The 576716-nt window shown below is 38.1% G+C and overlaps 24 protein-coding genes, 1 long non-coding RNA gene and 1 other non-coding gene across 54 annotated transcripts; 14 read left to right on the forward strand and 12 right to left on the reverse strand.

Moving 5' to 3' along the window:
* Nucleotides 1–4665: 4665 nt before the first annotated feature.
* Nucleotides 4666–28092, forward strand: sema3ga (sema domain, immunoglobulin domain (Ig), short basic domain, secreted, (semaphorin) 3Ga). 2 transcript variants are annotated; one of them, XM_026916956.3, is made up of 19 exons: nt 4666–5160; nt 7067–7205; nt 10757–10876; nt 18181–18341; nt 18561–18623; nt 20367–20486; nt 20590–20683; nt 20804–20923; nt 21481–21626; nt 22072–22186; nt 23194–23263; nt 23347–23491; nt 23630–23852; nt 23980–24068; nt 24165–24206; nt 25051–25208; nt 25322–25389; nt 26271–26398; nt 26632–28092. In XM_026916956.3, the coding sequence occupies exons 3-19, from the start codon at nt 10771–10773 to the stop codon at nt 27019–27021; spliced, it is 2238 nt and encodes a 745-aa protein (XP_026772757.3). In that variant the 5' UTR covers nt 4666–5160; nt 7067–7205; nt 10757–10770; the 3' UTR covers nt 27022–28092. The 2 variants fall into 2 exon arrangements, with proteins under 2 accessions (XP_026772757.3, XP_053092281.1); XM_053236306.1 differs by lacking the exons at nt 4666–5160; nt 7067–7205; nt 10757–10876 and adding an exon at nt 17502–18076.
* A 33-nt stretch (nt 28093–28125) lies between these two features.
* On the reverse strand, nt 28126–37036 carry wasa (WASP actin nucleation promoting factor a). Its single transcript, XM_026916967.3, has 11 exons — nt 36789–37036; nt 34120–34260; nt 31196–31282; nt 30865–30961; nt 30672–30707; nt 30550–30585; nt 30249–30408; nt 29923–30101; nt 28912–29822; nt 28719–28830; nt 28126–28564 (listed from the first exon to the last, which is right to left on the reverse strand). The coding sequence occupies exons 1-11, from the start codon at nt 36891–36893 to the stop codon at nt 28512–28514; spliced, it is 1917 nt and encodes a 638-aa protein (XP_026772768.3). The 5' UTR covers nt 36894–37036; the 3' UTR covers nt 28126–28511.
* Nucleotides 37037–43036: 6000 nt separating this feature from the next.
* slc38a5a (solute carrier family 38 member 5a) lies at nt 43037–67571 on the reverse strand. Of its 3 annotated transcripts, none has more exons than XM_026923529.3 (16): nt 67415–67571; nt 59273–59382; nt 55731–55815; nt 54263–54378; nt 53269–53342; nt 53017–53109; nt 52807–52885; nt 51498–51580; nt 51242–51300; nt 50951–51103; nt 49053–49132; nt 48297–48397; nt 48072–48187; nt 47153–47297; nt 46915–47018; nt 43037–45653 (listed from the first exon to the last, which is right to left on the reverse strand). In XM_026923529.3, the coding sequence occupies exons 2-16, from the start codon at nt 59326–59328 to the stop codon at nt 45552–45554; spliced, it is 1446 nt and encodes a 481-aa protein (XP_026779330.2). In that variant the 5' UTR covers nt 59329–59382; nt 67415–67571; the 3' UTR covers nt 43037–45551. The 3 variants fall into 3 exon arrangements, with proteins under 3 accessions (XP_026779330.2, XP_053092300.1, XP_026779321.2); XM_053236325.1 differs by having other exon boundaries at nt 67431–67558; XM_026923520.3 differs by lacking the exon at nt 67415–67571 and adding an exon at nt 60924–61285.
* Nucleotides 67572–71491: 3920 nt separating this feature from the next.
* On the forward strand, nt 71492–92317 carry stk38a (serine/threonine kinase 38a). 2 transcript variants are annotated; one of them, XM_034306684.2, is made up of 14 exons: nt 71492–71623; nt 75478–75614; nt 78746–78797; nt 79056–79178; nt 79350–79433; nt 79671–79794; nt 80854–81008; nt 81181–81283; nt 86313–86374; nt 86594–86711; nt 86816–86939; nt 87494–87589; nt 88489–88583; nt 88687–92317. In XM_034306684.2, exons 2-14 carry the CDS (start codon nt 75484–75486, stop codon nt 88821–88823), a joined length of 1404 nt encoding a protein of 467 aa, XP_034162575.1. In that variant the 5' UTR covers nt 71492–71623; nt 75478–75483; the 3' UTR covers nt 88824–92317. The 2 variants fall into 2 exon arrangements, with proteins under 2 accessions (XP_034162575.1, XP_034162576.1); XM_034306685.2 differs by having other exon boundaries at nt 71609–71672.
* Nucleotides 92318–92450: 133 nt separating this feature from the next.
* tmem81 (transmembrane protein 81) lies at nt 92451–94753 on the reverse strand. Its single transcript, XM_026914468.3, has one exon. It carries the CDS (start codon nt 93440–93442, stop codon nt 92663–92665), a length of 780 nt encoding a protein of 259 aa, XP_026770269.1. The 5' UTR covers nt 93443–94753; the 3' UTR covers nt 92451–92662.
* A 2713-nt stretch (nt 94754–97466) lies between these two features.
* prex1 (phosphatidylinositol-3,4,5-trisphosphate-dependent Rac exchange factor 1) lies at nt 97467–182023 on the forward strand. Its single transcript, XM_026915790.3, has 40 exons — nt 97467–98112; nt 121083–121148; nt 121295–121417; nt 126304–126408; nt 126579–126680; nt 127399–127560; nt 130382–130515; nt 130760–130875; nt 133935–134084; nt 139951–140098; nt 145199–145299; nt 146306–146409; nt 146593–146642; nt 148801–148876; nt 149212–149284; nt 152503–152645; nt 153106–153198; nt 157635–157783; nt 159011–159096; nt 160260–160399; nt 161013–161127; nt 161547–161722; nt 161831–161992; nt 162087–162297; nt 163988–164252; nt 165667–165852; nt 168754–168842; nt 168931–169013; nt 169375–169465; nt 169927–170055; nt 170156–170197; nt 171651–171868; nt 173253–173355; nt 174237–174380; nt 174674–174788; nt 175078–175144; nt 175394–175569; nt 178300–178402; nt 178574–178641; nt 179602–182023. Exons 1-40 carry the CDS (start codon nt 97972–97974, stop codon nt 179642–179644), a joined length of 4848 nt encoding a protein of 1615 aa, XP_026771591.3. The 5' UTR covers nt 97467–97971; the 3' UTR covers nt 179645–182023.
* Nucleotides 182024–189543: 7520 nt separating this feature from the next.
* kcnq2a (potassium voltage-gated channel, KQT-like subfamily, member 2a) lies at nt 189544–223041 on the forward strand. 4 transcript variants are annotated; one of them, XM_026917891.3, is made up of 19 exons: nt 189544–190111; nt 197874–197964; nt 199502–199628; nt 200253–200428; nt 202277–202405; nt 202970–203080; nt 203251–203346; nt 204864–204958; nt 208795–208857; nt 209090–209119; nt 209633–209686; nt 211513–211703; nt 212168–212215; nt 212584–212601; nt 213634–213727; nt 215844–215975; nt 216575–216625; nt 221532–221649; nt 221780–223041. In XM_026917891.3, exons 1-19 carry the CDS (start codon nt 189801–189803, stop codon nt 222476–222478), a joined length of 2634 nt encoding a protein of 877 aa, XP_026773692.1. In that variant the 5' UTR covers nt 189544–189800; the 3' UTR covers nt 222479–223041. The 4 variants fall into 4 exon arrangements, with proteins under 4 accessions (XP_026773692.1, XP_026773699.1, XP_026773706.1 ...); XM_026917898.3 differs by lacking the exon at nt 209633–209686; XM_026917905.3 differs by lacking the exons at nt 212168–212215; nt 212584–212601.
* Nucleotides 223042–223159: 118 nt separating this feature from the next.
* si:dkey-183p4.10 (serine-aspartate repeat-containing protein F) lies at nt 223160–228755 on the reverse strand. Of its 3 annotated transcripts, none has more exons than XM_026917946.3 (7): nt 228405–228755; nt 228085–228242; nt 225975–227804; nt 225795–225861; nt 225466–225526; nt 225256–225375; nt 223160–224282 (listed from the first exon to the last, which is right to left on the reverse strand). In XM_026917946.3, exons 2-7 carry the CDS (start codon nt 228125–228127, stop codon nt 224181–224183), a joined length of 2223 nt encoding a protein of 740 aa, XP_026773747.3. In that variant the 5' UTR covers nt 228128–228242; nt 228405–228755; the 3' UTR covers nt 223160–224180. The 3 variants fall into 3 exon arrangements, 2 of the variants coding, with proteins under 2 accessions (XP_026773747.3, XP_026773729.3); XM_026917928.3 differs by having other exon boundaries at nt 225250–225375; XR_008302172.1 differs by lacking the exon at nt 223160–224282 and having other exon boundaries at nt 225289–225375; nt 225466–225663.
* Nucleotides 228756–233945: 5190 nt separating this feature from the next.
* LOC113536831 (TRAF3-interacting JNK-activating modulator) lies at nt 233946–241682 on the reverse strand. 2 transcript variants are annotated; one of them, XM_026930969.3, is made up of 15 exons: nt 241465–241682; nt 240899–240948; nt 240409–240823; nt 239533–239635; nt 239374–239443; nt 239235–239262; nt 239074–239103; nt 238535–238630; nt 237665–237736; nt 237328–237468; nt 237084–237221; nt 236085–236220; nt 235857–235996; nt 235331–235456; nt 233946–234606 (listed from the first exon to the last, which is right to left on the reverse strand). In XM_026930969.3, exons 3-15 carry the CDS (start codon nt 240727–240729, stop codon nt 234409–234411), a joined length of 1599 nt encoding a protein of 532 aa, XP_026786770.3. In that variant the 5' UTR covers nt 240730–240823; nt 240899–240948; nt 241465–241682; the 3' UTR covers nt 233946–234408. The 2 variants fall into 2 exon arrangements, with proteins under 2 accessions (XP_026786770.3, XP_034162592.2); XM_034306701.2 differs by having other exon boundaries at nt 240899–240966.
* A 1065-nt stretch (nt 241683–242747) lies between these two features.
* atp5pb (ATP synthase peripheral stalk-membrane subunit b) lies at nt 242748–250512 on the forward strand. The gene is made up of 7 exons (XM_026928081.3): nt 242748–242902; nt 243756–243792; nt 243938–244083; nt 246038–246201; nt 248006–248131; nt 248658–248837; nt 250296–250512. Exons 1-7 carry the CDS (start codon nt 242875–242877, stop codon nt 250371–250373), a joined length of 759 nt encoding a protein of 252 aa, XP_026783882.2. The 5' UTR covers nt 242748–242874; the 3' UTR covers nt 250374–250512.
* A 149-nt stretch (nt 250513–250661) lies between these two features.
* On the forward strand, nt 250662–267264 carry eps8l3b (EPS8-like 3b). The gene is made up of 20 exons (XM_026916796.3): nt 250662–251013; nt 251850–251910; nt 252635–252702; nt 252799–252863; nt 254590–254748; nt 254919–255068; nt 255791–255882; nt 256107–256237; nt 257552–257676; nt 257800–257926; nt 258015–258085; nt 258544–258618; nt 258911–259056; nt 260231–260402; nt 261833–261864; nt 262348–262441; nt 262957–263061; nt 263241–263326; nt 266238–266370; nt 266571–267264. The coding sequence occupies exons 2-20, from the start codon at nt 251873–251875 to the stop codon at nt 266610–266612; spliced, it is 1911 nt and encodes a 636-aa protein (XP_026772597.2). The 5' UTR covers nt 250662–251013; nt 251850–251872; the 3' UTR covers nt 266613–267264.
* Nucleotides 267265–267318: 54 nt separating this feature from the next.
* On the reverse strand, nt 267319–271949 carry LOC113528316 (glutathione S-transferase Mu 4). Its single transcript, XM_026916807.3, has 8 exons — nt 271805–271949; nt 269799–269874; nt 269506–269570; nt 269343–269424; nt 268874–268971; nt 268156–268251; nt 267923–268033; nt 267319–267778 (listed from the first exon to the last, which is right to left on the reverse strand). Exons 1-8 carry the CDS (start codon nt 271838–271840, stop codon nt 267683–267685), a joined length of 660 nt encoding a protein of 219 aa, XP_026772608.3. The 5' UTR covers nt 271841–271949; the 3' UTR covers nt 267319–267682.
* A 2159-nt stretch (nt 271950–274108) lies between these two features.
* ampd2b (adenosine monophosphate deaminase 2b) lies at nt 274109–299601 on the reverse strand. 3 transcript variants are annotated; one of them, XM_026921468.3, is made up of 18 exons: nt 298881–299601; nt 285808–285929; nt 284247–284377; nt 283871–283939; nt 283680–283788; nt 282745–282931; nt 282491–282632; nt 282257–282346; nt 281849–281978; nt 281491–281685; nt 281243–281374; nt 280575–280738; nt 280292–280418; nt 279979–280142; nt 278249–278369; nt 277084–277257; nt 276747–276857; nt 274109–275080 (listed from the first exon to the last, which is right to left on the reverse strand). In XM_026921468.3, exons 1-18 carry the CDS (start codon nt 298963–298965, stop codon nt 274868–274870), a joined length of 2466 nt encoding a protein of 821 aa, XP_026777269.3. In that variant the 5' UTR covers nt 298966–299601; the 3' UTR covers nt 274109–274867. The 3 variants fall into 3 exon arrangements, with proteins under 3 accessions (XP_026777269.3, XP_026777276.3, XP_034162717.2); XM_026921475.3 differs by lacking the exon at nt 298881–299601 and adding an exon at nt 296874–298137; XM_034306826.2 differs by lacking the exon at nt 298881–299601 and adding an exon at nt 294162–294309.
* Nucleotides 299602–307648: 8047 nt separating this feature from the next.
* Nucleotides 307649–316573, forward strand: gnat2 (guanine nucleotide binding protein (G protein), alpha transducing activity polypeptide 2). The gene is made up of 10 exons (XM_053236336.1): nt 307649–308508; nt 308585–308734; nt 310938–310980; nt 311141–311282; nt 311561–311718; nt 312249–312377; nt 312511–312640; nt 313962–314115; nt 314451–314663; nt 315419–316573. Exons 2-9 carry the CDS (start codon nt 308617–308619, stop codon nt 314639–314641), a joined length of 1065 nt encoding a protein of 354 aa, XP_053092311.1. The 5' UTR covers nt 307649–308508; nt 308585–308616; the 3' UTR covers nt 314642–314663; nt 315419–316573.
* A 1068-nt stretch (nt 316574–317641) lies between these two features.
* Nucleotides 317642–344426, reverse strand: gnai3 (guanine nucleotide binding protein (G protein), alpha inhibiting activity polypeptide 3). The gene is made up of 9 exons (XM_034306667.2): nt 343736–344426; nt 330840–330882; nt 329761–329902; nt 329519–329676; nt 325321–325449; nt 325072–325201; nt 324430–324583; nt 322322–322534; nt 317642–319198 (listed from the first exon to the last, which is right to left on the reverse strand). Exons 1-8 carry the CDS (start codon nt 343851–343853, stop codon nt 322344–322346), a joined length of 1065 nt encoding a protein of 354 aa, XP_034162558.1. The 5' UTR covers nt 343854–344426; the 3' UTR covers nt 317642–319198; nt 322322–322343.
* Nucleotides 344427–350622: 6196 nt separating this feature from the next.
* gpr61 (G protein-coupled receptor 61) lies at nt 350623–356774 on the reverse strand. The gene is made up of 3 exons (XM_026912903.3): nt 356464–356774; nt 356103–356270; nt 350623–353869 (listed from the first exon to the last, which is right to left on the reverse strand). The coding sequence occupies exon 3, from the start codon at nt 353575–353577 to the stop codon at nt 352198–352200; it is 1380 nt and encodes a 459-aa protein (XP_026768704.1). The 5' UTR covers nt 353578–353869; nt 356103–356270; nt 356464–356774; the 3' UTR covers nt 350623–352197.
* Nucleotides 356775–374667: 17893 nt separating this feature from the next.
* On the forward strand, nt 374668–374739 carry trnad-guc (transfer RNA aspartic acid (anticodon GUC)). Its single transcript has one exon. It is a non-coding gene; the product is annotated as a tRNA-Asp (tRNA).
* Nucleotides 374740–382904: 8165 nt separating this feature from the next.
* Nucleotides 382905–389391, forward strand: amigo1 (adhesion molecule with Ig-like domain 1). The gene is made up of 2 exons (XM_026929291.3): nt 382905–383651; nt 384102–389391. Exon 2 carries the CDS (start codon nt 384218–384220, stop codon nt 385697–385699), a length of 1482 nt encoding a protein of 493 aa, XP_026785092.3. The 5' UTR covers nt 382905–383651; nt 384102–384217; the 3' UTR covers nt 385700–389391.
* Nucleotides 389392–393079: 3688 nt separating this feature from the next.
* Nucleotides 393080–400944, reverse strand: sypl2b (synaptophysin-like 2b). Its single transcript, XM_026925143.3, has 6 exons — nt 400845–400944; nt 400595–400669; nt 398840–398961; nt 398502–398709; nt 395912–396103; nt 393080–394320 (listed from the first exon to the last, which is right to left on the reverse strand). Exons 1-6 carry the CDS (start codon nt 400848–400850, stop codon nt 394198–394200), a joined length of 726 nt encoding a protein of 241 aa, XP_026780944.1. The 5' UTR covers nt 400851–400944; the 3' UTR covers nt 393080–394197.
* A 5977-nt stretch (nt 400945–406921) lies between these two features.
* On the forward strand, nt 406922–425856 carry sort1b (sortilin 1b). Its single transcript, XM_026915908.3, has 20 exons — nt 406922–407518; nt 409504–409563; nt 410349–410422; nt 410571–410673; nt 410936–411097; nt 412516–412589; nt 414231–414280; nt 415761–415888; nt 416031–416175; nt 416775–416930; nt 417109–417215; nt 418196–418298; nt 419480–419651; nt 420616–420806; nt 421196–421385; nt 422102–422218; nt 422407–422515; nt 422637–422755; nt 422869–422998; nt 423642–425856. Exons 1-20 carry the CDS (start codon nt 407273–407275, stop codon nt 423654–423656), a joined length of 2451 nt encoding a protein of 816 aa, XP_026771709.1. The 5' UTR covers nt 406922–407272; the 3' UTR covers nt 423657–425856.
* A 102-nt stretch (nt 425857–425958) lies between these two features.
* On the reverse strand, nt 425959–430062 carry ngrn (neugrin, neurite outgrowth associated). 2 transcript variants are annotated; one of them, XM_034306528.2, is made up of 4 exons: nt 429947–430062; nt 429334–429605; nt 427882–427992; nt 425959–426660 (listed from the first exon to the last, which is right to left on the reverse strand). In XM_034306528.2, exons 1-4 carry the CDS (start codon nt 429965–429967, stop codon nt 426051–426053), a joined length of 1014 nt encoding a protein of 337 aa, XP_034162419.2. In that variant the 5' UTR covers nt 429968–430062; the 3' UTR covers nt 425959–426050. The 2 variants fall into 2 exon arrangements, with proteins under 2 accessions (XP_034162419.2, XP_026797233.3); XM_026941432.3 differs by having other exon boundaries at nt 429861–430021.
* A 771-nt stretch (nt 430063–430833) lies between these two features.
* Nucleotides 430834–440700, forward strand: nfyal (nuclear transcription factor Y, alpha, like). Of its 11 annotated transcripts, XM_026926678.3 has the most exons (10): nt 430834–430981; nt 431778–431874; nt 434109–434195; nt 435712–435858; nt 436411–436542; nt 436659–436761; nt 437381–437535; nt 438023–438199; nt 438376–438483; nt 439782–440700. In XM_026926678.3, the coding sequence occupies exons 2-10, from the start codon at nt 431800–431802 to the stop codon at nt 439842–439844; spliced, it is 1047 nt and encodes a 348-aa protein (XP_026782479.1). In that variant the 5' UTR covers nt 430834–430981; nt 431778–431799; the 3' UTR covers nt 439845–440700. The 11 variants fall into 11 exon arrangements, with proteins under 11 accessions (XP_026782479.1, XP_026782445.1, XP_053092268.1 ...); XM_026926644.3 differs by lacking the exon at nt 439782–440700 and having other exon boundaries at nt 438376–439396; XM_053236293.1 differs by lacking the exon at nt 439782–440700 and having other exon boundaries at nt 434109–434192; nt 438376–439396.
* Nucleotides 440701–442963: 2263 nt separating this feature from the next.
* ahcyl1 (adenosylhomocysteinase-like 1) lies at nt 442964–468821 on the forward strand. 4 transcript variants are annotated; one of them, XM_026918236.3, is made up of 17 exons: nt 442969–443574; nt 455408–455525; nt 456459–456602; nt 457260–457360; nt 458844–458946; nt 459263–459357; nt 459573–459679; nt 459894–460010; nt 460943–461006; nt 461134–461222; nt 464237–464307; nt 465281–465375; nt 466176–466274; nt 466362–466430; nt 466522–466600; nt 466694–466814; nt 467617–468821. In XM_026918236.3, exons 1-17 carry the CDS (start codon nt 443395–443397, stop codon nt 467621–467623), a joined length of 1659 nt encoding a protein of 552 aa, XP_026774037.1. In that variant the 5' UTR covers nt 442969–443394; the 3' UTR covers nt 467624–468821. The 4 variants fall into 4 exon arrangements, with proteins under 4 accessions (XP_026774047.1, XP_026774037.1, XP_034162299.2 ...); XM_026918254.3 differs by lacking the exon at nt 442969–443574 and adding an exon at nt 450376–450577; XM_026918246.3 differs by lacking the exon at nt 467617–468821 and having other exon boundaries at nt 442964–443574; nt 466694–466818.
* Nucleotides 468822–471723: 2902 nt separating this feature from the next.
* Nucleotides 471724–502091, forward strand: kcnc4 (potassium voltage-gated channel, Shaw-related subfamily, member 4). Of its 2 annotated transcripts, none has more exons than XM_053236291.1 (5): nt 471724–471968; nt 472224–473094; nt 490586–491522; nt 491628–491804; nt 500542–502091. In XM_053236291.1, the coding sequence occupies exons 2-5, from the start codon at nt 472477–472479 to the stop codon at nt 500607–500609; spliced, it is 1800 nt and encodes a 599-aa protein (XP_053092266.1). In that variant the 5' UTR covers nt 471724–471968; nt 472224–472476; the 3' UTR covers nt 500610–502091. The 2 variants fall into 2 exon arrangements, with proteins under 2 accessions (XP_053092266.1, XP_026778641.3); XM_026922840.3 differs by having other exon boundaries at nt 472302–473094.
* Nucleotides 502092–512413: 10322 nt separating this feature from the next.
* On the forward strand, nt 512414–525751 carry LOC117597859 (uncharacterized). Its single transcript, XR_008302186.1, has 3 exons — nt 512414–512515; nt 514786–514850; nt 525645–525751. It is a non-coding gene; the product is annotated as an uncharacterized LOC117597859 (long non-coding RNA).
* On the reverse strand, nt 523159–547865 carry slc6a17 (solute carrier family 6 member 17). Of its 2 annotated transcripts, none has more exons than XM_053236420.1 (12): nt 547548–547865; nt 543932–544305; nt 540460–540617; nt 539424–539550; nt 536575–536756; nt 536220–536330; nt 535522–535763; nt 535138–535330; nt 532447–532639; nt 530675–530834; nt 530280–530334; nt 523159–528903 (listed from the first exon to the last, which is right to left on the reverse strand). In XM_053236420.1, exons 2-12 carry the CDS (start codon nt 544218–544220, stop codon nt 528535–528537), a joined length of 2079 nt encoding a protein of 692 aa, XP_053092395.1. In that variant the 5' UTR covers nt 544221–544305; nt 547548–547865; the 3' UTR covers nt 523159–528534. The 2 variants fall into 2 exon arrangements, with proteins under 2 accessions (XP_053092395.1, XP_026779888.1); XM_026924087.3 differs by having other exon boundaries at nt 530280–530442.
* Between the last annotated feature and the right edge of the window lie 28851 nt (nt 547866–576716).

Raw genomic sequence — 576716 nt, forward strand, 5'->3', positions numbered from 1 at the left:
TGATCGCGCACGTAGAGGTCATGTGACAGGAGTGTGTTTTCATACCTCTTATTCCTTTGATCTTTTATCAAGCTCCAGATATAGCGTTCAGTTTAGGGTCCGCGCTGTCATTTCCACAAATGTGTGACATATTCACCACACATTTCAAAAGATCTGTTGACTGGGCATATATCTATATCTGACAGTCCTAATCCCTTGAGGAAACCACCACACCTGTGCACTTAACAAAGCAGCTTCTTGAACAAATAGAAATCAGCGCAAGTTTTTGCAACAAGAGGTTTTGAAATTTTACAGGCATTTACATTTACATTTATCCAATGGGACTTATAAACAGTGTGGAAAGTAACAAACTACATGTACTTGTTACAGTACTTGAGCTCACGGTTAACTTTAACTGTACTTTTTATCATCAAATCATAGTAGTATATTTGAGTATAATTAAAGCATTGTACTAAAAATAGTATTCTTCATTACACTGATTTTTGATCTCCATTACAAAGTAAATAAATAATAGTGCATTTACCATGGTAGAAGTTTCCTGTCAAAGAGTCTACACTTCAGGCACCAAATGCTTAAACAGTGGCAGCAATGTCTGAGACAGTGGAGACTGATGAACGTCCCTGGGCCGAGTTTATCAGGTATGCTCTGTTTTATATACTGCTTGATAATAATCTGCAAATTGTGCATGCCAAAACCTGTGGAGATATTGACAATTCACAGCTCAGCATCCAAACCTGCGAAAACATGTACAGGTAAGCCATTAGCTAGTTCAGTGAGCTAGACTAGCTAGCCAGATCTTTTGATGTTTTATAATGTGAAAGCTGTGTATTAAACTTGTCACTTCAATGTTCAGTATCAGTTGCCTGTAGTGTTAGACTTATGTAAATTCTGCTACAGCCTATTGGTAATGCTCAGGATAATGTGTAAGGGGTATGTTTGCTAGATAGCTAACTGTGTATCCAAAAACATGTATGAATTAACATGATCTATCTATCTATCTATCTATCTATCTATCTAACTAATGAACTAGCAAGCTATTGAAACCCCATCGGTATTTGGCTAATTTAGCTAATGTTACCTTTCTTTATATACTGTTGATAATGGAGGTGGTGTTCACTTTAGCATAGCTCACTTGGTTAGTTAACATAATTGTTCAAAAATGCATTCCTCAGATATGGAATATTTTCAGATTAGTTGTTTTATATGTACGCACGTATAGAAAGTAATTGCTTGAGTATTTTTTCATCAGATGGCTTATTTACTCTTGAGTATTTTTTTTTTATCACTACTTTTACTCAATTCAATTTGTTTTGTACTTTTTCCACCATTGCTTATAAGAGAGAAGATAAAAATCCAAACACATAGCTGAGCAGTTAAAGGTTAAGAGTCTTGCACAAGGGCCTAACAGTGGATCTCTGTCAATCCTGAACTCACAATCCTACTAGCTCAAAACCTCAACCACTTATCTACCACCCCTGAGACAGCTCACACAATGAAAATCCAGGACTTTCTCCAACCAGGCAAGATTGAAACCAGATACATGTATAATGTGTAAACCTTTTCCCTTGAGTGCACTGTGAACAATTTACCATTTAACCTAAGGAGTGTTCATTAAAAAGACTACAGCACAGCACTATATTATTTACCACCAGATAATCACATCAAAAAGCTCCATTGTCCCCGGTTCGATCATGAGCTCGGGTACTTTCTGTTTGTATGTTCTCTTGGTGTCTGGGTGGGTTTCGCCCTGATTCTCTGGTTTACTTCATCCTACCAAAAACATGTTTGTAGTAGAACTGCTACACAAAATTGTGTGTTCATGGTGCCTTCAAGTGTACTGGCATCCCATCCAGAGTGCATTCCCACCGTATACCCAGTTTTCCAGAGATAGGCTCTGGATCCACCATGACACAGACCAGGATAAAGCAGTTAATGGACAAGAATGAATTAATAATTCTCATTGAATATGATGTGCCGGACGTGAGAAACCACAAACCTTTGCCACTATAGCCATCCATGACATGTGTTTGACCCCCTGGTCTAGACAGTGTCTTAGAATTTATATGTCTGCACATTTCCAGGAATCACCATTCACTGTTCAACTGTTGTTATAATCAAAACATTTGCTTTTGTGTCAGGCCACATGTCATTTCAGAGTCAACATTCAGCCCCTTATAATAAGGCCTGACCACATATGATCATATAAACCCTCCACTTTTTTGTTCATAGACCACATGATGGATCAGTCATAGTGTTTGGCCTTTGACATAAGCTGAATGCTGCAGGGAGTGAATGGGAGAGGAGCTCAGTCCTGGAGCTCAGGGCCACTGTGGGTGAATGGGGCACGGAAACCCGCACATAAAGCTCACATTTTAGTCACTTCCTCAGAGAGGGAAATAAAGGATGCCTCCCACAAGGAGAGAGAAAGACAAGAAACCACCTCCACATCCGCACCGCACTACAAAAGGAAGAAAGAAAGAAGACAGTTAAGAGGCACACCTCAAAGCAGGCGGTGGAAAAGAAGACTTCACTGTTCAAACAGTCATAGAAGGTCAGCTTTGAGGACAAAATGAAGAAAAGAAAGCCAAAGAAAACAGTCTGCTGAACAAATGATGAAGGCTGCTATCAAATGAACAAGTAAAATACACTGTTTGAAGGATATAAAGATGAAGTAGACCTAATTCCCAAGTGGTGAATTAACACCTAAACTATCCTGTGGTCTTCATATAAGTCACAGTAGGGCTATGGCTATAATTACATACTACCTTCTTAAATAGTAAGCTTTGTCAAAGCTGTACACTGCCTATGATTATATTCACATGGACCGACAAGGCTAAGCTACATCCAAATTCATGAACTGCTGCACTAAATAGTAGGCCATGTCTAAATAGTAGTGTGTGTATGCGTGGCATACTATTTTGACATGTAGTACTGTATGAATATAGCTTAAGAAAAATGCTGGGGTTGTTGCTTTTGAATTTGACACAGTGTAGATGTTAATACACTGGCCTGTCTCAGCCATTCTCAAAGTGAACACACACACAGTAAAGCACTCTTTGAGGCCTACATGACTGCACCGAAACGATTTTCCGTGCGGGAGAAATGTCTTTTCAACAGCACCCCTTTCCCCCCCGGTGATTTTTTTGTCTCCGTTGTCGTTAGCCGCACAAATGCCAAGTGAAGAATCTGGGGAATTTTCTAACGCTTTATTGCCCTTTGGTGCCCTTTTCTAGCTGTTTCCTCTACAGGAGCCTCTTGCTCTTGTTCAAAATGTGACAGGTGTCAGACATTTGTCAGTCAAACGAGAGCTTTTTTTTTTTTAGCTGAGACGGTCCAAATGACAAGTGAGAAACATAGAATCCACCATTGAAATGACACACATTTGGTAGACTATGGGGTAAAATTGTATGTCATAGTGTCATCACTGTACCTCTCAATATCACAACAGCACAAACTGCTAGAATAGCCCAATTTATCAAATGGATTTATTGTATTTAGTCTTCTGTGGTTTATCAAAACAATGTAGAAATGTTTCATTCTGCTTTTGCCTGTATATCCTTAAAAAAAGAGGCCACCTTTTTACTGTTGCATCATTTAGATTATAGCAGTTATAAGAGATGCTCTTTATTTTCATCTGGTGTAGACACCTAGATAGGCCTTCTTTTACAGCAAAAGCACGTTATTTTCAGAGTGTTAAAGGCAGGGCTGAATTTGAGTGGTGATTCCAGTGGATGTTGTGCCCTGGGTAAAAGAAATGACATGAAAGCACCGTCCTTGAAAAAGGGATAATAATCAAAACAGGCAAATAAGAATAACAAGATTATGAACTTCAGTAATTAAATTTAAGTTTATAGTTTTGCTAGTCCATTAGCATTATTTATAATATTTTAAAATAATGTGGCTGGCATTGTCATGAAAATCCACCACAACCCTGACCAGGATAAAGTGTTAAAGTTACTGAAGATGAATGGTTGAATAATTCCCAGCACCTTCAAGAGATGATTTTTCTCAATCTATCTATCTATCTATCTATCTTTTTTAAAATTAAACAAGTGGATTATATTGTCAATAAATACCAAAGCCCAGGGCCAGATTTAGTGATTTGGGGGCAAAATATAGGAATGGAGCCCTTTTCAACTGCACACATTTATCTCGATTATCCTTGAGCTTCCTGTCTCTGTTGTGATAACAACAGATATGATATGAATCATTTCAGTGTTTTAACATCGATATTTGAATTTTCAGCATACCTTATTTAGCATGAACAATTAAAAATATATATCATTTACATTTTTAAGGGGCCCTTGGTTTCTGGGGGCCCGAGTCGGTTGCTTAGCTTTGCGTAGTCCTACGTCCACCCCTGCGTAATCCTGATCTTATGGCATTCGTGCAGTTGTACAGATATAATCAGAGACACACAAGCCTTGATAACCATGTGTGTGTGTGTGTGTGTGTGTGTGTGTGTGTGTGTGTGTGGTCATTTGTTCTCACGTGAACTTGGCAATGTTTTTGCCAGCTGTTTGGGGTTAAATGTAAATGCATACTCTGACTAAAGCCTCTGTGTCTGTCTCTTTTTTTAATCAGTTATGACTGAATATGATCTATTCCTATGATTCCTAGGATTCTGTCTGAGTTGAGGAAGTGTGTCAGCTCTGTGTCACTGCTCGGTGTGGAATGAGTTAAGTGTGTGTTGTTGGGAGTGGGAGTGTGAGGCAGGGAGACGTTCGAGGGATCCAGCACTGAACACCTGCCATGGCTTAGCAAACCCAAGAGGTTCGAGTAATCTCACACCAGTCATCTTTCTTCAGCACAGGGATCCAGCTCAGTTTTTTTGCTGTTTGTTGCATTGTAGCGTTCACGGTCTGAGAGATAAGAGAAAGTCTGCTTTATCTCCTCTCACAGGACAGCAGACGCAACACATCGATCTCTGAGAGCAAAGGACTGACATGAAAAGAAGCCAAAACCACTCAAGCGCTTGCAGATTGTTTGTTTTTTGAAGTATTGGGCGGATTATAGTGTCTTTTCTTTCCCCACACTGAGGAGAAAGCGCATCGAGACGGAGAGGAATGTGCTGATAAAATCTCACCTGCGCCACAAAAGTCAGCAGCTTCATCTCTCTTTCCTGACAGAAAGCTTTCCTGGACACCACGAATACACAATGTGAGTAAGATTGCATTTCCTTTCTTTATTTTGGGCTTGCAAGACTTTTCAGTCTGTTGGAAAAATGTTCTCACTTCAGTTTCGTCATTAGTGTAGAGCAGGAGTGTGAGAGTCAGGACCTGGAGAGACACAGCACCACAGAAATGTTTCCACTCTTCTCACACACACTGACAGTCCCTGGGAATTAGCTGAGAAGTTCAATTAGGTGTGTTCAATCAAGAAACAAGCTCAACTTTACAGTCCTGGAGTATTTACAACCCTTTTTCTGTTTCTTTTCTGAGAAATTACTTCTTGTTGTTGTTCTTCTTCTTCTTTTTCTTCTTCTTCTTCTTGTCTCCGTAAAACATTGTAGAAGTCAGTATAATATTTTATTTGTATATTTTACATTTAAAGACATCGTTTTATTAAACAACAAAAATAACCCTCGTTCAGAGCCAAAATTTACGGTGCAAATGATCCCAGTTCTTAAACCCCCAAGGAACATAAAGATGATTATCAGTTGATTCTCAGTTGAGTCTTAGAAATGATAAGTTACAGCAATTTTTTGTCTTTCTGTGAAACTCCGTTCATATTAAGACTGCGCACATACAGTAACACCCCCTTTTTAATGATTGAGTCCCAGGTTTAGGTTGGAAAAAGTTTTGGAATAAATGTATGAATGTAGAGCAGGATGTAATGGACATCATAGATTTCAGCTTTTAGTATTCATAATTCATACGCTGTCCATTCCAGTAGAGTGCTATCATCTATAATGGATGCGTACATGAAAATATAACAGTCCGTCCCTGCCAATTCGCACTTAACTGTTGAAGCAGCAAATGGGCCACTTAACAAGTTTTTAACTTCAGACTGGTCTGGTTGCATATTACATGGCGTTAGTACACACAGAGGGGTTTGTTACCATCAAACCAATCAATTTTTATACTGTAATGTGTGTGTGTGTGTGTGTGTAGGTGTTTTGTACGTGCAAACATGTGTATATGTTCCTTGGCGGGGACAGTGGGTGCATCTTAGAGATCTGTGATACGCAATGTGAAGAAATAAATCCAGCAAAATGTGTGATTATACAAAGTTTGAGTAAAGTTCTATCTGTACGCGTTGACGTGATTATGTGTTATGTGGCACACACTTTGGTAGAGAATTCATTTTATTGAACCAAGAGAACAAGTTGCAATTTTATTTTGTACAAAAATAATGTTGTGTGCTAATCTTTCATATAGTAAACAATATATTTTTCATAAACAGGCCAACATGCATACAGTACTTAATATACGTACAGATTTGTTCAATAATGAGGACTAAACAAGCAAAACGAGCAACGCAGCTTTGCTAGGTGTGATGTCTGGCACTCACGTAATTAAAAGATGTTCTTGTAATGTCCTGAAAAATTGCTTTTCAATTCCCGCAGGGTGGGAAGTCTTTTTATAGAAAACCTGCACTCAATACTCAATTTTATCAAGCGACAGTTTGGTCTAAACTTTCTCAGAGAGAGAGAGAGAGAGAGAGAGAGAGAGAGAGAGAGAGAGAGAAATCTTGGCTAATTACATGGGGATTGAGATTTTCTGCTCAGCACCTCAGTGGAAACATGACCCATGCTGACCTTATTTTCCCAGCCTGAGGCTAGAGTTTCTATAGGCATATATCAGTGAGTTTACACCTGCATGTGTGTGTGTGTGTGTGTGTGTGTGAGTGTGTATGATTTTTATATCTTGGTGGGGACCAAATGTCTTTTTACTGAAATGTCTTTTTTTCTAATGTTCTAACAAGGATATTAAGACAAATGTGTGTGTGTGTGTGTGTGTGTGTGTGTGCACATGTGTTTATACGCTCTTGCAGTTGAATAGCTGAGCTGTCATGTATGTGTGTTTTGAACCTGTGTATGTGTGTCTGCCACACCTTCCCACAGAAGCAGTGCCAGAGTCAACATGTGAAAACACCTGAGCGCATGACCTGTGCTGACAAACATCTAGTGAGAAGAAGCCAGATCTGATCAAGCAGACTGGGTCTGATCTTCAGCCAGTGGAGCACTCAAGAAAAGAGAAAAGGTGAGGTGAGAAGATGAAAAAGGCAAATAACGAGCCATGAGACAGAAATAGGCAGCGAGAAAGGCCTGTTGCAATCCTAACCCCCTCAGAGAATGAGTCATTGACCTGAAACACTGTTCGATTTTTTTTTTCCAGTGTAATTTCCCACCAGACTTCAATCTTCGTGCACTTATGAACTTGTTTGCAGCTTGTTTCGAGCCCTCCCCTGGCATTCCTAACCTGCTGTGATTTCAATCTCTCCTGCAGTACTGGCATATCCATCTCTAAGGATGGTGCAGAGAGATTATTATCAGATCAGTGCCTCATGCTTTCAATCCTCTTTCTCTCTTAATTCCTCTGCTCTTTCACACCATTACTCATTCACATGTCCCCTCTTTCTTCACCCAGCTCTCTTTCCCTCTATCCTGCGGTTGGGGCATGTAGTGCATTCCGAGACAAGCCTCTAGATGCGCTGAGTGTGAACTCGAGGCTGGTGCATTGAATGATTTACAAGCAGCAGGTCAACTTTGCAAAGAGAACTCCAAACTTTATTTATTAGTTGGAGATTGTGTGGCAATTCATGTATTGTGACAGGCATATATACTGTCAGCTTTAGAATTATTGGCACCCTTCAAGAGAATGGGCACAGTAATAAGCAAGCATAAACATTTCACACGATTATTCTAATTTTCCACTTGCAGTCAATTACTACTTTTCTTAAATAATAATATTTTCTTTAAAAAAGGGCAAGAGCAAGATTATTAAGACTATTTAAAATTAAATGTAAACAAAATATTGCCCTTTGTCATCACAGTGGTTGTTGAAAAAGTGGGGTAATAGATATAAAAATATCTAACCAGTTAAAAATACTATTAATAGAAAAGTTAATACAGCACTGTCCTTCCTGAGAGCAACCTACAAAATGCAGTGCCTTAACTTTGTTAGTTACAGTTGGAATCGTTTGTTGTGTTCAGATATAGTAAGAGCAGAATCGAAGAGGACTGATTACCAGGAAAGTCCCCATACCTACTGCAAAATATGATGATAGACGACTGATGCTTTGTGCTGTTTTGCATCTAGAGATCCAGGATATTCTAAAAGTACCAGGATATTCAAATCCAAAACCTGGTTGCATCTGTCAGGGGGTTAAGAAGTCATGAATGTTTTAACATGGCAATGACCCCAAACATGCGTCCAAATTAACACTGAAATGGAATACAAAATTAATATTTTGCAATGATCCTCTATTGTGTGCCAATCATTTTGAACATTTTCTTAAATTATGTTGCTTAAAAACCTTTATATTTGAAAAAATACTACTATAAAACTTTTTAATACTCTATGTTTTACCTTAAAATACTACATTACATATTATTCACTTGAAATAGATTGAGTGCTGAATCAGTTTCTGTGATGGGTAACATAAATGTGAGCAGAAAGGAGTGACAGAGAAGTGCAGAGAAAAACATGGTCAAATTTCTCTAAGAAGAGTTTTATCAGCGCACTATGAAACAGCTACTACATCATAAGTCTAATTGACTTTTAATCACAAGCCAGTGGTGTATGCTGCATGAGTCGTTACACATCAGGCTGTTCCTCTCAATAAAATCGCACTTGTGTTTCAAAACTTCAGACACAAGTAATGGGACTACAAAAAATAGTTAAATGTTACATTATTTATGACAGTAAAATATACATGGAGTGATTTTACTTTGGAGTGCTTGTGATGGGACTGAATCACAAGGATTTTAGACGCATGGTGGTAAAGAATGGGCAAGAGCACAGGGAAGAACTACCTAATGATGTATAAAAAACAATTACTGTATTAGCTTTATAGTTTCTCTATAGTTCCTAATACTCAAGGGATTTAGTCAAAATGCCTACAACACTACATTACAGTAAAGGTTTAACTCAACATGAGCTATATATGATTCATTAATTCTGCATGGGTTACATAAGAGTAACAGATCGCTCACAGATGTGAGTTGAGGTCAGAGTTTGGAGGCGGTTTGGGTGGCAAAGCTAATTTTATACCACTCATGTATCCCCCTTTTGTGAACTGAGGTGTTGCATAGACCATGCATACATTTACCTGGTGTAGCCTTTCTAGAATAAGTGTATTATGGCAGCTGCCAAAAGTCAAAAGTCCTCTCGATTTCGTTAACTTAACTGTGTTTGTGTCAGTGCATCAAAATGCATACACACTTCTCCTACCTGAAATGTACTGCCTGTGCATGTAAGGGAGATTTTATTAATAGAAGCATAGATTTTTGTTCAAAAACTAAAATGAAGGCAGTAAAAACAGAGGACATCTTTTAAATGAAATATAATAACAATTTATACCATAGTTTAGGACATGTTTTATAATGTTCACATTTTATAATGTAATGTAATGGTTGTGGTTATTACCTAAACACAGTTCCAAAGGTGTACCAGTTTTCAAATATTTTTAGGGGCTTTTTTAGTTTCTGTTAAATTGTTTGCTACTATATAGTAAGCATGCATTTATTTTAGTGTTTTATTTTTTTATAAATAAATGGTGATATGTGTTATGTTTGCATAATGGACATATAAGGTGTATAGAAGAGCTAGTTCAGAAACAATCTAAAACTGCCATTTTTGCTCAGTTTAATGCAGGGATGCCAATATTTCTGAAACTAACTCTCTATGTGCATGTATTTTTAATCAATTTATTTTATATAGCACTGTTCCAAAGATTATCTATTCACACATGCATAAAAGTTAAATTGACCTGTAGCACTGTGACACTAGCACAGAGTGAAGGGATGGGTTCACATTTGTTATGGAAGCAAGGGACAACATCCAGAGCACTTGTGTTTGTTCTGAGAATGTAACATGAGTTTAAACATGCTTCCAAGTCAGCTGCCACTCACTGCTGCCACTTAGAATAATCCGTCATTTGTTTCATAAGCTGCGAAAGAGGGGCAAAAATGCAAACCCTGCACGGCTGCCCCTGTCACATCACCTCTGTGCCCAAATCCCATGATGTCATACGCCAGTGGCTTGGATCAGGAGCTAGTGGAAACAGAGCTAAACTGGGCCTGGAGGGATCTCCTGCTAGAGGTTATAACGTGGCGCAATGTGACAGGGTTTTACAGCAGCTTAACACACTTTGGCAGTGCTGGTGTTACGGAAGCACGTGCTGCTTAAAGCTCTGTTTCACAGGTGTGTGGTATTTGACGTGCCACTATTACATACTGATCCCTTTTTTCACCTGCAGGCAGAACACAGTGCTACACTGCTAGTGCGTCAATCTGCTAATAAGAACTCAAATCCGAATGGGAATCAGATGATGCTTTGAGTTTGCAAGACGCTTGTGACAAACTTGCATCACTGTTACAGCAGTTACACGATAAAGGCAAAATAGTGATATGATAGCGATATGTAAAATGTTCAGTGTTGTTCCTTTCTTTGAGCTTCATTTTTTTCTTTTTTTGCAGTAATTTTTGACTCCTCATATCCTTTGTATGTCCTCTCTGTGTCATGCAGTGTGTTCCTTTCTGTGCCCTAATGATATATTTAGCCCGTCTTTTTTGTCTATATCTCTATAGGACTTCTGAGTCACATGGGCATTATGGGAACCAGAGTCATCCTGTTGCTGCTGGTACTGTGTGTTTGTGGTGTATCCTGCATCCTGCGTTCGACTCCCAGAGTGGCTTTATCTTTTAAAGGTAGGCACATACACATATATAAACCTTTAATAAACAGACACACACCTGTACTATTGTAAAACAACTACTGTTCTCTGGCTCTGTCTCTTTCATTCAGAGTCATTCATTCATCTGTCTGCAGGCATGCACGCACACATACAGACACACACACACACACACGCACACACAAACACATGTACATGCTGTAATATAACGTAGTTCCTGTAATTTGCTCAACTGTTGCTAGAAGAGAACAAAAGGTGGATGTTGTCACCAAGACTTGCGACGGATACTCACTGCGTAACACACTCCGTCTGTGTTCATTGTTAAAATTCCCAGGGAATTATAATAATAGCAATCTGCAATATGAGATGAGATATGAAATGTGGAAACAGTGACTTTACTGTTTATTTGTGTTTCCTTAACTACTATTTTTTTCGCCCAGTATCCTGCAGAATGTGTAGCAGAATATATTTTTTTCTTTGCGTCACTATATCGTGGAAGTCCTTGCATGATTTCATTATTATTATTTATTTCCTGCATCCTAATGTTTCCAGGAATGTGTTCATTTGTTTAAATTTTAATGTATGAGAAGGAACTGCTATAGTTCTAATTTTCTGTTGAAGAATTTCAGGGTTTTTCAAAACAAATTCACAGAAAATAGGCTTGCACAGTTGCAGTGCGAATGAGGCTTTGATCCCAAACAATTACAGTTATTATAGCACATTAACCTGTCAGCATGGACAATCACACACACACACACACACACACACACATAATGCACAAAGACTTCTGACTAGCACAATATAAAAAGACAGACAGATGAGTACTTTTAAATGTACACTACTGTGTAAATAAGAATTATGTGAGTGAATCATAATCCTGTTCTGACATTTCAGACTGCCACAAATAACTGTGGGAAGGGAAACAAATATATTGCTACTGCATCAAAGCTTCATAATTATATCAGAGATGTTAAAACAGCTCTGCCCACTTTGTATGATTAAAGAGTGCTATGTGTGAATAAGAAAGTAGGCCTACCCTGAAAACCAGTTTATCACTTATTTTAAACAAAATGTCATGCTTGTCAATTATCAGCTAATTCAGAGCCAATTATCATTTACATCAATTATATTACAAACTTTTTCCACTAAAACTCAAGATCAGCGTTGTGTGTGGTGGCCTGGGAAAACCCTTCACATGGTGAAATTTTGAGTTTGACATTTTCTACTATATATAGTTCTGAACACTACAGACTTTCCGCAAATATAACCTGTTTCCCTTTTGCTTGTATCTCAATCACACGCAAAGGTATAGCATTTTAAAATCTGGTTACCTCGAAAAAGTGAAAAGGGAGAGATATGCATTCTATTCATGGACATTTTGATTATGATTATCTTGATCAAAGCCTGACATTCACTATATGAGGAAATCACACTAAGGCAGAATGACTGTTTTTACCACTGTGTTTGTTTAATTGGCTCCTGACCCAGCATGATCATGATATCATGAAAGATACTGTATGATTTCTATGGTTTCTTAAATTGCTTACAGTGGTCTAGATAAACAGCTAACATGACTAAAGGGTGACAAATGTCACCTTTTTTAATGCTATAAATAAGGCAGTATAGTCGGGTTTTTTTCATAGTTTCACTTCATGTTAACACTTCTGACTAACACCACAGATACAACAAAGAAGACTTGCTTTGAATTTTGATGCAGGGAGATCCATTCTGTTTTGGTTGTCAACTTTTTTAAACAACCACTACAACCACTATCATCAGTTTACTAATCTGACATCTAGCCCTTTCACTAGTCTCTGGTCCAATGAACTGCCATTAGTTAAATACTTCACATAAATACATGAGATTGGATAAGCTACAACAAAGGAAGCTGCACTATGATATTTCTCTCATATGTTAATCAGTTCTGCTACAGTATTCAAGTACTTTTGATCTGCACATCCCCCAGCTCACGACTCATGTTATAGGCATAAAAACCCAATTTTGGCAAAAACCTGATTGTTTATCTTTTTTGGCTATTTGCCAGAATTTAGCCACAGTAACATCCAGCGGGTTTTCCCTGACCTACACACAAATACACTCAGTGGCCACTTACTGGCTGAAATCCATCTGCTGCTCTGCACAATGTGCCAGACCCACTGTACCCCATTTGTGAAAAGAGGCCATTATATGACCACATATTTGGCTGGTGGATCTTTTTCAGCACAGCAGTGACAATGACATGGTAGCATGTGGTGCTGGTACAAGAGGATCAGGCGTAGCAGTGTTGCTGGGGTTTTTAAAGCCCATGGACCCTTACTGGTCACTTTAATAGACACACATACCTTTGTAGTGCACTTTATATGTGTATCTTTTTGCCATGCAGAATATAGTACGTTAATTCTTCTAGCCCTCATCAGTGTCAGTTTCCGACCATTGTGGTAGAGGAGGGCTGGCAAATTGTGTATGGAAACAGATGAGCTACAATCAGTAATTGTGTACCAACAAGATGCACCTATACCTAAAAAATGGTCAAAGCTTGAGGTTACCAAGTATGAGTGTATGGCGTGTTGTGAAAATGCCAGGAACTTGTTATTTGTTGTGGGTAGCATTGCTGCGTCACAGCTCTAGGCTCCCTGGTTTGATCCTGGGCTCGGGTTTCTGTCTGTACAGAGTTTTGCATGTTCCCCGTGTGGTTCTCTGGATTTCTTCCACCTCCAAAAACATGCCAATAGGTGGATTGATGACTGGACATTGACCCTATGTGTGAATGAGTGTGTGAATGTGTGTACATGGTGCCCTGTGATGGACTGCTATCCTATCCAGGGTGTATTTCCAGTGTTCCTGGGATAGACTCCGGATCCACCACATCCCTGACCAGGATCAATGAACCACTCTCCTTGGCTTATATGTAATAATTGCAATGTGTACTTTGTTAAAGTGGCCTGATCACTGTTCAGTTAGATTAATGTTGAAGTTTGCTAAGCCTCTGGATTTTGCCTGATCTGTGAAAAGATTTTCTGCACACATTTTCTGCTCACACATGCCTCATGCTGTCGTACTTTCCAGTAACTGTTTAGACAATAAACCACTGCTGTGTGGCTCACATAAACCATATTCCCTGTCCACTCACTAGTGAACTTATTTTCAGTGTCATTGTGCCTCTTAGGTTATAGAATAATGTTGGTACTTGATATGTTGCTATTGGAGAAGAGTTTTGTGGGGAATGTTTTATATTGCTGATGTCAGGGATAAACTAAGTATTTTCATCTGGAGTTAAGTTAATGATGATCTCATTCTTGCCATATTCCCTGTTCTGACCAAAATAGTCAGTCAACACTAATGAATTGGTGAGACATATGAGAAAGATAAGTAAAGGATGAATCAGGTTGCCTCCTTCAAACTAAACTAACACTGCAGTTCAGTGAAGTGCTTTCAACAGCAAAAACTTGTTGGTAATTTCACTGAATTGTCAGGAACTGTGAGAAATAAGCTGCAACACAGCACGGAAGTATTAGTGCCTTTGACCCAATTCTCGTGTTTTGAGTTCTTGACAAACCACAATGCAGACCATGGGATTTACAGGAAACCGATGTGAACGTTTGCGCAGTTATTGAGAAAGATACGTGACATTTCTTCAAATCACATTGTTTGTGCATTTTGTACACCACACCTTCATGAAACTTGCATGAAAACTTGAGCTACTCGCACTCAGTGGAATTGGCTCAGTATTGACTGTTTGATTCCTCTATCCTTCATCATCAGTGCGTGTAATTCAGCTGAAACTCATCTGTGGCCTTTGGCTTTTTTCTCATCTCATCCACTCACACTATTCTTGCCCAGTCTGCTGTATTCCCCCTCCAAAAGAACAATCACTTTAGGATCGATTGCCCACACCTCCCCTCCTAACCTCCCCACCCTATGTACTCTCCTCCCCAGAGCAAGAACAGTGGGCCGGAAAAGACCAATTCTCTGCTTGGCTCTTGTGTGTTCTGTGTTCTCAGAGATGGATTGTTCATTGTTTGCCACAGGGATGACCTTTGTCTCAAAGGCGCCTGAAGAGGATGAGGCTGCTTGGAAAACTCAAGTGAATGCGCTCAGTGGAAGTCTATAATATACAGAGAGAGAAAATACCTAAACAAACTCAAATACAGGATGCTGCTTACAAGACATGGTTATATGATATATATAAATAAGTAGCATGTCAAATATACACCCTGGTTAAAAAAATAAGAGCCCCGAGTGACCCCAAGTAGAAACTCATTTACTCTTATTAAAAAACAAAAATGAAACTTCATTTTTGAAAGATCATTTATTTTTTTCATGGAAATCATAGCAAGACACTAGTGTTCCCACATGTGAATATAATAGAACTTTTAAACATTTTGGTTTATGCGATATTCTATGTTAATAGAACATTTATTTACCTATTGTCACGGGTTGGTTGGAGACAGTTGCAAGTGCAGATTATTTATTATGTGAAGCACAACCAAACAACTAAAACTGTGAAAACAAGAACCATAAACATGAACTGTGGATACAAGACAAAAACATACAGACTATAAGCGATACTGATAACAAACGACCACTACAACAATTACAACAGAAGCTTGACAGTGGGACACTGAAAAACTAGAACTTAACTAGTGGTACTAACAAGGTATAACGAGACTGGTCAGAGTGATTAGTGACATGTGGCATGCTGGGGCTGATGGGTAGTGTCGTTCAGTGCTACCATGACACCTAGTATAAATGAGATGTTTAGCTGCGCTGTTTGAAAGTGCTTGGGAAGGTGGGGCACTGTACATATCATGCCTAGTCCATACATAAATCACCTAGAAGCCAATATTTTGACAATGTGAAGATTTAAAATTAATACATAAATATATATATATCTATATCTATCTATATATCTATCTATCTATATATATATATAGATGGATATATAGAGTGCAAATCTTTGTCAGTTCTCAAAGCAGCTCAGGCTGTGGCGTGAGCATGTACAGCAGTAAGCAGTATCAGGGTGTGGGCAGTAAAATGAGCGCAAAGTAGTCACTAGCATGGAGCAGTAAAGTGAACGTGCAGAGAAACTGTCACATGAGAGCACTTCAGTTCTGCGAGCACTGAGTACTGAGAGGTGTATTTTCTGTCCCCTCACTCAGCAGAGTCTATACTTTGCTCGTGAGTCAACCTAATTAAAGTAAAAGCGCCATGGCCCAAAGTTTAAAAAAGTATTTTTTTTTCCATTTTACCATTATATTAGTATTCTTTGTGTAAGCAAAAAAAAAAAAAAGGTAAATCAGAGTTTTAAAAAATGGCTTTAATCACTGTTGAAGTCCAGGTCAGCCATTTACTGTTTTATTTTCTTCATGGTTACTTGAATAATATGATTCTTTCACTTTCTTTTATGTGGAACTTGCAGACATGCTAATAACAAAAAATAGATTCACTTTGTTCTAAAGCCGTTACATTTTTCCCCCTCCTCTGTCTAACAAGTTTCGAGCAACAGCCCTGACAAGATCTGTTCCATCACTCTGGTCACCACTGTAGCTCTTTGTTTAGCATATCCATATAAGGTTGTGATTTTGTGCTGAACTCTGAGCAGTGTCCACTTTCAACTACTTGGGATTTGCCAGCATTCGTGTGTCCTGTGTTTCTGGTAAAGGAAGGAGAATGGAAGCAGATTGTTCAGGAGCCTCGTCTCTCTTACCCACCCTGTCCCAGAGATCCGGTCCTCTTATTCTGGTAGCGTGTCCATGTCATGCTGCAAAAAAAACCCCAATCTCTTTTTAGAGCATTTAGGGTGTCAAGTCATATACGCATTTCCTGACATCTCTGTAAAGCAAACATCCTTATTGATCCTTTAGTGATGACCTGCAAAGGAAGGGGAAGCTATCAAAACATGGAGTCAGAGAAGCCTTGTCTATTTTAGGCAGCTGCATTTATACACAAGTAAGCATTTAAATAACGGAACTGAGTGACATGGATATATGTAACATATAAACAAATATATGGTACATATGTGCCAGAAAGCTTTACAATATCTTAGTTTAAATGCAGTTTTTTTTAATGTTGGGGTTCCGTGTGTTAATATAATAAATAATTTCAATAACTGCTCATCAGTAGTTCATCTGTAGCATCTATGGTGAGGCGTACCAGAATGCACCTTTTTATTTACAGCAACTCTTCACAGTGAGTCAGCACTTAAAATATTACTCTTTCAACTGATAACAGCTAATCAGGTCCAATGAAACAACTAAACATCAACTTTAACCCACTTTTACATTCATTTCTGTTACACAATGAACACTGTGTTCAGGAAAAGACGGCAAGGAACATTGATGTCAGGTTCTGCGCAGTGTTTCTGGTTCGTGTATATGGGGTGTGACTGAAGCTCTTAAGCATATAAACACATGTAAGATGAGAACAGTACTTATCTGAGTCATAGGAAGGCTATACTTAGCCAGATATATGCTTATGTAAATCTCGTAATTCAAAATACTGTGATGGGAATATGAGCATTTTGAGATTATTTCATCATTTCAGTATTACAGGATGAGTTTTCTGTGAGGAACAAATGTAACAGGAAGTAATGAATTTTTAATCATTTCATGACAAATGTGTATTGAGTTGATTTTAGCCAAAGTGTTGACAGTTATCTGAAAGTGTTAACACACACTGAACTATTGGCATTTTGTTGTTTAGACCTTTTGATAACCTTAATGATTATATTGTGTTTCTGAATGTCAAGAATAATGAAGAATGACTTCTCTGAAACGGGTATCCAATGTATTTTTAAAGTGTTTTTTTTATCCCTGACTGAGATTGCAGCCGGGCAGACTATTACTGAGTTAAGTGAACCTTGCTCCCTAGAATTTCTGCTTCATGCTCTCAAAAATTGATTTGCCTCCCTGCGAGGAGAGTTCCCAGAGGTAGCGGCTTAGGAATAACAAGTTTCTTGCTTATGCTTTGAGATCCCAAGGACAAGAAGCTCACAAACCTGTATTTACCACACAATACTCTAACGCACAGTGGATATAAAGCCTGCCAAGAGAACATGGAACACAAACTGAGACATGACCTCCCGCTGGAGGTTGAAATATGAAGCGATAATCTATTTCAATAATTTAATTTAGAAATGTACATGTTATTAGATTCAATTTGTTAATTTGCCTGCGTTCTCAGTTTTTAGATGACAAATTGCTTGAACCAACAAACTGTAATCACTGTTTTACTCATGTTTTATTCGGAAAGCCAAATTAACTCATAATGCAGTCATCATAAATGAAATTTCTCGTGTTTTGTCTCTCTATTCCTTGCCAGAGCTAATGGACACTCGGACAGCAAGACCATTCAGCTTATCGTTCGACACCAGTGATTACCGGATCCTCCACGTGGACCAAGATCAGGGCCGTCTTTACCTGGGCAGCCGCGAGTACCTCGTCTCCCTGGACATGCAGAACGTCAACAAGGAGCCTCTCATTGTAAGGAGAGCTGGTGCATGTACTCATGCACATTTTCACTATCTGTGATTAGATTAAAGAGATGGCTTACCTATTATATTCATCTCATTCATGCTACATGGTTGTCAAGAGTTCCAATCTTGCTAATCTAGAATCATCTTTATGAATAAGGAAGAAAAACAAATCCTACGTCAGTCGTGTGTATTCAAGGATAAAGTTTTCCCTATTCTTCTCTTACAGATCCACTGGCCTGCTCCGACACAGAGAAAGGGAGAGTGTCAGATGACAGGGAAAGGAAAGCATGTGAGTCTGCCTCTTTTAATGTCTACACCTTGTACACTATCTAGTACACTACATAGTACACTATTTTATTCATGGTTTCTCATAAATAAAAGATAGTATGCACGAAAAAAGAATTCCAAAATGATAGAAATGGCATTTTGGTGTATATTGCAACAAAACACACGATAAAACGATACGATAAAAAAATCTTTGCTAACTTCTGAATGGGTATTTTAGTTTTTCCATAGTCAAAGCTCAAAGCTCTGAATGCAATGGGCCAGATGTCATAACCTGTTTGTGCCTGTTTTTATGCATAATTAGTCAAGTCAAGTCAGGTCAAGTCAAGTGGAGTTTGTCATTTCAGCCATATACAAGTACATAGTGAAACGAAACAATGTTTCTCCAGGACCAAGGTGCTACATAAGAAACACAGAACAACACAGAACTACAAGGGACTACATAAATTCTACAATAAAGTGCACAAGTGCAAACATGTGGAGACAGCACAAAACAGTACAAAACAGTACAAGACAGTACAATGACTACTGGGACCGACAATGAGCATAGTAAGTCCCAGTGCAGCGCCGACCAGTACACAGTTCTGTTTAATTAGGTTGCACTGTGGAACAAATACCTTGTGTGTTATGTAGAAAACTGACCTACAAGCCAAACTAAGCAACATGCATGCAGCAACACGCAATAAAGTGCTCTTCTCTTCCTCATACATATACATTTGAGGGAGGATCATGCAAAACACAGGAAGTCGGGACAAAAACAAAGTGTGAGGAAATGGATTACATATCCTGTTCGGTATACTAAACTTTGGAAAATTAATGGGGGCTGGTTTTACATTTGGTTTTGTCTGTCTCCGTTTTGTAAATTAGGACCATGTGTGTTGCTATGAACTTTATAGGCCATATTGCAAGGTGTGTGGTTTTCCTGCAGAACGGGGCTACTTTTGAATTTTTAGCACAGACCTTTTTATTCATTTTCATAGAAAATGTTAATTTATGATTAATTCTGTAACAGTACAAGACTATTTTAGGACCTTGTTGAAACATCCTTTATGTCTTGGTGAAACATCTTTTAATACTGCTTTTTAATTGAGCTGCTTTGTCACACAGATCTAACAACCCTGGTCATAGCACATACATCATGAACAAATATGTTTTCCTCAAATCTCACAAAGATATTCAGCATATAAAACATGACTTTTGTGACTTATACAAAAGTTATGGTCACAGTCGATCACAAAATTGAAGTGCAGTTTAATTGCACACTTATAGAAATGAGCTTATTCTGTACACAGCTGTCTTTTCATTAAAAACAATTGGTAATTAAATGACATATTAGCTGTATTAATGGCCTCCATGCCATTTACTTGTTCTGACACAAAAGCCTTTATTTAGTAAGAACTAGCTTGTTGACAGCTTGTTGGTTGACCATTTCCTCCTCGTCACAGCAGCTTTTAAAACACAAATTATGCAGTTTGCATTATGAGCTACAGTCTTAGTAAACTGAGCATTAATTTCAGATGTAAGGACAAGTTCAAGTTGTGATTTGCTCGGGACCTTCTGATTTACGTACATCTAGCCCACGATATTGTGTTCCTATAAATTAAATTAGTTCATTTTGTACTAAGGGCATGCAAACTTTTGCACTTTCTTGTAGAATATCCATATCAGTTAAAATCTATCCATATCAATATCCATATCAATAAATCTAATGTGAAGGCATGTATGACTGTATGTATTTGTGTCCCAGGGAGAGTGTGCCAACTTTGTGCGTATGATCGAGCCATGGAACAGGACTCATCTGTACACATGTGGCACTGGAGCTTACAAACCCATCTGTACCTTCATCAACAGAGGCTGGAGAGCGGAGGTACACACCTATACACACACTTGCGTACATATACACAGACAAGCACAGCCTATAGCTGAATTATTAAAACCTCTTCCAATCCTCCACCCCTCCATATGTGTAGGACTACCTCTTCAGGCTAGTCCCTGGATATGTGGATTCAGGAAAGGGTAAATGCTCCTACGATCCAAATCATGAAGATGTGACTGCTGTCATCAGTGAGTCTATTCCAGCAAAGTACAGCTACAGTTTGTCTTATGATACTCCGTACCATACATAAAGGACATGCTAATGTCCAATTTCCTCTTTCCCTTTCCCTGCTATCCTGCTCATTTCAGATGGCAGCCTGTATGCTGGTGTGCATGTGGACTTCATGGCCGCTGATCCAGCTATCTTTAGGACGATGGGGAGCAGGCCAGCTATTAGAACAGAGCAGTATGACTCCAGGTGGCTCAGTGGTAAGTGTTCGGTAAAGATAATTTACAAAAAAATAAATAAGGCTGTTGTGGGTATGGATTTGTGATGTGAACTGTTTATATCCACTTCAGTATAAATAGGCTATTTCACTCACCTGCTCACTAAATACAACTGACTAGGGCTGTAAGACAATGACACAGTCTGTATCTGTATCTGTTATAGTTCTGTTATATCTGTATAGTTCTCCAAATATCCATATCTGTATTTGGATTTAAACCCGAAGTGGGTGTAGAATAAACCCTACCACTAAGCCCCCAGAAAAACTGGGGGAAAAAAATTCATAGTAGAAATGCTAGCACTGTCAGCATGGTCTGTGAATTATGGCTCTGACAGTTCTTCAACCTCAGCTACATCACACGTGTCTTGAATGAATGAATAAAATTAAAAATGAAAATAAAAATGTGAATCTGAAAATGAAAAAAAAAATGTGAATGCTTTGTTATAAATGGAACATATATTTTTTTTTTTATTTATTTTTATGAAATACTTGTCTTTCTTTCCTTCTTTCTTTCTCACTTCCTCTCTGTCTCTACTTTAGAACCAGTGTTCATTCAAATAAAGCAGATTCCTGACAGCTCTGAGAAGAATGATGACAAGCTCTACTTTTTCTTCCGGGAGAAGAGTCTGGACTCTGGAGGGACGGCGAGCCCCAGCGTGTTGGCCAGAGTGGGACGAGTGTGTCTGGTGAGGACTTCAAAAAAACAAATGCCAGTGGTTAAGGACATAGTCCATGATCTTAATCATGGAGTATGTAATCATGGAGCACAGAAAATTAATGAATCTGACACATGAATTGTTATAAAGATAAAGGTTGTACATATATTGCCCACCTGAAATTTATGAACAACCTTTTAATTAATTTAAGAAATTGAAGAAATTATCTCTGGCTTGATGAAGCATCATTCACAACATTTAGCTTATGAACAGAATCTCATCCATAATCTAATCTCATCCATAAATTTACAAAAAAATTGACATTGCAGTTGACAAGCAAATAGGATGCTGCTGAGTTGCTGTATAAGCTGCCTGGAATTGATAGATCGTTAGTTAGGATGGAGTTAATTCTTCTCAAATATCAGCATTTTATTACAGCAGACTAAAACAAGTGTGAATGTATTTGTGTTACCAGAATGATGAGGGAGGCCAGAAGTCTCTAGTTAACAAGTGGACAACGTTTTTAAAAGCCAGGCTGGTGTGCTCTGTGAAGGGTGAGGATGGTGTGGAGACCTTCTTCGATGAGCTGAGTGAGTAAATTAAACACACTTGATAATTTAATGAGTAGGATATTCATGTGCTGAAAAAAACCAGCCTGGGCCAGTAAGATGGTTTTAACAGGTCACCAGTCTCAGCTGGGCAAGCTGGTCAGGTTTGTTGGTTTAGTGGAGCTCTGGAGGCTTGAAGGCTTGTTCAAACTGGTCAGGCTGGTTTTAACTGGTCTAACTTGATGGCTTTAGACGGTTTAAACACTTGCAGGCTGGTTCTATCTGGTCAGAGTGGTTCTAGCTGGTCAGGATTGATGGCTTTAGGCAGGTTCTATCTGGTAAGGTTTGAAAGTTTTAGAGGGGTTTTGAACACTTGTATGCTGGTTTCTATCTGGCCAGACTACTTCTTGCTGATCAAGCTGGTACTAGCTGCTCAGGTTTGATGGTTTTATGGAGAGGAACTAGCTGGTCAGGCTAGTTCTAATTTGGTTAGACTGGTTCTAGATGAAAGGTTTGATGGTTTTTAGAGGGGCCTTAGACACTTACAGGCTGGTTATCTGGCCAGGTTATTTCTTGCTGGTCAGGTTGGTTCTAGCAGCTTAGGTTTGATGGGTTTTATAGGGGTTTTGAACACTAGCAGGCTGATTCTAGCTGGGCTGGTTGGTACAAACTGATCAGGCTGATTCTAGCTGGTAAGGTTTGATGGTTTTAGAGATGTTTTAGACACTTATAGGTTGATTCTAACTGACCAGGCTGGTTCTAGCTGGCAAGGTTTGATGGTTCTAAAGGGTTTTAGACACTTACTGGCTGCAACTATAGGCTTTTAGTTGGTCAGTTTAATTTTAACTGGTTAGAGTATTACTTGCTGGACAGGCTGGTTCTAACAGATCAGAAGGCAAACCAGCCAACCAGCTAGACCAGCCTAACACTAGCCAGACCAGGCTGGGTGACCACTTAAATCTTATACTGATCTAAGCTGGATTTTTAAACAGTGGTCTCATTTTTGATGTTGACCTGCTAATTCGTTAAATGATGCTTCTCCCTTCCAGGAGACGTCTTTATTCTGTCCACCCAGGATGAGCGTAACCCTATGGTGTATGCCGTTTTCTCCACTGCAGGGTAAGGATAACTTAAATTTTTACTCTGCATGTCAAGATAAAATTGTCACATGTGCTCAGCTTATTTTCATATATTTGGCTCAGGTCTGTTTTTAAGGGATCAGCTGTGTGTGTGTACTCTATGGCTGACATACGTAATGTATTCAATGGGCCTTTTGCCCACAAACATGGGCACAACTACCAGTGGACAATGTACACAGGAAAGATCCCCTATCCTCGACCTGGAACTGTGAGTTGCACACATTTATGCATATGTAAAAAAAAAATCTTTATAATGTTTATTCTGTATGCATCTTCTGCATTTATCAGGAGGATTACTGTCTGCGTTGCCATTCGTCTAGTAACATAGCTCTGTGTTACCCTCTAGTGTCCTGGTGGTACGTTTACACCGAGTTTGCGCTCCACTAAGGAGTTCTCAGACGAGGCTGTGAACTTCATTCGTGCGCACCCACTCATGTATCACCCTGTGTATCCTATACACAAGCGCCCCCTGGTGGTGCGCTCAGGCGTAGACTACAGGTTCACCACCATTGCTGTGGACCAGGTGGATGCTGTGGATGGGAGATATGAGGTGTTTTTTCTAGGCACAGGCGAGTAATCTGGCTACAGTTCATTCATTCGTATATTCATTCATTTCTTTTTACATTTGCAGGTGTTTAATGTAACCAAACAACCAAGAAGGTGAAACAAACCTGTACATTTTTCCTGCCTTTACAGATCGTGGAACAGTACAAAAGATTATAGTTCTGCCCAAAGATCCAACCACAGTGGAAGAGCTGACATTAGAGGAAGTGGAAGTTTTCAGGGTAATGAAGTCAACGGCTATCCTGATGCTAAGAAAGATTATTACCAGAATATTAATCAGAATGTATAATTTGCATTGCCTTCTCCTTTTTCTACAGACACCAGTTCCTGTTAAAACAATGAGGATATCTGCTAAAAGGGTAAAACATTTTAAAATAGCCTTGTAGTAACATTTTAAACATTTTAAAGTGGAGTAAGTAAGCTACATGACTTGACATGTTGTTATAGGAAAATAATCAACGATAGGGTGGTGTGATGCTTCGTGTCGGGCCATTACTACCCCAAGGTTGATTATATTCCTATAACATTACATCGCAAAGTGTTTTATTCCTCTTAGACCACAGTAATTTGCCAATTTTTTTGATTAATTAAAGAATATGTTGTTCTTTTTATCCATGTGTAGTTATATTTAATGTCCACAAAAAAGTTAGTTCCTGTTATCACTTATGTAATAGCAGCTATAAAAAGTTGTTCTTTAACCAGCCTCTCTTTCATTCTCTCTCTTGAAGTTTATAATAAAAAAAAATGCAACTTATGTTACAGAGAAACCAGAAAGCACAAACTCCTCTGTCCTGAAGACTTTACTATGGCAGAAAACTTACTGACTGTTACAAAGTGCCGATACTCAAGACTGCTTCCATAAATGTCTTTTTTACAGAAGTGTTCACATTATTAATGAAGTTTTATATAATTATATTTATGAATAATAACAAGATCTATAATCTTGGCAAATCGCTGTGGTATAAGTGTAATAAAACAAGTTGGGACATGCTGTTACAGGAAAATAATCCACTTTGCTTCGGTCCACATCAAACCACCCCATCATGCATGATTTTCCTATAACAGGCCATCCAAAGTGTTATATTCTTTACTTAATCAAAACCTTCCAACCAGTCAGATCCAGGAATTCAACAGTGCTGTGTTAGAATGCTTTATAACATAGAATAAATTAAATATGCAGTATTTCTCTTCTCATCTCTACAGCAACAGCTGTACGTATCGTCAGACGCAGGTCTTACCCAGGTGTCATTGCATCGCTGTGGCGTGTATGGTAAGGCTTGCTCAGACTGCTGCCTGGCCCGTGACCCCTACTGTGCATGGGATGGAGAGAGCTGCACCCCCTTCACACAGGCTACTAAAAGGTTAGTTAAGGTCAATAGAAACTCTCCACTAAAGCTGTTTAATGAATAAGGCAAATTTGTTTCATTTGTAACCCTGGTTTGAATCTCAATTTGGACTTTCTGTTTTTTTTTAGGAGGAGCAGAAGGCAGGATGTAAAACATGGTGACCCTCTACGGCAGTGTAGAGGATTTAATGCTAAAGGTACAGCAAGCAGTGCTGAATTCTCTCTCAACTACTTTTTTAAAGGAAAATCCTTGACATATTAAGCCTGATCTTCTCTACATGGACTGTTATTACCAGGACTCAGCAAAAAAAATGGCATTCTGAATGTTACTGATATATGTATGTTATTGGTATGGTATATGTAAGCCATTAAACCATAGCACTATTTAATTTTTTTTGTGTTTTGATTGCCCTTAAGGTGTTGATTAACCTTCTATGACAGCAGCTCTGACAGTAGTGTAAGGCAAATCACAGATTTATATTAAAGTGATCATTCTAATATATTATCATGTCTATAGAAACAAATCACACAGGGACTTGTGTGGCTCCATATAAACAAATTATACCTGCATAATTGTTGATGTGGAAATGTTTATTTAGCATTTTTGGAATTCAGTGTCAGTGCTTTGTAACAGTCAGAGGTAAAGCTGTAACTTTAGGTTTTCCAACACAGGAGAGTCTTTAGAACGGAGGATGCTGTGGTTTCTCAAATAACATGTCAAACTGTATATTTTGTCTTATAAACTACAAGAGGGCGAAAATAGAGAGGCAGGTGGCTGGTTTATAGCTGTTATAAAAAAGCTGTAAGTGCCAGCAAGAACTAACTCGTCTCATGGACATTCCACAGCATTAAACGTAACTATAAATGGATAAAAAGTACAATGTGTCATTCTTAATAAAGGAAAAATTGTTAGCTTTGGGGTAGTAATGTACATCAGACTACCCCATCCTAGATTATTTTCCTACAAGAATGTTTCATACATTACATGTTTGGTCATCACTAAGCCTTATAATAAAGCATAGCTGTCATTCTAAAATGGATGTTATATGAAATTACTTTTGGTTTTCTGCCCTCACAGTGGAGAAGAGACTGAAGGAGACGGTGCAGTTTGGTGTGGAGGGAAGCAGCACGTTTTTGGAGTGTGTGCCACGATCGCCTCAGGCTACTGTCAAATGGCTCTACCAAAAAGACGGAAGAAGGAAAATGGTAAGATCTCGTACACTTCTTCATCATTTAAAACAGAAACTACAGGCCTGTTCCTGCTTATGTTTGAGTATAAGCTAGCGTGGTATGATATTTGAATGATATAGATTTGATTAGTAATTTTAGTATTATACATTCCTTTAGCATAGTGATTTATAGCTGATTTTAGTGTAGTGTGCAATGGCCGTGGGTTGTAATTTCCTTTCATAGTAATCTATTATGTAATCCTTACGTAGCTGAATAGAGATGGGGAAGTACTGAGCACACCTCAAGGTGTCCTGCTGAAATCACTCACCCACTCAGACGCTGGGCTGTACCACTGCCTGGCCACTGAGAATAACTTCAAACACACTCTAGCGCGTGTCTCCCTGCACATTCTGGACCGTGACATCGCAGTGGCCCTCAGTGTACCCGATGACGAGGATAAAGAAGAGGAAATGATGAGGGGGCATCACAAACCTGAAGCCCATCCCCCAGCTGGCAGTGTGCAACCCTTAGAGCCTGAGATGCGTGTGATCAACCAGTATTGCCAATCCTACTGGGAACAGCTCACTGACCGAGGGCAGCAGCAAAGCAAACGTCCAAACCGCAGACACACAGAGGGCCACGAGCCCAGTGGAGGCTGAGCCTGGCCTGCATACTTCCTCCATTCACCTATTGGTCCATTCTGTCTTTCTGTCTATGTACTTCGTTGAGAGTGAGGTGAAGGGACACAGGCGTAATCCTATTTCATCCTATTTCATAAGAGACTCGTCTACTCAACTCTCATTTTCATTTTTGTTGCGTTCGTCTTGTTATTGCGGTTTGCATACTTTCTTCTTTATTTATGTTCCATGATGAGTCATATGTCCTCAGCTGTCCTTAAGTCTTTTGGTGTTACATTGATTTTGGACCATATTTTGACCATTACAAATACTCTGACCATCATTGTGATATTTGTGTATTTTATGACCCAGCTGGTGTTGCTGATCCTCTCAATCTCCAGTTTTCCTGCATATTATATTTGACATTTCAAAAATTTGCTAGAAGTTTACCAGTGTAACTTAAGTTTAAGCACCTTAGAGTATGAATTAACTGCAGATCATGACTAGACAACACAATTTTCCTGTGTGTATGTGTAATCGTTCAGTCTGTGGGCCAGTGCAATTTCCCATTTGCTGCCTGGACACTGAAAGCATATGGTCCAGTGCAGATTACAGTAAATCAGTAGATAAAGCTATACACGTATCCTGATTATCCTTCCGGGTTGGGAAGTTGCACCATTTCTTTTTTTTTTTTTATCCAGGAACACTACAATGTCTTCATGGGTGTCACTGTAGCTGATTGATAATGTATATTTATTTTTAGGTTGTATATTTTTTGCCTTAGTAGAGAATTTATAAAGTATATATATATATATATATATATATAAATAAGGTGGAGGGCATTTTTGCATGACAGACAAGATACATAGTTATATTTATTTAAATGTAATTATAATAACAGTGTTTTTTGTACATAGGTTTCATCATTATATGATTGTGTATGTGACTAATGATCTGACCTTCAAAATTAGTAACACTGGATTTGTGGTAACTAAAACTGCACAAGATTTTATTAGTATTAAATAGATTAGTATCACATTGTGTTGTTTGAATGTTCTTTTATGTTTTTAGATATAAGGACATAAAGAAAATAAAAGAGCATTGCTGCTTACAGTGTTTGTGCTAGATTTATATTTCATTATCATACCCAACAGTAGTTTCTCTTTTAATTTTTCAGGAAAAAACTGGACCAGATAAACAATGAACATATAAACAATGCACTTCAGTTACACTGAAAATGTTAGCACTTTACATAGATTATTGAACAGGCATTTCACATGCTCAGTGTGATGCTCTGAGCAAATGTTTTACACCATTTAACTGGTGAATTGGTGTTACTTGGAATGAAAAAGGGTTTCAGTTAACAAAATGAATTCACTTTGTTGTTTCAACTTGCAGTTGAATAGTTTAATGAAAAATTACTTTTATTGAAAGGGCCAAATTGAAATTATTCAGTTGTTGAAAATTATTCACCAATTTTACTGTAGGTGTGCTAATGCTCACTGAGACACAGTCCTTCACTTGATTATAAATTAATCCCACTCATCATCTTCATCGTCGTCATCATCAAATTCATCCCCTTCATCTAGAAGAAATAATCGATCCCATTTTACACACATAGTATTAGCACACATGAGGGATAACGTTCTTTGAATTCTCTTATGCAGCAACTTATGCATATCAGTTGCTAAAATATGATATATACAATTTAATAAAAGAGGAAATGAATAATTGACTACCTGATGAGTGAATGACTTTACTTCTCTTCTGCATGACCATCATAAGGGCTCCCACTATTCCCTCTCCTGTATCCTGTGCAGCAGAAGGGGGTGGATCGGGGCTGGCAGTTACCTGATAACAAAATACCACACATTAATGCAATGATATTTTTCACGATTCTTGGTGCAAAATCACCAACATGATTATTCTCACCGTTTTGAGTTTTGTCCCTGTGCGTATCTGGTCAAGTAATGCTCCTCTACCTCCTCCCCCACTGCTGGCTTTGGGAGGCGGTGGCCCGCTTTGGCCCAATTTGGGTGCTGGGGTAGGAGGTGGAGGAGGTGGAGGAGGAGGTGGACCTCCTATGCTAGAATTAGCTGATGGAGGATGTGGGACCACGTCAGAAGTGTGCCAGGCATTGGTTGGTGGAGGTGGTGGGAAGGGCTCAGATGGAAAAGGCGGTGGTGGTAAATCCTCACTGTCTAGTTGCAGAAAATCAGAAGATGGGGAAGGAGGGAAATCTTCAGGGAGTGTTGGAGGTGGCAGCAAATAACATTCATCATTTGGAGGTTGTGGTAAGGATCCAGTCCGTCTTCCTGGCGGAGGTGGGAAAGATCCACCAGAATGTCCAGGAGGCATGGGGGCACGTTGACTGCTTGCAGCTGGGTGTTGTGGGCCACTTTGCTGTCCTGGAGGTGAGGGTCTACTACCCCTTCCAGGAAGAGGAGGTAAGGGACCACTACGTGGAAGAGTAGCAGATGATGGAGTGCCACCTCGATCTCCTGGTGGAGGGGGAGGGGGACCACTATGCCCTCCTGGTACTGGTGGTAGGGGTCCACTTCTTGCTGAAGGTGCTACCTGTGAACCTTGGGGTTGGGGTAAAGGCCCTCTACGTCCTCCTTGTGCCACTGGAGGTGGTGGTAGGGGTCCTGTGCGCCCTCCTGAAGGTGTGGGTGGTAGAGAACGCAGTGAAGGGGACCTGGTGCCAGTGGATGGACTTCCTCCAGGAGGAGGTGGTAAGGGCCCTAAACGAGCTTGAGAGGAAAGGGGAGCTGAAGAAGATCCAGGGGGCACTGGGGGAAGAGAAGTCCGACGTACACCAGGAGGTGGAGGTGGAGGACGATCTGCAGGGGACATGCAAGTTTGAATAGATGTAGCAAATGCAATGTTTCATTTTGCCCACACAGTGAAAGCTCATAAATCCACATTTGTTCATAAGCTTACCCTGCTGGTTCAATTCCTTCTTGACTGCTTCCATTCCACCTGAGCGCTCAATGACCTCATAGATAAGTTGTGAGGTCTCAGAGTCTCTCATATCTGCCTCACTGATTCCAGCACGCGAGAGGAGCTTCATCAAATCTGGGTCCATGCTATTGCTGTCCATACCAAGGTGCCCAACATGGCTGAAACATATAAAGCATAAACTTCTATAGAGCTTAGAATTTACAACACTAGCTGTCAAACCAAAAGAAAACATGCTGTGAAAGGTCTTACACAGCAAATTCAGCAAAAGCTGAAGCAGAAATATTTTCAAATTTTTTATCACTCACGTAAAACCACTAGGTGCTCCAATTAATGCCTTGGATAATTTAGAGCCCTTCTTTTTGCTCTTTTTCTCCTTCTCCTTTTTCTCTTTCTTTGACTTGGTGGGAGGTGTTTGATTCTGGTTGTTAATATTTCCCAGTGGAAGTAGATTCTGACTTCCAGAACCTAGTTTTAAAAGGTTCACCACACATAAGCAATGAAAATTTACAGAAAACAATACAGTTGTTCAAATGACTAATTATAGATCACAAATTGTGTGGTGTTGCCATGTGAAGTAAAAGATTTTATTGTTAATGCATAACTTACCATTTGGAGGTAGTGGTGGCAATGCATCATGGGAATCTGGCAGAAAAAAAAAAAAACAATTTTACACAGTGCAAATATATGAGCATGCTGTACATCAGCTAACACTACAAATTCAGTTTTACCTCGACTGAGAGTAAGGCCTTTTCCCTGGCGCTTCTCTAAAGAAATCATACAACAGGAAGCTGTTAGCATTTCACACCATTAGGTATCCTACAGCAGGCTACAAATTCTATCATTTTAGATAATATTGTACAGATTTTAGACAATTATAAACCAAGACCTTTTCTTATTCATGGCCAAGCTTGCTTAACTGACCCAAGTTTTTATTTCTCTGGCTGATCTTCTCATCCACTGTAATGAAAAAGTTCTCAGCTTCTTCCTCACTTGCAAAATTCAGGCCCACCTGGCACTCCTGAGAAAGAACACACTGAGGTTGCAGTTCTTAACAGGATTCCCACAAGAGAAACCACTACAATTTACAGATGACTAAAAACTCCTCAGAGAGATGATTGCCACTTTTGGTTTTGAACTGACGTCAACTTATAGCGATTCTGAGGCATGCGAGCATACAATAATTCATGACTTTGATATGTGCTAATAAATAAACTACTATGTACTTACAACAAAAAAGTGACTGAATACTCACATCTGCGTGGAAAGTGTGGAAGAAGGGCTTGATTCTGTGGTACGTGAACTGGTTAAAGAGTTCCTGCTCCCAAACAAGTTTACTTGCCTGGAATAGAAACACATTTCAGAATAAGTTCAGCCTCAGTTAAACTACCCTTATGATAAAATAATAAATAAATAATATACATTTTAAAATTACTGTATTGTAAGTACTGTAAGTGTTTTAAATACATTTTATACTATACTATATATAATTTACTATTTGATATACCATCTACTGTATGTGTTGGTCCTAAATTGGGACAAAAGGTATAAATGTAATTTAACTAATTACATGTTTTATATGAATTACATGAATTAAAAATTATTAGTATCTATATACTTATTGATTACTGTAATTTACTTTGCAAGTAAACCACATAATGATTTAAAAATACACTTTACGCTTACATAATAATGAAATAACTTTGGGATTATGAAGGTGTTATCTTTAGAGAGATATTTTTGAACTGAAAGAGGAGGTGGGTCCAGTCCTGAATCCTGACTACAGTTAGAAATATGTAGTGAATAACATGGACTCAGTGTAAATAGACCTAAAAATTTAGTATACTTATAAATAAGTTCCATAACCATATTAATACAAGGTTAATTACTGTACTCTTCAAGTATGCTTAGATATGTTAGTAAATGCAAAGTGAACAATTAAGCTGCAATGAAAAATTAACTGCATGTGTACTTGTCTCCAAATATACTTATATAAAGTCAGGTCCATAAATATTTAGACACTGACGAAGTTATTGTTATTTTAGCTGTCTACCACAGTATGTTAGACTTGAAATTAAATAGTGAGTAGTAAAATAATTCATCTTGAATCATTCAGCTTTAATTTGAGGGTATGTACATCCAGATCAGGTGAATGATGCAGGAATTACAGCACTCATTATTTTACATACAATAATTTAAAGTGAATTTGATTTTTTTCTTTCTTTCTTTCCTTCTTTTTTCTTTCTTTCTTTCTTTTCAAAGTTCTTTTCTTTTCTAAGTGTCTTTATTGTGTGTGCGTGCATGCGTGTGTGTGTGTTATTGTGACAAAAATATGGTTCTCAGACCTATAAGTGTTTTTTTAATTGAGGTGATAAATGTGGGGAAACTACAGTACTTTTCACACACAAGTAAGCAGATAAAATATCTAGATTTGATTTCAAGTGTGGCATTTGCATTTGGAGTCTGTTCCGGTTAACTCTCAATATAAAGTCTGAATATCCATCACTGCCGGTGAAACAAGCCATCACCAGGCTAAAACAAACTCATCAGAGAGATAGCAAAAACATTAGGCATATTCGACTCATCTATTTGGTACAAAGAAAGAATGCACTGGTGAGCTCAGAAACGGCAAAAGGCCTGGAAGACCAAGGAAAAAAACCTCTTCAAAACAGTTGGCCGGATCCAGAACACCCTCCAAGAGGAAGGCATATCTGTGTCAAAGTCAACAATCAAGAAAAGACTTCAATAGAGTAAATACAGAGTGTTTACCACAAGATGTAAAAGCCTCAACAGGAAGACCAGTTTAGAGATTGCCAAAAACATCTAAAGAAAAAAAGCCTATACACTTCAAGAACAACCTCCTAGAGACAAATGAGAAAAAAAATCAACTTGTACCAGAATGATAGGAAGAGAAGAGTATGGAGGAAGGAAGGAAGGAAGGAAGGAACTGCTCATGATCCAAACCATACCACCTCATCTTATGGTGTGGACATGTATGGCTGCCAATGCAACTGGTTTCCTTGTACTTGTTTATCATGTGACTGCTGGCAAAAGTAGCAGGATGAATTCTGAAGTGTATAGGTCTGTATTATCTGCTCAGATTCAGCCAAATGCTTCAAAACACATTGGATGGCACTTCACAGTGCAGATGCACAATGACATGTAGCATAATTTGGAAGCAACACAAGACTTTACCAAGGCAAAGAAATGTAAATAGTCGTTCTAGTCACCTGACCTGAATCAAATTGAGCATGCATTTCACTTGCTGAAGGCAAAACACCTCAAGAACAAGCAGGAACTGAAAACAGCTGCAGTAAAGGCCTGGCAGAACATCATCAGAGAGGAAACCCAGCATCTGGTGATGTCTATGAGTTCCAGACTCATAGTCTCATAGACCAGGCAGTCATTGACAGCAAAGGATTTGCAACCAATATTAAAAATGACAATTTAATTTACGATTATGTTAGTTTGTCCAATTACTTTTGGACCCTTATAAAGTGCTGTAATTCTTATACCATTCACCCAATTTGGATGCAAATACTCTTAAAAAAAATTTTTTAAGCACATATTCATTATTTAATTTCGATATACTGTTGTAGACAGTTAAAGTAACATTACATTTGTCAATGTACACCACATTTTACCGGAAACATGCTTATTATTTTTAACATGGTCAGAGCACCCTTCTACTTGCAGTGTGAATTTTTTTTTTACTTGCAGAATCATAGTAAAAATATTTTCTACATGGATATTCCTGCCATCAACACATCTTTGAACCCAACTATAGCAGTTGTCTAACATCATATCTTATTGTAGGCAGGTGTACAGGAAGTGACAAACTGTGGACAGGAAAATGTTAAGGTTTAGGCAATACTTTCTTGAAATTATACTGTGATGGAAAACTAACATGTTTAACTGGTTAAGCACTTTTTAAAATAATATTTGGAACAATCTGGAACACTCTGGAACAATTTAAAGTGATTTTGATTTCTTTCTTTCTGTCTGTCTTTCTTTCTGTCTTTCTTTCTCTAAATTATTGTTACTTGCGTATGTGCCTATCATGTGTGTGTGTGTGTGTGTGTGTGTTATATTGTGACAAAATAATGGTTCTTAGACCTACAAGTGTGTTTTTAATTGAAAAGTTCCTAAAAGGTGATAAATGTAGGGAAACTTCAGTACCTTGATGTCGTAGAGGCGGATGAAGTAGGAGCGCTTAGGATTGTCCTTTTCAAAGCAGAGCACGCCTGTATGCTGCAGACTCCAGGTGTTGGGGCTGTGAGGCAGAGCCATGAACAACTGCACCACTGTTGTACACTGAGACTAGATAATATGAACACAAAGGAATACACCAAGCAAACAAATATGATTATATAGTAACACATAATTTGCTACTGATCACAACAGTGTGTGATCACAACAGTGTGTGCTTCTGGAGCCGAGTAATGTATGTCTGCAAATATGTTGTGTTTGGGCCAGTGCTGAATATTCTTCTAGGAAGCTGACTGCAACTAGGGTGCATTACTGACTACATGGTAGATGAACTGTGACAGGAAGTGTCTAGAACACACTTCCTCTGACACCCCTGCCCACTGCTCACAAAGAAGGTTTAGAAGTATAGTACACAACTGTTTTCACACCTCAACACACTCACACACACACTTTTGTTCTTCTATCCTTGTAAGGACCTACCACTGGCATAATTATCAATGCAGCTAATTAATGCTATGCCTAAATTTATCCCTAACCTTAATCTCAGTAACCAAAGAAGAAAAACCTATTGTCCTCATGGTGACCAGTCAAATGCCCCCACAAGTTCAAAACTGTCAGAGGACTGTAAGGATGTTTGGTCCCCAACAAGATATAAAAACCTGACCACCCGACTCATTCCACCAGCAGCCCCCCAACCCCCGTAACCCACACAGACTAAAGCTATCAGGCTAACAATGCCTAGACTAGGGCTCAGCAAGTAGTGTCTGTAAATAGTACAGTATGTATCTGTTTATAGTTTTTAATAGTTTTTAATAATTTTGTAATCCCATAATGACACAGCTTATTATCCAAGATATATGCTAATGGTTGCTGGGAGTTTAATGGTTTAACCTACAGGCCTAAGGTTCACATGCCAAACTATAATCAATTCAGTGGACATTACTGTATAACACCGGTCAGTTCAGGCTCTAGACGTTCAGTAGTTTGATAATAATCAACTTTTCCATGCAAGATTTGCTTAAACGAAGTTAGCCCTGCATGCACCAGAACGAGTCTTCGCAGTGCGAAGAGGAAGCTCTTACTGTAGTAGTGTCTTGACACAATGTGATATATATAAAGTATTCATACAATAAAATGTTTTCTGTTGTTCTGACTCCAGCAACATTTTGTACATAGATTTACAATATGTTAGTGTTAGGTTTCAGTATTATATGGTTAACTTTTTCAGAAATGTGCCTCACGATCACGTGCTGAATTTGAGACTAAAGCCTCAACGAAAAATAATGACATGAAGACAAGTTAAAAAAGAGTAAAAATAATTACTACTATGGAAAATAATTACATTACTATGGAAGACAGCCAGCATGTTATTGTGTATGCATTACAGGTTTTATAATGTAATGTTTAGCAATGGAACTACAGAGGAAGCTTAAGAAGAACTTCCCTATTAAGAATGAATTGTCTTGAAATGGGGTGAGCCCATACAAAAATTGTGTTTTTGATTGTTTGTTTGTTTAAAGTAAATAATATATACTTTCATATTAACCAATGTAACCTGGTTATTCCTTGTCATTTTATTATTTTTTTTTAATATATTTTATGTTCATAGACACCGAAACATGAAATATTTAGCTAAAAATCAGCACAACCTTTTTATTCGATGTTGTCTGAGATCCTCGAATTCCCCAGCATTTCCTCACCAATGACCAAAGGGGATGAAAAAGGCTAAATATTATAATAAGAAAATACCCTTTTCTGGAGAATCCCCACATTTCTGAAGATCACTTTTGCTTTCATTCATTTTAAGAGCATACATTATTTCACCAGAGAACAGCTTTATATCTTCATCCAAATTTCCACATCCATTAATATATAAACATACATATCATCTACAATCTACTTAAAACCATCACGAGAAACATGTGGCTTATAGTTATATTTTCTTCACAGTCTTTGAACCATTTACCATCAAACTACTGACTCCAGCTGCGTCTGCTCACGTTTTTTTAAAAATTATATTAGGTCCTGGTGAAACCCACAGAGCATTAGTGTGCAGTTAGCTTTCCTTCCCTTTCTTTCATTTCTTCCTTTTTCTTGTTTTTTTTTAACATTAGCCATATTTGTGTCTCTGTTTCTTCAACTGATGCTAAACCAGAAGTGGTTATAGGCCTTTGCAAGAGGCTGAAAGGTTATGAGTTCAAGTCCCATAACTAACACAGAGCCACTGTTTAGCACTCGGAAAAGGCCCTTAATGAACAACTGGTCAGCTTTGTGCTGTAAAGTAAATAAACTAAAGGAGAATGCAAAGTTCATAATACACAAAGACCAATAACGTTGTACCTCTCACCATCCAGTGAAGAGCTCTGAATATCTGGCTCCGGTATCATAAGAACCAGAAGAGAGCAAAAAAGTACAAATTTTGGAAACGAAAATTGGAATGCATCATCGTAAGACTGAAAATACGTGAAAATGTCATTAAACCTAATCAAGAGCTAATCAACAGCTTCATCTATAATGTACAACCACAATGAATTCAGAGCAGGAAACTGCAGTTTTCATTGTAATATGAAGATCAGCACTTATACAGAAGATCCTGTCCTCCAAAACCCACCTCGCCCCATGAGAGGCTGTGTACTTACCACACACCTCCTGCCCAGCAGATCCTCCACTCTTTCATTCTCCTGAGGAGTGAGCAAACGGCTGCCCAAATTCTCCTGACTTTTCTCTTTTGACCTGCGCTTCATTACCTCCCACTGGCCCTTACACACTACGTTACCCTAAACTAGTTTCAGAGCACTAAAAGAAAGCAAGATCTCTCTCTCTCTCTCTCTTTTAACTCAGCAGACCCCACACGACACAAATAGGTTTCTCTTCCTACTTCTGTCATACAGCTAACAGCGAACAGTGGCTTCTCACAGGAAGTGGACAAGCACATTGTTTTTTTCTCTGTTTTCACACACTCACTCATGCCATTGCTCAAAGACTGATGTTTTATTACTAGTTACTTTAGGATGTCACTGTAAGGCCCAAAAGTATAAAAAAAATTTTTTGACATGCAAAGTCATTTTAAACTTCCTGTAGATTAGATTTGCCATATTTATGAATCCAACTTTATGATATGAATTATATCTCAAACACAAAGTTTTGCCACTGACTCAGAATGACAGTGGAACAGGAAGTGTCACTGAAATAACAGGAAGTGTCTCTAATATAAAATAAAGTTTTGGTGGTTTTGTGAGACAATAATTTAAAGCTGCAGCTTCTGAAGTCTCAGTCTCCCAGCATTGATTTTATGTAATTACGCATGGCACATACGGCAGCGTCGCCCCAGAGGGAGCTGTAGTATAATTTCTCTTCTAATTAACTTTGACATGAAGGTTTGAAAAGTGATAGGTAGGTTAGATTACGGCATTATTATTCTAACTCTTAGTGACTACAGATCACTACATTTTGCTCTTTTCCAGCTCATAAATAATGCAATCATGATCATTTAATTTTGGGAACTCCAAGAGAGCTGTTCTCAGCCTAGAAAAGTGGAAGCAAAGTTAAATTTAATGTGTTTAGAGTTAGTTTGGTTTTTAGGGCAGTTGCACTTTCTTTCACATTCACTAAATCTATTAATAAAAATTAAATACTTTATTGGGCACTAAACAATTCCACTTCATTTAAAAAAAAAAAACAACACAAAAGGTGCAGTACAGTGACATGGACTTGCACCACACACCTCTAGGCTCCTTTATTCAATCCACAACCTTGGGTAACTGCCTGTGTGGAGTTTCACACATTCTCCCCATGTGCATTTGGGTTTCTTTCAGGTTCTCTGGTTCCCTCCCACCATGCAAAATCATGCCAGAAGGTGGATTAGCTATTCTAAATTCCCCCTAGGTATGAATGAGTGTGTGTGTGTGTGCGTGTGTTCATGGTCCTGGGGGTATTCCTGCCTTGCTCCCAGTGTTCCTGGGATAGGCTCTGGAATCACTGCAACCCTGACCAGGATAAAGTGATGAAGATGAATGAATGAATGTCGTTTTCATACAGTCCATACACTCTGACAAAAAGGTTACATAAGCTAAAGTTTTCTGGGTTTGTCTCTCTCATAGAACCCTGTATGGGCATAGCCCGTCTACTATAAAAGCTGCAATTCCCCCCAAAAATGTTTGTAATCTTGTTTAAGAAATATAATTTGTAACCACTGTTATGGTTTAAATAATGTTTACCACCACTAGAGGGCACTACTGTATAAAGTCTCATTTAATTTACGCTCACATTGGTTTGAAGGACTGAAGAGACTGTAATAGGTAGGATATAGATTAGAGTTTCACAGAACTGTCTATGAGGAACTCAGAATCCTACACTTTCACTCATTTTCCAACTCCTAATGTGCTTAAACCAAGCAGCCAGGAGCAATAAACACCTGGTTGAAGTGTGTAACTGGTTTATAGTGCTTGATTTCTTTCAGTTTCTCTCTTGGAGCTGAAAGTAAACCATTATTAGAAATTAAAACAATTTCAAAACAGGACTTAAAAGAAAAAATGCACAGATTCTCCACTAAATGTTCAAGCTTTGCTTACACTCTTATAAAAGGGTTTGTCAAGGGATATTTTCCCTTAACTATTCTTTGGAAATGGAGCTCTTTCTGAAAATGCTGTAGTACACTCCATTATTAAGAGTTGAACCATATAGGAACAATAATAATAATAATAATAATAATAATAATAATAATAAAACCCTTAATGTTTCTAGATGTTACCTGTTCCCCCATTTATAATACATGTACACCTTGATTGCAACCTGCTTTGGATTTAGTGACTAAGACCAATACATGCCTAGTCAATAAAACACAACCAAATTATTACTTACACATATATCTTCTACCGTATGTGTCATTTGTGCTGCTTTCTGACAAGAAAAATGATGTGCTTAGAAAGAGCTTAGAAGTGAAAGGACTTGACAAGGATGGATTTTTAAAGGATACAAAGATGCAAGATTTGGAGAAAATCAGTGTAATAAATCAAGTCAGTCCTTATGCATGATCCAAAAAATGACAGATCACTCAAAATTCACGTGGAATTCACAAACAGATGGGTACAAGGCTTACAGATTCACAATCTGTCAAATTGACAAACCTATTCATCCACGCAATGATTATCTATGTAACAAATGCTTAGCTTTGTAGCTACATGATCCTCAGTGTATACTCAATCTGTAGTTATTTCATGAGGACAGGTTTAGAACTTTTTGGCAGAAAGTAATGATCTTCTTAAGTCTCATAAAATTCAGAGCAAAGATAAAACTAAATGCAGTTCAGAGTAGTACTGGGACTCATGATAACATTGGACCCCAAAAAAGAAAGTTGTGGGAGCGGGCAATTTATCATGTGGCAAGTCAGGGTAGCCAGGTAGTCAGTTCCCAGGCCATGCTGATTTACAAGGGAGTGTATATGTTGCTCAAACATGCTAATAATGTTCATTCATTCATCCTTATAAATGCTTTATCCTGGTTAGCTTTGCTATGCTTTAGATGACTAATTTCTTTATATTTTGGGAAACTGAACAAACCAGGTTCATTTAAGTAATATTGCACAAGCAAGAGTGTGGTAATACTGAATACTGGCATGGCCGTAATTCAGGGTAGGCATGAAGCCGCAGGCTGGGTGCCATATCTAATCACAGCCGTGCTGATATTCAGTATAACCGTATGATTGGGAGTGTAATATTGCTTTTGTATAACAGTTCTATAAACAGGAAATTAATATAGAGTAACAGATTTCAGACACAATATGGCCAAATGCTCTGTTTATTTTTGCTCTGCTAGCAGAAATAGATCCCAAAAGAATCTACACTCACTTTACAGCTCGCCAGCTAGCTGGCTAGCTAGCTCACATTGATTTGTACATTCTGGTAAATTGTCATCCCTTCTTCCTTTTCATCTGACAAGTTTTCATATTTTAAGTCAAAAGTTATATTTCTGAAAAGTCTCATTAGCCATGTCTGATGATGATGTCTCTAACTCTACTGTAGTAACCGTTTCGAACTAGGAAGTGGAATTTTATGTGGTGAACACAGACGAGCGGAGTGATACACACACCGAAATCTTCTAGTGTGCTTATACTAAATATAAGCACTCTTGGAACGCTGCTCGACCAATCACAATAGTGGACCAGAACAGACTGCTGTATAATAGAAAATATAGCAAGCAGGTACCAACTAATATAATAACTACAAGTGGGAAGTGGGATTTAAAAAAAAAAACCACACAGGTCTAGTTCAGAGCTAGCAATAAGCTAGACACTGTGAAAAGTGTTACAAAATGAATCACAATGACGTATATGTAAAGAAACAAGCAAGCAAGAATCAACATTTTATTTTGTTCTCTGATATCGGAAAAGACAATTTGTACTAACTAAATGCTTCCAGCCGGCTTCTAGGAGGAACTGCTAGCGCTCTATAACTCATCTAACGCAGATTGCTAGTAGCTAACTTTAGCTATCAGTTTAAATTTAAACACTGTGAATGAGCAGTGAGCACAAAACATCAACGTTCACTTCCAGTGTGTAACATACTGTAGACAATGTACTTGTATACAGCAAGATAAATATCATTGGAGTTGATAAACATTGCAGTATGTGTGAAATTCTAGCCTAATGTTACTCAAAGAAGTGATTTCATGTATGTGTGTTTGTCTGGTGTAATCAAAGCCTACTAGAACGGGTGATATTATTATGCAATAAACGCTAAATACATTACAGTTTCTACATTTACATTTATAGCATTTGGCTGATGCCCTTATCCAGGGCGAGACTTTGTGACTTTGTACCAAAACATTGTACAAATACGTTAGGGTTTAAGAATATTATTAAACTAAAATCCAGAAATTAGTATAGCAACAAAAACATAGCAGAACTTGGTGGATTTATTGATTTATTTTCTGGATTTAGTTTTCAGTTAAGTGCTTAGTGAAGAGACAGAGACTCAACTTTTTCATACATCCGCTTCATCTCAAAATAAATTACCACTTATCTATGGCTGAATCCCAAATGACTCACTGCCTCCTGTATGAGTACACTTGATTGAGTATAAAACAATCATTTTTGCCATATGTAGTGCAATTTAAACCCAGTAATGAGTGACGTATTTGGGATTCAATCTATGGCTTGTATGGTTTCAAGTCTCTCTGCTGCATTAGCTCCATAATCACAGATGTGACCTTTTATGCTAGATTGAAATATTTTGTGCTACAGTTCATGCTGTCATACAGTAAAATTATGAATGCTGTTGCTAGCTAACATTGAACTTACTCCACAGCAGTGCTTTTTCCATTATTTAATGACATGTTTGTGGAACTGATCACGCTATTCTTTAACATAGAAAAAAAGTACTTTCTGCATTTTCTCACAAAGTGCAAATACATTCAACTGTATAAAATGTCCACAGAAAGAAAGAAGGATGTGTGGTCTAATGAGTTTGCTAACAATGTACTTCCTTTAGTTTCTGCACAGGACTTGCTGTTTCCCCTTTTCGTCTATTTACCACAGAGATGTACACTCACCATCCACTTTATTAGGAACACCTGTACATCTGCACATTCATGCAGTTATCTAAGCCAATCAGGTGGCATCAGCGCACATGCAAAAATTCATGCAGATACAGGTCAAGAGCTTCAGTTAATGTTCACATCAAACATCAGAATGGAAAAAGTGGGATCTCTGTGACTGTAACCGTGGCATGGTTGTTGGTACCAGATGGGCTGGTTTGAGTATTTCAGAACCTGTGATTTTCTGGGATTTTTCTGGGATTTTCACACACAACAGTCTCTAGAGTTTACACGCAATGGTGCGAAAAACACGGAGGGTCTGCAGGCTGGAACACCTTGTTGATGAGAGAGATCAGAGGAGAATGACCAGACTGGTATGAACTGACAGGAAGTCTATAGTATCTCAAATAAGCACTCTTTACAAATATGGAGAGCAGAACAGCATCTCATAACGCACATCAAACCTTGAGGTGGATGAGCTACAACAGCAGAAGACCACATCAGGTTCCAGGACAGTTGAAGACTGGAGAAACACCAGGTGATTTTTTTTTTCTAATCTTCAAACTGTCCAGTTTGGGTGAGTCTGTGCCCATGATAGCCTCAGATTCCTGTTCATGGCTTGTAATCATGTAATCTTCTGCTGTTGTAGCACATCCACCTCATTTTTGTGCATGCTGAGATGCTTTTCTGCTCACCACGGTTATAAAGAGTGATTATTTGAGTTACTATATCTTTACTGGAAGCTTGAACCAATCTGGCTACTTTCCTCTCCTATCAACAAGGCGTTTCCACCTACAGAACTGTCGCTCACACAATGTTTATTGATTTTCTGTGTAAACTCTAGAGACTGTTGTGTGTGAAAATCCCAGGAGATCAGCAGTTTCTGAAATACTCAAACCAGGCCTTCTGGTATCAACAATCATGCCACGATCAAAGTCATCAAAGTCTTTTTCTTCATTCTGATGTTTGATGTGAACATTACATCAAACATCAGAATGCTCTTGACCTGTATCTGCATGATGCTCTTGACCTGTATCTGCATGATGCTCTTGACCTGTATCTGCATGATGCTCTTGACCTGTATCTGCATGATGCTCTTGACCTGTATCTGCATGATCTTTTGCAATGTGCTGCTGCCAGATGATTGGCTGATTAGTTAACTGCATGAATGTGCAGGTGTTCCTAATAAAGTGGATGGTGAGTGTAAATTCTCCCAGTTCCTATTTTTAATAACATAAAATATCAGTTTACGTGAAAAGTGGTGAACACCACCTCTTTATAAATGAACCCATGTGATTAACACTGGAGGATCATTAAACTTAAAAAAAGAGAAACTCTCCAATCCAAATAAAGCTTCTTTACCTCAGTCCAACTTTATTGAAGAAAATGACAAGCGCCAAATTAACTAATTACACATAAGATCTTTTTCCCCCAATGTAAATATATACATTAATTCACATAAATGACTTTGCTTTAGGCACTTTTAACAATCAAGTAGAATTTTTGAAAAAAATCATCTTGTAGTTTGATGGTAAACTACATTTAGATATATTTTTAGACTTTGAATGTTTAGATATAAAATGCAGACCCAGCATGAAAAGTATTTACAAGTAAATAACTTATTTTTATTTTCATATTTTTACACAAATTCATGCAATAAAAGTTTGGTCCATGTTGTGAAAGGTTTATAAAAAAATTTATATAAAATCTTTTTAGTCCAGACATTATAATATTTGGCAACACTCTGGTTGAATGGGTCAATACTGTTCACATGACCTACAGTACACAGCACTTCAGAACTGGTTATACAGAGAAACAAAACATGCATGAGGAAATGAATGTTCAGCATCTGTTGATAAAATAACCAGAAGGTGACAAAATAAAAGTGCACACCTTTTTACAGGAGTGTAATTCCTCAGAAGTCATTTGTATGGAGGTTTAAGAAACCTGTTGGATATCACTGCAGCTGAATTCTGAATTCTCGTTTTTACAAAAGTTTTACAAAACAGTAAATATACTTCACCACAATGACATGCAACTGGTATTATTTATTTTTTAATCTTGCCTAGGCTTTCTTCCGGCAAAGATCATATTGGGTAAGAGCCAGTTTACAAAGTCGATCTGCCTAAACATGCTCTCATCTAAACAAACCTTGCTCACCAAGTGTGATTTTCTCGCACAGTGAATGTCACGCTTTCATCAAATGGCTGGGCAGCTCCGTGTTATCCAGCTCAAATGTAAACCTAATCAGTTCATTCTGTAATCAGATTTTGGCTGTCATAATGTCCGTAATTTGTTAAACAGGATGTTACCCATTTTAACTTTTGGGGTAACGAGGCATTGAAATGTGACTTGTTTCTGCATGCAAAAAATAGAAAATAGAATTGCTTCATAAATGTTTCAAATGAACTGTATATCATAGAAAATGATGAAATATACCTTACTATATTATACTGTGGTCAATAGTCCTTCACATAAAGCATTACCCAACATTCCCTGTGTTACAGGGCCACTGTTAAAACCTACACAGGTAACTGAAACTGTAAAAAACTCATTTTCTCACAAGCTAGGTCAGAAGACCTCAAATAAAAAATGCATTAGAGTAAAAACGAGTATAACCACAGATAAAGACAGAAATGTTGCTTTACAGAGTAGGAGCAGGAGTATGAGTAGGAGTAATCTGCAAGAGTAATGTGAGTAAAGAACCGGCATTTACAGAAATTAGTGTAACCTCTGTTTCCGTACTAAATTTTGTGTAAATAGAAAAGTCAGTAAAATCTGCATGCACTGTAATAATTAAATTCAGTTCTGAGATATGCAGCCTCTCTGCGCATCAAGATGTACTGAAAACACACACATCATAGAAATATCCGCTTATTATCTTTGCACTTAGTTCTCTTACACAATTTACAACATATATATACACTCAGCAGATTCAACAAATATGACCTCTGAAGATGCCAATATGCAGCTCGCATAATGACAATCTGCTCTTCAAACATTCCACTGTGATGTAAAACACACTAGTTCACAACTTTGGCAATGGAGATGATATGTAACCAATATTTTACATTTTATATTACCTCTCATGTTTTATACCTCTAATATTATAGAAGATTTTTTTTTTTTAATTCTCCCCAAAAGCCCACATTATTAACCTTTAAACTACCCCTATATTATTTCAGTCTAACTTTTTTTTCCAAATTCAACTCAATTGGGCTCCATCTTTTATTTTAACACCATGTAGTTTTCATTTTCTTGTTGTAATATGGTCTTTAGTAATTGTCTTTGGTCTTTAAGTTGTTCTTCGGTCCAGAAGGGTAACTTATAAAATAAACATGTTTAAAATTCACTATTCACTATTAAAAATAAGCCTTTTAGACCAAAGAATACAGTACAAAAATTCCAGTATGAGCATAAATGGGTTAAAAAAAAAAAAAGGTAACTGTAAGGGTGTCGCAGTGTTAGAGCACTGTTAGAGTGTTGTTTCTCCTCACAATTCCAATAAATCCTATGTTAAGCTACTGAAATAAAACTGGAATGAAATGCGTACACTTTGAAATATAAGAATTCCTGAATGTATGACATCCATTTTGCTGTCATCCATCCATCCATTCATCCATCCATCCATCCATCCATCCAGGCATCAGGTCCCGTATTTATAGTGGTGGTAGATTATAGGATTCTTATATGAAGATAACATGAGTCTTCGGTAAAGTCTTCACAGAGCATGTTTTACAGCGATGTCTCGTGGTCTTTTCGTGGGCTGCAGCACGCTCGGTTTTAGAGGTCCACGTGTTTGATGGTAAGTGATGGAAAGTGTGTGTGCTTCTGTGTGCATCCTTACTGCTCTGCTGTCCTCATGTCTGTTAGTGTCCTCCCACTGTATTACCCCCAGTTACCCACTGTATGATGATGGAGGTAATGCTCATCACCATGAAGATGAAGCCCAGAGCTGCAAACATGGCTGCCTGAAGGACAAAAAAATATAAACAAATATAAACATTTAAGACGTAACTCAGGTGAGTGAGAAGACTAGCATGGTGGAGCTATAGAAGTGTTTTGTAACATTTTCGCAAATGTCCTACAGACAAAATGATTTTTTTCCAAATCTAACACACTTAGATTTTAAGATCATATAAGAAGTCTTGGAACCTTTAAAGGCGCCAAATGTAAGATTTTGGAATTTGTCATAGGTCGTCTCATCCCAATTTACCCTCATGTACGCTTGTATTTAATTTACATAAAATATGCCTTCATTTATGCCGGCTGGAATTTATTTTAAGCCAATAAAAGAAAAGTCGGCTACAGTTATCTAAGACCTGGAGAAACAACTAAATGGAGAAGGGAAAAATTTTCAGTGAAGAAAAGGTCAGTGAAAGAAATGTTCAGTGAAGCTGAATTAGAGATGCTTCTGTCTGAGGTTGCTGAAAATAAAATTTTAGTACAAATACAACAGATTTAATTGAAGTCAATATTAATTCGAGTCAAGTTTCCATCCTAAACCAATAAACAAATTCTCAAATTATATAAACAAAACGCTGAAAGGAATTAACCACACATTGAAAATCAGACTATCAAAATTAAGAAAACTGCCTCTGGAGTGTTTTAGTGGTGATATGAAATAATATAATAACCTCAAAGAAAGTGACGATGTTCACACACAAAGGTGAAGTGTGTGTGAATATCCACATCATTGCTTCATGCGAATGTGTCTATTACTCAACTGAAGGACCAATAAGCTGATAAAGACCCACGTCTGTGCCTCCCATGCTTCCAGATGAATTATTTTTTATTGTTAATACTTACAGGCTACTACTCTACACACTATACTTGCTATTATTAACAATGCTGTTGATATTGATTTGAGGATTGAACTGCAAATCAAAACATTTTTTGAAGGCTGTTAAAAAGAAATTTAACTGTAATTTACACGCATAAAACACAAGCATGGTGAAATCTGTGTATACTTGTTCTTCAATCACTCGACTTAATCATTCTGATGAATAATGGCTCTTATATTTTGGAGTTTTCCCTTCTGATTTAAAATGTTTTTTTTTTTTTTACCATTTTATAGCATATATCATAAATATGTGTGTTGTAAAATAACAATATTCTGTAAAATGTGTGCATTTGACCAAAACAGAACGTAGGGGTTACATAACCATTCATCATTCATGTTCCAGCCATGTGGTCCTGTGTAGAGCGATAGTGGTAGTACAGTATGTTTACCTGGATCTTTGACCGAGATTTCAGTGGCTCCTGTTCTTCAGGTACGATGCGGATGTAGAATATTCCAGGCAGTATGAAAATAAGACTGGGTGCTGATGTGGCTCCTGGGAGGAAAAACAACAACAAATAAGAGTTTACTTTGTGTTAGCCCTGCACCATTATCATTATTAATATTTTCACTATGTTAACAGCCTTTAAACACAGCCTTTTTACAGTTATAAATGCTGGAAAAGCTCACCGATGACACCAAAGATCTCTCTGATGTCTCGGACGAAGATGACGAGTAGGTTGACGAGGATGAGGAGAATCACAGCGATGCCGATGTGGCGAGCCCAGTGGAAAGGTTTATCAGGGAACAGCAGCTGCTGCACAGCACGGCGGATCTGAATACACACACACACACACACACACACACACACACACACACAGAATGCACACTGTTGTTTAAAAAAAGAAATGACAGAATTCTCTCATATTTAAAGCATTCCAGACTAATAGACCTTTGTGGGGACCAAAAAGGATCATATCTCACCATAAAGACAAGATAATGTTTAATGTCCTCAAAAAATACAGCGCTTTTATAGCTTTTACTAGAAAACTAAAAGGGCCAATTGTTTATGGTCAGGTGAAGACTTAGTTAACTGGCTACACTAATCATTATGTCAGTGGAAGGTCCTCACATTGGCTACGTTTACATGCACATCAATATTCCGATATTAATTGGAATTTGGCAATATTCTAATTAGTATTGAGTCATGTAAACGCCGCAATCAGATTGCACGATTCAGATTAAGACAAAATTCCGATTCCCACCACTGGAATATACCTGTTTTAAGCAGAAATTTGTTGCATGGAAACACCTTATTCAGAAAATCCACTTAAGGGAGATATATGTGCATGCTCAGTCCGCAAGGAATTGTGGGTGCTAACAGATGCTTAGCTGTAGGCTAGGTATTTAGGAATGGCAACTCAGGCATACTTACAACAACCAAGTATACAGGAATATTCTGATGCCTGTACGCATATAAACATCGTATTCGGAATATGGCTGCAACCTGAATATAGATCTTATATGGAATTTGATGTGCATGCGAACGTAGCCATTGATAGAAAAGCTAATGTGTGAGTTTGTGTGGCTGTTTGTGTGTGTATTTTACCGGGAAGAGAACAACAGGCACAGTGAGGGTGACAGCCACCAGCACTGCCAGGCGCACACACAGCATCATTGTGTCATTGGTGCTGTAACTCTTCAGGAGTTCATCTTTCACATTACCTGCACACACACACACAAAGGTCTCAGAGTGTATACAGCACATTTCGAGTCTATATTCATACATAAACCCTGAATATAGTTTTATTTTACATCACCAGCACATGCTTACCATAGAAAGTGAGGTAGCCAAAGATGGCTGTTAGTAGGTACATGATGAACATGGCCAGTATGGAGATGTTAGCCACATTCTGCATGCGCTTCTTAGTTGGACTGGTGTTGATGAATGACAGAATATACACACATACAGACAAAATCAAAGACATTCATTAGCAACCAACATAAAATAATCCCTTTATTGTTTAAAAAAATAACAGGTAACACTTTACATTAAGGTTCCCTTAACTGACATTATTTAACACTCTATCTAACATGAACAAGCCATGCAATTCATTAATGTTCATACCATCCATTAATAAAATTAAGTCCACAGTGAACAATATGACCAATTAACACCTTAAGTAACATGTTTGTCAACTGGAAAAATTCAGAGCTGAACCCAAAGCAACCTTCAATATTTACATCTGGAGACCAGAGTTCAGAAGCTTATCGGCATTTAGCAATATGCTGTAATTTATCTTTAGCTGATTTTGTGGACTTATGTTTAGTCATGAATTGAATAAACATTCAGTGCAGGTATATTTCATTAACATTTAAACAAATGGCAATTAATACATGTTTTAACTTACTTTGTTAACATTACTCATGGTTTATTAATATTAGGTTTTACACTTGCTAATGTTAAGTAATGCATTCAATAATTGCTAGGTAAGAGAACCTTAATGTAAAGTGTTATTAAATACATGACATAGGTGAATTGTTAAGTAGTTAAAGTGTGTGTATATGTGACCCATAAATAAAAACATACTTTTTCAGTTCCGTGTAGATGGGCAGCACTTCAGGGTGGCACACAAAAGCGAAAGCCAGAATAGGAATGGTATACGCAGCCTGCATAACACAATGTAAACAGCTCATCAGCTTCCGTATAGTACGATTAATGCAACTACTACTATCACAACTACTGCTACCACGACTATAACCACTACTACTGCTACTACAACAACAGCCACTACTACTACTACCACCATTACTACTAATGACTACCTCTGCCACTACCACAACAACCACTACTACAGCAAACAACCACAACTACAACCACTACTACTATTGCTATTATGACTACTACTTCCACTACCACAACTACAACCACTACTACTACGACTACAACCATGACAACAACCACTACTACTACTACTACCATTACTAATATGACTACTACTGCCACTACCATGACAACAACCACTACTGCTACTTCTACTACACTACTACAATCATGACTACTACTACTACTACTGCCACTACCACAACAACCAGTACAACCACTATTACTACTACTTCTACTACGTTACCACAATCATGACTTCTACTATTACTACTACTAGAACTACTGCCACTACCACAAGAGCAACCACTACTACTATTACTACTACTACTACTACTACTACTGCCACTACTACAAGAGCAACCACTACTACTATTACTACTACTACTACTACTACTGCCACTACCACAACAACCAGTACAACCACTACTACTACTACTTCTACTACGTTACCACAATCATGACTTCTACTATTACTACTACTAGAACTACTGCCACTACCACAAGAGCAACCACTACTACTATTACTACTACTACTACTACTACTACTGCCACTACTACAAGAGCAACCACTACTACTATTACTACTACTACTACTACTACTGCCACTACCACAACAACCAGTACAACCACTACTACTACTACTTCTACTACGTTACCACACTCATGACTTCTACTATGACTACTTCCGCCACTACTATTACTACTACTAGAACTACTGCCACTACCACAAGAGCAACCACTACTACTATTACTACTACTACTACTACTACTGCCACTACTACAAGAGCAACCACTACTACTACTACTACTGCCACTACTACAAGAGCAACCACTACTACTACTACTATTACTACTACTACTACTGCCACTACTACAAGAGCAACCACTACTACTACTACTGCCACTACTACAAGAGCAACCACTACTAATACTACTACTGCCACTACTACAAGAGCAACCACTACTACTACTACTACTACTACTGCCACTACTACAAGAGCAACCACTACTACTACTACTACTACTACTACTACATCGACCACTATTACCACCATGACTACTACTACGTCTACTACTACCATTACTACTATGAATACTACAACAACAACCACTAATACTGCTACCTCCACTATTACAACCAGTACTAATATTATTACTACAACTACTACTATTTTGACCACTACTACTACTTTCACTACTACTACAACTGCAACTACCTCCACTATTACAACCAGTACTAATATTATTACTACAACTACTATTTCGACCACTACTACTACTTCCACTACTACTTCAGCTGCAACTACCACTGCTATTACAACCAGTACTAATATTTCTACTACTACTACTAATACAGCTACAACTACTATGACTATTACTACCACTGCTACTACCAGTACGACTAGCAATAATACTAGATGTAGGAATCTATAGGCCCTGCCTGAATCAGTTTGGATTCAGGGTGCCACAATACAAGTACAATATGTTATTTATGTGTCTTGATCTTTTATTTATGATTTTTGGAAGTATAAACACTTGGGGACTTAATGCTGATTTTCTTTTTCATTATTGTACATGCAACAGAAAGCGGCATTTCTTACCTGTGGCGTGAGGGTGATCAGTTTTGCCTCACAGGTGTTGTTTGTGTAATCAGCATGGGTGTGTGTAGTGGCAAGAAGAGGCGAAGTGGTGGTGTTGGTGCTGATGCTGGAGTGTTCCAGTGTACACGCGGTGACAAACTTCTTATAGATTACCTATTGGACCATGAACGAAGAAATTTATTTATAAGGAATTATATAAAAGGCACTTTATATTAAACTTTTTCAGACTACTTATTTATTAGACTGCGGTGGAGGAACAGAGGTATGAATGGATAAATGAACTGGACTCACAGATATGAGGAAGAAAAACATGCATGTGAGCGAGAAACCACTGGTGTAGCCAAGATACCCTGAAAGTGATATATTACAGCATGATGTAAATATGCAAATTACAGCACCAATAACCAATATTAAGAGCTCATTATGACAATCCTTCTGTAAGACGAAGGATTTAAAACACTCTAAGTGTCTCTGTAAGTAGGAATGATTATGAAATATGATGATGGGGGAAAAAATGAGAAAGAAGGAAAAAGGAGGGTTGACGTACCAAGATGGCGCATGAGGGCAAGCGGTAAGATTATACAGATACTGACGATGACGATGAGATAGCTTCCATTCACATACCACTCTCTAACAGGGCACACACAAAAGAATGGTGGTTGAGAAAAACAAAACAAAGCAAGCACACTATTATTATTATTAGTATTACTAGATATCCAAATTCACAATTAGATGATTTATTAAACCGTTTATCAAACCATGAAAATTTTTGTTGACTATCATACACTACTACATTTCATGAAACATGAAACATTTGGTTGAAGAAATGGTTGGTTATATGAAAACAATACACACCAGGTGTGTGATGCAACATGAAGCTACCCCACGAAGTGCATTATTTTTGTATAACAGCACAGGCTGGAGTGTGTTATTCCGCTTATACCCCAGCAATTTCCAAACAATTACAATGTTTAATTTATTAATGGAGGACATGCTGCCCATTTTAACAGTGTATAGTTAGACTTAAAAGTGTGGAACATCCGACAGACAAGTTAGTTCCTGTTCTCACCTACGTTATACTCGCAATAAATAGTCATTCCCTCACCAGCCTCTCTCTCTCTCTCTCTCTCTCTCTCACACACACACACACACACACAAAGTGCAGTCTGTCATTTTTACCAAAAAAATGGAAAAAAAACAAAAACATAACCAAAAGTGAAAGCACTTACAACCAAGACTCCATCTATAAATGTTAAATAAATATCTCCTAACAAAAAAACTTCACCACATCATACTTTGTTAAAATACGTTGTTTTAAAATCTATTCACTATTAGTCCACCTTATGAGTTCCTGTCTATGAGCTGTTACTACAGAAACAATCACGTATTAGAAGGGGAGCATTAATATTAACTTATTATTCATGTTACAGCCGGAACTACCTATGCTGTTATACAAAATAATGCACAGAGCTGTAGTGCTGCAGAAATGCCATTTATATTTATATAAAAAATGTATTTATATAATAATCTATTCACTTATTTAGCGTGTTTTCCGTACTTGATAGTGATTCTTGTGATTTCTGTGCGCACAGTGCAAATCTGTTTACCTTTTTCAGTCTGTATTTCTGCAAATGAATGAAAGTTTTATGAGTAGGTGTTTCAGCCTTACACACTCCTCGGCCAATGTTTTTTATTGCTTTTTGGTTCATTTACTTATATGTAGTGTGAAACCAAACCAACCATCTAAGAACCAAACGTAATGATTCCCACCCAGTAAATGGAGAAATAGGTGAGAAGGCACCTTTTTTTTCATGGTAATGATGTGAATAAGAAATAGAAGAAAGAAAACTTCTTACGACTTTGTGTCTTTGTCCAACAGGCCTATTATAACAGCCGGCAACTCCATCTTCACAATAAAGAGGTAGCTGGACATGGCTATAGGGCAACAAAGAGAAAAAAACAAAAGCACCATCATGTGAAATGAGTAAAGCTTTCACTACTGTACATATGCATCGCTACTTAGGTAAGTTGACAATTCCAAATATTTTTAATCTCTTCAATCTTACCTCCAATGTTATGAATGGTTATAACACAGGCTGCTATAATTTTGCCTGGTGTTCCAAACGCACGGTTGCCCAATTGCTCATATGCACGAATCCCTAAAATAACAAAGATACAAATTGCATGATGGTATGATGATATTATATAATTCAATAAAAATCACTGGAAAATGTCAGATTCTGCATAAATCATAAGGATTATAATGATTACATGATCTGTAACTGGTGTAAATGCTCATTTGAGGTCTGATGTCTTACCGACCACTCCAGCACTCTTCAGCAGCAGGTGGATGGAGTACGCAGACAAAATAGCAATGAGGCTGATTAGAACTCTACAGCAACAGCAACAAACAAGAGAAACGGTTTGTCAATTTCCAGAGTTCACCAGCCATGGTGCCTTTTTGAATTTGATCTATTTGGCATTATAGTTTCTCAGTACCAAATGTACCAACAATGTGAGGCATAAATCTGCCCTGTAATCTCATTAGCAGCATTAGGCATCATCTGAAGTTGAGCTGTTTCCTGAGCCACACTCTGCTCTGGGTTACACTGCTGTATGCTACCAGCTCATAGCCATGACAATGAAAATGAATGTAAACGCATTGCAAGAGTACATACTGTATTGTTTAACTTTTTGTTGCCTGTGATTTTACTGAACTGCAGTACTGAAATATTTGCAAATGCTCACAAATTGTTAAACCACAATTTAAAACAGAAATGCTTCTTTCTTTCATTTCTTCCCATAAGGTTCTTTGTAATGGCATTCTCCTTTAAAAAGAAATCTTGTAAATCTTGTACCTAGAGTATGTGGAATGACACGTCACACAGTCTGATCTAAATACGTCTAAGGCGGATGCTGTTTCATGGAAAGAACCCACATGACTCCCTCCCTCCCTCCTTTCTCTCTCTCTCTCTCTCTCTCACACACACACACACACTTATATCCAACCTTTACTTAACTGAGACTCAAATTCGATGGCATGGGAACACTTAACTGAGCTAAATATAAAAGCACCCCAACTCCAGACACTAACATTCTTTCATTGCACTGGGAATAGAAACGTTCTCACTTTCTGATGTAGAATTTGGACAAACTGTATAATACACAGGAGCAGTGATTGTTAATCCTGTTCTAGTCATTATTCAAGGCTTTACACACTTGTGTGTATTCTGGGCAATGACTATTAATTACAATTAGATAAGAATATTCCACACATCACATATACACATTGTAAATGACATTGTGACTCACAGAAAGAGGATAATGCCAGTGTTGGACATGGCGTATGCTAGACCCAGAATGCCGCTGCCCATGATGGCATTACTGAGATTGAAGATGGACATCCCAAATGACGTCTTCCCCACAAACTGTTAAAAAAAAAAAAGCATAGAATTTAGTAATACCAGGACACATTCAGATTATTTTTAAATCCCAAGAGGAGCTCCTGTCATTATGTTCCTGCTTTGCCAACCAAAATTCAATTTTTAAAATGACGTCAAAAAATCACAAGGCACATTTAAGCACATCAGCAGTGTCAAAAAATACCCTTTCTTACAGTCACACTAATCACATTTACTCTATAAAGTCTCATTATAAATGGATGTGATCCTGTCTACCTTTTCTAGACCCCTTTTCATTTAGGAACAAATCTATCCCACAGTAAATAAATAAATAAAATTACATAGTAATTTGTGAACTGTGTAAACATTTCGCCTTGAAAGTTGACTTTAATTTTCACAACACATCTAGAGAAAGACTTAGCATGAAATTTGAGACATGAGACATAACAAATGTTACCTTCTTGCTATGGAAAGTAAGAGTACTGTTATACAACTTCCTTAATTCAAACCTGCTGCTTATCTATATACAATTCCATTAAACACACTTTATGCTACCAGATGTGCTGTGCAATCTGTAAAGGTAAACCTAAAAAAGCTACAGACAGGCTACACACAACATTGCTAACTAGAAAATCCTAGCAGGCAGAGAGAAAAAACTGAATTTTACCACAAAAACTGAAATACTACTGTATTTCAGTGGACTGCACAGCTCCATGCTAACAGCGTAAATGATAAAACATGTATTGGTTGAATTGATATTTTCAAAAATGCTTGTATTTATGCATACCCAATTAAGTGTATAAACTTACTTTACACAACTGTTACAAAATTAACATAAGTGCATGTCCTATGCAGACTTCAACCAATATCTTATTACTGAAAGGAAATATTCAAACAAAATACAAGAAAATTATGAAATAGACCCTATACAATATATACTGAAAGAAAATATTAAATGGTGATTCACAGCACATTTAACCGTACGCTTCACTAAACAACCTGTTAGTCACCTAGATATACATAATACTCGCTCCTTTTGTTTTCTATTGGCTCACAAGGCTGAGGTTGGTCAAAGTTCACCTAGATAAAGCTAAATTAACCGCAAACATGTGTCTTTCACATCCTGTGTCCTTTCTCTTTCACTGAATTGGCTTGTGTGAGCAAATTTTGGTCTGACCGCTGTTTTAGTTGAAATAACAGAAAAGTGTAATTTTCACATGTCTCCTATATCATTGTAGCCAAGGGTCAAAAATCATAAAATGCTATAGCTAAACCATAAATGTTGGCACCCCTGACAAAAGTTTGAACACTTCCAAATAGACCTATAACCAATGTTAGATAGATTATGTGAGAATCTGTGCACACTTCATAATACTTACATCTGTAAACTCAGCTTTTTTCTTCCCATCAGTCTTCTTGGGTAGGAACTCTTCTCTCTCAGGCATGTTCTCCAGGGCATCAAACCTAGGAATCAAACAACAAAGTACATGCCTTTTCAATGCTCAGAAAAAAGAAGGGAAGTACAGATTAAGAAATAAGTTTTTTTTTTCTAGCAAGTGATATGTTTCCTTCCACCTTTTATTGTACGTTTTACAGCTACATTCTACCACCCATTATTTCATGCTATGATCCTACTGCACAATGTTTACAAAGTATTTACCATGACACAGAGCTGTTTTCAGATAATATACAGTGGCTTGGGAAAGTATTTGTACCCCTTGCAAATTTATTAAAAAAGCAAAAACTGAAATTTAGGATTTGGGCAGTTTCTGCCACTCTGCCAGATCCTCTCAAGCTCAGTCAGATTGGATGGGGCGCTTTTTGAATTGCGTTTTTTGAATTGAATTTTTGAAAGGCCTCTCCACAGACGTTCTATGGAGTTCAAATCTGGGCTTTGGCTGGGCCACTCGAGGATATTCAGAGACTTGTCCTAAAGCCACTCCAGCACTGTCTTGGCTGTATGCTTCATTTTCAACCTTCGCCCCACTCTGAGGTTGTATGCAAACTAGAGCATCTCTTATTTGCCCACATTCATCCTTCCCTCAATTCTGACCAGTCTCCCCATCCCCACTCCTGAGAAGCACCCCATAGTATGATGCTGCCACCACCATGCTTTATTGTAGGGATGACAGTGACAGTGTAGCTGTGCTTTTATGGGTTTTTGCCAGTCACGTCCTCTTAATACTCAATGCCACCAATATCAGCTAGGGATCTAGCAATTAACATTAACTAGCTAGCTAAAATATCTTCCCAACTAGTTAAGAACAGCTACAAATTCCTCAATTAGGGTGACCTAATTTAGTACATAATTTAAAATATAATAATTTAAATCATTTTTGACGAGGCTGGCTACTTTTTCTTTCATCTTTAAGAATATATGATCATATGATCTAAGGCTTATGCTAACTGATTACACTAAAGTTTATTAGAAAACACTGAAGCTGTATCTTTCCTTCCACTCTTGATGATACATTAATAAACATCACATGATTCATCTTCTCTTATCACAGATGGAAACTGTAGACACACTGAGATTTTATCAGAAACATGATATATGTGAGAGTTTTGGCTAAAAGAGAGGTGTAGGTATTAAAGTGAAAGGAATAACAATCTAGTTTTATCTACATTATGTCTGTATAGTCTATCTCTATTAGTATATCTGTCTTAGATTCAAATAATTGGTTTTATTGAAAATGTGAACTACTTATTCTATTCTAACTATTCTAATCTAATATGTTTTATTAGGCTTTGTTTCTCATTTTATCATTGATTTGTTCAGGTCACTCTAATCTGAAACTGTTTCAACAAAAACAGTGAAAGCAAACAAGAACGTGTGCACACACACGCAAAACACACATTCACACAAATTCAAATAGAGATTACTTGCTCAATGATAATTTTTAACATTAGCCAGGAAAGTGGATTAGAAAAGCTGTAAACATCCTGATAAGCTAAGCTTACAAGAAAGCTTTGTTATAAGTTATTTTAGTTTACTTATAACAATTAGACAAAAGTGGTATGTTCTAACTTCAACTAACACAATATAATGGCACTGAGTATTATTCCTTCTAACTTATTTCCTTATTTCCTATTTCCTGGTTGCTTACACAATGTTCAAAAACAGGTAATAAGGTTAATGCTACACTTAATATTTTAAAGAAATCACTAAAACAACTTTGTAATGCTTGTACAATTTAAAAGTGTTTCTAGAACTGTACCAGTCAAAAGTTTCTGAACATGGGGAGGTTTTTGTTCCCCCATTTAATTACAGTTTAACCACTATTAGCTGACTATTTGTCCAGTATATGTGTTCCATAAAATACCTAAACCTTTTTTTTCTTTCATTTAAAGACTTATTCCCTGTCCACACTTGGCTGTAATTGTTTTAGTAGTGAAATTGCACTTGTTTGGGGATGCAGTGTAAGACTGAAAATGACTTTAAACCTATATTTGTTTTGAAGTGTACATTGGACAGTGTTCATATTAATGGCATGACGATGCTATGTGTGATGAAAATGTCTAATTAGAGTGATCCAGATTGGCCTTTTCCAGTTAGATCTAGCTATTTGTTTCTAATAATGATTTCTCAGATTGCGTCTATCTACAGTACATCTTACTTAGATTACCAGAAGATTTAATCTCAACCCATTTCTTGACGTTTAACAAAAGAAATGTTAAGACGGCGAGTTCAAAAACTTTTGACTGGCATTGTATCTTTTAAAAAACTGGTTGGAACTACTAGGTGAAATCTCGTCAGTGTTTCATTACATATGATCATAGTCCTTCTGTTTGTACAGGGGTATAAAATAACAGACTGCGCCTTTAAAAAGTGCTATAACTTGCTTAGATGTCTTTTGTGGGTTAGACTACACCTATCTTAATGACAATACCAATGAAAGCTAATGTTTCATATAATAAAGCAGATTAACTTCATTTCAAGATCATTTTCGGGAGTATTTTATGTAATCCAACCCTTCGCCCTGTGAGCAGCAGCAGTAAGGTTTTAGCTGAGTCATGCCTGCTCAGTGTAATACTACACCTGTCCAACAGGGGTCAGAATGACCCAAACATGAGGTTGCTATGGTTACTAATTAGCCTCAGGTGAAACTCATTAGCCAGCTGCCTATTTATATCAAGTGCACAGTCATGCTTCGTAAAGTCTCCTGAATTTCTGTGCAAGTCTTAGCTGTGGCTCTTTGAATCCTTTGTGTGTACATATTGCCCTTAAAATGATTCTTTTCATTTACTTTTTTTCACAATTCAGGGATGTGTTACAGTGGTTACGTTTACATGCACATCAATATTCCGATATTAATCAGAATTTAGCAATATTCTAATTAGTACGGAGTCATTTAAACGATGCAATCCGATTGTCCGATTCAGATTAAGACAATATTCTGATCCCCACCCTTGGAATGGAAACACCTTATTCAGAAAATCCACTGAAAGGAGATATATGCGCATGCTCAGTCCGCAAGGAATTGTGGGTGCTAACAGATGCTTAGCTGTAGGCTAGGTATTTAGGAATGGCAACTCAGGCATACTTACAACAACCAAGTATACAGGAATATTCTGATGCCTGTACGCATATAAACATCGTATTCGGAATATGGCTGCGACCCGAACATAGACCTTAAACGGAATTTGATGTGCATGTGAACGTAGCTAATAAAATTAAATGTGAGGTGAAAGTGTTGAGATCTATGTATCTAAAGTGCTTTAAAAAATGTAACATGTCGAATTATGAAATAATCTTTGCAACTTACTCAAGCAGTGTTCGTGTAACATTACATAATCTAGCCAACAACTATCTGAATATCTTTAAAATGCCAATTCATCTTTGTTGTATTACTTGGGAGTGAAATAAAGGTGGAGCGCTTCATGTTGTGTTCTGAGCAGAACATGAGAGCTTTAAACATACCCATCCTCCTCGATCCTTTTCTCACAGTGCCCGTTCACCATCTTATCAAGTTCCATGGTGTAGTGAAAGAATAGAGACTCTCCTCTAAGGGCAAACTCTGAAAATGATATCTGGAAAACATGCAAATGCAAAAAAAAAAAGGAAAAACAAGCATTTAATACAAGTTACAGGATGTTTAAAACACATGCTCAATGTTCTCTATCAGAACACGCTAAAAAAAATCGTGTATATCCCAACAGCCAGACAGATTGGAGTACAAGCTTTGTGCTCATTCACAAAAACATGTAATATCCTTAGTGCATAAAGAGAAGGGGCCTGGGATTGTTCATTGTTAGGACATGTTGAACAGTGGATTTCGGTGCCAAAATGAAAACTAAAAAAAGACGGAAACCTATTAAAACCAAAGACTGTGCCCAAAATTTAGGTCTTATTAGTGTGGGCATTTGAGGACTGTAAACGTGCAGTAAAAATAATGCATGTTGTAGAAATTTTACTATAAACTAGTCACGTGTGTGTATCAGTGATTTGCATACAAGCTGGTTGTTTTCATCTTGGTCTCTTTACTTGAACCTCCTGTAACTGCAAGCTAGTTAAGTACATTGGCTGTGCCATATAGTTCTGTAATGCAGCCAAATGTTCACTGCAATAAAAAATACAGTTTAGTTTCTGACATATGGTTCAGTCTGAACAAACAGTTACACCTAATCATTTGTAAACAATAAGGAAAAGCCTCCAGATGAACTACCGGTAATGCAAATGCAGGTGGACATACAGTACGCCCCACCTCCTTCACATTAGACACTGGGCTGAGAATGACCACGTAGATTTTGAATGTGTATCCTGGTGTGTAACAAAATAAACACAACACAAGATATGAATTTATGCACAGATAAAGATCAAGACGTAGCAATTGTAAATGACTCAGTTCACATGTTGAGCAACATCACATCAAGAATTTGTGACACAGAGACCAACTGTGTGCTTGTTGGGCAGGAAATTTAGAGTCTCAGACAGAAGTAATCAGCTTTTGGCAGTACGTTTCTGTTGGTCCTAGTTTCTCATTCGTTCCTTTCCGTTTACAGTGTATGACTCAGGGCTTTGTTTGGAGCGTCATACTGCATTCCTTCTAATAATTTCACTAAGACGCCAAAGAAGGAGATGCTTCTGATTACTTAAACACCAAATAAAGATACGAGCGAACTCAGATATAAAGTTTTCCAAAAACAGTAACACACATTTGTTCCTACTATGGAAAATTATGAATATAAACAAAAAGAGCAAACATTACTTATCCATGAACTCAAAAGTGAAAAAAAAGAGCTTATCTTAAACCAGTCCTTTAAAGAGTATATGATAGTATATTCTTACATCCATACATAATAACATAACAATCTCTTATTTAAAGAGCAGTTCAATAAAGCAGATTATTCCTTGCTGTGCCAAAACTATTCTCAGTTCTGGATAAAAGCAAAAGTGGCTGTCATGGATATATTTCAATGATTAACAGACTGTTAAGTCATCAAAGCAGATCCACTTGCAATCAAACTAAGATATATATATATATTTTTTTACATTTTTATCACCAGGTTTAACACTAGGTGCTGTTCCTTTCTCAAATCTATGCTTAAGATAAAAGAAAATATCAACTAACCACACTAAACGCAGAGAAATTGTAGCAGCAGGTCCGTCTCGAGGGCGCGTGGTTCCTGTCTGATGCAAGACTCTGTCGCTATTGATGCTTTCTCTACCACTCACTAGCGCTCCTGCCAGGAACAACTGATTCATGCAAGAGTGAAAGAACAACTCACAGCTGAGAGCTTCACTCCTGTACTTTCTATCTTTCTTTCTATCTTTCGCTCTTTCTTTCTTTCATGCCGGTGTTTCAAGAGTTTAAATTAAAATCCTCTGGTCTGTGTAGGTTGCTGTGCCATCTGTCACACACTCTATACAGCAGTGTAATGTTTCACCTCATATCTGTCTTTACACAAACGCAGCAGAGGACGTAGGATTAATACAAGCGTGTATGGAAGGAAGGGGTGTGTGTGTGTGTGTGTGTGCATGTTTGTTACTAGACACTTAAACAAAGAATAGCCACAAAAGCATGTGTGCACATGTAAGTGATTTTGTCTGTGAACAACAGACAGATAGAATGAAATGATATGAGAGTACCTGGTACTGATATGTGTGTGTTTTGTTGTATATATGTGTGTGTGTGTGTGTGTTTTCATCCTGGTTGTTTGTGGAGCATTTGTAATGAGATTAAGAGATCAGACTTTTTGAAGGTTACCATGTGCACCTAGTACAGTGAAGCCATAAACACACCCCAAACTTTAACCACCAGAAAATCTGTTAGCTTTTTTTTTTTTTTTTTTTAATCGAATTATCTCTCTTATTCTAGGTCAAATGTATTTTTCATTTTTTAAATAAAAGTGCAGATTGCTTTCTGTATGCGATCTGATCTCTTGAACTATTTATTATAAAGCACAAACAACTGGTTGAATTTGCTGGGATAATAAACGTATAATTGTGCTGCGCATAGTAACTCCTAATAGGACTAAATATAATTTTGATGTGATCATGTGACCAGCTCATTAGCTTACAGTCATTCCTCATTAGACTGTTATAGATATTGAAATCACATGAAAGCAACTGGAATTTGAATTTTTCGAACAGACTCTGTGGTAACATGTTCTCCATGTCAGATTATATGATGAAGATCCTCTCTAACAGTAGACCTGAGATGATTACTACATTCTGTCATCCTCCTATTGCTGTCTTTTACACAAGTATCATAGCTTGTTAATACAAAATTTCAGACACTGCCAGACCTTTTTTTTTTTTAAATGCAACACCCTGTCCTTGTAGAATTTCCTATAACAGCACACTCTATCGTATATTATTCCTTACTTTACCCCCTGTAATAAAATACTGCCAACTCATCAGTATTAAAACACACCCCAAACATTGACGTAATTCAGGTCAGTATTATACAAATGATTCATTATTAACTGATGAACAACAATGTAATGGATAATTAAGGAGTGTGACTGATCTCAATGTTACAACAATTCAGTACTGTATGTCATACGACTGTAACACTATGACTTTAAAGTGAACTGATATCTTTTGTGCTTTTCATAACAAGCCCTTGTGCACAGTGTATAATTAGTGGTTATATGAAAGTTACAAATGACGGTTGGGTTTGTGTGTATGGTCAACTGAGTGTGTACACGTGGCTCTATGAACTTTTGTTCCGGGTGCCACACACACATACACACACACACACACCAGCAGTGCTCTGTACTCTAAGAAAATGTTAACAGTCCTCAGTGGAGACATAGCATCACCTGGATAAATCTATACAGTGGATATAAAAAGTCTTTGTTATTCTAAGTTTTTGTTATGAAACAAAAATGAAACCAAGATAAATCATGTCAGAACTTTTCCCACCCTCAATGTGAAATTACCATGGAAAAAAAATTAAGTGGAAAACATTTTAGGGAAATTTTGGGGATGTGGCTGTGTTCAGAATGAACCAATCACATTCAATCTCATGTTCAAAAGTAATTATCATACAGCTGTCATCAGTGAAATTATTCTGATTAACCCAACTAAAGATCAGCTGTTTCTGTAGGATTTTCTTGACATCTTCTGGGTTTCATGTGACTGCTGAAGCCATGGTCCGCAAAGAGCTTACAACCCCTGTACAGGGTTTCACTATGGAAAGGAATCGATCAGGAGAGGGGTACACAAAAATGTCCAAAGCATTATGTGTACCATGGAACACCATGAAGACCATAATCAACAAGTGGACAGAATGGAGCACCACAGTGACATTACCAAGAACAGGACATCGTTCCAAAATTTACAAAAGACAAAAACTTACCAGGGAGGCTGCCAAGAGACCTACGGCAACATTAAAAGAGCTGCAGGAATATCTGACAAGTACTGATTACTCTCTGCATGTGACAACAATCTCTCACATTCTTCACATGCTATGGGGTAGGGTGCTAGACAGAAGCCCTTTCTCACAAAAAACGTCCAAGCTCAACTAAATCACCCCAAACCATGTGGTAAAATGTGTTATGGTCTGATGAGACCAATTCCAAAAGATATAATAATTCCATAATTCCAAAAGGTACGTTTGGTGCAAAAAAAGCACATTAACAAAAGACCATACCCACGGTGCAGCATGGTGGTGGCAGCATCATGTTTTATGGCTGCTTTTCTAGAGCCAGAACTGTAGGTTTTATCCAGGTGGAAGGATTCATGAATAGCTACAAATACCAGTTGATTTTAGTGCAAAACTTTGAAGCATCTGCGAGTAAGCTGAAGATGAAAAGGAATTTCACCTTTCAACATGACAGTGACCCAAAGCATACATCCAAATCCAAAAAGTTTTTTTATTTTCCATTTTTCCCCTATTTCTCACCTTTCTGATTGTTTTTCACATTATTTGTATACTTTGCAATTGCAGATTAAAGGTGAGAAAAGATCTGACATGATTTATCTTAGTATCGTTCTTTTACTTCATAAAAACCTGCCATTTTAACAGGGGTGTGCAGACTTTTTATATCCATTGTATTTTTGCAATAACATTAAATGCTTATTCACCTTTCTAAAGGTGATTACTAATTAATAATAAATGTCTAATGTATACTCTAATACCACAGCAATTTGCCAAACCTAATATTTACTAAAGAACGGTGCATAGTACCTTTTATGTTGTTGTTGTATTCAATGTAGTCCATGAAACAAGTTTGTTCCTGTTATCATGTATGTTATCGCAGCTATAAACAGTCTTTCAAAATAATGCAGCTTGTCATGTAACAGAGGAACCATAAAGTGAAAAGATTTCTGTCCTGAAAACTTTCGTGTGTCTGAAACCTTAGTTACAGTTACACCTCTGACTATTATAAAGTATTGACACTGGAGACTCCTTCCAAAAAATGATAAATAGACAGAAAACTTCATGATTATACAGGTTCTTTTATTTTGGCTACATGCAACTTCTGCCATACACGTCCCTGTGAATTAGCTGCTACTATAGTAACAATAACCTATTAGAACAAGCGCATTACCGTAAACCTGTTATTTGAAATACAGCAGGCAATATCGTCAAGAACTGCTGTTATAGAAAATGTATCACACCTTCTGACCAATCAGATTCGAGAACACAACAGCGCAGTGGTATAAAAACCATTCAATTTCATGCTTGTGGGCTCCTGAGTGGCGGAAGAACTGTTATTCACCCTATCGTCTGGAGGTATCGAGTTCAAAACACTGACGATGCCACAGCCAAGTCAGCAAAATTGTCTGTGCTCTCTGGATGGCACCAGGGTGGCATTACTCACTCCCCTGTTGATTAAAGCAGCTCTAGCTAATTGTCAATGTCTAATGAATGCAAAAGAAGGCTGACAGCAGTTTCCTTCAGCTGTTGCAGCCCTTACTCTCCCTGGTGAAGCATGGTGGTGGCAGCATCATGCTTAGGGCTGACAGAACTCGGGGTTTTATCAAGGTGGAGGGAATCATGAACAGCTACAAATACCAGTTGATTGTAGTGCAAAACCTTCAGGTGTCTGCTAGTAAGCTGAAGATGAAAGGAATTTTATGTTTCAGCATGACAATGACCCAAAGCATACATCCAAATCCACAAAGTAATGACTTAACCAAAAGAAGATCAATGTTTTTGAATGGCCTAGCCAAAGCCCAGACCTGAATCCAACTAAACATTTGTGGGGTGACCTGAATCAAGCTGTGCACAGGAGATGCCCTCACAATCTGACGGTGGGTAACTTTTATGTGATAGAGGTAGGTGAGGATGGGCAATGACTGGGAGATATGTAAGGTATTAGAAATACACACAACGTTAACTACCAATAAGTTCCTAGATTTAATCAAAACGCAACAGCATATTTTAATCATGACCTTAATCATGGTCAAAGACTTAGATCTACCATGTGAACTATTTACAGTTACAATACGCCATAGACTACAGTGAGTTGTAACTTAGCCAGTTTTGCTAATGTGTTATAGATGACATGAATTAATACATTAGCATACAATAGTGCATTATTTATACAGAGTTAGTGTTTGTTTATTGAACTCCTGTCCTTATCTGTTGTATCTGTTTATACTATAAAGAGGAAAAACATCTTTATTATATACATATATACATATGATACTTGTATGTACATAATATGTAACACACACACGTTATGTATATAACATACGTTATGTGTTATGTACATAAACACGTTGTGTGTTACATGTTGTATGCTTTTCTAATAAATGTTTAATTAATACATTTGTATGCCTTCAATCAAAGAGAGAGGAAAAACAGCGATGAGAGCAGACAAGTTATCATAAGATAAATGACACTCTGACAGAACTGATAGAGAAAGTAAACAGAATACACCTACACAGTGATGGAGTGAATGAGACAATAGTTATTCAGGATCTATATCTATTAAATCTAGACTTACAGGCATCATCCTCCTTATAATTCTTACTCATATGTTGTGTGAGAAATTGAGGAGGTGACTGTTTGGATCGCAGGCTGTACTGAGCGGAGCACATGTGTACTTTTTTTTTCATCATAAACTACATGACGTAATGGTTTTTAAATGTCGTCAGAGAGCAGGATGTAGACACGGTTTTACCCATGAGTCAATGTGGAAACAGCAGGCCGAGTCACTGAGCACACGTGGCTTTCATGCTGCGAACTTTATAATGTTCCTACAACAGCATGGCTGGATTCTTTGAAACTGTTAAACCTATTTCTTATTGACACCTGTAGTTTATAAAGATGTTGAAGCACTCCATATGTAATGGAAACTTTAGTTGTTTGACAAGGAAACCTAAGGTTGAATTTATTTTTAAATATATAGCCTATATATTTTTAATCTATGTGCAATGTGCAAGTATACAATATATAGTGCAGCTCTGTGTATATCATTAGAAACTTATAGCTCTAAGTTTCACATGTCACATGCCAATAGACTGAATAACAGACCTGGCCAGAATTACCCCAAAATTCATAGGAATTTCACAGAAATGATATGACAAGCCACTTGCTTAATTCTGGAGAAATTCACTGAAAATCAACTAGATGTATTTACATCTACAATCAAATGACGTGTGGAAATGTTTTTATATCTTGCTGGGGATCAAATGTCCTCACAAGGAGAGGATTAGCTAACAGTTTGGACCTCGTGGAGGCATTTGGCCATCACAAAAACTGCAGCTTTTGGTTAAATAATGTTCTTGTTCAGTGGATCACTGGTCCACATATTTGATTTGGCACAGTTTTTACACTGGATGCCCTTCCTGACACAACAACCCTCCCCAATTTTATCTGGGCTTGGAACCGGCACTGAGAGCACAATGTTGCATGCAACCTCAGTGGCTGGAGCTGGTTCCCTGTCCGGGAATCGAACCCAGGCCGCGGCAGCGAGAGCACTGTGGTCACTAGTCCTCCAGGAACCCTCTTTTGGTTAAATAATAATAATAATAATAATTATTATTATTATTATTATTATTATTATTATTATTATTATTATTATTATTCCTTTTGGTTACTGAGATTAAGGTTAGGGTTATATTAAGGGTAATAATTATGTAATAATTACTATCACAAGGATAGTAAGATGAACGCACGTGTGTGTGTGTGTGTGTGTGTGTGTGTGTGTGTGTGTGCGCGCGCGTATGTACACATGTATTATCTCCCCGGAAGTGTTAGCGCGTGCAGCCAATCATCAAAGGAGACACTCTCATTCACCAAAAATTACACACACAGAATGTTAATATTACAATAAAGCAAAATAAATAAATAAATAAATAAAATAAAATAAAATAAATAAAAACCAAGAAGCAGAAACAGGATTATAGCTTTACAAAACTCTACATTTATCCAAATAGAGACTGAGAGACTGACGTGTGAACAAGCTATTAAATGTATTTAACATTAACATTATAGTAATTATAATAATAATAATAATAATAATAATAATTAAAAACACTAGTATTTACATAATAAGTGTTAACTAATAAAAAAAAAGACTAATCAACTATTCGAAGAAGTTTTGCTTTTTATCCTTTTTGCTAAGCTGTTAAAGGAATTCATTAACACACTGGCCTTACCTTTCTTATAACAGACCTGAAGCTAACGTCCAAGGCTTCCTGTGTGTTTGGATAACTTTCTGGTGATGGAGAATGGACCAGCCTGAATGGACAGAGAGACAGATAATGTGGATGAACTTGAAGGATGGTAAACCACGCGGTGAAAGAAAGAAAGGGAAAAAAAAAAAGAAAAAAAAAAGCGCGCTGACGGTTAGCCCCGCCCCCGGAAGACTGCAGATGCGTCGACTTCCGTATTGTATGTATTGTATGGTCACAGCTGCCCTGCTAATTGAATGTATTACAACAGTTCTTGGGAAGGATTTCACATATAGTTTCGAAAGTACCCAGTTTCTGTTTTCGTCATCTCTGAGTTTTTCCCACCCTCTGTGTCAGTAGAGTCCGGGTGATTCCGCGTTTGGGGCTGCTGTTTGTATCCCACTATTACATTTACAAATATGTATATAAAGTGAAAGTACACGACATTTTCAACATAGGTCAAGTGTCCTTCATAACAACCTTCGCATATGTTTCAAACATTAACAAAGCACTTAGAAAACAGCATATTTACCTGTCCCAGTCACTATACCTACTCTTTACACTGACATAGAATCAATAAAATACTTCAAATTCGTGTTGTTTTGCATTACATTGTGAATCTATTTAACCTTTCATGCTTTAACTATCGTATATATATAAACCAATCCTGTTAAATGAACAAATTCATCCTTGGTAATTAGGTGGAATATTCCACAAGTCACCTGTTCAACAGGAAATTGAATCATCTGAATTTCTTGAAGAATGTGGGAAGAAGAAAAATCAGTTTTTCCTCATTTCCCTCTTATTTTCATTAATTTCATGATATTGACCGACAAGTTTAAAAGTACAACACTGTTATCCAAATTAACAAGACTTACAGACTTAATTGTTAATTTTAAAAAATACATTTTAAGTAAATTATTAGAACGTCTTCATGTCCTCAGGACATTAGCATGAATGCTGGTTTACCTCTTTTTTGTGTATTTGTTAATTCTATGCTAAAAAAACAAAACAAAACAAAAAAAAAACACACTGAGTTCTTCCACTCAAGTTCTTCCACACCAAGTTCTTCCACACAGAGTTCTTCCACTCCAAGTTCTTCCACTCAAGTTCTTCTACACATTGTTCTTCCACACAGAGTTCTTCCACACAAAATTCTTCTACACCAAGTTCTTCCACACCGAATTCTTTCACACCAAGTTCTTCCACTCCAAGTTCTTCTACACCGAGTTCTTCCACACCAAGTTCTTCTACACCGAGATCTTCTACACCGAGTTCTTCCACACTAAGTTCTTCTACACCAAGTTCTTCTACACCAAGTTCTTCCACTCCAAGTTCTTCTACACTGAGTTCTTCCACTCAAGTTCTTCCACACCAAGTTCTTCCACACCAAGTTCTTCCACACAGAGTTCTTCCACACTCAAGTTCTTCTACACCGAGTTCTTCTACACCGAGTTCTTCCACTCCAAGTTCTTCCACTCAAGTTCTTCTACACCAAGTTCTTCTACACCGAGTTCTTCCACACAGAGTTCTTCCACACCAAGTTCTTCTACACCGAGTTCTTCCACACAGAGTTCTTCCACACAAAATTCTTCTACACCAAGTTCTTCCACACCGAATTCTTTCACATCAAGTTCTTCTACACCAAGTTCTTCCACACCAAGTTCTTCCACTCCAACATTGGCAAACCATGTCTTTATGGACCTCACTTGGTGCACAGGAGCATTGTCATGCTGGAACATGTTTGGGCCCCTTAGTTCCAGTGATGGGAATTTTAAATCTACAGCATATAAAGGCATTCTAGACAATTGTGTGCTTCAAAGTTTGTGGCAACAGTTTGGGGAAGATTCACAAATGGGTGTGATGGTCAGGTGTCCACATACTTTTGGCCATATAGTGTGTATTCTCTTTAAAATTGTGCATGTACATCATGCTTTTTACGATAGCCCATTTGAAAGGGGGCATGGAAAACTGTGCTGTCCACTTCAGTAAAGACTCCATACCAAAAAGAATCGCAAAGTGTTAAGACATATATATATTACTGCTCATCATACAGAAAAGTCTGTCAGCAAATCAAAAGTAATTAGTAGCCTTAAATGTTTTACTTAACACCTACAGACTTTCAGGCTTTTGTAGCCTGCTGTAGGAGTTTAGAACAATGAGGTGGCAAAATCTCATAAATGAAGTGTCCTGTGAAATGAGCAAAGGGTATTGCTACTTCTTTACACATTCTGAAGGGGGAGACAGATTCTTCACAGCATTTTTCTACAGATGGATATACAGATAAGTAGGCTGACCAAGCTTTACTGAAATGCAGGTGGCGTGACTGCGGTAGAACATCTGGTCTGTGGAAATTACTCTCATATGTTAATCGGGTTAAATGTTTAGGCAGAATTAGCACAGTAAAAGACATAGTTCCCTCTTTTGGAATAATGTATCAGTGCAGCAACCTCTGAATAACTGAATAAACTGAAAATTACGCATGACAGAGGATCTCAGTAATAAAGTTATTATTAATAGTAATAAAGTTATTATTATTATTATTATTAATTTATTCATTTAATATTTATTTATTTTATTCATAACATTGCCATCTACCAATGACTTACTCAGTTTCCTCTTTTATTTAAAGGCGGTGCTGTTTATTTTATTTAATCCCCTTTTCATGATGTCTGAACCTACTGTATGCTGACAATTAAAAAAGGAATATTTCATGCAATAGCTAATTTGGCAGATGACATACGCAGGTCGAAGGAATTTGGCAACTTGATTGTTTTGAGATTATTCATTTTATAATCAACCTCTAACTGAATGGAATTGAATTAACACATGTAATGTACACTGTACATTTATCAAGAAGCAGTTACTGAAGATGAATGAATGAATCATTTGCAGATATATAATACAAAACAAATACATTCTCAGCGAAGGTCAGTTTATACATATCCATTTTCCATACTGGTTATCTTACACAGGGTTGCCGGGAGCCTGGGCACAGGGTACCCTGGACGGGTTGCATAATCACACCCACACCAGACAATTTAGAGAAGGCAATCAGCCTACAGTGCTTGTCTTTGAGTAGAGGGCAGAGGCAGGAACTGAACCCCCCCCACTCCGGAAGTATAAGGTAAATGTGCTAACCACTAAGCCACTGTGCCGTCACATGTGTGCGTCTGTGTGTAAACTCACGTATATATATATATACAATTTTTTTTTTTTTTTTTTTTTACAAATTGTACTGAGACTAATATTTTTTTTAAAGCAACAGGCTGCCACACCAAATATTGGCTTTGTTTCATTTATTACTGTTTACTGCACGTGCCTAAGACTTTTGCACAGTACTGTATATATATATATATATATATATATATATATATATATATATATATATATATATATATATACAGTATCTTTCTCTCTATCTATATATACAGAGAGAGAGATACTATGCTATGTACATAGATAGAGATAGATGGCTAGATATCACTAAAAATAAAGCTCTGCTGCCATCTGGTGGATGAAACAAGTCACTTTATTTACTTTTCCTTTCAACCTATTACATGAGAAATCTTAAAGGATCTTTAAAGGTAAAGTAAAGTAAGGGCCACATTATGCATTATGGGTATTCTGCTGACGCTAACCAATTGCAGTGCATTGTGGGATTGCGCATATTGGATGTGTTATTGGACATGAATACTTAAAAAATAAGAAAGAAGTCACCAAATGTGTTATGTAGTGAATAGGGTGTAGATTCGCACGGACGGTCTCTAATGAATGACATAATATAAATTAAGCTTCCTACAAATAGAACTTTATGAAGTTATAATTATAAAATTTAAGTTCTAATTATAAAATTGGCACTTTAAATTATGAAATGATTATGAAATGATAAGCTAATAACCAGTCTGATCTATCTAGGTTTTTTTCCCCTAATGATTGTCAGCCTTATTTATATAGTTTATTTTTTATGCTCATGTAAAAATGTACACAACGCATAGATCGAAAGTTTTGTGGTCCAAGTGTTGACTAATCAGTCGGATAACTCGGGTAATACATTTATTCCCCAAACTCCCTCTTGTAACTTAAGAGTCAGACTCTTATTTTGGAGACTCGACCTGAAGCAGCGACCCGGAAGAAGGAAATAATGATCAGTGTCTACAAGTAGACTGCATTCAGTCTGAGGTCGAGTAGAAGGTAAGCTGTTAAAAGTTGTCCGGATAGCAGCTAAGAAGTGGATGATGAAGTAAATGACATGATTTCACTTCAGTTGCTTGTAGCACGCTGTTGTGTGGAGCAGTCATGATGTGTGTGATGAGGTGTGAAGTTGCGGTTTAGCGCGCAGCGGCGTTAGTTAGCTAGCTTTAGCGTTAGCTAGCTGGATGATGCCATGTTCTCGGGCTTTAAGACGCTAACAGCTATCTTACTGTGACGAGCAATTATTTGTGGCTTTGCAGAGAAAGTCGCATTTAGCTTCGGTGTTTTTGTTGAAACCTAGCTAGCTAGCTAATGTAAAGTTAGCCGTGTTGCTAGCTAGCTGCCTGTCGAGTTGCCAAACATTGTTTTTGAAGTTTTTTTTTTCCACTTTTATTACCAGTTCTCTCACCTCAGGAGGAATCCCTGAGGCTATATCCTAAATACCTCTGTACCTGACATGTAGTCCACTACTTAGTGTATTAAACAGTGGCGTCTACGCCCTGGTGAGAGTGCTTGTGTAGGCAGTGAAGGTCTGTTTGGGATGGTTAGATAGCTAACGCTGATAAGGCAAGTGACAATAGCTGTAAAGAGACAGACTGTACTGGTGATAGCAGTATCTGGGCTTAGCTTATGCTAACAAAACAGTGACGCCATACTAAAGCATATTATGTATAAAAGAGTTTCTTATTTATTTTTAGTAAAGTATGTAACGAGAGAAAAACAGCGAAAAAAGAAACAAATGGTGAAAAGTAGATTTTATAGTGACTTGAGTGCCCAGTAGAAACCATCACAGAATTTCTAATGGTTTCCACTACAAATACCATTACAAACCATTAGCTAACCATTAAAACAATTACCATTACTGATCCTATATGGTATCCACTAGACGTAACATCCCATCAATGTACAGCAACAAATTACTAGTAGAGACCCTAAGGAACCATTACAGTTTCCATTAAAACCAATACAATTCCTATTATAACCATTAAAACCATTACACATTCTATGAGGGTTTTTGTTGTTTGTTCAGCAGGGTGGAGGTTTAAAGTCACTGATACTGAACCATATCCAAAATACTCAGAAATGAGGTTAATATTTGGGCTTGATGCATGCTCAGATTTTGTCTGACAAATACAAGTTTGTCTTTTTTGTTAATGTTAAGGCATGTTAATATACACTTCTGGGCAAAAAAAAAAAAAAAAAGGGCCAAGCCCAAAATAGCAAAATATTAATATTAACAGTTCATTGGCGAGGAAATGAGCAAGAATTAAACGAATAGATAAAGAAAGTTAGAATGTGATAGCTTTTCCCTTTGATTTCTTTAAACGTCTTGTGGTCCTTGATGGACTGCATCAGGTGTGGCAGATAACCAAATAATAACTAATCTGTTAAGAAAAAACATCCCAGAAGATATTTTTTGGAAAGTTTTGTACACCCAGACATGTGTTAGTCTGAATTTTGGATGAAATATTTTAATTATTATCATTCGTTATCACTTTTTGTGCGTACAAGAAGACTATATAACTGAATTTCCCTGTTTTTAGCTTTTAGCTTTTCCTTAAACAAGCAGCAAAAGCAAAAGTAAACCAGCAAACAGTAGCAGAGGAGCTTTCAGGAGTGTGTTTGTTTCATTCTTGCTCATTTCCTGACCACTGATTTGCTGTTAAGACCATTAAAAGCTTAATATTTGCCATTTTGGGTTTGGCCCTTTTTTTTTTTTTTTGGCCTGGAGTGTATATCTTAGACGTACGGTAATAACACACACACACCACCACCATTTAGCAGCAGCACTGAAATTAATACGGAAATAAAGCCAATCTAATCAGACGTGCGATGGTGTGATGTGACCTGACCCCTAGCGCAGTTAGTGATACTGTTACTTTTGATTATTTTCTCTAACAGCATGTCCTGAAGGGTGTTAATTATACAACATATAACATACAACAACAATTTGTCAACGATTGCTGTTTTTTTTTTTTTAAAGTGTTATTGAACACGTTGTGTATTTAACTGTTATTTATGTTTAATATTGTGGAATATCTGTGAACCAGCTTTTGAAGACAGAAACAGCTTTACCTCTGACACTGGAGACTCCTTCCATAAATGTTAAATAAACATCTCCTAACAGAAAGTTTCACCGTATCACAGATATGTTTTTCTATGTTAAATAACAGGTTTTTCAGTTCGTTTATTGTTAGGCTTAGATTACGTGGAGCGTCTTAACTCTGAATTATAAAAATGCTAACACATAAGAATGAGCGTGATATTATAAAGCTGTGATTTGCGTTACAGCCGGCACTACTGTCAGAACTGCTGTTATAAAAAATTAGTCAACACCTTCTGACCGATCAGATTGAGAATCAGCGTGCTGCATGAGAGACAATGTGCTTTACAAAACCTGTATAAGGAAATAATGTCTTTGTTGTTTGCCAGTCTGTGGCGAGGTATTGCGAAGGTGTCGACGCTACAGCCAGTTCACTGAACATGCTCCATTGATAAAACCTAGTTAGATAATAAATCAAAGATTAATGATTAAAACAGTGCAGCAGTTTGCTCTTATCATATCAAGAATGAACATAGTGTTTACTGTCTGCTTTTTACTGATACGGAAAGATATGATCGTGGACTTGCAATCAGCTCGGATCATAGCAAAAATATAATAATTGTGTCTGGTCTGATAATATATTGCAAGACTGATTTGACATCCTCATATCACCAGTCCTGACTGACATCCCTAAAGATCACAATGTGATTTTTTTCATTTCACTCATATTTTTTTTCACTTTTTTTGTAGTGCTGTTATTATTATTTAATGTAAATTCTAGATAGTTTGGGTTTACCTGAATGTGCTTAGATCCTGGACTGTCCTTTTTGTCCCAGACGTTTCAAACATCTTACTTCGTCCTAGCCTCATCACCTTTGGGATGTGTATCAGTTAACAGACTGTTCAATGATTTATGTATAGTTTTGCAGAAAGACGTGTCGGTGTTTGATGCCGTGGAATAGCAGCGAGACGTTGCTGTTACTGCAGTCTTCGAGTGGTTTAATAAGTGATCCATATTTGCTTGTGATTTATGCAAGCACACAGAGAATCACCTACCTGCATTTACAGTAACCCGAGTAACACTGGATCATGTAGCCAAATACAGCTGTGATGGCAGTAGATATTTGAGAAGACATAGTAAATTATTTCAACCTTCAGAAAACTGTAAGGGATCGTTCGAGAAGTCATTAGAGCTGCAAGATAGTAGGTAAAATAATAACAGTTATAATAATAATACATAGTAATATATAATATATAAAAGTTATAATAATAAGTACAGTCAGTTCAGGAGCAGAATATATTTTTTTTAAATCAGTTTAACATTTTAATTCAACAACAAACAGCACATTATAAACTGATTTTCCTTTGAATGTGTAAACCTGTGATTCAGAATAAGACTGGTTCTGAATCATATTCTTTTCAATTCTAACTCTAAATAAAAGTAGATCCAGGATAAATGATTTAAGAGTCACTAATGTTTAGTAGTACGTGCTTATTTATTTTTAGCTTCAGTCATCAGTTTTGCAGTTAATTAATTAATTGTGCAAGCCATAAGTCATTATCGCAATTAAAATACAGTAAATTGTGCAGCTCTTGAAGTATTGGTGAGCTTTCAATCATTTTTGTTTCTGTAAGAAAGTCCAAATTTAAAGGAACTTACTAAAGAATTTTTCAAACTGGTTAGACATGACTGAATGGTGCTTGTGGATCTGTGATCTTTCTGTCAGTTTCTAACCGTAGAAACCTCCAGCTCTACTCGTTTGGCATGCGTATGCTCTTACACAACAATCTGTCTGTCGCAACCTTTCAGGTAACCATGGCAATGACGGGTCAGACGTCCTGTTCCTCCATGAGCAACCACACCAAGGAGCGGGTCACGTTGGCCAAAGTGACCCTGGAGAACTTCTACAGCAACCTGATCTCCCAGCACGAGGAGAGGGAGATGAGGTGAGACAGTCCTGTATGGTCTCAAGCGGGTGTTCATGATGAGTATAGCTCACTTACCTTTAAACCAGTCCAGCGGGTTTGAGCACTACATTAACATCCTGAGCGTCTCAGCAATGCAGTGGAGTCTCTTCAGAGGTTTTCCTACCCTGAGGGAGTCTGATGCATGTGTGGGACGAAAGCAGTGACTTTCATTCCCTGTTCCAGACCACTGTGGAAGAGATTCTGACTCATCCCAGGGTGCTGAAAATATCACATACTGACTCTTAAAGACAATCTGGAGATGTGTAAGATACACTATATGCCAGTATTTAGGTTTACTAAATGTATAATAGCAAAATATAACTTAGTTATAAAAGTTAACTCGATTATAAAGTATAACTGCTGCATATAAAAAAAAAAAAATGTAACAGCCACAAGGGTTGGGCGATATGATATAAAATCGATATCATGATAAATTATGTGACGATACACTTTTATTAGATATCATGCATATCTTTTCATTGATTTTTTTTTTCCCCAATAATTACAAACTGACTAGAAGGAGCTATTGTGAAATCATTTTGTCCTTAAAATAAAAAAGCTAGTGTTAAACATTATTTATTTATTTTCTAAATAAAGTATATAAATAAAGGTGGGTCTTTTTTTTCAGTATAAGTCGTCACTTCTATTTATATAGCACATTTAAAAGTCACAATGTGTTGGCCGAAGTGCTGTACAATAAATCCAAACAGCAGTGAACTAAATAAAATACAAATGAAATGGAATAAAACTGAAATAATTGAGTAAAACATTTAACAGGTCATTTAAAATTCATTAGTTAAGCATTAAATAAGATGTAAAAAATGTAATCAATTTTGTTATAATTTTTGTTATTAATAATAAAAAACAAATTTATAATTTATAGCAGTTTTCTAAAATGGTAAAGTATTGTATTGCTGGTAGTTTATGCATACATTAGATAGATACATTAGATAGCAATACATGTCTTATGTTGTCAAAATGCCTTCAAGAATCGTGATAAGATATTCCTAATAGTAACAAAGTAAAATGAACGAAAGGTTTGGTGCAAAAATGTACATACAGGTGACAAATTAAACGTAGTTAAAACGTAGTTTTTCCTTATCACACTAGTACACGTACATCAGTCACTGAATGTGTGCTTTCTCATTTCTATTTACTGATTTCTTTCCAGTGGATTTAATGCAGATTATTTTAATCACAGTTTCCATTGAAAGAAAAGGTCAAATAAGGTTAGCAAACTTCTGCCATCCAGCATCAATAATGAACCCGGGGTTTTTTTGGGGGGGGTCATTAAGACTTTATTTATTTTACTTCATTAATATTCGCGGATGTGTTTTGCTTCATATTTAAAGGTTAGTATGGGTGAGTGGTGGGTGTAGGACGTAACAGACAGGATAGTCGGTAAAACAGGACAATAGACAAGACAAAACAAGACGGTAGACGTGACATGGACATGCTATTTATCAGGCGGGGTGGGAGAGGGTACGGGAGGGGTGTGCACTGAGTAGTAGTTGATGAAATGTTGGTTAATTAATATGTTTAACTCCAGCTTTGGTTTCTGTGAATGTTGCGTGTATGCGCGTGTACTTTAGTTAGGTGTGTTTGTGAGCGTTATGCCTGAGATGTGCGGTATGGCTTTGGTAATGTGGTTTGTGTGTAGGAACTGTTTTGTTCCTACAGTATTGTTCGCTCGTGTATGTAGGTGATGAGTGGTGTCCAGTTAGAGTTAAATTTGGTAGTTTTATTTTTGATTAATGCAAACAGTTTTTCCATTGTTATGTAGTCGATTATTAGGTTTTTCCAATGTGTGATATTAATGTTATTCTTTGATCTCCAGTTTGTCAGTATGGTTTTCTTGGCGATGGTTAGCACTGTAAGAAGGACTGTTGTGTTTTCTTTATGATGTTGATCCTAGATGTGTCTCCGATTAAGCGGAGTGAAGGGCAGAGTGGGATGGTGTGATTTAGCCTCAGCATTTGTTTCCAGAAGTGCTTAACTGGTGTGCGGTCCCATATGGCATGTATGTAATCGTCTGGTGTATCTTGTGTGCGGATGTCGGATTCCCCGGAGCCTATTTTATACATCCTACTACCTGTGTAGTGAGTTGTATGGATTGTGTTGTATTGTATCAGGTGCAGACTAGTGTAATTAGCTATGAGGGACATGTTCTGTAAGATTTGTGGCCAAAAAATGTTTTCTGGGTGTGGTTATTTTCCCATTTTTTTAATTTAAGATGGTATTTGCATGGTTGGATTTGGATATTATTTTATATATTCTGAAAAATCTTTGAACCCTGCTTCAAAGTCACTTAGATTTTTTCCCTCTTGCCATCTCGATGCCAAAGAGCAGAGGTGCCATCTGTGGTTTACCTGTAGCACTTATATTTATGACTCCTTGCTACGGCAATATGGGAGACAACTGAAATCTACACACTTCTGCTTTCTCATCTAAAGCGGCATTCAGTCAAAACAAGAATAAAATTCTCCCTGTGGAAAAGCCAGTTCAGTGAAGCGGATACAGGACGTGAATGATGTTTGCTTTTGTTGGCGTTTACTTTCGCTTTCATGTCAGCTTTATCTAGATGAACTTTGACGAGCCAGTAAAAACAAATGTGCAAGACTGTGGTGTCTCGGGTCAGTAAAAAAATGCCAGAGCTGGTGCCAGAGGGTTGCTTTGCTGTTTTCTTCCTGGTGGTTGGGACGCATCTTTAAAAAAAAAAAAAAAAAAGCCACCCCATCCACCACGATATGTTGGTTTTTTTGAGGTAATTTTTTCCCCCTTTGTCTGCTAGGATTTTTATTATATTATATTGTATAGATATTATGTACTTAACCGTACCATGAAGTGCACAGGTTTGGAAGCATCTATTTCTCTACTCATTTATTCTCTATTTTAACTGATCAATCATAAACACATTTATGCATGTAATAATGCAGTTAGTTAGTTTTATAACAGTGCAGACGATACTCTCAATATGCCAGAAAAGTGTATTGTGCAATAATTTAAATTTCACTATATAAACATTTCATCTGATTGCTCAGCCCTTTGTTAAAATGCTTTGTGTGTGTGTGTGTGTGTGTGTGTGTGTGTGTGTGTGTGTGTGTGTGTAGGCAGCAGAAGTTGGAGAAGGTGATGGATCAAGAGGGACTAGCTGATGAAGAGGTGTGGAAGCAATGATAATTTAAATTCATCTGTCACATTTGATTACATTTATTATATATATTGTTATGTAATATTATATATTTATTATTTGTATTATTTGATTATAGTTAAAAATGCTACGAAATGTTCATTTTAAATCCGCATTTATTCCACTGAGTCCATATAAGCGCACATTATTGTAAGTTATGGTTTTTTTTGTTTGTTTGTTTTTTTTTTTAAATAGCTCTACAGTGACAGCTTTGCCCTCTATTTTTGCAGAAGCGTATTCGGCGCTCTCAGCATGCAAGGAAGGAGACAGAGTTTCTGCGGCTCAAACGAACCCGCCTCGGATTGGATGACTTCGAGTCACTCAAAGTGATCGGCCGTGGTGCTTTCGGAGAGGTATGGGGTTTTTGTTTTGTTTTGTTTTTTTTGTTTTTTTTTGGTCTGGGATTTTTTTTTTGTCATATGTAGTTTTATATTTATATCACATTGCATGCAATTCTTCAGTTCCTTTTTTTTTTTTCAATCGGCTTTAGAGAGATTTGGCTTACACACTTCTCTTATGTCTAGGTACGTCTGGTTCAGAAGAAAGACACAGGCCATGTGTATGCCATGAAGATCTTGCGCAAAGCTGATATGCTTGAGAAGGAGCAGGTACAGCTGCCTTAAACAGAATATTGATCATTTCTGTTACCCAGATTGTAGGTTAGAGACTCCTGTAGGTTAATAAAATATTGACTGAAAACAAACCTGTCATGTCGTAGCTTATATATGAATCTCAGATTGTTTTGCACTCACTGGAGTGCGTAGAGTTTATGTTATAGTTATGTGAATGAAGAACGGAGTGATGTAGCGGTGTAGCGGTTTCTCAGGTTCTCTCCCATGTGCTAGGTTGGTCATATACGGGCTGAAAGGGACATTCTGGTGGAGGCGGACAGTCTGTGGGTTGTGAAGATGTTCTACAGCTTTCAGGACAAGATGAACCTCTACCTCATAATGGAGTTCCTACCTGGAGGTGGGTCCAGTTTATTAATACACATGTAGGCTTTGAAAAAAATTCAGCCACTGTTGTAGTCTCTTGATGAAAATGTCATAGTCATGTCATCCAGATTCAATTTTAGCCCATTTAGCTGTGCTTAAAATGGCACATATTGTTAATATTTTGTTTTAAAATACTTACAATCTAGAAAAGAAAGAAGAAAAAGGCAAAATGCAACTAAACAATTTTAAGTATCAAGAAGTGACTTGGTAGGCCGCTATGTCATCAACAGGGCGTTTTACCTTGCTAATCAACCAGAGAGAAAAACCCTGGTCCCTACTGACTTTTGCTGCTTAATGTAGTCAAATAAATTAAATTAACACCAAACTGTATTCTTTTATATATCTAGGTAACGGCACTATATAGCCAAAGGTGTGCGGATATCTGTCAGTCACATCTATATGTGCTTGTTGAACATCTCTTTCCAGATTTTGTTCCCCTTTGCTGTTATAGTAACCTCCATTCTTCTGGGAAAGCTTTCCACTAGATTTTGGAGCATTGCCGTGAGAATTTGTGCTCATTCAGCCATAAGAGCACTAGTGAGGTCAGGCAGTGATGTTGGGTGAAGAGGCCTGGGGTGCAGTCGGCATTCCAGTTCATCCCAAAGGTGTTCAGTGGGGTTGAGGTCAGGGCTCTGTGCAGGCCACTCGAGTTCTTCCACTCCAACCTCGACAAACCATGTCTTCATGGACCTCGCTTTGTGCACAGGGGCATTGTCATGCTGGAACGTTTGTGCCTCTTAGTTCTGGTGATGGGGAAATGTTAATGCCAAAGCATACAAAGATATTCCAGACAATTTCATGCTTTAAGTTTGTGGTAATAGTTTGGGGAAGACTCACATATGGGTGTCATGGTCATGTGCCCACAAACATTGAGCCATATAGTGTATTTTGTCATACATTTAATTGAAAGAATCAATGATCTTCAGAACAGATTCTTTTTCGAAACGAGAATCCTTTTATTTTCATGGCTTAGTCAAGTCAAATGAAGTTTACAGTGCCTCTCTCAAACACAATGTGCTTTATGTCTCTGCAGGAGACATGATGACTCTGTTGATGAAGAAGGACACTCTGACTGAGGAGGCTACGCAGTTTTACATCGCTGAGACGGTGCTAGCCATCGACTCCATCCACCAGCTGGGTTTCATCCACAGAGATATTAAACCTGACAACCTGCTACTGGATTCAAAGGTTAACTTCAAGTTCATTTAGAGAATTTAGATAAATTGATGAGTGATTTGCTGCATTAATTATTATGCAGATTTTAGACTTAGCAGTGTGCTTGCTATCTCACTGCATAGTTATCAGTTCTATCTGTTTGAGGTAGACACAATATTTTGTATGTGTGTGTGTGTTTTTGCAGGGCCATGTGAAGCTGTCTGATTTTGGCTTGTGTACGGGCCTTAAGAAGGCTCACAGGACAGAATTCTACAGAAACCTCAACCACAGCCTGCCTAGTGATTTTAGTAAGCCAACATGTCTTTTACTATCATGCCACTAATTATAGTATTACACTCTACAGTTATCTCTGACGTTTTTGAATCATCAGTTTAATCCCTGAGCTGTTTGTCCCAGTAACGGGGCTTTGCTTTCATCATGAGTAGCTTTTCAACTCCTCTTCTGGGATCAGTTTCCTTCAGCAGTGTCTGTTTGCACTAAATATGATGCTGTTTACACAAAGGCTGCCTCCATTAGTCAGGGGTTTGGATGACAGTAGCCTGTAGATCATCATTCAGGGAAAGTGACAGATTTAAAAGGGAAGGCGGATATTCGCTGGTATTATTATATTATTGGTTACACTTGACATCCATGTATCGTTTTTATAATTTTTGGTTTCAAAACATTTCATAAAAACAGATGAGATAGTAATCAGTGGTTAGTGATATTATATGTAGATAAGCATGTGCTACATAAGTAATACTCTCAGTAGAGATGGTGTGATACCACTTTTTCTTTTCCAGTGCATATACTGGTACTGAAATCCTGAGTATCAGCCGATGTCTACCTAGCAGATATTTTTTTCCTTTAAAAACTACTGAGTTTTAAAATTATTTTATGAACTGATGCACTTAAAAAACATAGCTGAATAAATGCATCTTTCACACAAAAAAAATCACTTATATTGCAAAATAATAATATCAATTTTAATAAAAATGTGTTTAAAAAAAAAGATCAAATCTCTCTTTTCCAGTTTCAAAAAACTTCCAATCTTTTCTGTTTGTGACAGGATCAGATCAGATGAATTATTTTTACCTGGGCATCTGATCAACTTTTATTTATTTATTAATTTATTTATTTATTTATTTTTAAAGCAATGTAAGCAAATGTTGATCCTGAGTATTGGATTGGTACCATCTGTAATGCCACAAAAATTAATTTTTACTCTTACTGTCGCATTTTATGTCTCTTTAAACATTTGATATTAGAATTATAATAGAGACCGGTATTCTTACTGACCTTTTGTTTATTCTCCCCTACTATATACACTTTAATGAGACACCAGAAAATTAAGAGTAGACCAAAAATATAATATTTTGTGCATACTAATAACTTTCTGCATAATTTTCATCTCATTTCTATTTGTGCTTAGTGGAAATAGTGCAGTCTTTATCTAACTTAATAGCATTTTATCCCCTTTGTCTATTTAGTGCTAATAGATGCTGCATTTCTCTCTGCTATAGTCACCTTGTGTTTTAACACACTAAAACTCTCAGAGTGAAAGACCCGCCCTTGCTTCTGATAGCGGTTACTTTCACATCCTGCTGATTTTATCTCACTGAACTCTGACCTGGGAATTCACAAGTGTTGTTGTTGTGAGCCAGAAAAGTGGGTAGAAGAAAAACAAGTGGCTGAGACTGTGCTGTCTTTGGTTAAAAATAAAAAAAAGTAGAAGCTGTTTATTATGAACTTCGCTGTTTCATACTGTTGCTTGGTGCATATCTGAAAAAATTAGCTAAGTAGTAAGGGTATAATGATACACCCTTGTGTCTTACATACAATACAATACATTTTCAATACAGCACAAATAAGCATTGCCTGAGTATGTGCTCTAGGTTTCCATTTTCAGTTGATTAAAACATTCATTATTATGAAAGTACAGTAACTGTGACTTAATGTCAGTGTTTTTGCATGATCCATTTAAACTGGTAGCAGTATATAACGAAACAAAGGCAATATACATTAGAATGTAATAATGTCTGAAGCTTTTCTCATTCTGTTGTTCCCTGCCAGTTGTGCTCCCAGAGTCACGCAGCTCTCTGTAGCCTTAAATGTGTTTTTATATCTTGCGTCCTCAGCCATGGAATATGCAAAAAATTTGAGTTTTGCAGAGTTTGCTGTAACCTGAGCCTTGTATTAACACCATGTTTGTGGTATTAGCACCAGTGTATTGTACACATATTTGGCGGATACAACACAGCACAATGTTTCAGTCCACCACTCGCTGGCCATCAGCACTGGAAGCTGAATTACTCCCTAACACCAGACATTAAAGGTTTAGTGGAAGCCCGTGCTTGTAGCTGATCGTTGGAGCTTATACCCTAATGCGCTAGGTAGCGTGCACCCTAGTGTGCCTTGCCATTTAATATTACTATTTAATAGTTTTCTTTTAGTATGTAGGCTGTTGTATTCTTCCAGGTTCATTTCAGCAGTTAATTATCAGTTCAATGAATACGCTTTATCATTTATGGATGATTGCATGGAGCAATCGTGTCCACACACACACACACACACACACACACACATATATATATATATATATATATATATATATATATATATACGCTCAAGTTTTTGTGGAGCATTGTGCCTTTCCTCTCTTCCTGCTAGGATTTTCTTGCTAGCAGCGTTGGCATCTGTGATGTCTCCTTCTTTCACACTCCCTGCCAGGATGTAATAAAATCACTACGCTATGGTTGGCCATGTGGCAGCAGTTGCTAGGATGTCCTTGTTGACAGAAGGGTAGTTCCTAAATGTGTGCTGTTCCTAACATGGTGTTCCGTTTCCACTGCAGTTCTGCTGCATCCAAAGCTGTGTTAAGTGCTGGGAGGTTCTCCGAGCCAACATGAATAATGCTGCCTTCAGGGCCATGCTGTGCGTAGAAAGTTGACATGAGTGTGACCTTAGTTCAGGATTTCAGCTTTAAGAAATAGAGCTTTATTCCTCTACTATTGGCCTGTGTATAGTAGAGTGCAAAAGTTTGAGTCCCTCACGGTTGCTGGGTTTAAAAAAGGAAAATGTACCTTGATTGTACAACTTATCTACAAAGGAAAAACAAAGATGTTGAAAATGACATGCAGGTATACACTGAGACAAGTTTATTAAGCCTAGATTATTAAAAAAGAAAAAAGAAGGACGGACTGGTTTTTTATTTTTTGATGGGGTTATAAATTCAAGATTCAAGATTCAAAGTGATTATTGTCATGTGCACAGTAAGGAAAAGTTTCTCTGCCACATGGCCAACCATAGCGTAGTGATTTTATTACATTGCTTTCTTTGCTGTCCACATTGAATGCCAAGATAAATGCAAACTATTTTAAAAAATTAAAAAAAAAAATAAAAACAGACGTACACATACATACAAACAAACATAATAAAGTGTAGAATATAGATTATGTATATAGAAATATAGACTATGTACATCTGTATGTGTGAGTGTGCAATGTTGACTTGTGCAAAACAGTAGTACAGTAACGTATAAATATTCTGTAATGCATGCATGGATGCTTTGTCTATCACTGCATCATATCATATTCAAAAAGAGGAATGCAAAGATTTATACTCATAACTACATTAACAGTTGCTGTTTGACTTTTTTTTTTTTACTGGTAGTGTAGCTTGTAATAATGAAGGAACTTTGGTAAAAACCTAACACGCTAAAATGTCTTGTTGCTGTCAATTTCTCGGTCTTCATTTTTGTCCTAAGGGTGCACAAACTTTTGCTCTCAGTTGAAACTTAACATGACCTAAACTACACAGTCTACACAGAAATAAAGTGATGAGAACTGCTCTACTGATATAGTTTTCTTTCTCAGCAAGAATAGCAAGTCTTAGCATCATAAAAAATAAAAAACAATTAAATACCATGAACAGCAAATTTTTAAAAATGCACCTTAAATTTTTAAAATGAACTATATTCAGACACACAAATCACTCACACACACAGCATTATCACTCCCCGGTACATCACCCACACACACAGCATTATCACTCCCTGGTACATCACTCACACACACAACATTATCACTCCCCAGGACGGCCCTAGGTTATGTTTGGTTGCTGGTCAAAACAGGAACCTTAATATCTGCAGATTCATTGGTCTTTTTTTTTTTTTTTTTTTTTTTTTTTTTTTTTGTGTTGGTGATGTAAAGCTTTGTTTATAACCTCCAAACATTTATGACAGACTACGGTCAATAAAGAATAAAACACGATGGAAAAAATACAGAATATAGAAAAAGATATATTTCAAAGTAGTCCACGATGGGGTGATGTGATACTTTTACCACCCTGAAGTTGATTATTTTCCAATAAGAGCACACCCTGAAGTGATTTATTTCTTTTGTACCACAGGAATTTGCCTATGATTACAATTTTCAATTAACTTCATTTCACAATGCTTTTTATCCATTTAAATTTACGTTTAATGTTGTTGAGCGATGGCAAAACAAGTTAGTTCTTTATCACGTATGTTACTGCCATGACTAAACAGTAATTTCCTTACCAGCCTCTCTGTTTATTTCTTTCTCTTAGAATCAATAAACCAAAAAAACTGAATCTTGTCGTTAGTGAGAAAATGGAAAGTCCTGAAGACTCTCCCGTGCCTGAGACTCCTTCCATAAAAGCGTCACCATATCACTGATACAGTTTTATTTGTTTTTTTTAATCTGTTTATTATTAGCCTTAGATTCTGTGGCGCATCCTCCTATAAAGTCTCAATGAATGAGCTGTTAATATAGAATAACGATAGTGTATTAGAATGAGCGCATTGATTTAAGGCTGTGATTTGATTTAAAGCAGGAACTACAGTCAGAGGTGTGCTGTTATAGAGAAGTAATCAACACCTTTGAGAATTCAACACCGCTGTGGTGTAAGATGATGATTATGAACTTATTACAAAAATGAAACCTGTAAATCTTCAAGTCTATTTAAGTCAAGGACCTTCCCAGTGTTATGTCGTCATGTCCTGAGATCTAGTAAAGTATATATGAGAAGCAAAATGCAGGGAGCGACTGCAGAGTGCTTCACTAATAAATGGAGAGATAATACGAATCACAGTGTGCTGTACAACACAGCACGAGTTGTGCTTGCTTCATCAGAAGCTCTTTCTTTGCATGCTCAACTGATGAAGAACTTCTGCTTGTAATATCCTGTTTCTCTACACTGATGAAATTTGTACTACCTCTACATAACACATTAACTAGTAGGCTAGTATGTATTATGTTTTTATTATACTGCTCCTGCTAGAATTAACCTTTTTTTTTCTTTTTTGCTTCCCAGCATTCCAAAACATGAACTCGAAAAGAAAAGCAGAGACATGGAAGAGAAACCGGAGACAGCTGGTGAGTAAGGAGATGTAAACATACAGTACAGTGATGTGCTAAGCAGCCTGAGGGTGGGCTATTAATCTCACTCTGCTTTAAGAGGTTCCTGTTACATGGACTGGAGTAGATTAATGGGCTTGGTGTGTTTGTAGACACACTTGCATTAGTTTTGCAAGCTGAGGTGGATCTGTCTAGTTTAGAAGTACTAGTGAATAAGTGCCATGTGTGTTACTTCAGGCCTTCTCCACTGTCGGAACCCCTGACTACATCGCTCCTGAAGTATTTCTGCAGAACGGATACAATAAGCTCTGTGATTGGTGGAGCCTGGGGGTCATCATGTACGAGATGCTTATAGGTGAGATAAAACTCCTCATGTTAATGTTTCCATTCTGAATGGCTAAGGTTGTCTCACATGCTAACGGAAGATGGGTCTTTTACCAACTTGGTGTGTGTTTGCAGGTTACCCACCTTTCTGCTCAGAGACTCCTCAGGAGACGTACAGGAAGGTGATGAATTGGCGGGAAACGCTGACTTTCCCCCCAGAGGTTCCCATTTCCGAGAAGGCAAAGGATCTTATTCTCAGGTACAGTTTGCTCTTCCAGCATTATTAAGCATTTATACATTCTACCAAAATGCTTGTGAGAGTCGTACATGTTTTTTCTGCACTTAAGCTGGAAATTGCTAGTGTTTCTAATCATCTGAGTGCTTACAGGTGATGTAACAGCAGCTCCGAAAAGCTGTGATTCAAATCACAGGGTTATATTAATAGGATTCACTTTGCGCTTTCTGGTTTCTTGGTAACACGACAATCTATGCTTTGTTTTTCCTTATTAACTTCGAGAGAGGATAGCTGTGTGTAGCTGCTATAACACAAGTGATAACGGGAACGAACTTGTCTTGCAGATGTTAGACCAACATTAAATGTACCTATAAACTGATAAAAAGTATGACTTTGTTCATTAATAAATTGTAAAATTGTAATTGCTGGAAAGTTGCTATTGTTGATTAATTATAATCAGTGCTAGAGCAGAATGTCTGATGAGTTTTGTACGTATATTGTGATTGCTGTTGGGTTGATTAAAAATAGGAGTAGATTATGATTAGTTTCAGAGGAGTTAATGGTGTGTTGTGTTCTAGGTTCTGCTGTGAGAGTGAAAACAGGATTGGTGCTGCTGGAGTTGAAGAGATCAAATCGAATCCTTTCTTTGAAGGGGTGGACTACGACCATATCAGGTAGAACCTTTAAGTGCTGTATGCTGTAAGATAGGCTTGTGCGATACTGATTTTTTTCCCTGCTCGCAATTTTCCGTTTTAAAATATTATAATAAACAATGTAATTGTAAAGAACTGCTAGCCTGAAAAAGACCATAGGTGATCACAGCCGTGCTGATATTCACTATAACTGCACTCTTGCTCGTACAATATTGCATTAATACAACAGTTCTATAAACAATGAATTAATATCGAATAGATGACTTTTTGGACGCAATATGGCCAAATATGGTTTTGTTTTTGCGCCGCTAGTGGAAATCGATCCTGAAGAATCTACACTCACTTTATAGACGATCGGCTAGCTGGCTAGCTAGCTCACATTGATGTGTACATTCCCGTTAAAGATGTTTACAGTGAAATTGGTGTCTCTTCATCCTTTTCATCTTCATCTGAGTTTTCATATTATAAGTCAAAAGTTACATTTCTGAAAAGTGTCATTTGCCAGGTTTGCTGATGTCACTAACTCTACTGTAGTAACCATTTCGAACTAGGAAGTGGAATTTTGTATGGTGAACACAGACGATTGGAGTGACACAGTGAAATATCCCAGTGCGTTTATACTAAATATAAGCACTCTTGGAACGCTGCTCGACCAATCAAATGAGTGGACTGGAACTAACTGTTGTATAACACTGGAATAAAGATCCCTGGATATCATGGCAATGTGATATCGTATAGGGACGAGCAAGCTGTTATATCGCACGAGCCCATTGTAAGATATTGATAGTGATCAGCATTGTATGGCACTTACTTCTGAATTACAGCTGCTCATTAACAGAATTATTTTCATGTGTACCATCATGCTAAACAGTTATCTTGTAGGTTAGAGGATCTAAATACAAATGTGATTATTTTGACAGGGAGAGACCCGCTGCCATTCCAATCGAGATTAAAAGCATCGACGACACCTCAAACTTCGACGAGTTTCCAGATTCAGACATCCTCCAACCAACATGTACGTTCAGGGAATGTTTTTTTTTCTTTTGTTTCTGGTTTCTGTTATACGTTTACTTACCACCATCATTTAAACTAACATTCTCCTCTCTCCTCTTTCTTAGCGTCTGTAGTGTCCAACCACTGTGAAGCTGATTTAAAGAGCAAAGACTGGGTCTTCATTAACTACACATACAAGCGCTTTGAGGGCCTGACCGCCCGGGGGGCCATTCCCTCCTATATGAAATCAGGGAAGAGATAAACACAGAACCCTGCTGGAGCTTGTGTTTGTCCTTTAAGGAGCCTTTTTTCCATTGCTTCTCATCACTGCGGATTGGTGGACTTCTCCAGACTTGTCTGTTTCCTGTTTTGGGCCACGCTGTGATGCATTCATGGTAGTGGACTCCTCCTCTTCCAGCACTTGTCCTACAATGTTTTTTTTTTTTTTTTTTACCCAAGCTTCTTTAGTAGAAGCTGCTAAAGCTATTTCTAGTCATCTGTTTTGGCTAGGAATGAAAAATTTGGGGCTAACACCTTTCAAATTCTGTTTTATCCCCATAATAGAGAAATGTTCCTTTTGACTTAATTAATAATTTATTTAGAAGACTAGAATGTGGCCAGTCCACTTTCTACCAGGGATTGCTTTTAGTTAGCGTAATTTACCATCGAAGAATTCTGCTCAGTTATCTGCTGTAGAAATTTGAAGTATACACATTTTCAGTAAACAAAAATAAGAAATGGACTCTTTGCAACATTTTTAAAGTCCAAGAATTTGGACGCATTTGATTTTTTATCTTTTTTTTTTTTAATTATTATTTTTTAAATATAATCTTTCACAGTGCTTGCCATCACATACTTCACCTTACAGGAGATGGCAAAATGCAAGAGGCTTCTCTTTTTGTTTATGCAAACAATTTTCAGTGTTTGAAAGCCTAATATAATGTTTGTGAATCTGCCTACAGGGACAAACATTGCCTTAAATTTGGATACTAGACGAATGTTCCAGTAATCACTCGTTACACCAGCAAAATGTCCCTCTTCTAGACCTGCACACTGAAACAAAGTTTTTTCCTCTGTTTATTTTCTTTACAGTATACCAGCCAGTGATAATGACCAAGTGACATTTTGTAGACCAGCTTATTTATCGTGATTCTTTCAACTGCAGCTGTAGCTTTACCTTGTAATTTTACATTTGCTGGATGTTCATGCTCGCACTAAATTTGAAGCTGTTTTCCTTAAAAGGGCTCGCTTGTTCATGTTTACCTTGTTCAGTTTGGGAACAGAGCATGAGTCGGATGAGCGTTGCGGTTCAGTGTGCTGAATTTGTTTATTTGGTTATATACTCGGCAGTCTTCCATGTTGATACTGGGCTGAAAAAGCATGTTAATAGAAAAGCAATATTTTACCAAAGACTTGTTACTTTTAGCAGCTGATGCACCCTTGTTATGCCTTCAAGAAGCTTGATTTGTACTCGAAATTGAGTTTTCTACCTTGTAGGTTAGCGCATCTTGTAGAGTAGTGGCGAAAAAAAATAGACTAGTAAAATTATTTATCCTGGGACAGTAGCTGTCTATTGTCATCATTCCAGTATGGCTAGTAGTAGTTGCACTATTGTATAGATAACTCACGCATCGTGAAATAAGGAACGTTTGAGGGAGTCCGCAAACATTGTATATGACTCGGATAGGTCTTGCTCGGTCGGATTTCAATAGGTTCCTTCATCAGCATCATGTTAGAACGGAATCCTGTTCTCGAGAAGCTGAGCTTTTTGCGTCTTTACACTGTCCTGCTGTTGCAGGTAATGCTAATCAAATCTAGATTTAGCTTCGACTCAGCTGGACTCGAAGAACAGATCCTATTAGAGGTAATTGTACTTTCGGTCAGAACGCCTAGCACTATTCTGCTCGATTGTGACTATTGATTTGTTCCATCTGACTGGAGCAGGACGCAGTAAGTTTTCTTGTTTTGCAATACAAAATGCTGTCGGTTAAGTCAATAACTATCCGCATGGCCACACGAATCCAAAAATGCTGTTGACGAAAAGAAAAAGCACGATTGTGAGATTTTCCAAAATGCTGTAGTTTTTATATTTCAGGAGCTGTACAAGGGAGCACTGCGTTTTGTAAATTAGAGCATTATTTCACTGATCCCGTAATGGGTCCGTTCTGCTCGCATACTTTTGCATGAGTGCTGCTGGAATGTTGGATGATGATCTGAATGGCACGGAGTAAGTGTTTCATTACTTTTAAACTCTATTCTTCTTCTATTGTTGTGTGTTTGGCCCTCTGTTCCAGCACTGCGCAGTTTATTACTTATGAATGAAGCATTCCTTCTCATAAACAGTTTGTCAGTGAGAACATGCTTGATCAAATTATACACATAACACCCATTTGACTGCTAGAACTGTTTTTTAAAAAAAAAAAAAACGTGCTGAAGTCACTCAATCTCTGCTGTGTGTAGTTTTAGGAAGATGGGGCCTCATTTATCAAGCTGGATACGAACATGTTTATTTGTGAATCTTTTACACAGTCCGGTTAGTTCGGGAAAACGTTAATATCCTACACTAGCTCCTAGTTTTGTGTAAATTTACATATAAAGAGACTCACTAACGCAAACCTTAACTGATGGACTTCAAATCACATGATCAACAATAACTTTAAATCACTTATGTATTTCAGTTACACAAATTTATGAAAATTTAGTGAAACTCAGTCATTTTATATTAAAGAAAGAAGCAATCCAAACTGAATCCATAAATAAATACAAATAAGACTAGCTATACAGGTATGACCAAAGTAATGGCACCCTATAAAAGGAGCAAGGGTTAGTCTGTGCCTATGGTAGCTGATGTGCTACGGTGGCTGAGCTGCATTACTGGAAGAATTTACTGTATGCAGTGTGTAGGAGGTGCTCTTTCATCGGTTAGTCATTTTTTTTTTTTTTTGAGTTTTGTGGCCATCACTAAATGTGAATCAGCCGTGCCATGAGAGCACTTGGCATTTATCTACATACGCAGTTGATTACAAAGGTAACAAGCATTTCTGAAACTTTTATCGGGAATTTTTGATTCATTTGGTTTATGAAAACATTTACACACAATTTTTGTAAAAGACTGATAAATGAGGCCCAGGGTTTAGAGCTCGAATTGCACTGTTCTAGGAAGAAATCTTGATTACTGAAGTCTTGAATTTTGGGAACGTTCTGTTGCACAGAAGTGTAGTCATGGGTGAAGAGATGTACATTTGATTTACTTTCATGGTATGTATAGTACACGCAGAAGGCTGAATGTTCTAGAAACACACTGGTCAATTATATTACCTTTTCACACAATCATTACAGTAGCATAGTCTTTCTGACTAATTTCAGAATATTTATATACTATATACTCGAACCTTCTGGAATGAAGTCAGTGTGTGTGTGTGTATGTTTAAAGGGTTTGTATCATAAAGGATTTACGGCTTATTTATTCAAACCAGGAATGTGTTTGAGAGTATCCCTGGATTTGAGAAGAGTAGTGAACAAGAATGAGCTTGCTGTTCTTTTAAAGTATAAAATCTTATATAAAAACTGCTCCTGGGTTCTATAATGTTGCGTTCTACTGTGAGACGATGAAGTTGGGCCTCTCTCTGCCTTAATATTAAGTTTGTAGACTGTAGCTTCACTTCATAGAGCACCTTTTACTGGTTTGTTATTGAGAGAGTTTGTGGTGAGCACCCAATTTTAATGTTATAATTCAATAAAGCACCGGTTTATTTACTCTGTGGTGTGTGTGTGGTTTTTTTCTCATTTGTTCAGTGTGTTTGCATACTTAAGCAGTTAATATTGCATGCTGCTGTTAAAGTGTTAGTCTACTGCCTTGTGAACATTATTTATTGATTTCTGAGACAGCGTTGTACAGCGTCTCAGATTCCTGAGTCCTCTTTATTGGGATTACACATAATGCAGGTAAGTGACACTGTGTTTAGCAATTTAATTGAATGTAATTCCACATATTTTAAGTTTTGCTGAAATGGGAATATAAAAATGGAAGGGCACGTTACTCTGCTTGTGTGTGCATTTGAGAAAAGGAGCAAAACAGCTAGTGAGTCATCAGGGGTTTCCTTAACACTCATGGGAAATTGGGTCCTTCCTTGTTGACCTTTTCCAGTAAGAAAAAGCAAACAGTCCAAGGAAGACAATCACAGCCACGGTGATGGATATGGACAAACTGAGCAGCACCACATTTCGCACAGTGCTGCTGGGATACAGTTTCCCAGTGATGACCGTTACATTAATCTCTCCGGGTTTCTCCCACTCCGTCAAACCCTTAGCGAAGTTCAGGCTCAGAACATGAGCAGATAAAACCTTCAGTCCTTTGTACATCCTCTTCACCCTGTGGTAAGATGTGTCCAGCACGTCACAGCGATACGTCCCAGCGTCCTCCTCTTTCACCGGATTCAGGATGACCCTGTCCAGCCCTGGGACATCACGCCGCATGAAGAAGCGGTTATCTGTGGTGATGACCCCTCGTGCAAAGTGCCACGACACCACGAAGGCGAAGCGGCCCATGGCTTCCATGACTTCTTCAAGACAGTCCAGCTCCAGATACTGCCCTGTGGTGGCTGTTTGAGTCTGCAGCCCACACTGCCAGTTGTCCAAACACTGGACCTGACGAACTCTGCATGCCAGGGAGTCAGCTTTGTTATCGGTCCCCAAAGGGCAGAGCCTCTGGGTACGGAGGCCCAGTCCGCAGGTGGTGCTACAGCTTGAACTGTAAGCGATAACCCATGTGTTGTTGGAAGCCAGATCTTCTAGATCCACACCCCTAAAAGCCTCACACTGGCTGCAGGAATGCAGCAGAATCAGAAAGAGAGCAAAGCAGCACATTAATGGGGGCTCCATTGGATGAAGTTAGATGTTACCCTGTGTAGACAAGATTAGAAAAAAACGATCACTTGTTTAAATTGCTAATAAATACACAGTGCACTTTACCTTTGCTGCTTTATCTGCTGCTTTTTTTTTTTTTTTTTAAATGATGTAAGCTGTAGTGTAAGTGAATGGACTCTAAGACCACACCAATATTTATACCTTTGGCAGTAAAGTTCGGAGGTAAATATTTAATCTGAAGACATTTCAGACGAATTCAGTCTGATCACAGAAGATGAGAGGAAGTTGCTAATAAGGAATAAAACTTGACAAGGCACGTTCTCATAGAAAAATAGGCCAGCATGGGGTTGCTGAGAATTATTTTCCGATGACTGCGTGTCCCAAATTGTTTTATTCTTCTCATACCGCAGCAATTTGCCAACGATGACAAGTTTTGATTTATTAATGAACAACACGTCATACTTTTTAACCATGCTCATGTTGTGGAACGTCAGCAGTCAATTCTTTTTCTCTCTTGAATTTAAAAATGCAGCTTGTGATTAAAACCAGAAAGCACAAACTCCTGAAGACTCTGCAATGTCAGAAAACCTACTGACTGTTACAAAGCCCTGATACCTGGGACTCCTTCCATAAATGTCATATAAACATCTCCTTACTGAAACCTCCACCTCAACGATTTTATATATATTTTTTTGCCTTCAACGATGCAGCTTGTCCACCATACAAGTCTCTGTGAATGAGCTGTTACTATAGAAATGATAACATATTAGAATGAGCACATTAATATAATTTGAGAATTGTATAATGTATAATAACATATTTATGCTTACTCGTCTTACTAGTTCCCAGACTCTGAGGTTCCCAGCTCCACCATTCAGAACACTGTAGGCCGTGTGGTGGAAAATCTGGGTTGGTTGTCTATTTACTCATGAATTGTTGTCCCAAACCTCTCCATTACTAAGGTAAAGTGTAAATACTCTCCAGCATCTATGACTCACTCAACCACTGGAAGCTCCACAGCAAAAAAAAAAAAAAAAAAAACACAACATAGCAGTGGTCAGAGTTTGGAGTGGAACTGTCATGATTGACTTGTCATCAACGTGAAAGCTGAATTTTATACACAGAGAAAAAAAAAAAATTAGTGGATAATGAAAGGCCTTGATTCAAACCTGAAGAGCAGATGGATCATGCACAAAGGCAATTATCCAGAGCACATGAGCAAGTCCTCATTAAAATGGCTCAAGAAGAAGTCATTGAAGGTTTTAAAATGTCAAGTCTAAACCACACTAAGACACTGGGGCAGGAGCGAAATGAGACGATTACACACAAAACCCACAAAGGTCAGAGTATTAAAACAGGTCTGCATGGTTTACACTGAAAATTCCACTATCATGGTGCGAGTCACATAACTGACAACCAGTGGAATAACCAATTATGTCAATAGGGTCAATCAAAGAGTGTTAGATTTTACATAACCAGTAAAAAAACAAGTTTTGTGTTGAGCTTTTAACACAATGTAGCCTGCCTAAAGATAACTCTGCCTCCTGTCATTCATGCTCACTTTTCATGTGTCTGATATCAGCATCTTAACATTCAGTGTCAAATCATTTTAAAACAACAGAAAATTATATTTCCTTTGTGTTTTGGACATTTTCTATGCTTTAAAGGTTAATCCTTTCTTTTAAGCTGGGCTTTTCAACAGGCAAGAGCATATTCAAATCTGGATATTTAAATAAAACTGATCATTAAATCTTGCTCCATTAATCTACTTAATATATAAAAAAAGTCAAACATTTTTCACTACAGTAATGTAGTAAATGTGGTCGTATATAAAAAATTTATATAATACAGCCCCTACCTTTTGACTGATGAACAATTTATTTTGAATTCTAAGGAGGATTTAAAAAATCATAGCAACACTCTTTATTCTGTAAGTGACATCATACATCAGTGCTGAATTTAGTCACTAGATGGAGTCCTCTATATGCATGTGTGATGTGTTGCTCAGCAGCATTTCCTACACCAGGCTTTCTGGCTCTGCACCAAACCTCTGCCCTTTGTTGAATTATTTGAACAAACAAATTCATTACAGTGTAGAAAACTGTTTAAAGATCACTTCGCTCCTTAATTCCAGAGATGTGACTCTACTGTCAGAACATAGTGTGAGCTTTTGAATGGCTAAGTAAGATAAGCCTGAACATCAGCACTGACTCTGAATGGACCAGCCTCCTGCTGCAGTTTTCAGTGTTTTGGTTTTGCGGTTTTTTAATGTGCCTTTTGTGCTAACAGAGTTCTTGATTCTGCTCTTTGTAGTGTGGGTAAACAGGATGCTCACGAGCTCCGATTGCCGCTTTTCTTCAGGTGTTTGTTAGCAGTCAGGATGTCCTCATGTTCTTCTGACTCTCAGTGTCTCCATAACTATAACTGAAACCTGCCTCTGCAAACACCTACCAAATCTTTATGAATATTAAAAATACTGAGAGGGTGAGGAGGAAGTAGTGTTAGCCTATTCTGTTAGTACTGTTCTGTCCCAGCATGCTTTGCACGACACACTTAAGCAGATTTTGTTCAGAAATGGTCTGTTCTGTTCAGGGGTAATTGTTTATACATTAAGCGGTACTGTGGCACAACGGGTAGTGTTGCTGCCTCACAGCTCTAGGGGCCCTGAGCTCAGGTTACTGTCTGTGTGGAGTTCTTACATGTTCTTCCTGTGTCTTTGTGGGGTTCCTCTGGGTTCTCTGGTTTCCTCCCACATCACAGTAAGTGGATTAGCTATACTAAATTTCCCCTAGGTGTGAATGAGTGCGTTTAATCCAGGGAGAATTCCCACCTCACACTCAGTATTCCTAGAATAGGCTCCACCAGGTCTTCACCACACCTCTGATGAATGAATGAAAGAATGAATGTTTATGCGATATCGTGTATTGTATAGTTTGAATGTTGTGATTTATCCTTTTACTGTATGCAAACCATTTTGTTCACTTCCTTCTTTTGTCACTGTTACTTTCCACTCTTAAGGTCTCGCTTAGTGAGTCGGTTATGATTTGCTTGGAAGCTTTGTACACACATGACACCATGAAAAGAAGGTTACTGCCCAAATGAACCACAAATCTCTCTGCCTCAGGTTGCACTCTTAACTCAGAAGAGTTCGGTGGAAGCACACACCACAACCTATTTCCTCATTTCCATCCAGGTCTCAATAGCGTCAGCACTGAAAATGGCCCAACAATTATTTGGAAGTTTGATCAAATTAAATGGGATTTGTGCTCTGTATAATATTACCTTTCCCTGGCATCCTTTGTTGACTTTATTTCTTTTTTTTTTCTTAATACATACTTGAATGGTATAATGTTTAATATTTCCATGGGATTTGAATGAATGGGGTTTTCCAACTTGAACACTGTTTTCAGCTGTGGAATTTCGAATCCAGGTTTTCAGCTATACACCTGAGGTTCCTCGAAGCTTCTACAGTTGCTTAATAGCTCTAGCTTTCAGCTTGGAAACTGTTCTGAAAGGAAACCTTCAGTTGATATGATTCCCCTAAAGGGAAAGACCAGAGAGACTTTAGGGTGGCAGATGGCAACTTTTCACCTCTAGTGTAGCCTACTCATAACGGTCATGCAAAAAAAAAAAAAAAAAAAACAGTTTTGCAAAGGCTGTGAGGAAAGCAGAGCCAGCCTGGTGGAGTACCCTGCTGTGATTAAAAAAAAAAAAAAAACAGTTTTGCAAAGGCTGTGAGGAAATCAGAGCCAGCCTGGTGGAATACCCTGCTGAAATTTAAAAAACAAACAAACAAACAAACAAACCCTTCTAACAGTTTTAATGGAAACTCTAATGGCCCCTGTGGGTCTCTACTGGTAATTTATTGCCTTCTATTGGTGGTATGTTATGTCTAATGGATACCATTAAGGATCAGTAATGGTAATGGTTTTAATGGTTAGCTGATGGTTTGTAGTGGAAACCATTAGAATTTCTGTGATTTATTTTTTTTTTTCCCAGCAAGGAGGTGTTAGGAGTTTGAAAGAGAAAGTCTGTGTGTAGTGAGTGTGTTGTGAGTGTGAACATGAGAAGGGATTGAAGCAGCAGACAGCCTGGTCTCCTCAGAGACTGCTTTACTCCTCAGTGTAACTACAACAGCGTGGTACTGTGTGCACTGCGCTGCTGCGCTGCACGGTGCGTTCAGGAGCTCCTCAGTTCCTCACTTGTTTCTCTTCAGGACACTCTTGAAGAGCACACGGTTCTCTCGTCTCGCCTGGTTACCGGCTTAGCCTTTTCTTTTTTAGCAGTTTTATTTCCAAACAGGAAATATGTTTTAGTTTGAACTTTTATGAAAGTTTATTTTCATTAAATAGGTAAGTGTTAAGGTTTTCGCTGGCTGTCTCGCTGTGTGTATGTGTATGTGTATGTGTATGTGTGTCTGTGCGATGCGAGGTGGAATGGACTAGAAACACAAACACACAAGCACGACACATCCACGCCGCTCCGTTTGGCAGTGTCCTCGCAAGTGTGGCAGCGGTTTTTGGTGAGGATTTTCTCGGGGGAACATGGAGGAGGACAGAGCTCGGGAAAACGCCGAGCAGCCGGGCAAAGACTCGGAGCGCCAGCTTCGTCTGCGGCTCTGTGTACTCAACGAGATGTTGAACACGGAGCGAGATTATGTGCGCACTCTCGCCTTCCTGCAGTCGGTGAGTTTTACTGCTGCTGCTGCTCTTTATTTTATTTTTTATTAACCTTCATGAACTGAACAAGCGTCCAGGATGAAGTCCTGCAACACTGCAGTGGAAACACTGTGTGTCAAGACATGTTGTATTTGATTTTAAACACTCCTGCTGAAAAAAAAAAGCACAACAGAAACCATCACAGAAATTCTAATGGTTTCCACTACAAATACCATTACAAACCATCAGCTAACCATTAAAACCATTACCATTACTATTACTGATCCTAAATGGTATCCACTAGACATAACATACCACCAAAAGAAGGCAACAAATTACTAGTTACAGTTTCCATTAAAACCAATACAATTCCCATTACAACCATTACAAATTCTGTGAGAGTTCCTGTTGTTGTTGTTGTTGTTGTTGTTTTTTTCATCAGGGATGGGTCATTTTGCATACAAGCAGTTTGATTGACAGCTGCTGTCTCTTCTTAAGAGTTAAACAGGCAGCCAGCTTCCAACCAATTACATGTTCATTTCATTCATTCATGTATTTTTTTAATGATATTTCATAATTTGCTTTTACTTAAAAAAAACAAAACAAAACAAAACTGTGTAATCTGTGTTACCGGATATGCAACACTTCAGCTAAATATTTCACATGTTCTAGTTCCCCATTTACACAGTGTTTAGCCTATCTGTCTTACTGCCCAAAAGACTCCATTATAAACACACTTTTCCAGGTTAATTTGGCTATATTTGCCAACAACCGATATATTAAAGCTTATTCTTGTTCGTGGTACTGAATTGCAGATGTGCAAATAATCAGAAAGTAATCTCATTCATCATACATTCGTCTTCAGTAACCGCTTTATCCGAGTCAGGATACGGAGCCTATCCCAGGAACACTTGGCACAAGGTGGGAATACACCCTGGATGGGATGCCACTCATTCACACCTAGAGGCAATATAGTGTAGCCAGTACACCAACCGGTATGTTTTTGGGATGTAGGAGGAAACTGGAGAACCTGGAGGAAACCCACGCAAACATGAGGAGAACATACAAAACGCCACACAGACAGTAACCCAAGCTCTTAATCGGAGCTGTCAGGCGGCATCGGTACCTGCTGTGCCACCATCCTGCCCGGAAAACAATCTGTGTAGTTCATGTACTTTTTCGTTCTACAGGGTGTCCTAAATGTCTCCATACATAGGGGACTATTTACACCAGCACCACTTCGGTTGTGCCTTCGTCAGTGGTTGTTCGTGGATGTCCATTTCTCGGTTGGTCTGCAACACTACCAGTCTTTTGTTAATAAGTTTGGCAACAGTGTTGTGTGTGATGTGCTTGCCATGTTTCCTGTTAAAGTCCATCGCAACCTTGTGACAGCTTGCCGATCTAGCCATGAGATTGATTTCAATACGTTCTTCTTTTGTCATCTGAAAAGAATATATAATATCAACTAAATATGAAAAATTTTGCAAGACATTTTGCTAAAAGAAAGTGTTAATTTCCCCTGTGTATGGAGACTTTTGGGACACCCTGTATTGACAGTGACAACAGGATAAGATCTTGGTGTCCATGAAGCATCAATCTGAATGAAGTGCTCAAAATGAAGAGCTCTTCAGAAGGCTTTCATTACGAAATTTATTTTATTCAGTGTGATATGCGCAATATATTGTTTGTTAATCATCTCCATAAAGTGCTTGCCAATACCCTTAACTGCAGAAGGTCACAGTTTGTGAATGATCACTGTACAGATCGCGTCACTCACCACATGAGTGTTTCTGTGGGTGTTTCAGTGAATCATGGCATTGACATAATCCAGCCAATGGAAATGATGTGTTATTAATTTGATGCGAGGGATGTTGCACCTGTAAAATCATTGAAATCTAGTTAAAATCCCTATGAACACAACATGTGTTGGTGATGTTTAGATTTTGGCTGGAGTGAAAGTACTTGAAACATCTCTTTAAGGCTTTAGAAAAGATGGCCATAGAGAAATTAAGCAAACAAAAATTATATGGGTAAAAAAAAAAAAAAAAAGAGGTATATTTAGTCGACCAGGACTGACTTAAAATGGAGCAATAACAACATCTTTTTATAGGTCAGTTTAAGTCCGGACCATAATGCATGTCTTGTCAGTTGGTGCTGACTGGGATTTTGTCCAGATTGTGTAGTCCTGTACTGTAATATATGTTTAAGTGCTATATTGATGGTACGTGTTTAAGTGCAGCCCAAAGCAGCAGCTGTGGCATAAGCAACTCGGCTAGATTCTGTTTTAATGAATAAAAACAGCGGCTGTGGTTGGAATCTCTTGCCTGAAAGCTGACATGTATTTTCTTGTTTTGATTTGCATCACGTTGTAACACAGCTTGTCTGGATTTGAGGACAGAAGAATCATGAACTTCAGTGCAATTTACACTTGTGCAGTCAACTGTAAGTCAGTGGAGTGAATTATAGGATGCAGAGTGCTTTACATTCCGCTGTGTGTTTTGAACATGACACACGCCAGCACTTGGTGTAAAATACCTTGATGTGAGGATGAACTTAAAGACATTAAAGGCTTTCGTGTTTTGAGAGGCTTTAAGAACATGCTGGCAAGACGTTAGCTGGCCTGTAGTCATAAAATCACAGTTTTGGCCTAGTTCATAAGCTCATTTGTCTGTTAAACTCAGTGGCTATAGATGCTTCAGGAGGAAGCTGCACATCAGATGTGAGGTGCTGGTGTCTCTCTGAGGGATTAGAAATGTATTTTTTTTTTTTAACTAATTCCTGGTCAAGCTGCAAATAAAACCCATTAGTTGATTAGGGATGTTGTGTATGCATGAATTAAGCATATATTGATATTGATTATGTGACATATACCACTATATGTGTATGATCTTGTGAAGCTATCAAAATTAAGGTGGTGTGAAAGCTTATATGTGACATATCAATGTACACTGTGGAAAGATGTCCTGTGTGCTGTCTACCAAAATTCCTTTTGAATTAAAATGGCATCCAACAAAACTGATACTAGTAAACATTTTATTTTTAACAGAGCTTAAGATCAGAAACTGTGCTATAATTGTAGGCCTATTATGAATGTTGTTAATATTACATGCACATGTATTTTGGTGGGTTTAAATGCTTGTTTGGTAGAGCTGGCGTTCCTGGCCTGTGCACCCTTTCAGTTGGCATATTAAAGGGTGAACCTCCAATCAAATTTCTCCTCGCTGATTATTCTGACAGCCTCTCCTTTTCCACTTGTGATGACAGATTAAGTGAGACACCTGTTCACACATTGAAAGAAAGCCATCATAGCCATCACTGGTGGTAATGCTTTTGCTTATTAGTTTGCTAGTGATTGTTTGGGTCTGAAATCCAGCTGTTTGCTAGTGTGTCTCACTTTACACCCAGAAAACCAATGCCATGGCTAATGGAAGGCAGTCTCTCAACCTGAAGGAAACCACAATGCTGGAATTTGGATCGTGCGTTACATAAACACACATCCATACATTTCACTTGAACTGGGTGGCCTGACACATTTCCCAAGGACCTGATAACCAGCTTACTGAGCTTTATAGACATTTGAGATAGATATGTACACTTTTTTTTTTTTTTTACTGAGAGATGATATGGTCTAGTTTTCATTCTTGGTTATTTGATGCTTCAAAAGCATTTTAACCAGCTCGCATTGTGAAAATGGCACATTATCATATAGAGAAAGAATTGAGCAATAACTACAGGAAGTATTGACATAATGTATGAAAGTTGACTGAATGTCCTCAGTGCTGCATGCTGGATTTCAGATTGGAGTTGAGCAATAAGGCGACGTGTACTGTAGCTGTACAGTGGAAGTGGGTGACATAATCAATGACTAAAGCATGTCATACCAGCCCACTAGTTCCTTTTTAAGGTTTAATTTTTTTTCTTCCAGAATAGATTCTAAAGGCACTTCCCCTGGTCTTTTCACTTTGGTCTTTTGACACATTAACCCTATGGTTTAGACAAGGTTAAGGCCCAAGTTCACAACTCTGGTCCTGGAATACTCCCCTGTCCAGCACATTTTATTAATGATTTCTCTGCTCTGACACACCCACTTCAACCCAGAAAAGGCTCTTTTCAGTTAGTTTAGATTAGGGGTGCAACCCAATGACACTATTTTATATGACACCTTTATTTTTTGTGTCCTGTGAGATTCCTGATGCACACCTCTAGTCTCACCCAGATGTCATGTGGACCTTTCTGGCAAGCTTTCTGAAAAAAATATAACTAGATATTCAAATCTATATTTGTATCTATATAGAGCACATTGTCTGTTCAAATTTAAATAATGTACTCATATATTACATCCCTAGTTTAGATATCACAAATGTACATTTTCACCTTTCTCTCCACTTTATGACCTTATTCGTGGATGTAAACTAAAAAGGCAGTCCAGTCCAGTTTTCTGGTGCCAAAGACCAATAAAGGTTGTACAGATCCATCAATATGATGAACTGGCTGGCCTGTAAGATCTGAGCAGCCGCTGATTCATATTTAGTTTGCTGGTACTAAACACACATACAAGTGGTACAAATCCTTCAAGAGAATGAACTGGATTGAATGTGTTGTGTTTACGTTTGTGCTACAAAGGACAAGCTGAGTGCATATGTACCTAATCCAACAGGTCACTGGTTCTCCAGACCCCCAGCTGTTTTACTGTGCACCAGTTGCCTATGTGTGATTGAGTGTCGCCCCAGACATCCTTTTTAATCCATCTGGTGTTGACTCCTCAATCCCAGCTGTGCTCTTTAAGAGGGCTAGAGCGGATGCCCAAACAGGATGGCAATAGAGGAAGGAGGAAGTCAACCTGTGGCTTCCTGCTCCCTACTTCCCCGCTCAGGAAGTACCAGTGTGGGGGTTCGGATTTATAAATAACTAATCTAATAATCTTTTCACACATTGAATGAAAGTTGCAGTGGCCATTATTGTTGTTAGGATTGCTTTGTTTCAAATCCAGCTGTGTCGTAGTGTGTTTCACTTAATTAATTAATCGTAATTCAATGGATAATTTACAACTTCCAGGTCAACTGTGGCCAAGCTAATGCACCAAACTGTAGCTTTAAATAGACTATTATACCACAAATGTCTGTCATTTGTCAGTATTTACCTAACTGTAATTCAGTGATACAATGCGCACTTCCAAACAGAAGTTTTCTTCTTTAAGACCTAAGCTTGCTGTACGTTGTTGCCACAGCACATATATATTGTAACACATTTACACTAAATGGATTAGAACATTGATTTAAATGCACTAATATCATCATTTGGAGTTTCTTTTTTCAATTAAGGTTACGTTAATTGTTTAAGCACTTACAGCTATACCCATGTATTGATTTGCTATTGGCATAAACCCAATGAAACTCCAGTCCCATACATTAGTTCAAGATCAGATTTTCATTGATATTTACATGGGGGGTCTGAGAAAGATCTAGTGCAAAAGCCTACAGAATTCTCACAAGCCAGTCTAACACTTCATTCCTCACCAATTATAATCTGTGTATTTTCTATAACAGCTCTGACAGGAATGCTGGCTCTAATTTGAATTGCAGGTGTATATTAATGCAATCATTCTTATAGCTTATCATTTCCATAGCAACAGCACATTCACAGGGACCTGTATGGCAGACACTCCACATAATCTAATAAATGGATAAAGGCTAATAAATGGATTAAAATGTGTTGTCATTTAACAATGAAAAACATATAACAGAAGTTTTCTGTATGGGAGATGTTTAGTTTTGGATGTCAGCACGTTGTAATGGACAGTGAGTTTTCCACCACAGTAAAGTCTTCATGACTCTCCTTCAGTTTGCTCTTTCCGGTTTCTCTGTAACGTGACAGACTTTGTTTTTGTCTTATTAACTTATTAAAAAAGAGAACTTGGAGAGGGAACGACTGTTTTAGCTTTTATAATTAAATATAAATGACAACAGGTACTAACGTATCTCATGGATGTTCCATAACTTATAACTAGAATTGGCTAAAAAGCATGATGTGTTATTCATTATTAAATTACAAAGAGCAAATGCTGGCAAATTGCTGTGGTATAAAAGGAATAAAACAGTTCAGGACATGCTGTTGTGGGAAAATAATCCACTGCCGCATCACACCACCCAGTCCCAATCACTTACAACAGATTATTTTCATATATTATTTTCCTATAACAATGTGGCCCATTATGTTTTATTTTATACTTGTCAGGGGCACAAGCTGGCACAGTATAAGGAATCCGCATAGTTAATGTGTGTCAAGTATGTTGATGTAAGCTTCCCCATTGCCAAGTAGCAAGCAAACTCTGACACTGATGTATTTCCATACATGTCTAGGCTGTTTCATAATTGCTAATTTGGAGCATTCTTTGGATTAGATATTCTCATGTCTTTGGGCATTGAGGCAGGATTTTTTCTATTTTCACAAGAAACTTGACTACAAGGTTATATCAGGTGCGCATATCTGATTTCATATACATGGATACTTCAAATATTTTCCTTTAAATTTGAGAGCTTTTGTGAAGTTTTGAAGTCTGTGAAGTAATCTCTCATAAATTGTGCAAACATTTTGAGTCTTTGGTGGTCATTTGAATTGAATGTGTGGCTTGTTGTAAGCCTCAGCGTTGTTCTATAAGTGTGAAGTAACACTCAGCAGGGAACTGATAAAGAAGTCTGCAATATCTCGTTGCTTTGTCAGAGGAATAGGAGGTGTTAATTAAGTATTATATGCCTTCTGATATCAAAGAGGAGGAGGAGTGGGAGATTAGTGGAAAAGAAGAGTGGCCTCATTCATCTTTTAATATACAAACTTCTCAGGTTTGGTTTGAAATTCGCCACCTGGGATCTCATCCAAATAAGTCGTCTGGATGCCGGTGTCTGAATCAGATCTGCCTGGCAGGTTGCCACTGTACACACAGACACACGCTGCATTGGCACACCTGTCTGTCGCTCCTCACCTTTTTCAAGCAGGCCTCAATGGTAGTGTCACGTGTTGTGTATTATGAATGGTTTCAGACGGCAGGCAGGTACACAGAGCAGAGTTAAAGGGTCCATGCTCTGTAATTTGTAGTCATGAAATTAAAATATTTGTATATTTGTTCAACCCAATTTCTCCTGTTATTGTGAACATAATGCTGTGGGTTTTTTTTTTTTTAGTATCTGCTTAGTTGTTCAGGTGGAAAGGGGCTTTCTGGGCTTAAGTGAGGTTGGAATTGACCCTGGTTTCTGCACTGGATGTCTTTATTCTTAGAAGTAGCCTCAATTGTTGGGTAATCATGAACACAGCAGATACTTTCCTTACGTCACCGGACAATAGCCACTGAAAGACTGGTGCAAAGGAGACAGCAGTAAATCGGAGTCCTCTGACCTATTGGCCCCTTCACTGAGAGAGCTTAGAGGAATTCCTGAAGTGTCCTGAGGGAATTTTTCCCCCGCACTCTGTGGCCACATGCCGCCCACGGAAGCTCAGACTCCTAAGATCCTGGTGGCTTTAGCAGGCCACAGTTGGATGGGATTTTCCCATTCTCCGTGTGCGTGTAAGCCACCGTAATCAAGGGCAAAACATGAACTTGGTGATGTTGACTCCTCCAGCCTCGCTGGTATTGAGCCTGAAAGAAGCATAACCACCTCTGCCATTCTGAGGGATGACCACAGACATACCAGGTTATATGGTTATGGTTGTCATTAATTTATAGTCAGATTTGACCAACTTTGGTTCAAGGGCTCTAAAGCCAGTGGAACATCTAACCATCTAACTAGAAGGAACTTGGGGCCTCAAGTACCTTATGTTTGCGGTAACATGTAATGAAATTATTACATGTTTGGAAATGCCATGTCAGGCTGCTGACATAGATCAGCATTTGTTATGCCATCATGTGTTTTTTTTGTGGTGAGTACGGAAAGTCCTTCAGTCCAGCCACAAAAGAAAATGTCCTTCTGCTGTGCAGAATCCTAAATGATAGACCTGATCCAACACCAAGGTTTTATATCAATTATTCCCAATATGACTCATTTGTTTAAAAGGGTTTTCACTATTGTTATTGCCAAGTGGTACAGCAGTGCTAGCTGATATGCTAATACCATTTCATTGTTTACATCCATTCAGTTTTGTTTATGCATATTGGAACTGTATTAGGGAGGGGTTAACTGATTAAATAGATCAGTTTCTAACAGTTCACCTTGAGGGACCCATCAGAGGAGATCATGTGTCCACTTATACTAATTACTACAAATTGCAAATCAATCTGGTAATGGAAATCAGTTACTACTCAGTAGGATGGGATAACAAGTGGAGGGAATTAAGCGATGTTATTAATAATGACTCATACCTCATTCACTCATTCTTTCCCTTACATGCACACCCTCTCTCCTAACACTCACATTTTAGGTCCATCACAGAAAAATCACTTTATTATCATTTGGACATTATCAGAGTTGGTGTGTGTGGCCTGACTGGTCAGCCCAGGATTTGTTCCCCTCCCCTACGCCCCCTGCAGTGTGTGACCCCTGGGTTCTCATGTTGCTCCTCCACCAGTCCAATCGCTCTTCCACGGAGAGAAGGCCAAACGCCTTCCAGATGGCTCCTCCAATCTGCTCTCAGATCTTATCTGCCCTGCCACATGTCGGTGCAGAGAACTCCTTTCCACTGTTGCTGACATCAGTGTGCTTGTTTGCACTAATTGTGCCGCTATTTGCAGCTCGTAATGATGGAAGTTGTTGAGGGAGCCTTTGCCGTTTGTGTTTATTAGTCTGCAACGTGCAGTAGATTGTTCAGTAATAAATAGCTGAGCTTGAATGCTAATTAGAGATTTGAATGGCAGCAGTGCCAAAAATAAAAGGAATAGGAAAGGTGGTAACTAGAATCCTGACCTTATTGGAAAGGTTCAATTTGAAAGGCAAAATCTTGGACTGTAGTATATTTTGCATTGTATTCTTTAATGTTGCGTCATTTGTAAATTGCACCACGTTTAGAGGCCAAGCTTCTCACAATGCTAGAAATGTAGCCGCCAAATATGGACAAATGATAATACTGTTGACGCATATTACAATTGTGATGTAACTATGCTGTATAAAACACAGTGGTCTCATATGGTTAAAGACTGACCTGTATTACTTTGACCACAATAATGGTCACAGGATCATAAACATTCCCTGATCTGTCAGAACGGCCACGCCAACTGTCATCACAAGACAAAACATTACAATATTTACATTACAATAACGTTATAATAACTAACAAACGATATATTGATAAACATATGTATCTCACACCGTTAGCAGAGGCGCTTGTTTCCGTTTCTGCAAGCAGCTCAAACAGTCCTGCACTCTGAAGCCCCACAAAGCGGAAGTGAGAGACAAGGGGCCGAGCTCAAAGAAGACTTTGTATGTGCGGGCATGGCTGAAGGGAACGGAACGGAGGAGGAGGGGGGACAGTGAATCAGAGTGATGGGGAGAAAGGGCCGAGCTCAGCTCCCCTCTTTCATCCCTCCAGTTCTCCTGCCACTGGCCCTTTTGTCTCAGTCCGCTGGGCCTCAGCCACAAAGAGAGGATTTTCCCCTCTCTCTTCTCCCCCCTTGCTCGTTTTTATTTATTCGATTTCACGCCATGCCGGCCAAAACGGCCCCTTCCTCGTGTCCAAAATGGCTCTGGACTCTTTTGCAGCGAGGCACATTCTCACAGAGAGCCATGAAAGGGCCTTTTCGATGATGCTGGCTCTGTTTTGATCTGAGTATTTGGTGGGAACGGGAATCTCAGGTTCAGTCAGTTTTGGGTGTTGCTCACGTTGTGGGAAACAGATTGGCCTGCACTGGCACCTCACTTGTACACAAGAGTGGAAAAGTGGTGACAGTGGGGCATTAGTTTGTTCAACATTTTGTCCCAAACATCTCTGTTTAGAATGCTCAGCACTACTCAACAGCCTTAACTATTTTATCTCTGGCTGGAAAACCAAACGAGGACCCTGAGGGGAAAGACTGGAAATGCGTGACTCTGAAATTCATTCTGAATTTTATTCTGTTGTTCTATCATTCAGATTCCACCTGGTTTCAGTTTGAAAATGCCATCAGATTAGTAATATGCAGTGGTGTTTTAAATTGCAATCATGTTAAATGAATTACATTTTGATTTTGGATAGTCTCCAGTTAATTACAATGCTTAAGAGTATTTCAAATCATTCAGGTCAGTCTACACAAGTCCAAGTTTCTGGATCCAATCAGATTGTTTTTGTGTTTTGAAAGGCCCTCACAGAGGAAAGCAGATCCAGATTGCATAGAAAAAAAAAACAAAGAATGCTGGATGGCTAAAAAAAGCGTCTTGGTGACACTTCTTGAATTCTTGTTGCTGAATTTTCAATATCAAGAAGTTGTTTACTGTACACTGCCCCAGTTTTTCAGGACATCTCTCTGAGTTCCCTGCATTGTTGTGTATTTAAAGAGCTCTCACATTGTTCCTTATTTTCACTGTCTCTGTAGAGAGCGTGGTAGCTGCTTTTCAGCTGTGAAGTGAGATTTCAGCACTTCCGTAGACTTTTGTTCATGGGGTGGGGTGGGGTGGTGTCATTGGTGCATACCATTATTTTTTCATATTAGAGTGGATTTATGAGCAAATGTAATTCAGACTGACGGATGATTGACATACTGTATTCAGTATGCTTCACAATGTACTTTTTCCTAAAGAAATCAAGATAGTTGGTCTAGTAATAGCATGTTCTTTCTCAGCTTGGGGTATATGACTGTGCAGTAAATAATAAAAAGCACTCCTATATCATATATGGATTAGTCTTTTCACCAAAAATAAACATACTGTAACATTAAACATGCATTCAGTCATCTTCAGTAACCACTTCGTTTTGGTAAGGGTCGCAGTGGATCCCAGGAACGCTGAATATGAGATGGCAATACACCATGCACACACACATTTACACATTCGTTCACACCCAGGGGCCGTTTAGCATAGCGAGTCGTCCAGTCAGCATGTTTTTGGAAGGTGGGAGAAAACCAGAGAACCTGGAGGAAACCCATGCGGTCATGTATGTGGAGGAACAATTGATATCAGCGAGTAGATTGCTAAGTCACTTGTTCGTCTGTAGTTTGCTCTTCCTATTTGTACACGACTTTAAATCAGAAATGAATTTAAATCAGACCAGACAAGGTTTTTAACAATCTTCAACTGGCCTGTGAACTCGTGCCCACTGTAGACTCCTACTCTTGGCTGGCAGGTGTGGAACCCAATGTGGTCTTCTGATGTTGTGGCACATCCGTTTCAAGATACAGAGTGTTGCAGTCTGAGATGCTTTTCTGCTCACCACATTTATAGAGAGTGGTTACTGTAGACTTCCGGTAGACCTCTCTCATCAACAAGCCTTTTCTGCCCACAGAACTGCTGCTCACTGGATAGTTTTTGTTTTTCCGCACTATTCTGTGCAGAGTGTTGTGAGTGAAAATCCCAGGAGATCAGATTTCAGAGAGCAGTTTCTGAAATACTCATGAGTCTGCCTGGCACCAACAACCACTATGCTGTGGTCAAAGCCACTGAGTTCACATTTTTTCCCATTCTAATGTTGAACACCTTCAGCTCTAGCTGCATGATTTTATGCATTGTGCTGCTGCCACATGATTAAAGTGTCTTGTGAATGTAAAGTGTTTGGTATTTTTGTGTGCATTCTTTCAAATCATGTTTATGGTTAGGGTTCCTTAGATACGATGTGCTCTGGCAAGCTGTGGTAGGATTGAGTAAAGGCCTGATAACATAGGTGCTATTGTGGACAAATTGCTGTCAAACTGATCAGTGCACACCATTTGCCTGACAGTGCAGAAGTCTCTTTAAATGTCTCACTTCTGTTTTTACATCTGTTCGTCAGGGATCATGTGTTGAGGTTTTTAGCCGTACAAAATGTTCATGAGCATTTTACACTTCTGCATTTTTGGGTCCCTCGTCTGTCAGTTTTTGTGCTGAGCCATGTTAATACACTCACTAATGCTGTAGGTTTCAGGGCTTTGCTGTACAGTTTTTATTAAGAGTTTTGCTGCTTTAAGATATTGAATATAATGGGTCGTTTGTTTTGTCCTGTATGTACTCATATAATTTGATGGAACATCATATTTTGCCTAACTTTCACAATAGGGTCATGGCCTTTAAAATTCATGTGATTGCAAAAGTCAGACTTGTCCATGGTTTCTTAAAACAAACTTTTCTCCACAACTGCAAAAAGTAGAAAGTTTTTTTTAGAGGTAGTTGTGGTCAAAATGGCTATGACTTTTTAGAGGAAACTCGTATTAGGAAATGGCGGCTTGTTATCTGGAGCTATTGAAAAGTTGTATATTCAGTGTAAAACAAACAAAAAAACCAGACGATCCCTTTATTTTCAAGCCAAAGTGCCAGAAAAGGTGCTTTAAAGCAATGCCATAGATCAATTACGTTCTATAAAGGACCACACAAAGATGAAAATGGTTAAAGATTCATCAGTCAAAATGTCCTTTAGGAAACAAAAAGGTACTTCTACAGCCCTGTTCGGATCGGATTAGTGTTGCATGGGGAGGTGAGGTAGTTGTGTATTATTTTTGGGGTCTCATCTGAATCCGTCATGTCAGTGATTTTTATGGCCCATGGGCACAGATCTGGAACGATTACACTGTATGTTTTTACTTTCTGTAAAATGACCTGTAGACATAACCACAGGTGATGAATCCTGTCCAAATTGACAAGCTGGTAAGGATTCCAGTAGGCCATGTCCTGTGGGGGGGGGAAAAAGGTTTTGTACTTTTTCTTCAGAACAAAGATACTCCAGGAAGCACTCTTTTTCTGTTGACCTCCATCAAAATGAAAACAAAAAAGTACTGTTTAAAATGCAGAACAATAAAATACAGATGATTTAAAAGGTCTTGTCAGAGAAGCAGCTCTTCTGGGGGTTTTAGGTAAGTTACTGAGTTCCTAGCACAAATAAAACCTACATACTTGTTATGGTCATGTGACTTACTAATACTCAAGCACAGTGTGCACAGCCCCAAGTCCTATAACAAGCCCTTTAATGTCAAAACAAACAATTTGTATTAAAATGAGGTGTATGTAGTGTGCATGTAGTTTTTACTGTGACAACCATGCATACACTGTGAAGACACTCCCATTTCTGTATTTTATACAGAGATCACTTATCCCCTGCGATCATCATCAATCATAATTACTACAATTAATAGACATATGTCCGGAAATCTCACCCTGTCTCAATGGCATCATATCAGAACCTTTATTTTTAAGAATGTTGACAAACACTTAACTGTGAACCATTTAGAGAAAACTGACACTGTATCAGTAAAACATTAGTGACTAAAACTAGTGATTAATTCCAATTTGTAGTGGGGTTGATGATGATCCAAGCAAAAGTATGTTTTGTTGAGGATTCCCTTATGTTATATTCATACTGCAGCTGTAGGTCATTCTGACTCACTGTTTTACTTACTGATTTACTGTAAAACAGAAAAAAAGTGCAGAATTCTGTTCCTTTTTTTAAATTTAATTTTACAGTAATATAAGCAATACATTCCCTTGTAACTTGACATACTGAGTCACACAAATTAAGCAGCGTATAAAGGTTTCAGTTATGCTTGCATTGGGTGAGAAATGAAGTCACACATGAAGCACTTTTCAGGTTTTGTTATACAGCTGGTGCTTACTGAGCATAAACCTTGCTGCTAGGTCAGCCGAAGCGTGGTTAGTGTGCTGATGGCAGAAGGTCACGGCAGCAGGCCCTTGACCCTGAGTCTTCTTGGATGAGGGTACTGTCTAGGAGAGCATATGGCCTGTCTGGGTGTCTTTACCTCTCTGTGTCTGACCATGCTTGCCTGAGCAGCTCACTTCAAACGAAAAGCTTGTCACCCATGTCTAACCTTCTGCCACCCTCTACATTTGGAGCAGGACAGGAACACAGGGATACGGTCAGTGAGCTTTTTCCTCCCAACATATGGCCATCAGTCTGATTTCATTAGCTTTGTTGTGAAAGTTGTAGGGTCATTATATGAACACACAGTACATAGATTAACACCTATACATGGACTGAATAAAGTGAATAATAATACATTTATATTGCTTGACATATCAAGCAATATATAGAGTATACAGTGTATATGAAAGTAACTTAATGAAATTTGTTGACAGCTGCAGCTTTCTTCCCATTGCCTCACTTTGAGTCAACGCTGGTGTGATATTTTACTCCAAACTTGAATTTGCATTTGTACATTTGTAAATTTGTTTGTTGTGGGTGCTGACGATATTCAATCATTCATTAACGATTATCTTATGTTTATGTATAAAGCCAGGTTTACACCATACAATTTTCACATCCTAAAAGAATTTGACGTAACTTCAAATTGGTGATTTAGAACGCATGATGTGTGCACCTAGTTTAGTGTTGTTGCAACCAAAGACAGCTGATGAGTAAGAGTATGGCATAATATTACACGAAACTTGAAACACAAAGGGTTTGAGCAAGCAATCATTTAAAATATGGACTGCCTCACATTCATTAATATAATGTTACCAGCCTACATGCCTGACCCGAAAAAGACTGAGTTTGCAAAGCCTCTATGCGTGCTAATGGACAGCAAAACATCCTTATTACCTCCAGATCTGAAATTGCACAGTGTAAAACTGGATTTAGTTTTTTTTTTTGGCTAAAATGCCCATTTAATAACAAAAACAGCTAGAACAATTTCTGCAAAACACTATAAAGTACTTTAAGTCGACAATAAAGTCTTTAGTCCCTATTTATGTATCTATGTCCCTATTTATTCATTTTATCAGGGTCTTGTAGATAAAATTGCACTTTGAAAAATGTTGATCAAGATGCCGTGTCTTATTGCTGATGAGTTGTGGCCATGAAAGAAGCTCAAAGCTGCAAGAGCATGTGCAGATGTGGCATGATCTGGTGCACCGAAAGCATCTGACTGCCCGTGGCCTCTTCACACTGCAGCGCTTCCTGTCCGAGGACATCCTTCCTCTTTTTGTTTTGTCAGAAAGAGAACTCTAACCAGTTTGTTTTACTTTTCCCTCATGAACTTCATTCTGCTTGAATGAGAATTACCATCATTTGTGATGTATTTCTTCAGGGAAATAGAAACACATACACAGTGATTTCATGTGCTTGGTTCTGGCTTCAGTTTGGACATGACACTCAAAGACACAGAGAAAACCAAGTTTTACGAAAAAAAAGTCTTAGAAATCTATTTAGTGTCCTTTATTGATTTAAGAGGTTAAGCATAACAAATTACACAGCTTGAGTGACTTTTTTCCTTATTTTGATCTTGCAGATGCCAAACAGGTAGTTTGCCAAATCGATTCATTTAGTTGAGCTGCGTGTACTCCTGGCTAATTGAGTTGTAGAAGTATTTGTTTATTAGAATGGGACAGGCTAGTGCGTGTTAGCATGCTAATGAAAGACTTCACACCGTCCTGTGAGAATGGCCATTTACTAGCAGTACTTCAGTGTCTGATCCTGTGAGAAAGTGTGAAAGTGACACAAAATGGCTTTTGAGTGTTGGCATTGAGTGTTGAGCTTTCTGTGACTGAGGAGCCTGTGGTTCTCCTCCTAGACATTAACATTGACAATAAAGGTCTAATTACACCTTTGACATTCCCCTGTGATAACGAGGCTAAACCCAGTGTGCATCCTTTATTCTACTACTCAGATCGCTTGTGTTTGCTTCATGTGCACTATATGCTGACGTGCAGCTGCAGCGAGACTGCGGATTCTACATGTGGTTTGCAGTAGATGGCTGCTATCCAGCTCTGTTGTTTTTCGTCAGTTCAGACAGCATACATGTTTTCATGCAGTAAGGTTCTCTCACATGGTTAGATACTTAGCCTACATTAACCTCAAAGTGTGCGGACCATTGTCTTGTGCCACTTTTGCTCAGCCCAAATGTCATTTGAGTCTGCAAGCTGGCCACAAGTTGCATGTTTTGTTCTTATTGTTCACATGCTCATGTGTCATGACAGTATGCACTCCAAGAGCTGGTAAATTAACTACGCTTAAACATGTCATTTTTCAATTTTTTATGTGTTCATAGTCCATTTATAGAAATGGCTAAAAATGGACTATGAACACATTTATTCAAGGATCTATCCTCTGAAATCCCAGTTCACAGCTAGTGAGCTAGCTCATGTTTGTAGACATGATTTGTACTGTCATATTCTGAGTGCTTATCATTTTTCAAATCTGTCAGAATGAACTCTAACAGTCAACAGTTAGATCAATAGCTAAGTTAGCTAGTCAGCTAGCTAGTTTACCAGCAAACTAGCTCAGGCTTCTCAGTGATTTATTTTCAGTAGGTTAATCATTAGCCAAGTTAGATAGCTGGCTAGCTAGTTTACTAGCGTTTAGCTGGTCAACTAGTAAAGTGCTAATAAACTGGTTCACATTTGTCACAGGTATAAATGATTTATATTGTCAAATTCTCAATGATTTATTTTTCAGTAGGCAAACCTGTCAGAATGTACTGTAACAGTCAATATTTGGTTCATCATTACCTAAGTTAGCTAGCCGGCTAGACAGTGCAGGATCAGTATGCTAGTTGATTAGTAAACTTCTAGTAACCAGTAAACTGGTTTACAGTAAACTCACTCGGGATTTGCATTACTATATTCTCAACAATTTAACAATAGCCAAACCTGTCAAAAAATATACCATATCAATCACTAACATTAGGTAAGTTAGCTGGCTGGCTAGCTTACTGCTAGTAAACAAGCAGGTATCAGGGTCTGAGCCTTGATTTAGCCTGTTTTGTCATTGCTAGCTACCTAGTTTAGGATGCAGGTTCCACAGCTAAAACTTTCGAGGTATCAGGACCAGGTTCAAGTTGTTGAGAATATTAAGAGACATCGTAAAATGAGCTACACAGTTAATAAATACAGAAAGTCTGTATTATAAATCGAAAAATGTGACTTTTATGCTAAAATTGATCCCAAACAACAGTCTATATAATCTGAGTCAGCCACTCAGCCAGGGCTTACCATTTACAAAAAAATCTCATTTTTGTGTTTAAGGGAAGCAAAGCGTCTACCTGCAGTCTGTATCGGCTACTTACAAGGGTGAAACATGGAGTTTAAACATGACTTATAGGGATAAATGTGCCTTGATTTCACACTGCTTTGTCTGTTTTGGTGCTCTGTGTGTGTGTGTGTGTGTGTGTGTGTGTGTGTGTGTGTGTGTGTGTGTGACTAGCTCCTCTGTTCCTAAGAGTCTGAGCTGTCGGTGCTCAGCCATCTCCAGTACAAAGGTGAAAGGCAGTGCAAGCTACTGCATCTCCTCTTCCCCATCTCTCTGCCCCAGCTCAGGCTCCATAGAGCGCAGTTTAGAAGAAATCGTCTCCAAACAATCAACAGTATTAGTTTATTGTGTTGGTAGGGAAGCGGCAGGTCTTTTCAGGATAGGCATGGTGTCATTTCCTTCCTAAAACGAGAGGCCGAGACCCATCCTGTCCCTGACTTCATACCGGTGTTTAGTTAAGGTCACCAACACTGCCATTGTGATAACTTTTTTTCCCACAGTTCACTGAGAGAACAGATTGCTTTGGCTGAGACATATGGACACTTGCCTGTTTCTTTTCTCGTCGCGATTGCCTTGGGCTCTCATCCGGCGGGTAATGTGATCCTTCTGATCACCAGCTGCAGCGGGAGAGCCGCAGTACTCAGGCTCTGATTGAACTACACCATCTTTCTGCTCTATGTTAGCTTGCATCAACAAGCTTTGTTTTACAGGCTAATGCAAAGCTGTTTGTGGATCCAGCATGCATTGCAGAGGGCATTTGTCTCTCATTAACTGAGGATCAGTAATTAAGGCACTGGTCTGCTTGGATAAAAGCATAAGCCAAATCAGCAAATGTAAATTATCTTGAAAAGACCTGAAAGACAGAGGATTTATTAAGTAAGAAATAAAACAAGACAGGGCATAGTGTTCTAGGAACACTGATGAGAAGCGGAGTTGTTCAGCAAGTGTTTTATTCCTCTTGGGCTATTGCAATTTGTCAACCATGCCAATTTTTATTTATTAAAAGATAACCTGATGTATTTAATGTTGTAGAACATCCAGAAAAACCAAGTTAGATCCTGCTATAACTTACTTTATAGCAGCAAACAGTCATTCCCTTACCAGCCAAAAAAGCTATAAAATGCAGCTTGCCATGTTAACGAGAAACAGCAAAACCCTCCATCGTGAAGACCTGAAGTTTTCTCCTGGCAAGAAACTTAAAGTTTCTTGCCAGATGACACTGGAGCTGACACTGGAGACTCCTTTCAAAAATGACCAATGTTTTCTCACAGCAAATTTCACAATATCGATGATCACACACATTTTTAATCTGTTTATGTGGAGTGCCCATACAAGTATCTGTGAATGAGTTGTTACTATAGAAATTATAACATATTTGAATGAGCACATTAATAAAAAAGTGTGATTTGCCTTTCAGACCGAAACTACTGTAAGAGCTGCTGACCAATCAGAATCAAGAATTCAGCAGCACTGTGGTATAAGCGACTGATATAAGGGGTGGTCGGTGTGGGAAAAAGATTCCATCATGATATTTGAAGACATCACAATACACAATATGTATCATAATTATTTCTAAGTCTCAGTAAAAGGCAGTGGCTCATTTTAAACCAATTAAAAATATTTAAAAGGCAAAGAGTGAAAAATGAAACTGGGAAAACAATAGATTTTAACATTCAATCAGCGATAGATCTATAACTTTGAGATGTTTTTCAATATTATAGAAGCACCTGTTATTCTCTCAGAAAAGCTTATTGTGACAATTCATAATTCAGTATAGCTCTGCTTGATTTTCAGTTAACTAGTATGCACACATGCCTTGACAAGGCATCACGCCACAAAGAAACTGCACTTCCCAGGCTGACATTTAATACGCCATAAGCAACAAATGTCTTGTGTGACCACTTTGATCAAATCATGAGGGAACAGATGAATTTTAAATCTCATGTAATCTCTGTGTTACCTGGCCTCTACCATTACTTACCTCACACACTCGGTCTCCCGGAGGAACAGCAACCGTTGCCATGGAAGCGAGGCAGAAGCATACCAGATATGTTTATTTACCTGCCTTTTGACGTCAGTGAAGTGAGTCGTGGTGATGCAGCGCTGGCATCGAAGGCGTTAAAGACTGAAGTCATCTGCTGCATAGGAACAGGACATGCAGCACCCACAGTCTGTCTTCTGTCTTATGAAATATGCCCTCTGTTCCAGTTACTGAAGATTAATCATATCATTTGATATGCGGTAGTCAGCAAAGGATTGCGGCATTTGTAGTTAAGGCTGAGTGACGATAAAATGGAAACAAATCCATACTGTAAATAAGATGCAGCATTTATTAGAAAAAGGAATAAAACACAATAATCAACAACTGGGTGATGTGATGCGGCTCAGCCTTTAACAGAACGTTCTGAAGTGTTTTATTCCTCGTGTACCGCAGCCATTTTGCCAGCGATTGAAAAAAAAAAAATTATTAAAGAATGACATATATATATATATATATATATATATATATATATATATATATATATATATATATATATATAATACATACATATACATATATTATATATACATATAATTTTTTATATTTGCATTTAATGTCATGGGACATCCACAAAACAAGTTAGTGCTTTTGTTGTAGCTATAAACAAATGCTTTCTCATATAATTCCCAGTGTAATGATCTTAAACATGCACATTAGTCTTAGGTTACTCATATGTGAGGTCACAGGTAGGATGTCTGTCTCGTGCCCGCCGCCACCGCCCACCCGTTTGTCTCTCACTACGGGCTTTACGGATGCTCAGCTTCCTGGCTTTCGGCCCTGTGGCTCTTTTGGCCATCTCACACACATGGATGATTCCAGTCAGGATGAGTTGGATCTGCCATATGGGAAATTTCATTAGTGCACGCATGAAGGATGGATCCCCTCCATCCTGCCAGAGGCTACTCACAAAACGGCATATAGTGCTGTCACCAGCATAACGCCGGAGTACGTCTTAATCGGGTATCAGTTGTGTGTGTCAAGTTATTCTACTCTGGGGAGCTGAGCTCTATGTTTAGTTCAGAAGGAGTATATCCACTGCTTTATTTTTGGAGTGGGGCATGTCATACTTTAAGAGGCACCTTTTATTGCAGGGTGTAATGATGGGGCTGTGTGTGTTTATATATATATGTGTGTGTATATATATATATATATATATATATATATATATATATATATATATATATATATATATATATATATATATACACATACATACATATATACATACATATACACACACACACACACACACAGAGACACACAAGGCAATCTTTAAATGTCTTGAATAGAATACTATGATCTAATACGTAAGATGGAAGATTAGTATCTAAAACAGAACTTCGTGATTCAATATGAACATACTGTACATGAGAGGTGTTTAAAGCTACTCATTGTTATAGTCAATGGGAAAAAAAATTCTCAGCAAGTGAAAATATTTTGAATATAGGTGAATTTATCTAATATTCCTCATAATGAAATTAAGATAAAACAAATATAAGACTATTAATCCCATTTATTGATTAAAAAAAACAATTTCAGGCTTAAAATCATGTTGTTCACAATTTGGCAGATGATTTTGCTTATTTCAGGCATCGATTTCTGGAATGAAGCAACATTATCTGCTAAAAGAACAAGACAATTTCAGTTTGAAAATTCAGCAATATTCAAGATATTTTAATTTGATACGATATTTTTGCAGTGAAAGTAAGCAAGTGTTTGCCGTGCTACATGTTTTTTTTTATTTTATGCCACTGTGCTGTTTCTTGAATCTGATTAGTCAGAAGGTGTTGATTAATTTTCTATAACAGTATGGATCTGATGTAGTATCAGCTGCAAGGCAAATCACAGGTTTATATTAATGCACTAATTCTGATATGATATCTTTTCTATGGTGACACATCATTCACAGAGATTTTGTATGGCTCCCATAATTTAAGCCTAACAATAAGCACATTTAAAAAAAAAAACAATTTTAACATGAAAAACATGTAGACTTTTCTCTGGTGAGTCTTTCTTTAAGGATATGTTTAATTTTTTTTTTTATGAAAGAACGCTTCAGTCAATGTCAGCGCTTTAAGGTAAAGCTGTTCCTTTAAAATGTTCTGCCGCAGGTAAAGTCTTAGGACTTTGCTCTTTGTGGTTTCTAAATTATGTGACAAGCTGCATTTTTTTTCTTATTATTAGCTTCAAGAGAGAGGAAAAAAGGGAGGTTGGTGATGCAACTACTGTTTATAACATAAGTGAGAACAGGAACTAACTTGTTCACAGATGTTCCACAACATTAAATCTTAAACCCATAAATTGATAAAAGTATGATGTGCTTTTCTTTAATAAATAAATATTTGTTAGCTTTGGCAAATTGCTGTGTTATAAGAGGAATAAAACACTTCAGGGTGTGCTGTTCTAGGAAAATAATCAACTTCAGGGTGACAGCACATCCCCGTTGTTGATAGTTTTTCCATTATTTTCCTATATTCATGTGTTTTATTTCTTACGTAATGGGCAGTTTATTGACCATTCTAGTTTTAAGAGACAGAAGTGTACCACACTCTACCAGTGCTTCCTCCATGCCATCCATCTACAAGTTCTCGTTGTGAACATACTGGATAGTTATGCATACTCAAAAATAGTCTAGAGCATTACATAAGCATGCAATTTGCAAAACGACTCGTATGTTTTAGCCTACAGTGTAGAAACTCCAGGAGGTGGCTTTACATCTGCCGATATGCCTTTAAATGTTCATGCCAGAACACTCAAGACACCGACCTAAGGATTTAAAACACAAAAATGCTAATAGCTGGTTTAAGGGGAGATAATTTGCAGGAGTGAATACCCCCAGAGGAGCAGCGTGTGTGCAGGGCGTCTGGGGCTGCCGTGTAAGTGGGAGACAAGGTCTGTCATTAAGGGCAGGGCTGAAAGGCTTGGCACGACACGGGCAGGGGAGTGGTACTCCTAAATGTGGCACTTGTCATGCTGTTGTGGCAAAGGACACGGACAGAGACAAGCGGAACAGTCAGTAAGGTAAAAACAAAACAGAAGAATCTGTAATGAAGGCAGACTGTGGATTAAATTTGAGAAGGGCTAAGAGATGAACTGCCGCAGACCTGGACACGAACCCACACGCAGCATGCAGATGTAGAAAGGTGAGAGACAGTTGGACAGAGAGATAGCACTGCTCATGCTGAGAATTACAGCGTCAGAGACGATTGGGAGTGTGTCAGGTAATTCAGCACACGCAGGCTGGAGTGAGTGTACGCCGCAGAGAGTGAGCCAGCTGCTGAGAATAGATTTACAGAGCCATAATTAGAAGCAGGCTTTGAGTGGCAGAGTCGTTTTCTTCAGGGGAGACACCCACTCACCCACACAAAGCCATGGATGTGAGATCTCTTATAGTCTCTCCCTTGTCTCTGGATCATGTGACAGCAGCATGACAGGGATGTCACACACAGTATAAGCGTTATTCACCTTTTTTCTAATTTGTACTAATTATTAGCATCATAATCTGTCTATTAATGCTCAAATGTTTTCCAATCTGCATGTGTGTACGCAGTGCTGAATCATATTCCTTTAGCTGCAGATTCTTATAACCTTAAACATCTCTATCAACAGTCTATCTGTTACTGACAAACGATGTTGTTTTTGAACATTTGGACAAATCTGAGAGAGTCCAGAAGTTTTCACTAGGGTTTTTTTTTTATTTAATTATGTGACTGATGTGATCAATAAAAAGTAAATAATTCTTTTTATCAAATCTTTAATCGTGACACATCATAGGTTTACCAGTTCGTTTTAATTTATTGCCAAAATATTGTGATCACAAACATTCATTTCATCATCCTGTTGCTGGAAAATAACATCATTATAACCATGTGTTTTCTTTCATTCTTTTCGTTAGGCCTTTCTCCAGAGGATCAGACAGATGGGAGAAAATCAGCAGTGTCTGACACCAGAACAAGTCAAGGTACAAAGTGTGACACACTCAGGCCAAATTTGCATACACTAACGACCCAAGACAAGCAAAAGGGGGGAAGAATGTGAGCAATAAAACTTTTTATTGAATGTTAGACTTGTTGTCAACACTACTACTTCTTTTTCTGCTGTTCTTAGATCTTGTTCTCCAACATTGAAGAGATCTTGGATGTACACCGGGAGTTTTCCTCTGCGCTGGAGTCCAGTCTGCAGCCCGAGCCTCAGCCTCAGCATGCGCTCGGCCACGTCTTCCTCCAGTTTGTGAGTCTCCTCTTAATGACCTAACCTTTAATCTTCTACTGACATTCATCTGACGTCTCAGATGTGTTTCAAATATGTTATAATTTTAGCTTTCTACATATATGATCTATGGGATCACAGTGATCTACATTAACCCCGGAATAAAACACAATGGGGCATGATTATATAGGAAAATAATCAACGACAAAGTAGTGTGATTCCGTTACCACACGGAAGTTCATTATTTTCCAATAATGTTTTGAAGTGTTCTATTCCTCTTATACCACAGTACATTGCCTACTATTACATTTTTTATTTGCTAAAGAGCAACATGTCACACTTTTTATCTGTTTATTGTTGTGGAGCAAATTAAGTTTGCTGGACAAATTAATTTCTGTTATTACTTATGTTATAGCAGCTGCACAGAGTCATTCTCTCAGTGGCCTCTCTTTTCTGTACTCTTGAAGTTAATAAGACAAAAAAAACTGCTAAGTCCTCTATCCTGGAGACTTTCCTGAGTCAGAAAAAGTAGTCACAGCTTTGCACACTGGAGACTCCTTCCATAAATGTTAAATAAACATCTCTTCATCATATAAACAATTAGGCAGGCTTTTTTGGTAAAAATCCATTTGGCGTAGCATCTGCCATTAGAGAGAGTGTAAGAGACGATAGCATGTTACACTGAGTGTGTTATTAAAAACCCGTGATTTGCCTTACAGCCAGACTATTGTCAGAGCTGCTGTTATAGTAAAATTAATCAACACCTTCTGACCAATCAGACTGGATAATATTACAGTGCTGTAGTATCAGCAGATGTCATTTCCAAACTGTAATCCCATAAATCCCTCGCAACAAAACAAAACCTTCCACTCAAGCTGACTGAAATCCAGCATTTAACCCAAATTCACCTTAACTTCAACTTTACAACAATATTACCTCCATGTGAGACTTGACACATTATCATATCTGTTTAGATTCTGTATCCTCCCCATGTGGAAATAAAATCATTGACTATTCTTCTACCTTTTGTGTACTTGAGGCTTACTACTTTAAATATCTGCTTTGCTGATGTAACCAGGGTATTAGAGGTATATTTTAGCCCACATCAAGCCAGAAAGCATGAGTCACTGCATAATTCAGGAAGAGCAGGCTTTTGAACAGTTGTGCACCTCTTGTGCACACACTGGGGTTGAAATGAGCTATCTAAAAATAGCACATTGGAGGGGTAAAAGTTTTAATCTAGTGATTAACTGCAATGCATCATTGTGAAAATTTACTTTATTGTGATTCCTAGCTGCAATGTGAAGACCCACTATTGTGCATTAATTGAGGAAAAAAAAAAAAGTCTGTCAGAGGAAGAAATAAAGTGTTTGGGTTATTTTAGACCCAAGTGTGAGCTTTCAGATTAGGAATTCAATTTAAAAATGAAAGCAAGCTGTCTGGGGTTTGAATTCTCCTCTCTGGGTGGCAGGGTGAGAAATCGGATCGAGTTTTCTGTCTCTGTGATGCTTTGAATTCTACTGCTGACTCTGGTCAGAGTACTCAATGGGGGACTGCTTTCACATTTAAAGCAAGATTTAATTTTAGCTTGAAGTGTTTGTATAATACAGTCAGTCTATACATTATCAGTGGAATATTTTAGTTTAAATATTCCACTGATAATGTACAGACTGACTTCTTAAGTACTTCTTGGTTTATTTCTAATGCAAAGGTTCTGCTGAAGTTTAAAGAAATGAAGATGTGAACTGGCATATGAATAAATAATAAATCATAAATAAAAAGTTTTTACTATGCTAGGAAAAATCAACAAGAATTCAGTACAAATTATACTTCTGACTATTGCATCATCCACACTAATATGAGTTATAGGTGACTGAAAGCACAAGCGATTACAGATATGAGGACATAAGAGACGCACACAGACACATGCATGTACAGTGTTTAAAATGTCTGCCTCAGCCCAAAGTTACAAATTCACTTTGAGGTTTAAAACTTGGAGTGTTTTGCCACTGTGGAAATGATGAACTGTATCGGTTGCCTTATGTTAAAAAATAAGAACAGATGTGAAATAACACACATACTAGAGGCTTCTAGTGTTTTTTTTGTTGTTATGGGTTCTGAGGGCTGCATCATGATGATGCACAGACTCTTTTACACATACACACACACTGCAAACCACACTCACCGCTTAAGAGGAAGTGGAGAAGTGGAAGAGGCAGAACAGATGAGAGCCTCACATCCTTTGCCACATTTTAGAGAGAGTGAGCGTGAAAGAGAGGGCACTACAGAAACAGTTAGACTGACGGAGATGGACAAAGAGACAGTTTACTATGTGTGTGTGTGTGTGTGTGTGTGTGTGTGTGTGTGTATATATATATATATATATATATATATATACAGAGAGAGAGAGAAAGCAACAAGCAGAGACACACAGAGAGAGACAGATGAGAACAGATGAGAGCATCACATCCTTTGCTAGAAACAGTTAGACAGACAGAAATGGACAAAGGGTCAGTTAGACAGAGAGAAAGATGGTGAGAGAGCCAGAGAGACAGAGACAGAGATGTAGAGATAGATAAAGAGAGAGACAGACTTAAGTAAAAATTATATATATATATATATATATATATATATATATATATATATATATATATATATATATAGATATAGATATATATATATATATATATATATATATAAAATGTGTGTAGAGAGAGAGACAGAGATACAGAAAAAGAAAGAGATACAGAGATAGTGTGAGAGATAGACAGACAGAGAGAGGGACAACATAAACGTGTCTTTGGAATGGTTAGGGTTCACTTAGGTAAAGACTAAAACATAAGAAGAATAGGGTCCATCGTAGGTAAAGAATAAAACATAGTGTTGTTTGAAATAAAGTAATCCGCACATTAATATCAACCTGTGATTTGTGAATTAATCAACACCTTCTGACCAATAATAATTGAGAATTCGACAATTCTGTGGTATAATTAAAAATATCTCATCTTTTATACAAAGTCGGCTCTAGTAGCCTAATACTATAGGACTATTTTTGAAAACTGAGCGCTTTTTTATAGTAGTATTTGCTAAATGATGAACTAAAAACAGTTCTCACTTTTGGACCCTAGTATACAAATATGTCAGATGCTTTCCTCAGGGCTAACGGCTAGAGAGTTGAGCAGAAGAGACAGTATGTGGTGATGGTACACACCCAGGACCTGCTGTGCTTGTGTGTACCACTTCCTGTTTTCTTCAAGGTTTGCATCCTTGGCTGCTTCGGTTTAAACTTCAATGAGCTTCAATTTCAATTCCTGTGCTCCTGTACTGAATAACAGAAGTGTAACAAGTCTCGTCTTCAATGCTACTTTCATTACCGTTTGAATGAAAAAGGAGGAGGCACATGTTTGTGACCCACTTAAAGAAAGATTTCACTAGGCATTTCTATGTCTTTAAGATGAACTGTAAATTAAAAAAAAAAAAAAAAAACTAGGGGTGTAACACTGTGCCACTGTCTGTACCTGTTTAGTGCTTCAGATATTCCTATCTGTATTCGGATTTAAACCTGAAATGGGCATGGCCTAAACTGAAAGGATTTTTTAAAAAATGGAGCCGCGATTTCAGCTGCAGGCGACAAAGTAACAAAGCGAGAGTGTGATAAATCCAAACAATTGGCTCGAAAGATTCCTCAGACTTGTATGGCATCTGTGATATGCCAAAGTTTTATTTCCTCTCTCACAAACTTTAGTTCCTATTTGCAATTAGTTCCTGTGTACTGACTGACTTGAAAAAATGCAAGAAAATTTTATATCCGTGATTCCTTTTTATCCTCTCATATATGCCCTCTCATTATGAAAAAAAAACATAAAGGAACTAGCAGCGATTGTTGGTGTCTCTGGAGAGTGTTTGTAGCTAATACAGTTAGCTTGTGCTGCTAATTTGCTAATAGCTAACACAAAGCGTGGCATGTTTCATGTAAATCCAACAGCCAATTTCCACAATATTGTGTTATTTTTTCTGTTTAACTAATGAGAAGAAGATATATAGATATAGAGGTGGTGCCTCTGGTGAGTGTACGTAGCTAGTACAGTTAGCTTGCGTTGCTAATCTGCTAACAAAGCTAATATGAAGCCTGGTGCATAAAATATATCAAACAATCAATTTTGAAACTTGTTTCTCTTTATTAAAATATTAGAAAACATTTTACATGTATTTTTAAACAGTTTTATACAAAATTACATTGTATACTGCAGAGAGTTGTGTGCTATAAGCTGTACATTTTGGCTACTACTCTTTCTCATCGGAAATAAACATGGCGGACAGATGGTACACGAACACAGCAGACAAACTGCAAGCGACATGGACAGCTAGTATGGACGCAGGGTTAGACACAAATTGATGTCCTGTGAACCTTTCTAGTAAGCTTTCTTAAAAAAAAAAAAGAATAACGCACCTCATATTCCTGTCTGTATATAGAATACATTATCTGTTCAGCTCAAATAATGTATTTGTATTTGGTTCAATCCCCCCAAAACAACGAAAAAAAACTGTCTGATTTCTTCTTTTTTTTTACAACCCGTTCTTTCTGTAATGCAAAAGTTATTTGACGTGTAGCATCAGATTCTGCATTTTTGGCAATAAGCTTACTAGCTCATTCCCATTGCAGTAATACGAAGCATGTTCAAGCTCTCTTGCAATGCATTATGGTCTCAGTGGATGGAGTAATTACATTTCATCAAAGCTGTATTTAGAGTACTGCTAATTACAGTATGTGAAATAGGCAAATCTGCTGAGTGGTGCCTGGCAATGTATCACACACACATTCCTGTTTTACAAGTACAGTACAGAAGTAAACCCTTTTAGTGCGCCGATGGACTGTTGTGTTGATAACCTTTTTTCCCCCGATCCAGAGAGACCGCTTCTCAGTGTATGGAGAATACTGTAGTAACCATGAGAAAGCTCTCAGACTGCTGATGGAGCTCAATAAGATCCCCCACATCCGCACCTTCTTACTGGTGAGCACTGCTTAAGCACACATCTACAGAGTAATGTTTAAAGTTAGCGAAGTGGTTGTTTATGTGTTATAAAGCTGATTTATGTAGATATGCTCGTAAGCCAAGCACAAGTAAAAAAAAAAACCAAAAAAAACGAAACTCATGGACATAAGTGTGTGTTTCGGTTGTAGCACTGCATGTTGCTGGGTGGGAAGAAGAGCACAGATGTTCCTCTGGAGGGTTACCTGCTCTCGCCTATTCAGAGGATCTGCAAGTACCCTCTCCTGCTCAAGGTACCAGTGCTGCATCATTAGTCTCTTTTCTTTTGTTTTTTTTTATTCTAGAGATTGTATGTCTGTCTGTCTGTCTGCCTGGCCTGCCTGCCTGTCTGGTCCACCTCTCTGTTACGGCATTTATTTATTTAATTATTTATTTATTTTATTAGTTATCTACTTATTTAACTGTCTACCTGTCTGTAATTCTGCTGTGTCTCTCTCTGTCTATCTGTTTTTCTGTCTAGGTTTGACTGTGTGTCTCTGTGTTTGTCTTTTTATCTGTTTATCTGACTGTGTCTCTGCATCTGTCTGTGTGTCTGTGTCTTTATCACTTTGTCTGTCTATCTGTCTGTCTGTCTGTCTGTCTGTCTGTCTGTGTCTCTCTCTGTCTGTCTCTCTGTGCTTCTCTGTGACTGTCTCTTCATCTGTTTATATGTCTGTGTTTCTAGATCTACCTGTCTGTCTGTCTTTCTGTCTGTCTGTGTCTCTATCTGTCAGTGTCCCTGTCTGTCTTTATGTCTGTTTGTCTGTCTGTCGGTGTCCCAGTGTGTCTGTTTGTCTTTTGGTGTCTCTGTCTGTTTCTCTGTGTCTCTATCTCTATTTCTTTATCTGTCTATGTGTCTGTCTGTGTGTCTGTCTGCCTGTCAGTGTCTCTGTCTGTCTCCTTTCTTTCTTTCTTTCTTTCTTTCTGTGTGATTTCTTTGCACTAAGCTTGTGTATCATGTGTCCGCTGTAGGAGCTGTTGAAAAGGACGCCTAAGAAGCATGCGGATTACCCGGCCGTGGAGGAAGCTCTGCAGGCCATGAAGGAAGTGTGCTCTAATATCAATGAAACGAAGAGACAGATGGAAAAACTGGAGGCTCTTGAGCAGCTCCAGTCCCACATAGAGGGCTGGGAGGTCAGTGCACAGTGCTAATGTGTTTGTGTTTATTTTCAAGTCAGTTTTATTGTCCTCCCATCTATAATGCCTACATTTATATACACCAAGCGTAAGAGACATAGGGCTTTTGTTTGTATATGTGATGAGATAATATTTTGAACATATTCTTAGACCTAGACAGGCTGCTAGAGGTATTTAAAACATCGCCGTCCAACACTTGCTACCTCAAAACACCACCAGTGTTGTTAGGTGCTGGCCAGATGACTGCGAAGAATAGCACAGAATGTGGCACATGTACACACATGGGTGCAACTTTTAGTAGGTCAGAGTTTCCTGTTTTAGTATGAGGTAGTCTAGTTTATTTAAGAGAGATTATGTAGTGTTGGTGAATTTCCTTGTTTGCTCAGACTGGATCCATGGTGACATTTTGTTTAGAAACACCATAAAGAGAAACAGGAAGCATTAATGCAAAAGAGTCAGCTTGTTACCCAGGAGATCAGCTGATTGCTCAGAACATGCTACTGTATGCCCCCCCTTTCTTTGTGTGTGTGTGTGTGTGTGTGTGTGTGTCTCTCTCTCTCTCTCTCTCTCTCTCTCTGTGCATTCCAGCTTTTCCCCCCATTATGATCCTGTACTTCTCATCATGTTTTTTTGGTTTTGGGAACTTTTAGGCTAGTTTTCAGTGGCAGTGCGTGCTGTGTTATTTCCTATAGAGCAGCGTCACTCACAGTGGTTCACTGTCCTCCCATTCAGTGTGTTTCCCAGCTCACAACAGAGCTCCATTATGTTCCAGTCCAGACACTTGCGTGCTATGGTTCAGCAAAGTCAGCTGACTGAAGAATTGTAGTGCATGCAGGGAAGACACATGGCTAACTTAAATTTTCCATGGTTATGAAATCATCACATGGTATATAATGATACCTTGCGTTTTGCCTCCATGTGCATTTTACAAGGTAATGCCATCAGCAAAAGTGCTGCTGTAGGATTTAGTTCATGTTAAGTGGTGTTGAATGCCTTGTACAGGCTGATATTTCCAAGAGATCGCTAGTCTGCTGTAAGTGCTTAATCAAGTAGGTTCTATCGAGCCTAATGTAAATCATCTCTAATGGACAGAGAGTGCAGAATCAAGAGCAGACATTGTACCAGCGCTGCAATCGACCCATTTGGACACACCATTGATTAAGGAGACAAAATGGAGTCTCAGGCTTGCGCACACACACCTGCAAAGCATGGAAAATCACATCCTGTTCAAAGGCAGCCTGGAACATTCTCCCCGGATGAAATCAATTATTGACGGTCAAAAGCCTTGTGCAGGTTCAACTTCATGACATCAAACAAACCTGAACGCCTGTGCTTCCTTAGGGACAGAGCGTGGAGCTTGAGCAGAAAGAAACAGACTGAAAAACTTAACTTTAGGCTATTTCAAAAGCACTATGATCAGTACAAACGAGAATCTGTGGTTTCTGCTATTACGCAATGATTTCACTTTAATCTTTACATAAGTATCAAAATATATTAGTATATATGTACATGTACTACATTAAATCAATATATACATTTAAAAAATGCAGTAATAGCTATAGCTTTACTTACTTTGCGTATAGAGTGTTTACAGGGTCAGTAATAATAATAAGAAGAAGAAGAAGAAAAAAAAGAAGAAAAAGAAGGGATGCATCAATACCATTTTTTTTCAGACAGAGTACATGTTCTTTTGTACTCATTGATTCTGAAACTGATACCGAAATGAGTAACTTACTCAGTATTAAGCAATCAGAAGCATCTTGGAACATTTTTATTTAGCTCTGTTTATGTTGGTTGATGATATTTTAAACTCCATATTGTCTTAAACATAAAACTCTCTATTTCTTTATCTGTCTATGTCTCTGTCTATGTGTCTGTCTGCCTGTCAGTGCCTCTGTCTGTCTCCTTCCTTCCTTCCGTTCTTTCTTTCTTTCTTTCTTTCTTTATTTCTTTCTTTCTTTCTTTCTTCCTTTCTTTCTTTCTTTCTTTCTTTCTTTCTTTCTGTGTGCGTCTGATTTTGATTCCCTTGCACTAAGCTTGTGCAGCATTAGAAGTTTTAAGTTTAAGACAATATGGAGTTTAAAATGTATCTTTAATAGAGAATGTGCTGGTGACTGATCTGAGTGCACATAGCAGTACCAGCAAACCTGGTCATAGTGCATAAGTGCAAAGAGCCGTGAATAGCACCTTGACTTGCAAGCAAAGCATCATGCTTGGGAGTAATGGGGAAGGAAGCATCTGTATCTTAGTGCTCAGTGCTCGCAGAACTGAAGTACTTTCACATATGACAGTTTCTCTGCACGCTCACTTCACTGCTCCATGCTTGCGAATGCCTTTGAAAGCCAGCACCCTTAAATCTCAACAGTAGTATCATTCTGAATTTCTTTGATTTAGCATCCAAATATTAATTAGATACAAATCTCAGAACTAAATGAACACATCTATGAAAGTGAATGTATTCTGAAAGAAACCATCTTTGTTTTTTTTCTAATTTCAAAGTAGTTCATAGCTGAAGAGCTGAATAGCAGATACAGTATATCGTGGTGTATGATGCGGTTATTTAGTGCTCCGTGAAATATTTTTCTGTCCGCATAGTTCCTCGGTGTAACTTTCCTGAAGTTTAATGGGAAGGTTTATAATCAATGAATGACTGAAATCAAAACCGTCAGCAAGTTATGACATGCTATTTGTGACGTATTTTAAAGTGAAATTTCACACTGAGTTCTGGAGTATGCATTTACTGTAAGTGCCTGTTAGAACTATAAACTTGTCAGAATGTTTAATGTTTTTCTGACATCCTTCTTTTTTTTTAAACCAGGGAACAAATCTAACCGATATCTGTACTGAGCTGCTCCTCCACGGCAATCTGCTGAAGATCTCAGCAGGAAACATTCAGGAAAGGGTCTTCTTCCTGTTCGATAACCTTCTTGTGTACTGCAAGAGGAAGTCCAGGTTAGAGGACAACACTGTCCACGTATTACTCACACTTTCCTACAGTGCCTGAGTTAGTGTTGGTGCACTGGTAATAGTAATGTTGGTGCAAGTGTATAAGGATAATCCACTTCTGTCCTGAACACGTGCATCATTTACTTTTATGTCCTTGTTGTGGCTGAAGCATCTATTGGATAGATATTAAGGACATTAAATGGGAGAAAAGCTGTTTCACGAAGTCTTTTCCATTTTGTTAATTGTCCAGAGTTTCAGGGAAGAAGTCCACCAAGAGGACGAAGTCTATCAACGGCCCGCTGTACGTCTTCCGTGGCCGAATCAACACGGAAGTAATGGAGGTGGAAAATGTTGAAGATGGAACGGGTATGTCTGGCCGTGTCTTCTGTACTTTGGGTTGACATATTCTTTATTTGGTACAATCTGTTATATGTCTGTGCAACCACAAGCACAGCATAAAAATATGTACGGAAACTGAAGATTAGCGCCCATTTTAACACCCATGTGCTGATAAAGATCCGTTCTGAAGCAGTGTTCAGTTTCACACCTCTGCTGTATGTGTGCATAGGTGCATGTGTGTGTGTCTGTGTGTGAGTGTATCAGTGCCAGATGATGGGTGTGGTTCTGTTTGAAATCTGTACGGACTGAGAATTAACAGCTCTTGTTCTCACTTTCAACACACGTTAACGGGTGGGATGTCTGCACGTGTCGCGGTCACAGTAGGAGCAAAAGCTATCAACGTATCAGTTGAAACCACACACGTGTGTTCTTGTATAATATCAGCAGCCAGGGTGTGGTGTTGTTATGTATCATTCATCTGTGTACACAGTAACTGAACCAGCTTCATTACACATATCAGGAACTTAACAGCAAACAGTTTTTTAGTTGCACTTTTTTGGTTTATCAATGGGATGTATGCACTGATTTGTCAAATGAGATTAATTCACAAAACTACATTTACAAAGTGCAAAGTGATTCTGGTTCTAAAGCTTCCTGCAAGTAAGGCATAAAACATAACGGAGCATGCTGTTATAGGGAAAATAATTAATGACTGAGTGGATTATTTTAAGATAACAGCAAGTGTTTTATTCCTCTTATACCACATCAATTTGCCAATTATTGCAGTTTTTTTTAGTGAATGACACTACATACATACAACAACATTTTATCCATCTATAGTTTAATTTAATGGAACATCCATGAAACAAGTCAGATCTTGTTATCACTTATGCTCTAGCAGCTATGAACAGTCATTCCCTCACCAACATCTCCTTTTTTCTCTCTCTTGAAGTTAAGAAGAGATCTGTTACCATGTTACCAAGAAACTGGAAAACCAAATTTCTATGTCCTGAAGACTTTCCAGTAGAGGAAAACTTACTGACCATTACGCTGACACTTCCATAAATGTTATATAAATTATAATTATAGAAAACTTATAGAAAACTTCATCATATCAATGATTATTCCTGTATAATTAAATAAAAACACATTTTTTCCCCCTTATTATTAGTGTTAGATTAAGCAGAGCACCTGCAGTACAAGTCCATGTAAATGAGCTGTTACCATAGAAACAATAGCAATTTAGAACGAGCTCATTAACATACACCTGTAACCCAGAAATATCGCCAGAGCTGCTGTTATAGAAAATTAATCAACATCTTCGGATCAATCAAATTCGAGAAGTCAACAGCACCATGGTAAAAGGAAACTCATCTACAAGACTTTTCTGAAATATTACAGAAGGGTATGTGAATGTCTCTGTAAACACCCTAAAGCCAGCAGCAGTGAGCAATGCTTTCTGGCTCACATGCCCTCACTCCTTCACCTCTCTCTCTGTCTCACTCCAGAGCTCTCATTTAATTACCCTAATTGCACCCTTATCAGGCTGCCTGGACGCCGAGCTATCCGTTAACCTCCACTCAGTCACGATTTAGTGGTCAGCTCCCTCCCATCTTATTTCAAATGGGCTAAAAGCCCTACCTGAGGCCTCTTAGTGCTCCCAAATCTATTTCCAAGATCTCGACATTAACCCACTGCCCATTACAGAGGCTCATTTTTTATTCATCCAACTCCACCTCATTTACCTGCTGTCAAATGAGGGATAAAATTGGGCTGTGGCTTGAAGGCTGAAACCTATACCTACATTTTCTATGCACCCTTAAACACGGACAAACACACACACACACACACACACACACACGTTCACAGTGGTTAATGACAGGAACTAGTTTGAAAATGTGTCATTACTGATGTTGCCTTTTAATGACGTTCTTTAAACCTTTTGCATTTTTCATGGCTAGAAATTAGAAAGAAGGGGCTTTTTTTCAGTGTAACATCACCTTCATTTGCACGCTTGTCTTGAAACAAAACGGCAGATATTAGTCAAAATCAATGGCTCACCATGAGAGCACAGCACTAATGTATCTATCTTTGGGAAGCTTTTAAAACAAGACAGTTCCTGCGTTACGAATATGACCTTTGAACTTGTATAGACTCTCGGCGCCTACACAAGCTCAGCATCAGTGAGAAGATTTTTTTATATTATCATGTGAGCTTTTAGGGAGAAAACCAACTAATACTGAAAAGCAAGATATTCCAATTATATATTACAGAGGTAGTGAAATGTCACTGTTATGGTGGTGAATTTTTTGAGGGATGAAACATTTTCAACAAAAGCTGTGAACTTTAAAGACCTTTGCAGAAAACAGTATACACTGCAAATAATAATGGAGACATGAAATTAAAAAAAGTTGTTTCAGTGTAGATATTACTAGAATATATCTGTTATGGATGGAGACAGGGATGTTAAAAAAAAAAGGCTAAAAATCTTTTGATCTCTCTCTTCAAGCAACACAATGCCTCATGTTTAATGGAGAGTTGTTAAAAAAAAGTCTTTAATACGCCGTTAGAACAGTTAAATGTACGTATTTCTAAGTTTGTATTTTAAGTAGGACTTTTTTCCAGCACTAAAAACACTGATAACCTTTTATTTTAAGGAACACACATTAATAAAGGTCTTGTTATTTGTTTAATAAACCTGAAATTATGCACTTGTAAAAGGTTTATTCAGTATACATTAGTCTTTATTCATAACTACCTCTATAGCTACGTTGCGTTATTATTGATATGCAATAAACTCTTTATGCAAAGACTAATGCGTAGTGAATAAACTTTTTACAAGTCTCTATTTTGAGCTTTATAACAAATACCATGACTTTAACTAACCTCTTGTGTGTTCCTTAATAAAGTGTTACCAAAACAATTTATTTTTCCAGTGCAAGGTTGACATTTGCATTTCACAGCTAGATTAAAGTCATTCCATATGTCATGTGTTATTGAGATTAGTGGTATCATATGGTCCTTGTTAAAAATAAGTGATTGAACTGCTGAATTTTCAACCTGTTCATTTTTTTTTATTCTTCCAGCTGATTATCATAGCAACAACTACACTGTGACCAACGGCTGGAAGATTCACAACACGGCCAAAAACAAGTGGTTTGTGTGCATGGCCAAGAATGCAGAAGAAAAGCAAAAATGGCTGGACGCCATTTTAAAGGAGCGTGAACAGAGAGAGAGTGAGTGGTTTTGTGCTTTCCACTGGCTTGTTCTTACAGAATCAGGTTTGGAGAATTTCCATAAATATTTCATCACCTTAAATCTATTTTGATCAGTCAAGACATACTTTTTTTTTTTTTTTTTTTTTTTTTACACAAGAGTTAAGAGGCTAGCAAGTAATGGACACATTAAGTAAACTGCCTGCTGAAATCATTATGCACTTGTCTCAAAATGTTACGTAATCTCAAACAGATTTGTTTTTAACATTTAACAGCTGAAAATGATCGTAGCAGTAGTCTCAAATCCAGAATGACTGAATGGATTAAAGGTGCAATAATGAATATTTTTCAGTTCTTACTAGTACAAATAATGTGGAAAATTAAGTAGAAATGGAAAAAAAAGTATAATAGTTTAAGCCATTGTCTCAGAACAAGTGTATTACGTAGCTGGAACAAAAGAAAACAGTTTGGAAACCTGCCTTCTGGTCCAGAATATCTGTTTTAACTTTGATTGTCCTCTTGTCAGTCATTTTATAGACACACCCCCAATGCCCCTTCACATCCTCATAAACCATCACGAGAAGTTGTATGTTTGTAGAGTTGTAACATGGCTTTCAAGCAATTGAATGTCTGAGTGCACTTGAAAATGATGCCATGGCAGTCCTTTCTAATGGTACCTCTAGCTGAACCACAATAAGTTTTGGGGGCGGAGCTTTGTGTATACGGGTGGAAGTGGGGGTGGTCTCAGTGAGTAAAAAAAATATTTCAAATCTTATTAACCTCCACCCATTTAACCGTTAGAGACCTATTTTTCACAAATCTTAACTTTAATACTGAAAAGTATGTATAAATTCTGATTACATTTACGCACTTGTGGTAAATGTGAGCAAAGCTTCTCCTTATACCTTTGTACCAGCACCACACACACTAAGCTAATAACTGTAATACCGCAATAATGTTTATAATACCTTTCATAATAGTGGATTATGATTTCTATCCCTGTAATTAAAAAAAATTGAATTAGCAAAGAACCACTATGCTAATGGATGGGGTAGAGAAAGGCTTGACACACTGTCTATTGTACATACATGCTTAGTTTACCTGATACAGTGTCCAAAGAGTTTCTAATAATACATTTAATTAAACACAATCAATATAACTGAACTGAGATAGTTTATATTATTGTTGAATGCTCCATTTAGGTCAGAAGGTGTTGATTAGTTTTCTATAATAGCATATCCCTGACAATTCAGGCTGCTAGGATTATATTACGGTAATCGCTCTAATACATTATTGTTTCTGTAGTAATAACGTACACAGGGACTTGTATGGCAGACACTCCACATAAACAGATTAAAAACGTGTAATCGTTGATATGGTGAAGTTTGCTATGAGGAGATGTTTATCTGGCATTTTTAGAGGAAGTCTCCGCTGTCAGTACTTTGTAACAGTCAGAGGTATAGCTGTAACAGTAGATTTCTGACTTCTGAGTCTTTGCAGAGGACAGAGGGCTTTGCAGTTTCTCAGTAACATGACAAGCTGCATGTCTTTATTGTCTTATTATCTTCAAGAAAGAGAAAAAAAAGAGAGGCTGGTGAAGGAATGACTGTTTAGTTGTTATGACAGAATCTGACTTGTTTCATGGCCATTACACAATGTTAAATGTAACTATAAATGGATTAAAAAAGTATGATATGTAGTAAAAACATTGGAAAATTGCTGTGGTATAAGAGAAATAAATCACTTTGAGATCTGCTGTTATGGGGAAAATGACCAACTGGTGGTAAGAGTAACTCTACTTTGCGCCAGGCTGCATCACACCGCCTCAGTATTGATTGTTATCTTATTACAGCATGCACGAACATGTTTTATTTTTTATTTTTTATTCATTTTTTAAATTGGTTGATCAAAAACATAGCTGACTGAGTATTTCATTACTGAAATAATCTTTTTCTGCAACCCAGCTTAAAACTAGTGCTGCCTTCAAGTTCTCCTCCGAAGTTTGTGCATACTAATTCAGAAGTCGTGATTATGACATGGTGTGGTTCAAGAGGTTTTGGTTGGAAAATATAGACAGTGTGGGAAAAAAATGGACTGCATGAGAAAGCGTCTTTCGTGTTTTTTGTATCATCACCAACAAGAAGTTTATTTTAACATGTAGAATTATCACTTATATCTTACTGTCTGCTTTAGGCGTCATTCATATTGGCTGCTGCCGTGACTTTTTGTTATTGACCTGCCCCCAACTCGGAAAGTCAGGGCTCATAGAAACACAGGAGTTCCCAAGTGGTAAAATACAACACTGTGATGGGGTTCAAGTGCACTCACCTCGGAATTACGATATTTCCGACAGGACTTGAAGGCAGCATAGTCTTTTTTAGACTGTAAAGCACCTCATTGGCCTCCTCTGTCTAATGTTTTTATGAACTACTTTGTTGTTTTCCATGACGGATTTGAAACACCTGTCTCACAGGGGCCACCTGTTCTTGGTTTGTGTGTTTGATGTACGTTTCTGGGTTTTCAGTAGCACAGTCCACTCAACCTGAATGCCAACTTATCACAGCTATAAACCACAGACCTAGAAAACCATTGACACCGTGTTTCTTTAGTATAATGTATCAATCTGCAGTATCACTTCCTAGTGGGCACTTTGAAAATGCAGAGCAGTCTAGGCATTCAAAGCTTCTCCTTAGCGGTAGCACGTCACATTACGTTCTGCTCTGGTGCTCAGTGAAAGCAGAAGCTTTTTTATGGGGTGGATCGTATTTCGCGCGTTTGAAATGAAGCCCAGTGCAACAGGTGCCCCATCAGTCACACCTCTCTCCCTCTCTTTCCCTGTCTTTCTTCTCTAAAGTCCTCAGGTCTGGCCTTCAGACACGGTTGTTAATTACATGTTCCACGCAATGCTTTGTTTGACATGCTAAAGTGCGACCTTATTTTGACAGCCTTTCCTAGTGCCTTCTATTTAATTAAAATCAAGCCCTGTGGCACTTTACGATGAAGGAAGCAGCATGTTAATGTGATTATGTGGATCAGCATCTGGCACTGGCAGGCATGCTTTACTTGAAAGATTTATGCTGACATGACAAATGAGGATCCATACACTAAAATTCCAGTCTATAGACCTTTATGTAGAATAGAGACCGGAACTTTGGTCAAGAAGATCCACTGTCATTTATGATAAGGAAATCAGAAACAGTTATACCATTAACGGTTTTCCCAACCAAATGGTTTAATACTGTGATGCAACAAAAACAGTAGTATTGAGTTGTCTGGTTATGAATTTTTCATTGGATTACAGTTGACTCTGTAACCTTGCTAGTGATCACAAGCTCAGAGCTTGATTTGATTGCTGGGAAAAGCTGGCTCAGACAGGGTCAAGCACTGGTCATAAACCATTATAACTGGTAGAAGTGTCCCTCTTATCTGTTATCTCCTAATGGAGCGATGACGTAGCAGAGTTTAATGGCTGCTTTATGGTGTCTTAATGGTGATTAGGTTGAGTATGAGACAGCCTCAAACCATGTTTTGTGTGGACGTGTATGGCGGAGTCACACCAGCTGTTCAGTCTTCTGCCCCAAAACCATCTCAATCATCATCTTCACATGTAATCCCCACTGAATTGCCACCCACGGCTACATCCTAGTGGTGGGGGAAAATGACATAAATATCATATAACAAGACTTGATGGCATGTTCATGATACAAATCAAACCAGCAGAGCCACATTTTTAAAATCTGTCAACAGTTACATTTGAGTTACATACAATTACAGGCACTCAGCTATAACTGACTAATAGATTATATTCCCAAGGTGAATGAAGAATATTCCTCTATTAAAAAACAACAACAAACGATGTTTAAAATAAAGTGTGGGTGTATCTCGGTACAAGACAATAATCCAAAACATGATGCAAAATCAACAGAAAATTAATTTGAAAAGAAGTTTAGCTATGACCCTCTCCGTCTCCAGACCTGATTTGAAAAAGGCAGGGTATCTGAGTTACAACAGATCGGCCAGTAAATTGGCAAAGATTGTCACCCAATCAGTAGTAAAACTGTCACAATCTAAAAGCTGTTCATACAATATAAAATAGGGTTGAGTCAACTATGAAGGCACAGGATATACAAGAGCATATTTATATCACACTCAGAAAAGGAGACACAAACTTTTGACCTGATATATTTTTTGGATTTACACCCCCATTTTCACCCAGTTTTGTCATTTGTGTCTAATTCAGACCCACTAGCTAGTTCCCCTGTGTCACACCACAGCTCCCAACTGGGGAGGGTGAAGGCTAGCATTGACTTCTTCTGAAACACATGAAGCCAGCCACTACGTCTTTTTAAACTGCTGCCATGCTACATCAGAGCAGGCGCTAACTGCCCTCTTCCACATAGACAAGCTCACAGATGCTCGCGATTGGCTAGTGTCGCTGTGATTGACAGTGGACAGAGTACTGTCATCCCTCCCACCCCGAGAGAACAGTAAGTTACACTCTTTTGGACTCCCGGCCACAGATGGCTGTGGCATTCTTGGCATTTGTACTGGCACTCTTTGGATGATAGGGCAAATACTTTTGTTTTACACCCACTTTCTCCCATTATTACTATCTAACATTTTTAACATATTTGAAACTGTGAAACCTAATGTGTAAACACTTGTTGCTGTCCTTTTCATATCACTGAACTTTTCCCCCGGACTGTAAATGCTCATGGCAGTGATTCAGTGCCAGAAAATTGACCACCTTTGTGATTTTGCTGGTTTAGACTTTACCTCAGCTGAAGTTTATGTTGTGTAATTGTGGTAGCCCCGCACTAGGCGTGTTTCCATGAGTGCACGCTTTTCTTGCTGTTTTTGCACCAGGGTACATTTTGCACAGTTTTTGGGTGGTAGCTTGTGGTCGTGCTGTTATTGCCTTCAATCCTGCAGTAACGAGGCTCGTAATTCTGACGTTACCACAGTCTTGTTTTCCACTCGCAGCTCTCGGCCAAGGCATGCAGTAGCAGAATGAGTAGTGGTACTAAGTCAGTCTTTACTTGATATACTACTGTTAGCCTTTTAAAATCATCTTATATGCTCCATTAAGCACATTTCTTAGACATACTGTATTTCAGTAGCAGAGTGCACCAGTTGTGAAGCTGTGAAACACACGTAATCAGCAGCAGACGTTCATTAGGAAATGGAAGTGCTCTCTTTAGTCCACCTGGAGATGTGAAGTGAACAGCTGCTTCCTCTTTTTCAGCTCCAGCTGTTTTCTGCTTCTGACTGTTCATCTTCCTCAGTCTGACCCAGGTCATGTTCACAACTGCAGTTCTTTCTATAAGTTGGACTTCAAGTTGATGGACTCTCGAGCTCTGGTTTGCTTTTTTTTTTCCCCTCAGCCTGTTTGTCCTTGGGGGTTTTGTGAAAATTTACACGCAGTTCCCCAGTGTGCAGTCGCTATATTTAGCAAGCCGAGTGTTTACGCCTGTTCAGTTACCCAGTGCACATGCAAAATAACACAACTTCAGCTACATGGCTAATTCTATAGACGCACAGGACACTTCATCCGCTTGGGAGAAAGAGAACCCAGGTGTGTGTATATGAGGACACACGTGTCTCTCATCACCCACCCCAAAGAGAGAAAGCACAAAACAGATGAGAGTAATCAAAGCACTACTCATAAATTTAGGCAAATCATAATCTTACCCAGCTATCAACTAGCTTCATCTGCTTCTGGAATTTGTAATGGACTCCAAAATGTGTCTAAGTAAAATAAGCAGCACTCTTTTGACAAAATACAGCTGCTCTCTTTTATGTTTTTCAGTATTGTGGGAACTTGACTGAAGTAGGAGCTTCTTTTAGCGTTTGCTGTGCCTTCTTAACTGTCTTCCTCTGTGTCCAGGTCTCAAACTGGGAATGGAGCGCGATGCTTACGTAATGATCGCAGAGAAAGGAGAGAAGCTCTACCACATGATGATGACCAAGAGCCGGCATCTGATCAAAGACCGCCGGAGGAAGCTCACCATCGTGCCCAAGTGCTTTCTGGGAAAGTGAGTTCTTCACAGACTGCCTAATTTTTCAGATTTGTGTATGCCATCATTGAATATAATAATAATAAAGTATTATTTCTGGAGAAAAGCTTATTTAAAATAAAATAACTTGGAATGGAAACACCATCACGCTTCATTACATATACACAGTAAGGAGCAATGCAAATATCTGTAAATATATATATATATATATATATATATATATATATATATATATATATATATATATATATATATATATATGTATACACACACACACACACACACATTTTATATATATATATATATATATATATATATATATATATATATATATATATATACACATACACACACACAATCACACACACATATATATATATATTTTTTTTTTTACAGATATTTGCATTGCTCCTTACTGTGTATATGTAACGAAGCGTGATGGTGTTTCCATTCCAAGTTGATTATTTTCCTATAACAGCATGTCCCACAGATTTTGTATACCACAGCAATATTTTTGATAAAGATAAACTTCATGTCATACAATTAATCCATTTATAGTTACGTTTAATGTTGTGGAACATCCACAAAACAGGTTGTTTCCTGTTATCACTTATGTCATAGCAGCTATAAATATTCCCCCGTTCCCCTACCACCCCCTGTCACTTTTTCCTCTCTTGAAGGTAATAAGACAAAAAAAAATCCAGCTGGTCATGTTACAGAGAAACTGCAAAGCTCAAAGGCTTTCCATGTCAGAAAACTAAAAGTAACAGCTTTACTTCTGGCTGCATCAAAACCCTGAACCATAAACATCACCTCACAGAAAACATATTAGTCCGAGTGCATGATCATAAACCTGTTATTTGCCTTACAGCCAAACTGTCTGAGCTGTGCTGTTATAGAAAATTAATCAACACCTTCTGGCCAATCAAATTTGAGAATTGAGTAGTGCTGTGGTATAATGGCAAATAATCTGTCTGCATTTATTATCTCTTGAAGAAGATAAGCTGTTCTTAAAGTGTTCTTTAAATAGGCAAATTCTCTTAGCCTTATAAAAGGGTTCCACTTCTGACAGAGAAACACTTTCCACATAGAACCCAGAGGAACAAACTGAAGAACACTTTAAGGTTCTAGGTTTAACCTTTATTTTGGAAGAGGCTTTAGATTTAGGTAAGATTCTAGATTTATTTAGACCTTTATTTTTTATGTAGGCTTTTGACAGACTTTTTCAAGTCACCTTAAATCTGAGAGGCCTCCTGAGCGAACACGAACACACACACACACACACACACACACACACACACACAGGATGCTTGGAACTGCTTTCCCAAGCTTGGTGCCAAGCACCCCATCAGACGCAGACATTCCCAGCAAACATTCTTCATTAGAAAAGGTTTTCCTCATTCAGATTTCTCTCTCTCTCTCTCTCACTCTCACTCTCTCACACACACACACACTCTCTCATTTTCTCTGTCTTTTCCTCACTCTCTCACATTTACACTGTCTTTCGGCATTGTGAATGAACAATGGATGCTGTGTACATGCATTGAACTCTCAAACTGTGTGTGTATGTATGTGTGTGTGTATGTGTTTGCCCAACTCAAGTGTGTTTGTGTGTGAGCAAGATTCCTCAGAGCAATTAAAATTCCCCCCTTTGCATTGCACTGATTTAGGAGCAAAAAGAAGATTATGGGCCTTCTAAGGGGAAAACTAAGCTACCTTAGGTCCTATCCTAAGCTAAAGCATAAAAAAAATTAGTAGACAACGAGTGTATAATGTAGTTTAACTTAAGAATAATTTCATTTCACCATCTCATATTGAGATATAAAATATGGTACATTGTAGTGCTATAAAAATGGTATGGAGGTGTACAGTCTGCATGCTCAGCTGTGTTGTTACAGCCTTTAAACACACTACTGGATTGCTTTCCTGATTAGAGTGCAGTTGCTCGCCACGCTTGGGCTTTGCTTCATCAGGTGCAGACAGCTGAGCTTCGGTGCTGTAGATGCTCTGTTACAGGAACGAATCCTACCAAGAACTTTAGCATCACAACTTTGGATAAAAAAAATCACATATGTACAGGCTGGATAAGGTCCAGAGGTCTGTTCCCATGTGGGCGTGTTTGTTAAACGGTCTTTCCCTGTTTGTTACAGTGATTTATGGGAAAGGTTTTTCTTCCCATCATTGTCCTGATTACATTGTTCTTTTTTAATTGCCTCTGTAAAAAGGCCTTTTAGTAGCATTGTTGACAGCCCGTAAATAAGCAAAGTCAGCTTGTGTTACTTGGATGCAAGTTTTTGATGCACTGTGCAGTTATGTCTCTCTTGCTCCAACACATACACACACACGTATATACTGTATATACACATGTATACATACGCACCAAAGAGATCCAAAAGTCTGAGATCACTAGTGAAAATGTTCCTACTTTGCATTCTTTTCTAACTTAATACAGCAATTTTCATTACTAGTTACATTATTGACAGCAACTTGAGTGAAAAGTAGAATCTTTGAAATATTTACATGAATTTCATAGTTTCTTATTGAGTTTCGTAATTTGGTCCTTTTTTGCTTTAATGACAGTGTGCACTCGAGCTGCCATGGACTCCACAAGTTTGTGCAAAACCTTATGATCCATTTTAGATCAAATCCATCAGAGTGTCCTGTGAACACACGCTTCAATAGAAGAGATTAGGCATGAGGAGAATCTGACCTTTTGTACAAAGCAGTTAACATCACAAATTTGCTTACATTTAAATAGGGGCCTAGAAATAGTGCAGAATCTTGAATATTAAATATTCAAGATATTGAACCTTATGTTTATTTCCCATTTTAAATGAAAAATTCTAGATTTTCCATGTAGCCTCAGACTATATATATATATATATATATGTGTGTGTGTGTGTAATATTTCTTTCACACATTTGCCCCATGTGAGAAACTGCATGTGCTTGAGCCATGGAGAATATTAATGAGCTACATAAACACTCATTAATTCCCCTCAGGGACGCCTCTCTCCCCCCTGCCAGTTTGGATTAGAGGCTTACATAAGCAGAGCAGACTTGCTGTCTTTTCCTCTCTTTTTTGATTCCTCATTTTCTTGAACTATTCTTTCACTGATCACATACACATGAAAGCCATGAAAGCTACAGACGTGTAACAAATTAATGGAAAAAGTGACAGTGCCTCTCTTCAGTCACGAAGAGGCGCCGTAAAAACTTCCATGTGTCAAGGCATCGATTCTACAAGTCTCTGGAACTGTACTGGAGCAATGAGCACCATTCTTCCAAAAGATATTCTCTTTATTGGTCTTTTGATAATGGCGGTTGAAAATCTCTCATACGTGTTCAGTCGGGTTGAGATCTGGTGACTGTGTAGACCATAGCATAAGATTTACATCATTTTCTTAATTGCTTAATTGAATTATTGCATAAGTAATCCTGTCTGGAAGCATCTACATTTCGTTATTTTTATATTGTTATTATGTCCTGCCTAATAACACAAGCAGGGTTATTTTTATGTACTGTTAATATCTGAGTTTTATTTAGTACAAGCTACATGCATAATGACATGTGAAGAGTGCATTTTAACAGTGTAACTTTGAAAACCTGAAAAGCACAGTTAAAAGTATATTTTTAATTAATTTTAGCATACGTTTCATGAAACCTCAAACAAATACATCCCCTATCTTTGGTGTTCCATCAAAATCCACGGTCCCAAAACACATGCACATGCTCTGCCTAGAGATCTGTCTACAGATCACAGATTGGATGGGAGTATTCTTGAGTAGGACAAATGGGCGTGTCTTTGAGCTCATATATGGAATTATAGATGCACCTCTCCACTGAGGAGCCAAGGTAGCAAAATTGGTTGTGCTCTCTGGGTGGGAGAGATGGCACACTCATTCTTCCATGTCAATCACGGCGACACTAGTGAAGCATGTGCGCCTGTGAGCTCATGCATGTAGAAGAGGGTAGATAGCGTTTCCTCCGCGTGTGTCATACTGCCCTGTGATGCTGCATGAGCAGCACTTTGAAAAGATGTGATTGGCAGGCTTCACATACAGTATGACAGAGAAGGCACGTTAGCCTTCACCCTCCTCGGTTGCGGTTAGCAGTAAATAGTATCAGTAAATATGAATGTGACTTAACAGTCCTCTCAGAAATCCTGTCAGGTTAGGTCAGGTTAGGTTAGCATGCTAAATAGGGTTAGCAGTATATATTATCAGTACATATGAATATGACATAACATTCCTCTTAGAAATCTTGCTAGGTTAGCTAGCCAGCCAGCTGTACCAGTAAATATTATCAGTATATGAATATGTCTTAACAGTCCACTCAAAAAATTTTGTTAGGTTAGCCCATGTTAGGTGTGTGTGTGTGCATACAAATATATATATATATATATAAATAGCTCATGTTTGCTCACTAGCTCATATTAACAGTTAAGTTAATATGTATGAATATGACTTAAATATCCTCTCAGAAATGTGTCATGTTAGAATGTTAGCTAGCTAGTTAGTGCTGAAGATTATGATCCCGATTTCATATGAATGCTAATTATATAGATATTGATTACACATGGCAGTGCTCTGAATAGACTCGTGCAATTACAAGAGGCAGGTAGACAAGTTGAGGTTCCACATCATCTGTTTTTTCTCCCATTTGTAGATCCTGGGTGATTCACTGAGACCACAGGTTTTTTTTCTGAGCAGAACAAAATATCACAAAGATTGTTAGTAAAATCACAAACCCTTAACCTTTCCATGGTCTACACCCATTTCCATTTATTAGCAAGCAAAGACTTATTCACTCTCACTCTCACCCCTGCACAATGTGTCACATTTACTTAAAAGTGTCACAGCAATTTTTTATATGACTTATTCTGGAAGATTTCGCACACTTTGTCACACATATAGCAGCAGTATTTATATATATTACAAACTGTGACATCAGTGCCATTTCAGTGGCATTTAGTGTTAACTTTTGATCTGTTGGATTCTGTAATACTGTGGGAATAACCACTGCACAAACATGTGAATATGGAAATAAGTGTGTGGTGTGTATGTTCTATAGAGGCTTATCTGGAGTGTGTGTGTGTGTGTGTGTGTGTGTCCTGCAGTGAGTTTGTCGCCTGGCTGTTGGAGAGTGGAGAGATCAGTAAACCAGAGGAAGGGATCAATTTGGGCCAAGCACTGCTGGAGAACGGTCTCATCCACCATGGTGAGAGTCTCATGCTCTTTAATCTCTTGCTTTTTTTCTATCATTCTTTTCATTTTTAAGATTTTACTGTATCACATTCTTTCTCATCTGCATGACCTGATTTTGTTCCGTCTATACATTTTGGGGTTAAAAGCTGAAATGCAAAAAAAAAAAAAAAAGACTGTCCTAAAACATTAGCATACATTCAATATCAACATTGCACTGTAACCTGAGCTTATCGTCAAGATTTGCTCTCCATCCCCAAGAGTGTTGTGACGGAAAACAACCTAGTCATGAATAATGGATGGAGGGAATTGTTTACCTTATCCCAAAGCTGAACCAGGGATAATGACATCGCCCTGCGCAGACACTCCACACTACACTCAGCAAGCAAGTGGTGTGTGTGTGTGTGCATGTGTGTGCTTGTATGTGTGTGATATGAGATTGGAGAAAATTATTCTGGTCAAACAGTAATGCTGTGAGACTAATAAGTGGCCCAGGTTGTAAGGTTTGAGGAGACACAAGGTCACTGGGGACACTTGAGATTTGAATCTATCATTCACTGATAATAATGCGAGACTGCAAAAATTGTTTCAAATTTATTTTGATACGTAAAACAAACTACCCCAAATACAGAATACAGATACCCCAAAAGGTCAAAAATACATAAATAGATTTTGTAAGAGCTACATAAGATTAGTAGGGCCACTTTAGTTGAGGTTATCATTTTGGTGTGTGATAGCTAAGGATAAAGCTACTGAAGATACTCTTCAGAAAACTAACTGGAGGTCTGATTAAATCATGAAGTGTCTCTATAAACTTTAGTTACTAAACTGTAAGAAAGAGGTCTTTGCGCTTTGTGGATTCTCGGCTCGTTGTGAGTAGAAATGAGTCCGCCAGCACGTTTTGATATTCCAGTGGGAAGATGTGACAATCCAAAGAAATAAAATCTTTTGTGCAATCCCACAATGTAGCTGAAGAGAACAGGAGCTGTTTAGAGTAAGGTTTGTTTTTTGTTCTTTTGTAGTTTCAGATAAACACCAGTTTAAGAACGAGCAGGTACTGTATCGGTTCCGTTACGATGACGGCACCTACAAGGCCAGGAGCGAGATGGAGGATATCGTATCCAAGGTATTTCCTGACATATTTCATACCATCACGTAATGTTTGTCTTTAATACCCAAATGTATTGTATATTTGTATCGTGGTATATTTTTCCTCATGAATATTCCTTTAAGCTTTTAAAATGATTGAGCTGTCTAGAGAAAATCGGGGAATATGTGGGAATAAACTGTGTATCCACTATGTTTATAGGGTGTGAGACTGTACTGTCGTCTCCACAGCCTGTTCACACCTGTGATTAAGTAAGTATTCCACATGGTTTAGTCCATCATTAGACTTACACAGCTTAATTGTATACCTTGATGTCCTGGACAATTTATGGTGAATAATAAAAGGGCTCAGAAAGGGCCGAGTTGCAGCATTTTCCATGAATGATCGTGAAACTACAGACTGGACGGGAATGATCAAGGCTGGAAATATGTATTATTATTCAGCGGCTCACTCACTCTGACTGACTGTGGCTCACAAGTTAGTCAGGGGAAATGTAGCTTTAGTTTTAGTAGTGTCTCATCTCTGCTTCAGTGAATAATCTCACCTAGATACTGCAGACTTCTACCTAAGAACTGCTGCTGTAATCATAAATGCATTCCCATGCTCATCCCAGGACTCTTATTCACAATATGCTCGTACTGAACATCTTTACAACATACTCAATGTGTTTGATTTATCAGTATGTAGTTGTAGAAGAATAATGATTTATAATTCCGTCGGATATCAACCTGAAGTGGACAGTGGATAGGTTTAACAAACCGGACTTCTTGTGAAAACTGTGATGAATTTACTGGTTGGATAATTGCACTATTTGTCCATGTAGTACACAGTTATAGAAGGGATTTATTTATAATTGTACTATCCGTTAGCACCCAGATGAGGATGGGTTCCCTTTTGAGTCTGGTTCCTCTCAAGGTTTCTTCCTCATATCGTCTTAGGGAGATTTTCCTTGCCATCATTGCCAATCATCATTGCCTCAGGCTTGCTCATTACAGATAAATTCATATATTTTCATTTATTTTGGTTTAATTTAATTTGAATCTATTTATTCCTGTAAAGCTGCTTTGTAACAATGTCCATTGTTGAAAGCGCTATACAGATAAAATTGAATTGAATTGAAGAGGATGGGTTCCTTTTTGAGCCTGGTTCCTTTCAGAATTATCGCCTCTGGCTTGTTCATTGTGGATCGAAGTCTATATGAGGATTTCTGTAATTCTGCCTTGTTACAAGTGCTATATTAAATAAAATTGAATTGTACTGCGTAGGGCATCCATTCATCCCACACACCTTATAGTAAAAATGAAAGGTCCTGTGCCTTCATACATATAGAGTGTGAACAAAAGTAGAACTAGGATAGAGCACTACTGCCGTAACTAACTCTGACATTGTGTTTTGTGTCCTTACACCACGTCCTTCCGGTTTCTGTTCTCACATCTCTAGCTTGCTTTAAACTCAGCAACGAGCTGCTGACTGCACTCGTTTTACCACACTTCCTCTTTCCTAATAAGCATACAAAGAGTCGTCCGTGATGTAGGATGTTTTGTGGCGGAATAATCAGCTTTGTTTGTGGTTAATCGTTGGGAGAAACACTCTGGCTTTTGTGTCACTGTGGTCAGACTAAAGCATGTTCGCAGAAAAACTGTCCAAAGCTAGCTTTTCTTGACACGCCACACGTAACGCACGTTTTTGTGTATTTCTGTTTTTTTTTTTTATCTTTCTAAAATGCTAAATGCTAAACATTTGATTTATATTTGAATAAAATGTTTCTCAATGGTCTATCTGAACTGCTAGCTGCTTTAGATAGTTTTGCTGCAACAAATCAATGTAAAAGACCCTGAAGTCTCAAAGGTCGAAGTTTTTGAATCTGAATGATATACAGGGTGATTATTTCCTTTGTGTCTTATAGGTGTTAGCATTTTTTAAAATCACCCTGTAAAATTAAACCGAGAGCGTGTAATTGGAAGAATGGCATTTCCGTGTTGATCAGAGTGACACTAGTCACGTGCAGGTGTATGTTAGCTCATGTATACAAAATAAGGGCACTTGTGCCTCAAGTTGTATTCAGCTGTCAAAAAGACGCACATAAGCATTCACTCTCCAGCATCAATAGATGTGCAGTAGGTGAGAACTAGCTAGTGGCCAGGAATTGGCAGCAACTAAATTAAGAGAAAATAAGGCAAAAATTAATACATAATTAATATAATTGTTTCAAGGTTTATATCCTTCATAGTAAATGTACTTTACAGGAAAACCAAATTTAATTGCTGTCAATTCAGTTTCATTTTATTATTCGTTTTGTTCTAAGGCTGTGCAAACTTTTTTATGCAAAGTGAAAGAAGTGAATGGAAAAAAAAGAGCCGCCTTAGGATCGTGTAGGTCTGTTTACTCATTCCTTTCTTCTCCATGCAGAGACCGAGACCACCACCTGAAGACGTTTAAATCAGTCTTACCAGCCAGTAAACTGGTGGATTGGCTTGTCTCACAGGTAGGATGACATAAAACACTTACACACCTGTGGTGAGGAGACAGTCTTCCATTCCAAACACACACTCAGACCCTTGAATGTCTTGTAGTTCATGACTGTGTGGTTACTAAACTAGTAATGTCATATATTTGTATATAAACCTCTAAAAATAGGGCTTTTTATAGAGGACACAGCACCCTTTTAAAGTACTGGGTTTTTTTATTTCCTTCCCTAGGGGGTGCATGTGGCTTTACTTAATGACTCTCTCCCTCGCACTCTCTCGCTCTGTCACTGTGTGTGTCTCTCTATCTCTTTCTTTCTCTTTCTCTCTCTCATGTTGTGTAAACATCTCTCAGGGAGACTGTTCTACCCGCGAGGATGCCGTCACACTTGGGGTCGGCCTTTGCAACAACGGCTTCATGCACCACGGTAAAATTTCTCTGTTGTGACTCACGATATTTAGTTTATGGGAGCGTGATGTTTACAAAGTGTAAATGAATCACAAATATGGAACCAAATCTGAGCGTTCTGTTGATCTCGAGCCTGGAGTGTGATGATATCAAAAGGATTTCACTAGATGAGGCAGGATGAATCTTAAAAACAACAACGTTGCTAGATTTGGCAGTAGTAGTGAAGCTGGGCTTTGAGGTGAAAGTTTAAAAAGAAATTGAGAGTGAAGAAAAAAACACGGAAATGTGTGTGTACATGATTCCAGACTGACCTGCTGATTTTGCCATAAACAGAATTTGCAATGAGCCTTGGCTTGGCTTGTTTGCTATTGCAACACTTTTGGTGTCTGGGGCCAGAGAGTGAACCGTGGCCATGTCTTTGTGTGTTAAAGGGTCTTAAATTAGAGCAGCTGTGAGCCAAAATGTCATGAAAGTGTGCTAAGTATGAGGTGCAGGTTTGCTGTCAGATGTTAATTATATTTATTTAATCTCCTTAGTTAATCCCACTCCAGGTTACTAGGGAATTTTGTGTGCAAACATTAATGCAATTTTACAGCAGTTTAGTTCAAATAAACTGATTATGCTGCTACTGAAACAGAGCCTTTTTAGTTTTCCTTTGAGGTTCTTGATGAACCCCTGAGGCTGTGTGCCTGGCTGAGGGCCAGTGTCCGCATGTCTATTAGCAGATGTCTCCAGCTGTTAGAACAGTATCAGTGAGTTGGAGTGGAACAAGAGCATTAAAAAAAAGACAGAAGCGCACACAAACACACACACACACACACACAAAATCAGTAAGAGATGGGAGACACACACACTTCCTGTTAAATCAAAACAGCGTTACTTGTTCTGATGTCCACTCACAAAACAAACTCCAGTGATGTTTAGCTAGGAGAGCACAGAACAGTATGTCCCTCCAAACCCTTCCTGCAAACATGTCTGTCACTTTCAGTTTTAGGGAAAAAATCCTACGTGGCAGGTTTTCCACAAACAGCACAGCTCCTGCTGTGGAAAAAAAACAGACTCGCGTCATCAATCATCAGCCTAGGCCCGAGCTGAAGTAACACTGAGACCTATTCATTATCATGTGATTTGAATCCTAATAAATGAGCAGCCGTGCTGTTTATGTGCCGCCTCTGGTTTTGCATCATAAAGGCATGGAAGATTGTATATAAGACTGTTTATGAGATTTGTTCATTGTTGATCGGTCAGTAGGCAAAATACATGAAATTTAAGGGTCTTTTTTCTTAAAGGAGTTTTATGACCCAATAATCAGTACTGTTCAAAAGTCTTAGGCACATGCAAAGAGATCATGTAAAGCAAAGATGACTTCAAAAATAATGAAATTTAACATTTCTATATTGAAAAATACTATAAAAACCCAATATTTAATGTGACAACCCTTTGCTAAAAAAAAAAAAAAAAAAAAACATTAGTAGTCTCAGGTACACTTTGTGCAGTTTTATAAAGAAATTAGCTGGTAAGTTTTCTTGAGCATCTTGGAGAATCTGCCACAGTTCCTCTGGAAACTTTGACTGTAACACTTGCTTCTTTTTTTGCCTGCAAAACCCAGCAGCCTTCATTGTGTTTTTTGTCTGAAAAGTGGTCTATTACGTAATGTTGCATTCTTTAGTGACATTTTGCAAACATTTTTAATTTAACATTTAATTTTTTGTTGGAAAAGTAATGTTTGGAACTGACTCAGAAGTCATAAAATATCTATAATATACAAAAAGTACACAAGATTTGTACTAAAAAACAGATTGCCTAAGACCTTTGCACAGTACTCTATATATGTGTGAAGACAAGAATTTGAACGTTTCCCTGAACTGAGGGAAAAAAAACACACTAACTCAAAACTCACTTGTAATGGAAGGGCAGTTGTTGGGGTAGTCAGTAAATTTTGCGGTCTCTGTTCTTGCTCTACATTGGTTGCTAATGGGCATTAGTATATTTAGTTTACTTCTGACTGATGAGCTTTCCTAGCTGGTGACTGTGAAAATCTTAGCTTGTGATTTACCTTCATTTTCATCCTCATTAAACCATTCAGTGAGTCGTCATGCCTTGTGGATAGGGGCGGGGTCATCCTGGAAGAGGCCACTCCCATCAGGATAGAAATGTTTCACCATAGAATAAAGGTGATCAGTCAGAAGAGCTTTGTACTGATTTGCAGTGATGCTTTATTCTAAGACGGATGTATTCAACCTATTTTTCCCCATGAGGCCTCATGTTTTTGAGAACTCCAAACATTCTCCATTTACCTTGACAGAAATGTTTCAAGCCAAAACACTACTAGTACGAGATGGGCGGAAGGGCTTGGCTTCCAGAGAGCGCCAGTTAATATTTGGAGAGCTCAAAATAAATGTTGATTTTTATTATGAAAAAAAGACAGCTCGTTTGCAATATTTTTTAGTACATTCCAGAATACTCCGATATTAAAAGAGTCTTTTAAATATTTATTTTTGGTATTTTCTGTTACCCCTCACCTGCAACCCTCTGCAATTTTTCCCAACAGTTTGAATACCTCTGCTCTAAAAGGACAAGTGGACACAAACCCTGGCAGCAAAATGGCCTCCACAGCATAACAGAGCCACAGTTTTTTTTCTTTGTCACCCATCCAAAAACATGGATAATGTTTTACAGTGGAGAAAAGAAAGAAACACATTAGCATCTCTCACTCCCATTTTTTTCAAGCCACTCACCCCGTGCACTTTGCCTCTCCAAATATCATTATGTCTCCTGTCACCGTTGTTAGCTCTCGTTGAAAAGAATGTTTTCTGGCCACTTTGAGTCATGTTGCTGAAATACACAACTATTTGAATAGGAAGTTAGAATGTTGGAAAAAACTACATAATGCTACACCAGAAGGATGTCTGTTTCATCCTAAGACATTTTCTCTAAGAGTGCTACTGTTGTAGTTTTACATTATGTTACTTAATCACATTTTTAATGTTTCTTGACTGCTGCAACAACTGCCCATAGTCTTCTGTTGTGAGTTTCGAGTGAACAGGTTTGTTTTTCTTTTCTCATTGCAGGGAAACATGTTGAAATTTATGTCTGCTGTAATCACACACATGCTACAGATGCAGTAGAGTGATACTAAATTGAAAACACTGGACTATTCCTTTAATAACGCTTATCTGTTTCCAGCTTATTCTTCTTTACTGATCTTGTTTACTTGTTTCTTTTTCTGTGTTGTAGTCCTGGAAAAGAGCGAGTTCAAGGACGAATCTCAGTTCTTCCGTTTCCACGCTGATGAGGAGACAGAGGGCACCAGCACTAAGACCAAGCAGCTTCGCAATGACTTCAAGCTCATCGAGAACATCATGGCTAAGTCTCTAGTGGTACGTCTGATCATCCCTTACACAGACACTGAGTAAAGTCTGAGGAGATGTCTCCTCTGTGTGAGCTCAGGGCCAGAGCGGATCCTCTTCATCCACTAATAATCACCCTGACCTTTACACACTGCTTTTCATCCTCTTAACATAGAACAGGGCAGAAGATGATTAAACGCATCAAACTATTTTGAGTGTTTACCTGTCATCAAAAGCAAACACGTTCATTATGACCCTCGTTCTGAGGGTGAATTGGATTCAGCAGGAGGTGCTTATAAAATAAATGGGAAAAAGAAAATGAGCAGAAGTCTACAGACATATAATTTGGTACAAAAATTCACATTACCTTTTTGATGAACATGTGCCAAGCATTTCATTTATTTCCTCTTAAACTCGAATCCTGGTTTCGTCTTCTGAAGTCAAAGTGCTTAGCCTGTAATGAACTGATGGCTGGTTTTGACATCTGCAGATTCATCCAGAGGAGGAAGACTACGGATTTCAGATTGAGGAGAAGAACAAGGCCATCATGGTGAAGAGTGTAACCAGGGGCTCCCATGCTGAGGTGAGAGTAGGAACTATATTTTGTAAAACATCTTACAGAATGGCCATCCATCCATCGATGCTTTATGTTAAAAGGTAGAATTTGGTATGATTTCATTTCAAAAGCAAGTGCAGATGCTGTGCTTACGTGCAGAAGTTTTCTTCAAGCTGACTGAAATGTTAACAATGCCCTAAACACGACACACTCAACAAACTCGTACTTTGAGCCAGGCGTATCTGCATGTGAGGAGCAGCATTTATACTACTAGAATGAGTAGACACTTGTGGTCCCTGTCAGAGTTAAACAGCTGGTTATTGTTAGTTTGTTATCGTTATTGCAAGAGTAGACCAGTGCTTGCATCAATCTTGATGAAATATCCTTGGGGAAGGCAAGAAGAATTCATGTCCTAGATCATTCTTCTTGTAAATATTAGCCAGATCAGGAGTGGACAACCCACTTTGTTTTCAGGTCCTGGCTATTAGTTTTATTTTTAATTCATAGTAGGTGAAACAGCCAGAGAAAAATAATCCCTACTTCCTATTGTCTTTTGAAAAAGTAAAAAAAAAGTTGTTCACAGTTGAGCGATATACCTCAATGCTGTAAATATAGCACACGCTTCCAAATCCCACCACCTGCTGCACTACACACATCAGCTAAGGATCTGGCTCATAGTAGAATGATTTTTATTGGTCGCATTAGCATGTAGGGATGACAGACGATATTTTTAGAATCGGGAACACGCATATATGTGGAAACACTGACAAAACTGAGCAAAATAAAGTGCCATGCTATTTTTCTTCTTCTAGCACAATACGCACGGTACGTCACACTGACGTTAAACATAGAGAGAAAATAATGACGCGAGCCAGACACAAATGATCATTTTTACACGTGATGTGAAGAGAGAATACTTCAGCTTATAGCCCAAACAGCTTGATGACGCAAACATGATGTGGCAACAAAAATCAAAAACTTTATCAGCAGAGGATAAGGAAAGAGAGTTGTCCCCTCTATAGCCATACTTGTTTGTTTCCATGTGTTATTATAATACATTAGCTAGCACATTTTAGCCTAGTCTGTTATTTTTCCATGCAACCAAAATCATGGAACTGGATAGCAGACTGGAGCTTTTACTATTTGCTAGCTAATGCATTTATAATTTTTTTTCCTCAAACCATCCAACCTTGCTTTTATTTTACCTCTTACATGAAGAACTAATATGAACTTCCTCACAGGAAGAACCGTTTTCTTCATAAGATCCATATTGTGAAAAGAGTCTGATTTAGGTTTGCATGGCGTTTACTTTTGGGTTGGATTATTATATAGATTACCCACTTTTTATAATTAAAGAGAAATTTATTATGATTGACCCTGAATGGTTTACTCTATCACAATTTAGGTGCATACATTACAGTTTTTTATTCCTATTAAACAACCAGTCTGATTACTAATACAACGTATTAGTACATTATTAGGCTGCATGTAATACTAGCAACACTACTAATATTCTTGGTAGTGAAACATCTGTGCACATCTGTGTGGACTGTGCTGTTTCAGATTTGCTTCTTAGTGACTCAGATGGCTTGTTCACAGAGGGAAGCTAATCTTAGATCGCTCTTTATACATCATTAGAACATGGCATGTATCACCTCCATCAGTATCATCTGGACGTTGTGTACAACGTGTATTGCTAATGAGGAGGGTTTATTCCAGCTCCGTTTATGTCCTCACACCTACGTCAGTTGGCTCTCAGATGCTCAGGCAGTCAGTCAGGGCGCAGGTCACGCTTTCTTAATTCACTCCCTCTCCAGAGTCTCGCTCTCACTTCAGATAGTGGAGAGAAAATTAGGCATGCCTCATCACATTCTCCTCTGAGTCCTGACGCCTCGCTCACTGTTTTCTTCATGTCGAGAAACACATTGAGATGAAGCCTCTATTCACAATGATGCTGAGCTACAAAAATAGGAGGCATATTTTATCAGAAACAACTGATCTAATATTTTAACTTGCCTATCCCATGTAGCAGGTGAAAAACGGCTTTATTGACAAATACAGTAGATACCCATTGAGTTATCTTGTCTTCTGCTAAGAGTACAATCTTGAGTATATAGCAGTGTCATCAAAAATCAAACTCATGTAAAAGTAATAATATAAACAACTACTTGAGTAAGACAGTGCAAAGACTAATGCAGCACTACTAATTACACCACATCAGATTTACATTTCAAAATAATCAGTATGAGATTAGAAGTACTTAATATAAATAAATGGAGCCTAGAATGATTTCAGATATACTGATATAGTATATGTTTTACATGGAGCCAGTACCAGGGGTTCTCAAACATTTTGCTGCCAGGGACCCCTTTAAGTGTAAAAATATCAGCAGACCCCATTAGTACAGACTTATTTACAAACATAATATAACTATTTAAATATAAGGGATATGAGGAATTGGGAGTAGTAGGATTGTTATTTAAATGGGTACAATCAAATCTTGGCTAATTATTGAAGCCATAGAGTTTTTTTGTTCCTGAACTTTTCACAAATTTTATAAAATTTATTAGATTCAAGTTGACATTATTTATGGGCCTAGATGTTTTCTGACTTGCATTAAACTCATTCAGTTGGCTAATAACTATAAGAACGTAACAATACGTGTGCTAACTTTGATAACAGTCAGCTATGCTTTATCAACACCTGAGGGTCCATGTACTCCACTTTAAGAACCATGGGCCTATACTTCTCATTTGTGAGTGAACTTTACTACTATGTATAGCATTCTCTACTTTCTATCAAGGTGGTTAGTATCAGAGGTTAGCAGTATCATAGACGCAACCTTAACTTAACCACGTTTTCTCAAGCCTGTATTTTACCATGTTTTTGGAGCATAAAGTGACAGATTGTTCTAAACCTATTATTTTTTTATAGTTTGGAGGAACAATATACTCCAAACTACAGCTGAAGTCAAATACACTAAAGAACAGGTAGTAGAACATTAAACAACAATAACAACATTAGTATATATATATATATATATACACATTACTGCTATAAATGGGCTTGCAGGGCTAAGTCTTCCTTTTCTTTCAAAATAAAACAAATGCCTGGAGGCTGATTTCTTTCTAGCCCAGACTGTAGATTTACACACCCTATCAGTAGGAGTCAGGGCAAGTGATAAACTAGATCTGGTCTCCAGTTTTAACCCTGCTTGCTGACACGTATATAACACTAAATTCACACTAGCGAGTGACAAAGTGACAGACAGGTGACTGTTCATTTTCTATGTACGTGCATGACACAGAGCTGTGATTTCAGCAACAGTGCCAAGCAACAAAGTGACACTGAAGTAAGTGACATTTCAACTGAGATTTATTATAAATAAAATGACGCTTGGAAGGAAGTAGCAGAGATCATTGGTGCTTCTGGTGAGTGTGCATAGACAACAGAGTCAGCTTGCTTTGCTTATCTGCCAGTGAAGCCAGTATGAAGCCATGCATGAAACATGTAAATCAAGCTCAAATGCAGTTTAAATAAAATTGATGTGTATAGTGAGCTGTAGGTTATACATTTTGTATTGTCTTCTATCATTTATTGTTGAAAAAAAAAAAAGCTGGATGGTGCATGCCCACAAGCGACAATATAAGCAGTTGCTAAACATCCACAAAAGGCAAACTACAGGCAACACAAGTGACTTGTAGCCAGCTCATGCAAACGTAAGGTAACAGATCGTCAGCAGCGACTGAGAAGGCATGTGTGAAATACATGCTTTCAGTTAAAAGTGCTTTTGTAGAATATACATCCCCATTCCTGAAGCTGCCCCATCTAGACCCCCTCTCATCCACCAGTGTGCTCGTCTCCTCTTTCATCTCTTTCTATTATAGAACATAACAAGGCCTCCGTCTGTCCTCTGCTGCCACCACTGACCAGTAAAAAGGGGAAACTCTGGCAGGACCAGGGGTAAAATAGACACCAGTCAGAAAGACTGGAATAAGAGCGCTAGGGTCAGGAATACTAAACACTTCTGTGCAGAAGGAAGTGATTTGTTTCCACAAGCAGTGCACAGTCACAGTGACCCTGTGTGTGAGAGAGAGGACATAGAGGCCTGCATTATCCAGCATCACAGCTGTATAATTAAATAGCCCTTATTTTAGTGCTTTCACTCTGGCACCTGACATAAAGTCCTATTCAGTATGAAAATTAAGAGCTGGATTCTTTGTGGAAGGGGATGTGGATTGAAATCCACATCTCTTTTTTTTGTTGTACTTTGATGCAAAACGAAAAAAAAATCATAATTATTCTAAAATTTGCTATAATATTTGCTTGTTCTTGGCCCCAGCTAAGATTGTAAATGAGTTTACTTCAGCTAGTTCTAAATATATTCTTTATTACTTGTGGTAGAAATAACAGCTCAGTAATGTGTTTGCTTGTTTCTGCACTGTGTTTTTCTCTGTGTGTAGATGGCGGGGTTGCAGGCAGGAAGGAAGATCTACTCCATTAACGAAGACCTCGTGTTCCTGAGGCCCTTCGCTGAGGTGGAGATGATGATCAACCAGTCTTTCTGTATACGTCGCTCTCTCAGGCTGCTGGTTGCCACCAAAAACAAAGAGTAAGTCTCTCTTTATAGCGGTATAACCGGATATACTCACAACACATACATCGTTTACATCTGCTCTAGTATAAGCACTTAGAGTAAAGTGATAGAGTTGCTACTAGTATTACAGCTCTGGGTCATAAACACTACAGATGTATATATGGGAAGTATATGGAGTTGTTTTGTATGCGTAAAGTAGCAGTTTACTGCCTGCGAGGCGATTACAATTGTAATGAAAACATTGATCACTCTCCCTCTTTTCCACACTTCCATTGTATTCAACTAAACTTTGTGAACTTTGACTAGTGCAACAGACTGAACAGATGAGACATCTATTTTGAACTTGACTCACAGAATAAATGTATACTTCTCTGTCCATTTGTCTTTAAACATTCAATTTTTGTCATTGACATTTTTTTATTAAGCCATGTCTAAATCTAAAAAAGTCTGTGAAAACACTTTCCTTTTCTGATGCACTGCATTCAGCTAAATAATTAACATATATGTATGTGACTGTCATGAAAAAATGGCCCTGGTTTAATAAGTTGATCAGTTCTGCTGCGGTATTTTTTGAGTGCTTTGAGTGAACTGCTTTGCCGGGTCCACATCTGGACCACGGTCCAATAGTGGACAGCCCCTGTCCTAGTATGTTGCTCTTCATGCAAATGGCACGATACCACTTTTTCTTTTCCGATACCGATACCAATACTGAAACCTTAAGTATCATCCGACACAGATACCCGTTCAATATTGTTTTCTTTAAAAACAACTAAGCTTTAAAATGTTTTTTTTTTTTAACTAAAGCAGTTAACCTCTAAACAGTTAAACTCTAAACAGTTGGCAGTGCTTAACAGCTTTGCTTCAGATAATTTCTGGGTCACAAAAGTGTCAACAGAACAAAGCCTGAAATGAAGAAACTGGCCAGATTTATTGTATGGAAATATTGCGAGTTGTTCAAATGGGTCTTTGAAATGATATGATTATTAAATCTAGAAACACTTCTAAAATTTAAAACATACAAACTGCACCTTTAAATGATTCTCAAATAGATCAGGCATCAAGGATTTCAAAGATGGTAGTATAGCATAAGATGGTACCCAAACGATCTTCAGTTATCCATAAAACATATGGGACTAGACGATTTTAACTGCATTTTGAAGCGAATCAATATGGGAATTTCCTATAAAATCTTAAAAAACTGTATGGACTCAGGACGTTTCTCCCTTTGTCTGTGAAATGAAGGCTCGTGAAGATTCCAGACTGTCAAGACGGCCTGTCATTCAAACTGCTTGGATCCTGTCCTCCATATGTGCATGCTGTGAGGAAAGGTGAGCTCTGTGTGTGTGTGTGTGTGTGTGTGTGTGTGTGTGTGTGTGTGTGTGTGTATGTGTGTGTGTATGTTTCAGAAACCATCAAAAATGTATCTTGATGTGTTTGATGTCTGAAGCTGGTTTGTGATTTTTTTTTTCTTTGATAATTTTACCTCTATTGCTTTTCATATTCTTTTTAATTTGTCCTGCTTTAATTAAACAATTTCAAATTCACTTCCAAATGAATCTTCTAAGCACACTAGTGGTTTCACTGAGTATTAATTTAATCAGATTCTCTCACACAAAGCCTTTTCATTTCCTCAAAAGCAGGAATGTAATTGCCTTTCACTCTTTAACCTGTCAAGCAGATGTGTCTGCACTAAACTAAGCACTGAAAGGGAAAAAATGGATTCATAACAGAGACTGCAGTACTCATGTGATAAACATCTGGACCACTGAAAATAACTACCTCTACTTCACAATCAGACGTGAATCCCAAACTATATTAAACATACAGTTATTTAGATAGACGTTTACAGCAAAGGTACAGATTTATAGTATGTCGATGATAGATTTTATTATGGAAAATGCCTCAGCATGTTACACTTACTGCAGCAGTGGTATATTGTCTACGCTCATATAATCTAGCAAAGAGTAGAAATTAAATGTGCAATATTATCTTTGCAATAAAACTGAACATATAATTCAATGCAATCTTGATTTCATATAAATACATGGTTTTCACTTGATGTAAGTTTACTGAGTGCAGGAGAAGGTGGAGATGTGTTTGAGGAAGGCGTGTTTGAGGCATAGTTTATGTATTATTACATACTGGCTTGGCATATTGAGGCTTCACCCGTCTCGATACTCTTTCTCTTCAGACTGGTTTGTAGTCTCTGGCTTTTTTGTTTAGGCTGCCATGGTCTTTTTAATTCCCCAGTCTCAACAATATGTGCCTTTTTTATTGTACTCTGGATCCAATTCAGTCAAAATAGTTCTGATTTGTTTTGCTTTACTATGGCATTTTACATGCTGCCATGACCATAAACAAGAATAACAAGTAAAAAAGAACAGATATTCCCTGCTCGTGTGTTGCCATTTGTAGGATGTCTCAATTTAATGTGCTCTGACATCACTTTTCATTGCTGTGTGTGTGTGTGTTTGTGTGTGTGTGCGTGTAGGGTCAGAGGCCGCAGCAGCAGGCCTGCAGGCTGGTCAGTGTGTGCTCAAAGTAAATGGCACCAACATGAGCCAGAGCAGCTACGAGGAGGTGCTGGACCACTTCAGCAGTTATCAGCCTGAACAGGATGAGAAGGAGCAGGTAAGATCTGCTGGCTGCAGTAGATAATTAAATTTCCAGTTCAGTGTGAAAGTTTGCATACCCTTAGGGCAAAAGGAAATAGACAAAGACCTTCAGTTTGTACCAACAAGACATTTAGTTAGTCTGTTTCACGGATGCTATTTTATCACTAGAGCATATTAAGATCCTTTCAGTTGTAGTGTTTCAGTTGCCCACACCTCTGTAGCCCAGCCCTGTTCTTCATTCTGCTTGACATATTTGTTATAATTCAGATGTAACACATTCTTCTATTCTTCTGTTATTCTTCAAAACTGAGAGGGTCACAGATCAGGCTCAACTATTTTCTGTTTATTTTGCCTCATCTTTTGGATTGTTATCTAGTTGTAGGACTAACCCATGCATTTTTCTTATTCAACATTTTTAGTGTATTTGTTGATCAACTTTCTGTACATTTCTTTACATTCAGTTCAATTTTCATTTTTTCATATAAAAACTATATGGGTTGCAAACTTTTGATCTCAATTGTTTCATGTTGTTGGATTGGATTGCATATAGCTGGATTCATGCTGCAGCAATTTCATCACTGTTATTGTCGTCACTTTTGCTCTCGTCGCTCGTACATGGATTAATGCAGGGTTGCAGTCAGTGGGTGTACCGTGTGTATGACGATGTGGAGGAACAGGTGTTCAGCTCGTGCCTCTCAGAGAATGGTTCAGATGCTGAGGAAAACGGCTGTGCTAATGGAACAGGTACTGTGGTTTCTCCGGCTGTGGCGGTTGTGGCAGTTGTGGTTGGATGGGTGTGTGTATTTAGCTTAAACAATCCATAGTGATACTAATGACTAATACAAACAAAACTGTTTAGAGTTTTGCATGTTCTCCATGTGTCCACATGGATCTCATCCAGGTTGACTGGCTTCGTATTACCTCCCAAAAACATGCGTCTAGATGGACTGGCTACACTAGATTGTCCCCAAGATGAGTGGATGAATGTGAATGTGAATGTGTGTGTGAATACTCTCCGGATGGGACACCTGCCCACGTGCGCAGTGTTCTCGGGAGAGGCTCCAGATCCACCACCACCCTGATTAAGATAAAGCTGTTACTGAAGATGTATAAATAATATGTAGCTTATTCCACATTCTTTCCTTGTTGGTTTGACCTTGTAGTCAGAGGTCTGCAACATTTGTCCCTGTCTGGAGATGTCCCACTGGTTAATATGATGGTGGATAACGTGCACCTGGAACATGGTGTTGTGTATGAGTACGTGAGCTCAGCTGGGATCAAGCACCATGTTCTGGAGAAGATGGTAGAGCCAAAGGGCTGCTTCAGCCTTACAGCAAAGGTAATAATTCATAAAAATTGAATTGGGAAGAGAATATTTGTAGTTTGGATGTCTAGTGTATTTCTCTGTCCAGTGAGAATTTTTTTTACACTATTTGCTTTGTTTCAGATATTAGAAGCCTTTGCTAAAGATGACCGCCATTTTGTGACGAGCTGCAGTCAGCTGATCGCTCAGAGCGAGCGTGTAATGTCGATGCCGCAGTACGAGTTCAGAAGTATCTGCGACACCAAACTGGAGAGTATACGCAAACGTATCTGCAGCTATCAACAGGTGCGGAAAAACCCATTTTATCTCTTTATTCATTCTCTCAGACATAATCAAAAGTTTACACCCCCCTCATTTGTTCTATTTGTCCCAATCTCAGTTTGCAGACGAGCTGCAGAATAAGGGCTCGCCCATGTTTAAGCAGGCTAGCACTAAACCTCATGCCCTGGGCTGCATGGACTTTGTGCCCACCAACTGCCACCTGAACCTGATGCAGGTTTCATGCCCCAAGAGCAGCACATCAGCCGGCCGTGCTTTCAGCATCCGATTCGGGCGCAAGAATTCCTTTTTTGGCCTTGACCCAGACCAAGGTTGGTGGTCATTGTGACATTTGATACTCTAGTTTTGTCACTTCCCACACTTGTTTTAAAAAATGGTTCCAACATAGTGAAATTTGCTTCAACCTGTTTGGGGGCAAAATGGCAAAAAATTGCATTGTTTTGGCACCGGTTTTACAGTATTCATTGAAAAGTGCAATGATTCACACTTGGGTAAATATGGCATATAGTGTGTAGTGTGCTAAAAAGATGCAACTCCATTTTTCTCTACATTTCGCCCCCCCCCCAAAAAAAACAAAAAAACACAAAAACACACACTTCACCTCATGGCTGTCAAAGCAATTAGCTAGATTATATCCCTGACACAAGGATTCCACTGAACAAAATTCCCTTTGATAACAGTTAAACATCATGAAATATTAATTAAAGCATACAGTTTAAACCATGAGGGCCTTGTAAATTTCATGCCTTGCTGTAATGACTATTCCCACAGCAAATCAGAGCCTTTTAAAGCTCTCAGGTTGAAATTGCTTCCATCAACCTTCCATTACGACTCCATTAGGCCATGCTGAGTGGCTCTCAGTGATGTCAGCTCACCTCATCCCTGAGGAGCACGCTCTCCCATTTCCTGCACCTTAAAGCCGAGGATTTGTTTTCATGTTGTTCAGGGCTTGATGTTTGGCCTTTAGCTTAAATGGTTGATTCAGCCAATAAAGTCCAAGCTAAATAGTACCACATGTATTGTGTTAATTTTATTTTGGTACATGTGTTTGTTATTACTTTTATATGTAATGTACATTGCATACCACACATTAAGAAATAAGTTATAGTCAGTTATTGTGTGAGGTTTCAATGGCTTTTTTCTGTATTAATATACACTTGCAGCATATTAAGGCTGTGTTATATCTGGCTTTTGTTTGTTACTGCACCTGCCACTAGACATGGTTGCGTCTACATGGAACTGTACCAGTTGTGTTGTTATGGCTCCTCTTTGAGGTTGTTTGGTTCAAGTGCTTCTCTTCACATCTGCTCAGCAGTTGTGACACGGTCAAAGATACTTCAGATTCTTCTGATGATGGAGCTCACTGAGATTATTGTATATATCAGGAGCTTTTCCAGGCTGTGTGACTCTGAGTAGTCCCATTATTTTAGGTCAAAGGGCTTAAGTGTCATATGTGATACCAGAGCTTGTAGTTGAATTATCATAGTATTGCTATGAGAATAAAGCCACTAGCATTACTATATATTCAAAAATGGTTCATCACTTTTAGGAATGCCACCTTTCACTTATCTCTTCATCTGCTCTGCTTTTTGTCTGCATTTGATGCCAACTTCCTTTTACACTTTACAGTTTTGCTTCCTTTACTTACATTTGTGGCCACGACACAAAACTCTACAAAACATGTACTTGGTATAGCCTATATGTGACTACTGATTTTTAAATAATTCCATGAAATAGCAATATTTTTTATAAACTATTGAAAGTCTAACCATTGGTGGTAACCTTATTTAATGATCTATTGCCTCAGTTATATATTTAAGTACATTTTATGAAGATAATTGGAATTTTAAAAAGTAAAAATACTTATACTGATGTATACTTTCAGCATGAAAAAATTAGGGTGTGGTACTTTGTTTTGTTTAATCTTTGTTGTGTCTCCACATCATCAACATAAGCCTATTCTTCATCAGACATTTCAGTGTAAGTTTTCTTCCTATTCAGCAAATCTGAACCCCATGTCCCACACGGTCCACTGTGTGACCAGCATGGCCGCCCCATCCTGGAGCTGCATGGGTCTGGATAACGAGGAGGTGGAGGGAGTAGATGGAGGCATCGAGGCATGCAGGAGGCGCACGTGGGGTGGAGGAGGCCTCAGTTTTCTCCTCAAGCAGGAGGACACTGAGAGCCAGGACAACTACATCTGCCTTTATAACCGGCTGGACATCGCGGTCAGGGAGATGAAGCTCTACGTGGCTCAAATTGATGTGTAAGTCTGAAAGATGATAAATCAATTATGGCAACAGTCAAGGAAACACACTACAGTGAGAAATCATTGTTTGTATAAACTGAATCTAAAATATGTCTACTCTTAAACTGTAGTAATAAAAATGTAGAAGCAGTAAAACGTTTATTTCACTGTTTCTCCATGCATGACTACTGCTTTATCTGAAAGTTTGAAGCTATGCCCACATCATATCATTTATCCCTGAAAAGTGTGTTGTCTGTTATAAATATCTAGTTTCTTATAGTTTCTAGTTTTTCTATCAGTTTCCTATAAAAGCCTTATAAATATATGTGGAAATACATAACACATATTTTTATTTTTAAACTAGTTTTTCATCAAAACCATTTTTTTCTTTGTTCAGAAGCAACAATAATGTTGAACAATAATCAAATTACAAAAAACTGTTCTGTGTAAGTGTTTATCTGAAGAGTGTGTTCACAGTAAAATTAACATTTTAATTCTAATTTATTCATCCAAAGACTTTTTTTTTTGTATGCAAATTATAGGCATATTTAATTAGATGAGGTCTCATTTTGAAAAAAATTGCAATACAAAAAATAGTTTAGAAAAACTATTGTTTGAAAATAATTTTAAAAAGTAAAAATATCAGCAGTCAACTGGCAAAGATTGATTGTGATATCTATTGGTTTAAAAATGACCCTATTCACTTTTGTAGTTTTATTATATATTCATATATTTACCAGATTAATTTGTAATTAATGTGGTAAATATATGAATATATAATATCAAATGACACTTTGGATTGAGAATATACTTTAAAGATTATGCGTTTTATAGGTTTCAGACAAATCAGACATCTACATGTCTGTATAGGTGGTCTCTCTTTCTCTCTCTCTCTCTCTCTCTCTCTCTCTCTCTCTCTCTCTCTCTCTCTCTCTCTCTCTGTGTGTGTATGTGGGAACATCTCCTTTATCAAATAGCATGTTTTAACATCGGGGTGTGTCTCCACCACACCAGAGAACAGCGATTCCCACCAGCCACAGCTCTGTTCTACTTCTTCCTACATCAGGAAGCCTTTTCTGAAAGTCTAAAAATATTTATGGGCAGGGCAGAGCCAGCCAAGGCTGAAGCCATAACACACTACAGAGGAGGAGACACCATTTCCCTGCCTCTCCCTTTTGTCACTTTTTTCCCTCTCATGTATTTCGATAACACATTGAAATAATTGCTGTGGGTGTGTGGCTCACACATAAAAAGCAGCAACACCTCAACATGTTATTAACTTTAGCTCTAAAAGTTCTCTTTCGCATTCCCCTTGAGCTATAATATTGCGATTGATATATTACCTAGTAATTACAATCAACATAGAGCCGGTTACGTATTTCTAACATCTTTGTGTGTTTATGTTTCTGTGATATGTGGCTGTGTGCTGTAGGCTCCTGTCCTCCATCACTGGTCCCATCCAGCCTCAGAGCTCTGAGCCTCCTTCATATGACAGTGTGCCGTCTACTTCTCCTGGGCATGAGGAGGCCAGTCAGAGCAAAAGAGTGTGCTTCAAAGTGAATGAGGATGATCAGGAGGATTCTGGACATGACACCATGAGCTACAGAGACTCTTACAGGTGAGACAGAGACAACAAAGTCAACACTCGGGAGGATTCAGGATGAAATCTGCATGAAAAGTGCAGATTTAACTTTTTGCACATATTTGAAGTGGCTGGATATTTTCGTACATAGGTATTGAGCTTGCTAGTGCTTGGTTTTAATTGCATTAGCTAGCTATAGTAGAGCACTATAAAAATAAGGCAAACATAAATAATGAAGATAATAATATTATTCATAAACAGTGATATTAGGTAGTGAAGATTGCTAGCTAAAGGTTCAGGTCAGCATGAACACTTATTTTTAATGTGACATCTCTAACCCAAGCAGCTAGGCACAAAAACAACTTGCTGCAACACAGTTTCATATATAATCATACATAATTCTTGTAAGTGGGGGGCACTGTGGCTTAGTGGGTAGCACATTTACCTCACAGGGGTGAGAGGTTGGGGTTCGCATACCGCCTCTGCCCTGTGTGTGCAGAGCTTGCAAGTTCTCCCCAGCTTCAGGGGTTTCCCCCAGTTACTCCACTTTCCTTCCCAGTCCAAAGACATGCATTGTAGGCTGATTGGCTTTTCCAAATTGTCCATAGTGTGTGAATGGGTATGTTAGTGTGTGTGTGCAGTTGTGCCCTGCAATGGGCTGGCACCTTGTCCAGGGTGTCCCCCTCCTAGGCTCCAGGCTCCTTGCGACCCCGTGTAGGATAAGTGGTACAAAGAATAGATGGATGGATGATTTTTGTTAGTCTGAGGGAAAAATAGTTTTTCAGTATCCAGCCTTGCCTCCACTGAGCCAATGTTTCTTCCATAAAATCATCCATCTTAGCTTTTGCTGACCTTAATGTAACAAAGATTGATTGGGAAAAGCTGAGAGAGCCATGTACAATGTGAACTTATCAAGAGATGCGTGTCTGTGTAAGGAAACAGAAACAATGAATTAGAAATTGAACCAGGTGAGCAGAAAATTCATCAAATTTAAAATTTTTTTTAAGAAATTAAGGCTGAATGTAATTGCATAAAATTACATTTTAGTTCATATGAATATTTATATTTAAATATACGGTAACACTAACCTCTCACATGTTCAGTAAATGTATGCAGCAAAACTGCTACAGTGCCAGTTTTTCCACTTTGTAATTAATTCCACTGAAAGCATATACAGTAAATCATAAAAATGTGTTTAATAAAGTTCAGGCTGATTGTAAACAGCAGACTAAAGCATGTGTGCTGTATATCAGTGGAGCTGATCCCCTCAGGTGGATAGGGCTCTCTATAGTACAGGCCTCGTGGCTGCTCCTCCTGTGGAGCAGATGTTTTTAAACCTGACATGTTTTGCTCCAGCAAATTCAGAGCACATTCTGTATTTTGTGTGGAGATGCTCCATTACTCTGCTCCATGGCTAAAACCTCACATCATCTTCATTCCCCTCAGTGTCGTTACTCATGTGGGGTGTTTATAATTTTGCAGATGCTGGTTTGAGCAGGGCCTTGCTCACACTGACCACTAACAGCATGCTGACTACAGTAGCTCTAAATGACTGGCTGCGTATGCACTCTCTTCCATTATACAGCCACCCACCATTAAAGCCCGATACCTTCTGAGTGGGTGATCTCATACATTACAGCCCCCCTCGCATTACCGAGAAATTACATCAGCTTTTGGGGCTATCTGTGGAAAAAACACTTTGCTTATTTTAATCTGGTTTCATGCATGAATTGAATGTGTGAGATTCAAGACTCCTACAGTGTTTATCTCGGTTTTACTTTAGTGCAATCTCTCTCTCTCTCTCTCTCTCTCTCTCTCTCTCTCTCTCTCTCTCTCTTGCTCTTTTCCATCTGCTATATATTTCACTCCCTCGTGTGGGAGGATGAGTGTTAAGACATGGTTAGTGTGTCCATTCTTGGCTAACGTTTTTGTTGCAGTAATTGTGTCCTCTGCTCTCCCGGACTGATCTGTGATTCTATAATCTCACACACACCTAGCCATTATCAGACTGTCCATATGCATTTAGTGACACTGCCACAAGTCCGCTGGTTATGTGTATTCAGTCAGTATGACACTTGTGTTAACACAGCCCCAGGGCCTGTTCTCTCTAGTCCATGAATCTCTAGTCCACTTGTAAGTGGTGGTCAGGGGTTCATGTCGGGTGGATAAACTTGTCATGGTACTTCCTATTTCAAGTTTTTGAATGGTGGGAATAAGGGATGCTGTGGTCTGCAAAGGAGACAGAGTGCTTCCTAGACACATGAAGTGAAAATACATTCAAATGTCAGTGACCTCAGAAACCGGGACGTATTTTTGTCTGTAAGTGAGACTTGATTGAAAGTCTTCGTCCAGGTCACTGACCAGCAAAAGTCAGGTTTAATTAAATAGTTACAGGAATTACATAATAATAATAATAATAATAATAATAATAATAATTGGCTAAATTAATTTTATTTAAATAGCATATTGCATGCATTAAAATGCAGCTTACAGTGCTTTGCAAAGAAGAAAAGGCAAATATACACTGCATAATGAAGTAAAAAAAAAAAAATAGAGAAAATATAGATTTAATAAAAATTGAAAGTGATATATAAAATCAGTTTACATTTCTGAAGGAGTTTAGAAATGTTTAGGTTATGTGTGAAAATATTCCAGAACTGATTCTTGGTACAGACAGGAGAATTTTGTCAAGACGCCTGGTTGAAAAAGTTCAGCTTGGAGAAACCTCATTTTATTTAAAAATTCATCCTGTAGACGAAGTTGCTTTCATGCAGACCAGTAAATAAAATAAAGAATAAACACATATTTATAAAGATTGTTTGCTAAGCAGGTTTAGCACCTTAGAAAAGATATTTGAACTTGAAGTGTGATGGTAAATGGATAAGAAGTGAATGATTAGCGTGGATGTGTGGTGTTTCTGTGCGTTTGCTGTTTCAGTGAGTGCAACAGTAACCGAGACTCTGTGCTGTCCTACACGAGCGTACGAAGCAACAGCTCTTATCTAGGGAGTGACGAGATGGGCTCAGGTAAGTGCCAACACCTTTGAGACTTTTTATAGTTATGTTTAAGTTCTGCTTGATTTTGTGCCCTAATCTTGCGTATCGTGACATGTAGGAGATGAGCTGCCATGTGACATGCAGATTCCCCTGGACAAACAGGACAAGCTGCATGGGTGTCTGGAGCATCTGTTTAATCAAGTACGTTTGTAGAATCATATATTAGCCCAATATATTACAATATGTCTTCTTTATTATGCCTTCAGATGTTCCATTTTCACAGAGCTTTCTTCGGCTTTTGATTTTCTTATCTCGTCTCATCTTTTCTGTTTCTCCTCTCTGTCTGCCCATGACGCTCACTCAGTCCATCTTTCCTTCCTGTCCTTTCTTCTCTCACATTACAGCACGCTTCCTCAGATAACCGTGTCCACCTCTTCTTACCTCCCTATATTAACCTTTGATCTTTGCTCTTTGCCCCTGGACATAGACTTCTCCAGATTTGCAGCAGGCCGTACTGAAGGGAGGATTCATTGCGATGCTGTGTGTGTTTTTCCCCGTTCAGGTCGACTCTATCAACAGCCTCCTGAAAGGGCCGGTCATGAGCAAAGCATGCGAGGAAACCAAGCATTTCCACCCTGACCACACTCAGCCAGGTACGGCCCAATGTGGGGCAGACACTGGTGTGTGTGCTATGTTTGGAAAAGTGTTTAGGGTGTGTGTATTTTTGGTCAGTCATTACCACTTTCTGAACTCTAGCAAGACAACACATCTTTTCTCTGTCTCATTTTATAGACAGTGTGCTTGTTTGGGTTTGTTTGTCTGAGTGTGAGTGCACACACACACACACACACACACACACATCTGTGTATTTGCAGTGTTAGAGAAGGGTCATAATTAAAACCACCTTTACAATAGAAGCCTATGAGGACATTAAATGCTTTTGTATTGACTCAAATAAGACACGCATGTGTGTCTGTGCACATGGGTTTCTGCCAGGAATCGCAGACAAGAAAGCCTGTTCCTTCTGCCACACACACATACAAACACACACACTCTTTCATTTGAGCTTGAATAGCCCTCATTATGACCGTGTGTCACACCTATGTGCGGGCAGAATTCCGCCACGCGGACGACTGGACAGCACGATGCAGATACATCCTACACAAAAACATCCAGGAGGACCCTTGGAACCTGCCCAGCTCCATCAAAAACCTGGTGGACAGTCTGCATCGCTTCGTAGAGGGTGTGTTCACAGCCTCTTTTAGTTTCTTTGTTGTGTAGAGTTTATAAATAATTTTTTTGCACAAATTTTATTTGGTTGATTTTAATTTTATGTGTTTCAGATGGGAGGAATCAGCTCTTGCTGGCCTTGCTGAAGTGCACAGGTAAGGAGATGATAATCTGCAGAGTCGATTCCAAAATTATTGGCACCCTTTGACACCCATTGATCAACATTTTCCACTCACAGTTTCCAATTACTGAAGATATTTTCTTCCCTCTAAACAAAATAAAATAAATAATTCTCCAAATTACATTATTTCTCTAAATTACAGACAGAGGTTCAGTGCTGTTATTCTGTCCAGGAAGAACTGAAGAAAATACTAATTGTGGCAATAATTTTGAAAGCAGTGTTTTCCTCCTTGAGAAAACATTTATATTTGGAAAAACAGTATTGAAATAAACTATACAATGCCCCATATCACTCCTTACGTTTGAAATTCATTTAAAAAATCATTTATGTTCAGTTTTGTTCAGTTTTATGTGCCAATACTTCTGGATTTTAGAGTAGATTAATATATTTTGATGATAATAATAATAATAATAATAGTAATAATAATAATAATAATAATAATAATAATAATAATAATAATAATTTACACCTACTAAAATAGCTTTGAAATCTTCAAGTAGTGAAAAGGTTTCAAGAAGGAAGGTATAATTTCACTTTCACTTCCTGTACTTTTTCAACAATGAGGTGTGTTATGTAACATTTCTGCTCTGTATCAGGGACCTGCTTAAAACCTCTGCAGTTTCTACTACATAATGCTTAAATGATATTCCAGGGTGTGCGCTGTGAGATATTTGATTGTTTCATTGGAATTCCACCGCCATTCCTGTGTGTGTATGTGTGTGTGTGTAAAGGCTGTGTGAGCTTCTGAGTGAAAGTTCACGAGGTTGAAAGTAAGAGGAGATCTAGAGTGAGAGAACTATTGAAAGTTGAGAGAGAGAGAGAGAGAGAGGGTTTGTCTCCTGGGCCCTGTGGTGGGAGGCATATGGAAGCTGTTGAGAGAGTGTGAGGGAATCTGATCTTGCGACTGCTTCTTATTGCTCTCCACAAACACACACTCTTGCCAGGACCTGCTCCTGCTCTTACCCCATCCTGACCTGCACTGTACCGCTGTGTGTGTGTATGTGTGTGTGGAGTGTGTGGAGTGTGTCTTCCGCTTTGAGAGCGTTTGGCGCATTTTCAGCATAATGCTATCACGGCTGCCAAGGGCTCTGAATTAATACTCCACTTGCTCAGAGCAGCTTCCAGAAGAACAAAGTTAATATTCAACTAAAACAATATTGTATAATCAATGTCCTCACTGTTTATATGTTGGATGACACAATAGCCAGGTCTTGAAATCCTTTGTATGATATCATTGTCTAAAGTTCTAGACTGTTGATTCTCACCAGGAGCTGGAGGAGTAAATAGGGAGCTATTACCTTCTCTCTGTCAGCTATTCTAATCCGTCTTGTTACTATCTTTTGCTCTGTCTTTTCTGAAGCCTCTGTCACAGCCAGCTGTTACAAGTCATCTCTATCTCTCCATATTTCTCTCTCCCCCTCGTGCAGACACGGAGCTGCAGTTACGACGAGATGCGATTTTCTGCCAGGCCCTCGTGGGTGCGCTGTGCACACTGGCCGAACAACTGGTCTGGGCGCTCAACCTTCGCTACAACAACAACGGTGAATATGAAGACGACTGCAAGGAGGTCAGCCACAAATGGCTGGAGCAGATCTCGGCAATCGGAGTGCTCTTTAACTTCCAGTCCACTCTCTCGCCGCACGTGGTGAGCCACACTCCACACTCCACACCATGGATCCATATCCTGTGTAAAATCCTTTCCCTGTTTTGCAACTCCGGGACACCTGATCAGCTAACGTATCAACTAACTAGCAAGTCCTTTAATTGCTTAAATTGAGTTTTCTTTTGCAAACAAGACGACTGAAAAAGGCTTATGAAAAAAAGCCTGATGACACCCAGGCAGAAATCATTAGGGAAATTCATACAGCCTCCAAATAAAGTTCTTCAACTTAAAAAAATCTCTTAATAAATAGTAGTAATATTCTGGCTGATATTAAAGGAATTTTCCAGTGTTTTTTTTAACCTAATCTCTACCAAATATGTGGTGTATGTCTTATCATATCTTATCATAGACAATCATTTCAACACATATCCCTGTGTATAATGGAGGTCTATGGATAGTTGTTCATTGATTCATTCATCACTCAGTAACCGCTTTATCCTGGTCAGGGTTGAGATAGAGCCTGGGAGCACTGGGTGTGAGCTGAGAACACACCTGGCTGGGACGACTGTCCATTACAGTGCACCATGCACACACATATTCATACTTAGGGGCGATTTAGTGTAATCTAAGCAAGAGCAACCCGGAGAGAACATCCACACAGATAGTAACCCAAGCTCATGAACGAAGCAGGGACCAAAGCTAACCAGTGTGTCAAAATAACACAGAGTGTTTTCCAACCTAAACTGTATCTGGCACAGCTGCTTTGTATGTGTAATTGCCACAGACTACTGAGAAACTGAACAGAAACACAGTTATAATGGAAGTCTATGGGCGGTGGCTCAGTGGTTAAGGCTTTGGGTTACTTATCAGTTGGTGGTTAAGCCCCTGAGCAAGGCCCTTAACCCTCTGCTCCAGAGGTGCCGTATCATGGCTTACCCTTTAACTGTACTGAAATGTAAGGTTTTAAACCTCATATGAATTCTTCATTCAAATCTATTAGTAAATTAATCTTCTAATATGTGTATAGAATGTCATTTCAGAAATTGGACTACTTTTTCAAAGGGAAGAATCGGTGGTTATGCATTACCATTATAGCTGTGTGTGTGTGTGTGTGTGTGTGTGTGTGATAACATTAATTAAAACCACAGATAAGACAAGCACGTCTCACCCTAAGACCTTTATTGTTAGAATGTAATAGTTTAAGTTTTGAATTTATATTATACATATTCACATATTTTTAAGATATTAATGTTTATTGGTTATTGAGTTCAACAACTGCCATTACAATTTTAATTTTAAAGAGTTTTTTATGTAAACTGTTTCTCTTTCTATTCTCGGTACAGAGAAGCTGAAATTCTTAGAAATGTATAGCGACTGATGTTTTGGATAGATTCTGCAATATTCTGAATATCTTTCCCTGTGACAGAGAGAGGAGCGCACCATGCTGGAAGACACAAAAGCAGCTCTGCAGGATCTGGATAAAGTCACCGTGCTCTTCCGACCATTGGAGAACGAATGCCTTGTTGCAAGTGAGCATCTGCTTCTACTAAACATAAACTTTGAATACCATCTAACAGACAACTGTTTCTCTGCATGGTACTTTAAATCTAAATTGCACACAGTGCCAGTATGGAGCATTTTAAGTACCTGCTTCTTAGTTGTATTTGTTTATATAAGTGTGTGTATATATGTTACTTTATTAAGTGTGGTGAGACTGAATAAAGTATCGTAAGGTTACATAAGGTCATCTCTGAACTGTCTAGGACCACTTTGATGATAATCAAAGTGACGACACACCATAACTTCTAGCTCTTAGACCCAGATAAAAATCCCATCCGAAAAATATGCTTTTGAAGTCACGGTTTCAGTGACCGTGTATATTTCTGCTATTTATAAATAATTAGAATGATGTGTTTCTCTGTAGAGAACAGCTGCAGGAATCCACAGTAGTGTTACAGCTCTAAATCCCTTCCCTTTAAAGACGCCTCTCCCTCAAACAAACACACACACACCCTCCAGATGTCCCTTTCAGGAATGTCAACATGGTTAGCAGAGATAGAGATAGTGTAGTCTCTTTATCTCAAAGCCTCTGTTTTGGTTGGAGGAAAGAAAGAGGATTTTGTAATCGAGTCAGTGTTTCCTGCTAAGGTGCTGAATTTCGCTCCTTTGTGTTCCCTGTTGAGAAAACATGTTCCTTTGGAATTTTAATATAGGAGGTTGTTTTTATATACTTATACACTTTTTTGTATAGAGTACTAACTACCAAATTATGAATTCTTCTATTTAAAAGGGGAAAAATTAACATGCTAGGAAACACACTTCAAAATGACATTAATGTAAAACTAACTCTTTTTTCTTTGTCTCTGCCTCCTCATTTCTCCTTCATCCTTTCCATCATGTCTGTCCTCAGACACGCCAGTGCATTATCAGGTGGAAGGCAGTCGGCAGGCAATCCGTGTCACGCTTTACCTGGACAGCTGTCATTTCAGCGAGCTTCCCACGCGGCTGCAGAATGGAGGCAGCCTCAAGCTGCACTCAGCTCTTTTCACCAGAGGTGTGTACTGTATAATTGAGTGCAGTTTAAGGTAGTGCTTCATTCAGCTCGATTTGGGAGTTTCCTCTGTGAAGGAGGTTTGTTTACACCCTCTAAACTGTCTCGCTTCTGTCTGACTCTTCAGTTTTGATAAGAAACTGTGAATTACTACTAACCAGGAGCTACTCATTGTAGAATGTTCTGTTCACTTTATGAATCTTGGATTCCATCTAGTGGTTTTTAGTGCATACTGCAGGAAATTAAGAGAGGATATTTGCTAAAAGAGAGATATGTTTGTGTTGTCTTCTTCTCAGCATTGGAGAGGCCGGAAGGAGTGGCAGCTCAGGACTTTCTGGCCATGGAAGAGTTTCAGCAGCGGATCAATGCTGTGTCACTCGAAAAAGTCAAGTTCTATTACCGGAGACTCAGGTAGAGTGAGACACGCTATGGATCTCTAAGTGATATTATTATTATTACTAATTTTTAATAACAAGTTGGTGGAGATTGCCAACAACTGCTGTCAAAGTTGTTACAGTTATGTACTTATTTATATATTATAGTTCTTGGCTTGTAGTTATTTAGCTGATCACTTAAATTGAGTGGGTTTTCCATGGGTTATTCCAGTAATACTAATGTGTTTCTTATAGGAAGTTGTTGATTTCAAGCATATAAGTAATAATATACCAACACTACGATAACCCTTTGAACTTTTTTGCAGGGCTTTCTATTTAGAGAAATCCAATTTATCCTCCGACTCAAATTCCACTGCCATGAAAATAGATCATGTAAGTAACCCTGCAGGAATGTTTGATCACTTCTCTAGTGCATGTCTGTTTTGTTTGATTTTGGAATAATTCCTCAGTGATGCACTGTTTGCTTCCTTGACTTGAGCTCCAATTCAGATTTTATCCCTTTAAGGCCTTTAAAATCTCAAATGGATGGCCAGAGCAGCCCCATGTGGCCATCTCAAGCAAGATCAGTTGGACTCTTTTTTTTTTTTTTTTTTTTTTTTAAACCCGTTTTCCTTTGTGCAGCTGCTTCGTCCTCTCAACACCCTGGATGACCTGTGCAGGCTCATGCAGACCTACATGAATGTGAAGCCGAGTGCGGTAGGCCACCCATCCGGAGTCAGCGTGCTGCTGGTGTCCTCAGAGCTGTGCAACCGCCTGGGGGCCTGCCACATCAGTATGTGTGCCACTGGCATGCAGAGGTAACAGCCACTTTATGCTGCTATGTTAAACCTGCTTGTTTCATGTGTTTCATATCACACTGACTTGGAACAAAACAGCAAGTCTTGTTGCCTTGTTCATTGTTTTTGGTTATTTTATTCAAAAGATGATCACTGAAACCAAAAATTGTGCTTTTGCATGCTGTTAAGAGTCTTCTTAAAAGCGCCAGCTTCTGGTATAACGTATTGGGAGGGGTTTTGATCAAATGTGGTGTGGCGAGGTGGACGGATTTACACTTATCATAAATCATAAAGACTGTCCTGTGCTCATCCCAGGACTCTGATTCACAATATACTCATTCTTTCAACACTCTTAGTACTGTTTGCTTTTACTCTTCTACAGTGTTAGACTGTAATGATTTATAATACCAATCCAGTGTCCCCTAGAGGAGGTTCCATTTTGAGACTGTTTCATCTCAAGGTTTCTTCCTCATGTCGTCTCAGGGAGGTTTTTTTTTTTTTTTTTTTTTTTTGGTCACTGTTGCCTCTGGCTTGTTCATTGGGGATCTAAATATAAATCTACATCCGAATTTTCTTAAATCTACTTTGTGACAATGTCTGTTGTTAAAGGCATCTGAGATCTCCTAAAGTGGTTTGCATAATCAGATTAAAATCAGTTTTAAATGCATTTTGATTGCATTTGCATGTGAAAGCCATTTCCTGATATGATCCTGATACTCAAGTGAATGGTGGGAAGTGCATCTGATTCTCACATGATGTCATGAAATTTAATATGGCATGATGTCATGAATTTATGGTTAGAACACAAGCTGATGCATGACACAACTGGGTTAACAACTGGGGGTTTATGTATGTATGTTATTTGTGTGCTGCATCTGATTCACACTTGACAACATCACACAATATCATAAAATTTAACATAACATAATCTGATTTCCAGCACAATCAGTTTGAGTAGGACTGTTTTAGCTGACTGATTGGTTTCAAATCCAATTAAAATTTTTGGACATGCAACTAAGCTTGTCCCAAAACAGACTTGTGTTTTTTTTTTCAGTTTTGTAATTTCATTTGTGGCGCTTGATGTCAGAAATTTATGAAAAGATCAATATTGGCAAAAAGCATCATAAAAGCCGGGAAAGGGGAGTCTAAAACAATAAAGAGGTGGTCTCTCTCTCTCCCTCTCCCTCTCCCTCTCCCTCCCTCTCCCTCTCCCTCTCCCTCTCTTTGCCACTGTTCTCTACACCAAATACATCCTAAACAGGGCTGGATATAATCTCCCTTTGAAAAACAATAATAAATTGCAAAATATGCTTTTTAATAACTAAAAGGTTTACTCTGCCCCGCACTACTGATTATTGCACACGTCTGCGCTGTTACTGCAAGAGCCAATGTGCATATACACTATATTGCCAAAAGTTTTGGGACACCCCAAATCATTGAATTCAGGTGTTCCAATCACTTCCATGACCACAGGTGTATAAAATCAAGCATCTAGGCATGCAGACTGCTTCTACAAACATTTGTGAAAGAATGGGTCGCTCTCAGGAGCTCAGTGAATTCAAGCGTGGTACCGTGATAGGTTGCCACCTGTGCAATAAGTCCATTCGTGAAATTTTCTCACTACTAAATATTCCACGGTCAACTGTTAATGGTATTATAACAAAGTGGAAGCAATTGGGAACAACAGCAACTCAGCCACGAAGTGGTAGGCCATGTAAAATCACAGAGCGGGGTCAGCGCATGCTGAGGTAGAGAGCTTCATGGAATGGGTTTCCATGGCCGAGCAGCTGCATCCAAGCCTTACATCACCAAGTGCAATGCAAAGCGTCGGATGCAGTGGTGTAAAGCACGCAGCCACTGGACTATAGAGCAGTGGAGACGTGTTCTCTGGAGTGATGAATCACGCTTCTCTGTCTGGCAATCCGATGGACGAGTCTGGGTTTGGCGATTGCCAGGAGAAGGGTACTTGCCTGACTGCATTGTGCCAAGTGTAAAGTTTGGTGGAGGGGGGATTATGGTGTGGGGTTGTTTTTCAGGGGTTGGGCTTGGCCCCTTAGTTCCAGTGAAAGGATCTCTGAATGCTTCAGCATACCAAGACATTTTGGACAATTTCGTGCTCCCAACTTTGTGGGAACAGTTTGGGGATGGCCCCTTCCTGTTCCAACATGACTGTGCACCAGTGCTCAAAGCAAGGCCCATAAAGACATGGATGAGCGAGTTTGGTTTGGAGGAACTTGACTGGCCTGCACAGAGTCCTGACCTCAACCCGATAGAACACCTTTGGGATGAATTAGAGCGGAGACTGCGAGCCAGGCCTTCTCGTCCAACATCAGTGCCTGACCTCACAAATGCGCTTCTAGAAGAATGGTCAAAAATTCATGTAAAAAAGTGGTCAATGGTCAAAAGTGCATGTAAAGGCAGACGTCCCAAAACTTTTGGAAATATAGTGTATGTGCAAACAAACCTACATTTCAAAAGGAGTTTGCTCATTTATAATTTGCACTGGAGATTTAAGCTTTTAATCAGATTTGCAATGCTATGTAGACAAAGTTTTAGAGTGATTTTTTTCAGAGATGGTGAACATAAATGAGCAGAATCCATGCTAAAATGAGTGATATGAGTTGATGGGTTGCAAGGGTTTCAAATTTTTCTGCTCATCACAATGTTTGTTTTATGTTTTAAACTAAACCCTCCATCAGTTTGCCTTCATCTGTCCCAGAATGGCTTTAACCTGGAACATGTGTTGTGCAGGTGCACCCTGACTGTCTCCTTGGAGCAGGCCATGAATCTGGCCAGGAACCACGGCCTCATGCCCCGCTGCTTCATGCAGACTATGGACATTATGCGCAAACAGGTATGACACTACACTATTGCATACACTATTATACTCTGCTATACTTCACTGTGCTACTTTATACTGTTCAATAGTTAGTATGGGCTGAGATCAGCTGTTTTGGATTTTGTGGTTGAGTGTAAAACTTCATGTGTAATATAAGTTAATGTGTTCATCCATGTTAATCCATAGGGCACCAGAGTGGAAATCTCTGCCAAAAACCTCAAAGTGATGGACCAGATGCCTGCCTTCGCACCAAGGTATCAGATATTTCACTTGTAGCAAATGGAACTCTTTTTTTTCCTGAATACCCTTTGCAGAGGTGCCAATATCTACAGTTTAACTGAAGCAATTATGATATTTGATCCCTGGCTTTGGCCATATGGGAGACACCAGAAAACTAGACTTTTTTGCCTTCTCAGCTAAAGCAGTGGTCAGACGAACATGAGTAAAAATCATCAGTCTGAAAAAGATGTTAGGAAAAAAAAAACACCCATCAGAAAAAGATGTCAGAAAAGAAATCACCACTTCAGAAAAAAATAGCAGAAAAAAAATCACCCATCAGATCAGCTAGGTGAACTTTTGCCTGTGAATTTGTGAACCTTGAACTTGTGAGACAATAGAAAACAAAAAGGTGATTATTTTAATTTTCTGTGTTGTTAAACAGGTTGTTCAATAGTAAAATATGCTGTCAGAGTAAAATATGCTGTCCATAGCCCTTTAATATAATTTTCCAATATGTATTGCACAGAGCTTACTTCATAATCATCTTTTTTTTTTAATGAGTTTTGTGTTCGTGTTTGGGTGGACAAGTTGTTTGATTTGTTTGATGATTTCCTTTTCTGTGTAAAGACCATTAAAAAAACATTATATAATTTATTATCATGCGCAACATAATAAGGACATTGAGAGGACTGCAGTTCAGACATTTTAATTTTGTAAGCAGTAAGCTTATACACTCAGCTGCTTGCTATAAATCCAAATCCAACTGTCTGCAGTTAAATATCAGTTAAAAAACCAATACTTTTTAGCATTTATGCTGTTATCCTTTCCTTTCCACCAAAATACACTAGTGTTTTTGTGGTAAAATTCTGTTTTATTCCATCTGCCTGTAAGGGTTGTCTTGTTAGCAATGTTAGCACCTCTGCTTTTGTACTGAAGTCAGTATTATGATACTATATAAGAGTAATGCTGAAAGTGGTTTGTTTTGCTTGTTCCAGGCTCTTCAAGCTGTGTCTCCCTCCTTCCGATGGTGATCTCTGAGTTTCTCGACGCAGCCTCTTGACCGTTCACTTGAAATATTAAAAGAAAGACTTGTGACTCTGGGACAGTGAGACTTGTTAAAGAGGTCACTTTGCCTTTGTCAGATGTTTCCGTTGTACCACACCTCGGCTCTGAGAGGATTTTTACAGGAGGCTGATTGAGGCTAACACAACAGCCTGTACGGGAATAGTTTAGTCACAATGCTACCCTTGGCTAGCAGCGACTACTCCCACTGCTCCAGCACAGACTTCTCTTAATATACTTGGATTTTGCCACTGATTGATGCCGTTCCTAAGACTATGGATCTTTTTTTAACCGAGTTACTAAACTACCTGTAACAGACTGTGTTCCTCACTTTGCCTTGGACTGCAGCGTTGGTGAGCTAACTGGTTCCGTCTCTAGATGCCGAGGCTAAGGTCTCTTCCACTGCCTCAGACACGTGGTGATTATGTGCAATTACTGTAGCTTAGCATGTGCATTCCTGCACTATTCCTTTCCAAGAGTACTCTTCAAAAGGAGTGTTTTTATTTTCCTCACATCAGGTCTTATAAATTACTGAAAGCATTCCAGTCTAACAGCCTGACAGTATTATATGGACCAAGCTGACACTGTTTAAGATGTTTTAGTTTATATATATTGAAATGCTTTATTTTATTTTATGTTATAGTTTGCGTCAGAGTTCCGTAATCTATCCAGGATGAAAGATCATGTTAGGTCAGAAAGCTAAATAAAGTTACTCAGATAATCAATTGACATCTATTGATACTAAATGCTCAAGATTTTTACTAATCAGATCAGAGAAAGCGAAGACGTTTCTGTGTGTGTGTCTGGTTTTGGCACTTTTTAATCTCTGGGTGTTACAGTACAGAACTATTCTAGAGCGTAGCATGAGTGTTTTGAGAAGCACACAAAAAAAAAAAAGCTCAAATTATTCAACAGTGTTTGCTAAAGTACTGTACAAAACAAAGGGATCATTGAAGGATGCTTAAATATAGTGAAATTTATTTTATTGAATTTCCTGTGTGTGTGTGTGTGTGTGTGTGTGTGTGTGTGTGTGTACGTATATATATATATATATATATATATATATATATATATATATATATATATATATATATATATATATATATACAGGTCCTCTTTGGAGACCGTAATGCTATAATTTAAATTGAATTATTAATGTTAAAGCAAAACAATATGGAACTGTACATCTTTCGTTTTGTATACATGCTGTATATGTGAATAGGAGTCCTTGTTGTGTATTTCCACTTACATTGTTTTGAGTATTTATACTTCTAACCATGTCCATGTGGTCAGTAGAGATTTACAGACAATTTGAAAAATGCACCAGAGCCTTGTTTCTTGACCGAGGGAAAAATCTAACATTAATCTAACCTTTTGGTTCCTCAAAGCAAGCTCAATTGTTATTTATTGATTAGCCTATGATAAACTGAGCATAGACTATTTTTTAAATTCAAAATCAAGAACTGGTACATAAATATTCTGAGTTTACCTACAGAACTGTATACACATATAATATGTTTTAATCATATTTTCTTTTATGGAAACCCACCTTCCCCATGACATAAACATACTACAGATATGACTGCATGTCTTTTTTTTGTCACATAGCCGACAAAACACTGTGACAAAGGTTTTGTTCAATGTTATGCAATGCTGTGTGTTTGACATTCACAGTGCCTTTTGGATAGGAAAAAAAAATTGCGAGTCCAATTTTAGAATACCTGATATGTATATGTGCAGCAGATCTTTAGCTGGAACTGGAAGTAGCTGTGTAGAGTTTGCCTCAGAGTGAGATGATTACGTCTATTTCAGGCTGAGCTTGCTTTGGAGAAACCAGATTAGCATGCTGTAACATTAAGTATTTGAGTATATGAGTGTTGTCCAGCCGCTGATGGAATTTCCTGCATCATCATCATGTTTGCAATTGGCTGTTAAATTGAATCATATATGTAAGGGCAGGGAAAACATGGAAAGTTTCCTGTGTGTGAGTCCCAAGGCTTGGAACGGGAATCTCTTGGTCAGTAAACAAAAAGCAATGTATAGAATAAACTTAAGTATTTAATGGTGATGCTCTTTAACTTGTAATATCTATGGATGTTTGAATGTACTGAAAAGAGTTTTTTTTTTTTTTTTTAATCAACATGATTATCACATCAGTCTGTAATGTCAGCTCATTAACAGTCTATTAAAATCTTACAGGTTTGAGTTAATATATTGTCACACTGCTGGCTGATGTGTGTTATCACCTACACAGAAATACTGTCAAAGCAACAGGCATGTATCAGATGTTTTTACTTCATCCCACTGTTCTGTCAAATCAATATGGAAATTAAAATTTCTCTTGGTTAATAATCAGTATGGTATAATTAAGCTTCATGACATTTCATAGTAAGACATGTTGCCTTGTCAAATTAAATGGTTTAACTAGTTATTACTCCAATTTTTACCTGTAGCATATCAGCAAACTTAAAAGTGCAGGCCAAGGAAGTCATAACAGTATTCCTCTAGTCAGGAGAATCTTTCATGTAGTGAGTTTACACAGAACACAGGTGTCTAATCTCATCCTCAAATGGCTCGTGTGCCTACAGGTTTCAATTCCAACCAAGCAGATTAGCTGTCTGAAGACCTATATCAAGGCTTCCCAAACTATGACGTGGAGTCATTCAATTTACACATGTGGTTGTGAGAAACTCACAATCTAATCTTTTCTTTCATTCATTTATTTTTATAAATTAACACAAATATCGCTCGATGAAAACGGATATTGTGTGCTACTATTTTGAAAAGTTGCAGGGAGTTACAATCAAACAAGCCACATTAAAAATGAACAAATTCCTCCATCCATCCATCCATCCATCCATCTGCCTCACTACTTCCTCAACAACTCTGAGTGACTCTGACTCAGTGGAAAATGAGGAGCACACCAAAACATGCCAAAAACATTAATTGAATATTAATTTACAAGTCCTCTTATTATAAATATGGAAATTTTTTTTTAGAATGAACAGGACTTGGGGTTCCAGAAAATTCAAAAAGTCCATTTAGTGTCATTTGCCCAAAAAGTTTGGGAACTCCTGACCTAGAGCAATTAATTAAACAAGCTGTATTGGGCGTGACCTCTGCTTGGTTAGAATGTGAGATTGGACATCACTGACAAAAACTTACATTTTTTTCAATTTACACATTTACTCTGAAGCCTCCTGTTTTTTTGCCCATTTACAGACAAATTGCATTTTCTTGATTGGAAAAGTTTAAAAAGTCAGAAATCGCTTGCTCATTAAAACAAGAGCTTGAATTCATCACTCTTTAGCTTGTAATGGATTGTGACCCTTAACTATTAGGATTTATTATAGCCTAATTACATAAGCATCTGCTTAGCTACTTAGGTGCAGTATAGTCACTTTTTGTGTAAATGTAATTGGCAGTTTTTTCATCTGAGTGGCAGCAGTGATTTACTGCACTCATTAACTAAATACCCAAGGCCAAGAAGGGTTCTGTCATCTCATCTGAGATTCAGAGCTGTTAATCATTTATAAACAAATGTTTAACAGCTTACTTTATTCAAATAGTTTCACATTTCTTACATTTTTTGTTAGAAACAGTGAAGGACAGCTTTTAATGATCTAACTTAGAAAAATTCACATCTTTCAGCCTCACATTTAATTCATACCTCTATACTGGTTGTGGTTGTGGAGACAAAAAAGAACATTGGTGCTTAACATAATGGCAATAACACTATGTGCCAACGTTATGAATTTATTCATGCATTTATTGTTTTCGCTTAATCTAGGGGGTGTAACAGCATGCTGTGTAAAGAAATAGTTATCCTGTTAAGATTATATTATACTACTTATGTATTATAAGCGATATATCACAAAAAAGCTTTATTACTAGGTCCAGCTTATTCCTTGACATGCCGAAACACAACACCTTTGATGCACACACATGACCACCTTACAGATTTATAACTGTGTTTCTAAGTTTTCTACAGTTCTACCCCTAGTCTACAGTTTTATTTAGCTCTAAGCTCCTGCACCCCCTCTCAGCCCTGTTCCCCTGCAAATGCCTCATATTTCTTCCTGAATTTCATCTACAGATTGAATGGAATGTAATTTAACCCCTACCATCATGCTTTATTTTAAATATTACTACTAGAATTGATTTTGGTGTTTCAAACTGAATTAAATGTCCTCCTTCTGTAAGCAGTAATTTTGTGATTTGTCCTTGGAAACTTGACAGTGCATTTTTTAAATTAGCCTGGCATGGCTACAAGTCGTGCAGGAGGTCCACGGGAGTGCAACGTTAGAACTATTGCTAAACAACTGCAAAGTCATCAGTGCTGACTTGAACCCATTAATTACTATTAAAATCCCAAAGACAGTCAATATAGCTCTTGACCAGTAGCTCTATAGAAACTATCCTGTGGCCTTATCAGCCGCTGTTGCTTATTAGCTTTAGATTCCAGTTCCTGTCATATGAGCTACACACAACTCCACAGCATGTTAAGCTTAAGCACTGTATATTTTCTGTATACTGAGTAAGTGATCCTAGCTGTAGGTAGATACATAACCGTATATCTTTCCCTGCTAAAAAAGAAGCAGAGACATTATATCACCCTGTTCTATTTTCAGTTTGAACCCCAGCAGTAGGTTTTGTTTATGTCCTGATAAGCCCTGCTTTTGCTCCTACTCAGGTGCAGCTCTTCCATCTTTTCTTATTGAACCATTACACCATGCTTGTTTTCATTATTCAGTTAGATCTAATCGTGTTGCTAATGTTAAAATATGTAAAAAAAGCATCTCTTTCTAAATCAGCTTTGGTATTTCAGTATACTACTGAAACAATAATTTTGCGCTCAAATAATCTTAAAGCAATCATCTTAAGTTTTATATATATATATATATATATATATATATATATATGTGTGTGTGTGTGTGTGTGTGTGTGTGTGTGTATATATATATATATATATACACACACACACACATATATATATATATATATATAGTGTGTGTGTGTATATATATATATATATATATATATATATATATATATATATATATATATATATATATATATATATATACTCACTTCACCATAATTTATATATCTTATAATTTATATATTTGTACTCGAGGACCCCTGAACACCTTTGGGATAACCTGGAACGCTGACTTCAGGCCTCCTCTGGGCAGAGCAGGCCTCCTCGCCCAACATCAGTGCCTGACCTCACTAATACTATTGTTGCTGAACAAGCACAAGTCCCCACTGCCATGGTCCAAAATCTATTGGAAAGTCTTCCCAGAAGAGTGGAGGTTATTATAACAGCAAATGGGGGCTAAATCTAGAATATATGGGTGTGATGGTCAGATGTCTACAAACTTTTGGCCATACACTGTATGTACAAAGGTTACATAAAAGTAAATCAAGTGCTAGATATAAATGCTGAAAAAATATTCTCATGCAAATTGCTCCTGGTGTCATTATAGATGACATTGCCATTGGTTAGAAAGATTTCATGCAACAAGTAGCAATCATGGTGAAAGGGAAGAAGCTTCATAAAGTTCTTAGGGACAACTTTTAAACATTTTTTAAACATTTTTTTAAACACCACTCGATTGGAAGAAGCTACAGAGCCATAGCAAAGCCCTTAAACATCCCTTTCACTGTAATTGGTTGGGGAATTGAAGACAATTTGCCAAGAAGAATGGGCCAAAATTGAACCACAATGCTCTAAAAAACTAATTACTTCTGTCCTTAGATGTCCCAAAGCTGTAACTGCCAGCAACAGCTTTGCAATAAAGTAATAAATTTTTTAAACATATCTTTGTTTATGCTTATGAATACATATTTTTGTTCATATTTATAAGTACAATGTCAAAAGACATTATGTGTATACATTTGAAGTGGATATATGCACTGGTAATAAAATAATAAAAATAATAAAAAAGTGTCCAAATACTTATTTCTCCTCACTTTATGTATGGTTCTATGATCCCTGAATAACCACCACGGGTGCTGTGAAACAGCTAAAATATACCCTTGTACACATATGCAAGCATGCCAAGACCTTTAAACAAAGACGTAGTGATGAATACAATAAATACCACTGTCATACAGCCATCTTTCCCTGGAACCATCTTGCCAAAATCTTTCAATGACCCCTGGTGGTTATCAGAGTTCATAGAATCACAGTTACATATTTAACATACATTCTGTTTCATTCTAACTTACCACCAGGGGTGGTGTGAAACACATGGATAAGGTATACTGTACTAACAGTATTATGACAAACAGGACTCAGGACTCACCTTAGGGCTACCACAGAGTAGAGGAGGAAAGGCATTTGGCAAGTATAACAAGCGTCCTGTCCCAGTGGGATGTCCAGCTCTGTCAGGGAAACTACAACCAATGATGTGCTGACTTTGCACTTGCAAAGAGGTGCACCAGTACCTCAACCAAAACTTTCCCAGATTCTTGGTGCTGATGCCACTCCCCTGGATGTACAGGCTGTCATGACAGTGTGTCTGCCTCACCTTTGTATAGCCCTGGCAGATGAGTTGTTCTCAGTGAATGGGCTTGTCTGAGGAGATTCTGCATATAGCACAGTGTCACTTCCATTGTCCATTGAGTGGACCAGCACAAGGTGACATCTTAGACCTGGCAAGAAGCACTTTAGGACCTGATGGACTGTGGTAAATTTCAACTGACTGGTGCGTCCTTACCTTATACCAGGAAGCCATACACCAGTGTATTCCTGTGGCACCCCACCACTTTGCGTCTTGTAAGAATGGTGCCCGTGCTGATTATCTATCTCTGACTGGGCACCTCAGCAGGTGCCGGTAACGCAATGCTAGCAGTTTTGCTACATTGTTATTAGGACCCAATGATCTGATATATTCACTGTCCAATAAGTGCCCACTGCCAGGCACTGCCTTTCCTGTACATACTGCATGAGATTCTGTAATGGTGTGGGGGCTGCTATCTAGGGGCCTCCTTGTGGGGTAGACTAGAAGCTCCCTGATGCCTTTGGGGAGTCTGAAAGAGTGGCACCCTCTGCCTAAGTTTAGTGAAAGGCAGACAGGCCCCTTATTGATGTTGGAACAAGGTTGTGGTGATGTAAAGGTACCAAGTGAACAGTCTATTCGGCCATGCTAGATCTGTACCCTCCTATCCAGGCCCTCTTTGGTGGCCAGTAGGAAGAATGACTCTGGCATGCAGGACAGATTCTGCAGAATCATTTTACACACATCAGGTAGATGCATATTAAACCAAGTTATCAGAGAGTGTTTACATGTACTGGCCCAAGTGTTCCACCACCAGGAGTGAGGTGTCAATCATGACATTTGAATCCCTTTCAGAGGTGTTAATCCCTTTCAGAGGTGGTAATCCCTTACAGAGGTGGTAATCCCATACAGAAGGATTAAGCATCTGCAGATTGGAGGGGCTCTTCCAATCCTAGTTGCAAAATATTGGCCCTCACCAAGTGGTTAATAAAAGTATTCAGTGTAAGGCCATAGAGATGAATGTACCAAACAGAGCTAAACCTAAACGATGCTACATAGCTGCTATGAGGAAAGATCCACAGAATGTACATGCATCCTGATTTGTGAAGAGGTGAGAAGGGAAAATAGAAAGATGGCTTGATGACAGGGATATTTATTGAATATATTGCATCATACATCATTACATACATTGTTAAATGTCTTTGTTATAGGTTCATTAAATCTCAGTAAAAAAATATTAATCATTAGCAGTTTAATGTTCTAAGGCAATGACATTTGCTGGTCTTATTTTCTAATTATGCAATCTTAATTTTCAACAGTGTCTTCATTATTGGTTTGCAAGAAAAAAAAAACATTGTACTATGTATGTAGTACTTTTCCTTTCCCTGCTACACCATCAGGAAACCATCAAGCAGCACACTATCATCTACTTACCAGTTCCCGCTTTAGTATTTCTAATGTGACTTGATTTCTACAGGATTCTAGTAGAATTCTACTGATATATTAATATATCAGTGCTATATTCTGGGTCAGTGAGTTGCTGCCATAAAGGGAGACAGTCGAGAGAACCCAGTGCATTCAGATTAGGCATGACAAAGTTGATAAATTATTTGTTGAAGAGAAATTGACCTTTGGCTTTTCATTAGCTCCTTTTTTATAGAGCGTGTGTGATCATGCAATCACATGGACGATTACAATGTAGATATTTTATGCAGATTTTATGCAGATGTAGACATTTAATGCAGATTCTCAACTGAGCTGGAAACAATCAAACTAATCTGAATAGTACACTGAATGTAAAGCAGCTTTTCTGTATTAAATACATGGCCTTTAGAAGGATATTTGCAGCAGATTGCGATTTGCTACAGTGAATAATCTCTTGTGGATGTTCCAGACAGAGACTTACACTTCCCAAGAACTGCTGCTATTACTGCAGTTCACCTACTGCCATGCTGTATTCTAGGCCAGTGATTCTCAGTGTGGGGTCAGGAGACTGTGACTTTTTTAAAATTTAGTTACAGTGGTGAAAATCATCACTCATTATTATCAAAGTTATAATATTTAGAATTGAGTTCTTATAGTTATTCATCTGTTTCAGTGGTCCTTTGAACTTAATGGGTTTAATCCAAACCTCAATAAATCAAAAACAAATTGATCTATAAATGATGACATCTTAGACCAGATATGTTTTGTTAGTGGAAAGTTCTGGAATAAAATAGACAAATATTACTGTACATATTTATATAACGTTCATTAAATAAATCTATAATGATGAGGTGTCTGTGGAATTTATTTTACTGTTAAAGGGATGTCTGGCTGGAACTCCTGATCTGTGTAAGACTCTTACTCACCTTGGTGTTCAACACAGTCAGTACTGTTTGCTTCTTCTTTTATAAAGTAATTAGTCATGAGTTATATAAATATTAAAATTAAAATCCCAGTATATGGTGTTACCCAGAGGAGACTGTGCTTTCATTTCAAGTCATGGCTCCACTTCATTATGTTGTTCTGAGGGACGTGCAATGTTTGGTCTTGGGCGTGACATTGAGGGGTCTAGACTGGGTTTCAAAGTGTTTCTGTTTTAGCAACCGTGATCTTGCGTTCAGTGTCTCGAATTCAGTGTGTCCAGGTTTTTGGATATGGCCTGGCAAAAGGGTGTCAGGACCCTTAGGGGAAGAATGCATTTATAGAATTCAATTCAATTTGGTTTTATTTGAATAATAGACATTGCGACAAAGGAATGTAGATTTAGATCCCTAAACAAGCCAGAAACAACAGTAGCAAGGAAAAACTCCCTGAGAAAAAATTAAGAGGAAACCCTAAAATGACTCAAAAATTAACCCATCCTGTACACTATACATTATTACAGTATACAGCTGTATACTATTATATCAAACAGTACTAAGTGTGTTGTAAAGTTGGAGTCCTGGGATGAGCACAAGACAGTCTTTGTGATTACAGCAGCAGTTCTTAGGTGCAAGTCTACAGTGCCCAGGACAGATTATTCATTGTAGCATGGGTACCCTCTGTAATCTGATTGCATCTTGGTGTAAAATGAATGGCCACCTAAAACATATTTTTTATACAGTAGTTTCTAAGTGTGATTAGGATTAGTTAAAAAAAAAAAAAAAAAACTTCAATGTTAGAATGATTTAAATCAGCCTGAGCTAGGTACCATTCATTAAGTCTAGATGGATTGCATATGTGGCCACTAACCTTGCTCAAACTAGCATGAATCAACTCTTATAAAGTTACAACTGGTTAAGGTCGGGTGAGAGGCGGGGTTAACCCCCCCATCACCCCCCCATCACCCCCCCTACACACACACACACACACACACACACACACACACACACACCACCTCCCACCCCACGCCCCTTATTGCTTTTGCTACGACTTCATTCATTCGGAAAATAACAAAATCTCTACGAATTGCGCGTGCGATGGGGTTGAAAAGGTAAGTACAGGACGGAACTTAGTCCCAGGCAGGAGAGCAGGAGAGCAGGAGAGCACTGCAGCTTCTCTCCACTGGCTTGTCTCCAGTGGGGGGAAAATCTCCGAACACACACCCATTCGGGCGATGCTCGTTGTCCAGTCTGACAGCGTGGCTCTCTGAGGCTCTGACAATGGCGAAGAAATCAGCCAACGGGGACCTGTCTCGCTCTCCGTCGCAGGAGAAGAAGAAGCCGAAGGTGGGTTTCGTGGGAGTGGATGCCAGCGGCGCGGAGACGAGTCGGGACGGCGTGCTGCTGATCGGCAGCGGAGAGCGCGCGCGCCGGAGCTCCAGCGGCAGGATGGGGCTGTACAGAGCGCGAGCGAGCTTGGGCGGCGCGCGCGGGACTCACCGACGCAGCGCGGGCTACCGGAGACTGCAGAATTTCCTCTACAACGCACTGGAAAGACCGCGAGGCTGGGCGTTCGTCTACCACGCTTACGTGTGAGTAAAGCTGCATCACTTAACGTCCCGGTCTAAGACACATCACAGCGCCGTCGTGCTTCGCTTAGAATGGGGAAAAGTTTTGCAACAGCTGCACGTTTTGCCGCAGAACGCGGTTTCCCTTCATTCCCGCATCAGTGTTTTCTCTGTGTAGGATGTTTCAGCCTGCACGTGAATGAAATGACAGTCCTGCACTTAAAAGGTCAACATGCAACATTTAAAGCGATAGTATTTACAGTACCTGCAACCTGCTTGTGCTGCTCTTATTATTTATTTATTTAATTCTTATTTTATTGAAAGTGATTTGCATATTGGCGTTATTTCGTTGGAGTTAAAGGGAAACGTGTGCTCAGAGCCAGAGACACACCTTTTATGCAGATGAGGAGCTTTCTTTTCCATGCGGTGTCGGTAGAAAGCCGTGAGATGCGCGTGACCGCTTACGTTCAGCACCGGTCAGCTCCCGCACACACGCCGCTCCAGCAGCAGCGATAAGAGAAGCGAATTGCTGCTGCTGCTGCACACACACACACACACACACACACAGCCTTGAGTCGGTGCAGTGCAGATACCTGCTGTTGGACTGCTGATTCTAAGAACCCCCACCACTACCCTGACTAGTTCACATGCTTATTGAGCCTGTGATTAATGCACCTGGCATGCACAGAGTAGTAATGCGTTAGGAGATCTTACCTAAGTATAACAGCCAGGCACTGGATTAGTATGATCCTGTTTATTGCATGTATGCATTGTTAAAACTATAGATGTATGAGCAGGGCTGTAACCAGGATAAAACATTTAATGAGGTCCACATTACTGAAACATGCTGTAGTTATTATGATGCAGTATGTGTGCAATTTGTTGTCCTTCAGTTTGCTCTGATTCGAGATAATTATTTTAGCTTACAATACAGTTTAAGTTACCTGTTGATTTCTGAATTTCTGTTACACGATATTACAACATCAATACAATAGTTAATAATGTACTTTATCATGCTCATAGTGTGTCATTAATGAGTAATATTACATTACTGTGGGCCGGACTTCGGTGTCCTCATAGCTAGTGACGGCCATGATTATGAGTGTTTTGGCTGTGTGTGAGGCATCACACTTGTGGTATGTTGCCTCCAGGGGTGCCGTAAAGAGGGTGTGTGAGAGAGATTCCCTGAGTAGATTGGGATCCCAAAAGGACCCTCGGGAACAAGAATTGTCCAGGAAAACGAAAGTTTTCTTTTCTTTTTTTCTTTTCTTTTCCCACTGTAGTACTTCAAGACAGACAGATTATTATTTCCCATAGCAACAATCACAGTAGTTCTCTCTAAGCAGAACTCAGGCCCCTCTAAAGCCACAGAAGGCAGAAGTAATTGAAACACATCATCGAGAGTGTCCCATTAGCTCCAGTCTCCATGGTACATTAATGCTCCTCTGATTTCTTGGACAGTCTGAAACGATCCAACTATGTGGTGCAGAGCTGAAATGCAAGCCCTATAATATGGCTGAAGCCATTTCAGATAGCTTTCAGTTTATTTGTGCACTCTAGCCTTTATGTTTCTAACATACAGGAACTTCAGCTCTCTGACGTCTGCCGGTGTGTGCTAGATTTATTATTTATAAACTCACTAAGCCACAGTTTAGAGCCTTGGTCTCCTTCTATTTTTTTATTTGGAGGAGTAGAGTATGCTGACTTCAGTGTCTTGCCCTTCTAAGGTTTTATTTTTGTTACCTTCCTCCAGTGTTGTGATAGCTCTCTGCACACAATACTGTCCTATTTAACTGTTGTGTAAGGCTAAAGAAAGAGCTGTTTTGAGCTGAAGTTTCCTCATTATATTTGACAAAGCATTTTACATAGACTGATTCATGTGAATACAAGTACAGCTTCTAAAAAATGTTCCCAAAAGATGAAACCAATATTTCTAGTCTAGGCTGAGTAAAATGTTTTGGACCATGTCATAATGTATGCAGCATGATACTTCATTTCCTGGTTATCTTGTTTGACAGCATGGTGTTTGATGATGAAGAGCTTCTTCAGACCGGCTGTCCATGTTCAGAGTGAATTTGTATGACTCTTGCTGACTGAGTTGAATGAGTGAAATCAATTAGTCATTATTTGCTGCTGAGTCAAAGCCAGCTCCATTTATATAATGAATGTGTGTTTGCTGCCATCATACCTGATGGACCATATCTTTACTAGTTCAACTTCACTGCCAACAACAAACGCAGCCAATACACTGAACAGAAAAAAATAGTACATATTTATTCTTTAGGTCTATGAGTATCTTTTTATTTAGATCTCTTTGGCTTAATTTATAATTAATAATTTGGTGCAAACATACAGTGGATATAAAAAGAGTACACACCCCTGTTAATATTGCACATTTTTGTGATGTTAAATGAAACCAAGATAAATAATGTCTAATGTTTAATGTGATATGGCAACCAATAAAATTCAAGAGAAAAACAAAGAGAAATATTTTATGGGAAAAAAGAAAAAGAAAAAACTTACAATAACCTGGTTACGTAAGTGTGCACACCCTTTTATACTGGACCATGTGACTGTGCTTAGAATTAACCAATAACATTCAAAATCATGTTCAAAAGTATTTATCATACACGTGCCATCAATGCAGTGATTCTGATTAACTCAAAATAAAGATGTTAATGTTAATAAAGCTGTTTCTGTAGGATTTTCTGCTGTTGTGAACAAGTGGAGAAAATGGGGCACCATAGTGATATTACCAAGAACAGGACATCTCTCCAAAATAGATGACAGGACAAGAAAAAAACTTATCAGGCAGGCTGCCAAATGACCTATGGCAACATTAAAGGAGCTGCAGGGATATCTGGCAGATATTGATCACTCCGTATTCTTCAGATGTCTGGGCTATGGGGTAGGGTGGCTGGATGGAAGCCCTTTCTCATGACAAAAAAAATATCCAGGCAAGTCTAAATCACCCCAAACAATGTGGCAAAATGTGTTACAGTCTGATAAGACCAAGGTAGAGCTTTTTGGGCATAATTCTAAAAGATATGTTTGGCACAAAAACAGGACAGCTCATCACCCAAAGAACACCATACTTATGGTGAAGCATGATGGTGGCAGCATCATGCTATGGGGCTGCTTCTCTTCAGCTGGGACAGGGGCTCTAGCCAAGATAGAGAAATCATGGATAGCTCAAATACTGGTCTATTTTGGCACAAGAACAGAAGATGAAGATCTGTTCAACAGCAGAAGATGAAGAAAAATGTCACCTTCCAGCACAAATCCAAGTCAACAAAAGAATGGCTTCAGAAGAAGAAGAAGTAGATCAATGTTTTGGAATGCCCCAGTCAGAGCCCAAATCTAAATCCTGTTAAAAAACCTGTGAAATAATTGAAGAGGGCTGTGCACAGGAGATCCCCTTGCAATTTGATAGATCTGGAGCATTTCTGCAAGGAAGAGTGGAATAAATTGCCAAATCATGATGTGTTAATTTGATAGACTCTTACCCAAAATGACTGAGTGCTGTATTACAAGCAAAGGTTGCATTAACGAAGTATTTTTCTTCCTAAAACCTGAATTTTGTTGGTTGCTATATTACATTGAAGGTGAAAAAAAGATCTTATATGGGTTATCTTGTTTTCTTTTTTCACATCACTGCATTTTTAACAGGGGTGTGTAGACTTTAATATCCACTGTATATATTTACACACATAAGCAGTAATGGCTATTTTGGGATACTGTACACTTCAATGTGCATTGCAAAGGGTGACACTGTGAGTCTTTTGAAGATAATGTCCTATGGCCTCTGTGGCTTCTGTGGCTTCATTTATCCTTTTTCAGAAACATAAATATTGTCTTACTGTACTTTGCCTCTGTCATCTTCATGGTCAGTTGGTCACAGGCCACTGTGTGGCAGCTCTCTTCATTTTGATCTTTCCCCAGTGCACACATTTTCTAAATAATAATTACGATATTATATATTGCAGCTTTCTTTCAAGGCTGGAAAGATAACTGTACAGCCCATTACACAGTAAATGATGTACAGTATATAACTGTAGCAGTGTTGTATTAGGAAGTTGAATATTGTTTAAAAAAGAAATATACTAATTTTAAACAAAGACATGTAAAATGGTTTAATGAAAATGAAGCATTCCAGAAAGATGTACCATATAATGCCAACATAAATCTACCTCTGAAGCGGCCAGCGTCGTCTCTGTCTTCTGCCTCTTGTTTTACCAATCCACTGCAATACTTTATCTATTCTGGTTCAAATAAATATGGCTCTAAATATGAATATGAGTAATGAGAAATAATTAACCTCCTTGTGTGTTAGCTGTGTTGACACAAAAAAGCGCATCATGATTCAGAGATTGAACAGTGCACATAAATGGCTTCTGTGAGAATAAAATATGTACATAACCAGAAAATACTAATCATGATTTAATAATAATACTTAGTTATAATTTAAATTGCACTGAATGTAAAACTTTATTAAAAAACTATTGTAAAATGAAAGGATTTGACCATTTTCCCCCATAAGGAGGCCACTCAGAGACTTGTTGAATCCCTTTCTATTGCACATTTCTACTGGCTGATGTACAGCACTCGCAAGGGCTATTAGATCACTATAACTGATCCAGAATGCAGTATCCCAACTTGTGTTCAATCTTCATAAGTTCATCTACATGGGGGGTTCCTGTAGGTGCCTGCATTAGATTTGAAACAGTGATGCTTACAAAGCCAAACATGGGCCAGCATACCAGTGTAATAAACTTGAGAACTTTGAACCACAAATACAGCTTGGCTTGACAAACTCCCTTTAAGACTCTTCTCTGTCCTGGCACTCGGGTGGTAGAATACATTTTCCCTGACTGTTTGAATGGAAAAGCTGGCAGCTGATGCATCAACACTAATCATGCACTTAAAGATATTATCTTATTTACTTTTGTAAAATAAAAGCAAAGCACTTCTATACGTCACTACATCATGGGTGCTCAATCTTCTTTTCGCAGTTAACCATAAAATAAATTACATAATGACCAAAATCTAACTATTCAAACATTTGATACATTACTTAAATGAATACAATAACATTTGGCTCTGATTTGGACCCATGGAGTTTTTATCCTCGAATTTTCCAAAGAACACTTTTTGAAAAAATTTTAAATCGCTATTAGGTTCAAGTTGGCATTATTTATTGACTTTTTTGAGGATGTGTTTGAGTTATTGAGATTTAGATTAAACCCGGTGCCGAAAGCTATAAATCTAAATGTAAAATAAAACAGTCCCCAAGGCAACATATTCATTACTGTTTTGTGTAAAACATTTTGTTAGGATCCCTGCTGTTATGAACAATTATCTCCATAATGGTGCAATATTCATTAAAAACTATTTGAAATCTTTGTTTACTTCTCAGTAATATATAATATATTGTCTTACTCTTGTTCCTTGGTACAGGATTCTATTTAAACAGAAAAACAGAAGAACCTAATTTTACATTTGACTGCTAATAAACCAATGCAGATATTATTTGTAGTTTTGGTAATGTTCTTTCTTAGTCTGTTTTCTAACCAATAATAGACATTTTTAGGAGTTTTGCTATAGCATAGTCAGGTTTAAAGATCTTATTAAGCCTCAATTTCAGACTTCAAAGAGCTCTTTCTGAGAAATGAAACATCAGCTCTCATGAAGTGATGCCTAGTTCCACTAAATGATTAGTGCATTATATCAGGAGGGAGGCATCAGGCTCCCATTCTCCACTGATCTCACACACACACACACACACACACACACAGACACACACGCAGAAGATTAGGAGGTTATTTCCATCTGAAATGTGAACTTGAATCTCTTCATCATCAGGTTTCATCATCTTTGTTAATGTTCTTTCTCTCTCTGACCTATAATCACATGCCTGTTGCTTAATCACTACTTCTGCCCTCTTTAGTAAACCTCCATCATTCCTTAAAGGTTCATTTAATTTGGGACAGTTGAAGGCTAGGATAGTCTCAACATTGGGGAGGGGAGGAGGGTACAGTGCTATCATCCTGACACCTCTTCAATAATTTAACAGCATTCTTCATGACAGTGAGCTTTTATGAGAGAGGAGATTTTACGGGTGTATAATATTATTAGTCCATTTCTGCTGTCTGTTACCTGCAGTGTTGCCTGTCTTGTCTGTATGAAATAGTAGCACATCAGACAGTCAAGCCACATGTTTGAGTTCGCTTGAATGTTCCAGCTTGTCTTTACAAGGATAAATACTGCTGTGAACAGATGGAGACTTCTGAGACAGCAGCTGCACAGTGCTTTGGTCAGAAAGTGCAGATTTGCACAAACTCTAGGCTATAGACTGTCTAATCGATACAATATCTGGCCGAGCAGGAAACACCATGAGAGTAAAATAACATTATGAGCTCATGAAAGTCTAGGGTTAACCGTAAGATGTAGTGCACATGAACCTGTGAAGCACAGTAACACATAACATATTTAAACCCATAAGATCTATTATCCATCCATAAGCTCTATTATAATGATAGAAAATGGATCTATCATTAGTTCACTTTATTAGTTTTCTCTGAAAGCCTGCTTTTAAGGGTTTGCTAGGTCACTGTGCTTTTAAATCAATTATTCAATTCAATTAAATTTTAATTCTATATCATTTTTAACAGTGGACGTTGTCCCAAAGCAGCTTTATCCAGATATAAAATTTAAATTTAAGTAGAACTACCTTCTAATTTGCTCTTTCAGCATGCTCTTTGGTAGTGCCTCTCTCTTGCTCTCTCTTTCCATCTCCCTCTCTCTCTCTCTCTCTCGCTCTTGCTCTCTCTGTCACTCTCTCTCTCTCACTATTTGACAAAAGAGCCTGTCTGGATCTTGCTGAGTCGTCATTGCTCTTAAACATGCTGTATCTGACACCTCACTACAAGTTGCATCAAAGCCACCTTAGCTTTATTTTAGTCATCATTTTTCTAGGTTTTGAGCTGCACTGCACTTGGCTTGGGTTCGAGAGAAAAGATCCAAATTGCTAACTGTAAATACAATGCAGCCAAAGCAAAATTGGACATATTTATATTTCTCAAGAAGACAGACAGGGAAGAAGACTATATACTGTAAGCTGCAGGAGACTCCTCAAGACAATCAGTGGCCACCTTTTAAATGTCACACAGCCTGAAAAATATCCCAAACTTACATCACCCGTGTTCCAGTAGCAGCGCTTACTCACAAACACTGTATACTAGACTATCCAACAGAGCTGTCAAACAGCCTCCCAGTATGTGTTATACACCCGGTTGCCCCATAGATACTGTATGAGAAGGTAATGATCTCATTGGGAAAAGTGAGACATCAAAAGCATCACCATTTTGGTGTCAAGGACATTTTTTATCCGAACTCAAGTGTTGGATACTGTTAGTTAGTAACAGCAAATATTGTGGCACCTAGTTTTTCTATATTTATGAGTTTATGTGTTGCCATTTAATGAAAAAAAGGCCAACCTGATCATCTTTTTTCCTCACTGGGGGCGGAGCTAAATTCTGGGCCAGAAAAATGGAAACTTTAAAAATGGTTTGAACCACTTTTACTCATTAAAACACAATTAACACTGTTAAAAGTCATATTGTTAAAAGTCACCCTAAGGCAATTTCTTCACACATCTAGGCCCTGAAACTGATTTATCTACTGCAGATTGATCTAAAATAGACCTGGATCATGAAAAACAGGCTTACCTAAATCAAACACATTTAATCTGAAATCTAAATATGATTGATTTTTTTTGCCGTTTCAGCTTTCTGCTGGTGTTCTCCTGCCTTGTCCTCTCTGTGTTTGCTACCATTAAAGAGTTCAAAAACAGCTCAGAGAATGCCTTGTACATTCTGGTAAGTATCTTAAAATAGGCCTTTTTCTGGCAAGTGCCATGACCTTTTATTTTGCAGTAAGGCAGACACTTTCATGTTAAATCTTCTCTCATCTTTTCACACCTATTGCTTATAATCAGCTACAGTAACACACTGGAATAAGTGACAGACAGTCCAGATCCATGTTAGAAGGGCTGCTCTTAACCTTATCATAGCTGTGTCAGTAGCAGTAGAGCACAGAGCGATTGTGTAAAAATGCAAGGAATTTGTATGTCTATAACCTTGTATATATATAAAATTACCCCTTAAACTCTTACGACAAGTTTGTGATGCCAGACTTATGTTCCTCACTTTCTAACGGCATACTTTTAACATTAGCTTTACTGTAGTTACTGAATAGTTCAGTGATGACTGGTCTTGATATTACATATGAGGGCTAAAATCTAATATACAGTACATTTGTAGCTTGATAATGAAACTATTAAGGTTGAGCAATGCATTATATCACAAGGTCTCATCGATGGCATAATAAAAATCATGTAGGACAAACCTAAAGGCGTATGGAAAGCTGCCAATGTGTTTTGTAATTTTTTAGTCCATAATGCACTGTCCACACTGTGGGAGGGGTCTTTAATGATGCTGGAGGCTCTGCGGGCGCAGTGCAGGTTTTAGATCTCCAGCAAATGTAGATCTCCTGCAAAGATACTATGAAAGGTGGTTGCACCGTTATCTTCGCAAGACTTCGCAAGTTTACTGATGAAAGTCAGCTATTGATGTGTCAACTACAGGGATTGAAAAATATCATCTGAAATAAAGATCAAAACAAGGGAGCATTTCACTCTGTGTAATCACATGACCTGTCTGTCACTGATAGGCTGCGTGAATCTACAGTCTGAGCTAGAAAGAAATCAGCCCCAGCCTCACTTCTTCATACCATTCTACTTACAATTATTGTTAACAGCAAATAATCTGATGCCAAAAATGAAAACATACATTGGGATCCTTTTTCCTTTGAAAGACCGGATAGAGGGCCCTGCTAGCCCATTTATACCAGCCGCCCCTGGTAGTTACTGAAAATGTACTTCAAAATGAAAAACTAAATAATAAGCCAGGCATTTATGTTAATTACTAGCATCTTAATAAGCATTGCTTTATTGGCCTCCTATACAAGTGATGAGATCCTGCAAACTCAAGCTACAATGTATTAGTCATTCCAAGTTTACTAATATTACTCATGCGATTAGATACTATTATGCTGACACTCAATCCAGGAAATGACAAAAGAGATCACTGACCAACAAATAAAACAAAATATTTAAAATGATTTCTCAATTTAAATCTTGGATCTGAAAATATGTGATGCAGATTGATTTTTAAAAAAATTCAAAATGTACTTTTAGTGGTTTGGGCATTAGTGTACTTTCTGCCTCATTTATAATTCATAGCAATAATGTAGATCCTCCCAAGCCTTTTTCTGCTATTGCTCTTATACTGCTGCCTGCCACTGATGAGCTGTGGGATTTTATTGGTAATCTGATATGTCTCCACATCTTCTCAGGAAATTGTGACCATCGTGGTGTTTGGTGTGGAATACATAGTGCGGCTCTGGGCTGCCGGCTGCTGCTGTCGCTACAGAGGATGGAGAGGGAGGCTGAAATTCGCTCGCAAGCCCTTCTGTGTTATAGGTGAGGCCAACTGTTCTTTTCTGAGGACATGAGACAGCCGCATCTTCACTTCTGCCGTCAGTCCTCTGCCTCCGCCTCCACATCCTTTCTCTTTTCTCTTATGCTCTTTTCTCCTGAGACAGAAAAAATGGGCCTTGCTTGCATTTTCAGGGAAATAAAAGTGCAAAGCAGTTTGGCATGCTCTGAATTCAGACACTAGAGATGTATGTCAGTAGTATATTAACCGCAGCAGAATAATGGCTGTTTACTTGCCCTCTCCATTCTGCCTCATTTCCTCATATCGACGAACTGCAGTGGCTCTCAGACAGGTCTCAATCACAGACTTGCTTCCTGTTCATCACTCTTAATAAAAGGAAAGAACAGAGAGATTCTTCCTTGTCTTTCACACATACACCAGTTGACCTTGTGGAAATGAATGGGAAGTAGTTCTGCCACAGGTACAAGTGTTTTAATAACAGACAGAAAACTGATTACAAGTGTTCCTTTAATCGACATTTACTGGAAGAGAAGGGAAGTGTCTTCAAATAATCAATGACTTATAATCTATCTCTGGTGCAATGACCAAGGGCTAAGTAACTAAGACTTCTCCTCTGACTAAAAGTGACTAAGACTTCTCCTCTGCAGACATCATGGTGCTGTTTGCCTCCGTGTCTGTGCTGGCTGCTGGCTCTCAGGGCAATGTGTTCGCCACCTCAGCCATCCGCAGTCTCCGGTTCCTGCAGATCCTCAGGATGCTGCGCATGGACCGCCGGGCAGGCACATGGAAACTACTGGGATCTGTGGTCTATGCGCATAGCAAGGTGTGTGTCTGCATGTGTGTGTGAGTGAGTGATAGAGAAATGTTCACAGCCATCATAAAGATTTTAAAAGTTTGCTTATTGCCAGAAGGGAAGCCAACGTTTCTCAACAAAATGATAAATCAGGGTGAGTGAACTGTAAATAAAGTCTTTATTGAGGAAGACTTTCTCTGCCTTACTTTAGTAGGTCTATTTTATTGCCTGAGTCATGATCATGATGTTGTGGTCTGAATGACTACCACTTATTTGACTATTTTTAATCACAGTGTAATTCTGTGTGTGCTGATAATCAGTTAAACATTGTAGTATGATACTTGGCATTCACAATATTGACATGGACAACAAATGTCACACACTCTAAGGTTTCTTATTTTGGACAAATCTGAAGGTTGCATTTATCTTTCTTCGAGAAGAGTTCCCATAATTCTTCCAACAACATACTAGACAGAGCTGCTACACTGAGGGATAACTGTTCTATGAGTAAGGCATAAAGCAGTAATAATCAAAAATGGGGGTGCAAATGTGATGCACCCTGACACAAAGCGGAGTTACTACTACCAGCCTGAAGTGGAGTAGTTTCCAAAAACAGCATGCCTTAAGTGTTTTATTCCTCTTATATTACAGCAATTTGCCAGCAGTTACAATTTTTACTTTATTAATGAACGTCATGCTTTTTACCCTTTTATTTTAATTACTTTTAATGTTATGGAACATCCTAAAGACAAGTTAGTTCCTGTTAGCACTTATGCTTATCTTGAAACAAAGAGCTTCTGGGGATAGAGTAAAGATCCATATGCTTGAGGTTTATTAAGCACAAAACAATGTCAGAAACAGTCCAGGTCATAATCAATAACCAATAAATACTCAGAAGGCAGACAAATCCAAAAATGTGAACAAAGAGCGTGGTCAGTAAATGAGGCAGAAAAAAAACAAGGGTCAGAATCAGCGTCCAAATCAGAAGGACTAGGCAAAGGCAAAAACAGGGGAAGGCAAAAAGGGTCATACACAGAGAACAAGCCAACCAAATCACAACTAGGAACTTGTAATAACAACAACACAGGCAAACTGTAAGACTAAGTGAATAGTGAAAAGTCCATGTGCTTTTTATAGAGATGAGACAGGAAATAGGAAGTGCAGCAGAAGAAGAGTTTCAGAATTCGGGGCAGGGTGACCTCTGGTGGTCTGGAGTAGACATGTCTAGCCTGGATGTTATACCTCTCATTTTTTCCCTGTCTTGACTTTAGTAAGACCAAAAAAAAAAAAAAGAAAAAAAAAAAAAAATTGGCATGTACTAAGAAACCAGGAAGTGCAAAGTCCTCTGATCTGAAGACACTACCATAGTGAAAAAGCTGACACCAGAGACTCCTTCCATAAATGTTATATAAACCTCTCCTTATGTCTCATTCACCATAGCGACAATTATACATTTTTCGTTGATAAATAACATTTTTCAATCTGTTTGTTACTAGATTACACGGAACGTCCATCATACAAGTCTCTGTGAATGAGCTGTTACTTCAGAATTGAAAATGTATCATAATGCATGTATTAATATAAACCTGTGATTTGAATTACAGCAGCACTGCTGTCAGTGCTGCTATTATAGAAAATTAATCAACAAACAGATTTGAGAATTCAGCAGTGCTGTGGTATAATGTACTTTAAAGCAACACAATATTGTGATATTATTGTAAACCATATTTAAAAGGTTACATAATTATTGTGACTGGAAAGTGTGATATTGGCACATGCCTGGAGTCTAATGTCATAATCAGCTTTAGTGTAAGCGTTATAAACATATAAATGGATCTGCGATTGTTAATGTGAGCTCTCTGTTTTGCTTTCTCACAGGAGCTCATCACTGCATGGTATATAGGCTTCCTCTGTCTCATCCTGGCCTCTTTTCTGGTGTACTCAGTAGAGAAGGATAATAATGCAGAGATGTTTGAGACCTATGCTGATGCTCTCTGGTGGGGGCTGGTGAGTATCATAACCACTAACATCAGCCCAGGCCTTTGTGCCTTCATGCACTTCAGCACTAGAGCACTGCTGTTGACTAATGAGATTGAAGACTCTCATGTGGAATGAGGATAGCTGAGGAAATCTATCCCATTACTGTGTGAATTGACTAGAAATGCTATTGATGACAAATGTGAAAAGAAGAAGTGATCAGATTCACACATAGTGTCTGAATTCACAATGTTTATAAATATAGTATATTCAAATATTATCATTTGTGAAAAAAAAAAAAAAAATCCTAATTTTTCTCTACTGTAAACAAAGCAAAACAATAAAATAAAGGACCGTGATAAGCAAACCATTATCTCATGTAGTTTAGAAAATAACCAAATTATTTCAATTTTGTGCCAGAATTTCTAAGTTTAAAAAGTTTATAGATAATGTGTTCTTGAGCAAAAAAAGAATTGATTTAGTAGGGTTTTTGATAATGATGAACTAAATGATTAACTAAAAGCAATCCAGCGTACAGTGGACTCAGCTTTTAGGAATCATGTGGTATCATGTGAATCATGACTTTATCCTCAGATCACTTTGACCACTATTGGTTATGGGGACAAGTTTCCTGTCACATGGAATGGACGCCTGATTGCCGCAACCTTCAGCTTGATTGGCGTGGCTTTCTTTGCTCTGCCAGCAGTAAGTTCGCAACAGTCCCCCAAAATATAGAAGTTTCAAGTAGTAGGCACAAATCTTTGAGAAATATATACTTACTATCCCTCCTACAAATTTACTGCATCTCTATCATTTTCTTTAGTTCTTTAATCAGTTCTTTAAACAATCCCCATCTGCCACACACACTCTCTCAGGGTATTCTGGGCTCAGGCTTTGCTCTGAAGGTCCAGGAGCAGCACAGACAGAAGCATTTTGAGAAACGCCGGAACCCTGCTGCAAGCCTTATTCAGGTAAATCACATCTTGTACACTACAAGCAGGACACAGCTGCAGACCTGAATTGAATATATGGAAGCTTTCAGGGTTTCTAATTTCTAGCTTGGGCAGGGATACTGATCCTGTGCAACTGCAAAATTATAATTAAATTATGGTTATAATTATGCTGAGGTTTTGGAATGATTCATTTCAACATTCCACCATATAGTTAAAGAAACAAATCACAAAAATTAAGTCATTGCTAATAATGAAATGTATGGAAATGTATTTATGCCTTTGGACTGTTAGCCTCATTAGCATTTTAAATTATTCTCTTAGATTATAATGTATACATTTATCTCTTTCACAAAACATTAGGTTTGCCTAGATGGGCTCAATGCTTCATGCTACAGCGCCTGGCATAAATATTCACCTCCCTTGAACTTTTCTCCATATTGTAGTGTTACTACCTGGAACTGAATGTCTTATATCAGCTTTGCACCTCTGGATTCTGATTTTTGCCCATTTTTCTTGGCAAAATTGCTTAAGCTCTGTCGGTTTGGATGGATCCCCTCGGGGAACAGCAATTTTCAAGTCCTGCCACAGATTGTCAATCAGGTCTGGTCTGTCATGAGGTCTGGGCTTTGACTAGGCCATTCTAGCACAGTCAAGTTCTTGATTTTGAACCACTCCATTGTAGCTCTGGTAGTATGCTTAGGGTCAGTGTGTTGGTTGAAGGTGAACCTCTGTCACAGTCTCAAGTCTCGTGCAGACTAGAGCATGATTTCTAGGACTGCCTTTTATATGGCTTCATCCTTGCCTTCAACCTTGACTAGTTTCCCTGTCCTTGCTGATGAAAAGCGACCAGACAACATGGTGCTACCACCACCATGCTTCATCCGCGCTATGGTTATCCTGTGAACAGCTTCTCCTATCTGAGCTGTAGGTTTCTCCAGCTCCTTCAGAGTCATTCTTGGCCTTTTGGTTGCTTCTCTGACCAATCCCGTCTTTACTGACTGGATAGCCTCACTAGGCAAACTCTAGACATGGCTGTGCCATATTCTTTCCAATTTTTTTAAACAGTAGATTTAATAGTGAGCTGCCTGATGTTCAAAGTTTGGTATTATTTTATATTTAAAAATCCCTGTTTGTACGAACAGTATGAACACTTGTATTTATATTAAGATAACATCAACCGATAATTGCAAACAGGTGGACTCAACCTCAACTTTTGTGACTTCTGATGGCAACTCTTTTATGTCAGAACAAATGTAGGGGCTTCACAGTGAAGGGGATGAATACTTATGCAATTAAATTTTTTATTTGTAAATAATTTATATTTATTTACAAGCTATATTTTTACAAGCTATATTCACCCCTGCCCCTCTTTTGAATATTAACTTTGTGTAGATTCATGACATATAATCTCAATTAAGTCCATTTTAGTTCCAGGTAATAACACTAAAAAAATGTGAAAAAGTTCAAGATGGTGTACCTGTCATATATCTTTGGCATTTTTAATTAGCAAAATTAAATTTATGCTTCACCATCAGGCTGCCTGGAGATTCTATGCAACAAACCTCTCTCGAACAGACCTGCTGTCAACCTGGGATTTTTATGAGCAGACAGTGTCTGTTCCAATGTACAGGTACAGCAGTGCATTTTAGCTGTCATTTCATTGCATCACTATTTCCTCATTTTTTATATTTTGTAGTTGAATTACTCTCATTGTGATACTTTTGCTCTAATATAAGTCTATGAATACAGTGTCTCTAGGGTGCCACTAATAATGTATAATAAGCCATTAAAGCCCTTTAGGCCTTAAGAAAAAAAAAGTGCAATGTGCTTTACAGCCTACAGGAGCTTTCCTTTCACTATGATGGGAAGCTTTTACCGAGCCAGCACCCATTCTTTTCTTTCTCTTACGCTGGCCAATTCTACTTTTAAGATATTAAATGAGTCATTGGTTCCATTTACATGTGTCATTCTACTGTTGTATTAGTGCTTAGTATGATGAAAAAATGAACCATTAACCATTCATTTTTGCAGAAATGTAATTAAAGCATGCCAGTATACCATGACAGGAGAATTTGAAGTAGAGTCAAAGAGTTATAGTGTTAATGTTATGCCATGATACACTGGCCAAAAGTATGTGGACACCTACTCATCACACCCATATGTGAGCCTTCCCTAAACCTTTGGCACAAAGTTGGAAGCATACAATAGACTAGGATGTCTTTGTATGGTGTAACATTACAATTTCCTTTCATTGGAATTAAGAAGCCCAAACTTGTATGACCAGCATGACAATGCCCCTGTGCACAAAGTGAGCTGCATGAAGACATGGTTTACCAAGGCTGGTGTAGAAGAACTCAAGTGGCCTGCACAGAGCCCTGACTTCAACCACACTAAACACTTTTGTGTTGGATGAACTGGAATGCCGGCTGCCTGACAGGCCTCCTCGCCTGACATCTGTGCACAGCCTCAATAATGCTTTCGTGGCTGAATGGGCAAATCCCCACAGCCACATTGCAAAATCTAGTGGAAAGCCTTCCCAAAAGAGTGGAGGTTATTATAACAGCAAAGGGGGAAAAGCACATATGGGCATGATGGTCAGGTGTCCACAAACTTTTGGCCGTATAATGTATTGCAAAAATATATATTTCTAGGAACAGAGAACTTTGTAGTTTTACAAACCAAATACACTTGTAGTGCAGCTGCAGTGTTTTGCAGTTTAATGTCCTTTTCTTTGTCAGTGTGAAGTAATAACATACGGTGACAGCAGAATTCATGATATTAGATTGTATGGTTATGTGGTTACATGAATTTTGCGTATCATTACACTATTTCCAAAATATCTCTATATGCTGTAATAGATTTTTAAAGAACACTTTGGATAAACTTTTATTACATCCTGATAGATATCACTAAAATAGATGCTATAAGAAAAAGAAAATCAAAATCAATTTGGCAGACAAACCAAAAGGCTAGGCAATAATCTCATTGGGATGATAACCAGAGGTCAATCTAACAGATACTTGAAGTTTCTCCATAAATTACGGCCCTGAAATGCTATCGCCAAGTGTTCAATCACCAGTAAGATGATTTCTCCTTAAGAAGAAGGTGGAGCTGTAATAAAGTCTATAGAGATATGGGACCATGGGCATTGAAGGACTGGGCAGGATTTAGCCAGCTGAGAATTTTTCTGAGTTTGTTTCTAAGTAAACCATTATAAAGGCCTGAAAGACAGAGGGGCATTGACCAGTCCCTATGGCATTACCAAATATTTATAAGGACCTGAGGTTGTAGTAAAAGCTATCTTCCACTTGTCAACCTCTCTGGTCCAAACTAAGTTGTAAGCAGTAAGATTGTAGCTGTTTTGAGTTGTTCCAGAGCTGAAGTCACCAGACACACTGGGTAAATATATTATACTGCTGTTTTAGTTCAGTTCACAATAATCAGTTTAGGAGTGATGACCCTTTTCCCCGCTTCTGTCCATATAAGAAGCCTGCAGAAGCCAGGTCTGATGTAACTATTTTGCAAAGCCTCAGACTTTTATTCTTCTATGGATTGTTTTCTGTGGCAGTTAGCAGGTGGATGTGTGGTTCAAGGTGGCATGGTGCCCGAGAGCAGGCTGATGGCACAGTGATAGGGTCTGTGTAGGGATAGGGTGCAGTCTCTGGGTTTACTAAACACCTCCTTGAATTCAGCTTAGTTTAGCTTAATACTTAGAATTTAGCTTCATACTTTCTTGGGTGGTTTCATGGCTCTCTACAGACATAGTGGCTACAGTGATTGAGAGAGGAGACAGGCAGTTATAACAGTGAGGTAATCAGGCTGCGATTTCTTGATGAAATCGCACACTTGTGGGAGCAGACTGATTAAATGGATTTAATCGTAGATTTAGCACATTTACAAAGTCAACCAGTGTAATAACATCAGGAATCAGGTGTGTACCTGCACAAAGCCTGCACCCCCACCAGCACTTTCTGAATCTTGATGCCATATAATGATATCATTGCACAGTGTCTTTGCAAGGAAGAAGGTTTGAAAGGCTGGATGGAGGTTGTAGGACTCCTTTGGTGGCTGAAGCAACCTCTCAAACATTGATTACAGCCAGAAATAGTGTGATTAGAGATAGTCCACTCCTTGAAATATGAATGCAGCATGGGCCAGCATGTAATGTTCAGCATGGAAGTTATATTTTGTAAGTACCAGGTCTCTAGTGAAAAACCCTGGAATCATCGTCTCAGATTAAAAATATTTGCCTGGGAAAATTGCCAAGATGGCCACCAAGTGGACATATTTTACTATAAGGACTTTGGCACAGCAGCTTTAAATTACATACAGTACCAGCCAAAAGTCTGGAGACACTGGATTGACTACATATTTGTCATTGTCTGAAAGGCATTTTGATGGTCAGTGTACATTTTGGTAATTTTTTTTTCTCTTAGTAACAGAAATTAAAAAATAAAACATAAATGATTATTTGATTATTGCTTCAAATCCAGGCAGAAGAAATGAATAAGAAGTTTTTTTTCTTTGTCAGAAATAGCAGATACCAAATTTAAAAGTGACTTGGGTTTATGGCTTATTATCACTGACTATGTAGTTTATTACAGTAGAAGAATAATGCTATTCATTATGAATAATGAATGAATAATGTTAAGCTCAAAATCTCCTTATAGTCCTTGACGGAAAACCTTTTGCGTCACCATGATCATATGTCTTTTTCTCTTCTCACCATGTCTATAATCATTATATAAGCCATCTATAATCATGTCTATAAGCCATACCTAAAGCTAGCTAAAAGCAGGACATATGTGTATTGACTGGCCTTGACTTAATAATTTACAGTCCTATCTGCAACAATTGATTTAAGGGACCGTTTTTTCTGTTTTAATTCATTTATGATTTCATTTTGTGGTATACAAAGAAGCAAAAGAAACACAAGTTGCTTTTGAATGGTGTATCTGCTCTTTCTGACAATTAAAAAAGAAAAATGTTTTGTTCGTGTTTCATTTCTCCTGCCTGGATTTTGAAATAATAATCAAATAACCAGTCATGGTTTATTTTTTTATATTTCTGTTACTGGTATTTCTGTGACCAAAGAGTACACAGACCTCTGATAAAGGCTTATGGCTGAAAGACAAATATACACTTTTCTTGGTTAGTTCATAATTCCATATTATTATATATGTGTTATTTCATAGTTTTAATGTCTTCTTTATTATTCTAATATCTTCATTATTATTCTAAAATAATAGAAAATAGTTAAATAAAAATCTAAACAAACAAACAAACAAAAATAAAGAGAAAAGAAAACCTTCTATGAGCAGGTATGTCAGAAATTTTAACTGGTAGTGTTTAAGATTTATATTTAGTTTGCATATAACACATCTGTAATGAAAAAAAGAAGAAAAAAAAGGTTTTATAGCTCATTTTTCCCTAATAAGTGTGTATTCCGTGAATCTATTTCCTCAGGCTGATCCCTCCTCTGAATCAGCTGGACCTTTTGCGCAGTCTGAAGGGCAGGTCTGGATTCAGGTTGGAGTGACACTTCTCTTTTAATATTAAATGGCTTTAATATTAAATGGCTCAAATTTTTTTTGCTAACAGTAATCAGTGTACAGGAGACATAGGGATCCATAGTTAGTGATTTTGTTGTTATTTTAGATGAGTTTTGGTTTAGTCACAATTCCTTAATCATTCAGTACTTAACTAATGCTAACTGTCTCACTGTTCACACTCTCTATTCTCCTTTGTTTTGAAACCAAAGGAAGGACTCACAGCCTGAAGCTTCTCCCAGGTTGGTTAAATAATTAAAGTTTTAATGGGTTTTTGAATGTCAATTACCAAAAACCACTCATTACAAAGATCATTCATGTCACAGATTTTTTGGGAGCTCCATGCACCAGCATTGTTCTTCGAAGGAATGCAAAGTCCATGCATTTCTCTCTGGATATCTGTTATTCAAAAATGTATAGATTCAGTTCAGTAGCACTTTATATTACAGCACTGCTTCATGTACTTACAAGGTAAAGACTCTGGTACAACACATTTAACACCTTATATCAATATCATGTTATAAAGTTTACAAAGGTTACAAAGGTTAATTACATTCCTAAATTTATACTAGAACTGTATACTTTTGACAAGTGAGTACCCTGTAAAATACTGTACTATAATATTAAGTGCAGCTCATTTTTTAAAGTTTAATTGTCTTCTCAATAAATTATCTCTTAATTATGGCCTCCACCATTTTGACTATTCCTTGTACAATCTCTTGTGTCTCTCACCACCCACTGAACCACACTTGCAGTAGTGAGATTTCACACAAAGACACCCTCTGTGGGTGTTGCCCGAGAAGCAATAGGTACCGTAGCACACAGATACTAACATCTGCACGTCCGGATTTCTCTCCAGCACTTGGATCTGTGTCTTTTCCCTGTCTATAATTTCTCATTTCTGACCCTGTTTCCAAATATGTTCCTTCAATTTATTCTTTGTAATATAAAAATGTCAAGTGCCACTTTTTTTTGGAGATATATAAAGTAGTTCAATGTATTTTAGAGCCCAGTTTGTCCCATTTCACTGGTTGTGTTGTTGTCAGTAGATTCTGATGTGTAAACTATGATTACTATGAAGACTTTTATCTTTGAGTGAAGACGGAATGGGAGCGAGGGAGTGTTAGAAGGACAGAAGGATAGACAGATAGACAGAGAGAGAAATTGCAAGAGAGATGCTTGTGGCACAGCCTGACCATTTCAAGAGACCTTTCAACAGCTTGAAAGTTGCTCAATGGGGTTTTGTGAATTATGTGTAAAATGTAATTACAAACAATCACTCAAACATTAACCAGTTAGGAAATTGCCTCCAATCCCACCTTTAGACAAAACCTCTATTGGGAATCTCTTTCTCTTTTGAATAAAATGCTCAGAGCTGTGGAAAATACAGATAGTGTCTGTGTCATTAGACCATGTAGGCTACCATTTTGCCACTACAGCAAGCTTCATTATAAGCTAGAAATCTGTTGCATCATTGTAAGATGCAGCTTGCAATGAATGACACAGTTTCATCTGTATTTATCATGTCCAAATGACATTTGAAATTGAATTATTTGACAGTTGCTGCCCCAACAACAAACCCGAAAAACAATAGTATTTCATTTTACAAATGAAAATCAATAAAATCGAACGTATTTCTATGTTATCGTGTTTGGCATTGCAGGCTCTGCACAAAGCTTTCCTCATAGTTTGTCTTAGTTTCTGAAAGTACTTGGCACAAATTGAATTTGAATGGTAATTTAAGGCAAGCTTGACAATCTTGCTCCTGATCAATGTGTTAGATACATATTATAGACCGATATTTTTTTTAGTTTTCTTTTACATAATGCCTATTATTTCTTAAGAGACCTAACATACAATGTTTGTGCAATCTAATATGAAGACAGTAGAGCACACACCTTCAGCATGCTCTGCATACAAACACTTTCAGCATGCTATAATGTGCATGGCTTCTTTTGCGCTGCTTTTCCAATGCATTATACATGGCTGTGGCAGCATGAGGGGACTGTAGATTGCATGGCCTAAATGTTGAGAAGCATCATTACAATTTCTTTTTCCTTGTTTTTATGTGATAGTTATTTTCATAATCAAAAAAAATAATGAATTAGGATGGAAACAGTTATACAAAGTGAACTGAAAATGACTTAGGTCCATTGCCACTTGGTATATCATGTCTTATTGAAAATGGATTTATTGTTATATGAAGAAAACAATTTTGTTATTGTATTAATATATCATGAAGTAATGTGAGTCTTGACACTGATAGAAAATGAAAAGATACTTACATTCTGACCTGATACAACTTTTTTCATGCACATCTTAGATAGGTACATTTTTTGGCTTCTTTGGTGTCCAAAATGGCAGATTTTGACACTGAGTTACAGTTACAACTAAATGTCCTTCAAAAATGGATGAACTGAAATAGAAGCCTCTTTTAAATATGTAATATATGTCTAGCATGTATACTTTATTAATCATATTTCCAGAGTACAGAATTTTAGACACTCTATTTGTTTCACAGGAGTACGTGCCAATTCTTCAGCAGTGTGTTGTCATGTATATTATCATACATAATGATTTGATTATCCCTTTGCTTTTGTTTCACTCGTATACCCCAAAAATGCTTCGCGCACAGCCGTAAGCCAAGCTTAAAAGAGAAAGCATTCTCCAGCCCCTCTAAGAGTGCAGGGGGAAAGGAGACCAAATCGCCTGGAGCAGACGAGGGAGCAGCAGAAAGTCCTAGCAAAGTGCCAAAGAGCTGGAGCTTCACTGAGCGAAACCGCTCCAAACACTCCTTGAAGATGAAAGAGGGTCGGACCTCAGAAGGTCAGAATTGTTTTTCTTTTTATATATATACACAGTAATTACACATTCACACACACCTATAATTACTCCTTGTGTTTCAGTTTGAGTTGTGGTCTGTAATATGTGGACTATGTGTTTAATAAGAACAGGTTGTGCTGACTGGCACAGAACCAGCTGTCACAGCCTTTTCCCAGATCTGTCATGTTCAAACGATCGTTCAGATATAGTCTACTAATGAGCATAGGTTATATAAAAAGAGTTGAGGCAAAATTATTTCCATAACAAGCACGTTTTCATTGACTGTACTGATCCATAGGTTATGCACAGGAATTTGAATAGCTCTCCTCCACTAGCTAGTTTCTTTGCATCTTCATGCCATGCTGTGATCAGCTTTAAAAAAAAAAAGATATTTTATATTTCATTTCTTCCTGCTTACAGTCTACACTCTCATCGCTTCCTTTCTCATTTCTCTTCACTGAAAAAAGTGCTGATTGAGATGCAGGATGAAGACCTCGGAATGAAGAGTTCTCCAGGTTAGGCTGTGATCCAGAAATATGATCCAAAAAGCATCAAGATGACATTGCAGTTTGCTCTAAAAAATATATGTAGTAACTGCAACTGCTTTATTAGTCAATTACTGCCTCGAACATAAATGTTTTGGGTAGTTAATAGACTTCTACATTTGTAGATGAAAATGAATAGCTTTGAAAATGTGGCCCAGAATGTTCACTTTCAGCATCAAAGCCATGGCATCATTTAATCATGATGTGTCCATTCATAAAATGCAATAATTAGCCACATAATGTCTGCAACTTGTGATTGACATGTGGTTCTTTAAACCATTTTCATCTGAAACTTTTAACCATTTCTTTTCCATTTCTCTCTCTCCACATTTTGGCAGCAATTGAGGGGTTGATCAGTAAGACAAATCATGTTTTTTAGGGTTGTGCTTTTACTTTAAGCCACAATACCACAAGCTCAGCTAGGAGCAGCTGAAGAAGGAAAAGAATGCATGTGTAAAAATGGCTTTTTAATTACTGAGTTGCAGCTTGCCTTAACAAGATTTGCTTTCCATGCAACACCCTCTGTCATAAACTCTGCTGAGTCCTGCGTCTCACCAACAGAGGTTTCTAAATGCCTATCCTGGTAGTGAAACAATAGCTTAAATGCCTGAATATGCGTATCTGCAGAATTATTAATCATCAATTACTTTAATGATTATGTCTCACAAGATATCAAATACAATAATACTTATAGTGATTAATGTGTTTTTATGACTGAATGTGTTGCAAACAAATATATTTTGTCTTTTTGCTCTTTTTTCCCCCAAATTCTTTGCATTTACCTGCATGAGGATTTCTCTCTGCTTTTGGAGGAAACACAATTAGCTGTTTACAATATTCAGTGATTTCATCAAAGACTCACTGACTATTATGTCATTTGAATTGGATGTATAATTCATATGACTCATACTATATGATTCCTATGACTCATATTAGTATCTTAATTCATATGACATAAAATATTCCTGTTACATTTTCTACCATCTTAACATGCCAGCCAGTAGTAGTGCAGTACTCGCTAGAGTCTAAATATGCCTTGCTGTGAGTCTTTGTATGTGCACAATGTGGTTTAATATTCAGAGTGTCAGGTAAGTGTTTTGTGCATGGTTAATAATGCAATTTTAATCTTAGGATGAGAACAATGAAGCATGTCTAAATTTTCTGCTAAAAAAAGATGCTAACACCTGAAAGATAATTATGCAATATACAGAGCTATCAAATAATAACTTGACTTGATTATGCTGTTGAGCATTTGTGTTATTAAGATCGAGATTATTGCCTAATACTGGAATGTTCTAACTGGATCACCACTCTTGTGGAAAATCTGAAAGATATATGAGAAACATTATTTTAGTTTTTAAGGGAATTTGTGGATTTGTGTGTTATAGAAGCAAGTCTTCCTGAGGACTTTGGCGATGATAGAAACTATGAATTTCTGCAAGATCTGTCTCCTGCACTGAAAGCCACCATAAGGGCAATCTGGTAGGAGACGGCCACATGGACTGTCTTTTGATAATGTTTGTGAAGGTTTTCAGTCACCAGGTTATTGAATAAACTATCTGTATTAAGTATTTGTTACTGGACTTGTTGTCAATTTGCTTTGACATACAGCTACTCGACTCTTTATTATGGACCAGCTTCTATTTTTAAAGAAGTGATATTAGACCATTTTAAGCAGGATAAAACATGAATTAATATGTTTTGTATATTAAAGAGAGACCTTGACAAAACTAGTAAGTCTAATAAATATCAGTTTAAATAAATATCAGACAGTACAATGCAATATACAGTCCCCTCCGAAAGTATTGGAAAGGCAAGGCCAATTCTTTTGTTTTTGCTATACACTGGAGACATTTGGGTTTGAGATCAAAAGATGAATATGATATAATAGATCAGAATTTCAGTTTTCCTGATATTTCAGAATTTCCGGATATTTATATCTAGATCTGTTAAACGACCTAGAACCTGGCACCTTTTTTTTGAACCCACCCATTTTTTAAGTGATCAAAAATATTGTAACATGACTGACAGGTGTTACTTGTTGCCCAGGTGTCCCCTGTTAGATTGGTTGTTTAAAGAATTAATAGCTCTGACTGTTTACTCTTGGTGTGAGCCCTGGGTTTCGCCTGTGAAGACTGCATTTGTTGTTAAAAAGGATAAACCTACATAAAGACCAGAGAGCTATCTATGGGATAAAAGCAAGCCTGATGAACCTGAGAAAAGAAAGAAGATCGCTCATAGCCATTGCACAAACATTGGGCATGGCCAAAACAACAATTCAGATGTCCTAAAAAAGAAAGAAATCACTGTTGTACTAACAAGCAGACATCAAACAGTTTGGCGAAGGAACACAGCAGCAGTTGATGTCAAACATTGTGAGAGCTGTGAAGAAAAACCCAAAAACAACAGTCAGTGACATCACCAACAACCTTCACAGGGCAGGGGTGAAGGTATCACAATCCACCGTTCAAAGAAGACTTTGAGAGTAGAACTATAGAGTTCATATCACAAGACACAAACCACTCATCAGCAGTAAGAATCGAAGTCCATACTGGAATTTGCAGAGAAATACAGAGATGGGCCACAAAAGTTCTGGAACCAAGATTAACCTCTGCCAAAGTGATGGAAAGGCCAAAGTGTAAAGAAAGAATCTGCTCATAATCCAAAACATACAATACATGCTCACTGGTCAAGCATGGTGGAGGTAGTGTCATGACTTGGGCTTGCATGGCTGCTTTTGGAATGAATGGATTCATAAGTCTACAGAAACACTGTGTCTGCCAATTTCCAGAGAAATGCATCCAATCTAATTGGCAGGAACTTCATCATGCCGCAAGACAATGACCCAAAACACTCTGCCAACACAACAAAGGAGAAAAAAAAGTGGAAGGTTTTAGACAGGCCAAGTCAATCACCAGACCTTAATCCAGTTGAGCATGCCTTTCACCTCCTGAAGAGGAGACTGAAGGGAGAGACCCCCCAAAACAAACAACAAGAGGAAGAAGCTGCAGTACAGGCGTGTAAAAGCATCACAAAAGAAGAATGCAACAGTTTGGTGATGTCAGTGGGTTGTCAGCTTGATGCAGTTATTGCATGCAAGGGATATGTAACCAAATATTAAGTGTATTTACTTCAATTTACTTTAAGACTATCTGTTCTAATGCTTTTGCTCACCTAAAAAATGAGTGATATGCCATGTTCTAAGTTGTTTAACACATCTAGATGTCAATATCAGGAAATGAAAGCTGAAGTTCTGATCTATTGTCTCATATTCATCTTTTGATCTTAAATCCAAATGTCTTCAGTGTATAGCAAAACAAAAGAATTGGCCTTGCCATTCCAATACTTTAAGAAGGGACTGTATATTTCCTATAAGCCGTTTACAGAAGGACAACTGATGTCTTTTGGTGTAACTCAGTGGTTGTGCAAATTGATTACTGTTCTGCATGATTATAAACTAGTGTAATCATCTTAAAAACCATCATTGGTCTCTAAATAGTACTAATTGTTTCTCTTTTCTAGTTATGTCACATCTAATGAAGCCACTGCTGTTGATATTGCTGTTTTAACTGAGAAGATGTGCTTGTCTTGCTCTCAGTATCATGCGGTTCCTGGTGTCTAAGAGGAGGTTTAAAGAGAGCTTGAGGCCGTATGATGTAATGGATGTGATTGAGCAGTATTCAGCAGGCCATCTGGACATGCTGTCTCGCATCAAGAACCTGCAGTCCAGGCAAGACTAATGTCCAACCACAGCTGCATTTCCTTTCACATAACAACTGGGTTCATATTTCCAGATTTCCTGTACACATGCTTTTTTTGTACACAACATTTCATATTTTAAATTTTCTGTTGCTATGTCTGTAATCAGGCACAGTGCCCTCTGGTGGGTACATAATATTGTATCTTTGCTACCATTTAAACACTCGCAATGGTAAACTATAGTGGCTCAAAGCTGTCATGCCCATGACACATTCACTCATCTCTGAGCACCCATGCATCCTCAAAAAATTTTATGCAAGAATGGATCAAAGTTTCACTTCTCCAATTCTTTTCTTTTATTTTTCTCTCACATTCCAAAATTCTGATGTGAGTCAAGACTCATGTTTCTCTCTCAAATAAGATTCATATATGTTGTGAAATCAAATCATTGTTCCACACATATAAAATATATTCCAACAGCAAATAATCATTGCCTGTGTGTTATGACAAATGTGGTCATGGAATATATTCTCACTTATTTGTCTTTGGTTCTCTGTGGAGCACTGTGATTGGTATCCATGTGTTGCTTCATGATGCTTTGCCCCATGTCTTCTCTATGTACTTTGGCAGGATAGATTTGATTGTGGGCCCCCCACCCCCTTCGACCCCTCGCCATAAGAAGTACGTAATCAAAAGGCACAAAAAGTTTGCAGTTTACCCATTATTGAACAGCATTGCACAGTGTCATGGTTTTAATCTTAATACTTTCTACATAAACTAATTGCAATAAATGTAGTTCAGCATCCTGTTCTTTGATCATGACTATATTCTTTAAATATATGTTATGAATCACGCACACACTGCTGTTATAAAAGCTACAAAAACATGGAAATGCTGTCCAATAATTCTGTACTCACATCAGTGAGCATATACTCTAATTAGTGGGGGACTAATTCATTTATGCATGCCATTCTTGCATTTGAAAAGGAAAATCAAGCCAACCATTAACAATAGAATCAGTGAAGCATGAAGCATCATAAGGCATGGTACCAGGTAATTTTTGAATGTTCTTCATTTGCTCTCTTTTTTAAAGACTTTTTTTCCTAGGTATTATATCAAATGTGTTGCCAGTGACATGGCTGGCATTACGTGTAGTTAATACATCACCATCTGGTGGTGGTGGGTGGATCACTCTGCATTTCAATATTGTTTTCAATGTGACCTTGTCAACTTTGAGAGTATGGGGATGCACTTGGCTTTATATCACCTAGATAACTAACTAGCTTGATAGCTATCTGTCTTGCTAACAGACGTGGCTCATGACTATACATTATGGTGGGGCAGGACAACATTAATAAGGACAAAGTCTCAAAGAAATTTAAGTCGAGAGGCTATCAAAATTGACTTATGCTGTAGGTTACTATCTAGTGAACTGTATAGGAGTACAGTCTAGCAGCTACTTCTGAGTGGGTTTAGAGGTAAACTGCTTGATACAGCAGGGGTTTTTCACATCGGAATTGTCACAGTGGTCGAGGCACCTACAGAAGAGCTAATGTCATTAACCAGGGTTGCCACGTTACAGCAAAATTTCCAGCCCAACTACTTCTACCACACAAACCACCCAAACCTGAAACTAGCCCAAATAATTCAGACATTAGAGATGCATTTTCTTTTGTATGGGATACAAGGTCACTGTGGTGCACATGTATTTACAGTTTACTACTGGTTAATATAGTAGTTAGGGTTTTTTATTATTATTATTATTATTATTATTATTATTATTATTATTATTATTATTATTATTATTTATTTATTTATTTATTTATTTATTTATTTATATTTATTTATTTATTTATTTATTTATTTATTTATTTTTCATTTTGTAACAGGCTCTATTTTATCCATTTGTCTTTTCGTTTCTGGTATAACATACTCTCTGTTCGTCTGCCTGTTTCCACAGTCTTGCCTCCTGGATTAGTAATTTTGTAATGTTTACTCACTAACTCCTGACTTGTTCCTGTTTCCAATATTAGGGACCTCAGCAGGGTTTAGCCTTCTGCAAATAGTGTTGGCAACTCAAGCATTACTGCCTGTGCCATCTTAAGGTTCTCACTGGTTCTCCTCCTTAAGTGAGGAGGAATGCTAAATTTGGATAGAAACTCTGAGTGCCAGACAGTGAGATGGTTATCAGCCCTTTTGCATGCTAATTTCAAAAAGAGAGGTCACCAAGAAGCTCTCAATCAGAGGACTGTCTGGATTGGGATCTTAATCCACTGCTGAATTGGTGTCAGGGTCTGATTGGTTAAAGAGCATTTTGGTAGCCTGTCCTTTCATGTGCTTTACCTGTTTGTCTTATGAGTGTTTATATCGCTGCTCAACAAGACGCCTGTTTCAATGCTGTTACACATACTCCACCACCCTCAGAAACACCAGCGGCATTACCATTAAACAACTCCTGCTGTGTTTTTGTACTCCACAGTGGCTACCCCCTGAGAACCTGTTCCACTAACAGCTTTTAAGCACTTCGCTTTATGAGCTGTGCTGGAATGAATGCTGCTGGTTTCTATCTCTTTTCTTAGCTCTAAAGGTTTTTTTTTACATCAATCCCAGTGTTGAATTAACACCCAGAATGTTGATTTAACACTTTCAGAGTTTGCTTGTGTCTAATTGGACATATAGAAACACAGCAGGGTGTTAATTCACCGCTGGGTGTTAATTCTAACACTGGGTATTTTGCTGTGTACTTCTCTCTAAACTCATAATGCTAGTAGTTCAACCTCTGTCAGTGGTCATGCTCTTAGCCTCTGCCATAGGTAGAGCCCACAGTTCAGCTCCTGTCTCTGTTTCCTGCTCTGACACCTAACTCAGTCTCTACTTATAGTTTGCTCATACTTTGAATCTCATTATTCTGATTTGGATTATTTCTGTTCTGTACATGTCTCAGACCCTATTTCTGATCCTTCTCCAGTGTCGATCTTACCTCTCTATTCCTGGGCCCAGCTTGTCTCCTTTCGCTGTGTCTTGTCCACTTTTGAGTTGCAGTACTTGAAAATTCTGTCAGTTGTCAGGAGTGAGTCTCAGCTTGTGTAAGATCCATCCTCTTAGTCTTATTTAGAGACAGGCTTGGCACTCTAACTTTTACTTATAATTGGTCAAATATGACCCATATACACCTTAAATCACAGATGATAACATAAAAAGATTACACTTACATATAGCTTAATGGATCATTTTGTATGCTGTTTTGAAAAAAAGGAAATGGTTCACACGCTAGTCAGATATATAAGATCACATGGTGTGAGAGATCTGAAAATGATGTAATGACTAGAACAACTAAATTATTTTTAAGCAGAAACCTAAAACCTAATACAAGATATACAGTATGTTGTGCCATATTTTGCATCACCCTCTTAAGAGTGTGCACTCTTAAAGCCTAACAACTAATTCAAAGCAGGAACTCATTATTTTAACCCTTTGTATTCTCATTTGTAACTAATTAGCATAATATTACACATAAATTTGTTTATTCAATAACCAAGTATGTCAACTTGGAAATTACATATAACTAAATCAGACCAAGAAAATACTCACATAGCTAACAGTGCTCTATTCTCCTTATTACAAACTGACAGATGTTATTGATTCAGACTACACAGTAAGCTGGCAAATCTTTATAGACTGGTGACAGTTCTGCCTGAATGTGTATCAACAGATTGTCTGCAAATAGCCCAATTTTAGTTAGGATTTTGGTCATAAATGGACTTTTGTCAGCAACATATTTGGGTGTAGCAGCTACATACACCAATGAGCCATAACATTATGACTATCTGCCTAATATTGTGTTGGTCCCCCTTTTGCTGCCAAAACAGCCCTGACCCATCGAGGCATGGACTCCACTAGATCCCTGAAGGTGTGCTGTGGTATCTGGCACAAAGACGTTAACAGCAGATCCTTTAAGTCCTGTTAGTTGCGAAGTGGGGCCTCCATGGATCGGACTTGATGGCCAGCACACCCCACAGATGTTCGATTGGATTGAGATCTGGGGAATTTGGAGGCCAAGTCAACACCTTGAACTCGTTGTCCATTCCTGAACAATTTTTACAGCGTGTCAGGGCGCATTATCCTGCCAAAAGAGGTCACTTCCATTAGGGAATGGAATGAAGTTGCCATGAAGGGGTGTACCTGGTCTGCAGCAATGTTTAGGTAGGTGGTATGCATCAAAATAGCATCCACATGAATGCCAGGACCCAAGGTTTCCCAGCAGAACATTGCCCAGAGCATCACACTACCTCCACCAGCTTGCGTTCTTTCCATAGTGCATGCTGGTGCCATCTCTTCTCCAGGTAAACGATGCACACGCACCCAGCTTTCCACATGATGTAAAAGAAAATGTGATTTATTCTTCCATTGCTCCATGGTCCAGTTCTGATGCTCACCTGTCCATTGTAGGCACTTTTGGCAGTGGACAGAGGTCAGCATGGGCACTCTGACAGGTCTGTGGCTACACAGCCCCATACGCAGCAAGCTGCGATGCACTGTGTGTTCTGATACCTTTCTATTATAGCCAGCTTTAACTTTTCAGCAATTTGTGCTACAATAGCTCTTCTGTGGGATTAGACCAGATGAACTAGCCTTCACGCCCCCAAGCGCATCAGTGAGCCTTAGGCGCCCATGACCCTGCCGCTGGTACACCGTTTGTCCTTCCTTGGACCACTTTTGGTAGGTACTAACCACTGCATACCGGTAACACCCCACAAGACCTGCTGTTTTAAAGATGCTCTGACCCAGTCATCTAGCCATCACAATTTGGCCATTGTCAAAGTCTCTCTAATCCTTACGTTTGCCCATTTTTCCGGTTTCCAACACATCAACTTCGAGAACCGACTGGTCACTTGCTGCCTAATATATCTCAACCCTTGACAGGTGCTAGTGTAACGAGATAATCAATATTATTCACTTCACCTGTCAGTGGTCATAATGTTATGGCTGATGTGTATTTAGGCAGTGTTACACCAGTGGGTTAAAATCTCAATACCTTCTGGGCAAGTTCAGCTCCCTATGTCTATAGCTGACTCTATTCCCAATTCCTAAGGATAACCAAACAAACTCCCAATGAGGTCATATTAGACACCCATCCCACCCCACCAATCCAAAGGGAAATGGAAAAGGGACAGTGATGAGAGCACAAAAAAACAGTATTGGAATGCAGAATCAGGGTTTAATACTTTCTCTGATCTTGCTCTTGCAGAGACTGTAGCACTAACCCTTTTAGTCTGATGTTGTGTGTGACATAGAGAGCATGATAATGGTGAACACTGCAGCACTATTTTGCATGACTCATTTTCAAAAAAAAAAGAAAGAAACAAAGAAAAAAGGCAAAGTCATCCAGGGACCATTATTGCCTTCCATATAACAGTTTTTCAGTGCATGATTCAGTGCATATTCTTAAACATTCGCATCCCTTTTATTTTTAATACTTAAGACCCTTCAGTATTGTTTATTTGTCTTTATTACACATTGTACATTTGTGAGGAAGATACACAGTATCTTAGCTCTAGATAGAAGAGATTGTTTCATGAATTGTCAGGGTGGACCAGATAGTGGGGAAGGGAGTATCATCAGGGGATAAGGAGAAACCCAAGAGTGATACTGCTCAGGAAAATGACCCCAGCATGATGGGCCGATTTGTCAAGATGGAGAAACAGGTAAGGGCCTTTTTTTGTTATTTAATGTTCCACGTTTCACATATATTAATTGTTGTGATATTAGTGATAACACAAAGGGGACAGTTTCCAAATGAGTATATTAAAAAACTGAGAACTATTGGCCATGCAGGTGGGTGCGATGGACCGCAAACTAGACTTCCTGGTGAATGTATATACCACGCGCATGGGTATTCCACGCTCTGAAACTGAAGCTTTGCTGGGCTTTAAGATAGCTGATCCAGCACCACCTTACCACAGCCCAGAAGACAAGAGTGAGAAGGTGCAGGACGAAGAGGAAGAGAAGAAGAGCCCAGAGCCCGGCCCAACTGGGACGCCTGCCAATGGCATGTGCCGCCCATCCACATCCTGGCATCAGCAGAGTGAGCAGCCGCTCAATGTGCCTCTTTGGAATAACAGTCGTGGGGCATCACCGGGCACTGATGACCCATCACTTTACCGTATCCCACCTCCACCAACACATGAGAGTGGGGAGGGCGGACGGCAAAGGCGACACAGACGCACACGGCCTAACACAGGTGTTGACAGCGACACATCCCTGTCCATTCCTTCAGTGGACCATGAGGAGTTAGACCGCTCATTCAGTGGCTTCAGCATCTCACAAGCCAAGGAAGAGGATTTCCTTCCTCCAGTGAATCTCGGACTGTTTGGGGGCGGAAGAGGAATGGCCTTCTGTACTCGTATCAGACCCTACTTGGCTGAAGGGGAATCGGACACAGACTCAGATCTTTACACACCTGGTGCTCCTTCACCTCTATCGTTTACAGGGGAGGTGACATTCGGAGACAGGGGCTGGCCAGGTCTGAAGTAGAAGAAAATGCCTAAGTGAGCCTTCGAATTGCAACAAGAGCCTTCAGATCCTGAGTGGATAATGGTAACAAAAGCTTAATCAAAGAATCCAATGTGGTCATTAATGCATGAGGACTAAAATAACCCAGTTAGAACCCAATGAACATGATCCACTCAGTGGACACCTGTTAACTGGTATGGCCATATCATGTTCATAATGATAATATTACTTTGGCACGAGAGTGACTTTAACAAATGTAACATACTTTGTGGCCTCCTAATTCAAGACATCTGTCTTGGATGCACACTTAAAAAAAAAAAGAGTTTTCATGTAAGCAGGTATTGGCTTGAGTTATTCATCTCATGGGTCATTTCTTTGTACTAATGTAGTTATGAATATTTATGGTACCAGTGTTTATTACCAAGGCAATATTAGAAGCACTTTACATATGGATTGTACATACATAATAATAATTAATGATAGTGTGCCTGCTTTTGCTCTTAGTTTATTTTTCCTTTTATTTCTTTTATAGATAACATAAGAGACTGTAATGATGAACAGACAACAGTAATATATGAATTTGTGTGACATATTTAATGGAAACTGTCGCTTTTTTAAAAAGATTACCCCAACCAAAGATACAGAGAGAGCACTTCTGAGCATGATTTACATTTACACATTTTTACTTCCATCCACAATACGTTTGTAAACTTAGCATGTACTTTATTTTTATTAATACATTTACAGGAGTTTTTACAGGTAAAAATGTTTACATTTTACATTCAATTAAATGTTTATTATAATCATTATCTTGAGAGTCCATAAGCATTGCCATGCCTTTGGAAACTCCAATTCGGTTAATGGTTAATCATCATACAACTAAGCTTGTTATATTTATTGTTATAAATACATTAAAAAATACCTGCAACATATAGTGCTTAACAGGCTTAGACATTTGATTGGCAGCTTGTGATATATACCAACATTCCACATTCTGTAAGCAAAAGCATCATTATTAGCTTAATCATACATGTAAATCTTTTAAGAAGACAAAGCTTTCAGAAATAAGGGGAGTTCTTGTGAATTTGCAGTATAGCATTGTGAAAAGTATCACAGTTTCAATCCACATGCAATGAATTTTGGTTTCCTAGTAATGGTACAACTAATCATACACTATGCTTTATTAAAGACCCCTCCGAATATTTCAGTCCCAGTATAAGTGATTACCCTAACTGCATGGCATGTTTAGAGGAATTTGACTTGATAATGAATTTATTCGACTTGGATAATGAATTTGAATTGATAATGGAAATACAGGATTCTGTGCTAGTAGAGAAACAAAAAAAATAACGATAAAAACATTCTTGCATTCAACTACAATCTTTCCCTCGATGCCCAAACTGATGGCAAACGAAAATGTCCAAGAGTTGTTACGTTACATTATGGTGAGACAAAAAAAAATCTTTTTATAGCAGTTAAGGGTTTTTCTAGAGCATGTTGGAAGGCTTGCAATGTTATAAGAAATAAAGATGGTCTGATTTAAATTGACTTTTTCCTGCTGCCTATTTTACAAACATTAGTAAACTACTCATAATATTCAGAGAGCATACCATGCCCCTAATTCTATATTTACACCTACACCAAAAAGGTAAGACACTTGTTTGTCTGAGTATAATACTGATTCTTATTGTATTTTATTAACCAGGAAAAATGAGGTGTGAAGTCAGTGAATCCAATCCAGGTTTTCAGTTGCCCACCAGTAAGAAACGATGCCTATTGCTGTCAGCAGGCCAAATGCTAAGGTGGACTTTAGCACAGCAAGACACTGCAATAGATGGACAGAGACATAGAGAAGAAGTTTGATGAGCAATTGAACAATTAACTTATTTGAAAGTAACTAATGTACTAATGCATGAGGTGGTTTGTCTGCTCAACATATAAGATTTATTCATTGCATTGTTTGTTAAAAAATCCTTATACCATGGCACTGTTGAATTCTTGATTCTGATTGGTCAGAAGGTGTTGATTAACTTTCTACAAAAGCACAGCTCTGACAGAGCTGCTAGCAAAGTAAATTACAAGTTGAATTGTTGATATGGTGAAGTTTTCTCTGAGCAGATATTCTTCAGAGTCTTCAGTGTCAGAGTGAAAAAGTCAGAAGTAAAGATGAACTTAAAAAAATGAACCTTCATTTTTTCTTAAGTAAAAAAAATTGCATCAGCTTGTTGCAGGTAACTTTTTTCTCAACTGAGAGAAGTTTTCCAACATGGGATAGTTTTCAGAACTTTGCGGTTTCTCTGTAATATGTTTGCATTTTTTCTGTCTCATTGACTGAAAGAGTGAGAAATAAAGAGTGGCTATTGAGGGGATGACTGTTAATAGCTCACAGGAACTAACTTAGTTAGTGGACAGGAACTATAAATTGAAGAAAAGTATGATGTGTCATTATTTAATAAATAAAAAAAAATGTTAGCATTGGCAAATTGCTGCGGTAGGAGAGGAATAAAACACAAGATGTGCTTTCATAGGAAAATAGTTAACTTTAGGGTGGTAAGGCATCACACCTTTATTTTCCTATAACACCAGACTTTAGTGTTTTATTCATTAGATAAAAGATGATTAGAAATGGTTAACATACAATAAATAAAAACTATTGTTTTTCTCCAATCTGAAAAGGTGCTACACATTATATGTATTTTTCTCCCTCAAACACAATGGTTGCAAAGAAACTGAAAAGGCTCAAACTGTTCTCATTCTTTGTTTAAAATTGTACAGCTCACTACAGTACTGACCTTTACCTTGCTCCTATGAGGATGTTGCTTCACTGCTGCACTCACAGGTTGCTGTTCCTTTGGTTGCATCCTTGACCTCTCAGGGTAGTAAGGCTTCTCTAGTGGGTCATCTGACTCACTGTGATACTACAACATGAACACGAACATGAACTCTCAAACCCCACTATCACATGTCATGGTTATAATCCAGTTATATAGACACATTATGCTGAATACCTCTGGTTTCAATGTGTTGAGATCTGGTGTGTTGAGATCTGAGTCCAGTTCCTCTTCGGTGCTATGGGATGAGGAACAAGGCCAATCAGGTAGATTGCAGATCTCTTTTAGAAAAAAGTTTCCATCAAGCACCAAGCATCATCAAGCGTTCTTTGGTTTGTTCCTCTGAGAGAAGCCTTTAAAGTTATATGTATAATCCTACAACAGAGGATTTTACAGAGGGAAAACCACTCACCATCCAAAGAACCCTTGAGGAATGAGCATTCCATAACTATGCAAACTGATCATATCTACACCATAATGGGTGCACTAATGTAAAAGATCATTACCTGTCAGAATCCTCATCATATTCAGAAGATTCATGATCCAAACAAAAGGTAACCTTATGGTTCCTGCCTAAAGAGAGTAAAAGGAGTAAAATGTCTCACTTACTTGCAGTTCATTCACAATTTTGTCAATGTTGGAAAGGCAACCAGGGAGAATGGAAGTGTGTTCTCTGTAGCACTTACCCACTTTATCCTCTGGTTCAGCCTGATCACCATAAAATCGATAAAAAGCCTCAATTCTAGTTTTCTCCAGCTCCCAGTCCCGCTCATTCCCTTCCTCATCCTCATAAATGTCTAACTCCTCCAGGGCTTCTTCTGTGTACTCTTGGTTTTCTCCTTCACCTGAATTTATCTTTAATGAATCTTCACCAGTCATGTCCCAGTCATATTCATCTAAGAGCAGGTTGTCTTCATCCATCAGGAGTGCTGACGACCATAAAACCTCACTTATTATATTTTTGGTATCCCCTACATTGTCTGAAGCCTCTGAAGATGATTTGTCATGGTCTTTTATGGCTGCGTCTGATTGGACAGATTCTATGCTACGGTGTGACTCTGTAGGTTCTGTATTGGATTCCTCATAATATGAAATAGAGCTTGTGTTTGTGAAGCCTCTTTCCTCGACATCACTGAATAATACACGTCCCACGTCCTGTTTCTCAGGACTGTTAGCATCCCCGTCCCCTGTATCTGGACATATATAATCAATATCATTATCCATCCTCATCATGTCCTCCGTTGCATAGTTATGCTGTGTAACATGATTCTTTTCCTCTTCCTGCTTCACTGATGAGGGAAAATTAGTTTCTTCTTGGCTTGTGCTGTGATCATCACTACTACTGTCACTGCAGCCTGCTTGATCATTAACATCACTACTACTGTCACTGCAGCCTGCTTGATCATTAACATCACTACTACTGTCACTGTAGTCTGCTTGATCATTAACATCACTTAGATCACCAGCATCATCCTTATTCTTGGCATCTTCCTCCATGGTTCTATCATTTGTTAAAGATTCTTGGACATCCTCTTCATCAAAGTTTCCTCTCTGGAAAGACAGATCCAAGTCTACTGACGCTGAGATCATTTCAACCTCCAGGTCCTTAATCCCAGAATTATGATCCAGAGCAGGACTGTCTTTGTTTTGCAAGTTCACATTTTCTGCATTAGACAAATCCTCCATCCTGTCTGTGGAGTGATCATCACTAGAACTGATGTCAACGAGGGTGAATGTCTGGGCTGTAGCATTTTCAGTGGGCTCTTCGGTTTCACTGTGTGAAAAATCCGAGGGATAGTCTGCAAGGCTTTCTTCAATCTGTTCTTGGTCTTCCTCTGTAAACTCTTTCATGTCATCTCTGACACAGTATTTGTCAGCAATATTTGGACTCATTGCAAGAAAAAGTTCATCCTTGTTACCAACAGATTCACACTGAGAAGATGGTTCTGTTGTGCTGTAGTTCTCTGGTAATTCTTCGTCTGATTCAGATGATGTCTCTTCTGGTGTTTGACTTTCGCTGGCCGTTGGAGGTGATGTCTGTTGCTGATATTCTACATTAAACGTTTCCATATGTTTCTCCTCTGTGAGCTCCTTTTCATCTCCCATTATGCTGAATCCAGTAACTAGTCCGTGTGTTGAAACACCTGCTGCTAAGTCACTTTGCATGTTTCCTTCCTCTGCAGTACACTCGCGAACTGTATAGTTTAGTTGTTGTGCTTCTGTCATTATTGTGTTTACAACCTGATCATTATCTGTTACATGAGAGAGGCAAAATGTAGCCTCTGTGTTGATACTGAATGAATTACTTGACTCACTCTCACTGTTATCAGAGGTCACTTCAGTTTCTTCCTGTTCATAAACATTAGGGAAGGTCTGAACTGAGCCTCGCTCTGATCTCGTCCAGAGTTTACTAGCACCGTTTCCGTCGTCCATGTCCTCATCCATAACTGGGTGTGTTTGAGATGTGTTATTGCCCTCATCTGATTGTAGATCCTCAAAATCTAAAATGTTATCTTCTAAAGGAGACACAAAAATGTGCAAAATATATTCAGTCAGTATTACAGTTAGATTACATAAACTCTCTTAGAAAAAAATGGTTCTGAACAGTTCATTAACTGGAATCCCCTCTGACTGGGACACACTCTGTTGCTGAATCCTTGATAGCACCTTTCAGGGTTTGCATGAAGAACCCTTTAGGCTTTTAGATTGAACCGCTTTTCTAAGAATGAAGGTAAAATAAGTTCAGAGTCACAAGTTCCACAAATTGTACAAAACTGACAACAGAATTATTCTTACCTGAAAATGCGTCTTTAAGCAAATCCGCAATGCTTTGTTCCATCTTTGTTGTTGAAAACGGTAGCTTGTAGTTTCATTTGACAAATTTCATGTGAATCTTAAAACCTTGAGCACAAATTTGTGCTCAATCAAGCGCTTCTTTGTCTTACAGTCACTTCCTGTCAAAATCAGGTCATGAAAATTTTTTCATCCACCGTACACTTTCTCTACACAAAAACACTTCACCTAAAAGATTAGAGTTAAAAACTTTGGACTGATTAATGATATTGCACAAATGTTGATAGATGTCTATGCAAAATAAAAACCCATCATGAAATTACCTGTTTTTTCTTTGTTAGTTGAGTAAAATCTGATTTGAGCTGTGGTTTCAAACGCGCGCAACTGAGTACCCCAGAAAAAGTACATCCTCTTTCAGTACCAGGAACAGCTGTACATGCATGCTGCAAAAAAAACAGGCCTGCAAACATGTCTGCATCATTTCACCAGCTCAATGTTTGCAGGTGGTGAGCATTATGTTCCACAGTTTATAGACACATCAAGACGTAAACATGTCCGATCATATAGAAATAAAATGTTCTTGGTTAGCAATTTTACTTCCTCATACCGTTCAGTTCTGAGAAAGCAACCATGTTGTGCTTTAATGTCTGTTTCTATATACAATGTGACTATATGAATCTACTATATGGTAGAAAATAAGCAATACCAAAAATAGGTAAAATATTTTATTAAAAGTCATCAGAAGCAAATTTGGAACATCTACTCAATGATTCAAAGAAATGGTCAAATAAAAAGGTCCTAAAAGTGTGAGTTTTTGTTCAAAGCTCATTCCGGAGGTGGTAGTGATGAGTTGACTTTAGGTCAACCTCTACTGGATAGTGGTCGCTGACTTCCAAAGCCTAAAAAAAGAAAACAATGCTATATAAATGATAGGAACAAGAAAAAGAAAACGATCAAAATGTGACATTTGGCAGTCAGTTATTTGTTTTGTAGCAACCCATAAACTGTAGAATACCTCTTGTTCAGTTAAACTGAACTCCCTTTTGAAGTTGAAGGGTTGAGCTGAGTCTGGTACAATCCCAGAAATCAGTGTTTTTCCATGTACAATTATCCTGAGGGGAAATAGAGATAAAGTTAGAATGCGCAACAGTAAGCTGGCACTTTTTTGAGTTTTTAATGGCATTTGGAATATAAGTGCAATAGATGCTTGCCTAGTAACATAATTTTGGGCTAAAAGTGGCCTAACTGTACTATTCTGGCAGCCAAATGAGCTTTGTGTTGTCATTATGGGCAACATGAAGTGGTAAGTGTGGGCTATTATGTAACTCAAAGTTAGCTAATTATGGTTCTTAAAATGTGTCTTAGCTAAAAATATATTTAAGTAATGAAAAGTGAAGGACCTTGACCCCCACCCTCAATACCACGACTGAGGTGAGACCCTTGAGCAAGGCACCGAACCCCCAACTGCTCCCCGGGCGCCGCAGCAAAAAAAAAAAGGCTGCACACTGCTCCGGGTGTGTGTTCACAGTGTGTGTGTGTGTGTGTGTGTGTGTGTGTTCACTACTGTGTGTGTGCACTTGGATGGGTTAAATGCAGAGCACAAATTCCGAGTATGGGTCACCATACTTGGCCACAAGTCACTTCACTCACTAATGGTTTCTCCAAGCTTGTTAAAGTCATAATATTTTTAAGCAGAATGTAAACTAGTGGTAGTTGCTGTAGACCTGTCATAAGCGCAGTGTGTTTTGTCACGAACAGTGGTGTCCTGTTCATCCGTAATCAACCAGAGGAACTTTGGATCATTCTTTAGTCTGAGCTTCTTCAGGCCTTTAATAGTGACATAGCCACAGTCAGCATTCAGATCTCCCAGGAGCATCACATTCTACCACGACATTACAAAACAAGAAACATCCTAATTGTTAAATTTGTAATAGTGAAATGTTTAAGAATCTGTTTTCTGAATAAAAAGGTACAGCTGCACCTCAGTTTTCCATTTCTTTCTGACAGCTTGAAAGACATCAAAAAGTTCTTCCATCTCATCCATGGCTTTCCTAGGACATGAGTGATGACCAATGATAATAAGGTTTTTCACAACTGCAAAAGAAAATTAGCAGTCATATTAAAAAATGCAGTAATATGGAGCTGCACACAGTAGCTAAATACAGATTTGAGTGCACTCATGAGTTTCAAGTATTGAAATGTTTTGGAGTGCCAATTGACTGGTTTCCTAATGTTCATAATGTTTTCTGCTCTGAGAGCATGGTTCAGTGCCTAAATATTTGCAGATTAAACTGGGATTTAGGATTTGGAGGAGCCAGATTTCTTTCACGGGGCCAACAGTATGGAAATATTACCATTCAATTCATGTGTTATTATATATGTGATAGGAGCAAGTTTAGTTTTTAAATATAGTATCTGCCTTATGAGTTTAATGGAACTAACCATAGTTGGGTGGTGAGACCTTAAGGTTTCAGTATTTGAATTCGAATGATTTTTGCTTTAATGATGAAATTTCTATGATCAATGAGAGCATTTATCTATAAAGCAATGTGAAACTGTATTACTTCATCATCATGCAATTATAGTATGTCATCATATATTTAAAATTTTCCATTAAAATAAAGTACTGCAGCTCAGATACACCCTGAGGATAACATAAACCAAATGTCACAAACCACGGAAAGCTCAACTCCTTTCAGAAGCTTTCCAGTTTAACCTCAATAAAAAAAATTTAGAAAATCATTGCAATATGGATGTTAGGGTTTCTCTATGCATCAGACATACACAAAAAATTGATGGCTAAATGTTATTACTTGCTAAGTGGAGCATAGTGATAGTGTTAGGATGTCTTTGAAGATACATTATATGGTCAAAAGGTTCAGAACACCTGACCATAACACTCATATGTGCTTTTGAAGATCCCATTCCAGATTTAATCCTGCTTTGCTGTTATAATAACCTTCACTCTTCTGGGATGACACCAGATTTTGGAGCGTGGCTGTGGGGATTTGTCCATTCAGCCACAAGAGCACTAGTGAGGTCAGGCAGAGATGTTGGGTGAGGAGGCCTGGGGTGCAGTCAGTGTTCTAGTTCATCCCAAAGGTGTTAAGTGGGGTTGAGGTCAGGGCTCTGTGCAGGCCACTCGAGTTCTTCCACACCAACCTTGGCAAACCATGGAGTTCGCTTTGTGCAAGGGGTATTGTCATTCTGGAACAGGTTTGGGCCCCTTAGTTCCAGTGAAGAGAACTTTGTGGTAACAGTTTGGGGAAGACCCACATATAGGTGTGAGGGTCAGATGTCGACAAACATTTGGACATATAGTGTATGTAACCCAACACACCTTCACCGTACAAAATGGTTTCTTTGTGAACTCCAGCTCAGTCTGAGTACAAACTATTTACTATAGGTTAAATATATAATAAAATCTATTACACTTACAAGTTGTGGGTGAGTGGATCCGTATGATGAATGGTTCTCTGGAGAACATTTCGGTATTATTGAACTCTGGCTGTTTCAGTTCATGATAATAGACTTGCTCTTTCACCTGCAATACATCTTTCCTGAGATCATAGCAAGATAATTTAATATGACTTAGGAATTACATCTATTTAGAGTTTGACCAAAGGCTTAACAATGCCAATGACTAAATGCTATATTTATAGATCAGTTATTTTGTGCACTATGTCAGCATATATTCTATCTTACCTATAAATATAAACATACTGCTCCTTATATGTGCTCTTCCCCAGTCTTTGGCTCTCTAAATGAGAGTACACATTAGATTTTTCAAACCTAGGGAGAATGATAAAAATATTATTTAAAAAATACATACAAGAATTTTACTTGTAACACATTGGGGTAAATCAGCAGTACATGTACCTGTTTAGGTTCTTTAGTAGTGTAGGAATGGCTTCACCTTTGGAGTCTCGCACTTCCTGAATCAAACTGAGGTCACAGCGGGAAATTATCTGAAAAATGGAATTGAATAAAACTGAGGTTTGGGAGAAAGACCATACCTGAAGCTCCACCTTCTTCCTATTTAACTTCCTATAATATCCCATACCTCTCTCCACTATTGACAGAGTTTCCACACCCACCATCTCTCCATGTCATCCCTACTATTCAACATCTCCTACACAAGAGTCTACTATGTCAAAGAGGAGAGTAACATCCTTTCAAAATGTATTATTGACTGTTGACCCTTTGTTTTATGCTTGGTTTACCTTTGTCAAAATCCCCATAACTCTTTTGTTGTTGGCTTTTGCTTCTCCAAAGCTTTGGACATTAAAGGCGCAGATTTTCAGGGAAAGTGCTGTTGTTAAGAAACAAATTCCCACGATGCATATCAGCAAGAGAGATCTCATTTTCACAGCACCTAGTGGTAAATGGAAGACAATACTCATCATGCTCATTTATTTGTTGAGTCAAATATACTGTATATATGTGGTGGTCTGGGAAAATCTGGGAGGTTGCTGCAGCTAAAGTCTGGAAAAATGACCAAAACTGAGTTTTTTTTCTGACAATATAATACTTTGACATTTCTACTTCAAGAAAACATAAATATATTTCCCCAAAATTACATTTTTTTGGTTACTTTCTAAACTTACTGTCTCCTACAAAGATCATGTTGGGTAAAGAGGCAGTTTAACAAATGCATTTGTCCATGAGGAGAGTAACATCCTTAACAGGAATGAGAGAGAGAGTCAGTCTAAATGCCTATGGATGACTAAAACATTGCTAGTTAAGCCTAATCAATCCAGTTTGTGGTACCAGCACTCAAACTGTCTGCGATGATCATGCACCACTACATCATTATCAAACAGAGAAGTGCGCTGACACACTCTGTACATCTGCTTAAAGAAAATAAATAATAAATAAAAATAAAAAGACATTAATAACAAGAAATTTAGTCAACAGAACAGAATTTTCTGAATTAAATAGTGTTTATTTCACTACTGTTGTTAGTTGAGTTGAGAGATGACAATGAGGCTTGTGTTCATTTGTTGGAAGTGGCATTTGGCAATAAGACAGAGATGGATATGGCTGATAACCGTAAGTAACATTTCCTACTATACATGCATGATTCTTTAAAATGTTTGTTTTTCCATAAGTAGATTAGGTTTTAACTGTAGATGTAGATGCCATCTTTCAGTGGAATTAGAATGAAATCTTTAAATGCATTTTTTTTTCCTTTTTCACTTTTGGAGATTTTAAAACACTCTAACTATATTTCTATTTGAGATACATGCAAGAGAGAAAAATATTTCAGTTCAGGTAAGCCTGTAGTTTTCAAAACTACGTGTTGTCAAATGTCTAAATGTCTAAATTTGACCATGTGAAGGGTTTTTCTAGGCCACCACACATATCTGTAGCTCACAAGCGATAAATAACAGCATTAGTTCTACATAACCACTAACAGATCACGGATGTACTGTTGCACTTCCTGGTTTACATCATGCAGTTACTAAATGGTCAACCAAATACGACAACTCTGATTACAGGTTATGATAGCTTTGGTCATATTAGAAAAATGGAGTACTTACTGTGAGTGATGGGTCATCACATACTATAAAAGTTGTACAATTAGTCCATGTTTTTAAAAGGCTCTGGTTAGATCCCACAGGAAATATGGTGAAAGGCCAATGGGAGGGACAGTGTTGTTGAGTGTGTGAATGTGTGTATATGTGTGTCCTTTTAAAATAAGCTGTGTCAGTGATCCTACATAGTGCAGCTCCGTCTGGAAAGCTGAAGAGAGGGACCGAGTACGACACAATGGCTATTCAGGATCATCGAGTCCTTGTATTTTTTTATTTTTTTTTGCTCAGTGAGATATTTCAGTTAAAATCACACCATGGAAATGACTTCAGTAAACCATATTTTAATTCTGTACACAGCTTTTATTCAAGTCTTTTAATTTTAATCACCCAAAGTCTGTACATTTGAACTTAAAATGGAACAATACTATTTTGAGATTGTGTAAATCATTTACTTCTAGAACGTACAGATAAAGATGAAGATAAGAAAAAGCATGAATACAAAGTAAACCTTATTACGTAGGAATAATAAATGGCCTCACTTTGAAACCTTACTAGGATAAAACATTTCACTTTTTAAAAAATAAGCTGTGTTTATTGGACTATGGGTACAAGTTCATAACTCCATAATCTATTCTACAAACTACACACATTGTGCAACATTTTTTACTAGCATTATTTATGGTGTATTTTGGCTCATATCATAATAAATATATGTTATATAAATATATGATATACAACCAATAAATATCAACCTAAACCTAATACACATGTGAATGTGATGGTGTCTCTCTCAGACAGGTCTCAAGCAGCCCGCATGTTGTGTGGATGCTGCCTGCATTAGATAGTCCTCCACTCTCTCCTCCACTACAGAGTAAAATTCACGGAGCTGCTCCCTGACTGATGGACGGTAGATCCAGACAGCGACCATTACTGCAATTAGCATCAGCATGAAGAAGAGAGTCAAGCACAGTGTGCCACAGAAACGTCTCTGTGAGGAGAGAGAGGATTAAGGGAAAAAAAAAAAACACTTCATTATCACGAGTCAAGGAATTATTGTGAGGTAAATTGTTATAAAATATGCCTTTATGGAAAAGAGTGCACTCTGTTATTCAAGAAATGTTTAATATATAGTTTGAATTATGCTCTAAACTATATTTATGTAAGAACCAGCTGAAAGACACTTTTGACCATCAGCTACTACATACTGTATGTTTCTTCTGCTGGTCTGAATTGAGAAAAGGATTGTACTTTTATGGTCATCACCTCTGGCTCCTTTGCTAAACCTTATGCCTTCCCAAACTGCCACTCTTCTCTCCACTGAGAAATTAACTATGACCTTCACCAAAAATCTGATTGAGTTTAGCAAATTATTTACTATATGCATTACTTACTAAATGTTAAGCCATCAGCCATCTTTTTAATTATATATCTGGGTCTCTTATCTGTTATGCTCCATCTGCTAGTCTATCTTTGGTTGTATGACCCTGGTCATTAAATAACAATAATAATAATAATAATAATAATAATAACAATAAGTGGCCATTTAAGCTATTATTCCTAAATTCAAACAGATCTGCCAACAAAATACAAGCACCAAGAAACACTACGAAAACTGTTTAGGCATTTGGGGGTTTTTTTTCGACCACACATACAGTTTTGCATGTACATGTTTAAGTAAATGCATATCTTTGTGTCATTTATAAGATGCCTACCCTTTGTGTGCTTCTGCTATTGCGAGCACTTAGTGTATTCAGCTCTTCCCGACACTGAGCCAGACGAGTCTGATAACTGTAGCACTCCTGCTCCAGGGTCTCCAGCTCAGCCTTCAGTTCCACACACTACCATGATTAATAAGACAACACACCCGTCACTCAGCTAAGCAGCATTTAAGGCTATAATATGAAAATATTTAATGCAATGCAATATATTTCACTATTAATATCTTAACATACAGTAATTGTCCATTTTCTTGGACTTCTTCATTTTATCCTCTGGGTATGGAGACTTGATACATTTTAAATTTTAATATGAAAAATGATTTATATTACTAAAGTTAGGTTTTGGTTATTTGGACCTATGAGTAACATGGTGAAATAAAATGATTTATGCGTATACGCATAAGTTAAAACCATAAATACTGTTTATATTGCTAAGATTAAGAGGAGCAGCAGATACAGTGGATATTATAATAGTGAAGTAGGCTTGAGGGTTAAGCGGCCCTTCAGACAGTATACATACCTCCTTGTCCTTTAGGCTGAGCCTCTGCTCGGTCTGGTGGAGCTGCTCAGCGATGCTGCTATCCATCCTGGCAAACTGGTATGACTCATGTCCCTGCTTATGCACTTCTGTGATATTATTCCAGGATCCGTGACTGTTTTCTGAGAAGGTTAACCAGCAAGCATTTTAAACAAAAGACAGAGCAAAATCTAGCCCTGTAGGTTAAACTTATATGCTTGTGAAATGTACCTGTGAATTTTTCTAGCTGTTCTCTCAGGGTCTGGTTGTCCTGCTCCAGCAGAAGAACAGCGGTGCGGAGCTCTGCCTCGTCCTCCTGCAGAATATCACACTGCTCCCTCAGTGACTCCTCCTGCTCCTTGGATCTCTGCACAACACACACATTTACTGTAAATCTTAGGATTGTATGGTGTACATTCTTAAACAGGCTTAAACATGGCTAAATGACAGATCTCTAAAACTCAGTGTAACTGCACTGTGAAATCAGCTTGATCAACTGTCAAAAATGACATACATATTTGACAACTGTTCCATCCACATATTGCCACCAGTTGATAAAACTACAAGCACAAACAATTTCTGGCTCAAAAGAGGTCCAAAAGTGGTTCATCTTCAGTAACTGCTTTATTCTTGTCAGGTGGTGGATCCTGGAAACACTGCGCTTACACCCTGGTGGGAGACGGGAATACACCCTGGATAGTCCATCACAGTGCACCCTGGCACACACATGCACACACATGGGCAATTTGGCATAGACAATCCACCTGCTAATATGTTACTGGGAGGTGGGAGGAAACTAGAGGACCTGGAGGAAACCCACATGGACATGGGGAGAACATGTGAAACTCCACCCAGACAGTAATCCAAGCTCAGGATCAAATTGGGGAGTCTGAAGCCGTGAAGCTGTGTGTACTGAATACATATATAAGTGAACACAATTATTTATCAGCAAGTGGCTGGAAATGCTCCATCATTAATATACTTAACCATTTACTTCAAAAGGTTTGCTAAATTTCCTCTCAAGTGTGATACCATAAATTTGTCATGCCAACATTTTCATTAATATTCCCTGAAAAAAAAAAAGCTATAAGTAGTGCAGCTGTCTAAATTCATAATCTGCTTTAATCTGAAAATCCCACAGCAACATAATGTGATCAAATGGTGCTTGGCCCCCTGCAATTGCTAACTGCAGCTTTTTTTACTGCCTCTCATCTGTGCCTGTGGTCTGACCTGCAGCTGACTCTGTAGCTGTTGGAGCTGATCAGTGCACTGATCCTGACTCTTCCTCAGCTTGTTGTGGCTCTCTTTCAGCTCTTCATACAGCTTCTGCCACCGCACTGACTCTGCCTGGGCCACCTGTAGTGCCTCCTAGTGGAAAGATGATGTTGGCATGATAAGATGACAAACAGATTTCAAATGATCTTGTCTATGAATGAGCATGAAACCTAACTGCCTCTTCAACAGCTGTACTTACTTGCAGGTTCTGCAGTTTGCACTGTGCTTCTGAATTCTCCTCTGTTGCCTTCTGAATGGCCTCCAAGGCCTTTTTTTCATACTCCTCCTTCTGTTTCTCCATCTTTAATACTGCCTTCTTTAGTCCATCCTGAGGAACCCTCTAAGGAATGAGATGCAATCATAGGTTATGATTAAAAAAAAACCTTTTTTTTAATTAGATGGACCCAACACTGATATGCACTCTATTGGTATGGTCACATAAAATTATTTAATACCCTGATGTAGTTATGAATTTCTATATTTAGTTTGTAAACACATATCATGTTAACATACAAATCTAAATTTCTAGGACTTACCTTCATGCACAGCTGTAGCTGAGCCTCCAGTGTCTTGATCTTGTTCTTCAGCAGATCTTCATCACAGCGAGTCTGTGGGAGGAAAAGGAAATGTGGTATGACACAGGCACAGCTACTACGGATGCAGCTTCCACCGAAAGTCAGGGTGTATGCACTTGAGCATATAGCTTAAATTTTATTACAGTGTAGTGCCACAGTATATTATTTTTATCTAACTTGATGAATAGATAGATGCGGAAATCCTAAAAATAATGTTTAATCAAAGATTATGAGGCAAACCTCTGTCAGCTGTACCTGCTGCAGATGGGAGTATTATGCATTTAGTTTATATCTGACTATTAAACTCTACATCACATATCAGATGATCATATTTCCAAAACTAACTGTTTGTTCTAGCACAACCAGTGCTATAGGTGAAAGTATATATATATATATATATATATATATATATATATATATATATATATATATATATATATATATATATATGTATGTATATAGAAAAGGCCAACACAAAGAATGTAGGCTATTTTCTACCTAACACTTTTTCCGGGGTGAGTAAACGTCGTTCTCTTTTTTTCACTGAAAAGCAAACAGCCGGATACTTGCAAACCACAGAACCCACTCACACATTTATAATTCTGACACAAATAGGAAAGACAGCAAAATGATCTAAGTTTCTGGTGCATGTTTTCATGAGCTGTCTTGAAAATGCCTTTAAAATCTTGTGATTTTGATCAAGTGACTATGTTTAAGTACAATTAATTTCTTTTGTAAAAATGTGAAAAATTAATATTAAAAAAACAGTACAAATTACTAGAATGTTGGTGTGACAGTAAATAATAAACCAGTGTGATCTGCTACACATACCTTCCACAGCAGCTCAGTGGAGTGCAGCAGTGTTGATGTACTCCTCTGTAGGGCAGTCAGCTTCTTTTTCAGAACCTCCTCTCTATACAACGCCTCCTGCACAAGAGACAAATCAGGCCAGATTTGAACATGGCTAATTATTATGTCTGATCATAACTAGGTGAGCTAACTGGTATACAATCAATGAATTATTAGTATTAGAATTCCCATGGCAATTAATTTTAGTCCAAAAGTTAGCTATTTGATTTACTTATACATTATATGAATTTGTAGTTGGCTGTGGATGTGCATTATTACACTATTGCTGTCATTAGAAAAAAATGATTTAATCCTCAGACATAATTTTTATAATCATGACAAGCTTAGATGGGAGCAGGGAAAATTTGGATCCATGATCTAATTAACACTATGACCCAGTAACTCGATATTCACATAGCAAAGCTATGAATGATCCACACATGCAGTCTATTCTATGCTACAACATTAATTATAAGGGTATGATATTGATTCAGACAATAAAATATAGCACATAAAATTACCTCTAAATAAGTCGCCAACTGCTGAATATCCTACAGAAGGCGAGATCAAAAGAAATACACAAACTTAATAGAAATAAAATGTGTAATTGTTACACTGATTAAGGACACAGCACAAATTTGAATTTTTAACAGTCACGTAAACAGTGACTTAATCACCTTACCTCATCTTTAACAGTTGCGGTGCCTGACCTACGAGAAAAGAAAAAGCAAAGTCACAAAACTATGACTGAATTTGCAAATGAAACGTACTGGCACTACTATAACTGAATGCCATGTACAACATGAAGGAAGATTACTCACTCAGTCTGCACACTAGCAGTGTGTAGTGTCCTGTGGTTGTTTGTGAGCTGAGTGATGTCTCTAAGGAGACCTAGGAGAATCAAAATATGTTCACATTAGCTATTCAACATGTATGCTGTATGTAAAGCTATTCATTAAAAAAAAAAAAAGCCTGCTTGCCTCGTTCTTGCTTTGCTTTTCTCTGACGAAGTGAGTCGAGGACAGCTGCAACACTGTCATGCTTCAGTGCATTTTCATTATTCAGTGAAGCAGTGGACACTGACTGCAAGGTTTTATATAAACACAGCAATATTACCAAGATTCACAAATATATAAGAATAAAATGATTAGTTATAGTGATTTACACCACAGAGCTTTTGAGTTCTGAAATCTGATTGGTAATTTTCTACAACTGCATGATTGCTCCACATAATGTAAGACTAATTATTAACAAATCAAAACATTTATTTGTTATTTAACAAATAAAAACCTATAATCATTGATACGGTGAAGGAGTCTCCAGTGTCAGTGCTTTTTAATGGTCACAGGCAAAGTTGTTGCATTGCATTTTCTGCTACTGGAGAGATTTCAGGATGGAGAATTTAGTATTTTGTGGTTTGTGTGACAACAGTTCTTCGGATTATTAACTTCAAGAGAGAAAAAGAAGACTCTGGTAAGGAAACAACTGTTTATAGCTGCTGTTACTTAAAAGATAACAGGAATTTATTTTGCGGATGTTCCATAACAATAAATGTCATGGGAAAAAAATGGTTGAAATGTATGAAATGTCATTTATTAATAATATTTTAAAAATTGTAATTATTTGCAAATTTCTCTGGTATAAGAGGAATAAAAGACTTTGGGATATGGTGTTATAGGAAAATAGTTCATTTTGCATTGGACCGCATCAAGCCACCCCAACGTTGATTATTTTCCTATAACAGCATGCCCCCTTGTATTTTAATCCTTAGTTATTTTTTTTTATAACAACAAAAATAACTTAAACTCATAGACAGAATCTAAAATCAGAATATATGTGTGATTACTCTTGTTCACCTGCTTAACTGGGCTGATTTTTGGAGGTCTGTGTGACATAGACATTTGCGTCACACGAACTCCCTCTTGTGCATAATTACGTCTTGACCGTGGAGATAACAGAGTGCTCACACTGCAGTCAGCTGGTCTTCTCTTTGAAAATTCATCCTGCCTTTTGCGGTGTAGTTCATTCTTAATCCATTTTGTATTCACATCTCTGGTTGGACTTCGGCATGTTGTCACGTTGTTTCGATCCCCAAGATTTCTGCGCTTTACAGCACGTTGTTCCAATTTTATATCATAGTCACACTGTTGACTTGTGTTGCCATCAAGAGTGATCATCGTGCCCTAGTTAGATGGAGTCTAGTGCTTGGATGCTCTACAGCAGTTGATGCTTTATGGCAGTTTTCTCAGCTTTACATGTGTAGCTCAGTGACTGTGCAGACAAAGCTCCATTAAAGCAATGTTAAATTAACAATTAGGATAGTAGAAAGGATGCCTGGTTATTCACCTCTGAGGTTTTTCTGGTTTAAGAGCACACACTCGCTGATCTTCACACAGCTGCGAACACATAACAAACTATCAAGCTTCATTTAATTATCATATTAAGTCCTTTTAATGATTACTATATCTATTAGTAGTTCTAGCTGTTGAAAGCAGCTCTATCTTAGACTTCATCTGAAAGGGAAACTCTACTTTGTAAGACCAACCAAAGAACCCTCTGGAGTGCTAGAATGAACCATTTTTTCTACTAATGTCAAAATGACAAAAAGAATAACAATAAATGATTAGATGAAAAGATGATCTTTTAGTTAACAAATAAAAAACTTCAAAAGGTCCAGTACCTCCTCCACTGTCCACATCCATTCATTTACACAATGCTATAAAGTTCACATGTACTCCTATGAAATGCTATGCAACATTTTCATTTCTAATTTCTCAGAATGTACCAATTGCATAAACAACAATGGATGTTATAACTGAAAAACTGCACTGATACACGAGAGCAAAGAAGGAAACAAACTGAAACAAATATTTGTAAGAAACTTTCAGCACTATAAACTTTGATGAAAATACCTGTTTCATGTGAGTCCTGGAAGACAAAATAGTGTTGAAAAAAGAGTCTGGGAAAACATTACAGCTGAGAAAGTGAAAATGAGTTCGAATAATAAAAGCGGTTTACTTCTTCAGCCTTGCTACGTTACAGGAAGTAAGAGGAAGCACACAGTCTTGCATGAGTTGCTCTATCTCTGCAGCCACCCATACTGAAAGTGCTGCTGCACACGGATGGGCCTGTAGATTAGAAATGGCTGGTGCGTTCACACAGCATTACTCAACTGAATTGCTGGTGCTTGAAAGAGGCAGCACATTAGTACAGAAGTGATCATAACATCAGGGCATAAATGTCTGTGATTGAAAAGTATAATTTTTATTCTAAAATAAACATGCATTTAACCATTCATAATAACATTTATAACGAAATCTCAGACAACAAAATCTAATTTTTTCAAGATTTTTTCTTCTTCCCATGATCCTGAAATTCAGATGAAATCTCCTTTTGAGCATGTGACTTCGTGTGAATATTCCAGACATATACATGTGAATATTGCAGATATTTCACAGGTGAACATGCTCAAGTAACAGAGCCGAGTGAATATGGTCGGACACAGCTAAAACGTATATTCATTCATAACCTATAAAGGAAGGATCATGGAAAATGTTTTAAGCATGAGACTTTAAATGGATTCACACATTAATGTACAAATAATACAATTTTTGAAGTATTGTAATGATTGTATTTCAAGGTTAAGTGTAGCTATAGTGGGCTGGGACAGCAAAAATGCTATTTGCAAAGTGCTGCAGACCATTTTAATAACTGTTTTAAGTTATTTATCTAAAACAGGCACATAGGTTGTTGTGAAGGACACTTAGCTTGTGTTTAAAATGTATTTTACCTTTCCTTTACTTACATACTTGTAAATGTAATGTCAGTGGTACACTAATGGCACCCCAGTTGTGCAATCAATGAAACAGCAGGGTTGTGGGCTGTCACTGACCAAAATACACAACATGCAGCATGTTCCTTCCAAAAAAAAACAAAAAAACAACTAGGGGTATTCTGTACCTTATTTGGTACTTTGTTTGGACACTAACCTTAAGTAGTGCAATGTAGAATTTTATATGGACAGTGAATATTCTCCACTATCTATAGAATGACAAATCTGCCAACACAGTAAGGTGTGTAGTGAGTTAGGCGCCATTTCGGTGCACCACATACGTCGTGTAAACCTACGCCATCTGCTGGTTGTTAGTATATCACGAGGACCCGGATGTGACTGAGAAACGTACTCGAGTTCTCGCGATATCACCTGTGAGACTTCTATAGCACCCTTGCTCGTTGGAGAAGGGCACAGCGAGGCCGAGGAGCGCCAGTGTCTGCAGTAGGATACATTTCGGCCTGGGTTCTTGCCCTTCCTTCCTTCAGATATGCTGTCCAGACTTGTGTTAGTTTCAGGTTGGTCAGTTTAAACAACAACAACAAAAGAAAAGGTTACCGTTGTTGCTGTATTGTTTTAGTTGTGTTAGTCGGAACGTGTGGTGAATGTGAAGTTGAAGGGTAAAAAGAGCAGGCCTGACTTCGCTAACTAGCTAGCGTTAGCTGTGTGAATGAATTACCCAGTGAGTTTGCGCTAAATATGCACGGACTTTTCAGAAGTACTTTGGTAGTTGGAGTCAAAATACTTTCTGTAGATTTTTTGTTGATATTTGTACTGTCACTAAACTAATTGTTAGCTGAGGTGCTTGTAGCCTTAGCCACATAGCCATGCAATGCCGGTAGCGTCAGTTGTCCAGACAGACGTCCTTCATTCAGACCAAATGCAAAGCTGTGTACTACATACTACATCAGAACAGCTTAGAATAGTGGCATACACCTTTCACATACTACTTAGCACGCTAGTATATAGTATGTATTGGATGTAGACTTAATGTTGTTGGACAGTTTAGGTAGTGAGCATGTTTATCGTTTTTATCCGAGTGAAAAATGTCTCACTTTGGGGGTTAAGTAGTTCAGTGACTTTCTGAGCTGTGGCTGAAATTGCAGGTTATTGTGATCATTGAAGAAAAAGATGAATTTACTAGATACAGTATGTCTAATAGATACAACTTATGAAAGAGAGAGACAAAGTGTGACCTGCTGTGTTTGCCTTCTGCTACAGCATATTTCAGTGTATTTTAACAGAGCTCGTGTACATTTCTTCATATCCAGCTTGCCATCTGAGCAACTTTGAAAGGGTTGTATTGAAGGGCTGTCAGTCTCATTGAGAATGACATTGACTTAATGGCTCATATCTGTTATCTCTCTCCAGGTTCAGCCCTGAAAAACACTGGTTCCTTTGGACCCTGGTATGTACGCTTTGAGGCAGTGATTGTGTTTTCTCCACTATGAAACTTTGTTTTGGCATAAACTTGAAGTTTATAGAAATTCATTAATTTCTGAAATGAAAGTCTATTGAATGTTTATTTTGTTTAACAAATGTGGTCTTTTCAGTGTGGTCCAGGCCTCTCGTTCCCTCCACTCGTCTCCTCAGAGCCTGGCACCTGTGCCCCCTCTGCCAGAGAAGGGAGGAAAAGTCCGCCATGGAATTTTCCCAGAAGAGCTCTTCACGCTGCTGTACCCAAAGACTGGTGTCACGGGTAATTATATATTTTTTTGTCTGTCAGTTGTCTCGGTGGTGGACAGTTCAGGGAGCCCAGAAAAATACATTTTGTTTGTGGGTTATTATGCTGCGGTTGACTGGAGGTTGCAACTTGTAATTCCCAACGTCCAACCAGTAAAAGCCAAACAAATGACCCCTGAACTTGAAATTCCTACTCGTCAGCTTGCGGTAGTCTTCTCAGCTACAGTTCCTTCCCCGGATATGGAGTGATGTCTGCGCACACCATCTGAAGTAAACAAATTAGCTCTTCTTAACTTTAAATTACGTTGTATATACAAGTATTTGCTTTAGATCAATTGACATAGACATATTGGCTTGTTATAGCTATAATATTGACTATACAGATTGCTGTTTGAGAAGGAAAATATACATCACTCATCACAGTTAGCTGGCTAGCTCGTTGCAGACAAAAGACTAACATGGAGACATCAATCTTATTTTTTTCTTACTTCATATTTCAAATTTGCCAAAGTCAAAAATGACTTCATTCCAACCTGTGAAGTTCCACTAATGAGGCACATCGAATGCAGCATTAGTTTTGTACTCAGAGTTTCTTGGCAGACTTGTAGCTTCTGTAATAAACTCTACTTCCTATTGACTTCCTATTTTGCGAAACAAGTTTTTATTTGGTGTGTGTGTTTAAAAGTAACATGCTTTATGTTGTTGTGATGCACCTCTGTGCTGTAACAATAGCGCATGCTGCAGCACACACACCGGCCAGAATGATTTTTACTAGTGTAAACATATGACCGACAGAGCTACCCTTTACCTCTCCTGCTAGCACAGAACATCACATTGCTGTTAAACATATCAAGAGACTACCCAAACTCATGTAATATTTTTACTTACAGTGTGAGGAGACAACACCACAGCTCATAGCCCACATTCCTCAAAGACCTGCTGACTCGTTTTATGTGCAGCATCAAAATATTATCAGGAGTTCATACACACTTACTCTGTTTTAATGCTCTTACAGCTAAATAGCTCACCATATGTTATTACATTACATTAGCTACCTCATTTTAACCCACTCAGTAAGTTTTCCCAGGCATCTAAACACAGGACAGAGCAAGCATGCATGCTTGCTTGTTTGGTGTGGTAATTTTCATTAATCCACTCTGTGTCTGGTCAATAGTGACACTATTTGTCACGAGTCGGTCCTTATCAGTGCCGGTTGAGTGTTGAATTTGTGTAAGATTGGTTGTTTAGCCTAGTGTATTTGTTTAGGAGAAGAGCAAAGCAAGCACATGGCACTCTCAGAATAGCAAACACACCATACCTCATTTTTCAGCTTTTCCTAGCCTGCTCAGTACTTCTCGACCTCTACATTTGTTCCACTACTTTTGTAATGAAATGGCTTAACAGCGGGTGCAAATTGTTTAAACAGCTTCACAGTGATGAAAATTGTAGCTAGGCTGGTGTTTGGCCATGTCTCATACATGCAGACATACACCATAAATATGGTGTTGAAAAAACAACTACATATACAGCATACAGTATTATGCAGTTTAGGACACTGAGGGCTTTTGCCATGATGCTGGGTCTTCCTTTTTTTGCAAAAGTTATTTTTCCACAGAAAGTAAGTGCATGTCAGCTAGCAGCTGTTCATCATTTCACAGGAGATGTAAGGCGTTTATCAGTCAGCCCTGACTGGTGCTAGTTCTTCACCATCTGCTTGGTGTGTAATGCCCCAAAAAGACGACAAATGACCTTTTGTCTCAGTGGATCACTCTATTATTTATTATTATTTTTTGGTGCAGATTTCTTAATATATACACAATGCTCAACTGTGTCAAATAAGTCTCATGGTTTCATTACAGATGTCACGGATCTGGTAAATATGATGTAAGACAAACTTTGTTGATATTTTTGAGGAAGCCCAAAGAACATCACTACGCTGCCTCATACTAATGATTTACTTTGTTCTCCAGGACCTTACATGCTCGGCACTGGTCTGCTCCTGTACTTGCTCTCTAAGGAGATCTACGTCATCAACCATGAGACCATCGCTGCTGCCTCCATTGGTGCAGTGATCATTTATGGTGTCAAGAAGTTTGGTCCCCAAGTGGCAGCTTTTGCAGACAAATTGAACGAGGTGGGTTTTATTGGGCAAGTCATGCTCTTGAGTACACTCACTTCATGTTGACCAGGTTGGTCATACTTCCAATGGAACATGTACGTCCTAATAATTAACTGTGGAAGTTTCTGAATATAGCTTACTTGCCAAACTGAATTCAATTTGTTTGGTACAAGATAACGATAAATAGACCTTGGTTGCACACTAACCCTGCATTCACACTAGCGAGCCACAGAGTGTCATGCGACTGTTTTCCATATGTGTGCGACACCGATTTGCAATTTCACCAGCACAACAGTTTTGAAATTTTCTCCGCTTTATGCTTATTAGGAATGATGTGGTAAAGATCCAACTGAATGATTTCTCAGAACATTCATATGGCACATGTAGTACAACATTTTTTCATTTCCCCCTTCACAACTTTAGTTCCTGTCTGCAATTAGTTCCCATTTACTGCTTGACTCAAAAAACAGAAGAAAAACAGATTAACTAAATGTGTACAGAGACATGAGCGTGGATAGAGTGTGTATGTAGCTAGTACAGTTGGCTTGTCCTGCTAACTGTATTTTGTTAATATGATCACACTGCTTAGTGCAGTATTTAATTTGTGTTTAACTAGTTTGGTGTAGGGGGCATGGTGGCTTAGTGGTTAGCACCTTTGCCTCGCACCTCCAGGGTTGGAGGAGTGCACGGTGTTTGCATGTGCTCCACGTGCCTAAGGGGTTTTCTTCAGGTACTCCAGTTTCCTCCCCCAAAGACATGCGTTGTAGGCTGATTGGCATCTCTAACTTGTCTGAAGTGTGTGAATGGGTGTGTGATTGTGTGTGCGATTGTACCCTGCAATGGGTTGGCACCTGGGATAGGCTCCAGGCTCCCCGCGACCATGTGTAGGATAAACGGTACAGAAAATGGATGGATATTTTGATCTGTAGATATAGATATATTGTGGTGCCTCTGGTGATTGTATGTAGCTAATGCAGTCAGGTTGCACTGCTAATCTGCTTTTAAGAAGGAAAAAAAAAACAACAACTCATGTAACATACTTCAAACAACCAGTACTGTATACTATAGCAAATAGTGTGCTGTAGGCTGTACATTTTGGCTACTACCAATTGGAACTAAAAACACTACAGAGACGTCTATAGCGCTTGCCTACAAGAGACAAACTACAAGCAAGACGAATGACTTGTTGCTCACTAGAGTGAAAGGAGAGTCAGGCCATGCACACCAAGATGTAATTTAAATCCATTTTAAGTGAATATTCCTATCACACTAAATAAACTAAATAAAGGATTCAGACTGGGGTTGGCTAGTATGCACATCCATCTAAAAACATACAAAACAATAATGACTAAGTGGCATGTATTACTAGGCAAAATTGCTTGCTGCCATTTCTGTAGCTATGCTACTGTATGCTAATTCATGCTACTGATCTTTCACACAGTGCAGTTTGAAACCTAATCAAAATATACAGTCTGCACAAAGCTGCACTCACTGCACTCACTTACTTACTTTGAAAAGTAAACCAGTGTTCTTAAAAACCAAAAGTTGAAACTAACAGATGCCATATAATGACAATGTACAAGAAACAATTAAACACTTTCTTTGATTATTGTAGTCATAAAGTTACAGAAAAACATTTATGTACTGAAAAAAAATCCTTGAAAGAAATATTTTTGTGTTGAATCTAAACAGTTTGGCCTAAATAGTAGTAATACTATAATACTAGTAGTAGTAATACATAAACTATTAAGCAGTTTAATAGTTTAGTGTTGATTAAGTGCCACAAAACATTGATATTTCCTGTTCTGGCTCTCTGCAGGAGAAAGTGGCAAAGATCCAGGAGGTGAAAGATCAGGCCATGAGCAGCCTGGCTGGAGCTGTCGAGCAAGAAAAGAAGGAGCAGTGGAGAGTGGAAGGAAGGCAAATGCTTTTCGATGCCAAGAGGGTGAGAAAGCCTAAGAAGATACATTCCTTTGTTTGTGTGAAGCATGCTTTTTTATGCCTTTGCCACTAGGTGGTGGCAGCATTATATTTTCGGTTGTCTGTGCATGTGTTCGTCCCTTTGTTTTAAAACTGATCCAAACAAGGTCAAGGTCACAGCAAGGTCAAATTGTCTCATAGTTTTACTTCAATAGGTTCCATTTTAAGGTATACAAATTAGTAACAGAAAGGACTAGACTTGTTTGCAGCGGAGGATCCCCTGTGACGCCATTGGTGTTGGGTTCTACTTGTTATACGTTATCTTTGCTTCAATGAAAGTTTTTATTCACAAACTGTATTATGTGTTAGATCTATAAGTACTGTGGCAATCAAAATACAACATAAGCAAGCATTTAAGCTATAAATGTATGATGAAAATTGTAATTGTTAGTCACTGTCCTGGCCAGTCTCTAACTTTCTGTGCTCTGATAGATCAAATAGATTACTGGAATTTTATATTAATATTTGTCTCTTCAAATTCCGGTTCGCAGAACAACGTGGCCATGCTGCTGGAGACCAACTACAGGGAGCGGCTTCACATGGTCACCAATGAGGTGAAGAAGAGGCTCGATTATCAGGTGGCGCTTCAGAACCTGCAGCGCCGCATGGAGCAGGAGCACATGGTCAACTGGGTGGAGCAGAACGTCATAAAGAGCATCACACCACAACAGGTACATGGTTCATCACTGTCTTGTCTCGTTATGTAAAAGCATCATGAAACCCTCCTAGACCCTTAAAAGTCATTTAGGTTGATTAATTACAGACACTTAATTTTTAAGTCTTCTTGAGCCTCTTAATGTGAGAATCGTTAAAATAATTGCTGCAGACACTTGGTCAAACTCTTATGATAAATATTTATTTTTATGTTCATTTTTGCATAGTTTTGGCTCACAGTGTAAGTTTGGATATGCAGTATGTTGCTATGGACTGGATTATAATTGAATATGGTGCATGTGTAGTTTATGATAGCCCACTTTTGTTGCATGCAAAAAAATTGGCTGTGGTGACGTCCATTTTATTTTGAATTAGTAACATAAGCTCAGTGCAACCGCAACTGTCAGCACTGACATACCAATGATCAATTCTTCCAATAAAATAAGGCACTGCTAACACTGTAAAATGTCACTTAGATCCAAGTTCACTACCAGCAGGAATGGATGAATGGATATGCTTGCTTATTTATTTTATTTAATTATTTTTTTTAAAAGTTACCTGCTTTAAAGCAGGGATTCTCAAACCTTTTTGCTGCCAGGGACCACTTGAAATCTAAAATAAATTCCATAGGTGCCCTTAGCACAAGCGTATGAACATAATCCAAGTATTTAAATATTAGTCTTATTATTTAAATGTGTTCAATAGCAGAGCTATTTATTACCCATAAATAAATAGAGCTTTTTTTATTCATGGAATGTTCACCAACACATTAGGTCCACGTTGACATTATTTATAGGCAGTTTTGTATTTTGGAGGGTTTGATTATACCTGTTCAATTAAAGGGATTGGTCAAATCTGTTAAGTATAACTCGATATTGAATATAATAACTTTGGGTAAAAATAATACTAGTTGGGTTTTGCACAACTGTAACACTTTAAAAGCTCACAGTCTCCTGGATCTGCTTCACAGACTCTCAGACTTTGTGAACCACTGCGTTAAATGTCAAGGAAATTGTAAATGAACTTTTCAAATAAGGATGTATGCAGTCAGATTGCCTCTGGTGAGGATGTGGTCTACAATTAGTATATTTGTTAATTAAATGTTTCAGAGTAAGTTTGAGTATTAATTGTGTATTAACGAGGAGCTCATGTAGCACACCTATTTAGCAAAAGGTTTTCTTTAGCTGTTTATACACATGGGGGGAAAAGATATTGGATTTGCCTGCCACTAGATGGCGCCATTACCTGATCCTGTCACAGCACTACACTGAGTGACAATCTATGCTGAATATGGAATGTTAAATTTATTTTTATTTTTTTATTAATTAATTAAAAATTGTGACAATCATAAAATTGAGACAAGGAAGTGCAGAAACTTAAGGTCAATTATTAAACTGAAACTCATGCTAGTGATATTCATCTTAATGGCTACAAATGCTCCCAACTGATGTTTGTCCTCTCTGTTTGATTTTCAGGAAAAGGAGAGTATTGCTAAGTGCATCTCAGATCTGAAAGTACTGGCTAAGGCCACTCAGGCCAAAGCCACAGCATAGTTTCTGTTGATGAGCCTCTCCCATCCATAATCAAGCCACCCGCTTTTCTTTATAAGTAAACTATGTCCTCGTAAAGATGGTCTGATTGTGTCCTTTAAGTGTACATACACATTGAATAAAGTATTTGATTATTCACTAACTGGCTTCGTTGCATTTATTCCAGAAGAGAAGTTACTGTGTTTTCACTTGTATGATCCTGTGTTGTTGATATGAATGATAGAATTATTGATATTCAGCACTATGACAATCATCACATACAAATTCCTCTTTCCAATTCTAAGCTGGCCATAAATGCTATCACTAGCTCATTATCCCGGAGGGTGAAGTTCTAGCTGTTCATGATTCATGCGTCATCTTAGGCCTTTTGAACAGCATGGCTAAAAAAAGGTGTTCCCAACCTTTGGACTGAGGATATAAAATTGGATTTTCCGTTCCAGTAGCTCATAATCAGTGACTTAAAACCTACCTGAGCACACTTCCCGTCTAATCGTACAGGTGCAGCTGGACTTTGCACCAGGGTTTTTGCTAAACGAAAAAATTCGGCAAATTTGTGAATTTTCTTCTGGTGTGGGTATATAAATGGTGGTTTGCCGGGATTAATAATGGAATATTAAGGTTGGAACTATACAGACATTCTCAGGTAATGTACTTTTGTTGAATATATAAGTGGTTTGTCTAAAGATTTGTTAAGAGGGTGGGGATTGTTTGATGACAAACTAGCAAAGGGATAAATTTTAGTATCTAACTGGTAAATTGTTAGACAATTCTGATACTTTATAATAAAAAAAGATCATTCTTGTCACTGACAAATGAAAAGTGCGGTAACTGTAAAAGCTTAAATAATATCAAGAACTGTTATTACATCACTTACATAAAGCAAATGGAATTTTCCATATTCTGGAATGAGATCATACTATGGTACACTAAAATAGACCAAAATTGATTTTAATAATACAGTGAGGACTGTACCGAGAAAACATTGTTGTGAGCAAACTCACTTTTTTTAAAGTAAGCTAATTGTATGCAGATAAATTGTCAAAACTATGAACTTATTTTTGAAACTTTATTGTTGAAAGAGTTGAAATTAATCATAAGCTTCTATGTGAAAATTCTGGGATTTTAAGATTGAGCCATAAACTTCTGATTTATAGTAATTTAGTATAAAACCTCATATATTCAGTGTTGTGTAAATAATGATCATATAATTTATAAAACTTGCCAAAAAAAGTCAAAGATTTATAATTCCAATATCTTGCTTAATTCCAGATTTTGCTTTGGTTTCTCATAACACCCTAAGACCTCCTTCTGGGCTCTCTCTTTTTTTTTTTTTATTATATATATATATATATATATATATATATATATATATATATATTTTTTTTTTTTTTTTTGACTTAATGTCACTTCATACCTTGATTACCCTGCATATGTTGTTTTTGGCTCAGATTGCCAGTTTTATTTTTTTTTTCTGGATAGGTGCGTGACATCAGAAAGGAAAAATGTTTATGAACAGCAACGCCCCACTCTCCTCTGCAAGGTACTCACTCAGCTAAAGCCTATTTTTAACCACAACAAGCTGGAAGAAAGAATGACTTTAGGATGCTGTAAATTATGTGGCAGCTTTTATTTTATTTTTGAAATGTATTTATTTATTCAGAATTGACAGTTAATACCTACATCACAATAAATTTGAATTTATCAGCTGTTCTCATGTTTATGAATAGTTTGCATATTTATCATTTTATGTTTGCCTATTAGTTACAGTCGAGCTTGGGCTGGTTTCTGTGAAATTGGGAAGGTTTTTAAACTGATTAGGATAAAAAAAAAATACTCAGTCCAATCTGGCAACCATGTGCACTGCAGTCGATGCAGTGTCTAGTGCTGAGAAGAATGGAACGTGTGAAATCATTTGTCTAGTTTTTTCGATATCAGGTCAAATACTGCGTCGCTGCAGCAAAAATAACACACAGATTGAGATTGAACATTTTCCATTTTTAAAGCCAAGCACTTTTTAATTGAATGGATTATCATCTGATGTATAGTGGCCAAAAACAGCATTATTAATACATGAGAACACTATCAGCAAAAACTGTAAAATATTAGTGAAACTTAATAATATAGGGTACAAAATGTTAGTAACAGTTTTTAAAATATTTAAAGTTGATGTAATGTGAAACCTGGCTTCCAGTACTCTATTATTTGCTAATTTGTCATATGATGTGGAGTCCAGATACACAGATTATCCTCTGATTATATTGTAGAGGTTTCTCATCAGAGGCATCCTCTCAGAGGTCCGATATGTCTCGACCCAGTGCAAAATCCATCTATAGTGAGTAATATCCTCAGGCTTTTTTTTTTACATTTTTCCCCACAGAACTAGTGTATGACTTCTGTCTGTAATTCCATGTTTTCTCTTACAACACAGTGCAAAGGAAGGAATATTTGGAGGCCGTAAACAAACAAGGAGATGCCTTTCAGTACAGAGTGGAGGTAAAGAGTAACTCAGCTAACATTTTTAGAACATTATGGTTCAAAGAGCAAGTTTTGTGGGTGTTCAGAACATTTTATGCAATGTTTGTAGCCATTCAAACAATATTCATGTAATTGTAGGAACATAACATAAAGTTTCCGTCATGTTATTTTTGTCTCACTGGGAATGTTGTGTGAGCAATGTTCTAATAACATTGTGCAGCAAACCATCGATACAACAGTTTTTAGAAAGTTTCAGCCTTTGAATCTGTTGAAAACATAATGAACCTTCTAATAACAATTTATACAACAGCACTGTTGAACTTTCATTTCTAATTCATATTTATATTAATGCGCTCATTCTAATGTTATCATTTCTGTAGTGACAGCTCGGTTACAGAGATTCACAGGGCGATTGCTCCACATAATCTAATATTTCTCTTAGGAAATGTTTATTTAACATTTACACAAGAAATCTCCAGGGTCAGTTTTTGTAACAGTCAGAAGTATATCTGCCCATTTCCGCCACAAGAGTCTCGTCAGGACAGAGGACTTTGTACTTTGTGCTTTCTTACTTACATGACAAGCTTCATTTCTCAAGAGCGAGAGGAAAAGGTGATTAAAGGAACTAACTGATGGTCTCAAATGATATGTCATTCTTTAATAAAAAAAAAAAATTACTGACAATTGGAAAATTGCTGTGGTACAGAAGGGATAAAACAGCTTGGGAAATACTGTTATAAGAAAGTAATAAACGTCAGGGTGGTAATGGGCTGAAATAAATCACACCATCCTGTTGATGAGTACACGCCCCATCATGGCTTATTCCTTACCTGTTAGCTGGGTATAGCTTTATGAAATTACTGGCCACCTGAATAGTATCTTACATACCTTATATTTACAGTTTTATAATTTGACACACTTGTAAAATCAGATGTACAGTTAAGGCAGAATACAATCCAAGCTCAGAGCTGTTAAAGGAACAGAGTAAAAGTGCTACAGACAATCAGTCAAACTACACTTAAGGGTTCAGGCTGTCTAAAGAAGATCTTCCTGGGACTTTTTATGAAAGGAAACCCTCTTGTTGTAGGGCTCTACATAGAATCTGTAAGAAACCCCCTAGAGGGGCAAACCTGTGTGGAGTGCTAGGGACAACATTTTCTAGGTGTATTTTTTTAAATTAAGCAAATTATGTGCAAGTAGGATACTTTATACTATACAGTATGTAAGCATTAAAAAAAAAAAAAAAAACTGGTCAAGGTGTGAAACTGTATATCTGAGAATTCTGCTATATGTTCTGATCATGCATATTTAATGTTTTCAATATTTTGGTGTAATACTTTTCATATACTATACTATACTATACTATAATATAATATAATATAATATAATATAATATAATATAATATAATATAATATAATATAATATAATATAATAGTGGAATGCGCATTGCCATGAGTAACATGGACCATTGATCACCTCAACAGGAAACAGCACAGTTAAAGAGAACACACATACAGCAGATAAATATAAAGTGTGCTCACACAAACACACACACACACACACACACAAACACGGAAGTAGTATTTGACTAAAAGCCCCTTAGGTGTAGTTTTTCTGTGGTTTTACTCTCTCCCTCTATGTATACTTATTGTAATATATAGAGAGTTTACATTTAGTAATTATCATTATGAAGAAATTCAGCTTTTCTTGTTGTCATTAATTAATTTACGATTCATTCCTCAGCACTTGTTTACATGTGAGGTAAATGGGAGGGAGGTGAGCAGCACTGATGACTCCGTGGCCAAGCTGAAGAGTTTGGAGAGCCGAGGGAAAGTGTGGGGTCAGGATATGATCCTGCAGGTGCAGGGTGGCCACTTACAGCTGTGTGACGTCGAAACAAAGGTCAGGGGTCACCGTACAGCACAAGTTTTATTTCATGTTTACGAATGTACAGGAATGTAAGAGTAAGGTACAGTATGTAATGTGCTCTAATTACACTGTTTCTTACAAATATTTCTCTCTTTTACATCTTTATTTTTTCCCCAAACCTCTTGAACTTGCTGACTGTGAAGGAGGTTCTGGACTCATTTCCTCTTGGCAGCATCTCACAGACGAAAGCAATCCTGGACAGCTGCATGTATGACTCCCTCTTGATGGTCACCACTCAGGACAACAGCCGGAGGGCTCCAAATGTTTTCTTGTTCCAGTGTGAGGAAACTGGAGTAAGGACTTTAATCGCACTATTGCTTATGCTCGCTGTGAAAATCAATAAGCATTGTTCTTTTTTTTCTAATGACCTCTTTGAAGATCTGTGTGTTGATAAATCAGGGTTGGATTGTACGTGTTGCCAGTTTATTAGGTACTTCTCACCTAACATATCAGTGCACTTTGTATGGATACAGTTACTGACTGTAGCCCATTAGCCCCACTCTACTCATCAGTGGAAAAGGGCCACCATAGGACCACAGCTAACCAGATATTATTTGTGTAGCAGTTCCTTCTCAGGATCTCACAGCAGTGACACTGGCATAGTACTAGTGTGTCATGCTGGTATGAGTGTATGAGGTGGAGAGGCATTGCTGAGGGTTTTAAACACCTTAATGTTATAGCTGGGTTGAGAAACAGTCAATCCACCAACTAAACAGTGATGCTATGATCAGAAACTGACACAAATAACGGGCTTGAGGATGAGCGGCAATCCCATAGAATGAGATTTTGTGGTGAAAGAGGCTGGGATTTATATATTAAAATGACACTTAGTAAAGAATAAACACAGTGAGTTTTATCCAGTTTGATTGCTCAGTGACTGAGTACTTGGTTAGACAATGTTTGACTATAAGTGTTTCTGTTTTTAGTATAGAGGGGTAGTAGTTGGAAAAGTATGTCAGTGAAGGGATTTTATCACACTGATACACAAAGTTGTGTGCACTGCTGAATTTTACAGGCAGAGGAAGTGAAAGCTGATTTAGACAGAGAGATCCAGAACAAGGATGAAGGGCCGGGATTTCCACCAAGTGAACCACCATTTGACATCAGGTAGGCTTCTATTTGACAACTCTGGAATGTGTGTCTGCATTTGAGATTTGCATCAAACAGTTAAAATATTACTCCTGCCCCTAGAACAACATACATACCTGTAATAATAAAAATGCATCGTAGATGTGTTGCTATATCATTTAAAAAATGTTATATGCATATGAGTATGCAGTGAAACAATGTCTGCAGACAAAACCTTTAGTGATATATCACATCTTCTGCAGGAGTAATCTGGAGAACATAATAAGTCAAGGTTATTCGGGGGGTTTCCGCAGACCTGGCCCCCCTCCAGTGCACTCCACACCCCCTCCACCTGAATATCCTCCTCCTCAGTCCAGCATCTACCACGACTATGGTAAAAGACTCTGCATAAGCATGCCAAAAATTTGGAAACCTCATTATCCAATTCTATACAGAAAGAAGGAAAGTGAAATTGAGTAACAAACTTTGAATGAAAGAATAAAAATAACTGACTTAAAAGCATTCTTTTTTTTATGTAGAAAGTTTGACAATACATACCCTCCATATGCCTCATCAAACCATGTTTATTTGAAAATGTTCTTCAAGGGTTCTTGGATAGTCAGCAGTTCTTAGCATCCTAAAGGTGATCTCCTTGTAACTCTCTCTGAAAATGGATCTCTCTGTTGTAGGGTTCTACATGGAACCAACATAGGTTCTCTCAGGTGGACAGATTGAAAATTGAACCTATAATACACTCTCTAAAGTGTAGTCATAAATCTCACTGCAGGTTCATTTCAAATACACTGCTTTTCAGTGAACGTACAGAATTGTTGTCCATTTCCAAACAGTCATGATGTAAGATTTTGTGGTGAAAGAGGCTGGAGTTTTTATATTCAGATTAAATTAAGTAAGAAATAAAAGATGACAGGGTATGCCATTATATTAAAATAATCAACAATCAATAATCAGCAGCAACAGGGCAGTATTACATATTTTCCAATAACAGCATGTCCCCAAAGCAATTTTTCAAATCTGTTTATAGTTACATTTAATGTCGTGGAACATCCCTGAACAAAGTTAGCTCCTCTTATTACTTAATTTATAGCAGCTGTTAACAGTTGTTCCCTCACCGTCCTCCTTTTTGCTGTCTTTTGAAGTTAACAAGACAAAACATGTAGCTTGTCATGTTACTGAATAATCAGAAAATGCAAAGTCCTCTGTCCTGAAGTCATTCCTTCGAGCAGCTTTATCTCAGACTTTTACAAAGTGCTGACACTCAAGACTCCTTCTGTAAATGTTAAATAAACTCCTTACAGAAACCTTCGTCATAAAGAAAATGTATTGGTTTTTAATCTGTTATTTGTTTGATTATGTGACGTGTCTTCCATACAAGTCCCTGTTAAAGTTACCATAGAAATGTTTACTTGTTAGAATGAACGCATTAATTCAAGCCTGTGATTTGCCGTGCAGCAGGAACTACTGTTAAAGGAAATCAGAATCGGAATCAAGAACACAACAGCACTGTAGTATCAAAGGTTTTAATAAATTAATTGAAATTGTTACAAGTCATTGCATGATATTTGTCAAAGCAGTGGTTCTTGTTTTCAATGGCTAAAAAGAGCTTAAGCGCTCTCACTCTTTTTTCAATTTAGTTTTAATTCATGATTTAAATCTTTATTCTGTATTATGTACAAAACTCTGTTTCCAGATGATCACCAGCCTCCAATGTTTCCACCCAGAGAGGAGAGCTATCTCAGTCCAGACATGCCTGAACGACAAAACCACACAAATCAGCAGCCTCTTCCCCCCCAGTTAGACATCGACAGGAGTGTGGTCAGTTTATCTTTCACTGATTCCGCCTTCTTCTCATCCCAAATCAAGTTTCTAAAATGTATCTAAAATGTATGCATGTTAATCTGATGCCTATACATCTGTTTAAATATCTCTTCCCTCCAGGAAATCCTTAATCATGTTTTGGCTGACATTGAGTTCTTTATTGGGAAAGTTGGAGAAGCTTTAGCACAAGAGGATGGAAAGAAGAAAAAGAAAAAGAAAAAGAAAGGCAAAAGCACAATAATATATGGTAAGCAACAGCAGTGTGGGCTAAGTGATTTTTCATTTCAGTGATACATAAAAATTTCTTAATTCTTTACTCTTTATTTCCTGTGCAGGTGAAAACTTTCCCTCTATAGAGGAATTTGTGGCCTGTCTTCAAAAAATTAAATATGGCTTTAATCTCCTTGTAAGTTTAAAACTCGACCTTTACAAATCTTTCCATTCCATGAAAGGATCTGTGCAATTGCACATGTTGCTTTAAACCCCTGGACTCTTAGCTTTTTTTTTAATTATGTTTTAGTGATATGTTTAATTACCACACTGTAAAGCTGCAAATCATGAACTGCATCAATACAGTGGCCACATAAACCTGTTATTTACTGTATTCTCTAAAGTTAGAGTTTAATCAGTTTTGGAGTTTTATTAGCATTACAGGAAGTAACTAGGAATTTGCTTTGTCTTTTAACATGACAGAAGCTGAAACATGTAGATCAAGTGTATAAGCAAATACTTTGAATTTCTCAGCAAATCAGAATGAATAAATGCCTCAATCAGTAACTAGCCTACTTGTTCAATAAAACATCTGGGCTAAAATGCTCCAGGACATCAGGGACTAATTACATTGTCTCATTTTTCATGTTATAGGGGAAACTTAATGGACACTTAACTAATCCTGATGCTCCTGCCTTTATCCACAGTCTTTTCTCCTCCCTTAATTTTGTGAGTATCTACCAGTTTAACCTGTTTGCTTTGTAAAGGAGCAAAAAAAAAAAGCTTTCTTTGTTCACTGTTAGTCACCACAACAATGTATGGAATAGAAAAATGTTGAAATGCATTTTCCTTTCATTTCATCTGTTCTTTATGTCATGTGCTGAGATACCTGGTCCTCTAATCTTAAATGTCCAGATTTGGAAACTTTCTTTGTGCTTTTTTCTTTTTTTTTATGGGGCGCAAAATGTACCAGGACTCCTCGAATAACTAACCTTTCTCTCTTTCTCTCCTCCTCCTTTAGCTGGTGGTGCAGTATCCTCCTGAGGTGGCTCCTTCAGTTTTGAGTCCCCTTCTCACAGAACAAGCTCTGCAGCTCCTCAGCCAGGTGGTGACTCCAGAGGAGGATCAGCTCTGGAACAGTTTAGGAGATGCCTGGAATTTTCCCAGGTCAGAACACCACACATATTTAATACATTGAGACCATTTTGAAGATGATAAATACAAGTATCTTGGCTTAGTACAGGGTATTGGTCTAGACATTTGCTTTATTGCTTGGTTTGAATCGCAATGATGCTACAGCTATGCATGGGTAAGGGTCCAAACATAATTGGCCAAGTTCTAGCTAGTCGTGGGCTTCTGTTAGGTTACATGTACAGGGCAAGATGCTGATGTTGCATTAGCAGCAGTTCAAAATGATTCAGTGGCTGGCTTGATGTTGAAGGGAGTGTTTTATCCCATTCCCTCTCATGTTGATAGCTGGGAAAGGGGGGCTAGCTGTCTGGGAAGAAATCTGGGCATTTGACAAAAAAAAAAAAAAAAAACGTGCAGTGATGAGTAATCCTGTGGTGAAAAATAGCAGTGGGATCTAAAGAGCATGGCAAGAATTGTACACGCATATAGAGGAAATTACATCTAAATCCAGCATTAGTCTGGAGCATGACCTCTCATGATGCACCACTTATTGGACTTATTGGCAACAAAAGTCAAAATAATGTGAGGTGTTGATGTCTTCCTGGCACATTAGGGTCTGTGATACTCATTAACTCATTAATGGCCATGAAGGGATGAACCAAAGTTCATCCCTTCATGGCCACACTTTATCCACACTCAGCTAGAAACATCCAGTATGATAATATTCTGTGTGACAAGGCACATACCATGGCCTTGGTTCTAGGAATAAGAGAGCAAGTTTTTTTATTTATTGCTCCAGTGAACTGCACAGTTCCAGGAACTTATCGAGCATCATAGGGATGAGGTGGAAAATGTCTGTTTTCCTATCTATCAGACTATCTGTGTGCTCCAACCCAAAGATTTAAACCCAAAGTGTGCATGGCCTAAACCATTTTTTTTTCTTAATAACTGAGTTCAAAATTAGTCTCAACTAGAGATGTGCACTATAATTTTTTTTATTATTATTTCTGTTGGTATCTGCAATTCATTCTAAATAATATTGTATTCATATTTGGTTACATCCCTAGCAGGCACCTAAAAAACTGACAACTCAGTATGTATAAATTTCGCAAGAAGGGCTTTAGTATCAAAGGTCATATTACTCAAGAAACTGTGTACTACACTGAAATTTTTTAAACCTGTTTATAAGATTCACTCTCTTCATTCTTAGATCAAACTGGCCGAATGCAGATCAGATACCACCATATGTTCCACAGTTTTATGATGGCTTCCAGCTGCCTGCACCGGTCCCTCCCCAGTCAGGACACATGAACCATCCTCTGTCACGGAGCAACAGTCCGAGATTTCCAGCTGAGAATGACATGCAACCACGACCTGGACAGGTAAAACTCATCAGAACCTCGGACCATCACCATAGAGATGAGATCTCACTAGTACCTGAGTGTAGATTTGCAGTATTTCTGTAAAAACACACCTTTAACATATAGTATATATACCTTTTTGTTTTGCTGAAGTCTAGATAGATATACTGAGGTATCTTTTTTTAATACATAAAAATAAATCAAATTCTAGATACAAATGCTGCAAAAAATGCTTGGGCAAATTGCATTGGGTAATTATAAAAGACATTGCCATTGGCTGGGAAGATTTCACACAATAAGTAGCAATCATGGTGAAGGTGAGAAGTTTTCACGGATGTTATTAAACAACGCTCTAATGGAAAAAGCAACATAGCCATAGCAAACATCCTTGTCACTATAATTGGTTCGATAATATGTAGGTGGAAATTTCATGGCCCCATAACTAATTGTCCACTGACAAGATTTCACAACACGCTCACAGACTAATCATAAGGAAGATGCGAGAGAAGATACTCGAAAAGAGTTGCAGGATGACCTGAAAGCAGCAGGAACAACAGTTACACAGAGAACAATAAGCAATGAACTACACTGCAGTCATATCCGTACATACACCCCATGCAAAACTCCTCTGCTAAAAAAGAAGCACAGACAAACCAAAGATTAAACAAAATTAGAACTCTTTGGAAATAATAATTAAGCTTTTCACGTTTGGAGAATGAAGAGTTGCACATATGATCCCAAGAACACCATACCCACTGTGAGGTACAGAGGTGGAAGTGTTATGATATGGGGCTGCTTCTCTGCAAACGGTCCTGACGCATTACACGTCATCGGAGGAAACATGAATGGAGCGATGTACTGGGACACATTAGAGGAGGTTCAACCAAGAAACTGAATCTGAGGAGAAGATAGACATTTCAACAAGACAACAACCCCAAATACAGCCAAAATATTTAAAAACTGGTTTCTTAAAAAGAAGGTGAAGGTGCTTGCATGGCCTAGCCAATCCCCTGACTATTAATTGAGGATTTTTAAATTGTGAGTCCATCATAGGGACTCTTGTATCCTTGGCACATGAAGATGATTTGCCAAGAAGAATGCTGCAAACCCTAAATGCTTCTTACTGTAGATATCTCAAAGCAACAACAGCTTTGCAACAAAGTAGTAATGTTCTTAATTTGTGTCTGAATACTTTTTCCCTATCAATTTCAATTCTAAACATATTTTTGTTTCCATTTATTAATACATACTTTTTATTCATATTTATAAGTATAAAGTCAAAAGGCATTATGTGTGTAAATTTGAAGTGGATTTATTTACTGAAGGTATATTAAATAACGAAAAACAAACGTATCCAAATACTTATTTCCCATCGCTGTATATAATGTGTATTAGATGGTTGTAGTTTATTAATGACATTGTTGACACAAGCTGTTTACTTTCCATTCCAGGATAACAGGCCTTTTGGCGCTCCGCCTGAACGGTAAATAACAGTTTGTACTGCTACAACGGATAATTATGATTAAAGTGGACAGTATTGCCATCTGAATCATAATACCTTAATCACTTAAAGTACATCAAACTCCAGTCAGTTTTTTTAGAGCTCAAATTTTCAGAACAAACAAATTAAAGATGACTTCACTTTGATTTTCTTTCATCTTGATACAAGAAATGTGAAAATTGTGAAAAACAACTATCCTGTGCTTATTTCAGGACTCCTATCTGCAGTCTTTTCAATACACTTTGTAAAGTGTCGCCTCTGGCTTACTCACTAGGAATCTAAATCTACATCCAAATTTCTGTAAAGCTGTTTGGTGACAGTGTCTACTGGCAAAAGTGCTGTACAAATAAACCGAATAACACATACATTTAGAAGCTTTAGATTCACTGTTAATGTCATTTCTGTAAAATTATGCATCTACAAGGCCATTATTTGTTACGCAATCTGGGCTTTTTTGTCCTGTAGCTCAGGAGAACCTCCGCTCTACATGCGAGTGGTCTACGATTTCACAGCCAGAAACCGTCAGGAGCTGAGTGTGATGAAAGGTGATGTGGTGCAGGTAAGATCTACTGCTGAAAAGTCATACTTACTTGATTCATTCTCTCCTGTTCACTTTTACTTAACATTGTGTATATTTTCTTTTAACCTTAGTGACTGTATAACATAATTATCAAAATTCAATTACCTGGTGTAACTCAGAAGAGGATGGGTCTTTAGAGTCTGGTTTCTTCCTTACATAGTCTTTTAGCCTTACATAGTCTTTTAGCCTTATATAGTCTTTTAGCCTTATATAGTCTTTTGTTCATTAGGGCTCTATATCAAGACCAGGATTTCTGTAAAATCTGCTGTGTGACAATGTCTAAAAGCTTTATACGAATAAGCTTAAATAAAATCAGTTGGGTCTGACTGACTAGCCAGACTGCAATTACTGGCTGGCCTTTTTTCTTTTTTGAAAAATGTGCATACCTTCTTTCCCACAAAAACAACATTGTTTTGTTACCCCTGTTTGCTCAGCTTAAATCTAAGTAACACCACCCTGTATGTGAGAAGTTGTTTGTGAACATGTTCCCACAGGTGGTAGACAAGTCCAGGCAATGGTGGATAGTGCAAAACAATCGGGACGAGGAGGGTCATGTGCCTCCAAATGTTCTAGAGCCCATGAATGCACAAGAGCCAGCAGTAAGTTCATCCAGTTTTCCATTATTTTATAGCATCATCCACCATGTACATTATTTGTACACCATGTACATTATTTGATAGCACATCCACAGCTGTATTTGAATTGATTTGAATGTCAAGAAAGCAAAGACACACACAAGAGGTGTTTAACTTTGTCTTCTGTCCTACCATTGTGTCAGAGAATGAATCGACCTCCAAATCTCGACATGAAATCCAGCCCAGAGGAAGTCAGGACCTGGTTACAGTACAAGGGCTTTTCCAACTCGTAAGGAACCATTTAGCAATGTGTATTAACTGTTCAAAACTGCATTTTACAAAGCCACCCTATAAGCCTGAACGCTGTTTCCTTCATAAATTACTGCTCAGGTCATGACATTACACATGGTATGTTCCATCAGCTGCATAGATTTAGTGACTAATTCATATATCCTTGAAGGGAAGCTTGCTATGTCGATATCGTCTCTGTAGTTCAACAGAAAGCTTGAAATAGGGTGTGGAGAAATGGCGTGTTCCTCTATGATTAAGCAGCAACAACAACCTATGGACCTCCTTGGGGCCAGATTATACTTATGTTTTCAATAGGCTACTAGACTGCTTGGCACACGTCATTATGTTTTGGGAGTGTCCCACTCTTGTCACTGGTTAACAAGGAATTACTGCAGCTGTCTTCTCTGATAGCACGAGTGTTTGCTCAGGTCTGTCCACCCTCTTTATCGTTATATACTCCCTATCAATAGCTGATAGCCTGTCCTCCATTTAACATTCATTCTAAGCATTTTTGGCACAACTGTAGTAATTAGACTTTAGTTAGCTCAGAGTTTCAGCTTATCTTGTTCTGTGTACAATTTTCATGCTGTTAATTCATTAATGAATGAAAAAACGCAGGTACAGTTTCATGAGGTGTAGTAGGTATCTATTAAATTTTTTTGCAATATGCATATATGCATACATACACTATGTGGCCAAAAGCATGTGGACACCTGACTGTCACACCCATATTTGCCAATTCCAAAACCGTGGGCATTAACACAGAGTTGGTGCCCCCTTTGCTGTTATAATAACCTCCACTCTTCTGGGAAGGTTTTCCACTGGATTTTGGAACATGGCTGTGATGATTTGGGTTCATTTAGCCACAAGAGCATTAGTGCGGAGTTGGCAATCCAATTCATCTCAAAGGTGTTCAGTGAAGTTGTGGTCAGGGCTTGGGCCACTTGAGTTCTTCCACACCAGCCTTGGCAAACCATGTGTTTATGGACCTCACTTTGGGCACAGGGGGATTGTCATGGCCCCTCGGTTCCAGCGAAGGAAAATTGTAATGGTACAGCATACAAAGATATTCTAGACAGCTGTGTGCTTAAAACTTTCTGGCTACAGTTATGTGGAAGGCCCAGATATGGGTGATGGTGAGGTGCTCACATAGTTTTGGCCATATAGTGTATGTAGAGTTAAGGGCAAGAGTTTGCATCCCCTACGATTTATGTGGATGGAAAAAAAAATCTATAAAAATGCAATTCTTTAAAAAAAAAAAGAAAAAAGTGACAAGACGACAATAATGTTTTTAATTACTCTGTTGGATTCCAGCCTTAATCTGAAGAAGGCCATCTTGCAGAATTATAGCATATGTCAAGGAAAATGTCTTTTACATTTTGTCCAAAGTATATGCAAACTTTTGCCTGTGTGCCTGTATATCTAAACTGCACGCTTTAGTAGGAACACCTGTAGCCCTGCTTATGCATGTAATTATCCGACCAGCTAATCATGTGGCAGCAGTGCAATGCATAAAATCATGCAGATACTGGTCAAGAGTTGTGCTTAATTTTCACATCAAACATGATCAAATAACCACTCTTTAACAAAACATTGCCTGGTCTTTTTCCAATCTTCAACTCTCCAGTTTGGGTGAGCCTGTGGGTACCGCAGCATCAGATTCTTCTTTTTTTTAGCTGGCAGGAGTGAAACCTGATGTGCTGTTGTAGCCTCAAAGTTCAACATGTGCATTCAGAGAAGCATTTCTGCTCACCGTGGTTGTAAAGGATGGTTATTTGAGTTTCCATATCCTTCCTGTCACCTTGAACTTGGCCATTCTCCTCTGATCTCTCTTATCAACAAGGCGTTTCTGCCTGCAGAACTGCCTGTCGCTCTTTTGTTTTTCACACCATTCTGTGTAAGACTGACTGACTGCGTGAAAATCCCAGAAGATGAGCAGTTTCTAAAATACTCAAACCAGCTCATCTGACACCAACAGCCATGCCACAGTCAGCCACTGAGATCACATTTTCCCCCATTTTGGTGTTTGATGTTAACATTAATTGAAGCTTTTGACCTGTATCTTTATTTTATGGATGTATGATTTTATGGACTTCACGGCTGCCACATGACTGTCTGATTAGATAATTGCATAAGTGATCAGGAGTACAGGTGTCGCTACTAAAGTGGCCGGTGAGTGTACAGTATCTATAGACATACCTTTTTTTAATTCCATTTTTGTCTATTAACTATAAAGTAGAGATTTTTTTTTTAAATCATAGGGTATGCAAAATCTAATATAAATTAAATCATGTAATGGAATGCATATTAGTTAATTAAATGTCATAATAGAAAAAAAATGTTTTCGTGCCATAACCTACCATGTACCTACCATCACCACCGAAAAATACCTATATATAAAATTAATAAGTAATTAAATAGTAGTTTGCGCATTCAGTATATTTGTAAATGTATGGATTAATAGTTTTACAAATTTCTTTATAAATGGATATTGAAAATATTCAGCCATTGTATTTGTTAGCCTTAAGCTGACATGCTGATATTTAAACGTGTTAAATAATTGACTTTCATAATTGGACCACAAATGTGTTAATTATAGATTACAATGGACTGTAAAATATACAGAAGCCTGTTAGCTACATCTATAAGATAAGAGTTACTCAATCAACTAGTTACTCATGTGTGGGATTTTCACTTTATGTGCATTTAACTCACTGCCACTGCCCATAATCAGTCTTCTGCTGGTTTTGAAGGGAACAAAGTACAGAACTGTTTGGAGCACTGTTAAACAGGATTGCAGCTGTGTGTGAAGTGCTGGCACAATATTCATTTATAACACAGTGCTATAAAACACACGTCTCTCTTGCCTTGCCTTGCCTGGGTATTGAGTGTGAATTTTGTGTGTATAGGACAATACGAAACCTGGGTATGATGAATGGAGCATTGCTTTTGGGCATGAGGCGTGATGATATACGAGCTGTGTGCCCTGAAGAAGGAGGTCGTGTTTTCTTCCAACTGCAGGCTGTTAAATCATCTATGGCAGTATGTATAAACATGCACACACACAAACACACATATATCGTTTAACCAGAACCCTTGCTTATTACTGCTCTAACAATGCGTCATTTCAATCACCCAAAGCTAAAATTAATATTTGTTTATACATTTATAATAGCAGATAGGTTATAAGAAAGGTTATATGCACATATTTCAAATGGATGAACATGTGCTTGTTTCTGCAGCTTGCTAGTGAAGCAGAATATAACCACTACAATGGCCGCTAAACCTGACATCATGGGCTTTGGTGAGGGGGCAGATGGCGGTTGACGGAGTCGCTCAAGAGAACTGCACAGTGATTATATGCTGGCCTTGCCATCATTTGTTGGTTCATGAAACCAAGTTTATGATCTGAACATAAATATCAAATGAAGTTATACTCCCAATACAATTTTAAATTGGTGGTGAAAATCTGATGTTTCATGTGATGCCTTTCTTGATCCTGTGTTTATCCTATTTATCTAACATTTGTGTCAGAAGAATGAGTCTAAATTTTAATATGAAGTTAATAGTGAAAGTATATATGATTAAAACATTAAAAAATTCATATTTACAGTCAGATGTTTTCAGTCTTTGATCCAGTTAAAAATATCAGCAATAACCAGAAACTATTCCAAAGACACATTATTATGTTTATATTATGATTATTATTATGATTACAGCATTAACTCTCCATATTGCTTGTGTATCTTTGTATATACATTCCTCTTTACTTTACAGACCGGAATTTTCATGCAAGAGTGTAGGTCATGTGTCATCACAAAATATGATCACTGCTATCTAGAATGGTTTTGCAACTTCTGGTACACCAAACTTCTGAACTTTGCCCTATTTAAATGTATTGATGTTCAAATAAAAGTGCCTTTTCATCAATGGAAATGTGTGACATTCTATATTGTGAAACACAACACAGAAAATGTTTCAGCATGATGCTATGCTTCCTATTTCTTTATTTAAAGCAGAGTAGAGAAGTGTCATGTGTCAAATGGCAATGAACAAAAATCTTCCAGTTTTTATCGAGTAAAAATAAGAAAGGAGCACAATGTGTCCATCTTTTAGAGTATTGAACAAAAGGAACAAAAACAAGTCATCTTTTTTCCTGCTTTAAACAACTCGAATTTAATTATAAGTGCTGTGCTTGTGTCTTTATTCATATCTTTAGTTTATTTAAACTATTTGCTATGTTATGCATTTTAAGGCTTTTAAAGGTGATTTAACATCGCTTGGCAAAAACTCCATTAACATCACCTACAGTAGCAGTACTTCAGAGTACCATCACAAAAAAGTGTTACTGTCTTCATTCCTTCTTGTTTCCCCACTTTGCCATCTTGTTGTTTACAGGTGTTTTCATGAACCTGCTTGATTTCATGTATGCTGATATCTTCTCAAGCGCCTTAGATAGAATAACAGCACAACATTTAGTCAATATTCGGCTTACTTTTAACTTAGTATTTTATGTTTTATGGTTTTTATACAGACATCACAATAACTGAAGTCTCAAATAAGATTCAAGAAACAAACAGGATTTAACCCAAACCTCAAATCTGTCCAGGAAATCTCTGAGGTTCTTGAAGTTGTCCAGGCATTTGGGCTCAAACATGCGGTGCTGGTCCAACAATTCATACATGATGAAGTCCACAAATGTGATCTACATCAAAAGGATGCAGAACTAATTACACAGCCTGGGTAGTGTTGAAGCATAAGTCATTTACAGTGTAAGACCAGAACATTTTGTGTAGTCAGCGTGTTCCTTCCAGTAAGAATTTTTACCTTATCCCCAGCAAACCACTTTCTCTCCCCCAAAAAGTCAGAGAATTGCTTCAGAATTCCTGGCAGTGCATCCAAGTAGCCTTGCTTTTTGTTATCCTGAAAAGTTAAAGACATAATATAGGCTTGTATGAAACTATGAATACCACTATGCTATGAATAATAATGATCCTGAAATTGCGAGTGTGATAAAATAGCCTACATCCTGCACATATTATGATTACATTAAATTTTAGCCACAATTAACTGTTGTGGTACGACACAAAAAAAATATAATAAATCTTTGTGTTCTTTCCAGTCACTTGCCACAACTCTTAAAAATTGACACATTTTTCACCGCTGCCTAAAGCTTCAAGCTTTCTGTCACTGTACTTCTAGTTCACTGTGCAAAAAAAGGATGTGCTGGATCAAGTGCTATTTTATAAGCTGCCGTATAATAATGGTGGAACCCATTTGTTTATCTTCAAATTGTTTGCTGCTTTCATATTCTATTGCATTTTGTAGCAAAGGGGAAAAAACATGATCTGCATTGTAGTTCAGATTTTTCTGGTTTAAAAACTGTGATTAAAGGCGGGGATCAATTTGGACACCTCTTCTTGAGAACCTAGGAGGCATGAAGTACACACAAGTCATTTTAAATCAACTAGAGCAGAGGAACGCTTAGTGTCTTTATAGTTAACAAGAACAATTTTGAAATAACACTAAGACTCTAGAAACTTACAAAATCTAGATAACAAAGCATGACAAAACCATTGCGGAAGTCCATTGCCTGATTCTCCATGATGTCCACTCTGATCTTCTCGTCCTCTGTTTCCCCACCTAGAGTCATATAAATAAATGTAGAGAAAGATACAGTAGACTGCATAACCTTTTATTTAGAAACTGTAACATATCCACAAATGCACTGTAGCACAAAGACCTTCAGTTCCACATACTGTTTATACAAAACCTATATGTCTGCAAGCTTTTTGTGCTATTTAACAACTAGTAGTATTCTGTTTTTCACTTATAAAAAATGCACTTCCATGGCACCCTTGTATGGAAACAGTTTAAAAATTGTTGCAGTATGAAACCAACTGAACCTAATGATGCAATACCGCAACAATAAATCGAACTCTGTGCTGGGAACAGCTTAAGAGACCAACCAGCACCATCCAAAACATTAAAGTGAATAAGATGCGAGCCCTCACAGAGGTTGTGTTTGCGGGCGATGTATCTCAGTATGGCGTTACTCTGCACAATCTTCCTCTCTCCATCCTCAAGGTAGGGCAGCTAAAAAGAAAAGCAGAGTTACTGTAGATTACGTCAAATACCAAGGTAAAAAAAATTTTTCTTCCAATTAACACCACTTACATTAGGAAAGTCCATTTTAAGAGTGGCTTTCTCATCAAACCAGCAGCTTTTATCATAATTGGGAGCTGTAATTAAAAATATGCATATGAATACATTCCCCCCCCACACACTGCTAGTTTAAAACCACAATAATTCTATGTTCATTACATAATATAGACTCATTGCTTCTTTAGGATTTATTTGCATCAGATGTACTCATTGTTAGCTGTTATCTCTCATCTTGAAAACTGTCTAAAGGTGAATAAAAAGAATTGTATTTTAATTATATAATGAATTGTATTGTAGTCATTTACCGTCACCACAGGAATAGAATTTATCCTCCCATTCGGTGCCAGTGTACTCCAACAGCAAGCGAATGGGCTGAGCAAGCTGTTAAACAAAACATAAGGTTTACATGTTTTGAATAATGATGGGAATTCTGGCTCTTTTCAGTGAGTTGGTCCAATCTGCTCAGTTCATCAATACTACTGCTCTTCCGGCTCTCAAACAGCTGGCCAAAGTTCTTAAATGTTACCCATCATTTAAATTATTTAATCAAATTTTACTCTACATTCTCATTGTGGCCAAGATGGTAAAAAAAAAAAATCCTGCATTAATACATTATTGTGCATGCTGTGTCTGTGCTTAAAGGAAGATGACTTGCATTTTAAACTTTATAATTTTTAACATGTGACCTCCAATGTCATGAAAGATATTTTAATTGAAATTCTGAGTTGACTTTTTTTTTTAGTTTAAACTTTCATCTTCTTTCATTTTATTCTACTTTGGTTAATGTTTCCAATGTTTTCCCTACAATCCTTTAGTCTGTCCTCCTCTTTCACCTCCTCGTCTGTACAATCTGCTCAAACACATCACATTCCTTTCATGCACCTTCTTACTTCAAACTGTGGGCATTTGCGCTGGCCCACTTTTGAACATCCTGCACTAATGAACAGTTAATGCCTCTATTTGTATTTTCCTAAATTTTTATATTTGTTTACCTTAATATTATTTTGTTATTAATATTATCTTAATATTATCTTTTATTTTACTGTTATTACTAAGCAACAGTACACCAAGACAAATTCCTTGTACATGTAAACCCACGGTACTTGGCAGTAAAGGTGATTCTGATTCATCAAAGTCATTGTGTTTGTCATCTCGTAGATTTCTAACTAGCCGAGCCAAGTCTCTGACCGCATCGTATAGCTGCACTGCATTCTGGAACTTTATGGAAACTTTTAGAGGCCAACCTTTGCCATTTTCCCAAATATGATATTGAACATCACTAGAAAATAATGAATGAGAAAAGAAGCAAAGAAATTTGTTCTGTTTTTTTTTTTTTTGGACTGAAGAGTGAAACCTGACTGTTATCCCTTATCTTTGAGATCAGAAGTTTTTTTCCTGTTAAACTCCATTGTCACTGCTCTGGCAATGTCCCCATGTGACGTTACACAGCAAACCACTAGCTTCTCACAGGAATAATGAAAATACAGCACAAACCATCAAATTAACACCAGAACTGATAAGCACATCATAAACAGTTCATTATATTTCAATATATTTAATGTGTTTCATGGTGGAGTTTTCCTGTAACTTTCATTAAAGTAGTATTTGATTATTTACACACACCCACACACACGATTCAAACACAGATTCACTGCGTGCATTTCGACACGATTGCACACTATGGAGAATCGACATTAAAGAATCGAACACTGCTAAATTTTTTAGCAAAACACTATCTATTACAGCTCTTCAGAAAAGCGAGTCAGTTCCCAACGTTCAGCTCAAAGAGTCGGTTCCCAAGAGCTCAGAGTCGACTCGCTCGCGAACGACACATCACTAGTATTTATCACTAAGTTACTAGCATTACTAGTAACTTAGGGATAAATTCATACATTTAAAATGTATGTCTTGAATATATTTATTTCTGTAAAGCTACTTTGTGACAATGCCCATTGTTAAAAGCGCTACACAAATAAAACTGAATTGAATTGTCGTGAACCGAGTCAGTTACTTCCACTTCAAGTTCAAATGCACGGACTATTCAGCTTCATCTGACTTCAGTTTACTAACATGCCCCTGCTACGTGTACGAATGCAAACAGGTCGTGCTAAACGAATACTTCCGGTCGTTCTGTTAGATAGTTCGCCAGCTCTTTCTCTCAGTGGTTGTGAGTTTGCCCCTGCAGCTGCGCTCTTGTGCTTGTAACAGCTACTTAACCCGCAAACCAGTGAAACATTTTAACCACAGGCAGTGCTGAAACTTTAATAAATAATTCTGATTTAAAAAATAAATTCCGGTACTCATCTCTTACCCCTCTAATATCCCAGTAAGCCAGCTTCATCGCCATCGCAAACACAACTACAGTGGATTCACACCAGAGCCTGTGCAGCGGGTAAGACGCTCGACTTGACACCCAAAGCGCGAGACCCGGTGGCGTCACTTCCGGATAGCTATTAACGCCATTACGTAAAGTGAAATAATGAATCGAAGTCGTGATTATGAAGGGTGTTTTTAAGTGGTTTTGGTCAGAAAAGAATGGACGGAGTGAGGAGAAAATAGACAATGTGATAAAACTTTTTATTTTTATGCACCCTATTGTTATTCTACCGTTTCTTCTTCTTCTTCTTCTTCTTCTAGCTAGGGTGTCTAGGGCAGCTCAGAGAACCGTCTGGTAAAAAGTTTGAAATTTGGCACACTGACTGGGGAGGGTCTAAGCAACATTCTGACCAAATCTGGACCAAGCCCTGCCAACGCTCTAGTGCCAGCATCGGGTCAAAGTTGGGCCTATTTTGGAAGTACATTTATGTATCCCTGTGTCCAAAATTTACAATTTTAATTGCCAGGCATTCCTGGATTACCTCAGTCGAGACGAGTTCAACACACCCTATGATATCAATTCACACCCTGTGACACTGTGACGTCAACAACACACCCTCTGATCTGCGCCTAACTAGATTTTCCGCCATCTTGGATTTTGTCAAAAACTGTTTTTTTCACTACTCCTTCTACAAATTTTGTCCAATCATCACCAAATATGGCACACGTCATCATCAGAGTAAGCGTCACAAAAGTTATCAAGTGAACTTTGATACTCCAAATGGTTTGCTCATAATGGGCCAACGAATCTGACCGCGAAGCCGCCAAACAGGAAGTGAGGCTGTATCTCAACAAATTTCATGCTAGCGCCACCCAGTGGTCAAACGTTATGTTATATGCTCTTATATACTCTTTCCCCAAATTTTGTCCAATCTTCACCAAATTTGACTCACATCCTCTTGAGACCTGTCTGAACAAAATTTATCAAAAGAATTTTGATATTCAAATCTGATATTCGGTTCTGATATTCAAAACCGTAATGTAACGCACTGGCAAAAAACAGAGTGTGAGGGTGTATCTCAGCAATGCATCTACGTATTATCACGAAACTTTATAATTATCTACAGGACGACGCCCTGAATGTACCCAAGAGATTCAGTGACTGTAACAACTTTACTTTTTTCCTTATATCATTTGAATAATTGTTGCTAAATTCACAGTTCTTTTTTTTCCTATAATTCCCTGGAGTATGCTTAAGTGAACACACACCAACATCTGAAATTCACGAGTACTTCCTGCCGACCATCTTGGATTTTGTCAAGAACTGTTTTTTCGCTACTCTTCCTACAAATTATGTCCAATCTACACAAACGTTGGCATACGTCATCTTCCGACCAACCTGGACAAATATTTTCAAAATAGTGTTGATGTTCCAAACAGTTGGCCCGTAATGTGCCAACAAATCTTATGGTGAAGCTGCTTAACCTTTTCTAAAACATCACCTTATTTCTAATCATCACCCACCCCTCCTTCTCTGTTCTTCAATTCAATAAATTTTTTTTAAACAATGTTCTTCCTCCTTTATTGTCCTTCTTTCTCATATACAGGTAAGACAGATGGTTTCCCAGACATCTTGTCTGGCCTCACTATCCTGTACAGTATTTAATCATTCATTTGAACAAATATTGAATATTTTGATGATTTGTTGCACTGTATGTATTTTTTTTTACAAGGCCATTATTATTTAGTGCACAAATACTATATAGTACAATTGGAACTACAGTGGCAGTAGTTCCGATTATACTATATAGTGCACTGCAAAACTGATTTAGAGGTTGAAAGGGTTTTTTTAATTAAAAAAAACTGTTGACAAATTTAATTTTGTTTAATTTAATTCTAAAATTAAATTCATTCGAGAATTGCAGAATGATAAGGGGTAAAGGTTTTTTTCTATCAGAAACAAATAATATCTCAACACATTTTCAGTCACCTGGTTAATGAGTTTGTCTTGTGATTATTCACCTTCTCCAAAAAGACATTGGAAGCACTTTATTACAAACATACCTACATATATCAAGTGTGAACTCTGAATCCAGGCTGTTTTAGAAACTCGAATAGAAAGCAAATAAGTCTTGAAGTCTTCAAATTTCCTTGCATATAATAATAAATATTGAGATATTTATTATTCAGAGTTATATAAAAATGGTAATATATGCTTGTATGCTTTAAATCACTTTAAGAACTAGTGAATAATGAAAGATCTGAAATTATCTTGATTAATTATTATATAGAGAACACGGAAGAGGAAAATAAAGTTTACTTAATTTTTTTCAGTTACAATAAATTATTTAGTACAATTATCCAAGTACACACATGTATAAAAGACAATATGGTTCTAATGGGTAAATGCACTAATAAACCAGTAAATAACACAGGTGCCAGGTACAAGTCAACATGATCGGAATATAACTGACAAAAAAGATGAGATGTTAATTTAAAATCAGACACTGTGTAGAATAGCAGCTCTGACACAGAACCATTGTTCATGGCATTGATTTTCCATTAAAACTATCCCTAATACACCATGTTTGATGTCCATGATCTAATTAATCCCAATCAGATGTCATAGAAAGTGCCAGGCCAGTTTTTGATAATGCTATAAATAAGGCCTTGAACAATAACAACACCACCACCACAAAAGTACACCAACACATAGCAGCGCATTGGTTTGTCATGCTTGCTGGGGCCATGGCATCTTAATATGGTAATATCTGATAGGAGCTGTGACCACTGGTGCAAACTACCGGCTGTTGACAATGTGAGGTGCATAACTTTCAGGAATGGTGTTTCTGCAGGCAGTACTGAAGACAGGTTCAGTAATCTAGTTTACATTCAAAAGGGCATGCACAAGTTGTTTAAAATTTTCACTTTTCTTTTTTGTGTTGATGCAGTATGTTTAACATCAGTTTAACACTCTAAGCATCACCTCAGATGTGACTACCAGTTTCCTCAAACAGCCCCATTCAGACTCTCTACTCGGTGCTAGTGTACCCTGTCCCTACTGTGCACTCTGCACTATCTTCATGCATGGAGCCTCCTCCTCGATGGTCTCTAGTTCCTCGCTCCTCACTGCCTGTGTGATCAGATTCAGCTCTTCGCAAAGCGTCTCAAAGCGGTACGCCACACGAATGTCGGGGACGTTGGTCCGGCGGATGTCGTTGCTTTCCTGGCCTTCTTTGATGTAATTTGGGCCCAGCCAGTTACTCTTCACCTACACAATGATAATGCATGAAGCATACACTCACCATCCACTTCATTAGGAACAGCTGTACACCTGCACATTCATGCAGTTATCTAATTAGCCAACCATGTGGAAGCTGAACAATGCATAAAATCATGCAGAAACAGGTCTGTTTCTTTGTGTTTGTCGGTTGTTGTAGCTCATCCACCTCAAGGTTTGATGTGTTGTGTGTTCTGAGATGCTTTTCTGCTCACCACGGTTGTAAAGAATGCTTATTTGAATTACTATAGACTTCCTATTCTCTCTCATCACCAAGGTGCTTGCAGACCCTCTGCTCCGCTCACAGGATGTTTAGTGTTTTTTGCACCATTCTGTGTAAACTCTAGAGACTGTTGTGTGTGAAAATCCCAGGAGAACAGCAGTTTCAGAAATACTCAAACCATCCCATCTGGTAGTAACAACCCTGCCATGGTTAAAGTCACAGAGATCACACTTTTTCTTCATTCTGATGTTTGATGTGAACATTAACTGAAGCTCTTGACCTGTATCTGCATGATTTTATGCATTGTGCTGATGCCACATGATTGGCTGATTAGATAACTGCATAAATGAGCAGGTGTACAGGTGTTCCTGGTGACAGTGACTGGTGACTGTACATATACATTCAAGTCTAGACTTATTGGCAAAAAATAAATATTACAAACAATGATTCCAACAAGAAAACTTTGTTTAAAAAATGTGTTACATTAAAACTGTATATCATTCAAGCTCAATATATCACCCATTGCATGCAGTATATGCATTTTATATTAACTTTTGTTCATTTTTGCCAATAAACCTTGAGAAAACTGTACTTATATTTGTACTGGTTGATTTTATGACCTTCTTCTTGAGTCATACTTGGGTTAGACTGCTGTCTCATTCCAGTGATCATCAGATTTAGGTACTAAATACTTTTTCACAGTAATGTGTATTGGCTGTATGTATTCATAATTCTCATATAATAGATGCAGGTAGTTACATAATGTAAGGAATAATAATAGTTGACTCATAAATATCTATATCGATGGACAAAACCTAGCCAGAGATTATTCAACTATTTCACTAAATATCTTACAAAGCTAGTAAGTGTCATAGCAAGCTAAGTCAATATTGCAGTAGCATTAAGATGCATTAAGATGCATTATTAGTATAGGTCTATCTTTCCTACTAATAATATAACATGCCTTAGTAGGAGAACTTTGTAGGTATATAATTACTGACTGTAGAACATCAAACAACCCTCTTCTAAATTTCTGTCAGTAGAAAGGGATCACAGCAGTGAGACTGTAGTGTGTGTAGTGCTGGTATGAGTGTATCAGACACAGCAGGAACACTGTGTGTATTTATTAGCCCCCTATATCAGACACACCTACTTGTTGGTCCACCTTGGAGGTGTACAATTAATGGGATAGCATATCTTATTTCACATACAGTCTGCATCCTCTAGGCTGTCATAAAGGTTTTGACATTGTGCATAGCAGTAAATTGGTTACAGTCAGTAATTTTATAACTACAAAAGTGTACCTAGACGGTAGATTGAGATGATAAAAGGGCCGAGGAATGTGGCTACAGGGTAGCAGTACACGGTAGATTCAATGCAAGACATAAATATATGATCTCTGTGTGTGTGTTTGTTGCAGAGTGATTTTAGCACCTTGTGGGAGAAGCCACTCATTAGTACACTGTTTCTTGCCAGTTCACACATATCACACGAGCTCAGCTTCCACACCTGAGCAGCTATACTGTACTCCTCCATTAATGGCTCCTGAAAGACGCATACAAATAGACACCTTTTAGTGCTTCCCAGTTAAACATATAGCCCAATGCAGACTCTCCCCAAATGTTTTAGCCTGTATTTTCAGCTGAAACTCTCTCTCTCTCAACTGAATAAACCTAAATGTAATTAATTCCAAACATGCTTCTTTTAGGTCTACAAAGTTGCTCCTTATTAACTTGTCTAAGTAAATGTTGCTTGTTGAGCAGACTCTGACCTTTGTGAAGTGAAACTGCAGAGGGTCGTCCGTAGATAAGGAGACCATTAGGCCTCTGGACAGATATTCAGGCAGCGGGTTACGATGGTAGCTAAGGAACAAGCTGTTGTTGCTGAGAGGAGACATGGCAATGCCGATCTGAGCCAGATAATACAGATACTGCAGAACAGGAGCCTGGAGGGAACATCACACATGCACAAACACACCTGTGTCTCTTCCCAGCAGACAATGCAATACTGTCTACTATTCATTAATCACAGCTACATAGAGCTGAGCACAGGCAGAAAAAAATGAACATGTACATTGTAGGTATACTATATGCAGGAGAAAGATAAACGACTGTGAATAAAATGTAACAATGTTAAAAGTATGTGTTATAATCTATGTATTATGTTAAGAATAAAGCACAATGGTAGCTGTTATAGGAAAATAATCTACCCTGAAGTTGATTGTCAATATTCTCACCTCTGTAAGTTGCTCTGGATAAGAGCATATGCCAAATGCCATAAAAATGTAAATGTAATTGTTTTCCTATAACAGCATGTCACAAAGTGTATTATTCCTCTTTTACCACAGCAATTTACCAGTGCTAACAATTTTAATTTATTAATAAACGACAGGTCACACATTTCGTCCAGTTATAGTTTTTGTTTAATCCTCTGGAACATCCGTAAAACAAGTTAGTTCCTGTTATTATTAACATAACAGCCATTCCATCAAGAGCCACTATTTTTCCATCTCTTAAATTTATAAGACATAAAATGTGGAAAGAAGTCCTAAAAAAAAGTCCTACGACTCTCCTGTCATAGAAAACAAAGTTACAACTTTAACGCCGATTGCTACAAAGTGCAGACACTGGGGAATCCTATGAAAAATAATTATTTAAAAATAAATGCCTTCATATAAACTTCTCTGTGTAAGTTGTTACCATCATAATGATAATATATTAGATCAAGCACATTATTATAAATCTGTGTTTTGCTATTTTTGAAAATTAATTAACACCTTATGACCAATCAGTACCAAGAATTCAACAGCGTTATGGCAGAAAGAAAGACAAGAACCTACACAGAATGATCAATTATTAGTTCTTAATCTTTCCTACTAATGATGTAAGGAGTCACAGAGAAAATTCTCAAAAGATTCTGGTAAAGCCCCATTTTACCTTCCTGAGCAGCAGGCCATGGGAGATGTTCTCTGACAGCATGAAGCCAGACACCAGGTGATGAATTGGTCCTGCTTCACCACAGTGTGGCCTCAGCACAAATGTATTGAAGTTCCTGCTCCTGTAGGAAATAATACTGTGTGTTCATGTACTCTTTAAGAAGTTATAACCTCACTAACATTATACATATAGTTTATATGCTATTGTACAAGAATCATGGTATAAGAGATATGATATATATATAGTCTTGGGTACAGTTTGTGCAGTTTTATAAGGAATTAGCTGGTAAGTTTTCTTGAGCATCTTGGAGAATCTGCCACAGTTCCTCTGGTGACACAAACATTCGCACTTGCTTCTTTTTTTTTGCATGCAAAACCCAGGGGCCTTCATTATGTTTTTGTCCAAAAGGTGGTCTGTTATGTAATATGTTGCTTTCTTTACTGACATACATGTTTTTGTACTGACTGAATACAGAAGTCATAAAATAAACATCTGTGGGGGCCATTCCAAAAGCTTCATCTTGTGTTTCTTGAAGTAGTTCATGGTGGATTTTGACATATATTTTGGAGAAAACAATCTCTTTTCAGCGTCAGTTTCTTGACTGAGTCATATTTGCTTCAAGAATTTGCTGATGTTTACTGGAACCCATTCTTCCATCTACTTGTACAATCTTTCCTGTGCCAATTGGCTGCCACACAACCCCTAAAGCATAATAGATCCACTCCCATGATTAATACTTGGCAAGTTGTTCTTTTCATCAAATGCTGCTCCTTTTTTTCTCCAAACATACCTCTGGTGATTGTGGCCAAAGAGTTCCATTTTTACTTCATCAGTCCATAGCACTTGTTTTCAAAATGCCTCTGGCATATCTACATATTGTTTTGCACACATCAGACATTCACTTTTGTGATGAGGTGGCAGGTAAGGTTTCCTTCTGATGACTCTTCTATGCAGATCAGGTTTGTGCAAGCAATGCTGCAGAGCAGAATGGAGCACCTCCACTCCTGTTTTAATTAAATCTTCATGTAGGTTCTTAATTTCATATGGAGGATTTGCTTTGCTTTGCTTTTCCCAGCATACAGGCAGTGCTATCTGAAAGCTTTCTTGGTCTTACCTTGACTTCCACAGTTATCCTTAACAGCCATTTCTTCATGGCGTTGGATATTCTTTTTAAGTTCATTAATTATAATGTAATTGTGTATAGTTTGTTCCAGCAGTTGTGTTTACTTTGTTTACTAAGTAAAAAATATATACTTTTATATATACATCTGTATTGTATATATACCACAATACTACCAGAAACTCATAAATATAGGACACGTAAAACACAAAAAAATACTTTTTTTGATTGTTACCCAAGAAAGTGACTGGTAAATTATCTTGTTGTTTTTTTTGTTGTTGTTTTTGTTTGATTTGTTTCCTTTGCTCCCAGGTTTGTAGTAAACCTAGTGAAAACACTGATCGCTGCTGTTCATCAAAGATATGAAGGAGTAAGTTCTCTTGAGCGCAAGACCAAGTGTCATTCCTTATCTGTATAAAAGTTTTATTGCAGTAACCAGTATTGCTAAGAAATTCATGATAAAATTTAATTAGAATCAATTGCAACATCCGAAAATACATCATGTCTCATCATGCCAAGTGCACTTATTGAGACAGTGATGTGCATGGACACTCTCAGACATCTATAAATACTTCTATTAACAGACATTAAATGGGAAGACATTAAATACCTGCGTAGGTGGTTTAGCACAGTCATATTGGCGAACGTATAATAGAGATAGTAAGAATAAGGTGGATTATCTTCCTCGATCCAGTTGGCAGGTAGAGGACTGTCCAGGTTAAAGATGTGGTGCTCTGGTTTGGACTCGTCATCCACGCTGTCAAACCCAACCACCTGATGGACATAGCAGCCTTTTGTTACCTAACACTGACGCAATGCTTTGTAAAAGAAACCAACCCACATTACTGTAAGAGCTGACCTGGGCCTAAAACCAGTTCTATACAGACCTCTAAAGCCTTTAATACTGTCAGCTAAATACTCACATGTTGCAGGAAGACATGCAGCTCTGGGTGGCTACTTGGTTGGATGGTGACTTCAAACAAAGGCATGAAGATGTTCTCCAACATCTCCTGGAAATTACTCAGCTGTTTCTTAGTGTGATAGACATCACTACAGAAGAGACACTCCCTTATTAACAGGTTACTTCCACATTCTTACTAAAAAAATAGCACCAAAGTCCAAAAATATGTCACTCTATAACTTGAGCTACTAATATAAAATGTCACTTAATGGGAATGAAACATGAAGGTAGACATCAGCACTCACAACAGACGAGGCACTTGGACGAGCCAGCGCACATTGTCAGAGTAGACTCTGTGCTTGACGGCCCACAGTGCCAGTTTATCCCACTCATCCCTGGAACGGCCATAGATGGAGAGACGCAGCTCAACGTTCTGATATTTACTTTCCTCAAGATCTTCCATCACCTCCTGAAATGCAACGCAGGGAATGAACAAATAATTTATACAAGCTGCAAGGCAGCAAAATATTTTAATTAAATATCACTCAGACCAAGTGAGACTTATTTATGTTTTTTGCTATTCACCAACTGGAGAGAAAGTTAGTTTTTTGGCTGATGACACTATTTATTAGAAACCCTCAGCTTTAATTGGTTGAATCACACAGGAATCATACCTGAAATAATTTTCATTCACAGTTTCCATTTTAGGGCATACGTAATAGACTTTCTAAAAACTATGTTTAGAACATGTACTTTAGTTACTAACTCCATAACACTATCCTTGGTCCCAAATTCTGCCTGATGGTTCACCCAACACAGACGTAAATCACCTCTAAATCGAAATGACCTTACGTTAATTTAAACTATACCTCATAGTGGGTGGTTTATTTTGAAAATTCATGTGCCGAAACACAGAGTCAGAATAACAAAAATGCATTACTTATAGGCTGCACTGTACATCTGCAAAAGATACCTTGATAATGTGTCCAAAATATTTCCCTTCAATATGGTTGTCTGTTTTAATAAAGATCTCCCGGAGGATGGACTCTCCAATTGGGTTGTACTTGGAGTTGAATTTGTCAAAGCGATGGAAAGTGTTTCGATCCTGAGCCAATAGAAAGAAGAAAATTAATAAACAGCTGTCGTATAATGGTATAATCCTTACTGATGAGTTATGTATTACGTCCTGCTTTTCAGCATGCCTGAAAACAGACATCTTACCGCATGCATGTCTAGTGTGTCAACACTGAGGTCGAAAGCTGTCAGATTCATACTCTCAAAGACCTCCATAAGTGTCTGTTCTCGACCTTTCTCCACATGTACAATCTCCTTAGGGTACTTCTTCATGGCCCTCTTAATGAAGCGTAGTAGGTGCTTCTGATTCATGCAGGATGAAGCGTGGATGTGTGTGTCCACCTGAGAAAAGAGAGAAAAGACAGGAGGCATGTAATAATAGTATTAATATAGTGCCTAAAATGTGTTTATTTAAACAGATTGGTGCTGATTTATATCAAAGGCATATAAACCGGTTTATAGGCAAGCAGTAACTCTTTTCAGACTGAGAGATCCAGAAGATTACCTTGCGTATGTTGTAAAAATCCCGATGAGGAACTTTCTTCTGAGCTGCCAACTCCTTCATTTCATTCAAGAGGATGTGCATCTGAAACTTGGAGCTCAGGTACTGCAGCCGCCGATAGCAAAATGATTTTCTGTTGACAAGCCCAACAACTGGGAATGAAATATTCCTCAATACAACACTGAAGTTACAGAGCAACAAATGGTCCATGTCCTACATTATGCTACTATTGTTAATAAATTGTATTAGAAAAAATAATTTAACACACATTTAAGGCACTAAACAACAAATGATAAATTTAATATTTAGTTTTTTTTGTATGGCAATTAATCAGTATTAGACCTTCAGTACAACACAGTCAACAACATGTCCTTGACCCTGGATTGAACTTCAGGGCTGTGCATCACTTACACTGGTCCGTTAATGATGAGGGCCATCATGACATTCATGTCAGCTATATACTCTTGCAGATCAGGGTAGGGTAGGTCCAGCTCTGTAGCTCTGGTGGAAAATGATAAGGGTTTTAAATAGTATATATAATAGCTGTGCAAGGACATTCTAACAGTTGGCATATTGAATTAGCCCCATGTTTCTGGACTGATCCTTCAATAACGAAAGTGTAAATGACAGTAAATATATTCTCACTTTTCCATATTGCTCTTATGAGTAAACACATGTACAACACCATCTATCATCTTGCAGCTGTAGCCCATGTCTGGTGGCATGCTAGTTGGGTCTAAGCCCTCATAGGGGTGTGTCTCTGAGACCGGTGGATGGACTGGGGCATCTGTGGAAAATATTCAACACATAAGATAACAATGTGGTCCCTTATATCTCCAAACTATACAGCATGTCACTTTCCCACGTTATACATATTTATGCACATTTTAAAAACTTGCCTGCAGTTATGGAGGTCTCAGGCATCTCTTGGTATGCACTGATGTCCAGAGGCCTGTCTCCAAGCTCCGTCAAGTACCGAGCAGTGGTCCTGCAAAAGCTCTGCATGGACAGAGCCATGTACTTCTCTCTGATGAACAGAGCCTTCACCACACACTTAGCAGCATCCAGCAGGTCTGTGAAGGGAACCTGAGGGAAAGGGCGAGGCATAGAGGTCTTAGAATTATTAACAAAAAAGTCATAACAAAATCCTTACTAAAATATTAAACTGAGATTTTTTCTGCAACTACAACAAATAAACTACAACTTCAAAATGCAGCAGCAAGAACATTAACACATGCTAGTACACAAAATCATATTAGATCAGTTTTAGAATCCCTCTACTAGCTGCCTATTTCCTTAAAAATCAAAATTAATTCTTATTAATTAATTTTTTAAGTCTTTTAATGGTAGAACACCTCCATACATGTCTGAATGCTTCACAAACTATGTTCCAAATCTTGTCTTAAGATCATCTAGTGCTAGACTTCTCTGTATTCCACATATGCAACTTAAAAAATGTGGTGAAGCAGCCTGTTGTTTTTATGAACCAAAGATATCTAATACATTATCAATAAACATGTTTTACTGATTAAAAACAGATATTGTTTTTCACTTTAGTTTAAACTTTTACTGACATACTATTTTTACATTACATTTATATATTATTTATTTAACTATTTTATTTTAATTGTTTTATGTTTACACACTTTTATTATTATTATTATTATTATTATTATTATTATTATTATTATTTGCCTGTTTTACTATTTTATTTTGTTTCTTTATTTCTCTTTTTTTTTTTTACTTCAGACTATAAAGCTCTTTGAGCTGCATAGATCAAGTTTATCATTATATTTTTATTCTTTCCCAGATAAAGATGTCTTTTCTCTCTTACACCACATTTTTCTTCTCCAGAGATGGTGACTCTCTGGTACTCCCTCTCTGGTATGAGCTCGTGCTCTGGATATAGATCCAGTCGCGCTTCACTCTGCTCCTTCAGATACCTGCAGAAAGAAAAGAGGAAAATAGATTTTAAGAGATCTCTGCACTCCAGAGTTGAGTGTCAAGAAGAGGTTTCAAACTCACTCAAGGTCAGTGGCACTGTCTGTCTTCAAAAAGTCCTGCTTGGCTCGGAGAAGAATGTCAGGCTCATATCTGTGCAGCAATGACAGGGAAATACTTATTAATACACTCTAAAAAGCATAAATGATATAGAGACCAAATAACTTTAGCAGGTTAGAAGATGATGATGTTCAGCTTTGCCTTGGGTCAGATAAGCTGAAGTCAGAGAAAGCATGAATTTCCAATAATCAATATCCTGGGTGTAAAACATCTCACACAGACCCTAACATTTCCTCTCAGATGGCCTACAGTAATAAAATTCTTATTAGTGTGAGCAACACTCTGTTTTCTTCCATGATTAAAAGCAGTTGTCTGAAAGCAAGGAGACGGATCGTCTTACTTAACATCCTGGCTGATCTGTCGCTCGAGTCTTTGCCTCCGCTCCTCCAGCTGCTCGATGGGACTGTCCTCCGGAAACTCATATGGGGCACTGCGCATTTCGCTCTCAGCCAGACTGCGCGACAACAGCTCCTAACACACATGTACACACAAATAAATACACACCTACATATCCACACATGCATATTGCAATAACAAACAACAATGTAGGAACTGGTGGGGGCTGGATCATTCACTCATATATTTGAATAGACTGTGTGAATGTGTGCCCTACCTCAATAAAATATAGAATATCACATTTCTACTAGAATAAAGTAATGCTGTGTCATATTACATGTGCATTTGACAACAACTGACATTTTTAGAATTAATATTTAATATGATGAGTCTTGTGTTTCCTAATGGATCTTGGGTAGGCTATTTACTGTTTGGAGAATGTAGCTGCCTTTGCTGCCTTTGCTGAGGAACAAGTCATCTCTGGTTAAAAAAATCACAAAAACCCAATTGTAGAAAAGAGAGATAAATAAGGTGAGCTTTTTGTTTTTCATAAGCAACCACAAAAACTCCAACATCAACTCTCGCTCACTTTGCACCTGTTCCATCACCAGGAAGCTGTATCAATCAGTTCTCTTATTCTTACAGCCAATAACAGAACCAGTGCGGTTTTGAATGGTCCAACTGTAACCCGGAACATTGATTTTCGTATAAATACCACAGAACAGATATAATTCAGATGCAAGGAGCTATTATGTGCCAACTGAGGAAGCAGTACAGCTTAGTGCAAGGGTCAGCCAGTTCTTTATCATTCTTTATTTTTCCAGCATTAAGGGCTGATGTGGTTTTATAGGTGTGTTCTGGCTGCCCCAAATAACCTACCATTCCTACATGTTCAAACAGTAATTAGTGTCACCTAACGAAGTTTTTTAAATAGCAACTAAGTTAACGAAAAAAACAGTATTTAAATCCATAAAATCGGCAGCCTCGTAATATTTTGTAATTTAACCTGGTTGTCAAGCTTGTTAACTGTTTAAGTTCAAAATGTGTGCAACAGTGTATTAGGGCTGGTCAAGCAGTCACATGGCCTGCACATATAGCACACTCACAACAATTTCTTGAGCTAAAACGAGGTAAAATATATCATAGCACCACAACACTGTTTTGTATGCTAATTTGAATATGTTTTTCAGTTGCGAGGTGTGATCCAATAGCCGTGTTAATAAAATAAAACCGATTAGTGAGTCTTCTCTTTGAGTCTACTGCACTAAATGCTAAAACGATTTCTAGGACTGGTTTGTTTATGACGTGCCGTTAGCTTGGTTTCCAGTGGTTTGTTCATATTTATAACCAACAGATAAATACACGCTGCTGTCAAAAGTCAAGAGACATTAGCATTTCAGTGCTGTTTTTGCCAGAATTTTCCACTTGTGGTAATGTGACTCACCCCAGCCAAAATAAAACAAAACGTGTATCATTATATTACAAAAAGCATCGGATATTAAGTGTTTCATAAATGATTCAGTCCCATCTATGCAAAACAAGTGAATGTTGTTTATAGTAATCACCTCAGCAATTTCTTTGTATTTGCCGTCCATGGAGGTCCGCAGGTCTATAGGTCCGTGCTTTGCTACTGGGATACCAGGCAAGGAATACTGGAAAGTTAAGAGATGACGCCCACCACGTAGATCTGCCAGAGAGAGAGAGAGAGAGAGAGAGAGAGAGAGAAAGAGAGAGAGAGGGTAGAAGGGAGGGTGGGAGGTATTATGAAAACTTAACTAAGTTTTATTCATTAGCAGCATTCACGTACGTGTTTCCCTGTTTTTGTGACTGTTCCAGTTTTTCCACAGCAGGATGGAGAAAAGCGGAATGCGTTAAACACTGCAGGCTAGCGATCAACAGATGGTTGTGTCTCCAACACAATGGAGCTTTTAGAACATAATTGTGTGTGTGTGGGTGTGTGTGTGTGTGTGAGTGTCCAGGTTTAGTAAGTATTATGTTAACTGATTGAATTGCATTCCTGCCTGATTTCATTCTTCAAATCAACGTTAAGAATGTGCCAACTACCTGTATATTTTCAGATCTTGCTTAGATTTTGTTTAAAACTACTGTAGGACACAGAGCTAATTAGAGAGCTGGAGCTTTAGTGGCTATCTTACTATCTCACTATAGATTTTTCCATAGACTTCCTAAAAATATTTTCATCAGCAAAATGTCAGTAAAAATAAATCGAATTCTCATCAGAATCCTTTCACTAAACTGGGTTTGAACTTCTTGCCACCCCTTCTGAACTGTTCAGTGTGTGATGTAACCAATAATCAAAAATTCATAAAGCTCATGCATATTTAAAGAGTGCAGGCCTGCCCCTGTTCTGCAGAGACACCGGAGCTCCTGCCCACAGACACACACACGCACACACACACACACATTTCTCTTACTATACTTGTGGCATAATGCCATTGCTATTTCATGTTACATGATGCCTCAGTTTAACCCTAACCTTAACCTCAGTAACCAAAAAGAAACCTTTTGCTTCTTTTATTTATTTATTTTATTTATTTATTTAAATAAATGCTGCAGTTTTGTGAAAAGCTGCAGTCTCTTGTGGGGACATTTCTCTGGTTCCCACAAGGTAAGCTGCTTTTGGTTCCTACCATGATATAAAACATACTCACCCACACACACACACACACAGACAGAGAGAGAGAGAGAGAGAGAGAGAATTACCAAGAATTACTATTTCAGCCTAAACCATAATTACTAACTCTCACTACATCATTAAATAGCTACACTGAACAGGTCCAGAAGCTTGTGCTAAAGTACTGAATATTTTGGCTTAGTAATTTCAGTTGGTTCACATGCACTCATATTTGATACTAAGCATCGTTATGCATTACTTCCAGTTTAAGTACAGAGGAAAATATAAGGCACCTTTTAATCTTAACTGGATTTTAGGAAAGGTTGCTTCCTCATTTAATGATACCTTTGCACAGATTCTCTAAACATTCACAAAATAATTTGTTAAATAAGAAAGCAGTTGTGCAAAAAAATATATGTAAATAACTAAAGTTATACAAACTGAGCCAGCGTGTGGTTAAGACGGTATTCAGAAAATGACTCAACCTCTCAGTGTTTTCAATGCTAATGCTACATTTTGTTTCAGTAATTTAATTGCATGACTAATAACAGGCTTGCATAGAGATCAGTTTGCAAGTCGTACATGTGGGTTGATGCTACGGGGCAGATGGAGAGGATAATTATGACAGTAGCTGCTCATTACCAAAGAACATTATCAAAGAGATAGGGACAGCAAGTAAACACACCGATTAGTTCTCTTACTCTCTGTATCTCTCCTCTTTCTCTCATCTTGCTTTATCAGTCACTTACTCCCTTCCAAAGATTAACCATGTAATTATAACCAAAGCCTATTATTATATCCCAAGCGTACTTTCACATATGGTTATGAAACACTCATCACATTCATGAAGGGACACAATGCTATGGAAGAATAACGTATGAGTGTTAGGATGGCTGTAACATAGTGGAAGTCAAGCACCACAGACACACAGACGAGCATTTTGGGTACTGTCTAATCTCTTAATGAGGGTTATATTTGGAGCTGCAGGCTCAATGGTTATGTAATGCCCATCCTCTTCACTCTACAAAAGTCAAAAACCCATTTCACTCATTTCATTCCCACAAGATGAATGTAGACTACAAGAAATGGATTTCCAATTCAGCACCAGAGCACAACTTGCTGTGGTGTATGGGGTTTTGTACCACTATTTTGTTTTAAAATACACACACCATTTAACCAGCATACAATTAGACAAGCAGTGCACTTTTAATATGGCATAATTTCAACGTTGCATGGCTAAACACACAGAGCTTTTAGCAATAATACAATTACCCATTGATCTCAACTAAATCTTAAAAGCTCCTGACCTTACTGTTCAATGAATGAGCTTCAAATGCTCTTTGGCAGTAATCATGAAAAGGTTGTAGTCTCGGATCAGTATTTAGTTCCAAAATAACTCCGTGCCTCCAGCCCCAGGTTGCTAAACAATGTTGCTAGTGTTGGAATAGTTCATACTCACTCACACATTTACTCACTCACATTCAATAACCACTTTATCCTGGTTAGGCTCATGGTAGATCTGGAGTCTACCACAAGAACATTGGGCGTGGAACGAGGACATATCCTGAATGGGATGCCAGTGCATCATAGGCATCATGCATACACACATTCACACACAATCTATCATAGCCAAGCCACCTCCTAGCATGTTTTTGGAAGTGGGAGGAAACCTGAGATCCCAGAGGAAACTCACATAGGCCTGGGGAGAACTCGCACAGAAACTCAGCACAAACAGTAACCCAAGCTCAAGATCAGACTAGGGATTCTGGAGCTGTCAGGCGGCAACGCCACCCGCTGAGCCAGCAGGCAGCACACAGTTCAATCTGTGGCAGAGATGACACAACTGTGTGGGCACAAATGTTTGTTTACAACTATGCAAGCAACCCAACTGTTAAGACAGAGCAAGGTCAAATGTCAGACTCATTACATCTTAATAACAATAATTTTTTTCAACAGCACAGTAAAGAGAGGTCTACTCTTTCTCTTTGACAAGCAAAGAAATAATACTGCAACACTGTAAGGAACTGTTCCACTGAGGTTCTGGAACCTTTTCAGAAATTAAAGGGTTTGTGAAACAGTCTGAATGAGAACTACACAGTTCCTGTACAAGGAATGTCAACCCATTATTATATGTGCATAATTATTGCACATTATTGCACATTATATCGCACAAACGGCACATCATTTGCACAAAACTGCACATATCCGCACTTTGTATCTGTACTGTCAGACTGCTGCTGCCACCATCCAACACTATACATACTATATTGCACTATATTGTATGTTTACAACAGGTTTACAGTATTTACAATATTTATAGTATGATCATACATATTCTTTTATAATCTTTTATATTCTATATAGTCTTATACACATATTTGTAATCCCTACATATATTTTTATGTATATATTTTTCTTTATATTTAATATTTTTCTACATTTTCTTATTTTATGTCGGAATGGTTGTATGAAGCATTTCACTCCAAGTCGTACTGTGTATGGTTATGCATGTGACAAATAAAATTTGAATTAGAATTTGAATTTGAACCCCAGGGAACTTTTATGTAAAATAATACAATGAACATGGAGAAGGTTGAGCCTGAAATTGTGTGGTAATTTATTGCATTTGCTTTGTTTTTCAAATATGATATTAACAATAATAAAGTCTTTTTAAACCTTTTTTTTTGCCTCAAGCAATGTGACACAAGAGGCAAGCACAAAATAGCCTACACACACTCTCATTTTTGACATCACTGCTTGTTAACTAAAGACAGATTTTTAAAATTGCAGATGACACTGAGTCATTCTGTGGCGCTTGCATAAGCAATGTTTAGTAAAGCAAATTCTGCCTCAAGAGTTTCCTGCCCAACTCTGTACCTACTCTGGAGCTGGACCTCACTACTGCCCAGGAACTAAAATCAGCCCTGGTCCCTCCAGGATTTTAAGTTCCTGAGTTTCTGAAAAAAGTTCCTGAGTTACTGAGAAGGTTCCTGCAGTGGCAATGCACCTAAATTTCCTGAATTCCTTAAAAAAATTCCTGAAAGCGTTCCAGTGTTGGAAAGATGGCTAAAGTTCCTGAGCCCCCGAAAAAAGATTCTGGGTTACTGAAAAGGTTCCTGTAGTGAAAACACACCCAATGTTTTCTGAATTCCTGAAAAAGTTTTAGTTGTGAAAACGTGGCGAATTACTGACAAAGTTTCTGCAGTGGTAATACACCTAAATTTCCTGAGTTCCTTAAAAGAATTCCTACTATAATTCCTACTTCCAACAATAACTCACACTCAGGAGACTCCATAAATAATATTCTGTTTTTGGGTCTTTAATTTAGAATGGGATATCTCAGACAAAATTATCCCTCTCTAAACTGAAGTTAGCCACAAAAACCTACCCTGGGTGAGTAAACACATTATAACGACATCTATGCAAAAAGCCCTAGTAACTTCACCATCCAGAAGGTAAGAGAGAGGAGAATATTATCACTTTGAATAAATTTAATCCTTATGATACTTATGGTTGTATAATCATTTCAGTTAGTGTATGAGTGTATTCTCCGAAGGTGGAAAATATTACAATACTGGCGCTTGATCTTATTTTATGCAAAGATGGAGAAAGTACTAAGATATTATGTCTGTGATTACCCAAAAGATAGAACAATGTAAATTATTATAAATGTGCCAGTATTTACTTTCAGCAACAACAGTCTTAATTGTACTTGCCATTAAGTTTTGATATGTTTACAAAAAAAAAAAACTCAGGTTGTCTGTCCTCATTTGACTTTGGCTACTAAAAGTGGTGTATTGATTCACCGCGTATCAGTTTATCATCAGCAAGGATGAACAGATGACATTTGGCTCTTGTGTCTGTCCATGAAGTGCAAATCTCCCAACCTAGACAGCAGAGAATTCTGGGCAAAATGTGGTTAGGTTTAGGCACATAAGGGCCAGTTATGTCAATGGCAAGTGTATTGTGTGCCAAAATTGGCCCAAAGCTAAGAAACTGGCATAATGGTCAGCTTGAAATGACCCATATGCAACAAATACTTTTCAATTACGGGCTGAAAGAGGCCTAGCTGTAAACATGCACTGTCTTCAAGGCTGTGTTATGGCTGTATTCTGGCAGCCAGATTCAGTTTAATCACAACACTATGTGGGCTAGATAAAGTCGTGAGTGCGGGCCATCACTTGGCTATCACTCGAGGTGTTATTGTGGAAAAAGTAGCCATTGCTGCCCCAGCAATCTTCACCTGCTGCATATGTTAGCTTTGCCGCCAGTGCAGGCAGCGTGAAATCAATATACAGACTGGTCTGCATATGAAGGGACTAATACAAAAGCATTTATTCCTAAGAGTAATACATAGGAATAATGGGATGTATTAACATCATACCATGAAAACTGTTTAAAAAGAGTCAAATCTACAACACAGGCTATGTTTACATGTGATGTTTTTTACCAATCTGAATGAGTCAGACTGCAGTTTCTAAATGAATTGTCTGTCAGTAGACAATCTCCTTTTATACACATTATTTGTAAGTTATGCACAAGGAAGGAGCGGGGTTTAGTGTCAACGTTACCATAACAACGAGGAGTGTGTGAGTCTAGTCAGTGCAGTCAGCTGCTTGTATTTAAGAAGCATTTGAAATGATTTCTTTCTCAGTAAAACATCATCCAAATGTCATTATTAAAGAGAAAGCAAGAAGAAGATTTGTTTTCTGTTTGTTGTTTTTTAACACATTCTATTTATGCATATTCATATTCTACATTTCGTTCCTCTAAAGGCTGCTAACTTTTTTACATAATAGTCTACTGGTTTTTATTCTATTTTATTCTATTTTATTTTATATATTGTTTTTATTATGTATCATTGTTGCACTGTGGGACAAGGCACTAAGGAAAAACATTTCACTACATTACATATGTATGTAATATGTGTGTCAAATAAAGAACCTTGAACCCTGAACCTTGACTGCAGTCAAATTGATCAGCATTTGATATTTTCGCCATATTCAGCAGCAAGGAGGTTGTTAAAAATAACGAAATGCACAAATTATCCATGGCTAAAGCAGATATATTACCTTACTTATCTTGCAATGTTAGCAACATTAAAACCCAATGTCTGGGAACTGCACAAGAAATATCCCTTTTCATGTTGCCACCCATCAACCCTCGCAATAATTTTTAATGTAACAAGATGCAATGAAGTATAACGCTGTAATAAAGTGTAAGAGGATCAGTGTTTCCTCACAGGACCATTTTTTTCCAACCAGAAGCTTACTGTGATTCAGATGCACGTGCACAGAGTGTAAGATCTAAAGTAAGGCCTATTCTAACCGAGGCGGATGTTTTTATTCCAACTGAGCTATCATTAATGGATTATTCGGATACATGTAAATGCAGCTAGCTACTTTCAGTCCAGATTGTTTTTAGGTTAGGAATTGTTGTCTTAGTGTCTTATTATTGAGTAACTACCATGAATTATTCAGTAACTACAATGGAACTATTAGAAAAGGTGTGTAGGGATGTAACTGTGAGTTTAAAGGGTTAAGTCTCTAGACATATGGCACCATCTATCCTTATCTGACACACACAGACACACACACACACGAATGCGATTTTATAGAGGGTGGAAGTGCAATGAGCGGAAATGCAACCACTAGTGTTGGTATTAGAGCTGATTTTTTTTTTCAAATAAATGTTTCCAGGTGGGTTTTTGCCATTTGTCGTTGCATTATATGACTATATTATTAAAAAAATACTAATAAATTACTGGCAACAGCATCATTTTTCTTAGAGTGTACTCAATTCAGTTAGATTAATTTGGTGTTTCAGACGTTAAATGTTTTGCAGAAGAAATAGATATGCTTAATTGCAAAAATGCAAACAGAGCTCACAATGTTGAATTTCTGCACATCATAGTTATCAAGTTCCAGGTTAAACCTTCCCACTGGTTATACAGTGCTGCTCTGCAGACTGAGGCTTCACTGCTGCTCATGTTCTCCTCATGGTGTTGAACTGAATGCTGCACAGTTTGAGAGAATAAATAAAACCTAACATATAAGCTATTAGTTTATCATTGTTAATTTTCACTATTTGCAAATAATGACAAGGTGCACTGTGTTCTGCAGAATGAGCTGTAGTCACTTTGGACATTTCAGTGCACCTCCTCGGGTTGCTGTAGTCTTCAGAGGCGCGCGAGACACTGTGTATTCCACTTTAGACGTGTGAATATTTTTTTAACATTTTTTATTATTATTATTATTATTATTATTATTAGAATTGTGAATTGTGGGTTTAAAAAAATCAACCCCGTCTGTCGTTTTTCGACTGGTCTGACTACACTCCACTCATGCTTGTTTTACTGTAATTAACTCGTGCACATGTATATGCTCACTTTATTCCACTAGACTACTTCTTTTCGAGTGATGCACTGATGGAGTTACAGTGCCATGCCTTCACATTTACATCGCCAGTGCTGATGTGGCGTTTAGCTATATGTTAGCCTATAATTTACGTCATCTCGCTCTTGCTCTGGCTTTTTGCGCGCAGTTTGGAAAGTGCATGAAAAGTGTAAAAAAAAAAAAAAAAGTGTGCACGCACGCGATGCGTGCACGCGCACACACAGACGCGGACACTTTGGCAAAACAAGACAGCACTCTCTCTGTTTAGGCCCTTTCCTTTTAATGGGGCACTCTACACTGAAGAGCAGAGCTGCAGACACTCAATAAACATCACTGAAATAGCCGCTTTCTGCACACACACACACACACACACACGCACGCACGCACACGCACGCGCGTTCATGCAAGCGCGCTCACGCAAGCACGCACAGACACAAACACCCACACATAGGCACAGACACAGACACACACACACACTGATGTAGTGTTTCCCAGGGGGAAAGCGTGAGCTGACAGCAGAACAGCTGAAGGTTTAAGAATGGAGGGATAGAGAAACAGGAGAGAGATAAACACAGGGGTGGAGAGAGGCTATCAGAGAACAGGCGTCTCCTTAACAACTGGATGATCCAGCTGAGGAGAGATATGGAGATGGACTACCGGTTTAGGGATGACTGTTGTTTCTCTATAACCACACACAGGGAGAGAGAGAGAGAGAGAGAGAGAGAGAGAGCTAGAAGGGGAGGGAGAGAGAGAGAGAGAGAGAGAGGAGGGGGTTGGGGGCAGCCAGACCACACAGGCACTCTACAGCAACACAAATCTACAGCATTAGATCCCATTCACTCACTCATCCGCATGCGTGTTGCTGTTTCTCTAACTCAACCATACATACAGTAAACTCAGCCGATGGGACGGATGGATCCACTCCCCCCTCTCTCTCCTCTTCTGGTTTGTGCCAGCTGTCTGAGGCAGCCTCTGTCATTCCCCTGCTCATTTAAATATCTCTGACACGCAGCCGGACTGTACCACCTGCGTGCAGGGCCGGGGGGGGGGCGGGGAGACTTAGCAGCATCCCCGCTGCCTCTGTGGTTAATAGGGCCTGCTTCATTCCCCCTTTAGTACACCTCGGTGACGCAGTGTGAGGACTGCATTGCATGTAAAGATTCTGCTGGTTGGGCTTTTCACACACACACACACACACACGCACAAAAACAAAACAGAGGGGGGAATGTGTGTGTGTCGTGTGCAGAGATGATGATGTTCGCTTGTCAACAAACACAAACACATTTTACATGGGAATATTATCGCACAACACTCTTCTAATATTTATCACACACACACACACACACACACACACACACACACACATATATATATATATATATATATATATATATATATATATATATATATATATTACTAATTACTACAGTATTACTAATATATATATATAAAATGTGTGTGTGTTGAAAAAAATGTTAATGTATTTTATGATATTAATAATGGGAAAAAAAACAGAAACTGGAGGAGATGCAAATTTTGCACTCATCTGTGTGTTATATAACAAACACAAACCTTGATATACAGTATATTAAGCTTAGTTTGAATAAATTCCTCACTAGTCACATATATATAATGTATAAAGAATATGCTATTTACTATTATCAACTGTCTTAATTGTGTACTTTTACTTTTATTATTCATAGTATTTTCCGCCCAGCCAAATGTAATGCTGTTTGTGAAGCCTATGACACCTTGAACTGGACTATTTTTGGGAGTTACATGCTAGACCTCAGGCTTCTGACTGTTTGGATTGTCATTCGCGCTGACCAAGGACAAGGCTATGACGCTAGAAATTCAGCGTCCTTTGAGAAAACTTTATACTGGGTCCCTTGGTCACTACTCTATCAGTCTCTGCTGTGAGCTGTGTAATGCTCTGGTCCCCTGAATGCTTCAGACTGATTCCTGCTACCCATCAAGCCAACCCTGATTTCAACACCTCCAGCCAGTGTAGACTCTTACACCCCTACACCACCCCAATCACAGAAAGACCTGCAGGATAGAGATTATAAATGAGGCTCAATTCTTGCATATGCTACAGAACTGAATATGGAGTGGTTCAGATTTTATGCTGTACTAAGAAGTGTGCTCTATTATTAGACGATGTTTAATGAAAATGTTGACACTGAAAATATGCGGAGACCATCGTGAGAACACAGTGTGCTGTGAGGCAGGTCTCTGTATTTGCATGGCTTTACTGCAGTGCACAGGGTCCAGAAAAGGTGACATGGAAACATGCTGTTTCTTTTCACAACACTGAGCAATTCTCCTTCAGTGATACTACCATCACTGGAAATATATAATACAAAACATACAGCAGATACCAGAAACCTCAAAAAGGTGTTTCCTGGTAACTGTTGGAGTACTTTATAGACTTGTGTGTATATCTCATCATAACTGCTGTTCAATAACTGATTCATTCATTCACTGAGAATGTTTTCAAGAAAGATATCTTCCTCTTCAAAAAGAGAATGAATGAATGAAACATACTTTTGCAGACAGAGATTAAAGTTATTGGATGACAGAAATTTGTTCAAGCCATGTGCTTTTACTGTCGTCGACTTTTTTAACATTAGCTGATATGAACACATTAAATATGGGGTTAAAATTTTTTTTAAATTCTTTTGAGGGAAAATCATCCGGTTTAGAATCTAATCAGAGGGAAAAATAGGCATTATATCCTGCATATCTTAAAAGGAAACAGGCAGAGATACAGACAGACTGTGAAATCATTGTGATGAGGTTGCCAGTGTGTCCTTAAAGAGCAAACAGTTTAATCTCCACTAGCTAACCTGTAACTTACACCTGGAACCTTCAGAATGTTGAAGATAGAACAGAGATATCAACCTGAGCACTACTATGACTGCTATTTTGAGGGAAACAGCTACCTTGATATTCATAATTAAGCAAACCAACCAAATGAATGTATGTTTTTGTACATACAGTCTTTATCCTATCTATTGATTGAAGCAGATCACCATAGGGTCACCTCTAACCAGAATTAGAGACAGATGTGTTTCTGGGGTTTTTAAGCACTGCATATTCTTTCTGGCCACCATAATACACACTCCCGCCATGTTGGTGTACCTTCTGGTTAGAGACTATGGATCATCTTTTTCCATGCACCATGTGTGTTAATTGTCTTCTAGCTCTTCATCAGTGTCAGTTTCTGACCATAGGACTGCTGTTGGCTGGATATTTTTTTCATGACTGCTGTGCTAAGAGTGTCCCCCAACCAAACAATGTCTGGTCAACAGTGAGCCTGTGGTGCTCCATCCACCCACTGATGGAGGGAGTAGAGGGTGGCTGAGAAATTATAAAATTGGCCTGTATTACAGGCATCCCTATTAAAATGGCTACTCGGTGCTATGCTTTCAGCTCCACCTTGTGGATATCACTAAGTATGTTAACACAACCACTATGACCAACTTATTCACACTTTCAAAATAGGTTCAATTATAATAAATGCACCGGAGCTAAGCCTTGAAGAAATGTGAAGAAATTCTACATGCAAATAATTAACGTTCATTTTTTCCCTTCCTACCTTGTCTTGACAGTCCAGAGGTTTCTTTCGAGCTGACAGACATTGAGAATGTAGATTAGATGAGAGAACTTAATGCAGAAGTTGTCTGAGAGTTGGTAGTTAGTTTGTGAAAGAGAGGAAAGTCATTCCAGCCCTAGAGTAGAACACTGGAGCCAATAGTGATAGGACCTACCCAGCCACTCCCTCAAGGGTCCAAGTCCAAAGGTCATCACTGAATATAAAGGCAGAGAGATATAGCTTGTTGGACAAATTTCCTCTCATTGGAGATGTTCTGATTAGGTGAGGAATGTGGATTAGCAAACGGATGGCTATTAGTCATTACCTGTTGATGATTGACCTGAATAGATAATGACTGTAAAAAGTTAAGGAACCATAGTAGAGAATCATGTTAGGAACTATATAATATGATTTGGATTCAGCAAAGCCTTAATCATTCACCTCAATCATTGTTATTAATTATATTCACTGCCTCTAATACTAGCCATGAGAATATCTTTCAGATTTTACTAAAAAGACATTAACAGTGTTAACCAATTAGTTTTACTGTTGCGCACTTAGAGAGCAATCTGAAAGCTCCATTGGTGCAGCCAGTCAGTGCGTGATTAAAAACCTCCATTTTATGTCATTTCTTCCTCATGGTGGTGTGTGTTCCACTTTGCGTTTTTTTTGTATTTAGACGGTAATGGGGCCATTAAACTGTCAGGTTCGCCATGCTGTGATCAGACACTGGTGAGGATCCACCCACACACTAATCACTGCCTCGTTTGTTATTATGGAGTGGGTGCCGTGGGCCCGAGTGCTTCTCAAAACAATTTCTAGAGATGTTTATTTTTAAGTACATATGTCATTTTGGGTGAAACTTTTATGAAACCTTTTAGCTTGTTTCAATTGTTCACTGTAAGAATCACACTGACACATGCACAAACTGTATTGTGAGATTTAAAGTCATATTTACCTGCTCAGTATTTTCATTCTCAATAAAGCAGAATAAGTAATATTTCATTGTCATCCCTCATTATTAATTATGATGTTTAAGTCCTTAGATCAGCAGATGTAAGCTCCTGGGGAGTGCAGAAACAAGCCACCTGGTATGTTTTATTGCTTAGATAATAATTCCACCTCTTTAGCAGATCTGCAGCATGGTCACAAAATTCACACCTGGAGCTGAAAACATTTCACTCACGTACATGAACACATCAGAGAAATATGATGATGAGCTTTATGGTTATTTAATGCTCTTTTCTGACTTAACATGTCAATATAAATACATGATGTTATACATACATTATATATATAATGAGTCATCAATGATTTTAATATATATATAAAACATATAACATATAATAGTCATCAATGATTAAACGAGTTGGTTGTTCAGAAACTCAAGTCTTTCATAAACCTTATGTAATGTTTATTGGCTATGGTGGAAATATCTCTTATAAATGTGTTAGGTACAATCATAGCCCCCTGCTGTGGCAGCTCACACATGGCAGACTTTGTTTTTGGCACTCATATAAAACATGTCAGTGCAGTAAATTTAGCACAACTCCTAGTTTTGTGATCAGAACCATCTCTTTTCACCACTAGACAGTGTCTGTATAAAAACAGGAACTACTGAATTAAATTATTACACTTCTACCTCCCTGGTGCCCTTTGTATTCTCTCTTAGATCATTTATGGCACCCTATATGAGCTACAGCATTTGATTGATTGTTTATTCATGGTGTGATTTTTCTCAGCAGGTTTAGTTTAGGATGCATGCATAATGAGCCAGATCACTTTCACTCTCATCTTTCACTCTATTCAAGAGGTCTTGATAACCTACAGAGGGTCTGGTGCATTTCTGATGCAGCACACAGTGCATTTGTAGTTGTCCAAAAAGAAAAAAAAAAAGCAAAAATAGATAAGATGACACTGCAAATAATTATAAAGTGCATTCTTGTATATCTTGTGAACTACTTATAAAACATGATATCTTGTAGTTGGATAATAAACAGCGGCTCTTACCTGTACTGGCAGCGTATTGCAGGCTTCCCCTCTTCCTGAAGGGGGATGTGGGTTTCTGTTTACCTGCTGGCAGCTTGGAAGACATTTTGCCCTGTGTTGGTATGGAGGAAGATGAGGAGTTGGCCAACAGGCACAGCGGACTCCTCGGTGTGAGAGGGATGGATGCAGAGAGAAAGAGAGATAGAGACAGGAGTCTGCAGGGGATTTTAGTGCAACAAAAGGGGGCTGTGATGATGGTGGGGGCGTTTAGGAGTGAGAATTCCCATATTCCAGTATTGCGGAGAAGGCACAGGCTCCACCCCTGCCTACCATCAGCCAGTCAGATGCTAGTATATGCTGTCACTCCTCTGTTTCCGAGGCAACCACTGAACCGATCGTACTAATGGCCCTGAATTGGTGTGTTATTGATGGTAAGGATGGAACTGCTGGCTTTTGAGGAACAGTGTGTCATATGTAGGCAGTATTCTCAGTGACGGTGCAAAGAGAGTATCAGGGCAACAAAAAGACACAACAGTGACGCAAGAAGACACTACGGTGAATATTCCCCACACTGCAGGCACAACAGGGGAGCCTGGCACAAAGCTGAATGCAGAAATTAGTCATCGAGCACAGACAGTGCTGTAACTGGCATGTGTGCTTATGATTAAATCTTCAAGCTGACAAAAACAGATGCACTCTGCCAAACTGGATCTGGTTTCATGTACAGACCTCTTGGGTGTCTAATCCTAACCTAAATCCTTTCTAGCCTATACACAAAAAACCTTAATAATACCATAACCATAATAACGTTTGTTGTTGTTTTTTTTTGTGCTGTGGCTTAGAAGGGAAAGGATCAAACATATACAGGCACCAGAACATGCAGACATAAAAGAAACTATCAGTGTGATAGTCATCCAGCAATGCATGTGATACATTTGTCTACTTATGAGATAATTATAAAAAATAGTTTTACATCAATTTTTTTTTACAAGAAATCTAACCCTGTATCAGTGATCAACACTAAATCCTGCAAGCCAAAATCCTGTTTCCTGGAAAAATGAAGGCTATAAGGATATGCAAATAAATGCATGAAAACTTGGTATGTGTCTGGACATCCAACTATCATGCAGGTTTCTCCTTCTTGATATGAAGAATAGTTATGGTTTTTCATTATAGCTTGATATTATCAGTACAGTATGGAATTTAATTTTCAGACTTACTGGAGCATGTTAAACATTTCTTAGGGCTCATGTGTTAATGAAAACCTCCGCACTGGACATATATTGTGCACAGGAATGTGTTTGCCTGGGCCTAAGAGTTTTATCTTTGTGCTGATCTTGGGTTAGAAGCCTAGGTACAATGTTTTGGGAAAGGGTTTTTGGTATGTAGGCAGTTGAGGACTGAACCTTGAAGGGACAACACCTGTGTATGTACATGAAGCTTCAATAAAACTATTCCTCTTCTCCAAGTTTGTGCCTGCTCGCATCTTTATTAAGATGAAAACCAGAAAGACATCAAGAGGATCTGAACTTTCCTCTCCACGAAGGCCACACAGGTGCTCATGCAGTCATCTCAAGGTTGGACTACTGCAACTTGCTCCTGGTTGGTCGTCCCCTGCATACCATCAGACCCCTGATTTATCCAGATTGCAGCTGCACTACTTGTGTTCAACCTCCGCAAGTTCTCCCACTTCACCACGTTGCTGCATTTCTGTAACTGCCCACATCAGGTTTAAAACACTTATGGTTGCCTATAAAGCAAAAATCTGACCAGCCCCCACCTACTTGCAGTCACTCATCAAATCCCACTTGGTACCATGTTCCTCCTGAGCCACAAGCAGGGCTCTAACCCATCCACCATCCCTCAAAGTACAAGGAAGACATGCACCAAGACTCTTCTCTTCCAGATAGTGAAATTAACGTCTCCTGGCTATCCGAACAGCTGAGTCATAGGCTTCCTTCAAATGAAGACTGAAGGTTCACCTCTTCAGTAAACATTTAAATGAGAAATAAATCTACACAGCTGTTAAAAACTGTACTGCTTTATTGTCTGTACTAAGTCTCACATTAACTCATATGAGGCAGGGGTTAAACTTATGGTATCCTTATAGTTTAACCTTACGGTTTAGTCTATTCATACTAGTGAATGCTTTTCAAGACACTTCAATGCACTTCTGTAAGTCACTCTGGATAAACGCATCTGCTAAATGTTGTAAATGTAAATGTTAATTGAGGGAAATTAACATTTCCTGCAATTATCCAATCAGTCAATCATGTTACAGCAGCACAATGCATAAAATCATGCAGATGCAGGTAAAGAGCATGTTGATTTGGGGGTTAAAGCCAGATGGGCTGGTTTGAGTATTTCAGAAACTGTTGCTCTCCTTGGATTTTCACACAGAACATTTTATAGTGTTTATAAAGAGTTGTGCAAAAAACAAAACAAAACAAAACAAAAAAAAATCATTCACTCAGTGTCTGTACTGAGGGCAAAAACACCTTGTTGATGACAGAGGTCAGAGGAGAATGGCCAGACTGGTTTGAGCTAACATGAAGACTTTGGTAACACAAATAACCACTCTTTACAACTGTGGTGAGCAGAACTGAACACACAACCCATTGAACCTTGAGGTGAATAGGCTACAACAGCAGAAGACTACATCTGGCTCACTAAAACTGGACAGAAAAAAGACCAGGTGATGTTTGATTGGGTAACTGCATGAATGAACAGCCATTCCTAAAGTGGCCAGTGTGTGTGTTGCAAGAAAATGCAAGTCAGTATTGGAGGAAGAAAAATCACCTTCAGAGTGATCCTTATGCTGAAATAAATAATAATAAAAAAGCTTAGTGATATGCAACCTGCGCTGGACAAACTGTAGACATGGAACAGTAAATTGTGGGCTGTTTTAAATAGACAGCTCTAATCTTACTTAAGCAGGTATAGCAATCCCAGGCCTCTGTGAGACATACAGTAGAGCACCTCTGTTGCAAGACAGCTACGGAAAATAAGTTGTAAATGTTGCAGTTGGAGGCTGAAGCAATGGTTGTTTGCAACGACTGAGTCTGGCGCTTTGCTAACTGTTGTTCCTTCTGATACCGCCCACCTACAAGAACAATAGATCTGGAAGGTCTTAGTTTTTTTTCCTTATGCTGTACTCTTATACACATTATAATCTCGGAAACAAAAATATCTCAAATCCTGTTATACGTACATACATACACTCTTAGAGAGAAGGCATCCTCACGTGTTCTGTAGAAGGGTCCTACACAGAACAGTTAAAGGTTCCTGTAAAGAAACAAAGTGAAGAATTAGTAAGACGCTAAAGCGACACTATAGACCCAAGGTCCTGTTCACTGAGGATGAAAATGTGTTGCAGTTATAAACAGCCACTGATTTTGAAGATGTGGCTCCCTCTTGTGGGTGATGTTGTATTGTGAAAAGAAATGAAAAAGACATTTGTAATTTAACTTTGCAGTCAATGCAAGCATAATTTCTTTGGGGTTCTTAAGGGTTCTTCAGTTGTCCTTCTGAGAGAATCTTTAAATGTTCTATATAAAACTATAGAACTGAGTGCTTCCCTATAAGGTTTGTCTTGAAGGTTTGGACAGGTGCTAGAACAAAAGATTATCAAGGTAAATTATATCACAGTATGCATTCCTAAAAGTATCAGGTATTTTGTCAGTACTTTTATAACAATGCCTGATTCACTGTTAGTCAGTAGCTAAAGGAGATAAACCAAATAGGCCGGGAATTACAAAACAGAACTAGTACATATAGTACAAAAAGATTATTTGACCTCATTTTTCTTGATACAAATATTAAGAAATATATCTTGAATTGTTAAAATGTCTTCAAGTAGTGTGATATATTTCTCCCTTATAGCACAGCACTTCTGCATTCCTGATTCTGATCAAAAGGTCAGAAGGTGTTGATTAATTTTCAGATCAGAGGTTTGTCTTAATATGTTATCATCATTTCTGTAACAACTTACACAGGGACTTGGATAGCAGAATAAAAAAATATTAATATGCTGAGGTTTTCTGTGAGGGGATTTTTATCTCACATTTAGCATTTTTTGATGGCGTCTGCTGTGTCAGCACTTTGTAACAGTTGGACAACTGTAGCAGTTATAGCAAGTTTTCTGACAGGTGAAAGTCTTCAGGAAGGAGTACTAAGCAGTTTCTCAGTAACACGACAAGCTGCATCTTCTTTGTCTTATTAACTTAAAGAGAGAAAAAAGAGAGGCTGGTGAAGGAAAGACTGTTTATAGTTGTTTACAGGATAACAGGAATTAACTTGTATTGCAGATGTTCCACAACATTAAATGTAGCTATAAACTGATTTTAAACAAATGTGCCTTTCTTTAATCTAAAAAAAAATTGTTAATGTTGGTAAATTGCTGTGATATAAGAGATATAAAATAGTCCAATACATGCAGTCATTAGAAAATAATCAACTTTGGGGTGGTATCAGCTCTCCACTTTGCATCAGACCACATCACACCTAAAGTCTTATGGTGAAGTCTTACGTAGAGGCACACTGCTCACCTGTTCAAAACTTTGAGACTTGGTATACTCTTGAAGCCAGTGGTTCTATCTCAGGACTTTAAACATTACTGGTTTAGTTTTGCAGGATTGGCATTATGCAGTAACCTCTCCAGAGAGTTAAACTATTAAAATTATAATGTACAGTATATGCAATTTATAAGGTTTGACAATCTATGCAATTTATGGTGCAGCAGAGAGCGCTGGTGCCTCACAGATCCGGCATCCGGGGTTTCAATCCTGGGCTCTAGTTACTGTCTGTGTGGAGTATCTCATATTCTCCCAGCGGTGGGTTTCCTTCCTCACTACACAAAACAGGGATTGGCTACTCTAACTTGTCTCTAGGTAGGAATTAGTCTGTGTGTGTGTGTGTGTGTGTGTGTGTCTGTCTGTGTTGCCTTGTGATAGACTGGCGTCCTGTCTGGATTGTACTCCTGCCCTGTGCCCAGTGTTTCCGTATGAAGATAAATCATATACTCAAGATAAACAGACGATGTTTTCAGTTGTAAAGCATACTGGTGTTAAAATTATCCATATGAAAATTTTGAGCCTAGTGCAGCTTTCACTACTAATTAACACAGAGCACTTGTATTGAGAATGTTCAGAGTCTGAACACACTGTACTCCTTTGAGCGTGCATGATGCAATTGTGAAATGAAATACAATTAATTAATTAATTACCAATTCTATATATTTCTACTGAAAGAGACATCAGAGGTCACTCCATTAAAATGTAAAATTCTGAATTAAGGAAATATTGTTGTGAGTTGTAAAACCTTACACTGTTTTTACTCAGTACTACTCTAAATACTAAGTAGAAGCTTCAGAGAAGACTAACTTATAGGCAGCAACCTTATCATAGCTGGGAGCAGATTGCCACACACAAATGCCTACCTCTATGTTATCTACTGCCCTGTTTTGGCCTCCTACATCTGCAGTGATCACACACTAGCAGTCAGTCAAACACACACTAGAATTGACACAAAAACTAAAAAAAAAGCTATTTTTGTGGACACTGGATATTGAGCACTGGTGATGTTCTCTAAGGCTTTACGTAGTGGCATTGTAAGCTATAATATCCTGATTTTCCATGATCTGATACAGTCAAAGCCTTTTTCCATTATAATTATAATTGGAAATAAAACTTAGTTTTTCTGTCACTATAGCAGCGAGTACAAAACAGACAACAGACCTAGAAAGTCTTGAATCTTGGTTAGCCAACAAAGGGACATGTTCATTGGACTGTGAATAAAAACGTGTAATCTTTCTCAATATACAGAAACTCCTACATTGAACTCGGCACTAGCAGTTCATTCTATGAACACTGTGAATCTGTGTTCTCCATCTGCACTGCCAGTATATCTTTCGTTATTCTTCTGCACTGCTTGCAAAAGAACACTGTCTAAATGCAATCAGTATTTAAGCTGGCCAAAAAGCAATTGCTGAATTGACTTAAATGGAAAAAAGTGCATTATAGTGCTCCATTTACATTTGTCTTCTCCAGAAACCAAAAATCCCCCTCTGCTAATACCATGGAGGTCTGTAGATGAGGAAGGTTTGCAAAGAACCATCTGCCACCATAATTAGCCTCTCTGTCTCTCCCTTCCCTTGCATGGAACCTGGCAGATAATCTTGTCAACAGCTCAGCAGGCGTGATGTGGTGCATGAGGCGGTGCTGGGACGGACAAATCTTAACAAGATTAGCTGTGAAGAGAGAAGGATACCCTGGTTAGTTTGCTATATTTCTCTTGAAAGCATTTAGGGATTTGAGTCCCATGCAATAAGACTATCTGCAAATAGAAAGCGACGCTGCTTTAAATGACGCTCTCAGAGCAAAAGACTTCAAGGTGCTGCTCAGAGGAAGAAGATGGATGACTTCAAGGAGACATCAAGGGAAAAGCCGTAACCAGATTTAATTTGCTCTTTTAGAGCTTATGAAATTAAAGCTTCACTATCAAGAGATAATTTTTTTCAAAAAATACTTCATGCACTGTAGTTCATTCCTGTGATCACATTAGTGTAAATAAGGACAGTTTCTGATTAACAGGAGGAAATTATTTCCCTAAATGCATCAAATATGATTGCAGACTTATATAATACCTATTATACTATTATATAGGTGGCTTCTGGCTATGAACCTGTGAGTGACTATTATCACTGGATGTGTTGTATTGCAATTTCATCATACTGCATACTTGCGTAAGATCAAACCATTTGGTCTCAGCACTTACGGGAGACAGCTGTCACAGCAGTATTGTGCCTACGTGATGAACAAAAAAAGCAAATTTAATTACTTACCTTTATTACATTTCTTAATAAAGGTCTTACCTTACTTTAATTACAGACAACAAAACTACAAAAATAAGATATAATTTAAAAAAGGGCATAATAACACATAGCTACAGAAAGCTACACACAGCCTACAGACAGCCAACAGAAAAAAAAATCCTACCCAAAAATCAGATTTCAGTTACTGTTTGAGCCTGGTATCATATGGGTATCAAAATGCAATATTTCTGCTCTAGGAAGCCACAGCTAAAAATCAAATTAATGTTTCAGGATGGTACCCAGGCCAGATTTGAACTATATTCATAACATACAACCTTCGACCTGGATCAGATTTGTCATGTTTGCAAATTTTAATCAAAACTAGGAAGAGTACGTAAAATTTTTGGATTATCCATACCAGTCTACGCTCTCCCCCACTATCAGAACACGGAAGTCACATTTCATCATTTGGATGCTGCACGGCATGGTTTAGTTCTGGTTCTCAGTGTTTTAGCCGAGTGATTGCAATGCACTGTGCTATCACTAATTCAGTACAGACTGAAGAAAGATGATCTGTGTGATGTGTTTGGTGCAGTGGGTAGCACTGCTGCCTTACAGCTCCAGTATCCCTGCTTCTCCCCATGTCTGCATGGGGTTCCACCCCTCATAAAACATTCTAGTAGACGAATTGAGTACTCTAAATTTCTCATAGGTGTGGATGAGTGTGTAAATGTGGATGTGTGTGTATGCATGGGTGGGATGCCCTGCAATAGACTGGCATCCCATCCAGTGTGCATTCCCACCTCAAGCCCAGTGCTCCTGAGTCAGACTCCTGATCTCCTGCAACCATAAAGCAGTTAATGAAGATGAATGAATGAATAAACTTTGTAGTTTATCTCTTAGCTAACATTAGTCCATAGCAAAAAAGGAAAGAAGCTTATATTCTTTTTCTCCAAGAGATTTTGCTGCCCTCCAAATCGATATTAACGTAGGTTCTGAAAAGAATGACCTTTCACTGCCGAGGGCTAAATTTGGAGGAGCTACTCTCAGACTTCCTTCCTCGTTAATAAATGTGTTTGGACCATCCACTGAAGATGCTACTGTATTACTCCAGAGTTGGTTACTTTCTGTGGTTTGGTTTGGTATCCCACCTTGCTGTGATATAGGTTCCCATAATGAAAGCAGCCCTGTCGATTCAGTTGTCTGTGAAGACAGAATGTTTCCAGGTAACTTGTTCATATTTCAATGTAGATATTTTCAATATAGATATTATATCTGGCTGAAGCTTGGTGAAGTTGAGAAGTTGGTGGATTTATATTATTAAATGATGTCAGCGCTGATGTCTGACATTGCCAAACCTTGGGTTTTGATTAATTGATGCACCAGCTCATGATTGCAGTCTGTGTGTTGATTTACAGAGGAGTGAGCTGCACATACATCAGCTACCTCTCATCTTTTCACCTTGACCCATTTTTGAATCAGACCTAAGCCAAGATGGATTAGGCTTTAATCAGGGCAATCAAGTTTTTAAGGGTTACAAATTGACACAAATTATGTTATAAGAACAAAACTAATGTTGATGGGATGTCTCGAGGAGAACATTCCCCTTATTTATTATTGCCTTTCTTATATAACACAAAGTACTTTAAGGTTTCATCTGCTTTAGCTCACATGAGAAGGCTGGGGTGAGGATATCCAGGACATGACTTCTTTACCACTGTATTGGTCAATTCAGTCATTAGAACAATGGTTCCACATCATCTCAATAATATCCATGTAAAAAAACCTACCTTCTCACCCTCAGATTTCCCAGGATATTGTGATACTGTCACACAAACCTCCACACAACCTTAAAATTACATTCCAGCACTGAACTGAAGTTATATACTCACAGCCACTTTAATAGGAACACCTGCTATTTCATGCAGATATCAGCCAATCATGTGGCATCAGTGCAATGCATAACATCACGCAGATGCAGGTCCAGAGCTCCAGTTAATGTTCACATCAAACATAAGAATAGAGGAAAATGTGATCTCAGTGACTTTTACCGTGGCATGGTTGTTGGTTGCCATATGGTGCCAGATGGTGCCAGGGCTGGTTTGAATATTTCAGAAAGTGCTGTTTTCATGGGAATATAACTCACAAAGTCTCTAGACTTTACACAGAATGGTGCAAACAACAACAACAACAACAACAACAACAAAACATCCAGTGAGCAGCAGTTCTGTGGGTGGAAATGCCTAGTTGAGAATACGGGAGAATGGCCAGACTGGTTTGAGTTGACAGGAAGTCTACAGCAACTCAAATAACTTCTCTTAACAAACACGGTGAGCGGAAAAGGATCTCACAATGTACGACATGTCGAGTTTTGAGGCAGATGGGCTACAACAGCAGAAGACCACATTGGGTTCCACTCATGTCAGCCAAGAACAGGAATCTGAGGCTGCAGTGGGCAAAGTTCACTGAGTTCACTGAAACTTAAAACTGAAAAAAGAAGACCCATACTAAACCCATACTATTAGCCTTTAAAAACACCAACACAAGATGTTGGGCACAAAGTGTCCCACAGGATCATAGTTTTCCGTAGTTTTAAAGCCTTGTCCTATTTGCCAAGCTAATTGGATTGGCTGGTTCAGACGGAAAGGTCAGTAAAACCCTCCCCAATCCTGAACTAAAGCATTAGGCCTGACAGAGAAGAATTAGAGCGTATAGACCTTCAGTTCTCTCTGGGCTTTCAGCACTTTACATCTGATCATCTAACCTAAGGGCAGTCAGGGAGAGTCAACCACACCTACAGCAGGTTACGCAGACTTTGCAGGATCTTCTCTTTGACAGGTGATCAAGAGGACTTTTTAATCCATTTTGGTGTCCACAAAATACAGAAGAATTTGGCAAAATTTCTCACCTTCAGGAGCTTGACAGGGAAGGGAAAGAGGAAGAGACATGGGCAGTGGAGCAAGTGCTGAGGACAAGGAAATGGCCAAAAGGTCCAAAGAGCTGGAAAAGCAGCTACAGGAAGACGCAGATAAGGAAGCAAGGACGGTCAAGTTGCTACTGCTGGGTAAGGGCTTTACGCTTGGGTAGTAAAGAGCAAGACTGTGTCAGTTTAATGTCCATTAAGTCTGTGATTAGAAAATCTCTCAGGAAGCCATTGCTGTAAGAGATCAGAAACGTTAGTTGGCAGTAGCTAACAGATTTTCTAAAGATTGAAAAATTATCCACATACTGACAGGAAGCACAAGTCATTTTTGTGCTTGTAAAATTGAGCTTGATATCTTCTCAGTGAGACTTTGAGCAATGACATTATTTAGACTTGCTATTATCTAACATCAAGTAACATTTCCACATAAGAGCAGTAAAGATGGAATGAAGGCGAAGCTGTGAAGCCAGTGTTGCATTGAACCTAATAATTGATAAACTGAAATATTTACAAGGGGAACAGTTCTATGACAAATTTATATCTAAAATAATACATGACCTGTTTACAGAACGTGGAATTAATTGTTCAGAGAAGTATGTCATTATTCTTAGCACAAGCCCGATCTTAGTCCTGGATTATGTAAGAGTTTCATTGAAGAACAACTAAAACCAAGCATACATGTCATCTTTGCCAGCTGGAAACCTGGCCAAATGATGCTCCAGTGACACAGATTGGGGCTTAAATGATTTGTAAGCAATCCAATCTGCTTTCAGTGTCAGGACTAAATGACAACCATATGTCAGTTAGTTTTTTAAAAAGATATTTTTAATTATAGTTAATATTTATACCATGATCAGTTTCTAACTGACATCATGAGTATGATCACAATACTGTTGACCATGGATCTATACTTCTGAAATATGATCTTTTACCTATAGCCCTGAGGGAAAACAACAACAATTAATGTAACAGCAGTCTGAAGCATCAGCTGCATGTAAATCCTCATAATTAAGGGTTTAGTTTGTAAATTATGGTCAAAATAATTAGACTACACTCTTTTTCTTTAAATGAAGACATGGTTGACCTCCTTAAGTTCATAAAATGCACCAACAGTTATTAAGAGTATTTTAGACAAGCTTTGTATTTGTCCTCTGATTTTAAGATTTGTGATGGCTTGACTATAGTTAGAATATTTGGTGCTGTAGTTTATTTTTGGTTTTTATAAGTGCTGCACATGGATGTCTGCTTAAGAGATCACATCCTGAAGGCCCTCGGCATGCTAGCAGTAAGAACAGAATCCAATTACTCTGATGATTTAAGCCAAGATCATCTTAAGCTTTTGTTTAGCCCTTCTCTTAAGAATCTTGTGTAAAGCAAGAGACAAATGTTAATTAATTTTTCCATTACGACCCAGAGTCAAATATGTCTTTCTGAAAAACTGATAAATATAAACTGCTTGCTGGTTCATTAACACAATGTCCAATGGACATGTGCATTGTTCTAAAAGGATTTACTGGGGTTCCCGCTGTATGCTCTGCTACTCCTACCAACCTAACTTTAAAGTCCATTTCACTGTCTGTGGCTGTGCCTATAGCTTGTAGATGTGAAACCCATGATGCACGAAGTGGAAGGAAATCAGTATCAGTGGACTGTCCCTGTACAAATGACATTTATTTAAAATTATCTATGTGAAAGTCAGTGTTTTCTTTCTGTCAAGCTGGACCAATAGATTGGCTGTATTCAACTAGGCCTTTTCAGTAAGGTGCAATAACTACTAATTGGCCACATTAGATAAATAATTTTATGTTCCCTGTTAAGAATTTGTTTGTGCAAATCAGGCCGTGGGAAGCTATTCCCTTGCTAAACCTTACAGTAAACTAAACCAATGAGCAATTGAGGAATTTGAGCAGTACCAGTAATGACGCAGACTCTCTCAGGTCATGATTTTTGTTTACTGTAGAAGTCATTGACAGTATATGCTGTCACTAACTTGACCTGACAGAGGCAACCAAAAGAATCAGAATGTCACTGGTCTCTGCTGAGCAGATTTTCAGAGCACAAATCCAATTAGGTCAATTATAAAAGCAGGTTAACACGCACTATTAGCAAGTTATAGGCACTTCATTTACAGGCTTAATGCTTAAGTGACCTTCAAACGGTCATTGCCTAAGAAGATGACATTTTAAAAAAAATCAACTTCAAGGCAAACAGAAATGCTATCACTGACACAAAATGATAAGTCAAATCAGAATATACTGTTAATGAGCTTTAGAAGTTAACGACTTATGCTTCATTACAAGACATATATGTATAAATTGACTTACATGTTTTTCTCTGCTTGTAGGTGCTGGTGAATCAGGGAAGAGCACCATTGTAAAACAAATGAAGTGAGTACAAACACAGAGGCACTGTATTTAAATGCAGAACATGAATAATATAGTTGTGACCTTCAGACAGCAGTAAAACTAGGTTTATGTCAGATGCATAACAATGTGATACCACTGTCCACTTTACACCAAGGTCATGCTCATATTTGCTCTTCAACAGAATTCTCCATCAAGGTGGTTACACTAAGGAAGAACAAATTGCATTTAAAGCCATCATCTATGGCAACATCCTGCAGTCTGCACTGGCCCTCATCAGAGGCATGGAAATGCTTGGAATTAACTACGGATCACCAGCATCACAGGTTTGCATTTCAACCCAAACACGCATAAGCATGCACATAGAGCACTGTTAAACAAGACTCTTAACCCTCATCTGATCAGCTGTATGCTTGAACTGTAGCCAGTTTCAGCTGTTAGTCTCCTAAATGAATAAAAGTTAAATAACAACCTGCAAAAATGCACATGCACACTTAAAGTTACACACAGAAAGTTTAAAAGGTCAAACCCTTATGGTACTGATTCTGCAAATAATGACTTCATGAAACTGTACCAAAGCTTCCTCTTTCCTCTCTTCATACAGGAAGATGGTCAGAAATTGCAGAACCTAGCGGACTCAACTGAAGATGGCACAATGCCCAAGGAGCTGGCAGATGTCATCAAAAGACTGTGGAAGGACTCAGGCGTGCAGGCTGCATATGAGAGAGCAGCCGAGTATCAGCTCAATGACTCTGCTGGCTAGTAAGTGCGATGCATGGTGGTTTTCAGTCATATATACTTCTATAGATCAAATGCATCAAAAACTAATGGTTAAGATTCATGTTATTGCCCTGTTTAAACTAATGCCTAGTCACATTAGTGCATCTGTTACTGATATTTTATAAGACTGTACTGAAACATTAATATCTTCCTCACAAAGGGTGTAAACATTCCCATGCGATAACATAGAGAGTAAGGATGACTGATCTAAGGACACACACCTGTATAACCAAGCCAGGTCCATAAAATAGAGAGCATGTAGCCACGAAATATCAGAAATGCTTCCATGCAGAAGATCACTTCAGTCTGGAGAGGGCCATTTCTCCTTGCTCACCAGGGTCTACACTACTTGATGCCTTCCCCCCGCCTCTTTTTTGGCAACACAGAACTCAATCTGATTTGTAGAAGAATTCACAAGATGGCAGTGATCAATAGAGTAGAATACCTTGCTTGAATACCTAACTTCTACATCAGTCATGCTTTTTCATTTAACCCAGATGTACATTTCACAGTTACCTGAGTGACATGGACAGAATCTGTGGTGCTGATTACATCCCAACAGAGCAGGATGTGCTAAGGTCTCGAGTCAAAACCACTGGTATCATTGAAGAACAGTTTTCCTGCAAAGAGCTGCACTTTAGGTGAGCCAGTCAACCCCTGCTCAGTAATTCCTACTTCATGTTCTTAAGACCACCGTTTTTAAGACACATGCACTGTCAAGTAACAAAAAACTTTCTGCAAGTGAATTCAGCATTCGTCTTCTTTCCACTTCAGGATGTTCGATGTGGGAGGCCAAAGGTCAGAGAGGAAGAAATGGATCCACTGTTTTGAGGGGGTGACCTGCATTATCTTTTGTGGAGCTCTGAGTGCTTATGACATGGTGTTGGTAGAGGATGATGAAGTGGTGAGTACATTTTGCTCCAGATCTCAGGTCATCGTGTCAGCGAATGCATCAATTATTACACACTATAAGTAAAGTAAAATTAGCTCAGAAGCAGCCCAAAGCAACCTATTTCAGGGAGTTGATTAAGCTGGGGCTGTTCAGTCCCTCATCACACTTTAGGCAGCCATCACTGTCGCACTGGGCATGTGCTCACACAGTGGACAATCCATGCAACTGAAAAGTTTCCACCTGAACAAGGTTTACCGGGAAAAAAAAACATCACTTACACTCACCATCCACTTTATTAGGAACACCTGTACACCTGCTTATTCATGCAGTTACCTAATTAGCCAATCATGTGGCTACAGCGCAATGCATAAATAACACAGATACAGCTCAAGAGCTTCAGTTAATGTTCACATCCAAGATCAGAATGAAGAAAAAGTGTGATCTCAGTGACTTTAATCATGGCATTGTTGTTGGTACCAGATGGGCTGGTTTGAGTATTTCAGATACTGCTGATCTCCTGGGATTTTCACACACAACAGTCTCTAGAGTTTACACATCCTGTGTGCAGAGGGTCTGCAGGCTGAAACACCTTGTTGATGAGAGAGATCAGAGGAGGATGACCAGGTTGGTTTGAGCTGACAGGAAGTCTATAGTAACACAAATAATCACTCTTTACAACCATGGCAAGCAGAAAAGCATCTCAGAACGCACAACACATCAAACTTTGAGGTGGATGGGTTACTGCAGAAGACTACATCAGGTTCCACTCCTGTCAGCCAAGAGCTAGAATCTGAAGCTATTATGGGCACAGACTCACCGAAACTGGACAGCTGAATACAGGAAAAAGACCAGGTGATTTTTTTTTCTCTAATCTTCAACTGTCCAGTTTGGATGAGCCTGCACCCATGATAGCCTCAGATTCCTGTTCTTGGCTGACAGGACTGGAACCCAAAGTTGTCTTCTCCTGTTGTAGCCCATCCACCTCAAGGTTTGATGTTTTGTGCAAGCTGAGATGCTTTTCTGCTCACCACCCACAGAACTGTCGCTCATTCAATGTAAACTCTAGAGACCGTTGTGTGTGAGATCAGCAGTTTATGAGATACTCGATCCAGCCCTTCTGTTACCAACATCCATGTCACGATCAGTCACAGACATTACACTTTTTCTTCATTCAAATGTTTGATGTGAACATTAACTGAAGCTCTTGACCTGTATCTGCATGAATTTTTGCATTGGCGCTGGTGCCACATGATTGGCTGATTAGATAACTGTTCCTAATAAAGTGGACAGTGAGTGTATATCACTAATTTCCCTTCCATTACTTAAATTTCAGAACCGCATGCATGAGAGTCTTCATCTATTCAACAGCATCTGCAACCACAGGTTCTTCGCAAAAACTTCTATTGTGCTTTTTCTCAACAAGAAAGATCTCTTTGAGCAGAAGATCCAGAAAGTTCACCTCAGCATCTGCTTCCCTGAATATAATGGTAAGTTTAGGCCTTTCAGCACTATGCTGGTTTCTATTAGTGACATTTAATCTCTTAAGAATCTCTTCAGTTGTTCTCTGCTCGATCAGCATTTTACCCCAGAGATATTTCAGATATTTAGGGAATAGGCAATATAACTGATTTTTAAAAAATATTTTGTCATTAAGATAATAATTTTGAACAAAGCACCATGCATCACCCAAGTCTGGCCAAGAGTTTCTCCAGTGGAACCTGGAGTCTAGCGTCTTGCTTAAAAACACAATGACAGCAATGACAGTGAACAACAGAATCAAATGCCTGAGCTCCTGAGTCACAACTATTCCTCTCCACTGTAGGTCCGAACACATATGACGACGCTAGCCTTTACATCAAGAAGCAGTTTGAGGAACTGAACATGAAGAAAGGTGAAAAAGAAATCTACTCGCACATGACCTGTGCCACTGACACAAAAAACGTGGAAATCGTGTTCAATGCTGTGACAGACATCATCATCAAAGAAAACCTTAAGGATTGTGGTCTGTTCTAAAAAAAAATGGCCATGTTTTCAGGTAGGTGGATGTGATAAGTAAGGGATAAAACATGACAGGATGTGCTGTTACAGGAAAATAATCAACAGTGGAGTGGTGTGATGCCACTCAACATCAAGCAGAGTTACTGTTACCACCAAAAAGTTGATTATTTTTTAATACTAGCATGCCCAAAGTGTTTTATTCCACTTATACCACAGCAACTTGCCAACAATTATATATTTTTAATCAATTAAAAAATAGCGTCATACTTTTTATCCATTTATAGTTATGTTCAATGTTTAATGAACAACCATTATACAAGTTAGTTCTTTTTGTAACGTGACACCAGCCCTCTTTTTTAATTTCTCTTGAATTTAATAAGACAAAATTGAAAAATATTGAAGAAAACTGGAAGTTCTCTGTCCTGAAGACTTCCCTGTTTTGGAAAACTGAAGGGAACAGCTTTACCTCTGACTATTATAAAGTGCTGACACAGGAGAAAAATGCTAAATAAATGTCTCCTCACAGAAAACCTCACCATATCAACTATTACACACGTTTTTTGAACATGGTAATGTGGAATGTTCTCCATACGAGCGGCAATCCTTGCGTAGATTGTCATATAAACCTGCGATTTGAATATTAACTGGCACTGTTGAGTCGTGCTGTTACACAAAATTAATCAACACTTTCTGATTAATTAGAATCAAGAATTCTAGAGCACTGTGGTATAAAGAAATAAAAACTACTTCTAACTGAAAATATACACTATTATAAACTTCTGTTCTGTCCAGAAGTTTTGCCCTATCCCCTATAAATGACTCTGAAGACTCGCAGATGGCATGATGGTAATCGCTACTGCAAGATGTAAAGAGTGGTCAGACGCCCTTCATAAATAATCAACGTACCGGACATTGAAGGCTCCATCCAAACAGACAAGAATCCAGTCTTTCCAGTATAGAGCTAAAATTATTCGGTTGAGTACAAAATTCTATTTCTAACTGGCATTTGAAAAGAAAGCATGTTGTTTTCAGGTTGAAGCTGCTGGTACAGACTGGGAATAGATGTTTTTCTGCTTAATATAAAATGATATAAAAGGCTAATATGTTAGACACCCATGACACTTTGATTAAGAATGTAATTTGTTTGATGTACAGTGTTGAGGACTTTCTCGTAAAAGTACATTTTCAATGGGATCAGCATGCTGTACAATATGTGAACCCTTTTTCCCTCTAGTTTAAAATATAGTAGGGGGTTAATTTGTAAATAAGAATAGTCAAGTACATTTCTATTTCAGAGAAGCTTCTATATTAATATGTTTAAAGAAATAACCAAATGTTTAATTGTAAAAATGAAGACCATGATACTCTAGCAGTCTGTGGTTTGGAAATCTGATTATTCTGTGAAGATGTTCTGGACTAAAAAATGTAGGAACATGAAATAAAGATGTGCATCAATTCCACTGGCTTTTGGTGTCATCTGAATAAACACAGCATAATGTTACTGAATGACTGTATTTAATTAACCACCAATATGTTTAACGAGGGGAAAAAAGATCTCCTAATGTAGAAAGAAGTGCATTGTGCATAAAACATATTCTAACCTTAAAACACTCTGAATTTATTGCAATATTGTGTAATATTTTTAATAACAGGGATATCAAAAGCTCAATTACTAAGTATTCCAAAATAATCTACAGAATTAGTATATTATTTTATATCAATTGCTACTTTTGCCATCTTTTGTATTCCATCAGGATAAGAGAGAATTTTCCACAATTAAGGGTGCCAAGAAATTTCATGTACTTCCATAGTTTACAGCCATACCATAGAGCAGGCTTACCACTCTCCATTTTAATATAAACCACAATGTACAATGGATATAAATCGACTACACATTCCTGTTAAAATGGCAGGTTGTTGTGATGAATAAAATGAAACCATGATCAATCAGAACTTTTTCCACCCTCAATTTTAAAATTACAACATAAAAAAATAAGTGAATCAACAATCAGGAAAAATAAAAAAGTTACAATAACTTGGTTGCATAAGTGTGCACACCCTTCATTAATTGGGGATGTGGCTGTGTTAGAATGAACCAATCACATTCAATCTCATATTCAAAAGTAATTATCATACAGCTGTCATCAATGAAATTATTAAGCCCAATTAAAGACCAGCTGTTTCTGTAGGATTTTCTTGACATCTTGTTGATTTCACCTGACTGCTGAAGCCACAGTCTGCAAAGAACTTACAAAGCATGTAAGGTGTCTCACTTGTTGAAAGGTATCGATCAGGAGAGACGTATAAAAGAATTTCCAAAACATTAGATGTAGCATGGAACACCATGAAGGCCATCTTCAACAAGTGGAGAAAATGGGGCAGCACAGTGACATTACCAAGAACAGGACATCCCTCCATAACTTACAAAACGACAAAGTAAAAACTTACCAAGGAGGCTGCCAAGAGACCTACGGCAACATTAAAACTCTGTGGAGCGACCTGAAGCGGGCTGTGCACAGGAGATGCCCTCACAATTTGATGGATCTAGAATGTTTTTGCAAGAAAGAGTGGGAAAATATTGCTAAGTCAAAGATGTGCCATGCTGATAGACTCTTACCCAAAGGCTGAGTGGTGTAATAAAATCAAAACGTGCTTCAACAAAGTGTTAGTTTAGGGGCAACTAGGTTATTGTAAATTTTTTATTTTTCCTTTTTCCCTAAAAAGTTTCTGACTGTTTTTCACATTATTTTATACTTTGCTGTTTCACATTAAAGGTGGGAAAAGACATGATTTATCTTAGTTTCATTCTTTTACCTTGCAAAAACCTGCCATTTTAACACGGGTGTGTAGACTTTTTATATCCACAGTAGGTCAATTACATATATATTTCTGGTTTGGTCTAACAAGTATACAAATCTTGAAACAGGTTTATGATTCAGTTTGTGTTTGCTTTAATAGATATTAGTGATCCAGTACAGAAAACAGAAGACAAAAAGGATTTTTTTTTTTTTTAAAAAAAAAACTGTTTTCAAGCAGGAAACAAAAGTGTTATACAAGGAGGAGAGGCGTAGATTGACCTGTAAAAATGAGACATGTTGCTGGATATGGATAATAATACTTTTATACACTGCATAACACTGTGTTGTAGCAATGCAAAAGTCAAGCATAACTGGGTAACATGATGAAACATGTTAGACAATTAAACCAGAACAAATTACAAAGCAGTCCATGATGTCGTTTGTTTTATAAACCAAAAATCCACAGGATTAACATAGTACATCCAACAGCCCTTAAGATCTTAACAAGAATTATACATTTTACAATCTGGGCTACATTAAAATTATAGACTTTAGCTGTAGGTTAACAGTTAAAACTACTTCAATAATTCAACATTTCCAAATGTTTTTAATATGTAAATAAAGAGTAGAAATGTGTGACCTAAAGCAGATCAACCTGACAAACAAGTGTTTCGTTTGTCTGTCACTGTTAAAAGCAAAGATCACCATTGCAGTTTTCAGACACTCTAGGTTATTTTTGAAAATGAGCATTTAATTTAAAAAAAATTTAAGATTTATGTAAAAATAAACATGTATATTTACACACTTTAAGTACACCTGCCATAAAGATTAAAGCCCATCTACTTTTTTTTAAAAGTCCCAGCAACAAAATCTTCAAAATATCAAGCAGTGAATGTAAATTCAGCCTCCATGCAGGAAAGTCACAATTTCTACAACATTTATTACAAAAGTGTTCTTGACCCACTCATTAGTTCCATTAGCATGCAGTCATGAATTTATTAATCAATAATAATTCATATACAAGTATAATGAACAAAAAAGTGTTATGTAGTGGTCCACATTAAAAAAAGAGAGAAGGATAGAAGAAATAGCAGAAGTATTTAGCTACGATTTACTTTTTTTTTTTTTTTTGGTTATGAAGCAACTATAATCTATGTCATACCTCTGACTTGGAAACTAAACAGCTACAGGTGTGTTGACTGAAAATGCTCTACTTATGTGAACACCTTCATTTGTCTTGTTTCCACTGAACTGTGGTCCCAAAATAAAGATGAAGAACTCAAAAGAATCTGAATATCAATAACTTACCTATAAACCTACTGAGAGAAAGGTGAAAACTTTTGCTTGCTGAAGAAATCACAGTTATGTAGCGGATGATAGGCAGAAATTCCTCTTTTGGCAAGATGCATCTCAACCTTTTAGGATTCTGGTGTGTGCATAGAACTACTTTATTTACTATAACAGCCAAAAGAATTACCAATCCGTCAAACAACAACTTAAATGGACTGTAATTTCAACATAGACAGAAAACATTCATCCATTTTGATGATGAGAGACACATCTCTCTCGAATGTGTCTGAGAAGTAAAGAAAGACAGACGATAATACCGGCAATAAAGAAGGTTAAAGAGTTTCTCCAAAATGCACAGTAAGAACTACGGTGTACGCGCAGTGTGGTAGCAGCACTGTGTGTCTTGTCATTTTCCCCCACTGACTGGAATCCACTACAGGCAGCGACAATGATCCATCCCATGAGGCATTGCTCGTTAGTCCCACTACATTGAGTGACAGAAATGAGGACAGGAGAGACAGTCATTTATATTCTGTGATGAAGAGCTCTATATCCCTGTAGATGTATAGTCCCTACAGGGCTGTAAGAGTTATACTGAAACTATAGACAGTGGAACTGATTCTCAGATGATACTTCATGTTCTTCAATAAATTATATGCAGTAAAATCTACACGTTCTTTAACACTGTCACAGTTCATCATGTCGCGCTGCCTCATTTAATGTTGGAAGTACCGCAGGAAGAATCTTGAGCTAGACGTGAGCATCAAAAACACCAGTGGCAAGAGCGAGCAAATTTACTCACATGCAGGTGGGAGAGAGAGAATTTCACTCAAATGTAGGTGTGAAAGAGCGGTTTTTACACTCATGCAGGTGGGAGAGAGCGGATTTTACTCTCATGCAGGTGGGAGAGAGCGGTTTTTACTCTCATGCAGGTGGGAGAGAGCGGTTTTTACTCTCATGCAGGTGGGAGAGCAGTTTTTATTCTCATGTAGGTGGGAGAGAGCGGTTTTTACACTCATGCAGGTGGGAGAGAGCGGTTTTTACTCTCATGCAGGTGGAAGAGAGCGTTTTTTACTCTCATGCAGGTGGAAGAGAGCGGTTTTTAACTCTCATGTAGGTGGGAGAGAGCGGATTTTACTCTCATGCAGGTGGGAGAGAGCGGTTTTTACTCTCATGCAGGTGAGAGAGAGCGGTTTTTACTCTCATGCAGGTGGAAGAGAGCGGTTTTTAACTCTCATGCAGGTGGGAGAGAGCGGTTTTTACTCTCATGCAGGTGGGAGAGAGCGGTTTTTACTCTCATGCAGGTGGGAGAGAGCGGTTGTTACTCTCATGCAGGTGAGAGAGAGCGGTTGTTACTCTCATGCAGGTGGGAGAGAGCGGTTTTTACTCTCATGCAGGTGGGAGAGAGCGGATTTTACTCTCATGCAGGTGAGAGAGAGCGGTTTTTACTCTCATGCAGGTGAGAGAGAGCGGTTGTTACTCTCATGCAGGTGAGAGAGAGCGGTTGTTACTCTCATGCAGGTGAGAGAGAGCAGATTTTACTCTCATGTAGGTGGGAGAGAGCGGATTTTACTCTCATGTGGTGGGAGAGAGCGGATTTTACTCTCATGTAGGTGGGAGAGAGCGGTTTTTACTCTCATGCAGGTGGGAGAGAGCGGTTTTTACTCTCATGTAGGTGGGAGAGAGCGGTTTTTAACTCTCATGCAGGTGGGAGAGAGCGGTTTTTACTCTCATGTAGGTGGGAGAGAGCGGTTTTTAACTCTCATGCAGGTGGGAGAGAGCGGTTTTTACTCTCATGCAGGTGGGAGAGAGCGGTTTTTACTCTCATGAAGGTGGGAGAGAGCGGTTTTTACTCTCATGAAGGTGGGAGAGAGCGGTTTTTACTCTCATGAAGGTGGGAGAGAGCAGCTTTTACTCTTTTGCAGATGGGAGGAAGCAGTTTCTACACTCATGCAGGTGGGAGAGAGCGTTTTTTACTCTCGTGCAGGTGGGAGAGAGCGGCTTTTGTCTCCTGCAGGTAGGAGGGAGCAGTTTTTAATCTCATGCAGGTGGGAGAGAGCGGCTTTTACTCTTTTGTAGATGGGAGGAAGCGTTTTTTACTCTCTTGCAGGTGGGAGAGAGCGGTTTTTACTCTTTTGTAGATGGGAGGGAGCAGCTTTTACTCTCAGGCAGGTGGGAGAGAGCGGTTTTTATTCTCGTGCAGGTGGGAGAGAGCAGTTTTTACTCTTTTGTAGATGGGAGGGAGCGGTTTTTATTCTCATGCAGGTGGGAGAGAGTGGTTTTTAGTTTCGAGCAAGTGGGAGTATGGGGCACGTAGCTTACAGGACAAAAAGAGTCCACACGAAAGAACATGGACATTGTGTAGTACTCATGCGGCACCGTGCAACATGTTCCCCGCGTTCATTATCTTATCTTCAGTATCTACTATGTCCTTGTCAGGGTCGCTGTGGGTTAAACAATTTCTTTACATTTTGGTGAAACAAAACCAAAATTCATTAAAAAATACTTTGGGCAGGTACAAGCAAAAATAGCTGGAAGTGGGAGGAGTTGGTCAAATAGTGTCTGTGTGAGCGGTTGGGATTGGTCAAGAGTGTCTGTGTGAGCATGCATGACTGGTCAGAATTCCTTTGGGGTGGGCAGGAGTGGGATGAAAAAAAAAATCCCATGTACACCTCTATCCTGAGGTGAAAAACAAGAAGCATGGAGTGGTCAGGGGATCTAAGACGTGGTCAGGGGATCTAAGACGATATGCATGACATTAGTGCAAAACAGCTCCTTGTATATTTGACTGTATATCTATTTCACTGACAGCAGGCTGTTAAAACATGCAGAGCTGTATATACTGAATATGTGCCTTGCTGTTTTCGACTTCTGGTTAGATGCTAACTGCATTTTGTTGGCTTTGTACTTGTACTCTGCTCAATCTGAATCTAATCTGCTTCTAATTAGTCAACCCAAGAACTATTGGCACCCTTGAAGAACCTGTACCAAAACAAAAGACATTTGCAATTAGCAATATTTTGACCTTAAACCAATAAGGAGTGCTGTGTAAACACAATATTTTTCAAACATAGCTTTTCATATGTAGTAGAATTTTTGCACAACATGTATTACTAATATTAATATTAGTAATATTAGCATTTTAATATTAATATAACTGCAGTGGCAGAGATGATTATATATAACTGAAAGCAGCATTTTTAATTATGCCACTTTGCAGATCTTTTAAATATTCTTCAGAGATGCCAATAATTTTGCCACATTTGAGAGAAAATATTTTTAAAATGTTGCAATAAGAATGATTTTTTTAATGGAGAAAAGGTCATTTTATTTAATAAAAGGCAATCATACTTGAGAATATCCTGCAGAGATTCCCAAACAGTATTTTAATTTTTTACACTTTTTTTAAAAGACATTTTTACGTCCAAACTTTTTCAGACTTTATTTAAATTGCAGAAGTAAATAAATATTTCACTATTATTTGAAGTTGCATCAAAAATAATAATTGTGGGTGCACATTTTTTTTTTGTTTATAAAACCCATTATTAATAATAATTTACTCGTATTAGGGGTAAACATGCCCCTTGAAGCTAACTGTTGAGCCTACCTTGGCAAACAGACATGCTGCTTCAGTACAGTCCACACTCGATCAGGTTGTTCTTGATGATGACGTCAGTGACTGCATCAAAGACAAACTGCACGTTCTTGGTGTCTGTTGCGCAGGTAAAGTGGGTGTATATCTCCTTGGTATCCTTTCGCCTGTTTAAATCCTCAAATTGGCACTGGATGTAAGCCGCAGCCTCTTCGTATGTGTTAGAACCTGCACAAAGACGCCCAAGAATTACCAGTCAGTGTCACGGTTAGAGACAATGTATCATGACGCACATAGGTACAATGAGTATTGACATGGAATATTTACACAGACTATAATTTCAAAGAAGAAGCAGAGCAAAGAAATGTCAGAAATGTTTGTGAACCAAGTAGCTAATACAGCTGGTTTATATTTTAGTTTTTCTTGGCTTTCCTTCCCTCAGCATTTCTCAAATTACTATTCCAACCACAAGTCCACTGATGAGCTAAACTGATCATGGAACATTTGAATCAATTACAAAATCAAATACTTTTTAAAACACGGTTAGTTTACACAAGCAAATGTTTTTCCTCAGTCAAGTCTAGTCCGCTATCTAAATTACATCACTTTTCACAGACTTGACAATGTATTTAAAAATGCACTCGAGACAGATAAACTCCAATAAATCTATGATGTTTACAAAGACAAAGTGAAAGGTTAAACCATCTCCCTTACACGCTTCCATTCTAGGATGAAAGATGATGACTAGCAGATACAGCTATTTTTCCACAGCACAGTGAAAGCCCTGGTAGCATTTAATGACACCCACTGTTGAAACATGACCATGGAGAGCCACACTCCGTTTTATTAAATCTAGCAATCTATAACTCTTCATTTCTTCTCTCCCGGCAGAAAAGCGTTGCTTTTAAACTGGTTCATTACAGTAAAGCGAAAAGAATGAGAATTTTGATAGGATCCTTGGAGACACAGCAACTGGCGGCCCTTTGATTTCAGAAATGCAGCTTACTTTATGAAACTGTGATCTACAACACACACTGGTACGCAGTCCCACTAGCAGTGCTTATCTGCCATATAAACTAGTCCTACTGGAGAAGGTTTACTAAAAGTTACTGTGAACCAAAGATTAAAATCAGTGTCTGAGGAAGAAAAAGTAAAGTACAAAGTTTAATTTGAGCATTAAATAAATGTATTAAAAACATGACAATAAATGGTATTACAATAGAATGTAGTACATGTAGCAGGACAACCTTCTCAGAGAGATCTTCTTCTTCTAAGAATTCAGTAATGGTTCCTGTTTATGTTGGCATGACAATACCACACACCCACCATACCACAGCACTTTTGAATTCTTGATTCTGATTGGTCAGAAAGTGTTGTGTTTTTTTTCCCCCTATAGCAGCAGCTCTGACGGTAGTTCTGGCTGTAACTCAAATGACAGATTTACTTTAATTTACTTGTAATATATGTTATCATTTCTATAGCAACAGCTCATTCACAGAGACTTGTGTGGAAGACAAACTACATAATATAGGCCTAATAAAATAAACCCATTAAAAATGTTTTGCTCTTTAACAGAGAAAAACGTATAATTGTTGATATGGTGACATTTTCTGTAAGCAGACATTAATTTAAAATTTATGGACAGAGTCTCTGGTTTTCCACCATGGAAGAGTCTTCAGGGCAGAGGACTTTGTGCTTTGTGGTTACTTTGTGACATGGCAAGCTATGTTCTTGTTTTTTCCCCCACTTGTCTTATTACCTTCAAGACAGAGAATATAAGAGGCTGCTATAGTGATAGAATGTGATACAGGAACTAACCTGTTTCACAGACATTAAATATACCTATAAATTTTACAAAAATACATGTCCTCCTTTACTAAAACAAACTGCTGAAGCATAAGTAGGACAAAACACTTCAGCATGTGTTGTTATTTGATAAACAGTCAACTGTTGTTGATTATTTTGCTACAATAGCACACCCAGTCATGTTTCACTCCTTACTTGAAGCTTGCCATTATTACTTACAATGGTTTTAAAAATAGCTTTGATACAATGGTTCATACAACGGTTTTGAAAAATTGCTGCCCACAAGCCTAAAAAATGTTTTAGATGTCTCTTCTCACCAGAGTATTCAGGGTAACAGATAGTGAGAGGGCTCTTCTTGATCTTCTCTTCAAACAGGTCCTTCTTATTGAGGAAGAGGATGATGGAAGTGTCGGTAAACCACTTGTTGTTGCAGATGCTATCAAACAGCTTCATGCTCTCATGCATCCGGTTCTGTGGACACAAACGCAAGATGTTGCAAAACTCAAGACAAGAAGTCCTGCATGAATTTCTTGCACAATTTATGACTGTGCTATGTGCCACTTTAAGTTTTGACTGGTTTCTTGCTGCCAGATGAATAACAGGGTATAATTTTACTGATGAAACTATCTTCAAGAGACCAATTATTTAGGGAAGCAACGGAATATGATTATGTAAAACATCCACAAAGGGAGCGTATTAACATAGAGTAGTTCATGTGTGCAAGACTGAGCAAGATTTAATTCCCAAATCAATTTTAAATTCTACATCAGGGATCAATCGACTCTGATGGGGTGGACCTTTTTTGAAGTTAAAAGCACATGAGAAGTTATTATTAGAGTACTTTAGACAACTAAACGTCTTGGTATATTCTACATGTTGAAAACTATCTGAGAGCTGCAGAAATGAGTTTAGATCACGTGTGTATAAAGTATAACGAGGACAAATAGAAGCAAGCGCACCATCTCCTCATCCTCAGCCAGCACTAAGTCGTAATCACTCAGCGCTACGCAGAAGATAATAGCTGTGACACCCTCGAAGCAGTGAATCCATTTCTTCCTCTCGGAGCGCTGGCCACCCACATCAAACATCCTGTTCACAAACACACAAATGTACGGATATCAGTCAACATGCAGTACAAGTCGCAAAAGGGCTACTATTTGTGTAACAAGTGAAAAAGCAATGAGAAGGGGTTGGAAAGAATTACTAACTTGAAGTAGAGCTCTTTAAAGGTAAAGTGAGTTTCCACAATGCCTGTGGTCTTGACTCGAGTCCTCAGCACATCTTGCTGTGTGGGCATGTAGCCCTGTTGGGATATCCTCTCCAGATCATTCAGATAACTAAGACAGACATAGCAAGCAAGTTTATTCAAAAAAACACAGCAAAGGAATGCATTAAAATTAAACTATTTTAAAATTAAACAGCTGTACACTACTGTAATTATATCATCATCCCCACCATCATCACGGGTGGATAAATCATAAGTCTATTAGCTACCCCATGTAGTAAGTCCCATGTTTTGGTTGTGGAAAACAGGCTAGGTTAAAAAATGGCAGCTAACGTAATGTAAAAGTGAGACATCTAGCTAGTGAATTAATATAGATTAATGGAAACTAACGAGTTTTGGGTTATCAATCTCTTCTAACAACGTTTTTACTGTAGAATATTGTGTTTGTGTCCTTGATAAAATGTCAGCATGTCTTTAAATATCTCAGCTATAAGCCATGGTTTTCTCTCGTCACATCGCATGTAAAAGATATTATTCGAGCCTGGCTAGTGTCTTTATTTTCTCTCGACTTGCTTAACTGCAAAGCACTAAGCAGGAGAGTTATATGACGATGTGTGTAGCACGGCAGGTGGTGGGAGTCGGAATGAGTAGCTCACGCTATAGTTACAAAATCGAGGTGCATCACATCACTGAAATGGACAAACGTGCCAAATCACAGCTTTTGTCTGTCAATAGGAAGCAGAGGAATAAAAGGCACCTAGGAATAAAAACTAACAGCCCAGGCACAAAATCTACTTGTTCCAGGTGTCTGGGTTAGTGATGTGTCCACCCGTGATTATGACTGCTCTTATACAGGTGCCTTTTTCATGCCCAAGGTCGCTTTACAATAAAAAAAAAAACCAAAATGAAAAACAAACAGAGAAAGAATAGTGCATCCAAAGTTGTTGTGCATGAAAACTGTTACAGCCCACACAGTTCGCATAGCCACAGCGCCACCATTCCTAAATCGAAATGATCAATTCCCCAAACCATAAAGAGGCATACAACTGAAGCACAGGCACATCGCGTCACAGAGGGTCAAGCAGCCTTGAGACCACTTAACAATGGTGCCAAATGACATCAAAATTTCCCATGGACAAGATACCACACATAAGCCAAAAGTTATGTCATTTTATCCAGGCTGGGAAATATGCATCATGCGTAGAAGATCAGGACCAGAGGAATTCCACTGCTCAAGCTGAAGCCTGTTGGAGCGCTTGCACAACCATCAACCAGCAAACAAATTCAAACAACCACCAAAATAACACAAGTCACCTAGTAGTGGATTGATTCCAAAACACATTTTATACAGACACTGGGAGGCCATCTAGCATAACAAATCAGGCTCATCTACAAACCCAAATAATCACTTCATCCATTTCATCCCCCCACCCCCCAAATTTACTCTCACATTTAAACACCCAGAGAGCTTATGTACACTGAGGATGTGGTTAAGCGAGATTGCAGAGATAAACCTGTCATTGCTAAATTGAGTAAAGGCATTCATTTGTCATTTTTAACAACGCATGTGGTAGTTTGGAGGGGGGGGGGGGCGTTTGATGGGGAGTATAAGGAAGTAAGTACGGCGGTAAAATAGTCGAATATTTATGTGAGAATCAACAAATAATGGATTATGTTACTTGCCATTTTTGTTCATGTATTTTTCTATAATAATATAATGTAAATAACAACTTGAGGAATAGCTTAGCTTTTAACATTCTGTTACTTGTACTGACTTTCCCCTCAAGACTAATCTAATGATTATTTCTTGTTTCCAATAAGAATAGCCAATTACAAATTACAAATATGAAATCTCATTAGGAAATGGTTTTAATTAAAAAAAAAACAAAAATAAAAAGAATCTCCCCTTGGCCTTTACTGCACTGTACCATGCTTTTACTTTGTTCAGAGTTATGAGTACTGCTGTTGCTCTTGTTGCTGCAATAGGCAATTTCCTCCATGATTTTGCATGTGTGCATAGAAGGAGGAGCGTGTGGCTCACCCTCACGTTTTCTATCAGTCAAGCTTTTAATGTTTGCAAATTCACGTTAAAGTTTACATCAACTTGGCACCAAACAACACTAAACTCATAACACAGTTTCTGGCTTGCTACTGTCTCACCAAGTGTAATCAAGCAGTCTGTTTTTTTTGTGTTAACCAGAAAGAAAAAAAAAGTCTTAACAGAGTGTAACTCATTTCTGTCAAATATAAAAATTCACGTTGATCATTTTTCATAACCGCCATAAACAACAGTTGACATCGAGAACAATCACTGCAACCCTAGTATTAAGGAGCTTCTATTATTCATAACTACATAGATATGTTAATGAAGTATCTGTTGATCTGTCAAAAATTATATAAATCATAATAATAATAAATACAACACATTAAAAGAGATACAAAAAATAATAATGAAAATGAAAAAAAAAAAAAAAACCTCCATTTTCAAAGTGTGTGCTCAGCATACACTCACCCAGAAACAGCATTAAATTATTTTCAGGAATGCTGTTCAGTGCATTCCTATCAAAATGGCTGTAGTCTATAAATAATTTGTATGAAAATAGACATTTAATTTTCCCATGATAAAAATGATTTACTCAGTATCTAAAAGAACTTAGAAAAACACAGAAAAATTAATGTGGAAAAAAAAAGGCAAAAATACTGATTAAAGGGTGAAAATCTATACAAAAAAAAATAGGATCAAGTCCAAATATTCTCAGGCTGATGTGTAAAACAGAAGAGAGAAAGGTGGCTGCTTGTCTTTGGGCAATGACGTGAGCGCAAAACGCCTCATTTCACCAGTCACCACAGACCAAACTCTGCAGATACGATGCCAGATTAAAGAATGTGCTGTGCAGAACAGCTCCTGCTTTACAATAACACTTTCAGTAATGGCTATGACATGAACTTGGTTTGGGAATATAAAGAAATATATAAATGTAGCTAGTGGTTAGACCTGATCTCCTCTAATTATCATCACTGGAAACTACTGGAATTTTCAAACCAGAAGAACAAACCAGGATGAGACACACTAGCTCACTGAATAGGGAAAGAGAATGGGCCTGGAATGTAGCTCGGAAAGCTCAGGGCAGTTATCTGGAGTCTTCTGAGCTTAAAAATTCATTCAGGAACATACACTCAGGAATCAGAGGAGCAAGACAGAGCTTGTCCCAGATGACCCAACAAACTCCTTACTACAGGGTCATGTCTCGACAAGTAAACAAGTCAAACATCCAGATTCTCATTCCACGACCTAGCCAGTGAAATTTCCTTTCACTCGCAAGTGATTATCTTTATGTGGGCTTGGGCGAACATACGTAATGTGCGTCGTGTACAAGTTACGGCATTATGCCATAAAAAATACCGAAAGCTGGTTGCGAGTCAACTGTAGTTGCAATTGCCTAGTTTGTAGCCTATTCTGGTGTTTCACCTTCTGTTCTAAATAATCTCACAACAAATCCCAGTATAGACTGCTAAGTCTGCGAAGTTTATAAGTGATCAGTATGCAAAGTATTTCATGACAAACCAAACACCCGGAAAAACACCATAGCAGAACTGACTGACGTATGCAAATAACTCGAGGCAGTTCAGAGACTCCAGTTTTCTGAACATGAACCACTGGGGCTTCTGTAGCAGATCCTGTGTTGTGGCCAAGCATGTGCATATGTGTAAAGTCAGCTCACTGACAAAGGAAAGAGTTTACGCAGACATTCATAGATTAGACATTTTCTTCACCCTCTCTGGTCTAACTAGTGAAGTGATGACATTGTTTTAAAAAAACAGTCGACACCGAAAACCATGTTTAAAGATGACTGGGCAGAGAAGTATGTGTTTATTCTCAGATTCAGGTGCAAAACAGATGTTCATAGCTTGTGGCGTTAGTCAAAAGTGGTAACATGAAGCTCCACTGTGAAACGAAACATAACCACTTCAAAGTGATGTGTCTTATTAATAGCCACAAACGAATCAATCATGGTTAAGCATTAAAAGTTAACTCTCTCCATTCAGTCATGTTAGCAATTTTATGTAGGTAGACTGTCACATATTTTACTTGAATACTCCTGTTCTGTAGGATAGTAGGAAAGAGACACATTCATACAGCAATGCTTCTGCTTTTCCTGTCTTTAAGAGTGTGCTCTTACTAGGAGGCCGAGTCGTTAAGCTGATACTCTCGGGACCTGGCAAAGCAGCTCTGGACTCCGTTGTCCCTCCACAGCCTGCGGATGACCCCAGCCAACTCAGGGGTCATGACCCCTTCCTCCGCTGTCCCAGCCAGCACAAACAACTGCCGGGCGTCGTCCTGGAGACCAAACACATTGTCATAAACAGTACACCCTGCGTGAACAACATTTTTTTTTTTTTTGTGAATAGAAGAGAGACTCACAGCTCTTGCTGGGTCGCCAAAGTCAATCTTTAAACGGCCCATAGCTCTGATGATGGCAATAATTGACTGGATCGTGTTGCTGTAAACCACCACCTTGTACTGCTTGCACTCCTCTTCTGAGTAGCCATCTTCATGGATGATCCTGACAGGAAACCATTTACATAATGTTTAGGTGAGGATTTAATCCCTATAATATTGTCCTTACTTAACTGTGGATCTACAGATGAGAGTTACAGCAATGCAACTGTAAAATGTCTTTTAAAATACCAAATATATAATTATTTGCAGTGCAATGAGTAGCAATATATACAATATTTCTGCAAACAGACAGAGGACTGAGTGTGTAAGAGATGGTGGAAATGATAGCAGCAACCGGGACTAAACTAACCTTTTAGTATCAGATTTACAGTAACATTAAGATTTTATTGTGACCAGAACATACACTCAGAAAGATAAAAGAAAAATGATAAGTAAAGAAGCTAAACCAAAGACATTAAGCCTCATTTTGAAAACCAAATTCTTAGAATTGCTCCACACTAATCAAAACTGTAAAATTATCTATAACAGAACAGAATTTAACAAAACTGACCAGACTGAATTTTCACAATTTAACCCGTCACATTTGTAATTATTCATAGTAGGCTTGTGCGATATTGATTTTCTGGTACTGCTTGCAATTTACCATTTAAAAAAAATTGCAGTAAACAATTTAATCATCCAGAAACAACAGCCCTGAATAAGACAGGGGGAAAAATAGGGAAAAAACTAGGGGAGGGCATAAATAATATTGTGAAGTCAGGAACTGCTTGACGGTGAAGTCAATTGCAAAAACTCAGCTTGACAGTGGTTTTTAGATGAATCCTCAGTAATGCACTGTAAACAGTAAACCATTTTCTATATAATCCTTTTACCAATCTTGTAGGCTCCTAATGTGTAAACGTTGGCAGGTCTGGTAATATAATATAATTGGGGTAAATGACACTGGACTTTGTGGCAGTGTAATATTGTGTAGAGATAATTAAACCCCTACATCGCACAAGCCTAATTCATGGATCTCCAATCATGAACAAGAGACTCACTTCATCTGCTTAACTATCGTGCTTTTCCCTGATTCACCAGCACCTGGAAAATAAGAAAGAGGAAAAAAAAGTCACACAAAGGTTTTTGAAATCTAGTTCAATAAACAAAATATATCCCAAGAGGCCTGGATCACATGCTCAGGATAAGGTTTTCCACGAATGAATATGATCTTTGAGCTCAACTCGCAACATCACAAGCCCAGCACGAGCAGGAGATCTATTTTAGGTGGTGATTGCCATTCACCAAGATTAAATGCCAGGCACATGAAAGGTTCGTCTGATGTTTGGATCCTGAACCCTACTGTTCCTGAGGATATGACAGAGATAGAGCGATGCTTTTTAGAAACCAGGTCTAATGACTCACTCTGAACGCCAATTTCACATTTTCTCTGGAGGAGGATGAGATATATTTGACAAACAAGCTTTTAGCAAATTGGTGATGCGTGGGGGCTTTTGACTTGGTGCCCTGGCATTCTGTAGGCCTCTGAGGCATGTGCAACTTCATGCTGTGATTATCTGTGGAACTACCATTATCGAGGTATAAACGGAGCATCCACTGGCAAATAACAGGGTCATTTAGGGTACAATTTAACAGCACATTCATTTTAGCAGCATCAACATTTTAATTCAACTTAACAAAACAAAACATTTCCTTAACACTTTACTGACTGCCTATAGCAGAGTATACAAAACCCATGATGGCACAGAATCCATGCTGTGATAAAGACTAGTCTGCTCTCAATGTAAAATACACTGCACAGTGGACTAAGGCTGTTATATCATAACATTACCCATTGATATTGTGATTATGTCACAATACACTTTTCTAAGATATCACAGGTTTTGCAATATCTTTTAACACTGTTTTTTTTTTTTTTTTTTTTTTTTTACAAACATAGACTGGAAAATGATCTGATGTTAAAATTTTGTACTGCATCTTGAGAACATTGAGAATATTTAGGTAGTGGATCCAACAGTACACTTTTCTGAGATATCACAGATATCACTAGTATTATTATAACTATTCAAATCTCTAAAAGAAACTGATAAGGTCTTGTACAGATTTCTACAGATTTTTTTTATGTTCCCTTCTTTTTATTGTCCAATATTTGTAGGGCATTAAAAGTATTATCAAGGTGAGTTTTTCAGTTTTTAAAGCCAAATCTGCTGTTTTGCTGGTTGCCTACATATTATAATACATACTGTGTACCATTTAAATTTCTTCAATTATCATGATATATGTCATATTGCCCACCCCTCTTCAAAGGCTCACACTATTTTCAAATGTATTTGATATATTTGATTTATTTATGTCAGATACTGAATCATAAACAATGAAAAACAATGAGCATTTTTGTCTGTATAAGTACATTTAAAAAACTAAGTAAATCAAAAACTGCTACAAACAAAGGCTTAATATTGTAAATAAAATGTACTACATGTTCACCATATCTTAAAAATAAATAAATAGATAAATGTATAAATTCATTTCACTGAATGAACCAATAAACAATTTTTCTGAACTGGGGAAAATGATCGATTGAAAGATAATGAGCTCCGTCATAGCAGCACTGAGACGTCATTTTAACCGGAAACAGAGCTTCATACCCGGGAATAGGTTTTTCCTGATCTTGTTCTCAGGAACTGTAGATCGGAGCAGGGGAGCAGGGCTGGTGTCGTTTGAAAGCTACTGAAGAGCTCTTTTTAACTGTTATAATGTGGTTGTGTACCCGTAGAACTTATAATGTGTTGGTTGTTGCAATCTGGAACTATAAGGGCCCAGCATGCTAACTATATATTTTATGGGTTGCACAGATTAGGATCTCTGGTGTTCAGTCTTGGACAAAAAAGCACATGCAGGGAGACTGCTTTTTTATTCGAGGCAAAGTGTCTTGGCCACTATCGGCCAGAATGCACCAATATGCCTTTACATGTTTCCCATGGTGTTTCAATGACACATTTGTTGTACATTGTACATTTTGGAATTAGTTTTCGTGATAAAAATGAAGCACATGGTTACTTTTGACTTTGTCATATGCTAGGCATGCTTAAAAAAAAAAAAAAAAAAAAAAAAAAAAAAACCTCTTCAGCAGCATAGCAACCACAGCAAAACAAGCAGAGTCACACTATATATTCATCTAAACCTATTCATACAGGACAGTAAATCACTTTTACATTTCTGTTTACATTCTGTCTTCCTTCACCTCCGGCGTGAGAATGTGTGTGCTTTTGATAGTCTGCTTGTTCTTTGTGAGGAATATATTTCAGCGAGGAAAAAAAAAAAAAAAACAGTCCATGTTTACAAAACCACTGTGCAACTGTGGTAAGTTTACTGTTGCTTGAATAGACAAAAACAGAAAATCCAGAAAAAAACTGAAATACACAACCCCAAAGGAAGATGTTTTAAAAAATAACCATGATATTAGGGTTAACATGACAGCACTACTTATGAACAGACAAGCATCCTGTAAATAGCAATAGTCTGCATTTGTGCACTGAAAGCCACAGCCTCCTTCAGTTTTATTACATAACAGTGGTCTGTCATGTGTTTAACCCTAAGCCAAGTTTTTAGCGGATGGCTCTCAATTACTACATAAATCACCAATGAAGAGAGCTTATACATAGTGACCCTAATTATTTGTTAGATTTCATTATACAGTTAAATATAATTATAATTATGTTACATTTTAATCATTATTTTAAGACCTTTGACCTACTACTTGTCACCACTTTTTGCAGAACACAATAATATTTAGTGGAGCTATAACTAAATTCTTATGTTGACCGTCAATAAAAGGCTGTGTATGTGTATGTTTATTACATGACTGAGATGTGACATCGACAGAAAGAAGACTTGAGCAGAAGCTGACCCTTTCCCATATTTCCACCTCATGTGCAATGTTTTGCCTAGCACGTGACAAAGCGACAGGTAACTGTGTGATTCATTTTTTCAAGAAAGCTAATTCCAACATGTACAACGCACAACAAATGCGTCAGTGAAACACACGGAATAGGGACAGCTGAAATTACAACAGGGCTCCATAAAAGGGGTGTATATAAACAGCCTTTTCATCTTTTTTTTCTGGTTATCTATAAGTATCAGTACTGTACAAAATACTTTTCCAGTAAACATGTTTATGTTGCACAATCATGGCATCTTTATAGATTATGATTTGAAATAAAGTTCACAGTGAATATAAGTGTAATTCTAATGAACTTATACGGAGTTTATATGGACTTTTTTCTTCACTTACATGCAACGGTGAGAAAAAAAAAATAGCGACAAGTAAAAAGCAAAGGCAATGCAATGTATAAGCTCCAGCAGACACAGGTCGTTTCAAAAGTACATACAGCACACTTGTTATCCCAAGCTTTTGAATTTCAAGACTCAAATGGGTCAAAAATAATTTGTAATTTTATCCTTTTTTTTTTTATTATGTACACTATTTTTGAACTGCATTTAAAATTTGATTATGGAGATCATTTTTTCATTGCAGTTCAAAATAGTGTGCATTAATGCAAAATAGAAAATCAAGATGCATTTAAGAATTGCAGGGAAATACCCTACTCAATGTGTTTTCTACACTAAGGAAAATTTGAATTCTACTGAACTGAAACCACAATGACTAGTTTATTACACTGCAGAAGTTTTCCATCACTGCTTCACTGTGGAATTAGACTTAGCCCTAGAGTTTAACCCAAAACATAAGGCATGTTGCCTACATTTTTGCCCTAAGTCATGGAAAAGAACCACATCAGGGAATCACATGCCAGAACTAGGAGCTATACAAGTTATACAGACACTTCCCAGAATTGAGATGTAGAGCACTGTATGTGTACATATACCTATGGCACAGAACTTGCATCCCAATCTATATTACAGATGTGGTGAGAAATAAATTTCTTTCCAGTACAGTTACATGATGACAAAGGAGATTTTAGATATTCTATCTGCTTCTAAAGCACCAATCAACATGCCATTAGTAGGTAAGTGTCAATAATTGCTTAACACCACAGTTCTTAACGTCAGACCTGGAGACCCACCACCCTGCAGAGTTTAGAGTTTTCCGTCCCGCCTCTATACCAGCAGATTATTGAGCGTAGTTGTGATGTAAGGAAAAGTTTAAACGACTAGAGAACAGTGGGTTCAGACCTGGAGTTAAGGGCCAGTGTTCTAACTGATGATATATCGCAATAGTTAAATGTTCAATATTATGGGCGCTACCTTCGCAATCGTTGTAAGGTGAGTAGGTAGGTGTACAGAAACTGCATGTAAACAAGTGCTACATGTTCAGCACACTACATGTGAAGACTTCTAAATAAGATGAACTGTCACTCACCAAAGATAACGGTCAATTAACGTTCAACCCAAGACAAAGAGAAATGGATGATGAAAAGGTCAAGCAATTATCATATTATACGATTCAGTACATGAGGTTTCAGGGAAAAATTGTACGCCATGCATAGACCTACAGCAGAGTCCACCACTGATACTACTGAACACAACCACAGTACTGACCAAGATTTTCTCCATAAGCATCTTTTAGTGTGTGATTGTAGTGTGTTTTAAGACAATTTATACCACAGTACTGTTGAATTTTTGAATCTTATTTTTCAGAAAGTGTTGATTAATTTTCTATAACAGCATCTCTAACAGTAGTGCCAAATCACATTATGTTAATGCTCTTGTTCTAATACGCTATCGTTTCTATGGTAACAGCTAATTCAGAGAGACTAATAATAACAAATGGATGAAACATTTTACATATGGTGAAGTTTATTTAGCATTAATGGAAGGAGTCTCCAGTGTCAGCGCTGTAACAGTCAGTAAGCTTTCTGACACAGAGAGTCTTCAGGACAGACGACTTTGCACTTTCTCAGAAGCATAACAAGCTGCTGTTTTGTCTTATTAATTGCAAGAGAGAAGAAAAATGAGAGGCAGGTGAGGGAATTGCTGTTTATAGCTGATATAATGTAAATGATAACAGAAGCTATCTTGTCTTGCGGATGTTCCACAACATTAACTGCAACTATAAACTGAAAAAAAGCATGGCATGCCATTATAGAAATGATAAAACAATAATTTCATTGTCAACTTCGAGCTGCTTCACACCACCAGTGTATTTTTCCCTATTACGGAACACTCTATCATGTTTTATTCCTTACTTGCACCTCATTACAATAAACTACATCAAAAAAAGATGGTAAATCCAACGGCAAAATTGCAAAAAAACCAAAAAACTACAATATCACAAAAAGAAATGAAAAACATATCAGCAAGCAAATGCGACTGGAGGATTGAATCAGGAGGTCTTTGGCTCCCTGCTCCTGCATTACATGTCCGGTTATATATAGCATTAGTGGTTTCAGCAACTGACATGTGATACTGACTCACTATCAGTGTCAGTAAAGAAATAAAGAACATACCAAATTATAATAATAAGCTTATTTAGTGACTTACATATATAAAGAATGATCTTTGAGTGTTTGAGAAATATAATCATATTCAAAATATAACACTGAAATTTTACTGTCCAAGAAAACCTAAAAGAAGCTCTGAAGACTTTTTCATTTATCTAGTGATCTAGTGATCGCTAAAGACTGATAGATAAATCCTTCTCACAGCACACCTGGAAGGCATCATAAGGAGTTCCCATACTGTAAATGATCACAGTGGCCACTGCCCATCAGTTTCTATAAACATCTGTAAATGGTTTGCATGGGCGTGTGAATAGCTGCATCGCTCCTGTAATTACATGCTGAGCAGAGGAGGCATTTGTATTGTGGTTCTGGTCCCTGCTATTATAAAGATGAGCTGAAGATTTCCTGAGACTTATTACAGTGCAGCATTATAAGATGCAGCCTAGCACAGCCTTAAGCCTGCATCCATGAAAGTGCAATAACCTCCTATCAGCCACGGAGGCAGACACTAATCACATTACTGTTGTTAAATCTAAACAGGCTTCTGTGGGAAAGCAGTATTATGAGACGTTTACGGTATTTTTTTTTTTTACGCAGGTGTTAAATGGGCCCTGTTTATAGCAGACTTATCACTTGCATTAGACAAAACAGAGCGATAATGAGAAAGCCTCACCAAAACAAGAGAATCTAAACCTTAATACGTTCTTTAAAATCAGTGATAAAGAAACAATGAAACAATGATAAAGGACGATGTTGGAGCAAAGCAGGCTTTTAGAGAAATAAAACAAATGGCTCAGCATAGATCAGTGTGACAACATATACTGTACCATATCCAGATCTAGTTCAGCATGACAAAATTTTTACTTTGAGTTATATTTTTATGCAACTTCACTGACTTGTTTATTACCAAACACACACTCAGCTGCAAATACATTTTGCTAAACTTTATGACATTTACTTTTTATTACAAGCAGTGATCCAGTGAATAAGCAGAAAACGTGCACATCTGCACAACGAAATAAAACCCAACAAGGTACGCTTTTGTATTTATATATTTTATAAATAATCAATGGCGGAGTGATCTGACGCAGTTACCACCCTGTAGTTGATTATTTTCCAATAGCAGCACATCCCAAAGTGTTTTATTCCTCTTATACAACAACACTTTGCCAACATTAACCATTTACCATTAACCATTAGAGAGTGACATGATATACTTCTTATCCAGTTACATTTAATGTTATTGAACATCTGCAAAACAAGTTCCTGTTATCACTTAGAAATAGCTGTACCATCCACAGCCTCTCTTTATTTTCTCTCTCCTGAAGTTAAGGCATCTTGTCATGTTACTGAGAAACTGCAAAGCCCCTTGTCTCAAAGACTATCCCATGCCAGCTTAACCTCTGACTGTTACAAAGTGCTGACACTGGAGACTCCTTTCATAAATGCTCAATAAACTCACAGCCTCCTCACAGAGATTTTTTTAAACTTTGTTTATGTGGCGCGTCCACTATACAAGTACCTGTGTATTAGCTGTTAATCACAGAAATAACAATCAATTAGAATAAGCGCATTAATACACCCTGCAATTTGCCTTGCAGCCAGAACTACTGTCACTGTCAAAGCTACTGAAATGGAAAATTAATCTACACCTTCTGATCATTCAGAAAGTATAAGAACTTAGAACCTGCGATTTTATTGTTACCATTCAGTAAGACAAACTGGTGTACTCATTATATTTCACAGTTATAGATCAGCCTGCATTAGGTAGACCGAAATAATTTTTTTTTATTACATGAATGCCAAAATGTACCACAAAATTTATCTGGAGCCTCTAAAAATACGGTGGTGCTTTAAATGCACATCAGCCTTTATTGCAAAGGTCAACACTGTGATAGTGATTACAGTGAAAATAAATATGAGAATGTTGTCCTAATATTTTAATGAGCATTTTAAAGAGAATAATTTAAATTCCAAGTGAGGAGAACTGGCATTGTTCAATGTTACATGTGCAAACATGTACGTTACCACCCAAGACTAAACATTCTAGTTTGTGCTCACTCACTATGTTGCTGAGACTTTGTTCAAGCATGCACATACAGTGGATATAAAAAGTCTACTACCCCTGTTAAAATGGCAAATTTTGGTAAACTAAAAAAAAAGAAACTAAGATAAATCTTGTCAGAACTTAATGTGAAATTACAATGTAGAAAAATTAAGCGAAAAACAATCAGAAACATTTTAAGGAAAAATAAAAAAGTTACAATAACTTGGTTGCATAAGTGTGCACACCCTTCATTAATTGGGGATGTGGCTGTGTTAGAATGAACCAATCGCATTCAATCTCATGTTCAAAAGTAATTATCATACAGCTGTCATCAATGAAATTATTAAGCCCAATTAAAGACCAGCTGTTTCTGTAGGATTTTCTTGACATCTTGTTGATTTCATCTGACTGCTGAAGCCATGGTCTTACAACTTACAAAGCATGTAAGTTGTCTCACTTGTTGGAAGGTATCGATCAGGAGAGAGGTATAAAAGAATTTCTAAAACATTAGGTGTGCCATGGAATACCATGAAGGCCATCTTCAACAAGTGGACAGAATGGAGCACCACAGTGACATTACCAAAAACAGGACATCGTTCCAAAATTTACAAAAGGACAAGACAAAAACTTACCAGGGAGGCTGCCAAGAGACCTACGGCAACATTAAAGGAGCTGCAGGAATATCTGACAAGTACTGATTACTCTCTGCATGTGACAACAATCTCTCACATTCTTCACATGACCCATGTCTGGTCTGATTTTAGTGCAAAACATTCAGGCGCCTGCTAGTAAACTGAAGATGAAAAGGAATTTCACCTTTCAGCATGACAATAACCCAAAGCATACATCCAAATCAACAAAGGAATGACTTAACCAAAAGAATATTAATGTTTTTGAATGGCCTAGCCAAAGTCTAGACCTGAATCCAACTAAAACTCTGTGGAGTGACCTGAAGCGGGCTGTGCACAGGAGATGCCCTCACAATCTGATGGATCTAGAATGTTTTTGGAAGAAAGAATGGGAAAATATTTAAGTCGAGATGTGCCATGCTGATAGACTCTTACCCAAAAAGACTGAGTGGTGTAATAAAATCAAAAGGTGCTTCAACAAATTATTAGTTTAGGGGTGTGCATACTTATGCAATAAATGAAGGTTATTGTAAGGTTTTTTTTTATTTTTCTTTTTTTCCCTAAAAAGTTTCTGGTCATTTTCACTTTCTTTGTATACTTTGCAATTTCACATTAAAGGTGGGAAAAGATCTGACATGATTTATCTATTATTTATTTTTTACTTCACAAAAACCTGCCATTTTAACATGGGTGTATACACTTTTTACATCCATTGTATAGTAATAATAACTATGTGGGAAGAGCAAGCTAAATCTGCTTTGTGATTGTTGAGGATGAAGTTTAAAAGACGTAAGCTTTTAAACTGCCTTGAAATGGGTGTGGGAAAACCTCCACAGGCTTTTACTCAAGATAAGGACACTCCAGTTTATATTTAAGATGAAGAAATTCGGTAGTTATCAGAAATTCAGCAAATATTACTGCAACAATAACCTTTTAAGAATGCAGTCATGGATTTAGGTTCCTGGGGTTTTTTTTTCCGAAAAGCTGGATGTAGCTGCACAAAGCCATACAAAGTGAGAACAGGGAATTAATTCCAGTCCAGTGGTGATAGTGGAGCAGCAGCAATCTCGAAACTGCTGATGTCAGGAGAGCCGTGCAGTGCACAAAAGAGCGAAACATTCAGCTAAAAGTTGTACGAACAGATGCAGTCCAAAAAAAACTACCAAGCTTCGATCCATTTAGTTTGCACAAACATCACTCCTGCTTTGATTTGCATCTCAGTGCTGTTGTCAGTAGAGATTAGCGAGTGTTAACAATGTTCAAACAACACGCCGGAGCTAAATAAAGAATTAATGTGCTATTGGGATGCCTCCCAAATCCAAACCCCTCACTTCAACCTCAACAGAACTGATCTTCGTCCAGCTAAAACTCCATTTCCCAGGATAAATGTTTGTGCTTTTGGTGGAGGCTTTTATTTTATGCACGGCATACTGGGCCAAACAGCCTGTGCAAAATTGGGCTCATTGAATAGCTCACCCCACTTCATGCATTCAGAGTATAAACCAAGCGCACTTCCATGCTCCAGTAAGCTGCACAGTTTAGAAAAGAGCACAAGGATCTGGAAAGAAAAGCCCACAATGTCCTGTTTTCAGACCAGGTGGGAATTTGGAGCTGTGGAATTTTAAGAACCGTTAAAGGCTGGTCTAGAAATCTGAACTCTCTGGAACTCTTGCTCTTATAAAAGTGCATTTTGCATGGACAGAAAAGCAACACAGAATGTGATGATGCATTAATAAGAATAAAAAAACAAAACTGTTTTACAGCCAGAAGAGGGCAGGTTAGGTTGCTTGTCTAACTCTGAACATCTCGTTTCTGGGGGTTTGTACCCTGTGTTTGTTGGCCTATACGTCCTAAAACTGAAGGGATTTTAGTGGTGGACAAATAAGATTTTATGTACAAGCTATTTGTTTTTATTTGTAGTTGCCAGATGCACAAGTACCTTCAACAACCAGAGAAACAAAATAAACTTCCTCTTTAGCTTCACAAAGCAAAAGTTTTCATTTAGTGTATATATGTTTAAATGTAATACATAGTTATTCGATGCTGTAATTATAACGTGCGCTTTCGAATCTCACTGCCTGCTGCACTGCACGCATCAGCCCAGGAGCTGGTTGATGGAAGTATGATTTTTACTAGATTTACCAGCTTGCTTGGATGACAGAAAAACTTTTCAGAATGAGGAACATGCATGTATGTGGAAACACTGACAAAACTGAGCAAAAATAAAGTGCAGAACAAATGCTGCTTAGTCACCTCGCAGGTAAACATGACGAGAAAAGAAATACTGTATTCAGACTCAAATAATATTTCACATGCAATGCAAAGAAAGAACACCAAATCTCATAGCTGAAACATTCATCAACTTTTTGTTGTAGTCACGAACATGAAACTTTATCAGGAGAGAAGAAGGACTATGGCTACATAGTTGTCCTCTCCACAGGAATTTGTTTAATCATTAATTTCCCTTAAATTATATTAACGCACTCTACTAGCCAACTAGCTGGCCATGTGTTATAATGTTACATTAGCTACAACATTTTAGCCAGTTAGGTTTCTGGATAAGCAAAACATGGGCCCGGGCAGCACCCTGGAGCTTCCACTTGCCTGGTGGATTAGCTATTAAATGTATCACTTGTCAACCACTTGCATTTGGTCTAAATTATGATTTTAATCAACATGATCTAAATGTGATTCATTAAGTCTGAATGAGTTCCACAGGAATAATAATCCTCAGAGATTTCCTGCAGTGTTTAACAAGCACTGCAGGTCCCCTACAACAGCTGAAATCGTTGAGAAACACCACAATAAACACATCACAAGCCTTGTGCTGCATGCATCTCATACGTACATAAAACTTATGGTTAAAATGAAAATGCACATAATGAACTCTGGATGTTTTCACAGTCTTTTGGCCTTGATTTAAGAGAGAGGCTTCGTCTTCTTTCTTCTAAGCTTTACACTAAGCCAAGCCAACCCGATGGCCACTTTGTGGTTTTCCAAATGATGGCCTGTGATGGAGGGTGACCTACAAAATAACCCTTTATTGTAATTTGGGGCTTAGCAGGCTACTTCTCTCCATGTGTTATTCATTTGTGAACATTACATATTGCTGACTTTAAAAAAACAACAGGAAAACTACCAGGTTCATTCATTCACACACTTTTCTGGTCAAAGCAAGCAGCTGTCCAGTTGGCATTTTTAATTCTTCTAAACACCCTGCTGAAAAAGAAACATTAAGAATATTGTTGTACTTTCTAAAGAAAAATGGGATCAGTCTTCAATAGGGATCAACTTGTTTTAAAGTAGACTCGTTACTGATTTAGTTATACATTCATGAAATATTTAGTGTCAGTAATTGACTTAATAGAATCTGATTCTCACCAAGTAACTACGAAAACCATTTTATCAGTGCTTTTCTCTTACTTACAGACACACCAAAGTACAAGATCATTACAGGTGTAAATATCACAGAAGTCCATTAAATCACCATTAATCCTTGTGTTCTGTTCACTACTTGGCAATTGATGTACCATTCACTAGTCATATTGACTTGGACAGCTGAGACAGATATATATATATAACACACAAAACCACTTCTCATGCCTGTGGATGCTTCTACCAGCAAGCATGCATATAAGACCTGGAAGTAACGTAATAGAGTAAATTCACCTATGTGTTTTATTTCTGTAAAATATTGTTGGAGTCCATTTATATTTCACCACTTTTGTAGTGTGTATTATTGCTGGGTGGGGGCACAGTGGCTTAGTAGTTGGCATGTTTGCCCATCACCTCCGGGGTTGGGTTCGAGCCCCGCCTCCGCCCCCTGTGTGCGCTGAGTTTGCATGTTCACCCTGTGCTTTGGCGGTTTCCTCTGGGTACTTGGGTTTCCTCCCCCAGTCCAAAGACACACGCTGTAAGCTGATTGCTATCTCTAAATTGTCTGTGGTATGTGTGTGTGGGTGTGAGAGAGAGAGAGATTGTGCCTTGAGATAGGCTGGCACCCCATCCAGGGTGCCCCCCACCTTGTGCCCCGTGTTCCCTGGGATAGCCTCCAGGCTCCCCGCGACCCTGTGTAGGATAAGCGGTACAGAGGATGGATGGATGGATGGATGTTATTGCTGTGTAATATAAATATGAAGCGGGTTATACCAAATGCACCACAAGTAAATTTGTCCTTTTTCACATTCAGTGGAGAAAATGATCCAAGCACATAAAAGTTCCACTTAAAGTAGAAATAAAAACATGTCATTTTGACCTGTACAGGTAAAATCACAGACTGGTAGTAAAAGGTCAGTATCACAGCCCTCTAAATCCCATTAAAACATCCATCAAATGCATCCCAGTCACCAGGAACCATCGGCTCCTTTTACACTGTAACCAACACCATGGGAAACAATATACCCTTACTAACAACCAGGCACCAACAGAAGCATCTAATGGTTTTTGTTGTTGTTGTTTTTTACACAGTAAAGGCCCATTGCATTGTGTTTACATTTACCCATCCAGGACATGCAGAGCACAATGCACTTCAGTAGATTAACTTCTTATTTGCATGAAATACTGGACATGTTGTGAAAACCAAAACCTCAAGATAAGCTTAATCAAAGGTCCGCTCATGCAAATCTTCAGTGAACTGGCTTTATTCAGAAACACAGCAGTCACAGGGTTTACTGACTGATACCCAGATCCCCAAAATGTAATCTGTAGCCTACACGGGCGCATTCAAATGAAACGCGTGTATACACATACAAAAATGAGCAGAAATGGTGCGTTCACTGTACCCAAACGCACTCGCTTACCCAGCAGCAGCAGTTTGACTTCTCTGGACGCTTTCTCTCCGTCTTCCCGCAGGTTCCTATCGATTATTTTGCTCCTCTCTATCGCTGCTTTATCCTCGGCGCTTAGGGTGCAACCCATCTTAACCTATAAACCGTTTGTTGTTTTAAACAACAAACAACCGAAACGACGCTAGATTTAAAAAATAGTGATGGCGCACCGAGCTGTATTCAGCTGCTGGTGTTTGTGCTCACACCATACGGTTTACAGCTCACACAGCGAAGGCGTTGGTTGGCGTTACCGCTTCTCACATGGGAAAGAGACGAATTTCCATCCAGCGAAATACAAACGACTTGGTTTAAACAACAAACTGTTAAGAAAAGTGGTCTGTAAATACATACACAGCTAGTTAAAATGATATACAAATTACTAAGCGTTCCGAGCAAACAGTATGTGTTCGGCTCGGAGAAAGAAAGCAGCTCAGTTAGATGTTTCTTTGACTAAAAAGTGACCACTAATTACCAAGTAACACCCTGTCGGTATAAAGCTGTAGTATAAACACAAGAAGAAGATATCCTTAAAGCGTATTCTGTAAAAACAACTCGCCGAAATAGAAGCAGTTAACTATAAAATTCCTCAAAGTTGGAGGCAGGCTTGTGAAAAGCTGGAGCGCGCGCGCTCAGTCCTCAGCCGTGATGAATGGTGAAGAATGCAGCTCTGCATGAGAGAGGGGGCTGGTTCACATGAATGCTGGGAAATGTAGTTACCCTGCGATCAAGTGCCTTTGCCAGACGTTGTCGATTTGACTTTCATCTTATTTCACTTAGAGATGAAATGTTGCTATATTTGATGTTATAAAGGAAATGTGTCTGAATAAGTCCATATAATGGCAGCTTGGGAGCTGACACAGTGCCTGGTGATGATGGTGGTCATAGGATTTAATAGGGGGTGCAGTTGGTGCATTTGCACCCTCTACTGTAGGGATTCAGATTCATTCATTCATTCATTCATTCATGCGTGCATCTTCAGTAAACATTTTATCCTGGTCAGGGATGTGGTGAAACTGAAGTCTTTCCCCAAAACACTAGGTGTAAGGAGGAAATATACACTGCATATACCCTAAGCCAGTCCTTCACACACATATTCACACACTCATTCACACCTAAAGGCAATTTCGAGCCACCAGTACACCTACCTACATGTTTTGTTGTTGTTGATTGTTTGATTGTTTGTTTTTGTGTTCTTTTTGTGGTGGGAGGAAACCTGAGAACTTGGAAGAAACCCATGCAAAAGCCACCCAGGAAATAGAAAATGGATTTTTTTTTTCCAGTACATTTTTCCTCTGTGGGTCTCTATCATTCGACACATTCAGTCATCGGGTGACAAATTGATTTATATACCAAAATACCAAATCACACAGAAAAAAAAGTTCGTTTTTAATTTTAAAGTTTCTGAAGATAATGATATACAGAATAAATAGATATTTGTTTAATTATAAACATGTTGACTATAAAAATGTTATCAAAGTCCAGGTTAAAACTTCTGTTTGCTTAGCTCATAATTTATGAAAAAACGTACTATCACAAGTCTTCACAATTAAATAATATTTTTTGTATTTATTGATTTAAATGTCTTCATGAGGTTGTGAAAATTTATACGACACTGCAGTTGAATTCTTGATTTTGATTGGTCAGAAAGTGTTTATTATTTTTCTACAACAATAGCTCTGAGAATAGTGCCATCTGTAATTCAAATCACAGGTTTATATTAATGTGCACAGTCTAATAAATTATCGTTTCACCAGAAAGTTATGCAAGAACATGTAAGGCAGACAATCAACATAATCTAAGCCTAATAATGAATGGATTAAAAACATGTAATAAAATAAAACATATAATGTGGTGAAGCTTGGTGGCATTTATTTAACACATTTATTGAAGTTTTCCACTACAGGAGAGTCTTCTCAGTCGTCATACTGTCTGGTTTCTTGGTAATATGACAAGCTGCTTTATTTGTATTGTTAAATTTAAGAGAGAGGGGGAAAAGTGAGCCTGGTGAGTTTAGACCTGCTATAACATAAATGATTATCAGAACTAACTTTTCTTTGCAAAAGTTCCACAACATTAAATGTAAAACCTATGGCATGCCATTCATTAATAAATAAACAAATTGTAATGGAAAATTGTCAGATTCACACTTACTTAAGGAATTCTAAGAAAACCCAAAACACATGCTACTAGTTTCTCATTGCTGATTTCCTCCATTTTTTAAATTGTGAATAGTAGAAGGTGAATAGTATCATGGAAAAATATGCTACTAGTCATTGGCTGCATGTTTCAGTGTCAGCGCCTTTTGGATTGAATGCCTATTGGTGGTTACCTTTTAAAATAAAAACCCAAACATTTATAATTTTTGCTCACTAACTGACTGACTAACTAAGTCCCGTTGTTGAAACGCACAGTGCGAAGTCTAGCTAGCTGTATTTCAATCTAGTTACCCTTAGCTTACAAGCAGTGAGCAATACCGGGGACATTCTGTGATATACATGCATCTGCTCCATTTGTTCGCAAACTACCCCGCATCTGCATCATTTTGGGATAGTTAGAGAGAGTCACAAACTACCCCACATCAGCATCATTATGGGAAAGTTAGAAAGAGTCGCAAACTACCCCACATCTGCATCATTTTGTTTATCTTGATGTTTATCACCCAGGGTCCCAGGTTCAATCCTCAGTTATCCATTTGTCTGTGTGGAGTTTAGCATGTTCTCCCCATGTCTGCCTGGGTCTCTTCCTGGGTTGTCTGGTTTCCCCTCACTTCCCAAAAACATAATTTTGAGTTAGCTAACCCCCCTAGGTGTGAATGAGTGTGTGAATATGTGTGTATGGTGCCCTGCAGTGAACTGGCATCCCATCCAGGTTGTATTCCTGCCTGCTGCTCAGTATTTCTTGGATCGGCTTGGGATTCACCACCACCACCCCCCTGACCAGGATAAAGCAGTTACTCGAGATGAATGAGCAAACAAATGAATGAATAAATGAAATGCTACTCTATTACTTTAAAAAAAAAAAAAATCAAGTTAATTGCCAGTTTTGTTAAGATGTCCCAAGCAGCCGTTATTATACAGAGAATCCAAAAGAAACTTCAGCTCCTGAAAAGTGTTTGTTTCCCGAAACAGCTCCTAACATTGGAAATGTGAACAGATAATAAGCCCATCCAAACAAACAAAAAAATTCTTTACTAATTAGAATTTACACTTTTTTTGTAGTAGTTGATAAGTCAGACAAGTTTGGTACAGTGGTTAAGGGAAAAGGGGTGGAGACAGTTGGGGTGAGGAGAACCAACTATCCAGTTGAATAAAATTGCAGAGATATAAATTCCTTCTGGTGAACTTGGTTTGCTGTCTAAATTTTGCTGCTAATTTTGTATTGGAGGTACAAATCTAGCACAGATAACAAGTAATGAATGTCACCCCTAATTCTTCACTTACCTCCAGTAGAGTGAAATGAGTTAATCTGTATGTAAATATTTATTCGAAATACCAGGATATGTGTTTATCCATAAATTTAAATCACAAGTGATGTAATATGGCTGCCATGGATGCAGTTTTCAGGTATGAAATTTACTTTTGTTTACATTTTGTAGGAAACAGTACATCATAAGTTGACACAAGCTACAGAGGCACTGGACACACGGTTTAAGGAAAGTTGGCGTGATGCTAAGGTGTGCTTTTTTCCGATCATGCTGTTACACTTTTCTCCATCCTGCTACTACTGAGACAGTTTTTTCCACCTAAATTAGTTGTTGTCTTGTGTAGATATTTTAGATCTTGCCACTGTATTGTTGCACCATGATCCTGAGGAAAAAAACACTTTATTCCAATGTAAACATATGGAGAAATGACAATACAAACCCACTTAAAATCACTTGACTTGGCCATTTATTAATTCTTCCATTTACCTTTAGTAACCACTTTATCTTGATTAGGGTCACGGGTTGATCCAAAGCCTCCTCCAGGAACACTGGATGTGAGGTGGAAATACAGCCTGGATAGTAGTCCAGTGCATCACAGGACACCATGCACGTGTACCCATACACACACACACACACACACATCCTCATTCACACCTAGGGGCAATTTAGAGAAACTCCACACAGACAGTATCCCTAGCTCAGAGTCTGTGCAAAAGTCTTGCAAAGTCACATGCAAAGAAATGCTGTAGAGCAATAATGAAAGTAAAAGTCAATATTTGGTGTGACAACACTTTGCTTAAAAAAAAATAGTAGTCTCAGTACAATAAGGAAATTAGCCGATAAGTTTTACTGAGCATCTTGCAGAATCAGCCACAGTTCTTCTGAAGACTTTGACTGTTACACTTGCTTCTTATTTTTGCAGCAAAACCCAGCAGCCTTCATTATGCTTTTTGTCTGAAAAGTGGTCTCTTACGTAACATGCTGCTTTCTTTACTGACATACAAACATTTTTCTATAACATTTAACATTTTGTGCTGGAAAACTAATGTTTGGAAATCTAAAATGTTTTTGTACTGACTGATAATATAGAAGTCAGAAAATCAAAATCTATAATAAAGTTTGTACTAAAAAAATAGGGTACCTAAGACTTTTGCACAGTACTGTGTGCATATATATATATATATATATATATATATATATATATATATATATATATATATATATGTGTGTGTGTGTGTGTGTGTGTGTATATATTTCTGTTATCATAGCTAGACAGCAAAAGCTGCCAAGCTGCCATAATGTATGCTTAGAAATAGCTGCATATGAACTCATTTTCCATCAAAATTGAATTTTTGGTCAAAACAGCTAGACTTCACCATGCTGTATTCCATGTTATCACATCAGTGTCGTCTACAGAATGCTCAATCAATGTGTGAACGTCAGTTTGTACTAGCGGCCTGACTTGACTCAGCTACTGCAAATCCAAGAGATGAACATGAGATGAATGTAGTCAGAGTAGTACTTTTATTCTTCCTTAACAAATATGAAAATTAACATAGTTCATATTTAGTATTTTTTCCTCACTGTAATAGGAAAGGCTGTACAAAATTAAAACAACCTGATACAAACCCTGGCCTGTTCGCCATTGTGTTCCTCCATCATGTGTGATAAATGGTTGAAGAAGTGGTCTGCTGCTAATGCTCACTACATTCAGCCTACAGAGCAATGTGGCAGCGGATAAGTTACCATGGAAACACCAAGTTCCTCCGCACTTGCAAATAAATCCTGCGCAGATCAGTCCAGGCTGCATGTGTCTGGCCTGCTCGTACAGGCTGAAGAATAGGATTAAATTTCTACAAATGATGGTCCTGATCATATTAAAATGGCTTTCTCATAGTTACAGGAGGAAAAAGGTTTCATGCAAAAGAATTATAACTTAAAGTGTTAAAGGCAACACCTGAGGCTCTCTCAGTTTGCTCTTAGACCAGAGAGCTAGTACACCATAAAAGAAAATAGCATATATACATAAAAAGATAACTGCAGTGGTAATGGTACATATAAAGATGCATTTTTTTGGTAAGTTCATGCCTTTACTTTATATATTTTATACTTCATATATTTGTTCATTTTATTAATTTCATCTTACTAGTAATTAATTATTTTAGTAAAGAAATTTGGGCTTGTATAGGAAATCATCATCATCGTTTACAAATGCCTGTAGTGTAGCATGTTTGTGTTTCATCTGGCAATTCGTCAGAAAGTACACTTTGAATTTATTGTGAAATTAAGGGCAAGAGTACCATCAACCTCATAACCAGTAAAGATTATATACTGAGAGATTGGCCTGCTATTGTGAGAGAATGAGTGTTCTCTCGTGTTCTTTCTAGGTGTTGTCAAACCAGTAACACGTAACACTTTTAACGTTTTAACCATGCTGAAAATGACTCACAAAGCTCACAGAACACCTTTATCCCTTGTCTCAAGTGAAAGGTCAGAGTGTTTGAACTTCACCACTAGGGGCCTCCCTCTTACCTCCTCACCTCCCAAACATCAAAGCACAAAAATCTGAGCAGTATGGTGGAGGTGGGTGGATAATAAGTGAAGGTCTGCAAACATTGTGCTTGTACTTACCCCCTCTTCCTGTGCTAACCTTCATTTCCATTCTCACCCTACCCATAACTTTATTTATTAAAGTTGCAAGCATTAGTGTAATCCTGTGTTATTTGATTTAGGCTGCACATCCTAAGGATATCATGATGTGAACAATCTTTTCTGCTTATGACTATTTTGGTCAATAAAAGGATAGCAATTATAAACAACAGGTTCTTAGCTTTAAGTGATAAAAAAAAAAGAGAGGCTGGTAAGGGAATGATGTTTACAGCTGTTATAATGTAAGTGATAACAGGAACTAACATATTCCACAATATTAAATATAACTATAAATAGTTAAACAGCATGACATATTGTTGGTTAATAAATTAAAAATTGTGATCTTTGGCAATTTGCTGTGGTATAAGTGAAATAAAACACTTCAGGACATGGTGTTATATGTCTGGCCAGATCACACCACTCCATCATGGATTATCTTCCTATAACAGCATGGCCCATCATGTTTTATTCTTTACTTGTCATAACTGCTTTGTTTAACCTTATAGCAGGGGTTCTCAAACTTTTGGGGCAAACGACCCCAAATGGACATTATGAATTTTCTGTGACCCCAAGCTTTAACCACCCCACATTTTTTTAAATTGCAGATTTATGATATAGGACTTCTGTAATATTAGAATATTTTATTACGTCAATAATATATGTATGTGTAATGTAAGTAAGTGACTGAAAATACAAAGGAATATAAAGGAGAATATACATATGCATATATATATATATATATAGAGAGAGAGAGAGAGAGAGAGAGAGAGAGAGAGAGAGAGAGAGAGTCTTTGATATTTCAAATATTAATTTGTAAAATAAATCAATGAAACAAAAGAGGAGATTGTGAGTTTCCCTCGTGACGCCGTTTCATAAATCAAGCAACCCCATGTGGGGTCACGAACCCTAGTCTGGGAACCCCTGCCTTGTTTTATGTGTAAAGCACCATGAGATTTTGGACTTGAAATAGCTTCTCTAGAATTTTCTACTGTATTTGTTAAAGTTAGTAATAGATTAGAATAGTAATAGAAAGAAAGAAATATACTTAAGAAGAAAAAGACTCATAGGGAGAAAATGGTATTATCAAGCTTAGTGGTAAAAGAGGGCAAAAGAACTTATCAACTTGTGTAAGTATTGCCTTTATTGTGTACTGTAGCCACAAAAAGTTGATACTCCTAATTCAACAGTTCTGTACTGCAGGGATCAGATCTGGGTTTACCGTTAAATAACAGGACATTGGCAGTGTCTATTCACAATCAGAAGAACCCCTACCTCTCTAGTAAACCCAAGCTACAATACTGCTCACCTTATAAGATCATTGGCGTTTGACTCTTTCAACAGCAGGATTTTTTCAAAGCTGATGGCTGCATACATCACAAGTCAAATACTCATGTGATCTGTTTTTCTTCATAGCACAGTACTCCTTAATGTGAGAAGCTAACCAGTCTGACACATTGTACCTGACTGCTATGTTTAAACAAAATGGCCTCCTTTGATCATTAAGACCTGTAACTTGTTTCCGATGTGTGAAACTGACTAGGAAAGTGGGTTGAAAGGCAAAATTAATTGACTTTTTCAGACCTGTTTTTATAAAGCTAAATAAGATCTTAGAGCACATTTATAGTGATCCATGCTCCCAGCTAACCCTGTCTGACCCAGTTATCTGATGCTTCCACTATTCTGATAATCAGGTGTTTCATAAAGCTCAAAGCCCGGAGGATACTGTGCTTGTCGTGTCACAAGGTGTAGAAAGTGTGTGACTTCTAGGGCAATGCTTGTTTTGTGTTTTTTCCAATTCAAAATGTTTCTCTATTTATATAGCCAAAGACCCAAACTCCATATATTTTCCTCCATTAAAAAAACTTCATGGTTCATGTTACATTTATGCCATAGTTGCATAAACCTCAGTATCTGGAACTTTGTAGGACACCATAGTTTATACACATGTTCATACATGTAGAAACTGTAAACCTGCATTACACTGTAATAGACAAGGGCCCATCAAGCCACCTCTGATAGTCACGTGGGTCATTTCACACTTCTAATGCCAAGTAGTAGGCCTAATTAAGCAATGGCTTGTTCCTGTAACAGGCAACCTCTCATATTCTTATAATTGGTGGACTGAAAAAATAAAGGATTAGTAACTAGTTGCAGTGATGAGATCATTTCTTGTCAGTCCCACGCAGAGCAACTGTTGTATATAAGCGGAGTTCTACCAGAATGCGTTCCATAAAATTGAATCCTAAAAATCAAACATTAGCCTTATCTCCAAATACAAAGTATCAGGCAGGTTATCAAAAAGAATTCACAACAAATTATTCTAACAATAAAAGACATATATTCCATAAATATTCTGTAAATATTAACCCTGCAGTTCAGACATTGTTTTGAAACAGTTGCCTGTTATATTGAGATCATTCAGCTGCTGCTGATCAATGAATTCTGACGTCTCTTCCATGATCTGTCCAGGAATGTGGAAGTCGACCGAAGGTCTGTGATGAGCAGAGAGAGTGTCCTCATCATCCTTCTGGGGGACGGAGATGCTTTGTGAGTTCCTGGGCCCCAGGTTACAACCGGTGCCCTGGAGGAACTGGAGGAAGTTCTCTTCGATAGAAGCCTCTCTGCTGGGCAACTGCTCTTCCTCGTCACGTGGCCTCCCCCACTTAAAGACGCATGCCACATTTCTTGCCAACTCCTCACGGATCTGCCGGTTCAGACAGCCATAGAAAATGGGATTGGAGGTGAAGCAAAAGTAACCTATCCAAGTGACCACGTCTTCTATTTGAGCCAGTGAAGCAGGAGAGGAGGCGACAATGGCTGAGTAGAGGTGAAAAGAGAAATAGGGGAGCCAGCAGCCTAGAAACTGACCCCCAACAGCCACCAGTACAACTGCCGCCTTACCACCACCAAATGTCCTCTGTGGTGTGTTGCGAGTTGTTGCAAGGCTTGCTGCTGTGCTGGAACGACTGCTTAAAGAGTCCGAACGAGGCCGTGGAGTCTCCACCCATGTAGGCACGGGACCTGGTTGCATAGCCGCTACTCTGGCTACCTTGAACATGTTACAGTAAACCACAAGAATGATAAATACCGGACAGAGGAAGTATATGAGTGCAAAGAGGAGCATAAAAACCAAGCGATGGGGCCCCCTATTCATCGAATGCAAAGAGCAGCATCTAGGTTCCAACACCAGGTTCGACTGCACTTCCTCCTCCCTCTGAAGCGTCCATCCCAGCAAAGGAAGAGTAGCCATGAGTGTTGCTTTGATCCATATGCCAACCAGAACAGATACTACCAGACCAATGGTCATTTTAACCTCATAGCGCATCGGGTGCACGATGTAGTAGTACCGCTCCACATTGATGGCTGAGATGGTGAGGATGGTGGCGCTGATAAGGCCAACACTCAAGCATAGGTATGCCTGACACACGGTTTCATTAAAGAACGCCTGCTCTGTCAACATCCCCAGAGGCATTAGCACTAAAGCAGCCAAGAGGTCCACCAGACACAGGTGGAAGACGAAGATGAACTTGTGCAGGCGCGGTGCCCTGGCAATGACTGCCATTATAGTCAGATTGCCTACCACAGCCAGGATGTCCATCAAGACCATGGTGCAGAGGGCCAGCATGTGGAAGAGAGTTCCATCATTGGTTAGAGACACTCCTGAGCCATTGGCCCAGCCACTATTGAGCTGACCGTGGCTTGTGAGGTTCCTCGGCGTGTGGAGGGAGGCAGAAGGATCCATGTGAGGATGGGATGAGGAGGTTGGTCAAAAATTACATTCATGGGCCTATCACCCATCCTCCTTTACCTGAGACAAGCCCAAGTAGAGGGCTTAACCGAGTCTGTATTATTAGTATAATGGCATGATGATGGAGTTTAAGCTTGATATTTAGCTTAGAGTTTGAACAATGCCATAGATTTGTCTCGATACATCTGGTTACCTCATTTTCAAGCATCGTTTTGGGTCTGCCTCCATGTTGGCAGAGACTCCGTCCTACTCAATGTCCAGTATCTTCTGACTGGAAGTGCTCTGCCTAAAGAATGAGAGAAAAGATGCTGATGTTCACATTAAATCAGATGAGCATTTTTCCTATATACTACTATATACCTAATATATTTTGTACACTTTTCTAGCTACAAGCTTCTGAATGTTAAAGGTTGCAATCAGATCCAACTCTCTATACTTTCGTGTATATGCACTTGCATGCACCAGTTTCCAATGGGAAAGCAAACTTTTGAACGCCATGACACAATGAGCTTCCCTGAAGCATGATATAGTCACTGAACCAAAAGATTTAATGGAATCCCATCTTTAAAAGTTATTATAGAGCTTTATCTAGAGCAGTTAGTGGTAAATAAACAGGCTATGTGAAAAGATCTGTGGTTGGTCATCACTCAGGTCAGCCAAATTCCCTCTCTCTGTGAACGTAGGCAGTTCTTGGCCACATCTATAACGAAATGCTAGAAGCCTGGCTTGCGAGAGTAGGGCACATGTAAATGTTGCAGCTTTAGAACTGAATATTTTACTGCGAATTTAAAAACTTGTCTTGACTTTTCCACAATCAATACCCTACTGCAATAAGAGAATTAAAAACACTTCAATATCCTTTTTCACCCATCAGATCTGTTCATTGTGATCAGTGATGTTACCCGAGCTCAAAGGCTAATCTGGATAGACTCTATTTTTGTAGGCATGGCAACTGATTTGCAGATCAAATTGATCAACATATTAATGACATAATGTTGTTAATGCACCTGTTCTCTTCATCTTTATTATTAGAAAATACTAAATGTCAAATGGTTCCAGGAAAGTGGGACAGCATTTGCAGCAAAGTGAAGCAGCATGTGCAGTTGACAACTATTTGAGAAAAATCAAACATAGGCTAATGGCAACGGCACTACACAGTAAGACTGCCATCTTGACCCACTTTGGGTTTAAAAAGATGGGCAATAACCTATTACATTCCGATTTACTGCACAGTGACTTTCAAAGAAAACCTCACAATACCCACAAAACACCAATTTCTAAAAGTTGATTAAGGTGAACCAGTCACCTTCAACTGTGTGCTCTTATGTGACAAAAAACATACATCATTGAAAGCAACATACAGAGCTGACCTCGACCTCGTTCACTCACTTTTACTTTAGACCTGAGGTTTAGTAGCATCATGAAGTAGTACACCAAACAAGAAAACAAGAAAAGGAAAACAAGAGTCGTCATAAGAATTGACAGATAATTGGTATATAATTGTCTGACATTTCTGAAGGCCATTTCTGAAGTTAAACGTCTTCAGCTAGGCTAAAATATTAATTTATGTCCTCAACATCTTTACAGATGTCATAAATACAGCCTATAATATTAAGTTTGGAGACTTCATTTTATTTAATTTTATGGAGATTTCATACAAGTGCTATAATACCGTCTATAAAACTCACTCAAATCCCACTCTTCTTATTCATTACACATTCTGGAGTAAATCTCTGATAACGTATTGGAAATAAGTCATCAAATAAATATTCATCAGTATATCAATCGAAAGAACTTTTCTGTAATATTTATATCATTGAGATGTCTAATGTCTGAACAATTTGTATTTGTTTGTATAGTAGGAAAACGATCACAAAGATCTTTGACATATGGAGAGAATTAGAACAAAGTTGGCTTTAAATAATACAAATATGCAACGTTCTAAATGCACACGCACAAAAATGAAAATACTTCTTCAAAATAAAGCTTGTGTGTTTCTGAACTTGGAAGCTGCAACCGGCAAAAAAAAAATAAAAAATCCCCGCCTGCCAGCTGAGAAATATATTAAATGCACATGACTAAAACCAACCCTAGCTTTTGACTTCTTTATCCCTTTCTTTTTCCTTACCGATCCCCCCACCCCCCTCCTCCAGAGATGTGCTGTGCTTATTGGTTTACAGAAATGTTTTTGTACAGCCCTACTGTTTTGGTCCTCATTGAACATGATGATATGAGGCCTGTGTACATTGCACAAAACACATTAAATATCCCAGCAAAGTCCCAAATTCATGACATTTAATAATGCAATATTATAGTACAAACACTGCACTTGCTCATCCAGAATATAGCACCAGTCACACAAATCCTGACCTGTCTATTTTTAGTCTATTTTCAGACCTATTTGTAGATTTCTGTGGAAATGTAACTGAAAGTCAGTGTGTTTACATAGTTCATATAGTTAATTAAAGCTTGTTGCATGGGAAAGTGTTGCAGAAGAATGCTGGAGAGGTTCAGACTACCTTGCCTTCACAGGAGGAGAGCAGGTGAGTTCAGATGAGTGCAGATTTGGCCCATGTGGCTGGAAACGGAGGCAGCAGAGCTGATGGATTGGGAACATACCCCAGCCTCCAGGAGGTTGCTATGGAGTGCAGGTCCAAGAGAGAGGTTCTCCTTCCACGCTCCTGATGCTGGTGTTGCACAAGCAGAGGCACAGAGAGAATGAGAGTGTGAAAAGGGATAGAGAGATGGGAGAGAGAGAGAGAGAGAGAGAGAGAGGCACCCGATACCTCTCCTCACCTGGTCCTTTCATCTCACTGCTACCCCCCTCTTCACCCACCTACCCACCCACCCACACATATACACACACACACACACACACACCATTCCATTCTGCCGATCAACGATGCTTCCTCCGCTAAACTGTGCTCCAGGCAGGCAGGCGGTCCAGGTGGTCAGGTTGCTGCTTGAGCCGATGAGTGGAAAGAGGAGCCGACGAAATCCTCTCTGCTTGGAGATCTGCCTTTAGCACACACACTCGCATGCACACGCTCACACATCCCCTCTGTCACACACACACACGCGCGCGCGCGCGCACGCACACATCCACGCATAAACATGTGCTCCCGTTCTCTCTCTCTCTCTCTCTCACACACACACACACACACACACAGGGTAATTGCAGATCAGTGTGTAGTGGAGAGGGATGCAGGCAGGCAGGCAGGCAGGCGCGAGGCACTCTTCACAGGGTCCTAGTGCGCCCTCACATTCCGAGTCACAGTTGTACACAGACAAACACAATGGGGTCAACATTCCTCAGAGACAGGTGAAAAAACGCAAAAGTATGAAAATAAATACGTTTTCTTCATAGCAATTCATAGTGGAAGCCCAGTCGAAATGGTTCTTCTGTGCCATCTGTCCATCCTTTCTCTGTACCACTTATCCTACACAGGGTCATGGGAGCCTATCACAGGGAACACAGGGGACACACTGGATGGGGTGCCAACCCCTGGAGCATGGGGAGAACATGCAATCTCTCTACACACACACACACACACACACACACACAACCGTGGAAATACAGGGCAAACATGCTAGCCACTAAACCAACATGCCTCCTTGTACTAGAAGACTGAGAGTTCAAATCCAAAGAACCATTGTTAGGCCCTTGAGAAAGCCCTTTACCATCAATTACTCATATAACAGAATGACAAATGTATGTGAAAGTCTTGTCACTAGGGTCAGCTTATTTAGGTATGCTGGAAAACTGACAAGTGGTGCCGGCATGAATAGTGAATTAAACCCTAATACTCTTGTATACAACTTTCATTCATTCATCTTCAGTAACTGCACAAAGAACATTCACAGAATGCCATATTAATCTTTTAGTTAGTCTTGCTACACAGTCCTAACCATCTTTATAATGTAATATTATTTGTCCCTGCACTCTCCTCTATTTTCTAAGTCTTAATTAAAAAAAAAAGATTATCTTAATATACGTCATTCCTCAGTGCATTTTTACAAGATTCTCTCAGATTAAACACAAATCAGTGTTTAATCAGTGTTTAATCTGCTGATTGAAAGTTAGTATCTGTTAACAGTAAACTGATCCACTACAAAAGCCAGTGAGACATCTACATATGAATAATATTAAAAATAGGCAACAAATTGAGCTATTATTATGCCAATAAACAAAGAGCAATGGTAAAGCCAGGAGTATTTTGGCCCAGGAATTAACAAAGACATTTTTGTAATGTTGATCTTTGTAGGTCATATAATACAATCACATTATCCAGAATCATTTGAAGGTAGTGTTAGTGTATAAAGCATTTTTCGTATGTAAATCAGTGCTGTAATTGTGGAAAGGTCTGTCTGAAAAGATACCTGCAGTCACAATAACAGAGTGCTATTCTACTTTATTACCATCACAAAAATAAACCAAGTCAAAACGCTGAATAAAAGGAAAATGAAAAGAAGCTAGTGATGAATGGATGCAATTGTTAATTAGAGAAACAAGGAGCTCTTTGTCTTATTTAATGGTTGACAGAATGTTGAGCAGCTCTGCCGTCTTCATGTGTAAGTCGGAGTGTGTGACATTGCTCATGAGGCATTGGTTTAGAGTAATGTTGCAGAGTGATGTTGCACTTATCACCCAGAGGGTGTGAAAAGTGGATCATCTGCCAGCACTACATCTTCACATCATCCTCACCACTGCTCGGCCTTTTTTTTTTTTCTTTTTTTTTTTTTTTTTTTTGTGAGAACTTCATTACAGCTGATCCTCCTCAGCCATGTGCAGCAAGGGCATCATGATAAACCCTGAGTATATACAAACACAGCACAGGTTTATGTGCAGATCCATGCACAGGCCCTTGGAAGTGTGTGGAGTGACTAAGATCAAAAGCATTCCTGAGATGCATGGTGAAGAGGACAGAAAGGACAGAAAAATGACAAATGGCACAAGGATTTCAACATGGACACACATCATTCCATTTGTGTGTATGTGTATGTGAGATTTAAAAAGAGAGAGAGAGAGGGAGAGAGATTGAGAGAATTAGATTGAGTGTATGTGTGTGTGTGTGTGCGCGCGTGCGTGCGTGCGCGCGCGTCGAAGGTGTTGAATAAAGACAGAAATAGCACACACTTGCTCACCCCAGCAGCGCCAATCATGGCAGAGACAAAATACAATGGTCTCCATGACAACCTGGGAGCCCATAGACTCGGAGCTGCCTCCGAGAAATAACCGTTCATCCGTCTCCCTGCACAACAGCCACTTATACGCAACTATAAATGTAGCAAGACCATCCCAAAATAAGCACGCGCGCGCGCACACACACACACACACACATACACGCACACACACACACCGTCAGAAGAACATGACTCATACTGCACGATCCCTGTACATCAGAAGCACACAGTGATGGGATGTTGCAGCAATAACCATTTCTATCCATTTCTACCCAATTCTATGTGCTGCATGCTGGTCTAATTGATTTCCAGGTAATTGCATGCACATACTACACAGCCACTGCGCTGAAAATGCATGGACAGTTTGACTCCTAACAGGAACATTTATTAACGCATTAGACTTTGTACTCCAGGTGCAGAACTGTCTGAGACTGCTCTGCACTTTATTTTACTAAATCACCACTTTCTTTATCCATCCTTCAATTTGACTTGATATCATAAACCACCAGATGGGGGCACTGTCACACCAGGGTGCTAAAGCAGACACCAACTCCTCTGAGATCACAAGCACCATGGTCATGTGACTGAGCTTCACTGGGATGGGGTTATTATGAACCAGGGGGCATCAGATCATATCACGGAAGATTCCTTCTTAAAAGGATTTTTAAAGAATCCAGGCCTTACCATCACAGTTCATGCAAGCATACATATCATATGACGAAGTTAAAGTGTTTTTTTTCCCCCCTGAAAAGCTTCTCTGCTGCGGTACTTAAAAATAGCCTCTAAGTCGCAGCAGTCTCTGCTTGGGAATTTAATAATGAATAATTAATAAGCAAGTCAGATCTGAACTGTCACTCATCCTTAGGGCCATCATAGAAAAGTATGATGAAGAAAAATCTAGTACTTCAATGAGATAATAAAGTGTTATTTACCCATAAGGAATACGCCTTTTGGATAATGTGCATATGTGAAGAAAATGTTAACAGTATGTTTTAAATATAATCAAAAAGTAAATATAATTCCATTGTAGGCTTAATGTGTATTTGTGCTTTTAGCTAGTTTAGTGTGGTATCAAGGTAGGATGATCAGTGATTAGGCTTTAACAATAAGTCGCTCATCTTTGATAAGCCAACAGAAAAAGATGAAATTGCATTAGATCTGGATTTAGTATGTTTAACTCCAAACTGTAACAAAGATCAGATATTCTTAAATAAGAATAAGCTCATTTTAAATGGGTGAGCTGGGACATTTCTATGGGTTTGATGATATGCAGAAAAATTGCTCACATGCACAGATAGCAAAGCCAAGCAAGTAGGATGCATTTGAACAAGAACATTGGACAAGAAGTGTGTCTCTTACAGCACACAAGTCCATTATGAATATGCCGCAATCTGACATGTAATGTGGAAAGGCCACAGGGTTTCTGCTGCTGATGCTGAACACTTTACTGTAGCAGTAAGAAGAGCAGTGGATCAAGTCTCTGACCCACTTACAGCTTCTGCAGCATAGTCAGCGAAAAACAATTTAACACACACACACACACACACACACACACACACACACACACACACACACACACACACAGCACTCAACCTAGGAAAGACTGAAAGCTTGTTAGTTGATTGCTTTTAACTAAACACTGAGTTTTCTCTCGTCTAATGCTTCCTCTCAAAGCCTGAACACTTCTTTAAAACAGGTATAATCCAATCCTCTAATAGGACACAGCAATAACAATAAATCCTTCCCTGACTATCATCTATATTAATGTTCGACAGGCTTTTAATTAATGATTATCCCTCAGCGTGTATTAATTTTCTATAACAGCAGCCCAGACAATAATTGTGGCTCCAAGGCAAATCACAGGTTCATATTAAAGTGCTCATTCTTATATGTTATAGTTTCTACAGTAAAAACTTACGCAGTGGCTTGTATGGTGAATATTCTACATAAACACATTATTGATATGGTGAAGTTTTGTGTGAAGAGATGTTTCATTAATTTTTTTTAGCATTTTTGGAAGGAGTCTCCACTGTCAGCACTTTAGACTTAGACTTTTAAAAGTTAAAGGTAAAGCAGTTCTTTTAAGGTTTTCAACACAGGAAAGGGTGGGGGTAACCTGACAGAAGAAAGGGTGCTGAAGAAATGACTGTTTATAGCTGCTATATTGTAAGTGATAATAGGAATTTTGCAGACATTCCATAACATTAAACATAACTATAACAAATAAAAAATTATGTATTGTTCTTTAATTAATAAAAAAATAACCATTGGCAACTTGCTGTGGAAGAAGGAGAATAAACCACTTTGGGAAGTGCTGTTTATGGATAATAACAAGCTTCATGGTGGTAACATAACAAGGTGAGAACAGAGATAAACAGTAGGTATGCAATAACAATTTGGACCTTTATTTTGAGGGTCAGCAATTATTCTTTAAGTCTGATCTGATCTGTCTATCATTTGGTGCCTAAAAACCTAAAAACCAATAGCCTAAATACCGGAAAAGATTAATTTTACTGTGTACAGGGGGAAAGACACAGGCCTGAGGGTACATTTCCAGAAAACAGAACATGACAAAAACTGTTCATATTCTGTATTATTAATATAGAAAAAAAAGGAAAAATGAGGAAACCTTGTGCCCAGTGTTTCTGGGATAGGCTCCGGATCTACTGCAGCACTGACAAGGATAAAGTGGTTACTGAAGCTTACTGGATGAATAATTAATGTTGTGTGCAGTTTTGGACATAGGCACAATGAGTGGCAATGACACTCCTAGTGTATTTGCTCATGATGCTTGAATCAGGCATGTGGCTAGAAATCCTCAGAAAACCTTACACTGGCTCCTCCATCCCACTCACACAGACACTCTCTGCTTTATGCTATGTGTAGGCTACAGGAAATGTAAACGACAATGACAAGGCTGTAAATAATGCAAGCTGTACCCCATCATCTGCTGTTTTTATCTTATTTATAGTTTATTTTACTTTAACTGCAACCCAGCCCGAAGATAAGGGGGAAGACACCAATATGCAGGAGGACTATAAATGTGCATGTGCAGAGGTGGAGGACCTGATTAATTCAGAGGGCACCAGAGGTAGATACAGGCCTTGAAGGATGTGTCTTAAGGCAGAGATTGTTCACAAGGTAGTGGGCCAAGTTTAATTTCTTTCTCAGGAAGCCCAGGACTCACAGCCTCACCACTCATAGACTCAATGACCACAAAATATGTTACACAAATGTATGCTAATATACTGTACATACATTCACAGGTAGCTAGCTACATATGCACAGGGAAGCACAGGTGGAATGTCCCGACCAAAATTAGGGCTTTCAATGGAGAGAAAAACAGACCATAGTTTTGCATCAGTCCCTTAGGTGTGATCACATGTTTCAGTCAGACTCAGCATAGGTCTGTCTTAGGTTAGAAGCTGGTTTAATATTGCCTTTACCCGATCAGGAGTATAACTGATGGAGTGTAACTAGCTAGCTAGCCAACTTGGTTAAAAACTTACAGAGAAATTATTAATTTCTATTTTATGCTTTGTCTGTGATTTTTCAGAGGGCTAAATGGAAACATTTCTCTTGTGCTTCTTTGTCATAAAGTGATTTGTTAATAACTCTAGCTTCCATTTAACTATATTTCATAAACATTAAGTAAAAAACTTTTCTACCCATTAATATAGTAGGTTAAGGCTATGCATTGAATTGAAAAGTATGGCTCAAATTTAGTTTAAATGATGCAACTATGGGATGGATAGGTTTTAAATGCTGAAGGTGTTTGTTTGTTTGTTTGTTTTAATTATTCATATAGGTTTAGGATAACCTCCTTTTCATTTGTCCCTACTGACTTTCAAGACAAACCTACGCCCTATGGTTTACAGAGCCTCAGAGGCATATACCTGCAGGACTGTTGAAGCAGGCAGGTGCCTGGGGGGACAAGTAGCCTATTGAGATGCCCCAAAGGCTGATTAATTCCTCAGAGACGTATGAAGCCAGCCACCACTTCAGAATTCTGCTCATGTAAAATCACAGGGTAGTCAAACTAGCTTGAAATTGATGCTAACTGCCATATTCAGTATACATCATGGGTGTCCAAAATCCAGCCAGATTGTGTTAACACAGTTAGCTAAAATGCAAGAGCCTTTTCTTCTCTTACACCTGCAAATTAATTTACAGTATGATATTTAGTCATGATTACTGAAAAAAGTGCAAAGTTAACAGTGAGAATGCACAATTTCAACAGAGCTAGAATCATGACTGATCCACTGATCATGGAAAACCTTTTGTGAATTCTTGAAAGACGCCTCAACTAAAGTGGATTTGCAACCAAGTATTAAAAATAACAATTTAATTTATGATCATGTTAGTTTGACCATTTACCTTTGGTCCCTAATTTATTTATTTTTTTTTTAGGGTTTACATATAAAAAGTTCTGTACTTCCTACAGTGTTCACACGATTTGGATGTAGATACCATCAAATTAAAGCTGACAGTCTGCACTTTGAGGTCATATTTATTATTTAATTACAACTCTAATATACTGTGTTAGACATATTTATGACTGTATATTACCAGTTCTGTGGTATTTTGATGAGGTCTAAGATGACCCCCAATTGAAAAAAGTTTGGACACCCCTGATATAATGCCCTCCTCCCCACCCATCTTATTGACTGATTGACTGTTTTTATGTATTAGATCGTATTAGCATGTAGAAATGTATATTGTACTGTCCCCTGAGTTGCACTAGCTGCACTGAATCAACTGAAGTTCCAATCAACCAACTGAAATATAAGTATAATCTGACTTCGTTTTCGCACAATTTAGATTTTAAAAGTTTAGATTTTAAAATCAACGACCTCATTTGTAACTAAAAGTTCACTGAGCATTGTAGGGATTTATTTCTCCTAGAGGGCGCCAGTGCTTACAGCACTATTCATGGAGCCATGCTGGCTATGTGCTAATGTAACAAATGCTGGTCATTCCACCTTGAACATGCTAACACACATGCTGAGATAAACCAGGCTCACTCTTTAGCATGGAGAGAAAGAGTTACAGCCAGAGCGCTTTTCACATGCTTCTGTATAGATACCCTTTTATACAGTCAATATACAGTAAATATAATAGTCTGTTAGCAAAATATAAAGCAGAGAATCACAGTAACACAGAAACTGAAAAAAGATGTCTTTCCATGTTATACCAATGCACAGCATATTGTAATTCAGATCAAAGTAATGCATAGGCTACATTACTCAAGGTTCAATTTTGCAAGATATTCTCTATCTGTGTTAAATCCAAAATACCACACCTTGTTCCACTCTCGGTGCCTACTTGTGGTTCAGCAACCTGAGTAATTTGTTATATTTGGAGGAGATGTGCTACACAAATATGAACAAACTCATCATTTTTGAGAAAATATGACAACCAGTGAAAGATTATTTAATACATAACTGTAATTTTGCTATTTATGCTTTAATAATTGTGAGGAGCCTATGCTCAGTGTACTATGGCTGTATTGTATATTACATGGTTACTTGGTTAAGGCTTTGGGCTACTGATCAGAAGGCTGTGAGTTTGAATCCTGGTACTGCCAATCTGTCCTGGTGCCTTAACTACTCAGCTCATGTTGCTTTGGATAAAAGCATCTGCCAAATGAATAAATATAAAGTAAATCACAAGTTACTGTGGGAATAACATGATTATGATGGTGTGTGTATGTATGTATATATATATATATATATATATATATATATATATATATATATATATATATAATACTCTACCACAAATGAGTTCAACTTTATCATAAGCAGAGACAATGCCATGTGCAACATAAACATGTATCTTTAACTGTATATTATTTAGAACAAGTTGGTTGAGTCAAGTATCTTTTCCCAGAATTCTGCAGTCCTTCCTGCTTCTGTGTCCTTGCATAAGAAAGATAAAGCCACTTGAGATCCAAAGGTGAACAGCAGCACGCAAGAGACAGTGGTATTCACATGGCCTTCCACACTGTAGTGTCACTGTAACTAATGACCGAGTGAGGAAAGACTCCAGCATGCCCTCCATCCAGCAGTGAATCAAAAACCAAAATCATAGCACATCATTCAGAAATCATGAAGCTTCACAGTAATAATAAACTGTAATATAGTGAGGGGTTTTAAGGAAGCTTTAAAACCAATACACGCTAAAACATTCAGCACAATGTGTCTATATAAAAGACTGTCAGTAGCATGGATAGGTATAAGAGATTTTTTTCAAAGGCTGTACATCATTACATTCATTCATTGTACAACAGTACATCATTGTATCCAGGCCTGAAGCATAAATCTGGAAGAACATGGAGTGCGAAGGTTGCCTGCACACATGCATCATAAAGATTCAAGGCCACTGACACCCTTTGAAAGGCCTGGAATATTTCATAAGTTCAGCACTGAAGCTGTTCTGTTGTAGCCACAGGGGCAATGACCACTGCGCCTTCCTGCAAGCAGCTTTTAAAATGTTTATACCAACATTAAATTTGGATGTTTGAACTGCAAACACATTCATACAAGTGCTAAGTATAAAAACGTATCCATTAGACTTTGTATCAGTAAAGAAGATGCTATTCTTTAGCCCTATTCTGACATCTGTAGAGAACGTACTTGCTTTGATAAAACTTTCCCATCTGGATGGCAATGAATTAATACAGGATGACTGAAATGACAGATGTTTTGTCTGAAAAGATCATATGGTTGCATCTTTGGATCATTTATAGTTTATTTATAGCGCACTAAATTTTATGCAATGTGAATATAAAGTGGAACAGTTATTATGATAGCCCATTTAATCCCTGCAGGACCACAGTCTTTTTTTGATTTATTGTTTTCCTTCCAAAAAGCTCCCAGTGATGACAGAATAGAGACACAGTGATATGATCCATACCAGCTACATTGCAAAGAGACTCTCCCAAAGCACATGTCATTTCATGATTGCTTGATATAATTTCCTGATACACATGCAAACACCACTAAATAAGGCATGTAGCAGTGATCAGATTTTTTTCTCCCCCAACACCAGAGGCAACATCTGTTTTCTAAAATCACAGTGATGAGTTTGTCGAAAAACTGGAGTATGTATTTTGGGCTAGATATTTATCAGGGGAGGAGGAAGAAACAGAAATAAAATCCCTGACTATCACCTGTAAAGGATGGAGTTATTCTAGTTCTCCATGCTCCACAAATACATTTAGAACACAGTAGGCATCTTTGTTTGTCCCTTGGGGGAACACTAAGAAACTAAGAACCCTGAACTATCAAAAAATCCTTCAGTAAACCATTTGGTTGCATATAGCCACTCTCTGCATGTTCTTGTCTTTTGCATAGCATTTTGTTGTTCATACAATAATTTTACGTTAATGTTATCTGTGTTTGTGTTAGTTGATTTTACAATCATAAAGTTTACTTACAACTGTTTGCATAGTTAGTTGCATAGGTAGCTAGTTAGTCTTTTTTTTTTTTGCGTATTGTATTGTATTTAAATGGTCTTTTCCCATTTAGCTTATTCAGTTTTATCAAATTATCTTACTCTTTGTGAAGTGTTTATGTGTAACACAGGGTCAGACTCTCGATTTAGGTGTGAATCCGTATGTTTGAGTTTATTTGCAAAATCCAGGTTTAAAAAATTCATTAATGTTATTCAATTTTGATTGCTTGGCAATCAAAATTCAGGATCAATCTAAAGAAATAGTTCAAACATACACAAAGTCAGACATAAAATGGCAGGTACACAGTAATCTATAACAAATATAGTATAACAAATGGATAACACTTTAAAAGACACATATTGGGAGTTAATTAAAGCCTCATTATTGGTTTAATAAGCCTCAAATTAGAGTCTTTAAGTAAAAAAGTGTAATTACCCTTTACTGCTTTGGTCATTATATTAAAGAAAATGTTCACCTTTTTACAGTATGTTAGATGTTCCCCATTCCCTGCAAGGTAGCATCAGCCAATGAAACCTAAAAATACATAATACTGGACATTGGTTTAATGTCAACCCACCGACATATCTAGTATATTTTTCTGAGTGATTTTAGTCTTTTTTAATATTACTGAAGCACTTTGCAAAGTCTGTTTTATGGTTTACTGACACCCACTGGAATTAGCTCTAGTTACATGGTGGCACTGAGTTTTTTCTCCCTCAGTCTCCTGTGCTAGTGTTTTAAGTTAAGTAATGGTTTGTAATGAGTCACATTATCAAATGGTGTGGTGTGCAGATGAAGTGAGCATTTTCCCGAGTATACGTGGGAGTCTAAAGATTGATTATTTGAGCATAATTGTTACAGGTGACTATCATTATTATATAAACCACTTGCTCCTGTGTTTGATCACAATAAAGTGGTAACTAATAAATAAGATGGCAATACTGCAAAACACACACACACACACACACACACAGTTATTATGCCTGATGTGATGAGTGCATATAGTGAATAGGAGACCACTTAGGATTTGGTGTAACTGAATTTTTCCTGCTTGATGGTGGAGAAAAGATGGAAGATGTTCATGTGGATCCTAGATCACTTAAGAAATTTGAACTAGAACAGCAACAGGATGAGATTGTGGGTAAACAGATAAAGACTCTGACATAATATTCTACGATTAACATAAGACATTATTTTGGGTTTGATAAATGTGGTGTCTAATACTAAGTTTGTTTCCTTTAATAACATAAGGTAAATGTCTACGTAGCATATTAGACTTACGTAATAGTGTAAATGCAGGTGAACCAGGAGATATATTGGGTAATTAAAAACTTTACCAAAAATAAAATTATTGCATATTATTTCAACATGGAGTTGTCAATGTATGACTCTTATTTTGAAACCTGCGGACATGGAGAGCACGCCACCATGAGTGAGCCACGCTGAAGCAGGCTCCAGTTCTCAAGCCGTAATCTTGGGCCTTACTGCCCAACATCAGTGTCCTCAATAATGCTCTCCCAGCAGGATGGAAGAACTCCTGCAGCCATTTTTCAAAATCTAGTGGAAAGCTCTCCCAGAAGATTAGAGGCACAAAATCAATATTAATGTACATATATGTAGATGTGATGCTCCAGTGTCCACATATTTTATTTAGACTTACTTACCCTGATATTATTAGTGTCAGGCCAAAAGTATGTGGACAATGTCTTACGCCAAAAAGGGTGAGGGTGAGAGGAAGCAACAAAGTGAAGCAGCTGTGTGATTACTTGTTATCTTTTATAATTTATTTAGGACTATTTGTCCTAAATGACACAGGAGGTGAGACTTGTGGTGGCAAAGGGAGACTTACCAGTTCTTAACAGCCCTCTAGCAACCCACTCTTCATTAAAGTCAATTGAATATGAATTGATCTACTGTAAATTACATCCATCATCCATGATGAGTCATAATAAGAAGGTGTAATTCAGTTTGAGTCTGAGGGAATCAGAGTGTCTGAAGACAGCAATAGCATAAACACAACAAACATATATCTGTGGTTGAACAGTGGGTAGTGTTGCCACCTTATAGCTCCAGGGTCCCGGGTTCGAACATGAACCCCAAAAACATGCCAGGATTTTATGCACTGACCTGAAGCTGAATTAATGAATAGCCACTAAAACTGCTCAACTCTGCAGCTCAACTCTCTCAGTTGTCTATAGCTACAAACATAATTTCACAATAAAAACTATTTTTAAATTATTATTTGTAGCTATAATCTTAGAAACAAAGCTGTTCGGCTGGATGAAGTCAACCAATGTTGCAAAAATTCTATGCTGGCAAACTGAAAAGAGGACGCACTTGTTTGTTGGAAACGATGATACAAAGGGTCTTGATAATGCAACTTCCTGTTTATCATACGATATTTATTTCCCTCTTCCTGTAGCAGGCAAATAGGGTTGCACATATATTGGGAACATATGTATGTATGAACATATATATGTATATATGCTTACCTGTATGAATAGTACTACTTAAAATCAGTTAATAATCCAAATGAATGTTTTCACCCTTTAAGGGACAAGAGAAAATATCCATTTTATGGAGTACAGTAAAGTTATTGGTATTTTTAAGATTTTAGAAATCCTGTTTTTTATTTCATGTTATAAAGGTTTTCATGTTCTGTGCATGCATTCATTGAAAATTTATGGTGGGACAAAAAAAGATACTGTGTTGGTGTTTAAATGCTTACTATTTAAATACTAGCAAAAATGTGAAATTATTAAATGAGTCACATTTCATTTTGCATGTTTATCCAAAAGTTTTATCAGTGAAAACATGTCCTCAATACTAGAACAATAAATCCTCTCAGTTGTTTTTGTTTGGTTTCATACTGATTGTGATTAATGGAAAATTTCTTTCTGTTGATGTATTTCAGGAAATGAAAAATTAATTTGCACTCATATGGAGGTACATTTGTTGCATAATTTGCAAATAAATAACACAGGTTTCACAAAAAATGAAACAAGAGCCACAAATAAATAGCAAGTGGTTAAATTAAAACGGGAAACGAGATGCACAAATCTTTTTGTGTCTCAGAACTATAAAATTGGTTCACAAATACATTTGGAAGGCACAGTCATTAATTTGTGGAATAAGACACATTTATTTTTATTTATATTATTTGTGCATCTTGTGTTACTTATTTGTGGATTTTATTTTTGTGGAACTCCTGTTATTTATTTGCAAATTATGCAACAAAACTACCCCAATACATTCATTCTGTTATGAGCAGTGACTGTCGTGGACCCAAAAGCACGACACAGACTCAGGGAAAGAAGGTTAAACAGGTTTTATTGAAAGATAAATGAAGGTAGAAATGGTGGGGAACTGATGATGGAGGAAGCATGGCTTGGTGTTTTTGTCAAGGCTAGGACTCAAGCTCAGATTGGCAGCATGAGAGACAGAATCTCTGATCATGATCCACAGGGAAGGTGAAGTAAAACCAGGGGCTGGGGGTTGAGGAGTTCAAGCATGGCTTAGTATAACTATCAAGGCCAGGGCTTGAACTCAGGTCTGCAGCATGGGAGTCAGACACTCAGCCCATGAGCCATAGGGGAGGGGAAGTAAAGCTGGGTGTAGTGGAGTGCAGGCAGGCAGGCAGGCAGGGTGAGACATGAACAGGAGCTACAGGGTTACACAAAAGGCAAAGCACAAGGAAGCAAAAGGCAGAAATACAAGGAGACCTTAGTGTCGGTACCATACAGTGGTACCATACAGATGGTGGCTGGTCATTATATGCCTCTACATGTGAGAGACAGAAATGACACTAAAATCCTCATCAGAGCTTAAGCCCCATTAATAATGAAGGAATGTACAAGATGAGCATATGATATTTCCTATTTTATCACATATATTTCTTATGGCACACTTTAAATGTACTGTTCATAGCAAAAAGCAAAACTCTGACAACACCAGAAAACACTGCATATTGCAAAGTACTTATTGATTCCAAACAGGACATTAATCCCTAATAGCACTATTGTTTTAGGCATATAGCATATTATGTATGTTATATAAATGTTTATCACTGTGAAAACAGACAAAGAGAAGAAATGTAGGGAAAAAGGTTAATTTTTAATGGATTAATATTTAACATCCAGCTATTTCACATTCATTATTTGCCATATGCATAACTTATTTTGTATGTAGTTTGACAGAGCTTTTTTAATGTATGTTTCTAGCATACATTAAAGCTTCCATCCAGCAAGTGTGAAACATGAGCCAGGTGGAAAAATGAATGGCCTCTGTATTTATTGCAATAAACTTCCTCTTGTCCAAGCACTCCAGCATGGTATCTCAGATTAATGGAGAAAGCTTATAGTGCAGAGGATGCCAGTAAATCCCTTAAAGCTCACTGCAAGGTCTGACGGCTGAGTGCATGATTACTGCAGATGACTCTCGTCTTTCCATAATACCAAGAAACAAATCTGTTTAATTTCTTCAGAACAGGGGAAAGTGTACTCTTGCTCCTGTAGAAAGGGGCTGATGAACAGCTGATAGCTCTATAATAATAAAAAGTCTTGATACTCCTGCTCTTTTCTGCTCAAGTATGCATACTATTTCCAAAATGTGAAACTCCCAAAAGGGCAGCCTAATCATTATGTGAACTATTCCAGCTGAAACCATTCTCTCCACACTGTCTGCGTTCTCATTACGTAAGCTCTGTTAGTGGGTCAGGAACAGACTGTGCCCTTGTCTTGAGCTCTGAGATGATACTTTCGCAAATTGATTTTTAAGGACACGGAGGAATACTGTTTAAACTTTTACTATGTGGTGCCTAATGGCAGAAATTTGTGTGTGAATTAGGGGCACAATAAACTTGAATTTTAATTTAATTAATTACTGAAATACAATGTCCATGCTGGTCAGACCACTTTGCCTAATTTTCTAAATATTTACAATACAAATATTAGAGGTGCTAAATGGTACAGGGCAGAAAGTGCAATGCGCGAAAGAGGTCATACCAAGCGTTTATTTTCTCCAAAAGGAAAATGTTTTTGTAATGGAAAAAAACCTCCCACAAACCATGTTGGGATACTTTTGAATTGGTGCTGTACATTAGATTTTGTGCATGAGTGGGAAGTTGGGCACTGTGCATACATTAGATTAAAACCCACATTCTGATTAAATAATTTATTTATACCCAAATCCAAACTGACCCCAAGATCAACACTAAGCCATACTGCCAACACATCCCCTTCGTTGTTAATTCAGCATGCACTGACGGACAGTGAATTGGTCTACTCTTTGTCATATTTTCTATAAATGACAGTATATGCATTAATACGAGACCACGGGAACAATTATTCAAGGAACATGCATGTTTTAATACTGCTACTACTGTTAAAAAAATATATTGCATGACTTTAAATCCTTAAAAGTCTGTGATGGTGCTCATGCCATGAAATGACATGGCTTAAATATTTATATAATAATTTGAAATTATTTGGAATATAGATTTAATTAAATTGCAGATATCCATGGCTTAATTGACTTAATTCTGTTTTTTTAATTAAGTTAAAATTGAATTAAATTTAAAAAATAATAATTAAAAATTAATTACAAATTTGTAATTTTTTTACTTATCTTTTTGGTTATTTTGTTTGGATTATAAAACACCACTCAGTGAATAAGAATGACCAGTCACAGGTTTTGTTATTATTCAGTCTCTACACCAATCATAAGTCTGTTCCTTCAGCAACAGTTTTGTGTGCACCATCCACCTATATGTGTTGAAAAAAAATTAAAACACACACGTCTTTCTGCAATGGGGACATTTGTAATGACTATTAAGTCTTGGTTTCAAAAATTACCCAAAATATAGGTATAGAGCTCTGAGGGTTAAATATTACAATATCTTTGGAAATTATAGTCCTTGATGTTAGACTTTAAAAGCAGTCCATAGAATGTGGAAGGGATTTTGTATTTTGGAATTTAGTTCTGTCACACAAACCTGGTAACAGAATCCACAAGCAATAGCAACATCTACAAGTCTCCTTGTTTGACTCATATAGATTTGACTCATACGAACGCAAGTTTGAATCCCAATAATGCCACAGCCATCAATGACAAGAAGCCAAGGGAGAAAAATTATCTGTGGGAGGGATGACATTACTCTTCCTCCCCTGTCAATCACAGTGACAGTAGCCAATTATGGGCTTCTGGGAGCTCACATATGTGGAAGAGGACAGATAGCACTTTCTTCCAAGTGTGTTATGCTGCCCTGTGACATAGCATGAGCAGCAACTGAAAAAGATGGAACTTCATGTGTCTTGGAGGAAGCATGTTAGCCTTCACCCCCCTCAGCTGGTTGCTGTAGTACAATAGGCTAGAGCTGGCTGGTGGGTGGAAATTGGAAGGCGATCAAATTGGGGAGAAAATGGGAATAAATAAAGGGGATAAATAAAGCCTCAGGTAAAAAAACATGGACACAAAGCAAAAATTTTTTAAAAAAGTAAAAAAAAAAGATGTAATTGTAACAATTAAAACATTTTACCCTTGTGTATGGCCTCTGCACTTTAAAATATTACAGTGTACATTATCTTTTAGCACAAATCACCTGTAGTGGGAATATTAATCACTTTATCATTTGTGATGATTAATAATTCATTGTCTCTGCGAGTCTCAGCTAAGCATCATTTCTACCAGTGATGCATGCTGTAGGCCACCATTACAGTCCCAGAAGAAAGCCCAAGAGCCATGGTCTCTCTTAATATTGTATGAGTTTTTTATGTACTTCACCAGTTGGACCTACCACAAGGCCATTATTTCTACTAATCAATTCCTCTTTCAGACACTTCTTCACTCACTCAGTCATATTTTCTTTCACTCTTTCTCTCACTCAAATAATCTATCATTGACGTACAGTATTACAATAACCTGTTTTGCAAAGTCATTAACTCAGAGGCAGAAAGCTGTTAGCTTGAATGACATTACAAGGAAAATTTTGAGAATATGGAGGACTCCAGGCTAGAGACCATCTGCCTTGGCCTGCATTTAGTAATTAATCAGATGAGTGAAGGGTGATTGATTTAGCCCAAATCATCACAGTGTCACTCAATCCAGAAAATGCCACAGCCATCCATGGCCTATAATTCAAGGAAACATAAATGACCGTGCTCTCTGAAAGGGGTAGGATGGACATCCTCTATCTGCCAGTCAATCACAGGCAAAAATTTCCAGCTCATCTACATCTCAAAAGCCACAGAGTATTTTTAAACTAATCCAATCTGGCAACCCTGTCATTATCAGTCTGTCCACTTCTCCTCCACTGAAAATGTTCATAGAGCAAGCATGAGACAGGAAAAATTGCCCCTATGGATATCTGTTTGCACTTGTTGCAGTTCCCATTTTGACCACTAGGTAAAATAATAACTCTCTGGAGGTTAAGTGAATCAGGACTTTATGAAGATTAACATTTAGCTGATATAAACAGTGAGGCTCTGAACCACCTGCCCCTATGGAGGAGCCACCACAGCAACTAAGTTTTAAAAAGTTGCATTTCAGTGTTATATACATAGCATGTATGCCATAGCATAGTGCCATATATACTATAGCAGGGGTCGTCAACTGGGGACACATGTGGACCCAGCAAAATATTACAGAGGATGAACAGATTACTTGAAAAATGCTGTAGCAAAACAGATGTCTGAAAGAAATAAACTGGCCACAATTCAGCAAATCAGTTTTATAAACATGAACCAGCTGAGCTTCTGTAGCAGATCCTAGGTTATGGTTTGTTGCAGCCAATCACATGCATTCATGTAAATTATTTAGCTAAATGCAGCTCATCAGACAAGAGACTAGCTACAGGGCTAAAGATATTAGCTACAGGGTTAAAAAATATTAGGACTAAAGAAAGGCTAATGTCATGATATGGCTTGTTTAAAAAAAAAGTGTGTGTGTGTGTGTGGCAGAGATGCAGAGGTCACAGGGACTTCAATTTGCTGATGGACTGCTATGGTGCAGGACATTAGTGATGTGGTCCTTAGTCTGTACACACACCAAGCTAATAAATCTCCACTCACCAGCAGCTGCTTCCTTATCATTAAACCTTTTTAGTCTAAGCTAATACCATGCTAACACAAGATTTTACCTTCATAAAATCATGCAGACGTAGGTCAAGAGCTTCAGTTAATGTTCACATCCAACATCAGATTGGGGATATATTTGGGGGAAAAAATTGTATTTTGATGCACAACAGTCTCTAGAGTTTACACAGAATGACAAAAAACACCCACTGAGTGGCAGTTCTGCAGGCGGAAATGCCTTGTTGGTGAGAAAGGTCAGAGGAGAATGGCCAGACTGGTTCAAGCTGATAAGAAAGCTATAGTAACTCAAATAAGTGCTCTTTACAACTGTACATTAATCCTTGAGGCAGATGAGCTACACCCTCTACAGGATCCTCGTTAGTATAGTGGACAGTATCTCCGCCTGTCACGCGGAAGACCGGGGTTCGATTCCCCGACGGGGAGACTCACCGCTTTTAGGGGGCAGTGGTGGCTCAGGGGTTAAGGCTCTGGGTTACTGATCGGAAGGTCAGGCGTTCAAGCCCCAGCACTGCCAAACTTCCACTGTTGGGCCGTTGAGCAAGGCCCTTAACCCTCTCTGCTCCAGGGACGTTGTATCATGACTGACCCTGCGCTCTGACCCTTGATTCCTAACAAGCTGGGATATGTGAAGAAAAGAATTTCACTGTGCTGTAATGTATATGTGACAAATAAAGCCTGCTTCTGCTTCTTCTTCTTCTAATTCCACTCCTATCAGCCAGTAACATGAATCTTTTCCCATTCTTCGACTGTACAGCCTATAAGATGTCTATTCTAAATGACCATAAAATTCAAGCACTAACATATTCCTGAAACTTAATTTCCAGATTACTATCATGAACAGAATACTTCAAAATGCATGAGTCTAAACTGTTAATGAGGTCCTTTAACATATGCTCGCTGGATAGAGAGCAATCAAGAGACCCCTGAAAGTCTCTTGACATTCTCATGACATTAGTATGATACATGTCAAGTGGTGGAGACGGAGACAGTTGCAGGTCCAGAGTTTTATTAAAACAACAGGCAAACAAATCCAAAACATAAGGCAAGACCGAGGTCAGGATACAGGCAGTAGTCAGGTGATTTGCAATCAGTGTAACCAGGGCAAAAGAAAAAGACAAAGACATAAACCAAAGAACCAGAACAGGAATTGTAACCAGAAACCACAATGGCAAGACAAAGGCTTGGTCTCACCAGGTAAGAAACACTGAACATGTACTTTGCACTGTGGTGGTGGAATGAGTGTCCTTATATACTTTTGGCATGATTGCGTAAATGAGTCCAGATGTGTGTAATCAGTAGGATGGTGAATGTGAATGTCATCTCGGTTCTGGGAGTTGTAGTCTGTGGCCATGTTTGTAGGCCGCTCTGTGTGAAGCAATGCTGATTCTGGCATTGACATGACAGTACAAGGCTTGTCGTAATGATCAAAATGGAGCAGTGTCTCTAATCATGCACAGCGGTTACTTACCATAAGCACTTCAAACTAACTGCTCAGTGTCAAGATCATCCTCTCCAAAGGGATGGACAAGAAGGTCATTAGATAACTATCAAGGGAAATATCTCATTTCACATATACTTTCAGCTGTAGTAGACCTTGTCTACGATCTAACCAAAGGAGAAAAAAAGTCTCTTCTCCCCAAAATGTAGTAGAAAATATCCACTCCTAGAGTACATTTAAAGTCACTTTTTACCTGCAACAACAGGCAGAGAATTCGAGCATGTGCCATGCTCTGTTCCCTTTGACACAATTCCAGCTATTAGAGCAGGATGTGGGTGACTGGATGGCCGGTAGTGCACAGTCACTGGTTTCCTATCTGCACTCACTAATGGACTGAGATGGATTTGTTCAGCTGGAAAGAACAGTGCTGGGGAAAAAATGTAATAAGGAATTAGCAGCAGGACAGAAGCAGTGTTTCAGCTGCTACATTTGTAGTAGCACAGCGTTGTGACTATAGGCTGGTTGTTTATGACAGAATGCACCTAATACCCAGCTGACAGGATGGATTCAGAGCCGTGTGGTGATGATGAAAGTAAATGAGAGGTTGACATTTGGTGCCTTTACGGGGCTTAGTACAAAGACCTGCAATGTCTGGATGCATGGACAGCCAACTTCTGTTGCTAAGCGCTTGAGTGCTAAAGGACATAAACAAAGGGCTGATATGTTCTAAGCCCAATTATATTAGCTATTATTATACAATATGTTGTTTTGCACTCAACAAACTAGCAGCCATACAGTAGATCACCATGAACTAATAGTTTTGACTGTCTTCAAGTCTCCAAAAGGTATCCCTGTCTCAGGGTTGAACACATTTTGTCTGCTGTGCCTTTGTTTATTTAGTAATTAGTGAGAATGTCTATTGAGCTGCTTGACTGTTCTTTTGGTGGATCAGCGGATGGTTTCTACCCAGTTAGTGAAGTTTCTGCTGCATCCACATCACTTCTGTAGATGCAGCTGGTGGCTTTATCTAGACCACTTTACCTACACTTGAAATGTGATTGGCCAACCATGTGGCCATTAAAAAAGTCTTACTTAGACAAAAAAAAAAAAAAAAAAAAGAAAAATACAGCTTTTCTATTTCTGAGAAATATTATTAACACATGGTTACACATTTGAAAATCTCACAGATATATAAGCCAAGAAAATGGGACAAAGTGAATTTGATCTTGCCAAGTTTCACTGGCAAAGCTCACAAATCAAGATAGTTAAAACATTATCACAGAGAAGCAATAACAGGAGGAAAAGCTTAAAGTCAACAGAAGAGCAACAAAATTCATCATTTAAAACAATGCAGGCTTAAAAACCGCTTACTTAAACATTCCAATATTTATTTTAACAAATCCCTAAATAACTGTTCTCATAGATTATAAGACTTTATTCCTGAGCGGTCTGTGTGTTTTGGTGACTAAGCTCATAGTCGTTAATGCCTTTTCATACAGAACAGTGGAAAATTGGAATTTTTTGTCATTGCCAAAGCAAACACTATAGAGAACTTTCTACAGATTCAGTTTTTGGAAGGGTTTCAAGTAGCTTTCACCCAAATATCTGCATGGAAATATGATCACAATATTGGATCAAGAATGTATTTATAGAAAACTTCATTGTACTGTCATATGCAAATATAAAGTGAGACTTTCTAGCTAACTGTAGTTGTTGTTAGGCTGTAACAGCCAGTTTAATCATCCTACAGGATTGTGCTCTTTTTGTTGATTTTATTTTCCTCTAATAGGCTTCCAGTGACAAAAATACTTATTGGAGATGAAGTGATGTGACCAATAACATCAAAATTTTGAGATTGAAAGCGTACATTATTATGTGATTAGCAGAAGGATGCTATTTAGGCATTATCTGGATAAATGCACAATGCTGACATAATACAGAGTGTGGAAGTGGCCTAGTTGCTACAGCAGACTGGTTCAAAGGTGCAAAACAAGACATGAATATCAATATCTGAAAATATCTTTCACATACTCTTAAAAAATGAGATGTTCCCTTTGTTTCCATCAAAAATTTCAAAAAGGGGTTCACTAATTTGCTAACATTAACTAGCTATATTTACTTTAATTAAGTTAGACCTGTTTCTTTGCTAATGCAAGGCTAGACTAGCATTGATTCCAGCAGCTAACAAAATGGCTAGACAGCAAGTCCAGCTCAGAGACACATTTTAAAAAGGGGGTTCTCTTGAACTTTTTTCTTTGTTAAAAAAAAAAAGGCCACATTTGGGAAAGTCTTGTATTAGCCTTATTCTAATGCTGGTTCCTGTGTTTGTGGAGCTTCCTAGTGAAATGAAAGAAGTCAATGTACCAAGTTCATGAGATCCACTTAAAATGACCCCATATAAACAATTTACCACATTAGCTCTGGCACATTTTAAGAGAAAGTGAACAACCTGTAATTTCAATAACACCCAAGTGAAGTATAAGTACACCCCAAAATAATACTCTAGTATAGGAAGGAAATACAATTATTCAAGTATTCAAGAGCACATCACTATTGTGCTATTGCAACTGAAATGTCAGATACAAACTGATTTCAGATCAATTGCTGTCAAATACCACTGAGCAGGGGTTACATGCATAATGCTGGATCTGAAACACTAGACTTCTGCCCGTCTCTGCTTGTGTTACAGATAATCCCAGATCATATTTCCCTTCAACCCTCCTATAAACATGCACACCCCCCCCCCCCCCCCCCCCCCCCCCCCCCCCACACACACACACACACACACACACACACACACACACATATCTCTGTTACAGCTGTTGGAGAGGCCCCTGATCAAATGAGAATACTGAGGACTGCCACCAAAGGAAAACCACATGCAGTGCTATGGTTCCATGAATCACTTGAATTCTTTTATAAATAAGCACCATTTTTAAATGCTTTTAAAAGCCAATTGTGTCTATTATTCCCATTGTATTCATGACAGGTGCAGTGAGATATAGAGGCTCATATAACACCAATACAACCAACTTAGCACATACAGTGTATAAAAACAAACACACATACACACAGATTCACTATGATATAGAATTTATATAAAATGAAATTAAATTTGTGTGTGTGTGTGTGTGTGTGTGTAGTAACAAATACATGTTGTTTTTTTCTAACCTTAACACATTTGGCTATGCTGTAAAAAAAAAAAATTGAAAGACTGCTTTGCTGAAATTTGTTTTTTGGAATATTTTTGTGCTATGCTTTAGTGATTGGTGTTTACTTGTTGAAAACATAAACTATATTATGTATCATTATGCTGTTCATTCTAATCTCAAACATGATTTCTTCTCAGTAAAAGGACATTTTTAATGGGTCACTTCCACCATTTTCCTCTATACAGTCATTCTAAATGATCTTTCACTAGTAAAATGCCCGCTTTATGATGAATCTCAACTGGACATAAAACCCTAGATCATGTCCTCATGTCCTTGGACAAATTACAGATTGCTGTGATCTTCTCTTTGTTGCAGCTGTCTTCAAGAGCTCCAATCATATGCATCCTCTCCAAAGATGCAATCCAATCTGGATGTTAAATATATCAATTTCAGCTCAATGTCTCAAGTAAGTATATGGGTATTTATAGTAGATTTAGAATAATGAAAGATAAGATTAAAGGAGGAAGGCATTATAAAGGAGGAAGCTGAGGCTCTTATTTTTGCTGATGTCAATGCAGGCAACAAGAACAGAACGTCAGTATGTAAGGCCTTGTGCCAAAGTAGAGAGGACCATCTTTTGACATCTTTCTTCCCCACCATCTCAACCTATGCAGACATCCCATCGTCCATCATAGACAAAACTATCCAATAACCACTGCACATGGAAGATCACGACAGTTACCAGGCAACAATATCCAATTCACAATAGGAGCTGGAGTCTGACAGATCATTAATCATTTAAATGCAAATGTAATGCATTTACATGGTCAAGTTAACTAAACATGAGAAGTGTAGTAACAAACCATGGTGAGTCATCTCAGGTTCACTGAAAGTATTAATGGCTTGCAGTACTGTGCCTGGCCTTGTTCCTGCTAAAGTTTATAAGTAATTTTGTGTGTGCAAAAAAAAAAAAAAAAAAAAAAACTTTTGGAAACAGCCTAAGAGTTCTGTATTCACACAAATAACTTTACACTCAACTAACTCTTGGTCAGTTAGACACATTGGCCTGTCCAACCAACAGTATCACTCTCATAATTAACACTATTTTATACATAGGTGAAGAAGAGGTATGATAAGGGATCTGCTCATTAATAATCATTAGTAAAGAAGTAAGAACCTAGTGTTGACAATGGCACCTAAAATATTGAGATTTAATGGGTCTCACTGATCTCTTCCCATTAAACCTGGTTTATCTGATGGTCAAGAAAAGGATTAGCCTGTAGAAGTATGAGAAAAGCCACAGTATTGCATTTGTTTCACAAATCATATCAGAACTTCAAGACCCATAGACTTCCATCTTATTATTGAAGATTGTATTAATCTGAAGTATATTATTTAGTAACTATTATGAATTACTGAGTTGCTAAAATGAAAAAGAACTCAGTAGGAACAGTTTAAGGCTTCTTCTTGGTTAATTATTGGTTCTTGCTATCAGGATTGTGCTTAAAACATAACTGGAGTGCCATTTCACTACCAGCTGTCCCTGCGAGAGACTTCTGGTGTATATATCATCTTAAAGAGCTGTTTAAAACCCTTATAACTTCAAAGAAGTAAATGATATTGTTGAGGTACTGACATTTTCTACACTTTGTGCAACTGCTGTGGATGATAAACATGTGAAACATTTAGAAATGAGGGCAGAACGCATTGGACAAAGCCCACGGCCGAATTTAGCCTAATATAATGCTGTCTCGCAGGGTGTAATTACAACCCCCCATGAGAGTGAGTGTGAGCAAGCTGTGGGAGCTACTCTCTGTTCCCCAGCTGGGCCTGTCTAATGTGAAGGGAAGAGAACTCCCTCTCTCCAATCCAATCCAGAAGCTGGGGCTAGTTAACTGCTTTCATGGTTTACTTTAATTTCAAGGGCTTCCTGACACTTTGGTGTGTCACTTGTTTGACAATATAGGCTGTATAAGGAAGATAGACCATTCATAACTCAAAAACGGCAAGTCCCATTCCAGGCGAATATCCATAGCTAAGCTAATGTGGGCAGCAAGCCATAGTCATAACATTACTCTGTCACTGTATTTGGGCAAAGGGGTGTATGTTAATGTTTCTAAATTATGTGTGACATTTTTCCTTCTATTCTATACTGTTTTTGTCAAGCATCCTAATTCTTTATAGTATATTACTATGAAGACTGAGAGGCAGTCACTGTTTTTGTCAGGCTGCATACTAAATGGTACATATAGCATACATTGTCCCTGAATGAGTATTGCTCTAGACCAGTATTATGGGCAATGTAGCTTCATGATGTACAGTATAATCCCAATTAAATCCATTTAATTTCAATATTGTAACACTCAAGAAGTGGTGGGGAAGGATACTTATGCATGCATGCCATAATTCTGGGTAATCATTTGCAGTCTGTTTATGCATTATGTAAGTGATATACAGTCAGGTCCATAAGTATTTGCACAATTTTCATAATTTTGCCTCTGTACACCACCACAATGAATTTGAAATGAAGCGATCAAGATGTCATTGAAGTGTAGACTTTCAGCTTTAACATAAGAGGTTTAACAAAAATATTGCCTTAACCATTTAGGAATTACAGCCAGTTTTTTTTACACAGTTCCTCCATTTTCACAGGCTCAAAAGTCACTGGACAAATGACTGATGAGCAGTTTCATGGCCAGGTGTGGCCTGTTTCCTCATAATTTCAAAAAGGTCTGGAGTTGATTTTAAGTGTTGAAAGTCTGAATTCCAATTTGCATTTGATAGCTGTTCATGGGAGCTCTCACTATGTGGTCTAAACAGGTGTCGATGCAAGTGAAGGAGGCCATCATTAAGCTGAAAAAACAAAACAGACCTATCAGAGAGATAGCAGAAACTTTAGGAGTGGCCAAATCAACAATTTGGTACGTTCTAAAAAGAAGGAATGCATTGGCGAGCTCAGCAACACCAAAAGTCCTGGAAGACCATGGAAGACAACTAAAGTGGATGATCACAGAATTCTTTCTTTGGTGAAGAAAAATCCCTTCACATCATCTAGCCAAGTCACGAACACTCTTGAGGAGGTAGACATATCATGTCAAAGTCTACAAAGTCTACAAGAGACGCCTTCATGAATGTAAATACAAACGGTTCACCTCAAGACGCAAACCACAGGTAACAGTCAAGAACAGAAAGGCCAGATTAGACTTTGCTAAAAAAAAAAAAAAAAAAAAAAAAAAAAAAAGCCTAACCAGTTTTCATGCAAAATTAACTTGTACCAGAATGGAGGGAAGAAAAGAGTATGGAGAAGGAAAGGAAAGGCTCATGATCCAAAGCATACCACATCATCTGTCAAACATGTGGAGGCAGTGTTATGGCATGGGCATGTTTGGCTGCCAAAAGAACTGGGTCTCTGGTGTTTATTGATAATGTGAGTGCTGATAGAAGTAACAGGATGAATTCTGAAGTGTACAGAGCTATACTTTCTGCTCAGATTCAGTCAAATGCTGCAAAACTGATAGGACGGCACTTCACAGTCCAGATGGGCTGGAAATGGACTGTTCTTAAATTGCCAAGTCAGTCACCTGACCTCAACCCAGTTGACCATACTTTTCACTTACAGAAGACAAAATTGAAGGCAGAAAGACCCACAAACAAGCAGCAACTGAAGGCAGCTGCAGTAAAGGCCTGGCAAAACATCTCAGGGGAGGAAACTCAGCATTTGGTGATGTCCATGGGTTCCAGACTTCAGGCAGTCAATGACTGCAAAGGAATTGAAAAATAAATTCTAATATTTATGATTGTTAGTTTGCCCAATTACTTTTGAGCCTGTGAAAATGGAGGGACACTAAAAACTGGCTGTAATTCCTAAATGGTTAATGCGATATTTTTATTAAACCCCTTGAATTAAAGCTGAAAGTCTACACTTCAATCACAGGTTGATTGCTTCATTTCAAATCCATTGTGGTGGTGTACAGAGGCAAAATTATAAAAATTGTGCCACTGCCCAATGACACATATAAAACAGACCCCCTAACAGAATAATTACCACGTGACGGATCTGTTCCTGTCAGGATTAAATGGCGTATCAGGAGGATTCGGAAAGGATTGCATAGCTTCAGGAGAAGATAGACGTCTGAGCAGGTTATGTGAATGAAATCCGGGCTGCAACCGGAGCGTTTTTATGCATGTGAGAAAGGCTGAGCGAAAGCGCGCGACTGCTCATGCGCCCCGGCAAGTGAGTGCGCGTGAAGAGATGCTGCTCATCAGATAGTCAGTGTGGCGTCTGATCAGGGGTCGAGCACAGCTCATTTCTTCTCCTGTCACACACTGCATCTGCGAGCCTCATGGATCTTCGGACGCTTTGGCTAAATTGACATCTGAAATGGATTTATTCACATTTGCCATAATATGTCTCGCGGATTATAAGACCGGCGCTGAGCGCGTCCTTTCTTTACGTAATGTCGTAACTATTTGCGCATTTATCCTTGGCCGAGTTCAACTGCGATAAAAAAAAAATAAAAAAAAAAAAAAGATCTCGTGCTCGAAACGTTGTCGGGGCAAATTGGTTTTGTCTCCTGGACGAACACACCGTTTTTCTCTCGGTGTATCTCCATCTGGCTTTTGTTTCTGAATGGGAAAAGCATGGCACGTTACTGTGATGGGCAATGGATAAACAAACCCCAGCTCTGGGCATTATTTACATACAATCCTTGATGTATCGTAACCCGAGGCGGAACGTTCTGGAGGTAATGTAGGATTACATGCACAATTCGTTTTTTCTCTGTTTATTTTGGTTTTGGTTTTGTTTTAGAACATTGCATTACATGGGCACGTTGAAAGATGGGACAGTGCATATGGGAAATGGTGCAATGCAACGCTGCTGTCTAGGAGCACTACAGGCCATAACATCTCACCTTTCCTTCCCCAAGTGTTTTCTATCGATCGCTGTTTGCAGGACGTTTCACTGAGAATATGAATTTGCTTTTAATGGTAGTGTACTTAAATTGATCTTCATTATGAGCCAACTGCTTAAATGCCTCTGGGTTGTCTGTATGCATGCAAGATAAGAGGATACACTTTTCTACAGAAGTGCCATAAATGTCTAAATGCACGCTGTTAAATTAAAAAACAAACAAACAAAAAACCACCTTAGATTTCAGCAATACATGATCTGTTTTGTTTGTTTTTGTTTTCAGCTTATACTCTGCAGCTCCATCAGCTCACTCAGCTGATCTCTTCATTGCGTGTAAAGAAGTCGAGTACAGCTTATATCATCGTAAAACTAGATTTGACTCTTGAGAGAGTGGAAGATATGCCATCCTCCATGGAACTGTTCATTAAGTGGGCTGTCTGCACTTCCCTGGTTCTTATCCATATACCAGGGACCGACGGCTCAATAGTGAATTTCCACAAAACATGCATATGTGCCAGTAACATTGTGAGCTGCTCCAAAATGAACTTAACTACTGTTCCATCTGACCTGCCCAAGTACACAGCAGTGCTTGATCTGAGCTATAATGACATCACCAGACTACGTGCAGAGTGGACCACATACAAGCTCCCCAAACTCCACAACCTTTTACTGAGCCACAATGGCTTGCATTTTATCTCTACTGAAGCTTTTGATTATGTTAAGCACTTGCGCTACTTGGACCTGTCCTCTAACAGCATCCGCCAACTGGATGAGTACATTTTTGAACAGCTAGAGTATCTAGAGGTGCTCCTGCTCTACAACAACCACATCTCCCAGATTGACCGCACTGCCTTCACAGGCCTCAGCAAACTGCAGAAGCTCTATCTGAGCCAGAACCAGGTGGCCCGCTTCCCTCTGGAGCTGGTTAAGGACAAGACGCGACTGGAAAAGCTGAGCTTATTGGACTTGTCTTCCAATCGGATCAAAGTCCTCCCTATTCAAGACCTGCAGGACCTGCCAGCCTGGCTCAAGAATGGACTTTACTTCCACAATAATACGCTCATCTGTGACTGTGAGCTGTACAGCTTGATGGCACATTGGTATATGCGACGACTAAACTCAGCTGTGGATTTCAAAGATGACTACACCTGCATACTGCCAGGGCCTGATAAGAAAATCTTGCATGTTTTTGAGCTAAACGTGCATATGAACTGCAGCACATATAATGAATCAGTGGAGGAAGCCTTTTTGGAGCAGTCTCTGGTCCTCAAGTGTGATACACGGCATCGGGACATGTCCAAGACTTGGATGTTACCTGGCAATGTAGTAGTATCACCTGGAAACAACCAGACTGCTTTAGTTCTGCCAGACGGCAGCCTGGAGATCAGTTCAGTAAAACTCGAGGACTCTGGTCAGTACACCTGCTTTGCTGTAAGCGAATACCTTAATGAAACCCTGTATGTGTGGGTGAAGGTACATAACTTCACTCTTAATGGAAACAGCGAGACCCTCAATACAGCATACACAACTCTGGTGGGATGCTTGGTCAGTGTGGTCCTGGTGCTCATCTACCTGTACTTGACCCCTTGCCGGTGCTTCTGCTGTCCAGGACAAGGGAAGTCCAAGAACAATCACGAGGATAGTATTCATTCGTCTATGCTCAGTGCCACCCCAACTCACGAGGATCTGGCAACCAAAGCAGAGCCCAACAGGCATGTTGCCTTCATAGATCCCAAGGACCTGCAGGGCCAGAATGGGAAAGTGAATCGCAATGGGGAAGAGGAGCTGGAGGATGAGGCTAAACATGGGAAAGGAAAGAGAAAGAAATCAGTGGCAGACTCTATTAGCTCAGTCTTCTCTGACACACCCATTGTGGTCTGAATGGATCCTGTCCAGAGTTGAAACTGGGCTGCCTACTGTGATGGATGCAAATTGTGTGAGGTTTGTCCAGAGGCAATGAGTTGTTGAGACATCTTTGGAAAAAGAGCAGCAGAAATGCAGTTTGCACCCTTCAGCATGTGGCTAATTAAAGACACAGTGTTATATAGCTTTCCTTTGTGAATTTGACAAGGACAAGTTAGAGAAGCCTTTCCAGCATTTTAATCTGTAGCACTTAAGTATATACTGTGAAAAGGTCTTGCCATATATAGTAAGTAGTAGTAACGTGTCACTGAGAAGTGGGGAAGGTCATAGGGAACATGGCAAAAATAATTTCTCCATGAACAGGCACTGGCAAGCCTTAATATTTAGTAATATATAAACCATATAAACCATATAATATGATTCTTAGACTGCTGAGAGTAGAAAGATTATAGCTTTGTGTCCTGTAGCCATTAATACTTACAATATTTATTCCTCCCTTCCCCAAATGCTAACGTGCCAGCAACACCACTTTATATATAGACTTCAGTCATGAGTCATTGCTAGAGGAGTGGCATGCCATTAACCACCATTACGGTGAATGCTGAACACTGTCAAGTGCAGTTGAAAGGACGTAGCAAAGATTTGAATGTGCTTGTAGAAATTCAGCACCTCTAAGCTTATCAATACGTCAAACCGTAGAGGAAACCTGGGTCAGTTTTAATAGCAAAGTAAAATTGGAAAAGAGAAAATCCAATTGTTGCATTACCATTACATTTATATTGGTTGTTGTTGTTGTTAATAAGGAATAAGCTGTAAAGTGAATAGGTGACATTAAGCCAAAGTTCAACTTGCATTGCAATTCCATAGACACTTGCAATAATACCACAAGACTACAGCTGTTGCTGAATTTTAGAACAAAACATGCTGGATTTTAGGACAAAATGCTAAAACTTGTTTTGGATAGATGTCGTCTTCTAGCATCCTGTCAAGTTTGGTTATTGAAAGTTTGGGTAGTTGTAGCACCAAAAATTAGAACTGACATGCCGGCTGCCATGATCCCCAAGGATCACTGAAAATTAATGCCAGATGCACAATAGCATTTCTTGTAATCCCCAGCTTAAGAGTAAATTAAATCAGCATGTTGTGTGCACAGCAAATGTATACCTTAAACAATGGCTCGTAATCACATTATGGCTGCCATTCTCTGTCAGAAAATATGGCCTATTATTTGCACAATGCCATTTGCATGAGGCTGTCTGTCATGACAACCAGAGAGACAGAGACATTTCCTGAATGCTAATAACCTCTTAAAATAGAATAAGGCATCTCTCTGCTTTCCCCAATACACCAGGACAGTCCATAATGCAAAAACCAAAACTGTTTTTCAAACATCTCTGATTCTCAAACCTTCTCAAGTTCAGGGTTATTTGCATCTTTTGCTAGCTTTAGTCATTGCTGAGTCACCCATTGTCAAAATGTTTTCTAAACGATTGGGCCCATCTTTAATTATAACCCAAGTCCCCAAAAGATGCTTGTAATCTTGATCAGAAAAAAGGACAGAGCACTGGGTTTATTTTTTGGCAAAAGAGTCTAATCTGACATATTCATTATGCATGTCACTATCCAGTGTCACATAGGCTTTAATGAACGTGATAAACACATTGGAAGAGTTCCTCAGATATAGCACACAAAATGAACATTTCAGAATGTTGGTTCAACGTGTATTTCCACACAACATGCATTCTATGTAGCATTCAGCTGTCATACCATGTAACTCTATCCCGACACCATAATAGTTTCAATACTCTGGCTTCACGTTTGCCTAGAGTGAAATAAGACAGTGATTTGACAGCCATATCATTCTTGGTTTCACCCCACTTGGGTGAAGTCAAAGGCAGGCTAATTCAAAACACACTGATTCTCAATGGTAAAATTATATGGAGGACACTAGCAATGGAAGTATTTTAGAGCATTCCAGTTACAATCTGTGTAATAAGGGACTAAAACCTCTAAGATTCTGTTTTCTGAAAGAGGGGAGAGCCCATCTGGTTTGCACAGCATCATCTCAGGAAAAAAGTATTGGAAAATGAGAGCAGCTATGATGGACAGCGGCAGGCAGTGGGCAGTTCAGGCCTAATACACGCCTCCTCAGCTGAAGCCAAAATCCTGTGACGTCCTCACCATCATGATCTCTATGGGAAGAGGCCAGTGTCTCTGTTGCTTTCAAACATGCTTCACCTAGGCAAGAGACACAACACCCAAACAAGTTCTAATGGCTTTTCAGCCATTGTCATCTGTTTTCCTTGAGTATCAGTCCTTGGATATTGTTAGATGGCGGCAGTATTTTATTAATCTGTTCATCATTCAGCATTTTATGGGCAGTACATCTGTGCTTTTGTGTGTTGCTTCAGTGTTTGTTTACAACGTTTACCTTGAAGACAGTGTTTTCTTAACCAGCAAGTCATTTTGTCTGATTTCCTTGTTCTTCTATCAGAAGTGCCCAAGTCACTCCTCTAGTTTAACACTGCTGGCTCTAATGCTGACATGTATTAGGTGTATCAATTTAGTACAACTGGCTCTGATATGCAGATGGTCTTGAAGAGCCTGTTTAGGTCGATCATGTGGGCTAAAGCTGAAAATAACCTGTGGGAAAGTAGATCACAGGGAGCATACTGGGCCTCATTCTTCTTTATATAGTGTTCTTTAAGCTGTTGTCTGGATTCCACTTGTGACAAAAGATGTTGAGCATTTTATAATGTTATCTGTTGTAATTTATGTTTCTGTCATATGAAATCTTGAAGATATGTTTACAATGTGTCTCAATAGGTCTGTATATTAAATTAAGAAGTTAGTTAATAGACCAGAAACTTCAGTAAGCCATCACAGACTGTACCTATGGAGGCAACAAAGCACTGTATCAGTAAGCAGTAGGTTATATGCTCTTTTTCAGGAATACACTGTTATATGTAGAGACGTTTGTGACACAAAACCCAGAGAACTGCCTTGACTTTACATTATGCGCCTCTAATACCTTTCGTTAGGATAATGTATAATGTAAGCACACTAAATTGTGTATCAGTGTACCTATTTCTTACCTAGCCACTTTACTCCTGTTTGTGAATATGGCCTGTTCATTTTGTCCTTTTTTAAGTGCCATACACTATATGTAACATGTATGTACTATTTCACAACTCTGTATGTCAAGTATTTTATCTCATTTAATTTTGAATCTCTGGCTACTAGAGACTATTAATATAAAGTGGCTGTGTCTGTCTGTTGTCTACAGTTGGATATACAAAGACTTTTAGTATATAACAAATACACTGACCATGTCACAATCATTTCAACAAAAGTGCTTGTCTTTAGTTTTTGTGAAATGAAAACAACAAAGACAAATACATCCAGCTACCGGAAATCACATTAGTGCAAAGTGAATGTCTTGAAGGTAGTAATAGCCTCACAGTGGAAACATGGCCCATGTCTCAGTAAGCACATTATGAGTGCAATATCCATTAGATGCTGCATAGTGCTGGTCCTGTATTAGAGATAGAGAGGTTCTGCTGTATCGAGTCTCCATGGTAGACTGCAGACTGTGACTGACTGTAGGGTAAAGCTTAAGCCAGAGCTGTAGAGGTTTTATTATAGACAATTACTATGATGGTAAAATTATTTGCAAAACTAATCATAATAAAAAAAAGGTTACAGCTTCATTTTGGAGTCAGATTTGCTTTTATGGTTCAAGCCAGCACATTTGCTCATTATTCCAGTTATATTATTTCATATAGAAACTTCAGTTATCTTTAGTAAAGTCACTTCCTAAGATGCAATTTTCCCATTTATCTGCAGTATATCAATGCTAACACTTGTGGTCTATCAATCAAATAATAACATTTTTATTAGAGATAGAAGTTTTAGAGAATAAGGATAGGTAATGTAATTGTCTGGAGTCACATGTTCTTTTTGTGTCTGAGTGGGTTTCCTCAGGTAACTCTGGTTTAGTCCCACTTCCCAAATCATACTTGCAGGTGGATTCCCTGTTCATTTCACTCATTTCACTGACACTTTTATCCAAAGCAACTTACAGCTGAGACAGGAAACATCTGAGCATTTGAAGGTTTCAGGCCCTACAGTGGCAGCTTTACAATGCTGGGATATGAACGCACCACCTTCTACAGTCTTCAGCAGATTGGTAGCCCAATGCCTTCACCACTGAACCACCACTGATTGGTTCCTCTAACTTGTAAATAACTGTGTTATGACTTTAAAATATGTGAAATTCATTTGTCAGTTATAACACTGGTAATTAACACAGGTATTGATTTTGATTATCCAACTATAATTATATGGTTATGGTAATTAAATATTGTCTATACTGTAAGCACAACCAATTATTGCCACACTGTTGTCAGAAATATGTGGACTACTTGGCCAGACCTTGGTAGTGTATGACATACGTGGTGGTAATGCAGTGCCATCTCTTGGTCACATAGCATCACTACATGTATAACAGAATGACAGTGAAGAATTTTTTTAATTCAATTTTATTTGTATATCATTTTTAACAATGGACATTGTCAGAAAGCAACTTTACAGAAATTATATATATATTCAAGATATGCCATGAGCAATGAGCAAGCCAGAGGTGACGGTGGCAAGGGAAAAACTCCCTGAGATGATATGTGGAAGATACCAGACTCAAAAAGGAACCTATCCTCATCTGGGTGACCCCGGACAGTGCAATTATAAATACCTTCCTTCTGTAACTGTGTACTATGTGGTCAAAAAGTGCAATTGTGTAACTATGAAATTCATTATAGTTTTAACATGTCTATTTTGTGGAAGTTATCAACCGTTCACTGATGGAGACTTGAGTGCAAAACTGTTCGTAGCAATTGTAGTCCTAAGCCATCGTAGCAAAAGTGTACAGGGTTTATTTTTTATATCTGATAATGCTATTTACCAGAATAAGGTAGGACCTGAAACGTGTCTATGCTCAAATTCAGGCAGTCATCTACCACATGCATATACATACCATGTAGTGCATTCTCGCAGTCACATACACACACACACACACACACACACACACACAGCATAATAGTGCTGTGGACCTCATGGACACTTGGGGCCAACTTTGCCCTACAAATTCAAGTCATTATGGTAGGAAGCTATTGTTGTGTTATAAATTGCCTTAGCAGGACACATGACAAGTTGTGGGAAATAAAATCTGTAATTGACTGTAAAAATTAGGGAAGCAAAATTTCAGAGTTAATGGACCAGGATAGGAGAATAGTATTCTGTACACTACAGTCCCTCGCATAAGTATACACCCCTTTGTCATGGTAGCGCCAGTGGGCGCAGAACTACACTACCCATCAGCCTCAGCATTTCATATGTCTCGCTAATCAGTCACTCACCTGTGACTCCTTATGCCTTGTTAGCACCACTATTTAAGTTCCAGTCTTTCAGTGTCTCACAGTCAAGCTTCTGTTGTAATTTTTGTTTGTTGGTGTATGTGTGCCTTAGTATTGCTTATAGTCTGTATGTTTTTGCCTCATGTCCACAGTTCATGTTTATGGTTCTTGTTTTCGGTTTTTTACTTGCTTTGTTTGCACATTACATTATAAATTATCCATCTCCATCTCCAATCAATCTGTGATACCCACGAACTTTTCCACATTTTGTAGTGTTATGAACTGTAACTGAAATGGACTTAATTGGGATTATCTGTCATGAATCTACAGAAAATATCCCATAATTTTGAAGTAGGAGAAAAGTAAATATAGTTTGCGAAACTATTTACAAATTAAAAATGTAAACTCTGAAGTCCCGTAATTAGTTGACTGGAGTCTTGTATGCAATTAAGGTGTCACGTGATCTCTATATAAACACACATTTCTGGAAGGCCCCAGAGTTTAAAGAACTTACCTAAACAAACAGGACCATGAACAACCAAGTAGCTATCAAAAACGCCCTGGGGCAAAACAAGTTGCAGAAAAGAATATACCAAAAAATATACAAAATCTCCTATGCAGCACCAATAAATCCAATATTTAAAAATGGAAAGAATATGGCACAACTGAGACTCTGCCTAGAGGAGACAGTCCACCAAAAGTCAGTGACTGGGTAAGGGGGGCATTAGTCAGAGAAGCAACCAGGAGGCTGGGGATGTTGGAGGTTCTCTCTTATAATGAGTCCAAAATTTAACTTTTTTTTCACCAAGTTCTACATTTGGCGGAATCCGAACACAACTCATTACCCTGAGGACACCATCCCCACAGTGAAGCATGGTTGTGGTAGCATTATATTGTGGGGATGCTTTTTATCAGCAGGGACTGGGGAACTGGTTAGAGGTGAGAGATGGCACCAAATGCAGAGCAATCCTAGAAGAAAACCTGTTATATTCTGCAAGGATGGAAGTTCACTTTCTGACATGACAGCAACCCAAAGCCCAGTCAAAGCCCAGACTTCAATCTAATCGAGTATCTGTGGCAAGCTTCTGCTGTTTAGGATCCACATGTACAAAATTGATAAATGATAAATCTAATCAAGTTCATTTTTCATTCAGGTTGTAACACTACAAAATGTGGAAGGGGCGTGAATACTTATGCAAGGCACTGTCCATTGACCTAGTCTAAAGTCTGACTGAAATGTTTCATTTTGGAGAAAACCAGTGAGCTATTTATGTACAAATTTCTCTATAATTTTGCCAAGGAAGGGCAGATTGGAAATTGGACTGTAATTATGTCTGATGGAAGAGTACAAGTTGTGTAGTTCTTGAGTAGTGGTCTTGTAGCAGCCATTTTAAATGAGTCTGGAAATCAGTCTGCTTCTAATGAGCTGTTTACTATATTTACAACTGTGCTACAGAGACAAGTACCTCTTTAAAGAAGAAAGTTGGAACTGGACCCAGGGCGCATGTTGTTGACATTATCCGACAAATAACAGAACACAGCTTGACTTCATTAAGTTTACTAAAAGCATTTAGTGTTCCATGGACGAGAGGTTCTTGGATTTAATACACCACTAACCACAAATGCCAGAGTTTGTTGTCAGTAATAATCTTGTAGAAGTACTTTACCACAGCACATAAGCACTAATTTAACACAAAATACAGCATCAACCAATAAATTACCACCAGAATCACTAAGCACATCACAAATATGTCAATATAAACATATTTAATGTGCTTCATGGTGGAATTTCCCTTTAATTAAAACACAATCACCCAATAAAGTTAACAGTCAATTTTACAGTAAAACTATATGAATCATTTTTGCTTGGTTTTAACAGATTCCTAACCACATAACTTGTGAGTTTTTATGAATGGGTTCATCAGTGCATACACAGAACGGAATAGGTTTGCTCTAACTACACAATACAACACAATACAATACAATATACAAACAATACAATTTTATTTGTTGAGACACATTTGGATATCACATATGCAAAACAGTTGAACAAAACACTCTTTAATATTACTGGGCAGTCGGTGGTCAACTAGCAAAACTGAACAAAGGCATTAATGGGGGAAATAGTCACACTTTTATGAATGAACGGGAAACCATTCAGTCATTATCACTCATTTAATCAAGTTAATCAAAATTAATAGCAAAGCAATAACATGGCTGGAGATGATGGATAAGGAAATGTAATTGGTACTGCATTACAAAGCAATGTAATGAGTTATTACAAAGTATTTTTAGAAACAGAATATATGTATTTTTTTTAAAAAAGCATATTGAATATTGTGACCTCACATTTAAAAAAAAAAAACCAAACAAACCAGAAATATTATTAAGTAACAAAATGGTTCATTTCATGAGGGGCCTGTAGGAAAAACTAAAATGAAAAAATAAATGAAGGCAGCACAAATTCATACTGTAATTCATACTGTATGCATAGTTTCTGTAATAGATGTCACCAAATGTAATAATCTAACAGCAACTAAACTTAATTTCATGGTTTACATGTCATTTAAGAACTTGGAAAATTTCATGCCAGTGGTTTTTGTGATCTAAATCCCCAAATATCCATGATTTTTTTGTCAAGTTTTGTGAAAAGAAAAGGGTCAAAGTACAGAACTGCACAGAACTGATCAGGAATGACAAAAAACACTAGGCTGAGGTTGCTGTCCATAAAGAAGTTACTAAATATTAGGGTTCGAGTGCATTTTCATCCAAAACCTTGGTTATTTAAACTATGTGTTCAGTATGGAGTGTGTGTAAAGTGTGCCTTTCTTTCTGATGCACATCAGATCACATTTACGAGTCATATATATGACTTTACATAGACACATTTTCTCACACTAGATTTCTTGACATTGACTGAGTAATTTAGAGCAGTTATATGGCAGTGGACTAGTTTGAACTGAGTGTATTGCACAAAGACATTGTAGACAAAAACCTTGCTTCCTGTCTTCTGCAATGTCACACAGGAAGTTTAGTCACTCAACCACAACTGCGTCTGAACTGCAACGGATAACTGCAGGCATAGCCACTTCTCTTACTTTTTTGTCAAGGCTGCCTTGTTGCTTCTTGCTGAGTGGCTGAAGGAGCGGCCTGTGTATGGAAATGTGTCTCCTTAAAGATGAACCAGCAGTTTCCCGCCCATAAGATCAGATTAAGAAACCCAGAAATCTAGAAAAGGAGCAAAAAAGTTCTTAGGGGATAAAAGTTTTTTACAGTTGAATCACGCTGAAGCATATTTAATAGCACCCTGTTGTCTGTACTAACTAAATAGATCGAATTAGCAGAATTTGTATTCACAAGTCATTTCTGGTTGAGGTACAAAAACGTAAACATCTGTTCACCCTGAATATGTGTAACCATCTCACCTGGCTTGAGGAAAGTCATTACTCTACCTTATCAAGTCAAACACCTTTTCGAATTAATGTAAGAATTATTTGGAAAACAACAACCAAGGCTGTAAAAGACTCACAGTGGACACCCGAGATGGACAGCTGTTTACAGCTGGCATTTTCATGTGTCTCCACTATTTGTCAGGATTGCCAATGATGCCAAAAGTAGCAGACATCACTTCAAAACCAGAGTCAAAAAAATACTATTCAATACCAAACAAAAAGTGCTTATATTTAGCTGTTGGATGTCATTTCCTTATTCTCACAATAAATCAGTAATAACAATTGTTGCACCTTGGTGAATTAACTTTGCAATAATATGCTGTACTTTATTACTGCTTCATCAGGAAACATTGTATGATGGCACTAATTAATTAAACTAATTTTGCAATGGTCTTGATGTTGGGCTTTAAAAAGTGTCTAGGGTTTAGAAAGGGCAGCAGGTACTGCTAAATGAAACATTATATTGTTGGACAGAATTGCTATATTAAAGCTGTTGAGCACATGGTTTATTAGAAAGCATGCAAATAAAGCTTTCATTTCATTTGTGTGATGGTTGAAAGCACTTCATTAGATGAGCAAACTTGAAACTAGATGCATAAATCCTGCACAAAAAGCCACACAGCCATGTGTAAAGTTTTTTTTTAAAACTATGTAAGACTGGTGGTTTACGAAATAACATCTGAAGGCTAAATATATACACTATCTTTGCATTTTCGTTTGCTATTGGCTAGGAATTTTGGTTCTGGTTTTGAAGTGTTCCTTTTGGCAGATTTGGCAACCCAGATACTGACAAAATGAGACCACACATGGTCATTGGAGGCACATTTGAGACACACCCTCTGTCCACTCATAATCTGATCACCTGAGACGGATGTTAATACCAAGCCTGAAAGGGGCTGATATTAAAACCAATTATATAAACAATGACTGTAAATATACAGTAGGCACAGCATTTACAAGGCAATTATCTCCAAACCTGACATCAGTATCAATAAATACTAAACAGAACAGCTGCGTTAATTCAATACTAGTCATGTTGCTTAGTAAACAGAGATAAACCCACAATATTTACATTGCTAGTAGCTTCATAAAACCAGGCCATGCACTTTAAATATGTTCCTGTCTAAAAACCTATATAGGTGGTAAGTATGACAACTGGCTAAAAAAATCACTATTGCGGCTTGCCTACTCAATCAATCACAACTACAACAAGATTTTGACGACAAGCCATACACAAAATGCCTTATAAAACACATAGACAACAAATCACATAATTTTAACTTCATAATTATGATATCCACAAATACAGAGTAAAACATCTGAAGTTTAAGACACCATACTACCTACAGTCTTCAAAGCAGTCTTACCACTGAAGAATTGAGGGGGCCAAAAGTAGGAAGGGCGCCTGGTGTGCACTCGTTTGGCCGGATCTTACAGACATTGGGTAAAGTAATGAGTGTTGTTGGACTCGTAGCCAACTTCACATCAGTCAGGCCTTTTCCCCAAGCAGAAGAAGCCACCAGCCACAAGAATGTGAAGATTCCAGTTATTAGCAGATCCTGTGGAATCAGGATAGGGTTTAAGTGGTCATTCATGGAAGATAACACTAATGATTGCTGTGCATATAATCTTTTTGGTTCAACACGAACATCTACCTGCAATTTACAATTTATGGTCAAATGTATGTTGATACCCCTCCTAATTATTGAGTTCAAGTGTTTCAGTCACTCCCACCAGTGAATAAAATCACGCACATAGCCATGCGATCTCCACAGACAAACATTGGCAGTAAAATGGGTCATACTGAAGAGCTCAGTGACTTAAAAAATGGCACTGTCATAGGATCCCACCTTTGCCACAAGTCAGTTTGTGAAATTTCTGCCCTGCTAGATTTGCCCCAATCAACTGTAAATGCTATTAGTGTGAAATGGAGGCATCTATGAGCAACAACAGCTCATACGCAAACACACAGAGTGGGGCCAGTAAGTGATGAAGCGTGTCGTGCTTAAAAATCACCTATTCATGGGTTTCTGCGCACAAGCCTAAGATCACTATGCGCAATGCCAAAGCGCTGGCTGGAGTGGGGTAAAGCACACCGCCACTGGTCTCTGGAGTAGTGGAAACATCATCTCTGGAGTGATGAATCACGCTTCACTATCTGGCAGTCTGATGGATGAATCTGGGTTTGGTGGATGCCAGGAGAATGCTACCTACTGGAATGCCTAGTGGCAACGGTAAAGTTTGGTGAAGGAGGGATAATGGTGTGGGGCTGTTTCTCAGGGTTTGGGCTCGGCCCCTTACTTCCAGTGAAGGTTAGCGTTAATGCTACAGCATACAAAGACATCTGAGACAACTGTCTGTTTTTAACTTTGTGGCAACAGTTTGGGGAAGGCCCTTTCCTGTACCAGCTAGACTGTTCACAAAGCGAGGTCCATAAAGACAAGGTTTGACGAGTTTGGCGTTGAGGAACTCCACTGGTCTGCATAGAGCCCTGACCTCAACCCCACTGAACACTTTTTGGATCAACTGGAATGTGGGATGTCCAACAAGCTCATATAGGTGTGATGGTCAGGTGTCCACATACTTTTGGTCATATAGTATAATTTAGTGTTTAATTCAGTGTTTTTAGTTTCTCAGATAACAGAGCGATGATGTGCCTGAGACCTACATGTCATCTCATTTATTCATTCATTCATCTTCAGCTTTATCCTAGTGAGGGTCAAGGTGTATCTGGAGCCTATGCCAGGAACACTAGGCGTGAGGCAGGAAACACACTCTGGATTTGACACCAGTCCATTGCAGGGCACCATACACATGAATTCACACACTCGTGAATTCACACACTCATTCTTTTTCCAACCTTCAACTGACGAGTATCTGTGAACCTGTGTCCACTGTAGCCTCACATTCCTCTTCTTGAATGATAGTAGTGGAACCTGATGTGATCTTCTTCTGTTTTAGCCCATCCACTTCAAGGTTCAACATGTTGTTTATTCTGAGATAATCTTCTGCTCACCACAGTAGTAAAGAGTGGTTATTTGAGTTACAGTAACCATCCTTTCAGCTTGAACCAATCTGGCCATTCTCCTCTGACCTTTCTCATCAACAAAGCATAACCCTTGCAGAATTGCTGCTCACTGGATTTTTTTGCATTTTTTGTGTAATCTCTAGAGATTGTTGTGCATGAAAATGCCAGAAGATCAGCAGTTTCTGAAACAGGCAAACCAGCCTATCTTGCACCAACAACCATGATCAGAGTTACCGAGGTCACGTTTCTAAGATGTTTGATGTGAACATTAACTGATGATTTTGTTCTGCAGATCTATCTGCAGGATTTTATGCACTGTGCTGGTGACACATGCTTGGTTGATTGCATAACTGCATGTGCAGGTGTACAGGTGTTCCTAATAAAGTGGATGGTGATCGTATAGCTAGTTCTCAAATGCCTCGAGTTTGTTTCCCCCTTTCTTGCAGCTGCTGTCTACAAAACACACACTTCTACTTCTTCATTTACACATAAGTGAGAAAAGATAACTTCTACCACAGTATTAATTTCCCAGAAGTCTGAACAACATGCAACTCCATCAGGTCACTTGACCTGAGAGGTCCAACTAATGTATACTTCTTCTATAGTGCCACATATTGTTCACTTTTTTATAGTTGCATGGCCATTGCTCATTGATAAATTATGAACAGGATGTAAGCCAGTGGTTATAAATAGTGACCTACTCATTTAACACAAGTTTTATTTTCAATCTCAAGGTAACACTGCACTCACAAAACTAAAAACCCCACATACTGTGCAAAGCAAAGTATGGAGACTATTAATCTTACCCAAAAGCAACATTCTGTTACTTTAAAGCATCAGATTAGTATGATATAAAAATAAAGTGAATAAAGTCAAGCCCAGTGCAGATTTCAATTCATAAAGTGCTTATTACACTAAAGCAGACTCACAATAACAGGGCCACGGTTTGACTCGCGATATACATGCTGGTAGCCAACATACACCACAAGTATGCTGGTACAGTACAGGAAGGCCAGGACTCCAACTGCAACGAAGAACTCAGCTGAAGATGAATGGTCTCCGATCAGATAGTACTTTTTCCATTCTGCTGTTTTGTTGACTTCACAAGTTGGCACATCAAACCCATTTTTATTAAGTCTGTGTGAGACAAGACAAACTGGGGTTTGTATTTTCCAAAATAAAGATAAGGCCATAATAATAAATTCAATAATACCTGGTAGTTTGTTAGTGTGCAGTACAAAATGTAATAATGTTTAATAACATTTACCTAAAAGGGTATTCGAAGGAGACGTTGATCACATGGACAAGATGAGTCTCTTGACATTTGATATTAAAGCTTGTGGTGCCGGAATAATTACCAGTCGAAGCAAATGCAAATATGGCAAACACCTGAGGACACAGTGCACAAAAACAAATACAGTAAGAGCAAGAGAATCCACAAAATAAAAGAAGAAGCCTTTGCCTTTGGTCAAATTGTAATCAAATGACGGACTTGTAATAATTATACGTCACAGTTCCACAGTGAGGTCAACATTTAGTAGGTAGAGACGAGGATGGAAATTGCATCTTTGGGATTCTGTTAAATGTATAATCATTAAGAAGAATACTTTAGGGACAATTAAGGCCTAATAGTTTCCTCCCTTCAATGACATCCTTCCACACAGGAAGCTTGGGGGTTGTAAAGTCATCTGTATGTCCTTCAAAAACTCATAAATGTGAAGTCAGTATTACACACCAAAAGCCATAATGTTTTGAATGAGTCCAAGAATTTAATGTACACTGGGCAATGCAGGTGTATTTAACAGGGAAGCAGTGGTTTAGAAGGTACCAGTGCCATGATGGTTAAGGCTAGGAGTTATTGAAAAGTAACAGGTTGAAAAAGCATTTAGCAAGGCTCTCAACCTACTCCATGGGCACCATGTTCACTCAAACCTCTGATTCTTCCAAGCTAGGATATGCAAAGAAGAGAATTTCATCATACTGTACATGTGTATATGTATAATGACGAGAAAGATTCCTGCCTGTGTGGGCAGTTAGCCCAGAGAGTACTGCAACTAAAAAGGAAATACTCCAAATACTTTCATGTGAAGATAAAACATTTCCGCCAAATCAAGTAAACACTTTTTCCAAGGAGTGAAAAAACTAACTAGACAAGAAACACCATCAAGGGTAACAACAAAAAAAGGGAAGCAGTATCGCAATAGATCCGACATTTACAACTCAAATACTTTTGCTCATACTTTGGCTGTGTATGACAAGAGCGTTTCCGAAAACTGGGTGTGTTCGATAAATACCACAGACAGGCATGGAAAGCAGTGCACATCGTTTCCTGAAGGTGTAAAGAAACAACAACTCAGGCCTAATGAAAGAGAAATACACAGCACAGCCCCAGTGCTGAACAAGGACGCATATACTCGGTGTAGTAGGATGCATATAATCACTGTAAGAGTTATTTCAGCTTTGTAGATTTTATATTAACCCTGGGGACCCTGGGGAAGAGTTGCACAATACATGTTTTGCTCTAAGCAGCCATAGTCTGGGGTGTAATGCAAAAAAAAAAAAAAATCATAACACTCTTTGGTGTACCTGAGTCTTTTTTTTAAAAGTAATTGTACTTTTTAAAGTGCACTTTGACAGTGCAATACATTGCCTTTGTTTGAGTATGTCTTGAAATGGTGTTATAACACAATAATACTTATTGGGCTGTTTTTCCTAAAGACACATTGGGTGATTGTGCCTAATACACACTGATTGTATTCTTCCTTTGATATCAATGGCTGAACTACATGTTACACCTGGCCAAGCAAATCAGATCAACTTTTTTTGCTTTTTTTTTTTTTTTTTTTGACATGGCAAAACTGAGCACTATTTCCTGACATCTCATCAGCAGCTTACTCCACTCGAGCAAATCGTGAGCTCCACAGCAGCCAAGCAGAACATCCGAGTTCACACATGATTTGATGATTAAAAAAGCAGAAAAACTTTCCTCCAGTAACGACACCTTGTGAAAACGTGCACTTACCCATTCCAGGACTCGTATAAATCCCAGTGGCTCTTTCAAAGGTCTGATATCTAACAAGAAAGCTGACATTATTTTCTGAAAGAGAAATACACAATCGACTCATCACAACCAGCCACTTTAACGAGCAAAACTTTCTCTAGGAAAACATTAGCTCTGCTCGGTCCTTTCCACACTGACTTTCTATAGCTACAACATTCTCTGTATTACAGTGTTAGGTTATTAGACAGGATTAGTTAAGAAAACTCAATACCTCCATACCGCTGACTGAACAGGTCCCTGCAAAGTTGTCACTTTTTTCCTTTTTTTTTTCACTTTTGGCACAGGGGTGGTCACGTGAGTCATGACGTCGCGACCTAGGGTTGGACGAAAAAAAAAAAAAAAAAAAAAACCAGCAAAGGCTCTTTGTAGAAAGTTAGCGTTTATACTGATTCATCCCAGTGACTCGAATCTGTTGATTCCTTTCACCAAAATGATTCGTTCACTGATTGGTTCAGGTGGCGCCAGTGTATGTTTACATGCACATCAACATTCCGATATTAATTAATCAGAATTTGGCAATATTCTAATTAGTACTGAGTCATGTAAACAGTGCAGTCTGATTACCCGATTCTGATTCCCACCCCTGGAATATGCCTGTTTTAATCAGAAATTTGTTGCATGTAAACACCTTATTCATATATGAACAACACAATAACAACACACAAGGCTTGTCATGGTGTTGCACACTTTTCAAATGCACTGTTCCTCCATCTGTCTCTTCTTGTTGAAAGGGTGGCGAACTGAGCGAACGACATGCATGTATCAGCCAAGCCGACATCAGTGCATCAGCAGATCCTCGTTCGTTCACCAAGTATGAGCAGGCCTACCACTCTCGTTCAGACTCAATGTAAGGGCCGTATTCGTTCAATAGGTCCAACCAATGACATGCTCCTTCACAGCTTGCACTCTAATGCAGTCTTTAAAAAGGAGGAAACAGCTGCCAAAGCAGTCACATGTTTTACATGGCTTGGATTTAACTGAATGAAAAATAGAAGTCAGTACATGAGAACAATTCCATCCATTTTCTGTACTGCTTATCCTACACAGGGTCATGGGGGCCTGGAGCCTATCCAAGGGAACTTGGGGCACAAGGTGCCATCACAGGGCACAATCACACACTCCATGGACAATGCCAATCAGCCTACAACACATGTCTTTGGACTGAGGGAGGAAACCCCCAAAGCACAGGGAGAACATGCAAACTCCACACACACAGGGAGGCAGGAATCAAACCTCCAGTGCTAGAAGTGCAAGGCAAATGTGCTAACCACTAACCCACTGTGCCACCTTGAGAATGGTTTGTTCACTTAAAAGATTCACACCGATTAGTTCACGAACAAAACACCACTAAGCGCTAGCTAGATTGTGTTAGCTGATAACGGGGTAATGGGGCCTAAATGTGTAACTTACTTGACTCTGTAAGCTACATTGGGTGGACAGTATTGTTTTACTGTAATTTAATTTTATATTTTGTTTTGGAAGTGATCATTTTACATGTAAATATAACCAAAATCACAGCACAGCTGTTGTTTTTAACTCATGTGTATGCAGGGCCGTCCAAAGCATGGGGCGGAACCCAGTGTGAGTTAGAGGATGCGGGGCCCTACTTAGTGCTCAATTCTGTCATGTTAATATCAAATCTTGTATATGATATTTAGTACTACTACAGTGAATCATTGATCAAATACACATAAACAGATTTCTCTCATTGATCAAATACACATAAACACATTTCAATGTGCAAAACCAATTCCAGTCGTGCTGCGCAAAGTAGCATCACACACTTAAAAAAAAGAAAAAACAGCCTTGTATAGCTCAGATAATGTTTTACAATTAAGTCTTACTTCATAAAATCAACTAAAACATTGAAATCAATCAGGATGTTTAATTTTTAATTTAATTTTTTTAATTATTATTATTATTATTTTAAAAATTTCCCCTGGCTGTGGGGCCCCCTAGTGGGCGGAGCCTGGTGCAGTCCCAAATGATGGCCCTGTGTGTATGGTGATTTTGTCAGATGACGTCACAGTTTTAAAATCAGGATTTTAGCAGTTCAGCGCAGCAGTTTAGAAACGGCTAGGTAATGAGTGCTGGTTAACATGTAGTCCTAATGGTCCGCGTTTCAGCCACTATTTCATACTCGTCCCGTTGTCTGACAACTGAAAAAGATAAATATGTAAAGGAGAACAGGTTTATTGGGAATTTGGCTGTATTAAAATACAGTATGTGAGCACAGAGAGTAGGAAAGAAGCAAAAAGATGTAAAGGGCTGACACTAGGCAGAATGCAAAAACGAGGTGATGCATATGCTAATTAGCACATGGCGTCATCTAGCAACTTTTCGAGTAGGCTTTAGTTACTTTCCATTGAAAGTATTTGGCAACTACAAGCTACTTTCCCCTGAAATATTTGCCAACACTGGACTCTAAAGTAGCTGGTAATTAGCATGGGGCATGGGTCGTTCGTGTAGTTTTAGTCAAGCAATTTCCTGCATGTTATGTTCAGGGGCAGACTTAGCACTAGGCAATGGTAGCCAACCACCTTGGGCCCCCAGAAGCTAAGGGCCCCTAAAAATGCAAATTATATATATTTTTTAAATTATTAATGTTAAATAATGGGCCCCAGTCCTATATTTTGCCTAGGTCCCCCAAATCACTAAATCCACCCCTGGTTATGTCCCTTCTAAATCTTAATATTGGCTCAAACATGTACAGCACTCCAAAAAATGTGTGTGTGTGTGTGTGTGTGTATGTGTGTGTGTGTGTGTGTTAAACGGCGGTCTGTTCTCTCTTCCCTGCGGGAAGCTTACTGCTACTGCTGCTGGGAAGAGGCAAACACTGCTGTGGTCCAGTAAATACCAGGCCAAAGTGAGGTGGCTTTAGGATACTGAATACAGCAAAGTTGCAATGGGCAAACTGGCAGCGAGAAATCAAACACAGATGAAAACAAGCTCTGATTCCAGGCTGCATTACTTAGTCAAGTCACTACTCGAGATTTGCCTCTGTGGAAATCATTCAAGCCCTTCGACAGGCTTTACTTCCTGTTTCAGAAGCATATACTGCAACATACGCAATCATAGCGCGGTTCATATGCTGTTTAATGTGTCAGTGTTTATTTCTGATCTTCATGCTTCACCCAAATTGAACATTGTAGTTCCCTAATAAAACAACATGATGCAATACATACCATGTGATTCATCATCTTGTTCATTGTACATGAAATATATGCAGCTTGCACTGAAAGAAGATGTGAGGGTTGATGGAAACTTATTGTGGGTGTGAAGACCTCCAGAATAGTATCTTTTTTTTTAACTTTTGTTTTTTTAGCTTTTTAATTTACAACTGAATATATTCTTTCTATATATAAATACTGTATGTAAGTGCACACTACACTAACTGTCTACTTTTCTAACTTGTGATAATGAAGGCATATCTGTGATAGCTATGGCACTAATTGACTTGTTAACATATAATAAATGTCTGGTTTTTTTTATTTTGCAAACCTTTATATTCATCTCTAAATATATTAAACAAAGAAAAGAAGATATAAAGGCACTGGCACAAGTAAAATGTAGGGCCTGAAAATAGTCTTTCTTTTAGTAGAGTTCTTGTCATGCAGTGTATGTTAATTTTTTTGTTCTGGATTGAAATGTCAATATAGACAACACAATATGAGAAAAAAGCGATAAATGAAAATAAATGTAAAGTTCTGCACTCTGTATTTTCTATGCTTGTGGTGTAAAGAGGCAAAATTACGTAAATTGCGTCCCTGTCCAAATACTTATGGACTTGACTGTAAGCCTAATTTTTACAAACACCACAGTGTGTCACTGTCAAGGCACATTATTTTTCATACTGTATGACAGTGTAGATGACCCATTTTTTATTAACACTGGATATTCTTGGCATGCAGATAATCTGCATTTATTTGTGAAATCCTCATTTGAACCTTAGATCTCTGGTTTGTCCCATCCACACCCTGCAACACTTCTGCTGACCATCAGATCTCTCAAGTCTAATTTGGTGGTCATTGTTACAAATCAGGTTCAGTGTGCTCCTATACTAACTCCTGATTCTCCAACATTATCTTGTCTTGCCTATTTACTTAGAAGGCTATTTTGTAGCTGCCTTTTGTGTTTTGCCTTTGAATCGTTCAATCATATTTTGTCTTTGGATTATCTTTTCGTCACTATATGCCTGTGCTTTTAGCTTTTCCCAACTGTGAAATATTTACTGGACACATGGATCCTCACAGCTCCAGTAATCCAGCTTAGATAAGTCTAGATAAGTTCTCTGAAGCTTTGGAACACATGCTTTGTAGTGGCAACCACACAATGGCTCTTATTATGCAGTTATCACATGATTGCAGTCATGAGACATCCAGGGCTTGCCCAGAAATCACATGTGTGCACACACAATCTAATCATCAATGGTATCTGACACACAAGATACACAGTTAAAACACAAATAAAAGATCTGTTATCTGTGAAGGTTTAGTTTGATGGGTATTTGTTGCAATATGTTTAATTTATATAGCGTTTTTCTCAAACTCATGGTCGCTATACAGAGTTAAATAGCAAGTAAGTAACAAATAAATAAGATTCACATACAAACCTCTTATACAAGAAGACATTATAGAGATAAAAGCAGTTTGATAGAGGTACATTGAGCTGAACAAAATGGTTATTATTTCCATTTTTGATTAGATTAGCAATTTATCTATGGCACATTTGCTTCTTTTTACTGCCAGTACTCGCTGTACCTGATACAACTAGTTGCATGAAAAAGACTGAACATGTGAGAGTGTAGCCTACTATTTCAAAGTGTTATTCATATGTCTGTTCTTCATTATATAGAGAATTTTGAGGGATGTTGTGTTTGAAATCTATTCATAAGACACAGTGCTAATTGAAAAGAAGATTATAGGGAATTGTTGGCAACCAGTTATGAACTCTGACTTGACTCTGGGGGTTACATAACCCAGGGCCAAGAAGAAGGAGCAAACAAGGTGGCAAATGCCATTTGTAATTGTGCTATATGATAATTTGTAAAAATGCAAATGTGTAATGTGGTGAAGGATTGAGGATAGACATCACTGGTGCTGTTATTTTGATGATAGGCACAGAAAATATATACACTCATTCCCCACTCTGATAACTGTTGATTATTGTAGTAAATGAATAATTCATAGTATTTACTGAATTATAAGCTTTAAGTTTAATAACTGAGTTGATTATACGCACCTCATATTTATACTCCTGTTAAGTCATGGAGGACCACTTAAGACATCTTAAATACTGAAAAAAGTAAAGTGGGTACATGCATTATTAAAATTACATTTTAATTAATAAGGATTTTTAGGGGAGATTCAATAATTGTGGCACGTGAGGTTTTATTTTAAAAAATATTATAATAATTGATAAGGATTTTTTTATTCTTAGAATAAATGGACTTCAGTTAAAGATGAAATGCTACTCATATTTTTCATTGAGAGCTTAAGCTAATTAACCAAAAAGACTTTATTTATTTAAAATCTTGCATGCATCTTTACCAAGGCTGTCAATAATTCTGGAGGTGACTATACCTGCAATCTGTTGTGTGTAAGCCAAGCTTCCTATTTTTTCTTTCCTGAATGACTTTCTGACTTTCCTATTCTAGACTTCCTAGACTTTCTGACTTCCTATTTTTTCTTTCCTGAATGACTTTCTGACTTTCCTATTCTAGACTTCCTAGACTTTCTGACTTCCTATTTTTTCTTTCTGACTGACTTTCTTAAAAACAATCCAACACAAAGGCCAAATGGTAGTGCATGCATCATATAAAATTGAAATGATCTTAACTTTTGGGAAACTTGGTCAATGCTGATTTTTTTTTTTATCTTAAGATTATTCAAACAGCAAATAAGTGTTAAATTCAATTATTAAATTATTAAAGGTTTTTTTTTTTTTTTTTTTTTACACAAATGAACAGTCATTGGGCATCTAGTACAAAAAGTACTACAAAATTTATAGTTATAAAAGTTATAGTAAGGCTTTTTTTATTCTTATGAAATATTTTTAGGAGGGTAGATCCCCATGGTTCATTTTTACGTTGTTGTTTTTGTTGTTGTTGTCAGATGCCCGGATGTTCCCAGAGCCCCAGGATTCTCTGTGCTGTTATTCAAATGAATGCGGCGCTCAGAATCGACATCTCAACCAAACAAGACAGAGCTCATACAAACCCTGAGCACAAATGTACGGACCAATCATAACCGAGTCGTTCCCCACATCAGCCAATCAGCGCGAGGTCTTTGCAAGGTGCATAGCTACTTTCATCGCCGTACCTTTTCGTTACCTAGTTGGAGGTCCGAGTGCAGTAGTTTTTTAACGATTAGATTTTTACATTATAATTCTTTTACAGATTTGGAATAGTTGTAGTTGAGAAAGTGACTTTTGTTTGCGCAAAAAAAAAACAAAAATTAATGTTATGGTGGAAGCCCGCTGAGACTGCTGTGAGGAGAGAGAGCTCGGTGTCACAGCCACTGTATTCTTGTTGATGTCGGCGGCGGCGGTGGTGGTGCTGGCGGTGGATACAGACACGATTTGGCGATTTAGCAATTAACCAAGACGCTTGAAAAAAAAAAAAACATTGGATATCAAAAAATGGGACGGCAGTGGCACTTTATTTTAGCATTATCTTTCCTTCCCGCGGTGTTTAGTGTGGATTTCGGCGGAACGAGTGCGTCGCGTAACACGCACTCTCTTCACATGAATGCAGACAGTAAGATCAGGTCCGCGGTGGATTCATCAAATCAGCATAGCATAAAAAAGAGAAGCACAGGCGACGGACAAGACACCTGTAATGGTCTACAGGGATACAACGCCAAATTATCCAGCAACACTCACAGTGTAAGTTTAAACCGGCTCTCCCAGTTCCTCCCAGACTCGCCTGTCATTTATTTAACCTTTGCTTTTGTCAAACTCTCCAGTCAGGCTCTCTGACTTTCAGTTATTGTGCCTTAATAATACAATGATATACCAACACTGTTGCTCTGTTTTGTTTACATGACTGCATTTTTGTTATATGACACTGTAATGTTATTATACTTTATCTGTCACTTTATATCCGGTATCTCTTAAAAGGAGATATTATTATATCTTCTGATCCCCTGTGCTGTGCACGCGCCCTATTCTAACAACGCAGTTTTTAAACAGCACCATTTTAACGGCTAAATCTGCTTTTCTCCCCTTTTCCGACCATATTCCTTTGCTCTTCACGACAGTAACAATTACTTTCACATTATTATGTGTGTAAATATATTTTAGACGACGCTCTGTTGAGATTTACTATTATTTCTGTCACAGAGAGGAGACTGAAGTGATAGTACTCTTGTTGCTTTATTAGCATGTTGCTCATTTACCTCATATGAGGATTAGCTTGTTATTTATTTCTTTTCGCTTCAGTAAACCTCTAACTTTAGACTACACTTAGGGTGAATTGGATTTTGGAGGAGTTTAGCTGCTGGTCAAATCACTTAAAAAGGACAGAATAAAACATTTCCTAAAAGCTATAAGATGGTGAAATGTGAATTCACCATTAAAAGGGTTTGAGGCTTGAAGCTTTCAGTTTAGACCACAATATTAAGGACCACCTTCTTTAAGATTTCTGCCTGAGGTTGTTTTTTTTAATGACCAGGTCACTTAAGGATGGCAGAAGGAAGCTTTAAAAAAGAGCAGAAAGCAAGCTGCGTGTTAATCCAGGTGACTTTGTTGAGTGCTAATCTAAACAGGGAAGTAGAAGTTACACCTGAAGTGAAGTTTTGCATTCCACCCATCAGAGCCTGGGCCAACTGGCACGGCAGCTCCTCAAACCTGCTCGTCTGTCTCCGAGGTCATCTGTCAAACATAAACACCTCCGCCACCCTGATGAACATATTCTCAACACCGTGTTTGCTTACAAGTTCACAATTTGTTTCTCTTTCAGTTCGAATTTGGCTCGAGAGCTGCTCAGATGTCAGTGTCTGACTTCGCTTTCAAGGGCGCTTTATGTAATTTTCTGTGGTCAAATTGAGACAGCTGGGGAGACGCGTGATAAGATTAGAGGATTTAACTGCTGTGTTCAGGGACATAGATGCCCTCTGGATTGAGAAAAAGAGAGTATTTTAGTCTTAGGTACATGTTTTTAGACTGTTAAACTATAAGATTAACCATTAAGTTAATGTGAGAATCCTTTATCGCATCTAAGAATGAAATAATTTAACTAAAAATCCCTTGATTTGTGTGGTACCATCAAGGATGCATCTTTTGTACCTTTAGTGTGATTTTGTTTCCTGGAATAGTGCATGTGGTGTACCTTTAATTAGCTTTTACACTAAACTTAATGCTTTTTAACAGTTTATAGTTGCATTTAATGTTTATAGATTCTATCTATCTATCTATCTATACTAGAGGTAAAAAAGAAAGGTGTACCATTGAGGATACCACCCCAGCAACAAGAAAAAGAACAGTTTGATACCTTTATTTCTGGGAGTGCAGGGTTTGAGCTTGATAGTATTCATAGACTCTGACCTATTTGCACTAGCATGATGACGATTAGCTGGAGACTACAAAGCACTTTGTAAGTTGCTCTGGAGAAGAGTGCCTACTAAAAGCTGTAAATGTAAAATAGCTGTGAAACTTAATAACATTAACAACGTTATATGTAAACTTGTCCAATCAGGGCCCAGTTTCTCTAAAAGCATAGTGAAACTACGATCATGTTAACTGGTAGCAAGTGTACAATGTGATGCTTGCTCCACCATTTAGCAATTATCTCTGTGCTACAAGGATTTTTCTGTTTTGCTGTTGCCTCAATCAGTGTTTAGTATTGTTAATAATTTATTTCTCCCTTACAGAACACATTTAATGATCTTAGTGGATCAGTGGCTCTGGCCTGGATAGGAGATGGAACAGGGGTGAGTTTGTAATTTTTATGTTATTCCTAATTAATTCATGTTTAATATATACTGGGGTTTATTCAGTTTATTTTAATGAGATGAAGGATGTTCTGTGAAGTTACTGTTACGGCACGGTCAGCTGATAAATTTCATAGTGATGATTAGATTGATGATGCATAACATAACCTGAATAGACACACTTTAGACTCAACAAGTACATTGTGGTGGTGTTGGGAATGTTTTTTTTAATTACCCTGAATCCTTATTTTAGTTCTCAGTATAAGAAAAGAGAACTGTCAGCATGTTTAGGAAGAAGTCCAAGAGTTCTTCTTGTAAAATGAAAGCATTCACAGGCTGGTCATCAGTTTAGCGATGTGGTTAAGTCACAATCAAATGGCTTCCTGTTTGAGAAGGTCTTACAAGTGAATTGGCTTATAACTGTTTGTGCTCCTTCATAGCTTGCTGAGTGAACCAGATTGTGCTGCTCAATTGTCACTTGTGCTTTTTCTTTTCATGAGTGAGGATGAAAACATTGCAGTTTTCTAAAGTACTGTATCCCCTTATTATATAGAAATGTATAGAAGGCTGTTAGCTTTATACAGTTTTAGTGTCCTGGAACTATGTAATTTCCATGTGTAGCTACAGTCATCAAATTATAGCTTCATTACACTCCATTTTTCTGTCCATCCGTTTTACTGTAAGATCATGAGACTTGTATTACTGTGTATGTGGTATGGAGATTTGCAGACTCTTGCTCCTTGGCAGTGCAAATTAAGTTCTCTCTTTTTCTCCTTGCTTGCCAGGTCGTTTTGGCCTTGACTACATTTCAGATGCCTATTTTCTTGCTACGATTTGGCCAGTCCAGACTTTACAGGAGGTGAGCTACATCTTAATATGGCCAGATTCGCGTGTTTCATATTTAACCGCATTTCTGCATGTGATTTTTGTTTCACATGCTTTTTATTATTGTTAAATTCTTTTTTAACATCTGCATGTCTGTATTTCTCTTTCTTTATCTGGATTAGTGAGGACTATGGAAAGACATTCGAGGATGTCACATACCTTATTAACAACACATTTATCAGCACTGAGTTTGGGATTGCCATTGGCCCTGAGAATTCTGGGAAGGTGAGAGGTGGTTAGAGTAATGTCCAGAATTGAGTAACTGACCTTAAACAATTAAAAATTCATTAATACCAACCATTCATCAAATATTCATTTCTTTTGACAGTAAACACTATATATGGAGGCAGGCTTAACAGGCTTGCATGTTAAATCCAAATACTGCATAATACGTTAGCACCAGTGCTGATTTTAATGTTACTACTTCTATTAATGTTTCTTGTTTTTTTTGTTTTTTTTGTAATTTAAATTCTGTCTTTATTTCTAGGTGATCCTTACAGGAGATGTGTCTGGAAGCAGTGGATCCAGGATCTTCCTGTCCACTGACTTTGGGAACAGCTTTACTCCATCGGACCTGTCTTTCAACCCTCGCATGCAGATTATGTATAACCCCCAAAATTCCAATGTCCTCGTGGCCATCAGTGTCAAGGTGAGAGAGAGAGAGAGAGAGAGAGAGAGAGAGAGAGAGAATATCATTATGCACACATTTTGCAACCACTTACCTGCTAAATCATCCCTGTTCAATCTTTGGTCTCATTCACACAACTACAACTGTGACCCTCTTGGTTTTATCATCACATATATGTTTTTCTCCGTGTCCTCCTCCTTATCAAGCACCTTATCAAACATTTCGGATGGTTGTTGTACTTCTTGTTCTTCTTGTTCCCCTCCCTCCCACTCCAGAGCAGCTCATAGTATTCTTTTAATGCCTTTTGTAACATACTTCCAATTCCATCAGGCAAGTTATGTCCAGTAATGAAGCCTGCATGTTGAGTTTTAACATGTAAACATTATAAATGTTTTTTTCCTCCCCACTCCTAGAAATTTTTCATGTCTTCATGACTCTTGATACACATGATAATCAGACTCAAGAGCACAACAGTGGCTTTTTTTTAAAAGTCATTATTAACTAATTAGTCCTGCTTGCAAAGGAGTGCTTAGACCCCAGTCATCACTACCTGTGGCTATATTGTATTATACCTGGCATTATACCACAACACTGTTGATTTCTTGAACCTGATTGGTCAGAAGGGTTGATTAAGTTTTTTCTGACAGTAGCTGACTTGTAATTCAAACGATTTTGATCTGCTTGTTCTAATACATTAATATTTCTATTAATATTTCCAGCTCACAGGGACTTGTATAACGGAAGAATCACCTAAATCTAATAATAAACAGATTAAAAAAGATGTTAAATAACAAAGATGTAAGCTTTCTGTTAGAAGACATTTATATAACTTTGGAGTCTTGGATGTCAGCACATTATAAGAGCCAGTAAGTTTTCAGCCATGATAAAGGCTTCGGGACAGAGGAGTTTGTGCATTCTGGTTTCTCTGTAACATGGCAAGCTGTGTTTTTTTTTTTTTTTTTTTTTGTCTTATTAACCTCAAGAAAGAGAAAGAGAGAGACTGGTGAGGGAATGAAGGAATGTCTATAAACTGTTATAATGTAAATGATTGAACAGGAGCAGGAACTAACTTGTCTCGTGGGTGCAACTATAAACTGTTAAAAAGCGTTAAATGTTGTTCATTAACAAATTCAAAATAGCAATCATTGAAAAATTGCTGTGGTATAGGAATAAAACATTTGCTGTCACTAGAATGTAGTATAATCCAGATTGGGGAAGCAACAATAACTCCGCTTTGTGTGGGGTAGCATCACAAGAATTTGTTGTGGATTATTTTCCTATTATAGCTTGGCTCACTGTGTTTTATTTCTTACTGATTAAGCTTCTAGTGAAACTAATACAATTAATACAGCATTGTACTCTTCGTGAATGTTTCTTTTTCATGTATTAGCTTACAATCTAAGTTTCAGCTGGTTTTTTTTTTTTTTTTGCTGTTTTAGAATGAACTCTGGATTTCAGAGGATTTTGCTGTGACATGGAAGAAAATCTACGAGACTGCGTGTGTGGTGAAATGGTAAGAGCCTTTGAGTCATTGCAAACTTGAGCCTGGATGGCCCTGACTTCAGTTACAAAAATAAACACTCCAATATAGCTCTTGTAGCGCAAGGGTGATAAACTCTCTGCTAAGTCATCTTGTTTCCTATTTGACACAACCTTGTTAAGTCTGAAGGAACTGTGTCTTTATGGAAATAACTTCATGTCCATTCAGAGGAATTGTACAGCCTTTTCCTGTCTTAAAAGAAATTCTCAAGTGTTGTGTCCTTACACTAACAGGAACATGATCTGAGGCAGGATGAGCAACAATACTCTAAAAGAATGTATTGCAAAATAAATGTTTGACTAAAATGCAAGTCAGGGACAAGCTTAACTGCTTCCTTTGTTTTACTTATGTATCAAACATAGGGCCAATAGTAGGTCTGTTTACATTTGCTTTTCTCCGTGTGTTTACCTCTGTGCTGCAATGCTGCTGCCCTGTCGCCAATGCAAACTCCACATACTGATAGATTTGTCCTTGCCTAGAACAGCTTGTAAAATAGGTCAGGATCAGGTAGTCAGCTCTGCCAATACAAGACTCAAAAGCTTCAGCGCTAAGGAATCTTTTGAAAAGAGCATTTGACACCCAGGTGTGTGAGAAGGCTCATGTAACCTTCCTGCATTTCAGCGCTGAGACGTCAGACTGAGTTGCCAAGTTCCTTTTAGATTTGCAGAGCTGTGTGTGAGGATCTCTGTTAGAGACAATGGGCCTCATTTATTTGTAAATCATTTGTAAGAGCATTAACACAAGAAATGTTGTGTTGGTTAAAAAAAAATCCCGTTAGTTCAGATAAACGCTCATGTCCTAAGAGAGCTCTCGAGTTTGTGTACATTTACATATACAGAGACTCACTTATGTAAACCTCAAATCGTGTAATTGGCATGAGTTACTGCAGATTTTTATACGGATTACATTAACAAGTTGAAATAGCTTATTTATTTCAATTGTGCGCACAACTCTGTTTAAATTTTTTTGTTTTAAAAGTTGTTTCATTATTAATCACTTGAAAGACAGCAATCCAAATGAAATGGCTAAGCTACATTACTGGAAGATTTAGCACATGCCATGTATAGGAGTCATTCTAGCTGTGCCGTGAATGCACTTGGTAATTTATGGGTGATTGCCATTTATCAACATATATACAAGTATGAGGAAAATCAGCATTGCAGAAACTTATGTGACTATGGCTGGAATTTGTAGTTTGGTTTGATGTATGAAAACATTTACACACAACTTTATGTAAAGATGAAGCCCAGTTATGTCCAAAAGGTTGAGTTGTTTATTATGAGTTTTTTATTATGAGTTGTTTATTATGAGTTTTGAATTTAAGCTGCAGTTAGTAATTAGCTATGCTAAATAAACCTACTTGCAATTAATTATTTAGTGACTTAGAATAACTGCTAACCAACATCCAAGTCCATTAGTTAAGCTTCTGGCCCATGATTTCTCCTTTCAAGAGAAGAGCAGAGAATTTACTTACTATTTCTTTCAAAGCACAGTCTTTATTCCAGCAACCAAATTTGGGACATTTGTTTATATTTAAATAATGTCGTACCCCACTGTGGGAAGGTGAAATAGATTGCACTTCTTTAACATTAGGGATTGTGTGTGTCTTTGCAGGGGAGAAGACAACACACTCTTCTTTTCCACCAACCTGAATGGATCCTGCTGTAAGTAATATTTATTGTAGCAGTGTTGACCCATGGTGTGTCAGGACAGCAGTGTGTGAAATTGTTTCCTTATTGGAAAGCTCTTCTATGTGGCTGGCTATAAATTAATGCTCTGTAATGGAGTTTCTGAAAGCTTCATTTCCTTACCCAGGTGTTAGCACCAAACATGATAATATGCTCACATTATTGGATCATGAATCTAGTTACAGAGCCATAAAATTGTGCAGTATGCAAATATAAAGTGAGTTTTCATTAAAATTACCAATTTAATCACAAATTAAATCACCCTTTTTTCCTGTCTGATTAACTCCTTGTGTATGAGACAAAATGACAGAGTCCACAGCAACTAAATGATTTAGCGTCCCGTTTTCATGATTGCAGGAAGTACTTTTTCTTAAAATAAATAAATAAATAAAAATTAAAAAAAAGCCCAAATGCTACTAAATATGGTGAGTATCTGTGTTGTAGAAATGCAAGAGATGGCATCTTCTTGTAAAATCATAGAAATTTTTATCTAGATAGGATTAAAATGATCATATCGCCACTGTGATATAATTATATCGCCCCCATACTGCTGATCCAGATGGAAATAAAATCACAGTAGTACCAGTAAAAGATAGAATTACCCTTACTTAAATACCCCAAATGAATAGGGTTAAATAGTGTATTCCTGTTATTTGGCCACATTGCAATTAACTTAATGTTCAGTTATCTCTACAGCATACTTGACACAGTAGTCACAGTGTTATGTCACAGTGCATGCAGCTTTAAAATTTCCTGGAAGCCAAACTATTACATTAAGTGGTTAAACACATGTCATTTTATGGGTAGGTAAACTTGGCTTTGCTTATATAAATTGTATCCTCCTAGTTTGATGGCATTTGAATTTAGAGGTCTTTCAACCAAAATGAATGAACTGTTCATGGGCTCCCACTGATTTATAACATATAAATACACTCTTATTGTATGCAGTGAGCCCAAAAGCAAGGTAATACACTTTGTCTATGAATTCTAGGAGAAAGCACATTAGAATTGCTTCACCATTAAAAAAAAAAAAAAAAAAAATATATATATATATATATATATATATATATATATATATATATATATATATATATATATATATATATATATATAAAAACTGGGCTTAACTTATTTAGTCTAGTTTGGAGTTGTACTTCACTTTGTCCTTGTGTGGTTCTTTCTCTCTTACTTTCTCCATTATGTTATGGAAAGTACGGAAAGAAGGTGTTTATGGGAAAGCAGATAATTGTGTATTTACTACAAGATGGTGATTTGTCTTGAAATGCAAAGTGGTGTAATGCCACACTCTATGTAGAAATGTATGTTTAGTTCATATTATAATAAAGTTACTGTAATTCATCCCCAGTGACCTACACACTGCAGCATTAGGACTGTACTGAAAGAAACAGTTTAAACTTTTCTCCCATGGCTCACTGTGCTTCTCTTTTTTTTTTAGATGATAGGGGGGAGCTTGTCTTGATGAAATCAGTAGACTATGGCAAGACATTTAAGACAGTCGCTGAAAAGATCTACTCCTTTGGGATTGGTGGCCGTTTCCTCTTCGCCTCAGTCATGACTGGAACAGTAAGCATTACACTGTCATAGTGTGAAGATGCTGTATGTGTCAAGATCCCAGCAATTTTTTGCAGTAATGCACAGTTTATTTCCATTAGAGTTGTATGTGGTGTCTTGACTGGGCCTAAATAAAAGCATATGTCTCACTTAGGGAATGATGCGGATGATCCATGTGTCCACAGACCAGGGTGAGGAGTGGAACATGGCTCAGCTTCCTCCTGTAGGCCATGAACAGTTCTACTCCATACTGGCAGCCAACGATGAAATGGTCTTTATGCATGTAGATGAACCCGGGGGTGAGATTTTTTTTTTCCTTGACTAATGACTTATGAACAGGGATATGTCCATCACCATAATACATACTACATGCAAATGCTCAGTCTGTTGCTGCAAAGTAATAATTAAGTACTCTGATAGTAGCATAATATTTTTTCCCATGATGAGCATGTAAATAATTAATAAGTGCAGGTGGCTCTGTCCAATCACAGAGCACTAAGCGCCTGCGACTTTGTCCAATTACAGAGCAAGGAAATTGGGCTGGTGAAAGTCTCAATCTCAGTGCGCTTATAATGCCTCAGACACACTTAACATTAATTAGCTAGTGAGCAATAGCATCAATATTATAGTAGCTCACATTATGTTAGAGAGCTATCTAGCTCCATACATTGATGTACACAGTTACTTTTGTGTTGTGACAATGTGTTGAAGTGATAAACAATGGCCTATTGATAAGAACTGAGAGAATGTGTGTTACAGTAGGTCAGGATATGTGTAAATATGCTGTTTTTAATTAATGCTGTAAGACCTTAATATAGGAAAAAATTTTCACGGAATAATGCTATTAAGAATATTATGTAGCGTTATTAAAGCTCATATATTGTCCCGTTGTCCTCAGATACTGGCTTTGGCACCATCTATGTGTCAGACGACAGGGGCATGGTGTACTCCAAATCTCTGGAGCGCCACCTCTACACGGCTACAGGAGGTGACAACGACTTCACAAATGTCACATCACTCAGAGGAGTGTTCATGACCAGCGTACTAGCTGAAGGTATGATTGTGTGTTATGCAAAATGATTGGCTGATAATATATGTTGGAATATATGTTGTTGTTTTTTTTTTTGATAGCATGATAAGTCAAACTAGTGCAGTTTTAGAAAGCACCTGACTAGACTACTGATTGATTTTTTTTTTTTTTTTTTTTTCTTTCCCCCCTCCTGCTCTTGTAGACAACTCTGTGCAGACCGTGGTGACGTTCGATCAGGGAGGAGAGTGGGAGCCCTTGAAGAAACCAGAGAACAGCCAGTGTGATTCCACAGCAAAAGATAAAAATAAGGTGAGCGCCAGTGAAAGGCAGATTGCTGATCAATCACTGAACAGCACTGTAGAAATAGGCAGGAAATTACTTAAAGCTACAGGATGTATGATTTTGGAATGTTGCCCTCTCTGGTAGAAAAATGCTATTGCAGGCTAACTATGGAAGAACCTTTCATGACATTGGTTGTGCTGCACTCTTCCTTCACTGTGCGCATTAATGGCAGGTCTGCATATTCAGATAGACTTCACGGCTGTGTTCCAAACGACAATACACACTAAGTAGTACACTGAAATAGTAATGACAGCAGTGGTGTAGCGACATCATATTTAGTACAGTACAATGCAGTTAGGGATGCAGCCCCAAGTATTTGTGGCTCACGAATTGTTACCACGATTGATAACTTTTTTGAAATAAAAAAATAAAGAGAAATTCACCAACACCTCCGGTTAGTCATCCGATTTATCCTTATTGTGGAATTTATGTAATTGTGAAGTGGTTTTGCTAGCTAGTGACTATCATCTATCATTCGGTAGTTTCCCACCAATTTAGCGAATAAATAAATGTCCAACAAGATACAATGTTTTTTTTGTAATGTAGTATTATACTTCTTCACTCTCTTGCCTCCATTTGCTTTGTTGACTCTCCCTCTCTCTCTCTCTCTCCTGATTGGCTGTAGCTCCTGCCAGTCACCCTGTAGTCATATGTCTTTTGTGCCTGATGATGTTCTTTTGTGGCATGATAACATTTGACAAAACTGAGCTGGCGTATGACATATGCATACAGAATTTTAGCCAGTTACAACCCGACACCCCTGACACAGTCTCTCAGCAGCTCAGGAACATGGAGTACTTTGTCTCCCCTCATTTCCAGCATAAATTACTGTAGCTTTAAATAATTAGTCTGGTTCTATGTTTGCATGAAAAAGTGGATTTTCTAAACCATTATAATTTACAGTACAATTTTGTGTATTAATCTGCTTTTCTTTTCTCCCTCTACAGTGTAATCTTCATATTCATGCTTCTTACAGTATCTCCATGAAGCTGAATGTTCCAATGCTGCCTCTGACTGAGCCTAATGCTGTGGGACTGATAATTGCTCATGGTACTGTTCTCACAGACAGACAGGCAGACACACATACACACATGCATACACACACACACAGCTTGTATGAGGTCCCATATAAAGCATAGATTATCATTTTGTTTAATGCACACATGGTGAGTAGACCCAGCTGGACTCTTACAGCTCCCTTTCCACTCACAAGGTGCTGGTGCTGAATCCTAAGCCATGCTGAACTTTCCATTGCAAAAGAGTAGGCTCTTGGTTTGCAAAATTGGTTCAGTTCCAGGAACAAAGTTATTCTGCTCTGAAAGAAAAGAATTCAAGAGAATTCAACTCATCAACTCTGGTTAATTATGATTGCCTTTTTAAAAAAGGATGTGAACAGCACATGTGGTTTTAAAGATTCAGTACTAGGTCTTGGTGGTCTGTGGAGGAAATGACCGTGTTACTGGCATTTGCAGTGAATTAAGTAGGACATGCATTGCTACTGCTAATTCTAGGAACAAACATAACTTTCTTTAAGCTTTACACATATATAAAAACCAGCCTAAATCTAAATGTGTCTCAAATAATTGTCTCTGGTGATGTCTTGTGCTGTATATAGAGATGGATTTGAATTTCAGTGGGAAAACCTCTCAAAGCAATATAAACGTTTTCACAGTTAGTATTTTTACACTGCGTTAGGAAGCTCTCATATCTGATTTCATAATGGTCAGGCTTTCAAACAAGTGGAAGCTTGAGCTGGTTTGCAAAAAGATCTGTTGGCTTTCTGAACCTGCACTGGCTCTAGCCCTGGCACATTGTTAGTGGCAAAGGAATGATCCTGCTCTGACAGTTGCCTTGACCTCAATTCATGAAATAGATGTACTTAATATCAGAAATGATTAAGCCCTATAACTTCTGAGTGGAATTGAAGAAATGGAATGAACAAACTAAGGCACTAGCTTTAGTTAGGAAGTCTGTCAATCATCACTCCAAGTTATTAGTGCTGCACAGATTTAGCACAGGAGTATTTTTCCATAGCATTTTATATCTACACATAATTATGCTTAATTCTGGGGCACAAAGTTACAAAGTCACTTAATATAGCCTGAGTTAAGTATCTGAATTACTAATACAGATACCAGCAGAGATCTATAGTGCCTGTACTGGGCTAACAGTATTTGTCTGTCTTGCATTCACCCTGGATTTGACACTGTCAGTACTTCTCTCACTTTCAGGCAGTGTCGGAGATGCCATCTCAGTGCTGACTCCCGATGTATATGTGTCTGATGATGGTGGTTACACATGGCTGCGCGCTCTCGAGGGCCCCCATCACTACGCCATCCTGGACTCAGGAGGTTTGCTGGTGGCCGTAGAGCACAACCCCAAAGTGCCAATTTCTAAGCTCAAGTGAGTACCTTAACTAAATGTTGAGTTTGGCAAAATAAAAAGAATGTTCATGAGATTAGGTATTCGTGTGCTTCTTTATCACCTTTACTCTTTTGGCTTTGCTATTATTAATGCAGTGGTTTTTGATCTGTGGTGTGAGATGTTAATGCAAAGGCCCATCAGCATTGCCATCAGTTCTAAAATTACTGTCATGCCTCAAGAGAATTCTTAAAATTTTCCACTCAAACAATTGTAGAAATCTTTTCACATTACTCTAATAAACCTTTAATGAAATTTAAAGTTTCATTAAAATTATTGGCCCAGTTTAAAACAATGCAAACAAAATGTCATGCTTGGGGGAAAAAATCTAATAAAAATTCTGATTTTTTTTTTTTTTTCCCACTGTTCAGTTGTTGCATTTAACCATCTCCTGTTTCCCTGGCATATAAACATGAATTTACATATGTGTAAAACCCCTTTGTAACCCACCACTATGGAAAAATCTAAGAGCTTTCAACACAGAAGGGATAAACGGTTGCAAAATATGGTTGCAGCAACACAAAATCAGTGTTTTGCTACATTCATCTTAGTCTCAGATTTGAACTGTATTTAAAACCTGTGGTGTCAAAGAGGGAGCTTTGATGAGCTTAAACATTCTGCATGAAGGAGTGTTTGCAAACTTGTATGTTTTAGCTCAAATTAGATTTATGTTCACTTTTGTGTGAAAATAATTCTGGAATTGACTTTATATGCTGAAAAAAATATTAGCCCATTTTTAAAAAAATATCAATCTTTATTGCATTTTCTGTTTTATGTGTTATATATGTTACATGTTTCTGTGTTATAACACATTTGTTTTACATTTTTATTGGTCGGGTCAGTTCTGACCTATTGTGGTCTGCGGGAAATTTTGTTGGTCGATTGTGTGAGCCATGAGTCATAAAAAGCCGGGAACCTATGTACTTAAGATTTTCTCTTTCATCAGATTTTCCACAGATGAGGGCCAATGCTGGCATGTGTACAACTTCACCGAGGAGCCAATATACTTCACTGGGCTCGCCTCGGAGCCGGGGGCTCACTCCATGAATGTTAGCATCTGGGGCTATAGAGATTCCCTGCTAAGCCAGTACTGGGTCTCGGTCACCATTGACTTCAAAGAGCTGCTCACTCGGGACTGTAAGTCATTTCAGATTTGGATCTGCTTAGAGATCTACTAACCTGAAGAGTTTAGTTATCAAACATACTTGATTGGGTTGACCAAAGCCTTCAGTAGCAGCCTGGTCTGTTGGAAGTAAAGTCTGCAGGATGATGCTTCTCCAGCATTCAGAGTGGTCATTCATATAAAGTATATTCATATAAATATAACACAGTGTGAAACCACGGTCAGTACTAAGAGTGAACAGTCTACTGTAACATCCTGGGTAAATGGCTTTCCTTTATCACGCTAAGACTGAATTGATGCAGGTATTAAAAGTCACATCTCTCAGACTCTCACTGTTGTCTGAATGAACCTCAGTATAAAACGTACACTGTTCTTGATTATTTTGTGCCATTTATGTTGTCAGGTGTTGATAACGACTACGTGCAGTGGCTGGCACATTCAGATGACATCAGTGATCCTAATGATGGCTGCATGCTGGGTTATAAGGAGCGTTTTCTGCGGCTCAAGAAGGACTCTGTGTGTTGGAATGGACGCGATTATGTCATCACCAAGCAGCCCACACCTTGTCCCTGCACACTAGATGACTTCCTTTGGTCAGTGTCCACACTAGATTTGCAGATTTTCCTAAAGATTCACATTTCAATGCCTATATTTCCAGATATTCTATATGAACAGCACTAAACATCAGTTTCAGTTTATTTGAACATTTAATCTGGATGTGTAAAGCTTGTAGCTTATTATTAATTATGGTGTAATGTTAATTAATTATGGTGTAATGTTGTTCACAGAACTCGTCTTTATCAATTCTTGGCCATGATCTTTTCTAGTGAACTGAGTTGGTTCTATTTCTCAAAATACAAACAAATTACTAATTTGAACAACATCGAGCCTGATTTTGAAGATGAATGAATGAATTCGGTAATCGTAACATACAGTGCCGCGTGAACACCCTCTGTGTTAATGAATGTGGCCTTTCTTTGTCCTTCAAACTTCATATCTGACCACCCTTAAAGTAAAAACTGATGGTTCCCACCCATGAGAAAGTAAAACCACCCACTCCTGCTGCATGAAAGTTACAAAAAAAAACAAAAAACACACTCCTGTAATTTGTTCTTTTTTTTTTTTGGTCCAGTGATGCACACCTCTAGTGTAATATGTTTGACTGAACCATGAGAATACCTCGATAGGAGTCAGAACCTCATTTAATTTACCCTAGTGGATTTGTGTCCAAACAAAAACTGAAGAAATGAGGTCTTATCACTTTAGCTTTCAAAAACTTATTAATGCTTTTTTGCTCTCTATCTCTCAGTGACTTTGGATATTACCGTAAAGAGAACAGCTCAGAGTGTTTGGAGCAGCTTGAGCTCAAAGGCCATGATCTAGAGTTCTGCATCCATGGCAAGAAGGAACACCTACAGACCAATGGGTAATACTCCTTCCTTCTCTCACTCTCTGCACTATTCTGCCATCCTCTGTTTTTTCAGAGGTTTGCTGCAAGTCTTTAGTATTATTTTACCACATTTAACATTTTTTTTAACTTGAAGACAAACAGAACTGACATCATGTGGAGAGAGATCCACATGACTTATTAATAATAACTCTTCCTGTCGTCAGATATCGGAAGATTCCAGGAGATAAGTGTGAGGGTGGCGTAAACCCTGAACGAAAAGAGATTGATATGAGTAAAAAGTGTGTCAGCGATCTACTGGATCCGCAATTGCAGGTGAGATAGACAGAAAGATCAGGAATATAATAACATGACGTGAATCAGATACGAAATGAGTGTGTTTGTCAAATCAACCTTGAACTGTATTTGCTGTATTTTAATCCAACATTTCTGATAGACCCAGGAAGCAGGGAAGCCCAAACATTCTGCCCTTATTATTGTGGTGGTCATCGCCATCCTGCTGATCGGTTGTATAGCTGGGATTCTTTTTGTGAAGAAGTACGTCTGTGGTGGAAGGTCTGTTAGCTTTCTTGCTTGAATCGTTCTCTTAATAAAACCTGTTGTGCTATTATAGTTAATGAATAAGTAAAGTGAGAGATATGGTATTCTCTCTTTGCTGTGGTTTGCAGATTCCTGGTGCACAGGTATTCAGTCCTGCAACACAATGCCGAGGCTAATGGCATAGAGGGAGTGGACGAGCCTTTGGATACGGATGTGGTTGGATACCCAAAGACCAGCTTCCATGAGGACTCGGATGAGGTATGATAACAGTCATCCAAAATGGACAATGCACCAGTGGCAATGGGTTAACAAGGGTGCTAGTAGCTACAGTTTAGTTATAGCATTTATGATTTTGACTACAGTGATACTGGAGCCACCTGAAAATGCTATTCTGCTTTTTTAGATAAAGCAGCAGTCAAATTAAGCTTGAATAAAATTCAGCTGGCAGAAAAGTCAGTTCATTGAAGTATAAAGGATGTGAAATGTGATAGATGGGCGTGAATTCACAAGCCTCCATGTTGTGAGCCAATAGAAACCAAGTGGGTGGGACCATGATCTTTTTGGTCTGTAAAAAAATGAAGTCGATACTTATTATTAAGTAGCGGTCACACCGATCATTTTCTGCTACTGTTGCTTGGCAGCATATGAAAAAACATTAGTCATCTTCTCCACTAATATGCGTTAGGGGTTTTGTGGTAAAACTCATTTTTTCCCTCTCTGCTTGCTAGGATTTCCTTGTTAGCAATGTTGGCTCCTCTGGGTAAATAGTATCACTATGACCTATGCAAAGCAGTGTTTCTAGGAAGCTTAGAAGGATTTTTGCATTTTCCACTTGTATTCAAAGCATTCTGGGATGAATCCACCACTCTGAAATCAAATCAACTTTTTTTTTTTTCTGCAGGACCTTCTGGAATAACAGCAGTGAGTCAGTGCCAGCAGAAACTGGGAGCTCTCTGTCTCCTTTAATGCCTCGGGCATCTTTGCTGCTGTTTCTATTCCTGCTCTAAAGCACAACCCAGCCTCGAGCGTCTTCAAGCCTCGAATAACTCCGCTCTAGTTCCTGCTTCTTTAGTAGGAGTGAATTGCAATTTTGCTATAAAAGCATCTCATGAATCTAGCTGTGCAGCCAGTGGTTAAACGACTTGAGCTTAGATAATACCTTGTCTAGGGAGCAGGCTCTATAGGAGGACACTATCTCAGAATTAACAGTGGGGTACTTGTCATGGCACTTAACTCTTATACAGAATGCTTCACCCTCTTTAGTAATATATGCAGTTCAGAATCAGTGACTGAGTGTAGTGTATGAAGTTAGTCCAGGGATAACAGTGAATCATATCGCCTCAATATTTGACAGAAGCATGAAATATGACTGTGATATTAGATATATTTTTGATATTAGATGTATTTCCCCACCTCTGTTATTTGAAAATATGATCCTATCAAAAATAGAAGGTTTATCAAGGTTAATCACATTTATCAGAAAGCAATACAATGCATAGATACAGTGCATCCGCATGTATCAGCATACTCATAGGCCATACTTTTCTCAGTTTCTCAAAAATGGAGAAAGGACTATTTAGTTTACCTAAAATGATGCTACTGTGTAGACGGTTATTATAATACTCCTTGTGGCTGTATAGATTATAGACCGTCGTTTAGAATGTTAACTTATTTTACCCAGTGGAAGGGAAAAATTTAAACATGGACACGTGTAAAGAAATGTTTGTAGTGTTATCTATAAGTATACTGTATATGATATGTCCTGAGATAAATTTGTAGTCGACTGTTAGTTTTATAGAAGACAATAATTTTCTGACGTTTTGTGATGCTCAGCAGTTTTTGCACTGTGAAATATAAAACGGTAACACAAAGCCAACGGCTGCTTTTGTAAAATGTCCAGTTACAAGCACAAATGTGACTTTCCAAAGCCCTACTTACAGACAGACGGGCGTCATAAAAATTTTAATTTCCTATCAGGGTAAATGTGAAGGAAAATCAAGGATACACTTAAAGGTAGCACAAATATAATGTCTGACTTTTCCACATTTTGAGTTCATATGCTCAGGTGAAATTACCAGTAATTCCAAAAAAAGTTGAGCAATACCTTGTCATGCTTAGACGACTGTGAGACTTGAGATTGCAGACCTGCCCCATTGTGTTTAACTGAGAATGAGGAAAGATTTCCCCCTCCTGTAAACAACCCAGGCTAAAGCTTTCGCAATTTTTCTAAGTTTGAAGATTCAAATCAGTAGAACGTGACGATTTTTGAGATCCTGTGTTTTGAGATCTAATTTACTCAGTGTTTGTTCAGTAGATTTTAGCTTCTGATGAGATCCCCAGTGTAACAGAACTGTTCTATCACCTGCCTATTTTAATGACCCTATGACACTGGCAGAAATACTCTGTAAAGTAATGCTTTGTTGTTAGGTCTTCTCTTTAGAATTTACAAAGCTCATAGATAATGACAATATCTTCTTATATATGACAGTTAACTATAAATTACACAGATTTTATTAAGAGAAGTAATAATGGTGTGTATGTTCATTCAAGTGCCTAACGTGAAGGTATGTGTGCCTTCAGAGAGAACTATTAAGCCCATCTTGTTAAATAATTAACAGTAAGGAGGCAGATTGTTTTATCTTTAATAATTTACTTGGTAGTCAGAGGTGATTGAACTGATTAATATGTCACTTGACTTTTTTCAGTATGGGTCATGCATGAAAACTGAAGGATTCTCCTGAGGTCGAGTTCAATCTATTGCAAACAACTGGGGTTTAGCAGTTTGTGATTTGTGGAAATATATATGTAACTCTTCTCTGTTGTGTTTTAGGTTTCATTTTAAATGTGTACTTCTATGCATGCTATCTTAGCAAATATGTCACAACACACTCGCGTGGCGTTCGGGGTTTAAAGCTTGAGATGACGGCTGCAGCACAAAGACTACATCGGTTTCTTACTTGAAGTAAAGTTGGTTTGCTTGGTGGGTTGTAATAATTTTCTTGCCTTTGATAATCAATGTAAATAACATGAAGCTGGCTTTGTAAATATAAAACTGCATTACCTTTGTATTGGCCATTTTTGCTCTGTATATTCTGAAATAAATAGACTCCACCCCCGTTTGTCTTTTTCTATTCCTCTGACACCACATTCAGTTTGAAATAGAAGCTATTTTATATATTATATTATATTTGCATTTTATATACAAGTTCATAATACAGTTTCTGTGGTTAACATTTATTTATTCCAAACATGTACGAGACCAAACATTCCCTGACAGTGCATTTAATATTTCATTCAAGAAACAATTTCTTTAGATCCTGTACAAGAAGTTTCCATCGCCGTCATAAAACTCCCTGCCCTTTTGTTCTACTGGACTGGGCTTTTCCTGCAGTGTATGGATAAGTTCCTCCAGTCCTTCATCTGTGAAAACCACTCCATCCCACTCCTCTTCCTCCTCCTCCACTTCTACAACTCTCTCTTTAACATCTGTGGCCTCTTGCCTCAGAGCAGGCTGTTCCTGTAATGTCCCCTGAGCCACTGTTGATATCTGAGCTGTCCTTATTGATGGCGATGGGACGTTGGCAGCAGATGGAACCAGACCTGTCGTACACTCTGCGGGTGTCAGAGCTCCACTGGTCAGGGCAATGACTGTGCTCGTGTTCCCAGAGGAAATCAAGGCTGGAACATCGCTGGTGGGTAAAGGCAGTTGTGATTGGCCCTTTCGTGACTGGTTCGTTTTACCATCTTCCAGGGAAAGCTGTCCAACTGTGGTTAACACTTTGGCATCCTGTTTAAACCTCCTCTCTGGAGGTGGGGTGAACTTGCTGTGAAGGACTCTGTAGATGACATCAGTGCTAACAGAAAAGCCCTCTGCTAATTTCTGCAGTGTCCATTCCTCTGGTGACTCCTGCTTTAGGTACCTGAAAACAGATTCTTCAAGTCAGTAATTCTAAGGAAATAATTAAAAATTGAATGTTTTCTAGACTTTCCCTAATACCATATATTCTGAACCAAAACCAATTTCATCTGCTGGGGCTTTGCAATCAGATGCTGAAACAGCGTTTAATGTTCCCATCACTGTATAAAAGCATTATGTGTAGATGGTGTGGGTCCTGTATAATTTGGTGTTTTCTCTGCTCTAACACACCAACTTCTACTTGAGGTGGGCTGTTAATTATACTGATTAGATGAAACAGGCATGTTGGGAGCAGGAAGAAGGACAGGGGGTTCTCCAGGACCAGGGTTGGGAACCTTGTGAAGTAAGGAATAAAATGTGATATGTCTGTGTAACATGTTAGCACCCCAAAGTTGATTGATCTCCTAGAACAGCACATACTGAAGTACTGTATTTCTCTTATTTATTTGTATTTGTATGTTTACTTATTCATTTTTAATTTATTGATTTACCTTTTGTATATATATCCTGTATAGGTATATATTTATTTTATTTTCTTCTTTCTTTCTTTCTTGAGAGCAATTGTAACATGGCAAAGCAGTTTCCCCCTGGGATTAATAAAGTTCTTTGAATCTTGAATCTTATACCACAGCAATTTGCAGAAGCTAACAATTTTTCTTCATTTATTAAAGAATGACACACAATACTTTTAATGTTCTAGAACGTCTGCAAGACAAGTTAGTTCCTATCGCTCTTTTTTCACTCTCTTGAAGTTAACAAGACAAAAAACAGAGCTTGTCATATCACCAAGCAAGCTCAAAACCCTCTGTCCTGAAGACATGGATAACTTAAGGTTACAGGTTTACCTCTGACTGTTAAAAAGCCCTGACACTGGATACTCCTTCCAAAAATGCTAAATAAATGTTTCCTCACAGAAAATGATTCCAGATCAGCACTTAGACCTTTTATTTATATTTTTATTTCAGTATGGCACATAACTATCCAACAACTGGATTAAAGTGTGGCATTGACTGTGTGAGGAAATCACACTTAGCTAGCAAGTTTTTAGACATCTGTTTATATCAATATACATCTGTCATTTCTCAGGTCTGAATTACTATTTCTCACAAGAATGAGTAACACCCTAAATGACTGATACAGACACAGACATGAATGCCTTAGGTATGGTGGACAGTGCATATCTTTAAACTTCTGCACATATTTCTGTAGAGGACTCCTACAGTACCTGATCTGCTGAATGGCATCCCAACTTAATCTTCTTTCTGGGGCTCCACGACTGCTCAGCTTCCGCCTGATCTTGTGAAATTTGGCAGATTTCTCCCTTTTCCTCTCCTCTCTGTACAGAAAGCAGATAGCAGAAAAGAATCAGTGTGAGAAAGGGACAATCAGTGATGAGTGGTCACTCGTTGAACAATGCATTATATCTCATCTCATCAATGATATAATTCTATCATAATCTCTCTCACACACACTTAGGCAGCTGCATTCGTGGCTTCTAACTGTTTAAGTGTTTAGAGTTTGTAATACCTGACTGCCTTCATGCCATGTTTCCTACGAATACCAAACATTACAAACAGAAAAACTGTACCACTTTCATGCAAAAAAAAAAAAACCACAAAATGTTTGGCCTTTTGTAGAATTTGTTCTTTGATTGAACAATATATGCTTAGTCAGTCTGCTTTTTTTTTTTGAAAAAAAAAAATTCTGGGTAAATAATCTACCATGTCCTCATTCATTACACCCATGACTATATTTCAGAGCGTATATGGTGCTTGCACCATTCATACATCATCAGTAACTGGTCATGGTCACAGTGGTTTGGTACAGTATGATACAAACAAAAGTAACTGAAGGAACGGGTGGGATTAGTCAAGAGTGTCTGTGAAAGTGGGTGGGATTGGTAAACATTACTTTGGGAAGCAAGCGGGAATGGGATTCAAAAGACAGTCTCGCACACACCTCAACTCTTTGATCACCTGACATGAGTCAGTGGTTATGTTTACATGCACATCACTATTCCGATACTAATTGGAATTTGGCAATATTCTAATTAGTACTGAGTCATTTAAAAGCCGCAATCCCATTGCCTGATTCAGATTAAGACAATATTCGCATTCCCCAAATTCCGATTCCCACCCCTGGAATATCCCTGTTTTAATCGGAAATTTGTTGCATGTAAACACCTTATTCAGAAAATCCACTGAAAGGAGATATATGCGCATGTTCAGTGCGCAAGGAATTGTGGGTGCTTACAGATGCTTAGCTGTAGGCTAGGTATTTAGGAATGGCAACTCAGGTATACTTACATCAACCAAGTATACAGGAATATTCTGATGCCTGTACGCATATAAACATCGTATTTGGAATATGGCTGCAACTCGAATATAGACCTTATACAGAATTTGATGTGCACATAAACGTAGCCACTGATTGGCTGTATGAATCTACAGTCTGGGCTAGACAGAAATCAGCCCCAGCCTTCATACTACTCTGTGTATTTTTCTTATAACCATTGTAGGCGCTGTTACATTTGGTTCCACAAAATAATCACTTTAAGACGTTTGTTAACAACAACTAATCTGATGCTGATGACAAAAATGAAATCTTGATGATATTGATGTCCTATGATCTTTGACATAATTGTGTACTCATCCCAAATTATAGCCACAGTGCTCACTTCACAAGAGCCTCTAGTTTGGATTCCACTTCATCCATGTCAAGGTCGTCCTCTGAAATATCATGCTGCTCTGTCCTTCTGTTTCCTGAGAGGGAATGAGTGCGAGTAGCAGAACCCGTCCAGGCCCTGGCACTGCGACTGGCATGGCGACAAGTCAGTGCAGGAAGAGGAGCCAGAGAAGCCAGCTTCCCCGCCACAGAGCCGGCCAGCCTGAGCACACTGAACATGCTGAGGCCCAAACACAGCCTGGCGCAGAGGATGCTTAGCAAGACCTACAATAATAATAATAATAATAATAATAATAATAATAATAATAATAATAATGTGTCGTTAACAGTAATGATATGAATGTCTTAGTCATACAGTATATAGTTCATATAATATAGAGCATATAGACCAAAGAAACCATTAAGCATCCTGCACTTTTATTACTATTTTATTAACTACATATTCATACTATAATGTACAACATGAGTGTACAACTCTGCATTAGTTTTAAAAAGCGACACAAAAAAAACCCTGCTTACCAAAATGCCTCAGAATATCAAAACCCCATATAAAGCGAAAGAATTGTTCGTTTGTCTGTTTGTTTCACTCAGAAAAACACACGCACGTGCACAAACACTTCCAGCATCAGCGAGTCCCCATGTTCGAGGTTATGCAAGTTGCACCGGAACTATTTCCCGTACGTATAGCGGCGTACATAGCACCCGCCATATTGAAAAGGGCAAGTTGCAACCCAGCAAGGCTATGAAGATATAATATTTGCTGTAATTTGTTTTATGTTCGGTCGATTTTGTAAACATTAAATATGCTTCATTAAGTATGTCATACATGTTTGTATGCACTGTTAATACTCCTGCCAGCAGCGGAGGGACGAGTTATGAGCTAAATGTACATTTAGACAGAAATGATGCTAGTGATAGGACATGCCAGGCTTGCGCATGCGTGTTACTGCTATTGAAAAAGAATATAATAATAATAATAATAATAATAATAATAATAAATCACATAAGAGGTTACATAACAATATTGTTATTTACATAACAGATATCAGCAATAGCAAGACTGTAAACGAGAATTACATAAAAACATAAAAGATTCTGTAAAAATACAACGACATATTCAGCATAAATTGGTGAATCAAGTAGACAACCTTAGCTGCTATAAATTACATTGTTATAAACAAAACAGGTAAACTAATCCTAGTATTCAATCACAAATCCGCAATCCACGAATCCATCAAGTCAGTGACGTTAACCTGGAAAGTTGCCCTTTCTAAAATGGCGGCGCAGTTGACGTGTTTGGCTCAGCCCCCGGTGGCGCGTAGCAGTTTGTTAGGTTTCCGCTCCATTTCACAAGCAGTCTCATCTCCACTCTGGAGTATTTTTCCCCACCCGTATTCATCGGAGCTCTGATTGGCCAACAGTGTTGCTCCTTATGCGCTAGGATTGGCTCGTAACGCATATCCAATCGGAGAACAGCCAATCTTGGCTCAGAAGGTGGGATTTGTTGGAATGCGGGTGGAAACATTAACGTTCCTTCGCAGTGTTGTTCATTTGCGCCATTTTGTCAGCACGCTGTGGTGATTGGGTTTTTGAGCTCTGTACTGGAGCCAATCAGAAGGGAACCGGACAGCTGAGAAACGGTAAAGAGTGCGCGGCTCGAGAGGAATGGTGCCTCACTACACCGATTGGTTTGTCATTGACCAACCAAATTACTAACTCGGCATAAATACAGAAATCAAACCGGTAACGTGGGGAATAACAGGCGACACGGCGGGGATGTAAACAGGGATAAAATGGAGGACGCTGTGTGTGTGTGTGTGTGTGTGTGTGTGTGATAGAGAGCGCTAGCCTTAGAGCTGCTTACTCATGACAAAGGAGCCAACTTAGCTGTTTAGCTGCTTTCTGTAGTACAGCTTCTGTACCTAGCTAGCAAAACAAAGACGCTCACCAGCTAGTGATTCAGCAGTCCTTTATTTATTTATTTAAAATAAAAGACAAAAAACATTTACTGTAGTTTCCCTCGGGATCAATAAAGTATCTATCTATCTATCTATCTATCTATCTATCTATAAGAAGTGAGTACTTGAATGTAACAACAAGCAGTTAGGTTTGTAGTGTCGCTTTTAACTAGCATACTAGCTATTTTTTTATATATATAAAAACAAACAACAGCAAGAAAAAAAAACAGTTTTAAATGTGGGATAGTGACTTTCCACTAATGTAACGAGCTTCATGAGTTAACGCTTATTTCCTAAACTATAATTCATGTCCTCAGAAATGCAGCTGTAACTACAATGAGATCAGATCCTTTTGACAATTGGTCCCCATTGTGGGTTGAATAACTTCCAAAAAAAACCCACAAAATATTTATAGCAAAAATTGTGACCTGTCTACAGACCTGCCTAATGCATTAATAACATGCTGTTTGTGCTGCAGATCAGTGGAATTGGTGAAGGAAATGGAGCAGTACACCTCCACAAGCAGTGGGGAGCAGATAGTTGTACAGGCAGCTAATGGACAGATCCAGCAGCAGGTAAGCAAAGTGTGTGGAGAAGAAAGGTCAGCCTTTAGTCTTAATGGAACCGTATAAAGCTGGTAGAATGACAAACTTGTACAGTTGTTACGTACAAACACAAATGGCAGGGATGCACCACTCACTTTCCCTCAATTTTCAATGCGAAATGAATATCAGCATTCAATGTATCTGATAAACTTCACTGAGATTGTGATTTTGTTTATGTCCTGTATATACTTGGCTGTTTTGTCTCATCAAAATCAGTGTTACAAGCTTTTACAGAAAAAATTAAAAAAGAAAAAACTTCAGTGGACTGGATCAGGAGGTAATACAATCAAATCCAGTCTAATACAGATGCAGCAGTTCAGGTTAGTACAGACCTGCCAACCTTCCCACATTTTACTATCAGAGTATGCTGGTACAAGTTATTTCTCAAAAATAAGCAATAAAGAAATTCTGCTTGATTTCCGTGCTTAACAGATGCGCAGACGCAGTGGCCTCGCTTACTGTCAGGGTCATCAGAGAATATTTTGAGTTCATTAATGAGAAATAAAATCTATCAGTGTATGTCTGACGTGACTAACATTAGACATAATTAATGTCAGGTAACTGTTTATTAGGAATGCCCCTGAGAGAAAACAGGGCAACAGTTTTGACCACAAAAAAGATTAAAAGACCTACAATAAAGTTTCGAATCTTTACAAATAATGGAAATGATAGCTAGAAAGTGATTATGAGGGACATTAGACAAGCAATTCGTAAGAGGACTATATTAGATTTTGCTGTTATTTTCATTTTCCCTATTGGAAGAGCTACACATTATTCCTCTTCTGGGTTGGCAGGTGTGTTAGTATCAGCCCCGGTGCATCCCTAGATTATGATCTTGGGTGCAGTAGTTCAATATGTGCAACAGACACTCACTGAGCACTTTATTAGGAACACCCATACACCTACACATTCATGCAATTATCTAATCAGCCAATCTTGTAGCAGCAGTGCAGTGCATAAAATCATGCAGATACGAGCTAGCAGCTTCGGATAATGTTCACAGCAACCATCAGAATGGGGAAAAATGTGATCTCAGTGATTCTGACTGTGGCATGATTGTTGGTGCCAGACGGGTTGGGTTCAGTATTTCTGTAACTGGTGATCTGCTGGGATTTTCACAGACAACAGTCTCTAGTGTTTACTCCGAATGATGCAATGAAGAAAAAAAAAACATCCAGTTGTGCCGCAGTTGTGCAGAAAGGAATGCCTTTCTGATGAGAGAGGTGAAAGGAGAATGGCCAGACTGGTTTGAGCTGACAGAAAGACTGCAGTCTGTGCAACTGTGGTGAGCAGAAAAGCATCTCAGAATGAACAACATGTCAAACCTTGAGGCGGATGGGCTACAACAGCAGAAGACCACGTCGGGTTCCACTTCTGTCAGCCAAGAACAGAAAGCTGAGGCTGCAGTGGGCACAAGCTCACCAAACCTGAACAGCTGAAGACCAAAAAAGTAAACTTAGCCTGGTTTGATGAATCTCCATTGCACACAGATGTTAGGGTCAGAATTTGGCACCAACAGCAGGAATCCATGGACCCAACCTGCCTTGTGTCAACAGTCCAGGCTGGTGGAGGTGGTGTAATGGTGTGGGGAATGGTTTCTTGCAACACTTAAGGCCCGTTAATACCAATCAATCATCGCTTGAATGCCACAGCCTATTTGTGTATTGTTGCTGACCATGTGCGTCCTTTCAATGGCCACAATTTACCCATCTTCTAATGGCTATTTCCAGTGTGATACTGCACCATGTCACAAAGCAAAAGTCATCTCAAACTGGTGTCATGAACATGACAATGATTTCAGTGTTCTTCAGTGGCCTTCCCAGTCACTGGATCTGAATCCCATAGAACACCTTTGGAATGTGGTAGAACGGGAGAGTCATAACATGAAAGTGCACCTGAAACATTTGCAGGAATTGCGTGATGTCAACATGGATCAGAATCTGAAAAGGAATGTTTCCAACATGTTGTGAAATCCATGCCATGAGGAATTGAGGCTGTTCTGAGAGCATTAGTATTGGTATAATGTTCCTAATAAAGTGCTCATTGAGTGTACATATCTAATTGGTAGGATTATTTATTTATTTTAACCCAAGACTATAATCCACTAGCGTACCCTTTCACCAGGGCAACACTAATTTGTGGGTCCCCAAGAACAAGTGTAGAGGTGAATCAGGAGTGATCTGGTTATATGGGCTTATTCACAGGCACAGGGTACAGTCACAGCTGTACAGCTGCAGACCGAATCGCCTGTCGCTACAGCAGCCGGTCAGCAAGTGCAGACGCTCCAGGTAGTTGTGAGAACTCTGAGCTGGTAATCTTCACCTGTTGCATGCAGCTTGTGTCTGTGTCGCTGTGTGCTGACCAGCATGCCTCTACACTGTGCATAATGGACCAAGCTCCAGTTTCCAAGGCCATGTGTTTCTAATGCTGATACTGCAAAATCTTGATTAGTGTTTATTTTTTGTTATACGACAGCACTGTTTGTCAGAAGGGGTTGATTCATTTTCTCTAACAGCAGCTCTGACATTAGTGCTGGCTGTAATTCAAATGATCGAATAAGTGCATGAATATAAACCTAATAAGTTATTGTTTGTATAAGAACAACTCATAGACAGGGACTTGTAGGTGGTGGATGCTCCATGTCCTAAACAGATAAAAACATGTTAGTGAACAACAAAAAATGTATAATTGTTGATATGGTAAAGTTTTCTGTAAGTAGGTGTTTGTTTAACATTTATAGAAGGAGTCTCCAGTGTCAGTGCTTTCTAACAGTCACATGTCCACTACCGGAGAGTCTTGAGATTCCTGAGGCGTAACATGACAAGCTGTTTTTTTTTTTTTTTTTTTTTATCTTATTAACTTCAAGAGAGGAAAAAAAAGAGATTATGGAAAGAATGACAGTTCGTAGTTGATAACATAAGACATACCAGGAACTAACTTGTTTTGCAGATGTTCTACAACATTAAACATTACTGTAGTCTGATGAACAGTATGACGAGCTTCAGGGTGGTAATTAATCACAGTGCTTTCTGGAAACTCAGCCTTGATCTGTTATGAGACAAGTAATTTTGTTGCGTTTTGTAAATATTTTTAAATAGTTTTCATATGTCTTACCTGAGACGTTTTTTAAACTCAGATGCATATCCAGCAAACGGACGAAAGGGAGTCCCTTAGAAAGCCTTCTCTTATCACTGTTGAGCATTTTATGTTTGCAGTACATTGCATGATGCTTCATCTGCTAAATCAGCTGTTATAATGAGTCCATTTTTGTCAGAGTCCTGTGTACGAGTAGAATGTTATACCTGTAACTTGACAGCAAAGTTGTGTTGAATGGACCTCTAATGCCTCATCTTCAGCATGTTCTAATAATGACCATGTTTGTCCCAAACATGTGAACAGTGCAGTCCTTCATTCAGTATTCATTACCCACTTATGCCCTTTTTTGCTTTTGCATTAAACCGGTACATCACCATCACATTTACGTTTACTTAGATTACTAACTTAGTTGATGTGGTATGATAAATTAATGCTTCCCAACACAGGTCCTGGAGTCCTGTACATATTAGTTCATTTCTTAGTTGAATACAGTCTGCTTCTTAGCTGATTAATTGGATCAGGACAAAACAATAATAGTTGCAGGACACTCCAGGACCAGGGTTGTGAACCTCTATGATGCATCATTGTCAACAAAAATGCACAGCCTAAATATGTCTTTGTCTATTGCATGCAAAGGTCTCTTCTCATTTACTAATGACTTTATTTGCAGTACAATACCAAACTAACTGTGTGGTTTGTGCCTGTGTATAGGTCCAAGGCCAACCGCTTATGGTGCAGGTGAGTGGAGGTCAGCTGATCACCTCCTCAGGGCAGCCCATCATGGTACAGGCCATGTCTGGAGGCCAGGGCCAGACCATAATGCAGGTGCCTGTCTCTGGAGCTCAGGGCTTGCAACAGGTAAGAACACACACAGGAACTATCTGAACTACAGGGTGTCCTAAAAGTCTCTACACAGAGGGGACTACTGTTTGTATGTCAGCGCCACGTTGGTTGTGCCTTCGTCAGTGGATGTTTGTGGATGTCCATTTCTCGGTTGGTCTGCAGCACTTCCAGTCTTTTTGAATTTGATAATAAGTTTGGCAACAGTGTCGTGTGTGATGTGCTTGCCATGTTTCCTGTGAAAGTCCATCGCAATCTTGCGACAGCTTGCAGATCCAGCCATGAGAATGATTTCAATGTGTTGTTCTTTTGTCAAAGACATTCTTAAAGATTGTCTAAAAATATATATATATATATATATATAATATAACAATTTTGGAAGACATTTTGCTAAAAAGTGTTAATTTCCTCTAAGTGTGGAGACTTCTGGGACACCCTGTAGAATATCTACCAAGAATATGTCTAGTTTATATGTTTACATACCAGAATACTTCCACTACAACAGTGTACAGAGAGTTTTCATAACATGATTGTTACTGTATCTCCTGTTTCGTTCTCATTGGTGCCCAGATCCAGTTAGTGCAGCCGGGGCAGATCCAGCTGCAGGGAGGGCAGACGCTGCAGCTACAGGGGCAGCAGGGTCAGGCCCAGCAGATCATCATCCAGCAGCCCCAGACCGCCATTACTGCAGGACAGAACCAGGTCAGACCTTCACTCTTTCTTCTTAAGGTTTAACTTCATGGCCTAATTCTTTGTTAGAAAGTAAGTGGTCATAGCCAAATATACTAATATGCTTGTTTCATGTGTGTGTGTGACAGGGCCAGCAGATTACAGTCCAGGGCCAGCAGGTTGCTCAGACTGCTGAAGGCCAGACCATTGTGTACCAGCCCGTGAATGCAGATGGCACTGTGCTACAACAGGGTATGTTCTCTCTCTTTCCCTTGCTCTCACTGTGGGTGGGTGTGTGTGTATGCGTGTGTGTCCTAATTGTTGGAGCTGCTTGAATTTCATTTAATGACTGTTAAACAATCTTTGTAAATCAGTTACAAATTAAGTGAGCTCTTGAATGTTAATGAGCCTGTGGCAGTTTGCTCTACAAATTGTTTTTCTTAGTCTGCTTCTTAAACGTCCCATCTGGCCTCCCATATGAAATTAGACAGTCTGTTGGTTTAAACATTAATGTGAACAACGTTTATATTCTTATTCCTTTATTAATTCTCTTTTGGAGAATTAATAAAGGATTGTTGCACTCTAGCAACAGTACTTGGGTGTTAACGCCTGTGATGAAACTTTGCTGCTCAGTTTAGATTTGATTGTTTTGGGGAATGATCATAGTTTATTAATCTAGGTGGGAGGTCTGGGAAAATATATAGTACATATATATCTAGGAGTTAAGAGACTTATTAAAATACTAAAGCCTATTATTCCTTTATTGCGTTTGGTTGTCGTGTTATTCTGCCTGGCTATACCGAGATGATAAAGTTAAATAAGAGATTATTACTTTGACTTCTAACATTGATGTTTGCCTGAAACTCCTCAGGAATGATCACAATCCCTGCAGGCTCACTATCTGGCACACAGATCGTTCAGGCAGCAGGGGGCACCAACACTTCTACCACCAACAGTGGGCAAGGCACAGTCACAGTCACGCTGCCAGTGTCTGGCAATGTGGTTAGTACAGGAGGGATGGTTATGGTAAGTGCTGAAATACATGTCTTTATTACTCACTGCACTGGTTTCATTTAATTCTGTGAGATATATATATATATATATATATATATATATATATATATATATATATATATATATATATATATATATAGTTAAAATTCACCCCTTCTCTAAAAACTACTGTCTGTGCCATTTAAGAGGCTTTACACTCTAAACTTTGGGTAATTTGTGGTAGGTCGGCATAATTCGTTTGCTGTTAGTATGGACATCACAGTATCCTCACTCTGTTTTGGATATTGCAGCGTTAATTATGTAAATTTATATACATATGAAATGAACAAGAAAGTGTGTTGTGCCTCTCCTAACAAATTGTGCACACAGCTGATCTGTGGGTGTCGTTGCAACAAGGTGGTGCTTCCTCACCTGTCCTTGCCAAAATTCTAGAAAAATCCTATTTCCTGGTACTGGATTACATTAACATGTTTTTGGCCCATTTGGGCTTGTGTGTCAGATGGTGCCTGGGGGAGGAGGCACAGTACCCACTATCCAACGAATCCCTCTGCCTGGTGCTGAGATGCTGGAGGAGGAGCCACTCTATGTCAATGCCAAACAGTACCACCGCATCCTGAAAAGAAGACAAGCCCGTGCCAAACTGGAGGCTGAGGGCAAGATTCCTAAAGAGAGGAGGGTAAGACAGACGTCAGGCTCACTAGCACGGCTAATTGGCATAGTGTATAGAGTGCAAAAGGTTTGCTAATATAGTGTCTAGCTGTAATAATTGTGGAGCTCTCTAATACCCAAATTCTCAGCTCCAAATGAAAAACCTAAGCCTATTTGACCTAGTTCTTTATCTTCTTTCTGCAGAAATACCTACATGAGTCACGGCACAGGCACGCCATGCAGAGAAAGCGGGGCGATGGCGGCCGCTTCTTTTCACCAAAAGATAAAGAAGAAATGGCTCTAGCCATGCAGGTGAGACCACAGGAACAGGCCGGAGTCAAACAGGAAGACTTCCACAGAGCCACCGAAATCGCAAGCTCACACTGGCTACCTGAGCAAACCGTTCCTCTTGCTTAGCTGCTGTTCTCTGCTCTCATTGGCTGCTTGCTCATGCACTCACTGGCAACACTGTGTCCACCTCCATCCTTCTTGCTTAGCTGAAGCATTGCTTTTTCCAAGTGTTTTTCACAGGTGCTTTTGTGTTGTGTTGTGGTTTTTTCCCCCCCCTCTTAAAATGCTACTTCATCAGCATTTTAACACCGGACAATTTGACTGAAAGCCAAAGTTGCTGAGCTAAAGTCGGCAGAGCTTTTTGTACATACTGGTGAAATAGGATTCTAGTCAGCTCTGTAGCAGCCAAGGGCACACAGTCCACTTTAATAGAATACATGATTCTTTATGTCTGTGCTTTTAAATATAGTGTACAGTTACAGAGTTATGATATTGTTAAAATGTTCATGTAGGGGAAAAAAAACTCTGCAAGTATGAACAATTTGCATTGGTGTTAAAAAAAAAAACTTAAATGTTATGTTATTTAGAATGTAAAAATGAATTTTGTATGAAGAATGCTTACTGAGATGTTTTGTATTAAAGCACCTGGGATCATGTTACCTTTTATAAAAGAAACAGTTACGTTTAGGAGCACAATGAGAGAATTTGGTACCACAGAGAATGTCGTGATGCAGTGTCTGTAAAATAAGCTTCTTTCCTCCTGTCTGTCTGATTTATCCATCACATACGGCATTCTGCTATGTTACATTTGTGTTCATCCTCTGCCTGTGTTTTTTGTTTTGTTTTGCAATTCTTACATCCTGCTTCTTTGCTGCCATGTGTTGTGATTTTATCCTTTTTTGAAATAAATTTCTCAGAACAGTAAAATGTTCAACAGCTTGCTCCTGAAACCTTATTGGCTTCACATGAAACATTCATTTTTCCTTTGTGTTGTGTTCCATTGTCTCGTTTCCTGTTGTATCTTTGATTCATTTTATCAGTATAAAGACTATATCAACCACAGGTTATAGAAATGTTTTAGAAGATTTCCAAAAATTGGCCAGTGAGTAAATATAGGATAAATCATTTTGTTAATTATTAGACTGTAATTGCTTAGGGTGTGCTTACCTCAACTGAATTCATACACAGCTGTGTTCACACACATATTGGTTCATGTTAACTAGTAAAGAAACCAGTGCTGAGTTGAGTGTTTTTGTGTGAGTTATGTGTGTGTAATAATTTATCCAACTGCTTACACAACCCTCCTTCCTTGTTTGTAGGAGCAGCAGGAGCAGAATCAGGCAACAGAAGAGACAGTGGCCCAGATGATACGGGTATCATAGCAGCAAACGGCATATAAAACAGTGGACATCACTTCTTAATGCAAATGTAGATCAACAGGGCAATACAATGTGTATGTGTGTGTGCATGTCCTCTCTCCTTTTGCCTTTAACACTAGTGACCAGCATAAACAACATTGTTTTTTAAAGGTTAGTGAACATACTTTGCTGTTTTTAAAAGGTGTGAGGTGAACACAAGGACACAAGCTTACATAATGTGACTTCTTCCAGATATAAAACCCTTGAACGAAATGTACAGTGACCCTTTATACATTGGTAGTGTATGAGTTATTTTACAGTAATTTAGTTTTATAATTTCATTTGGTGTTTTTGCATAATTTGAAATGTAAGGCTGGTGAATTTGTAATGTATTTAGTGCAATTTTTAGTTTTTTTTTTTTTTTTTTTTTTTGTAATATTTAAACTTTAGTGGAAGATCACATTTACCTTGTATTAACTAATAATTGCTGTGAGTAGTTGTGGTGATTTTTTTTGTTTTTTTTGGTGGAACAAAGGGTGAATGAGGGGTGGGCCAAACAAAGAATTTTGCAAATTAGTCTATTCATCAGGGGATTTCTGATTCTGAGGCTCTTGGCCATGTACGTTATAGCCTGTAATGTGAAGACTTTGTAACTTTCAAATTTTGATATTACCAGGATTTGTAATCTGAGAAAGGTCTTTTGTAGTGGCTGTGTTAGCCAGTATGCCTGCACTACGTCTTCCCTTTTCACTAAAAAAAAAAAAAAAAAGACCTTGCTGTCATGGCAGGCAAGTGTATGCATTCTTTTGATGAATAATGTTAAACACTAAAGTCTTTTCAAATAATGAAATTTTGATTAAATTATGCAGTGACACGTGCACATTTTGTGTAATCATTTTTTTTCTACTCTTAGCACTTGCACTGTTGGAGGGTGTAAATGATCTTAATTCCATCAAGTTGAGTTCTGTCCTTTAATCTGCTTAGCTCTGTGGACCGAAAGCAGAGATTTTAGTTCACTAACGTGTGCACCGGTTTCTTCACATTGCTGGTCCACTGCTAGCTTTTCCTAACCCAGGGTTAAGAATGTGTTGTTTTTAATGTCTTAAGTTTGAGCTTCTCCTCTTTGTTAAACTTTGTTTAACATGTTAGGATCTGCTTATTATTGAAATCCTCTTGTATATCAACATCAACATTCATCTTAGACATTCAAAAATTACTGCCAAAAAAAGTAGGGTAGTCTAGATAGAATTGTCCAGTAAATAGCATTATGTGAGATATTGGAAATCCATGCAGCATATGTGTGTCAGCATATATACTGTATTTACATTTCAATTGCAAGACTAAGCTCTAACTGGCTAATTCACAAAAAAAAAAAGGTTGATTGATTACATTTTTACACTTAATGTAATCAGGCTGTACAGAAAGAGTACAGAAAGTCCCTTATGCATGTTCTAATTGTTGTTGAAAGTTTTTTCTGTTCGTGTGTATTTCTAACAAATGAGGAGTGTTAACTAGAGATGGCACTGGTATGATATGCAGGATAACATATCTTGGGCCAATACCAGTAAAAAAAAAAAAAAAGATGTTGGAGAACGAAACAAATTCGATCTGATCTTGTAACTTTTTTTTCTATTGTTTGGGGTAGTTACAAGGTCTTAATTAGGGGGAACAAACCTGAAATCCCCCTGTAATTATGTGTATGCTGTCTGTAAGCCAATATTTTGGCATCAGTAGTTAATGTTTTTTGTGTTCATTTTGTTTCTTGTGTTCATTCTAATATGTTATTGTTTCTATAGCAGCCACTTAATACCGGGACGTGTATGGCGGACACATCACATAAATGAATTTTAAAAAGTGTATAGTCATTGATATTGGTTTTATAAAACAGTTAGTTCTAGTCCACTAATTTGATTGGATGAGTGGTGATCCAAGAGTGCTTATATTTATTATAACCACCCAGAGACATTTCACTGTTTGTATCACTCCGCTCGTCTGTGTTCATCATATAAAATTCCAATTCTAGCAGCAGTCCCACTGAAACTGTTACTACCGTAGAGGTAGCGATCTGCGGACGCAGCAAACGATACATTTTTCATGAATATAACTTCTGACTTAAAATGTGAAATCTCGTCAGAATTGAAACCATTTTCACCAAATGCACCTTTAACGGGAATGTACAATCAGTGTGAGCTAGCTAGCCGACGGGCTATCAGTCAGTGTGGCTTCTTCGGGATCTATTTCCATTCGCGGAGCAAAAATAAACATTATTTGGCCATGTTGTGTCTGAAATGTCAGTTACTCTACATTAATTTCTTATGTATAAAACTTGAATAAAAGCAATATCTCAGTTGCAGTCGTGCGGTTATACTGAATATCGGCCCAACTGTGATCACCTGCGGTCACGTGCCTACGGCCGAATCACAGCCACGCCGATATTCAGCATAACTGCACTCTTGCTCATGCAATATTGTTTAAATATACGTTTTCTGTGAGGGAATGTTTATTTAGCATTATTAGAAGGACCCCAGTGTCTGCACTTTGTAACAATCAGAGGTAAAGCTGTAACTTTGTTTTCGTACTTTGGAAAGTCTTCAAGATAGGTTGGTATGGGAATGACTGTTTATAGCTGCTATAACCTAAGTGATAACAGGAACTAACTTGTTTTGCGGACATTGCACACATTAAATCTAACTATAGCCTAATAAAATGTATTAGGTTGTCCTTTAATTAATAACATAATTGCAATTGTAGGAAATTTGCTGTCGTAGAAGAGGAATTAAACACTTCGAGACCTACTGTTACTGGAAAATAATTAACTTTGACAGGAACCTGTAGGCTGCATGACCTGTTGATGGTTATTTTCCTATCACAGCAAGCCCTGACATGTTTTAGACCTTACTTGAAAGACACTATTCTGCTTGCAGTGACTATGGTCTATCACAGGCTGAACAGACTCTCATACTCTCATACGCTGTGTCCCAAATGCTTGCGTTTTAAACCCATATGCCTGCTTGAGTAATCGAAGGTTGGTAAGAGCTTCGCACATTGTTGACGTCACCAGAGTGCACACTTGTTTTTTTATAGCACGGCAGGGCTTTAAAACGCGATTCGGAACACGGCCTCAGCTGATACTAAGCAGCAGCAGCAGCAGCGTTCTCGTTTATGGTGTGAGGTAATGGAAAGCCACGCCCATCCCACGCGCTTCCTCTGCGTGCAGGTGCTTGGGTGCTTTGCCTTTAAGCCCCGCCCACAGCTGATGCTGCCTATCGCGAGCCGGACAATCAAACGGAATAATCTGTGATCAGCTCCGTTTGAGAAGCAAAATCAGTTTGGGGATAAATAGATCTAGCAGTGTGTATCGATATTTCGAGGATTTAACCCTTAGTTTGGGGTTTCTGTTTCTGTTTGTGTAAGCTCGCCTCTCGGTTATATCCTTCGAAGTGGTACAGCATTAGGTTTAGAGGACATCACGGAAGGTTACAGTAGCTCTCCGAGTCGAAGAAGCTGTCACACACCGGCGATCGCTGAAATCTTAGAAAGCGCTGACTCGATCTAGCGTAATTATTAGACTATCATGACTGATTCCGTCGTGGACGCGAAGTCGGAGGTAAAGCAGGCCAGTAAAGAATTTAAGGAGAGTGAGAATGTGGCGGAGAAGTACTCTGCGTTGACTGTGTGCAAGAAGAGCGAGGCGAGCGCAGGCGAGCTGTCCGCCGCATTCACTGCAGTCAGCACACACAAGAGCCTCAAGAAGGTAAGAGATGCTTCACCTCAGCCTATTATTCCATAAACACTGCGTGTATTCATTCATAACACGGATATGGCTGCTGGGACACGTAAGATTCCCTGAAACAGCAGCTAAACCTGGAACATTCACATTAATCCTGGCCAAGTTACTAACAATCCCTGCAACTCAGCTGCTGGAGTGCTGATCATTTACCCCTCCAGTCACCTTGATCAGGGTTAGTCCTACCAGCTGATCACAGAAGAAGCAGGAGGGACCATTTCATCTTATAATATTAGGTTTGTTGCATGTAATGGATTTAAGTTACTCATCACTTTTTACTGGCAAGTAACTCAGTATCACCTGTCAAGATGGAAGACAAAAATAACTGGCTTATTAAGCTCCATTTAGCATCAGAGATAACACATGGAGTTTTTAAAAATGACATTTCAAGGAATTGTTTCATGTTATTCTAGTCTGATTCCTTATTAATGATGCCTTACCCAAAATAGTGATAGTGATAGTGAAGTGACTTGTGGCCAAGTATGGTGACCCATACTAGGAATTTGTGCTCTGCATTTAACCCATCCAAGTGCGCACACACAGTAGTGAACACAAACACACACCGTGAACACACACCCGGAGCAGTGGGCAGCCTTTTTTTTGCTGCGGCGCCCGGGGAGCAGTTTGGGGGTTCGGTGCCTTGCTCAAGGGTCTCACCTCAGTCGTGGTATTGAGGGTGGGAGAGAGCGCTGGTCATTCACTCCCCCCACCTACAATCAAAGAACTTTCCAAGAAGTGATTGTGGAAATAATGCTAATTTACTCCATAATAAGACTGTGGGTTGTGATGCAAATCTTCTGGCTATGTTTTCCATCGAGGGCCCTTGTGTCAGTGCACTTCTAATAGGACACGATCTTTTGTACACCTGTACACACTCCGTATAGTCCGAAAGATGGAAAAAATCACTAAAAATCACTTTACTTCCATAAAGTGAACAGAGAAAAAGTATGTTTAAGTAATGGATCTGTTCTATCTATCTATCTATCTATCTATCTATATATATATATATATATATATATATATATATATATATATATATATATATATAAAACTTCTTGTGTATAGGAGACTCTGTAGATACAGAACGTAAAATAATAGACTTTGCCACTGCACGATTGGTTGAGGATTATCACAGCTGTATATATTAATTTAGCATGTTTGTGTCACATTGTATCTTGTGATCACACTATACTGAATACCAAACCAGATTTCCTTAATACATAACACTCTTTATCTATAATACACTATATGGCCAAAAGTATGTGGACATCTGATCATCACACCCACATGTGGTTCTTCCCCAAACTATTGCCACTGGAAACACACAATTGTATAGAATGTCTTTGTATGTTGTAGCATTACAGTTTGGCTTCACGGGAACTAAGGCGTCAAGTCCAATCATGTTCCAGCATAAAAGTGCCCCTGTGCACAAATCGAGGTCCATGAAGACATGGTTGGCTGAGGTTGGTGTAGTAGAACTTGAGTGGCCTACACAGAGCCCTGACCTCAACCACACTGAACACTTTTGGGATGAACTGGAACACTGACTGCACCGCAGGAGATATCACCTTACCCGATATCAGTGCCTGACCTCACTAGTGCTCTTGTGGCTGAATGAGCACAAATCCCCACAGACATGCTCCAAAATCTAGTGGAAAGCTTTCCCAGAAGAGTGGAGGTTATTATAACAGCAAAGGGGGACTAAATCTGGAATGGGATGTGCAAGCACATATGAGTGTGATGGTCAGGTGTCCACAACATATGGCCATATAGTGTATCTTTCTTTATTATAACATGTTTTGGTAGATAGATAGATAGATAGATAGATAGATAGATGCATTCATACACACACAGACACACACAGTAGAAAAAATATTACCCTGCAGACATCTAATGATTCTGATTACAGCGTACAGATTTATGCAACAAGTCCCCAGAAGGTTGTGTGTGTGTGTGTGTGTGTGAGCGTATGTGTGTCCACACGCATCCGTGTGTCTGCGTGGGTGAAATAACTCCACTTCTCAGCCCACTCACTTCTCAGCTGGTTATACAACAGATCCAACAGCAGATTCCTGCTGCTCTTCAACATTACATTCAGTGCCACATGTTTGTAGACTGAAAGGATTTATGTATATTGAATTAAAGATGTTACCAACAGTCTTCCAAGAATTTGTGACCTTATATTACAAATAACGGGGTTAATGAAGGAATAAATCATTAGTTTTGAAAAGCACTTCTACTAGATACCCAAATCCCATTTAGTCCTGCCTAAATCACTCTCAACTGAATTACTTGTGAAGTGCAATGGTGAATTTGTGGCTTGACCTTTGCCTTTGGAATGTTTTGGCATATTCATTGTGTGTTCATATTTTAAAATAGAACTAAACTCTACCATGTCATATAGACAGGCCATGTTTTCATTTCCACCCCTCTGAATAACCAGCCCCAATTTACAACAGGTCTATCAAATAACACTGAGTCCGAGATTCCCTAAACCTTCAGGCAAAAATCTTCCCCATCACTGTTCTGAAAATTACAGGGGCCTAAACAAAACATGCACTGTGTCCTTTGCAAGCATTAGGCCTATTCCCTTTCATTACAGGAATTGTGGGAGATCATTTCTGTCTTAGTATAAGCAGTATTGTTGTGATTTGGATGCCTTGAACTTCAACAAGGGTGCAGTTTTGGTAACACAGAGAGAGAGAGAGAGAGAGAGAGAGAGAGAGAGTGCTGCATTGAGCTGAGAAATATGACACATGGATTCACATGGGAACATTTTCCCTTGAACTTCTCAGACTGAGTTGGAATAAGGCCACAGTCCAGCTCTACCTACTGAGATCGCATCGCTGACCTTGTATTCTCCTTAACCTCGCTGTTCTGTTTTTTCTCAGTTCAGATAATCAGATATTTCTTCTGACACCAAAACCTGTGTCTTTGTTTTCTTGTACAGCTAGGCCTACTCAGCTTAGAGATATTAGATTAGGTTTAGCTTGTCCATCTCTTCCAAAGCTAATATGTAATGTTTTCTAGGGTTATCGAGTGTTTTATTTGGTAACAACAAAACAAAGTTCCTCATTTCCTCAAAAATATTTTAACAGTAAATAAACACCTTTAGTTTGTGGGCTAGATGTGCGAAGCAGTGTATCTGTGTTGAATAGACCTATTATGTTTGGGGCATTAGGTTTCAAACTTGCAAGCTTTCTTCGGAACCTGAGGTTTACTGAGCTATTAGTGTTCTTTCACATTATAAGTAGTCATTTGAGATGGTTTAGAGCCAGTCTCATTTCATTAATTCTTGGAATGACAGAACTGCTGAATACACAGAAGTCTAATATATTGTGCAGGTGTCATAGGAAGGATGTAGATCCTTACTCATGGCATATTTAACAGGGACATTCTAGTTATTATAGTTGTTCTTTTTCAACATAGTTGAAAACACTAGTTGGCAGGCAGACTCAGAGATAATCCATATTCATAAATTTGAAAAAGAAACAAGGGTCAAAACAAAAACAGTGATTAGCAGAAAGGCTCAGGGATGACGTCTGACACTGAGGTAAGCTAGTGGTGTAAGCAGAGAACTTGGGGCTGGGGAACATAGAACAAGTTCTGGCTGCCAAAAGGCAGGCAGATATCGAAATAAACACGCGTAATTCTCTGTGGACTCGTGGTAGTTGGAGCACTAAGGGTCATGGGTTAAATCGGGGCTAAAAAAACAGGGTCAGTGAAGCAAGCCAGTGGCTCAGGGAATTCACATGCCAGGAAGGCAATGACGCAGGCCTGTGAGTTGAGGCATCTTGCATGCTTGTTAGTCGGGATCCACCATCACTGCTGAAGCAAAAATTAAAATTAGTCTGTGCCATGGAAATCATGGCATGAGGAGCAGAAGCTGATATACCAGCTTCCACCTCTACCAGGGACCACCTCTGAGTTCAGCCTACAACCAGCAGAACTCCCTACATCTGAGCCACGAATGGACTGACTAGTGGCACGGGATCCGAACGCACATAACCTCCAAGAAGCAGAGCTTAAATAGGGAAGCTGTTAAGATGGAATCAGTCACCAAAGAGAGTTTTATCCAACCCCAAAGACCCACTGATGGGTCAAGACCTTCCTCACTCTCTCAACATACCCTTCTTATTGTCTGACTGTACTTACTGAATAATATGTTTTGAGATGAATACCAGAATAATATGTTTACAAGGGCAGGAAACAATGACCAAATAAGGAATGTACAAACCCAAAAGGGACAGATGGGTCACAAAGTGTAGGAAGCCAACACTGTAAGTATTAAGGTGGACGAAAGATTTCTTTTTTGCTCCCCCACAAAAATACCACTGAAGCACTTCTCTTAATTATAACCTTAATATTATGTCCTGGAACAAGTGGAATTTAAAACTAGTGCTAGAATAAATATTTGTTGTTTTAAGATACTGTGTACACAAGCCCTTAAGCCCTGCGATTGACTGGTGTCTCATACAGGGTGAATTCTCCTGCTTTGTGCCAGTGTCACGAGGATAGGCTCCAGATCCGCTGCAATTCTGACCAGGATAAAACGGTTACTGAAGATAAATGAATAATAAACTCTCACTCACTCAGTAATCACTTTATCCTGGTCAGGGTTGCAGCGGTTCCAGAGACAATCTTGGTAACACTGGGTGCAAGGCAGGAGAATTCCTCTTGTCTGCGACGCCAGTCCATCGAGGGGCACCATGCACACACATTCACACACTCATTCACCCCTAGAGGCAATTTTGCATAGCCAACGTGCCTACCTGCATGTTTTTCGACAGTGGGAGGAAACCGGAGAACCCATAGGAAACCCAATACAGCACTATACAATGCTACTCACTGCACCACTGTGCCACCCATGACAAACCCTTAAATATCCACATAACTCTGAAGGGATCCTTTTTTCTGATAGTGTATATAGTTTAAAAAGCTGCAACCAGACCAGAACAGAATACCAGCATTTCTGTTCTCATCATGTCATGCAAGATTTTTTTCCCACTATTGCAATCTTTCTTCTGTCATCCATTATATAGTGTTTTTTTGTTGTTGTTGTTTATATAACTGTTTCCAAGACTGAAATTCCCACTTCAGGAAGACTTTATTTAGCAGCATTAACATTTTAGATCCTTATTTTGCTATCAGGCACAAACTCAAGTTGGTTAGATGTTTATTGCCATCCTGTCCTTATACTTGTATGCAATGGGATTAAATGTGGTGCCTCCACGACCATGATGCAATATCCAGGGTAACACAGAGGCTCCATACACAGGGCTCCATAGATAGCAAATACTGTAAAACTTTGAAGACAGGAGTATGGGTATGAAAATCCTGTTTCAGTAAAACAAGTGCAGCACAACAGATACAAACTGTGCTGAAGCTAATGACACAGTACACACTAATTACACAGACCAGAATCTAGTTCACTAGCATCAGGGTGAACGAAACAGCAGAAATGTGCAAAGCTGTCCAAATTACATAAGATCCTAAACCATTTTAAGTAGCACCATATAGTATGCAAATAAGAAAACATAATAGCTGGAAAGACAGACCTGGGTTGTTAATGAATAAATCCAGAGCATATTATAGTAAAATGTTGCTGAAAATGTTTGTTCATCAGTATCGGGGCATCTGAAAACGTCATAGACTTCAGAACTACTCAAATTCTCCAGATCCCTGGCCAAACTCTGGCATCCAAAGTTTCTGTTCAAGCTCTGGATGGACAAACAGTTGGTGAAGGATTAGTCACTCATTAAATCATTTCTGTATACCTCTACACCAGTGCTCTCCATTTTCTAATTTGCTTATGACATTTCTGAGCTGTTTGCATTGTCTGTGTTGGTTCGTTTGATTTTGTCTATTGAATATCCACCTTGACTGTTTTAATTCATGCCTGTTCACTGATTGCCTGATCTGTTGCCTGCCTGCAGTTTTGAGAATTGCCTAGTGCCTTTGGTTTGTTTACCTTGGCTGTTTTTAATAAGCTGAACCTGCATCCATCTGACTGCCATTCATGACAGTTTAATTCAGTTCACTTTTGCTTAGATGGATTTTAAGAGGCAGCAGAGCCTGAAAGCCTGAGGGAAGGTGCGCTTATAGTCTAGCACTAATGAGAGTGATGCTGCGGCACCTTTTGCAGTCAGTTGCCAAAAAATTAAATGCCATGTAGGCCATGGTGTGAATGGTCTATGCAAATCACTAGATTAGACTGATTTGTTAGACATTGTGCTTTCTACCCCCACTAGCACCAAGTACCAAGGCATGGGATTATGGGAAATGGCTAAAGGCCAGAACAGTAGCAGGTATTAACAGGGTCACAGTAAATAACTAGGGAGCATCTGCTCAACATGTGCATCTGCTCAACATGTGCATTGCTAGATGTCTGTCTTTACACCTTGGAGCCTGGGAATTTGAAATAAGACCACAGTGAGTCAGGCCTGATTTTAAAAATTTGTGTTGTGTGTGTTTGTGTGCGTATGCGTGTGTGACCCAAATGAAATGCTTTGTGAGGAACAACGTTTATTTGCTCCTGATTCCTTTTTTATTAGATGCTCGGCAGGAGAGGCTCGAGGTTTAATATTTCGGAGGCACTCAACTGCCACAAACTGACATACCTAGAATTTGCATAGTGGAAGTGGACCAGAGTACAACCACAGCGGGTGATTGTGAGATTGTGTGTTTATGGGTTTGTGTGTATGTGTATGTGTGTGTGTTTGTGGGTTGGGGGGGGTGTTTGGGTGGTTCCAGTACAGTGGAAGGTGAAATGAGGCAGGTGTTTCAGGAGTGGTATATATTTACCCCTCAGTTCCCACAGATGCTTTTTAGCAATGAGGATGGTTGTCCATCCTCAGGAACCTCCCCCTGTGGGAATGTCGTATTTATATACAATGGTAACACTATACAAGAGTCATTACAGGAGTCAGACCTAGTGGCAGGGAACATGGATGACAGTGACCATACACAGGTATGTGTTGATATCTTGTTCTGCATCTCTACAAAAAGCAAAGATATTTCTAGTTATTTACAAATGAGGTATTTAGAGTGTCATAATAAATTATTTGGAACTTTGATCCCACTACTTGATTAGACCTTGATTAAGGCAGGGCTCACTGAATCAGCTGAGCCTTAATTAGATTTTCAGTTTCCTTAAAATTAGATTTTCCTCTTCAACTGAGTTTTACAGTTCCTCAATCAGGATGTTTTGAGGCAGATTTTTATTAACACTCAGTAATAGTTCATTTATCACATGCCTCTTCCTTGTCAAATGCCGCTATTGTCATAAGCTCTTGTTTTACGCTAAACTTGATTAATGAAGCTTAACAGAATTCCCCAAATGCACATAATTTTAATTTGATGTCACTGACATGACTTTTTTCCTTCATCAGTTCATCCTTCTTTTCTTTAAGCACTGAAACATCAGACCTCTACCCCAAGGGATCGATTTCATGTTTTTTTAAACTAGGAAATTTTAAGCCTTTAGCTCCATGTTGTGTCAACTTTGCACAGCATGTCCTGCAGTTTTGACTCACAACATTTCTCTAGTTTTCCTCTTGTTTTTAGCCTCAAGCCTTAATCCAACATGGAGTTCAAATATTTCCACAAATTTATTGACAGTTACTGGGATTTTAGTCTATTTTCATTTCTTACGCCTCCCTACTCTTTACCTCTATTTAGTCATGTCTCATAGATTTCGCATATCTTGGAATGATTCAGAAGGCTTTAGTTTCAACCCCTTGACCACACATTTCTTTGAATTGGAACAGTCACCACGCTTTTTTTTTTTTTTTTTTTTTACAGGACTGTCTACAATTTGTTTATAGTAGAGATACCACATGAGATTAGATAAGGACAGCTGGTTTGGGAAAACCACACACATGCATATTTAGTTTCAGCAAGTCATGTTAAGGTCACAGAACTCCAACATGAACTGTTACATGAAATACTGAACAGGGTTGTGTTAATGGTGGTTACCACAAATACCACAAAGGTGAAATGTCATAACTTTCCTCTGATTTTTTTTTTTTTCATGATCAATATTATGGACACATGCCCCATGATATCAAGATGATAATATCTCACTCTCAAGTGATAGCTGCTTGTACATTTATCCTTGTTGTGATCCATGTTATCAGCTAAAGTCTTTCTTTATCTTATTAAATCTCATCAATTTTCCATCTATCTTACATTAATCAAACATTCATTTATGACTCCATAAGCTTGGACATGTGGTTGGGATTGAATTTTTTTCAACTTCACATTCATTCATTCATTCATTCATTCATTGTCAGTAAAAACTTCTTCCTGGTCAGTGTTGCAGTAGCACCATAGTAGTAGAACCTGGAAGAAACCCGCATGGAGATGGGGAGAACGTGTGTAACGCAGCACAGAGTGTAACCCGAGCTCAGAATCGAACCTAGGACCCTGATCAACCTCCTATTGGGCTGAATCACTAGAAAAGTTTGAAACTACACAGGTAAAAATGACTGCCCAGGACCGGAAGTCAAGATCCCTGCCATAAACAGTTGAGTAAACGTGAGTAAACCAGTGAAGGACTGTAAGGGATGAGTTATTCAGAATTTGCAAGCATGCTGAGAATATCGTCAGATATTTGACAGCATGGTCTGGTTACATGCATTTTAAATTCTTATAAGGCTTAAATCATTTTTAGTACTTTGTTAGATTTACATTGCAGTATTTTGCTTTGCCTGTCTCAACAGTGTGTTAGTATTACTTGTTGCTCTGGTTCACTTTTCGACTTGGTAAGAAATAGACTCCCTCCCTCTCTGTTAGATTTTGGAGGTATAAAATCTATTTCGATAAATGAATAGACTGACAAACAGCACTACGCTTACAGAGTACATATAGCAAAACATCTAAATAAAGCAAAGGAAATAAGAGTGGAAAGTGTGTCAAATGCACAGCATCTCTGCATATAGTCATGCAAGATCCAGTTTTATCAATTCGAACAATACCCTGTTTGATTGTATGAGACTAATTAATGATCACTGATAGCTTAATATATGAATAAAGCTAGAACTCTTATGATTATAACTAAACCAGGTGGTTTTTGTTCTACTCTACACACTGAGATTTTCACAGTAGTCTTGTCACTTTCTTGTGTGTAGCTTGGATGCCAGTGAATGTTCAACACTCGACAATAGACCTTTTGGTCCCCATCCACATGTTCTAGCATGTGATTTAGTGTTGCTAGGTAGAGCAGAAGGCATTCAGGAGCTACTAGTCTAGTTCTATAACACCAGGCTTTATCTTTGTGAATCTTTGCTCCGTTTTCTATCTAGCTCTCTTGTTGCATCTTTTTGAAGTGAGAAATGGGTTGTCCATTTTCTTTTCATTTAGGCTTGATTATGCTTCTTTAACCAGTTCACTTCTTCCATCTCTGGCATAGCCATCCAAAATCGTGGACCATGTCAAACCCATGAATGAATTGGTATATACTTGTATGTTTGCAGTTTTGTTTGTAGTAGGCTTGCATGTTTAGATTAAGGCTTTCAGTTCTGCTTTTTGGTCTGGTTCCTGAAGCTGCAGATGCTTTAGCTAAGACGGTGGTCTCGGATGTGACCTTCCATTCAGCCTGATGAACTCCATCCTCAAAAGTGGAAGATTCATTAGTGAACAAGGTTTAATCAGGATTCTGAAGTGGACTTTGTAGTCTGTTTCCAGGTTTGTCACACTCATGGTCATCAGGTGTCGTCATCAAGGAGGGATGATGATGCCAGTTTCCCCATCTGCTTGCAGTTACTTGTGAAACTCTGCTCAGGGGCGTTTCACAACTAGCTTTTTGTATAGTACTACACCAGTGACAACTTTTACTCCTATTTGTACGTACTTTAGATTTAGGCCTAAACCTGAAGCTATTAGGCCAGGTTTGCTGCGTAATAACACACCAATCTTTACTCAGCCCAACGTTCTTGGGCCAACTTTGTTGTCATGCATCCATTACATTTGTGTGACCAATTTGATTTAGGTGGATAGTTCATGGACAGGTATATTTATACATTTACATTTATTTCATTAGGCAGAAACCCTTTTCCAGGGCATTTTACATTTATCTCATTTATACAACTGATCAGTTGAGGGTTAAGGGCCTTGCTCAAGGGCTTAGTAGTAGCAGCTTGGCAGTGCTGGGATTTGAACTCACAACCTTCCTATCAGTAGCCCAACATCTTAACCACTGAGCTACCACTTGTACACTGCTACCAACTTCTACCACTACAATGCTACCACTACATGCACTCTTCTTTGCTGAAGAGATATGGAATCAAGGGTTTTCTGCACCTTCATCATCCTGTTTTTTCTCAAGGGTGACAGAAATTTTTTTCATGTGTGGTGGCAATTGGGGATAAACATTGCTTGAATTTTAATTGCCATTTTCCCCTTAGCATCAGCATTGCTGTAAGCTGCCACTTGCTTTAGATGCAGTCATTCTGAATCATCAGCTTCCTGGAGCTTTCAGACTGGGTAGAGTGATGCAGAGTGTGTTTGCCTAGCTCCGCCCTCTGAGGGTCCCGGAGAGATGAATCAATTTTGTTTCATTTGTGGACATGGCTTAGTCAGGAGCGTTCCATCTCTCTCTTCAGCGTCTCAAACTTCTGCTTTAACCTTTGTGTTAATTCTGTTGTTTTCAACTATATAGACTTCTGTTCACTTCTCTTTCAAATTGCAAGAGTTCCTCAATTTGAGCTTGCTTTTTCTTAGGTTGATGTTTCATGTCCTCTTCTAACATTGATTGCTGATAATGTCTGACTTTTGCTCTCTGACTTTGAATTTAGAATTCTCACCAAATCTCACCAAAAAGCACAAGAATTCTCAAAGAAGGTTTATCAAAACCTGCAAAAAACAGAGCTTAACTCTGGGATGGATTCACATAGAACTTTCACATAGGACTATACAGCTATAAATCATAACAGCAAAGCCAAGTAATGTGCAAAAACACCAACCAAAGCAGTATCAACTGTTTCTGACTAGCAGTGACACCAGTTATATACCGAGATATGTACCAAAATGCTAGGAAAATGTTATCTTAAATTATATCAGCAATTGGGTTGGTTGGATTTTGGATCTCATGTTTTTGAATCTGAGATCAAAAACATGATCTTGTCCTCCTCCGGCTCCTTGGTTGGCGTGCCGATTGATAGATTCTGGTGTATAGTCTACTTATATAAATAAACTGACTGACAAACAGCACTGTGGTTAGTGTCCCATTGAGCAAACAAAGACGTTAGACCATAAAGCTCTCAGAACGCCACTGTACTGTGTATTTATTTGCATCTGACTTCACTTAACCAGAAGATGCTTACAGAGTACAGGCAGATGGGTACCAGTAGCCCAGTGAAGTATAAACATATAGCAAAACATCTAGCACTGCAAAGCAGCAAGAAATAACTGTGAAAAACATGTCAAAGGTCCTAGCCTCTCAGGCACATATTTATACAAGATGAATCTATATGCATCAATTCTAGCATACAGCACACACTTTCAAACACTTACAGGAACTGAAACAACTGGCTCAAGCAACCATATAATACCCATATTTAGCACTTTTGCCTCATAACACTGTGCAAGTCATTACAATACATGGAACAGATGACACTCAGGTTAAAGGATGTAAGGGTCATGTTTTAACCAATGTATACTAAACTATACCTAGTAGTTCATTTAACTGCTGTCAATGAATAACTCTAGCTGGGGTACTTTGTGAATAATGACCCTTTGTCACTTGTTAATAGGATCATTTGACCATTGATTAACTCTGCAATGCTTTTTGACCCTGCAGCAGATTCAGTTCGCCAACCAAGAGGATAAGCAGGAATTCAGCAAGTTCCCCACAAAGACGGGCCGCCGCTCACTGTCCCGCTCCATCTCCCAGTCCTCCACTGACAGCTACAGCTCTGGTCTTCACACACTCTTATTCCTTACTGCAAATTAACTGCCTCTCAATTAAATACAACAGTGTTTCCCAATCCAGAGTCTATACACTATATATAATTTTGCTCTAGCATACTTTACCTGATTAAGAGCAGTGGTATTTCTTTATATGCAGTGATCCAAAGATATGAGATCAAAACCCAAAACTACAGAAAACCACTGTTGGGGCCTTAATTACTCCAAGGGCACCTTTAATGCTTACCCTGTGCTCGGATTTGAGCTTCCTTCCAAGTTGGCACCTGCTTATCTGTAACGTTATTTGTTCCTTTCCAAGTTCGGATCTGCAGAAATACCTGATCAAAATAAAGAACGTTTGATTAAATTAATTGCTTTGTTCAGGTTTTATTATTTTTTTCAAAGTCTGAATAGACCAAAAACATGGACAGATAAGGTCTCCATGACAACTGGATTGAGAACAGTGACATAGCTATGTACAATATAAGGGTATATATGTAAGATAAATCTTTATGCTTGGATTATATGTAAGATATTTTCAAGCATCAGTGCAGTTGTTTTGAATGTTAATGAATGTTAATGCATTTACTGGTAGGCTATGGCTTAATTAGTAAATAAGTAATTTCAGAGACTACCGACTATACATTTGCGAAAAGGGTTTAAGAGAATTTCATATATATTAATGAGGTATTAAAAACCCTTACAAAGCTGATGCTTGATAATTATTACTTTTTTATGATAGTGATTACAATGTACATTGTGTTTACATGGTAAAAGAGAAAACTAATTAACAGTCTTACTTCAAGATGTGAGTTTTTAGATAGATAGATAGATAGATAGATAGATAGAGTACATCTATCTACCTATCTATCTATCTATCTATCTATGTAAAAATGATGCTGCTATGACTACTGACGTTCTGTTCCTGTGCGCTGGTCCCATAGCTGCCTCGTACACAGACAGCTCAGACGATGAGACATCTCCTCGAGAGAAGACTCAGGTCAACTCCAAAGGTAGCAGTGACTTCTGTGTCAAGAACATAAAACAGGCCGAGTTTGGCCGAAGGGAGATCGAGATTGCAGAGCAAGGTGAGACTGTCTCTTGTGTCCCACTTAGTCCTAAAGGTCCTTAAAAAGTACACTGCGCACAGAACACACATACTATTTAGAGCACAACGATGTAACTCTATTTGTATTTTCATTGTTAATAGCTTCTGAATTTGTACTAATCAGTGTATAATCTACTGAAATTGTAAGGATAAATTCTTGTGATTGTCTGATTATAATACTTAAAGATGAATATTTATATCATGTTTCACTCCTGTTTCAGCACTGTACTGAGCATCAGTGCTAATACCTCAGTAATTGTGAGGAAAATAGAGTTTGGTTTTGAAAAAGCAGAGAAATTTATATTGTATTTCTAATTATAGTGACGTGCAGAAGGTGCTCTCCAGTGACCTACCAGGACTGTTTAACAGCTGCTCATGGCAGCAGTATTCAACTGTAGTTATTGTTTAGCTCCCTGTCTCCATACATGTGTTTAGAACATGAATTCCTCTTTTGAAAGCTTAAATAAGAAACACTTTTAAATACAGAGTACACTTCAGGAGAAGATTCAAGGCTTTATTTAATGTATAAATCATATTTTAGCCAACCTTTATTGTCCAGGACATTACTTAGTGCATGACTTGCAGTCTGATCCTCTGGCTCTTCGTTAAACCCACTGGTCTGTCTTATTTTCCTCAGATATGTCTGCTCTGATCTCATTGAGGAAGAGGGCTCAAGGAGAGAAGCCTCTTGCTGGGGCCAAAGTGGTCGGCTGCACCCACATCACCGCACAGACAGCAGTACGTTCTGCCTTGCTGCTTCTGTAAAGTGCATACTTTCAGTTCTTCATTCAAAAATTTAAAGGAGGCAGGTTATTGCAGTGTTGAGGAAGCTACTTTGCAATTGTAACTTGTCACACTGCAAACTACTAATGATATAAGCTGGCTTTACACTGTGATTTCAAGTCAAGTCAAGTGGAGTTTATTGTCATTTCAGCCATATACAAGTACATAGTGAAACGAAACAACGTTTCTCCAGGACCAAGGTGCTACATAAGACAACACAGAACAACACAGAGCTACGGGGACTACATAAATTAAACATAATTAAACATAAAGTGCAAACGTGCGGACGCACAAGACAGAACAAGACAGTACAATAACTACAACACCGACCAGTACGCAGTTCTGTTTGAAAGTGGCTAAGTGACAATAGTGCAAATAATACAGAGATGGTATAAATAGCTGAAGTAATGTAAACATATGGTCTTGTATTATATTACAATATTTCCGACATGATGTTCCTGTCAGAGACAAAAATCACATATTGTAAAAGAATTCTTTGGTTGAGAACAGCGGTCTAAGAACACATAATTTGACATGCTTATCAGCGGCTGATTTAGTGCCAGTGCAACCGTTCAAGACGGTTCTGGCAGTGTCAGAAATTTTTTTATTAAAATCTCAGTGTGAGTGACTGCTGCTACAATGCTCACCTAAAACGTGCCAATAGGATGACGGTGTAGGAGTACGCAAAACTCACAGGACAGCTACAAATACGGTAGTGGCAATGAAGAAACATAAACAAAACATGCTAATGGACAGAAAAATGTCCTTATTGTCCTTAATAAAATGTCCTCAAGCTGATTGATGACAGATGTAGTCATTTTCTTTAATCACACGTCTACCATCATCATATAATCCGACATGGAGAATCACATGGTTTACTATAGAATTTGACCAAGATTTTATTGGGATCATCTCATACTGTGTGACAAGTAATAATCCTAAAAGAAGTATTATTGACTGAAATTCCACAGTCTTAAGCCAGCTTTAAAGTAGCTAAGCTGTTACCAAACTACCATTGTGATAAAGTAACTATCCTACAAGCTACTGTGATATTTTCCTTTAATTGTGCAGCTAATTTATTGCACAAAATAAAATTGACATGTTTTGTATAGGCTACCCCATAACAAAGAGAATTCTATTTTTAAACCACTCTTAGTAAGTAGCATCTAACATCGATTAACCCTAAAACAACAATTATCAAAAGCAGTTTCGGGAAATGTCTAGCTATGTAGTTATGCTGATATATATAATGCTACTTGATTTAAAAAGTAGCTTGTTACTAGAAAAGTGGCATAATTTTGAAGCTAGTAGCATCACTACTCCCAGCTACTCCTAGAATCCAATTTACAGGCGTGGATATATGGATCAGCATGTGTCTCCTAATTAGCTGTTTTTTTTATTAGTATCTTTTTCAAAATCTTTGATATGATTTGATCAGGTCCTGATTGAGACGTTGGTGGCTCTGGGTGCTCAATGTCGTTGGGCTGCATGTAACATCTACTCCACTCAGAATGAGGTGGCTGCTGCCCTTGCAGAAATGGGTAAGGCCAACTATATACTGCAGAACCAGCAGTACAGAATTTTGTGCTTTCCTTGATTTCAGCTAAATATCAAGCCCTGCAGAGTTGATTTGCATGCACTAGAGCAAAGTAAACATTAAGAGTTTGACCACCACTGCACTAAAACCTTTAAGTCTACTCTGCCTATACATCCATTTAAGCATCTATGGAATGCATGTGATAGCCTGAGCTATGTGGATTGGTACTTAGGTTTGGTGTGCTTTATAATAAGGTTGTTGTGTAGCCAACTTTATATGTTTGAGTAAGCCTGTTTAAATAGTGTAACTTCTTTTAATAGGAGTGGCTGTTTTTGCCTGGAAAGGAGAGTCTGAGGATGATTTCTGGTGGTGCATTGATCGCTGTGTCAACACAGAAGGCTGGCAGGCAAACATGGTACACAGCTCTCTTGCTTTGACCAGTCAGAAAATTTCAAATTTCATAATGTGTTGAATGCTTTATATTAAGCTTCAAAGACTTCAAGGATATAGGAGTTGTTAACTTTCTAAATATTATTCCACTGATAGCACCCTGTGATAGTCTTTTTGATGAATGCTGATGTTTGAATGCTGATGTTTGACTGATTGCATGAATTGGTGTTGTGCTGACAGATCTTGGATGATGGTGGTGACCTCACACACTGGGTATATAAAAAGTACCCCAGTGTGTTTAAGAAGATTCAAGGAATTGTGGAGGAGAGCGTTACTGGAGTTCATAGGTGAACAGTTGCTCAATAGCAAAATGTGTGGCGGCCTGGGAAAACCCTTCACATTATAAATTTTAAATTAAACTATACAGTATGTAATTTTCAGAACTATAAATTTAACTCTATTTAACTCTCTTTTGCATGTGATTCTCTTTTGCATGTGTCTCAATCACAAGTGATGGTAATATATTCACTGTTCTTCGATATGGCCCATTCATGTTTTCAGACTCTACCAACTCTCTAAAGCTGGAAAACTGTGTGTCCCTGCCATGAACGTCAACGACTCTGTCACCAAGCAGAAATTTGACAACCTTTACTGCTGCAGGGAATCCATCTTGGATGGGTGAGGCTTTTGGAGGCTAATTTGCTGGTTTTACCTAATGCTAAATTCACCATTATTTGGGATGCAACCAATTTGTAGTGTTGACCAAATTCCCACAAATTAAGACAAATTAAATTCCCTGTTTAGTGCTCTCAGAGTTTTTCTAGCAAGGTACTACTTTATCTGTAAATAAAATTCCATGGATCCCCTCATTACAGATTTATTTTATGAAATATTCAAATATTAGGCTCATTATTCAAATAGGTACAATAATATTCTAGCTTTTTATTGGAGCTATGGAGCTTTTTATTCCTGAACTTTTTAATTCCCCACTGACATGAGGTCCAAGTTGACATTATTTATAGCAGACTTGTTTGTCATTTCAAGTGACCTCTTAAATAAGCTTGTGATTTTTTACCACTATAACAAAATAATAATAAAAAAACCACAGATCCCCTGACTATGCTTCACGGCCCCACTGCACTATATTATTACCCACAGTGCCCCCAAATCCAATGTGAAACCAATGCACACTACTTCTACACTAAGTACCACAATGCATACTAGTTTATTTCAGGTCAAAATGTGCTTGGTCAGGTTGTATACTGCAGCGGCCAATGTCACATGTAAATTCAAAATGTTGTTTAATGACCACTGAAGTCGAATGTCACTTTTAATACAGGTTGCTAGGTAATTTGTAACGTTCAAATTGTTTATCTAACGGGGATATTGCTTATGATGTGTTTCCAAAGTATTCACTGGTTAGTGTTGCCGGAATTCAGTCTGATGTCTTCTTTACTGCTGCCTCCTATATAGTGATCTATATGCAGTATAAATGTCTATATAGTAAATGGTGAATGACACACCTGACACACACATTTCTTCCTTAACTGTCACACTGCTGTGTCTCACTGACAGCACATCACCGTTATCTGTCTTTGCTCCATTTTTAGTCTTAAGAGAACCACAGATGTGATGTTTGGAGGGAAGCAGGTGGTAGTTTGTGGTTATGGCGAGGTGAGTCAACACCAGCTCATTTTAAGAAGAGCCGCAGAAGCACATTACTTCCTTTCTTGAAACTTGGATATCTGCGGATATCTGTCACATTTGCAGAGTTTGAATATGCAGTATATTCTGTGTGTAGGTGGGCAAGGGTTGCTGCTCTGCTCTGAAAGCTTTGGGAGCCATTGTGTGTGTAACGGAGATCGACCCTATCTGTGCTCTCCAGGCCTGGTGAGATACACACGATGTTTTCTGCTTACTTGTTTCCCTTGACAATTAGGGAAATTATCATTTCTATCTTGGCTTCATCAACTCCTGCATAAAGTACATGCAAATCAACAGTGTATCGTGTATAGTAAAAATACAAGGTTTACCTTTTTATTGTGGTATAAAAATGGAACCAGGAACAAAAGGCTTTTGTTTCTTCGCTCTCTTAGCAGCTGAAATAGTGTTTAACTGCATAAGCGAAGACTCTTAACAAGGCAGTAGGTGTAACCATCTAAAATATAGGAGTGGATCATAGATAAAAATATGAACTCTAATTACTAGTGCCTACATCTTATTACCCATTGCTAAAGGTATTATTTTAACCGAATGTGCTATGTTGTATTTTTTTACAATTAGGGAAATTAAAATAATTAAAATAATTCTGTCTTGACCTCATCAATGCCTGAATAAACTGCCTTTACTATTGAAATGCACATAAATAGTTTATCATAAATAATACATACTGTAAATACAGGTTTTACCTGTCAGTTGTGGGATCGATGAAAAATATGATCTCTATTTATTGGTTTTCTTACCTTTTGTTTAATGTATTAGCGGTGTAACAATACTCAAAATTCAAAAAATGCAGTAGGGAAGTATCTTGAAACAATACAATTTCTATACAACAAAAACAATCATTGCTTATGTGCTTATGTGTCTTAGCTTTCCATGTTCAAGTGATCAAAGCATTCAACATTATAAAAGTACAATAATTGAAATATTATGCATGATTCATTCTGACACTTACCATATAACGAAACAAAAGCTATGCATTAGAATGAAGCAAAATTAAACAAGCTTAAGCTTTCAATGGCATGATTCACAATGGGCTATCTGAAGCATGGAGCTTTTACCATTCTGCTGTTAGCTAGTTGTGATGTCAGAGGCATGTAGCTCTCTGTAGCCCTACGTGTGTTTTTGAATCATGCATTCTCCACTACTAAATCTGCAATTCACAGAGATTTCGTTATCCTGGATTCAATCAGTGAGGAAAGGCTGTCTGAATGCAGCAGAGAGTTTGCTTGTGTGTGCGCACGTGTGCACGTGCATCTGTGTGTGTTTGTGTCTAGTTTAAGAAACTGATGTCTAGGGTAATGTCAGATATGTTTGCGGTATTAGCACCAATGTATCATACACTGTAGCATACGATGTAGCGCCATAATTTACTGTGAAGCCAAAGTGCTCTGATACACCACAAGTTAAAGGTTTGGGGGAATCTTCTAGTTCCTGCTTGCTGCCGAACATAGCCATTGCTGTTTTTCTTGAGCTATGGTAGTACACTAGTATGCTAGTGTACTGGCTTGTTTTTTTTTTTTTAAAGCCTTTTCTGTTGAATACAAAATGCCTTATCGTTAATCCCTAAAATGTATAAATGTATTATTGTAACCTATGTGATATGTTGTATGTTCATGCAAAACAACACAGATATAAAAAGTCTACACATCCCTGTTAAAATTGCAGGTTTTTGTGATGTAAAAAATTCAACCGAAATAAATCATGTCAGATCTTTTTTCACTTTTAATGATGTATAGCAACCAGCAAGATGCAAGTGAAAACCGAATAGAAACGTTTTAGGAAAAAAGAAAATGAAAAAAACGTAAGAGGTCAATAACCTGTTTGCATTAGTGTGCACACCCCTTTATGATTGTTTATAGCATTAACCAATCAAACTCACGTTCAAAAGTAATTATACACCTGTCTCCAGTGAAGTGATTCTGATTAACCCCAAATAAAGACCAGCTATTTCTGTAGGATTTTCTTGACATTTTCTTGGTTTTTTATCTGGCTGCTGAAGCCATGGTCTGCAAAGAGCTTACAAAACATGTACGGGAGCTCCTTGTCCAAAGGTACAAAAAAATTTCCAAAACATTAGGTGTACCATGGAACACTGTGAAGACCATGATCAACAAGTGGAAAAAAATGGTGCACCGCAGTGTCATTACCAAGAACAGGACGTCCCTCCACAATTGACAAAAGGACAAGTCAAAAACATCACAGGGAAGTTGCCAAGAGACACAGCAGCATTAAAGGAGCTGCAGGAATATCAGGCAGCAGTACTGGTCACTCCCTACAGGTGACGGCAATCTCTCATATTCTCCAAATGTCTGGGCTATTAGGTAGGGTGGCTAGATGGAAGCCCTTTCTCACACACACACACGCACAAAAAAAATGTGCTAAAATGTGTCATGGTCTGACGAGACCAAGGTAGAACTTTTGGGCATAAGCCTTAAAGATATCTTTGGTGCAAAACCAAGACAGCAAAGAACACCATACCCATGGTGAAGCATGGTGGTGGCAGCATCATGCTATGGGGCTGCCTCTCTACAAAGCCTGCAGCCCTCTGTTAGACAGCTGAAGATGAAGAAAACTTTCTCCTGCCAGCACCATAATGACCCAAAGCTCAAATTCAAGTCAACAAAGGAATGGCTTGAGCAGAAGAAGATTCTGAAAGTTTGGGAATGGCCCAGTTAAAGCCCAGATTTATATCCTATTGAAAACTTGTGGAATGACTTGAAGAGGGCTGTGCACAGGCGATCCCTCACAATTTTATGAAGCCTGGAGCATTTTGCAAGGAGGGGAATAAATTGCCAGATCAAGATGAGTTATTGCCAAATAAACTGGTAGTTGTTTTTTTTCTAAAACATTTCTGTTTGTTTTTCTCTTGAATTTTGTTGGGTGCTATATCACATTAAAGGTGGAAAAAGATCTGGCATGATTTATCTTGGTTTAATTTTTTTTTACATCAGAAAAACCTGCTATTTTAACAGGGGTGTGTAGACTGTTTATATCCACTGAAGTTTATTATAAATAAGTAAAAATGCATATTTTACTTGTCAAATGAAAAATATTAATTTTAATAACTAGCTTCTACATTATCTTGCCTGTTGCTAAATGTGTATTTTAACATATGTGCTATCTTGTATCTGTAAGATAAGACATAAAGGCAAATATCTATCTAACATGATGTTACCCTACAGCATGGATGGCTTTAAAGTCGTCAAGCTGAATGAAGTTGTGCGTCAAATGGACATGGTGATCACATGCACAGGTAGTTAACAGCTTGCGTGTTTTTCCATGTTGTTCCACTGCAACATCCAATGCTGTTCTCTCTTGTGATTTGCACCTTTAATCAGAGCTCAATCATAGCACCCGATGTTGTTGTTTCCAGCCTTTTAAGAGGGCTTGCTGACTGCAGTATTTGTTTGAACTGTCTAGGGAAAATTAGTGTTTGCACTCAGTGTCATGAGCTGTGAAAGGTGAAGAGAGGGTGACTGCCATTTGGACGGGGAGAGTATTTACATCTAATGTCTAGTCTGCATGAGAGAGGAAGCACTTTATATTCATAACATAGTGTGCATTTGTATCCAGTGGCGGCACTTCCATGTATCAGCTGTTCAGCAAATCTTAATTTTCATAATGTCCTCATTCACAGCTCCATGCATTTCAAATTCTGTTGAAAGCCAATGTTCTTCTGATTTGGTCATCTTTCTGCTAACAGCTCCGTGAAGCGCCATAAATGCACCTAGTGGGCAAAAGTGGGAACTGCAACAATGGGGAAGTGCTAATAGAGTATTCAATGAATTATGCTGCCCCATGCTGGGGGGATGAGCAACAGAAAGACAGATAATGACAGGGTTGCCAAGGTTGCAGTTTTTAAGCCAGAATGGGCTAGTTTAAAAATACTCTCACCCACCAAGATCTTGGCTATGAGAACAGTAACTTTTTATTGAGCACAGTTGAACAAAGGTACGTTTAAAACTACTCAAAAACAAACTGCTAGACTGTGTGCTGGATGACTGTATGCTGTCGACTACATATTATGTGGTTAGTGTAAAAATTCATTAGATAGTAGCCCATGGCATAAGACAACTGTGATTTTGCTTGAGGCTATATTGTTATAATGTTGTCCTGCCACCCCCAAAGTTATGGTTACAAGCCACTGCTTCTTATATCTGCACTTAAAGGATGTACAATGTTTCCTTAGCCAAGTTCATGAAGAGTGATTACATTTGTTTCTGCAGGGAATAAAAATGTTGTAACCCGAGAACAGCTGGATCGTATGAAGAACGGCTGCATTGTGTGTAATATGGGCCACTCTAATACAGAGATTGATGTGGTGAGTTAAAGAGAAGCCATTATATTGCATTACGCACCTACACCTGTCCATGTGTCTTTTTGTACTTTTTATACTGGGTATAAAAGCAGACCCACCCCAGGGCCTGTTGTGTTTGCCTGGCTAATTCGGAACAATATGAAGCAAGGCTCTTCCCAAGTTAAGCCTTTTGTTCATGGTGTGTGGGTGAAATATGCATCAAAAGCTAAGCAAGTGTAAGTATTTCGGACTAAAGGCCTTTAACTAAACAGTCTGAAAGCCTCTTATCTGACTGTTCCTCTGTTCAACATTATAATAAGATGTGTCTGTGTACTTGTGTGTAAATACTTCTACAGCCACATTTTTGTTTTGGGCTTTAATGTGTTATACATAAAGTATATAAAATAGTCGTTAATGTGAGAGTGTTTGTGTGTTGGAGGGTGTGTTATTATATTTGTGTGGAACCTAATGTCCCCACAAGGATAGGAATACCTGAAAGTTAGAAAGATAGAAAAAAGAAAGCTTCTGCGGACATTTGGCTGGTCCCCATCAGGAGAACTGCTCTTGGTTTTAGAAAAACTAATTAAGAACTTAAAAACTAAAAGAGCTAAATAACTTCCTTTTGGTTACAGAGGTTAATGTTAGGGTTAGATGTAGGTGTAGGCATAGCATTAATTAGCTGCATTAATAGTTACGTGAATAGAAGGTCCTCACAAGGAAAGTAAGACAAACGTGTGTGTGTGTGTGTGTGTGTGTGTGTGTGTGTGTGTGTGTGTGTGTGTGTGTGTGCGTGTGTGTGCATTGCTGATGTTCTCTATGTCTAGGCAAGTCTCAGGACCCCGGAGTTGACGTGGGAGAGAGTGCGCTCTCAGGTGGACCATGTCATCTGGCCTGATGGGAAAAGGGTCATCCTGCTGGCAGAAGTGCTTCATCATTTTTCTTTTATCTTTCAGTAATGTACCAGAAATGTCATGAAATGAAGGAAACAGCTCATTATATTCTGTTTTCAGGGGCGCCTTCTGAACTTGAGCTGCTCCACCGTGCCCTCATTTGTGCTTTCCATCACAGCCACGACACAGGTTCCATACAGACATTTTTTAATGAATTGTAGTAACAGCATAAAGCAATTAAAAGCTTGACATAGCATTTTTATATACTTGTGTGTTTTAGGCACTAGCACTGATAGAGCTGTACAATGCACCAGAGGGCCGCTACAGACAGGATGTTTACCTGCTGCCCAAAAAGATGGGTAAAAAGAGCATTACTGGGCAAGCTATATTAAAAATATCAAAACTGTGAAACAAATATGAAATAATGAAGTATGTGTCTCTGTGTGTTTCAGATGAATATGTGGCTAGTTTGCATTTGCCAAACTTTGATGCTCACCTTACGGAACTGTCAGATGAACAGGCCAAGTATATGGGCCTTAATAAGAACGGACCTTTTAAACCAAACTACTACAGGTAACAGCATTAATCTCAGTAATGCTATTAAGTGCAACTTTCTTAGTGCTGATTAGTTTTTTAGTATAATTACTAGAATAAACATTTCCTGGAAAGCAATTAGAGGATGAACATGTTTTTGTCTCCCCCTACTGTTTTTAAAAAGACATTTCTTTTTTTATCCATGACCTAGAACAGGGGTATTCAACTAAAATTTGTAAAGGTCCAGTTACATAAAATCCCTTGCCTCCAAATTCCCAGATAAGCAACGAACACTGAATTCTGACAGCAGCTACCTTTTAATGCTTAACCATTAATGATTAGTTTATGGCTGAAAATAAGTAAGAAATGGTTATTATGTTATTATGTTTTATTTCATAGTAGTGCTTCACATTACAATTTTGACTAGTGCCATGGATGCTGAACTGTTGAGAAACATCGGTTTTGAATTTATTGCAGGGAGAATAAACATATACTTCTTTCTCAACTTTTTTTTAAACAAGCTATGTTGTCTATAATCAGACCGGAGACAGTAAATATAATAAAACTTACGTAAATACCATCTGTAAAAACTCTCCCCTGTCTGACCTGCTTTTTTCATGCGTTTATCAGCTCTGGCACAGTAATTTTTTATTTTTTTTAGTCCAGAACTGAAATACTGGGTGAGCATCTAGACCTGACCTATAACTTTTAAATTTAGTATTCCTCACTTCAGAGGAAAAAGCACCAGAGTACAACAACAGGAACGACAACAAAACCCACAATAATAATAATAATAATAATAATAATAATAATAATGATAATAATGTGTTTACATTTGCAGATATTAGTTTGTATGAGTCACAAAGACCTTCATCAGGGATGAAGAGACCTGCATTATCAACGAGCCAAGAGATTTATTTTCTATTTACTGTCCATTTCTAAAAGAAAAACTTGATTTTAAGTGAATGTTCTTATAGTGTCCTTAGACACCCAATAATCTATTGTCATACCTGTAGCTATACCTATAATTATACTCTTCTAGCACTTCATTAGAGTAACTTATGTATGGATTTGTTATCTTTAAATCATATTATAAGAGGACCATATCTTTTAAATTGTGCCATGTCTGGGTGGTGGTGAAGATTTTTGGGAGCATGTTTCGGGGAATAATCCTATTTTTCACTTTGTTGTCATTTCAGTGCTTCTATTATATGTGTTATATGACTAATCTTTATGCTAATGGAAAACCAAAACCAAAAAAGTCCACACACTGAATTATGAACCCATTATTATCTCATAATTGTGAATCAGCTACCTGACAAAACACATTTTGTGGATCAAATAATTACAGAGTCATCTTTAGGTATAGTTTTTTTTGTTTTTTTTTTTGCAAATAATTGCTTCTCTAGCACGTCATCTAATTTATTCTTTTAATATGCAAACGATTTACAGTTTTTTTTTCCTGAATAATATTTTTTAAAAACATTACGTGAGAGATCTACAGAATGATTTCAGGCCTACTTTGTCTTTGCTATATATGCTGTGGTATGTATATTACTCCCAAGGGCTAGAGTGCTCAGATACTGTATACTCGTTATACACACCGGGAGTATCAGAACAGTACGGAGCCTGCATGACATTTATACAGCTTCCTCCAACTTTTTAAATAATATTTGGTGGCCTTGGACAAACTTTTCCTCCCTAATTACATTAGCTCAGTATGAGTTACATATAATAGTAATAATCAATTACTATTAGTTATAAGAGTCATAATCATTTAGGCTATATATAGAAATCAGCAAGCAATTATTTTAATGTTGATTTTTTACTTTTTAGGTAAAGTTTATGAAATTTTGCAGCACACACACACACACACAAACACTAATTAATATATAAAATCAATGAAATGATCTTAAACAAATATCACTGTGATTGAGTAGGCCTGCATATTTATCTACAGTTCTTACATGTAACATGTTTCTCTTATATTAAATAACATTCCCTGCCTTGTTTATCATTAAATGTTTGTTCTGTTCCAAATCTGAATCTGTCATTTCTGGTCTTTATTTATTTATTTATTTTCTATTTACTGTCCATTTGTAAAAGGAAAACTTGATTTTAAGTGAATATTCGTCTTATTCATACAAATTACATTATGTTATACAATGAGAGAGTTACATTGTTTTTCACCACTTGGCATTAAAATATAAAATGAGAGCCTATCACTAGAATACAAAAATATCATAACAAAACACAGCATGGAGTGAGTGCTGTTTTGAATGAGCTGAGAATCATTAATGAGCCTACAGCAGCTGCTGTTGCTTATGGGCTCATTAAAGGCTGAAGAGAGGAGAAAAACATCCTGATCCTTATCTGGGTGGAGAAGACTTTGACCACCACATGGTCAACCCTTTTGTGGAGGAAGAGAAAGCACAAGAACAGCATCAGTCTGCAAGAGAACAAAGAGAACACTTATTTCTCACACTCAGGCCAGCATTGAGATTCATGATATTGTTTTGGTAGGTAGCTCTACAAAAAAACCCAAGATCCAGAAACCTTTGCATGTCATCTTCAATGGCAGGGACAAGAACATCAACCCAGATGAAGCAGTGGCCTGTGGCACATTGGCGACACTTCTGAAAATGTGTAGGACTTGCTGCTGGTGGATTAGCTCTGCTAAGGTTTGCCATTGAGACTGCTAGGGGAGTCATAACACCCCTCAGCAAGCACAACACAACCATCCCCACCAAACAGATCTGAATCTACTCAGCCTACCAGGCAGGTGTATTGTTCCAGGTCTGAGAAGCTGAGAAAGCCATGACCAAAGATAACAAGTTTCAGCAAGTTTGCACTTACAGGTATTCCCCAGAACTGCATTGTCTACCTGATTGATGTGACCGTTGATACTGATGCCAGTGGACAAGAACACTCGCAAAGCAAACAATATCACGAGAGAATAGTGTATATCCGGAAAGATGGCAGCTGCTGTAGAGGTGGACAAATACAGAGCTGAGGATGAGATGCAAAGAAACAATTGCATCAAAGTTTTTAAATGTGAAAAACAGCATCAAGTATGACAAGCTGCATGGGAAGGTTATTAATTGATTTAAGAACAATCAGCTGGCTGAAAAAGAAGTGTATAAACACCAGCAGAAGGAGCTTGAAAGTGTAGTTAATCCCATAATCTCTAAGGTGCCCCAGAACAGAGTGCCTCCTGTGGGACGTTGTGGAGCTCAGGCACACTGTGAAACACAGGGCCCAACAACTGAAGAAGTGAACTGAGATGAGCACTATGCATGCTCTCTGAGTCTTCGCATGGGTTTCCTCCAGGTTCTCTGGTTTTCTCCCACTGTCCAAAAACATGCAGCTGAGGTTACTAGCTATGCTAAATTGCCCCCAAGGTGTTAATGAGTGTGTCTATGGTGCCCTGCGATGGACTGGCTTCCCACCCAGGATTAATTCTCCTGCCTTGCTCCCAGTGCTCCCGGATACACTGTGATTCTATAGTGAAAAAATCTATAGTGGTTACTGAATACGAATGAATGGAAATAATTTGCACAATTTAGAGAATAACAAATTTGAATTACATTCACAGTTGCTATAAAATGTTCCATATCTAACATAGGTGCAAAATGATTCCCTCAACCAAACCAGCTGAAATCAAAACTAATCCTAACTCTTTACTGAATGCACTAGATGGCACTGCAGGTCAACTTAGACATACTATCAGGGACACGCTTGGAAATCAAGGACAGGTCAGTGAACAATAATAATTCTCTATTTCAGTAGAAATATTAATCACGGGTGAATTTGAAACATGTAGGCTGTAGATATAGAAGCAGGCTACTTATTGCATTTTTATTTAGAGAGGCACCAAATAATGCAAAAAAAAAAAAAAAAAAAAATCTCAACATGCGTTATGTTCTCTCTCTCTGTAAACAAACCATTTTCCAGACACTCACAACTGTCAGATATTCCTATCTTTGTCAGAATATTTAACCAAGATATAAACACACACACACACCTTTTTACTTCTAAGCTGTTTTGGACAAAGACACTGTCCTGGATTGCAAAAACTGTACAAAACCCTTATTAGTGTTAAACTAGATTGAGTAGGTTGAACAGTTTTATCCATTACAAATTTCTATACAGGTGGCCACAGTAGCATAGTGGGTAGCCCTGTTGCCTTGAACCTCTGGGGTTGGGGGTTTGAATCCTGCCTCTGCCTTGTGACTGCGGAGCTTGCGTGTTCTCCCTGTGCTTTGGGGGTTTCCTCTGGGTGCTCTGGTTTCCTTCCCCAGTCCAAAGACATGTGCTGTAGGCTGATTGGTATTTCCAAATTGTCTGTGTGTGTGATTGTGCCCTGCGATGGGTTAGCACCCCATCCAGAGTGTCCCCTGGCTCCAGGCGACCCTGTGTAGGATAAGCAGTACAGAGAATGAATGGATGGAAAATTCCACACAGTAAATCTCACCATGCTTAAACTGACTCATGCTTATCATACATACCTTTTCCCCAAACTCTTCAAACCTTTTTTCTATGTATTTCCTCTGTTTTCATTTTCTTTCACGTTTTATTTGCATTACTTTTATTTCTTGGTTTAATTAAACTGGATTTCATTTGCAGGATCATTTTCATGGCGCCATGGCCCAAGACAGGGACTGCTCAATGGGCAGATGAACAAGAAAAATCTAATTAAGTATGGAAGAGGGAAAAGAAAAGGGGGAGGTGGTTTAAAACACCAAATCTGTCTAAAAGCCAGTGAATTATTACTCCAGTCACCTCATTCATCCACTGACTAACTTTTTTTAATTGATTTGACTAGATGTTAATCATGGATTCATGAAGATCATGAAGACATGATCCAGAGACTTATTATCACACATCTCAGTGGTTAATATTAATTCTCCCTTTTCGCACAGGAGGGAAAGAGTTAAGCCGCTGTTGCCGATGCTCAATCCGTCCCTCTGGGCTGGGGCTGTGCTGAGGGAGGATACTTGAGGAGATGCAACAGATCTCAAACCCAACAAACTGCCATCGACTCATCCTTCTCCTTCAACACAGACTGAACACAAAACCATGGAGGACTTTTATCACGCAGGTTGAAGACGATCTTGGTGATCGCGATCAGTGCATTTCTTAAAACTTGGACACATCCAGTAGGTAGCCTATTTAGAGGCAATGCAAACGCAGGTGAGCGTGCTTTATGATTTTTTTTAACTGCAGTTGCACAGACACTTTAAAGCGGTAAAGTGTAATGACGCGCGGTTAGGACGCGTTCAGCTGCACGCGCACAGGCGTCTCTGCTGGAAGTGGTGCCACTTGTCGCGGTAGCTGTATGAGCCGAAGGTCGTGAAATGTCCCTATCCAGACGTTTGATGCATTTATTTGGATGATACATTTGCTTATCTTTGTATCTTTTTAATGTTATTGTGTCACCATTATTAGATTGTCAGATCATTAAGACGTTGTCTGGAGACGACCCGAAGTTTCCATCCTGATCGAGCGCTTGTGGTTGTGTTGCAGGCGGTGTTCTTGGATAACAGGTGGTTTGTCATGTCTTCAAGGCCTTAGCGACCGTTATGCCACACTCACGACACCGGTGTCGATAACAGCAAGTCCTTCTACTAGTTCCACTTGTCTTGTGATGCTCTAAATCAGATAAGGGAGTGACCGGCGGCTCGCCTCTCCATCCAAATCTATGATCAGCTCGGTGTGTGTTTCGTCTTACCGCGGGCGCAAGTCGGGCAACAAACCTCCGTCCAAATCATGTCTGAAGGAAGAGATGGCCAGGGCCGAAGACTCGGACAAGATCATCCTGAACGTGGGCGGCACGCGCCACGAGACGTACAAGAGCACGCTTAGGAGTATCCCGGGCACGCGCCTCGCCTGGCTAGCCGAACCGGAAGCGCAGCTGGACGCCAACGCGGAAGCAGGACAAGCGCCCGGCACCAACGAGTTCTTCTTCGACAGGCACCCGGGCATCTTTGCCTACGTGCTGAACTACTACCGGACCGGTAAGCTTCACTGCCCTGCGGACGTGTGCGGCCCTCTGTTCGAGGAGGAGCTCGCCTTCTGGGGCATCGATGAGACAGATGTGGAGCCATGCTGCTGGATGACTTACCGGCAGCACCGCGACGCAGAGGAGGCGCTGGATATCTTTGAGCCGCCCGATCCTGAGGATGTCGACGACGATCGGGATGTACCGCGGCGCTTCGGTATCGAGGACTGTCCCGAGCGCTCCAGAGGCTGCTTTGAAGTCTGGCAGCCCAAAATCTGGGCTCTGTTCGAGGACCCGTACTCATCCCGCGCCGCGAGGGTAAGAGCACCATCCTTCAAAATCCCAGTGCTTACAGTCCAGACAGGGCGGTGTTCAGTCATCCAGGGCACCAGTGTCTAAAGGAAGACAGAATTTCCCGTCTAACAAAGAGGCATCAGTTATTACTTAAACCACTGAGTGACTAAACCCTTTAAGATTATAGGAGGCTAGTACAAATAAGAAAAAAAATCATAATAAGACATGGGACATTCAAAGTACCCTCATGCGTCACGCGCGTAAAGAGCCACTGCAGCAACAGGTGCTGTGGAGCCATAAACAGAATCCAGTTTACTCTTAAACTTGGATTGAACTCTCCACATCTATTTTATAGATTTAGATTTTAGATTTGACTGCATATATTTTTGTTTTACATATCAGCCTTAAACTGTGTGCGTCATGGCAAATCAGGAGCCAGGTCTGGCTTGGAACAGCAGCCCATAAACTAAACACAAACCCAAAACTCCAAATCAGTCCCTCACAAATAATATACACTGCCATACATAGTTACAAAGTAACAAATCGAACAAAGAGTATCAAAAAAACACACACTTTCTGTGGTTCTTGCATCAAAGTCCTAAAATGGTCTCATATTTTTATACTGTGATAAATAATATAGAAATAAATGTATAATACAGATATAAATTTTACTTTATACACAATTGACTGTGGTTACATGACTCAATTTCTAAACCTGTTATATCAATTCACTACATTATAACCAATACCTCCATATCCACTGTGACCCTGAATCATAATCATAATCATAATCATAACAGCAAATGATTATTAATTTTTAATGATTATTATTTTTTAATGATTAAAAGTAATCATAACAGCAACACATAATGTACAATAGCCTTTGCACTTACTGTGTGCACTAAAAATAGTGTACCTAGTTTAACTGAAGGAGATTAATAAAATTAATGTAGTATATGGAGAACACCCAACCTCCACCCACAGAAAAGAAAAAAAATCAACCATAGGATTTGTATAAAAGTAGACCAGTTCCTTGGCAAAGCCAAAGACCTGGGGGTATATTTATAAAATCCATGGATTACGTCTGTATGTGTTAGTTAAACATTATAACATCATAAACAATAGTTATGTTTGGGGCTGACTGTATACATTTATATTATAGTGTTTGTCCACATCCATAGTATACACTGAGTTGTGTGTGTCATGACAATTTAGGTAGGGTCAAAAAGCAAATTTTGGTTCCATAATTACCGGAGTAAGGGAAAGTTAGGGAAATTGCTTGAAATTTAGTAACAACATGCATGTCTGTGCCAATAATGTTATAAGTGGCAGGTTAGAATTAGAGGGCTTGACTGTCTATATTTCTATTTAGGGTTGACTTAGGTCTGTGTGGGTACAAAGAGTCAGAGGTCTTTTTTTGGCAATATAGTTACCCTAGGACAAACTATTTCCATTATCTGCACCTGGGTGTGTGTCAGGGTAGACAAAAAACAGAAGGCAGAAACATATAAACTGTTAGGTGGTGTTCATGTGCTGTAAAAAGTATCCTTCCAAATATTTGTATTGTAAGCAACCTCAGACCAATTAAACTGCCACGCAGTGATTCATATTGGATAGAGATAATGGTCTAATATGGTTCTGATAGGTTACTGTAACTGTTCCTCATGGAGAGGCTAAAATATATTAAATCACAGCGTGGTTGAATACTTAAATCAGAAGATTAATTTTGTTGATTTTGTTGATTAAAAGTCGATTAATTTTCTAGAACAGCATGGTGATTCACACGTTCTAATAATAGCAATAACAGTAACACACTAGCTCAGGAACAACTCATTCACGTTGACTTGTACAGCGAATGCTCCACATAATCTAAGGCTAATAATAAACAGATTTAAAAAATGTATTATGTAACAAAGAAAAATGTTTAATCATTGAAATGGTTACGTTTATGTAAAGGAGTATCTGTGTCCACGCTTTGCAACACTCAGTAAGTTTTCCACCATGAGAGAGTCCTTAGGACAGAGGACTTTGTGCTTTCCACTGTAACAGGATAACAGGAAGTAATTTGTCTTTAAATGCAACTATAAATGGTTTAAAAGTGCAATGTCTTGTTCCTTAATTAATTAAAAATTGTAATCACTGGCAAATTGCTGTCGTATAAGAGGAATAAAACACTTTGTAATGTGCTGTTATAGGAAAATATTCCATGCCATGGTGGTGTGATACAGCTCTTATGTATTTCCTACCATAGAAAAATTGACTAATTTTTAATTAGACTGATTTAAATTGACAAATTTTTCTAATAAAGCTCAAAATGACCACATTAAGATCTGTTTAATATTAGATTGCAACCACAATACAGACGTCACTGCAGACAGTAACCCCCAGAGAAGACAACATTGCTTAGAAACTAATTAAACATACACGAATACTATTTATTAGTTATCATAATAAAGATACCCAGCTGGATCTACATTATTAATGCTGGCTAATATACCCATAAATGGCATTTACTGAAGAATGATATTCATGGTAACCGATTTTTGTTTGTAATCAACAAGACCTATGCGAGTGTAAATGCCCTTGGAGAAGGCTACGCTGGCCTTAGGAGCATGGAGCTCTCCCATGGTAAATTAAGCAGTAAGGAGAGAGGGAGTAAGAAGACAGTCAGTGGGGGCATGCAATATCTGAAATGATACTCATGAGGCAGGGCTGGGAATTATGATGATATAATATTGATGTAGTTAGAAATTATGTCACAGTACATGTTGCTAAGATGTGCTAATATATCTTATATATATATATATATATATATATATATATATATATATATATATATATATATATATATATATATATATATATATACATGTCTGTGATTTGGTGCCGATATTCATTATAACCGCACGACTGCAAGTGCGATATTACTTTTGTACAACAGTTCTATAAACAAGAAATTAATATTGAGCAAGGACCTATTGCCATATTGTAGCTTGTGCATATTCATTTTTCCTGAGTACTGCTGTTGATTATAACCTTATAAATGTAACGGCAGTTTTAGCAGTTGAATCAGTTCTGTCATGTTGTACGCTATGGAAGCTGTTGGTGGCTAGTCAGGTGAGCTGGCTGGGCTACTTTAGTCTACTTTATATACCCTGTGACATCTGTCAGATACACAAAATACCTACTGCAGACTATAGCACTTAACATTAATCATGAAAGATTCAGCTTGGATCAAATGCCATGTTTTGGTGCCTGGTATGAATCTATTTTCACGCATCTGTGTAATTGTAAATGCACATTCATTTACATTCGCATTGAGTCTTATTAGTAGCAGTTTTGGATAATGTCTTTTGACTAGGAAATAAATCTTTTCTTTATATGAGAAAAAATAATTCACATAATTGCTTCTTCAGATACCTTTCAGATACCTAGTTCAAATCATCTCTTTCAAATCTAATTTAGATATGGCATTAATTTGCATTACAACACAATTCTTCCTGTCATCTCATCTTCCCTGTCTATTTCTGTTTCTCTGTTTTTCATTTCACCAATTTAAGCCAATCACACAGTCTGCATTTATGCCCGGTATGACAGTATTTATGTGTAGAAAGTTCTACATATTCAGAGTTGGCTTATGTAGGTTCATAATGCAACCAATTCACACCACTAGGGTTTGCCAGATGTTTCATGTATAAAACTCTCAGGACAGACGTTTTTCAGTTGCCTGAAGCACTTTCTTGTAAATTTCTATGGATATAAGTTTGCTGTCAATTGCAATATGATGTAGCATAAAAGAAGGAGACAATAAAAAAATACAAAAATATGATAATATATGAATGGGAGGCAAAGATTCAAATAAACACCTAATACTAATTGTCTTATATACAGTACTGTGCAAAAGTCTTAGGCACCATATTTTCTTTAGTACAAACTTTGTTATAAATTTTTATTTTATTACTTCCTCATTATCGAGTCAGTACAAAAACATTTTAGATTTCCAGACATTATTTATCCAGCACAAAATTAAATGTTATAGAAAAATGTTTGCATGTCAGTAAAGAAAGCAGCATGTTACGTAAGAGACACTTTTCAGACAAAAAACATAATGAAGGCTGCTGGGTTTTGCTGCAAAAATAAGAAGCAAGTGTAACAGTCAAAGTCTTCAGAAGAACTGTGGCTGCTTCTGCAAGATGCTCAGTAAAACTTACCAACTAATTTCATTATAAAATGGTGCAAATTGTACCTGAAACTGTTCTTTTTTTTTTAAAGCAAAGTGTTGTTACACCAAATATTGACTATGTTTCATTTATTACTGTTTACTGCTCTTTATAGTATTGTTTTAAATGTAAAAATATTTAATTTCATTATTTGTAAGGCATCTTTGCTCTACAGCATTTCTTTGCATGTGTCTAAGACTTTTGCACAGTACCAAATAGTGACTAATTGTCTTGATCAGGATGTAGAAAGGATCTTATTCATGATAATCATGTTAATCACATGATCACTGCACATTTCCCAATTTAACAATATTGGTTCCACTCAAATTTACTGGCTGCCAGCCTAGAAACTAGCACATCCTATTTTTTGCCTGATGAACTCACAGGTAGCCTAATATTTTCTCTGACAGCAGCAGAAAGCGTGAACATTAGACAGGAATAAAAAATGCTGAAATGAATAAACTGGTCATGAAAACAATTATTCTTTTTTTTGTCCATGGTATAGGCTAATGGACAAGCTGACCCAGCAGCCATATGCTATGGTTACAGCTCACATTAGACCTAGGTAGAGTTCTTAATTTAATTCTAATTATCAATGTATCATGTAAAATTCGGACCTTGGATATGTACTGTCTCAGATTAAGATGCTGTCTCCACTGATGTCCTATGTGCACACCAAATTTTTAAAAATCATGGCCTCCACAGAGATGCTTTATATAATTAATGAAATAATTCATTTGGTCATATCTGTATATTTAATATTGCCCTTGAATGGCATTCCACAATTTTGATTGTCTTTATATTGTCCAGAACATATTTTCATGTGACATGTTATGGTTACATCAACAATGAGCTTAAGTTCGAGGTCTAAACTGTGTGCAACTGAGACATACTTCTGTTTTCAGTAGACTCTGCCTGACGTGTGAAACGTGTCTGATTACTGCTAAAATTGTAAGTTAATAGTTGCTCCAAAATTGATGTACACAGGTTTGGTATTAAGTCCTCACTATACATGCCTTTGGTATTAAGTCCTCACTATACATGCCTAAGTCAATGCTGAATATGGCCAATTGTTTTGCAATCACTCCTATTTCTCTCTAAGTTCCTTAATTAATTTAAATGGACACTTTGTGAGCAAGCATTACTGTCTACAACAGGGTTGACTCACCTTGAAAACAAGCAATCAGGAAAGGAGGGACAGAGCAGACGCACTCACACTGCTTTGGATAAAAAGCTCTTATGATATACAAAACATTCTATAATGCATTCTAATGTCTCTAATGTCATGGAGCCAATGGACCTTGGACACTAACATGGTCTAGGCTAGTTTGCCTCCTGTGGTCTGTGGCCGTCTCCCGTCATTGCTCAGAGCATTATCAGCCAGAGGGCTTATGTTTCCTGAATAGCTGCTTCTCGGGGTGGCTAATGCTGTTAGAAGCAGAATTGAGGAGGATAATCGGTAAGAAGTGTAGAACATCTGAGGAGAGAGGGGAAAAGGAAAGGGTACTATAGGGTATGGTTTTCCACATACAGATCAATCCAAGTCCAGGAATGAACTGATTTTCAATGAATTTAAATTAAAGCTTAACTTAAAGCTTGATCATTGGCTATAAAACTGACATTCTGAATCTTCACATGTAGAGCTCAGTGTGATACCAGACAGCAGAACACCCACACATCACTTGTGCTGTTAATGCTGCACAATCTACATCCGTTATAGAAATGAGTGCATTTGTCCTCCTTGACATTCACTTTGCTATGATGCAGAGCTATGGTAAATGTCATTGCTCAAACATTAGCTTTATGTTTTTAAACCATTCTGTGACTCATTTAAGTGATCTGGACCCACTCTGTTAACTTGTGCTTCAGTTTGAGAGAATTACTTTACTGTTATGTTAAGGTCCTCACAAGGATAGTAAGACAAACATATATGAGTGTGTGTGTGTGTGTGTGTGTGTTGCAGCTCTACCTCATCATTAGTGTGATCCTGCTGTAGCTCAGCCATAATTAATCACTAGCTGGGTAATTGGCTAAGGCATGACGAGCGTTCTCTCTTTGGTTGCTCTCTTCTTGCAGGTGTCTGTTCCTGTCAGTTACGCGCTTGATTCATTCATTCAATGAAGGAATGAATAGGCTGCTGCATTTCATCTGCAGGCATCAAAAAAAAACTCTTTTGTCTGATCTAAATACAAATTCAAATTAACATTTCAGGCTGCTTTTATGAAGGGTGCCTGAATTTTCCTAGCTTTGCTGTCCTATGATACATGTCCTATGTTTTATGTTCTTATAAAGGACTGTAGTATTTGCCAATGCCAGATGCTTTTGCTGCATCTTTGAGTAGTTAAATGTATGCTTTTTCTGAAGTACAACATCAGATGTAGTGCATTGGACAGTAGAAGACAGGATCTGAAAAACGATCCATATGACCACAATGTAAATATCCTTGGGCAATTTACTCTCCCCATCTATATTGTGTGCTCAGAGTGCTTTTGCTACCCAGGAGAATTTGAGTTTAATGCGCTCAAAAATGTAAGCGGTACCATAAGAGGAACAGATAACAATGCCTTATATACCATAAGGCAGTTTGGGTCATTAACAGCCACTTAAGTCTTTAAAGTAAACATTAATGCATACTTCATCTTAACTTTGAACTTCGCAGTTGCTTTGGTTTTGATGACTGCACTGAGGAATGTCTGGAGTTATGCTTGAGTGTTAATGCTTAAGTTTTCTTGGTAACATGACAACTCCATAAGTGCATCGTGGCACCTAACATAACCTGCATAAACATTTTTAATGGCTCATTTCACCAGGAGTTAATGCCAACATCTGCTTTTGGCAATTTTTATGCCAGTTAAAGATTTCTCTGTAAAACTTTGCTTAACTGTGATGTTCTTAGGTCTACCTGACATAAACCTATATAAATATTTATAAAGGCTTATTTCAACACTCGTCAATTGTCATAACTGTTGAGTTTTGTCAACTGTAAATGTAATAAACATTTTATTACAGCTATCACAACACAAAACTACCAGCATAAACAGGGCTAAACTGATTTTAGAAAGCATGTTTTCTTTTCTTTTAGAAGCTAATACATCATAAAAAACTGCACATGAAAAAAAAAACCTGCAGAAGAAGGGTCACAACCTTTCTGGGTACACAACTGGACACAGCTTCCCACCTCAGCCAACCAGAGTTCACCTGAAGACTGGTTGATGCACAGCACTGAAGATATGCATGACTCACTGTCAAACTTTTGTAGGACTGCATGCTAACATGCCAGTGCACCATCATGCTTACCCATAGGGGCAGTCGTGGCCTAATGGATAGAGAGTCGGACTTGCAACCCGAAGGTGAACCTGAAGGTTGTGGGTTTGAGTCTCAGGTCCGGCAGGGATTGTAGGTGGGGGGAGTGAATGACCAGTGCTCTCTCCCACCCTCAATACCACGACTGAGACCCTTGAGCAAGGCACCAAACCCCCAAACTGCTCCCCGGGCGCCACACTGCCCCTGCCCACTGCTCCGGGTGTGTGTGTGTTCACTACTGTGTGTGTGCGCACTTGGATGGGTTAAATGCAGAGCACAAATACTTGGTACAGGGTCACCATACTTGGCCACAAGTCACTTCCCTTCACTTCACTTCTTAAAGATCAGGGTGACACTTCTTGAGACCAGGGTGCGAATTATGGGGTGGGGGTGGTGATGGGGGGAAGGGTTTGTGGGGGTCTGACCCCTCTAAATAAGGCTTGATCCCCCTGAAGGATGTCAGAACAAGATGTAGGAGGGACTTGAAATTTTCACGTACTACTGTTTCAATAGTGAAAAATAGTTTGTATTGCTCAGTCTGTCTGAATATAAATATAAATATAAATAACTCAATATAAATATAAATAACTCAATAACTCAATATAAATTTGAACACCCTAAAATGGGTCGTAATATTGTCAATGCATGTGTGTATTAGACATGTAGTAGACTAAAAGCGGGAAATACCACGCAGTCGTGCACTCAGTCAGCTGAATGCAATGGAGATAGCACGGGAGATACCGGAAGTGTTTGAAAGACACTTTTCTTGGAAAATAAATGTTGTAATCTAAATATAGTTATATCTCAAGCATAAATTTCCCACACAGTTCATCAAAATGAAATGTTTATGGTGAAATGATTAAGATGAAGTTTACCTGCTGTCTTCAGGTCACTTTAAGTCTTGAGTTTTAATGAAGCAAGCTGATAAAATACTGTAAATTAAAATAGCACATGACTCTGAATTTGAACAAATAATTTACGACCACAAAAATGTAAATATCATACCATTGTGTAAGACTCAACACTTTAGTCACAACACAAGAATGTCTGTTTTATCTGTTTATAATTTAGGTTGGTAATAAATTGAAACTTAATGCAGTGACCTTTTCACATATAAATAACATCTGTATGTTGCCATTTGTGACAGTTATGCTGCCTGCTTGTTTGGCTAATACATAGTTTCTTATGTACAATGTTTTGAAGAAGCACCGAGTAGATTTAACTGATCTGTAGTTTTAATAGCTATTGTGTACAGTATGGTGTAATGTTTTTTTTTGTTTGTTATTAACTACATACTTTTGTTTAATAAATAAGATCCAATTGAATTAATTTTGCTAAATCTGGTTCACTGAAGCACGCATCTGCATTACACGAACTATAGTTAATCTCTGCAAACTGAAAAAAGCAGACTGAAAGTTGATGTATGAAAAAAAATTTACGTCTTGATTGCACACTAAATATGCTTCACATAGAAATATAAACCAGCCATTTACACTGTAAGAACAGAACTGTACCTTTTCTGTGTGTGTACTGTGTAATTATGTATCTTCTCTTGTCTTATGTTTGCTTGTAGGACATTTATATTGACATATGGTAGAACCATGACAATGCATATTTTTTCTAGCCATTAAGTAAATCTACAAATCTTACAATGGTGTCATGACACTGTAACACGTTCTGTTATTCCAAATTACAGGGAATTTGGTTTTGCAGTTTAACATCAGTATGAGAATTTAAGAATTTGAAGTGAACAAAAATCAGTGTCACTTGACTCAGGTGTGAATCTGTGTTTATGACAGCTGACACCCAATGGAATAAACCTTTCCAAATGTTTATGTAGGTGTCTCTCAGTAATGTGGAGGGCTGATGTAATCATTGTCACACCCTATGAACACTGCCCATAATTGTTACTATTTTCTCTGTTCGAATTGATAGCTGTCGTAATTCACCTTGCAGTGCAGCTTTTGATGTGTTGGATTAATTCTTCTTCATAGACCATTTTCAGTGATCAACAAGAGAGAGATTCCATCTGAACCAGGCTGAAGTCTTATAGTGGCAGCAGCTCTGAGTTCAGAGAATCCTGAAAAACATACATCGCTCAAGTCAGCACCAATTTAACACACCTGCTCTGACTATTCTGGATTAGCTGTATGATGATGTACCTATATTCCATATACGCATTAACATTATGACACTGTATATCAGTATAGTTATGTCGCAAGAAATTATTTCCATGTGTCACTGAAGGCTTGTAGATACAATCTGAAAAATAGTGAACAGTAAATAATTTTATACTTGCTGCAGTGTCATAACTTCTGTAATGCTATTTTACAGAAGATAACTGAACAGTAGATGTAACTGTTTTTAAAAGGACAACCTTGTTAATTATAAGATGAACGTCATGGTAACTGTTCATGTGAAATAGTATGAGGACATGGACAGACACATTGATGGCAATTACTTAACTACACATGCAGCAATCCCCTGTGTCATTTACCACCACCACCCCCGCACACCCCCCCACCCACTCACCCCCCAACACACACATATATATATACACACACACAGACACATGCAGATGCCTGAACAGTCCTTTGTGTGCAGCATGTTATGATTAGTTCTCGGAGGGGCCTTTTATGAGCACAGTGATGGTGTCTTCTTGGTGTGCCAGGAGCTTGTCACCATCAATCCCAGAGTGCTTTGGAAAAGCCTGTGGGAGGCCCAACCCTGACTGTTTAGCATTGGAATAAACCATTTGGCATTTAGGTAAACCAAAAGCAGAGGGTGGTATCCTGCCTTCCTTATGGTAATCGCCCACAGTGTCACTAATGTTTTTTTTTTTTTTCTAATGAAGAGCCTGATATTTCATTTGGTGACTATTTTTTTAGGCAACCAAATATGTGGGAGTGTGTTTAGTTCATTTAATTATTTTGTAAATTAAATAATATATTGGCAACATGCTAAATGTTGTAGTACAATAATGACATTTATAATAATAGTCATTAGCAGAAAATTGAGATTGAGACCTGCAAACCATAAAAAAAATTAGAACAAAATGTGATTTCAAGCAAAGGGCATAAGTACTGACAACATAGCTGAGATGATATCTGAACTAATAGCTCTCACCTAGCTCACCACTCTGTAATAGATATATTTTTCACAATTAAGCACTATTTGGCAGTCTAATGGGCAAATTGATTCACAAAAGCAAGCGAAAAACATTAAATCATCCAGAAAAAAAAAATCACTTTGTTGATTCCAAATACAATTCTAGACAGTGTTATCTGCCATGTGGACATTTTAGAAGTGACAGAAGATTTGATTCCACAGATTATTTTTATTTTCATTTGCCATATTGTGTTTGTCTGCTGTATTAACAAATGTAACAATGACGCCAATCTATTTATTTTGGCTTAATGTCAGCATTCAAGCGAGGAGCAGTATTAAGTCCAGCACCACTGTCTTGATTGATGTAACCACAATATGTCACACTGAAATTTATGTTTTGCACTTTGTAAATAGAATGCGCTTTAAAAAATAATGGAATGCCATTTGAGTGTGAAATAGTATGAATATTATAGGAACGTTTCAGCCCTGGTTATGACTCTTACAATTTCATGGTTTGCTGGCCACATTATGAAATCTTTTTCTGCATGATGCACTATGTGTTTCAAATGGGGAAAAAATATCTTGCTTCAGCTGTACATTTCTGTATATTCCACTAAATGGCAAAAAGTATGTGGAGGCCTGACCATAACCCCCATATGTCGGCCTTCTCCTAAACTTTTGCCACAAAGTTGGAGGCACATGATTGTCTAGAATGTCTTTCTATGCTGTAGCATTATGATTTCAGTGGACCTAAGGGGCCTAGCCCAAACCTGTTCCAGCATGAAAATGTTTACCAAGGTTGATGTGGAAGAACTCAAGCGCCTTACACAGAGCCCTGACCTCAACCCCACTGAACACCTTTGGGATGAATTGGAAAGTGGACTGAGCTCCAGGCGTCCTCACCAAACATCAGTGCCTGACCTCACTAATGCTCCTGTGGTTGCATGAGCACAAATCCCCACAGCCATGCTCCAGAATGTAGTGGAAAGCCTTCCCAGAAGAGTGGAGGGGGGCATAATTTTCATGCTTTTGGAAGAGGATGTTCAACGTTCAATGTTGTATCGGTGTCTTGGTCAGGTGTCCAAATACTTTTAGCCATATACTGTATGTGTAGATATACTGTATAACTAAATGTATTTGATCAAAGTAAAAAAAGCTGAATGCCAATGAAAGTCTTTTGTTAGTGATAAAGCTGTAGTAAGACCAGACACTTACTAAATGGACCAGATTTTTATTGGTGTTATAGAGAAGCAGATCACAGATTTCTTCTTTAATCTTGCACTCTATTACCTCTTTAGAAACATGTAACTCTTTTTCTTCTAGACATAATATTTATCTGTAAGTGGGCTGTTATCAGTCACTTGACATTCTGAGGGAGAGGTATTCAAACTGTGTGTGTGGGGATAGGGGTGAGGGGTAAGATGGGAAACATCAGAAAATAAATATTTATATGACTGTATCACACCTGTCAAACTTTACATATTTTGCATATGAGCGCTGGCGTGTGCTACAACAAGTTATCACTCAATAATATGGCAAAAGAGCAGCCTTCTTTTTTCATCATGAATAAATGGCAGATGAGCTAATCAACATATGATTCTCTCATCTCCAATGATTCCCCCACTAAAAAAGATGCATTGGTGCAGTGCCCTCACTGTTTGTCATGGTAAATGGAGAACGTTTTGAGTCCATTAATGTGAAATAAAATCTGAGTGTATGTTCGACTTAGCTAACAAGTATAGAGCTAACATCAGTTGACTACAAACCGAAAACACCACCCCACCCCCACTCCCTAATTTATATAGGCCTACAACGAAGTGTCAAATCTAATACTTTATAGTTAATTGTAATAGTAATGATAATTAGAAAGTGATTAAAACGGCTGTTTGTTTTCTAGTCTTGAGCAGATTAACAGTTAAAATGTCGGCTGTGTAGAAGCGTTTCACAGTTTGTACAAGGGACATTAGTCAAATGATTTGTAAAAGGATTTTACTGAAAAAGTACTGTTATACACACACACACACACACACACACACACACACACACACATATATATATGCTGTTTCCTGTGTAACCCCCATATACCCCCCTTCCCCAAATACACACACATGGGGCTCTTGGGGTTTGCAGATCTGCAAATATTATAGGATATATTATATTATAGGATATATTTTCATGCAAGCAATAAAAGCCTTGAGCGAATGTGGTGACTCTGGTACACTGTAGTAGTTACACTGTAGTACACTGTAGTAGTTTGATTTTTGTCAATTATGTTGGGTGGTGCAGGTTACAAAAAATACAAAAATAAGCCTATTAGGGTGTAATATCTGGCCTTAAAACCTTTAAAAGAATTGTGTCTTTATCACCATTCTATACCTCACCTACAAGTATGGTGAATAAAAACTAATTCAGAAACAAAATGATATAGCAAGCAATGCACAAGACAGCACGATAACCTATCCATTTTTTTCTGATAATTTGAAGGAAATGAACTAGTTTCATGTTTTAAAATTGTGTACTGGTTGCTCAAAGAACTGAGAAGCAGCAATGCTGTAAATGTGTGGAATTTTATCCTGCTGGCCAGATGGCAGAGTTGAGAGGGCTAATGCATTTGAGTGATATTGAATATTCTTTTTCCCAGAAGTCTAACTCAGATTGGGCCAATCTTATTAATAGAGCAGGAATCCCAGAATGAGCAACAGGTGCTAAACCTGCTGGGTAATATTCCAAAGGCAGAGTGAGGAATAATGAACAGCTGCCATGGGAGACAGTGTGTAGCCTTTATCAGACTATTACACACACATACACACACACACACACACACACACACATGGTAGTGTATCTGTCAGGCCTGGAGCCTCTGCTGTGGATGTTACAATAATAGTGGTATTGATGCCTGTTCCCAGATTAGAAACATCAGGACATGTCGACCTTGACCTGATTGTGTGCGTGTGTGTGGACATGTCTTCATATCTTAGTGGGGACTAAATATCTGTAGAAATATCTGACAGTTGTAGAGACATTATGCTGGTCCCCATGAGGCAAATTGTTTTTTCCCCCCAAAACTGCAGATTTTATTTAAAACACTAACACAGCTGAAAGATTTCCTTTTAGCTGCTGAGGTTAAGCTTATGGTTATATTTAGGTATAGCATAGCTTTAATTAGCTGCAGTAATAATTATGTCAATCAAAGGATAGTAAGACAAACATTTGTGTGGGTTTGCATACTTGAACGAGTTTCTTTGCAATAAAGCTGCTGCTTCTGCCAGATATTATGCTGCAAAACATTTTTTGAGAGTAAGGCCATAAAAATATATTTTAATCAAGAGAATATAAATGATCACAAAAGTTAGGCAACATATTGCAAGTCTTGTGTTATTTATTTCCTTTTTAAATTACAGTTCTGGAGGTAGATGATTTTTTGTGGATTTTTGAAAAGAGGAAGAAAAATTTCTAAATTTTTTTTCTCCTGTAGCTGCATAAAGGAATTAACTGACTGACTGATACATCAGTGTAGCCAATAATACATATCAGATATATAAGATAACCTAAGTGAATTTTATATTGAGTGTATGTCAGTGTAGTGTGTATCATTTTCATATTTTCATAAGCTCTTCTAACAACTACATATAGTGGTTTGATTTCAACTCAGCTGTTAAGGTTCAGATAATTGTACTACACAGTTGCTCTCCAAAAAAATATGAGGAGAAGGAGGCAATTCCATTTTATGTGCCCATTAGAAGTTTGCCTAGTCTTAGAAATGAGGAGAACACCTGTTACTAAGGATTATGGGGATTATGTGCTTATTTTCAAAGCCTGTTATATGAAATGGATTATATTTTCAGTCACTGCATTTTGTAGACTTATTATTAAAAAAGCTATTCTGTGCCAGTAGTTTTTCATCCCACTGTTTATGAATAATGCAAATGTAATCAAATAATTTAGAGTGTACACATTGTTGTTCTAATTTTGGATTTATTTTTATTCTGTTTAATTTCATTTATTTTTTAGGCAATATAGCAATGTGGTCTTAGATGATGCTACACTGTTATATAGTCTTAACTTGTCTGCAAGGCCACTGTTTAACATACAGAATCAGGGGAAAAAATCATGTAAGGAGCAGATACAATATATCTGCAATATATCTTATCTATCCGTGAGCTAAAGTGCAAGTTCCTTGCCTAGCTAAATAAGATTTCTTAGAGATAAAATCCCTGAATGTGTATGACACAAGTGTATTTAAACAGCTGCTGAAAGAGTGTTCTGTCACCATGATTTTCAGTGAGGGGTTTGGAGTTGATCCATTGTGAGGACACAATGTAAACACAAACCATCTCGATCACATTGAGCCCCTGCGCCCGGCTTGTTGACTTCTCATCATTATACAGACGTACCACCTACTGTGACATTTTTTTCATTCTCTTTTTCTTTCTTTCTTTGTTCATTCATCCCATTTATCCCTTTCTTCCTTTAGTATTCACTTAGTCTGTCTTATCAACCTGCTAACAGCATTTTCTTGTTTGTTGTGTTAATCTATTGCTTTGTCAGTGAAGGTTGCTTGTTCAGTTATCCATTTTACATTACAAAAAACCTTTACCCTTTTATCGCTATTTCAATATTTACAGATTGTACTTAAACCTGTGCCTGTTTTGTTGGCAGCATATTAACCATAAAGGAACCTTGGTAAACATTGCATTCTGGTCTTCCTTTGGAGCCAACATTTCTAGCTCACAGTGCACATGTTGTGTTTACAATCAATCTTTTGCCATTCCGTAGCTATCCCGCTTAGGAATCTTGAACATTCTTAACTCTTGTATCGAAGAGTGGGTGACATAGCTAGCAAGGTATGTAACTAATGCCAGCTATTAAGTCACATATGTTGCCACACACGTTATGCAACTTCAGCCATCTAAATTAATCTGTGCAATTAATCTATGCAACATAGATAAATGTAACTTAATTAACATTTGTAAATATATTGCTTAGTTGAGTTATTCAGTCCGAGTAAGCATTACCTTCAAACACGATCAAAATATTACACCCTAAATAGTCCTTATGCTGTTTTATGAATAGGATGATATTTATCATGGGAGTATGCAAATTCTGCTTAAAAAAATGGTGCTTTCACATATGCAGTATTTACTCTGTGTAAAACCTTGGTGCTCGCTGTTCATATGGGCGAAGGATAACACAACCATCATGGTTTCAAGTGAACCTGGAAGTGAACCAATCATGTCATGTTATTTACAGGCAAAAGAGCTGTAAAATCAAACTGTGAGGTGCAAAGTGAGACAAAGGACAGGTTTAGTGCTACAGAATTGTGATATGTCCTAGATCTACAAGCAAATGTGATACCTAAAATGTTTTAAACTAGTTATTTTCTAATTTTCTTTTAGCGTCAGGTCCGTGTTCTTCATGATTTTTGTGATTTCTTGTGCACTTGGCAAAAGTTTGTTTACATTTTTTTGTTGGTGTACTTTTTGCTGTTTGGTTTGTTTAATTATGTGCAGAGTAAAAAAACCAACAAACCAAATAGCAACCAAACCAAAGTATTGATTTTGCTCTGATTTGGGCTCTGCAAGTGGACTAATAGGAGTGAAAGCGGCCCACGTAATATACAATATTATCTATAAAGTAAAGCCCAATAAAGTTAAAAATTTTATTATCTGTAAAATGATTAGTTACTGGAGGTTTTATTAACATTACTGTTTTCTATTAAGTATAGTGCAATCTAAAGGCCAAATAAAATTTCAATTTTGATATAATCTGTAAGATAATTAATTACCTAATGTTTTATTGGTCCCTCAGGCTTCCCATGCCTAAACTGTTTATGTGATTATTAGCTTGTCTTTGTTTCTGTCTCTTTCTGGTGCTTATCACAGTTGTTGTACTGAAATGAAGGCCAGCCTGCTGTGCCTAATTGAGCTGAGGAAACCACAGTTGTTCCAGCTAATGGAGAGATGTTTTCACACAGCATGTCTTATTGTTTCTTATCATTTTTATTAGTTTATATTGTTTTTTTTTTTCATATTCATACAATATAAATTGTTTGACGGGATAAGGTTGGGCTTTAGTTTGAATGATGACATCTTATCTTAAGAACAGTGGTCAGCATGGCTTATTATGTCATTCATTTGCAGATTTTTGAATCTGTCATTCATTTGCAGATTTCTCCCCCATTTTTCCCTCAGTTTTATTGGAATTTGAACTGGTGGTAGACATTTCTAGCTTTTGATTTAAATGCTATATGAATATGATACATAAATTAATTTTATTATAAACTCTTTGCCACACCATATATAATATTACCTTGCACATTATGATGTACAAGAAAAAGCAATTCATATCATTCATTTTAAACAGCTTACATTTAGTATAATCTATTACCTTTGCATCAGTATGTTTATAGCTGGCAAGTTCCAGAGATCAGACCCCAAAAATGATTAAAAAACAAAAAAATTACATTCAATAGTAATAGGTGCCAACTTCCATCTAATTTACTAACAAAAAATATAAAAATATTTATTAAACATTTTTTAATAAAAACTTTGTGTGCTACACTGAACTTATTCTATATGTACACGTACATGTACTCCCTCCCATATAGTTACTCCAGTTTCTTCTTCTTCCTCTTCTCTCTCTCTCTCTTTCTCTCTCTCTCTCTCTCTCTCTCTCATAAAACCTAAATATTTCATGTGCTACAAGTGCCTTTCAGTGATGAAGATTTTGGCCTTTTTGATTAGATTTGATCTAGATTTGATCTAGATTGATGTAGATTGTCACTTTCAGTGTTTCTGAGTTCAGCAAACTGTTCCTGTAATAAACATGTTTACCTTTAGAGAAAGAGAACCTTTGTGGTAACATGTTGGTTTTGTATCTTGCAGATCGTTGCCTTTGTCTCTCTCTTTTTCATTTTGGTGTCTATCACCAACTTCTGCCTTGAGACACACGAGGCCTTCAATGAACTCCAGAACCGTACCAAAGTGATTTCTGATGGCAACACTACCAAAGTGATGTCCACTCTGGAGGTGGTGACGAACCCTGCACTCACGCTGGTGGAGGGCATCTGTGTGGTGTGGTTTACGTTTGAGTTCCTGGTGCGCATCATCTGCTGTCCTGACAAGCTGCTCTTCATCAAGAATTTGCTGAATATCATTGACTTTGTGGCCATTCTGCCCTTCTACTTGGAGATTAGTCTGAGTGGACTCTCCTCCAAAGCCGCCACAGATGTGCTTGGATTCTTGCGAGTGGTGCGTTTTGTGCGGATCCTGCGGATCTTCAAGCTGACCCGTCACTTTGTAGGGCTGAGAGTGCTTGGCCACACACTGCGTGCCAGTGTTAATGAATTCTGCCTCCTCATCATCTTTCTTGCTCTTGGTGTCCTAATCTTTGCTACAATGATCTACTACGCAGAGCGCATTGGAGGAGACTCTGATGATCCGTACACGAACAGTCACACTCATTTCAAGAACATTCCGATCAGCTTCTGGTGGGCTGTGGTCACTATGACCACACTGGGTTATGGGGACATGTATCCTCAGACCTGGCTGGGTATGATGGTTGGTGCCCTGTGTGCATTAGCAGGCGTTCTAACCATTGCCATGCCAGTCCCTGTTATTGTTAATAATTTTGGGATGTACTACTCCCTGGCCATGGCAAAGCAGAAGCTGCCCAAGAAGAGGAAGCGCCACCACCGAAACCCAGACATGGTGCTGGACTCAGCCTCATTTGGAAAATCTGAGACCAACTCGCACAGGAATAGCACCCAAAGTGACACATGCCCTCTTGCACCTGAGGAAAACATTCCAAGGAACCGTTCAGGTAAAACACTTGCATTGTGGATATGACAACCAATGAAACCATACAATATTCATATAAACTGATCTGGACAATTGTGTGCTTTGTTTGGTTTTGTTTTTCTGTTAGACTCAAAGCAGAATGGCGATGCTAATGTAGCTCTATCAGAGGACGAGCCGCTCTCTCCCAGTGAGAGGTGGTCCCTCCGCCGCTCACACAAGCGTGACAAGTGCAAGAAAGAGGGTACCTCCTTCCTCCTGACTTCTGGAGACTTTTCCTGCAGCACTGATCCCACTAGCTGTACAGGTACAGAAACAAGAGCAGAACCACCAGTCAGGCTTAAATAGTAGCCTCAAATTAAACACTATTATGAAATGAAATAAAAAAGTAGCTTAAAAATAGTATTATTTTTATGGGGCTTTATGGTAGGCAGGCATTCCAAAAATTTAATTTTTAAGACAGACAGACATTCCAAAAATAGCTATGTACTGCAAGATATTTTTGAGCAGCTTCAGGAAATTTTATGGGTTCAGGAACCTATAGCCGTATTTTGTTATTCTGTTCAAACCATGAAACTGCTTTCAGAGAAGGTTATTTGTTAATTATAAAGATCTGAACAATTAACTTTATATACATATATCTTATCATTTAGTTAACAATCTTTTCTCATAAACCTTGGGAATTACCTCAACTTATTTGTATTGGACTTAGTTGATATACTGTAATTCTGCTATAATAAATGCATTGAATAAAACTGTACCACTTTCCATATGAACTCAAAATGATTGCTGAGACTCCTAAAAATTTACAAGAACAGAGAACCTATGGTGAAAACTAACTACAATTCCCAGTATTATGATAAAACCAGTGTAATAGTGAGTGAGCAGCAAAAGCAGGACGAAGAAGCATGTGCATAAAGCATCTCATTCACTTGACATTCTTTATTACAGAGTGCTGTCAGGTCGACCTCTTCTGCCTGTCTGATTCGTGTCTGAGCCATTACACTCCTCTGAGCTTGATAGGTTAGGCTCTGATAGATTGCCTCTGGAAATAATGCTTCTAACACTGCAAAAAAAAAAACAAACAAAAAAAAAAAAAACAACCTCTGTCTTAGTAAGTGAAGCTCTTTAATAAAGGAAAAGTGCTAATAGGTGCTAGGGCTAAAATTGAGTGGTGCTAATATTTCTCATTATAAGATTATTTTATTAAAAAAATATGAGCATTAAAACTTATTTTTAGAAATAAGCATTAAGCTTACTTCAAGCTTAAAATTTTGTTATTCTGTTGGCTTCTTTCTAGCACAATTATCTAACAATAGAATAAGACAATTTTAAGCTAGAAATGTGTAAAAACTATCTAGAAATAGACTTAATAAGCTTATATTTGTTTGCTAACATTCTAATAAAAAAGAATAGTTGTTGAATTTGCCTATATTCAAGATATTTTTATTTGCTAAGATGTTATTTTTTTGCCATGACCAGTTACTGCTTGAGTGACCATTACATCCTAGAAGGCTTAGTTTGTAGACTGACAAAATAAAAAGTGTCTGTTTATTTTATTTTTTATTATTTAACCTTTATTTAAATAAGTAGAGTCTTGATGAGATTAAAAATCTCTTTTTCAAGAAAGACCTGGCTAAGAGGGCAGCATACAAAGTTTCAACAAACAAACAGGCAAAGCAATGATACAGTACAGTTAGCGTAACATCGTAGAGCAATTATATACAGCGACATTTACCGATGCAGCCAGCTTCCATATCCTTTAAAACTGGTTTGAATTCTCCCAGTGAAACCAATTCAGCTAGATTAAGGTCCTTTGTACAGTGTTCCATGCTGAAGGAGCAGCATATTCATTTAATTACTTGCTGAAGAACCTTCTGTAACATGCTTAGTGCTGCTCTGCTCTACATGTTGTGTTTTCTCAGCATTCGTGGTAGACTCGTGTAGAGGGCAAGTAACCTGCGCAGACATGTTGTGATGGTTGATTTCTCTACTAGAAAAGCCGTGTAATTCCCCCTGCCAGTGCAGAGAAAGATGCATTCTGAGTAAAAATAGCAACAGTGGCAGCTGTGGCCTTGGCAGAAGATGAACAGCGATTAAAGGCACTTGCTCCATGACCAATCCTCCGTATGGTATTTTATCATTAGACATGCCATTACCAGGGTTGCCATGGCTATAGAAGACTAGCCCAAAAACTAGTCCAGTGGTCAAATAAATCCAGTACAACTCCAAGTTTTCCAAACCCAGTGTTTAACTCCAAGATCACGGCTGCCAATGCCAAATATATTGTAATATTACAAAGTATCAGGGTACAATTTTTAATGAAGCAGTACTAAAACCCTACCTTTTTCTAAACATAAAGGTACTAATATAGTTTTGGATTATTACATATATGGGCATGAGAGGTATGAGAATGAGTACAGCAATTCACTGGCACAAAAATTAAAAATAGTCTTTTATTGTTACCCTTGGGCAAAGAAGTTTTGCAGCAAGAAAAATCACAGACCCGTCAACCCTGTTCATTACCAAATGTCCTGTTTTATGTGTCATAAACACATGAGGAACACTCAGGTTATCTGCAAGCAACTGTTTTTACTGAATCATATCCATATACTTACATTACGCATGGGATGACACAATCATGAAATAACCAGTCTGTGCTTATCACACATCTCCCCTTTTTAAAGGTTGGTTTTTCCCCAGTAGAAATAAACGAAGCCACAAAATTTTGAAAATGCGATTCGTCAAAATATTGCAACTGCAATCGATCAAGCTTTTAACAGGTAGTACTGTTAAATCAGATTCCTTTGTTAAATGCACAGCACAATTTATAATGAACTAAAGAGTTACCTGCAACTTAAGTTCTGTTGAAACTGTTTTTCTGTTTGGTTAGCTTAAGACCTGACTTAGGATATTGATGGGGCAAGGGTCTATTGTATATGATGGTTTTGCCTACAGTGTGTTATGGCTGGTAGAACAGTGGCTTTCAAATTGCACATCCACTTTGCGTGGTTCTGGGTAGTGGTGTATTTGGTGTCATTGGAGGAACAGCTACAGGGGGCGCAGGTGTAGGTTTCTGGACGTGGCTCCTGGACTTGGCTCAGGTATGAGTTATGAGATATTCGTTCCTCTGAAACTCTCTTTGGTCAGTTGACACATAGTATGACCTAGGCTGCTCAGTATGATGGCTTACAGTACCCTGGACAGTCATCCATCCTTTTTTGACATTGAGATTCACTCACACAGGGTCTCAAGGGTGTAGGGGTTAGAATGATTTGTCCCTGTGGCATTTATTGTAGAGGTAGCTGTAAGACTCCTTTGCTTTGTGATCTTTTGTTGCCACCTTTTTCAAATCTGGTCATTAGGGGACCAGACACTTCCCGACACTTACTGAACGGTTGGTGGCCTTCATGGATGCGAGCAAGTGTTTCTCCTCTCAGTCTTACTGGTATCACTTGGGCTATGAAACAGAAGCCAATTGGATGTTCTCAGGAGCCCCTGCTGAATGAAGTAAGCATGCATGTGGTCAGGCACCGCCTTCATATTCCTTGGCCACCCTTGCTGTATGTATATTAGCATGGTTTGCAGCTCTTCATCCTATTTTGTAGCTTGAGCTATTTGCTTCAGATTTTGGGGTGGAGCAAGCCTGTGTTGCTCTATTTTGGTAACATAGACTTCAAACTCTACCTCCAAGTCTGACTTCTCTGTAATAGTCAAGGGGTGTTTTGACAGGGTATCAGTGATGAGTAGGGACTTGCCTTGGGTGTGCACTGCCATTGGAATTAAGCACCGCAGCGAATGGGGACCTCATCCAGATTTTTATGATTTATCAAAGGGACTAAGGGCTTATGGTCTGTGAGCACTTTGAAGGATTTGAGTCCAAAGAGGTACCTTGACAGCTTTTCACAGGTCCAAACAGATGCCTTTTTTCAGTTGGAGCATATTTCCTTTCTGCTGACGTGAAAGCACAGGAGCAGAAGGTCATGGGGAACATCTTTCCATCATGCTGTTGGAGCAGTGTGCTGCCTATTCTGTAACTGTGTGCATCAGCAATGATGATGGTTGGCTTCTTTGTGTTGTAGTATGCAAGGGCTGGAACTGCAACTAACATGCCTTTTGCAAATGCCTCTTCCTGACTCTTGTCCCATGTCCAATGTCAGATTTCAGCAGCTCATTAAGTGGCTGGAGCACAGTATAGCTGTGCGGTAAGTAGCGGCACAGATAATTAATTATGCCAAATATGCGTTTCTGCTCAGTTTGAATTTGTGGTGAATTTGTGGTCTACTGAGGTCATGAATGGCAAAGACTTTCTCTGGGTCTGGGCTGTTCAACACCTTCTGGCTGAGGACACATTTCTCCTTTCGGAGCTTTAGCCCTTAGGCTTGAATAGTCTGCAAAGCTTCAAAAATCTATGGTCATGTTCTTCCTGGGTGAGGCCAAAAATTAGAATGTCATCCATGAAGCAGCATACTCCCTTCATTCTTTTCTGAAAGATCTCTGGTGCACTAGTAATGCCAAAAGGCAAACACCGAAAATAGTAATGGGTGAAAGGGGTTATGAATGTGGTCAGACTCTTGCTGACATCATCCAGTGGAATCAGCCAGAATTCACTGGCAGCGTCCAAACTGTCATCCAGCATTGACAGCCCATACTTTTCAAGTATGATGGCTTGATTAAGTTGTTTTAAGTAAATGCATATCCTGATGTCCCCATTCTTTATGACTGGCACCCTTGGGACACACCAAAATGTGAGCTCTGAGATCTCCTCGATCATACCCAGTTGCTCCATTCTATCCAGTTCCTGCTTAACCTTAGGTAGGCTCCCTAATAGTGTCCCTACTGCCTGAACACTATGGCTTTTGAGCATAATCTTAATTCTTTACACTTCATAAGTCCCAAAGAACACACTTTCTCTGACAGATTCTATTTTCTTGATCAGATCTTCTCTTGTACATGCTTCTTTCACCGTGTAGTCATCAGTTCAATATGTCGTTTTGTTCATACATAGATTTGTTTTCAGTTGATCCATGCATTGCAACATGCATCCTGGACTATTCAGTATGACAATTGTTTTGCTCAGTGGTACTTTATTTTTCAGTCTTTTGTAACTTTCCTTAGATATCACTGTAGCGTCTGCTCCAGAGTTAATTTTCAAATTAATCAATCTGCCTTCCATGAGAATTTTTGACTATCCATGGCAGAATAAACAGGTGTGTATTGACTCTGAACTGAGCCTAGGTACATTACAGACCCAGTATCCTCAGTATGTTCCCGTGTACTTCTTATACTGTTTTTATGTAGAACACTGTTGCGAGATGATCAGCTTTTTTGCACTTTTTTTCTGTCCCTCTGTTCATTTTTCTCTGTTGTGCTTTTTTGTTGTCTGTTGTCAGTACTTGTCTTACAGCCTCTACCACATTTTCCTTGAGAGAATCTAGCCTAGATTCTAGAATCTACAATCTTATTTCTCCTCTTGTTTCACCATTTTCAACATTTTGGCTTTTAATGAGCTCATACCTGCATGCCAGGTTCTCTGACATTGATTTGTCTCTCACTCTGATAACAATTCTATGGCGGATATACTCATCTTTTGTCCCTCTGAAGTCGCAATGTTCTGAGAACTCGTAAATCCCGCTAACAAACGCTGAAACTGACTCCTTGTTTCTCTGTTGGTGAAAACAGGCATGTTCATAAATTATATTCCTTCTGGGAATAACATGCTCATCAAAATTGTCTATCATTATGTCAGTTATCTTTGTGTTCCTGCTGTTGAATGCACATAATTTGAATATGTTTTCTGCCTCTTTCCCTGTCGAGTAGATGAGTGCACTGACCTGCACGTCTCCATTCTCCAATGATAATTTTGTCACTGTATGATAGCGCATGAATCGCTGTTTCCACTTAGACCACTCACCCACATTTTTCTCAACTCAGGAAATATTCTGGTGGTGAAAATTCCTGCATGGCCTTTGTCTGTGTGCACTGCACTTATAGAGGCACAGTACTGTATATGCTATTTGTGGAATAGTTCTCTCAGCTTCTGACACCATGTCTTAAACACCCATGGGATACTTACATCATCTCCAAGCAACTGTTTTAACTGAATCACTTTCCTATACATACACTCCATGGCCAAAAGTATGTGGGCATCTGACCATCACACCCATATGTGGACCTTTCCCAAACTGTTGCCACAAAGTTGGAAACACAGAATTGTCTAGAATGTCTTTGTTTGCTGTAACATTAAGATTTCACTGGAGCTAAGCCTAAACCTAGCCCAAACCTGTTCCAGCATGACAGTGCCCCTGATAGTGATAGTGACTAACTACACTATTAAGGATCAGTATTTCAAATATAGCCCAAATTGTGGCTCAGTCACTTTCCATTCTCATCCTCGTCTATCCACCATGATTTTTAGCATGTAGAAGACATTGCAGTTAGTTCTTTCCTATCAAGAAATGATGAAAATCCAGTATGTCACAGTGACAGTCAGCTTCTGAATTATTGGCAAAGATGGTTAGGAAAGATTTGTAAAACCATAAAAAAGGTCATGAATAATATCTATGTGGTTAATTAGCTTAATCTCATGCTGAAAATATGAGAAAAATCTAGCATAAATTTATTCTAAGAAAAGAAAAATCTTATTAAAATATTTTTTCACAAGCGACACTGCATTTAATACTTTGTGCAACCTCAGCGTTGAGTCTTCTCTTATAATGCTTGATGAAATGAGATGAGAATGCAGAGCGAAGAGTATGAGAACACTCCTCATACAGAATCTCTCCAGATCCTCCAAGCTTCTAGGTCCTCTACTTGTGGACTCTGCACTTCAACTCATTCCACAGATTCTCTAAGAAGTAAAGGTCAGGAGAAAGGTCAGTTGATTCTGTAGTCCTTGAACCATTTTGTGTTAATAAGGACATGTGTTTTGGGTCATTATCCTGCTGGGAGATCTAACTGTGACAGTTGTAAATATCATGCATCCTAATTAAGCTCATTCTTTTTACACCAAACCCACCTTGAGAACCCAGTTCCTGTCCCTGTTCCAGGAGTGTGTAGCGAACTCTAGGTACTTGTGTTTGTGTTTAGATGAGAGGAAAGGCTTTCTTCTGGAACAGCCTCTGAATAGTTTGCTGGCATAGAAGAGGCATCTGATTGTAGATTTGGTGATGCCCAAATCTTCAGCAGATGTCCAACTGTGATCCTTTTTGCCTTTCTAACCATCCTCCCCACTATGCATGAGGGAAAAACACACTTGTGTCCTCTTCCAGGCAGGTTCCTTACAGCTCTGGCTGTTTTAAGTCCTTGATTATTGCCCTAACAGTGGATATAGGCATGTTCAGGCATGTAGCTTTTTTTTTTAAAGCCATTGCCTGATTTATGAAGGTCAACACAGTTTTGTTTTGTTTCACTTCATTTGCGCATTCTCTAATTTTTCTCATGTTGTTGAGTGAATAATGAAATGTTGACCCTGTGTTACCTCATATTTATACCCCAGGGAAACAGGAAGTCATAGATGACTGCTTAAGAGTTATGAATCACTCAGGTAAACTTAAAAAACGTAAAATATACATGGAAACATGCTTCGGTTACATTTTATACATAAGAATTTGTAGGGGTGCCAATAATTGTGAAATATGTTTTTTTTAATTTAAATTTTTTAAAAATAGAATAAATAAAATGTTAGATTTAGATTGAGATTAAGCTAATTAACCACAGACATTTTTTCCATAAACATCTTTATCCATCTTTACCAAGGGTGCCAATAATTCCAGAGCTGACTGTATAACTCACATCTGGTTTTCACCTACTGTATAAATAACCTGCCTGATTAGCGTCTGGGTGTGAGTGGCACTGTCAGTTTCAGGTTGCCTGCTTTCTGATGGAAGTATAATGATGTGGCAGAGCAGACAGTCAGCTCTGACTGCAGCAGCAGCACCACCACCAAGCAGATGTGAGTTATGGATGTTCTCCTGGTCCCGAGTGACATCCCTCTAATACGCTAATTGCTGCTAATAGGTTTTCATAAGCAGCGTTGGTGAGCCGCAAGCCTTCCTTAATCAGCAGTGTGTGGTGGGATTCTGCTGGGTGTGTGTGTGAGATCTGAGGGGGTCTGGTTTAAATCACAGAACAGTGGTGTATCTCTGTGTACATTCTTAGATCAATACATGTAGGCGGTTGGCCCTAGAACACTGCTTAGCTATTCAAACAAAATCTTGCTGTGATATGCTTAAAAAAAAAAGTGTGTGTGTGTGTGTGTGTTATTTCTATGGTTGATAGGTGATAATGGACCATTAAAGTGTGTGTTGAATCAGTTAACTAGCTAAAACTTCTGCTGTCTTTTCCAGCAAATGTGTCACAAATAATTCATCTCTTTTTGGTGAACTTTGGTCGCTTACTTGCAAAATCTGAATAGATTCTTTTGCTCAAAATTCATCTGTATTCTGTATTTATGACTCTGTCATAAATATTGTGTTAATCTGCTACAGTGCAGCTGTGACAGAAATGTATTAAGTGAGTCTTATCAACATCTGCACTGTTTGGCACGGCATAACGGATATAGCCACTTCTAACGAGAATGTTGTGAGAGTGAGGATATGACTGCACTGATGCTTGTTGTATTACGTAGTGTATTGGGGAAATGAGTATGAGAAAAACTAGACAGGAATGTTCTTTGACTTCTCCTTTAATGAAACAATAATATTAATGTAGAGATGCTTCCTGGATATGTCAGTACAAATATGTAGCTGGTTTTACATTTATTTAAATAGATTTTTTTAGAACAGGCAAAATGCCAAGTATAGTGTTATTTTGTTCATCAAAAAGAGTAAAATTTTATTGAAAAAAAAAAAAAACTTTGGCTGGTTTTGGAGTTGAGAAAGCTGGCTCTTAGGGGTAAGCTGAACTGAGCTGGAATTCCCATCAGTTGTTTATATGATTATAAAGTGGAAAAAAAAATCACAGTAGACATAAAAAAAATAGTTACATGGCTGAGATAAGCTTAGACTTTAACTTATTCACTGTTCGCTTTTTTCCCAATGCAGAGAGCTGCAAAGACGCCCTTACAGCCGCAGCCAGCTACGGCCAGACAGAAGTGACTACGATGACGTGAAGTGACATGATTAGATGAACAGGAGAGATCCTATCCATCAGAGATCCTATCCATTTGTGTCTGTTGGACTTCAGTCTTTCATCCAGCAGTCCCAGCCATACACACTACACAAGTCCCCTTTCTCTAAAGTACATCCCAGCATGTCTTTGCATGACCTCACTCTGTATGGCGTAACTTGACAAGTGTACTTAATATTTTGGGCACATCCCAACTTGTGTGTACTGTATGTTGTCTTATCTGAAGTAATCACATTGCGGAAATCTTCATTCTCATGCATTTTCTTTGATCTGAAGACATTTTGAAATGTTCACATGTTTGTGAGCAGCAACATTTTGAGGGATGAGGTGTATAACTTCAGTGTCATATTTTCAAAAATAGCATAGTACAATTGATAGTCGCATAAGGCAGGAATCCAGGAGCCTGTGTTTGGCAAATACTTCATGAAATCTTTGTATTTAGTAGATGTAGCTCTATAAATTCTCAACCTCTTCATGATACAAATTGGGAGGTTGGATTTGTTTTGACTAAAGAATAACATTTGGAACAGGTCTGTATCTGATTAGCATCATGCCAGAGCTTTGCTGTAGAGACAGCAAAACACCCTGGAACTAAAGAAGGTGCTTATAGAAGGTGCTTTTGTTTCTGGGAAAATTCTTAGTCACTTGAGTCACTTAGTCACATTTGAGTAGCCATTTCCAAGTTATTTTGATTCAAGACATTTGTTCTCCTTTTAACATGTTGATTGGGATTATTTATGGATTAAATAAAATGCACCTTTATTTTAAAAAGTATCATTTTATGGATATAAACTAAATGTCCAGCATCCAAACAGTTTATCACTTCATTTTCTATATCCTTTTGTAATGTCACTGGTTGAAAGGGGACCAAGCACCATTACAGTGTGTGTGTGTGTGTGTGTGTGTGTGTGTGTATGTGTGTGTGTGTATACACCCTTGGTGGACTGCCTAAACCTCCTTTACTGTATACGTGCTATATTCTGTTCTCGCTGTGCCTACTGTCATGTAAAGAAGAAAAAAAAATCATATTTTGACACATGGACAGAATAATATAATATATAAAGTATAGTCTCTAAAATAGGTGAAAGAAGTCTTTTAGTCTTTTTTTCTTATTAGTCTGCCATAGTTGCCTTATGTTTATGAACCAAACAAATGTTAGTTTTATTTTAACATACAACCCCACATTTAAATGATAAAAATACTGTTTGTAAATAAAAGCACACTTGTATGTAGCACAGTATGTTAGGCCATTGCGTATATTATAGAGTTAGAATAACCATGCCACAAATGCATTATATCATATTATGGTAACTGTGTATAAAACATAAACAGAGATTATTTTTTCTATTGTATTTATGTTTTTTCGCTGCCTCCCCCAGTCACCTGTGTGTGTTTTGGGGAAATGGCTTCTCGTATAGAATTGTATGGTACCGTGCAGTAACTCTTAATAAAACTGTATGATGTGTGTCTTGGTGATGCTGTTAACATTTTGTATCATGTAGGCATGTTTCTATGCACCTCTGCTGGAATATGATTAAATAAAATATTCCCTAATCCACAAAGCTGTTTCTTATAAACCATAACCTGCTTATGAAGCTTCTCCTCATGCAGTTTAGAGAGAAGAGCTGCACCCTAGTGTGTATTTTGGTACATTGTCGTAGTTCGCGTGTGTAAAACTAGAGCCATGCCAACGCCTTCTTCTATCTGGCCACATGCAGACACCAAATGCAGCAGAGTACACACACGTCACCATAGCAATCAGGACAAATAAGCCCTTCTAATTATTGTTAAGCTCTCTTGTTCTCTCTGTCTCTCTCCTGCTTTGTCTCATTGCATCTCTTTTATCTGTCTCTCTGTTTTATGTGGTGAAGGATGATGGTAACTGGGTTCACCAGCTATTTATGAACACTGTCACATTTTACAGCAATCCAAAGAAAAACCGATGAAACTGAGAACTAAATAGTGACATTATTTATAGTCTTTTTAAATGTAATATAAATTTAATGCATTTATTATATAAATATAAATATATACAATTTAATTAAAAGGCTACATTTATCATATTTTATGGTAACACTTTACTTGAGGTTCAATTAACTAGTATTAGTTACTAGTTGTAATTAACAGGACCAAACCATAAACTTCATTCAGCATTAATACACAAGGTAATGTAAACAAAGTGATTAATGCTTGCATTAATTAACTTTTTTTTAAATAATGAAAGACAAGCCAAGCCAAAAATTGAAAGTTCCACCCATATTTAAATGCACATTGCTTACTGTACATATGCTTCATTAATAGTACTGAGGTTTGGCACAGTGATGCAGCGGGTAGCATTGCCACCTCACAGCTCCAGGGTCCCTGGGTCAATCCTGAGCTTGGGTTACTGTATGTGTGGAGCTTTACATGTTCTCCCAGTGTCCCCATGGGTTTCTTCTGGGTTCTCCGATGTCCTCCCACTGTCCAAAAACATGCAGGTATGTGAACTGCCTTCACTAAATTGCCCCTAGGTGTGTATGTGAGTGAATGGTATCCTGCTATTCCATAAATAAAATGGTTACTGCAGATGAATGAATATTACTTCTGGTATTAATTCTGAAGTTTATGTTTTTTTATTGTTAACTAATGCAGTAAATAACGTTAGTATAGAGAGACCTTGATGTAAAGCCTTGCCAATGTTATTTATAAAATGTATGTTACAGCAGTATTTATAACTAGTATTTAAAAGTTACCAGTATTTATGTTACAGTAACTATTTATAAGCAGGTACTACACAGTTTACTAATTAAAGATAACTTAAATAAATCTTAGTAATAATAATAATCTCAGTTAGTATTAAACATTAGTAAATACATTAATTAAGTAATTTTGAAAACAGATATTTTTAACAGTTGACAGGGTTTCTCACTTCCAGTCCACTGCTTCCGTGAAGAGGACTTTGGCAGCAGAGGAAGCTTGAAACTGAGCAATTCAGTTGGGCCCTATAACTGGTACCTGATATGTATGCATTTATTTTAAATAGTTTTTAAAAGTAATTAATGACATTAAATTGTTACCAAGTTTATTATTGCTATATTTCATATTCCATATCGATTCATATTCCATATGAATTCTCCTAAGCATATATTTGTGTTATTTGTCTCTGAATAATAGAACTTATTATTTAGGTATTGGATTAGCACTTACTTTGTTGTGAACACAGTAATTACCTATGTGGCTAATTAACACTAGTGTCTCTAAGGATTCTTCAGGTGCAAGGTATAACACGAACACAGAACACACACGCAGCGAGGCTGTGAGGATTGTAACCCTGCCATGCATAAAAAAAGCTTACAGAAAGAACATGATGGATAAATTTATCAGATACATCAGCTGTCTCTTCCACTCACCCCACCTTTGTTGCCTTTTTTTTTTTTTACCCCACCAACCCAGTTGTCATGGCAATATAGCACACGGTTGCCATGGGGAGATGCTCATCTGCCTCTTCAACCGGGTCGCAAATATGGCCAGCTGGAAAATAAAAAAACAGAAATGAAAACATTTCTATTTAGTTGTATTGGCAGCTGAGGAGAGAGTGTGGAAAGTTACAGCTCTGCTGAAGCCAAGGACATTGTGTTTCAGGCCTTGCTGAACATTTGAGCTCCTTGGTAACTTCTGTTTGTTATTCAGAAGTGTTTTTTTTTACTAAAGATAGTGTGAGACATTCCATGTTTTATTTTGAAAAGGAGTGTTCGCTCCAAAAGGAGTGCATAACATTTGTACTGTTGGACTGGAATGAAACTTGTCTCAGTTAAAAAAAAAAAACGCTAAACCTTTCCAGCTGTATAGCCTTTAGACGATCCCACTTTAGAGCATTTATTGGCTTATTGGATCGTTATGAGCTTTCTGAAATGACACTGATAAATATTGACATGACAGATTACTGATCTGGAAATGAAGCATTTTGATGGTAGAAGAGTTGGACTTTTAGTCTTGCTATATTGCTAATCAAATACACATTCACACTGCTCTGTGTCCTTAAGTACTAATGAATGAAAAATGTGGCACAAAAGAGTTGTCATGGTAATGTCAATCTGTGGCACCCCTCAAACCCCCCCAACCCCCACCCCCCCTTTAATTCTCTTTTCCTCACCCTCATCATTTGAGAATATCGAGAATAACGAAAGACGAGTCCTACCACAATCCCCCTGAGTCTGGCTGAGTCAATGGAGTCAGCTCTTGCCTTTTTCTTTAATTAGCTTCTCTGTTTATCTGTGAAGAGCTTCTGTTATTGGGATTCAGTATTTCATCATGTTTGGGTTATACACGCTAAGCTTTTAATATTGTTTACGGAGAACCTTTCCTTCATCGGGAGGATTCAGTTGTTATTGTCCACTTGATAATTCCACACATTAAATTTTATTGCATATCACTTTTGTATCTGTATTACGTTAAATTAATTATGAATTAAGTAAGAAATAAAATATTAGGGGCATGATGTTATCGGAAAATAATCAATGATGGGGTGATGTGATGCCGCCCAATATCAAGCAGACTTACTGTTACCACAAGGAAGTTGATTACAGCATGTCCCCAAGTGTTTAATTCTTCTTAAACCACAGAAATTGGCAAATGATTCAAATTTTTTTATTTATTAATGAACAACATCATCTTAAACCATATATTGTTTAGGATGCCTACGAGACAAATTAGTTCCTCTTTTCACTTACATTATAGCAGCTATAGTCATGGGAAAAAGAAAGTACTCCTTCAGTTCTATGTTTTCATTTATCCGGGGCCTAAATAACACTTGTGTGGTCTTCACCAACTTCTATAAACAAACAAATAATCTCAGGTGACCAAAAAAAATAAAAAATTTCAATATGTAGACATTTTTTCCCAAAAAGTAAACCAACATTCAGAAACCAGGTGGGGAAAAAAAGTTCACCCTATAATTCAATAACATATAGACCACCTTTAGCAACAATAACTTGAAGTAAATGGTTTCTGTAGGAAACCACATTGTCTCACATTGTTTTGAGAAATTTTGGCCCACTCTTCTTTACAACATTTCAGTTTCAATTTATTATTAGCCTTAGATTACAAGTCCCTGTGAATGAGCTGTTACTATATAAATGATAACTTAGTAGAATGTTCACATTAATATAAACCTAACATCTGATTTACAATTGGAACTACTATTATAGCTGCTTTTATTAGAAAATTAACACCTTCTGACCAAACAGGTTCAAGAATTCAGCAGCACTGTTATATAAAAATAGTTAAATTATGTTTGAAAAGAATGGTGCATTAAGCCAGAGGATCTATGAAGTTATCACATTACGCGTCAGTAATGTCAGTAATATCTTGTAAGATGTCAGTCATATCTTGTTGCATCTATGTTCTAATTTCTGACATTTCCAGAGATCTCATGATGTTTTTAAAGGCGTGTGGTCTCTGTGAAAAGCAATCTGAATATGCAAGTCCAGACTCCTTGACTTCTTAATGACTAGATACTACAAAAGACCTGTATGATTGAAAATCTTCAAATGGATGTGTGCTTCTTGAAGGAAATCTATAGAGCTACAGTCATTAAAGGCACATTAAGAGCTTGAGCAACATACACTTTAGTGTGGCTGTACAAACAAGCCCCAGTGGGAGTGATCCACATTCAGTACGGACTAATGGACACAAATCTCCACTTGATGCTCCACCCCATGTGTTACCTCTTGGCCCAGTTCTCTCTTGTGTCTCTTGCGTAGCACCATCCTACCATCTGTGTATGTATAGAGTGTGATTTGATTTCGTCTGATACATTCCGTTGTATCTCATTGTAAACTTCCCAGTATCACAGATGTAATAATAATAATAACAATAATAATAATATACTAAAAACAATTAGATTATTATTATTATTGCAGTATATACTTTATACTATACTGTATCCTTGCTGTGCATACATACATACTTTTATGCCATATGGTATACTCACTTTATAGTCCTATTTATTGTCTAATGTTATATGTTTGTTTTTCTAACACCAAAGATATACAGAGATATACAATGACAATAAAAGGCTTTCATTTTCATTATTATTATTGTTGTTGTTGTTATTATTATTATTGTTGTTGTTGTTGTTGTTGTACAAAAGATTGTATATTATTATTATTACACAAATCAGTGATAACAATTATAAAATCAACATCATAAACCACTTTACATTATGATTACCAAAATTACATTTAAAATATTGCAGGAAATTAAATAAGAATAGTATTAGATTTAGCATTAATATTTTACAATATGATATGAATGATATGATATGATATGAATGCTTAATCAGACTTTGTGCTGACAGGAGATTGACTTCAATTACAGTTAATAGTGTGACTTTTTGGGCATTATGGAATGCCATCTATAGATCCAATGGTGCTTTATTTTTGCTGGGTGCCAGATTTGGCCAAGAAGATGCTGCTGGCATGACAGTGGCTGAGCCAATTACATTGGCTGAAGGCCCAGGTGCAATGGGAGAATGTGATTTAATAGAAGAAAGCGAAAGTGTCTACAATATGGAAATATCTGTGTAGAGGGCTTTATATACACACACACAAATCAAGCAAAAGCCAGAAAATGGATCTATTCAGATGGAAATGGCTGCATAATCTGGATGACTAAGAGAATGAGACATGATTCATCTGACTTACAGACTTTACTCTGGTGCATCCTGTTTTTCGTGTGCTGGATTTTGTTAAACTGCATCATGAGTATAAACTGTAGGATGCCGAATAACACAATTTAAAGTTAATTCAATTTAAATGCAGTGAATTGAGTTGTTAATAGGATTGCCAAATGTTAACAACTGTGGATGAGATTCTTTTTCTAAGCCAATTACAAGACTCCACACCTGAGATGTGATGTATATACTAGGTGTGTCATTTGGAGCTTATTATCTATAATAATAATTATATGAAATCGGAATATATATTTATAAATCCTGAATATAAAGTTATAATTCTGAATATAGAAATGTAAATCCGAATATATAGTTATAACTCTGAATATATACATGTAAATCGTGAATATATATTTATAAATCCTGAATATATAAATGCAAATCTGAAAATATAGTTATAACTCTGAATAAATAATTGTAAATTGTGAATGTATAGTTGTGGTTCTCTACTTTACAAAAGGCTGGCCATAGTGCCAAAGGATCCTCACAGTCCGTTAACAGTGTTAATGCTAGCTTTTCTGCACAGTTCAGCATGACTGAGAGTGCTTGGGAAATTGTCAACAATCTGTCGACGAATAATAAGTTTATTGAGACCAAAACAAAAACTGATTACACCAAGCATGTTTATCGGTTTAGACAAATATGGAAAAATTAAGAGCTTGCCTCTCAAAATGCCTGATAAAAAGTACGAATATATAATAAGGGTTTATAACTAAATATTTAGGATTTACATTACATTGATTTTATAAATATAAATTCAGAATTATAACTATATATTCTGAATTTATTTAACTATAATTTAAATAAGTTTAAATGAATTTTTAAATTAGTTAATTTAAATTCATTAATTTAGATGAATTTAACTATTCATTAACATATTCAGATTTTTAAATATATATTCAGATATACATTTATATATCTAGAGTTCATGTAATTATTTCCTGTTTGGCCATTCATATACATACATACATACAGTATATATATATACATATACATATATATATAATATTACAGCCACACATGCATTCGTGCACACATACACAAGCACCATCTTTATAGTCATCATTATCTTTTAGCACAAAGAGAGAGCTAACGAGTTTTTTGTGTGCTCCAGTCACCCTAAGGTTCAGAAAGTTTGCAGAGCTGTTGCTTCTTTTGTTCCTGTACACTGTGGGCAGACATCATTAGCAACTGCTGCACCATTACCCTGCCCTGTTCTGTTTAGAAACAGTTTGGTCAAATTTCTGAGGTTTTAAAAAAGCAAGATTTCATCTTGACATCACTTTTGATATGCAAACCCTCCAAGTGGTGTTTGTTGCATTTGGCTGGGAGTGAAACTATTTAGAGTTGAACTGAGAGCCATTAGCGGATTTGACATTTTGTCAGTGGGCAAGTGCTTGACATACATTATCATTTAAAAACACTTTGTCAGGTTCAGTCAAAGAGACAAGCCAAGAAAAGTAAATTGTGCCTCCAGGGCACAATATATGGGCATCATCCACAGGTTTACAAAAACTATAAATTGTATAATAAGCGTCTGATTGAATGTCTATGGAACGAAAGGAACTAACTCTGAGAAACCACACCACATAGTGATGGCTGGCCATGATATTACATGTGAGGGCTAAAATCTAATATATATATATATATATATATATATATATATATGTGTGTGTGTATATATATATATATATATATATATATATATATATATATATATATATATATATATATATATATATAAAGACACACACACACACACACACACATACATATATGATGTTTCAGATAACTGATGTTACAGAAGCATCAGCGACAAAGGCTGAAAATTATCAGCCCAAATGATGATCAAGATGACGTTTCACCCTGTATAACGACTTATAGGCTACATAAATCTACAGTCTGAGCTACAAAAAAATCAGCTCCAGCCCCACTTTTTTTTCATACTGTTCTGTGTTTTTATTCTCCACTGATGGTGCTGTTGTGCTTGGTTTCACAGATGACCAACATAATTTGCTTTAAAACATGTGTTAACAGCAAATAATCTGATGTGGATGCCAAAAATAAAACCTTATACTGATGTATTTTTATCTTTAAATGACAGGAGGGGTTTAGCCCTGCTAGCCCATTTAAACCAGATGCTTCTACAGCACAGTACATTTCATTTCTCTATTAATCATGCTATGAATCAACTTTACAGACTACTTTTTGATCCCATTCAAATGAAGACTTTGCTGTAGTGATACCATTTGTTGGTTGGCACAAGAAAACATCTGTTCAATCAGTGTGCATGTGTGGAAAGCAGCTATGTACATTTTCAGTAATGACTTCTGCTACAGGAGGGAGGAAAGTCCCTGTAGCATTAAAATCAATGAGGGAGAGAATGAAGCAACACTGCCTCTGTTTTAATCATTTAATCAGTAGCCACTCCAATCTAGCCTCCGTCAGCCAAGAGAACTTCCATGGCAACACATACTTAAGTGGAAGAGCACACACACACACACACACACACGCACAGATCTAATACTTGCTATGTGTACATTTCTTGCAAATTTACATTCCAAAAAAGTCATATGTGTGTGTCCTTTACAAATCCCAGAACATCACAGTAAAATATTTGATAGAATAAAAATGCAAAATTGTGCAAATTATGTGTAGTTATAACATTATTATACAATAAACGTCTTTATCTTTGCACATTTATAAAATAAGAAAATCAGTCTCTGGCTGTGTTATTAAAGAAGGACCAGGCTTAATGAATACCATGCCCCAGGATTAATATCTAATTCAGCTTCACTTCATGTAATATAATTAATAGTAATGGAAAATAAAGATCAAAATCTTGAAATTATAGGTTTTTTTATATGTATTTTATGTATTTTAGCTACAGCTAACCTTGTTTTTAAAATATAAACTTTAAAAAACTTCTATCTGCTTTGATCTTGTATCTTTATGAATCGATATCTTAAAATCACTGATTTGTCAGACAGAACTTTCTGTTTCATGGTGTTGAATATTTTCTATCCCTCATTTTACATTTTACTGGTTATGTAATTTGATATTTAGTATGATTATTACCTCTCAACCTTCCACAAAAATTGAAGTATTCTAATGTGCAATACTCATAAATTATCTGTACAACTTAAGTTATTTTATGATTCATGTAAATTTGTATTTGTAAGATCATCTGTGATTGCTGATTAGATTAATTATGTACCTAATGCATAACTAAGTAACGAAATATTTAATCAGCTAGGGATAGCCATAACCCTTTTGGTTTTGGTGCATTCTAGGTTTCAGTGATCAAAGAGGATAAGGAATGGATGTTCAGATTCCTCGAGCTAGTGTCACCAAGCAGCCTTGATTGTGAGGAGTTCCTGGTTCCCCACATCATAGTTCCGTTCAGTGGACTCAAGCTTTCTCGAGAAGAATGCACATGGGTGGACTTTGGCAGGATGATCATGATGTTGAGACAATACGGCTCCTATGCAGCTTTCAGATGCAGCCACCTCAACCATAAATGGGAGAGACGGGAAGGTGCGGTAGAATAAGGGCATTTGTGAATTGTTACTTGAACGTTTGGATGTTAGTGAAGCAGCCACAGAGCTGGAATCCCAGATCAAGTGCCAGTAAAAGTTTGAGATCTCCAGAAACAACTTCCCATTCATTCAGGATTTAACCAAGGAACAAAAACAATGATAGAACTCACATTTTTCAACTTTGTAAACATGTGGTTTTCCAGGGGTTTCTGCAGCAACTGCCAGACATGGAGAACATTTTATTCCTCTGAGATTGAGAAGATTAGGATATCGTCAATGTACATGATGACAAATTGATTCAAGAATTCTCTCAATACCATATTGATGAATGCCTGGAACACAGAAGCAACGTTTATGAGTCCATAGGGCATAATAAGGTATTCATAGTGGCTGTATGTGGTAATGAATGCCGATTTCCATTCTTAGCCTTCCTTGATATCTATGAGATTACAGGTTCTTCTAAGGTCCAGCTTAGTGAATATTTTTCTCCTCTTACCTACTCCAGGGCTGAGGCTACCAGGGGAAGAGGATATGTGTATTTCACTGTGACGGAATTCAGCCCTTGGTAATCTAAGCATGCCCGAAGACTGCCATCCTTTTTTCTCCACAACGAGAATGAAATGGAGAGATGGATGAATCCTTGTTCTAATGCCTCCCTGATGTACTCTTCCATTGCCTTGGTTTCAGGGATCAAAAGAGGATATGCTCAGCATCTACGAGGGGAGGTGCCAGGTAGGAAGCCAATGGCACAATCCCATGGCGGTGAGGAGATATCTTAGTGGCTTTGCTTTACTGAAGATTTCAATTGGGTCATGGTATGGGTCAGGAATATTCACTTCCTTTTCTGCTTAAGGACTCTCAGTCTGTGCAGCATGACAGGGCTGCAAGGGACCAGTTTGAAAACAATGAGTGCTCCATGAAATGAGCTCACTTTCTTTCCAGGAGATTGTCAGCTTATGTGTGGTTAACCACAGTGAGCCCAGAACAATGGGGTTGTGAGGAGATGTGGTGATCATGAACAAAATTTTTTTCCAGATGTAATGCACCTGTGCATATCTGGAGGGTGATTGTGCACCAGGTAATTTTTCCTTTCCCCATTGGGAATGTTTGAGGGAAACAAGTAGGATATTCGGCATTTTGACTATTTTGACTATTTTCCTGCTGCCCTGGAGTCGACGAGACCTAGAAAATAGTTAGATTATGAAAGCCACGATAATTTTACTTCCAGTTATCCTTCTACTTTTTATCATTGGTGTAATGTGTTTGCTCACCTTGTCATGTCTTGTCCCTTTTGGCCTCACATCACAATCAGTTCAAAAATGTCCTATGTTATCACAGTATAGAAACATTTCACCTCATCACAGCATGCAATTTTAGTTTGCAGTTCTTCATTAAGGCCCTGGCAAAAGACTGGTTTTAGTGCTGACTCATTCCATTTCCGCTATGAGGGTGTGAAAGGTCGATGCATAGTCTGCAGCTGACTGTTTTCCTGGTTTAAGGGTTAAAGGTCTCTCACCTGCATCCTTTTCCGTGACAGGATTATCAAAAACCTCCCGGAACTCCTGTTTGAACTCTATGAATGTTTGGCGTAATGTCATCTGATCTAACCAGGGGACAGACCAGGTGAATGGTTTTCTGGTAAGTAGAGAGGATTTGTTGAACTTTAAACACATATTTCAGCTTTAACAACTGTCTAATGTTATTCTGCCCTGCTAGTATATCAATTTTGTTTATAAAAAAGACATAAACCATACTTTTTTTTACTTTCATACTTATTTTCTGGTTTTGTGTTGGCATAAGAAATCAGTGTGAACACAGTTTATACATTTGAATTCACTGCAAGACAAAATGAATTGTGAAACTCATTAGGGAGCTTATTTCATCATGGTCCCCTGGCCACTAGCTGTGTGTTATAATCAAACTGACATCAAACTGTATGCTACACCAACTGAAAACTGCAGAGCACAGATTGCAGTGCACCAATTATCTTGCTAGCACCCACCTCCTACCCGTGACAATGCACCAGGCTTTTAAACAGGCCAATTAACGCTGCTGCTTTGTACCAACAAACAAACTGTCAATTACAGTTTATACAAAGATCTTTCACATACACAACTTTAATAAGGGCTACCAAGGACTCATTTTTGACATACCACATGGAAAAGGTTATTGTTAAAGTTGAATCAAACCGCACAGAAAACTGTAGATTCAAGACCCTCAGCCATGGATGCTAGGTCTCAGCAAAATTTCCAACCTGACTGGAATTTATCTTACAACATGAATGGCTCTGTAGACCATAGATACACTGTCTGCACTTACACATTCCCTTTGTTTGCCATAGCCTATGTTTGTGGAAATGTAGTAGATTTAAATCCAATTATTTGCTAGTTGCTAGTCTAGTTTTGGAACACAATCTTGTTTTACAGCAAATAATTGGATTTAAATCTATTATGACCCTGGCAACCCTGCCTTCAGCTGCTTTTTTATTTAATAACTAAACATGGGGAAAATATTACAAATTTAGTTTTGGTTGGAAAGGTTCAAATATTAGATGTAAGGCTGGGTAGTGCCTGAGCTGGGGTTGCTGTATATGTTAGCAAGCTAGGTCATGGTATCGGTCAGGAATATTCACTTCTTTTTCTACTTAGGGATTCTCAATCTATGCAGCATGACAGGGGAGTGAGAGACAAGTTTGAAAACAACTAGGGCTCCTTGAAGTGAGCACACCATCTGCCAGCTTATGTGTGGTTATCCAGGGTGAGCCCAGAACGAAACGGTTTCCAGGTATAATGTGCCTGTGCATGTCTAGAGGGGGATTTTTCACCAGGTAGGTTTTCTGTTCCCCAGTGGGAAAATTTGAGGGAAACAAGTGTAATATTAAGTATTTCAGCTAGTTTTTCATCCATGGAGTTTCCTGCTACCCTGGAGTCCAGCTCTGGAAAACAGTTGGATTATGAAAACCACGGTAATTTTACTGCCACAATTTCTACAATTGTTATAATGTGTTCATTAATGTGTACCTTAATGTGTATAATGTGCTCAACTGGTCATGTCCCTTTTGACCTCACATCACAATCAGCTCGAAAATGTCATGGATCTACTGTATTTGGACTAAAATAGCTCCTCATAATGAATATTTGGCAGGTTACCTTTCCAAAAAAGTAACCACTTATGCAATTAATAAGTAAGTAATAATATTGAGGTGGGACCATTTTGTAGGAAGAACATCATAGAAGGCCTTCTAGAAGTCCCAGATATGTCACTGACTGAGACGATGAGTGGTAGCCTAAAAATCAAGCTGGCTGTTATTTGCACAGTAAAGCTATCAACTTGCTGAGAGCATGTCATGAAAAATGACAACCATCTAATTAAAACAGAATGTTTAGTGGAATGAAGTGGCCATTAAATGGAAAAATTAAATATATCAAAATGCTGTAATACCAGACGGATTTGATCATAGAGTTCTTGCTAATGGTGAAAAAAGAGATAACTATGAACAGTCCATGCTGCCACTATTAGCACTGACACTTCAGTGAGTTACACTGCTTTTTCACACTCATACAGAGTGTTACAGCTTTTCTTAGTGGTTGGCTGCTTATTGCTAATCATGAAATGCTGCATGATTATTCATTGGCAAAGTGCACATTAAGTTATTAGTTTGTTATTTTGATTGAGGTAAAGTACACAATATGATCAATATAAACAAAGTTACTCACTTTACTCAAGAGAAAATTAATTGGGCGACAAAATTAATTGGGTGAAAAAAAAAACCAGTAGCTCTGTGGAGACATTTTGCTGGAATGGTTTGTGTCCACTTGTCCCCTCGGAGAGAATCATCACTTCATATTAACACTAAGTTCTTCTGACTGATCACCTTTATCTTACGATGAAACATTTCTATCTGATAGGTATGTTCTCTTCCAGAATAACAAAGTACTCATCCACAGGACATGAGGGCTTACGGAATGATTTGGTAAGGATGAAAATAATTTAAATCATTATAAGTCACCAGATCTCAACCCAACTGATTTTGGAGTTATTTTATGAGATATTTTGGAGTGACATGTTATACAGCACTCTCCACCACCATCATCTAAACATCATTTGAGGGAATATCTTTTAGAAGAATGATGAATCCCTCCAGTACAGTTTTAAATACATGTAGAATCTATACCAGTGCACATTTAAACAGTTCTGGCAGCTCATGGTGTCCTAACACTTTACTAAGACACTTTATGCTATTTTCATAGACATATTGCTTATTTGGTGTGAGAGTGTATTAGTATTGAAGGAACAGGATACTAGAATCATTTTGTGACGTGAAGGCTGGCAGCCTGAGACTCAGAAGGATGTTTGTTGCTAAATCAGGTGTTCCAATGGTGGGAAAAGGGGAAGTGGCCTCTTTTGCCACTGGCCTCTTAGCCAAGTACAACACGTACAAAGGAACCTGCAATCCAGCGCATACCCTGCTTTAATTAGCCTGCCAGGATGTCATTTGCAGCTGTGTGTGTGAGTGTGTTAGTGAGAGGATGTGTGGTTGGAGAGGATGTGCGTGGTTTGATAGTGTATTATATGTGTGTGTGTGTGTGTGTGTGTGTGTGTGAGAGAGAGAGAGAGAGAGAGAGAGGAGAAAGGATATGCATGTGTGTTTTTGTGAATGTGATTGATAGTGTGCATGTGTGGAGAGAGGTGTTTTTTACAGGATATAATGAAAAGGATGTTCTTCAAAGTGAACACAGGGGAAAATGTGAGAGTTCAAACCTGATGCAGCTACAGTGCAAAACAAATCTTCTGAACCAAGTCAAGGCTGCCTTTTTGTTCCGGCATTTTTCCAAAAGGTTCTGTGTTTGGGCACAAAAATGAAGAAGCAAAAAACGAAGTCACTGTTTACCAGCTGATTACAGATATGTGGCCATTGATACAAAGAAGATTGTTGGTTGAATTCTATAAAATTCTGTGCAATAACAGGCCCTCCATGTCAGATTATATGATTAAGATACTCTAACGATAGACTTTTGTAGATTATAGAAAATCATACTGCTTATGTCATCAGTCATTAGTGGCTATTAGTGACTTTTAGATGAGTATCATAGCAGCGGTCACACAGATTTATTTAATGAAAAGTTTATGACGCTACCAGAACTACCAGCTGTCTTTGGTTGTAATGGCACTAAATTGGCTGCTGGTGAGCAGTTCACATTATATGTTCTAAGAGTGCAATTCTCAACTCATAACCAAAGAATTCTTTTATGATGTGCGATTTTGGTCTGTGAAAGCAAGACATGGTGTAATCCCAGTTCAAGAATCACAACAGCACAGCAACCATGAAAAATATCTTCAAGGATATATTTTACTTATTCTATTGACCATTTCCATGTGAAGCTTCACCTGAGAAGCTGTTAGGATTTTCTCTCATCTTTAGTAAATCACCCTTCTTTTAGCACAACAGAGGACAGTCTGCGTTCAATAGCTCAAACGGTCGCTGATGTTCGGTTGTCAATGACCGCTGTTTATCCTGCCTTTTGCAGTGTGAGTGCCACTTGCCTCCTCCAGACTCGTGTGGGATAATTTGTGTCAGAGCTGAGATATAGAGCCTCGCTAATGCCTGGTTACTTGCGAGCTGTTCACAGCTCGAATGCCCATGTGACAATAATGGCTAGCGGACATACATCACAAAAGCAATGCACCCATTTAGGGAGGCAATCTGCTTGAACAACGCATCCCTGCAGCAATTTTATTCAATTATTGAAATGGCCCTAAAAGGCATGTGCAGAGGGTTTAGAAAGGGTCTGAATGTAGGTGGGGTTGAATGGACAAAACAACATTGTATCTGTTCAAATTTATACATTCAAATTTATAGTGTACTTGTAGAGTTAATCTATATAGTAGTGACACCTACGTAGAGACTATTTTCATGCACTTTTTCATCTACATCATCCCTTAGAGGTCACTTGATCCATGTAGAGGCATTCATTGTTCATGTCGGCTGAGAGGACTAGCTCTTGTCTATTCTACTTTGTCTTCTGCCTCATTTCCTGTCAGTGAATGGTCTTCATTCTTACCCACATAGCTGGTCAGAGACACACTTTAGACACAGGAAGTACCGCAAACATCCCAGGGCTCAGGATTAAGCAGGGAATGCAGGATCTGATATAAACTCTTTCACCTCTTATTCAGGCAGCAGAAATGTGAAAATTTAGAGCTAAAGCCGCACCTTCAGACAAATGTGTTAACTAATAGCATGGAGATTTTCTTGCATGTTTGTCTACAATTCTGCAGGTATAAAGAGAGAAGGCAGCAGTGTTCTAATGCAAAAGCTATCTAGCACATAAAAAATAGTAAGACATAAAATACAATATCCAAATCTAAGAATTAATTAAAAATAAAGATGAACCAGAAATTGTTAAAGAGAGTTCAGACAATCAATTAGGAAGACTAGAATAAAGATCACTAGAATAGTAGTCTATGACACATGTTTAGCTTCTACTACACAGGTCGCTATTTTGCTTGGGACTTATTAACATTCTAAACAGTATCCCGAAGCAGCTAGACACAATTTGTCACCCAGCTAAATAATTGGATAGCTATGCACACCTATCTTAAATATTATCTAACGTTATGTAGATACATATAAGTCTGATCATCTCTGCATTTTCATTTTTTCTCTCATTTGCTTACAGTTGACTAGCTGACGTCAACATTTGCTAATCAACTAGCTCATGGACAGGCTACATTAGATTTTAAATACTGGGGGTTACATTCTGTATTTCCTTTTAAATATGTACCAGTATACAGTATGTACCATTGTGTCTTTTACTGTGTACTTTTTTTTAACCAACACACACACACACACACATGCGAATGTTAACTGGTATGTGTAACTTAACAATTGCCTCAAGTCTTTACATTAGAAAAATGTCAATAAGTAATAAACAGTGCTAGGTACATTTAGGACGATATACTGCTTTTGCAGGAGAGTTGTGTTAAAGTATAGTTTCATGCATATTTTCACTAAAGCAAAACCAGTAACACAAAAAGCTTATTAAAAACCTGAAACATAGTGCACTCTTTCAGACGAAATTAAGTTTTAAAGGACACCCTGATGGGCCAACAGGCTGAAATATAGCTCATGTGCTGTTTAGATGATGGGCATAAAAGGCAAAGTAAAGCATGAGTATATTATTTGTACTGTTGCAGGAATAGAAACAGAAAAATTGCTTTGAGTGCATGTCAAAGCAATGAGTACACTGTGTATGTCCATTGTTAAAGGCCACATTAACAAGGGAGCATACTGAAAGTGCTGTTTAGGTGCTTGTGCTACATATCATGTATACCACGTCAAGTTGATAGGAATAAATCACACTAACACTCAGTTGAGGTATTGACTTACTGCAGGACAGAAAGCATGCAGCCCGTAGTTTGTCCATGTATGAACTATCTATTTTGTGAACCACCGTAGTTTGTCCATGTGTGAACTATCTGTGGCCATTTTACCACAAGATTCTAATACATTTTAATTTATTCAGGTGTGTGGCTACTTTCTTGTATCTCCATAAGTGCAAGTATTTGAGGAAAGGAGTTTTGGAGTGAGGTCTGAATGAGGAGGGCAGAAGCATTAAGAAGCTTAAGGTTTACTTTTAGGATTTATCTAGCTTTTGCTAACTAACCAGAATAACATTTTAGAAAACATAAAATATCAGTTAAAGTATTGAAGAAAACAAACATCATTTTTCAAACTCCAAGCCTTGAAGTGAAATTTTTACGAGATGCTTTACTGAATTAAACACATACATATTTAGACCTTTTTGTATGTATGTAATTACTCCTCCTTAATGAAGGCCATTTTACTTTAATACAAATGTTTTAATACAAATTAAATGTGAGTTCAAATATCATGTCTCCTAATTAACCTAATTATCCTAATTAACCTAATTTCTCCTAATTATCTTCAATTTCTATTGTAGTCACTGAGTAATGGATAATTGCTGAACATTATTTTCTATAGCAGGCAAAGGCAAGTAGATCAAATGTGATTTCTCATGATATTTGTTGGTACACTTTCAGTATTTAATACCATTTGGTCTACACATAAAAAAGTAAAAATATTTACAAGAAAATGAAAGCTATCTTAATATAGTATGCAGCTATTCCATAGAAAAGAACTAAAAGAAGGCAGGTGTTTTGCATTGTAGGAGTGTTCGGTGGTATGTGTTAATAAAAATGTCATCTCTTTCTCTTTGTTGCTTTTGCTTTCATTGCTCTGTGCTATTCACTCCCCCAAAGTGCTATGCATGTGTGTAGGCTGTAAGGACGGAGAGAAGCCACCACTCAACACAGTGACTCACACTCTAGTCTGAAGGTTGTGACTGAGTGTTTAACTTTTCATGTGTATGTGTATGCAATGTGTATACTGTATGCATTGCCTGTATGCTTGCATAATGGAGAGTGAATACATAATTTCTAAGACCAGATACTTTAAGATCCAGAAGGGCATTCTGTAACCAAAAGGTTTGGAATGCAATAAAGGTATCTGGTTGGCTGTGATCCGATCAGTTGTCTGTCAATATAAAGTCCCACAAACCTTTATAATCACACAGATAAGACAATGTTGCAAGTAATGTAAGTGTTTTATATGAATTGATGTGGGCTGAGTTTTTTCTGATATGACAATTAAGAGAGAATTACTGTAATCCAAATGTGATTATTGCTATGAATGCATGCACTGGGAATTCAGGAAAGGTTGTAGTATAGTAATGTTAGAAAGATGAAGAAAAACACTTTTTGTTAGTGACTTATGATAAAGTTCAAAAGAAATGGTAGAGTAAAAAATTACACCAAAGTTACAAAAAGTTGAAAAGGGTTAAAAGTCCAGGAATTACTTGTACAATTTAAAGTAGTACTCCAAATATAAATCATGCACATATGCAGTTTATGATAGAAGCAGAGCTATAGTTGACTTACTACTAGCCAAGGGGCAGAATGTATATAAGAAGAAAGGAAGGGAACCAATAACTGAACCTACACAACACAACTACATAGGTCATGCCATAAGAATTTCTGTTTAAAACTATGATTCATTACTTCCACAGAGAAGTCTGTGTATCAGGATGATCCTATTTCAGATGTAATTTTAAACTATGTAAAATTATTGACTATGTATTGTCAATTTGCTTAATAATCTTTATTTAAAGCTGCAGGATGTCAGATTTGATGTTGCTAGATACTTGCAGATGAACACTTTGTAACATGGGCTGTGCTTTTCCTACCCTGCATGTATTAATCTCAGCTAGGAGCACACATTTAGATAAAATTCAAGGCCCAAACTACACAATGCACACTAAGTAGTATACCTAAATAGTAATGGTACCAGTGGTATAGTGACATCCTCGTTAGTATGGCAGTGTGCCATTTGGGATGCAGCCCAAGTATTCATGACTCATGATTGCTCATGATTGATTGCTATTGATTTTTTGAGAATAAAATAATCAGTGTGACTTTCACAGTTACTGAGTACCAGATGAAAGAGAAGAGCTAAAAAAAACTAGCATCAGCTTGAGTCACTCACTCTTATAATCACTCATATAATCATGGTTAACTCCTGTTAGTCACTAACAGCTATTACGAGTTCTCTAGCTAAAGTACTTTTCAGCTAAGTTACAAATAAAACTCCACAACAAGGATAAATCAGCTGACTCATTTATCATTTCATGAGAATCTGGCCGGGGCATTGGCACAGGCTTGCTTTTATTTCAGAGATGTCCAGTCTTGCTTTTACTCTTTCGCACTTTTTTGACCTGTCCTTCAACAAGTGCCATCCGATACACAAGAGAGGAAATGTTCTGGACCTGGTCTTCTTCTGGACCTGGTCTTTCCCAACTGTAGACATTAATGTTACCCTGCTCAACCCCTCAGATCACTACTTTGTGTCCTTCACTCTTGCCCTCCCTGCCTTGCCTCTCATCAACTACTCATACTTCTTCCCCTACTTTCCACATTCTTCATTTTATCCCTCATTCTTTCCTAGCATCCAGTGTCCTAACTACCCTACCACCCCCTGACTTCTTTTCCTCTCTACCACTTGAGTCAGCCACCAATACTTTCCTCTCTTCACTTTTTTCATCCATTAGCCTCCTCTGCTTTTGATCTCCCAGTCCTAAGAAGTCTTGTCACCCTGCTCCTTGGTTGCCAGATGTTCTATGCAGAAATCTGACAGAATTAAGGGCCACTGAGAGAAAGTGGAGGAAATCACAACTTGATGCTGATCTCCTCTCATACTGCTCTTTTCTGTCAGAGTTCTCCTCTGATGTGACTGCTGCTAAGACAAGGGAAAGCTGGAAGCACCTGCATCTCATCCACACAATCTCCATAAAATTTTTTCTTCACTTCTTAACCCTCCATTTCCCCCTTCACCCTCCTCCCTGACTGCTGATGACTTTGACATCTTCCTTGAAGAAAAGATTAGCTGCCAATATTTCACTCCTACCCCTATTACTACACTGCAAAAATACTCTTCCCCTTTCTCCTCTTTCTACAGAGGAAGTCCTGCAGATTGTCTTGTTCCACTATCCTACCACCTGCCCACTGGATCTCATCCCCTCCACAATGCTCCAGACCATCTCACAAAACCTCCTCACCTTCATCCCTTTTATCATAAACAACTCCATAACATCTGCTCATGTTTCCCGACTGCGGGCAAGACAGAAAGGGTTATACCCATCCTGAAAAAGCCCACAGTAGATACCTCATACATCAGCAACTACTGACCAATATTACTTCTCTCCTTTCTTTCTAAAAGTCTTTAAAGTGATGTACTGTCAGCTGTCTATCTGTCTTAGCCAGAAAACCTAGAGGATCCAAACCAATCTGGCTTCAAAATGGCACACTCCACAAAAACTGCTTATGCTAATCAGCTGAAACTCATTGCTAAATCCCAGCGAGATTAAACTGCATATCCCTGGAGCTTCATCTCCATGTCAAGATCTCTCTGGGCAATTCTCAGATCTCAGCTTGTGATACCATACAAACCTTTGTGGTTCTAGACAACAAACTGTCCTTCTTGCCTCACATTGCTAATTTGACTTGGTCTTACAGATTTCTCCTTTACAACATCAGGAAGATCCAGCCGCTCAGGTGCTTGTTCAGTCCCTTATCATCTCAAGACTGGACTGCTGCAGATCCTGGCAGGTCTGCCTCTGTGTGCCATCAGACCCTTGCAACTGAATGCAGCCACCAAAGACGTGTTTTCAATCTCCCCAAGCTCTCCCTGTGAGAGTTGAATTTATTCATTTAATCGGCTTAATATTAATTACTATACATGTGAATTATTAGATGTTCATGATGAGTAGTACACTTAAGTACTGTACTTAGCAGTGGGAAGTTTTAGGTGTGTGCATGTGGAGATGTTTAGTGTTTCATGCAGCCGTGTCCCACTGATAGCATTGAGACGCTATTGCGCCTTCTGCAACTGTGTAGGCACAAGTTGTCTGAAGGAGAGAGCATTAGTCATAATGTTCTGCTGATTAGGCCTGTTGGGTTGAGGATGGAGAGACTTCCCGCACATGAATAATAAAGAAATTTCACCCAGAGGTTTTTTCTTAGTCTATCTCTTTTATTTTTTATTCAAGATTTCTAGAACATTCTTGGAGGCTCTAACCGAGATTGCAAACTCCTCTGTGTGGTGACCATTAGCATCCAGAAGCCCTGACTGCCATGACAACCCCATTGCTACTTCCAGTAGCCACCTGCATCAGATTTAAATTACAGATTCTGGCCTACAACCCCAAAAACAGACCAGCCCTCACCTACCTGAAGGCACTTACCACACCCTGCTCTGCACCCCAACTCCCTTCAAGCCTCTAGCATGGCTCAACTTGACCTCCCCTAACAAGGTTTTAACTTGATGGTATTCTTGGTCCCTTACCTTGTGAACTACTATGAGGCTGTGTTTTTGATAGAGACTACAAAGCACTTCTGTAAGTTGTGGATAAAGACATATGTTAAATGCTGTAAATGTCATTTCATAACTTCTCACCAAATTAAAGAATAAATAATGCCTTATCTCTTCAGCAAGAAAAAAAAGCTAAAACTCCATCAGTATTGAATCATTTTCCTTACAGTTTAGTATCGGACTCGTTTACTTTCTCCCTCCTATTTACTTTGTTTACATTTTCACACATTCTCCTCACTGGCTTTGGCTCCTGCCAGACACAGTGTAATCTGATTTCTTTCATTTAAAAAAATCTATGCACTGTAGCTTTTAAAAAGAAAAATGAATACAGACCTGAGAATAAACTCTTTATTGATGATTTTTGTGATAGACCATATACAGTAGTCATATAGCTCATTTTCTTTCCAAGTGTATCAGAAATACTGTACAATATCAATGACACTGACATCAGAAGAGTCCTTGGTACAGCTAAGAGTGTGGCTAGCATATGTTCTTTTCACCCTAATAAACAGGGTGTGGAGTGGTGTGGGGTCATATCAAGTGAAAACGCCTACTGTACTGCATTATGGCAATTTTTCATATTGTGAAAACAGCTACGCCATCAACAACACAGGCAGTGCTGGTCCCAACATGCTCCATGACTGTGACATTACCTCACACTTCTGTCCCACCATCTATCTATGGTCCACATTTGCTGAAGTGCCTGCAGAAATATTGCTTTTTGCACCTAAAACTAGTACAGCACAAACATAGTGACTTTACATCATTTTGAGATAAAAACAAAAACAACTAATGAAAAGGCATGATTGTGTTTTACTGTAAATAATTTTAAAAATAATATTGCAGTACTTAACATGATCAGAAGACATTTACATTCACAATAAATATCCCGAATGATAAAAAACACACTTCCAGAGTGCGTTCTAATATATACAGTGTGTGTGTATGTGTATATATATATATATATATATATATATATATATATATATATATATATATATATATATATATATATATATCCTTTGCCTCTTTTATATATCAACACATAAACTTTAATGGTTTAGCTAGATGCCTATAATTATTTTTCAATAAAAATGAACACAGAATGTTGTCAGAGTAAACTAAGAAGTGGAAGAGGTTCTGACTTTTTCACAAAATGGCAGCAGAAAATGATAATATTGAAGAGATCACACTGAATAGAGTGCAGAATGTCCAAATGACATTAAATCATATGTAAACATCAATATCAATAACTAAACGAACATTACCAATGAAATCTTTTCAAGTGAACTAACATTCTATGTAATGCAGAGAAGTCCAGAGAACATTTAATAGCATGGTCCTGAGCCCGTTTCACAGGGAAGAACCAGTGAAAGCAACGCTACTCACGTCATCAACTTAAAAAAAAAAAAAAAAGACAAAACACACCCTGCCTTTTTCAACACACAAACTGACACATCAGACACAATCATTACACACAATACGTACACATGTACAGACATGTACAAAATAGATATTCTAAGTTTACAATGTACATCATAGATACTCAATAATACATGAATACACTTGTTTGTATAGTCATACAGTATATACTCCTCACAGTAATTTAACAAAATGTACACTGATATTTACAGTTATTATATTTAGGTTCACAATTTACATACATATACATAATAATAGCTTGCTCACAAATACCATGGCCTCCAGCACCACTTAAATATTACACCACTTAAATAAAAAATGCCTTCCATGAAAATAAGTTAGCTACAATAGGACTCACCTGTCCTACTGGTGAGATTTAATGGAACTGGGCAGAGGCTCCAGAGTTGTAATCACTTTGATAGGTTCAGGAAAATTCCAAATGAATAAATAAATAAGCTGTATTTGTGCATTTCTAGATTGTCCTAAATATTGTAACCCTGAATGAAGAGCTGTTTTGTAGATTATATAATGTGCTACTGGAAAATGAGTAATAGTGCCATTTATATAATCATATAAGTAATGTGCTTGGTACAAGTGAGAATGTGGATCTTCTTTCCAGCTTAGTGTGTGTGTGTGTGTGTGTGTGTGTGCATGCGTGTGCATGTGTGTCAGTGTAATTTGCAGTCTTTGTCCTAGCTGTTTGTGTAGCTCTCATTTGTCATAGAATTGCAAATATTTGATGACAAATTTGATGGAAATATAAATAGGGAGCCTTAACCTTCATATAACACTAGGTCCAACCTTATTAATCAGCTATGCTACTGTGTGTTGTTAAAGCCATCCCCTTGTCAGGTTGCTCCTGGAAAATGCAAATTTGGGGTCTCACCTATTAGGGAAATAAAGTGTACTGGTCTCAAAGAAGCCAGCAAAATGTGCACAAGCAAACTAAAGATCAGGACAGTGTTACAGGAATAATCATAAGCACTGCCTTGCAGCTGTGCTTAGCAGGGGCAAGAGATATGAGGATGACATTTCTGAGATGCTGTGGAGGTGAAAAAGGAGACAGAGGCACAGAGACACGCCTTCAAACGGCCTTTCATCAGTAAATGATGACACATTGTGGCAACAATGTGCTATTGCACACGGAACGTGAACAATGTCGCTGGACCTTTGCTCAACGACTGAACAAATTGCTTCTTCCTTGGAGTATTATCAGTATTTAGACAAGGAAAATTTTATCCAGTCAACTGATTACACACTCAGCATTATGAAGTAGGCTATAAAGTAGTGCCATACCTGAATCATATTGAAATTTGATCATTTCAGGAGTGGGCTAACTAATGGAATCTAGTGTATGTCCTAATGAATTACATTTTATTAATTCTTTCTCTCACTCAGGAACTTGGGGACCATGGAAGCCCTCTGCTTGTTTGTTCCCTGTTGATGCGAGGGTTTGTTGCCAGGGGTTCCACAAGACTTGTGTAGGAACAGCATGTTCATGCTGGGAATTGTGGGCCTTCCACCCTCCACCTCACCCGATGAGAATTCGTTAGCATGCTGTCTGGGACACGGGCTCCCTGGGGAAACACCGCTGTGAAGCATGTTGCTCAGGTCTATTTTTACACCACGAGTCATCATGGCAGTTGCAGGAGGAGCAAACACAGAGCTGCCAAGTGATGCTCTGCTGCATTATTTGCCAAGATGCAGAACTGGTGTATAGTGTCAAGTGCAGATGTGTTTGGGGATAGAGTAAGGACCGGGGCAATAACAGTCTATGACCTTTCCGAAGAAGCTGATGTCTACCTTATACATCCTATATCTGTCCTATATTCTCTGCATGAATACATTAAACAATATTAAAATCAATTTCAAAATCTAGCATGTTTCATTTTTCCAAAAGCCAATTCAACATCCTTTGTCTATTTGTGAGGTGTTCATAAGTAGACCTGTGCAGGCTGCTTAGGCAGTAACCGTTAAAATACAGTGCAAGTTGTGTAAAATGATTTTATATTACAACATAATTTTGGCATACATAACATCTATAGACTTTAATATAAATTTAACCATTTTCAGTTGCAGGTTTTGCAAAAGCAGAAGCTATTCTCATGGATCTTGAATAATTACATCCTTTCCTTTCAGAAAGGGCTAAGCAAGAAAACTGCATAAACTACATAAACTTCATTGTAAAAATAAAGCTACTAACTGTTTTTGCTAGAAATTCTATGTGTAAAAACTGATATTGTGAACACCTAAGCTAATTAGACTGACTGTGTACAGTTTCCCAAAGTTAAGTTAAAATCATGTTAACTGGTAGAAGGAGAGAGAGAGAGTTTAAGTGATGCTCACTCTACCATTTAACAATGACCCTTGTGCTGCAGCGCTTTTGGGAAACTGGGCTTGGACATTCACAGAACAGGTAGGTAATCCTATCAAAGTTTACTGAAGACCATTATTACTGTTAATATTTTTGTATTATGTGCAATTTTTTCTGTCATCTGCTATATTTATACTAATATATACTATAGATTTTGTATGTACTTAAAACTGCTGTGCTTGACGAAGACTGCCTTAAAAAAAATGTTTAGTGTTATTGCAACCCAACACGTTAAATGTGCTTCTTTTTTGTGCTAATCGCTCATTGCACATCTGGCAGTTATTTGATTACTAAAACTAGATGCATCTAAATCTGAATGTTAAGTGTGGCAAAATATTCTACAGCCACAAAGGCATGCAGTCATTGATACTGTGTGTGTGTGTGTGTGTGTGTATATATGTGTGTATGTGTGTGTGTATGATACTGCATTAAAACTAGATGCATTGTGGGGGCTTTGGTGCATATAGTGCCCCCGAGTGGAAATATTTGGTCAGTACTGTAAGAGATTATGGTAGATTGTGCTGGGCTTATTGATCTATGGGCATAAACACTTACACAAGACAAGACTTACAGTAAATACTGTGGGTTACATCAACATTATCTATACAGTACATTTCTCTCTGTTGTAGTACTTGGCCAGGTTTTATGTGCTTCCTTCAGTCAAATGTAATTTCTAAACAAAACCGTTTCTTACAAAACACTGCATTAATGTACCATTGAGTCTTTGTATTGGAGTAATATTAGCCTGAATACCACTATCCGAAAATCTGATCTGAGCCACTGAAATATAGATTTGGATTTTTACCCAGTTTTCTGCTGATCTGATCATTGGCTAATTCCAACCTACTGGCCAGTTCTACCTGTCACATAGCAGCTACCAAGCAGGGAGGGTGAAGGCTAGCACCTGCTTCCTCCGAGACATGTGAAGCCAGAAACTACATTTTTTTTCGAACTGCTGTTCATGTTATGTCACAGAACAACTGAGCACACTTGGAGGAAAGCGCTGTCTACCCTCTTCCGCATATCGGACTTCACAGAATTGGCTAGGGTTGCTGTGATTGACAGGGGAGAGAGTAATGTTTTTTTGTTTTTTTTTTAAATATATGCTATGAATGTGCTTGATGTTGACAAACAATTTTCTCCAAATTATGAAAAGTAGCTTAGCAATATTATTGCCAATCTTTTCAATTTTGGCTTCGCAGAGCAAGCCTTTTGCAATTACTTGTATAATTACATTTTACATCAGTTTTGGTAAAATCCATTATTCAGAACTGTGATATCCATATTTTACTGAAAAAAAAAAGATGGGATCAGTGGATTACTTAGCAGTTTTCACACCTCAACCCAGACTTGAACAATAGTTACAACAGAAAGAAACATACTAAAAAGCGTTTGTGCTTTATCCCCCCTGTAAGCATTACTGGACCCAAAGATTCTTGCTATGGAGGATTTAGTCTGTGGCTTAAATGTTTTTTAAAAATTAATATACATTCATGCTTATAGATATCTACAGTATGTGTAAAATTTAGTAGGGCATTTTTAGTGAACCACTTACCAGAAGGTTATGTAAATCTCTCAGTGTTATGAGGATGATTCAGTGCTTTCTGTCCACCACCTATTCTGTAGAAATGCCTTTGGTCCACATGTGTAGGTAGGAAAGAGAAGGTACTAATTGCAACTCACTGTCTGCTAACTAGGGATACATATGGAGAATGTCCTTCTGTGCCTGTTTTCTTTCTTTCTTTTTTTCCAGTCCTCCATTATTCGTTGATCCCCCCGCCCCCACACACACACATCACTCCTCTCTCCCTGTATGGCTTCAATTATATTATGATAAATGCTGTGGCTTCTCATACCCTTTTCCTTCTTCTTTATCAGTCTTTGTTGGGTGGTGCCTCCGGATCCAGGAGGAGCTCAGGACTCTGATTTAGGTGGCACAGGGTTGGTCTGGTAGCTGCTGCCATAGCCACTGATGGACGTGGAGTTGGTGATGAGTTCGACAGGTGACGTGCTGCCTGGGCCAAGGTACGCCCGGTGGCTGGGCATGGGAGAGGGCGTCTCGCTGGCATTTTTGCCCAGGATGAAACGTGTCTCGTCCTCCAGGTTAGAGGTGTCCTTCGTCAGACTCTTGCGGTAGGAGACAGACAGTTTGTTGGAGCCATCAGGAAGCCAGTTAAAGTGGCGTGCAAGGAAGACCAGTGGCAGAGGAAGCATGGCTACAATGATGAGAGCGAAACACATGGCCAGAGCCCATGGAGGGTAGCTCTGGAAGCGCTCTTCTGCCTAGAGGGAGAAGAAAAAAAGAGGAATCTGAGGTAATGTTGATGCACAGGTGATGCCATATCAGTAATAGATAATGATGTCCAACCAATAATTTCAAATGCAGTATACCCCTTTGTTATAGATTACAATAAAAAAAAAAAACACTCTTGTGGTATAAGTTCTCTTTGAATAAAAACCATGCAAGCTACTTGCAGAAGAATAGTTCATAACACGAAGGCTTAAAATGCTGTGCCTTTCCCCACTGCACAGACTAATTTGATGGTTGAGGTCAAGTACACGTTTATCTTTTATGAAAGTGTACTGACTTTTTTGAAGTCAGTACATTTTTATCAAGGCTGTGTCCCAAACCACATACTACGCACTATGTTTGAATAGTAAAACTACAATTGTAGTGTATTAATTTGCCTGGAATTCTGTTTAGAATGCAGCTGCCATTATTGTCAGCTTCTCAGTATTACAGTGTTATGAAAATAAAAACTATTCTGCATTTCAGCATGACTATTTCAGTACAGTTACCAATTCAAGGTGAATAAGCAAACTCACCTGCTATCAACAACAGCCTGCACTTTGTCTAGCTACATTTAGCTGACACTGCATTGCCTAGCTTTAAAAGATGATAATGTTTGCTATATCTGTGATGGGGTATGAATCTGAAAACTCCAGCCAAATCAGCCCAATGCAGGTCAGACTGTGAATTAGAGGTGTGTGTATAATTTATTTTTTAAAATCCAGCTCTTGAAGGAATTCTGAGCAATTCCACCCACTCCCATAATCACTATTTTTGCTTGTATGTGCTTGCGATGTTTTCTAATGAATTTAGTTGGTTCTGTTTCCCAAAATCTAAACAAATTAAATTGAAACCACAAAGAGCTAACTAGGATTAGCAGTTACTAAGGAGCACATCATCACACCACCCTGTTGTTGATTTATTTCCTGCAACAGCATGCACCACTGTGTTTTTTTTATACCACTGCAATTTGCCAACTATTACTTTTTAAGTTAAAGAACAACACAATTGTTTTACCCTTTTATAGTTACATTTAATTCTGTAGCCTGCCTCTCTCTCTCCCTCCATAAATGTTAAATAAATGTCTCCTTAGAGAAAGCTGCTCCATATCAACAATTACACTTTATGTTGTAACTGATCTGTTACAACACAGATATAATGTAATACTTTCACCACTGCTGCAGTCTTGTAGTTGTGTAGTTGTAAAATATGTAATTCAATGTCATCAATTTGAAACTGTAATTCAATTAAAACTACCAAAACTATGAAATTGTATTGCATGGTTATCAAAGTGTGAATGTTTCATGGTTCCACCTCTAGTCATACAGGAATGACATAAATAGTCATTTTTAAGCTGGTTTTCACTCACCTGGTCCTGAACCCATGCATTGTATCCAGGTGGACTGATGGCCATCTCAATGATACTAGCAGTAATAAGAACAAGGAGGCAGGCTGGAGACACATACTTCCACAGATAAAAGTAAAATTTGTATGGTTTGAAACCCAGCATATCTTCTAGATCCTGCATGAACCTGATAATACACCATACAAATATTTTGCATGAAAATTTTAAACTGATTATAGTAAAACAGAGATTATATTATAGCACACATTATGTGCTAAAAGTTCCTGTGTTGTTTCTGGGAAAATTCATGAGAATTTCATCCTGTTTTAAAATAACTTCAAAAGGTCAGCTTACTTATACAAAGAAACTTGTGCACAAACTAACCAGACAGAAAGTGTTGCTAAAAATACACAGTGTACCTTTTGGTGCCATAAATCCAGGCCACAGATATATTTTCCAAGATGACTACGATTGTGAGAGGAAGCCCAGCAGAGTAGTCATCAAACATGGTGACGAAATAATTTCCTGATCGTTGGACGAATAACAGGCCGCAAAAAAATGCAATGATACAGCAAACCACTGAGGAGAAATAAGGGTCATAGGTTATCCAGTGTCTCCTAAAGGCAATGAGACTCTGTCTCACAGTCCACTCCCATACAACAAATGCACACTGCACCAGATTAGAGCCAAATCTAGCAATGCATCTGCTCAATCTGCATCTGCTAGCAGAGCCGGCCCAAGGTCGTTTCGCACAATGGCCCAATAGTGCAACTAATCCGTTTTATAGATCTGCACCAAAGGAGATTTAGAGTTGGCCCAGGTTAACAAAGAATATTGTTACATCCTAGCCCTAAGCTAATGCAGGGAAGAATGTTATTGTCAAAAAATTATAGCTCATTAAACAAAATTATGAATATTTTCAACATTTTTCACCACATTTTTTGGAAAAATAATTTTTAAACAGACAAACATAAAACCACACACTTAAAATTTTTATAAAGTGGAATTATGCTTTCAGTGCAGTATTTAAGCAAAAACCACTCCCACTGTTCACTGCTGTGGTTCTTAGCTGAATGCTCATGAGCTGGAAGGTAATGGTAACAGTAAAGCTCTTTATGACCAAACAACCTGATCATGTTTCTTGATGTCTTCATTGGTAGCTTGGAAGGCAACTGGGTTCTTGCGAACAACCACCATAGTCCTACTCATAAATTTTGAACACATACAGGTAGCAGTACTTCTGGCTGGATAAGACACATCCAGTCAATGACAGAAGTAGCCTGTAGTATCCATTTGGAGAGTCACAGTGCCACAACTCCAAACCCCAACTTTTAGACCTACACTCTCAGATCCCTTACAAGTGCACCTCTAGTGGCATATTTCTGAAATGCAGCTACACCTTCAGCTCCATTAGGAGTACACGGGATATGTTATATTTGGAGAGTATGGGTCTGAGAGTGAGGCACTGTGCACAGCATATAGAAGTATCAGCAAATATGAACATAATTTATTGAACCAAAATTTTGGAAATAATAATGATTAAAAGATTTTATTTATTAATATAAATATCAGAGCTGTGACAGAGTGTTCAGAACCATTAACAGCTGCTTGGCCTAAATTTGGCACAAGTCTACATCATAGATGTGACTGCCAGGACTAGGCAATGACAGGCAATGACAGGTCTTACTCTAAAGTAACAAAAATGTGAAACATACTACAGTTTTAACCTGTTCATAGCCATTGTTCATTGGCTACAGTTTTAACAGGTTAAACAGTTTAACAGTTTTAACCTGTTCATAGTCATTGTTCTGATGATCTGAGTGAGCCATAAAGGAGGATTGCTTCAGTGTTTCCAGTATATGTTAAACATCATATCAGTACTGGACCACATTAAGTGCCAAACTAGCATACCATGTCATGCTTTAGAGAGAGAAAGGACATGTGTTTCCAATAGAGGAGAGAGAGAGAGAGAGAGAGAGAGAGAGAGACAGAGAGACGTACACCCTCCACACCCACTTATGACTCTCATGGTTATTTGACCCAAAACTGTCAGGGCTACTACGTCCAGGAACTAGATAAGTCGTCCAAATGCAAGCAGCTCATTAATATCACAGATACTCATAAATTTATTCCTAAAATAATGTAGCATATGCGTTAGTGAGTACATGAGTGTGTGTATGGCAGTTCTCACCAGTCAGGATCTCCTTGCGTATTTTGAAGGTGTCAAGGATGGGAGTAGTGATGCCAGTCATGGTGCCAATCATGCTTCCCAGACCCAGGTTGATCAGCATGAAAAAGAACATCACTGACCAAAACGGAGATGCTGGGAAGTGTGTCATGGCCTCTGTAAAAGCAATGAAGGCCAAACCAGTGCCTTGAACAGCCTGTGGGTAGAATTAGACAGAGATAAATTAGCAGACTTTTGGCAAAAGTTTGTTATAGGTGCAAATTCAGTAAGGAATAAAACACAATGGGGCATGCTATTATAGGAGAATATGGTGGTGTGATGTTATTCCCACCCAAAAGTTGATATATATATATATATATATATATATATATATATATATATATATATATATATATATATATATCAACTTTTGGGTGGGAATAACATCACACCATATATATATGTGTGTGTGTGTGTGTGTGTGTGTGTGTGAGAGAGAGAGAGAGAGAGAGATGATAGATCAGAATTTCTACTTTAATTTCCTGATATTTACATCTAGATGTGTTAAACAACTTAACATGGCACCTTTGGTGGCAGATCACTCATTTTTAGGTGAGCAAAAGTATTGGAACAGATAGCCTTACAGTAAATAACACTTAATATTTGGTTGCATATCCTTTGCTTGCAATAACTGCATCAAGCCTCCAGACCACTGACATCACCAAACTGTTGCATTCTTTTTTGTAATGCTTTCCCAGGCTTGTACCGCAGCTTCTTTCAGTTGTTGTTGTTTTGGGGGGTTTCTCCCTTCAGGAGGGGAAATGCATGCTGGATTGGGTTAAGGTCTGATGATGGACTTGACTAAAACCTTGTCTAAAACCTTCCACTTTTTTCCTCTGATGAAGTCCTCTGTTGTGTTGGCAGTGTGTTTTAGATCATTGTCTTGCTGCATGATGAAGTTCCTCCCAATTACATTGGATGCATTTCTCTGGAAATTGGCATTCAGAATGTTTCTGTAGACATCTGAATTCATTCTGCTGCTACCATCAGCAGTCACATGCAAGACCAAGCCATGAGACTACCTCCACTGTGCTTGACCCATGAGCTCATATGTTTTGGATCATGAGCAGATCATGTCTTTGTCCACATTTTGGCCTTTCCATCACTTTGGTAGAGGATAATCTTGGTTCCAGAACTTTTGTGGCTCATCACTGTATTTCTCTGCGAATTTGAATCTGCCTTCTGATTCTTACTGCTGATGAGTGGTTTGCATCTTGTGGCATGGCGTCTATATTTCTGCTCTCAAAGTCTTCTTCATATGGTGTATTGTGATACCTTCTCCCCTGCCCTGTGGAGGTTGTTGATGATGTCACTGTCTGTTGTTTTGGGGTTTTTCTTCACAGTCCTCACAATGTTTCCGTGATCAACTGCTGTCATTTTCCTTGGCTGGCCTGTTCGATGTCTGGTTGTTAGTACAACAGTAGTTTCTTTCTTTTTCATTCCAAATTGTTGTATTGGCTATGCCCAATGCTTGTGCAAAGGCTCTGATCGATCTTCCTTCTTTTGTCAGCCTCAGAATGGCTTCCTTTCTCACAGACATCTTTATGTTGGTTTATCCTTTTTAACAACAAATGCAGTCTTCAAAGGTGAAACCCAGGGGTCAATCTAAGAGTAGACACTCAGAGCTATTAAATGTTGAAACAATCAATCTAACAGGGAACACCTGGGCAACAAGAAACACCTGTCAGTCACGTTTCATTATTTCTGATCACTTGAAAAATGGCTATGTTTAAACAGAAGGTGTAATGAAGTTGTTTAACACATCTAGATGTAAATATCATGTAAATGTCTTCAGTGTATAGCAAAACACAAGGATATTTTTGTTAAACCCCTTGAATTAAAGCTGAAAGTCTACATTTCAATCACATCTTGATTGCTTCATTTCAAATCCATTGTGGTGGTATACAGAGGCAAAACTGCAAAATTATGAAAATTGTGTCACTTTCCAAATACATATGAACCTGACTGAAGAAAGTAAAAAACACACACACACACACACACACACACACCACACACACACACACACACATATATATATATATATATATATATATATATATATATATATATATATATATACATCACACCATACATTTTATCCATTTATAGTTACATTTTATGTTATGGAACATATACGAAACAGGTTCTGTTATCACTTCTGTCATAACAATATATTATAACAATAATAGCTATGAACAGTCAGCCATTCACCAGTTGTCTGTCCTGAATTATTTACTGTGTCAGAACACCTGAACAAACAGCTTTACCATGGACTGTTACAAAGTGCTGACACTGGAGACTCCTTCCAAAAATGTTACATAACCCTCTCGTCACAGAAAACTTCACAATATCAATATTCACACAGGTTTTTAAATCAGTTTATGTGGTACGTAACCCATACAATTCCCTGTGGAAGCTGTTATTATGCATTAATATAAACCTTGCAATCAGAACTGTCAGCGTTGTGCTATTGCAGAACATTAATTAACACCGTCTGACCAATCAGAGTTGAGCATTCAGCAGTGCTGTGTTATAAAGAATATTCAATCACTGGATTAAAACCTGAACTGATCCAATGGTAAAATAAAAGAGCAAAACTAATTAGACAGTATAAACATAACCAAACAGCATTAGATCAGTGGATTTTAGACTGACTTTATTAAGTTCATCCTCCAGTAGACACTGCTCCAGGCCCAGCTGAGCAAAGCTGTCCTCCTTCACGATTTTAATCACTTCATACATCTCAGTATAGTCTGCAGAGGTGAGGTGGGAGAAATTAACATGTGGAGGGATCAGATCATGACTCAGCACATTGGAGTTCAGGTAGCCCAAAATCTTCTCAGCATTCCTAGAATGAGGGCACAGGGATTAGATGATATCTGATAGCAATTTTGCATGCTAAGCTTTAATCACATCACTAATCAACCTTTTGCATACCTTATGAACTACTCACTCACTGAATAATGTCTCATAAAATTATGCTGATTACATTCAGATTTTATACTATTAATAGCACATATATTAAAAAAGTGCACTCACTCTACCACACATTTTTCATTCATGATGTTGGCCTTGAAACCAAGTACAGCAAACACCACCAGCGTGGCCAGGATGGAGGTGAGGAAATTGATGAAAGACACTAGGACAGCATCAAAATGGCAGTTGTTGTCCCTCTTGTTGTAGCTGGAGAAAGCAATGACTCCACCGAAACCCAGACCCAAAGCGAAGAAGACCTGCGTTGCAGCCTCACGCCATACCTGTGGCTCCAGCATGATCTCCAGCTGCAGGAATATGTATTCGGTGGAATGTTCATTTCTGCTCAATTACTGAAACAGAGCTCATGCATGATCAAGAACACTTGACAATTTTCCTTTCTTAGTCATACAGTGATTTATTAGCGAAAATTAGTTTCCTGTACCTATTTATATGCACCTCCTTAATAACTTAGTCCCATGGTCCCTTTCGGTCATGCATGAGTAATGAGTAATAAATTTATAGCTCTATAAATATGCATGACTTTTGCTGTGTTCACCACCAGGGGGAGACAGCAGTCAGAGTGGCACGCTAAGATAAGGACAGAAGACTAACCCTTGAAATTAGTTTGTGTTCAGAGGTGCTGACCCTTAAGTCAGTTTTAGAGCATATTGTGCAGTCCTGCTGCTTACACATGTGGAAAAAATAAGACTTTCAAATAACTGTGTATTTGTGTGTAAGTCTGTCTGTGTGCGTCTTCTTACCTTTGGTGTGAACATGTGAGCAATGCCGTCTACAGCCCCCTTAAGAAACAATCCACGGACCAGGAAGCAGAAGAGCACCAGATACGGGAACAGAGAGCTGAAGTACATCACCTAAGGAGTTCCCATAGTGCACAGGGAGTAGAGGAGAGAGTTTTCTTAACAAGATCAAGTACATGATCTGATAAATTAATAAAAGCTCTGCCAGTTTACAGGAAGAGAGGATTATTTTCATCCTCTTCTTATAGATGAGTGATCAATCATCAAACATATAGGTGCTTAAAATCTTCAGTGGTCAAAATGTGCAAAAAATATAAAAATGTATAGGTTTGAACTTTTGTATTGAGCTTGTTTTCACCTTTCCAGAGGACTGGATGCCCTTGATGACAGCGAGGCAGACAATGATCCACGCACCCAGTAGAGACAGAGTCATCCTCCAGTTCAGCCCTCCACTGTCCGCAATAGTGCTGGTTATGTTTAGTGTCTCACGATACCAAAAGTATGTGGTGGCAGAGCTTTTCTCACACTCTGGCTCTACAACTGCTCAGATAGAAAAGCAGGAAGGCAAGAGACAAACTGTAATGCCTCAATGTACACAATGTTAGTGAGTAGTTACCTGCATTCAATACAGCTAAAGTGTATGCCGGGTAAGGAAAACCCATTGGATGTCACTGTGGCCATAATATTTACTGTCTGTAACATATTTAGACACCTCAACAAAGAAAAAACCAAAACATAAATATACATCACATGGAATTTTTTTGTTTTTAATCTTCATTAGGCTATCTTCCTGCAAACCTTGCTAGCTAATTGTAATTTCCTCACACAGTAAATGTCACAGTTTGATCAAGTTGTTGGCTAGTTGCACGCTGTAGCGCAGCAGACAAAAGGCTGATCAGTTCAGTTTGTAATCAGGTACTGAATTTTAAAATTGTCTGTCATGCTCCTGAATGAAATTTTGATCCTTTTCACTTTTGCTGCTAACCAGACTTTAATGTGCTATAGCTTTATTCTGGTTGAGATACATGCAAAAGAGACATGTATTTCAGTTGAAGAAAACCTGTAATTTTCAGAACTTCATATAGCCGAAAATGTCAAAATTTCACCATGTAAATGGTTTTCTACATATGACATGCATGCTCACATTCAAATCAGGGATATATTTTTGCATTAAAATACCAGAGAAGAAAAAAAATCAGCAAAATAAAAATGTATGTACTATGCTCAGTGTCACAAATGAACATGAAAAATCATATCTATGTTACATTTTGACTTGAGCTTAATAAGGTGAAACTTTCTTAATAAAGGTGAGACCTGCAAATGTCTCTATATTGTGTACAAGATATCCTAGGGATTTCTAAATAACTTTTGCAAGGTTATTACTGTGAAATCAAAATACTAGGATGACTAGGATCAATGGAATTAAGTACCGAACATGATGGTTAATCTACATTTGACGTCTGATTGGAAACTGAGAGTCACTGCAGGTTTCTCTGTGTTCTCTAGTGTAATCCAATCACCAATCAGCCAAACCAATAAACTGGCAATGGCATGCTGGGAGATATTAAACACAACAGTTGGGTCTGTTAAAATAGCTTTGAAAGCCATAATGATGTTTCTGTACAGTGCCATATGTCAGATATTTGCTTCTTCTGTCCAAGGAGTCTACAAGCTTGCAACCTGACAAAAGCATCTGAATGTCAATTTCTTATATACTTGAATTCTATACATTATATTCTTTTTTCTGTGGTGTGTACATTTACATTTTTGCCAATGTTTTTGTTTGTTTGTTTGTTTGTTTTTTGTTTTGTTTTGAACTTGCTAGAAATAAGATTTGCCTTTTAAAACATAAAATTCTAAATTACGGGTTATAGTTTTGAGACTTAAAAAAAACTAACCCTAAATACAAATACAAGTCAAATATCAAAATATAGATTTTATGTAAATTAGGACAAAGGTGAAGCATCTAGGATTCCCAGAGAAAAGCAGTTAGTTTCCTCAGGGGAATAGTGATGCTAACCTTCTAGCTATTTAGGCTATGCTAATGCTAGCTGCTGGCAAAGTTAGCTGCTTAATTGAATATAGCTATTTTAGTAGAACATAAAGCCTTCAGATGCACTTAGCTCATTACAGATCATATCTTCCATTTTGCCTCCACTTAACTCTGCTCCATGTCTCTTCACTTCACTTCAAAGATATGGGCGTAAGAGGTGACTGTGATTAGCTAAATGCTGACTTTGACCACTCTGAAAGCATCTACTTTTCCCTGGGAATCCCAGATGCTTCATCTTTGCCCTAATTTACATAGTTTTTTTTAAAATATATTTTTGTATTTAGGGTTCAACATTATGAAATGACCCAGTCAGAGCCCAGATCTAAATCTTATCAAAAATCTGTGGAATGACTTGAAGAGGGCTGTACACAGGAGGTCCCATCGCAATTTGATAGATCTTGAGCATTTTTACAATGAAGACTGAAATAAAATTGCCAAAGTAAGATGTGCAAGATGTGCTAATTCTGTATTACAAGCAAAAGGTGTTTTAACAAAGTATTAGATAAAGGGTGTGCACACTTATGCAACCTGGTTATTGTATGTTTTTTCTTTTTCTTTTTTCTAAAACCTTTCTGTTTGCTTTTCAATTGAATTCTGTTGGTTGTTATATCACATAATAGGCAGAAAAGATCTTACATTATTGATCTTGGTTTCATTTTTCACATCACAAAAACCTGCAATTCTAACAGGGGTGTGTAGACTTTTTATATCCACTGTATATACAAGGGTGAGTCAAATGAAAACCTTAATTTCTTTATTTTGCATTGTTTTTGCAAATAGGTATCACAAAACTGTATTATTTTTCTACATAATCTCCACTTTGTTCAGTAAATGTTCTAGTGCTTAACGAAAGTCAGGATTCCTCTTTAAAAAAAATTCTATTCCGTTCTAATTTATGTTGCACTTTTAAGGTTTCCATGTGACTCAGCCTTGTAAGTCAAATATACAAAATTAATATTAAATTATTTTTGTCAACTTCCAAGCTCTATACATGCTGCTACATGTAAGTAATCAGATATATGTATAGACTGCTATTAAAATAATAGAAGATCACAGAGCAGAGCCATATACAACAGTGCAGTGCTCAATCTGCTTTATATCTGGAAATAGTAAGCCATTAAAGAGCTTTTCTTTCAATATTGCAGCACACTCACTGGCTTGGCTTCCATTTCTCCGGATGGGACAGTCAGCCCAGGGCAGAGGGAACTGGAATGACTGGAAGAAGTAGAATATGCTCCAGCCAATGATCACATTGTAGTACAGACCCACAAAGCCACACACCTTCAGACAGAGAATAAAAGACAAAGAGAAAATGACCATCTTGTTTTCTGCAGGTATTAAAATGTAAATTTGTACATTTTAATCAGATTTTACATTTTATATCAAATTTTGCTGATGCCTTTAGGCTCAGTGTGCAAAATGGCTTCTGGCTACATCACAGGTCCACAGCCAAGGGAGTTAGTGAATTATTAAAGCACATTTTGTCTCTGGCATGGGCCACTCTCTCTATCTTTGTGGCTATTATTAGCTGTTCTCATCACAGCAGACCCATTTCAGGACTGCTTTACTAGTCTTAAATACTGATATGTCCCTCAAACTGGCACCTCATTGCAAACAAGATGGCCGTGATGCAAGATCAGTTCATGAACAGAACACGGCAGATGAAGCAGCTTTGACTGCTTTTGGCAACAATGAAGACTTCTCTCAGTGGAGCACTGAGCCCAGTTTTTGTCACTATATACAGAATGTGATGATACAGGGAAGATTTTGTTCAGATGATTCTGTTTGGTCTATTATTTGAGTTAGAGAATCACCCAACAGCCAGGCAGATGGTGGACCAGGATTGAGTGACTCATCAAAAATTTATGGTTTCTTCACTTCATTTAGCTAACCATATGAAGTCCTGGTTTGGAATAAGGATGTCATCAGTCACTGCATTGAAGGGATTCTGCTGTCCAGCTAGAACAGTTACTGTACATTAGTAGTGATGTATTATGTGATCTGTGATAATGTAATTAATAAACTAGAGTTGAGAGTGTGCCCAGCCACAGCTATTCTTGTGGTCCTGAATGACCTTACAGAAACCTCTACTGCCATTTCTCTAGCCTACCATACAAAACCCACAGAGAAAGTTGAGAAACTTTAGTTAACTAATCAGCCATCAGCCTGCATTTATCTCCATTTGCTCACCATTAGGCTGGACACACCAATGCCACCCAGTCGAGGGCAAACGTAGTTCCAGACCCCAATGCTTCCTCTGCGGATCCTCTGACCCACTGCCAATTCCAGGAAGAAAAGTGGGATGCCAATGAGGATGAGGAGGATGAAGTAGGGGACAAGGTAGGCACCTGAAAACAAGATAACACCATATAGAGATAACCTTACAAGAACTGCGCTTAATGAATGAGTAGAGATATTATATTTTACACAACATGGGTCAGTATTACCAGCGATTTAAATACATTGCGTGTCATTTATCAAGCTGTATACAAACAAATTTATTCAAAAATTTTTCACAAGGGCTTTTACAAAAATATTGGTTTCTTTAAAATCTTCTGAGTTCAGAAAAACATTTGTAGCCCACAAGAGCTCGTGAGTTTGTGTAAATTTATGTATAAGCAGACTCACAAATGTCAACTTTGATCAATAGGATTCAACTCATTTAACTGGCAATGACTTACTGCAATTTTTATATGGATTATGCTGTCAAGTTTAAACCCTATAAAAGGAGGAAGAGTTAATGCGTGCCTATGGTGGCCAACATGATGCAGTGGTCAAGCTGCATTACTGGAAGATTTAGCACACGTTATGCTTAGGAGGTGCTCTTTCACCATTTAGTTGTCATTTTGTCATTTCAGCTCTCTTGTGAGCTTTGCCTTTTATGGAGTTTTTTCACAAAATGTTAATGACCTGTGCTGTGAACGCACTTGGCAATTTACGGCTGATTTATGGCTTATCCTCATATTATACAGATTTTTTAAGCTAAAATATTACATCTTAAGGCCCCTGCTTATTATTCAGTTCTTCACCTTAAATCATATTATTCAGAGACTACAGTGAAACTAATAGTGAATGTGTAAGTGATGTATGCCTCTGAGGGGTAAAGATAGGTTCACTGTAGCACTACTCACTTCTGAATGGCCATTCCACAATATTTCATGGATCTCACATAGAAATAAAAAACAGGAATACATCTGTCGAGTACTTTTTCTCTGGGATGTACCATGCTGAATGAGTTAAAATCACATAAGGATAGCTGAAAGCCCAGTAAGCATGAGTGAGCAGATAGAGCCTGATGCGACACAATGAAACAGCAAATCATTCAGAGGCTTGACGTCAAGCAGCTCCATGGTGACGGAGATTTCAGCCGAAGATGACCAACAACACCTTGATCCTGCTTTTCACAAGCCTCTGTTTGAAGTCAGAAAGAGCACTCTCAAAATAAGTGCATAGTGGACAGGGACTAATACAAGGTTATGACTGCGATCAGACTCTCTGATGAGCAAATAAAAAAAGCTGCTTGCTATCAGTTTGATTGTGAAGCTTGTTTGCTGTTGGGTGGCACACCACTGCTCTGTTTAGCCTTTTTGTACATGGGTTATTTATGCTGCCTGATAATGAAAGGGAAATTGCAGGCCTTGCATATAACTATAGGAGACAGACAGAAGGGTGCAGACAGACGGGTACAGAGTACAGCAGGATAGAGAGTAAGAGAGAGATAGGATAAAGGAAACAAGGCCCAGTGGGATGTCAGAAAGGAAGAGGCAACTCCATGGCTACTAGACAAGCCAGGGCATGTCAGACTGCCATGTTTTACCTATAGGCACACCAGCACTAACAAATAGAACTATATCTATGTCTTAAAATATCTCTTCTTGATCACAAATGCAGGAATGTGGGATGCCAGTACAAGATCTAAAAAAAATCATTTGTCTAAAATGAAGTTATGGAATTAAAAATTAAAAAAAAAAAAAATCCTGCTAATGGCAGGGAACTGGCAGGCATTGATGATTTTGACATTTTCAGAAAAGCAACAAAACCACTGTCAAAACAGAAAAACAAAATATGTCAAGATTCAACTGTAACCTCTACACCTGCATATGCTGTGAGGCAAGAAAAATAAATCTCTGTTCCTTTAAAAGAGACATTTTCTGTTTCTATAATAATAATAATTCTGTGTACAAAGACATTTAGGAATGATTCTGTTTTCTGAAACATTTCTCTCAGGTCACTGGATTTTCATCTACTACACAACAATACTACAATAACACAACACATATTATTCTGTGCAACAAATACGATACAACAAATACTAATCTGCCTTTTTTTTGCATAGGACTCACAATACACAGCCTCAGCACAGAGAGTAATAGCTGTTAGAAACATAATTGGTAAGGTAAGATTATACATCGTGCCCTCTGTGGCCTTGACTAGCCGTTTATAAAGTGTCTCTGCCTTTGGTTGCCATAAATAACTATGCTAAATTGCCAGTTCAATAAACTGGGAACAGAAGCCTTACATAACTTCAAGCCTTACAAAAATGAAGAAGTTTTCTATAAAGCATTATGTAAAGATTAATCTAGCAGCACGATTGGGCTGTAATGGAATACAATTAACAGTGTCACATATTCACAGTACACAACTGAAGTGTCTTCTGCAGTCAGGATACAGGCACTTTTGTATTGTTAGGATAATCTTTTTAGAATAATTCTCTACTAATTTAAAAAATTAAACTTTTTAAAGGAAACACCACCAGTGCCTGTTTATTAACTATTTTATAATCACATCCACATTTTCTCATTTACGTTCTGCACTAGAGAGCAGTGGTCAGTGCCAGAGGTTCAAACACACACCGTGACAGACTCTGTTTAGTGAAAATACAAACATTATTTATACAACTGTCAACCTATCAATTATAATTATCACTCATTTGATCGCTGAGTATTTTACATAAAGAGTAATTAATAAATTCATCATCCAAAAGAATAACAAATAAAACTGCCAACCAATAACAGCAAGGAATAGTGTGTATAGTGAAACTGAAGAATGACCATGCAGCATTGTTGTTTCCGATGTGCCTTTTCAGGATGTATTCTGAATAAGTTGCTTTTTTTATGCACTGTGATATGGAATACATTTAGGAAGATGTATTAAGTATTCGTCGTCAATATTCAATAACCCTCTCTTGCACTTAAAGAATCAAATAACTTTAATTATTTATAAAAAAAAAAATAAAAATAAAAATTTTGGAGTACTTTTGACAAAAGGATATTTTTTTCCTCATTAATATCTGGCACTGACATGACATTACCTAAAAAACATCAAGACTTTCCTGTACTTATTCCAGGACTAACAAATGCTCACAATAAGCTTTGACTTTAAGGTATATAGATGTAGAAGGGTAATGAAGTATAAACTCTCAATCCAGTGTCACCCAGAAGAGGATGGGTTCCCTTCTGATTCTGGTTCCTCACAGGGATTCTTCCTCAGGTCGTCTCAGGAGTTTTTCCACACCACTCTTGCATCTGGCATTTAAATATACGTCTATAAAGCTGCTTTGTGACTATCTATTGTCAAAGGTGCTATATAAATAAAACTGAATTAAAAAGCCACAGAAAGACATCCACGCCAAACAACCCAAATAAGTCCACCAACTCCTTACCTCCTCCGTTCTTCTGGCACAAGTAAGGAAAGCGCCAGACGTTGCCCAGCCCCACTGAGAAGCCCACCTGGGCCAGGATGTACTCCAACTTGCTGTTCCAGGCTGGTCGGCCATCCTCCAGGTCTGGAGAGATGTCAGGCCTTGGACCTGTGCCTCCTCCAGCCATGTTCATGCTCATCTGGCTACTCTTATAGTCCATAGGAGCCTCCAGAGCCAGCAGGTCAGCCACAGACTCGGTGACATGCTCATTGCTGTGCTCACGCTGTGTCACTTTACTGCTCTTAGGCATGGCTGAACTGTATTAAGTCAGAAATATGACTGGGACAAGATGGCTGGTATGCTAGTCACCACTCTGAAGAGTTAGAAGTTGTGTGCTGTGGGGCATCAGAGGAGAGAATTAGATATGATTGGGACAAGGATAAGCCAGTACAATTGTGCTTACATTCTGAAAAAAGTGGAACAAATATTAAAAATGATGTGAAAATAATGCGTCAATCATCATCAAACATTATGTGCTTGGTCCAATTTCTTTTTTTGAAAAAAAAAAAAAAAAAGTTCTTGTCCCTGTTACACTACTAAAATCTAATTTGCACACAACACACACGTTTCTCAATACTTTCCTAGAAAATTCTGCCCTGAAAGAGCAGAAACTTCATCTGAATTGTTTAGAAATAAGGTCATGGTGGCAACAATCTGCTTGTGTTAAACTTTGTGGAAATTTCCAACAAATCCTTTAATTCCAGTGGGTTACAATTACTAGATTAATATTAATAGTCTTAATAGATTAAGACTAGATGAAGTCTGTGCAGGCCTTTCTCTGCAAAGGCAGTCATTCTATGTTTAGAAACCTATGTTTATAAAAGCTAATTGATACACTGGATGGGAAAAAAATCATATGTGATATATAATACAAAGCAATTTTCTATCAAGAAAGATAAAAATAACTATGAGATAAAAAAAAAAAGATTACCATGAGACTGGTTTTCCCTACATCAAATTACAATGATAAGGAGAATATGGCTAGTCTCGCATAAGCAGGCTCTTCATCTAATAGACGAACGGCCATGTTTGATCAATCGAGGGCAAAAATTGCGAGGAATGTCTGTGTTGCTAGGCAATGCCCACTGAGTGTGCTTCACATCCTCACCATGCAAATACCATTCCAGCAGGACTCGATTCTGTCTCAAGCACAGCATCTGAAGTACCAATGTACAGCCCACATTATGTAGATGTAAGTTCAGATATGTACACCTCTACCATATCAGCATATTACACAACATTAGGTATGTTAATGATCAGGTCAACAGACCTCAGGGATCAGTCAGCTTTGGCAGCCCTTTTGCTTCATTTAGACTGTTTCTTTCTAAACTGAAGAAAATGTGTCACGATGAGATTAAATCAATTTACCGCAGATTGGTCACAGGATTTTGACATTCTCATCAACATGTGACTATGCTACCTAGTATTTACTAAGATCTCCAGTAAAGCACAATTTAGGAAAACAACTTGTCAACAGAATAAAGAATAGCATTGTGAATTCATAATAGCCCGTCATTCATAAGTCATTTTCATTGCAGTTGTTTAGTGGAGGTTATGATTTTTATATTTATTATAGAGACAATGCACTCTAAATGCACAGTCATCTGTATTTCATAACTGGCATGCATTAGAATTGGAGGTGCTGAGAAATAGAGCAGGTTAAGCAGACCTGTCTGACCTGCCAAGACTACTAAACCATTACATTGATTATGTCCACTATGCTGTCAAGGCTAAAACTTACTTCCGCTTCAGAGGGTATATGTAGCACTTTGCGTCACTGCAGACGTCAACCCTGCTGCTGGCATTCAAATTCATGGTCTCAGAGGTGACCACATAGGTGGCCTTGTTATCACTGAGCTAAATGTAAACTAATAAACTAAATGTCTTTCACAAATCAGCCATTTTTTTGTCCTCATCTGAGCACACTGTAGCAAGACATGGTCATTAGTTTAAAAACATAAGGTAGGTTTAGAGTATGTAAAAGGACACGCGTGTATCCCACATAGTTTTATATCAGAGATCTGAAAAACTGAATTATTAAATTAAAATATATAGATTTTTAAAAGAATAATGCATTCTGGCTTTGAAATGTGGTTCGTGTACTGATCTTTCTAGTGACATTTAAACTGTAAAGATAGCATAACCCTGGCTCAGCTTGTATAGCTGGGTTTCTCAAGAGCCAAAGATCCAAATGCTGTTACACATTACATCCCAGTTACAGCTGTAATGGGAAATGCTCCAGCCTGTCTCAATGCGTTGCTAGGCAGTAGGGCTTGACAAAATTCTCACTTCCATGCTGCATGTGATCCTCTGCTTTCTTTCTCAAGCATCCATCTGTCTGCATTCTGACAGACTGTCCACAACCTAGATAACAATCCTGGATCAAGAGAACTTAATGTTCTTGAAGACGTATACAGTTCCTTGGTATGAGTTAAATCTTCTAATTGAGCCATAAGAACACATTGCATCTACACTTTGACAGGTGCATTGCTAAGGCAGATGTTATGAAGAACCTTGCTGCATGATATTAGACTATTTAATGAATGACAACAATGCCTACTGGTAAACTTATCTGACAATGAGAGTTTGATTAAATACTTGTACGCTGATCTGATTATAAGGGTTTAACTGCCTTTGGGGACACTTATCTATTTTGGTCTAATTTGTTTTCATTTATAGTAAGCAATATATTCAAGCAGGGTGGCACAATATTGCAGTGGGTAGCGTGGCCTCCTTGCAGGTCCAGGGTCCTTGAGTCAGTCTGAAGTTTGGTTTACTATGCGTGCAGCATTACATAGGTTCTCCCCAAGTCCATGTGGGTGTACTCTGGGTTCTCCGGTTTCCTCCAATCTCCCAAAAACATGCTGTTAGGCTACATAACATTGCCCCATAGGTGTGAATGCGTGAATGCCCTGCGATGGACTGGCATCCCATCCAAGGTGTACTCGCACCTTACACCTAGTGTTCTCTAGCAAGGCTCTGGATCTACTACAACCATGACCATGATAAAGCAAATACTGAAGATGAATAAATGTATGAATATATTCTAGCAAGCTTTCCAGAAAATAGCACATGTGCAATACTCTGGACTTTGCATATGATCATGTATAGTCCTCTTATTAAAACCACAACTGGGACAACGAGCTCATCTGCGGTGATGGACAAAGGTGTCACACATCCACTGCGCAACATGCTCGTGTCTTATGACCCATTAAGACGAGCAAATAGACGAGCACAGTGGCGTGAAAACATGAACACGTGCTGCGCATAAACAGTCACGTCGGTGGAAGACAGCGGGCGCAGCGCATCCTCAAGGTCAAACAAGTGTGTCACGTTTCCTCTCAACAAGCGACGCATCATATACGCAGGGCAGGATAATCATTAATCATTAATCATTTTTACTGACATGCCAAAACATGGACACTACACAGGATGAACACAAGCCCATGCACAGAATCAGTGATGAGCTGAAATCTGTCCGAGCCTTTATCATAGCAGAATAGCTCACCAGGTAGAAGCCATCATTTTACTCTTTCTTGCAATGTCTGTTAAACAATATCGGAGAGGGCTTGCTTACCTTTTTGGACGTCAAAAAAGGCGATAACGAAGCGCCAGCATATAAATCAGAGCGTGCATGTAGAGCGTTTTCAGCAATACCCAGTGCGCAGCGCGAGCCTTGCGCAAAGCTCCACTGAAGCTGATACAGCTTCGCTATCAACCCAAAATAGTAACTTCAGCATCACGCACGGTCCAGCCCCGCCGGTCACAGGAGGCGGGCGTGTCGTCCAACCAACTCGCTGATTTGTGTTCTGGAAAAAAATCGCAGCGCCGCCAGCTTTTTATCGCGATTGGCGGAGAGCAAATTAACCTACTATAAGCGCGCGTGAGTCACCAGCGCGCTCGTGCGTCAGCGCCGCGTAAACCGGGCAGCGCGGGAACCGGCTGATGAAATACTGATGGCAGGTGATGCCAAGCTTAGCTGCTCTTTCATTACATCTATAAGAACATTGGATAGACATCTGATTACCTTTTTCATCTTAAACGAAAAATGCATGGTTTAATCGGTTAGCAAATGTCATACAAAAGCATAGAGCAGAATTTTGGTAGAAAAGAAAACAATAACATGGAGCATTTTATTGTACAGGTTTTGTTTGTGGCAGGTTTTGGAGTTCTCTATCCCTTAGTGCCATTCTCTATCCCTTATGGAATTTTTTTTCACATGTGATTATGTGAATAATATTTGCTCACATGTGGCATAACATGTGAAAGTGCATTTCACAATTTTATGGCCTGAAATTGTGCATGTGAACAATATGCAATCAAGAAAAAACTATTCATGTGAGAAAATCACATTTGAAAAATAAAACCACTACAAAATTATGTAAAAATAAGTCATTCATTCATTCAAAGTAATTGCTATTCTGGGAACACACCCTGGGTGGGAGAGGAGTCTCTCACAGTGCACCATGTACACACACATTCACACCCAGTGGCAATTTAGAGTAGCTAGTCCTCCTACTGGCATGTTTTTGGAGGTGGGAGAAAACCAGACAACTAGGAGGAAATCCACACAGACACAGAGAACATCCACAGACTCCAAACATCAGTATTTCAAGCTCAGGTTCAAACCAGGGATGCTGGAGCTGAAAGGTTGCAACACTGCCTGATGCAACACCATGCAACCCTGTGAGAAAAACCATCCATCTATCCATTCATTTTCTGTACCACTTTTCCTACACAGGGTCGTGGGGAGCCTGGAGACTATCCCAGGGGAATCGGGCCACAAGGCGGGGGATACTCTGAAGGGGTGCCAACCCATTGCAGGGCACTATCACACACACACTCCCATTCACACACTACAGACCATTTAGAGATGGCAATCAGCCTACAATGCATGTCTTTGGACCTGGGAGGAAACTGGAGTAGCTGGAGGAACATGCAAACTCCACGCACACAGGGCAGAGCCAGGAATCAGATCCCCCGACCCTGTAGGTGCAAGGCAATCGTGCCCCCCCAAAGTGAGAAAATCACATCTGAAAATGACATACATGTGAAAATGTATTAATCATATGGAAAAAAATCACATGTGAAAATAAAAGCACATGCAGTATATATGAAAAACCAACTACATGTTGAAAAAAATGTATGAAAAAGAAAAGTGTATTCACACATAGGAGACTTTTCTGTACGGGTAGACACACAGATGGAGCTCTACAATCACTTTGAGAAGAGGTGTCAGACTGTGTTTGACTCATTCTTTTTCCTCACACCAGAAAATTTAGTCTGTCCTTGACTTTTGCTATTTGTGTCCAATGTGTGAGCCACTACTGAGATATATTACAAACACAACCTACTAATGCTTCCTAGTTAATGATGCTTGCTGTGATGGTTTGTTGATGATTTGTCTGTTTTACGACATTAGGTTACTCCTCTACCAGATAGGTTAGGTTATACATATAAGTGAAGGCTATTATTTTTCTATTTTACATTTTACATGAAAAGTGCTGCCAGAAAATACCTTTTGCACTTTCGGCTGAGTTAATTAAAAAGAGTGCATGTTCTTTACTTTCAGCTGTATACAGGCATACTGTATAAAGATTGGACTGAGAGACTTCAGATATTCACTGATCAACTATACCAGTCACGTGAATAAACAGATGATGTGACTTGATTGGAGGCAGTGATTGGAAGGCATTGTGTCATGTGGTCTGTGTGTGTGTGTGTGTGTGTGGGTGTTGGATGTTTACAGAAAGGCTGGTATAAGCTATGGATATCAAATGTCCTGATGTGGGAGATCAGTGCATGGACACAGCTGGTCAGCTCTGTATAGACTCGGGAACATTAAACAGGTAGCTGTAATCACACCAGGTGGCAAGAGAAAGTGAGAGTTTCATTTATTTGCAAAAGATTCAAATAATTGCATTAAATGATTTTCGTTTTTAAATTAAGTCTCCCTTGGGCCTACAAATGGCATCATTTTGATGAAGCGCCATGTAAGGACATGCATGATAACAGGGAAAACAAATGAAACAAATCTAAAGTGCTCAGTAATCCCTTGTTCTAAAACATGCAGGCTTGTTTACAGTGGAGCTTCCCAAGCCTGAAGTGTGTGTGTGTGTGCATGTGTGTATACGCATATGCATGTGTGTGTGCTTGTGCATGCATGTGTGTGTGTGTGTTTGTATATGCGTGTAGCTCTCTTATGAGGTACACAGAAAGCTCCTCTCATGTGATTCACCTCACCAGAGCCCACTGCTGGGATCAGTTTCTATGGCAACAGCAGATCATATGATTCTTACTCATTGCACTCCTGCTTTTGTAAGGGCAGCATGAATGGGCCATGGATAAACAAAAAACGGATATTAAAACAACAACACAGGCCTGGTCTAAGCATCTTTTATCAAATAACTCTTTGTTCTGTCATGTCTCATAATTAACAATTTCATTTCTCTTCAAAAAGTAAAATGATGTTTGGTCTGGTATGATTATATCTCACATCTGTGTTTCTGCCGTAACTGTAGCATGTGATATGACACATACATTGCTGTTGTATCTGATTTTCCCTGCACACAGAAACAAAGGATGTGCTATTAATTATTGAGAAATCTCCATGATCACAGTGATGACCTTGAGCATGATAAATCTCCATAGATGGGCAACACATGCTCTCATCACTGCACATACTGAAGTTTGTTTGGCATGTCAATAGGGCAGCACTACACTGGCTTGTTGGGATGCAGGATTTCAAATATAACTGCTAATAATGCCCATATCTCATGTGTGTGTCTAGGTTCAATAAATCCCTAGAAAGTGCTCATCATTCCTCTTTACTGATAGAGACATCATATACTGTGTGTAAATGTTCATGGGAACTGGATGCAGGAACCTGACAGGTTGGATGTTTATTACTGAACTAATGGAGCATGGGGAAGGGAATTTACAGCATGTCTGGCCCTGGCTTTTATTGCTGCCGTTTATATTTAGAGTTAATACTCAAGATATATTAAACAGAAACCTGCTATTACTCACTGCTTCCATACTGACACCCGATTAGTTAAGACACTTTTTAGAGTACTTGAGTAAGTAATCAGTTTAGAACACAAGTTTTCAACACTATTGAGGGCTCACTTTCTGGTGCCCATACTGACAGGCACATCATATTAGCCAAGCAAAGCGTCTGGTGTCACTGAATTGGTGGGGAATGCAAGATCTAAACAAGTCACTCTTTGAGTCAGCCATGATGATTCAATTCTCAGCCAAAAAACAGAACAGCAGGCCTGTTTTAATGAGTCACATTTAATTAAAATATAAACACAATTGAAATGCAATCTACAAGTAACTGGTTTAAGCAAATTAATTGTTCTCCATGTAAGCAGAGTGGAAATATTATTTTGAAATTGAAAAAGACTTGCAACTATTACCTTCAGCTGCAATACTGACATCCATTTACAATGAACATTTACAATATGTAGGCTTAGTCTTGGCAGCAAACCGAGTCCAAATGGTCACCAGAAAAGCCAGTGTGTAGCTCACAGTAAGACTGCATCATGATGCCAAACTGGCTTTGTGGAGTCTGGCTCTCCTTCCATGTCTTCTGGTGTTGCTAAAACACATCAGGTGCTGAGAAAAAGACGTAAATGTGGGGTGGGGTAGCAGAGAGCAACGTGAGGGGAGGGAGGAGGATGTGCTCGAGGGAGGAGATGAGGATGCTTCAGCCATTATAATATCAGACCTTTGGAGAGGTAGAGGGAAAATAATAACAAAAGGGATTCCAATATTTCTTTACTAATCATAGGAGTTTGGCACAATTTGTAACAGACAGAGATTAATTTCAATTCAGGGCTATTGATAAAATATAATTATTATTATTATTGTATTATTAAAAATCAGGCATGTTTATATCACATCTTAGTGATTAGATAATTGTACCACACAACAGATCTAATATATTAAAAAGAGAGTCCATGCAGTCTAAACCTTGAGTCTGTGTTGCTGAAATGTCCTTGGCACATAGTGCTTTTCTCTGCCGTATGCGTCAGAGAAGCCATGAGAGGCTGCTGCCACACAGCAATCAGAGAGAGAAAGATGTCTCCGTTTGTGGTATTCAGTGTGCATCTTTCTCATCCATTAAAAATGTCAGATCCAGGCAGCATCATTAAAACACCCAAAACCAGCTTCCTCAGGTTCCAGTGCTTTATTGTACTGGAACAATTATTGTTCATGACTGAAATTGATCAAAATCAAAACACAACTCTAGGGACATGGTTGCTTATTTATCGCTCTACAGTCAAATTCTTCATAATAGAATGAGTTTTGATAATGATATCTAATAACCAGAGTCAGAGTCCAGACCAAGCTTGCAATTTTACTCTATTGCTGCAATATTTTTGGCTGAAAATGACTAAAAGACCACTTAATAACATCCATTTCAGAAACTTTGTTAATAATTCCAGTCCTATCAAATATATCAAAATCACTCCAGGTTCTCTGGTTTCCTCCCACTGTCCAAAAACAAGCTGGTAAGTGGATTAGCTATGCTAAATTGCCCCAGGTGTGAATGAGTGTCGGAATGTGTATATGTGGTGACCTATGATGAACTGGCTTCCCATCTGGAGTGAATTCTCCCTCCTTTCGCCCAGTGATCCAGGGATAGACTTTGGATCCATCATGACACTGACAAGTTTAAAGTGTTGTGTAAGGAGCATTTAAATTCTGAGGCATGCAAAACGATATGCCAAAGCCACAGTTATCTATCATTTACTCAGTATATGCAATTAAGTACCTGGTTAACTACCCATAGCTGAAATTCTGTATTCACATTATGCTTTGTATTTGATCATTGCAGTGATTATGTTACTGGGCAACAGTAGAAAGTGGAAGTCTCAGAAATGTTTCAATTCATATAAGCCACATTGTTCCATTTTACATAGCTGTTCTACTGAATGGCCAAACTGATTGCAAGACTGAGTGTTATAATGATAGAAGTGAAAGCAGCATTATGTTTGTGAACTTCCTGTCTAAGGTGCTGTATATAAAGGGAGAACAATAAGTCACTCGGAACAAAACCTTGGCATACCATACTGCACACTTGGTAAATGGTCTGTCAAAGTGGGATCTAAAACAGGCAAGGACCTGAGTGTCTAAGCCAGTCCATTAAAATATCATGGTCAATAACTTTAAATGATGCACTCAAGTCCAGCCATACCAAAACAGAAACATATCCACAACCCAAGGAAAATAGTAGGTCACTGACCACTTTAGTCAGTGCTGATTCTGCTCTTTTCTGGACAGACTGAAATACACTATGCTTGTTATTTTTTCTTTAAAAGGAACAGAGCTGCTGAAATAAAAATTCCTCCAAAATCTTACTATGAAATGTGTGGGAAGTTGGACAGTAACTGGAGAGATTAGAGGGCTCAAATAAATTGGGATCCACTGGAACACTTGCACTGAATAAAAATATAGAAAGAATATATAGAATATACTGAGAATATACTGAGAATATACTGAGAGAATATACAGAAAATTGATACACTTTTTGCAGTAAACAAAATAAAAAAAGTAAGGTTTTCATTTGGCTCACCCACTTATTTAGCACCAGATGCCCATCCAAGGAATTTACACAGGTAAACAGTAAAGACTTGTTTAAGTGGACAGTGAAAAAGCAATTTAATGTAAATGACTCAAATGAACAGTTCATATTTCACTTTTACTCACTTATTATATTTAGCAAGTATGAGTAAAATAGCCTCATTATCTTCTGAAGATCATGGTCAGTAATGCTGACACTGAAGAAGATACATTGGATGTTACCATTGTTGCTAAATTGTTAATAAATTTGATTTGCACATTGATATGTAAATTGATGCACATACTTAAGGTATACCAGAAACTTTACTAGCTAACAGTCAGGAGGCGAGATTTGAACCTCACCACAAGACTGAAAGACTCCATTGCATCCTTGGAGGATTATGGTTTCCTGTTCTTCCTTACTGAGACTTCATTTTCTTCTGAACAAAATGTACCCAACTTAGACATTTTAATTAAGGATGAAAAGGATTTTGCTGCATCCAGAACAGCTTTCTTGTTCAGTTTATTTTGCATATATAAATATTAATGTTCTGTTTGTTGATGTTTTTTTCATTAATATCACTGAAATATCTGATTATGTAATCCTAATATAGTCTGTGATTTCTTGGGCTGTAGAGTCCTGCCACTAGACAGCTGGGCATGCAGAAAGCAAATGCCATCTTTGTGTTAGTCATCTTCAGTGTGGTTGTCTCTCTTATGTAACACATTCCAGGATTGAGAGGATTAAATCAGGGGTAAATCCTGCATTACTGAGATAATATAGTGCAAGCCATGATTTGCAGAGACAATGTGCTTTGCTGATGTGTGCGTGTGTGTGTGTGTGTGTGTGTGTGTGTGTGCTTGAGTATTCACTCACTGGCCACTTTATTAAGAACACCTGCTCTCCTGTGTTTGTAGCCCATCTGCCTCAAAGTTCAATGGGAGATGCTTTTCTGCTCACCTTGGTTGTAAAGAGTGGTTATTTGAGTTACTGTAGCCTCCCTGTCAGCTCAAACCAGTCTGGCCATTCTCTTCTGACCTCTCCAATAAATAGGGCATTTCTGTCTGCAGAACTACTGCTCACTGGATTTTTTTTTCACTATTCTGTGAAAACTCCATAAACAGTTATGTGTAATCAGCAGGAAATCAGGAGGAGATCAGTCCATCACCAACAACCGTGTCACAAAACCGTGTCCCTAAAATGACATTTTCCCCCATTCTGCTATATGATGAGAACATTAACTGAAGCTGTTATTCTATAGCTGCAGGAGGTTATGCATTGTGCTGCTGCTAAATGATTGGCCGATAGGATAATTGCATGAATGAGCAGTTGTACAGGTCTTCCTAATAAAGTGATTAGTGAGTGTATATATGTAGTACAAGTACATTTATCAAAGGATCCATTAAAAAGAACAGTCAGAACCATTTATATTTTATACACTGTATATACAAATTCGTTTGTCTGGAAAGTTGGTAGGGAAATATGAAATGGGGGTTACCCTGAGCCTATATGGATAATTTCGAGCATATTCAATACTGAGAACAGCCTATCCTAACCTAAACCTATCAATTAAATATGTGATTAAGTATGAACACACTGTACATGTATTTTTTGCCAATTCACAGCCATCACATGTGAGTAACAACACATATACATACTACCAAATGAACCACAGACATATGTATTCTAGTAACTGCCTGAATAACTGAAAACATGCAGCTGAATAAAAAACATTCTCCAATTTATTAAACCATATTTGACTCTGATACTACAAATAAAGTACATATAAACATAAAAAGAACAAATAAAATATAAAAAGTACAAATATACACAAAATGGACAAAATGGATATTTCTGTAGACCTTTGCATGAACTGCAAAATCTGACTTTATCGCATTAGCTATAGCCAGATTCCATATACATCATTTAAACTTGACCTTGAACCACAATTAAACATTAACCCCCCATACAGTATATTAAATATTTAGAGAATTGCTTTTCTTAAAGTAGAAGGGAGATATTATTTAAATATATTTAAATGGAAGCTAATAACAAATCTCATTATGAAAACAAAACAGAAGGAGTCTAGCTAATGTTACAGCTAGCTAGCTAAAAATTAGGTTCATAGACACAATACTAATAGCTAAACATAGTCAAGCTAACAGCTAGCTTGGATAATATATTTCAATGAGGGAATATTAGAAAAATGTTTCCTTTTAATCCTCTGGAGAGTCAAAGACAAAGCATAAAATAGCTAAACAAAGCTAGCTTCTCACATTACATCCATAACTCCTTTTTCTTTCCTGAGTGGTTAACAACAATCTTCAAATAAGCTTCTCACGTAGAAGAGGGCTGTGCAGAGTATGACTGAAGCATGTGACAGCACCCAAGGGACTGATGCAAAACAGCCATCTGTTTTACCCTCCATTAAATTGTGAAAGCTGATAGCTTGTCCCTACAATCATTCCCCAAATCTATATCTATGGGTCTAAAGTTTTGGGCCACCACTAGCCATCAGAAAAGCTTCAATGCACCTAGACATAGACAAATTGTCACCTTGTAAGGTTCTGTCTGGGTTAAGAATGAATGGGATATGGAACCTTACAATACTAAGATCACAAAGCCTCTGAAACTGTACTTTAGGGATGAACAGAATTCTGTTAGTGTTTTGGTGATGATGATGTTAGATGCTGTTTAAAACATTGGTCCAAAATCTCCCAAAATCTGGTGACTGTGAAGATCATAGCATATGAGAAGGTTGGGGGGGGTCAAGCCCCAGCAATACCAGGTTGCCACTTGAGCAAGAGCAAGGCCCTTACTCCTCTCTGCTCCAGGGGTGCTGTATCATGTCTGATCCCAGCTTCCTAACAAGCTGGGATATGTGAAGAAAAGAATTTCACTGTTCTGTAATGTAAATGTGACAAATAAAGGCTTCTTCTTCTGAAGAATTTTTTCCAATATATACAAGGTATTTAGAGGAATGAAAGTAAAAACTCACTTGACTTAATTTGCAATGATGCTTTACTTTAAGGAGACAATTTAAGCTAAACAATAACAGCAAAATACCCCATAACATAACAGTCACTGGGTTTTCCTTTAATTTGTCACCTGTCTACAAAAAGAGAAATATTTTAAAAATATGCTGCATTTCTTTTCTTATAAACACTTCAGACAATAGAACAATAGCGAAGCAGGCATGGAATAATATAATATTTAAGTATTATTAATAATTGGCTTCTAAAGCAAAAAGCATGTCTCAATCCACATATGAAAAATTGTTGTCACATTTTTTTGTTGTCACACTTTAAGGTTGTATACATAAACACTACGTATGGTGCTTTGAATGAGACACATGCAATATGCCAACTAAATATACCAACTAAAGTGGTAAACACATATAAACCATTGTACCATGGCTGTAAGTGCTGCTCTAAGGAGTTTTACATTTAGCTCATACAGAAATGAGATTTGCGGAGCAAAATCCCATTTAGAATACTCTCTCCAGTGTACTGTATATACCCCCATTTACACTGTACACCAGAAATGAAGATATTCACAACATAGTTTGTGCTGTAAGGAGTTAAGATGGCTGACATGCTAAAAGACAGGAAGGCTGGTAATACAGTTTACATAATATAGTTTACCATACAAAGAATCACACTGGCACATTATTTATGACCTTCCCTCCTTAGCATAGTCTCTTGAGCATGGTATTTTATCTGAATCTGACTCTATCAGAGTAAATTAGTAAGCTGTAAGCAGTGTTGGTTGACACTTGCATTCATTTTAATATTAAATAAATTTCAGATATCCACCTATCTTTAAAAAGATCAAACAAGATCAGGGATTGTATACAACAATGTACAGTCAGGTCCATAAGTAATTTTTGTAATTTTGCCTCCCTATTCCACCACAATGGATTTGAAATGAAGCAATCAAGATGTGATTGACGTGTAGACCTTCAGCTTTAATTCAAGGTGTTTAACATAAATATCACATTAACGGCTTAGGAATTACAGCCAGTTTTACAGAGTCCCTCCATTTTCACAGGCTCAAAAGTAATTGGACAAACTAACATAATCATAAATATAAGGATTATTTTTAATACTTGGATGCAAATCGTTTGCAGTCATTGACTGCCTGAAGTCTGGAACCCATGGACATCACCAAATGTTTCCTCCCTTGAGATGTTTTGCCAGGCTTTTACTGCAGCTGGCTTCAGTTGCTGCTTGTTTGTGGGTCTTTCTGCCTTTAGTTTTGTCTTCAGTAAGTGAAAATCATCATCAATTGGGTTGACGTCATTAAAGACATTAAAGAACATTTAATTTCTCTGCCTTAGGAAAGCAACTCTTGGGTTGCTTTCTTGGTATGTTTTGGGTCATTATCCATCTGGACTATGAAGCACCATCTTATCAGATTTGCAGCATTTGACTGAACCTGAGCAGAAAGTATAGCCCTATACACTTTGGAATTCATCCTGCTACTTTTATCACGTCATCAAAACACCAGTGACCCAGCCATACATGCCCATGCCATAACACTTCCTCCACCATGATTGACAGATGATGCTTTGGATCATGCTTTAGATCATGAGCCCTTCCTTTCCTTCTCCATACTCTTCTCTTCCCATCATTCTGGTACAAGTTAATCTTGCATTAGGACTGGTCAGGCTTTTTTTTTTTTTGGCAAAGTGTAATCTCGCCTTTCTGTGCTTGAGTGTTATCACTGCTTCATTTCAAATCCATTGTGGTGGTGTACAGAGGCAAAATTACAAAAATTGTTTCACTGTCAAAATACTTATGGCCCCAACTGTATATAAAACTGTGCATTATTAAAGCTGCTGTTTTTGTTTGGGGCAATGCATTTGTACTCTTCTATTCTGTAACCATTTGTTAATTTACCTGCGTAATGACTACATGGTTCACTCTCAGAAGTCTATGATGAAATGAAAACCAAAAAAAAAAAGAAAGGCACTATGTAGCTATGAAGTGTTTAGAGCTTTTTCAGTGTATTTTGTCAAAAGTGTGTTGTTTGCTACAGATACAAGATTATAACCAGAATGAGATGGTTGTAAATAAAATGTGAATATTATACTTTATTTTTCTTTTATAAATTCAATTATAGTATATTTATAGTTATAGTGACCAGGTAAGCTATATTGCCAGTCTTTCAATCTTTTAGACTGACAGTTACTTTAACTCATTATAGCAAAACTAGTGCGATTCCCATTTTATTGCCTGTTCAACAAGGACTAAGGTGATAAATGCTGGCAGTAGACAGATTAATAATTGGCTTTCTGCTCCACGAATCTTATCTCCCTGTAGGCTGAAGGTAGAACTAATTATAATGACACTCAAAACGTGCAACAGAAATGAACAAGTCTTCGTTGTCTGACTGTTATGAGCACTGCTTCAGAAAAAGCCAGAGATCAATGATCTATTTTTGGGCCTGTCCATATTCTTAATCGAACCTCACACAAGAGCTGTCTAAGGTTACTAGTTTCACCACAGATCCTGTGCTTTCACTGAGAAAGGCCTGGTCTGCAATGAGATATTTGGGTGTCAGGACAAAGATACTGGCTTCTATCATTCTGTCTGCCTCTTTTTCAATTAAGGCAAAATGGGAATATACATTAGCTGAGGGAGGATGGACGAGTAGAGTACTAGTCATATATGCAATAGCTATTACGAAGACAGTGCAAATCTAATCTAATTAAGTGTATGAATGTGTTTGCATGGTGCCCTGCAATGGATTGGCATACTATCAATTGTGATGTCTCCTGCCTTGCATCTATTGTTACCAGGATTGGCTCTGGATCCACAAGAACCCTTACCAGGGTAAAGTGGTTAATGAAAGCGAATGTGTGAGTGACACACACACACACAAACACTTTGTCTTATAATCCTTGAGGGGACCTTCCACTGACATAATTATAGCTAATAAATGCTATACTTATGCCTAAATCTAACTCTAAAATTAACCTCAGAAATAAAAAAAAAATCTGCAGTTTTTGTAAGAAAGTTTTCCTTGTGGGGACTAATCTAAATGTCAACACAAGGTCAAAATCCTCGTGTGGACATTTGGTCTCTACCGCACTATTACATTAATACATAATACAAAAGGTAGAGACTCTGTCTGCTGTCATTTATTTAGTTAGTTATTATTTTTTGAAATATGGGAGCATTAGGAAACATTGCCCATTAATATTGTATGTTGGTCGGATTAGAAAAGGAGGTAAAATGTCACTGTTACAATAGACGCAAACTCAGTAGCAGATGTTTTAGTGCCCTCTTGTGACAGTTTTCATACACAGTCTTTATATCCCAGTGGTTCTCAAACCAGTTCTCAGGGACCTCCAGATGGACAGAGCCCTGAGTTGGAGAATCACTACATAAGTTGAACATCAGATTACATGAACATCTGCATCTATATTCAATTAAAGCTTATACATGTATTTAATTGAGAGTTTTGGGTGTTGACTCTCTTTAACATCCTCTTAATAACCAAACATAACATATTTACAGCATTACCAAGCTCTATCAGTTCTCCTCTGTGTGTGCATGTCTGTGAAATATTCCTCCAAATCCTGTGCTGCTGCTGTTTGTTTGTCTCAGCCTTAAAGGTCACCTCAGTGATTGAGAACATCCACACCAGGGAACAGGCATTTACATCACTCGCTCTAGCCTGTGCCTGGAGTTTCCACTGCAGCAAATACACTGCTAAAGACTGGAATTGTAAGAATTAATTTAGGATTGTGATTAATAGGCTATTCAATGACTTTTTAGGTTAACCTCTTAAACTCCTGACTAACATTCCTCACTCATGTTACTACATACCATTCATATTAGTGTCACTGTAGTTACTGAATAATTCATAGTAGTTAATGGAAATCTGTTTTAGGATAAATAACAAGCCAAGAGTTTGAGAGGTTAAACTGCACTTTCTCAAGAATTCAGCATTATGTTGGGGTTCAGGATAATAACTTTTTACCCTCCTTGAGTTTATTTCAATGTCTGTTTTGCAATGCCATGTGTATTTTCCCCAAGTAAATGTCAGGCTAGATTTCTTCAGAGACATCCATTGCCTATGTGTATTTTGTGGACCTTAGGTGATTACTTCCTGAAAAATGACAGAGTCACAGATGCCCACACACACACACACACACACACACACACACAAATCCATATCTTTTTTATTTCTTAGTATCCACATCTCTCTCTTCCCTCTCAGCCGTGACAAATGATTGTGTCACAACATTGCAGCGTGACTTATTGTCCCTCCTCCACCCTCTTTCTCTTCGTGCCTTATTGTGCTATTGATTTCACTCTCTGCTTCAGCAAACGAAGACATCACCTAGTGCCTTCTTTAGGCTCTGCATCTCAGAATTACCCCTGGCCCATGTTCAAAGACTTTCATCAAATACACTGACATTTTTATTTAGCATTTTAAACTAAAACTCATACATCCATTTCAACCCCATATTGTTTTATGATTCATACTGAGCTCATGGATGCAGATCTCCTGGCTCAACTTCTGTGAGCTGATGTTTGTATTCAGGATATGATATACTATGGACAGAAAAATTGTAAACGTGGAACATTTATAGAGGTGGCTTTCACTGTGGGGGAAGAGGGAAAGAAATAGAGAAAGAAAAAAGTGAAAACAGCATCTTTTTTACATTAGACCTGCTGATGTATTCATGAAAACAGGTAATATTGCACCATTATGGTTATAAGCGACCTTTGTCTCGGTGTTGCACATAGTGAAAAGCACCATAAAGAACTCCATGGTCTTTTAACTGATATACAGTTTTATGTTCCTTAAACACCCAGTCAGCTTCTTTACCTCAAGCAGCCTGGTCATTACAGAGAATGATTATAGACATATATCTCCTGCCTGGTGCTCGTCTCGCTTTTTGAAGTAGCAGCTCCTAGGTTTTGGCATTTTCAGTGGAGAAAATTCATTATTACTCAAAGGCAGCGGCAAAGAAAGGCTTTCCATCATAAACTGCATGGTCTCAATGCACGTAGAGAGTTTTTAGGCCTCGAACCAAGTTAAAAGTTAAAAACCTTTTTGTGTGTCAGACAGTTTTTAACAAACCACAACATAGAATGTTTCCCTAAAAGGTGCTAATAACAATGATCAGCAACATGTCAAACTGCATGTTTTATTATTTTATAATAAAGGGAGTATAAGGTGAGGTGTGTTCGAAAATTAGGGAACTGGCTGTTGACATATGTATAGGTCCTACTGAGTGAAGGTTTACGGTTGTGATACAGTCTTTTAAATGAAAGACAGCCTTTAGCCTTAGCCTATGTGCTGTACATACATGTTACATATATTACATATTACATACATGTAATATGTATGCACATGTACATATATATGTACATATATATGTACATGTGCATATTATATATACAAAATGCATTTTATATATATGTCTTTCATTCATATATATATTGCATAACAAGGTTGTATAGTGTGGGGTGTTAACTGAGGGAAGCCCCTGACCCTGAGGCCTAATTGGCAATTTTCTAAGAATAAAAGATGTTAGAATTTGGGCCTTGTAAATGAATACAGTGTTGGTATTTTAGCTGTGTGATAAGGTGCTCTGCATATTTTAGCTACAAAGTTCACAAAGTGTCTGTAGCTGAACATCATCAGCCTGTTCTAGCCAGTAAAGTTTCATTTAAACCATAAACTTTCACTAATTTGTCAAGAATATATTAGAACAAGCTGTGTTGAATTTTCATACTGCTGTGCTTTGTTGTTACACATAATTTCATTAGCTATGGTATCTGACTGTCATATGTGGGAGGCGACAGCGGATGCAGTTCAAAGTTTTATTAATGAGACTGTCAAACAGATCCAAAACAAAAACGTGAAATAATGTGGTCCAATAAACAGGCAAAAGGTCAGGAGATCAGCAAACATCAATACAAGGGCAAAAGCCAAAATCACAAACTAGGAACAGAGCAAAGTCAAAAACCAGAATAACAATAAATGGAAATCTAGGCTTGGCAAGTTCAGGTAAATGTACACTGAGCGTTACTCAGCATGGTGGATGTGGAAATGGCGTTCTTAAATACTGTTTGGTACTGATTGTGTTCAGATGTGTGTGATTAGAAGTCCGGTCACTGTGAATGTTACAAAGTCAGTGGGTGTTGGGAAGTGTAGTCCATGGCGGCCATGTTTGTATGCCTCAGTGTGTTCTTGGAAACGGAGATTCTTACCGATTCTGGCGTTGATCTGACACTGACCTATAGTTAACAAAATAAGATATATTGTTAAAATGATTTAACATTATACACAGTACTAGCTGTAGTATATATATACAAATGTTGGAAATGGCTTTACAATGGGATAAATATTAAAGAAATTATTGTGCAGAACATATACTGTAGTGGCTCTCAGTTTTAGTCCTGGTAAGTTTAGTCCATTGTCCAAATTGGACTACTATGGTTTTCCCCTACTCTAATATACCCTAAATCAGCTAATAGAGTGAGTGATAATTAATTACTTGAGTTGGGCATGTTAAAGCAGGGGAGCCACAGAAATGTGCAAAGCATTGGATCTCTAGAACTGGACATAATAATACTGATATGCTGAACGTAAGACTGATAACACAAGTACCACTTTAAGCTTTTAAATCTAAAACCAGTATGGGTTCTTTGGTTGTCACTTATCCTATAACTGATTGATCCGAATGGTTCCAAGTAGAGCACTTGCTGAACCACTGAAGATTTCTATTTTCTGACAGTATTATGTTTAATGACACTGGGTTGAATTTACCAATTTAGATAGCTAGACTTTTCCACTCAAAGACCATTGTCCCACTGGCGGAAACCTTAAAGAGTCTAAGTAGAATTCTATAACAGTACATTCCTGTGTCAGAGAGGGTTCTGAATACAGCATCTTTATGAAGCTTAATTATCCAAAGAACCACTGAAGAATGTTTTTTGCTAACAATGTTGCTTACTGTTAATAATTTCAAACATTTAAATGTAATATGTATAATATTTACTAAGAACAGAAAAGGCTGTCTTAATTTTAGGCATCAAGTCTTGAATTCAGTGAAGCTCATCCAGTAATGATGACCTTACTGTCACAGCACGGCAATGAATAGCTATTGTAATAGTCTCTTGTTACAAGTACTGGGTCTGTTTATTAGATAACACTGGCCAAAATAGTATTTGTAGTGCCTGTACTCAGTAAAATAAGCATCTCCCCCCTTATCTATTGCTGATTACATTATCTACATTATCTAAGTTACTCACTTTACATTTAAAACTGCATTCCTATTAGCTGTTGCGTGTTTGGGTGTAATCATCTGAAATAAAAGGAGAAAGATTATAAATTAATAGCTAAGAGTGGCAGTAAACCACCTAACTGGAGCCATATCCATAGACTAGTGGGTGATAGTAAAATCCCATATTTAGCCAATTCTTATACTTTCCGCTTCCTAAAAACATTATGGCTTTATCCTGAAGTAGTAAAGAACCTGCACATTTATATACAGCATGCAGTGTGAAGTGTCATGAAGTGTTACTTGATAACTTTCTGGCTTTTGCACACATTTGCTGTTGTACTGTACATCTAATATAATAACTCTCACCACATGCACTGTGGTTTCCCTTCTTCTCTATGAGTGCCTGCCCAATACTGTCTGCCTCTGCTTGGTATGAACTGTTACACAATACTAGTGGAGACTATATATAATGAATCTCATTTTATCGGTCTAGCTCTAAGTTATTGTGTGGGCTTGTGAAAAAGACCATAATAGCAACCCAGAGTCATGCACAGAGAACTTTAGGTAATTCTGCCAGAATGAACAAATCATGGGTAAAATGAAGTATCAGAAATGAAGGGACCAGCAATAGATTTTGTGGGTGTATATTAAATGATGAACATAAGTGACTTTCCTTTAACTTATCTTACAGTGACAACTACAAGTTATTGGTGTAATCATTGACAGCTGAAATGCCAAAAGCTAACTCACTTTCAGTGGAGGTCAGCTCAAGGCTTAAATACAGCTTGAATATTCACAATAAACAAATATAATTTTCTCCCTCCAACAGTGTGAAGTGTGAAATTGTAAAATATCTGGAGGAATAAGTTTCTAGAAGAGTTATTGTGTATATTGTTTATACCCACGCTTAAAATTCAATTAATTAATTCTCTGAGCATCTCCAGGTTCTGAATGTGACTCTCTTGAATGTTTGTGAAGGGATTGTACTAATACCAAATTTCATTTATCATAATCTGACAACATGTTATAAAGCAGATCCACTGAAAGGAAGATTGAAGCCAGAATGCAGTTGTGCCTAGAGTTGTGAAAATTTGCAAATTTACAAAACTTGAATGGTCTGCAACCTTCACAGTGATGCAGACTGAAAATAGAAAATTGTATAATTACACAGTAGTGTAGTGCCAGTTGAAGATCATACAGTTGCATCAGTTGTATCATCTTTTATCATTTTTTTTGAAGAGTCTATACACTTAATACATAAGGCTGTGATTTAAAGTACTGCTTTGTGAAGGTCAGTGAGAGTCTTGACTCCACAAGCTCAACATGCCCTTACTAATAAAACAATAAACATGGGCTAACACCAAGGATTTACCCCCACCCAAGACTACCATTCCAGAAAACAGAGGGGTCACTCCTTAGAGACCCCTGCCTTTCATCCTTATATCAGTTCACTGCCACACACCAACACACATAGACACATTCATGTATGCATATGCGTACTAGGTATAACTTGAATGAAGGCATATGTTTTGTGCTACCAACACAAGTCACTTGTTGTACACTGGTCATGTTACTATGGTCATACATACATATATACAAACATCCTACTTTTACCTGTATGTTTTCTAAGGTCTGCAGTAAACCTTTATTTATGCTTTGGCCTCCATATGTGATGTCCTAAAGTGTTTGAAATTGAAGCCCATCCATGGAGGGGGGCCTATACAGGGTCCCAAACACCAGTACTCTGCGCTCCAGGGCCAGCTTGAAGAAAAAGAGTACAATTGGATTAGATACCAAAATACGACCCGTGTTTGTTTTAATCAGACTGGTGACACAGGGAGCTTTTGAAAGCACTGGGGAGAGAGAGTTTCGAGGGAGGGAGAGAGGAGGGAAGGGTAGGGGGTGTCCACCCCGCAGGTCTGATACAGCATTTGGAGGCTGGAACCTGAGGCCTGCTGTCTGGGGGGTGGCTGGCCATTGAGAGGTCATAGCCAGCGGTCCTCCATGTAGGACAACTTCTGAGTGTGTGCCTACATGACTACATTTAGTGCCAGATAATGATATTTAACAAAAATTATAATCACTACCAAGGCAAGTAATGTGATCTACAAAACTATTTTCATTAATGTTATATTTATCAGATTTTGTATCAGGGCCAAGACATTCCAATCAGCTGAAACATGAGGTTGAGGATCTCTGTTGGGTGACTTTTTCCTGTGGATCTGATTGCTTGCACTGTTTTCTTTCTTTTTCATACAATGAGGAGTTCAATGGACTGGCAGTTTCAGGTGGTCATTATTCACTATTCCTGAACAGTGGTGGAAAATACTTCAGTAATTATGCATTACTATATTTAAATATTATTTTGGCATAGCTTTCTTTATTTGTGTATTACCTAAATTGAATAGAAAACAAACTACTTTTTATTTCTTAGATTTTTATTTAGACCTTCAGAGTACTGGTTATAAACCTCAAAGGTCTGTTCTTCTCTCATTTAGCCAATGACTATATGCTTCACATCAATCAAATGGTCTCCCACGCATTTTATTTACATTCCAGTTTTACATCCAGTTGTTTCAGTTTATGCAGAAAAAGAATCATGCCAATTCGTCATATGCTGTGACCTTCTCGTGCTACACATTGTACTTAGCATTATAGCTATCTATATATATATCTGAATATGGATAAGCCACTGGATAGCTCTGTGTAACTTGACGATGAGCTCCCCTGGCCGTTCCTCAGTAAAATGTTTCAATATGCTGGTGTAAGCAAAGATTTGTATAAAATGATGTGGCTTCTTTGCCTCCCTAGAAAGCTTGAATTCCATCCAGTTTGAAAAAGAAGGCATGTTGTGGTATGTTTTGCTACTTTGCTAACGTTAACTTGCTATTTTTAACTAAATTAGTCTGTTTTGTTTGCTAATGCCAGATTAGACTAGCACTGATTAATCTAACATAATTGGCTAGGCAGCAAATTAAATTCTAGGCAAATATTGCAAATTTGAATTGATGTTTTCAGGCAAAATGGCATAGTTGCTTTAAAGCAATAATCATCTTCTAACAGTATTACATTAATTATAAGCAAATTTAACAAGCATCAAAAGATAATACAAGTTTCTTTTCACATGAAAGCATAACATTATGCTAATTTTATCAGTTAAAACCATACTTTCACTAAAGTACATTTTTGTTTTGGATAGTTATACTTTTAATTAAGTAACATTTTCACATATTATCTATACTTTCAGTTAAATATAATTTCTCAGTACTTTGTCCACCCCTGTTCCTGATGCAGAAAATAAAACACACCCCGATTTGGAGCATTGTTGTCTTTCAAGCATTCAGTGAAGAATTCCTGAGCCTCAAGCATTCATATCAATGTGAAAAGCCTCTCAGACGACTTTTCAGGTATGTTCTGCTTGCTTGCAGAACTCCAAAACACTGGAGCCACAGTCCAGGTTCCGCTTGGTGTAACAGTATCCTTGCTTCGGAAGTGCAAATCCTGCTGCTGCAAAGCGTCCATAAATTAGATTTTCTGCTGTGCTCCAGGCCTGCAGATCTCCTGAATGCTCTTAGCTGGCAGTCTGAGGCCTTATCATTACCGCTATGCCTGAGAACCCCCTCAGACTTGGTTGATGATACTTTGCTTGCTGTATCACATGAATATCCTTGATAAATACTGAGAGTATTTACAGATTAGTTGACACTAAGAGAATTGAGGGAATTTTATACAGTGATGGCTGTGTATTTATTTTCAAATCTGTGTAGAAAATGTTCCACCATCAAAGCATAAGAGAGATGCTGTGTTTCGAACAGCATCTGCTTCCAATATCTCTAAGTGCTGAGTATTTCCAAACAGTTTACGTTTTGGTACGACCAGTATGAAACTTAAGGTCAGCCACTACCTTTTAGAGAAAAAAAGAGATGGGCAGATTCAGACAGTATGGTAGTAATGTTCCTCAGTCGAGTTCTCTGATTTGGCTCTCTCTTTTACTCCAGTTTATACTCTTTATCCATTTTATCCAGTTTATTCTTTATCTGGACAATGGTTGGGGTTTATGTGCAAAGCATCTTCCTTTGTAATATATACTTAAATAATGTGTGTATATACTCAATAGTTGTCCATGTCTGGCTTGTTCTTTACATATGCGTACAGAGAAATGCATTTTGGGGCATTTGTTTTTGGGCCTTCAGTCACTGATAACGTGCTGTGTGTGTGTGTGTGTGTGTGTGAGAGAGAGAGAGAGAGAGAGAGTCTGTATCTTTTGTAAAAGAATAAGTAAGCTGTGGTTCACAGATCTATGAATCTGGTACTCGGGCACTAGATACATATGAAAGGTTGTATTATGGCGAGTGTATGGGTGGCTCTGCGAGGGGTCATACTGAGCAGATCTGCCCTCAGGCTTTCAGGATGAGGATGGGCTGCAGGGCCACTGAGGATGACCCACACTGTTCCTAGGCAGCTTGGCTTACACAGCTGCCATGCATCATTCTGCACTCCTATTTTGTTCTCTCTCTCACACATTAAAGAATCAAGGCATTACATTATTTATTGGTTATATATTTTTTCTAGTTAAGGGTGTTAGTGTATTGTAGAGTTTCATCAAACTCCAATGCAGCAATGCAGTGGAGTAGGGGTTGCTAGTTACCACTGTGTGTCAAACAGTCAGGTTAGTGGAAAAAACAGGCAGATGGTATGGAAACAGAAAGTATAGAAAACAGGCAAAATGTACTTTTTTAACCTGAAAAATATTCACATTAGATGATGCCAATTCTACAGTCATATTATTCTGTCTTTTTTCTGTAGCTTTCATAGACCATTAATACTTTGATGATACTTTGCATGAAGTGGAAAGAAGTGCACGAGACTGGTTTTTAACCCCATTCCTACCTACTCCTATAGGAATTCCTCCAGCAGTTATTTTGATGTCCCTTAAAGCTAAATAAAATATAAATAAAATACTTGCAATGTGGCAAAGTGAATTCCGTTGAGCTGTGTGACAGAGTGCTTTTGGAGCCACGGGTTGCACATCACTGTCAAACCCTATTCAGCTAGTTTTGAGTCAGATCAGCATGGCAGTTCAAAATGCTGATCCAGACTCATTTTCAGACACTACTGAGTGGAAAAACCTCTCAGACACTGCTCTGGACATCACATCATCTATCCATCATTAAGGTATAAGGAGCTTCAGCACTGAGCACACTCAGTTTTAGAATCAGTGATTTCTGCTCAGACATGATACAGATTTATTAATTTGCACATTTATTACACCAGTTTATTTACTTTCATTGTTGACACATAAGTCTAAAAAAACACTGAAGCTGGAAAAGTAATTTGTAGTCTGTGTGTGGATGCTAATTGGGGTGAAGTTTGACACATTCTTTGGTGCACAAATAAAACAGACTAAAAATAGATGTGCTGAAACAGCTTTTGCTTTAACTTCAGAAAAATGACTAGTCAACTATTTTTGGACTACTACTGATGACTTTTTTTGACTACTACTGATCACTGACTACTGTTTTGATTACTGGTCGTCTTGTAAAAATTAGTAGTTGTGCAATCCCTAGAGTGGATTGTTCAATCCCTTATAGTAGTAGAAGTATACTAATAATAGTGTAGACAAACCTCTTAGCAAATTTAGCAAGCATTAAATTAAATGGTAAATATGTTAGTTATCAGGTGGGCCCAGATTGATCTTGAGCTCGGGTGACTGTCGGTTTCACATGTTTTCCCCATATCCACCTGCATTTTCTTGTGATTCTTCAGTTTCCTTCCACTGCACAAAAAAATGCTAGTAGGTGGACTGAATGCCCTTAAAGTGTCAATGAGTGTGTAGATGTGTGTGTGCATGGTGCCCTGCAATGGACTGGCATCCCACCCAGTGTGTATTCCCACCTCCTGCTCAGTGTTTCCAGGATAGGACTCACAGTGACATTGACTAGGATAAAGTGGTTTATCAATCAAATTTCTTGCTTTTAGTCATCACGTATGCTACTAGCCATGTATGCTACTAACAATATTTTTGTCTGTTTGTCTGGATTTTGGTCTGTGTCTGCCTGGTATGATCACTTTCCATGTATATAGTTTCAGTTCCCTGCTTCCTGGGTTTAATTGGCGATCATAAGAACTGTGGTGTTTTGAAGACTACTGGCCTTATCTGTTTTGTGTGTGTTTTGTACTTTTTTTTAACATTTTGTTTATAAAAAAAAATTTTTCTCTACATTTTTTCTCCTTTTATATAACTTGCTTTTCTTTATAAGATACAAGGCCTTTTTTAATTGCTTAAACTAAATACACTCCTAGATGTTGGATGTTGACTTGCTACTGTAATTGGGCTAAATCTTTCAGCTAGTACATGATAACTGTTTCAATAATGATGATATGCACAATAAGGTTTTATTTTCATAATATTTAATACTGAGATAATACTGAGAATACTATACGGTAGCAGAGAAGACATTTGGCTCACCACCAAATTGTAATTTCTTGAACTTTTCTTTGGTTTCATTGTAAAATATTAAAACAAGTAAATCAAGTAAAGTTAAACTGCCATAATTCCAAATTGTGTCTGGGGATCATGTCTGACCGCACATAATTCTGTCCTGGAAAGTGCATTTACCAGTGCCAACCCAACCTACTAGAAAATCAGCCAGGCATCCCTCAACCCCCTGCACATCTGGAAGATTATCAAACAGAAACTGTACTTCCGTCATCTGCCATACTACCCATAGATTGCCCCTGGGGCTGTAGGGCCCTAGATTGTGAAACAGGTCCCAGTTTTACCCTAGCAGGAAAATATGTCCAGATACAATCATTGATTATACCTTGGGTAAATTTAAGAAGTAAATTGAATTCTTTCTGTTATAAAATTGTCACTAAAGAGGATAAAATATGCACACTCATTGAAAACAGTTTTAGTACAAAAACAGAAGCACAATAATGTTCATTTTGAATTAAGGACTGACAATGTTTGGTTTTCCTCTTATAAATGAGCTAAATAACATTCAGTAAAGAAGCATTTGATGATTATTTAATTTTATGGAATTAAGACATTATGCGGTTTGTACATTTTATGTAGGCAACTTTTTATGTAGTCCACTATACAGGAATCAACCTATCCCTTGACTGTCCATTTCAAAATTTGTAAGTGGTCCAGCAACTGCTTATCAGTTATTCAGAATCTTCCCTCTGAAGCCTGTTCCTTAAACCCCAAACCCCCTTGGAAAGAATGAAAAAACTGACTACTCCCAGAGTCCAACATTAAATCTCAATGTAAAGCTCACAAAAGTGTTGCCACAAGATCTGGAAAAGGAAGCTGTAGATATTCTTTAATCCATTTTTAAAGGCTTATGGTTTAGAAGATGATCTGACAGCATAGGATGACCAAGAACAGACATATTCTCACATGACATGCATCCAACTTAAAAAAAAAACAGCTTTGCAAGCCCTACACTGCACTTAACCGCTAAGCTCTTTATTGGTTATAACGACAAGGTCGTAACTCTTCCACAGTATGGCTTTCACTGCATCATTTGGCACTGTAATAAGTTCTCCCTTAATAATTTTTGCTTTATCTCACTCATTGCACACAACTAGCTAACTAGCTACATTCACTCACGGGGTGTGTGTGATGTCTACTGTGTTGTGACAGAAAGTGTGCGCAGGATCGGGAGCACATGTGCGAAACAAGTTGCGTTAAATATATTTATTAGTATTTAAAAAATATATATTAATATTTAAAATATATATTTTTTTATTTAGTTACAAAAAAAATGAGTTTTTGTAATAGACCTAATTCAGCTACATATGTTCTTGTAGGAAGACCTCAGTCTGATTATGTAATTGTTCCTTGCTTAGACACATCAGTGCAAAATCTTTGTGGCTAACCATGTAACCAAGATCCTTTCATTCTAATTTATTCATTCTTCATTCATTTTCTATCTGTACCCTATCCTGGGAACACTGTACACAAAGTGGGAGAATTCACCTGGTTTTTGTATAGTGGGAGGAAACCAGAGAATCCAGAGGAAACCCATGTGATCACGAGGAGAACATGCAACGCTCCACACAGACAGTAACCTCAGGATTGAGCTAAGGATCAAACCTGGAGATGGCAAATCACCTCACCTGCTCAGGGGTGCAGTGGATCTTGAGCCTATCCCAGGAGCATGAGGTGGGAATACACTCTAGATGGGATGCCAATCCTTCACAGGGCACCATGCATACACACAATAACACAATTACACCTAGAGCTAATTTAGTGTAGCCAAAACTCATAGCAGTGTGTTTTTTCAGAGGGTGGAGGAAACCAGATAACATGGAGGAAACTCACACACACAAACACAAGGACAACATGCAAAACTCAGTGTCAAACTGGGGACCGTGGAGCTGTAAGACAGCAATGCTACCTGCTGCACCAGCATGCTCCTACTTTTCAACGTAGATTTGGCAAAATTCATCTGAATAGATGCCAGAATCCATAGAGATACATTTAGACCCAAAGAACCATATCTCAATCAATGAATAAAGATGGCACACAAACATATATATACTGAATGCAAGCTGTCCATTTTTGGTGAGTCTGTGCCCATGATAGGCTCAGATTCCTGTTCTTGGCTGACAGGAGTGGAACCTGATGTGGTCTTCTGCTATTGTAGCCCATCCACCTCAAGGTTTGATGTGTTGTGCATTCTGAGATGATTTTCTGTTCACCATGGCTGTAAAGAGTGCTTATTTGAGTTACTGAAGACTTCCTGTCAGCTCAAATGAGTCTGGTCATTCTCCTCTGCACCCTCCGCACGCAGGATTTTTTTTGTTTTGTTTTTCACACCATTCTGTGTAAATCCTAGAGACTGTTGTGTATGAAAATACCAGGAGATCAGCAGTTTCTGAAATACTCAAACCAGTCCATTTGGCACCAACAACCATGCCACGGTTAAAGTCACACTGATCACTTTTTCTGACGTTTGATCTGAACATTAACTGAAGCTCTTGACCTGTATCTGCATGATTTTATGCATTGTGTAGCTGCCACATGATTGGCTGATTGGATAACTGCATAAATGAGCGGGCGTGCAGGTGTTTCTATTAAAGATGATGGTAAATAATATTATTTAGTACTACTATGAATATACACTCACTGTCCACTTTCAAGATGAATAACTGAATAATACGCTGGGGCCCTGGGGGGTAGGACAGTCCAAAATAGTGGTGAGGTTGTTCAGTTGCCTCACTACTTCTTATGGCTACTTAGACATTTCATTTCCTGATGTCTTCCCAGCAGTTTGTGGGCCATCTCATTTATTATCTTGAGGACAGTAATTTTCTGAAGTAATTTCATTGGGAGTTCTTGAGAATTAGAGGAAGCATTTGTATCTGAAAAGAATCACTTGTCATGATGTAAGGTTTACACTTCTGGGAAACATTGATTACGAATTTCCACCCAGGTCTTTAAACATGCCAAAAGAAGTAAACTGCCAAACTGTTCTGTTGCAGAGATGAGATAATGAGAGTGCAGTCTTTCTTTCTTTCCTTCTTTTATAAGTATTAGTTACTTTTTCCTAACTTATCATCTTCATATAATTGATTTGTAGTGCTTTAGAGTTAAAATATATTTAGGAATCTGTTAAATTTATTATTATGTATTATTTATTATACAGAATGTTTTCATTAATATCTAAATATAATTCAGTGAAGCATACTACAATTATTGATTATTATTATTACACCTATACTTATACATCTTGTATAAGTAAAAAGTTTCTAAAACTTACTTTAGCTAAGATCAGAATACATGCAACGTAAAGCTACAGTGTATAGATATTTTTTTCTTAAATATAAAAAAAACATTTCAGTCAGTGGAGTCCAGTACTACACTATAAGTGGAAGAAGGTTTCAGAACTTTAAGATTTTTCCTGCTGAACAGATAATGCATTTATTTGTTCTCTAATTTGTTAGAGATAGTGAAAGATAGATGATAGTCATCTTATTTATTCTTGTTGTGGAATTTGTATTTGTAAGCCAGCTGAGAAATGGTTTAACTGGAAAACTAATGATAGCATTTTTGTATTTCAAACTCAGTTATATTGGGTGAGAGTGATTGATTTGATCCCTCTGCTCACCTGATATGTGTCTTTTTAACCTCTGATGAGGGTTGTACATAGTGTGCATTTCTCGATTCGTGCCAAATGTTTTTGACAGATTGAAGAACAAAATATACAGGTTAGATAACAGGGAAAGCCTGATACATTCACCCCATGGCCCAGTGCATGCAGCATGCCGTGAGATCTTCCCTTCAACCAGAACTTATATTAGCTAGCTAACAAACTTTAAGTGACTAGTCCAATACTTTTGGACTAGTCACTTCAATACCAAAGGTGTCATGTTCTAAGTTGTTTAACACATCTAGATATAAATATTAGGGAAAGCTGAAATTCTGATCTATGATCTCATATTCATCTTTTAATCTCAAACACAAATATCTTTATTGTATAGCAAAAACAAAAGAATTGCCCTTGCTCTATATATACAGTTATATCTTATAAAGTTATAAAGTATCATGTTTTACAAAAACATTCAGGATACCTGAGATATTGGAGATATTGGTCATACAGAAGCTGTAGAGCTATGGTGTGTGTATTTAATCTAGGAGCAGAATGCTGTTTAGTGGAGGTGTTTGGGAAGTAGTTGGCTTTTTAGTGTGGAGGGCCAGAATGGGGAAAGATGTAAACTGGGAACCTGAGCCAACTCTCCAGTGGTTAGCAGTATCTAAGGAGAGGTTCCCCGCCTGAGGCTGCAGCTAATGAAAATCCCATGGCCTTAGCATCCGCGCTCCAGACTAGAAACTTCATGGTCATTGTGCAACCACCTTTAATTTAATCAGGGCCATAGGTCACGGAGATGCTTCACCACTCATTCTCCAACCACTATAAACACATTTAGGGATTATTTATTTTTAGCAATGGCGTGCGTCCACAGCAGGTCAACTGATACCCAGATGGTTTTGCTGAGGTGCCTGTTTATGGATTCCTGCAGACTGGAAGGAGGTAAATGAATGTCCTTTGGTCTGTCACTGATTAGTTAGTCATTTTTGCATATGAGAATGTACTTATGCACAGCATTGCATGGGTGCATGAAACAGATGGGCGGGTGGGTGGATGGATGGATGCATGGATGGATCTATGGAAGCATGGATGGATGCATGGATGAACCCTGTGTCTAATCCTGATAGAGTCTTTTGCCCCATTTCTGATATTTAAGAGGAGCTCGAGAAACCATACACCAATAAATGCTCTTTTTTCTATTAGTCACAGTACATGAGTCCCAGTACTTGTATATCCACTATAGTGATATTCAAGTAATTTAGACCTAAAACTCTGTCTACTAATCCTTGCAAATGATGTTCCCAAAAGTTAGGCATATTGATAATATTATATTATGTGACTAAGATCCATTGAGCCTTTTGTGGCCAAGCGTAGGGTCAAAGAGAGGACAGTCACCCAACTTTCACCCAACACCCCCCTCCCACACAAATAAGCACACATACACATTCCACCTCCTAAGGTTCTCAGAAACAAACTCAGAATAAAACCGCTTCCCAGACTGCTTCTGTCCTGTCTTATGACCCAGGGGTGATCAGCTGTCAGTCAAACCCTCAGCTGGTCAGCATGCTGGACAGCAAGAGAGAGAAGGAGAAAAGCCTTCAGAGGAAGAACCATCCCCTTTTTGCATGGGATCAACTCTCTACATTCAGGGCATGTAATTGAATTACTGCCCTTCCCTTTCCTCCTTCACATTTTAATGCAAACCTCAGGTTAGCTGGCCGTTTGGAAACACTGGTAGAACAAAGACCTCTACATATGTTCAGAGCGTGCATAAATCAGTTTTCTGAAAGCACACAGTGGTTTCATTGTTCAGAGAAACTGTGGAAAACAATTGGTTAAAACTGCATGTTTAGCAAATAGGCAGACCATTAAACATTATTATATATCACAGGGTTTGTTTAGTAGCTTTTTGGAATTATTAATATCTAGCTTTGCTTAATGTCTGCCGATAGAGAACTATGACCACTGAACATTAGACATGAGTATCAAATTATGACCAAGTTGAAGACAACTGTATCTTAGTCTGTAATCTGTGATTAATCAATTTCTAAAACCATGCAGTACTGTAGGTATAAGTTAAAATATCACACTGCTACATTAAGCCTCAGGTGTCTGTTGCCTTAAATAGGCTTTTCAGGAAGATAAGGAAAAACAGACCACCGGATGCAGAGAAGGGAAAGGAGAGTGAGAGGATGTAAGGAGGTTTTCCCAAGGATAGCAGCCTGAGAGTTAAAGAGCTTAGAGGGCTCACCTTTAGCTCTGCTTTCTGGACCCAGAGCTGAGCAGGAATTGCAGTCTCCCTGCGCAGCACAAAGAGGGAGGCAAAGTCTGGGATTGTGGACCACAGACTGGACTGATTTCCTGCACAGGGTCATGCCAGGGACAGGTTCAGCAGCCTCAGGTTCAGGAAACAAGAGCAGCCGAGAAGTCAGGTTGACCAGGAGGGAGAGGGTCAGACTTCTGGTAAATCCAAAGCTGCTGGGAGTTTTATAGCTCGAGAAAAAAAATACTTTCTTTGTAATTCCTGGCCTGTGTTATGACTTGACATGAATATGATTCACGTTTGACATGAATCATATAAATTGTGTCGTTGATCAACATTAAAACATAAGAACAAATTTTAATAGCACTATTTCAGTGGATGTTGCTATTTCAATGTAGTTTACCTCATTGGACCATTTTTGTTGGCTTAATTTTTTTTTATTTTGTGTGTTTAGTTCAGTTTTCTTAATTGCCATTATAGGACAACATAGTAGTGTGTTTTGAAACAAAATCTTTATTTAAACTTCAGTCAGTTACTTGAGTTGCTGTAATGGAGAG

This window comes from Pangasianodon hypophthalmus, chromosome 8 (assembly GCF_027358585.1).
Source record: "Pangasianodon hypophthalmus isolate fPanHyp1 chromosome 8, fPanHyp1.pri, whole genome shotgun sequence".
NCBI lineage: Eukaryota > Metazoa > Chordata > Actinopteri > Siluriformes > Pangasiidae > Pangasianodon > Pangasianodon hypophthalmus.

Bases quoted from the DNA above. Each gene is read 5' to 3' on its own strand.
- LOC113528316 (XM_026916807.3), bottom strand. From the start codon at position 271,840: ATGGCGATGAAGCTGGCTTACTGGGATATTAGAGGG. The intron at 268,034-268,155 runs GTAAAAATTCTT...CTTTTGATGTAG, and splicing joins AGTGGTTTGCTGGGGATAAG to ATCACATTTGTGGACTTCAT. The intron at 267,779-267,922 runs GTTTGGGTTAAA...ATTCTATCTAAG, and splicing joins ATTTCCTGGACAGATTTGAG to GCGCTTGAGAAGATATCAGC.
- gnat2 (XM_053236336.1), top strand. From the start codon at position 308,617: ATGGGCAGTGGAGCAAGTGCTGAGGACAAGGAAATGGCCAAAAGGTCC. The intron at 310,981-311,140 runs GTGAGTACAAAC...GCTCTTCAACAG, and splicing joins ACCATTGTAAAACAAATGAA to AATTCTCCATCAAGGTGGTT. The intron at 311,283-311,560 runs GTTTGCATTTCA...CTCTTCATACAG, and splicing joins ACGGATCACCAGCATCACAG to GAAGATGGTCAGAAATTGCA.
- tmem81 (XM_026914468.3), bottom strand. From the start codon at position 93,442: ATGGAGCCCCCATTAATGTGCTGCTTTGCTCTCTTTCTGATTCTGCTG.
- sypl2b (XM_026925143.3), bottom strand. The intron at 398,710-398,839 runs GTAAATGTTATT...TGTCTCACACAG, and splicing joins TCCTTCGAATACCCTTTTAG to ACTTAATAAAAATGGGTTTG. The intron at 394,321-395,911 runs GTAAGACTGCTT...CTCCTTTTCTAG, and splicing joins GCCCCCTCAATTCTTCAGTG to ATTTCTGGGTTTCTTAATCT.
- prex1 (XM_026915790.3), top strand. From the start codon at position 97,972: ATGGAGGAGGACAGAGCTCGGGAAAACGCCGAGCAGCCGGGCAAAGAC. The intron at 160,400-161,012 runs GTAAGATCTGCT...GGATTAATGCAG, and splicing joins AACAGGATGAGAAGGAGCAG to GGTTGCAGTCAGTGGGTGTA. The intron at 178,403-178,573 runs GTATGACACTAC...GTTAATCCATAG, and splicing joins TGGACATTATGCGCAAACAG to GGCACCAGAGTGGAAATCTC.
- amigo1 (XM_026929291.3), top strand. From the start codon at position 384,218: ATGCCATCCTCCATGGAACTGTTCATTAAGTGGGCTGTCTGCACTTCC.
- gnai3 (XM_034306667.2), bottom strand. From the start codon at position 343,853: ATGGGTTGCACCCTAAGCGCCGAGGATAAAGCAGCGATAGAGAGGAGC. The intron at 330,883-343,735 runs GTAAGCGAGTGC...CTTATTTTCCAG, and splicing joins AGTCAAACTGCTGCTGCTGG to GTGCTGGTGAATCAGGGAAA. The intron at 329,677-329,760 runs GTGAGTCTCTCT...TTTGGTCTCCAG, and splicing joins TTGGCGACCCAGCAAGAGCT to GACGACGCCCGGCAGTTGTT.
- gpr61 (XM_026912903.3), bottom strand. From the start codon at position 353,577: ATGGATCCTTCTGCCTCCCTCCACACGCCGAGGAACCTCACAAGCCAC.
- sema3ga (XM_026916956.3), top strand. From the start codon at position 10,771: ATGGGCATTATGGGAACCAGAGTCATCCTGTTGCTGCTGGTACTGTGT. The intron at 10,877-18,180 runs GTAGGCACATAC...ATTCCTTGCCAG, and splicing joins AGTGGCTTTATCTTTTAAAG to AGCTAATGGACACTCGGACA. The intron at 20,487-20,589 runs GTACACACCTAT...CCATATGTGTAG, and splicing joins ACAGAGGCTGGAGAGCGGAG to GACTACCTCTTCAGGCTAGT.
- sort1b (XM_026915908.3), top strand. From the start codon at position 407,273: ATGGGACGGCAGTGGCACTTTATTTTAGCATTATCTTTCCTTCCCGCG. The intron at 417,216-418,195 runs GTGAGCGCCAGT...CTCCCTCTACAG, and splicing joins CAGCAAAAGATAAAAATAAG to TGTAATCTTCATATTCATGC. The intron at 418,299-419,479 runs GTACTGTTCTCA...TCTCACTTTCAG, and splicing joins GGGACTGATAATTGCTCATG to GCAGTGTCGGAGATGCCATC.
- eps8l3b (XM_026916796.3), top strand. From the start codon at position 251,873: ATGTTTATGAACAGCAACGCCCCACTCTCCTCTGCAAG. The intron at 251,911-252,634 runs GTACTCACTCAG...ATTATATTGTAG, and splicing joins GCCCCACTCTCCTCTGCAAG to AGGTTTCTCATCAGAGGCAT. The intron at 258,619-258,910 runs GTGAGTATCTAC...CTCCTCCTTTAG, and splicing joins TTTTCTCCTCCCTTAATTTT to CTGGTGGTGCAGTATCCTCC.
- stk38a (XM_034306684.2), top strand. From the start codon at position 75,484: ATGGCAATGACGGGTCAGACGTCCTGTTCCTCCATGAGCAACCACACC. The intron at 79,434-79,670 runs GTACAGCTGCCT...CCCATGTGCTAG, and splicing joins ATATGCTTGAGAAGGAGCAG to GTTGGTCATATACGGGCTGA. The intron at 81,009-81,180 runs GTTAACTTCAAG...GTGTTTTTGCAG, and splicing joins ACCTGCTACTGGATTCAAAG to GGCCATGTGAAGCTGTCTGA.
- kcnq2a (XM_026917891.3), top strand. From the start codon at position 189,801: ATGGCGAAGAAATCAGCCAACGGGGACCTGTCTCGCTCTCCGTCGCAG. The intron at 202,406-202,969 runs GTGAGTATCATA...CTTTATCCTCAG, and splicing joins ATGCTCTCTGGTGGGGGCTG to ATCACTTTGACCACTATTGG. The intron at 216,626-221,531 runs GTACGTAATCAA...ATGAATTGTCAG, and splicing joins TCGACCCCTCGCCATAAGAA to GGTGGACCAGATAGTGGGGA.
- LOC113536831 (XM_026930969.3), bottom strand. From the start codon at position 240,729: ATGATCACTCTTGATGGCAACACAAGTCAACAGTGTGACTATGATATA. The intron at 239,104-239,234 runs GTAAGGTGATTA...CGCCTTCTGTAG, and splicing joins CCGCAACTGTTAAAGATGAG to GATATTCAGCAGTTGGCGAC. The intron at 238,631-239,073 runs GTAATTTTATGT...TCTCTTGTGCAG, and splicing joins AGTTGGCGACTTATTTAGAG to GAGGCGTTGTATAGAGAGGA.
- ngrn (XM_034306528.2), bottom strand. From the start codon at position 429,967: ATGCTGGAAGTGTTTGTGCAC. The intron at 429,606-429,946 runs GTGCGTGTGTTT...TTATTATTGTAG, and splicing joins TGCTGGAAGTGTTTGTGCAC to GTCTTGCTAAGCATCCTCTG. The intron at 426,661-427,881 runs GTACTGTAGGAG...ATCTGTTTTCAG, and splicing joins GATGCCATTCAGCAGATCAG to GTACCTAAAGCAGGAGTCAC.
- ahcyl1 (XM_026918254.3), top strand. From the start codon at position 450,377: ATGAGGCAGGTGTTTCAGGAGTGGTATATATTTACCCCTCAGTTCCCA. The intron at 457,361-458,843 runs GTACGTTCTGCC...TGATTTGATCAG, and splicing joins ACATCACCGCACAGACAGCA to GTCCTGATTGAGACGTTGGT. The intron at 461,007-461,133 runs GTGAGTCAACAC...TTCTGTGTGTAG, and splicing joins TAGTTTGTGGTTATGGCGAG to GTGGGCAAGGGTTGCTGCTC.
- ampd2b (XM_026921468.3), bottom strand. From the start codon at position 298,965: ATGTCTTCCAAGCTGCCAGCAGGTAAACAGAAACCCACATCCCCCTTC. The intron at 281,979-282,256 runs GTAAGTGATGCA...GCTTGTCAACAG, and splicing joins CTCATCATTAACGGACCAGT to AAAATCATTTTGCTATCGGC. The intron at 275,081-276,746 runs GTGCTAAAATCA...ATCATTGTGTAG, and splicing joins TGAGTGGCTTCTCCCACAAG to GTGAAGAGTAACTGGCTGGG.
- nfyal (XM_026926644.3), top strand. From the start codon at position 431,800: ATGGAGCAGTACACCTCCACAAGCAGTGGGGAGCAGATAGTTGTACAG. The intron at 435,859-436,410 runs GTAAGAACACAC...ATTGGTGCCCAG, and splicing joins GAGCTCAGGGCTTGCAACAG to ATCCAGTTAGTGCAGCCGGG. The intron at 438,200-438,375 runs GTAAGACAGACG...TTCTTTCTGCAG, and splicing joins AGATTCCTAAAGAGAGGAGG to AAATACCTACATGAGTCACG.
- si:dkey-183p4.10 (XM_026917928.3), bottom strand. From the start codon at position 228,127: ATGGAACAAAGCATTGCGGATTTGCTTAAAGACGCATTTTCAG. The intron at 225,376-225,465 runs GTATTCAGCATA...TTCATGTTGTAG, and splicing joins TCAACACATTGAAACCAGAG to TATCACAGTGAGTCAGATGA. The intron at 224,283-225,249 runs GTCAGTACTGTA...CATCTATTGCAG, and splicing joins CTCATAGGAGCAAGGTAAAG to TGTCTTGCTGTGCTAAAGTC.
- slc6a17 (XM_026924087.3), bottom strand. From the start codon at position 544,220: ATGCCTAAGAGCAGTAAAGTGACACAGCGTGAGCACAGCAATGAGCAT. The intron at 539,551-540,459 runs GTGAGCAAATGG...CTCTGTCTGAAG, and splicing joins TTGGTGTGTCCAGCCTAATG to GTGTGTGGCTTTGTGGGTCT. The intron at 530,443-530,674 runs GTACACTGTGTA...GTGTATTATCAG, and splicing joins TGGATTTATGGCACCAAAAG to GTTCATGCAGGATCTAGAAG.
- wasa (XM_026916967.3), bottom strand. From the start codon at position 36,893: ATGAAGCGCAGGTCAAAAGAGAAAAGTCAGGAGAATTTGGGCAGCCGT. The intron at 29,823-29,922 runs GTAAGCTTATGA...TGTCCCCTGCAG, and splicing joins GAAGGAATTGAACCAGCAGG to ATCGTCCTCCACCTCCACCT. The intron at 28,565-28,718 runs GTAGTCAATTAT...TATTTCTTCTAG, and splicing joins TAAAGTCATTCACTCATCAG to ATGAAGGGGATGAATTTGAT.
- slc38a5a (XM_026923529.3), bottom strand. From the start codon at position 59,328: ATGGAACTTGATAAGATGGTGAACGGGCACTGTGAGAAAAGGATCGAG. The intron at 51,581-52,806 runs GTAAGAAGTTTT...GTGCCCTGTTAG, and splicing joins TTGGACAAAGACACAAAGTC to AGAGTGGTATGTGAATGGAA. The intron at 51,301-51,497 runs GTACGTCAACCC...TATCACTTTCAG, and splicing joins TGCCCTCATGCGCCATCTTG to GGTATCTTGGCTACACCAGT.
- kcnc4 (XM_053236291.1), top strand. From the start codon at position 472,477: ATGATCAGCTCGGTGTGTGTTTCGTCTTACCGCGGGCGCAAGTCGGGC. The intron at 473,095-490,585 runs GTAAGAGCACCA...TGTATCTTGCAG, and splicing joins ACTCATCCCGCGCCGCGAGG to ATCGTTGCCTTTGTCTCTCT. The intron at 491,523-491,627 runs GTAAAACACTTG...TTTTTCTGTTAG, and splicing joins CATTCCAAGGAACCGTTCAG to ACTCAAAGCAGAATGGCGAT.
- atp5pb (XM_026928081.3), top strand. From the start codon at position 242,875: ATGCTGTCCAGACTTGTGTTAGTTTCAG. The intron at 243,793-243,937 runs GTATGTACGCTT...TGGTCTTTTCAG, and splicing joins ACTGGTTCCTTTGGACCCTG to TGTGGTCCAGGCCTCTCGTT. The intron at 246,202-248,005 runs GTGGGTTTTATT...GGCTCTCTGCAG, and splicing joins TTGCAGACAAATTGAACGAG to GAGAAAGTGGCAAAGATCCA.